The 576,716-nt window shown below is 42.4% G+C and overlaps 9 protein-coding genes, 3 long non-coding RNA genes, 1 other non-coding gene and 2 pseudogenes across 31 annotated transcripts; 5 read left to right on the forward strand and 10 right to left on the reverse strand.

Annotated features, from left to right (window-relative positions):
- Positions 1-274: 274 nt before the first annotated feature.
- On the reverse strand, positions 275-27,615 carry LOC110123066 (dnaJ homolog subfamily A member 2 pseudogene; annotated as a pseudogene).
- Positions 27,616-81,805: 54,190 nt separating this feature from the next.
- Positions 81,806-378,117, forward strand: SKAP1 (src kinase associated phosphoprotein 1). Of its 2 annotated transcripts, none has more exons than XM_020870783.2 (13): positions 81,806-81,955; positions 128,574-128,679; positions 159,343-159,368; positions 175,082-175,198; positions 330,549-330,626; positions 331,575-331,658; positions 334,377-334,501; positions 336,795-336,858; positions 338,985-339,194; positions 348,280-348,330; positions 355,535-355,635; positions 375,660-375,768; positions 377,762-378,117. In XM_020870783.2, exons 1-12 carry the CDS (start codon positions 81,907-81,909, stop codon positions 375,759-375,761), a joined length of 1,113 nt encoding a protein of 370 aa, XP_020726442.1. In that variant the 5' UTR covers positions 81,806-81,906; the 3' UTR covers positions 375,762-375,768; positions 377,762-378,117. The 2 variants fall into 2 exon arrangements, with proteins under 2 accessions (XP_020726442.1, XP_070335438.1); XM_070479337.1 differs by having other exon boundaries at positions 81,815-81,955; positions 378,007-378,117.
- LOC139039239 (U6 spliceosomal RNA) lies at positions 99,923-100,029 on the reverse strand. Its single transcript, XR_011492562.1, has one exon. It is a non-coding gene; the product is annotated as a U6 spliceosomal RNA (small nuclear RNA).
- Positions 117,542-119,274, reverse strand: LOC110123067 (tubulin beta chain pseudogene; annotated as a pseudogene).
- LOC110123070 (uncharacterized) lies at positions 349,773-366,418 on the reverse strand. Of its 2 annotated transcripts, none has more exons than XR_002309423.2 (6): positions 366,157-366,418; positions 359,861-360,003; positions 359,452-359,600; positions 358,466-358,577; positions 355,017-355,144; positions 349,773-350,916 (listed from the first exon to the last, which is right to left on the reverse strand). It is a non-coding gene; the product is annotated as an uncharacterized lncRNA (long non-coding RNA). The 2 variants fall into 2 exon arrangements; XR_002309421.2 differs by having other exon boundaries at positions 349,773-352,108.
- A 9,506-nt stretch (positions 378,118-387,623) lies between the features above and the next one.
- On the reverse strand, positions 387,624-396,288 carry SNX11 (sorting nexin 11). The gene is given in 8 exon segments (XM_020870788.2): positions 387,624-388,991; positions 388,993-389,155; positions 389,885-390,097; positions 390,325-390,420; positions 391,759-391,859; positions 392,151-392,237; positions 392,679-392,733; positions 396,026-396,288. Coding segments are annotated over 7 exon segments (813 nt in total). The 5' UTR covers positions 392,721-392,733; positions 396,026-396,288; the 3' UTR covers positions 387,624-388,880.
- Positions 396,289-399,879: 3,591 nt separating this feature from the next.
- Positions 399,880-405,957, reverse strand: LOC139039105 (uncharacterized). The gene is made up of 3 exons (XR_011492295.1): positions 405,791-405,957; positions 405,135-405,464; positions 399,880-400,728 (listed from the first exon to the last, which is right to left on the reverse strand). It is a non-coding gene; the product is annotated as an uncharacterized lncRNA (long non-coding RNA).
- A 979-nt stretch (positions 405,958-406,936) lies between these two features.
- Positions 406,937-425,853, forward strand: CBX1 (chromobox 1). 4 transcript variants are annotated; one of them, XM_020870747.2, is made up of 5 exons: positions 406,937-407,166; positions 421,694-421,870; positions 422,318-422,495; positions 423,059-423,153; positions 425,417-425,853. In XM_020870747.2, the coding sequence occupies exons 2-5, from the start codon at positions 421,731-421,733 to the stop codon at positions 425,559-425,561; spliced, it is 558 nt and encodes a 185-aa protein (XP_020726406.1). In that variant the 5' UTR covers positions 406,937-407,166; positions 421,694-421,730; the 3' UTR covers positions 425,562-425,853. The 4 variants fall into 4 exon arrangements, with proteins under 4 accessions (XP_020726406.1, XP_070335443.1, XP_070335441.1 ...); XM_070479342.1 differs by having other exon boundaries at positions 421,697-421,870; XM_070479340.1 differs by lacking the exon at positions 406,937-407,166 and adding an exon at positions 407,238-407,256.
- A 4,017-nt stretch (positions 425,854-429,870) lies between these two features.
- NFE2L1 (NFE2 like bZIP transcription factor 1) lies at positions 429,871-445,182 on the reverse strand. 6 transcript variants are annotated; one of them, XM_020870743.2, is made up of 6 exons: positions 445,055-445,182; positions 442,565-443,589; positions 437,614-437,829; positions 437,091-437,180; positions 436,709-436,867; positions 429,871-435,922 (listed from the first exon to the last, which is right to left on the reverse strand). In XM_020870743.2, the coding sequence occupies exons 2-6, from the start codon at positions 443,072-443,074 to the stop codon at positions 434,573-434,575; spliced, it is 2,325 nt and encodes a 774-aa protein (XP_020726402.1). In that variant the 5' UTR covers positions 443,075-443,589; positions 445,055-445,182; the 3' UTR covers positions 429,871-434,572. The 6 variants fall into 6 exon arrangements, with proteins under 6 accessions (XP_020726402.1, XP_020726403.1, XP_020726401.1 ...); XM_020870744.2 differs by lacking the exon at positions 445,055-445,182 and adding an exon at positions 444,649-444,755 and having other exon boundaries at positions 437,614-437,796; XM_020870742.2 differs by lacking the exon at positions 445,055-445,182 and adding an exon at positions 444,649-444,755.
- Positions 445,183-454,961: 9,779 nt separating this feature from the next.
- Positions 454,962-464,896, forward strand: COPZ2 (COPI coat complex subunit zeta 2). Of its 3 annotated transcripts, none has more exons than XM_020870736.2 (9): positions 454,962-455,131; positions 456,096-456,465; positions 457,786-457,867; positions 458,562-458,653; positions 459,104-459,159; positions 459,866-459,943; positions 461,911-461,962; positions 462,573-462,611; positions 463,259-464,614. In XM_020870736.2, the coding sequence occupies exons 2-9, from the start codon at positions 456,388-456,390 to the stop codon at positions 463,325-463,327; spliced, it is 546 nt and encodes a 181-aa protein (XP_020726395.2). In that variant the 5' UTR covers positions 454,962-455,131; positions 456,096-456,387; the 3' UTR covers positions 463,328-464,614. The 3 variants fall into 3 exon arrangements, with proteins under 3 accessions (XP_020726395.2, XP_070335445.1, XP_070335444.1); XM_070479344.1 differs by lacking the exon at positions 454,962-455,131 and adding an exon at positions 455,303-455,442 and having other exon boundaries at positions 456,096-456,170; positions 464,566-464,896; XM_070479343.1 differs by lacking the exon at positions 454,962-455,131 and adding an exon at positions 455,303-455,442 and having other exon boundaries at positions 456,096-456,170.
- A 35,971-nt stretch (positions 464,897-500,867) lies between these two features.
- CDK5RAP3 (CDK5 regulatory subunit associated protein 3) lies at positions 500,868-510,240 on the reverse strand. Of its 3 annotated transcripts, XR_011492297.1 has the most exons (15): positions 510,002-510,111; positions 509,846-509,891; positions 508,004-508,135; positions 507,630-507,730; positions 507,197-507,245; positions 506,353-506,531; positions 505,991-506,127; positions 505,669-505,813; positions 505,171-505,281; positions 504,569-504,647; positions 503,917-504,005; positions 501,839-502,044; positions 501,298-501,469; positions 501,066-501,205; positions 500,868-500,975 (listed from the first exon to the last, which is right to left on the reverse strand). XR_011492297.1 is itself a non-coding variant. In XM_070479346.1 (14 exons), exons 1-14 carry the CDS (start codon positions 510,121-510,123, stop codon positions 501,140-501,142), a joined length of 1,518 nt encoding a protein of 505 aa, XP_070335447.1. In that variant the 5' UTR covers positions 510,124-510,240; the 3' UTR covers positions 500,868-501,139. The 3 variants fall into 3 exon arrangements, 2 of the variants coding, with proteins under 2 accessions (XP_070335447.1, XP_070335446.1); XM_070479346.1 differs by lacking the exon at positions 510,002-510,111 and adding an exon at positions 510,118-510,240 and having other exon boundaries at positions 500,868-501,205; XM_070479345.1 differs by having other exon boundaries at positions 500,868-501,205.
- Positions 510,241-521,763: 11,523 nt separating this feature from the next.
- On the forward strand, positions 521,764-527,220 carry PRR15L (proline rich 15 like). Its single transcript, XM_020870770.2, has 2 exons — positions 521,764-522,019; positions 526,058-527,220. The coding sequence occupies exon 2, from the start codon at positions 526,087-526,089 to the stop codon at positions 526,387-526,389; it is 303 nt and encodes a 100-aa protein (XP_020726429.1). The 5' UTR covers positions 521,764-522,019; positions 526,058-526,086; the 3' UTR covers positions 526,390-527,220.
- Positions 527,221-529,616: 2,396 nt separating this feature from the next.
- On the reverse strand, positions 529,617-537,695 carry PNPO (pyridoxamine 5'-phosphate oxidase). Its single transcript, XM_020870769.2, has 7 exons — positions 537,466-537,695; positions 535,229-535,353; positions 534,086-534,185; positions 533,181-533,234; positions 532,801-532,929; positions 532,430-532,500; positions 529,617-532,208 (listed from the first exon to the last, which is right to left on the reverse strand). The coding sequence occupies exons 1-7, from the start codon at positions 537,601-537,603 to the stop codon at positions 532,040-532,042; spliced, it is 786 nt and encodes a 261-aa protein (XP_020726428.2). The 5' UTR covers positions 537,604-537,695; the 3' UTR covers positions 529,617-532,039.
- A 39-nt stretch (positions 537,696-537,734) lies between these two features.
- Positions 537,735-553,598, forward strand: LOC110123060 (uncharacterized). 2 transcript variants are annotated; one of them, XR_011492299.1, is made up of 3 exons: positions 537,735-538,120; positions 542,536-542,615; positions 552,337-553,598. It is a non-coding gene; the product is annotated as an uncharacterized lncRNA (long non-coding RNA). The 2 variants fall into 2 exon arrangements; XR_002309418.2 differs by having other exon boundaries at positions 537,735-537,933.
- On the reverse strand, positions 544,091-574,454 carry SP2 (Sp2 transcription factor). 4 transcript variants are annotated; one of them, XM_020870765.2, is made up of 9 exons: positions 569,280-569,345; positions 567,619-567,731; positions 561,177-561,308; positions 555,365-555,441; positions 553,594-554,568; positions 550,853-551,165; positions 549,529-549,703; positions 549,109-549,302; positions 544,091-545,330 (listed from the first exon to the last, which is right to left on the reverse strand). In XM_020870765.2, the coding sequence occupies exons 3-9, from the start codon at positions 561,181-561,183 to the stop codon at positions 545,230-545,232; spliced, it is 1,842 nt and encodes a 613-aa protein (XP_020726424.1). In that variant the 5' UTR covers positions 561,184-561,308; positions 567,619-567,731; positions 569,280-569,345; the 3' UTR covers positions 544,091-545,229. The 4 variants fall into 4 exon arrangements, with proteins under 4 accessions (XP_020726424.1, XP_020726413.1, XP_070335448.1 ...); XM_020870754.2 differs by lacking the exons at positions 561,177-561,308; positions 567,619-567,731; positions 569,280-569,345 and adding exons at positions 572,759-573,093; positions 573,690-574,454; XM_070479347.1 differs by lacking the exons at positions 561,177-561,308; positions 567,619-567,731; positions 569,280-569,345 and adding an exon at positions 572,759-573,121.
- Between the last annotated feature and the right edge of the window lie 2,262 nt (positions 574,455-576,716).

Consider the following 576,716-nt stretch of genomic DNA (forward strand, 5'->3'; position numbering starts at 1 on the left):
AGATATCAGGACTGAAACTTATAACCCATGTGTGAAAGGTAGTCTTGTTTCAAGTGTTTTATTCTTCTATAGAACAGTTGAGATGAAGATGTAAAGCTTTGTGGTGAGTATAAATTATACACTCTGTAGATACTATACCAATTTATAAAGTTACACATAGACCAAGAGATGTCCATCAGTTCATCTGGGTTGACCAGATGCTCCAGCTGGATTGCGGAAAACAAACCAGGCCAATGTGGAAAGAAAATCCACCTGTGCAATTTGTTTGCAGGGTTTACTGATGGGCACATTGCTCTCCTGGTCCATGATGACTACTGCTTTCTTCATCAGAGCTATCATTATAGGCTTCACGCCTCTGACCACCTCCTGAGCCCTGAGTGCTATCAAATTCTTGAAGTGCTACCTCCTCTGTGTCTCCAATAATATTTGGAACATCTGGTCTAGATGGCAGAAGATCTTTTAATTCAGAAAGCTTGTCTAGGTTGACCCAGGAAACTGCACATCAAATTTTATGTAAAAATCACCTTTTTCAAAGGGATTATGATATTGTGGCATTCCTTCACCTTGAACTATAAGAACACATCCTGGTTCGATTACTTTGACAGGGCGGTATTTTACCACAATCTGAGGTCCATCAAGGTGCTTAAATGTGAACTGAAATGCATACAGAGCTTCAACAAGTCCTATCTTATATGTCATGTGAAAATCATTCCCATCTCTCTGGAACACCTCATGTTCTTTTTCTTGAAGCAAAAGAACAACGTCTCCTGGGTCCACTCCTGGGACCTGGTCTGCTTCCCCAGTAAATGTAATTCTCTGTCCATGTTTCATGCCTTTGTCTACGTGGACTTCAAGAATCTTGACTTCTTTAATCACCTTCTTCCCTTCACATTTTTTACAGCGGTCCTTTTCATTAATTACCTCTCCTTCTTCATTACAGTCAGAACACACAGACTGCATCTGCTGTACCATTCCTGGAGCCAGCTGTTTGATCATGACGTGTACACCTCGACCCCGACCAGCACTACACTTCTGAACAGCTCCAGATTTCTCACCTTGGCCACTGCATGCACTGCGGAGTGCATTCTTGCTAAGTTGTAGTTTGGCTGTCTTGCCATTACACAGGTCTTCTAAAAATACTTTGAGTGGATGCATCATGTCTTCTCTTCTGCCATTTCGACTTCTGCTCTGATTGACCATGAAGCCAAATAAACCTCCTCCAAAAATGTGAAGAGAAAATATCATCCATGCCACCACTTCCACCGCTACCTTCCCGAAAATCTTGTTCTCCATATCTGTCATATAGTTCGAGATTCTCACGATTTGATAGTACTTCATATGAAAAACTTATTTCTTTGAGTTTGTCACCAGCATTTGGATTCTTACCAGGGTGGTGTTCTTTGTCTAACTTTCTATATGCCTTCTTTAGTTCTTTCTCGCTGGTGCCAGGCGGGACGCCCTGGATGTACAGTTTCCGGTCGGCCACGTTCCCCTTGGCGGCCGCACAGGCAAGAAGGTGGAGAAGCAGGAGGGGCGAGGCCGGGCCCTAAGCAGCGGCGGCGTGGGTGGAGACAGCGAGCAGGCACGCCATATTTTATCTTCTTTGCAGATAATCACACTCAACTCCTTGACCAACGGGAGTATCAATTATTGCTGAAATCATTAAATAGTAGTGATGGGGGGACTGCAGTTCTTTGTTTCTCTCAGCAGTTCTTTATTAAAACTACTGGTGTACACAGAGAGACGAAAACAGGATTAAAACTGAATAACCCATTGGAATGCAGAGTTCCAAAGAATAGCAAAGAGAAATAAGAAAGCCTTCCTCAGTGATCAGTGCAAAGAAATAGAGGAAAACAATAGAATGGGAAAGACTAGAGATCTCTTCAAGAAAATCAGAGATACCAACGGAACATTTCATGCAAAGGTGGGCTCAATAAAGGACAGAAATGGTATGGACCCAACAGAACCAGAAGATATTAAGAAGAATGTGTGGCAAGAAAACACAGAACTATACAAAAAAGATCATCATGACCCAGATAATCACGATGGTGTGATCACTCACCTAGAGCCAGACACTCTGGAATATGAAGTCAAGTAGGCCTTAGGAAACATCACTAGGAACAAAGCTAGTGGAGGTGATGGAATTCTAGTTGAGCTATTTCAAATCCTAAAAGATGATGCTGTGAAAGTGCTGCACTCAATATGCCAGCAAATTTGGACAACTCAGCAGTGGCCACAGGACTGGAAAAGGTCAGTTTTCATTCCACTCCCAAAGAAAGGCAATACCAAAGAATGCTCAAACTACCACACATTTGCACTTTTCTCACACGCTAGCAAAGTAATGCTCAAAATTCTCCAAATCAGGCTTCAACAGTATGTGAACCATGAACTTCCAGATGTTCAAGCTAGATTTAGAAAAGGCAGAGGAACCAGAGATCAAATTGCCAACATCCATTGGATCGTCAAAAAAGCAAGAGCATTCCAGAAAAACATCTACTTCTGCTTTATTGACTATGCCAAAGCCTTTGACTGTGTGGATCACCACAAACTGGAAAATTCTTAAAGAGATGAGAATACCAGGCCGCCTGACCTGCCTCTTGAGAAATCTGTATGCATGTCAGGAAGCCACAGTTAGAACTGGACATGGAACAAAAGACTGGTTCCAAATAGAGAAAGGAGTATGTCAAGGCTATATATTTAACTTATATGCTTATTTAACCCTGCTTATTTAACTTATACGCAGAATACATCATGAGAAACACTCGGCTGGATGAAGCACAAGCTGGAATCAAGATTGCCGGGAGAAATATCAATAACCTCAGATATGCAGATGATACCACCCTTATGGCAGAAAGCAAAGAAGAACTAAAGACCTTCTTGATGACAGTGAAAGAGAAGAGTGAAAAGTTGGCTGAAAGCTCAACATTCAGAAAACTAAGATCATGGCATCTGGTCCCATCACTTCATGGCAAATAGATGGGGAAACAGTGGAAACAGTGACAGACTTTATTTTTGGGGGTTCTAAAATCACTGCAGATGGTGACTGCAGCCATGAAATAAAAAGAGGCTTGCTCCTTGGAAGAAAAGTTATGACCAACCTAGACAGCATATTAAAAAGCAGAGACATTACTTTGCCAACAAAGGTCCATCTAGTCAAAACTATGGTTTTTCCAGTAGTCATGTATGGATGTGAGAGTTGGACTTTAAAGAAAGCTGAGCACCAAAGAATTGATGCTTTTGAACTGTGGTGTTGGAGAAGACTCTTGAGAGTCCCTTGGACTGCAGGGAGATCCAACCAGTCCATCCTAAAGGAGATCAGTCCTGAGTGTTCACTGGAGGGACTAATGTTGAAGCTGAAACTCCAATACTTTGGCCACCTGATACAAAGAACTGACTCATTTGAAAAGACCCGGATGCTGGGAAAGATTGAGGGCAGGAGGAGAAGGGGATGACAGAGGATGAGATAGTTGGATGGCATCACCGACTCTATGGACATGAGTTTGAGCAAACTCTGGGAGATGGTGAAGGACAGGGAAGCCTGATGTGCTGCAGTCCATGGGGTCATAAAGATTTGGACACGACTGAGCGACTGAACTGACTGAACCCATATTGGGATCATGATTGTTGCTAATATCTCTGTTTTTTAATATGCTGTCTAGGTTGTTCATAGCTTTTCTTCCAAGGAGGAAGCATCTTAATTTCATGGCTGCAGTCACCATCTGCAGTGATTTTGGAACCCCCAAAAATTAAGTCTGTCACTGTTTCCACTGTTGCCCCATCTATTTGCCATGAAGTGATGGGACCAGATGCCATGATCTTAGTTTTCTGAATGTTGAGCTTTCAGCCAACCTTTTCACTCTCCTCTTTCACCTTCATCAAGAGGCTCTTTAGTTCCTATTCGCTTTCTGCCTTAAGGGTAGTGTCATCTACATATCTGAGGTTATTGATATTTCGCCCGGCAATCTTTTTTTTTTTTTAGTTTTTTTTCCATTTATTTTTATTAGTTGGAGGCTAATTACTTTACAATATTGTAGTGGTTTTTGCCATACATTGACATGAATCAGCCATGGATTTACATGTATTTCCCATCCCGATCCCCCCTCCCACCTCCTCCTCACCCCATCCCTCTGGGTCTTCCCAGTGCACCAGCCCCGAGCACTTGTCTCATGCATCCAGCCTGTCGCCTGGCAATCTTGATTCTAGCTTGTGTTTCATCCAGCCTGGCATTTTGCTTGATGTACTCTTCATGTAAGTTAAATAAGCAGGGTGACAATATATAGTCTTGACATAGTGCTTTCCCAATTTTGAACCAGTCCATTCTTCCATGTCTGGTTCTAACTGTTGCTTCTTGACCTGCATACAAGTTTCGCAAGGATCATGCTAGAGTTATTTTATAGGTCAAGTTAAGGCTTCATGAGCCTCTTCAGCTCTCACTTTCATCATTCCCATTATCAACACTGCTTGTTAGCTAAAGAAACAGAGGGAAAGGAATTTCAGTTAATTGGAGGCAACATTAAAGGAACCCAAGAGTGCTCCACACATGATAAGCTTGCAGAGAGTGTTCTGATGGGAGATCCAAGGCAAGCCAAACAAAAGGAGTATGGAGGAGGTGGGGTGTATTCTGAGGAATCAATAATCTGAAATGTACTACCAAGAAAAGACTAATTCCAGATTCTTCTTTTTTTTTTTTAATTCCAGATTCTTATAGCTTCAAATTCTCTTAAAATATAAGGATAGCTGGGAGGCAAGAAAATTATAAAAACTTATATTCTGAATGAGGTCACTAGTTTAAAGAATGAAAACGTATTGGGTTTTATGAGGGGATCTCAAAAAATGAGAAGAAGAGAAGAAAGAGAAAGCTGGGTGTTTAAGTCTCTTTCCATTTAGAATTGTGATACATATTCCTAATGTTCTTGGCCTTTCATATATCCTTGAGACCTGGTCTTACCTGGTTACATTTCCCTCCAAAACTTGGTACTCTTGTCTATTTTGACTTCTAATAAGCTCTTCCATTTGCCTGAATGATTTTCTACTCATTCTACATCTAGAAAACCTCATCTATCTTCTAAGATGCAGCTCAAATATTTCAAGGAAGACTTCCCACCATCCCTAGCCAGAGTGAATCTCTGTCCTTATCTTTTCTGCCCATGTCTTTTAATTCCACCACTGGGCCCTATCTTGTTCTTACGTCTGTTCATTTTTGTATCCTTAATACCTGAGGGGAAAGACATATCTTGTAAATAAATATGAAATATTGAAAAGATAAGTGAATGAATACAAGGGTAAAGATGAATAGATCGAACATCTGGCATAGGTGACATAATATTAACAACAGACAGATATAACAAATATGTTTAATTTTGAGTTTTCTCTCTTCTTCACGTAACATAGAAATCTTCAAGATATAAGTAACAATATCTTTAGCAAGGAGGGTATTTGTCTCACTAACTCACCTCTATGGCATCATTCAGTTCCAGGTGCTATATTTTAAGAGCATCTTAGACTCCCTGAATTGGAAGGGACCATGAAGATTATCTGGCCCAATCTCATTTTTCTGACAATGCTTTCATCAAGTGGTTGTCCAGCCTCTGATTGCAACTCACCCATCAGCGGAGTCAGGGAGCTAACAACTTCCTGACACAGTCAGTTTTCTCTTCAAACCTTATTTAACATGAGATTTGTTTTAGTGAACTTTCTCCCTTTGCTCCTAGGGCTAATCCTTCAGCTATCAGAAGACAGTCATAATGTCTTCCCTCCCTCAGTCTTCCCACTCCAGGTGAAGCTCTGTTATCCTTCAACAGCTCATTATATGACGCGACAATATCACCCAAGAAACCAGAGGAATATGCTTTGACCACACCGGGCGCAGAGTATAAACTGTTCTGCATGGTGCCACCAGCACAGAAGTCCGCTAGGACTGTAGCATTTTCCTTATGCTTGCAATCCTACCAGCTACTTATGGAGACGTGTTGAATATTCGCTTCTGTTTCAAGCTCTTTACACACAGTGTCTCACTTAATTCTTTCCCATTTTGTACATGATGAAACGGACTTGTAGAGGGTAAGTACTTGCCCAGAGTCACACTATGAGCACTGTATTTCTATTAAGACAGCTTGTGATTATTTTTTGTTTTGTTTTGTTGGCTTTTGGGGAGCAGTCATACCCAGAGTTAACTCCTACTGAAACATCTATTTTCTGCATATGTGATGACTTGGTCATTATTTTCACCTTCATAAAGCAATTAAGAAGTTTTTTTTTCCCCAAATTTTACTATACAAATTTTCAAATATTGAGAAAATATTGAAAGAATAATACAGTGAACACTGTACATCTACCACCTGAATCCAGTGGTTATCCTTTTGTCGGGTTGGTTTTATATAACTGTTTGTTTATACATCCATCTTTCCAGCCATGAATTTCAAAATAGGTTGCACTTCTCTCTTAAATATTTTAGTATGCATTTCTTAAGAATAAAGAATATTGTTCTATATAACCAATTGTCACACCTAAAAAAGTTAGCAATAATACCCAGTCCTTACAAACTCCTTTAACTTTCCCAATATCTTTTGCAAAAAATTGTGGTATAATACACATCACATAAAAGTTACAATTTTAATAACTTTTAAATGTACAGAGCACAAGTGTTAAGCACATGGGTGCAAACAATTCTAGAACTTTTTTCACCTCGAAAAACTGAAACTCTGTATCCATTAAATAATCACTCCCCATTCCCTTTTCCCCCAGCCCATGATAACCACAGTTCCATCATCTATCTCTATGAATTTGACTACTCTGGATACCTCATGTAAGTGAAATCATACAATGTTTGTCATTTTTATGACTGGCTTATTTTACTTAGCATAATGTCCTCAAAATTCATCCATGTTGTAGTGTGGGAAATATAGATTTTCCATCCTTTTTAAGGCTGAATTATATTCCATTGTGTTTATATCATATTTATTCATTCATTCACCTGTTGATGGACACTTGAGTTGCTTCTACCTTTATGCTATTTTGAATAGTGCTGCTATGAACATGAATGCGTAAGTATCTCTTCGAAGCCTTTATTTGAATTCTTTGGAGTATATACCCAGAAGTGGAATTGCTGGGTTGTATGATAATTCATGTAATTTTGAGGGGGACCTTTATACTGCTTTCCCAGCAGCTGCTCACTTCTTACCAACAGTGTGCAAGGGTTTAATTTCTTTACATCCTCACCAATGCTTCTTTTCTTTTCTTTCTTTCTTTCTCTTTCTCTTTGATGGTAGCTATTCTAATGGATGTGATGTGGTTTCTCATTGTGGTTTAAATTACTCTTCCGAAATGATTAGTGATGCTGGACATCCTTTCATGTGCTTATTGGCCATTTGCATATCTTCTTTAGAGAAATGTCTATTCAAGTCCTCTGTAATCAAGTTGTTTATTTTTTGTTGTTGAGTTGTAAGAGTTCTTTATACATTCTGGATATTAATCCCTTCTCAGATATAAGATTTCTAAATATTTTCTCCCTTTCTGTGGATTGCCTTTCGCTCTATTGATTATGTCCTTTGATGAAACAGTGACTTTTTGAATTCAAAATACCTTTGTTCTGACTAAACTTCATGTCTTTGCATGTTTTATCTCTACCTAGAATGTCCTTCTACCTTCTTCTGTTTGGATAATGCTATGCATCCTCTAATACTCAGCCCCGTTGTCGCTTCTTCCACCCCATCTGAGTTGGAAGTTTTACAACTGTATTCCTAGAGTATTCTCTGCAGGAGCCTCTATTATGGCTTTTAGTCTAGTGTGTTGTAGCCCTCTGATTACCTTGAAGGCAAAGACTACTTTGTTCATCTTTATTTTCCTAGTGCCTAGAACAGTGGCTCATAAACTCCTATTGAACTAGCAAATGTTATATTTAGTTGAACACTCTGAACTAGAGAGGTCAGAGGAAGTCACCAAGAATGGAGGAAAGTGATGATGATTAAAAAGCATGTGTGTGATATTTTACAATCATCAAATAATGAAGGCATGTGTTATTTCATTCCACCCAGCTTTATTGAGGTATGGTTGACAAAACTTGTATGTATTTAGGTTGTACAGTGTCATTTTTTTTTAAAGTACAATGTGATGATTTAATATACATATACATTGTGAAATTATTGCCACAATCAAGTTAATTAATACATCCATCACCTCACATAATTTTGTTTGTTTTCATTTTGTGGTGAGAACACTTAGTATCTACTCATTCCGCAAATACCAAATATACAAATATACACTATTATTAACTATGGACCTTTGTCAGCAAATTTAAATCTCTGCTTTTTAATATGCAGCTGAACTTTGTCATAGCTTTCCTTCCAAGGAGTAAGTGTCTTTTATTTTCATGGGGGCAGTCACCATCTGCAGTAATTTTGGAGCTCAAGGAAATAAAATCTGTCACTGCTTCCACTTTGCCATGAAGTGATCGGACTGGTTGCCATGATCTTAGTTTTTTTTAATGTTGAGTTTCAAGCCAGCTTTTTCACTCTCCTCTTTCACCCTCATCAAGAGACTCTTTAGTTCTTCTTCACTTTCTGCCATTAGGGTGGTATCATCTGTATATCTGAGGTTGTTGATATTTCCCCTGACAATCTTGATTCCAGCTTGTGATTCATCTAGCCAGGCATTTTGCAGGATATACTCTGCATATAGGGGTTTCCCAGGTGGCTCAGTGGGTAAACAATCTGCCTGCAATGCAGAAGGTACAGGAAATGTGAGTTCAATCCCTGAGTTGGAAAGTTCCCCTGAAGGTGGGCATGGTGACCCACTCCAGTATTCTTGCCTGGAGAATCCCATGGACAGAGGAGTCTGCTGCTGCTGCTGCCAAGTCACTTCAGCCGTGTCTGACTCTGTGCAACCCCATAGACGGTAGCCCACCAGGCAACCCCATCCCTGGGATTCTCCAGGCAAGAACACTGGAGTGGGTTGCCATTTCCGTCTCCAATGCATGAGAGTGAAAGTGAAAGTGAAGTCGCTCAGTCGTGTCAGACTCAGTGACACCATGGACTGCAGCCTACCAGGCTCCTCCATCCGTGGATTTTCCAGGCAAGAGTACTGGAGTGGGTTGCCATTGCCTTCTCTGACAGAGGAGCCTGGCAGACTACAAAGAATCGCAGAGTTGAACACGACTGAAGCAATTAAGCACACACTCATGCATGCACACTCTGCATATAAGTTAAATAAGCAAAATGACAATATACAGCCTTGTCATACTCCTTTCCCAATTTTGAACCACTCAGCTGTTCTATGTCCCATTCTAACTATTGCTTCTTGACCCCCATACATGTTTCTCAAGAGACAGGTAAGGTGGTCTTTTATTCCCATTTCCGTATAGTCAAAGCTATGGTTTTTCCAGTAGTCATGTACAGATGTGAGAGCTGGATCATAAAGAAGGCTGAGTGCAGAAGAATTGATGCTTTCGAGTTGTGGTGTTGGAGAAGACTCTTGGGAGCCCTTTGGACTGCAAAGAGATCAAACCAGTCAATCCTATAGGAAATCAATCCTGAATATATATTGGAAGGATTGATGCTGAAGCTGAAGCTCCAATACTTTGGCCACCTGATGTGAAGAGCTGACTTATTGGAAAAGACCCTGATGCTGGGAAGGATTGAAGGCAAAAGGAGCAAGGGCAGCAGAAGATGAGGTGGTTAGATAGCATCACTGACTCAATGGACATGAATGTGAACAGACTCCAGGAGATAGTGAAGGACAGGGGAGCCTGGTGTGCCGCAGTCCATGGGGTCACAAAGAGTCAGACACGACTTAGTGACTGAACAACAACAATACGATAATATATACTAGTTTCCCTGAACTTATTCATCTTTTTTTTAATTTATTTTTTCCATTTATTTTTAATAGTTGGAGGCTAATTACTTTACAATATTGTAGTGGTTTTTGTCATACATTGACATGAATTAGCCATGGATTTACACGTATTCCCCATCCCGATCCCCCCTCCTACCTCCCTCCCCTCCCCATCCCTCTGGGTCTTCCCAGTGCACCAGCCCCGAGCACTTGTCTCATGCATCCAACCTGGGCTGGTGATCTGTTTCACCCTTGATAATATACATGTTTCGATGCTGTTCTCTCAAAACATCCCACCCTCGCCTTCTCCCACAGAGTCCAAAAGTCTATTCTTTACATCTGTGTCTCTTTTTCTGTTTTGCATATAGGGTTATCACTATCATCTTTCTAAATTCCATATATATGTGTTAGTATACTGTATTGGTCTTTATCTTTCTGGCTTACTTCACTCTGTATAATGGGTTCCAGTTTCATCCATTTCATTAGAACTGATTAAAATGAATTCTTTTTAATGGTTGAGTAATATTCCATTGTGTAGATGTACCAGAACTTCCTTATCCATTGTCTGCTGATGGGCATCTAGGTTGCTTCCATGTCCTGGCTATTATAAACAGTGCTGCGATGAACATTGGGGTGCACGTGTCTCTTTGAACTTATTCATCTTATGACCAGAAGTTTGTACATTTTGACCCACATCTCCCCATAGCCTCTATATCTCAGTGCTTAGCAACCACTATTCTACTGTTTGTTTCTATGAGTTCAACTTTTTTAGATTCCACATATATGAGATCACACAACAATTGTCTTTCTGTGTCTGGTTTATTTCACTTAGCATAATGTCCTTCAGATTCATCCATGTTGTTGTAAATGGCACAATCTCTTTTTTAATGGCTAAGTAATATTCCTATGTGTGTCACATTTTCTTTCTCCATTCATCTGTCAGTGCATCCATATCTTGGCAGTGAAAGCATGGAGTCCTAACCACTGGACCACTAGGGAATTCCCAGCCTGTTTCCATATCTTGGCTATTGTAAATAATACTGCAACAAACATGAGGATGACGACATCTCTTCAACACATTGATTCCATTTCCTTTGGATGTATACCCAGAAGTGGGATTGCTAGATCATATAGTAGTTCTATTTTTACTTTTTTGAGAAACCTCAATACTTTTTTCCATAATGGTTGTCCAAATTTACATTCCCATCAGCATGTACAAGGGTTCCCTTGTCCACATCTTCACCAACACTAGTCATCTCTTATCTTACGGCATGCTGCGATTCATGGGGTCGCAAAGAGTCGGACACGACTGAGCGACTGAACTGAACTGAACTGATGTTAGCCATCTTAATCAATGTGAGGTGATATTTCACTGTGGTTTTGATTTACATATCTCTGATGATTAGTGCTGTTTAGCACCTTTTCATATACCTGTTGGCCATTTGTATGCCTTCTTTGAAAAAATGTCATCTCAGGTTCTTTTAATCCAGTAATTTTTCTTTTTTTGCTATGAGTTCTTTGTGTATTTTGGATATTAACTTCTTATCAGATATATGGTTTGCAAGTATCTTCTCTCAATCCATAGGTTGCCTTTTCATTTTGTTGATGGTTCACTTTGTTGTATGTTACTTTGCTTGTTTTTACTTTGACATAGTCCCATTTATTTATTTTTGCTCTTGTTGCCTGTGCTTTTGGTGTTATACCCCCAAAATTATTGCCAAAACCAATAGCAAGGAGTCTTCCCCCTATGTTTTCTTCTAGGAGTTATATGGTTTCAGATTTTACTTTTATTTTATTTTTGGCTGCACTGCATGGCATGCAAGATCTTAATTTCCTGAGCAGGGATCAAATCCATACCCCCTGCAGAGGAAGTATGGTCTTAACCACTGGACTGCCAGGAAAATCCCTCAGGTTTTACATTGAAATCTAATCCATTTTGAATTATTTTTTGCATATGTGTAAGATAGGCCCCAGTGCATTCTGTTGCATGTGGATATCCAATTTCCCCAACACTATTTGTTAAAGAGAATCCTTTTCTTGTATAAGTTATATATTCTTGATGCCCTTGTCAAAGATTAGTTGACCATATATGTGTAGATTTCTTTCTAGGCTCTGTATTCTGTTCCATTGGTCTATGTGTCTGTTTTTATGCCCGTATCATACTGTTCTGATTACTATAGTCTTACAGTACAGTTTGAAGTCAGAAAGTATTATGTCTCCAGGTTTGTTCTTCTTTCTCAAGATTGCCTTGACTAATCAGGGTCTTTTGTGGTTCCATATGAATTTTAGGGTTTATATTTTTATTTCTGTGAAAATGCCTTTGAAATTTTGATGGACTGCATTGAATCTGTAGATCATTTTGGGTAGTGTGAACATTTTAACAATATTAATTCTTCTAATTCATAAACATGAGATATCTTTCCATTTATTGGCATCTTTTTCAATTTCTTTCATCAGTGTCTGATAGTTTTCAGTGTACAAATATTTCACCTCCTTGTATTCTATTCTTCCTGGTGCTATTATAAATTGGACTATTTTCTTAATTTCCTTTTTGATAGTTCATTGTTAGTGTATAGAAATGAAACTGATTTTTTTATGTTAATTTTATATCCTGCAACTATACTGAATTCTTTCATTAGTACTAATAGTGTTTTAGTAGTGTCTTTAGGTATTTCTATACATAAGTTCCTGTCAACTACAATTAGAGAGAATTTAACTTCTTTTCTGATGTAGATGCCTTTTATTTTTCTTGCCTAACTGCTCCAGCTAGGTCTTCCAAGTGTAATACTGAATAGCGGTTGAGTGGGTATCTTTGTAATGTTTTTGACCTTAGAGGAAAAGGTGTCAACTTTTTATCACTGAGTGTGATGTTAGTGGATTTGTCATAGATGGCCTTCTTATGTTGAGGTACTTTATTCTATACTTAATTTGTGGAGAGTTTTGAATCATGAGAGGATTTTGAATTTTATTAAATGCCTTTTCTGCATCTATTAAGGTGATTATATGGTTTTTATCCTTTATTATGTTAATGCAGTACATCACATTTATTAATTTGCATATGTTGTCTCATGCTTGCAGGGATAAATCCTACTTGATCATAGTGTTTGATCCTTTTAATGTGCTGTTGAATTCATCTGCTAGTATTTTGTTGAGGGTTCTCGAATCTATGTTCATTAAGGATATTGGCTATAACTTTCTTTTCTTATAGTGTTCTTGTCGGGCCTTGGTATCAGGGTAATGCTGGCCTTGTAAAATGAGTTTGAAAGTGTTCTCTTCTCTTTAATTTTTTAGAAACATTTGAGAAGGATTGATGTTAGTTATTCTTTAAATGTTTGGTAGATTTATCAGTGAAGCCAACTGGTCCTCGGCTTCTCTTTATTAGGGATTCTTGATTACTGATCCCATCTCCTGACTCATTACTGGTCTATTTAGATTTTCTTTTTCTTTAATATTCAGTCTTGGTTGGTTGTATGTTTCTAGGAATTTATCCATTTCTTCAAGGTTATCCAACTTGTTGGCATATAATTGTTCACAGTAGTCTCTTATGATCCTTTGCATTTCTGTGGTATTATGTTATCTTATTTGATCCTCAGAACAGTAGGTAAAGTATATATATTTAATCTTCATTTTACAGAGGAAGGTGAACTTGTGAGAGGTTCATTGACTTTCTTACATAGACGAAAACTGGTGGAGCCAGGACTTGAACCCAGGCCTTTTCACTACCAGTTCATTGTTCTTTTCCTGTAATAGGGCATTGTTGAAGTAACTGAAAATGCTTAGCTTGGAGTAGAAAAGACTTAGAGCAGGTATTATAGACATTTTCAAAGATCTGAAAAAATATCACATGGGGTTCTTGAAAGGGCTTCCATTTATCCTATTTAACTCTTATGAGTGAGATTAGGAAGGTAATAGGAAGAACTTTTTGACAATAAAAGCTGTCCAAATTTGAACTGGACTTTCTAATTAACTTCCTATAACTTGGGATGTTAAAGCATCAGCATATGGCCATCTGAAAGGAAAGTTCTTGGATGGGAGCCTGGACCAGATGACCCTGAGATCTCTCAATGACTTTAAGATTCCCTTTCGGTCTTTCCCCGTATCTCTTGTGAACATTATGTCCTGGGAACATTTGCATGGCTGGCTTAACCACAACCACCAGTAAAGTTGGACATCACCCCTTTGTAGAAGACTGAGTTGTACCTTGCTCCCAGGAGCAAATAATGAAAACAATTCTGAACTGAAATAAATATAGATTGATTCTAATCAAGAAATGTGTTCCTTTCAGTGATGCTTAGGATCATAATACTAAGAAAGCCCTCATTCCAGTTGGAACCAAGAAATCAAGATCTCCAAAACTCAGAGGTATAATCAGATGGGAATGAGAGAAACAGGTGTATTAGCGACAGGCCAGAGGGGACTATTAAGCAAGAATTCCCCTCTTCTCCTGGAACCACTTTGAAAACTTGACCTTGAATTATTTCTGGAAGAAGGGAGAAGTCAGCAACCCGGGGAGTCAGAGTAGGAACCAAAGTCTTCGGATATAATCCAGTTGTCAAATGTCCTTCATGCTCCTCTGGCAGCATGGAGTCAGAGGTTTCCAGGAGACTGCTGATTGCTCGTGCAATCAGGTCATGAAGCCCTAACTGCTCAGCGCAGCACTGAGCTCCTGGGGGGAAAGGGTATTGGAAGAACATCGACGTCTTCACGTTCAGGGTTTAATAATCTGGACGCGTATTGCCATCACCCTTCTGTGACCCCTGACCTTCCTTTCAAGTCCCTGGCCCTCAGGTTCATTAAAAAAATCTGATCACTAGTGACCTGGGTCCCCCTGTAGCTGACACTGCCTCAGTCCTTTCATTTCTTCTCTGGCCCTGACATGCTTCAGGGATGCAAAACAGCTGGGGCTCAGTGGTGAGAAAATAACTTGCTGGAGAAATCTGTCTACAGCAAGGACTTCAGTGTGGAGCTAGGAGATGGGAAAAGGACAGCAGGAAATAAGAGGTTTTGCCCTGCTGAGCAGGAAAATATTGTTTTCATGGGCTACCAGGATGCAGAGGCTGGGGCAAAGATGAAATTCTCTACTAAGGAAAGAAAAATGAGAGAGAAATAGCATCTCTCCAGCTCTAACCAAAACAACTTCAGGGTCACCCTTTGGATCAGGGATCCCCCTCTGGTTTCCCATTGCAGCTTTAAATTCTGGACCTAAGACCTATCCCCAAATAGCTTTTGAAAGGATGATTTGGGTTATGTTCTTGACATGAAAAAAGCTTCTTTTTTCAACATGTAACTTTGAGGTCTTACCCACTGTCTCTGTAATTCTCATTCTGATCCTTAATGGAAATACAGCACTGGAGGCAGGACATAATTTGACATTTTCCAGGCCTTGACATTGAACAAGGACATATGGTATAAGAAGTGACTCTTGGTCCAACAGGATGTGTATACTGAGGGATGTACTTCTCCGAGTGTAGGGCTGGGACACATTGAGTGATCCCTGTTGCCTTAGTGACAGTGTTTGCAATGTGACCAGCTAGGCTCGGGGATGCAACCTAAGACTGCAGAGCAGGTCTTTGGCCTGACCTGGCCTGGCACTTAACACAACCTTAATAAATGTTTGCTGAGCACATACTCGGTGCCACCCCCAGTCAGAGATAGAGCTGTAACAACCAGTACTATTGGCATAGACTTCCTTTTACAAGGCCCTTTCACAGACATCTAATTTCCTCTATGCAAGAGCTCTTTGAAGTATGTATGGCAGGTCTAATTATTAACAACTTCATTTTACAGATGAAGAAACTGAGAATTAAATGAATTAAGTGACATGCCCAAAGTCAAACAGCTAATCAAGGAAGGAACAAGTTTTTAGACTCTAAATCCCATATTCCCTCTCCTATAAGAAAATAATCCACACTGAAGGCCAAAATAGCTAACTCAAAACAGACTATACCTGTGTAGGGGGTATGGATGATATAAGATTGGCCTTGATAGTTGTGAAGCTATGTATTATTGGGTAAATAGGAGTCCATTATATCCTTTTATTTATGTATATCTTATACACCAAGGTGTTATTTTATAACACCAAGGGGGTTTTGAAAGAATGAATGTGTGTTCTGTGTTGAAATTCTGCCCTTTCCAAACTGTTCTTAGATAATTTTCATTTTTCTATCTATGTTTTCTTCCAAAGGTAGAGACCTCATTACTGATAGTAGCTGCCATTTACTGAGTGTTATGTTGTATCACTCTGGTAGGTGCTTTCTTCATAAGTCTCACTGTTTAGTCCTCCTCACAACCACCCTACAACTAGTTACTACCATCCCCACTGCGCAGACAAGGAAACTGAAGCTTAGAGAGGTCGAATAACTTTCCAAGATCACAACGACCACTGGAGTAAATACCAGAGCGGAGACGTGAGCTCGAGCCTGACTGATCTGAGAGCCCTATTTTTGACTCCTATTTTTTACCTTCCAACCAGAGGGGGAACAACATCCTTCTCTTGGAGGCAATGCTCTCTGAAATGTGCTTTCCTTCTCAGCATTATACAAGAAACTCTGAACACGGAATTGTAGACCTTCTCATCCCCACTGCTGAATAAATACGACTTGTAAACAAAAAAGCTCTTTCATGCTCAGCCAGGCCAGGCTGTCCCCACCTCCCTGAGGGGATTCAAGCACTTCACTTTGTTTTGTAATCTCAGGTGGATGAAGCTGGTGTCGACCATCTGAGCGTAGGGGTCATGGCTATTTTTTTAGTTCCTGCAAACAAAACATCTATCAGAGAAGTGAGGAGGCAGGTGGAGGACTGGAAGAGGGGACAACTGCCTTCAAAAGGTATTTAGGTTCCATGTCTTTTCGTGGATTCCCAGAGAAGCAGCTCTTGGCAGGCAAGGTCTTTACCCCTGGTTGGACTGGACAAGGTTAAAGGACCCCAAAATCAGCATAGCTGGGATGACCTCATCTCAAGTCCTGCCTGATTTCAGTGAATCCAGTACTAACTAAGCTTCTGTCCTCTAGCAGCAGCCTTCTCCCACTGGTGAGAAGAGCCTTGGGCTATCATCTGGTGTGGTATCAAATATTTAGCTGGAGAACTTTCGGAACGCTTCAGGGATGCAGGGAACTGTTTAGATATCAGATTCTCTCCTGCCAGGTCAAGCGAACCCCCTGTTGACGAATGGCTGGATTTCCTCAAGCATCTCTCCCAGCAGCCAGTTATCTTATGTGCCCTTTAACTGGCTGTCCAGCTGAGAGGCCCCAGGCTTGCAGAAGCTGTTCTTCTAATCCCCATCTCAGGCTCAAGCTGCTCCAGTGGGCGATGGAAGATTGTTTATAAAAGTTGAAGGCTCACGGCCTTGCACCTGGTTTCTGTCTGGCCCACGCTGATGGGGATGAAGGATCCTTAATTTATCTCAGCCTCTCTTCTCAGGCAGCTCCTGCTGTCATGGCAAGCTAGGGCTGGTGTTTCACTCCCTGATAAGCAACCTTCTGAGGGGCTGGGGAGAGCCACTTACAGGCCTCACATACATACCTCTCTCGAGACCCCCACCCTAGTCCAAAGGGCAACAGGGCTAGATGGGGCAGGGGCTTCTGAGGGTTTAAATAGAAGGTCAAGTGGGTCCTGATTCCAGCTATCTGGTGGCAGGGCATTTTGCTCTTTATTTACAGATTGTGGAAAGAGTTAGCTAAATAACCCATTTGCCCTTTTTTTACTTCCAGGAGAATAAGAGAGCAAGGACATCTGCTGGGCAAAGAACAGCAGGGATGACCCTGTTATGTGAAGGCTGGGGACAAAGTAGAGAAAGACCCACTGGGACAGACAACACTCAGGAAGGAAGGATGAAATTTAGTGTGAAGAGTGCAGAAGCCTCCTCCCTAGAAGCCCCTAAAGACAGAGAGGCATTCACGATAATAATTAACATTTATGGGGTGCTTACTATGTGCCCAATCCCTGCGCTAAGCACTTGATCTCATTTAAAACCCAAGAGGTAAATACTCTTATTACATCCATTTAACATATGAGGAAATAGAGGCTTAGAGAGATTAAGTATACAGCCAGTAAAAAGAGCTGAGATTTAAACACAGGAGAGTTCGTTCCAAGGTCCCAAGCTCTCAATGACCATGCTGCAGTTGAGAGACACTCTGTGGGCAGCTGACTCTGAGAGTATGGAGTTACGTGGCCACTGACATGTGTTTAGGAACGTGGCTGCCTGGTTATACACGGTGACGACCCTGGTACTTGCACCTGGGGTGAAAAAGTAACCCAGCTGGTGGGTTAGAGAAAGCAGGTCGCAAAGAGTAAGTGTGAATTGGTCCCTCAAGGAAGAAGAATTTGGGGAAGGGGACAGTGGGGCTCCTGACAGCTTTGGGGGTTTTGAAGAGGCAGAATTCCCATTAAAAACAACTGCTTCCTTTTGACTTGGAGAAATCCATTTACTGCCTCCTACGCTCCTGGTAAAAGTCAATAACCCTTTGGACATGGATTCTGATAGTAGACAGTGGTAGTACTCTTTGGATAGAACCAGAAGTTAATCATCTCAGTTTCTGAGTCAATTCCAAATAGCTGAATAATGCACTTGCCTTCTAGGAGGGTGTTCTCTCCCTGCTGGGTAAGTGTTTGGAGTTGTCAGACAGGTCGGCACTTTCCTCTGCATTGGAGGAACTGGGTCTGGCCAAAGGATCTTCTTTCTGTTCACAGACTGGACCTTTCGGCCCCCACAGATGCACCTGTTGTCCTGATGATCTTGGAGAACCAGGGAAGAGGGAGAGGATGGTGCAGTATGATCGTCCCTGGCTATCAAACAACCCTGTTGTGGGGTTTGGAGCATCTTTTCTCTCAAAGATGGTTGTAATATTGGCAGCTGAGTGGAGAAGAGGACTGAAAGCCTGAGGTAAAGTTTTCAGCCCCAGGAAGGGCTGATCCAGGACTCAGGATATGTTCCATTTTTTATTCCACCACTGAGCGGCTGTGGGGCATTAAGAAAGAGGCCTCACAATTCCTGGACCTCCTCTTCTGAAACACAGAAATTTGTCCCATTCTGTTATTAGAATGTGTCAAGGACGAGTGGGACCACTTAAAATAGGTGTCCGCTACATTCAAGGCAAGGTGGCTTTGACAAAGCCATGTCTCTGTTGTCCTTCTACCTCCTTCGGCTGAGGTCTGGGCTTTCTTCTTTTTTGGAGCAGCCAAATCATCTCCCAGGACCTTACTGTCTGGGGGCAGAAAGTATTGACTGAAGGCTTCAAGCTTCATTCCTGCAATTGCAGCTCCTATCTGAGCCCTTGAGGACAGACAGTTGGAGACAAGGGGAGATTGGGGTGGGGTAGGCAGGGGATGCTCTGTTTCACACTCTTCCAACCTGACACCACCAGGACTGGGATGGTGACAAGACCTGGACTCAGCGTGCAGAGAAGCTGAGCCCTGCAGACAAGAAGCAGATAGACTGCACCAGGCCCCTTAATGAACCCAGCACCAGCTTCAGATAAACTGTCACCACTTACCCCTCCCAGGCCTCCCTTCTCCAGGAAATGCTCACTGCTTTGCGTCAGCAGTGGGCTTGCAGGAGCAGGGGCCCTAGTGCCTGTGGCTCTCCAGAGAAGTTCTGGAGTCGAGACTTTCGGGAACTCTCATTAGACATGTATTTGATTTCCGTTAGCTCCAGCTGAATCCAACTCTCCAGGCCCAAAGAGGAGATGGAAATTAGCAACTGTTGTGAAAATACATGTAAAAACCACCAAGGGAATGTTAATTTTAAAATGTGTATTCCAGGACCTAAAGAACATATTTGCAGACAAGTTCTTTAAAGAGGTAATTAAGGTAAAATGAGGCCATTAGAGTGGGCCCCAATTCAATATGGCTAGTGTCCTCATATGAAGAGGCGATTAGAACTTGAGAAGACCATGTGAAGACAAGGAGATGACAGCATTTACAAGCCAACAAGAGAGACTGTAGAGGAAAGAAATCCTGCCAACATCTTGATCTTTGATTTCTACTCTCCTGAATTTCAGAACATAAATTTCTGTTGTTTAAGCAAACAAAAAACAATGTGTTTTGCTTTCTTGTGTTTTTTTTTTTTACTACTCTTTACATTTCTCTTTTGAATCATAAATTCTTTCTAGCCATAGAAGAGGTATGTACATTACAAGCAGGTAAATTCTGTTTAGAAATGTTGAGAACTCCATCCCAGAGAAGCTGGGTGATAGCAAAGATAAGACTAAAATCTGAAAGTCTTGCTTCTCATCAGGAATATTTCATTACAATATTTGCTGCAATAATTGCCCAATTTTATGCTTTGTTTTGGCCTTTGCAGACGTGGCCATGCAGGTTCTGAGAAATGCATCATCTCTTTGTAGGTAACTGGGACAAGCAGACTCAAGCTCATTTCTTCTCTGTTGCACGCTACTAGGATAACCCTTTGTAGTTTCTCAGCCTTGAGACCAAAGAAAGAACCTAAGAACAGTGACAGAAACATCAATAGTTTATTGGATAGGGGAACCTTACCCAAAGGGTCCTGGAGTGATTGACACCCTATCATGTGTGGGCTCCTAGGGTAGAAGGAGGCTACCATTTATAAGGGGAATCAACATCAGGTGGGCTCATTAGTTACCAAGGGGTAATTAAGCCTTGTAACTAAGAGAATTGGATAGTCATATGAGTGAAGAAGGAACTGGTCAAACAGGGGATGCACAAACAGCAAGAAAACAGCCGTCTGGAATGACCTAACCATATACCACATGCACTTACAGGAGTTATATAGATGTTAACCAAATATTAAACTCCCTAAGAGTGTGAGCAAATGATCATTCTTATTAGGGAAATGGAGAGGCATTTTTTGAAGGCATTTGAAAGAGAGGTAGATGTTTCTCTTTTTTTGTTTATTGAGTATAGTTGATTTATAATATTGTATTAGTTTCATGTATACAGCAAAGTGATTCAGATTCTTTTCCATTATAGGTTATTAAAAGATATTGAATATAGTTCCCTGTGCTATACAGTAGGTCCCTGTTGTTTTTCTGTTTTATATAGGGTAGTGTGTATCTGTTAATCCCAAACTCCCTCTCCTGCTTTTTCCATTGGTGAAACCATAAGTTTTTTTCTGTGTCTGTGAGTCTGTTTCTGTTTTGTGATTAAGTTCATTTGTGTTATTTTTTTAGATTCTACATATAAGTAATACCGTTTGTCCTCTGACTTACTAAGATAATCTCTAGGACCATCCATATTGCTGCAAGTGGCATTACTTCATTTTAATATTCCATTGTTTATACACACACACACACACACACACACACACACCCCACATCTTTATCCATTTATCTATCAGTGGACATTCAATTTGTTTCTATGTCTTGGATATTGTAAATAGTGCTACAGTAAACATTGGAGTGCAGGTATCTTCACAAGTTAGAGTTTCTGTCTTTTCCAGACATATACCCAGGAGTAGGATTGCTGAATTATATGGCAAGTCTATTTTTAGCTTTTTAAGGAATCTCCATATTGTTTTCCATAGAGGCTGCACCAATTTATATTCTCACCAACGGTGTAGCAGGATTCCCTTTTGGCTACCCCCACTAAAGCATGTATTATTTGTAGACTTTTTGATGCTAGCCATTCTGACTGGTGTGAGGTGATACAAGAGGTAGATATTTCTCATCTGGAACAATGTCAATGACTGTGAGCACATTGAGATGACTTCTAAAGGGTCTCTGAACACCAGGATAAGGTCCAAGCCCACAACTGGGGAAGCTATGAGGTCTCTAACCTCAAGAATATCTGTTCCAACAGTTTCAAAAGATTCGATGAGAATTTGGCAGGAGATAGTTGCAATCTGTAGGATATGATTTAACAGGATGAAGGACATCCTGATTTTCATTTCAGTGTTTTATATCCAGAGTAAATATTTTTAACTGAAGGGGATAGAAGAATCCCACTTTTTTTTTGACCCAGCTGCTAAGTTTGGATGGATTCTTATTATCCTCTAATGGTTTCACCTAAGTAAGCAAAGACACGTCATAAATTTCTTGTTACCCACACAGTGACTGTCTACCTCAGTTCTATTCACTTAGTAGGGCTCTATTGATTTCTGAATGAGTTTTGGATGTTTACTTAGTTGGAGATGTTCCTCGGTGCCATCCTTTCCATTTGATTAGCAAACAGTCCAGTCTTCCCTTGTAGCTCACTCGATAAAGAATCTTCTGCAATGCAGGAGACCAGGGTTTGATTCCTAGGTCGGGAAGGTCCCCTGGAGAAGGAAATGGCAACCCACTCCAGTATTCTTGCCTGGAGGATCCCATGGACAGAGAAACCTGGAGGGTTACAGTCCATGGGGTCACAAGAGTCGGACATGACTTAGTGACTGAACCACCACCACCAGTAAACAGTCCATAGCGTTTTACCCAAAGTGTGATTTGGATCAGCCTCAATAGCAACACCTGGGAGCCTATTAAAAGTGCAGAATCTCAGGCCTACCCAGATCCACTGACTCTGAGTCTGTAATTTAACAAGATCACCACAAGAATCACATGCCCATTAAAGTTTGAGAAGCACTGATCCATATTGCATGATCTCATCTGATATTCTCTTCTATCTATGAGGTAGGCAGGACAACTACTTTTATTTTCACTACATATCAATGAAAATTGAAACTCAGAGGTCAAGAAACTTGCCCATGCTCAAGAAAAAAAAAAAAAGAAAAGAAACTTGCCCATGCTCATACAACTAAATGCAGGGTTTGGAATTTGGACTGAAGTCTTTTAATTTTTTAAATTTATTTATTTGGCTGAGCCAGGTCTAAGTTGTGGCATGCAGTATCTTTAGTTGCAGCACGTGGACTCTAGGTCCCTGACCCAAGGATCAAACCCAGGGTCCCCTGCATTGCGAGTGGCAACTGGGCAACCAGGGATGTCCCTGCACCCAAGGGTTTTTGATTCCACATCCCAAGCTCTGTCTACCAGGCCAGAATTCAGAAGAAGGAGAGATAAGCAGCTAACTCAGTACAAATGAAATGTCCTGCGACCTAGCCCCTTTGTGCTCCTGTTTTTCTGACATGTAAGATGCTCTCTGAAAGAGGGAGAGCTGTGGTATTGAGCTCAGTTCTTTCTTCAGTCCCTTTTTCCCCAGTTATGTAAGAGCATCTCTAACCTGAGCCAACTGCTTCAGAAGGGCAGGCTGTTAGCAATAATTGCCAGCACCTGTCACAGTGCCTGGCATTTAGTATGCACTCAACAAATGTTTGTTGAGTCAAATAGAATTACCCAGCATTAGTGCAAGCTCTCAACTGTTGATTACCAAGGTATACCGGTAAAGTAGTGTTCCAGGTTTTGGTGACTCTTCTCTCTAGTCTTAGAGTAACATTCAAATTACAAGTCCTCCTGGCAGGAATTAGGGACACCATCTTCTCAACCTGAAGGGCAGATTTTAAAAAGAAATTCCATTGTCTGTGCCTATCTGCCCTCTGGATAGGGTCCAAGCCAGGATCTGGGAAGGCCTGGAGTTGTTGAGGGCAGAATTTACATGCTCACACTGGAGAACAGGCTCTGCTGCATTTTCTTTGACTGGGAGCTTGGAAAGTGTGGGAAAAGTCAAGAGCACTGGCAGAGCCAAGTTTGAAGCCAGGGGTCAGCAGAAAGAGATTACTGGGTGACAGTTACTGAGATCTGCTTGTAAACATTGGCTAGTGTTTGAGGCTTTCTCTGAGATTGTTGACAATGGGAAAAAGCTAAAGTTAACCACATAGGGGATTTCAGTGCATCTAAACCAACACAGGGCTGAGTTAGAAATGCCTAGCTTTCTTTGCTTGCTTCTCCAAGGGAGCAGAAATGAAGCAAAGCTCTGAGGAGGGTTGAATTATTATATCATAAAATATTTTCTGAAGATCTGAGCTATGAAGATGGACCTCAGTAGTAAATTTGACAGCTGTTCCACTTCTTGTACTTTAGCACTTCACACCAAAGCATAAGTGAAAGAAATGTGCTGTCTTTTCCAAGGAAGGTGTCAACGCTCCCCTCTGTGAACAGGGCATGTATTTGGGGGTTCTTCTACCTGGGTATGGCTAGTTGTGCTGCCCCATTCACATGTTCTCACCCAGCCTTCTTGGTGTTTGGTGAAATCTGTGGGCCATAAGACAGATAGCCTATAACTCTGTCTTCCTTTGAGCATGCCAGATCCTTAGATATAGAGCAAGTGAGCCCCAGATGCAACAAGATGCAATGTGGCCTTTGATCACAGAAAGATTAGAGAGGCTTGGTTCATCTTTGTCCAACTTCCTTAGTAGCCAGCATTATGACTATTTTGCTTCCACATCACAGTCTGGGGAGGAGGAGATTCAGCTCTTCTGATGTGTGGGGGCAGAAAGTCCTCCTAGCCCGCCTTTGTCCCTACCCTGCTCAACTTGTTTTGGCTAGGCAATGTGCAGCCTTAGGATTGTCTACAAGCTAGATCAGAGAGAAAGGCAATACCAGCTTCAGAGTATATCTATTTCTAGCTTCAAGGAGTTGTTCTCAGAGATGTGTAACTCCATGACTCTTGCCTTTAATTTACTGCTTTGTTTGTCTCATAGCATTGTTGGGAGGCAGATAGCTTTCTTTCCCTTCCTGCTATTCTCCTCACCAAAATCTTCTACTCCAGCCTCTTTGCTGGTTGATTCATTCATACAAGTATGGATGTGTAGAATGCTATGGAGGCATGGGAGATAATCAACCACTTCTTCTTGGCCACCCTCAATGTCCCATCCTCAGACTTCCATCACAGCATTTACCGTATTTTATTACATTTATTTGGTATGTGTTCATGTATCTCTCCTTAAAAGACAGTGAACATTTTGAGGAAAGGAGTCCCATTTGTCTTTATGCTAACCATCTAGCCCAGATGTCTGGCACATGGAAATATTTAGTAGAGTTGATTAAATTGGATGAACAAGGAGAGTTGAAAGGAGAAGATGAGTCAACCAGAGAGATCCAAGTCTCCAAAAGAAAAACAGTAGATCTAAGTTCTTCCGAGTAAACTGGGCCTGGAGTCAACTTCGAAATGGTTCTGGGATTAGAGATTTGATCTCTTCAATCTTGACATTGCTACAGCTTCAGTGTAGTTACTGTGCTATTGATAGCGTCACAGAGATATTTGTCAGGACTGAGGACAGCTTTTAAAATATCATCATTTTGAGTGCCACAAAGGACATTTATCAGTGATTTAGCATCGCTTAGAGACTGTTGCAACAATAAATTTTGTTATTTGACCTGTAAAATTATTGATATACATATTAATGTTCACTTTTTGTGTGTATTCTTAAACAGAACTACAAAATGTCTAAGGTGAAAAGTCTGTAGAAGGAGTTCACCCCTTTTTTTGACAAGGGAGGAATTGAAACTCAGAAACTGAGCAAGCACACATCACCAGCTAAGGGAAGAGGTGGGATTAGAACCAAAGCCTTTTAAATAATGATACAATGCTGTGAAACTGAAGAAGATAGCAGTGACTATGCAAGAGCTTTACTGCTGTCTTATTCAGGGAACTGGAGCATTTCTCTGGCTTTCTCTCCCCAAAACCCCATCCCCCACCCCTATTGCTAACAGTTATTGAGCATTTACTATATTCCAGGCACTTTGGCATCCTCTCACTTAAACTTCACTATAACCCTGTGAGGTAACCCCAATAAAATAATAATCACAGTGATCATTCTTCTCATTTTATAGAAGAGGCACAAGAAGTTAAACTTGCCCAAGATCATATAATTAGTAAGTGGCAGAGCTGGAATTTTAGCTCGATATGTCCCCTAGCAGAATCCATGTTCTTAACTACAGTATTTTCATAGCTTTACTCAGATTTAAGCAATATTCCACCATGGAGAACTGAGCACCCTTGCTGAAAAAGGAAATCCATCTCATCAATGAAGTACCAGTCCTCATCCTATTTTGTACACATCCCCACTATAGCTGTTTGTAATGCTTTGTTTTTATGTTCATCTCTTCCATTAGAGGGCTTCCCTGGTAGCTCAGTGGTAAAGAATCTGCCTGCCAGTGCAGGAGACACAAGAGATGCAGGTTCGATCCCTGGGTTGGGAAGATCCCCTGGAGAAGGAAATAGTAACCCACTCCAGTGTTCCTGGTGGAATAAACCCATGGACAGAGGAGCCTGGTGGGCTACAGTCCATGGGGTTGCAAAGAGTTGGACACGATTGAGCATGCACACATTCTTAATTTAGAATAGAAGACAAAGGGGATGTATCTCTTATATTTCCAGCACCTACTGCAGTGTCTGGCACAGAGATGATGGCTGATAAATGCTGAATAGAGATCTGATAGAGCTCATAGGATTATCCAGCACTAGCATGACAATTCAGAGCCCCTGAGTTGGGGACCTGACCCACCACATCTGTCCTTTCTGCTTAGTTTCCTTGTCAGAGAAAGAGCAGCCTCTTTCATGTCTTACAAAACAGAAGTGTCAGTAGCTAATCTTCCAATCTCTGAAGCTTAGTGTCTGGCCGTTTCTCCTTTTCTGGGTGCATTCTGGCAGTCCAGATAGCGCCCTCCCAGTGAGGATGGGCTCTACAAACCCAGGGGCTGTGGTGCCTGGACTACCAGTAGGCAGAGTGTTCCACATGGGAAGCTGCCTTTGTTCTCCAGTGTAACAGCAGACCCTTTATTAGGCGAAGGCTATGCAGGTGGAGGGCTCCCCAGGTGGTGCTAGTGGTAAAGAACCCGCCTGCCAATGAAGGAGACATAAGAGAGGCTGGTTCCCCAGGTTGGATGCATGAGACAAGTGCTCGGGCCTGGTGCACTGGGAAGACCCAGAGGGAGCAGGTAGAGAGGGAGGTGGGAGGTGGGATCGGGATGGGGAATACATGTAAATCCATGGCTGATTCATGTCAGTGTATGACAAAACCCACTACAATATTGTAAAGTGGTTGGCCTCCAACTAATAAAAATAAATGAAAAAAAATGTTTCTTTTGATATAATACAGCCTTGTAAATCAACCATACTTCAATAAATTTTTTTTAAAATTACAAAAAAAAAAAAAAAGAGAGAGAGAGAGAGAGAGAGGCTGGTTCCATCCATTGGGAAGATCCCCTGGAGGAGGGCATGGCAACTCACTCCAGTCTTGCCTAGAGGATCCCGTGGTCAGAGGAGCCTGGTGGGCCACAGCCCATAGGGTCGCAGAGTCGGACATGATTGCAGTGACAGAGCACATGCAGGTGGAGGAGGGCAGTGGCCATATGGTGCCCTTCTCACTACTTTGGTGTCTGGAGCCAGAAATCCCTCCCTCTCCTTGGTGGCTTGGTTGCACTTCCCCAAGCTGTGGATGACCTGAGTTTGGCAGCACTGGTCTCATAAGAAGATTATTGGGGCTTGTTGCCTACCGAAGGCTGACCTGCATGTTTTGACCCAAGGCCAGTTTCCCCAGATCCATGTTTTCAAACTGGGAGAAGGGGACACACCAGTGACCCTGATGTCTGACCTGAGATCCCACAATGTCTGACTTGAAACCTCCACGTGGGAAAGCATCACCTCCACTGTGCTGTTTGCAGCTTCTGGTCACAGCTCCACAGGCTCAGCATCTGACTCCCCACACCCATTCCCTCTTCCCGAGGACTGAACTGACCTGACCCAGGCCTGACTAGGGGGCGCCTCACCTTCCATTTCTTTGCCCTTAGTGGCCAAGGAGTCCCAAGCTCCCATAGAAAGACGGACTGTTGGCCACAAGCCTTCTGCAAGAATGTGCTCTCCGGGGGCAAGGACAGGAACCTTCTGCCCGGCGGAGTCCCCGGGAGAAGTGCGGACCGTCACTGGAGGAAGAAGCAGCATCACCCGCACTATAAATACTTGTCTGTGTCTCCTGTAAATCTCCAGCTGTGTCGGCGAGGCACACGGAAGAGAGCTTGAATTAGAGCCCATTAGAGACCGTATTCTCCCGGAGGAGGGCAGGCCTGCCCGTCAAGCGAGCCCCCCAAGCCCGCGGGGACCCCTTTGGGAGGAAGCGTCTCTCCTGACAGCTTTCCCGGCCGCTACCCGGGGCCGGCGAGCTTCGGGAAGGCCGGGCATACTTTCCCCTTTGCTCTTCTGGCCTGTGTGGCGAGAGCACCCGGGTCGTCCCGGGGGTACCCTCTTCCCGGTGAGTGCGGGCCGGGTGGGGGGTTGGTGGCGGGGGTGGCGGGGAGGACGCGAGGAAGAACCCAGACGTGGCAGAAGCAAACTGCCCGGGCCGGTGGGTGATTTATGAAGTGCTGAAAAGCATCTTCGAAGCTGTCATTTATCTTACAGCTCTCAGCCTAAATAAACACAGAATCCGCCTAATTATCGTTACAGTGGAAACACAACACCCGAACCTCCTCGCCCGCGCTGCCCGCGGGTCTCCGGCGCGCTCCGCCAGCGGCCCGGCGCCCGCATCAGCCCACAGCTGCACCCTAGCGGCTGCCGCTGCGCCCGCCGGAGGAGAGCCTCTCTGCTCTCCGGACGCCCCTCATCTCCCTCCCTCCTTCCCGTCTCTCTCGTTCGCACCCTCAGTTCCTGCACCCAAGAGTTCACCGCCCTGAAAAACACATTTGTCAAGAGCAGAGGCACCCACTCCATCCTGCTGGGAAACTGCACCTGCTGCCCCAGCTGGAGAGGACCCTGCGCCTGGATGCGCCTACTCTTTCCCTGTCCTGGGAGCTTCCTGGAGCTGCCACCTGACCCAGCCTGGCCCAGGGGACTGCTGCAAGGTTAAGAGAGCTCCCTCTGTGACTGACCATTTCAGGAGAGGCAGAGGGGCCGGGAATGGTCTTGGACATCACTTCGAGTAGAGTGATACTGCTGCTACTTGGCGATTTTGTATCCTCACAGCGAGGAGGGAAAGGCTGTCCTGCTCGATGGTCCTTCCTCTCTCTATGGCTGTTCCTGGACTTGAACCTAGAACTCCCCTTCCTCTTCTGCATGTGGGAGCCCTCCTCCCTTTGGAGACTCTTCTGTCCCGGATGTCTGAGCAGAGAGGAGATGCTTCAACAGCAAGCAGGACAGTGATACCCAAGGAAGGGGGGCGGGTTCTGGGTGAAACCTCATCCAATGGGGTACCTTCTCCAACTTGGTTCTGGGGAGGTGGGGCTTAGAGCCAGGGCTGTGTTTGACAGAGCGAAAGAATCCAGTCATTCTAACAACCGAGGGGAATCGGCCCCATGACTAATGGAATCATAATCCCTTCAAGTCTGCAGGAACCGGTTCCCTAAAAATGGGAATTTCCGAGCCCAAGGCAGTGTATCATCAGGGACAGTTCTGGATTTCCTCCACGTGGCATTAACTTACACGCTAGCATATACATTACACTAGACATATAACTCACTCCTAATTTACTGTTGTCTTTCTGTGTGCGCAGGGTCTTGTTCTTGAAGACGAATTTGGGTATCTAATAACAAAGTGAAGGAAGGATTCCTCAAAGCAGGTGTAATCTGAGTAGACCTCCTGGAGGATGTGGGCTTTGGTAAAGGGTATAAATAAAGAAACAGCTGCCACCTACAAGTTGGATGGGAATGGAGAGGAAAGCTTGAGGAAAGAGAAACTGGGAGTGAACTTATACAACAGAATAAGAAGAGGAAGTAACTCTGCTCACTAAAGGTACAAACCTGGGTATTTTTTATTGTTATTCTTGATTCCTAACTCAACCCTGACTTGGTCTGTCAGAGGGTGATAGAATGCTGTCCCCTGCTGTTTTTTAGTCACAGAGGTGAGGCCAAGCCAGAGCAGCCAAAACTGTGGACCCACAGAACTGTGAGGGGCTCTGGCAGCTGGGTTCAGAAGAGGGGCTCTTGAATTCAAGACTTTTGATAACACCAGCAGCCTCTCTGCTAGTCTGTGGGTCCCTCCCCTCCCCAAAGCACAGGAACCCACACTCCCTCAAATCTGATCTGCTCAGCCAAGTCCTGGAATCCAGCTCAAAGGAGAAAGTCAGGGCCTTGTTCATAGTACACAGAGGAGTGTAACAGAGGAGAGATCCATTTTTTACTAGTTATACCACTGCTTATCCATTAAAGTAAAATAAAAATACCTGTTCCCTGCCTGGCTCCCAGAGTGACAATTCAAATGAATGAGGATGTAAAAGCTCATGGTAAGAAAATCTCTCCCTGGGTATTTCCAGATGAAAAGAACAGCTCTTTAGCACTTCTAGTGAGTTAGACAGTGAAGCCTCTCCTTATAGCTGGTGGGATAGACTCTGCATTTTTAAAATATAATTTGATTTATTTATTTTTGTGCTGGATCTTTGTTGCTGAGTGGGCTTTTCTCTAGTTACAGAAAGCGGGGGCTACTCTCTAGTGGCGGTGCGCAGGCTTCTCATTGTGGTAGCTTCTCTTGTTGCCGCAGAGCACAAGCTTTAGGGCGCAGGCTTCAGTAGTTGCAACATGTGGACTCAGTAGTTGGAACATGTGGACTCAGTAGTTGGAACACGTGGACTCAGTAGTTGGAACATGTGGACTCAGTAGTTGGAACATGTGGACTCAGTAGTTGGAACATGTGGACTCAGTAGTTGGCTCCCAGGCTCTGGAGCACAAGCTCAGTAGTTCCGGTGTATGGGCCTCATTGCTCCACAGCATGTGGGATCTTCTGGGACCAGAGATCGAACCTTTGTCTACTGCACTGGCAAGATTCTTTACCACTGAGCCATCAGTGAAGCCCTCTGCATTTTTTTTTTTTTAATAAGAGGGGAGCATATACCTCAGAACAGTTGAATGAATTTTCTGCAATCACACAGTAAATTACTCTTGAAGACTTGATTCTTTACTGGATAAGTTTTAAGAATATTTGGTTTGAGTTGTTGTTCAGTCGCACAGTCATGTTCAACTCTTTGTGACCCCATGGACTGCAGCACGCCAGGCCTCTCTGTCCCTCACCATCTCCTGGAGCTCACCCAAACTCACGTTCACTGAGTCAGTGATGCCATCCAACTATCTCGTCCTCTGTTGTCCCCTTCTCCTCCTGCCCTCAAATTTTCCCAGCTTCAGGGTTTGAGGGATAAGTTAGGAGTTTGGGATTAATATATGCATGCTACCATGCATAAAAAGATAACTACTGTATAGCACAGGGAACCCTACTCAGTATTCTGAAATAACCTATAAGGGAAAAGAACCTGAATAAAAATACATATGTATGTATTACTGAATCCTTTTGCTGTACATCCAAAACTAACACATTATTGTAAGTCAACTATATTTCAATTAAGAAAATAGAAATGCAAAAAAAGAATATTTGGTTTGCATTAACTCTTGGAAGGCCAAGACAGAAGAAAAGCACATTTTAAAGTGGCATGTCTACAGCTTGGTGAGAGAATACATATTTAATAGAAAAGAGCAGAAAAACTCTCTCCTGGTGTCTGTTTTTTTTGAGTCTTGCTAGTTTTTGTGGGTCTCTCTGCCTTTCTTGGCTTTTCCCTCCCTATTTTCTCCCCTCACCTTGCCTTTTCTTCCCTCCTTCTTTTCTTCATAACAGTCCAGTCAGCAGTTTTGTCCCCAGGATGCTTTGCTTTTTCTGCTGCCAGCCCTTTCCTGCCGGCTGCCAAGGCCTCCCCTCCCTCCCAACTTCCTCAGTTGATCCTGTGCAGGAGCCGATAGCTTATCTCCACACAACAAGAAAGTGAGATAGTGTGCTTAGAAGTCAGCCACCCCAAAGCATTTCGGGAAATGGCCGGCTGTTGTGAACAGTCCTGTTCCCCTAACCACACCCCCTACCCCCAAGCCAAGAGCACACATAGATACTTCTGTCTTTCTGGTCTAGTCTGTGCTTCTACAGTCAGTTTGGACAGACAAAAGAAAAGGCCCTGCCAAAGAACTAAACAGACATTTCTCCAAAGAAGACATACAGATGGCTAACAAACACATGAAAAGATGCTCAACATCACTCATTATCAGAGAAATGCAAATTAAAACCACCATGAGGTACCATCTCACGCCGGTCAGAATGGCTGCTATCCAAAAGTCTACAAGCAATAAATGCTGGAGAGGGTGCGGAGAAAAAGGAACCCTCTTACACTGTTGGTGGGAATGCAAACTAGTACAGCCACTATGGAGAACAGTGTGGAGATTCCTTAAAAAACTGGAAATAGAACTCCCATATGACCCAGCAATCCCACTACTGGGCATACACACTGAGGAAACCAGAACTGAAAGAGACACGTGCACCCCAGTGTTCATCGCAGCACTGTTTACAATAGCCAGGACATGGAAGCAAGCTAGATGTCCATCGCCAGACGAATGGATAAGAAAGCTGTGGTACATATACACAATGGAATATTACTCAGCTGTTAAAAAGAATGCATTTGAATCAGTTCTAATGAGTTGGATGAAACTGGAGCCTATTATACAGAGTGAAGTAAGTCAGAAATAAAGACACCAATACAACATAATAATGCTTATATATGGAATTTAGAAAGATGGTAATGATGACCCTATATGTGAGACAGTAAAAGAGACACAGATGTAAAGAACAGACTTTTGGACTCTGTGGGAGAAGGCAAGGGTGGGATGATTTGAGATAGTAGCATTGAAACATGTACAATACCATATGTGAAATAGATTACCAGTCTGGGTTCGATGCATGACACAGGGCACTCAGGGCCAGTGCACTTGGATGACCCAGAGGGATGGGATGGGGAGGGAAGTGGGAGGGGGGTTCAGGATGGGGGACACATGTATACCCATGGCTGTTCCATGTCAATGTATGGCAAAAACCACTACAATATTGTAATTAGCCTCCAATTAAAATAAATAAATTAATTTTAAAAAAAAAAAAGAAAAGGCCCTGGGAAGCTGAGGGTGCTCATGTGTTTCAGATGTCCAACTTCAAAGGGAGTTCAAGTCCTGATTTTGTCTTTGGTGTGCTATGCAACATCAGGAATGTCCTTTAGTCTCTCTGGGTGCCAATTTCTGCAGGCAGGTACAATCCAACCAGAGTGGGCCTTTATGTATGTGACTCTAGATTTAGAATACTGGCAGGTCCCATCTGAGGAATGGAGAGTCATTGTTATTTCCAGTAACTTCTGCTGGGGCATGCCCTCACACTTTTCTACTTCCTTTTTCTGTCATTTCATTCTGCACCCCAATGACCTGACATGGAAATTTTGTCCCAGTCAGGGATTATCTCACCTGGAATGCTCCCAGTTTCAATTCTGAGAAACCCCAGGGGTTGGAATTACATTAGTCATCAGTTCTTAACTTTTCCTCTACTAGAGAAATATTTTCCATTCCCATAAGGCAATAAAAAGTAGGGAAATTTCTTCTGCTTCAGTCTAAGCCAGTGGTTTTGCCTCCTTCCTCCACCCCCTAAAACCACAAGAGACAATTGGTATTGTTTGGAGATGTTTTTGGTTGTTGAAACTGACAGGGAGTGGCTACTGGCATCTAGAGAGTGGAGGCCATGTTGCTAAACATCCTATAGTTCACTGCACAGCCCCCCACATCAAAGAATTATCTGTCCAGAATGTCAAAAATGCTGAGGTCGAGAAGCCCTGGTCTAAGTTATCATCACAAGCAAGGTTCTTGGTGAAATTTTGGAGCTTATAGGACATGGTTGTTGTTATTGTTTAATAGAACATGGAGGTGGCAGGAATTTGGACCCGGAAGGCTTCCATAGAGTAGGTGGATAGTGCCTCTGGGTTAGGAGACATCCTGTCTGAGGGGAGAGACATGTTTCTTAAGCTCATGCTTTGGGACCTGATCATCTAAAGAGGAATATAGGAATGTGGTACATGACACCAACATTTACCTATTTCACATGTACTTAACTGAGCTCTTCCCGTGTGACAAGTCTTGTGTAAGGGGGTAAGGACATCCATTCTGAGTTCCCAATCCGTGCACCCAGGAGGGAATTTCCCTTCCTCTTGATCTTGTTTCCAGTCACCACTGTGGGCAGTTTTGGCCAATATACCTGTGAATAGGAAGGACGTTTCAGAAAAAGAAAAGACGGTATACAGAGGTTCCAAGGAGCTGAGTTGTTCCAACATTGGGTGTACTGTGGGCAGTGCTTAGAGAAGTAGAAGCCAAACTTGTGGGAAGAAAAAAATTCAGTTCCATCATAAGATCTGGTAAGTCCCTGGGTCAGGCAGGCAGTCACAGAATGGAGATGCTCTGAGAGGTGAGACTTGGTCATTGCTGTTGGGCTTGGGCCTGGTGTCTGAAATTCCCTGAGTTGCATGGACTAAAAGAATCCAACACAGACAAGGCTTTGCAATATGCCTCGGAGCCCATGGTAAGTGTTCTATGAATATAATAGGAAGCAAGAAACCCTAGCATGTCCAGTGCAGCCTAGAAGTGCTCTGGTTACTTTCAAATGGAGATCCTTCTTTACCCTCCTTGTACAATGGGATTCATTTGCTGTAGGGGAAGAAGGGGGAGGGACCTTAGAAAGTGGGAGTCCTTGTCAGCACTGGCATAAGTGGCAAAAGGCCAAATACTTGATTCTGAAGTGTCCTGCCAGGAACTTTAGAGACATGAACAAATTCCTTTTCTCATGTAGTGGGATACAGGAAAAATAAGCATCTATAAGAAATAATATACACATTCATTCAACTAACATTTATTGAACACTTATAGTATACAGGAATTATTATAAGTACTCTAGGGATTATAAAGATGCATTTATTGATTATTTATTCATTCACTAACAGTCATATATCAAACACCCACTCTGGCATTGTGCTAAAAGCTTGGGGTACGGAAATAAAACACAACCCCTCAAGAGTCCATGGGGAAAAATCATTGCTTAAATTCCTACCGTGTACCAAGTCTCAAGCCAGGAACTTTCTGTACATTATTTCTACAATATCCATAACAACTTTGAGCCTATTTTATAGGTGAAGAAACCAAAGCCTCCAAAGTTTAAGTCAATTGTATGGTATTTCCTCAAAAAATTAAAAATAGGATGACCATCTGATTCAGCAATTCCATTCTGGGTATATACTCAAAAGAATTGAAAGCAGGGTCTCAGTATGGTCCAACCCATGACTGTAGCAGCATTATTCATAATCACCAAAAGGCAAAAGCAACCCAGGTGTCCACCAGCAGAAGAATGAACAAAAATGTGGTATATGCATACGATGGAATATAATTCAGCCTCAGAAAGGAAGGAAATCCTACATTTCTTTTTTTGTTTTTTTATATTTCTTGCGTTACAGCATGGATGAAACTTAGTGACATTATGCTAACTGAAATAAGCCAGTCACAAAAGGACAAATACTGAATGATTCCTTTTAAATGAGGTGCCCAGAACAAAGTCATAGAGACAGACAATGGAATGGCAGTTGCCAGGGTATAGGGGAGCAGGGCATGGGGAATATTTGTTTAATGGGCACTCCGTTTTTCAAGATGAAAGGAGTTCTGAAGATTGCTTGCTTACCGATGCGAATGTAAACACTAGTGAACTGAACGCTTAAAAATGAATAACATAGTAAATTTTTCTTTGGCAGCACTGATTGGCTTGCAGGATCTTAGTTCCTCGACCAGAGATTAAACCTGGGCCACAGCAGTGAAAGCAGGGAGTCCTGACTATTGGACCACCAGGGAACTCCCCATGATGACAAATTTTAATAACAAATTTTAACAATAGTCCCTGGATAGCACAGGGATCTATAGCCAATATTTTGTAATGAACTTTAATGAAAAAGTATAGAAAAAAGAATGTAGATATATATATAGGTATATGTATGTATAACTAAACGAGTTTGCTGTATACCTTAAACTAACGCATATTGTAAATCAATTATACATCAATAAAAAAGATGGCAAATTTTGTTATGTATATTACTCCATAATAAAACAATTTTTTAAAAGTTTAAGCCACCTATCCCAGATCTGATTCTAAGGTCCCATTTTTCTTCTCTTACAGAAACAAAGATAAGGAAGAAAGGAATGTGTCCTTGTGAAAAAAGTGAAAGTGTTAGTTGCTCAGTCATGTCTGACTCTCTGCCAGGCTGACCCCATGGACTAGCCTGCCAGGCTTCTCTGTCCGTGGAATTCTCCAGGCATGAATACTGGAGTGGGTTGCCATTCCCTTCTCCAGAGGATCTTCCCAATCCAGGGATCAAACCCGAGTCTCCAGCATTGCAGGCAGATTCTTTACCATCTGAGCCACCAGGGAAGCCCAATGTGTCCTTAGAGGAATCCAAACAAGGAATAATTTACTAGTGTGGCATCCTTTGCCTCCAAACACAATAGCATGACGCTTTTTCTCTGGGTAGTTGGGCCAGAAAGCAGTACTAGCCAGCAGCCCCAGTCTCAGTCAAGGTTTAACATCGTTTACAGAGTCTGATGCAGTTGAAGATTCAGACTTCTCTCAAAACCTCTGTTCAGGAAGATCTTTACCCCTTTCCCAGTCTCATCCATCCCCTTCTACCCACTCATGCTGCTTTGCAACTGCTCCCAGCTAAGAACAGTGGTCACTCCTAGTGGAGTCAGCTTCTATGAAGATGGAGGTGTGAAGCCCCAGGCAAACCCGTAAAGCAGGCAACAGTTTTTCTTTCCGGCCCTGGGCTTTCCTTTTCTGCAGCTGGCACAGGGCTAGGAGTTAGGAGATTTGAGTTGCAACTCCTGCTACTAACTTGCTGTGTGACCCTGAGAGACAGCTGCCTTCTCTGGGCCTTGGTCTCATCTGCCCCATGAGGGGTTTGTTCTACAAGGTGTCTGAGGCTCCGCCTGCAGTGTTGATCCTGTGGGAGCTTTGAAGTCCTGACCCCTTCACTCCACTGCCTCCCCAGGGTCCGCCTGCTCTGTCAGACCTTCTGTTTCGGCAAAACTAGTCTGGACAGGCTCTGATACATTCATTCTCACAGAGGTACATTTTCTCCCAAGAGTATTTGCGTATCCACTGGGATCCAGATGAGAGGGAATGAGGCTCTAATTTGGACTTCTTTTGATTGCAGGAGTAAAGGGCTTTTGAAGGGGTTAGGGGGGAGGCAGGGGAGGGACCCAGTCCAGATGCCAGCTGGCAAGGCAGGGCCTGGTCCATGACTCAGCCCTTGGGTGCAGATCTCAGCACACCTCTGCGTGAGTAGCCCAGGTGCAAACCCAGCAGGTATCCTTCTCTCCTTCCAGGGACTCTGAAGTGATGCTGGCAGCCCCTCTGTCTCTGGAGAAGTGAGTTCCAGCTCAGATACTGATGAAGTCATCGAGATCCCCAGTTTGAGCTGGAATTTGGCAGGAGGGCCAGTGGGGCAGCTGTTTGTGGTTTCTCTTTTCCTCTGAAGGAAAGTCTGAGCAGATGATCTCCTAGGTGTTGCCTGTTTCCATGTGAGGGAAGCAGGATGTGGCTCCGGGTCAGTGGAATGGGAGGGGGGTTGGCAAGGGGAGTCTGGGGCGACATACAAGTGACATATTTCATGAGATGAAAGATCCCATCTTCTTTCAATAACTTCCTCAACTCTGCTTTTGTTCTTGGGAAACGTCGTTTCTCCCCTAATATTTATTCATAAGGATTTTTGTTTTTGGAGACCTTGAGGAACAGCTGCTTTGGGTCTGAGGGAATTCACTCCACTGTGAAGGCGGCTTTTCATCTACTCAGGGCAGCCAGGCTCCTCATCAAGAAACGTCAGCTCCTCAGGGTGGGGGGGCCTCCAGCACCAGCGGGATTAATGTGCAGTCATGGAGGGCTCCCAGAATCCTCTGCTCCTGGCCAGGCAGCCCTGAGGATTGGGCCCAGAGCAAGGGCAGCTTCAGGAACACAGAAAGGCACGTGACAGGAGAGGCATTGGTGTCTGAGGACCTCACGGAGCCTCTTTGGCAAGCAAAGCTCTCCACTGGAGGCTCCGAGAGCTAGGAGATCCAGATGGTCCTTGTCTTTCAGAGGCTTGTGTCTAGTGGGAGAAACCAGGGACTTCTACCCACCAGAAAACAAATCCAGTAAGTGCTCAGTGGGGAGTGCAGAGGGAAGACAGAATTAGAAAAAAATGTGCACAGGGTGGTTTTTTGGTTTGTTTTTACTGACACGTAGTTGATTTCACAATGTTGTGTTAATTTCTGCAAAGTGATTCAGTTATACATATACATACAATTATTACGTTCTTTCCTACTATGGTTTATCACAGGATATTGAAGAGTTCCATATGCTATATAGTAGGACCTTGTTGGTTAGTCATTCTATATATGATAGTTTGAACCTGCTAATCCCAAGCCATCCCTCCTCTACCAGCTTTCTCCCTTGGCAACCACAAGTCTGTTCCCTATGTCATATATGTATCTGTTTCATAGATAAGTTCATGTAATATTTTAGATTTCACTTATAAGTGATATCATATAGTATTTGTTTTTCTGTTTCTGACTTACTTCACTTAGTATCCTAATCTCTAGATCTATCCATGTTGCTGCAAGTGGCATTATTTCATTCTTTTTGTGGCTGAGTAATATTCCACTGTATACATGTACATCTTCTGTATCCATTCACCTGTCAATGGACATTGACATTGTTTCCATGGCACAGTGTGGTTTCAACTGGGAAGTCAGAAATTCTAGAATGTCAAAGTCAAAAGCGACTTTAAGATCTAGTCCAACCCTGTTACTTTCCAGATGGAGAGACTGTGAGAAGTGACTTGTCTGAAGTCTGCATCCAAGACGAGATTCAAATACAGGCCTCTGGCCCGAGCCCAGGGCTCTTTCCTTTACATCTGAGCTCTAGATGTTTGGTTTGCCCTACATTTTAGGTGTGCAGGCTCAGCACAACTCACCAGGACTCACTAACCCTGCTCCTCCCAACTAGATCCTCCTCAGTCACAATCTTTTTGGCCTGGGTTTCCCCTCATCCTTCACTGTTCACTGCTTTCTTGTTTAATGCCCACGTGAGCAAACTATGCTTTGTCACAAGCCTCTATAATAATGCTCATGGGATTGTGGATGTAAGGCTGCCGGTTCCACATGAAAGAGAGTCCTGGGAAAGTGTTTGCCCCAGAAGGGAGCATTGACCTTCCAGAAAGAAAGATGTAGGCAAATCAGGACTGTCCTTAGTTCTTCCTGAGGCTCTGAACTGGTTCCTCTCATTTTGCACTACGGGCTCTTCAGCTCTCCAACCCGACACCAAGCCCCATCTTCCCGAGCTTTCACCTGCTCCTGTCTTCCTGGTTACCTTCTCTCCACCTATCCCCTCCCCCAGTTCAAGTAGGAGCTTTTATTTATTTATCATTTAGGCTGCTTTGGATCTTAGTCATGACCCTCAGGATCTTGGTTGAGTCCTGCAGGGTCTTTGAGGCATCCTAGGGACTCTAGTTGTGATGCGAGCTCTGGAGCATGTGAGCTCAGGAGATGCAGCACGTGGGCCTAGCTCCTCCACAGCATGTGGCGTCTTAGTTGCCTGACCAGGGATGGAACCTGCATTCCCTGAATTGCAAGGTAGATTCTAAACCACTGGACCACAAGGGAAGTCTCCAGGTTGGAGCTTTAAGAAATGTTTGTCATCGGTCCATTGGATTAACTTGGTCATTTGGATTAATGCTCCTAATTACACACCCACCACTGGCTCAGTTTCCGCTTCTTAAACGCTGAACACACTCCTGATGTTTTTCTAAATTCTAAAGAGAAATGGAGAGGATTCTTGGATATCTGCATTAAATGGGAGGAAATGGAAGATAACAGTGGTGAAGATCACAAGCAGGATAAAAGAGTAGAAACTAGGTGATGCAGGAAAAAAAAAAACTGAGACAGGAAAAAAAAAAACAACTAGGTGATGAATCGAGCCATCTGGCTAGGCTCTCCTGCTATCTTGCTGAGTGGTCTTGGGCAAAATCTTTAACATCTCTGTGCTTACTTTTCAGTTGAGGATAATATGGCCTATCTCATCAACCTTTAACATAATTTAAAGATCAAGCAGGATAGCAGGTTTAAAATTTTCTTGGGAGTTCCCTGGTTGCCTAGTGGTTAGGATTCTGGGCTTTCACTGCTATGGCCTGGGTTCAGTCCTGGTCGGGGAGCTGAGATCTTACAAGCTGTGTGGTGTGGCCAAAAAATAAATAAACTTTTCTTAATTTAAAAAAATATTGGGAAAAAAGAATATCACCACTAAATAGCATCATTATTAAGATTTCCCACTAATCTTATTATATATTATATAAAATATATTTTAAACCTACCCTCCTTCACCAGTGTCCTCTGAGATAGCTAATTAGTCAACCAAGTCTGAATTTCATCTCCTTTAATATTTTCTCTTCTGGGGAGAGGGGACTCATGAGCAGTGCCTTCAAGTGTGGCCTTCAAATCTAAGGAAGGGGAGTATTTGGAGTTGTTCCTTATTTTTTTTGTGTGACATAAAGATTACTGAAAACCAACCCATGTGTAAATGTGTACAGGTGTATGTATGCTGTGCCAATATTTAGATCTTATCTCATATTTTATTTGCATACCACAGTCACAAAACCACTCATGCTTAAGATTAGGAAACCAGTGTATATACAAGGGTTCTTCTTCTGTCAAACTGTTGCGGGTACAAGGAAGCCAGCCTGGAGGCAGGGGTTCCTAGGAACAGTACACCACGGTGAAGATCTTGGAGCTAGAAGTCGGGACACTAATCCATTCTCACCTTTGTCCTTCTACCGTGTATGCAATCACAGGCAAGTTCACTTCCCTGCCTTAGTTTTCCCATCTGTAAAATAGCCAGAATAAACTTATCTGAAACCCTCCATTCAACCCAATTCAACTGGGGATGAAGTTCAGGCTCTTCAAGTGTTTGGGAAGGAAGATGCTGTGTCAACCCCAAATCATTTTAATATTCTCTGTTTCTAAAAGGAAGGGGTGTAGAGCTTCTTCAAGCTCAGCACCTGAGTGGTGGCTGGGGCCTGCCAGGGCCTCCATCTGCCCATGTCAGAGAATACAGTAGGATCGGTGGTGCCAGAGGTGGATGCACCAGAGAGGGAGCTATGTTTCCCCAGCTTGTCAACGTGTCACTAGGGTGTTCCTGTGGGAACCAAGAGCAGAGGCAGGAGGCCGGAGGCGTGGGAGGGAGGGAGGAGGGAGGAAGAGAGAGAAATGGAAGAGATGAAGGGGTCTATGCCAGTACCACATTCATCCCTGTCAGGAGGAGAGCTCTATCAAACCAAGGCCAGGCCTATAAATCAGGCCATAATTAGTTGCAAAGAGAAAGCTTTAACATCCTCATCAAATTGATTAATACATCTTGCAGCTCAGGACAGGTTGGCCCTGCCTCAGAAAAGCTGCAAGCCCGCCCAGCTGGGTGGGGATGGAGTAGGGAGAAGGGACAGCTCTAGCTGCGGCTACACAGAGCCTGGTGAGTTCTGCCCCACCGTTTCCTCGCTGGAAGAAAGCTCTGACAGGTGGTAGCCAAGGCCAGTACTTAGTCCAGGAGGTCATCAGGGGCCTGGAGCCTCAAGAATCAAATGGATATGTTGGTTTTGCCAAAGAATTAGTCCTGATACCACTGGCAAGCTATTTTTTTTTCCTTCTGGGTCTCAGTTTTGCCATCTATAAAAAGGACATGTTGGATCAGAGGAACTTTGTTTCCTTCCAGTTCCGACACCAAAAACATCTGTGAGTCCAGTGGACAAGGGCATCTGGAGGTCACGGCAAGTGAAGACCTGACTACAGGTTCAGTTTCTAAGATATCCAATGGTAGGTCAGGAGTTTGGGATAAGCTTAAATCATTTGGTCTAATTCAGGCTTGTGATTACCAAGTTTTGCTGGTGTGTCCTTTCCTAAGACCCAAGCAGCAAATACCTTTCATCTTTCAAGCCAGAACAGAGAGAAAAGACATAGATCAACTTGGTTTCACGTCCTGGCTCAATCACTGATTAGCTGTGTGTTTGGGAAAAGTTACCTAACCCCTTCAGTTTCCTTCTCTGTAAGATAATTATGTCTCCCTTCCTGGGTCATCATGACAAGTAGATAAGATTTATGGTCCACAAGTAAGAGCCAGTACTATTATTATTCAGCAGACTTTTGATATCTTAATAATGGCACCTAAATCACATGAAGACTGAAAAAGTAGTCCAGTAAAAAAAAGTAAAGCCCTGATTCCCCACAGGACATCCAACTAGTTACCTTCCTGGACTATAACCTGAATAGGCAGCATATTGTTCTGTAAAAAGTTCCAGGACTTGAACTTGGAAGATCTGGGTTCTGATCCCACCTTTGCAGCTTATGAGTCTTCAAGCAAGACCCTTCACCTTTCTGAACCTTGCTTTCCTGAATCAGGAATGATTTCACATTCAATCAGATAATGTGTGGAAAAGGTCCTCATAAGATAGAAATCATTATTCAGATATAAAGCATTGTTCAAACATAAGCAATATTATAGGTATCGGTCACTCTTGCTTACTGCTGACTGCCCCCAGGTCTCATGTCTGGAAAAACAAATCAAATAGTTTCTTTTCAAACCCCTGAGACATTATGTCTTCTACAAATCACACTTTTCTGGGTTCCAGCTTTAACAAAATCTCCATCCTTATAATAAATGAAGATTCTTTATTTGGTGGTGTTTGTGTCACTATAGGTTGATGTGGTAACATTATAAAAAATCCAATCATTCTTCTTTCAGAATAATTGAATGGTTGGACACATGGCTGTACATATATATATATATATATATATATGTATGTATAGATGAGTGTATACACACACACACACACACACACACACACACATACATGTACATAAGTAACTAAGTTCTCGGTAAGAGAATGGAGGAAGGAGTGATGTGGACCACTTACAAGCTGGGACCTTAACAAATGGGTATGCCTCTTTTATACTTTCTGTTCTTCCTGGGACCCAGGACACACATGTACTCTCAAAGCAGTTTGGATCCAGCAGACAAAGACCACAATGGAAAAGCAAGATGGTGGGGATGGTGGAAAAGCAAGAATGAAGGAACCTGAGTCCTTGAATGACCCCATGAAGGAGAGCTTCTTGCCAACTTGGAACTTGGACTACTCTGAGAGAGAAAAATAAACTTCTATCTTTTAATCTTGTTAAACTTCTATCATGAGACATCTTTATTATGAGTTAAATATTTCATACTAATTATTTATTTGCATTGCTTCTCCCCCAGAAATCCAGAAATTTCCTTATACATCCTATTATGTCTAGGTCAAAGTGCCAAAGAAGACACTTTAGGAGATTCCACTGTTCCTGTTGTTTCTAAAAGCTGGGTTTGCATCTAGGTGGGAGTTATCTTCTGGTAATAACTTTATTAAAGAACTCCTGGTCTATATACCCCCTAAGAATAATCGGCTCTATATACCCCCAACAATAACAAGTACATTTCCTTGTACCATGCTGTCATAACAAAACCTACTCTATTCCTGGAAAGTAGCTGCAAGTAGAAGCCCACGGTGGGGAACACAAAGCAGAAAATAAGAGAACTGTAGATGGAGGACACATGAGGGACCCACAGGAATCTGAACTGTGGTTCACCTGGGCCAGGCTAACAGGCAGGGAAAACTCAGGGGCCATATACCGAGAGAAATGGACCAGAGGTGCCCAAATGACTCATCAAGGGCCTCTGATAGAGGAAGTGGAATTTTCAAAGTCTGCCCACTGCACTCTTAATGCTTCGAATCCCCAAGAAAACTTGACCTTTGCTGGCTGACTCACTGGCTTCCTCATTGGTTTGTCATCATCAGTCAAGATTTTTACATAGCCTGTGACATTTAGAAAGCCTTCCTCCTGACACGCACCCCTCCCCTTTTAGAATGTGGTCCTGGGCAGACTCAGAATTGCTCTTTGAAACGTTTAAACTGAGCTTATGATTTAGAATGTGTGGACAGAATACGATCTTTCAAGAGCCAGGAGCTATGGGAGTCTAGCCGACATGGGATCATGGGGAAGAGGAGAAAACGAAGGAAGGACCTGGGGCCAAATAGCCACAGGTGGGAGTCACAGTGGTGGGGAGGGCTGGTCTCGCTTTGTCACACCGTTGGCCCAAATCACAGGTCAGGGCCGGAAGGGAAGTGCCAGTTGCAAATGCTTCCACCTCATCTCACAGCTCACCAAATATTATGGCCTAGCACATAAAAACCAGAATGCTAAGCTGCCAGGAGTGTTAAACTCAAGGAGCTGTGACCAGAAGCAGGCAGGCTCAGGGGACGGGAGGAGGGAGGCGGCTGTGGCGGGCCAGCGGCTCCCATTAAGCCCCATGGCTCTCAGGCAGCAACTGAAACCAAGCAGGAAACTTGGCCCTTGCCACCTCTCCACCACGAGAGCATCAAGGGGAGTCCCGGGCCTCCCAAGCAGAAGCACGCTTCCTCTAAGTAGCAAATAAAGGCTTTCAGGCCACATAAATCAATGAAAATTATCAGGAGTCAAGGTGAAAAATCTATCCTCCACCACTTGGGTGTTTGAGCCAAGATTCTCGGTGATTTAGAACCGTATAATTAGAGTGATCTGATCTCTCTCTCTCTGTGTCTCTATCTTTTTCCATCCTCCCTTCCTTTTCCAGACAAAGTCCTCTTGGATGAGGCAGGTTCTCCTCTGGCTGGAGGCTAGCGCCTGCACCTGTCAGCTCAGCACCCTGATGGATCTCTGTGCGATTTGCCTCTGCCCCGCCCGCCTCTTAGTGAGCACTCTGGCCCCGGGGTAGGTATGGGTGGTGGGTGGGGAGCCCACATTCTGAAGAATGTTGTAGAAGTGGAGAGGTGTGGCTGCTGACCCCAAGTAAAATGCGGTGTCATCCCAGAGGTGGAGGGCTGGGGTAATCAAAATCCCTAACTTTTGACCTTTGAACTGGGGAGAAGATTGATGAGGGCAAGAAAGTTTCCCAGCCCTGTGCCTCCTGCCAGATTAGGGACATAACCTAGCAGCTGATGGAAAGTGTGAGCTGGGATCCAGAGAGGTCAGGGGCCTGGATTTGTCTCAGAAAACAGGACGTAGAGGAGTAAGGTGGTATGGGAAGAGAAAGTGGTGCTTAGAGTTGGAGACACAGGTTCAAATGCCGTCTCTATCACTTACTACCTAGATGACCTTGAACAAGTTTCTTAAGCTCTCTGAGACTCAGTTTCCACATTTTAAAAATTAAAATAATGATTCTCACAGAGTGGTAGTGAAGACTACATAAAAGAATGATGTAAAGTTGCCTGGAACATGGCATCATCCACAACACGGTACCTTCCTGCCTCTTGACTTTTCTTCTTGCCCAAGGCTGTATAGCATGTCAGGGCAGGAGTCAGAGCTCCAACAGAGATCTCCTAACTTCTCATCCAGGACCTGGTATCTAACTCAGGAGTCTACCCACTACAGGCTCTCAGTCTAGACAGTTTAACTGAATGGCAGAGCAGAATTAAAAGTTTCCTCTCAAAGGCAGAAGATTTCCTAAAGGAAATCAGTCCTGAATATTCATTGGAAGGACTGATGCTGAAACTGAAGCTCTAGTACTTTGGCCACCTGATGTGAAGAACTGACTCATTGGAAAAGAGCCTGACGCTGGGAAAGATTGAAGGCAGGAGGAGAAGGGAACAGAGGATGAGATGGTTGGATGGCATCACCTACCTGATGGACACAAGTCTGAGCAAGCTCCGGGAGTTGGTGATGGACAGGGAAGCCTGGCGTGCTGCAGTCCACAGGGTCACAGAGAGTTGGACACGACTGAGTGACTGAACTGACTAGAAGGCAGACTAGAACATGTCTGCTCTGAGGAAGGAAAACTCATACCAAGCATGGTGCTGTGCAGTGTACAATGCCAGGTTCAAATCCTGACTCAGCTATTTACAAGTCGAGACACTGGGCAACTCGCCAGGCCTCAGTTTCTCTCAATGTAAAGTGATTATAATTATAATTCTTGCCACAGGGTTCATAGAAAAAGGGTTCTGAGGTTCCTAGAAAAAGTGGTGAGATAAACTTCTGCAAATCACTCTATATGTATAATGGAATATAATGTATAATAGAAAATGTAATTATACTGTAAATCATTTCATTGACATAATTTCTCATAGGAGAGAAACTCTGCTTAGAAAATGCAGGGATTTTTATCAGTGTCCGGTTCTGGGTTTTGAACCTTGCTGCCCCTGGGCCTCACTTTTCTGAGGTTAAAAAGGTCACTTAGCCTCCCTGGTTAAGTTCCATCTTTAAGAAATGTCTCTATTGCTTCTCGCTTTCTCACTCAAATACTTGAAAGATGAAAGAGGTAATAGATGTAAAGTACTCTGAGAGCTTTTAAACAAACAACCCCATTGTGAAAGTAAGCTATTATTAATACCACATCTCACATGCTAAAAAGCATGCTTAATCCACCCTGCCCCCAGGAGCCCAAGAGGACATTTCCCTCTCTGTTTATCCTTTCTTGTCAATTGCCAAGTCTGTTCCACTTCGCTCGCTCTCTGCAGAAACAGAGCATATAGATCCCTCCTAAAAATACCCAAGACCAAATACCATGACCATATCAAAGGATTCCCTTCTTCCCATTCATCTCTCCAGCTTCCTTCAAAGACAGAGATAAACCCCTGTGATGGGCTAGAAAATGTTTAATAAACAGCTTTCCAGAAACAAAAAGTCTTGTCCTGATTTGTAGCACTTGCCAATTTCCTCGGTGTAAATACTCCCACCATGCTTTCTTTCAAACTATCATTATGACATTATTGAGCACAGAACTGGGAAGAGATGTGTAGTAGCACATCATCACACAGTATTTCTACCATATAGCTACAATAGACACAAATAACTCCAAAAGATTAGGTTATAGTAAAATTTAGCAAAATAATTACGAAGGGATGAGTTTTTACTATTTTTGTCTAAAAATATAGTTTATTTAATTCAGCTGTATTTTAGTTTTTTTCAACAGCTGTTTTGTAAAATTCTTGAAAACTAAAAAAATCAGTGTTCACAAAGCAGCTCCAGTCTACCCCTCTATGGCTCACACGACAACACAAAAACAGACAGATTTTCACAGAAGCCAAGGCATGTTAGAGACAGTGCCAAGCACTCCTGTGATATGTTTTTCTATTCCAGAAACAAGAATCACACAACAGGGACTTCCACTTCCATTGTCCAGTGGTTAGGATTTTGCCTTCCAATGCAGGGGGTGCAGGTTCAGTCCCTGGCTGGGGAGCTAAGATGCCACATGCCTCACAGCCAAAAAACTAAAGTTGAAAACAGAAGCAATATTGCAACAAACTCAACAAAAACTTTAAAAATTATTTTAAGAAAAGAATCACACAACAAATAGTATGTAGGATTGAAAATGGCTCCTTCAATCTCAAAGATCCTCAGATTGGAGGTGCTCATCTAGTCCCCTTCCCTAACCATGAGCAAGAACTCTTCCTGAATCTGTTCTCCAGGGTCCTGTATTGATCAGGGTCCCCCTGGGGAAGGTATGGCACATTCGGACAGGGCCTGTTTACTAAGAGTTTAATAAAGGTGTATCCCTGAAGATGCAGGCAAGGTTCAGAGAAAGGTACAGGGTAGTGAAGGTAGCCAGAGTGGGGAACCCATTCCCCAGAATCTGAAGACAGCTGTAGAGAGGGTGCCCCACGGGAGCTGTGGCCTTCAGTTGAGGAACACAGCCACTGCCAACCTGAGGCCCTGTTGGCAGGGACCTGGGGAACAAGGACCCCCATCTCCCACTCCCCCTATCTTCAGTCTTCCCTGAGGACTCACTCTATGATGCAAATGTGTCCTCCTTCCTCTTTAAAAGGGCTTTCCTGGTGGTTCAGCTGGTAAAGAATCCACCTGCAATGCAGGAGACCTGGGTTCTATCCCTGGGTTGGGAAGATTCCCTGGAGAAGGGAACGGCTACCCACTCCAGTATTCTAGCCTGGAGAATTCCATGGACTATATAGTCCATGGGGTCTCAAAGAGTCGGACATGACTAAGCAACTTTCACTTTCCCCTTTAAAAACTTCAGGTAAAGTCACTGTTTCCTGAACACTGGCTGAACCCAACCAGAAATCAGAGGGCAAGGGAGCCTGCTGAAGCTATTCTTAGGGGTCACTTCCCAGCACTAGCTTGAAGAGCAGGGGAGGAAAAGGAAGGAGAGATCATCCAGCACAGACTTTGGTGGGTCATTGCAAGTAGTCATTCCCACCCCAGGATCCTAGGCTTTTGAAACTTCAGTGGCCAAACTAATGGTTTAGAGGTTACAAGGTGATTTCTGATTCAATAGGTTTTGGTCGTGGCCTAAGATCCCAGGTGAGGCTGATGCTGAGGCTTGTGAACTACCTTTTGGATAATAGGCTCTTAGGCCACACTCATCCTACTATCTAAGCCCCAGTGAGCTTGTCTAATGAAAAATCAGACCTGTAAAAATCCCCCTTAGTCATCCCCTTCCCACTTCTTACCTCCTCTTCTTTTCCTTCTCTCCAGATATTCTCTGGTGCAACTCAATAATCTCAGTTGTCTCCCTGGATTCTGTTCTCTGTTTGCCCCCTCCTCCCAGCACCAAGCTAGAAAGAAGTGGATTTGCAGAGGCTTCGCCGAAGGCAGTCCTGTCCACTGGAGAAAACCCTCAGAGAATATTTCCAATTCCCTACAACCTCCTCTATTTCCTCCTCTCTTTGTTCTCACCCCCACAGTCAAAGTGGCTTGAGAAAGTCAGTGATCTCCTAAAAGAAAAACATTTTCAGCCAAACTGCAATAGAATAAGTGGGAAGTGGCCCCCAAATCCTCACTATAATTTTCCCCTGGGTGGAATAACAACCCAAGGGCCACTGTGTCCTTGGTGCTGCCAGAGTGTCCTTACTGATGGACCTTGGCTATGATTCAGGCCCCTCTCCATGGCTGGCACATAATGCAAGCCCTTTTGAAGGCACAGCTCTAGAAACTATTCAGAAACCCTAAGTATTGAATAAACAAATGTGCTTGTGTTTGTGTGTTGGAAGTATGGCCACCAGGAAAAAACTCTTGGGCAGTACTCCCCCTCCTGGACATGCACAAGCCAGAGATGCTCCTGTTTTTGGATTAATGGGAATCCTTACTCAGAGAGTGATGAGTGCTTGGGAGCAGGTTAAGCCTTTATCCTTTATATGTCAAGGATGTATGGGCTTGTGAGGCTTAGGAAGGATACCACAAGGTTAGCCACATTCCAAAACAGGAGGAAGCAGCTGCGGCTTTGGTTCTTGGTATAAGAAAGTCAGGCCCTAGGGATATCCCCATTAATTCCAGATACAAGGCAAGTGTGTGTGTGCTAACTTATACATATGCTCTACGTACATTGGGGGTGGCCAAGGGATGTAAAGCTGGAAAGTGGATAAAGGAAATGAATGAACATAATATCTTCTCCTCAGAACCTAGATGATCTTAAAAGTGGACAAAGCCACATCAAAGGTAACTAGATCCAGTGCCTTCGAGACTTTCCTCATTACCTGTGTTCACTTGCTACAACTCCTGCATAGAATCATTTCTAGGAAAAGGCATGGTGAAGTGAGAATTTCCCAGGAATGGTCTGTTATTAAGATCAGCAAGATATCCAGATCCCATGATTAAAAGACTCCCCTAGGCACACATGGGGCTTCCCAGGTTGCTCAGCTGGTAAAGAATCCACCTGCAATGCAGGAAACCCCAGTTTGATTCCTGGGTTGGGAAGTTCCCCTGGAGAAGGGATAGGCTACCCACTCCAGTATTCTTGGGCTTCCCTGGTGGCTCAGATGGTAAAGAATCCACCTGCAATGCGGGAGACCTGGGTTCTATCCCTGGGTTGGGAAGATTCCCTGGAGGAGGGCATGGCAACCCACTCCAGTATTCTTGCCTGGAGAATCTCCATGGACAGAGGAAACTGGAAGGCTACCGTCCATGGGGTCACAAAGAGTTGGACACGACTGAGCGACTAAGCACAGCACAGGGACACGTGTCCTATGCCCGGGGATAATCCTTGTTCCTTCTTCCAAGAGAAAGCAAAAGAGTCCCCAGATTTCTGGCTCAGGAACATACTGTCCTATAACACTTGCCTTTTTATTTATTTGGCACTTATCACAAAAGCTCCTGACACCATAGTGCAACTTGCAACTTATAAGGAACTCTACAAATCCATTTGTTATTGCTATTGCTAGTCGTGAAGTCAAGTCTGATTCTTTTGCGACCCCATGGACTGTAGCCTGCCAGGCTCCTCTGTCCATGGGATTTCCCAGGCAAGAATACTGGAGTGGGTTGCCATTCCCTTCTCCAGGGGATCTTCCCAACCCAGGGATTGAACCCGCATCTCCTGCATTGGCAGGCGAATTCTTCACCACCAAGCCACCAGGGAAGCTCTCAAACACATCGTTTAATTTTTACAAGAAATCTATGAGATAAGGCGAGGCAGGTTTATCACCATTTTACAATCAAGAAGCTGGGGTTTCAAAAAGTTAAATAACCTATGTAAGGACACAAGACTCTTAGGGAGTGGGGCCAGGACTGGGATTCAGGTTTCCTAATTCCTAATACAGTATCCTTTCTTTCTACTGCCTTCCTTTTCACACACTTCTTTGCCTATTAGCTACCGTTATTATAGCTTCTGACTTTGTTCCCTTACATATATGTTTGTGCCCTGACAGCCTGGACTTCATCTCTCTGGTTTACTAATATTTCCTCAACACCTGTGACAGTGCCTGATACATCATATGTGCTTAATAAAATTATGTTGAATGAGTGAATAAATGAAATAGATGATAAGAGACCTGAAGGTGGGGCTCTAACTTTGACTTCTTGGGATCTTTCACAATCATTACACAGTGGAAGAGTAACTATTACTGATAAGAAAAATGACCTAATATCCAGAGGGTGTGACTTACTCCCAAGAAGTAGTCTGCCCTGGAAGGTAATATATTTTGAGGAAGAGGGTCCCTGCCGTGGCTTCTAGAATTCTAAGCGCAGACTATTTTTAGCCTTTCTCATTACCTTCAACTGACCCTTGCTCACCCTCAGGGTGAAGACATTTGCCCTGTGAACAGATGCCTAGAGGTTCAGGCCTGGGTGTTTTTGATTTAGGAAAGAGGCACAGTGGTTTGTGTCTCCATGTGCTCCCACTGTCACCAGATAGAATAAAATGGCTTGTTTCTCTTGGCAGCCTGCACCCAACAGTTCCCCATGTGTGTGTTGCTTTCTTCAATTTTCCCCTCTACAAAATCTGGTCATGTTTAATAACAATAAATCAGAGGAGAGATTGCAGCCCGGAAGAGAAGTCTGGGGCAGCCGGGGTTTCCACATCTGGGGCCCATTCGGGTTGAAGCGATGACAATTCCTAATAAATGTTAATGGAGAACCTCCTCAGATTCATACACTCCAGCAATAATTTAGCCTGTCTCCATGCCAGATGACCTTTGAACACGCAGAATACACCCATCATAGCACCAGCTACAGCCCTGGATTTCTTCCTGCATATGAAGTGGAAAAAAATAAAACAAGACTTGTTATTGATCATATTTCTCCATTTTCCTTTCCCTAGAATCTTCTTCAAAGGCTCATGGAGCCTTGGGGCCCCCAGCCACCCAGGTGGTTAGAGGCAAGGAAGTCAGGTTGAAGGATGTTTCCCTCTGCTCCTAAAAGAGGCCTCACAAAGTCTGACAGCCAAAGGGCAAGAGATGGGGCTGGACCTCAAAATACTGTCCACCCCTTACTTTGGCCTTTGAGACCCTTTGCTGATTCTGCTTGCTCTGGCCCTTTCATCAGCCACTCTCGACCCTCCTGCTACTTGTAACTAGTCAGTGTTCAAGGCTGGCTTTAGTCTTTGGCTTTTCTCTTCGCACTCCACCACTTTCATGAGTCTAATGTCTGTGTGCAGGTTTCCAGCTCTGATCTCTCTCTCTCAAGATCCAGTCCTGAATTTCTAACCGGGGACTGGGTGTTTTCACTTGATGACCAGCCACTATCTAAAACTCCATGTGTCTAAATTAACCTATCATCTCATCCAAACACAGTTGGCCTGTTCTCCAAACTTCCATATTTCTAAGTGTGCTTCTGCTTTCAACTATACAGACATTCCCCATCTGCTGACCCCCTTTCCAATCTGGTGAGAAGCTCACTGAATCTTCTATCCCAATCTCATGCCTTTCAACTTCCACCACCAGCCCACACTTCAAGCTGTTATCATCTCACTTTGAAATTTCCTCCTACCTGGTCTTTCTGTGAAACCACCCCCGAACTCAGCTATTAGATACATTATCCCCAGATGCTTTTTTTTTTTAATTGAAGGATAGTTGCTTTACAGAATTTTGTTGTTTTCTGTTAGACCTCAACATGAATCAGCCATAAGTATACGTATATCCCCTCTCTTTCGAACTTCCCTCCCATCTCCCTCCCCATCCCACCCCACTAGGTTGATACAGAGCCCCTGTTTGAGTTTCCTTAGCCATATTTCCTTAACAAATTTCCACTGGCTATCTATTTCACATATGGTAAAGTAAGTTTCCTTGTTACTCTTTCCATACATCTCACCCTCTCCTCCCCTCTCCCCATGTCCACAAGTCTATTCTCTAAGTCTGTTTCTTCATTGCTACCCTGTAAGTAAATTCTTCAGTACTATTTTTCTAGATTCCACATATATGCATTAGAATATGATATTTCACTTTCTCTTTCTGACCTACTTCACTCTGTGTAATAGGTTCTAGATTCATCCACCTCATTAGAACTGACTCAAAGGCATTCCTTTTTATGGCTGAGTAATATTCCATTGCATATATGTACTACAACTTCTTTATTCATTCATCTGTTGATGGACATCTAGGTTGCTTCCATGTTCTAGCTATTGTAAATAGTGCTGCAATGAACAATGGGATACATGTGTCTTTTTCAATTTTTGTTTCCTCAGTGTTATGCCTAAGAGTGGGATTGCTGGGTCAAATGGTGGCTTTATTCCTAGTTTTTAATGGAATCTCCATATCATCTTCCATAGTGGCTGTATCAATTTACATTTCCACCAACAGAGCAAGAGAATTCCCTTTTCTCCACACCCTCTCCAGCATTTATTGTTTGTAGACTTTTTGATGATGGCCATTCTGACTGGTGTGAGGTGATATCTCACTGTAGTTTTGATTTGAATTGCTCTAATAATGAGTGATGTTGAGCATTTTTTCATGTGTTTGTTAGCTATCTGTATGTCCTCTTTGGAGAAATGTCTGTTTTGGTCTTTTTCTCACTTTTTGATTGGGTTGTTTGTTTTTCTGGTATTGAGTTGTATGAACTGCTTGTATATTTTGGAAGTTAATCCTTCATCAGTTGTTTCATTTGCTATTATTTTGTCCTATTCTGAGGGTTGTCTTTTCACCTTGCTTATAGGTTCCTGAGGTGGGTCATAGAGAATCTTGTTTTGATTTATGTCATCAAGTATTCTGCTTATGTTTTTTCTTCTAAGGGTTTTATAGTTTCTGGTCTTACATTTAGGTCTTTAAATCCATTTTGAGCTTATCTTTGTGTATGGTGTTAGGAAGTGTTCTAATTTCATTCTTTTATATATAGCTGTCCCATTTTCCCATCCTCATTTATTGAAGAGGCTGTCTTTGCCCCACTGTATAGTCTTGCCTCCTTTGTCAAAAATAAGGTACCCATAGGTGCATGGGTTTATTTCTGGGCTTTCTATCTTGTTCCATTGGTCTATATTTCTGTTTTTGTGCCAGTACCATGCTGTCTTGATGACTGTAGCTTTGTAGTATAATCTGAAGTCAGGAAGGTTGATTCCTCCAGCTCCATTCTTCTTTCTCAAGACTGCTTTGGCTATTTGGGGTCTTTTGTGTTTACATATGAATTGTCAAATTTTTTATTCTAGTTCTGTGAAAAATATCATTGGTAATTTAGTAGGGATCGTATTGAATCTGTAGATTGCATTTGGTAGTATAGTCATTTTCACAGTATTGATTCTTCCTACCCAGGAACACGGAATATCTCTCCATCTGTTTATGTCATCTTTGATTTCTTTCTCTAGTGTCATAATTTTCTGTGTACAGTTCTTTGTCTCCTTAGGTAAGTTTTTCCTAGATACTTGATTCTTTTTGTTGCAATGGTGAATGGGATTGATTCCTAAATTTCTCTTTCTGATTTTTCATTATTAGTATATAGAAATTCAAGTGATTTCTGTGTATTGATTTTGTATCCTATAAATTTGCTAAATTCACTGATTAGTTCTAGCAATTTTCTGATACTGTCTTTAGGGTTTTCTATGTACAGTACCAAGATGCTATCTTGATCATGTCCTTCACCAGCTGAAAATTCTCCCGTGGCTCCCCACTGACACTATTATTATTGTTATTCAAAGTTTTTCATAATTAGGTGCCCATTGAACAAAAATTACATAATGCTGGAGTTATATTTTTATATTGTAGATCTCATTGTTTTTTCATTGTTTTCCCCTTACCTGGCTAGTGACACGCCTAATTAGAATTCATTCATTTATTCAACAAATATTTTTTGAGCTACTGCTACATGTCAGGGTCTGCTGAGAACTGGAGGATAAAGTGATAATAAGCATGATGAACACTGTCCCTAGCCATATGAAAACACTTTCTAGTAGGGGAGACAAATAAAAAAACAAAACAGGCAAATAATGAAAGTATTGGAAACTGTGATAAGTGCTAAGTAAGAGTTGAGAGAGAATAAAGGAAGGTGGCACTAGTGGTAAAGAATCTGCCTCCTAATGAAGAAGACCAGGGTTTTATCCCTGGGTTGGGAAGATCTCCTGGAGAAGGGAATGGCTACCCACTCCAGTATTCTTGTCTGGAGAATCCCATGGACAGAGGAGCCTGGTGGGCTACAGTCCATGTGGTCGCAAAGAGTTGGACATGACTGAGTCATTTTAATGGTATTTTCATCAGGTTTCTAAACTCTTACCTCTCCCACTGCTACCTCTCTGGTTCCTGAAGGATATGGTCACTTCTGAAGAACCACCCTCTAACAGCTCCAAAAAAGACAGGCATAAATAATACTTTGTAAAATAAATCATTCCTCTGTGCCTGTGTGCCAAGTTGCATCAGTCGTGTCCGACTCTTTGCAAACCACTGGACAGCAGCCTACCAGGCTCCTCTGTCCATGGGATTTGCCAGGCAAGAATACTGGAGTGGGTTGCCATACCCTCCTCCAGGGGATCTTCCTGACTCAGGGAGGGAGCCAGCATCTCTTACCTCTCCTGCATTGGCAGGCAGGTTCTTTACTACTAGTGCCACCTGGGAAGCCTCAGGCCCCTAGTGCATCTCTATTTTTGTAGCCCAAATAGATATCAAACAAATCAAGCTACATTACTTGAACTTAGAATCAAGGATATAACTAAGTGACTCCTTGTTTGGCCTGAAGATGGAAATGAATCTTTACCTTAATATATGAGGGATTCAGGTTAGACATAGGGAAAGACTTATTGGCAAAATTTCAGTGGAACAGATGCCTGAGGGAGTGTATCAGTCAACTTTACTAAATAGTGCTGTATACCTTCCCAGGGCTTCCCAGGTAGCTTCCCGGGGCTTCTGAAGTCTTGCCAGGTAGTGCTAGTGGTAAAGAACCTGCCTGCCAGTGCAGGAGAAGTAAGAAATGTGGGTTCAGTTCCTGAGTCAGGAAGATCCCCTGGAGGAAGGTAAAGCAATCCACTCCAGTATTCTTGCCTGGAGAATCCTATGGTCAGACAAACCTGGAGGGCTATAGTTCATGGGGTCACAAAGAGTCGGACACGACTAAAGTGACTTAGCATGCTGTATAACAAATAACCTAAAATCCTAGAGGTTACAACACTTATTTCTTGCTTACTGGTTTGCAGATGGGCTACAGTCCTTCTGTTGCAGGCTGTGGCTCTTGTTCAGGACCACTCTGTGTACCTTCTCATTCTGGGACCCAGGCCAAAGTGACAGGAGTGTGCTCTTCTCACAGCCAAGGATAGAAATGGAAAAGCCAAGCCAGACCAAGCAAGTAGAGTTGAAATAAATCTCTGCTTACGTTTCATTGGCCAAAGCAAGTCACGTGGTTAAATCCATCACCCGTGGAGTGATAAGTTTTCTCCCCCCATGGAAGGGCAGAGAGGACAGTGAATACTTGCTGAACAATAATACACTCCAGCACCAGGAGGTTATGGAGTTTCCTTCACAAGTGGTCTTTACAAATAGAAGAGATTGTTATCTATCTGGGTTCCTCTGGGTACCATATTATCTGAAGTACAGCAAAGGAGGACCAGAAGACATGATTTCTTAAAGATGCCTATTTTGGTACAAGGGCAATGTAATTCGTGTTTGCTATCTGGTTGCCACTGAAGCCCCTTTTCCTTTTCCACCAGAGCCGTGCCATGGGGGTGATTTGTAGCCCAAGTCTTAATATCAGAGTCTCTATGTGATTGTGTACAAGTGACAGTCGCAGAGCAAACATAAATACAGAAGAGGTTCTGATACCATCGGGGAACAGTATTCCTGCCATCAGGCCAGTTTTGTCTGCCACTGCAGTGCAGTTAAATCTGGAATGAAATTGGAGAGCTAACTGATGGTCAGAGGGGACCGGGAAGATTTCCATTTGTAACCGAGAGAGGCAGGGCTCAGCAAAAGGCAAGGCAAGAATAGACTTTACCGTGGCTAGATAAATTCAGTTTACACACATTTATATATTGTATTAAATCCCTTAATGGTTTTAATATTTGAACTTATTCAAATGGAAAGATAGAGACATGATTGTGAACCCATACCCTCAGCAGCTTTTCACTTCAAGTTTTCAATCTGTACCCTCAACAATAACCTGTCTCTGTCTTTTTACCCGAAGGTGCTCATTCTCCTCCCCTCTCAGCATCTGCTCCCAGGAACTGTTTCAGTGCTACTCAAGGTATAGACTCCAGACCATGGCAACTGCATTACCTGAGAACTTGTTAGAAATGCAAATTATTGGGCCCCTCTCCCTGACTTGTTGAATCGGAATCTCTGGGGATGGGGTGGGGAGGAGTTGTTCCAGGAAGCTGTGTTTTAATAAACTTTTCAACTTAAGCACATCCACTGAAATTTGTGAACAAAGGTAGGTCTGACTCAGTAGGTCTGGGGCAGAAACCAAGACTTGCAGTACTAACAATATGGAGATGACAGAGATGCTTTTGTCTGTGGACCACACTTCAAGAGCACTGCTTTAGAAGTCAATCATACACACATGAAATGACAGCCAACAGTAAAAGTCTTACTAGTCCTGAGAGGATAGGATCAAAGTCTTAGTGAAAGACCTGAGTCACTAATGGTGGGATTTCAGATAACAGCCACCAGGTTTAAAAAAAAAAAAAAAAGCCTTTTTTTTTGTTTTTGCTCAGAGGGTGGACCTGGAGCCTCTGAAGCCACAATGTGCGTGATTAGCTTTCTTCCATCCACAGAGCCCATCCTGGCCATCATGATTAAAGAGGAGGTGCTGTATGGGTGGAAAACGTGGAGTCAGAAGACCTGGATTCTAGTTCTTGCCCTGTCACTGAGAATGTCATCAGGCTTGGGTCCTTCTCTCTCTAATTCTCATCTATAAACTGAAGATGGGAGCTACACAAGCTCTCCCACCCCTACTCCCTCCCCCCTTTTCTTATTACAAAAGATTAAGATTACCTTAACAACAGTTTTCTCTCCACATAACTAGTTCAGTTCAGTCGCTCAGTTGTGTCCAAATCTTTGTGACCCCATGGACTGCAGCATGCCAGGCCTCCCTGTCCATCACCAACTCCCAGAGTTTACCTAAACTCATGTTCATTGAGTCGATGATGCCATCCAGCCATCTCATCCTCCATCATCCCCTTCTCCTCCTGCCCTCAATCTTTCCCAGCATCAGGGTCTTTTCAAATGAGTCAGCTCTTCACATCAGGTGGCCAAAGTATTGGAGTTTCAGCTTCAAAATCAGTCCTTCCAGTGAACACCCAGGACTGATCTCCTTTAGGATGGACTGGTTGGATCTCCTTGCAGTCCAAAGGACTCTCAAGAGTCTTCTCCAACACCACAGTTCAAAAGCATCAATTCTTCAGCACTCAGCTTTCTTTATAGTCCAGCTCTCACATCCATACCCGACCACTGGAAAAACCATAGCCTTGACTAGATGGACCTTTGTTGGCAAAGTAATGTTTCTGCTTTTTAATATGCTGTCTAGGTTGGTCATAACTTTCCTTTCAAGGAGTAAGCATCTTTTAATTTCATGGCTGCAGTCACCATCTGCAGTGATTTTGGAACCCCAAAAATAAAGTCTGACAGTGTTTCCACTGTTTCCCCATCTATTTGCCATGAGGTGATGGGACCGGATGCCATGATCTTAGTTTTCTGGATGTTGAGCTACCTAAGGGAGTCTCAAAAACATGGGAACACCAAGGTGCAGAATTGAAGGCTAAGTTAAATACTTGGCCCTGAGTTACACTGTGAATCATGGGAGGAGTTAGGACTGACTCTTCCACCACACACTCCTTAGGGTAATGCTTGGTGAGCATTCAGGCTCTGAGCCGGACTCTCAGGGTTGGGATTCCAGCCTCCCACTTATCAACTGTGTGACTTTGGGCATGTTACTCTCGGAGCTGTAGTTTTCTAGTCTGTAGAACAAGGACGACAATAAAAACCTACCTCATAGGGTGGTTGTCAAGTTTAAAAGCGTTAATATATGTTAAGAGCTTACGACAGTGTCTGACACGAGAAAAGCAGTGGATAAACGTCAGAGGCTGAGAAAGAGGAGGGGCAGGTCAATCCCTGCCATCGAGCGGTTGAATTCTCCAGACCAGGTTGCAGGTCTTTCTCTCTCCTGTAGGTGGCGCCTGCACTCGTTGAGCAGGCTACCTGCACCCTGGCGCGCTAGAGGAAATGTTTCTTTACATCTCTGCTCTGTTTAAGTATTTCTAGATCCGGCTCTTCTGCAGTCCCCTGAAACCTGTACCCAGGACAGCTAGGTTTGGGGATCCCGACTTCCTTCCTGGAGTGGCTCGCTCCACCCCACCTCCATCAGAGGCCACTCACCACCCCTGGAAGCCAGAGTCTCCCCCGCGGATGCGACCCTGTAGGCCTTGTCGTGTGGGAGGATTTAACTCCCAGCACCTGAGCCAGGGAGTTCAGTGGGAGTTTCTTTCCTGCTCGGTTAAAATGACAAATTGGTACATGAGCGCTTAATGAAAGATGCTGGAAACGTCCGTGGAGATCAGAAAAATCGCCTCTCCGAGCTGACAGCCAGGCCATCTGCATTCCCACATTCCTATTAATTCCTTAACAATAAACGACAGGAGCGCCTAGAGGGTTAACAGCTTAATTTAATCTCTGAGATTCCTTTGTGAAGCATTGAGAATTAGAAAGGCATTTACAAAATGTTATCTGCACACCTGATTTTTTCCCCACTTGATGTGTCTTCTGCAACAGTCACACCCATTCCTGACAGATCTTGCATAGAGGCTCTGCCCCTCTGACTGATAGAATACTCTCCACTGGGCCGCTCTTGGGCTCCTTGAACCACATCATTGGGCTCCCAGTGTCATGGGATTTGGCCTCTTAGCAGGCGCCTCAAATGCTGGTTTATTTCTTCAGGGCCTTTTAGGGACATAATAGAGCTGGAAAGGTGATGTCCCTGCTTCAGGTGAATTTCCTTCCCTAGTGAGGAGTAAAGGGAAGAGGTACTTAGGAGCAACAACCAGCTTGGAGTGCTATCAGGTCAGGTTTTGAGAGTCTCTGGCAGATCATGAGCTATTCAATGGAGAAGCTCAATTCTAATGCCATTCTACGGATAAGGAAATTGAGATCTGGAAATGTTTAATAGTTTGTTTAAGGTCATATATCCAGATAACGTCAAAGTCCCAGAGTAGGATTCAAGTCTCCTTACTCCCTGGTAAATATTTGTTCGACAATAGATTTCATCTTACAAGATCACTCCCATCACTGGTTGGCGGGGGCTGTCCAGAGCCCTGTGGACTGACTTCTCAGCAAGCCTCGGTCACAGTTTGGAGATGCCTTCTAGGGAAAGAGAAGGGGCAGAGGTGCCAGGTATTTGCAGCCTCTGCACTTTTCAGGCTGCTTCCTTTGGGTTAGGCATTGAAAGACTTCTATTAAACTGGAAATGTTATCTGGGAGGAGTAATGCATTAAGCCATTATCTGTCATTAACACCTTGGCTGGAATTCATTCAAGATTAGTTTGCTGGTTGCCCAGCAGATCCCTGAGGGAATGAGAGTTTTGACCAGGATAGGGGCCTAGGAAAGGACACAGAACCTTGCCCTGGAGGGTGCAATAATTGAGGGCTCAGGGCAGAAAGGACTTAGAAGACACTGCATATCCAGAGTGGTTGAGGTAAAAGGAAGAAGTGACCCTGAAGACTTTTGCACAATGCTCTCTTGGATTGCTGTGCTGTGTTTAGTCGCTCAGTCATGTCCAACTCTTTGTGACTCCATGGACTGTAGCTGGCCAGGCTCCTCTGTCCATGGGGATTCTCCAGACAAGAATAATGGAGTGGGTTGCCATGCCCTCCTCCAGGGGATCTTCCCAACCCAGGAATTGAACCCAAGTCTCCCACATTGCAGGTGGATTCTTTACCAGCTGAGCTACCAGAGAAGCCACCTTTGCATAATATGGTTTCTACTAATCTCATCGCTTGATTCTCAGTTTCTTCAAATGTAACACAAAGAGTGAGCTGGACTAGATTGCAGGTTCTCAAACCTGCCTGTACATATTAGCATCACCCAGAGGGCATTAAAAAAAACACCAACAACTCAAAACAAATATTTGAGTCCCCCAGGCTAATTAAATCAGAATGTCCAGAACTGAGCCCTGTGCCTCCTTTTCTCACCTCTCTATAGAATATCCTGGTATCAGTCATTATACCATCCCGTCCTTATCCACACACTAACATATTTTATATATTTACAATTCCAGCTTCTGGATAGTTTTGCATTTTTAATATATCAAAATGCTTTCATTGGCAGGTAACAAGAATATTTAAAAGCCTCAATAACAGCTTTCACTGTCTCACAAAAGAAGTGTAAAGGTCCTACTTTGGTTCATCAGCTGCAAAATACTACAGCTGACCAGACTTCTTTTATCCTTTTGTTTCTTTAGCCTCATCACTGGCTCTTGGTCTTTAGACGTGGAACTATGGTTGCCATAGTTGAAGAAATCATGTCCTCACACAACCATGTTCACAGGCACGATGCTCATCCTTTTAACTGGAAGAAGAATGTCCCCAGACATTTCCAGTATGGTCTTCCTCTTACCTCTCATTGGCCAGAACTGGCTCTTGTGGCCATCTTTAGCTTCAAGTGAACCTGGGAAAGCAAGAATCTGGTACTTTCAGCTTTTATCACGAGAGGCAACTCTGCTAGAAATAAAGAAGTGTGAGTATTGAATAAGATATTTAGAGAATCTGCCCAACCAATTGCAGTAAATATATTTGGTAACACCTTCAACACAATTATCTATAATAAGAGCTAAATGCAGCTGCTACTTTATATATTACTTCCTTAAGCAGCTAACACTTTTTATTCATATCTGCAGTGCTAGCTCCTGAGACCACATCCTCCTACCTAGGCAGGAAGTATAAAAGAAGATCAAGGCCATTTAGATGTGTTTTGTTAACTTGTGATGTGACTATAAATGTCTTCCTGAGCAGCAGACTCCTGTCATCTGGGATCTGATTCCACCACCCCATCTTGCTAACTGATTTCATGATGTTTAGACCTTCCTCATATTCTTGAACAAGGTAGACCACCCACTTCCTGGCATCTGTGCCTTCATTTCCAGATCCCAGACCACTGGTGTTTGTCTGCCCTTGACATCTGAGAGCTCTCTAGTAGACCTATCTCCCTAACAAACATAATTCTGCTGCTGTGAGTGTGAAAAAAAAAAAAGGTGGGGGGAGGTATGTACATGCACTGAACGAAGTGGAATACATGCGGAATAAATGTGATCTGCAAGTACTGACGGGTGCCAAACAAAGGGAAACTCAACTGGGCTAATCAGATCAGGGCTGGTGCCTAGCAAAATTTGACATTTTGAAATGGTCTTTGGTTAATGGGTTAATACTCTTATTATATAAAAAAATTCTTAAAAGTCCATAGGAAAATAAAAGGACAAATACCCACAAAGAAAAATAGATAAGGAGTAGAATTCGTTGTTATTTAGTCACTCAGTTGTGTCTGACTCTTTGTGACCCCATGGACTATAGCCCACCAGGCTCCTCTGTCCACAGGATTTCCCAGGCAAGAACACTGGAGTGGGTTGCTATGTTCTTCTCCAGGGTGTAGAACTAGTAATTTACAAAATAAGTAATACAAAAGGCATTTTTAGAAGTTCTTTTTTTGTTTGTTTTCATTTTTAGTTCTTTACTGATAATCGGATACGTATAAATCAGGACAAAATGCCAGTTCTTTCAACTTGGCAAAGGTTTAAGAAGGTTCTAAAAAATATAATACTAGCATTTGGTCCATTCCCACTATTTCTTGTGTGTGTGTGTGTGTGTGTGTGTGTGTGTGTGCGCTGGTTTTGTCTGTGTGTGTGTGTGTGCATGTGTGTACTGCAGAGGCTGGGAAACTAATGTTACACTGTCTAATTAGGATTCTAGATGTGAGTCAGGTTTCATGAATTAAATGCACTTTCTGGAGGATGGTGTCTGCTGCTGTCCATAACTTTAAGCTCTGGGTTAGAGCCTTTAGACTACTAAACATTGTAGCAAATAATAGGCTTAACAATAATTAATGTGTAGGGGTGCTTTAGGGCTTCCTAGGTGACTCAATGATAATGCAGGAGAAGGGTCTGATTTCTGGGTTGGGAAGATTCCCTAGAGGAGGAAATGGCTACCCACTCCAGTACTCTTGCCTGGACAATTTCATAGACAGAGGAGCCTGGCATGCTACAGTCCATTGGGTCACAAAGAGTCAGACACGACTGAGCGAATGAGCATGAACACGAGCATGGTGCTTTAAATAAGTTAAAAAGCAAGTTTCCCATATGTAAACTCAAGAAAATATTTAGTTCCAAATCTGGCTTCAAGGCCCTGAACAGCTCACCTGTCTCTCTGGTGGTCTCAGCTCTTCCTCTATACAGCAAAGGGGATTTACTAGGTGACTCCTGCCCCCTTGACAGCTAGCCTCACGCCAATCAAACACAGGGCTGGCTCCTTCCTCCTGGAAGAGTCTACCATACAGGTGACCCGAACTTGGAGAAGAGTTTGTGGTGGCTGAGAGTGTGGGCTTTGCGGTCACAGTCCCTGGGTTTGAATCCTGGCTCTGTGACCTTGAACAAGGTATTTAACCACCTCTGGTTCCAGTTTTCTGGGAAATGGAGAGAAAAATCATACCCATCTCATGGAGTTGGGAGGATTAAATGAAATAATACATAGAAAGCACTCAGTAATTGTGTCAATTACCAATTGTGTCAATTCTGAGGTGAGTTCTGTGAAACAGAAATGACCCAATTCAATGGCAGAGCTCAGGAGTTCTAGCTCCAGGTCAGTATCTTTGGTCTTATGCTGAAGCTAACAGCTTCTTCATGGTGCCCCAGGGATTTTGTGAATCTTTTTAATAACTCTTCTGCCTGCCTCATCCAATTCTTTCCTGATCTATTCTTTCGTAATTACAAACATGCCTCATGTTCAGAAAATTCAGGACAGGTAAATCTGAGTGTGTTTAACAGATACACCTATGGTTCATTATTCATATTACAAAATAATTATTTGTTTTCCAAGAGAATTAACCTTTACAAAGTTAATTTCCTGTTACATGCAAAATTGAATGCAGAATATAAAAACAATTTATACACATCTTAGAATCATAAAATTGTGAAAACTTAAAGACAGAACTGGCCTTTAGAAATCATTTAGGCCAGTGGATTTCACAACTTTATTGTAGCAGCCCTATTTCTTTAGAAATCTTTCCAAGATTTCCTAGATGCATGATGCAGAGGAAGGCAGACCTAGTTTGGTTAAACCAGGTATGGGGAGGAGGCACTATTCACTTCCTTACCCTCTTGCCCTATCCTGAAAGCAGCTTCAGAATCCTTCTGAGAAACCCTAGGGCTTCTAGGACCATAAATTTAAGTTCCACTGATTTAACACAGCCATCTTGCTGTGTACATTCCTTTTGTAAAACCTGATACTCCTATATTTCTATTAATTCAGCTGTCATTTTCTTTTTTAAATTATAGGTTTCTTGAGGACAAGAACCGTTTTGTTTAGATTTTAAAAAACTCTTAGTGTATTGCCCTGCATGTAAGTGGAGTATTTAAGTCTTACCAAAGTCTTCCTGTTAGTTCCAGAAATGACCAGAAACTATTATTATATATAAACACCATTTATTAAGTCTTTGAAAAGTGATTTCATAGAACCACTGAATTTTCAGCTTGAAGGGACCTTAGAGAATGCGTGCTTTAACACTCTCATTTTCTGGATGTGGAAACTTTGGCCCAGATAAGTGATTCAGTTGATATCATGTTGTAAGTTAATAGCAGAGCTGGGACAAGAGTGCTGGACACCTGATTCTTGGGTTAGGGCTGTTTCAACTTATAACAAGAGGCTGCTCTTACACTATTGTTCAGTCGCTCAGTAGTGTCCAACTCTTTGTGACCCCATGGACTGCAGCACATCAGGCTTCCCTGTCTTTCACCATCTCCCAGAGTTTGCTCATGTTCATTGGGTCGGAGATGCCATCCAATCATCTTACCCTTTGTCATCCCCTTCTCCTGCCCTCAATCTTTCCCAGTATCAGGGTCTTTTCCAATCAGACCCTGGCTCTTTGCATCAGGTGGCCAAAGTATTAGAGCTTCAGCTTCAGCATCAGTCCTTCCAATGAATCTTCAGGACTGATTTCTTTTAGGATGGACTGGTTTGATCTCCTTGGAGTCCAAAGGACTCTCAAGAATCTTCTCCAACAGTTCACAGTTCAAAAGCATAAATTCTTTGATGCTTAGCTTTCTTTGTGGTCCAACTCTCACATCCATACATGACTACTGGAAAAACCATAGCTTTGACTATACGGACCTTTGTTGGCAGAGTAATGTCTCTGCTTTTTAATATGCTGTCTAGATTTGTCATAGTTTTTCTCCTAAGGAGCAAGCATCTTTTAATTTCATGGCTGCAGTCACTGTCTGCAGTGATCTTCAGCACTCAGCTTATGCTATTAGAAAATTATAGATTTGTATTCCTGAAAACACATATAAGCTACCTACAAATCTCCTTTCTTTCTTCAGTAGTTAACCCAGAGAACTATCTTAATAATTGATGGCCAATGTTTTATTATGCAAATTTTAAAAAATTATAAAAGTAAAAGTGGACTGACATAAGGAAATGTCCAGGATATAGCAAATGGAAATCCATGTATTATATGTGGGATGATCCGGTTTTGTTTAAAGCTTAGGTTATTTCTCTGAGACTTAGCTGAAGATATTTTTCTATCATACATGACTCAAGTATATAATGATGTGATAACCACAGCTGTTAATTTATATACATTGGCATTGATGCATGAATATTACAACCATAATAATTTTTTATTTACTTTATCTCATTATGTTTACTATTGCACAGTATTACATAGTATATAAGCATCACTATTTACCCAATTCTCTATTGACAACATTTAGGTTATCTCCAATTTTTAAAAAAGCTGCAGTGAAATTCCTCACACAAACATCCTTTTGCAGATCAGAGCATTTTTGTGGGACAATTCCTAGAAGTATAATTGCTGGATCAAATTTTGAGATACTGTGTGGCATTTATTCTCAGATTTTTCTTTTGTTGCTGAGACTAAAATGAATAAACTCCAGCATTTGTATATAACTTAGTAATTTACTAAGGTTTTCACAAACATGACGTTACTTGAACTTTTTAACAACTTGTTTGGGTTTATAGATGGGGAAGATGAGGTTTAGATAGGCAATTTGCTCAAGTCATTTAGCTAGGGAAGGCAGAGCCAGAGCTGAAAACTAGGTCTTCTCATTCCAGGTGTAGGGCCAAAAGTCCCCAATGAAAACACAGAAATGAACCATTAGGATGAGAACGGGAACATGAACACATTCTCTTTGGGCAGCAGAGACCACTAATTTGAGACACAGACATCATCTCACCTTCACCTTAAAATCACCTTTATATCCTAAAGTCGTAGTAAGAGTGATTCAGTTGTATCTCCACAAACCAACACTGTGCAATCTCCTGTGGTGAGAAGAGGTTCAAAAGAGTATTGACGAAACCATCTGTGCCCTAGATATAGAGGAGAAGCCCTAAGATTTGCTAATTAGATTCACTGGACAGACCTCTGTGAGCAGAGGAGTTGTGTGTGTGTGTGTGCGCATGTGCACATGCATGCATGTAAGGCAGGGGTGGCAGAAGACATTTTTTATTCTGGAGATAGAGGACTCTGCTCTGCTGTATTTCAACTTGCTAGTGGGTTTCTAGCATGGGCTGGCGCTCCATGAATAACTATGACAGTAAAGTTGTCCTTGTACAAACATCCCTTTTCCCTGTCCATGCAAACTACTTACTGATATTAAAGCAATTAAGTCTTATTTGGTTTAATAGACATTTGACAGGCATCTCCCACTTGTAAGGTCCAGAGGATGCTGACTTAGGGCTGATATAACACAATACCACAGACTGGGTGGCATAAACAATAAACATTTGTTTCTTCCAGTTCTGGAGGCTGGAATTCCAAGATCATGGTGCCAGCACAGTCAGGTTCCTGGCGAGTCCTCTTCCTGGTTTACAGATGGCTGCCATCTCCTTGGTGTAGTCTCACGTGGCCAAGAAAAAAAGGTTTCAGTTTCTCTTCCTTCCTCTAAGGGCACTAATTCCATCATGGGATCCCCACTCTCATGACTTAATTTAACTCTAAAAACTCATTTGAAGGACTGATGCTGAAGCTCCAATACTTTAGCCACCTGATGCAAAGAACAGACTCACTGGAAAAGACCCTGATGCTGGAAAAGACTGAGGGCAGGAGAAGGTGGTGACAGAGGATGAGATGGTTGGATGGCATCACCGACCTGATGGGCATAAGTTCGAGCAAACTCCAAGAGAATGGTGGAGGACAGGGGAGCCTGGTGTGCTGCAGTTCATGATGGTCACAAGAGCTGGACAGGACTTAGTGACTGACCAACAACAGCTTCTCAAGTACCCACCTTCAAATACCATTATATCGGGGATTAGGGTTTCAACATATGAATAGGGGTGGGTCACAAATATTCAGTCCATGGCAGATGGGAAACCAAGCAGTACAGAGGTCTCTGCTGAAAGGCTAGGGGGCCTTCTGTAGCACCTCCACTCTCAGCCACCCAACTGTACCCAACCCTATATCTCTTGAGGGCAGGAGCTGATTTGGTGGGAGCAGAGCTAGCAAAGGCCTGTCTTGTCACACCACGGCCATGGACGGCTGGCTGTGAGGGGGCCTGGCAACCTTTCAGGCTTGGGCTATGTCTGGCTCAAGTCTCCTCTTCTGAGACCCTGTCTCCAAGCTGCATATTATGCTAGTGGGACCCAGAGAGAGATTTATTTGGTGACCTTTCTGGATGCGGAATCCAAGCAGAGGAAGGGAGCGAATCAGCTCCGAAGCGGTTAATTTTACTGGCTCCTAAATTGATAAGCGGTGGGACGTCAGTCTGAAATGAACTCGCCTTGTTCGAAGGGGTTCTAAGACAGCGGAACTCAATCAGCAGCGGGCCGCACGGTTCAAGGCTGCAATTCATCCCGCCGCGCCTCTGAAAAATGGGAGGTGACAGTTCATTTTGCCAGTGACAGTCTGTCGGTCTCGCTCGCTGCTTCTCCTGTCGATTGCCTGGCTGAGGTGAAGTGCAGCTCCAAGACACCCTCGTTTGGTATTCCACTCAGCCGAGCAGGATGGTCCCAGGACCCGAGGTGTGCAAATCTGACTCTACCTCCGCGGCTCGTCTTTTCCCCTTCTTCATGCAGGCCCGAAATGCCCAAGCTTGATTACGGGTCCCAGGAGCCATCTTCCCACTTCCTGGGCCTCACCTTTCCTTCCAACTTGCACTTCCGGCGGACGGGGTTTCCTCCTCCCTCCGGGACGTTGTAGAACAAAGCCATCCGCTTAGAGGGCTTCCAGTTTTGCGACAGAGGACTCAGGGCACCGTGAGGCGTAGACATGGGTGAGAGAAGTTGCTGCTGCCAGTGGGGGCACGGAGGGGGAACAGGCACATCAGCCCTCCGCCAGGCACTGCCTTCCCCACCACGACCTCGGCTTTTGAAGAATCTCCTGAACTGGGGCAGAGAGAGAGGAAGGAGAAGGGCTTCTAATCCTAGAAAGCCCTTCCCCAATACTTTCTGCTTCCCTTAAAAAACAAACAAACAAACAAACAAAACAGAATTAGAGGTCACTTTCACTTTTCACTTAAAAAAAATAGAGTTCATGTATCTTTGTTAACTTTCCTCATTTTGATAACATGTTACGGAAATATCCTCATTCTTAGGAAATACTATTGAACTATTAATGGGAAAAGAAGCATGAAATCTGCAACTTACTCTCAAATGGTTTGGAAAAAATATGTAAATTTACATAAACAGAAAAAAAACCTGTGACAAAAGCTTATAATTGGTGGATCTATGGATGACAAAAGCTTACAGTGGTATATAAGAATTCTAGGTACTGTGGTACCTAAACTTTTCTATAAGTTTGAAATTAATTAAAAATAAAAAGTATTTTTAAAAAAACCCAATAGGGACTTCCCTGGTGGTTCAGTGGCTTAGACTCTGTGCTCCCTATCAGGAGACCTGCGTTCCATCTCTGGTCAGGGAGCTAGATCCCACATATTGCAAGTAAGGATCCTACGTGCTGCAACGAAGATTGAAGATCCATATGCTGCAGCTAAGACTTGGCACAGTCAAAATAAATAAATATTAAAAAAAAGCAAAAACCAACAGACTTACCTTAGCGCTTCCTCAATGAGCATATGTTGAGAACCTACTATGTACCAGGCACAGTAAGTGCTGGGCATACTGGGATGAACGAGAGGAAAGGTCTGGACCCTGAGAAAACTTACAGTTGGGAGGGAAGACAGGCGGTAGGTAGGTAGTTACAGATGGAACTTGAGCTTTGAATGGCAGGTCTTAGTGCTACAGGAACATATGAGAAGGAAACAAGCCAGCCTCAAGAGCCGAGCATGGTTACTAGAAGAAATGATGTTAAGTTGAGACTTGAAGCGTAAGTAAGACTCAGCTGAATGAAGGGTGAGAAGATTGTTGCAGAGAGAGGGAAAGGCACATGTGGAAAAATGAAAGTGGGAGTGGGTATGTCTCACTGAGAAACTGAAAGAAGTCTGCTACTGAAGAGGACAGAGAATAAGGGACCACTTGGCAGAGAAGATAAGCAAGAGGTCAAGTGTGGTCAGGAGTAGGGGCATATTAGCCATACTGAGGGGTTTGGGAGGATAATATTGGGAGGCTGCTAAGGTTTTAAAGAGTGAGAGACATACGCAGATTAAAAAAAAAAGATCACTGTCATTAAGGTGGAAAGTAGGTTGAGAGGGTGGAAGACTAGAGGGCTGCAAGGTGAGAGGTGATGGTAGTTTGCAACAGGATGGTGGCAGCCAGGCTGGAAAGAAACGACAAGTTTGAAAGATATTTAGCAAGTGGAATGGCAAAGAGAGGAAGAGGAATGAATGATGCCCAGGTTTCGAAATTGGGCAATTAGATAATCCACAGTACCATTTACTGACTTGGGGAAGATGGGAGGAGAGGGGGAATTGGCTAAGAAGAGACAAGTTGTTATTTTTGTGAAATCTGGGTCCACCCTGAACATTTCACAATAAAAAATATAACACCTAGTAAAGCAGAGTCCCAGTCAGGCTGAAACTAAGGCTCCAGTGAGTGAAAAGAGTAAGGATCTAAACGGCTGTCTGACCACACCCCTGACTTTCAAGGGCCTAGAAGTCCGGTAAGAGAGTGTTTGTACCTTTTGTATTGTGATTTAGGCATTTACAGGCAGATCTGTAGGGAGTTGTGATGGATAGATTGCTTTTTCTGTTCAACAACCCTATGCACCTTAAGAAACAGCAATCTGTGTTGTCTAGGAATTTTTTCTCCCCCATTTCCATCCATTTGGTTTCTGTAGGAGCTACTGCGTTCTTACATGACACTGTTCTCCCGGCTACAACTACTTCGGTTGGGCCAGTGAGAGCCCACTCTACGGCCTAAGAAACAATGGTATCCAGGAGCCCAAAGACATTTAAGTCCTGCCTTCCATGTTCAATGATGACAATTTCCCTATTTGCCTAAGGCTCTTTTATTTGGATTTCTGTCTCATCTGAACAGAAGAGTCTTAATATATGAGACCCTTAAAGAACCCAGGTTGTTGGGAAGAAAAGGAGACTGTTGAAAGAAAACCACAAAAGTAAGGATGGAGTCGACAGATGGGCCACACTCAGTGACAGAGTTTGCATGGAAGGCAGCATGTGGTTATTCTTAAGCCCTCCTGACCCAGCCATGGGAGGTACTGAAGTTTGTCAGGTGACGGGTAAAAAAGACCACTCTTCATGGGCAGCACAGCAAAAGTAGGCACTTCTTAAAATAAGCGAAGGGAACAAAAAAGAGCCAAAGGGTTGGCAGAAGCAGAAGTAATGCAAATTTGCGAACTAACCCTGGCAATATCAGAAAGACACAAGAAAGGAGAAAGAAGGGCTGAGACCATTTGAGATATGGGGGTCTATTGATCCAGTGGTCCCAGGGACAAATTGTTAGAGTGATCTCACCTGGTAGTACCTAGATGGTTGGTTTGTCACTAAGTTGTGTCCAACTCTTGCGACTCCATGAACTGTAGCCCCACCAGGCTCCTCTGTCCATGGGATTCTCCAGGCAAGAATACTGGAGTAGGTTGCCATTTCCTTTTCCAGGGGATCGTCCCAACCCAGGATTGAACCTGGGTCTCCTGTATTGCAGGCAGAGTCTTTACCAACAGAGCTATGAGGGAAGCCACACTACCTGGGAACCCACACTAAATCTTATTAAGGACAAAGAGAAGCCGCTGAGGAAGCCCCGATCTGAGCCAGGAATTTAGTAAGTTTGGCCAAAGATGGAAGACCCCAGAGGGCAATGATCAAAGCTCCTAGGGAAAAAAATTCTGAAATAAACTTTCCTTGCCTTCAGATCCCTTTTTTGTTCTCCATCCTTCACTGGTACCCAATCCCTCAAGTTGATTTTAATATTAATATTCAATTAATTTTTGATATTCACTCAGGAACTGAATTCTCTTGGATAAAGCTCAGTGTCCCAGATACTTTTTGCTTTCATATCATATCATATCAAAATTTATCTGCCTATATCCTATATCAGCCCCTGAGGACAGCTACTAATCTGATAAACTGATGTGTACTAATAATGGGACAAAGGGTGGGAACGGACACCATGTTACCCTTGCCAGGTAATTCATATCTGATTTATTTATGAACTCTTACTATCTGACACTGTTCCTGGCACATTCGAGGTACTCAGTTCATGTTTGCTGAAATGAAATTGATGGAGCATGATTCTTTTCTGGAGAAAATACCTTACTCAAAGTTAAGGCTCTCCCTCACAGTAAGAATTTTAAGTGTTGTAGTAACCTATAAGGGAAAAGAGTCTGAAAAAGAAATCATGGAATTCTGGATGTTAGAGTTGGAAGGAAACTTATTTCCTCATGTACAGTTGAGGAAGTAGATCCTTTAATAAAAAGAAAAGATAATCAAATTATCTATCCTAGATGATTTAGTTACCAGAAGACATGATGCCAAACCAGATAATTCTCTTGGAGTTCCTATAAACTCTATTGTTCTTTGATTTCATGATTCTGTGTTGGACACTAACCAAAAAACCCTATGAACAATCAGACTCATGCTCCCCTCAGTGGCCTGAGAGAAACTGTGAATTGGGTGGGGACAATTGTGTGGAAGCTTACAGTCCTGTCACTTGACTGTGTTCTTATGCAGAATCTTCTCTCTTTGGCATCAGCTAACATAGGAAGTGGTAATGCTATTATCTGTAGATTCAGCCAAATCACCATTTCCTGATTCTAATGTTCAACAACCACTTTTGAATCCTCCCCCCACTTCCTCTCTGCTTCAGTTTGAGGTTCAAAAGCATCCAGGAACTAAATTAGTACTTAGCTGAGCAGAGTGGGGCCCTGACACCCTTGTGGTTCCGCTGTTCGTTAATTTGGTGTAACACAGGTACATTACTTCTCCAGTTCAGGCCTCAGGCTGGGCTTTTTCCCTGTGGGTTACGGGGTTTCTAAAGTCCCTTCCAGCTCTGAAATTCTGAGATTCCCTGTCGGGATTCTGAAAGGAGAATCTGATGGACCAGCTACTTTTGGCAAGAAGAATGTCTCATACAGCCCTATGAATCTCTTCTTAGCCCAAATCTTGTTTTTTCTTTTTTTTTCAGAGAACTATACTGAAACAGTGTAAGACACCAGAAAAGCAGGGTGACTAGGTAACTGAAGTCTGCCAGTGACTCATATGAATTGGCAAGTGGACTCAGAGGATGCCGGCATCAAAGTGGCCAGAGCAGCTCTTCTCCAAGGCTGAGTGGAGGTCAAGGAAAGAGACTGTGGGCTCCTCCTTTGATACTGCTACATGTCTTTTTTCTTTTCTTTTCTTTTTTTTTTTTTTGGCCCTATCATGAACCATGTGAGACCCCAGTTCCCCCATCAGGGATCAAACCCATGTCCCCTGCATTGGGAGAGTGGAGTTAACCACTGGACCACCAGGGAAGTCCCTGATACTGCCACATTTCTCTCCGAGCCATTTTCTATCAGTTTAGCATGAACTGGTCTCCTACTCAAGGCCAGTTCAGAAGGAATTGTATCCTGGTTTTGTTTCCAAGGGGATTCCCAGGTGGCATATTGTTAAAGAATCTGCCTGTCAATGCAGGAAACACGGGTTCAATTCCTGGGTTGGGAAGATCCCCTGGAGTAGGAAATGGCAACCCACTCCAGTGTTCTTTCCTGGAAAATTCCATGGACAGAGGAGCCTGGCAAGCTACAGTCCATGGGATCACAAAGAGTTGGACACGATTGAACATGCAGGGCACGCATTTGTTTCCAAATCAGGATAGAGGTGAGTAAGTCCTGAGGCTCTCCAATAGTAATCCCCACATTATCTGTTTTCAACTATAGAATTAGGGTTTGAAGTCTTAGTAACTAGCACTAGTGAGATGGAAAACTTACTTCCTGGGGCAGGAGTCCACTGGAGAGTGTAGAATTCTCCCCCATTAAGTGTAAGTAGGTACTATCTTCTCCTGGGGGCTTTGGAAAGCCGCAGCCCTCTTTTACCCAGGCATTTTCTCCCTGGGGGAAGATGTTGAAAGTTGGAGGTTAAATGACTTGCCCAAGGTCACACAGTTGGTGGCAGAGCAGAGATGAAAACATCCACCAATCTTCCAGGTCCTTAATCTGGCTCTCATTGGACCATGCCACAGCTGCTCCCCGTAAAAGGGACGGCTGCGCCTCCTGAGGACACTGGACAGGGATGCCAGGTATTGATGTTTCTGCCGTTTCAGCCCCTAGTGACCTTAATCCTGCAGCCTGCCCAGACTGTGGAGGAAGCAGCTCTGGAGCAGTGGGGGTTGCCATCTGCAGAGCTGCCCTGGTGAAGATAACAGGTTGTCTGTCAACGTATGAAGCCTATGTATGGCCCGGACCACAGAGCTTCCACGGGAGGAGAAATTAAACCTGTCTCACACACCAATCCCAGTGCTCTGATTACATTTACAGAGGTCATGGCCTGCGTTCTGTCACCATGGAAACCTCTCATGCTGCCAGTGTGTTGTCTGTGTGTGTCGTTGATATTTAAAGGCAAAGTCACAGGCCCCATTGCCTAACTATCAGCTGCCAGGAGCAGTTGCTCTCCTTCACCAGCCCGAGTCCTGGTGCTTCATCCCAGAGATAAGAGATGGAGAGAAGGGTCAACCTGTCTGTACCAGGCAGGCCTCTTTAGTAGAGCCAGGTTTGCAGGGAGGGGGACTCTGGGACTCTGATATGGCGGTTTTGGTGTAGCAGACATGGGGGAACCAAAAAACACCTGACTTGGTCAGAATGCAAGCATCTCCTCACCACCCCGGTGCTGAGTAGAGCCCTTCTCTCTCAAATAACTTCCAAGTCATGAGCACATTTCAGAGCAGCCAGATGGAGCTGGGGGAGGCCCCTGTGCCTGAGTGCCCTTGGTGGTTTCGATTTTGTACATCTGGTAGCTGTGTGAATTGTGCTGATAACAATACCATTTATGAAGGATCCCTGCTTCTTCCAAAGACCCCACAGCGCTGTCCTGGAAAAAGCTATCGGGGGAGTGACTTATCAGGAGTCCCAGGTGTTGGAAGAAGTAAATAACACCTGATTCAACAGAGTAAGAAAAGAACACAAGTGCTGACTCGGCTTGTGACCATCAATTTTTTCTTTAGTCTCGAGACAATTATTTCCACACCATTGAATGGAGTGTAGATAACACCGGCACCTTAATAGACTGAGAGCAGAGGCTGTTTAGAGGAGATTTTAAGCACTGTGAGCATAAAATGAACATGAATATTCTGCAATATGCATCTTACAAGTTGTCATTAAGTGGATGGCCTCAGTGATTTGATGCAACAGGCTTTGATTGGAATATTGAGCTCTGAGAAAAGAAATTCTGCATCAATAGTCTCACGATGTGGAATATCACATAGTACTCAATAAGACGTGTCATTGTGTTGATAGTGCATATGCTAAAAAGTACAGCAGCAGATGATAATGGCTTGACTCTCCAAAATGAGCTTTTCTTTAGGAATTTACAGCCACTCTCTGAAGCTTCTCAATGTCCTTGGAGGTGGAACATGGTATAACCTGAAATTACCACTAGAGAAATGGATTGGATCTATTTGATTTAATTTCTAATCTTCCAGATTATGGGAATCTCTTTATTTTCTCCTACATTTTCTATTTCTTGATTTCTTTATTCTTTCATCCAGTTTCTCATTCACTTTCTTCTTTTCCAGTTTTCTTTTTTGCTTGTTTTATCCCTACTCCATCACCCCATCCTGTCATCACCACGCCCCCATATCCCACCCCTGCTTTCAGTAGAGCTCAGTCCTGCAGCCTGCAGAATTCTTTCTGGTGTCTGTATTTATAGTGATAACTTGACTTCTGCCACAGTGAGTGAAGAGAGGAGTTAATATCTCATGCCTTCAGATGATGGAGAAGGAGGCAACCCACTCCAGTACTCTTGCCTGGGAAATCCCATGGAATGGAGGAGCCTGGTGGGCTACAGTCCATGGGGTCTCGAAGAGTCTGACACGACTGAGCGACTTCACTTTCACTTTTCACTTTCATGCATTGGAGAAGGAAATGGCAACCCACTCCAGTGTTCTTGTCTGGAGAATCCCAGGGACGGAGGAGCCTGGTGGGCTGCCATCTATGGGGTCGCACAGAGTCGGACACAACTGAAGCAACTTAGCAGCAGCAGCAGCAGTAGCAGCCTTCAGATGAAGGTTTTCCACATGTAACTTGGAAGCACTATAAGTATTCCAGAATAGACAGGGCAGGGAAGAAATCTTTGGAGGTGGGCAGGGAAAATCTGCCTGTTGATTATCCCAGTTCATTATAGCCTGGTGCCAAGGAAGCCAAGGCCACTCTTTTCATCTCTTTAAAGGCAAGTTAGCTTCATAGAGGAAAAACTCATCCTTGGAGACCAATGGCACCCATATCTTGGCCAGTCTCTCCTCAAATATGTCTTTAGTGAGCAAGGAGGTCCAAATGAGAGATTATGGATGATTCACACATCAAGCACCTCCCAGGGCTAGTTGTTGCAGGGAACGAATGCAGAAATGATAACAATTGCTAGCATATGTGAATCACCTGTGATGTTGCAGGTGTTATAAACACAATATATATGAGCTCTTTGAATCCTCAGAGCAACCTTGAAAGTGCTAATAGTGTTACCACTGTACAGATGAGGAAATTGAGGTGTGGAGAGGACAGGTGGTTTGCCTAAGGTCATAGTAGGCAAGTGGCAGATATGAACAGAGGACAGTCTGACTTTAGGGTCACTATGCTCTATCACCTTTTTGGAGGGGTCAGGATTGAGCTTTGGGATACATATTCTGCAATATGGATGAAGAGTAGCATGTAATAATGGGGATATTGGATATTGAGGGATCCTGAGGATCAAAAGCCATTTCAGTATCGCTTCTTGACAAAGATAATGAGAACCCAAACCAGTGGTGACATTCAGGATTCAAAAGCCATTGTGAGCAGGTAAGATTGACCAGATTGGTGGATATTTGGAATGGGGATGAGGAAGGGTCCAAGATGAGTCCTACATTTTGAGTTTGGATTACAGGGCAACAGCATTGTCTTTATAATGGTTACAATTTATTGAGCATATAACATTCTGCTTATAGATGCCATCTTATTTAAGCTTTGTAATTACCCTGTAAGGTGGGGATTATGATACCCAATTTACAGATGAGGAAACTGAGACTCCTAGAGCTCTGTCCAGAGGCTTAGAGCTGGTAGGTGACTGAGCCAGAATTGGGACTCACATTTTTTAAATTTATAAACTCATGCCACTTTCACTGAACTCTGTTGCATTACAAGGATTAAGGGGACAGGAAATAAACTGGTCGAACTGTTCAGATATCCAGGTGGAAATGGCGGACGGAGATATCAATTAGAAGAGTCATCTACAGGAAGGAGAAAGTTGGAGCAGTGGGAGAATGAAACCCTGGGGACTCAGAGAGCAAGGAGAGGAAATGGGAAAAGGCAAGTGTGAAACTTTGGTGAATACCTGTGACTAGAAGGTGAAATGAAGGCAGCCAAAGAAAGAGGCAGAGAAGCAATAGGAAAGATAGGAAGAAGACCAGGATAGGGCAATGCCAGGGAAGCTAGGTGCCCAAAGCAAGAGTAAGAGACCAATGCCACCCAATGCTGCAGACATAAGTTGGTTAAGACAGAGCAGAGGTGAGAAGGAAAGAGGGCATTGATGCCCTTGAGAGAGTCACTGGTGCAAAGACAGACAGGCAAAGACATGAGATTTGATGAGGGAAAGGAAGAAGAAAAGATGAAATTGGAGAACATATCAGGGTTGAAGGAAGGTTTTTATTTGTTTGTTTTGTTTGTTTTTAGGATAGAGGAGACCAAGGATGTTAGCAGACAGAGGGAAAAGCTGAAGATGAAAAAGTCTGTGAGAGTGAAGATCTAAAAGGTAGTACGAGAGTGGGGATCATGAATTCTGTGAAAAGAGGAGGAACAATCCATCCTTTAGAAGATAAGAAAAAGTAAAGTCTAAAAATCAACACAGGGACTGTGAGTACCATCTTGTATATGAAAGAGCATGGTTTACACTGGTAGAAAATGCTGTTGGAAGCTTCAGAAGTCCAAGGATGTTTAGGACATTTAGGACAAGGATGTTTAAGAATACACATCTAGAAAGGAAAACATCAAAATGGACACTGACACAATCTGAAGGAAAGGAAAGAATTTATTTGGGGGACCCAAAGGTCATTACACACAGGATGTCCACTAAGGGAAGGGTATTTTCACTCAGATTCTTGCATGGAAATAATCAGCCATTGCTGGTGTTATTTCTGACTCCAGGTAGTATGTCTGTTGGTGTTTGTGAATATTGTTGAGTCTGGACAGATTACATCAGTTCCTCTTAGTGTGCATCTTCCTCCAAGCATGTGTGGACCTGTGCCATGCAGGTTATTTCTCTCAGATTCCAAATAATAGTCTTTTCTCTCACCTTGAATCCCTCCTGCCCCTACCCTGAATTCTGAAACCTGTAGTGAACTGAGGGAGAAGAAAGGACAGAAATAAAGGAAGCGCTTACGAAGCTTAAACTTTTGCTTTTTGAAATAACAAATGAAAAGAAGGTCAGTCAACTATTGTAAGGTTGCTTTCCTTCTATTATTAACCTTTAATTTCCTTAATCACCCCTAAAAGATAGGGTTACTCCTTCCATAGTTTTCCAAAGTTATCATGTCTGCAAATATCTAGCCTATAAAATTAGCTTTGGCCCCACCTGCTTCTCATGCAGATTAACCCCACAGACTGCCTGCACATCCTACTCAGACAGTGCGCAGCCTCATCCGCTGCAGCTGACACTTTCTGTGTGCCCCCCACCCCCACCTCCACTTCAGATTCCCAAGAGAACCAATCAAAGCGAGAGAATGTCAGAGCCAGCAACCTCCGGTCTTTAGGGCCTCTGTTCAGCTCAGCAGTATCCATGGGGGATGTCTAATGTGGTCTAAGGGATAGGCAAAGAAGATTTAAAAAAAGCAACTGAGAAACACAGAGAAACAGAATAAGGGGAGTGATAGAAATATAAAGAACAAAGAAAGAAATGTTACCATTCTGATGGAGGGGGACCAACTATGATGGTTAAACAGAGCTTCTCAGTAATCCCTGGACTATAATTATCCCTCAGGCGTTCAGTTGTACAGGAGCTTTGGACCAGCACTAGAGAACCAGGATTTTAGTATCAGCACAGCCTCTGGTGAGCTGGGTGACCCTGGGCAGAGCACTAGGTCAGTTCCTCATCTTAAATTTGAATCACCTTGAAAATTCTTGCGTTTTAATAGTCCCTCATTCTTTTCTGAGCCTGGGTCTCACTGAGAACCTGTTTTGGAAATGTTCCCTGATATGATATGAGAACCTGTTTATTTTGTTGTATTAGTGCAAAGAATCTGGAAGTGTGAGCGGGGAGACCATCAAAGTGCATCATGTGCATAACAGGACCCTCCTAAATCGAAAGGTTAGCTAATTGGTAAAAATAAGGTTTCTGGCAAGCTGTGAAAACCCTGTATCTTAAGGCCACCAAGTGATATGCCCAGCAAGCATCTGTGTCCAGTTCCTCTGCCTCAAGGGTGCTGTGAGGCTTGGTTTCCAGGGTCTTGCCAAGCATGCCGTGAGCCTGGTTCTTGGCACCAGCTGGATGCATCATCTCTCCTTCCACGGTCTTTAATGAAGTGTGCAGCTCTTGTCCTCATTAGGCCCCAGCATCGTCAATAAAAGAGTCAATAAACCCGGTTGATGGGGTTGGGACCGAGGGGCTGAGATGCAGCAGCCGCACATTCACAGGGCAGACGTCAGCTCTGCCGCATGTCGTGACCCAGCATCCAGGGATCAATAACCAACTCGGAATAAAGCCCGAGAGCTGCCCTCTGCAGTCTCCTCTCCAGACCCATTTCACCTGGGGCTGAGCAGTGCCAGCCAGCTCCTGCTTCGCTTGCAGTTGTTCCCGCCCCATGCCATTCTGGGTGCCAGATGCTTTTGTTTCTTCCTGACTGAACCCTCTGAACACCCCATGGATGCATATTTAGTGAGTGCCCACCTGGCATGAGAACATGTAGATGGCATCTCCAAGCAGCCGAGAGGCAAGCATGGGCCCTGTTTTCTGTGTCTTCTGTCTGCTGACAGTGTGGGAGGGGCCCCTGTGGACCAGGTGGTAGTTGTGCTGTGGAGTCCATTTCAGCTGCTCTGCATCTCTTTAGATACCCTTATCTTATCTAATTACAGGGAATTTCAGATGAATTTCATGGCCTTTGCTCCAAAGAACCTCTTATCTATGAGGGTCTTGTATTTTAACCTTGTCATTCTTTTGTTGTTAGCCTTTAAAGGAGAGATAGCTAAGAAAGGGATGCTAGGATCTTGCTGGAATTGGGTTTGGGGGGAGGGGAAGAAGAGGGAGGCAGACAGACCTGGGACTTGTGTATTCTGCTCCATTCCCCTGCTTGTGTGTGGAGACAGCTGGCTGCTTACTTCCATGACAGCCACATGGTACCCAGCCACACAAACAGGACCCGGGCAGCGACTCGTCTGCTGCCAACCTCTCCAGATCCCTTTGATATTTCCGACAGAGCAGTAAAAGACTCTTGACTATCACATTTTGCCTTGCCTCCCTCCACCTCCTCTAAGACTCCTCAGTGTGGTTTCCATGACTACCCCCAATCAGATTTGGCTTCCTGCAAAATTGGATTTCAAAGAAGGACAAGGCTTCAAAGGAATTTGTCCATTTAACAGAATGTCATTAGGAGTGAGGCTGACTGTTGAACCAGGGTCCTCAGATGATTAAGGAGGGGCTGCGCTCATGTGTGGAGGCAGGTTTCTGTCTGCAGTGAGGAAACTTGATGCAACATGACAATGGCGTATTGGAATCTGCCACTCACCGCACACTACCCAACTGTGCACCTCCCTCACTCCATCCCTCTACACCCAGAATGGATGTAGAATATCTTTGCCTTGAGTTTCTGCTGCTTCCCTTGGTATAAGTAAGCTATGACAGGCAGTGAGGCCTGATAGGATGTGCAATTACCAGGCTTTATTGCTTTTTATCAAACAACCCATTAACTTGGAGCCTATTTCAGCATTTGACAAATACCCTTGAAGAAGGGAGGGAGGTTGTCAAACTTCCTCCCGCTGTTGAGAGGAAAGCAAGGCAAAGTGCTGGGGTTACATATAGGAGGGACTGTGCGCCCCTTGCTGTTTTTTTAGAACAGTTATAGATTTACGAAAAATTGCAACTGTAGTACACAGAGCCCCCTTGCCTTTTAACACGTGTCATAAGTACTCAAAAATGATTCCAGAGCAGCTACAATTTTATAGAAGGAGCAGTGGGTGTGGGAAAAATGCCCCAGTGGGGAACTGGTCTTACTCTGGAGCCTGAAGGAGGCAGCCTGCCCATGTTAACTTTCCTAGGGCTATGACGCCTTGCAACAGGGGCCAGATTCCCCAGAGACTCTAGCCAGCCTCTGTTCCCTACACTTCCACCACAATTACTGCAACTGGTAGGTGAGTCATGTGGGTCAAGGCATCATTCCTCTTCAGGTTGCGGCACTTAGATGTATAGATGGCTCAAAGTCGCTGGACCCCTTAAAGGATCAAGCCCCCAAACCTGAAACTGTATCTCTGGAGGGGAAGCTATGCCTGGAGGCAGGAACTGATTGTAGGAGTCCTCTGAGCAGTTTCTCTGTACCCCCATCCCCATATCCACGGTTCTGTCATTATTTCCCCTGAGGCTACTGTAAAAGCCACTTCACCCATCTTCTCTGTTTCCTTTCTCTTACTACTCCCAATCCTTTCCACATATTCTAGTGTACATAGAATCTGATAATAGAAACTATTCTTTACAAAGAAGGAAACTGATAGAGGTGAAGTGAGATGTGCAGGGGCTCAGGTTAGCTCACTCCCCATCTCAAAATTTGTCTGTGGCTCCCAGTGTCCACTCAAATGAGTTTCAGAATCCTCACTTTCAAGTTCCTTCACAATAGAACTTCAGTTTTTCTTGACAACTGTAATCCCTCTACACCATCCAGAAGCTGTCTTTAAGCAGAAGGCTTTTCCATCTTTGTTTACTCTGGTCCTTCCACCTGCCCCCTTGCCCCTTCAAAGTGTGGTGTCTTCAAAAGCCATCTCAAATGACACATGCACCACTAAACCCCACACATATTTCCCTCCTTTTCTTATATTCATCTCCCTCCTTGTATCACCCATGGCACTTTATACTTTTTTCATGATACCTGCCCTATACTTAAAAAAAAAAAAAAAAACACTCCAAGATAACTGTGGATTCACAGAAGTTGTGATAAATAATACAGAGTGGTCCTGTTTACCCACAGGGCCATATCACACCTAGGACACCTGACACCTACATGCTCTGAAAGAGAAGGAAGCCCACTCCTGTTATCCTGTCCTTCACTTTCCTCCGTTTTAAACTCTTACAGGGAAAGCACTGGATGCCCCCTCCCTTAGCTTTCTCTCTGGGTTACCGCTTCTTTTTCCTCTCACCCTTTCAGCCTTAGGGAGGAAGGGATACTTTGCCTCCCTGTTTTCATTGCAGCGGGACTGCTTTGATTCTCCGCAAAGTTGGTGACTTGAGATTATTTATTGGGACTTCTGATCATTCCCTCGAACAGTCCTGGTTTGCCTGACCAACGGTTCTGCCCTGGTTTTCCGGGCTTGGACGCACGAACTGGGTCGGGAATGACTGCGGCCCGGCCTGGCGGGGGCTGACCCTGTCCTCGGATTCCGCCTCCTTACGCCTCATTTCGGCCCCACGGTGGCTTCTCCACCTGCCGGCGAGGCTCGCGGTCCGGAGCTTAGAATGGGGAGCTCCCCGAGGCGAGGTGCTTGGAGTCGCGTCGCGTCTTTGTTTTGACAGGGAATGGGGGCCGCGGGGCGGGCGCCTCCTCCCTGGGGCGCGGGCGTAGGGTCGCGGGCCCCGCGCACAGGTGTCGCCGCCGCCCAGGCGCCCCGCCCGCCGCGCACCGCTTCCTGAGCGCGCCCCGCCCTGCGGCTCGGCCCCGCGGCGCCGGCGACTGAGGGCCAGGTGCCGCCGCAGCCGCCCGCCCGCCCGCCTGTCCGGCCCTCTCCCGCCGCCCGCCACATGCAGGCCGCCGCCGCCCTCCCCGAGGAGATCCTTTGGCTCCTGGAAGGTAACGCCCCGCTGGCCCGGGCGCCGCCGAGCCCGCCGGGAGTCGCACGTGCCGAGCCGGCAGCAGCCGAGACGCCAGCGGCTCCCAAGGCCGGCCTTCCCCGTCGGCTCCCTCCCGCCTTCTAGAACCTCGAGGCTGCTGCCGGAGTCCTGACTCTGCAGAGCCAGCTGTTCACCCCTCGCTCAGGGGTCGCTTTCACTCCTAGTAACACATTTTCTTTTTCCTTAAGGCGTCTCCACCTTCCCACTTAGCCCCCCGGCTTCTCAGCAAGTTCTGGCCGGGTTCAAGTTCCCCGGGCCGCCGTGGCTGGCCTTCACCCTGTCCCTTTCTCTTCAGGACGCCCTGCGTCTGTGGGTTACGCGCCGGCCCCTCTCCAGCCCTGACTCTGCCCCTTCACAGGGCACCCTGCCCTTCCCGCTTAGAGCTCCCCACGGTCTCACAGGGCTGCTAGGGCTCATGGGCTCCTGTCGGCCAAGGCCTGGACACCCAGACCTCAGGCCCCCCTTCGCCCGCCTGCAGACTCGCTCTTGCACCTCCCTCTTGCCCTGGGGGGTCGGATCCCAGTGTTACATCTCTTCCCTTTCTAGAAGTGCCCCATTTCGGTGTATTCACCCTCAAACCGTAGAGGCCATCATCGGTCCTCTCGGTCCTTGTAAGAGTTAAGGCCATACTCACTAACACTCAACACGTCTCGCTGTAACACTCCAGACACACTTTTTGCTCACGGGCAAGATCTGCTTGCCTCCCACTTTTCCTGGTGAAAAAGTATTAATAATTTGCTTTTCCTGTAACTGACCTTCCTGGAAGGATGGGGACCTGGAATCTGTGTTTGCATAAGGGTCCCAGGAGGAAACTGCTCAGAATTAAGCCTTTTGGCATCGATGTGACATTTTTGACACATACTTAACAGATGGCCTGTTTTGGGCAGGTCATACTTTTGGCAAGCAGTATTTTTTTTTTCCAGTTTCTCTCAATTTAATTGGTTTTATATCTCCATTACCATGTTATCTTGGTATAAATGCCTCCTAATCAAATATTTGGCAAGTCTTTTCAGTCTGTTTGTAGCGCTGTTTCCATTCTGGGTTGCTTCCATAAAAGCTGTCAATTACGTATTTCTTATGAGGTTAAGTTTCCAAAATTTATTTTGCTTGCGACCTGAGTGAATCTAAATGTTCAGAATAGAAAAGTATTTGTGGGGTAAAAGAGCATCATCTGGATGTCTAGAAGGAATCCAGCCTTTCCGTCTGCTGTTGGCTCAGTAATTCCAAATGTAAAGAGAGTCTGTACTGTGTCTGGTTTCCAGGAGAGAAGGAGCTGTGGCAAAAAGTTTCATTCTGCCTTGCAGTTAAAGATATAAACTGATTCTTTTTATTGATATCTGTCATTTGTTGAGAAGAAACCTGTTTTACAAACTAGTTAAACTATACTTACATTTTGTTTACAGCCTTGATAGAAAATTCCTTTTTATTTTCAGAGGCTTACAATGACATCCACTTCTTCAGCATTTTTGATGTGCAGTTCTTTATTGTTCAAAACTGACACTTTGGTAAACAACTCATTTCTGCACCTGCCACCTTCCTTTAGTTTAGATTATTTTCTTGTTAGCTGACTGTTTTTAATTGAAGTCTTCAGATCTCCTCCTAAAGCAGAACCTTTGTTTGCTGACAAGTAGAGCAGAGTATGAATGGAGATTAATTGCATGTCACATACTTCTGTATCAAACTTGCTGTGTCTTAACAATCTCTGTTGGTGCTCGGGTCTTTGGAATATATAGAACAGTCCAAGATTAAATTCTAAGGAGCTGTGTTGGTTAATGTATTACTTTAAGCCCCTCCCCCCCTTTTTCTTAAGTGTATAATTAGAGTCTGAATCTGAAGTAGAGAGAAAAATGTGAAAGTGGAATTCAACCAATAATTCTATTGAAAAATGTTTGAAGAATATACTTTTGAAAGGTTTGTGTAATCATAGCAACATATTGGTTGTAGGTTTTGTTTTTTATGGAACACACTCTCTGTTGTAGACCAACAGAATTATTCACTGTACTACAAATAGTTTGTAAATATTAGAAACCCATAATGGCTGTCAATTTATCATCTGTTGCTGTTTGTCTTCCCCTACCCACCCCCACACACACTTTTTAAGGTTAACTGCTGACAATTAGAAAGTATGTAGGTCCTGATCTCTATATTGTCACTCAGTGGAGGGTGTCATAGGGTGAGAGTGCTGCCACTTTAGTGCTGCCGCAGGCTGTGGGGGTGGAGTTTCCACAATGAATTACTACTTTCATAAACCAAGGCATAAGCATTTGCACAGTGATTTAATGCTGGCCATCACAGCCATAACTTTAGCATTTATTTATTTATAACTACAAGAGCATAAATGACAGGGGCGTTTTTTGACATAATGTGTGTGCTTTGAAAAATAAGATATGCAAAGCATTATGAAAGGTTTATGCCAGATTTTGCATAATGAAGAAGGGAACAGAAATGCTGAAGGTCTAAAATTAATTTTGTTTAAGGATAAAATTTTAAACATTTGACCAAGAAACGCCACTCCTAGGAATCTGTGTTACTTAAAGTAAAGAACATGAAGTATATATTTTTGTTTGTTTTAGTCGCTAAGTTGTGTTCAACTCTATGGACTGTATAAGCCCATCAGGCTCCTCTATCCATGGAATTCTCCAGGCAAGAATACTGGAGTGGGTTGCCATTTCCTTCTCCAGGGGATCTTCCTGACTCAGGGATCAAACCTGCTTCTCCTGCATTGGCAGGTGGATTCTTTACCACTGAATCATCTGGGAAGCCCAAAGTATCTGTACCAGGATGCATAGTAAGTGCCCATGGCACTTACTCCCAACTCATGGGAGAAGTCGGGCGATGGTATCTTATGGAATCATCCATCTTATGGAATATTTTGTAACCCTTAAAAAGGGTGAGGTGGATCTTTATATATTGGCTTGGGAGGTGTTGATAATGTATTTTTGAGACTAAAAAGCAAGATGTACAACAATGTAAATAACATATCATTTTTGTTTGAAAACAACCCCCCCCATTAACCCATATTTGATATATATTTGTGTAAGCCTAAGAAGGAGTAAGAAAGAATATACACCAAGCTCCTAAATTGGTTCTCTAGGGAAGGGAAAGAGAAGATTGGGGAGAGAGAGGTTATTACTTTTATTTCATACATCTTCATGTTGTTTGAACTGTGACAATGACCAGGTATTACTTTTGTAATCAGGATAAAACCACCAGTAAGGCTATTTAAAAGGAAAAGGAACAAAGGATGAATAGACAGTTGGAGAGGTTCCAAAGGACCATTAATCAGTATTGTGCTTGTGCTTTTTTCTTTTTAGTACTAGAGATGTGTGGAAGGTGGGGATTTTTTTTTTTCCTTTTTTTTCTCAGTGCTTTCTTGGATTTTGGGCAACTATCAAAGCATATCAAAGCAGTGAGAGATTTCTAGAGTAACTCAGGAATCATCTTCCTCAGATTCTGTCAGGTTTTCATAGAGAAATGGTAACTAGTCCATTTCAGCAAATAAGTACCTTATAGATAAGTAAAGTGAAGGACATTTACTGCCTTGTTGAAAGAGGAAGACATATTCAGGTCTATTTTCAAATAATCAGGCTTCAGGAGTAGAAGTTATCATTTTGTTTTTGTGTTGTGATAACCACACTGAAGACAAAAACAATGGCGGCGTGCTGACAGTTTGCATGGTCTTTGTTTCACAGATACAAACATAATCAGTTTCTTCCTTGTCTTTCTAATATCACTTTTGAAGTCAGCAGTACAAGAGGCAGGTGTAAAGGAAATAGAATAAATATTTCTTTAGTTCATAATTTGTCCTGTGTGATGAAATGGAGCTTACTGACTTTAATAGGTAATAAGTATCTACAAGGTACCTAAATCCTGCTCAAACATGGGTTAGAGCCAAAATAACATCCACAATTCAGCTGCATTTAGTAGCAATTGCTCCATTAATGCTGGTTCTGATATGCCTATAGTTTACTTGTTTTAAACTTCCTTGGAAAGAAGTCATTAATCATTTCATTCCAGATTGTTCTCCAGATTTGTATTGGTCGATGTAGCCAACCATAAAATCTTTTTCAATATAGTAAAATTCCAACTCTGTGGAACTCGCAGGAGTGAGTTGTGCTGGATAGCTGAAGATGTTCTCTTTAAGCACTATTTTTATTATAAACATTTGTGATCAAATTTTTTCTCAGATTCTATAGAAACTTTTCACACTTCCTCAACCAAACAGTCTGCATGCAAGAGGACCTCCTCTGAACACTTTAACTCCAAGTTATAGTGAATATAAATTATCATACTTTATAGAGATATATTAAGTTATTTAGGGATGTTTTTGCCATAGTTGCCACTGGACTGCCTTGTGAATGTCTGTGTCCATTTTATATTTTAATTTTTGTCATTGTTTCCTACAGTTAGACCAGGCCTATCACTTTGTACTGTTCTCAGTGTATCTGTATCCCCAATGCTCTAGAAACATTAGATAATTAAGTTCATTGGAATTAAGATATATGTAAAAGAAAATACGAAGTTCTGTCTTGATGAACATGGTACCCAAACTTTAGGTCTGTACTTGGCGACTTATGCACTGGCTGCTAACAGTCTTTTTTGCTTAATTTTTTTATACTGGGTTGTCTTCTGGATAAATGGCAGTACTGTTTGGCTAAATTCTGAAATGTATGTGATTATACTTCTATTTCTTTCTTTTTTTTAAAACTAATTTTTGTTTTTGGCTGTGTGGGCCCTTCATTTGTGATGCTCAGGCTCTCTAACTTCGGGGCACAGGCTTAGTTGTCCTGCTGCAAGTGGGATCTTAGTTCCCCAGCCACAGATTGAACCCACATCCCCTGTATTGGAAGGCAGATTCTTAACCACTGAACCACCAGAGAAGTCCCTTATTTCTTTTTTATGCTAAATTTTTTGGTTATAAAAATAGTATTGCTCATGTAGAAGATTTAGAAACAGTCACCCATTGGAGAAGGAAATGGCAACCCACTCCAGTGTTCTTGCCTGGAGAATCCCAGGGACAGTGGAGCCTGGTGGGCTGCCATCTATGGGGTCGCACAGAGTTGGACATGACTGAAGCAACTTAGCAGCAGCATAGTCCACAACTGTTAAATTTCCATGCACATTTTTCAGTTTTTATTATTTGTGCAGACTTTAAAAGTTGGGACATATTGTGTGTATAGTTTTGTATACTGATTTTTCCACTTACCGTTTTTCACTTGCTATGGTCACCTGAGCATCTTCTTAGATCACTCACCTTTTTTTTTTTTCCTTTTGAGTGATTTTAAAGTTATACATCCTGGTTTTATTCCACTGATAGCTTTACCCTTATAGCTAAAAAAACAAACAAAATGAACCATGTCCCTTTGATTAGCAATGTTAAGAATGAAACAGTACCTCCTACTCTTTCCTCCAGTGTGAAATGTGAAATGGCTTATATAATCTGAGATTTTAGACTCAGAATTATTACTGTTTCTATTGTGAATATTAGGTTATAAGAATTATTTTGATATTTGCATAATATTTAAAGCCACAGCTGTAATGATTTTTTGGCTAGTTTATATTTAATGAAATACAGTGATATTTTTATTTAACTTGTTCATCATACCATGAACTTTTTGTACCATGGCTTTTTCATTCTTGAGCTCTTTATCTCTTAGATATTTAGACTTTGCTAGAAGGGTAACCACTGGCCACATGTAGCTATTTAAATTATCTAAAATTAAAACCAAAGAAAATCTGTTCCTCAACTATGTTAGCTACATTTCAGCTACTCAGTAGCCACAGTGGCTGCTGTATTGGATAGTGCAGAAAGCCCTCATAGATGACGATTGAGACTATGATGCTGAGTGGATTTTTCAGGAAGGGGACTTTGATGCTACACTTACTGAGTGCCTCTGAGTTTGAGTATGTGTCTATCTAGTTTCATATAAACTTAGCTGTGGGGATGAGGTTCTAGGATCTATTCCTTTCCCTTCCTCTTAACTTAACCTCTCAAAGTTTTACCCATATCTCCTGGTCTTCAATTTTGTGGAGGAAAAGTCTGATGCCAGCCTGATGTATTTATTTTATAACCCATCCCTCCCACTGCCTGCCTGCATGTTTATAGGATATTTTTCTTTGCTCTCAAAAATGTCACTGGATAATTTCAAAGTTAGACTTTTTGATTATTTTTGCCTAGTGTATAGTGAACCCTTTTGATCTATAGTCTAAGCTCTTTAACATGAGAAAGCTTTTTCTATTGTCATTGCTTTCATTCTGTTATACCAGGGTTTATATTATAAATATATTGGGCCCCTGATTTATTCTCTGTGTTTCATCTCTTTTATTGTCTCATCTGTCACTAATTCTATTGTGGTTTCAAATTCAGCATTTATTTTTTAAAAATTTCCATGTGTTCTTTCCACATCGTTCATTGTTTTGTTTTCATTACATCTGTCAATCTGGCTTATAGACATAATGACATTTTGGATGTTGTTGGAAATATGAATAGAAAATTTTTAAACGTTTCTGTTCTTTAATAATAAGGCTACTTCAGATGGAGACATTTTCTCTAGTTCTTCAAGATATTTTTCTTCCTGAAGGTTAGTATTTTCTCACACATCCTGTATATTTTCTTTGTGGTAAGTTTTGTTGTTTGGTTCAGTTTCTCAGTCATGTCCGACTCTGTGCGACCCCATGGACTGCAGCATGCCAGGCTTTCCTGTCCTTCACCATCTCCCAGAGCTTGCTCAGACTCACACCCGTTGACTCGGTCATGCCATCCAACCACCTCATCCTCTGCCGTCCCCTTGTCCTCCTGCCTTTGCTCTTTCCTGGCATCACGTCTTTTCCAGTGAGTCAGCTGTTCTCACCAGGTGGCCAAAGGACTGGAGCTTCAGCTTCAGCAGCAGTCCTTCCACTGAATATTCAGGGTTGATTTCCTTTAGGATTGACTGGTTTGGTCTCCTTGCTGACCATGGAACTCTCAAGAGTCTTCTCCAGCACCACAGTCAGAAAGCATCTATTCGACGCTCATCATCTGAGCCATCAGGGAAACCCGTGCCAACTCTTAGTTGTATGCCAACTCTTAGTTGTATGCCAACTCTTAGTTGCAGCATGTGGGATCTGTTCCCTGATTAGGGAGCAAATCCAGGCCCCCTGCATTGAGAGCACAGTCTTAGCCACTGGACCACCAGAGAAGTTCCTATCTCATTGAATTTATAAGAAATAAAGGACTACATATTTGAAAAGAAGCTAGAATAATATCTAGAATGTATTACACACCATATGTTTGGTAAATAAAATTAAAAAAATTTTTTTTTCCTTTGAGGAAGTCCTGTTGATCTCTCTTCTTGCAGCTGCTTCACCACAGGAAAACTTATAGGCCTTTTGCTTGGGTCAGTGGTTCATCCTTGCTCCTCCAAATTGGAAGAGGTTTGTAGGGGTTCTTTCAGGATGTTCTTCATTTCCTTCCTTAGATCAGAACTTTTTGGAGGAAGGAAAGAGGAAGTTAGCTTCCTTGCTAACTTAAGAAGGACATGTGTTCCTTACCTCGTTATATAGAGTGCTTTGCACGCATGTGTGTTTCTGTAAATAGTATTTTTCCATTATTTCTCAGTTGAAAAAAGAAAAGGTTCAATCTTTCCCTTCTCTCTTTTTTTTTTCCCCCAAGCGAACATCCAGTTCTCTCGTAGTGCTACAAAAATAACAAGTTGTCTGAGAGGTTTACAGTGGTACCCAGTATGTAGGAGGGTATTAAATAAAACAGCTATCGATAATTAAAAGTGAATTAGTTCAATCAAGTTACAGTATCATCCTTTAGATTAAAGTGCTCTGATATTAACCAATGTGGCAGCAAACGTGATCCTGAGAAGGAATCCCACTTGCCAGTCATCTTGCCTCTTAACTTCAATACAACAAGAATGAACACAGAGAGAGTTCCATTTAATAGCTGCTCTCTCCTCAAGCCCTGCCCACGCCCTTGGCCTATGACATTCTCTTCCGAGGAGAGATGTCGGGATTTGATGAGATTCTGTCTCAACTGGAACAACAACAACAAAAAATGAGTAGAAAACATTCTAATATCAGGTTACTAACAATGAAATTACCTGAAGAGTCTGAGTTGTTTAGTCACTAAGTCATGTCCGATTCTTTGCGACCCCATGGACTGTAGCTCATCAGGCTCCTCTGTCCATGGGATTCTCTAGGCAAGAATACTGGAGTGGGTTGCCATTTCCTTCTCCATCTTTCTGTTTTAATAAACAGAATTTTTTAAATTGGTAGAAGTATTTTAGTTTCCTTGTGGGTATGTCCTAGATGTTAGCTGGGCTGCCCAGGCCTTTTGAATTCTGTGCTGTGTGTGCTTAGTCGCTCAGTCCTGTCCAACTCTTGCGACCCCATAGACTGAGGCCTGCCAGGCTCTTCTGTCCGTGGGATTCTCCAAGCAAGAATACTGGAGTGGGTTGCCATTTCCTTCTCCAGGAGATCTTCCCGACCCAGGGATTGAACGCAGGTCTCCTGCATAGGAGTCAGACTCTTTACCGACTGAGCTATGAGGGAGTTCGAACTCTAGGCAAGATCTGTTCCTCTTTGTGGAAGCCCAAATATCTCCTCAAAATCTGAAGAACTCTCAAGAGGTGTGCATTCTCAAGGTTACCTTTCTTTCCAGGTTCCCAAATGGGGTGGTTTTGTCCGGCAGGGGGCATTTGGCAACACTTGGAGACATTTTTGTTGTTGTCACAACTAGGGAAGGTGCTATTGGTACCTAATGGGTAGAGGCCAGTGATGCTGTTCCGCTTCCTACAATGCACTGGACAGCCCCACAGCAAAGACTTATCCAGGCCAAAATGTCAGTAGTGCCAGGGTTGAGAAACTATGGCCGTGACATATATCCTTGTCTTCAATTTCCACAAAGGCCTGTCCACATGAAGTCCCTGTGAATGTAGAAAGCATCACTGCAGAGTCAGGGGGTACAGGGAGAGGGAGGAAGGGTTTCCATGGCAATTATGCAAAAGACTTCATGTTGAATATTAGGCATTCCTGTTCCTAAACTCCTGCCAATCCAGTCATGAGACAATGCCCTCTGGCCTTTCACCTGATGTAGCTCTCAGCCTTATGCTTTCTCACTGGCACTTTCTCCCTGTGTCCTGTCTGGAGCAAAACAAACCAAAAAAAAGTTTTTTTTCTCTTGGCACATGGAAAGGTAGTTTCACTATCTGTTTATTGGTTTAGGCTCCCACCAACACCCACACACAGAGAGAAACAAGTTACTTTGCTAAACAATGGTGATTCTCTTCCTAAGAGGAATTCTAATGCTATTAAGATAATAACTAACGTTTTTACCTCATTATATAAGTATAATACTTAAACAATTTTTAATCATTTTAAATATAGAAAAAATAAGATAAATTTCAAGTTCTACCATTATCAGAGAATCTTAACATATTGACATAACTATAATAGATCTAATTTTTCACGTTATGAACCGTTACACTGTACAGAAATCCTATAATTTCTGCTACATTTATTCATATTTATTTCCCCTGTGTTTCCAAGTTCACTGCTTGCTTTTCTGGTTTGCCAGTGCTGCATTATAGGTTAGGTGATTATAACAGATGGCTTTTCAGGTTTGGAGTCTTTGAGTTCCACTGTTTAATTTTACTATCCAGTTTTTACATGGAAGATAGGACAGATGTAGGCTCAGAAACAGAGTGGTCTTAGCATCCAGAGAGCAAGCTTTCCTGAAAGCTTATGGCTTTGATAAAATTATTTATGAATTACTTAAATTTTCATCTAGGATCTCCTTCTAACATTGTTGATATTTAACATTAGTATGTTATGGGGAAAATAAAATTTTTATTCACATAATAGGAGCTTTACTAAAATGTGTCCAATGGCATATATTTATATATACTTAGACCAATGTGATAGTTAAGTTGGAATTAATTAAGGTACTGTATATTATAAATCAAATATGAGAAGTGTCCTGGGTACTTAGAAAGTTACAGACAGTCTCTCTTTACTGTATTGTAACAAATTTCCTTAAAATCACCCTCCCTTTAAAAGAAATTTTCCTTTTTGATAACTCTTTGTGTGAGCCTCTTCATCCATTGATCCTTCCCCCTCTTCCTTTCTTCCTTCCCAGTACTTTATTAAGGTGTGATTAATGTATATAAAATGTACTAGTGTTAAGTGTTACAACTGGATGACTTTCATATATGTATACACTTGTGTGACTACAACTCACATCAAGACATAGACATTTCCATCTCCCAATAAAGTTCCTTTCCAGTTCTGGAATTTCACAAATCAGTATGATCTCTTTTGTGTCTGTCCTCAATGTAATGTTTTTGAGATTCATACATGTTGTTCTGTGTATCATTTATCTATCCTTTTGCTAAGTAGTAATCCCTTGTGTGAATATTCCATTGTTCATTTATTCATTTTTCTTCTGATGAACAATTGAATTGTTCAGTTTTGGGTTACTATGATTATACTATGATTACTGCTTTGAGAATTCTTGTATAACTTTTTTTGTAACATAAACACTCATTTCTCCTGAATAAAGATCTAGGAGTGGAGTTACTGGGTCATATGGTATGAATACATTTAATTTTATTGGAAACCAGTTTTCCAAAGTGATCATAACCTATTTTATACTCCCACCAACAGAATATGAGAATTACAGTTACTCCATTTCCTCACAAACTCTTGATGTTGTAGTCTTTTTATTTTTAGGTATTCTGGTAGGTGTTATGGTCCGTGTATTTTTTAACTACAAAAATAACTTATGAATATATTTTTACTGTAGAGTATTTGTATAACATAGAAGAATATAGATTACTTGACCTAGCCACAGCAATCAGAAAAGCAAAAGAAATAATAAGTATCCAAATTGGAAGGGAAGAGGCAAAATTGTCATTATATGCAGATGACGTGATATTATATATAGAAGTTCCTAAAGATGCCACACTAAAACCATTGAACTATTGAGTGAATTCAGCGAGGTAGCAGGTTACAAGATTAATATACAGAAATCTTTTGCATTTCTTTATACTAACAATGAACTATAAGAAATTGAAAGAACAATCCCATTTAATACTGTGTCCAGGGACTTCCGTGGTGATGCAGTGGATAGGAATCTGCCTGCCAGTGCAGAGGACACGAGTTCAATCCCTGGTTCAGGAAGATTCCACATGAGCACCTAAGCCCGTGCACTGTAACTTCTGAGCCCGCACCCTAGAGCCTGTGGGTGTGGCTACTAAAGCCCATGCACTCCAGGGTCCGTGAGCCACAAATACTGAGCCTGTGTGCTCTAACTACTGAGGCTTTTGTGTTCTAGAGCCACACACTGCAGCTGCTGAACCTGCGTGCTGCAGCCACTGAGGTCCGCATACCTGGGGCCTATGCGCTACAAGAGAGGCCACCACAATGAGAAGCAACTAGAGAAAGCCCATAAACAGCAATGCAGACCCAGTGCAACCAAAAAATTTTTTTAATGAATTAAAAAATTGTGTACAAAAAATACCTAAGAATAAACCTAATCAAGGAGGTGAAAGACCTATGTGCTAAGAACTATAAAACATGGGTAAAGGAAATTGAAAATGATTCAAAGAAATGGAAAGACATCACATGACCTTTGATTGGAAGAATTAATATTGTTAAAATGGCCATGCTACCCAAAGCAGCTTACAGATTCAGTGCAATCCCTATCAAACTGTCCATGACATTTTTCACACAATTAGAACAAATAATCCAAATGTATATGGAATCATAAAAGACCCAGAATTTCCAAAGCAGTTCTTAGGAAAAAGAACAAAGCTGGTGGCATAAACCCTCCCAGACTTCAGACAATACTCAAAGCTACAGTAATCAAAACAGTGTGGTATTGGCACAAAAACAAACATATAGATCAATGGAACAGAATAGAGCCCAGAAATAAACACGTGGTCAATTAATCTTTAACTAATGAGGCAAGAATATACATTGGAGGAAAGACAATCTCTTCAGCAAGTGGTGTTGGGAAAGCTGGGCAGCCTCATGTAAATCAATAAAGTTAGAACACTCCCTCACATCATACACACACACAAAAAAGCTCAAAATGGCTTAAAGAGTTAAATATAAGACATGACATCATAGGACTCCTAGGCAAAACATTTTCTGCAACTGCTGAGCCTATGTGCTGCAACCACTGAAGCCTGCTACAATTCTGACATGAATTGCAGCAATATTTTCTTAGTTTAGTCTCCCAAAGCAATGGAAATAAAAGCAAAAACAAATGGGTCCTAATCAAACTTATAAGCACTTGCACAGCAAAGGAAACTGTAAACAAAACCAAAAGACAGCCTACAGACTGGGAGAAAATATTTGTAAACTATGTGACCAACAAGGACTTAATTTCCAAAGTATACAAACAGCTCATACAACTCAATGTCAAAAAAACAAACAACCCAATTGAGAAATGGGCAGAACTAAACAGGCATTTCTCCAAAGACATCCAGATGGCCAACAGGTACATGAGATGATGCTCAATATTGCTAATTATTATTGTCGTTGTTTAGTCTCTAAGTTGTGTCCAGCTCTTTGCAACCCCATGGACTATAGCCCACCAGGGTCCTCTGTCCATGGGATTTTCCAGGCAAGAATAAACTGGAGCGGATTGCCATTTCCTTCTCCAGGAGATCTTCCCGATCCAGGGATCAAACCTGTGTCTCCTGCATTGGCAAGCGTATTCTTTACTGCTGAGCCACCAGGAAAGCCCGCTAATTATTCAGTCAGTCAGTTCAGTCGCTCAGTCGTGTCCTACTCTTTGCGACCCCATGAATCACAGCACACCAGGCCTCCCTGTCCATCACCAACTCCCGGAGTTTACTCAAACTCATGCCCATTGAGTCAGTGATGCCATCCAGACATCTCATCCTCTGTCGTCCCCTTCTCCTCCTGCCCCCAATCCGTCCCAGCATCAGGGTCTTTTCCAGTGAGTCAACTCTTCACATGAGGTAGCCAAAGTATTGGAGTTTCAGCTTCAGCATCAGTCCTTCCAATGAACACCCAGGATTGATCTCCTTTAGGATGGACTGATTGGATCTCCTTTCAGTCCAAGGGGCTCTCAAGAGTCTTCTCCAACACCATAGTTCAAAAGCATCAATTTTTCAGTGCTCAGCTTTCCTCACAGTCCAACTCTTACATCCATACATGACCACTGGAAAAAACCATAGCCTTGACCAGACGGACCTTTGTTGGCAAAGTAATGTCTCTGCTTTTTAATATACTATCTAGGTTGGTCATAACTTTCCTTCCAAGGGGTAAGTGTCTTTTAATTTCATGGCTGCAATCACCATCTGCAGTGATTTTGGAGCCCAAAAAAATGAAGTCTGACAGTGTTTCCACTGTCTCCCATCTATTTCCCATGAAGTGATGGGACCGGATGCCATGACCTTAGTTTTCGGAATGTTGAGCTTTTAGCCAACTTTTCACTCTCCTCTTTCACTTTCATCAAGAGGCTTTTTAGTTCATCTTCACTTTCTGCCATAAGGGTGGTGTCATCTGCATATCTAAGGTTATTAATATTTCTCCCAGCAATCTTGATTCCAGCTTGTGCTTATTCCAGCCCAGTGTTTCTCATGATGTACTCTGCATTTAAGTTAAATAAGCAGGGTGACAATATACAGCCTTGACGTACTCCTTTTCCTACTTGGAACCAGTTTGTTTGTCCATGTCCAGTTCTAACTGTTGCTTCCTGACCTGTATACAGGTTTCTCAAGAGGCAGGTCAGGTGGTCTGGTATTCCCGTCTCTTTCAGAATTTTCCACAGTTTATTGTGATCCACACAGTTGAAAGCTTTGGCATAGTCAATAAAGCAGAAATAGATGTTTTTCTGGAACTCTCTTGCTTTTTTGATAATCCATCGGATATTGGCAGTTTGATCTCTGGTTCCTCTGCCTTTTCTAAAACCAGCTTGAACATCTGGAAGTTCATGGTTCATGTATTGCTGAAGCCTGGCTTGGAGAATTTTGAGCATTACTTTACTAGTGTGTGAGATGAGTGCAATTATGCGGTAGTTTGAGAATTCTTTGGGATTAGAGAAATGCAAATCAAAACTACAGTGAGCTATCACCTCACACCAATTAAAATGGCTATCACTAAAAAGTCTACAATAAATATAGGAAAGAGTATGGAAAAAAGGGAACCTTCCTACACTGTAGGTGGGAACGTAAATTGGTGTGGCCACTGTGGGAAACAATATAGAGGCTCCTTAAGAAACTAAAAATAGAACTACCATATGATCCAGCAATCTCACTCCAAGGCATATATCTAGAAAAGACAAAAGGTCTGATTTGAGACGATATATGCAACCCAGTGTTCATAGCAGCACAATTTATAATAGCCAAGAGATAGAAGCAACTAAAGTGTCCCCCGACAGTTGAATGGATAAAGAAGATGTGATATGTATATATATCACATTCGGTTCAGTTCAGTTCAGTCACTCAGTCATGTCCGACTCTTTGTGAACCCATGAATCACAGCACGCCAGGCCTCCCTTCCATCACCAACTCCCGAAGTTTACTCAAACCCATGTCCATCGAGTCGGTGATGCCATCCAACCATCTCATCCTCTGTCATCCCCTTCTTCTCCTGCCCCCAATCCGTCCCAGCATCAGGGTCTTTTCCAATGAGTCAACTCTTCGCATGAGGTAGCCAGAGTAATGGAGTTTCAGCTTCAGCATCAGTCCTTCCAGTGAACACCCAGGACTGATCTCCTTTTACTCAGCCATAAAAGTAATGAAATAGGGACTTCCCTGGTGGTCCAGTGGCTAAGACTCTGAGCTCCCAATGCAGGAGCTCCAAAATTCAATCCCTGGTCAGGGAACAAGATCTCACATGCTGCAACTAAGATCTGGTGCAGCCAAATAAATATAAAAAAATAATAATAAAATATTGCCATTTGCAGCAACATGAATGGACTTAGAGATTATTGTACTAAGTAAAGTCAGTCAGACAGAGAAAGACAACTGTTATATGAAATCACTTATGCATGAAATCTAAAAAATAATACAAATGGACTTACTTACAAAACAGAAACAGACTCACATAGAAAACAAACGTATGGTTACCAAAGGAGAAGGCAGGGAGGGATGAATTAGGAGTGTGGGGTTAACAGATACGCACCACTGTATATAAAATAGAGAAACAACAGAGATTTACTCTGCAGCACAGGGAACTATATTCAATATCTTGCAGTAACCTATATTGGAAAAGAATGTGTAAAAGAGTATATATTTGTGTATCTGAATTACTTTGCTATATACTTTGAGCTAACACATCACCGTAAATCAACTATAGTTCAATGAAAAAAAGAAAAAAAGAAATTGGATTTTTAACGTCACACCATTGTAAGCTTTCTTTCCCGTATAAATCTATGTATATATTCATATATATATTCATTTTAAGCTGTTGTACAGTGTTTCAAATTTAATTATTCCCCTATTAAAGGATGCTTAGATTGTTTACAGTTTTTTTTTAATATTTCCACAGTGCTATAGAGAACATATCTGCATCTTTGTGTATATATGCAAATATTTCTGCAGGATAGATTCAGTGAAGATTGCAGAAGTGTTAATTCAGATTTGCAGACTGGCCAGCAGTTAAAACTTAATCTATAGTACTATCTGTGTTTTAGTTTCCAGTTTTTGTTTTCTCTATGCTATATGTGTATAGGTATTGTCATTTTTTTCACCTTCAGGAGGTAGAAGAATTAAAAATATAAACACCACACATTTCTTGGGTCATGGGGCAGAAACAATCAGCAGGTGAAGCAAACCACAGCCAGAACATGTTGACAGTTTCTCTGTTGTATGCTGACAACTTCCTGCAAGCCGAAACAAAGCTGGTGGGTATGATTTTAGCCTTGCCAACAAGCTTTACCTCTTAACAAAAAGCAAAATATATGCCTTAAAGGATTACAGTTGATTGCCAGATGAAAAATTTATTACAAGGTTTAAAACACATTCTAAACACAGTAAAAGTCATTTTCCCCTGACTATGATACTTTTATTTAATTGGTGTGAAAATAAGCAAGACAAGATTCTATGAAGTCTTCCATCATGTGTGCATGAATGCTCAGTCATGTCTGACTCTCTGTGACCCCATGGATTATAGCTGGCCAGGCTCCTTTGTCCATGGGATTATCCTGGCAAGAATACTGGAGTGGGTTGCCATTTCCTCCTCCAGGGAATATTCCTCCCCCAGGGATCTAACCCATGTCTCCTGTGGCTCCTGCATTGATAGGCAGATTCTTTACCACTGAGCCACCTGGGAAGCCCTCCATCGTTAAGTAGGAAAATTAAACACTGAAGTTTCAGAAGTTTGATTTTACTGAGATATTTAAGTCACTGCAGATATACTAATGGTCTGATACCTTCAGTATATTTGTGACAAGGAATCAGAAATGATTATTTTTTGTTTGTTTCTCAGAAGCTGTCAATGAGACTTTGTAGAAGTTGGATCAGTAACCAGGGTGCGTCTTCTGTAAAATAGCAATATGTTACTAAAGGGAAAGTTGTGACACTTAATTAAATAGAATACCCAAATATCTGGAATGAAATGTGGTCTTCTGTTATTTCCAAGGTGGAGATTGTTTTGATTTGGCAGGCATGATTTGTTAGGCATGGCCAAGAGCATGGCCATAGTCTGTTACTGGAAAGGGTGTCTTACTGTTAGCCACTCACTCAGGGAGGTCCTGAGGATGATGCAGATCTGTATTCCCTACTTATGGGACATCAGTTCACACAAAGGACTCCTGGGATGGGTCCCTGAGAGGAGTCCCTCCTCTCCTTGATCCCCTTTCTCTTCTCTACCATCCCAACAACATTTTCTATATGCCTCCTTTCCAAATAGTTTCCCATCTTCATCCTCAAAGGGTCACATCTCATCTTTAAGGCTTTAACTCCTTCAAAGTGTTCAGAGTTAAGTATCTATAAGATAAATTAAACATTTTAATTAGAAAAGATGTAGGTATCCTTGAAAATTAAAAGATGAGTCTGAAGTAGCATCCTGCCTCTAGATTTTTTTTTTTGAATAGTGAATAGATTGTTTTCTAACATTTACTTAGGTATTTTCTTTATTAACACCTTTTTTCCCCATGTGGGAAAAAGAACCATGTTCTTTAAGTTGATTCCCAGGCCATCCATTTTTAAACACTATTTTGTGGATCACAAAATTATGTGTTTCTCTCTCTTTTTTTTTTAGTTTTTTTAAATTAAGTTAAAATTTTTTTTCGTTTATGTATTTCTTCAATAAGACTGTTCAGGGCATTAGTGCTAAGGCTGGACAAGAAAGGACAATGGTTCTCATAGATTAGGATTAGAAGCTGTGTATAATTTTTTATTATATATTGTGGAAATTGATCTCAAAAACTTACATGTTCACCCAGTAAAGGTTGTTTATTCAAATTTTCTTTTCTTTTTTTATTTGTAAATTAATTATTTTAATTGGAGGCTAATTACTTTACAATTTTGTAGTGGTTTTTGCCAAACATCAACATGAATCAACCACAGGTGCACATGTGTTCCCCATCTTGAACCCCACTCCTGCCTCCCTCCCCATCCCATCCTCCAGGGTCATCCCAGTGCCCCAGCCCCAAGCACCCTGTCTCATGCATCGAACCTGGACTGGCGATCCGCTTCACATATGATAATATACACGTTTCAATGCTACCCTCTCAAATCATCCCACCCTCGCCTTCTCCCGCAGAGTCCAAAAGACTGTTCTTTACATCTGTGTCTCTTTTGCTGTCTCACATACAGGGTCATCGTTAACCATCTTTCTAAATTCCATATATATGCATTAGTATACTGTATTGGAGTTTTTCTTTCTGACTTACTTCACTCTGTATAATAGGCTCCAGTTTCATCCACCTCATTAGAACTGATTCAAATGCATTCTTTTTAAAAATATGGAACGCTTCATGAATTTATGTGTCATCCTTGCACAGGGGCCATGCTAATCTTCTCGGTATCATTCCAATTTTAGTATATGTGCTGCCAAAGCGAGCACTGTTTATTCAGATTTTAAACTTAATTGTATGTCATGTATGTTTTCAAAAAAACCCTTTTGTATTTTATTATAGAGGAGAATCGTTGTTGTTTAATTGCTAAGTCGTGTCTGGCTCTTTTGCGACCCCATGGACTGTAACCCACCAGGCTCCTCTGTCCATGGGATTTCCCAAGCAAGAATACTGGAGTAAGGTTGCCATTTCCTTCTCCAGGGGTACCTTTCAGATGAGGGGATTGAACCTGTGTCTCCTCCATTGACAAGCGGATTCTTTACCACTGAGCCACCAGGGAAGCTCCCTAGAGGAGAATTCTGTAGACAGATTTTGATGGAGAATGATTGTCCAATTTGAGATTTCAGAAACCCTTTCAGTCCTGAAGCCTGGGCCACTCCCCCTTCTGTTGGCTTCCTCTTTGTTAGTGGGAGCACTCCTTTAATCCCCTGTTCCCTAACTCCAAGCTCTGATGGTGGTGTTGTGACTCCAGTGGTCAGGACTGGGAAGGGTATGAGGAGCTGGGTGAGAGCTAGGTTGGAGTTCCGAGGATTAGGGAAGAGCCTATTTAATAAGCCAGAATAACAGGAATGGGCCTCACCTAGAAAGGAGGTGAGAGCCAGTGGAGGGACCCAGAGAGAAAGGAGAACAGAATTTCCTCTCATCTCCCACTCTTTCTCTCCTGTCTCTTTACCTCTGACCTCCTCTCCCATTGAGAATGTGGCTACCAACAGGCTTGGAGGTGCTATGATAAGACAGGAGGCTAGGGGTGGTGTGAGGAGAGATAATGGAAGCCAGCAGAAGGTTATTGAAGTAAAATGACTGTCAAAGCAGCAGCAGTGAGAAAACAGATATTTCTGTGATTGTGCCCAGCCAGCCAGGACAACCATTCATGTTTAAAGAATATTTGCAACTACTTGGGTTTTTTGTTTTGTTTTTAACTAAGGAGAGGGCTGAAATACTGCCCAGCATTAAACTTAATAGAATTAATTTGTTGAGTCATTTCACCCTGTGCCAACAAAAATCTCAAATATTTTGTTGGGTGTAATGCAAGTATAGACAGAAATTTATGGTATCCTTCTTTTCAGAAATGTGAGTTCTGCTTTAGTAGTTCAAATACTTTAGCAAAATATCCCCTCTAGGAACACTTTGATTGGTTTTTGGTTGGTGGAGTTGTTTTCAGCAGCATTTGGTCATTCATCCTGCCTTCAAATTAGAAGGCTGATTGAAGTGAACTTTTGAATTTTAGAAACAATATATCAACAAAAAATTTCTAACTGTTAAAGAACACCAACTTAAATATTTTGTTCTTTCTGTGTATTAGGAGCAGTACTTAGAAAATAAATGGAGGCAACCTTTATTTTTTAGTAGTTTGAAAAATGTGACCCTTAAGATGTCATTCTCCTCCAAGTAAACAGAATATCCATTTGTAGCCTTGTAAAATGGACAAGGTGAGAGGCTTGGGAGAATGTCAAAGACTTTCACCCATCTACAGAACCTAGAGATCTTGGGTGCATCCTGTTAAGTCAGCATTTTTTCAGCTGGCCTTAGATCCTGCAGTGGTTTCTCCCAGGGACCCGATGATTATATCATGTCTACAAGTTTCCACATACCCTCCCTTCCCTTGTCCTTCAGTTTTTATTTCCTATTTTCCTTTCCTACTCTGGTTTGATGAAATAGATATTCATAAGCTGCCTGGAAGCTGAGGAAATCTATGTTTTAGGGAAGTGAAGTGAAGTGAAGTCACTCAGTCGTGTCTGACTCTTTGAGACCCCATGGACTGTAGCCTACCAGGCTCCTTTGTCCATGGGAGTCTCCAGGCAAGAATACTGGAGTGGGTTGCCATTTCCTTCTCCAGGGAATCTTCCCGACCCAGGGATCGAACCTGGGTCTCCCACATTGGAGGCAGACGCTTTAACCTCTGAGCCACCAGGGAAGCCCATGTTTTAGGAAAGCTGTGAACTATAATAGGAAGATGCATGTTTGTCAGAGTTGTGTTTACCTTTTTGATATGGGACTTCAAATCATTATATATTACTTTTAGTACAAAATACTATATATTGCTACAAACTTGCCTTCCAGAATAATCTTTCATCACTGTTACTCTTACCCCTAACCTTTATGTTCTTCCTTCCAAGTCAGAATTCTTTCAGTTTCTCCAACTGAACTAGATCTGTTACCCTAGGACCTTTGCACACGATGTTTCCATGCATGTGCCATTCTTTTCCTCATTCTACCAGCTCCTCCCCACCCCAACATACATACTTGACCTGCTGATCTAGGGGTTTCAGATGAAAGGTTAGGTCTCTGAGAGATCTCCCTAACCTACTTCCCTCTAGACTAGGTGCATCTACTATGGGCCTGTGCTTCCCTCACTTTTCTTATATTGTAACTCGTATCACAGTTTATTCTAATTTCTATTTAAGTCTTTATTCTTTGGTAGACTGTAAACTTTTAGTTTGGATCTGTCTTGTTCACTTTTTCAGTATACAGCATATAATAAGTGCTCAACAAATATTTGTAGAATAAAGGCATTTAGAAAAAAAAAGTGACAATATTTATGGTACATTTCTGATTTTGTCTTTTCTCTTTGGTGTGAGGACATTTATATCAGTGTGGTATTGCTTACTCATTAGTCAAAGGTATAGACCTTGTACCATCAGGTATTATGTGTAGTGAGTGATGTGTGATGTCAGAGGCACCTCTGGAATGCTGTTACTCGGTTAGTGGTGTTTTTCACTCTGGGCTTTGTAGTTATAGGTGCCTAAGGCATTCTGATTTGATAAGACATGATATTTATATTGGAAGAGTTTTTATTTGCACAAGGCTGATTGCTTAATAGAAACCCCACCCAGAGAGAGTGGTGAACTTGGTTAAAATACAGGAGGTGGAAATCTCTTTCTTATTCAGTGGTGAGCCGTGCATTTCTGAGCAGCCTTACTGAGGCATCTTCAGGTCATAATCACTGTAGGTAACATCATCTTCTAAATTGAAAGGCAAATGTATTATATGTTGGTCTGTAGTTTTATTTCCTTAGTATTTTTAAAGATATTTTCCTTAATATCTTGAAGTTTTGATATCAGGGTTATTCTGGCTTATAAAATGAATTGGGAAGTATATAAAATACTAGATGCATAATCTCTCCTATAACTCTTGCTTTTGACTTATTTATGTCTTCATGATTATAAATTTGTTCATCTAGTGAGTTGTGGGAGTATTTTTAGATCAGGTTAAAAAAAAAGATGAGACAGGTGGAAGAGGTTGTCTTTGTGCCATGTTATTCCTCTGAGTAGATGGCACTTGCAGATGAAGGAACAAGTACTTAAATAAACACATGGCCCTCTAAAGTGTTTTGAAATTAAGCCTTCAAAAAAGTAATTTTAAAGTGAAACTTAGTAAAGTCATAATAAAATATCAAAATATCAAATGAGTTGGGGGATAATTATATCCTATTGATTCCCATTTAACAATTTTAGTATATACAAATATAGTTACATGGGATATTTTACTTATAAGAATTTAGTAAGGTGAGTAGAAGTTCAAAATAATACACACACACACATATATATATTTAACAACTATAGGCACAAAATATACATTATAACCATCTATCTCCCATGGGATCTTTATTCTGCCTGGGTGTCCTCCTTTCCTGTTCCCAGCTATGAATCAGTGCAACCTACTACTACTGAGTGAAATGAAGAGGAGGCTGAAAAATTAAAGTCAGTCTAAGCCAAGAGTAATATTACATTATGCTTGCAAAGTAATTTTAATTTTGCTTTTTTCATATGTAAAACATATTTTAGAACATTTAGAAACTGTAGAAGAGTATAAAGAAGATGATAAAATGGCTTGTAATTCCACTACCTGGAGATGACCGTTGTTAATATTTTGGTGTTTTATCACAGTACCTGATTGACCTGTGCTGCTGCTGCTGCTAAGTCGCTTCAGTCGTGTCCGACTCTGTTCGATCCCGTAGACAGCAGCCCACCAGGCTCCCCCGTCCCTGGGATTCTCCAGGCAAGAACACTGGAGTGGGTTGCCATTTCCTTCTCCATGATTGACTTGTAGGAAGGACTCAGTTTAGACTGGGTTAATGACTGAATTAAGCTAAGTACCTCCCCCTTTTTTTGGGTAAAATGTCAAGATTATATCATATATTACAAATTAATAGACAAGTTTTTAGAATAGTTTTAGATTTATAGGAAAGATTGAACAGGTAGTACAGAGAATTCTCCTATTCCCTTCCCTCTCCCCTGATTTCCTCCATTATTAGCTAACTTTCACATTAGTATGATACATTTGTTAGAATTAATGAACCAATACTAATATGTAATTGACTAAAGTCTGCAGTTTATTCAGTCCTGTCAGACTCTTTGCAACCCCATGGACCATACAGTCCATGGAATTCTCCAGGCCAATATACTGGAGTGGGTAGCTTATCCCTTCTCCGGTGGATCTTCCCAACCCAGGAATCAAACCAGGGTCTCCTGCACTGCAGGCAGATTCTTCACCAGCTGAGCTACCAGGGAAGCCCCTCCTCCCCCTTTTTCTGGGTAAAATGTCAAGATTATATCATATACCACTTTTTAAAAATTAATAGACTAGTTTTTAGAATAATTTCAGATTTACAGAAAAGGTTGATCAGGTAAGACAGAGAATTGTCCTATTCCCTGTCCCCCCGATTTCCTCCATTATTAACTTTCACATTAGTATGAACCATTTGTTACAATTAATGAACCTATACTGATGTGTTATTGATAGAAAGTCTGTAGTTTATTCCATTTCCCTTAGTTTTTACCTAATGTCCTTTTTATTTTCCAGGATCCTATCCGGGATGTCTCATTTAATTTAGTTCTTTAGAACTCCTCTGCAACTGTTTCTTAAACTTTCCTTGTTTTTTATGATCTTGAGAATTTTGAGGAGTACTGGTCATGTATATTGTAGAATGCCATATATTAGAATTTGTCTGACCTTTTTCTCATAATTAGACTAGGTTTTTGGAAAGAAGATCACAGAAGTAAAGTGTCATTCTCATCACATGTCAAGGGTACATACAATCGACATGATTTATAACTGTTGATGTTTTCTTTGATTACCTGGGTGATAAAGTTTCTGTCAAGTTACTCTTTATTTCCCCTTTCAAAATACTGTATTTTTTGGAAGGAAGTCTCTATGTGAAGTCTACACTTCAGTGTTGGGAGTTATGCACCTTCTTCCTTAGGGTGATGTGTCTACATAAATTATTTGTAATTCTGCACTGGAGATTTGTGTTTTCTCCCCCATGTATTAATTTATTCATTTCCTTATTAATATTTATATCATTGTGGGCTCATGAATACTTATTTTATACTTTGAGTTATAGTCCAATGTTACCTAACTTTGTTGCTCAAATTGTTCTACCTTTGGCCACTAAGCTCTTTTATTTAGCTTCTGGGTTCCTTTTGACATGCCACATCAAGTGTGTGTGTGTATGTGTGTATGTTTTGTGCACTTCCTTTCTAGCCACACAAAATGGTCCAGGCTCATCTTGTATGTTTCCTGCCATAGAGCTAGAATTAGCCATCTCTCAAAAAAGCCTTGGTTCCTTTTATTGAAGATTGGTTTTAGAAACCATGATCTTGGTAGCAGATATGCTCTTTTTCACTGGGACATTGTTTCTTTTAGATCTTCTTACTGACAAACAAAGATATATATGTATGCATAATAATCCCACATACACATATGCATGCTGTGCCAAGTCTCTTCAGTTCTGTCAGATTCTTTGCGACCCTATAGACTGTAGCTTGCCAGGCTCTTCTGTCCAGGGGATTCTTTAGGCAAGAATACTTAAGTGGGTTGCCATGCCCTCCTCCAGGGGACTTTCCCAACCCAGGGATGGAACCCGAATCTCTTTGTTTCCTGCACTGGCAGGCGGGTTCTTTACCACTAACAACATATATGTATATCTATTAGCAATTTCTATGGATTTCCGTTGTGGCTCAGTTGGTAAAGAAGCTGCCTCCAATGTGGGAGACCTGGGTTGGGAAGATTCCCTGGAGAAGGGAAAGGCTACCCACTCCAGTATTCTGGCCTGGAGAATTCTATGGACTGTACTGTCCATGGGACTGCAAAGAGTCGGACATGACTGAACGGCTTTCACACTAGCAATTTCTATACATAACTATCTGTATCTGTATCTGTATAGACATAAACATGAGTTCTTTTTTTTACATTTGTTTTGTTTTTTTGTTTTGTTTTGTTTTTTTTTTTTTTTTACAAACCCTTCTTTATACTTTAAATAGCTTGCAGCAAGGGAGCTGCTCTGCTATGTATGAAACCCCGACCCAGAAGCAGGTCGTCTACCAGTGGTTCCCCATGGTAGCACCAGGTTCCCCAGGAACGTGTGGTCCTTGATGGGTGAGGGAGCTAAACATGAGCTCTTATTGATGTCTTGAACTCTAATTCATTTTAGACTTCTCTCCTTACTATTCTTTAAAATTGAGCCAACATTGTTTTATAACACTGTATAAGTTTCATATGTACAACGTTCTATTTCTGCTTCTGTGCACACTACAGTGTGCTCACCACCAAAAATTTAATTTCTCGCTGTCACATATAGTTGACACCCTTTTACCCATTTCACCCTCCTCCCCTCCCTTCTGATAACCTATGTTCTGTTCACTGTATCCACATGTATGTTTTTGTTTGGTCTGTTCTGTTCATTTATTTTATTTGCTTTTTATATTCCACACATGAGTGAAATTTTGCAATATTTGTCTTTCTCCCTCTGACTTGTTTCACTTGGCATAATACCTTTAAGGTCCACCCATTGTTGTCACAAATGATAAGATTTCATCATTTTTTTTTATGGCTGAATGGTAACCCATCATTATATATATATATATATATATATGTATATATAAATGTATATATAAAAATACACACATATATAATTTTCTTTATCCATTCATCTGTTGATGGGCACTTGGGTTGTTTCCATATCTTAGCTATTGTAAAAAATGCTGTGATAATGGAGATTGAAATGGCAACCCACACCAGTATTCTTGTATGGAAATTCCAATGGACAGAGCAGCTTGGCAGGCTACAGTCCACTGGGTCACAAAAGAGTCAGACATGACTTAGTAGCTAAACAACAAGGTCTACAGGACCCAGTTAAAGAGAAACAGGAATTTAGAATGATTCTCAATTTTTTTGGCCTGGGCAGTTAGGTAGATGATGATGTCATTCAAAGGTATAGGGATCTTTCCCCATGGATTCAATTTGTATATCTTGTATTTGAGAGTTTGTAGATGCATAGTCAGTTTTTGGCAAAACCTTGGTGCATAGTGATTTTATGACTTAGAAAATGAATAATTAAAGGAGTCCAATTTGTTTAAACATGCTGTGATAAAAATAGAGGTTCATATACCTTTTTGAGTTATTGTGTTTGTATTCTTTAGATAAATACCCAGAAATGGAATAGCTGAATCATATGATAGTTTAATTCTTAATTTTTTGAGAAATCTCCATATTGTTTTCCATAGTGGTGGCAGCAATTTATACTTCTACCAACAGTGCATGAGGGGTCCTTTTTATCCACATCTTCTCCAACACTTATTACTTCTTGCCTTTTTGATAATAGCTATTCTAATGGATTGAAGTGATATCTATCTCATTGTGGTTTTGATTTACATTTCCCTAATAATGATTTTGAGCATCTTTTCATGTTGGCCATTTGTATTTCTTCTTTGGAAAAATGTCTGTTCAGCTCTTCTCCTCAATATTTTTGCTTCTTGCTCCTCTCCTTTCCACTCCAAAACTGAGAAACCTGACTCCCACCATTCACCATCCACTTATTGTTTGATTAGAGTATACATGTATAGCAGTATAAGAAGTGATAACCTGTACACCCACTGAAAACTGTTGACTAGGGTCCAGTATTCACGTGCCGTTCCTTTTGCCTTTAGTCTTATAGACTACCCATTACCAGTGTTACTTAGGTCAGCACCTTTCCCCCATTCAGTGAATTTAATTCATATATTTGTAATTAGTTAGATTATGTTGTTTGTATGCAATTTACCCTGAGATCCCCCAACCTGGAAAATGATTTTTTGAAATCTGCAGACATTAAAGGTCATTCTTTGTGTTGTAAAGTCCTATAGGTTTTGGCAATTACAAAATGCCATGTGTCAAACATTAAAGTGTCATACGATATAGTTTCACTGCCCTAAGTCTCCTGTGCTTTATCTATTCATCCCTCTGACTCCTCTTGAACCTCTTGCCAAGCACTGATTTTTTTTATATTGCTGCCTTTTGCAGAATGTTATATAGTGGGAACCCCACAGTATATAACCTTTTCAGATTGGCTTTTTTCACAGATAGGCTTCTTTCACATAAGTTCAGTTCAGTTCAATTACTCAGTCGTGTCTGACTCCTTGCGACCCCATGGACTGCAGCACACGAGGCCTCCCTGTCCATCACCAGCTCCCGGAGTTTACTCAAACTCATGTCCATTGAGTTGGTGATACCATCCAACCATCTCACCCTCTGTCGTGCCCTTCTCCTCCTGCCTCCAATCTTTCCCGGCATCAGGGTCTTTTCAAATGAGTCAGTTCTTTGCATCAGGTGGCCAAAATGTTGAAGTTTCAGCTTCAGCATCAGTCTTTCCAATGAATATTCAGGGTTGAGTTCCTTTAGGATGGACTGGCTGGATCTCCTTGCAGTCCAAGGGACTCTCAAGAGTCTTCTCCAACACCACAGTTCAAAAGTATCAATTCTTTGGCGCTCCGCTTTCTTTATAGTCCAACTCTCTCATCCTTACATGACTACTGGAAAAACCGTATCTTTGACTAGACAGACCTTTGTTGGCAAAGTAATGTCTCTGCTTTTTAATATGCTGTCTAGGTTGGTCAAAAGTTTTCTTCCAAGGAGCAAGCATCTTTTAATTTCATGGCTGCAGTCACCATCTACAGTGATTTTGGAGCCCCCAGAAATAAAGTCTGCCACTGTTTCCACTGTTTCTCAATCTGTTTGCCATGAAGTGATGGGACCAGATGCCATGATCTTAGTTTTCTGAATGTTGAATTTTAACCCAACTTTTTCACTCTCCTCTTTCACTTTCATCTAGAGGCTCTTTAGTTCTTCTTCACTTTCTGCCATCAGGATGGTGTCACCTGCATATCTGAGGTTATTGATATTTCTCCTGCAAGTGTTGATTCCAGTTTGTGCTTCATCCAACCCAGAATTTCTCATGATGTACTCTGCATATAAGTTAAATAAGCAGGGTCACAATATACACACTTGATATACTCCTTTCCCGATTTGGAACCAGTCTATTGTTACATGTCCAGTTCTAACTGTTGCTTCCTGACCTGCATACAGGTTTCTCAAGAGGCAGGTCAAGTCAGAATTTTCCACAGTTTGTGATGATCCACACAGTCAAAGGCTTTGGCATAGTCAATAAAGCAGAAATAGATGTTTTTATTGTACTCTCTTGCTTTTTCCATGATCCAACGGATGTTGGCAATCTGATCTTTGATTCCTCTGGCTTTTCTGAATCCAACTTGAACATCTGGAAGCTCACGGTTCATGTACGGTTGAAGCCTGGCTTGGAGAATTTGGAGCATTACTTTGCTAGTGTGTGAGATGAGTGCAATTGTGCAGTAGTTTGAGCATTCTTTGGCATTGCCTTTCTTAGGGATTGGAATGAAAACTGACCTTTTCCAGTCCCATGGGCGCTGCTGAGTTTTCCAAATTTGTTGGCATATTAAGTGCAGCACTTTCACAGCATCATTTTTTAGGATTTGAAATAGCTCAACTGAATTCCGTCACCTCCACTAGCTTTGTTTGTAGTGATGCTTCCCAGGCCCACTTGACTTCACATTCCAGGATGTCTGGCTCTAGGTGAGTGATTATACCATCATGATTATCTGGGTTGTGACGATATTTTTTGTATGGTTCTTCTGTGTATTCTTGCCACCTCTTCTTGATATCTTCTGCTTCTGTTAGGTGCATACCATTTTTGTCCTTTATTGTGCCCATCTTTGCATGAAGAATGTTCCCTTGGTATCTCTAATTTTCTTGAAGAGATCTCTAGTCTTTCCCATTCCATTGTTTTCCTCTATTTCTTTGCATTGATCACTGAGGAAGTCTTTCTTATCTCTCCTTGCTATTCTTTGGAACTCTACATTCAAATGGGAATATCTTTCCTTTTCTCCTTTGCTTTTTGCTTCTCTTCTTTTCACAGCTATTTGTAAGGCCTCCTCAGACAACCATTTTGCCTTTTGGCATTTCTTTTTCTTGGGGATGGTCTTGATCCCTGCCTCCTATACAATGCCACGAACCTCTATCCATAGTTCTTCAGGCACTCTGTCTATCAGATCTAATCCCTTGAATCTATTTCTCACTTCCACTGTATAATCTTAAGGGATTTGATTTAGGTCATATCTGAATGGTCTAGTGGTTTTCCCTACTTTCTTCAGTTTAAGTCTGAATTTGGCAATGAGGAGTTCATGATCTGAGCCACAGTCAGCTCCCAGTCTTGTTTTTGCTGACTGTATAGAGCTTCTCCATCTTTAGCTGCAAAGAATATAATCTATCTGATTTCGGTATTGACCATCTGGTGATGTCCATGTGCAGAGTCTTCTCTTGTGTTGTTGGAAGAGGGTGTTTCCTATGACCAGTGTGTTCTCTTGGCAAAACTCTATTAGCCTTTGCCCTGCTTCATTCTGTACTCCAAGGCCAAATTTGCCTGTTACTCCAGGTATTTCTTGACTTTCTACTTTTGCATTCCAGTCCCCTATAATGAAAAGGACATCTTTTTTGGGTGTTAGTTCTAGAAGGTCTTGTAGACCTTCATAGAACCATTCAACTTCAGCTTCTTCAGTATTACTGGTGAGGGCATAGACTTGGATTACTGTCATATTGAATGGTTTGCCTTGGAAACAAACAGAGATCATTTTGTCATTTTTGAGATTACATCCAAGTACTGCATTTCAGACTCTTTTGTTGACTATGATGGCTACTCCATTTCTTTAATACATTTAAGGTTCCCCAATGTTTTTTCATTTCTTGAGAGTTCATTTATTGTTTGCATTGAATAGTATTCCACTGTTTATATATATCACAATTTATTTATCCACTCACCTACTGAAGGACATTTTGATTGCTTCCAAAAATTTAGCAAGTATAAATAAAGCTGCTCTAATCTAAACGTGCAGATTTTTCTGTGGACTTAAGTTTTCAAGTCAGTTGGGTGAATACTTAGGAGTATGGTTGCTGGATCTTATGGTAAGACTACATTTAGCTTTGTAAGAAACCAAGCCATCTTCCAAAGTGGATATACCATTTTGCATTCCCATCAGCAGTTAATGAGATTCTGGTTGCTCTGCATCCTTGTCAGTCATTGGTGTTGTCAATTTTTAAAAATTTATTCATTCTAATAGGTACATAGTGATATATCATTATTTTAATTTGCAGTTTCCTAATGACATATGGTTATGCTGATATGCTTTTTTGTTATCTGCGTATCTTCTTTGGTGAGGTCTCTGTTCACATTTTATGTCCATGTTAAAATCGGGTTGTTTGTTTTCTTATTTTGAGTTTTAAGAGTTCTTTGACTATTTTGCATACATGTCCTTTATTAGGTTTGTGTTTTGTAAAGATTTTTTACCAGTCTGTGGCTTGTCTTTTCATTCTCTTAGCACTATCTTTTGTAGAGTAGCAGTTTTTCATTTTTATGAAGTCTAAATTATTTCTTTCATGGATCACTGGATCATGCTTTTGGTCTTATAACTAAAAACCCATTGCCAAACCCAAGGCCACTTACATTTTCTACTGTGTGCATTTCAGTCTATGATTTACTTTGAATTAATTTTTGTATAAAGTGAGAGCTGTGCTTTTTTTTTTTTAATTTGGTTGTTTTGTTGTCCCAGCACAATTTGTTAAAAAGGCTTATCCTCTCTCTCTTGGTTGAATTGCTTTATACCTTTTTTCAAAGATCAACTGACTGTGTTTGTATAGGTCTATTTCTATGTTCTCTGTTCTGTTCCATTAATCTGTGTCTGTTCTTCCAATGATACTACTCTATCTTGATCACTGCATCATAGTAGTAAGTCTTTAAGTTGAGTAATGTCAGTCCTTCAATCTTCCTCCTCCCCTCCCACTTTCCTTTTTTCTTCATCTTCCTCTTCTCCTTTTCCTTCAGTATTGTGTTAAAAATATGCTGTGAGAATACTTGAATTCCTTCCATTTCCTCATGAATATTCCTCATGAATATTATTTTTAATTGGTTACAAAATACTTCATTATATGATCTGTGATATAACCAGTGTTTAGTGGAAAAAGTTCATAACTTTTGATATCTCATTTTTGTAAATGAAAATAAAGTTATGTTAGCACAGAATAAAAACTGAATGAGTGATGGGATTGTAAACAATTGTAATGGTGTTCTTTATATCAATTGATTTATTTTAAAATGTTTCTGTTAATACAGTGAGTAGTAATGCCTTTTTTATTAGGGAAAGGTAAATATGTTTGTGTTTGTTCTCTAAAGTCTGAGAAATACCTTTTCTTCATTTTCTCCTCTCAATCTGATATTGGTATTTCTCTGCATTCCCTTAATGAATCTTAATAAAATCTTTAGGGACTTATCAAATTTATTGGTCTTTTAAAAGAACCAACCAATGCTTTTTCTGCTTTCTATTTAATTGACTTCCATTCTTATTTTTTTTAATTTTCTTTTTCCTGTTTGGAGTTTAATTTGGTCTTCTTTTTCTGTTTTCTTAAGATGAAAACGTAGATAATTGATCTTAAACCTTCTTCTTTTCTACCATAAACATCTAAAGCTGGGTGTTTCCCTTAAGTGTGGCTTTAGCTGCATCTTACAAATTTGGATGGATTTTATAATTTTTTATTTTTATAATATTTTTATTTTATAATCACTCAGTTTATTAAAATAAGAATATTTCCTCTTTGATTTATGTCTCTTCAAATTGTTGAGGCTTTTTAGATGTCTCATTGTTATTGATTTCTAACTTAACTCTTTTTGATTAGAGAACGTACTCTAAGATTTTTGATTTTTGGTGTTTATAAGACTTATTTTATGGCCTAGAATAATGTATATCTTGGTGAACACTTCATCCACTTAAAAAAAGTATATTCTGTAGTTGTTAGATGTGGCATTGTATGAATGCCAATTAGATCAAAGTTGATAGTGTTGCTCAGGTCCTCTATCTCTTTAATGATTATTTATCTAGTAGTTTTATTAGTTTCTTAAAGAGGGTAGGAAAATTTCCAACTATGATTGTAGATATGTTTTTTTCTCGCTTTAGTTCTGTTGGAATTTGCTTCAAGTATTTTGAAGCTATTTTGTTATGTGCGTGCTGCTGCTGCTAAGTCACTTCAGTCGTGGCTGACTCTGTGCTACCTCATAGACGGCAGCCCACCAGGCTCCTCTGTCCCTGGGATTCTCCAGGCAGGAATACTGGAGTGGGTTGCCATTTCCTTCTCCAGTGCATGCATGCATGCTAAGCTGCTTCAGTCGTGTCTGACTCTGTGCGACCCTATGGACAGTAGCCCACCAGGCTCCTCTGCCCACATGATTCTCTAGGCAAGAATACTGGAGTGGGTTGCCATTTCCTTCTCCTGTTATGTGCATACACATTTATAATTTTTCTGTCTTCCTGATGACTTGGCCCTTTTATCATTATGAAATATCCCTTTTTATATCTGGTAATATTCCATGTCCTGAAGTCTGCTTTGACATTAATATAGCCATTCCATCTTCCTTATGCTTACTGTTAGCATACTGTATAATTTCTATTCTTTTTTCCAGCCTGTGTCTTTATTGGAATATAGTTGATTTACAATGTGTTAGTTTCAGATGTACACCAAAGTGAATCAGTTATCCATATAAATATACAGATATATGCATATATATCTCTCCACTATTTTTTAAGATTATTTTCTCTGTGTATTCATATTTAAAATGTGTCTCTTATAGATTACTATGATAATTATATGCCAATAAAATGGACAACCTAGAAGAAATGGACAAATTCCTAGAAATATACACTCTCCCGTGACTGAATCAGGAAGAAATGTAAAACATGAATAGACCAATTACCAGTAATTGAATCAGTATTTTAAAAACTCTCAAGAGACAAAATTCCAGGACCAGATGACTTTATAGGTGAATTCTACCAAACATTTAGAGAATGATTAACACCTATCCTTCTCAAACTATTCAAAAAATATTACTGAGGGAGGAATACTTCTGAGAAATCGTTCTGTGAAGGCAGTATCACCCTGATACCAAAACTAGACGAAGATATAATAATTAAAATTACAGGTCAATATCACTGATGAACACGAATGCAGAAATCCTCAACAATATATTAACAAACCAAATAAATACATTAAAAGGACCATATACCATGATCAAGTGGGATTAATCCCAGGGATGCAATGATGATTCAGTATCTACAAATCAGTCAATGTAATACACCACATTAACAAATTGAAGAATAAAAATTATATGACCATCATATGTTACGAAAAAGATTTTTGACAAAACTCAACATCCGTTTATGATAAAAACTCAACAAAATGGATATAGAGGGAGTATATCTCAACATAAGAAAGGACATATATGACAAGCCTATAGCTAACATCATACTGAATGATGAAAAGCTGCATGCATTTCCTCTAAGGTCAGGAACAAGACAAGGATGACCTTGAGGGTATTATGCTGCTAAGTAAAATAAATCATACAGAGAAAGACAAATACCACATGATTTCACTTATATGTATATCTTAAAAAAACCCAACAAATGAACAATCATAACAAAACAGAAACAGAGTCATAGCTATGGAGAACAAACAGATGGCTACCAGAGTGGAGAGCAGGGAGGGGAAGGAGAGAGGTGAGGGATACTAAGAGGTACAAACTCCTCATTACAAAATAAATGAGCCATGGATATGAAATGTACAGTGTGGAGAATATAGTCAGTAACTGTGTAGTATCTTTGGATGGTGACAGATGATAACTGGACTTATTGTGGTGATCATTTTTCAGTGTATACAAATTGTAAATCGCTGTGTTGTATACTGGGCTTCCCAGGTGGTGCTAGTGGTAAAGAACCTACCTGCCAATGCAGGAGACATAATGAGACTTGGGTTTGACCTCTAGGTTGGGAAGATCCCCTGGAGGAGGGCATGGCAACCCACTCCAGTATTCTTGCCTGGAGAATCCAATGGACAGAGGAGCCTGGTGGGCTACAGTCCACAGGGTCACAAAGAGCAGGACATGACTGAAACAACAGTGTGCATGCGTGTTGTATACCAGGAACTGACATACTGTTGTAGGTCAATTATACTTCAAAAACAATCAAGCTTATAGAAAAAGAGATCACATTTGTGATTAGCAGAAGTTGGGCATTGGGGGAGAGGGAATTGGATGAATGGTCAAAAGTTACAAACTTTCAGTCATAAGTAAGTACTAGGGATGTAATGTATAACATGGTAAATATAATTAACACTGCTGTACAGTATATATAGGGCTTCCCTGGTGGCTCAGTGGTAAAGAATCTGGCTGCCAATGCACGAGACACAGGTTTGATCCCTGGATTGGAAAGATCGCCTGGAGAAGGAAATGGCAAGTCCAGTATTCTTGCCTAGGAAATCCCATGGATGGAGGAGCCTGGCAGACTACAGTCCATGGGGTCATGAAAGAATAGGACACAACTTAGTAACTAAACAACAACAGCAACAGTGTATATAAAAGTTGTTAAGAGAGTAAATGCTTAGAGTTCTTATTACAAGGAAAAAAAATTTATTTCTTTAATTTTCTATCTGTATGAGATGATAAGTATAATTTTACTGTGGTACTCATTTCATGGCATATGTATGTCAAATCATTATGCTGCACATCTTAAACAGTGCTGTATGTGAATTATATCTCAGTAAAACTGGAAGGAAAAAAAGTGTCTCCTATAGACAGACAGAATGTAATTGGGTCTTGCATTTTTATTCAGTCAGACAGTCTCTGCTTTTTAATTGAAGTGTTTAGTTCATTTACAACTAATGCAACTATTGCTATGGATAGATTTAGGGTCTACCATTGAACTATTTCTTTTCTAACTGTCACATTTTTGGCTACACTTGCCCTTTTAAAAAGTTAGTCAAATGCTTTTTAATATTCCATTTTGATTTCTCTATTTAAAAAAAAATGTTCCTCTTTATTTTGTCTGTTAGGGTTGTTCCATTGATTACAGTATGTTCCTTAACTTATCACAGGCTACTCAGAATTAATTTTATACCCCTAAAGGTGCTTCATTTACTCTCCTTTCCCCATCCTCTCTGTTTTATCGCTATATATATATTATAAGCTGTGCATGCTAATGCTAAGTCACTTCAGTCATGTCTGACTCTATGCGACCCTATGGATAGCAGCCCACCAAGGCTCCTCTGTCCACAGGATTCTCCAGGCAAGAATGCTGGAGTGGGTTGCCATTTCTTTCTCCGATAAGCTGTGTAGTGCAGTTTTATAATCTCTGCTTCAGATTTCCAGTTATCTTTTGAAGAGATTAAGAGAAAAAAGTGATAATGTTTTATATTTACTCACATATTTAGCATTTTGGTACTGCTGTTGATCTGAGTTTCCCTTTAGCGTCAGTTCCCTTCAGCTTGACGAATTTCATTTAGATTTCTTTTTAGAGCAGGTTTCTTAGCAAAAATTTTTCTCAGTTTTTGTTCATCTGAAAAGTGTCTTTATTTTGTCTTTACATTTTTTTTCTTTTCAGTTCCCATTTATTTTTGGCTCTTGGGGCAATGTCATCTTTTCAATATGAAAAAAAGCAGCAAGTTCAACACAATAGAAATCTGAAGTGTAGAATAGGACAAAATCAAGAGTGGGGGAAGCAGTAGCAGAAGAGATGAGATGTTTGCCAAAAGATGGAAGTTGTTCTGTCCCCTCTCTGGGGAATGACGTTTAGGTGGCAGCACATACCTTTCCATATAGGTACAGAAGGGGCTGATATATTTTTGGTAAGAAAAGATGGGGTGGGGAGGAGCTTTCTGGAGGCTGAGAGACCAAGGCTATCTCTTGCTTCTCCCCACTTTCTCAAACAGGGGAAAGGAGGGGATCCAACGTTATTATGAAGGAGATAAAGTGGAAGAGGAAGGGAGTCCCACTTGATAGGGTGGGGGCCAGAAACTTGCAAAGGTAATAGCTCAGGACAGAGCTTGGAAGGAGACTGAAAATGAAGATAATACTATCAACACCTCCACAGAAGCTGAGAGGAGTGGGGAGATACCTGTCACCTAGGACTTCAGTACCCTGGATGCCCCTCTCCAAAACCCAACCCTTTCTTGTAGGGACTTTTACCTGCTGCTCAGTTTCCTTTCCCCTGGGCCAGCACACCGGCTGGGATGGCAATCACCTATCTAGGTTTTCAGCACACGGTTCTAAACGAGATGTGAGGAGACCCAGCCTCTTGGAGAGTTATCTCGAAACCAGAGAGGGAAATGTTAACTGGACAGATGGGAGGAGTGTGCACTAGCAGGAAAATGATAGGGTTACCCAGAATGGCAGAAATCTAGGTTCCCCAAGAGTGGAAAGAGAGAAGAGACATTCAACAAACAACAAATATTTATTGAGCGCCTATCATGTGCCAGGCACTGTTCTAGAATCCCACCCCCCAAAAAAAGAAAAAACAAGATAGAGGCAGAAAATGCAAATTCTGAGGGAGAGGAAAGGGGTTGTTGAGGAAGAAGGCTGAGGGGATTGAGAAGTCTAAGGTGACAGGGACTTGGCCTTAGGCCTCCTCTTCGGCCTCCTCACCGAAATCCTCTTCCTCTTCTGCGGTGGCATCCTGGTATTGCTGGTACTCAGAGACGAGGTTGTTCATGTTGCTCTCAGCCTCGGTGAACTCCATCTCATCCATGCCCTCACCTGTGTACCAGTGGAGGGAGGCCTTCCGGTGGAACATGGCAGTGAACTGCTCCGAGATGCACTTGAACAGCTCCTGGATGGCTGTGCTGTTGCCAATGAAGGTGACTGCCATCTTGAGACCACGGGGTGGGATGTTGCAAACAGCTGTCTTGGCATTGTTGGGGATCCATTTCACGGAGTAGGTGCTGTTCTTGTTCTGCACGTTGAGCATCTGCTCACCCACCTCCTTAATGGACATCCACCCATGGAACACAGCAGCCACGGTGAGGTACCGGCCATGGCGGGGGTCACAGGCAGCCATCATGTTCTTGGCATCGAAGACCTGCTGGGTGAGCTCAGGCACCATGAGGGCCTGATACTTCTGGCTGCCACGGCTGGTTAGGGGGGCAAAGCCAGGCATGAAGAAGTGGAGACACGGGAAGGGCACCATGTTTACTGCCAGCTTGCGGAGGTCAGCGTTGAACTGGCCAGGGAAGCAGAGGCAGGTGGTGACACTGCTCACGGTGGCCGAGATGAGGTGGTTCAGGTCTCCGTAGGTTGGCGTGGTCAGCTTGAGGGTGCAGAAACAGATGTCATAAAGGGCCTCGTTGTCAATGCAGTAGGTTTCATCAGTGTTCTCCACCAGCTGATGGATGGAGAGGGTGGCATTGTAGGGCTCAACCACAGTGTTGGACACTTTGGGTGAGGGTACCATGCTGAAGGTGTTCATGATGCGGTCAGGATACTCTTCACGGATCTTGCTGATGAGCAAGGTGCCCATTCTGGAACCAGTGCCTCCGCCCAGCGAGTGGGTCAGCTGGAAGCCCTGCAGGCAGTCACAGCTCTCGGCTTTCTTCTGAGCCACATCCAGGACCGAGTCAACCAGCTTGGCCCCCTCTGTATGGTGGCCCTTGGCCCAGTTGTTGCCTGCCCTGGACTGACCAAAAACAAAGTTGTCTGGTCTGAAGATCTGACCAAAAGGACCTGAGCGAACAGAGTCCATGGTTCCGGGTTCTAGATCCGCCAAGATAGCCGAGGAACATATTTGCCACCTGTGGCTTCATTGTCACACACGGAGATGTGGTCCAGCTGTAGGTCGCTGTCCCCATGATAGGTGCTGGTGGGGTTGATGCCATGTTCATCACTGATCACCTCCCAGAACTTGGCACCAATCTGATTGCCACACTGACTGGCCTGGATGTGCATGATTTCCCTCATTGTTAAAATTTATTCAAATCTTTTTGCTCACCTCAAAGTGCGTATGGGGCAAAAAAAATGATATGGAATTAGTTTTTCTCTGCTGCTGGTCGCAGGGTGGAAAGATGGGACGGGACCCGGAGGCTGAAGCCTTGTTTTTACATTTTGACAGTTATTGTCACTGGATATAGAATTCTGGGTTGACAAGTTTTTTCCCTTTTTCTTTTCAAAATTTTAAATATGTTATTTTAGCATCTTCTGGCCATCATTATTTTTGATGAAAAGTCAACTCCCATTCCTATCATTATTCTTCTGTCTGTAATGGATCATTTTCTCTGGCTTCTTTGAAATTCTTTTCTGTATCTTAGGTTTTCAGCAGTTTGCCTGTAATTTACCTGTGTTTAGTTTTCTTTATATTTATCCAACTGAACTTCCACTGAGCTTCTTAAATCTGTAAATTGCTATTTTTTCACCAAATTTGGGAAAATTTTGACTGTTATTTTTTCTGTTATTTCTTCTGGTACATTTTCTGTCCTATTTTGATTTTAATCTTCTTCTGAGACTCCAGATATATATTAAGGTGTGGCATTTGGTGTTTTCCACAGTCCACTAAGGTTTTTGCCTAAGGATGCTCCCCAGCCACTCCACACCAAATGAACTGGGAGTACCTTTAGGTGAAAAGCTATATAAATAAAAGTCTCACCCAATAGTTCATTCTTTCAAGGATCAAATCCCCACCAATTTCTGTCTGTTTTGGCTACTGCTTTCATTTTTTGTTTAGTCGTATCTGACTTTTTGTGACCCCATGGATTGGGATTTTCCAGGCAAGAATACTGGAGTGGGTTGCCATTTCCTTTTTCCAAGGGATCTTCCTACCCAGGGATTGAACCCTTGTCTCCTGCCTGTGTCTCCTACATTGCAGGCAGATTCTTTACCTCTGGGCCACCAGGGAAGCCCTTGGCTACTGTTCACTGCCCTAAAATAGGTGCTTTTAATTTTTTTTGTCTAGTGTTAACAATTCTTATCTGTGGGAAAGTCATTCCAACACAAGCTATTCTTCTATTGCCCAGAAAGCTGTCAATTTTTAAAGCATTTATTTTCTGGTTATCCAAGTGAATTCTTAAAATTTCTAAAAGTTTTCCAAGTTAATACTTTAAGCTTATACATATTGGGTCATAATATCTGCACATAATGACTTCTTTTTCCTTCTAAGACTTCTTTTTGTGTAAAACCTCCACAACAATGTTATCTGACAGTGGGAGTAGCTGAAAAAACAATCTTTGATAATAACAACTTAGTTTTTCAGCCATAAATATGAAGCTAGTTGAGAAGGTATTCTTTTACTTACATATGTGACCCCATGGACTGTAGCTCACCAGGCTCCTCTGTCCATGGAATTTTCCAATATTCTTGCCTGGAGAATTCCATGGACAGAGAAGCTTGGCAGGCTACAGCCCATGGGGTCACAAAGAGTTGGACACAACTGGGCAACTCACACACACACACAACACACACACACAATATAGTTTTGTCACAGATAATAAATATCATCAGAGAAAGTTTTGTCATTTGCCAAATGGTTTGTATAAAGTTCTCTTTTAACCTATTATATAAATGGACTTCCCTGGTGGTTCAGATGGTAAAGAATTTGCCTGCAGTTTCAGAGATCCAGGTTCGATCCCTGGGTCAGGAACATCCCCTGGAGAAGAGAATGGCTACCCACTCCAGCATGGAGAATTTCATGCATAGAGGAGCCTGGTCAGTTACAGTTCATGGGATTGCAGAGTTAGGCATTACTGAGCAACTAACACTACTTATAAGAGATGTATTAGTATGTAATATGTCAATAATATTGAAACATCTTTATGCTACCAGGATAAACTGTACTATTCTTTTAATATACTGTTAGTTGTGATCTACTGGTGTTTTATGTAGGATTTTTGTGTCTATATTAACTTTTAAAATTTTAATTTAAAAAAATTTTAAACTTTTATATTGGAGTATAATATACATGAAACTAGTTGTGTTAGTTTCAGGTACACAGCAAAATGACTTAGTCATATATGCACATGCATCCATTCCCCTTCAGATTCTCTTCCCATCTAGATCATTTCATAATACCAAGCAAAGTTCCCTGAGCTAGGTCCCCACTGGCTAACCATTTTAAACAGAGCAGTGTATGCATGTCTGTCTCAAACTCCTTAATTATCGCTTCATTCCACCCTTCCCTCTGTATTAACTTTAAACTGATTCCTTCTTGTGCTCTTTTAGAACTGTGGTTATGCTAGGTTATACCAAATAATATGAGAAGTTTCTTTTTCTAGGCTCTGAAATAATTAATATAGAACCAGAAATTATTCATTACTTAAAGATTTGCAAAGCATCTTAAAAATTATATTAATATGACTCTAGAGAAACATTTTAGCAACCTATTCTTCTTTTCCCCTGGTTTTTAGCCTGTTTAGGAGTCAGGTTTTCCATTTCTCAGTTCAGTTTTAGAAATTTATATTTTTCTCAGAAACTTTCACTGAGAGTTTATTTGCATTACATTTAATTTTGTTTACATGGCACTTTATTTTTGAAAATAATCTTTTAAAGGGATAAAAATGATGCTATCATGAAATTTACATAGACATAAAAGCACAAAGAAGAAAATTAAAATAACTTGAAATCTCACCAATTTTGTCAAATGTTTCATTATCTTAAAAAATTGTGTTTTTTGTTATTTCTTTTTATTCTGCCTAATTTCTGTATATTTGTGCTTTCTTTCCTTTTTCCTTGATTACATTTGCTGATGGTACATCAATTTATTGGATTTCCCCCTAACCCCTGAAAAATTCCAGCTCTTATACTTATTTAGCATTTATATATGTTTTTCTCGCTATTTTTAAGTTCAGTGAAAGTAATGGTTTTAGAGTGGTTTTTTAGCCACTAAGTTGTGCAGTGGAACCGTTTTCAAAGTAAAAATTTTATGTGAAATCCCACTGTATAAATAGATAAAAGCCAAGCACTTGTGATTAAAGTAAAGGGGAATTGTAGGGGAAGGAAGGGAGTTTCCCAGAGTCTCACTCAATTGACACTCTTCCAACTCCTTCTCTCTTTTTTTTTTTCCAACTCCTCTTATCAGACGCTCATGACTCCAGAGAGCACTGTTAGACAACCACTGTTCTAACTTTTTCATTCTGTTTTTATCTTTATTGTTTCCTTTCTCCTGCTTTCCATAGGCTGGTTTATTGCTCTTTTCTGATTTTTTGAATTTGTTGCTTCATGCATTTCTTTTCGTTCTTTCGTATTTAATATTGAAATATTGAGGTCTATAAATAAGAGATCACTCTGTACAATACTGGTTATATTTCATAATATTTTACACAGGCTATATTCTCAATAGATGGTAATTATAGTTTTGAGTTTCCTCTATGACCCACAATGTATGTGTGCATGTGTTTTCAAATGTCTAAGTATGGAGAGACTTTTTTACTCTTTTTAATGTTAAGGTCTTGTTTTATTTTGTTTTAGTCATAAAATAGATCTTTTTAATTTTGAATTTTTAAGAAATTATTGATTTTTTTATAATCCAGTGCTTAATTTTCATAAATATGAGCATTTAAATGTGACTAGTCTGAACTGATATGTGTTGTTAAGTGTAAAATGCACATAGGTTTTGAAGATATAATACAAAAACAGGTAAATTAGCTCAATAATTATTTTGTGTTCATTACGTATTGAAATCATACTATTTTGGTTAAAAAAAAAAATATTTGTTTATTTTTTGCCTGTGCTGGATCTTCATTGCTGCATAGGCTTTTCTTTAGTTGTGGCAAGCAGCGGCTACTCTCTCGTTGTGGTATATACAGCCTTCTCATTGTTTCTGTTGTTGCTTCTTTTGTTGAGGAGCACGGGGTCTCGGGTGCTTGGGCTTCAGTAGTTGCGACAGGTGGGCCTAGTAGTTGCAGTTCCCAGACTAAAGCACAGACTCAATAGTTGCGGCGCACGAGCTTAGTTGCTCCATGGCATGTGGGATCTTCCCCGATCAGGGATAGAACTCATGTCTCCTGCATTGGCAGGTCGATTCTTTACCAGTGAGCTACCAGGGAAGCCCCAAATCACAATATTTTGTATCTGTTGAGTTAAATAAAATAAATATCACTAAATTAATTTTAATCTCTTTTGGGGCTATCTTTTGAAATGAGGCTACTAGAAAATTTTAAATTACGTGTGTAATTTTATTTCTATTGGACATAACTTCCCTCTATAATTATATATTTTTATCCATGTGGTCTATTAGAGACTAGTAGTGACTTTACAATTGTTTTTCAGTAATTTCTATTTACAGTTCTTGAATTTTTCACTGTATATATTTCAGCACATATATATTTAGCACATAACAGGTCATTTCTATTATGGATTGTACTTTATATAAAATAAAATGACTCTGTTGGCCTGTTTGTGTTCTACTTTGATATGAATTATTGCTATTCTTGCTTTTTAAGAAAATTTGTTTAGGACATTTTGCATACCTGTCTTCTTTTAATTTCAGTCTCACTTTATTTCAGGTGAACATCTTTTAAACAGTAATCAAATTAACTATCTTTTGACATAGAAATTCTTTTTTTTTTCCTTTTATTTTTATTAGTTGGAGGCTAATTAGTTTGCAATATTGTAGTGGTTTTTGCCGTACATTGACGTGAATCAGCCATGGATTTACATCCCGATTGACATAGAAATTCTTTACCTTTTTTTTTTCACTTGTTTCTGTTAACTTTTTTCTTTTTTAATTGAAGTATAGTTGATTTACAATATTATATTAGTTTCAGGTGTACAACATAGTGATTCAGAATTTTTATAGATTATTCTCCATTTATGCTTATGATAAAACATAGGCTATATTCCCTGTGCTATGCAGTATATCCTTATAGCTTGTTTTTAATAGGGGACTCTAATTTTTCACAATTATTGTCATCAGTTATATATCATTTTATGAGTTTTATTATTTGCTACATTATATTTTCTGTTTTGTTACACTGCATATTAAAAAAATTTTTTTTCTTCTTTACATTTTTTGTTCACGTTGTGCTGTGCTTAGTCGCTCAGTCGTGTCTGCCTCTCTGTGACCCCATGGACTGTAGCCCGCCAGGCTCCTCTGTCCATGGGATTCTCCAGGCCAGAATACTGGAGTGGGTGCCATGCCCTCCTCCAGGGGATCTTCCCAGCCCAGGGACTGAACCCAGGTCTCTCGCATTGTAGGTGGTTTCTTTACCATCTGAGCCACCAGGGAAACCCATTATTACACTTATTACATTAGTGTTTGCAAAATCATAGTTAAACCCATTTGCTTTAATTATCATTGTCCAAGATGGCATAGTACCCATTAGCTTTATGTAAATGAGTAATTTAGCTTGTTTTCTTCTCTATTTCTTTCCTAGCTAGTATCCAGATGCTTATTACATTTTTTAACAAATAATTAAGAATTCCTCTTTAACAGTAAGTTTTAAATCATATTTAAACTTATTTTGCTGGTTTGAATTTCATCACCACCTCTTTCTGTTGATCAGTGTGTCGTTGAAAAGATTTTATTCAGGAAAGAATGTAAGTGGTAGAAATTCAGAGCCACAACTGTTTGAAAATGTTTTGGTGGTCTCCTTCATGTTATATATCCAGCATCTTGACTATGTTTAGAATTCTTGAGCACAGTATCTTTCCTTTAAAACACTGTAAAACTTTCATCTTCTGGTGTTTATTTTGTGGAGAGGGCATTTTGACTCTTATTCTGTAAACTACTTTTATTTTAATGTCTGGGTACTTAAAAAATGTTTTCACCCTCAAATTTTGAAATTTCAGAAGGGTATGTGTAGATGTTATTATTCACTCATCCATTCATTCATACATTTGTTTATATTTTTTAATGGCTTCATTGAGATGTAGTTTGTATATCATAAAACCTATCCACTTAAAGGATACAGTCCAATGGCTTGTACTATGGTATTCACAGAGTTGTACAGTCATCATCACAATAAATTTTAGAATATTTTTCATCATCTTCCAAAGAAAACTTGAACCCCTTTAGCCTTCATTCTTCAGTTTGCATCTCTCTCTCCCACAGCCCTAGGCATCTGCTTATCTACTTTCTGTTCCTATAGATTTTTGCCTATTCTGTATGTTTCATGTAAATGGAATTATGCTATATGTGACCCTTGCTACTGGTTTCTTTTGATTGATGAAATTATGATTTCAGAGATTTATTTGTATTGTAGCATGTATCAGCATTTCCTTTTTTATTGCTGCCACATTTTGTTTATCTGTTCACCAGTTGATGAGTGTTGGTATTTTATCCACTTATTGGCTGTTAAGAATAATGCTGCTATGAACATTTGTGTACAAGTTTTTATTTGAACACTTGTTTTCATTTCTGTTGTGTATATACCTAGTAGTGGAATTGGTGGGCAACTCTCTTTAGCTTTTTGAGGAACTGCCAGACTTTTCAAAGTAACGGCACCATTTTACATTCCTACTAGCGATGTATAAGGATCCTAATTTCTCTCCATCTTCAACAGCACTCATTATTGTCCATCTTCTTGATAGTAGCCATGTGAAATGGTACCTCGGTGTGGCATTGATTTTTATTTTCCTCATAACAATTGATGCTAAGCATCTTTTCATATGTTTATTAGTCATTTGTATATCTTTGGATAAATGTCTATTTAGGTTCTTTGTTTTCAAATCAGGTTATTTGTCTTTTTATTATTGAATTGTAAGAGCTTTTTATATATTCTGTATATAAGTCTCCTATTAGATACATGATTTGCAAAAATTTTCTCACTTTCTTGATAGCATCCTTTGAACCACAGTAGTTTTAATTTTGATGTCCAATTTGTTTCTTTTGTTGCTTGTTCTTTTGGCATCATGTCTAAGAAACTGTTACCTAATCCAAGGTTACAAGGAATTATGCCTATTTTCTTCTAATAGTTTTATAGTTTTAGCATTTATGTTTGGATCTATGATCCATTTTGAGTTAATTTTTGTATATTGTATGAGGTAAGGGTTCAATTTCATTTCTTTGCATGTGGATATTTAATTGTTCCAGCACCATTTATTGAAAAACAATTTTTTCCATTGCATTATCTTGTCATCCTTGTCAAAACTTTATTGAATATAAATGTGAGGGTTTACTTCTAAATTCCCAATTCTGTTCCTTTGATCTTTGTGTCTGGCTTTACACCAGTACCATATTGTCTTGATTACTGTAGCTTTGTAGTAAGTTTTGAAATCAGAAAATGGGAATCCTCCAAAGTTGTCCTCCTTTTTCAAAATTGTTTTGACTATTCTGGGTACCTCAACTTTCCAAATGAATTATTGGATTCGTTTTTCAATTTCTGCAAAACATCCAGCTGGAGTTTTTATAGAGATTGCATTGACTATTTAGATCAATATGGAAATATTCCCATATTAATAGCCATAAGTCTCATATGTAAACATGGGATGACTTTCCATTTATTTTCTTCCTTTAATTTAAGGTCTTTCATTTCTTTCAATAATATTTTGTAGTTTTCAGAGTTTAAGTTTTATACTTGTTAAATTTATTCCTCAGTATTAATTCTGTTTTATATTATCTTAAATGGAATTTTCCTAATTTGATTTTTCCTAATTTAATTTTGGCTTGTTCATTGCGACTGTATAGAAATACAGCTGATTTTTTATATTAATCTTGTATCCTGCAGACTTATTGAACTCATTTTTTAGTCCTAATAGTTGTCAGTGGATTCCTTAGGGTTTTCTATATACAAGATTATATCATCTGCATGTAGAGATAGTTTACTTCTTTCTTTCTAACCTAGACTCTTTTAATTTCATTTCTTGCATATTTTCCCTGTCTAGCACCAGTGCAATGTTGACTATAAGTGGTAAGAGCAGACAGCTTGTCTTGTTGCTGATCTTTAGGAACAGGGGTAAGTATTCAGCCTTTCACTTGTTGACCTGAAACAGTAAAACAACCATTTATTTTACCTGCAAAATGGTTTATTTGGGAATAGCAAAGACTTGCAATTAAGGACGTACAGTCATGGTTATCCACAGGCAAGCCCAGAAAACAAGAGAGGAACTTTCTTTTATAGAAAAGAAGGAACTGGGAGGAGCTGTTATAAGCAAAGAGACCATTGGAGAAAACTGGGAGTTCCAAGTATAATGGCTTCTTGTTGACTGAGTTATTGTTAACAGTCTCTCATTGGCCAGACTCTTGCAGGACAAGGAGAAATTTTTTCCTTCCTCCTGCTGTAGTAAAGTAGCAACCTTCTCCCTGTTGGAGATACAGTGATATATTTATTCCTGTTAGGTCTGCAATTGACATCGGTGGGTAGGGCCTTAGAGCTCCCTTTTCTGGCACCCTGCTGCTGCTGCTAAGTCGCTTCAGTCGTGTCTGACTCTGTGCGACCCCATAGACTGCAGCCCACCAGGCTCCTCCATCCCTGGGATTCTCCAGGCAAGAACACTAGAGTGGGTTGCCACTTCCTTCTCCAGCGCATGAAAGTGAAAAGTGAAAGTGAAGTCACTCAGTCGTGTCCGACCGTTCCCGACCCTGTGGACTGCAGCTTACCAGGCTCCTCCGTCCATGGGATTTTCCAGGCAAGAGTACTGGAGTGGGTTGCTGTTTCCTTCTCCATCTGGCACCCTGACTTTTAAAATGGGGGGATCTGTATACTGATTTTCACCTATTATTAAGTATGATGTTAGTGGATTTTTGTAGATGATCTTTATGAGGCTAAGGAAGTTTCCTTCTATCTCCAGTTTGTTGAGTGTTTTTGTTTGTTTGTTTGTTTTATAAATTGCTGTTGAATTTTGTCGAATGCTTTTTCTGCATCTGTTGAAACAATCACATGGTCTTTGTCTTTTATCCTATTAATATGGCATATTACATTAATTGAATTTTGGATAGCATTTATTTTTTTACCTTTGAATTCACCTTCTCATCCTTTACCCTTCAGAGGAACTTGGAGGAACCTATTAAATGACATATGCAGTAGATATGACATACATCTTGGAATTTAATGGTGGTCCTTAGTGAAATTTTTATTTCCAGAACTTTATGCCCCATCAAAAGTCCTGGTTATGGCTATGTAGGATTTTTTGTTTGGTGTTGTTGAGTGGTGAGAATGTAAAACAAATTTTTAATATGCTTATGTAACCCAACGGTATAAATTCATAACATTATCTTGATAGTATATCTAGCACAGTTTCATATTACAAGCACTAGAAGCAAAATATACATAGCATAAGCTTTACCATTTTAACCACTATGAAGTATACTCTTCTGTGGCATTACTTAAATCACCTTATTCTGCAACTTTAAAGTTTTTAAAGAGAAAATTATACCCATTTGTTAATCCTTGAGATGTTTTTCCTTCTGTCTTAGTACTTTTTCTTTTCTGTTGATCAGCTTTCCTTTTCTTTTAGATACTGAGGAGTTCCTGGCCGAAGGATTGCGGAATGAGAACCTCAGTGCTGGTGCAAAGGACAACAGAGACCATATTCTACGGGGCTTGCAGCAAATCAAAGCTAGGTTTGTATAAATCGGTTCCATTATTCTTCTTCATAAAGTTTAAAGCAATTTATAATCAGCAAAATCTACTTTAATTGTATATAAATTATCAAAGTAAGACACACTTATTATAGTTCTTTATACTTGGCAGAGGCTTTTAAATGTTTACTGAATTGCACTGAAGGTAGGCAGGCGTATGTAGGGTAGTTAGTTTACCACAATGGAAGTATTTTGATAATTATGTATGTTAAAAGAGCTATTCTGCTTTTAGCTTTGGATTGTTATGTTAGTCTTTATTGGACACTTTTGCAAAATGGGTGAAAAGCTATATATTTATGCTTGTCCAAATTACTGAAAGAGAGGATGTTAAGCAGTATGAGATAATTTCCATTATGACTTTTGGTCCTGATTTTATATCCTCATCTCCTTCCCGAATAGAAAACTTAAACTAAACTTATCCAGTTGATTCTCTCTTCCTAGTAAAATGTCTTAATCTCAGACTGATTGGAATATCATGCTCATTAAGTGTTTTTTTTTAAATTAAAGGCCCTCACCTAGTTTGTGCCTTTTAGAATGTGAGCACCTGACAGATGCATACATTTGCTTGATGGAGGGAGAAATAAAAAATTTCCATTACAGTGTATTTCCCAGCCACTTCCTGTTTGAAGTGTGGTAACTGAAAGAGAGTTGGGGGTAAGTGAGTACCAGCTTACGTCTTTTTCGACTCGGAGGCAACGTGATTTGAAACGTGTGAACTGTGTGCTCTTAGTAAAGGACGAGCATCAGCAGGGTTGTACCTGGGATTTCACTTGTGTGGCAGACAGATCTTATCATGTACTTTAGAAAGCTCATTGCCCCTCCTTAGAAGCAAGGAGTTTTATCCTTTAGAAGGGCATGGCCAGAATATATTCCCTCCAGGAATGTGAGAGAACTTCACAAGATGCCCTGCTGGATCTTAATAGATCTTTCCTGCTGGCTAATTAAGCATCACTTTTACTCAGCAACTGGGGACTGTGTAATTATCAGCCTGGGTTGCCCTGAATAATTGAAACAAACAGAATGCAAAAGATGAGAGCTTTTTGCAAAAGTGAGAATATCTATAATTTTTGGTAGGTTGGAAGAGTGTTTAAAACAAACTTCCCTATACTTTTATTAGTAGATAAGTGTAGGCTTAGTTGTGTATCTGAAGGCTCAGTTAGTAACTTAAAGAATTTTTTAATTTTTTTAATACAAAACTGATCTTTATATTATAGGATTATTATAAGGATGGCATGAGGAACAAAGATGGAATTATTTTAAACTGTATTATAGGGAGAGGGATACCCAAAATATAATTGTGTATGTGGTGGTGTTAATGGTATAAATCTGTGGTAAGGAATGTAAAAATAATTTTACTGCATCTATGGAGACAAATATATAGTGAAAAGGAATTCTCCTTTCCCTTATTTGCAGCACAGCACTTGAAAGGACTGAATTTCAATCTGAAATTGATAATAAAAGGCGATTTTGTGGTGACTCACTGTTATCTCACTGTTATCACTTACATATTACTTCTTAGTTCTCTTTTTTGAGTGCATACACACACGCATACACACACACCCTTGCACACACACATAGAAGCTGTATTTATTATGAGGTAGAGAGGGTTCCTTGTTCTCAAAGGACTTGCTATGTGGTTTGTGGGACAGACATTCAGGAAATAATCAGCAGGGGTTTTAGGAAACATCTGCATTGTTGATGGGAGCTTTCTGTTCATTGATTTGTTGTAAGAAAGATGACACTTTATTTAGAATTTCATAATTATCAGATCAGGAGGAAATGAGGAGCCAGAAATTAGAAACTGTACAAGAAAATGGAAAAATAAGACTTTCCTTTGGCAAGCTGTTTGAAATTGTCTTAAATTTACCCATTCAATCATCATCCCATAATGTAACCCTTGTCTTACTGAATCTTCTTTTTCAGCCACGTTGCGTGTATGGCCCCATGTATGGCTGGTTGATGTTATGTACTTATATGTATTGGTACCAGTTGCTTTGAGAGCACTGAAAGCTTGTACAATGCCAGTCACATTTACTTTTTTTTTGCGTGGAAGTTGTATCTCTCCCAGAGGCTGGGTATGAAAGGAAATTTGTAAATCATCAAACTTGAGAGCTAAGTGTATATGGAAAATAGCCAAGTAACAGCAAAAGAATTAATGAAAGCCACTTTAAAAGTTTTATCTTGAGTCATATTAAAGCAGTAAAACTTTAGGGATTTGGTAAATTTGTGGGGGAGGTAGGAATCTGTCTAAAACTACTAACTTGGCACATTAGAGCCAAAGGTGGGTAAGAAATCTCTAGCAGGACAATCTGGGAAAGACACTAGATAAATATAAATGCCATATATACATATACTCCCCCCCACCAAAACTTTCCATTCTATCTTTGTTGTGTCTTTGCTTTAATTCTTTTAATTATTTCCTCAACACTGCTGCTTGAGAAGATAGTGGAGTGACGGGAAAATACTGATTCCTGGTAAACTCTAGGAGCTTGGCTGTAATTTTTATGGTGGCTCAGAATTCAGTGCTGTTTGCCATGACTGTGGACTTGCTGTAAATTAAAGCATCTGACTTCATCACAGCTGTTATGTGCTGTTTGCCACCTTTCTATTGCCTAGAGTGACTGACCCCAGAAAATGATAGTTGTGTTGAGTCATGGATGTCCTCCAAAGGGCTCATCTGTTTTTCAATACAAGTAGCTTTTCTGTCTTCCCAGACTGAAAATCATATCTGTATTTCTGTCTTCATTGGTGTTTTTTGGCTTAAGAGTATTACCAATGAAGGATAATGTTTTCCATATAAGACAAAATAAAAAACGGATGGCACTTTGCGTAATTCCAAGGAAATGAAGTCCTGTTGTGGTATTTGATGTCCTGAGCTGTGATGTTCGTGGCTCTTCTTCAAACTGCCTCCTCATTTAAATCTTCTCCCTAAAACTAACAGCATTCACATTCTGAGTCCAAGTTTTCACCAAGCTCTTTAGAGAATGATTAGGATGAAAGCCAGGCAGAGGCTCCTCCTGTTTTATTACAGTGGTCACTGCAGGACCAGCGCCAGCTGTGAGATACCTGAAATGAAACATACTTGATCTATACTCAGACGTTTGATGGCATTCTTACGCATTTTCAGAAACAGTTGAGCATTTCTTAAGTTTGATTCAGGGGAGGCCATCTAACAGCAAGAATGCATTGAGAATGGGGGAAAGGGTGAAAAAAATAGAAGATTTTTATTACTGAGATAGGGATAAATTCTCCACGGCTCATTTTGGAACAGCTAGTCATTTATGCTCACTGTTGGAAGTGAAGTCTAGAGCCAATGGAAACAAACTTGGAGTACTATTTTCTTTTGTGAAACTTAGAGGAGTTCCAAAAAGAGACAGGTAGATTAATAGCATATTGAAATGGAAAGAAATAAAGAAATAACTTTATGTAACAGGATTATGGCACAAAACCAGTGCTTTTAAAGTACAGACTGAAAGAATATCTTGAACATGTCTCATTGTGGGTGGTTAGCATATAGCTCTGCATGAAACATGATATGTTAGTACAAATATCATAGAAATAATTCCAGTTCTCCTTGGGAACTTCAAGTTTTTCTTGTCAGCTTACCATGGATTTAGCTTTAAAACAGAATTTAGTTTAAGAATATATTGTTCTTGTGTCTTTGTATTATAGGAAGAAAGACAAAGAATTAGTCCAATGTAACTCTTGAGAGCAAGATTCAAGGTGATATGCTGCCAATATTATCACCATTAATTACATGGAGAATTTTACTTTTCCTAAGTGCTGGTTATTGAGCTTAAAATCCCCAAACAAAAAACATTCAGATGAAGTGTGCTTATCAAGAGAAGAAATGTGAAATGTGTTGTTGGTACATTTGTGTTACAAGTTTAGATATTTGTTCATATCTTCTCTTTCTGTTCACTTTGCTATTTTCACTGGAGTTTCAGTGCCAATGCAGAAGTAAAAAAGGTAGTAGGTACTAGTGCAATCCATCTAAAAAGATCTCTGAAAAGGCTTCAAACTCATAGCAATAATTTGACCACGTCTTGAAGTCTAAAAATTCATTTCTTCCTTTTCCAGTCCTATCTCTGTTTCTCACCCTTAACCAAGAAAGCAAACAAAAACTCACAGCTTCCTGGCTCTCAAGTTATCAATTATTTGCTAAATCCCTGTACTAGTTTTCTGTTATTTAGTGAGTCTATGTTGAGATTTCACAATTGTGTTAAAGATTTTTGGAGATATACTTACTGGGAGCAGTAAAGGGTTATTTTTGTTGCTCTTTTAGTCTGAAATGTCCTACAGGTGAAACTGATATAATATTACTTGCTGTTGGTCTCTTGGCTTAACCTGGAAAGGAAGATCATTTTATTATATGTTCTTGCATAGAACGTCTCCTCTACTTTCAAAGCAACCTTGAAGTGTATGACTCCTTTTTAATTTTATGATGATGATTACTTTGTTTATTTTTTCACTTGAGTAAATGTCTTGGATTTGGTACCAGCTATAAGATTAAATTGATCTATTTTTGTTTTCTTTTACACTGGGCTATTCTGGTGGTATTAGTAGATAGAAGCCTCTCTCTCCCTTTGGTCATCCCATAAATATTTTATATGAGTAATTTTGATGGACAATAACTTTTTAGTAAGTGGGTTTTTTTTTATCTTGCTTTTTTCAAACATTTTTATTAAACATTCCCAGTACTGAGCTCATTAAACAGAATAACATGTTCTAGCAAGAGTTAAAGGACTTTTGAAATGAAACCTGGGAAGCAGGTAGATAACTGAGCTTTCTCCCTTCAGGTTGGACTGACCCATTAGAATAAGCTGAGCACTACTCTTTAGTCCTATAGTTAGGTCTCTGAATTTGCTTTACTTCTGATAGAATTATAGCCATCATTATTACTTGGGCACATTCCTATTATCTACTTGAAACGGATTTGTCTTGAAAGATCTCAGAAAATTCTCAGTATCAATTTTTTAATACTAGAAGCTTTTCTATTTGTCTATAAATGGGTCCTCTTAATTCATACATTGTGTGAAAAGATCATTTATATGAAATTACGGTCTTCATTTTACCAGTGTTTGCTTTGGCCTTGATTTTAAATCTCACTTGATCTGGATCTAGTCTTTTGTCCCAACATGTGCTATTTTTTCTGCTTATAAAAAGCCAGTGGAAAAAAAAACGCCTCTCTGTATTCATCTATTTGTGAATCTCTAGAAACTTGTGGCGTGAGGCACTCCTGGCTGTAGTTATCTCTAATTTGCTGGTTTTCTCTTATTTCTGATGTAGTTCCATCCTATATCCACTTCCTGTGTTACACTGAAATTAGAGCAAAGGGGAGAGAAATGCAAGAGCACTGGGTCAGCTCTCAGAATTCTAAGTCTTTGTTCTGATGTTTTTTCTGTAACATTGTCTGATTCAATTGAAGATTCACCTAACCATGAGCTTGTGTTTTTCTTTTTCAGTTGCCTCCCCCAAAATGTTATTTGGGATTGTTTTTTCAAATGTTACAAAAATGCAAACATTACCAACCAAACCTTGAAACCTCAAAAATTTGATTTATTTTATGGTATCACTATGATTTTTCTTTTTCTTTAATTTGCAAAATGATGCAGGAAATTTCATTTCCTTGGGATTTCAATTTATTTCATGATTCTGTTGAAAATGAGTTGGGCCTAAAGTGGGTTTTTGTCATCACAACATGTGAATCATTTCTCCTTTGGAAGCCGGGTCTTCTCTCCAACTGTGTTACCTCATCTCGTCTCCCTGAAGTGCAGCACTAGCAGGGTTGATAATGAAATGCGGTCTTTCTTATCACGCCCAGCAAAGGGCTCAGAAACGACAGGAAAAAAAATCAATCCCACAGGAACTTCTCAAGTGCTAGATATCCATATTTAACCCCCATGCATTTAAAATGGAAATGAGATATCTCAGGGTTTTAGTTTTTGATTTACACAAGATGTCACCGCCTCCTTGGCAGTGAGAATATTTTGCAGACCAACTGCTGACCTGTTTAGGGAGATTTCAGCCTATTGCCTCAGGTCCAATGTAGTTTCTTCATAATTCTTTCGAAACTCTCAGCAGTGCTTTGCAGCAGCTTTGATTCTTCAGGCTTCAAAGAATGCCCCTTCCAGGCCAATCTTCTAAAAGAAAAAAAAAAATCAGTGTAGGGGAATAAACAGCTCATAAAGGAAGGGGTAGCTATCCCTGTGACTGTTCTTACTCTAGTTAATTAATAAGGAGTTTATAAGCCAGCTACGGCTTCACAAAGCCAAGAAAATTCCAGTTTGATGCTAGTGCCTTGTTATGAAATTCCCACTTGGAGTGACTCAGTCCTCAATAATCAAGTTGTTTTATCGTAGATATATAGTGAACTGTGGTGTTGGAGAAGACTCTTGAGAGTCCCTTGGACTGCAGGGAGATCCAACCAGTCCATCCTGAAGGAGATAAGTCCTGTGTGTTCATTGGAAGGACTGATGCTGAAGCTGAAACTCCAATACTTTGGCCACCTCATGCGAAGAGTTGACTCATTGGAAAAGACCCTGATGCTGGGAGGGATTGGGGGCAGGAGGAGAAGGGGATGACAGAGGATGAGATGGCTGGATGGCATCACTGACTCGATGGGCATGAGTTTGAGTGAACTCCAGGAGTTTGTGATGGACAGGGAGGCCTGGCGTGCTGCGATTCATGGGGTCGCAAGGAGTAGGACACGACTGAGCGACTGAACTGACTGACTGACTGATGCGTTATGATTAAATGCTCACACTCAAGTTCCCTCTTGAGTTTGTGAACCTTGTTGAGTTATTATAATTTATAAAAAACTTTATGCCCACATAATCTCCAATAGCTATATCTCAGTTATATTAAGGGAGTGTCTCTCTTTTCTGGATTCTACCATAACCACAATGTTCATTTTGTGATTTGATAATCAAGACCTCCTATCATGTCTACCAAGAACCTTTGTTTTTTTGTTGATGATAAAACTAAGATATGTGATATTACTCAAAGTAAGAGAATTAATAAAAGATTAGGATTTAGAATGTAGGATTTCTAATTGGTTGCATAGTTTACTTAAGCAAGCCATTATTTAAAAAAAGAATTGGCATCTTTCAAAAGCTTATTGGTTTAAAGGAACTGTAAATAAATATTGAAGTTTAGTTAATTATATATGCATCTAGAGTCTAGCAACATCTGCATTATTTTGGAATGCATCAAAAGCAAGATGGATAGATGGATGGATAAGTGACAGAGCAGATATAACAAAATGTGAATCATAGCATCTAGATTATGAGTATACACATATATAGGTGTTTGTTTACCTTTTATGCATATCTGAAACATTGCATAATATGACGTTGCAAAAAAACATTTGTTTCACCTTGCAGTTCAGAAACCATGGACTTCATTCATACTGTGGTTTCAGAAAACCATAGACTTCCTCAAGTTGGAAATGTAATAAGTATGTCTGTGATATTTTTAGGATGATAATTTTCTAAGAATAACCTTATTATTTCTGGATGATAGTAGTCTAAAGGATAATCCTCCAGTTTGTTATTTCTGACATAACTAACTTTAAGTATCTAACTTTTATACTTCTTTAAGACTTCCAGGCTAGCAATTATTGAGAGCTCAAATTCAATTCAAGCATGCTGCCCAGGAGATCCCGAGATTTTGATCTTTTTTAAAGAAAGGCAATTTCTGACTTTTCTCATAAATTTGATAAAAGGAAAGCTAATATGAGATTGGTAGTCCAGTAGGAAATGGAACTCAATTTTACATTTTTTAAATCATTTTATGGTATTAAAAATGACAGAGGTTAGAAACAAAGCTCTTATTCTTTTATTGAACTAGAATTGAAAGTGGCAGAAAATCATTTTGGCCCTGGTGCAGTAAATGTTATCACTAAAACATGTTCAGGGGATATCAGGATAGTCTCTCAAGCACCAGAGACAAAAGTTCACAGAACAAGAACTGATTTTTCTGTCCTTATCTTGAAATTATGAGATGTACAGGAGATGAAAGTATCTTAGGTCTAATAGGACAGGCGATGGAGTATGTGTTAGAAATGATAATGTCTCCATTCTGGAGAGAGGTGAAATGGAGAGAATGTGGTGGGATGGGTGTCTCAGCAGTGACAGGCACGACGGAGGGAGTTCACAGGGACAGGAGGGTCAGCAGCTGAGCCAGCCCCAAAGATGAGGAATCCAGAACTGGAGAAAATTATACTTGTGCAAAATTATACTGTGAGCTGACAATGAAGATGGTAAGAAAGCAAGCAATACTATTTGTTAAAAGTACTGTTTGAAGATATTGTTTGAAAGAGAGATTAAACTGGAGCTGACAGCAGCTACTTGATTTTGAGAATCCAGTAGAAGAGAAATTTTAAGTCCATTTGGGAAAAACCAATCATTTTTTGAGTATGCAGTGTGATTATTCTTTAGAATTTTGTGTAAATGGAGCAAGTTGGTAGGCATATGTTTGCTGATCCTATAATGATTAAAATTCAGAATAAGTAAGACTCTTGTGAAATTGAGTTTTCAGGTTCCAGCCAGTGTTCTATACTGCCATATGGCATAACTGGAATTAATTGCTGCTCCCAGTCTGTTTATTCTTTTACTGAATATCTAGGTGCCCTGTTTGAAATAGTAGGGATTCCACAAAAATATGTAATCACATGAGACAGATGATTGACATGTTCACGACAGCGGTCTGTATAGCTAATAGTTGCTTTTGTAGCTAATAGAAGAGCAAGCTTTTGGTAAGTTTTTCTACCGTAACCTCTCTTTTTATTAGAAAGAACAGATGGGTAGGAGAGTTAACAAGGAAAAGAGGAAAAAATTTAGGACCTTATAGGTCAGTATAAATAGAAAAGGTAAAGCAAGAAATCCTTTTTGCTAGAGTCCTAGCTTTTTGATACTCAAGAGTGACCCATGGACCAGCAACATCAACATCACCTGGAAAGTTGTTTAAAATGCAGAATCTCAGGCTCCATTGAATCAGACCCACTGAATCAGAACCTGCATGTTAATAAGATCCCAAGGTTATTTGTATGCATATAAACATTTGAGAATCTCTGCTCTACCACATACTTTTAAGTTCATTTTAAATTCAGTTTCTTAGAACTCAGAAGACATACTTTCAGAGATTATAAACTTCTTAAAGACGTGGATGTTTGTTTTTTAAAAAACGATCTATCACAGTACTGGCATATGATATGAGCTCAATAATGTGAGTTGAATGAATGGAAAACTGTTATAAATGTGTTACCTGGTCCTTGGCTAAATATTAGAACAAGAGACCCTCTATATTTTGAAATTTACTATTCGGTAGCCAGCCCCACATATTCTTGTCCAAAGATAAAACACATTCTTTTTATTGAGCATTAGGAATTACAGAGCCATCTGTAAAGATAGCATCCATCTCTTTAAACGTCTCCTGTGATGACATTTCTCTAACATTCTGTGGCATAAGGTTACAGGGCTGCTGCCCACGTGTTGGAGTTCTGTTGGAGCATGGATGCCAGTTAGTCCAGACATGATCCATCATAAGCCCTCTGCCTTTGGTTATCATCTTTCCTATAAAGCTTTGCACTTCCTTGTTTCCACCATCTTTCATCTTTTTTGAGGACTTCTTTTCTAACCCTTTCCCCTGTGTTTCCTAGAATCCATGTTCTAGTATAATCCAACTCCATGATGTCCTCAACCTCTTTTTTCCATCCCTGCCCAAGTAAAACATGACTCTTCTTCAGGATACTGTTTTGCTTGCAGCTATCTTAAATAGAACTTGCTCATTTTCCAGAAGTGCTGTTGGCATCCTTCATGCTCCTTGCTTGTCATTTCTAGACTTTTACTGTTCAATCTTTTGCCAAACCTCTTCCCTTCTGAGATTTGCCTACATGGTTTTACAGTTCTCTGTCATCGTTTGAGTTCACAGTGTCCCCTCTGCTACTTGAGGACTGAGGCTATGACTCATACTTGTCGTTTTCACTCTGCTGTAACCACTGCCCCCCAGAGACCTTCTCTCTCAAATTTAGCTTTTCCCTCCTAATTACATCTCTCTATTCATCATATAAATATGTTCAAATCCCTCCTAATATTAAGAAAAACATTACATCTTACACAGTGATTCCCTCTCTGGCTACTGTCCTGTATCTCTCTCTCTCTCTTTTTTCAACAGACACACTTCTTGAAATAGAAGCCTAGGCTAGCCATTTCTGGCTTCTTCTTCTCTGGCCACTCTTCAGTCCCCTATAATCTAGTCTCTGCTCCTATCAAGGTATTCTTGCCAAAGTACCAGTAACTTGCTGATTGCATCATCCAGGTGACACTGTTCAATCCTTGTCTTATTTGGTGTATCTGCAGCATGTGATGATATTAACAACTTGCTTTTCCTCAAAAAGTAAAAACAAACAAGCAAATAAAAACTCTCTCCCTCTATTGGTCCCCATAATAGTAGTCTCTCCTGGTTATCCTTCTTCCTTGTACTTATACTCTTAGTTTGGGCTTTAGCTTAAGCTTGTTTTTCTACCCTGCCCTCTTCACTGCTGTCTCTCAGGCTTGCCTCTTTCTCATCACATTCTTTGTAAGCAGTTGCATGCATGCCCCCTAATTCTATAACTTCCCTAGAGCATGGATGACTCCTAGTTCTGCAGCTCAACTGCAATTCTCTCTCCAAGACACTATACAGCATATTGGACAGCTCCTTTTGGGTGTCTTATAGACTATCTTATAGATATCTCAAACTTGCAAAGCTGGGACAGACCCTGCTGTATGCCTCCCTAGCAGCCACCCTCCATTCTTCCTTGACAACAGCATCCCACCTTCCCAAGAAAGGACTTATGGTCTGAAAGCCATTCTGTTTTGCCAGTGGTTGGTCTAGAGTTTGCATAAGATGCAGTTTTGGCCAAAGAAATGTGAGAAGACTTCTGATAGCTTCTCACATGACAATCTTATGCTTAAGAAAAGAAAGTGAAGTCGTTCAGTCCTGTCTGACTCTTTGCGACCCCATGGACTGTAGCCTATCAGTCTTCTCCATCCATGGGCTTCTCCAGGCAAGAATACTGGAGTGGGTTGCCATTTCCTTCTCCAAATCTTATGCTTGGGAGGCCAAAATAAAGCACTGAAATGCAGTAGCCACTGTAAGACATTACTCTGCTCTGAGGTGTTAGAGCAGAAATAAGGGAAGAACCTAGGTTCTTCATGCCATTATTGGGACCCTGCATCACGCCTAGAATCACCAGTCTTCAGACTTTTTGTTTTGAAGGAAAAATAAACTTGTACTTTCTTAAGCCTCTGTCAGTCAGATTTTCTGTTATTTTGTAGCCAGAAGAATCATATCTGATTGAGTGTCCAGACTGAACTCATTATTTTATATTCTGCTTACCCCTAAAGTCTATTTCTGCTTTCACTAGGTCCTGACCCCCTAGGCAGAATCCTGGAAGTCACTCCTGACTCCTCTCTCTTTACTCCCCAAACCATCAACAAGCCTATTGATTCTTCATCCTAAATCTGTCTTCTCCCTTCTATTCTCTTTCTCACTGGCTAAATTTTAGCTCTCATGAATTCTTATTCAGAGTTTTGTACAATTCTCTTTTCTGATTCTCTGCCTCAGGCTTCTCCCTGTTCCAGTTTATTCTGCTTCTCCATTCTGTTGAAAGGGAGATTAAAAAGAAGACAATTTAATCATATGTGCTATAGAAGAAGATATATTGATATGGAATGATAAGATATACTATATATGAAGAAATGGTTTAACTTTTTTTTTTCAGAAAAATATCTGAAAAAATATACCAAAATGTTAATGATAGTAATTTCTGGCATGTAGAGTTTGAATGATTTTTAATTTCTCCTTTTTATCTATTTGTATTTTCTAAATCTCTACAGTGAATGTATAAATCTTAAATCACTGATATCAGAGCCTTTCCTGTTTCAAAAAGAGGCAGGGAACAAAAAGAAGCAGGGATTTAAAAACCAAAGAGTATTTATTTCCAGGTGGGATAGGAGTTGGCACTGCAGGGAAAAGAGATGTGGATAGAGGAAATTGGGCTTTAATTGTAGCCTTGGGTCACTTCTATTCAAATAAATAGATGTATTTGGAGGTTTTTTTTTTTTTTTTACTATGTAACTAAGCATGTGTGCGCATACATACACAAAAGTAAGATTATTTTTGAGCCATATGAAATACAGCAGTCCTTTTAGTAATTTATGACTTTTCTAAAATAAGTTGTTTTTTTTTTAATAAAGGAAGTTCATTCTCAAGGTCTTCATTAGATGAGGTATCTAATTGTTGACTAGGAATGCCTGTTTCTTAGATTTTATCTTTTTGAGCTGCACTGAACTGACACAGGATGAATCCCTCATTAGAAAAGGATTATCTACACTCTGTGTGGCTATTTAGTGAAACATTTGTATTTGTGAGACTAGCTTTCCAAAGTGATGGTGCTTGAGTAAACCATTCACTTCCTTCTCAAAACATCAGTCACCATGATTGATTTTCATGTTGGTCATGAAGAGAAATGGAATTAACTAAAAGCAAGGGTGAGGATTACAAGCCGGAAGCAGTTAATTTACTTAACAAATATGTATTGGCTATTTGTTTACTCTTTGTTGGGCACAATGCCAGGTGATCAAAACAGTGTCAGAGAAGATATATCCCTGTTTTTCAAGAAGTTCTTGGGCCAGTAAGCGGCCAAACTGATGAACAGAGCTAGCACAGAGCCCACCATGCATGGGTATCTTCTCTAGACAGTCTGAAATGTTTGGTTTCAACTTGTTACATACCTGGATTTTCACCATTTAGAGATTCGTTTAGGTGCATAGTCCTCTTTTACAAATATAAATTCACCTGGAGGGATAAGGGCTCTGATATCAGTGATTTAAGATTTACATGTTCACTGTAGAGATTTAGAAAATACAAATAGATAAAAGGGAGAAATTAAAAATCATTCAAACTCTACATGCCAGAGTACTTTGATGTGCACTAGCCCTATTGAATGGTTTTCTTCTAACTTTTGGTTAAGATGATTGTGCTGAGGAAATTCAATAAGTTTGTTGAACCTCTGTTATGGGCAACACACAGTGCTAGGTACACTGAGGGTTGTAAAATTAACAGAGGATCCTTTTCTTCAGAAAGAATGAGGGCTTTAGAAACTCTTGCCTCTGTAACTGAAGAGTTACAGTCACAGCTAACATTCATCACACAGTTACCATGTGCCAGGCCCAGTGTTGGAGGACTTTACACCCATTTCCTCATTTATCCCTCACAACAGGTGTGAGCTGAATACTATAATAATCCCCAGTTAGCAGATGAGAATACTGAGGTTCAGAGAACTTGCTCAAGTTCTAACAGCTGTTAGGGTTTGGAACTGGGATTTGAACCAAGGCAGGATGATTGTTTGGCCAGCACTCTTACTGAGGCTTGATTTCTTCATAAATGAATAATGCTACTTCATTCATGCAGCAAATATTTATTGAGCATCTACTATGTGCAAAGCATTTATGTGGTGATTATATGACAGTTTCCAGTCCTCCTATAACTTGTTGTTTTTGAACCAGGTAAACTGAATAATTATACAATACACTCACCTTGTAGGATTGTTGTTATGCATATAAAAGTGCTTAATACAAGGCATGTTACATTGTAGGTACCCAATAGATATTCCCAAGAAATTTACAACCTAATGAGAAAGATAAAAAGGATATAGAAATAAGAAATCTTCATGGATGAAATGTCATCATGGCTTGGTCTTGGGTTTGAAAGGGATGGATTTTTGGTCAGATGTATTGCACACAAAGATAGCACACAAAGAAACAGAAGAGATAAAAGTTTAGCCATCATTGGGAACCAAATGATAATTCTGTTGATTAGGTATAAGGAAGTAATGAGATACATAGCTGAAAAGATAAGATGGAATCAAATCCTGGAAATGGGAATTTTTACTGGATTTGTGGAGAAGAGGTCCATGACTGAAGAGAGTAAAGCATGGGACAGGGATGGGTAAGCTGATGCTTTAGTAGGGAATTATGGATATCATATGAGTCCCTGGGCTGAGGCCTCTGGAAGGCAGAGGATGGTTGCAAAGGGAGAGAAGAGGGATAATACTCTCAAAGGTTGCCTATGTTTATTCTCTATGCATGCCCAGAAAAGGAATACAGATGTTTCTTTCTTCCCAGTATCTCTTGCTTTGAGCTCATATTTATATCCTTGATTCCATAGCTGCCTTTAGTTTATTATGAGCTTCACAAGCTTTTATGGATAACCAGATAATATAACCACTTTTTAGAACTTTATGTCAGTGGGAAAATACATTCTAAATGGCCAACATTGTGCTTCAACTTTTGAAATGTGGTTGGTTGATAAATTAAAGATTGTGTTTACTATATTTCAGATTTGTAAACAAGATTTAATTTTTTTTAAAGCAGATGCAGAAAATTTAACACTATCTATTACTTTGTTTCATTAGGAAAATGCATTTCCAGAGCCAAACAACCAAAATGAATTTTGGAATACAGTCTATACTTGAACTGGGGGCTGCCTGTTTATAATTCCCTTAACAGGCAACCATTTATGAAATACCCATGTCCTTAATGGTGTTCTACAAACTTGCCCCATCATATGAATTACCTGGGGATCTTGTTAAAAACACAGACTTCTAGGTCACTAACCTGGACATTCTAATTTACTAGGTCTGGTGTGGACCCTGGGGAATTTGTGTTTCAATTAGGGTTCCAGGAGATTCTTAAAATCATACAAGTAGGTGTAGAAATCTTTATTAGAAGATACCATTTTTGTTTAGATAAGTAGCTATTTTGGTTTTAAACTGAATTTTAACATTAAGGGGGACAAAGGAAGAAGGATTTGACTGGGAAGTATGAGTAGGCTGTTGGTTTGAGTGGTTAGGAGGGTCTCCCAATATGACTGGGTTTGATTGACAGGAAGATCTTCCAGCAGGGCTTAGGGCCAGCCAGTAGCTGACAACATTTCAACCTAATTAGCTCCTAGGATGAGGGAGGGAGATATGGTCAGAATAAATAGTCTCGGTCCTTTCCTTGTCCTGATGTTTGCCTGCTGTCTTAAGTGCTTTCCTGTGGCCTGGCAACATCTGGAGACATTTTTGATGCTGGGGAATCCCTTAATGTGGGACAGAACCAGAAGTCCTGGCCCCAGGATGGGTCAGGTAAGTCCTGAGATTGACTCGTTGTTGTGGTTGAACTGCTGGTGACCCTTGACCTGTATTGATACAGCAGTAGAACTGGTCACATAGTCGTTAGCCTTTAGATCTAAGCCAGTTGCCTACTTTCATGATTTGGATAATTGAGTACCTTATATAAGGGTTTAACTGTGACTGCTATAGATACTGTACAAAGAAATAAATGGGGAGGAATGATATTTTAGTATAGAATCTTGTACAATTAGAAAAAAGTCAAGTTGAGGGCCAAACTGTGGAATAATTTAAAAATGATTTCTGAATTTTTGTGTACATCTCAATTCTTTTTTTTTTTTTACATCTCAGTTCTTAGTTGGAAGAAAGTGTACACTTAAGGATAGGAGTTGTTTTTTTTTTATTTCAGTAATTCACTGTAGCTCTTAGAGTGGTTACCATAGAAGGATGCTTTCTAGATTCTGTTTTTATATATTTGTCCAAATTTTGTTTTAGTATGAATGAGTGAAATAATATTATGTCTTTAATTAGAATTCTGTTGTTATTTTTCGATTAATCTGTGTCAGTAGCTTTAGCATTTGTATTAAATCATTTTCTTCATGAAGGCTTTTAATGAGGAAACAAATTGATTATATTTATATATTGGATTCTTGCCACTGTGATGTATATTTGGTTGTGTCTTTTGAAGTCTATTTTTGCCGGTCATTATGTAGTTAGTCTTTGAAGCCAGGCTTTGGGTGAAAAACTTCTTCATTTGGATGTTTTAGCTTAACTAAGCTTACTTATTTTTATCTTTCTCTTCTTCATTTTCTTTCCTTCCTTTGATTTCTCTTCTTCCCCCTCTTACCTTTGTGCGAGTAATTTAGAGGAAAAGGAGGGCACTTCTCCCTAAAGATAGGGAGAATTTGGGATAAATTCCCAATAAGAATTTGGGATAAAATCTACACTCTGTAGCATTGCTTAGAAAGCCTTGCCTTCTGCCTGCCTCTTCAGCCTTGTCCCCGCCGCCCTGAAATATACGCAGTGCTCTAGTCATGCCTAACACAGACAGCTCTTCTGCTTCTCACCTCCATTCACTTACTGAGCAAGGTCTGTGCTACTGCCCCTTGAGGGCTCGGGAACATAAAGAGACAAGAAGCTTGTGGTGCAGCATACAGGTGCTGCTAAGGGGAGCGCATAGGGGAGCACCTAACGCAGGAGACTGGACTAAGCCCCACGGGCCATCAGGGGTTTGCTAGTAGAGGGAGGGACCTGAAGAGAAAAGTGTGCCAGCAGACAGAGCTGTGATGTGTAAGAGCAGGAGTGTGAGCTGAGGAGGGGAGGGCCAGACGGGGGTAAGCCACTGAAGGATTTCAAGCAGGGGAATGATAAGATTTGGTTTGTGTGTTGTTAGGTGGTTAGAATAATGATGGCACTAATGGAACATTTCATGCAAAGCTGGGTTCAATAAAGGACAGAAATGGTATGGACCTAACAGAACCAGAAGATATTAAGAAGAGGTGGCAAGAATACACAGAAGAACTGTACAAAAAAGACCTTCACAACCCAGATAATCACAATGGTATGATCACTCACCTAGAGTCAGACCTCTTGGAATGTGAAGTTAAGTGGGCCTTAGGAAGCATCACTATGAACAAAGCTAGTAGAGGTGATGAAATTCCAGTAGAGCTGTTTCAAATCCTAAAGGATGATGCTGTGAAAGTGCTGCACTTATTATGCCAGCAAATTTGGATAACTCAACAGTGGCAACAGGACTGGAAAAGGTCAGTTTTCATTCCAATCCCAAAGAAAGGCAATGCCAAAGAATGCTCAAACTACCACACAAGTGCACTCATCTCACATGCTAGCAAAGTAATGCTCAAAATCCTCCAAGCCAGGCTTCAACGGTGGCCTGAGCCATGAACTTCCAGATGTTAAAGCTGGTTTTGGAAAAGGCAGAAGAATCAGAGATCAAATTGCCAACATCCGCTGGATCATCAAAAAAGCAAGAGAGTTCCAGAGAAACATCTATTTCTGCTTTATGAAAGAGCTATGAGGGGCTTTCCTCATAGCTCAGTCAGTGAAGAAACTGCCTGCAATGCAGGAGACTGGGGTTCGATTCCTGGGTCGGGAAGATCCCCCAGAGAAGGAAATGGCAATCTGCTCCAGTATTCTTGCCTGGAAAATCCCATGGACAGAGGAGCCTGACAGGCTACAGTCCTTGGAGTTGTAAGAGTCAGGCATGACTTAGCGACTAAACCACCACCACCACCACTGCTTTACTGACTATGCCAAAGCCTTTTACTGTGTGGATCACAATAAACTGTGGAAAATTCTGAAAGAGATGGGAATACCAGACCACCTGACCTGCCTCTTGAGAAATCTGTATGCAAGTCAACAGTTAGAACTGGAATTGGAACAACAGACTGTTTCCAAATAGGAAAACATCAAGGCTATATATTGTGACCCTGCATATTTAACTTATATTCAGAGTACATCATGAGAAACTTGGCTGGATGAAGCACAAGCTGGAATCAAGATTGCCAGGAGAAATATCAGTAACTTCAGATATGCATCCATCACCCTTATGGCAGAAAATGAAGAACTAAAGAGCCTCTTGATGAAAGTGAAAGAGGAGAGTGAAAAAGTTGGCTTAAGCTCAACATTCAGAAAAGTAAGATCATGGCCTCCAGTCCCATCACTTCATGGCAAATAGATGGAGAAACAGTGGAAACAGTGGCAGACTTTATTTTTGGGGGCTCCAAAATCACTTCAGATGGTGACTGCAGTCATGAAATTAAAAGACACTTACTCCTTGGAAGAAAACTTTTGACCAACCTATTCAGCCTATTAAAAACAGAGACATTATTTTGCCAACAAACGTCTGTCTAGTCAAGGCTATGGTTTTTCCAGTAGCCATGTATGGATGTGAGAGTTGGACTATAAAGAAAGCTGAGCGCTGAAGAATTGATGCTTTTGAACCATGATGTTGGAGAAGACTCTTGAGAGTCCTTTGGACTACAGGGAGATCCAACCAGTCCATCTTAAAGGAGATCAGTCCTGAATATTCATTGGAAGGACAGATGCTGAAGCTGAAACTCCAAAACTTGGCCACCTGATGTGAAGAACTGACTCATTTGAAAAGGCCCTGATGCTGGGAAAGACTGAAGGCAGGAGGAGAAGGGGATGACAGAGGATGAGATGGTTGGATGGCATCACCAACTCAATGGACATGAGTTTGAGTAAACTCCAGGAGTTGGTGATGGACAGGGAGGCCTGGTGTGCTGCAGTCCATGGGGTCACAGAGGGTCGGACATGGCTGAGCAAGTGAACTGACTGAATGACATAACAATTGAGGTTTACTGAAGGCTGCCAAGTGCCAGGCGTAATGCTCAGTTCTTTATGTATATTATCTCAGTTAATCCTCCCAAGAATGATACGTGACAGATACGGTTATTATTTCTATTTTAAAGATGAAGAAACTGAGACAGCAGCTACAGTCTCCCAGCTAGAAGATGAAGGTGCTAGAACTCCAACCTAGGCTTATCTGCAGAGCCTTCGCTCTTCACAGTCGCTGCACTTCCTTCTCCAGCAGCACTGACGGGAATTGCTCAGAGAGGAGCAAAGTGGCAGGTAGACCACTTTGAACATGGTTATATTGATCTGGGTGAGGTATTTTGAGGACTTGAGTGAATTCAGTGCCCATAGTGAGGGAGAGGAGATAGATTAAAAATAAATGAAGAAGATAGAATCTCCAGGTCTTGGTGATTGATGGGATATACATAGAATAGGGAACGAGATAGAAGATGACTCCTAAGCTTCAGTTGTGTGGATGGAGATGTTGGCCACTGAAACAGGAAACATGAGATAGGAGAGGTTTGGAACTTTGGGGCAAAGAACAGTCCTGAGAGAGAAGAGTAGAATAATTGTGTCTCTTATTTTTGAATATTTTAGTTAAATATTAAATATTGACTATTTTAATATTTGATTGTTAAAAGTATTTTATATGTACGGACAGCATAGTCAAGTCTTTGGCCTTTGGTTTCTTCCCTGGCCAGCCTGAGTTCCATGGCATGCTCCTCCAGTCTTCTCTTACTCTCTTGTCTTTTTATCCCACAAGCCTAGAAAAATTCTAAATTTGGGTCGATTCAGCTGTCCACCTTTTCTGATTTTACACCTGAGCAGCTAATTAGTGCTGGAGAAAAATGACACAGTTGGCTCGCCGCCACAGTAAGTCTTAGTCTCCAGCCTCAGCTGACCCCTTAGTGGTGCCTGGCAGTTCCTTCACATGCTCTGTATCAACAGCTTCTTACATTTTCCTCAGCATTCCCTCTAAGGTCTGTAGCTGCCTTTACCTTATCATATCACCTCTCACTCTTGCTCGGCATCATAGTCTATTTCACAAGATAAAGACTTTCAGGTTGGAACCCATTCACAATCCTGTCCTGCCTCCCCCCCGCCCACCCACCCCAACATCTGCTGTGGGCCTCTGCCACCTGCTCTGAACACCTGGCCCCTCTGCCTGGCTTCTCTCTGCATCCTGGGCCCGGCCTCTCTGTGGCTCTCCCCTCCAGGCATCTTCCCTCAATCCGACCCAAAGTCCACCCCCAGAAACTCTCATCTTCAGGAAGTAAAACGGATTCTGGGATTAGCCAGACCTAGATTCTGCTGGCCCCAATTTTTACCTTGTGTGTGTTTTAGGTCACTCACACCACTTTTGCACAATTTTGCATTATTCCAGCCAAACTGGCCCACAGTTCAGGCTTTCTCTGCTCTCAGACCCTCATGGAGTGTCTGGCAAATAGTGGAGAATTTTTACTGTTTGAGAGATTGAATGCAGTGTTCATAACTTGAGATATAAAGGGTTTGTTGACATGTTAATGTTCACAAATTCACGCTGCCTGGAGGAGCCCCAGGAACTAGTCCAGCTTAAAAATTTTATGTAATATTTGAGCTCAGGTGAATAAAGTGACCATGTTCACAACAAGAAAAATACCAAAGGAATTTTCAAATGAATATCACATTTTGATTCTGTTTCTGATTTTGCACAAGATAAACTGTCGTGGCTCTACAATGTGGATTTTTAAACTCTTATGGTACAATCAGATAACCTCCTCATGTTTCGTTTTTCTCATCTATACAGTCAGGGGCTGAGTTAAATGACCTTCGATGTCCTTCTAGCTGTAAAATTCAGGGAGTATATGGTCCACAGTCACAGTCATCTAGTTATTATAACTAGTTGTCATCTAGTTATTCATCAATCAGATAACTAGGAGTCTCTGTGGTCTAAGAGTAGCTATTAACCTGAAGCAAGCAAAAAATAAAATAAATTAGGTTCTAAGTACCAGTGGTAACAAAAATGGCAGGGCAAGAGCTAAAGATAGTACAGATTAAAATATGATAATCAGCTAGAGTTCTTTGTGAGTTCTGCCTTGTTTTCGCTCTCAAAACACAGGTTTGGTATCAAAAGACATCTCTGACTTTCCTTCTGAAACCTTTTGTCCCTTCTCTTGCTCTCCAGCAGCTTCCTAAACTGATTTGCTCCTCTCTCTCCCATCCAGGCTGCACATTTCTGCTGGATTTGATCACAATAGACATTATTCCCTATCCTTCAAAACAAGCAAACCAACCGACCAATGAACCCTTCAGTTCCCTTTTTTCTACACAAAGGAAAAGAAATTTTAACTCTGACCTGACATTTAGTGTCTTTCATTTTGCCACAACACAGCTAGCTAGCATTTTTCTTTATTAGTTCATTGAGTCATATTTGGTTGTCTGTTACATGTAGGAAGTAGGGGGATTGCATAGCAACCACAATTTGCAGTGTTAATGCTAGAACACAGGGGATTAAATATTAGAATGTAGGTTTCCAGTGTTTCAGTGAAAGGGCACAATCATTGAGCTCCTAGATTTTACTGTTAATGTCATAGCAGGGATTTCATGTAGTGATTGTGTTACAGAAGGCTCTTAGCGGTGAATAGGATTTTATTGAATGAATTTATTTTATATTATTTCTTTTTTATTATCTGCTAATAGACTTCTAAAAAACTTATTTTAGTCATGGGTTATACTATCAAATCAAATCAAATCAGATAATGTTACTTGTTTATTATTTAATACAAGTTTAATTGTGACCATTGTATTTTGTAAGAGAACTTTGTGGTGCTGTCTTCTAGGGTTTCTAAAATTTCTAAAATTTGTGGACATAGACTCAAGATCACAGAACTATTACCTCCCCCCAAATAATCCAAGACTTTTTTATGACAGCTCCTTCTATTACATGAGTTATGTACTTATCATCTGTTGTTACCATTGTTGTTGTTCAGTTGCTAAGTTGTGTCTGACTGTTTGTGACCTTGTGGACTACAGCATGCCAGGCTCCTGTGTCCTCTCCTGTCTTCTGGAGTTTGCTCAAATTCACATCCATTGAGTCAGTGATGCTGTCTAACCATCTCATCTGGGGATCCTCCCAACCCAGGGATCAAACCCAGGTCTCTGCATTGCAGGCAGATTCTTTACCAGCTGAGCCACCAGGGAAGCCCCGTCCTCTGCCACCCCTTCTCCTTTTGCCTTCAGTCTTTCCCAGCATCACGATCTTTTCCAGAGAGTCAGCTCTTCACATCAGGCAACCAAAGTATGAATGTTGGATCTCTTTGCAGTCCAAAGGACTCTCAAGTCTTCAGCAGCATAATTCGAAAAGCATCAATTCTTCGGCACTCAAGCTTCTTTATGGCCAAACTCTCACATTTGTACATGACTTTTGGAAAAACCATAGCTTTGACTATACAGACCTTTTTTGGCAAAGTGATGTCTCTGCTTTTTAATATGCTGTCCAGATTTGTGATAATTTTCTTTCCAAGGAACAAGCATCTTTTAATTTCATGGCTGCAGTCACTCTCTATAGTGACTTTGGAGCCCAAGAAAATAAAATCTGTCACTGCTTCTACTTTTTCCCCTTCTGTTGGCCATGATGATGGGACCAGATGCCATGATCTTAGTTTTTTCAATGTTGTGTTTTCAGGTCAGCTTTTTCCACTCTTCTCATTCACCCTCATCAAGAGGCTCTTTAGTTCCTCTTCACTTTCTGCCATCAGAGTGGTATCATCTGCATATCTTTTTTTTTTTTGTTACCATAGTGTGTGTTTGTAACTTACTATCTTAAATTGACTATCTTTTCATGTGTATTCTCTTCATGTGTATCTTATATTTTAGAAAAGATTGTAAGCTTCCTGTAGGTAGATACTAGTTCTTGTACTTTTGATGGCTTGAAGGAACAGGGACTAAAGGGGGCACCACTCCCAGGGACCCTCCCGTTTCGCTCAACTGTTTCTAAGGCTGGTACCCCCACCCCTGGTGGCCCAACCAGTAAAGAATCTGCCTGCAATGTGGAAGACCCAGGTTTGATCCCTGAGTTGGGAAGATCCCCTGGAGAAGGGAATGACAACCCACTCCAGTATTCTTGCCTGGAGAATCCCATGGACAGAGGAGCCTGGCAGGCTACAGTCCATGGGATCACAAAGAGTCGGACACCCCCACCCCTGGGTCCCAGTCCTCTGATGCTCCATCAGAGACTTCCACCAGATGGTGCTCTTTTCCCATTTGTGTTCTTGGGTGTCATGCCCTATTACCTTTGCCCCTTGCCCATTCCTTCTGTTGGAATACTGGTAGTGGAAAGAAAATTCAAAATCAGCTGACTCTTCCTAAATGAGAGAAGAGGTTATAGGAAATATTCAGTGTATAGACTATTAGCATTGTTCAGAAAAGTCATTTCCTTGGGTATAATCAGTATTTATCATGTGCCTCACTACTCAAGGTCAAATGCAAGGGTTTTCCTAGCCTTGTTAACTTACTACTGAAGCCCTGCTCAACCAGGTGTCCATCTGAATTCTGAGATGCCATTTCTAATGCCAGGATAACACTTTAGCAGTAGTCTTTGCAGTTTGTTTGGAGACAGCCATTACCAGGGAACAGAGATGATCAAGAGGGAAATAGTCTCTGGACATTGAGTATTACAGAGAACCTACCCCTTTAGAAGACACCACTGTTTTTGTACGAAAAACTGAAGTTCAAAACTGGACATCTGTAAGTCATCAAGAAGAGATTTGATTTTTTTTACCAAGACAGGGAATGTATGATGGGTCTTAAATTTCTGTAGGTCACAAGTAAAACAACACTCTTAATGCTTTAGTTGTAAAAGATTTTCATCTAGATGTTCTAGATTACAGATTTTAGCCTTTCTGCATAGCTAGGTTTATGATGCCATTATAATCCTTTCATCTAACCCTACTCATCTAATCCTGTTTATCATTTTGGAGGAGGAGAGTTAGTGACATTTTTTTGAAATCTAATGGAGTTCATGGACTCTTTTTCAAGGAAAAAGAAAACACACATTACTTTGCACCTATAATTTTAGGGAGTTTATGAATTTCCCAAAGCTCAAATAGTTGAATCCATAGTTCACTCCAAATTAAAGACTCTCCCTGATACTAGGCTGTCTGACAAAACAGTTCTAACTTCTCTTAGTACTAGACTTGTTTTCTGCATTACAGCCAGTAGAAATGCTGTTACCCAGCAGACCCAGGTACAGATCTTGGCTCTGCCACTGATAGCTGCACGGTCCTGGTCAATCTGTTTGACCATCCTGAGTCTTAGTTTCCTCATCTGTAAGATGGGGACAGTGATAGTGTCATTGTATCATTGGACGGAGGTTCGTGACACTGTACAGGAGACAGGGATCAAGACCATCCCCATGGAAAAGAAATGCAAAAAGGCAAAATGGTTGTCTGAGGAGGCCTTACAGATAGCTGTGAAAAGAAGAGAAGCAAAAAGCAAAGGAGAAAAGGAAAGATATTCCCATCTGAATGCAGAGTTCCAAAGAATAGCCAGGAGAGAAAAGAAAGCCTTCCTCAGCGATCAATGCAAAGAAATAGAGGAAAACAAAAGAATGGGAAAGACTAGAGATCTCTTCAAGAAAATTAGAGATATAAGGGAATATCTCATGCAAGGATGGGTTCGATAAAGGACAGAAATGGAATGGACCTAACAGAAGCAGAAGATATTAAGAAGAGGTGGCAAGAATACACAGAAGAACTGTACAAAAAAGATCTTCACCACCCAGATATTCACAATGGTGTGATCACTCACCTAGAGCCAGACATCCTGGAATGTGAAGTCAAGTGGGCCTTAGAAAGCATCACTACGAACAAAGCTAGTGGATGTGATGGAATTCCAGTTGAGCTATTTCAAATCCTGAAAGATGATGCTGTGAAAGTGCTGCACTCAATATGCCAGCAAATTTGGAAAACTCAGCAGTGGCCACAGGACTGGAAAAGTTCAGTTTTCATTCCAATCCCTAAGAAAGGCAATCCCAAAGAGTGCTCAAACTACCGCACAATTGCACTCACCTCACACGCTAGTAAAGTAATGCTCAAAATTCTCCAAGCCAGGCTTCAGCAATACGTGAACCAAGAACTTCCAGATGTTCAAGCTGGTTTTAGAAAAGGCAGAGGAACCAGAGATCAAATTGCCAATATCTGATGGATCATCGAAAAAGCAAGAGAGTTCCAGAAAAACATCTATTTCTGCTTTATTGACTACACCAAAGCCTTTGGCTGTGTGGATCACAATAAACTGTGGAAAATTCTGAAAGAGATGGGAATACCAGACCACCTGACCTGCCTCTTGAGAAACCTGTGTGCAGGTCAGGAAGCAACAGTTAGACTGGACATGGAACAACAGACTGGTTCCAAATAGGAAAAGGAGTACGTCAAGGCTGTATATTGTCACCCTGCTTATTTAACTTAAATGCAGAGTACATCATGAGAAACACTGGGCTGGAAGAAGCACAAGCTGGAATCAAGCTTGCCTGCAGAAATATCAATAACCTCAGATATGCAGATGACACCACCCTTATGGCAGAGAGTGAAGAGGAACTGAAAAGCCTCTTGATGAAAGTGAAAGAGGAAAGTGAAAAAGTTGGCTTAAAGCTTAATATTCAGAAAATTAAGATCATGGCATCTGGTCCCATCACCTCATGGGAAATAGATGGGGTGACAGTAGAAACAGTGTCAGACTTTATTTTTGGGGGCTCCAAAATCACTTCAGATGGTGACTGCAGCCATGAAATTAAAAGACGCTTACTCCTTGGAAGGAAAGTTATGACCAACCTAGATAGCATATTAAAAGGAAGAGACAGTACTTTGCCAACAAAGGTCCGTCTAGTCAAGGCTATGGTTTTTCCAGTGGTCATGTATGGATGTGAGAGTGGGACTGTGAAGAAAGCTGAGCGCTGAAAAATTGATGCTTTTGAACTGTGGTGTTGGAGAAGACTCTTGAGAGTCCCTTGGACTGCAAGGAGATCCAACCAGTCCATCCTAAAGGAGATCAGTCCTGGGTGTTCATTGGAAGGACTGATGCTGAAGCTGAAACTCCAATACTTTGGCTACCTCACGCGAAGATTGACTCATTGGAAAAGACCCTGATGCTGGGAGGGATTGTGGGCAGGAGGAGAAGGGGTCGACAGAGGATGAGATGGCTGGATGGCATCACCGACTCGATGGATATGAGTTTGAGTAAACTCCGGGAGTTGGTGATGGACAGGGAGGCCTGGCGTGCTGCAATTCATGGGGTTGCAAAGAGTCGGACATGACTGAGAACTGAACTGAACTGAACTGAATAGTATCATTGTAATAGTAATAATCTCGTTGGATTATGATGAAGATAAAATAATACATGTAACATGTATACTGAGCACAACACCTAGCATATGTTAAATGCTGAATACATAGTTTTATTATAATTATGAAAAGGAATTATTTTTCCTTCTTAGATAGTTCCAATAAAGTGAGGATAGTTACATTTGTCTTACCTACTTCACCAGGATCTATCTAATTAGCTAGCTTAGTGGTTAAAGCTCTGAATATTTTAACCTCACTAACCATGTTTATTGGTTAGCTCCATGGTCAAGAATTTGACACCCACCTTCAAAACCCAAACTAATGATTAAAAGTTAATAGCCTCATTTTTAGGAGAAATCTCATATTCCATCAATCTCAAGTGACAAACTAGAACAGTATGGTTGCAATTTGAAAGATACTGAAATGTAATCTGAGATGGACCTCCCCCTGCAGTGGAAGCACAGAATCCCAAAACTTTCCTGTTTAATTTCTTACTAGAGTGTCTGTCTGAATCTAGTTGCTAGGATTAGCTAAGATTAATAAACCTTGATTAGTAGCTTTGAAACCATGGGCAAGTTATCTCACCTCTTAATGCCTCGGTTTCCTCATTTATAAAATGGGCATAATAATAGGGTTAGAATGTGGAGGAAGTAAGTTTATATGAGTACTTAAAACAGTGCCCCACAATTGACTTTTAAAAATCTTAGCATTGTTATTATCATTACTACTGCTATGATAGCTATAGCTGCTCATCAAGACTCCCTCAATATAGTGAGTTCATTTTATTTGCTGCACTTTTCCTTAAACTAAAGTTCAATTAAAACTTCTTTAATTTAAAAACACAAATAGCAAATTTTGCCTTGCATGTAAAATAACCTTAAATTTTCAAGACTTTATTCAGGAACATCCCTGGTAGTCCAGTGGTTAAGAATCTGCCTGCCAATGCAGGGGACAGGAGTTCCATCCCTGGTCCTGGAAGATTCCTCATTCCTTGGGGCAACTAAGCCTGTGGGCACCACAACTACTGAGCCCATGTGCTGAAATTACTGAAGTCTGTGTGCCCTGGAACATGTGCTTTGCAACAAGAGAAGCCACTGCACTGAGAAGCCCGAGCCCTGCAACTGCAGAGTAGCCACCCCCACCCCTGCAACTGGAGGAAGCCCGAGTGCAGCCAAAAATAATAGATAAATAATAATAATAAAATTTTTAAGACTGTATTCTGTAGTGTAGACTAAACGTTGTAAAATATTATTCTTCCATTTTAATTTTGGAGGCACAAGATGGATTTATTTTGACTGAATGTGAAAATCATCATCATCAATACGGTTGCAGCATTTTCTCTCTGCTCATTCTGTACTCATCTTTTTTCCAGTTCCAAATATCATTTGCATGGGCCTGATGATGTCGAGTATGGATATTGTAGAGGAGTGATAGCTTCCCTTTCATATTGAAGCTGAAACTTCAAAGAGAAGATTAAAGAAGTGTTTGCCATCTATCTGCTCAGCCCTGATATGAAATTCTCAGAGGCTTTTAGGATAAACACAACTCTGTGTGTGTGTTTGCATGCTTTTTCTTCTATATATTTCCATTGTGGTCTTTGTATTTTGGTTTAAAATTTCTAGTTTCAGACTTGTTGGAGTTTCTGGCTAAGGGATAATTGTTTTTAAAGTGAAGGATAAGAATTAGAAGATGTTGGCAGCATTTGACTAAATGCCTCCTAAGGAGAGTAGAATTCTCTAGTGTGGAATCATCTTTCCAGAGAATGTAATGAAGGACATCCATAGGATATATTTAACAAGATAAGATTAAGACTTTAAGTGAGTCAGCAAAGAATAATCCATGGTGCCCTCCAGTGAGAAATGAGATTGTTCACCTTTTGGCCTTGCCTTTTAGAAGTATCCTCTCTGAGCTCTGGGATAGAGTGGTGTTTGTGTGCGTGTGTGTGTGTGTGTGTGTGTGTGTGTGTGTGTGTGTACAGACTTCTTTTAGGGTTGTTACATAATAAATAGTTAAAATAAGAAGACAAGAAGAAGAGGTAGTTTACCAGGGTAGTTTTATATCTCTTGAGAAAGAAGCAAACTAATATTCCACTTCATGTCATTTTCTACATAAAGTTCTATATATAATTTTTATTGACAGAAATATTTAATTACAGTATCATCAAGAATAAAGCAGATTCTGCTATTTAACATCTACTAGAGAGACCTGCTACTTATTGGATTAAATTAAATTTAATTCTTTCTCCATAAACAGCCTTCTTAAGATATAACTACTATTGAGAGAAGCAATACTTGGTACATGTGAACATATAACATCTCCTTAACTCACAAGCGAAACCAGGACACTTTATAGTATGTAGAGAAAGGAGTTGAAAATGTGTGTGAGTTGGAATGGAGATGGTAGGGGGTAGGGGTAGGGGGAACAGGTAAGAGACTGAGATCATTAGTAAGGTTTTATCTATTTTGACAATTTACCATAAATTGGCCCTTTAACTGCCACTGGGGCATGGCTGTTTTTTTTCTCTGTCAGTAAGTGAAAACATTTGTTAGCCAAGTTTTTGCTGTTGCTGTCGCTAACATTTTGGAAAGAGGAGGGCACACACACAATCTGCACACGTTCATATCCTCATTTCTATTTATATTGAATTAGATAGAGGTTGGGTAATGATTGGAATGGGGCGGAGGCAAGGCAACACTTGAGAAAAGATGGAAAAATAGGAATAGAAGATGGAAAATTGTTCACCCTCTTGATAATTTGCTTGGTAACCTGTGTTTTACAGACAGGAGATTTATGGAGAACTTTTCACATTGGCCAAGTTCATTGGGAAACGGCAGTGTCTGCTCGGTGGAAATTGACCCATCATACTAATATAAACAAATTATTTAAGTTGCAGCTAGTTTCAATTTACATATGCCCTTATGTCAATGTGGATGCCCTTTTCCCCGATGCTGCACCTTTATATTTCCCACCCTTCCCTTTCTCATCCCCTCTCCCCTTTTCCACTGAAGATGTCAAAGCTGTTCTGAACTTTACTTGCCCTCTAACCCAAGCATCTTAACATTCCTTCACCTGATTGCCAGTCCAGAGCTGTTCTGAGAAAGAAAAGGAACAAGAAAAGTCAATCGCAAGGTTTCTTCACGTTCTCTTCTCAACTCTGTTTATTTCCCACAAATTCATCTCTGGATTATACTCCAGAGATGTATGCTCCCTACATATCTCCTTCCTCTCCATTTTCTGAATTTTTACAAAGAAATAACCTAGATGCTCTTTGGGCTGGTGTTCTTCCCCAAAGTAGCCACACCTTATTTCAGTCTTGAACTCAGTTGGTAAAGAATCCACCTACAATTCAGGAGACCTGAGTTTGATTCCTGGATTGGGAAGATCCGCTGGAGAAGGGATAAGCTACCCACTCCTGTATTCTTGGGCTTCCCTTGTGGCTCAGCTGGTAAAAAATCCACCTGAAATGCCAGAGACCTGGGTTGGGAAGATCCCCTGGAGAAGAGAAGGGCTACCCACTCCAGTATTCTGGCCTAGAGAATTCCATGGACTGTATAGTCCATGGGGTCGCCAAGAGTCGGACATGACTGAGTGACTTTCACTTTCACGTACTAGAAGACACACTATTATCATCAATGTATTACCCTTTTCCTCATCTTTTTTGGAATTTTTTTTGGGAGGGATATTTTTAAGAATTGGATTAAAACTGTGAACTCTCTCCTTAGAAAAAATGCTGTTATACTCATATATGCCCCTGGGAAGTCAAGATGAGGATAGAAAAATATTCTTTCCACTTAGAGGGATAGAGATTACTATGTTTATAGCAAGAATTAATATGTGGTGACCATAAGCAAGATTGGGATATGTTGAAGAGCAGGTGGGAGGTGAGGAAATAAAGAGAAACTATAGCCAACAGTTTTTGAAAATTTCACTGTGATGTGAAAGGAAAGAGGGCAGCAGATGGAGGGATATGAAGGGGGTGAGGGAAGGTTTGCTTTATTTTTATATGAGCATAAATGCTGATGGAAAGGGCCATGTTGAGAGGAAGAGGTTGAATTTATACAAGAGAAAATCGATGTAATAATGTAAGTATCCTGTGAAGGCAGGAGGAAATGGAGTCCAAAGTATAATAGACTTTTGTGGGTAGCCACTATATATAACATTGCTTCTGTGGGGAGGAGGGGGAAATAATTTAGATTTCAAGTAAGTGACTTGCAAATGATCCCTTCTGCTATTGCCATTTCATTATTTGTAAGACTTCAAGGGTTATGGGGTTTGCCAGTCATTTCCCAAAATAAAAGAGGAGATGGAATGATAGACTGAATTGCAAGAGCCCCAGTCTTGGCTCGGACACTAAAATATTAGATGACCTTGAGTCAGTTGTTCATGCATCACCTGTAAAATTAAGAATTTAGGTCTAGAAGGTATTTGGGGATGTGTTGGGGGGTGGTGTTTTAGTTGTCATAACAACTGAGGGTGCCCAGAACCAATGATGCTGATTGTCCTGTAATACACAAGATAGGTTATCAAAACAAGGAATTGTCCTGGTCAAAGCCTGCAGAGCTCCTTAGGAGAAACCTGGACCATGGCTAGGTAATATTTTAGGACCTTTCTAGCTCTAAAGTCAAACTTAACTAAGGAGATACAGTGAGTTAAATGTCCCTTTCAAGCCTTTAAGAATCTTTCAAATCTCAAGGACAACCCTTCAGTTTTTGTTAGAGTAGATTGTGGCTTTGGCTAGTTAATGACTATTTAGGAGTGCTATTGCTATCATATGCCACGATTGACAAATACAAGTTTGACTTATCTCCATTCTTTTTCCTTTTATTTCAGATACTTTTGGAATTTTCAGCCCCAAGGTGAGTCCTCTCCAACCATTTATGGTTCGTACTAAAAATGTGTAGATGGTATTGTTACTTCTGTATCTTCTAAGTAAGCTTCTCCATAGGGTGGCATCGGCCCTTTCTGAGGAAAGTCAGTGGAGTGTTTAATTAACCTTCACCCTGCTGGGCTCCCTTGCCCTGCCTTTTAGCAATAAGAAGCCCTGATGCTTCTGCCTTCTGAATGAATTAGTGCTAGATTATTCTGTAGGACCAAAGCTTTAGTATGCTTTTATTCCTTGAGCTTTGTTAGATGCCAACAGGATCCACCGGCATTCAAATAAAATGGTGGCCAAGTCCATAATAAAAGCCTTGGGAGGGCTCCAGCTCAACTAATCCTTCATTGCTCCAGAAATAAATTCCGGTGTGTTACCTCCTCAATCACAGTGCTCTTCCACACAGCCTGCCTGTCTGGCAGCAGAAGCATGTCAGAAATGGAGTAGTGTGGAAATTCCCCCTAGAACGGTGTTATCACATTTTAATATGAGCCTCACTGCAGCCTCCGTGCTTCTAATTGCTTTCAAACCATTGTTTTCCTGCTTTTGCTTGATGAACCCAGCATCTGGCATGATTCTAAAAAGTACAACAGACAGCTGTGTGCAAAATTGAAAAAAAGAGGGTAAAAACACATTTTTAAAAGGTTCAAAATTGAAAATTTTTCTGAATTCAGTTTGAGGTGGTGCCTTTAAAGTATATGCATACTTTATTTTTAGTACCCTCGTTGAGAATGTCAGAAACATCATTCTGAATATTAACTATCTCAACTTGTTATAAATGGGTGATTTTTATTTTCTCAGAAAAATCACAGAGCATTTTAAACTAAAATAGCTTTATGAACTATTTTGCTCTATAAAATTTTTTAACCAATTGCAAGCTTTTCCAATTTTTTTTAATTTTCGTATCATTACCAATGTATCCATCTCAGTGAATAGTAGTACCTTAAAAAATTCAAACTGTAATGATTCTAGTTTTATTAAAATTTTAATTTTCCTAGCTCATACTTTGAAGTCTATAAAGGCTTTCTTTAAAAGCAAACTTTAAAAATAAAATATTATATTTTTGAAGTTTTTAAACTTTCATAAAGTATAGCAATAGCATTTGTAACATTTTAAATAATGTGATATAGTGTTACTGTATATCTCACTGTCCTAAAGCATTTATGGCTGAAAACATAGGTTGAGAATAGAGAATTATATCTACTAATGTAGCAGTTTGTTTTGCAAAATATGAAATATGCTGTTCAAGAAATGGCCCTATAGTTCAGGGTTTAACAGATGCTAACCAAAATCCACAAGGGGCAGCATATGAATGTAAACAGGCAGAAATGAATGGAACTGTGAAGATAGAATTAATTACCTAAAGGAGAAATAAAAAATTAGTGTCAGAGATGTGGTATAGTAATGTGTTGAGAAGAGAAAATAATTTTAGAGCTTAACACAAGGGACTGTGTGGGGCTCAAAAGACAAAGCACACGTCTCACCAGATTCCTGTAATAGTGGTATTATAGTCATTGTCCAGCATAGGGCAACTTCTGCACAGTCTTTCTCTTTTAGAAAGAAGGCAGAGGTAGAGCAGTGAAGGAGACAACTGAAAAGAGTTTATTTAGAACAGAAAACTGTTTACTTCTTGACAATGATTGGATATATGTAGCAAATTGGATATTCTTTGCTCATTTGGAAGTAATGTAAGGAAAGATAAAATAGAAAAACCCATGTACATGTGGCTTGCCCCCAGCTTTGTTCCTCCCACTAAGAGAGTTTTGAGGGGCAGAAGAGGAAAGAAAGGGTATCTTTTACCTTGCCCTTTTGGTCAGATCTTGGCAGATTGTTTGCTTCTAAAATGTAGTTTGGGTGGGAGCAGTAACAGGTCTATTTAAGATACTATGGGGCAGTTTGGGATTATGAAAAGAATAAGAATATGTAAGAAGTAGAACAGATGGCAGAAGTATTTTAAGAGCCCTGGAAGACTAGGTAGTATTGGGAAGGGAGTGAAGAAGAACAGAAATGGTGGCCCCAGACATTCCTGGCATTTTTATCTGTGGCAGGATTTTTGTGCAGGAAGGTGATGGGGTGAATTTTATTAACTCTGTGCATTTCCCTAAACACACATGTGTATTCTTCAGAATATTTGTACCAGAGTCTGGTACCTAGAGGGAAAATAGTCCTTAGTTGTAGAAGAGTTGACACAACGTACTGAAAAAGCATCCTTTAAAAGAAAGATACTTGGGAGAGTAGACTGCTAGACCTAGAGAAGGATTTCAAGCAAAGCATTTCTTATCCGTCATTCCATTCAATGCCAGGTTTAATGCAATGGAAGAGTGATCATGGAATAGTATCAGGAGAGTTTTGTCCCTATTCTGGAGAAGAAACAGGGCATGGTAGAAAGAGCATGGACGTTGAGGCCTAATAATCCTGGGTTCAAGTCTCACTATACCATTTAGCTAAAGGTTATGTGAACTTAGCAAGTTGCTTCGTTTTTCTGAATCCTGGCCTCCTTATCTATAAAATAAAGATGTACCAGACACTGTGCGAAGTCTTTTACATGCATTATCTTATCTAACCCTCAGAACAGCCCTATGGAATAAGCACTGTTAATATACCTATCTGACAGATGTGGCTACTGAGGCAGAGAGTGGTTAAGAGAATTTCTCAAGGCCAATATCCTCAAGGAGTCTAACTTAATCAGTATGACTTTGTATAACATGTACTCTTTCTAAAAAGATATAAAAGCTTTATTGTGATATAATTCACATAACAAAAAATTAACCCTTTAAAAGTATGCATCAGTGGTTTTCTAGTCACTGAGTTGCACAACCATCACCATTGTCTAATTTCAGAACGTGTTCATCACCCTGATAAGAAACTCCATGCTCATTAGTATCCTAGAGCCCAGTATCTTCATTGCTGTATTTTACTGCCTGATTGCAGGTTGTCATGAGGACTAATAGTAATATGTGTAAGTCCTAGCATGGTGACTGGACATAGTATAGTTTCTGTTCATGGTGTTATGATAATTCTTTCCTTCCATTTTCACCTAAGTTTTCATATTCGTCCACTGTTTAACTTCCTGAATGATGTTCATTTAAAAATAAGGAAATAGGAAGAAAAATAATCCCAATAATTTATTACTTTAATATAGAAGGAACATAAATGAAAGACCTCTTTTAATGGGCTTAAACAAAATTGTAAAACATAGGAAAGACTTTTTATATTTATTTTTTAATAAGATTGAGATTCCTTTGATAATTCAAACTCTGTTTACTTTAACCACTTTTTCTCTACTTAAATTCACTTAAAATTACAAAGAAAGTACATTGGAATCTTTGCTATGGAACTTTTACCATTTCAGCAATCAGATATTTAAAACATGATATTGCTCAAATTTCTGCAACAATATTAACTTTACCTTTTTAGATAGCCATACCGCTTGATGGTATTGATCCTAGTGACAGTTACAGTTAGAAAAAGTTTCAGTTACAAGGCATAGTGTTTATAATTTAAATTTATTGCTATAAAACTTCTTCATGAGTATTAGAAAAATTGCCCACCATGGACCCAGAGTCTAAAACAAATGATACAATATTTAAATAAAAATTCAAGAAAGACCATGGGACTATCATAAATATATGTAACAAAATGGTATTTTTTCTGTCCAATGGTCATTTACATTATATTTGCAATAATGGTAAATATGGACCAGTGAAATTTCTTGGCAGCTTGAATATTCTTTGAGTACCTGCATAGGTGATGTAGAGGGTTTGTGAGAAAATTACTTGGTATGTTTCAATATGAAAACTTTCCACTGTGTGAATCTTAAAAATCTTATTTTGAAGTGGCAGGCCTATATCCCTTGTCAAAGTGAATTGATGCAAAAAATACAGCTTGGCAAAAGCAAATAATACAAAATGAATAAAGAAAATGTTATTATAAAACCACATTAACTATAGATTAAAAGAGATTTAAAAGCCATATCAACTAATGTGTGAACCTTATTTGCATCCTGAATCAAACTATACAATCTATGAGAGAATTAGAAATTTGAACACTGACTGGATTTTTTATGTTGAGAATCTACTGCTAATTTTTTAGGTGTGACAATGGCATTATGTTTATATTTGTATGCTGTGATATTTGAAGATAAAGTAATAGATTCTGATGTATTATTCAAAATAATATGGGAGAGGAAGAAATAAATGGGGTGGGGTGTAGATGAAATAAAATGGATCATAAATTATGTTGAAGCTGGACAATGTGTACACACTTTTTCCTACTTTTGTATATTTTTAAAATTCACTATAATGCAAGAATAAAAGAAAAAAAATCTAGTTTGAAATTAATAAAAAATGTAACAATATTTTGTTTCTATTATGAAACCTGGTACATTAAAGCATAAGATACTTTATGTGTCTTGGACACAAAATACCTAAAATAATGAGGGTTTTTTTTTTTTAAGTTTTTGTCCAAGTTTAATGTTTTGTTTAAGAGCATGCGTTTTGAAGTTAGACCTGGTTTCGAATCCCAGTTCCATTACTAACAAGCATTGTGAGCTATAGCAAGTGATATCACCTTCTCATTTACACAATCTTGCTAGTAATATCTGTGTGTGTGCGTGTGCTGTCACTTCAGTCGTGTCTGAAGCTGTGCAGCCCTGTGGACTATAGCCCTCCAGGCTCCTCTGTCCTTGGGATTCTCCAGGCAAGCATACTGGAGTGGGTTGCCATGCCCTCTTCCAAGAGATCTTCCCAACCCAGAGATCGAACCTGCGTCCCTTGTGTCTCCTGCACTGGTCGGCACATTCTTTACCACTAGCGCCACCTGGGAAGCCCTAATAATATCTTCTTCACACTTATTATGAGTTGTAATGAATTTTAATAAGATGATGAACTCATGAGGAGTGCTTGCCACTTGGTAGGCACTTACTGAAGTGGTAGCAAGTATTATGTTTATGTTTCAAAGTAGGGCTATGTAAGTAAATCCATGTATGGAACTTAGGTAATATATATTCACATATCTTTCCATAATATTCATCCATTCCAGCTGAACCCTGGTATAGGGCCATTTGACTCACCATATATATATATATATATATATACATATTCGTGAAATTTTGCATTTAAAGGCTGTGTGTGCAGACTTTTTATTGGTAGGCACTTCAGAGGTTAGATTTATGAGCTTATTGCTCTGTAAAGTCTGAGACATGTTGAATCGAAGCATGGATGTCACTTCTCTTCTTTTCTCTTACTATCACATACTTGGAGCATGTAGTTATGACAACTACAAGAAGCAAGCCATTAAAGCAGCAAAGAAACACCATCTTAGCACTAAAAAAAGGAGAGAAAGGTTTCCCTTTGAAGTTGAAGAGAAGTGTTTTTGAATTAATGGAGTGTACAGTGATTTTACAAGTTTTATTTATGAAAATACTCTTTGCGTTCATGCCAGAAGGTTTTAGCACAGTCATAAGTAGGATTTACACAAAGAAACATAGCCGAAATTTATGATGTGTTTGCAAATGTAAGAAAAAGTCTGAATTTACAATATTTGTAATTTATTGTTAAGTGTCTTTCTATCACTATTCCTGGAATGCTAATATTTTATAAACACAAGTGTTGGTTATGAACCTAGAATATCCTAACCTATACTACTTTTTAAAAAGAAGTCTTCCAGAATGTTTTCCATGTCTTTTGGGAATTTAATAGGGGGAAATGTACAAGGGACGAATGCTCCTGCCTTTGGCTTTAGCCCAAACGTTTAGCATCAACAATCTTGACAGCTGCTTTTGTGACTTGACTTCCTTTGGACCTTTCTCCCCTTTCCCTATTTGCTACATTTTAACAAATGAATCTGTAGAAAGTGGATGTATACACACACATTGTTTTTGAATTTAATTACTGACTTTGATACCTTTTCAAATATTTTACTTCCTATACATCTACTGGTTGGGTTTTTCTAGAGCGGAATAATGGAATAATGCATTTTTAAATTAATGCACTGTTTTGCAGCTTCTGTCAAAGGTTAGTTTTTTTTTTTAACAAAAAGACTCATTTTTTTCCTTTCTAACCTTAAAACTTTCTAAGGCTTTGATGTCCTTTGTAAAGTCCCATCTTGTCACATGTGATCTTGAGACAGAAGAAAAAGAACCGACTTTCATGAAGGCAAAAGAACTCATTTGAATCAGATGCTGCTGCCTTCTGTATTCCCTATACAATATATTATACACAGAAATGTTCTTTTATAGCCTTGTTTGGAATAGCAAGGACTCCAAACAGCCTAAATGCTCAGCAATAGGGGACTAGTTAAATAAAGTATGTTATATGCATTTAATGGAGTGCTACATAGAGAATAAAGGAGTACATATGCGTATCATGGAGAGCTCTCCAAGGCATACTGTTAAATGGAGAGGGCAGTTTGGACAGTGTAGTCTGTGTGTGTATGTGTACGTGCACACACATGCATGCAAGTGTGCTTGCTTTTATTTGTATATGGTATATTTTTGGAAGGATACACATGAATCTATTAACCGTGGTACCCCTGCTGAGGCGGGTACCAGTACAGAGAGAATCTTTGTTATTTATATCTTTTGGTATGATTTACATTTTCACCATGTGCATTAATTATTTTTTGACTAAAAATTAGTAGTGAAATGAGTCTATTTCTGCTAATATGAAGCAACCTCCAAGATAAATGATTAGGAGGAAAAGCAGGATACAGGATAAGACAAATGCTACCATTTATTATTTTTTTTAAACAAAAAGACTTACTACTCTCACAGACATTGTCATATTTAGACAGAAAATTCATAGAATACCCACAAAACACGTTGCTTCTGGAGAGAAGAACCATGAGAAGGGAGGAAAGATGAGCTTTCATTACATGCCTTCTTATAATGTTTGAAATTTTTGCCCTGGGCATACTTAACGTTTTTTATTTAATAAAGCTCACTATAGTTAACAATACTGTATTGTGTATTTGAAGGTTGCTAAGAGAGTAGATTTCAAAAGTTCTCATCATAAGAACAAAATTGTAGCTATGCGAGGTGATGGATGTTGACTAAACTTACAGTCTTGGTGGAGGAGTCTTCCCTGTTAATATATTTTCAATTCATTAAAAGTTTATGGAAAATACCCCCCAAATTTCTTAATGTATACACATATTAAATCACTATGATGTACATCTAAAATTAATACAATATTGTATGTCAATGATATATCAACAAAGCTTGGGAGAAAAAGAAGCACACCAAAAAACTTGATTTAATACAGTAGCTCTTTTTCAATAGAATCATGATTTGATAGTTTATACCCATTCATGTTTTTTCCTTGTTTATTTTTACATATGAATTTATAGGTGAGATCCTAATGATGATGTAAAATAGCAGGATTCTCTGTTGTTTCATGTTTGGAAACCAGTGTTACATAGGTGTGGCAAGTTAACCTACCACTTAAAAGTGTACTTTAAAATAAATAATAAAATAGGATCATATACTACCCATGGTAATTGATAAAGAATACCTTTTTACCCTATCTTAGTCTTTCTTTTTTGCATGAGTGGTAATTAAGAGTTCATAGAACTTCTGATTCTTGTCATTATGTAGATGGCAAAGAAAATAAAGTGATAAGTTAATGACTGCTTTAATTTTATTTGATTAGCCTGGAAACTTGTTGAGGAAACAAACTTATAAACTATTTTTTCTTAGATAGAATTATCCCTGGATCAATACAGAAAATCAGGTAAAGAGTACAGTTCCTGAACACAGAATTTCGGTATAAATATTAATTTACTTCAGGAATTGTGCCTCTAATGAATTTTCATGGTTTGGACCCAAAGTGTTGAGAGAAATCTCTGGTTAATTTGAATACAACGTTTTTGGGGTTTCTGCTTAAAATTCTTTGTTGAATAAGCCCTTGGACTTGAAAGCCGGTGAGTTTGTTTGATATTTGGAGACTGAATAAGGTGATGGTTAAGCCCACTTCTATTATATAGCATTTCTCTGTGCTTCTCAGCAACACATACTTCTCTTGGAAACTTGTTTAATAGTTATTGCTTACCAGGCTAAATCCTATTAAAACAGAAAAGGAACTGTTAAGTTATGTACAAGGGGAGTTACATGATATATAAAATAAAGATTCCAGTCAGTGCTAACTCTTGAGAGGCAAAGAGTGGAAGAACCAGTCTCTGAACTTGTCTGTCCCTGTCAGCTGACGTGCACTTAACACACACTTGCCAGTTTAGAAAGTTCTTGATCACAGTTCATCTCTAAAAGACATTTTCCTAAACTTAAAAAGTGATACCACTTTTCTTAAGATTAGTACACTTTCCTTGTTAGTGGTACCCCAATAAAGATGGAAAAATAAAATTTAAATATAAGGAGATACTTTTCCATGTGAAACTTCTGTTCCGAAAAAGACCAAACATTGAACAGAATTGTTGATGGTAAGAGGCTTTGGTTGTTAATGTTGTTGTTAAACATGTTATTTTCATACATGAAATAGGAGTTCCTATTTGGCAGAGGGGCAAAAGGAGGCTGAATTTTGTCACTTTTTGCCATTCCAGCTTTAGTGGTATTGGAGGTCTATGTTACTCACAAAGAAAACTCATTTTCTTCATTATGTTAAAAGATGGTTCACGTTTTCAGGCCTGCTTATCTTACCCATAGTACATTCTTTATTATATGCTATTTTATTTTTACTTCTTAGTCTTTTGTGAAACTTTTCTTATATCTGCCTGTATACAATGTAGTCCCATTCTTCTTCAGCAGGAGATATTGAAATCCAAGTGGGCTTATAGTTTCCCTCAAGAAGTAATATAAGCTGATTGGGATATGATAGATCCTAGGATGCATCAGGACAGGGAGTGGGTGCTGAGGTCCACTCAGTTTATTATTTGAGAGAAAGGAAAAGAGGGAAAGAGAGCAAGATAAATCAAATAGTAATAAAATTGCTACATTCAGAGTTAACGACATATTTTTGAGGTGTTTTCCTACTGTGAGACTTAAGTATGGTGGTGCCAGAAAGGAAATGTGTTCTATAGCTAGGCCAGGTCAAAGCTGTATTTGAGTGTGGAACATGTTGCCTCACTTTCTCTGAAGCAACATCAAAATACCCAGGATCAAACAAAATCACACAGAAGTCACGAGAAAAAAATTCAACATGTTGATCTGACTAAACCCAAAATGTTGTATTGTTTTGTAAGCATGAGCTTCCTGCTAAAAAGTGGTATTTCAAAAAAAAAATCACTGCACCAATACTATCATAGGTACATTTGAGCCTATAAATTGGACCAACTCCTTCTTGACCAAATCATTGACCACATTTGACTTTGTTAGTTTCATGCATAATATGACTACTAGTATTCCTACTACTTATAATAAATTATACTTTTGATTTTATAGATTTACCTTACTGAAGTAAAAAAAAAATACTGATTAATGACACATGTCATAAATTTGGTATGTCATTCAGTATGCTTTGCCTTTGAGTAATAATAGTAGTTTACAAAGCATGTATATTTGGAGACTGTGCAGCTCAGTGAATTAGAACAAGAGCTTAATAATCAGACAAGGCGGGATCAGAGCCACTTATGAGTCACCTGTATGACTGTGGGTAAATTGTTTAATCTCTGGATCTCAATTTCTTTATCTGTAACTTTGGGTTAATAGTATGTCACAGGATTATTTTGTAGATTAAATGAGATAGTACCTAAAGGGTCTTGACCCAGAGCCTGTAACCAGTAAGAGTTCAGTAAGCTATTATATTTTTATTGTTACTAGAGCTGCTTTTTCCTATAAGTCAAAACATGTTGAAAATTCAGTTGAATAGCTTCATAGTAAGACTTAAACGCTGAGAATGCAGTGGAAAACAGAACAATGAATCAATAATTTCAGTTATGTTTGCCTGGTTGCCAAATAATAAATGCATTCATTTTATAGTATATTTACTGCATACTACCAAATACCTAGATTTACATGTTTTGAATTCTGTCAAAATCTCATTCCTATTGAAAATATTCAGACTCAGCAGGTCCCATTTTAGTAGCAATTGAACACTAACAGTGGTGGACGGAATGTGTTAGTGAAAAGCCAGAATGATTGCTGACAGGCTGTAATTTGCTTTATGAAGTGTGCGTTGTCACATATACAATTATCTGGTTTATATTTTGCTGTCAATCTTCCAGTTTGTTAATGTCTAGGAGTTATGCCTTTATGTGAAACCAGAAGGGTTAAAAATCTCAGCATTTGCGGTGTGAGGCAAGGGAAGGAAGGAAAGAGCAGAGGGTTCACACAGTGGCTACCTTTTTTTCTTTTTTGAAGAATTAGGATGATGCTACACACTGCAGCTCACCCTACTGGTCAAAATGAAAAACTGCATCATGAAGGTTTTTTGTTTTTTGTTTTTTTGTTTTAAAGGAAGGAGAAAAAAAGAAACTTTTCCACTGGCTCCCCTGGGCATTTTCCTGTCCAACTCACCCCTGACAGATGTAGTTCATTCTGGAAGTATTATTAAACCATGCTGCCCTTTTGGTTGTTGGAGTGATTCTGCTATAAGCATCCAACCCATTTGATTCCATTTTTCATTTAAACCATGCTCTCTCTACAACTGAGATCCCTAAAGGTTCTTAAGAAGTCTGTGATTCTTTGCATGATTTATACAATTAGCATAAACAGTATTCCAAGATAAAAAACTTAGTCAGAGGCTCAATTTATTTCTTGCACATTCAAGATCTAGTTGGAACAACTTTTTAAGAGAATGATAAATGGAAACTTTCTTTACCTGGGCTGTCATTTGTTCTGTAGACTTAATGACATTCAGTACTATTATACTCACTTCCAGGGCCTTGGGGGAAAAAAGAATATTTATACATTGAGTTATGGCTAGATGTAGGAGGCCAAAAAAAAAAAAACCAAAGATGGGCAGGAAGTCAGGCTGTATAGAACAGAGAAGAATTTGAGACCTTCACTATACATGGATTAATCACAAGAACTAACCATGCAAATCGAAATGGATATTTAGAAATAGGTGAAGCCTCTAAGATGTTCTGTGGGAAACACCATACATTTTCTAATGCATGAGTATGTGCAAAATGATATCTAATTTATAATGGAAGTGTTGACAGAACTTTAGATTTGGTGTTACAAATGTTCTCCAGAATATGTTTACATGTGAATAACATTTCACATATATGGATATGTATGTACTCAATATATTTCTTTAATTGGTATTATATTTAATAATTTAGGTGAATTGTTATAAAAGCTGCAGTTTTACTAATCTTACCTTAGTTCAGCTTTGGGAACTGCATTACTAGGAAATTGGTCTGTGAAAATCTGGCAATATTAACACTATCAAGCATGAAAACTAACTGGATTGGATCAGAGACCTTTATTTATGACATTTTATTCAAGATTTATTAATTTAAAGAAGGAGCTGTGTGTCTCATGGGTTCTTAAGTATTAAATAGAGCCAGAAGTTGTATGTTCCCAATGCAAACAAAAACAACGCAGACAATTTTACATTAATTTCAGTTTCCTTACATTATCCAAAGATAACTTGGTGAAGTAATAGCAAACCCTAGAAAATTTTCAATCATACCATATAGTTGGTTGCAGATGTGCATAAAGTTTTTATAATATAGCTCATAATTAATTAGGAGAAAAATAAAATGACTTCATAGTAACATGAAAAAACACATTGAGCCTTTTCGTATTGAATAAACAAACATATATTTATATGCTGTATTTGTTATTCTTATGTTTTTATGCTTATGCTTTATGCTTTTTTATTTTTTCTGCCTTTGTAAATTTTTCTCTCATTTCTTGGTAAAATCATCATTATGGTTTGTTTTTATCCATGAATAGTACCTGCAAGTTCAGAATCAGATGGATTTGCTGTGAGTCAAAATAGTTACAAGGGGAGCATCACCATGGCTCATTTTCCTCCCTGTTTTATTTGGAATTGAATTAGGAAATGAAAGTTTTTAGCAGTTTAATTCACTTCTCCATAAAGTTTATGGAGCAGCAACAGCTGGTTGAATTCATGGCAGAAAAAGCGAACTTCAAGTGGCCAAGCTATTGTTTCAGAATTAAGGGAGAAAACTCATTAGCTGTTAATGAAAACACAGGGAATAAAAACAAATAGCACAGAAACCCTAGCAAATAATTACCTTACACCTGACACAAAGCTGCTTTATCTTTCTGCTCCAACCCTCAGAAATTCCCAACTTATCACTCTGTGGAGCATGAATGAAATTGAGTTTGACTGGAAGGAAAGAACAATAGAGAAGTCATCCTCCTTACAGGCCCCTCAGCACAATACTCAGTGGAAACCTGCCACTGAATATACTAAGGGATGTTTCTGATGCCCAATTCTTATGACACTTAGGATTAGAGGAGCAAATTACCATCTAATAGCAGGTGAACCCTTAATATAGTTCCCCCAGATCTTGTTTAGAAATACAAAAGGAAGGGACTGAAGGTAGTGGATGTGATTAATGGAGATATTGTGTGTTAGAATATATATATCTGGATAGAAATATATTGATTCTGAGCGAGTTACAATGGGAAAGTGTGTCTCTAGTGGCTAGGGGTCTTGCTTGTGAGAAAGCCACTCAAAGCAGGTGGAGTTCTAAGCTCTAATTGTAGAGCTACTGGGTGGAAATGTCTGTCACTATAGTTTGTGATCATTTATGTCTGATCCCACTGGACTGTGGTTGTGGCCACTTGTAACTGCAATTGTAAGAGCTGTAGATGAATCCAGAGATTACTTCCGATTATGTTTTAAGAAAAAATTATATTCTAAACTTCAACAAATCCAAAATGACCACAGTAATTGTTAGTTCTTCTATAAAATTTTTCACCCATGCATCTTGAATAATTGTAATCATTTTAATTACACGGGAGTGTCTATTTATATAATGTCACTGGCTTTTTTTTCTGTGTGTGCCCAGGGGAGCTGGGCCACTTGATATGACACTGAAAACACTTACAGCAACATTTCCCTCGTCAGGAACTAATTACACTTGGATGTAAAACATATTTTTAAATGTTTCTCCCACTGCAGTCATTTTTAGTACTGACCTAGGCTCTGTTTTTCCTGCACTGAGTTGTATACCTTTGTTGTATACTTTACAGAGTCATGGTCTTGTATTTAGCACAGAGGTAGCTGTTAAAAACTCACCTTGAGTAACTATGTTTAGATACCATAGGAATCACATGAAAGTGACTTTTCCATCTGAAGTTAATAATGCATGCATGCATGCTAAGTCACTTCGGTCGTGTCCAGCTCTTTGCGACCCCGTGAACTATAGCCAAACAGGCTTCTCTGTCCATGGGATTCTCCAGGCATGCCAAATCCAGGCAGGTATTTTGGATAATACTTTAAAAATGGAAGCTCTAAATATAACTGGATTGGATCCTGTGACAGGAAAAGGACACTAGTGGGAAAACTGGTGAAATCTGAATAAGGTCTGTGGTTTAGTTAATAGCAGTGTATCAACGCTAATTTCTTGATTTTGACAAGTATACACTGGTTATGTAAAAAGTTGACATTGGAGAAACCGGTTGAACAGTATGTAGGAACTCCTTGTACTATCTTTGCAATACTTAGAATAAATCCACAACTATTCCAAAACTTAAAAGCTCATTTAAAATAACAAAAAAGCAAAGCCCCTCCTGATTTGCTTTTTTAAAAAAAGCCTAGACTGCTAAAATATGAAAGAGTAGATTTGTCAGATTTCTGGAGCAAGCAGAAAACTTTGAGTCTGGAGTGACAGTTGATAGATAATGCCCATTATGTCCTACAAATGTTAAATTTTGCTTGGTAACCCATACGACTAATTTTTAACTGGATTTTTGTTTGGCTCAAAAATTTTAAATTCCTTTAACCTCACAGCTCACTTTTGGGTTGCCTGCCAGGCTGTACATTTAGATTGCCTTGATAATATAATTTCAGTGGATTTGCAGCGATGTAAAATTTGAGAATTTTAGCCCTCAGTTCAGTATTTGAGAATTTTTCTGCTTATAATAGAAATTTCTCAGCAGTACTTTAGCAGAACTACAAGCTTTGTATCTTGATCAAGTAACCTAGTAAAACAGAGCATTTCTTCCCACTCTAGCCAGTGACTGTTGTGTGAGGGGTTTGTTTGTTTTAATTTTACTTTTATTCTCCACAACAAACTCCACAGTTTATTTTTAAAGTTCTGTATCTGCAGGTGTTCAACTCAGTTATGGATGTCTACCTATCTTTGAATGTCTGCAGAGGAATCTAGATATGATCATCTAATTTATGGAAAGAGAAGGCTACAGCTTTGCACTTCTCATCATTTTATATCCTCCCTATCCTTCTAGTTTAATTGTAGGAAATAAACCTTTAAAGTGAGGCAATACAGATTCTATGTAGGTTGTTCGGTTTCACTGCTCCCTAGTTGAAATCCAGGGCCAAAACTCTACAGTGTTTACTGAGATTAGCATTGGTGATTTCCTTTGGAAATTAGTATTTGAGATAATATTAAATTCAGTTGAAAATCCCCTTTTCATGTTTGTGAAATGAACTGAGCAGCTGTTGGTGTCCTTTTATCAGCAGACTGTACCTCTGTTTGGGGGATTTTGAGGAAAGCCATTTGCAACGCAGAGCCTTTTCTTCTGGTTTCTGAATGAGCTAACATCTTCTGTCTAAACCTTTTAAAGTGTTGTAATAGCATGGGCCACTTCTACAAAATATAATCCACTAGTGTGTCAAAAACACCCAAAAGAGATTAACATTGTTTTAATTGCCTTATTCAAAATTGTATATACATTACCTTTCATCGAAGCCATTTTGCAGAACAAATATTACCTTCTTAGGGTTTTTAGAATTCCTAAGAGGTTGGTTGCATAGGCTGTAAACCAGAATTATAAACAGAACTTCCTTAAAATTGCAAAACAAGTAGTGATTTAAATTGGAATAGTCCAGGTTCTCTCCAAATTTTACTTCTCTTATTTTTTAGCAAAGGAAAGAATCTTGACCTTGCTGCTGCTGCTAAGTCACTTCAGTCGTGTCCAATTCTGTGCGACCCCATAGATGGCAGCCCACCAGGCTCCCCACCCCCGACCCTGGGATTCTCCAGGCAAGAGTACTGGAGTGGGTTGCCATTGCCTTCTCTGCTTGACCTTGCTACATTGTATTATGTATAGAAGTATAATTTATTCTATTTCATTTGGAAATAGAGGCATTAAGGGTAAAGGTTATAATTAATGAGATATTTTTATAACTTTTCATTTTAAGTGTGATGGGGAAATTTCTTTCTGGTGGCAAAAGGTCTCCTCACTTTAACAGTTTCTAAGTTCTAGTTAGTTGAATGGAAAACTTCCCATCCAGGTGGATTGGTGCTATAGATTATTTATGTGTTTCTTTTATGTTAATGGATATATATATTTGGTAAATACCAGAAGGAATCTGGGCTTCCCTGGTAGCTCAGATGGAAAAGAATCTGCCTGCAATGCAGGAGACCCAGGTTCAGTCCCTGGGTTGGGAAAATCCCCTGGAGAAGGGAATGGCAACCCACTCCGGTATTCTTCCCTGGAGAATTCCATGGACAGACCATGGAGTCACAAAGAGTCAGTCACGACTGAGTGACTAACACTGGCCTCTAGAAGGAATCTACAAAGACGTTTATTAGGATGTCAGAAGTATGACCTTTTTTCCTTTCTTTTTTGTCCTTCAGGAGGAGACCAACCTGAAAATTACCTTGGACAGGACAGCTCCGATGATAATCACAGTGGAACTCATGGCCCTTCTTTTACATCAGATGCACCTTTTTTGTCAGATTATCAGGATGAGGGTGAGTGTCATCTTTCTGTCTTTAGGATGACCATACTTTTATACTTTTTGTCCTGGGGTCTTTGCCTTTGGTCATTTTCAATCCAGCAGTCTTCAGAAGGTTCTCTGTACTGGTAATCACTCGTTTGCAAAGAACAACTATTTGTTTCATTGTGGTGCTATCCTCCCAGATAATTCAATAGTTCTCAAGTTAATGTACTTAGGGAAACACTAATTCCATATTGGAGCAGGAAGATATCATTATCGATCTTTCTATAAGAACTGTAGCTGAAAAGCGAAGAGACCTTTTTAAGATTGCAGGGCCCAGTCTAACGTTCTTTCATACTTTTTAGCTTCAGTGAAGTTCATGAGAATTAGAGCTTTTGTTTAATGATTATTGAATTATTGATTCATTGAGGATTATTTGAGACTCTTGAGCTTATCATGTTATAATAGGATATCATTTTGACCCTGTACTCACAGCCCTCTGACCATATTGGTGTTGTCCAAGGGGAAGGAAAAGCCCTAAGAACCATTATGCAAATCTTCCTGGAACATCATTTTATTTGAAGATTTGGGAATGGGAAGAGTTAAATAATTCAACTCTTATAAACATTATATTAGAAACACATTGGTATGTAATACAGTGGCATGCAAAATATATGTGAATTTTTAAGATACATGAATATAAAAATTTTGGCATGGTGGCTGCCAGTTTCTGGCTCAGGCTCAGATATCCCAGGGGTGGGAGTTCACTGTGCCTTTTCTGGCATTTGGCCACTTGAACAGAAGGTTTGATCATTGATGCACATGGTTATCTTATCAAAGTCTCTCTTGTGCCTTTGCAGTGTGTGTGTGCCGGGGGGAGGTAGAAATGCTACTAAACTGAATATTAAATCGGAAGCTTATTATTCACTTAAGGATTGGGAGTAAAGTTTGTAAATTTTCCTTTATTAGTCTGTGATCTTGGTGTTTATTTTCTTCCCAAATTTCCCTCTGACTTTGGCATTTTCCAAGTGTTCATAATCCCTGCATTCCCTTCTCCTTTTAATTTTTTATTAATTCTTATTTAATTTAGCTATTTTGGTGATTTCGTATTTTCTTCTTTTTCGTTGAATTGATAACCACCAAACAGAACTATAGATTCAGTCGTGCAGAAGAAGTTAATTTTGTTTGAGCTTTGTATCCTAGCTCAATTAGTAATACCTAAGTTTTTATACTAAAAACATCATTTGGATTGAAAGCTTAATAATTACATTGGTAGCTGATTAATAATTATACAAAATTAACAGTGCAAAACAAAAAATTTGTTTTGTTTGTTTTTGATCAATCTAATGCTTGACAGAATTAGAACAATAGTACCTCATTAATCCATAGGTCACTTACTTAGTATTTCCAGTTTTCCCAAACACAGCTGAGAACACAATAAGTAAGCCAGAAAGACCTCTAAGTGGAAATAGTATATTTAAAATGTTTTCATTAAAAATAGTGAAATTAAAGAAAGTGATTAGTGTTGAGAGAGGTAAACCTATTACCTGGAAAATCCCAAAGCACATTAAAGTTAAAAGAATTCCCAAAGTGACACTGTTAATAGTAGAGGTAAGAATAGACTTGTTTGTTTGATTGTCGGATGATAAGATATGTTTCTGCAAAGCATTGAATCTAGCAAAGTGCCTAGTGCCTGATGGATAATGGGCACAATAAATGTTTGTTTCCTTCCCCTGAAAAATAAAGTTATGTACACTTCTTGTGAAATTAAAGAGAAGCTTATAAAGATGTTAAAATTCTAAGTAAACTTTATATCCTATTTTACTAGATTACACCATTATAGAGAACAGTAACATTTGATATGCTATTTATTCATTATTTTAATAAATACTTATTTAGAGAGTATAAGGTAATACTGTGCTAAGCTATAAGTGAAATAGGCAGTTAAAAGTCAAACACTGTCCTTGCCCTCATGGCGCTGATTATCTCATTGGGAAAACACACTATTAATATGTTGACAAATGGACAGATACAAAGTCAGTGTCTTCATTTGCTGATGAGATAGCTACAGTGATCTATTAGGAACAAAAGATTTAAAAAAACTTTTTATTTATAGTGGCATTATTTTAAACACTTGGAATTTTTATCTTTATTAGAAAAATGAAAGGTGAGTCCTAAAATTTTTCAGCTTGGTTGCTTTCCAGCTCTAGCAAGATCAGTATCCTAAACGTACAACTATGCAAGGACACAGTCTGACCCATTTGTCCATAACTTCAGTGATGAGAAGCAATAACCATGGTGCGTGTCGTGTTTGGGTCATGCTTTTGTGAAAACTACAAAGAGATCTAGAAGAATATAGAAACCTGACCAGGTGCACAGCATAAAATGAAAACCAAGGTTACATGCTAAACCATGCATAAAAATGAGAGCATGTTGCTACCTAATCACAATTCCTTCCCCTCTTCCTTTATAAATTGCCCTCAGTCTGAGAATGTCAGGCTATAGCCTTGGGAGAGATACCTACAAACAAGAGCATAACCCCATAATCAGGAATGAAAACTTGCTAACAAGTAATAAAATTTAGATTTATAGACTTAGGGAGGCATAGTTTCTACTATATTGAAGGAAAAAATTTTTAGTATGAAGCATTTAATACAGTAACTATACAAAAGCCAGCCAACTATGAAGCTCAAAATCTGATTGCTCTCATTGTCCAAAATATACAGTGGATATATAATTATGAAGAACCCCCGTGTATATACGGGACTTTCCATGTGGCTCAAGGGTAAAGAATCTGCCTGCCAAGGCAGGGGATGCTGGTTCAGTCCCTGCATGGGGAAGATCTTTTGCAGAAGGAAATGGCAACCCACTCCAGTATTCTTGCCTGGGAAATCTCATTGACAGAGGAGCCTGGCAGGCTGCAGTCCATGGGGTTGCAAGAACCAGAAATGACTTAGTGACTAAACAACACATATATAAATTTCTTCAAGATGGGTTAGGGAAAGTGTTCTGTAAAAGGTTATAGTGACTCCTTCTGGAAGAAAAATTTAAAAAATAAAATGATTTTAAGTGAAGAAATCAGAAATCTGTAATAATGTATTGATATTATGTATCATGTATTATTACCTTCTAATTAAAGAAAAGGTAATAAATGGTATTGATCAGATATATCTGGGAAGAAATGAGGAAGAATGTTTTTAGAACTTAATTTTACATCTGGATGTTAAAGGTTATAAAGCATTCTTGTTCTCCAGCAAAATGAAAAATAGAATTGGAATAGTAAAAACCTGTAACCATCATTGGAGGAGAGTAAAAATGATTAAGTGTAGAGCCTTTATAGACCAGTTTATGTGCTACTTGATTTAAAAGAAATTGTAGACTTGTTAATGTACCAGTAGTGGCCATTTTCAACTCCATGCCTTTTCTGAAAGATATATTAAAAAACAGAATATTTTTTAAATAGAATCAGTTTTTATGGCTTTATTTTTAACACTTCTTAAAAACATTTCTCTGCTTTCAACTTGATTCTGAAATAGAAGGGTTTGGATTTAATATTATGAATAACAGACTAGCTTTTGTTGATCATTGTGTGTTTTATTTCTATAATGATAATAATAACAGGTGCAAGAAATTATTTTAATATCTTTCCTAAGGGAATAAAGAATATATTTTAAACAAAACTTTTATTATTGTGAAATTAAAATGAAGGTTTAATTTATTGATTAGATTTTTGTGTCTGGAATTCATGCTTGTCTTAAATTTCTTTATGCCAGAGTTAGAATCTTGAGATCTAGGAGTTGGAAGAAATGATGGGCATTTAGTAACAGGAATAATTTATTGAGCACTTACTATGCTGTGCTAAGTGCTTTTTGGTGAATTATTTAATTCTCAGACCAGCTCAGAGAGGAAAGAAATGTTTTCCCCGTTTTACAGACAAAGAAATTAAATGACTTGGCCAAGGATGATATACCTGACACATGGGAGGTGTGGGTTGGGGGTAGGATTCTAATAGATTCCAAAGCTGCTGCTTTTTGAAGAGCTCTAGTTAGCTGAATGTTTGTCTTCTGAAACCCAGTCTCATGGACTTTATATATCATTCTCTTATTGCTTTTATTTCACCAAATATAGTATTTATTTAAAAATAAATGTATTTAAAGCTAAAAATTGTCCTCTAAAACCTACATTAACTACATCATACAAAATTTGATATATACCACTTTCATTATAATTCATAATTCCTTTCTAAGTATTCTGTAATTTGTTTTATGAAATCCTTTTTAACCTATGTGTTATTTAAAAGGGTTTTTGGGTTTTTCCTGGCTTTTGTTTTGTTTTAATTTCTAGGGATTTTTAAATATGCTTTTTAAAATTTGTTATTTTTCTAACTTTACTACCTAATAATATAAGAACTTAATCTATATTGTTTATTTGTTTTAGACTTTATTGAGACTTCTTTTGTCACCTAGTAATAACCAGCCTATGCTTATGTTCTATGTACACCCTGAAGTATTTATTGGGTACTTTTACTATTTCTATACTAGTGAATAATGTTCTTCAAATCTTTTGTATCCAAGCTTTTATCTGCTGAAAGTTTTGTGTTAAAATCTCCAGTTATAGTTGCAGATTTATCCATTTTCCTTTTTTGTTTTACATTCTCAAAGTCTTCTAAAGAGGTCTAATTATTTTAAAAGGCTTCCTCTTATAGAGCTGAAAACCTATCCCTAGAACTTCCACTAATTAAGCTAGTTTTGCTATCTAAGTCTACTCATGTTGTTGTTTAGTCAGTAAGTCATATCTGACTGTTTCTGACCCCATGAACTGCAGCATGCCAGGCTTCCCTGTCCTTTACTATCTCCCGGAGTTTACTCAAACTCATGTCCATTGAGTTGGTGTTGCCATCCAACCATCTCATTCTCTCTTGCCCCCTTTTCCTCCTGCCCTCCGTCTTTTCCAGCATCAGGGTCTTTTCCAGTGAGCTGGCTCTTCGTATCAGGTGGCCAAAGTATTAGAGCCTTAGCTTCAGCATCAGTCCTTCCAATGAACATTCAGGGTTGATTTCCTTTAGGGTTGACTGGTTTCATCTCCTTGCTGTCCAAGGGACTCTCAAGAGTCTTCTCCAGTACCATAATTTGAAAACATCAGTTCTTCAGTTCTCAGCCTTCTTTATGGTCCACCTCTCACATTCCATACCTGACTACTGGAAAAACCATAGAAAGTCTACTCATAGCACCCCTGATAGATTTTATATTCAGTGAGGATAAAAAAATGTTTGTTCACAAGCCAGTTTGAGACCTCATGGCTGTGAGTTGTGTGTAAGGCCTGATTTTACTATATAAATTATATTGTTTCACATAATAAATAAACTGCACTTCTTATAGTACTTATGGGAAGTATGAATTAATGGTGCAGTGATTAGTGGCAAGTGACCCCTCTGATCAGGTAAACCGTAGGCTGAATGCTGCTGACAGCTTTGGAGGAAAATATGTATGTTTTATGGCTGCTTTACTTGGAATGTTAGAAAGCTATTGCAAGTTCAGACATTGGTACCCTAGTAGGTTGAAAGAGTTAATGGCCTAAAAACAGCGAGCCATTTGCTTCCTTCTCACTGATGGGGTCAAGCACATTACATTCTTCGTGTGTATTTTTCTTAAATTGCATAAACTATATGAACATATTTAGGGTTGTTAGTTCCTTCTTATTCTATTATGTGATGATAATAAAAGTGACTCAGTCTCTCTCCATATATGATTATATAAATAAACATGCATACATTCAAATAAGCATTTATCTCGTTTTATTTTTATTCTTCAGTTATTCGCTTTTATCTTTATTGCTTGTGGGTTTATTTTTCTTTAATAAGCCATATGACTCCTGTCAAACCTAACAGAAGTTATGTGTGTGTATTTAGAATGTACACTGTGGAAGAGCACAAAACTGGTTTCCATGTCTGTGTTTTGAGAGTCAAAGAATAAATTCCTGCTGTAAAACACATACTTTCATGAGCATGGTAGATTTTGAACAAGTCTCTGTTGGCTTCAGGTGAGTCCATCAGCTTTCAGATCATTGGGAGAAATTAAGGACTCAGTGTTGAGTTAACTGTGATAAGGGTAAGTAAGCTGTCACTCAGGATTGCAGTGGCCTCCTTCATGAAGATAAATGTCTTATTAGATCTAAGACATCATGTCGTTTATATAGTCTGGTATAAATCACAGATGAAGATGACAAACTGGGCTTCAAAGTTGACAGTAATTTATATAAGTTAAACAAATGATTACCAAGGATTATACATGTTTTGTGAAGAATAAAAAAAACAATAACAATTATCTGTCTATGAACTACTCATTTTTCATTCTTCAGCCAAGCATGTTTGGGCTGTTGGTGCGTATTTAAACTCTAACCTTCTGTCCAGTGCTTTAGTAAAGCACTCTCGCATGTGTTGATGGTTGGATAGCTTCCATAATGCTTCTTTCACTAGGAAAAACTCCTTGCAAACTTAACCCACATTTTAACATTAAAACCGTGGCAGTTTAGACATAGAAGAGACTTGATAATCACCCAATCTAATCTCTGTTTTACCAAAATGGAAACTACATTTTAAAAAGGATCAGGTGCCTGGTCCTATGGTCAGCAAGACAGAATCAGTAAGAAAACCAAGACCTGGGCACAGCCTCCCCTGACCCATGCTGTCCTTTCCTCACCTGCCTGATCTCAGCATGCTTTTCAGTGCGGACCCAGATAGCTTTGCCTGACCAGGGACATTAAGCTATTTTTTCAGAAGTTTTAGTCAAGTTCTGCAGACATGTGTCTCTCTCTGGCCTATATATGTTATCTTCCCAGAATGATTTGGAAGCAGTATTTTATAAAGAATTTCAAAGGGCTCCATAAATTCGGACAATTACAATTGTGAATAGCATATGATTAATTTCTGAATTGACTTGACTGAGAACTGATTCGTTATCTTTTTTTGGCCTTTTTGTCCATGTTATAGATTTTAATAGACTGCCAATGAAGAGTTAGTTATTGAATTCCTATATTGAATGTCCTTATTCAGCCATGAATTTAGAGGCCGAGTGGAGGATTCCTTTGGTTAGTAAGTAAATATTCTAGTTGAAGAGAGCAGACTGAACACCCCCACAGTAAGGTATATGTATGGTACATAATCAAGTGCTGATTTTGAAGGACTGAGTTTTCAGGGGAAAAAAACAGTTGGTTGGACTTACAGTAGTTTGAAAGAAAGTCAGGATAAGATTTGGCCTGTGCTGTAGCCAATGTGATTTTAGAAATTTTTTCCACCCTGGCAACGTGAGCAAAAGCCCATTCTTTGAGAGGTCAACATTTATTGAGCTTCCACTATAATTAGTAGTGAAGTAATAGTGGCCATTTTTAAATGTAAATACTTGATTTTTAAGTGAGTGATTTGGCTGATGAGATTAAGCTCTTTTATATTGCCTCAAATATTTTTTGTTTCTCTCCAAATTCTAAATGAGTCAATGAGCGTAGTGGTAGTATGAAAGTCCTAGTATGTGATTATTGAAGTTGTTAGTGTGGTCATTACAGTGGTGGCAAAATGATATACAGCGTTTTGGTTGCTAATGTAATATAGTTATCTGATATATATATATATGTATGTATGTATGTATATATATATGTATTATATATATTATATATATATATATAAAACTGAGTCAAAGGCAGACCATTCTTCTTCAAGCTGCAAAGCCATTGACCATTTTTATCTCAAAGTTTAATATTCACTTAAATGTGAAAGAATTTTGTTTAAGCATAAAACTTTCAGGCCAAGTATGTAGACACATATACTTAATTTATATAGGCATAAATTTATATTTATACTTAATATATATTATGCTTTATATATTTTTGTTGTATATATATGTAAGTGTATATGTAGAGTGATTTCTTCATGCTTTGGTGATCTTTGTTCTTCTAGCCATAAATTTTTTTGCTTTGTCATAGAACTCTGGCTTTTCAAGTAAAAAGTAAATGTTAGTAATGCTGTTTAAAACAATGCTGAAACATGTTAATCTAGAATATTATTGTCTACTATGGGAAGATTGTTGAATTCATAAACTATAATTACACTTATGCTCTACACTGCCTTTCTGACTTTGAGTGACAGGCTTTTTTATGTTAGGCCCTAAGTAGCTTAAACCCAGATACATTAGTCTAGAGGGAAAGATTATACAAAGTGGCTTCTCTGGCTTGTAAAACTGGGATTTATAGGGGAGTTGTTCCTTCATGGAAAATTTTCACTTACAGAAACCTTTAGCCAATTATTTGCAGACCCATTTCTATCAGCTTTTAGGGTATAGCTTATATGGTATAGTTTATTTTAATGGAATTCTCTAAGAGATAAGCATAATTTTAATGATTAATTTTGTAATTATGTTATTTTGTAATAATACTCCAGATTTTGTTTTAATCAAAAAAACATAGGGTTAACTGGGATCATGAGCACTCCTTCCTACAAATGACCATTATCATCATTGAAAGACATTTATGAATATCCAAGTACGTAGTTGGGCCTAGAGATTGTCACAGTTTAGAGGAAAAAAATCACTTGAGTTATCTAATCTAGCCCTTCTAATGAATTCACATCATTCTTACTAATATCTCATTTAATTAATTATCAAATATAGCCATTATGCTCTGTATCCTTCCTTTGTAGGACATATTTCCCGCCCAGCTATTATTACTAATTTATTCTTCATGTCTAATCTAAACTTTTCCTTCCTTAGTTTCAGGCCATTGCTCTCTTCTATACCATCTTCTGAGACTGGATAATTCCCCTAATTCATTTATATTGTTACCTTTAGAAGGTATTTAAAGACTGTGAACATTCATCCCTAGAGTCTTCACTTTTCCAAACTACATAAATTTCAGTACTCTTAATCCTTACTTCACTCTGCTCCTGTCATACTCTCCACTTCTTGGGCATTTTATCACATTCCTTGATATTTTCCATTCCAAAGGATCACCTAACCAAAAGAGCTGACTAAAGCGTAAAATCTCATATAGACCTCTTGAAGACGCCTGAGTGTTGATTTGATGTTGGTGTTGGTGATCACCTGGTGGGCACACTAGTGTACTGCTTGCTTTGGCATATGTTGGGATATATGTGTATTTTAATGCCTTAATGTATTATGGCCTGTTGTAATTGAATGTCTATAAAGTAGCAGTTAAAAGGGTTTTATAGACTTTAAAAGCGATTAGAATTCTCTAGCCCCCTCTTGTGGTAAAAGAAAATACTACTTTTGAACTTATCTGGATTGTTTTGTTTTAAATGATGTCCAAAGCTATAAGATACATAAGTTCTCAACATGTAAATATAGGGAATGAATCCAAGCATTTAAAAATTATAGGCTAATACATATAAAAATTATACACACACACATACACATATGTTGTATATGTGTATGTATATATATATTCAAGCATGAACACACACTCAGATCTGAGAAGTTCCTATTCTTTTGTTAATGCCCTAAAACCTAAAAGATACTACTTTCTTAACAGCTGTCATTTAAGTATATTCTTATTACACAAGTCAGGAGGAAGACAAATAAAACCATAATCTTGAGGATTTGTATTCCTAAAAAGATACATGAGGGGGGCTCGAATATGAATTTTAAACCAAATTTGCAGGTATTTTTTTCTTTTCTATTAAAAATGGATATTGTTAGCATTTCTAACAGATTTAAACATATATCCTATATCTCCTATAACAAATTAATTTATCAGTTTTATAATTTATTTCTGTGAATTTCAAATATATTTACATAAATGTCTAGTAAGTAGCAAACAGATGAAGGGAAGACTGAACTGGCATGCAGAGGAGTTCAAGTGTATTGCCTGTGGAAAAATTTCTACATGTAGCACAAAATTGTATTTCTAGGAGGCCATTAAAAGTAACATTTCTGTTCTTCCTTGGAATAGTTGGTCTAGAGACAAGAACCAGTGAAGAGTTGCTATTAATATGCCTTACATGGCAATCCAGGAGGTGAAAAGATTAAAGTTAGACATTGCCCCTCAGTAGTTTTTTTAAGTTACTTGAAAAGCTTTAATAATGGTTGAGGTAGATTGCCTTTATGCTCAAGTCACATTCTCATGAAAAAAAAATGGGGTCCTGTTTAGCAATTCTAAGAACTCTAGAAATAAATTAGAGACCATGATTTTTAATATTAAATATTTTTAATTTTAAAGGAGAGGATTTAATATTATATTCACTGAGGAAGTACAAGAGAAGAGTGGCATAGACATAGCAGAACAAAATGATAAGGGGTTTCACACAGGTGGAATAAGTAAAAATAGCATAATGATTTAAATATTAAATAGAAAACTGGTAGTTTTGACTTATTCTCTCTTTTCTCCCCCATTTGAAGAGATGATAATTGTTTTTTTCAAACAGGGAAATTAATTCACTTTATGTGCTTCTCCCTTAAGATGTGTGAATATAATTTTAATCTCAGCTATTTATTAATTTTTAGTATTGACATTCCTCTGAATATCTGAAGACAAAATTTTACAAACCTAAAGATGAAATCTCTTAATAACAAAGCATTTATGGATCTTCATAGTAAAAGTCTAGTTTTTATACTTTTAGAAAAACAATAATTTGACAGCATTTTTGAGATTTATCTGTAGTCAGGTTGAGGGATCTTATATACCCCTATTTCCTAATCTGTGGGCAGGTTTCTCAGGCTGGATCTGATTTTTTCATGTTAAGGCCATACTTTTCATGAGACAGACTAAATTGTGGAGTTTCTTTAAAACTTTGGAACATTCTTTTAATTATGAGTAGAGATGCAGATAATGGCCTTTAGTTGTACCTGTGTCTGTTTCAATTAGTTTGATCATCAAAAAATTACAACTGCTCTTAGGTACATGTTCTTTGACTATTGATTTTAAATTAACTGTATATACTTTCACAGAGCTCTTTTAAGTGTAGCTTTCTTATTTCAAGATAAGTGTTTACTTGGCTATTGGAAAAAGATTCGTTTTAGAAAAATTGTTTATTAACTCAAATTTATTAATCAGTTTAAGATTTTGTATTCTTTCTTTTAGCATTAAAATTAGAGAAATTAAAACAACCAGTTTGTTGGATGGTTACAGTTAATGCGTTGTAATATAGAAACTGTTTGCAAATATTTGGCTTTGTAGCCATAAGAAGGTGTCAGAAGGTTTGTTGGAGTTTTGTGATCATTGTCAAAGTATAGGATAGAAGAGATTTTCCTAGAAAGCCTCATCTGAGTTCTTATTAAATGACATTATAAATAATTTTTATTTTCCTTGTCATATCTTTAAAGCTGAAAATAAGGCAGGTTACTTACTTCTTCCTTGCTTTTTCACTCCATATTACAAATACTTTCAATTGTAAAGCAAGAATTTTTCCTGAATTTTTCTAAGGAACACCAGGTCAATTCAAGGAGCTTGTCGTGTGAAATCATTTGCACGTTGTTTCTTCAGGAATAACAAATTTATTTAAATTTGATAGTGTTGTTTTTAAGTGTTTCTCTCTTAATTTAGAATTCCTTAAAAAACCCTTTTCATTTAGGATAAGACATAAAAAGGAGCCAGAGAAACTTCTTACTGTCTTTTTCACTTGTTTAAATCCTGGTTTCAAAAAAACAACTTTTCACTGCTTTTATATTTGTTCCACAGATAAATTATTAAATCATAATATAATTTAATTCTAAATATATATTAACTTTTTAAAAGATATGTTTCATTTCATGTTAAGAGACAATATATATAACTTGTCTTACCAGTGGAAAGACATTTTTCAGCTATACAAAAAGTCCCAGCTTTATCTAAATGAGAGAGAAAGGTACATGTATGAATAAGGACTTTGCATACTGATGCAAAGAAATTTAGCACAACTGTTGGAAAAATTGATATTAATTTCAGTTTAGTTAAGAAGCCTAGGTTACTACACTAAATATGTCTAGCAAAAATAAATGCAGACTGACTTGCGAAGGTACATAAACTTATAAACTTTTAGGATGTTTACATTTTGTTTCTGGTGGTGGCCTTCCTTAGCGTTCTTGTTTCTTATACTCTTTTTGTTTAAGAAGTTAGTTAAGGAGAAATTTCTGGAATTGAGCAGGTTAATTCTAACAGTTGAGTTAGTATTTACAGCACATTTTACAGTTCACTTACGATTGTTGCTAGCGTTGTTATTATGACTGTTACAGTATGAATCACTGTGCAGAGTGTTGCAGTGATCCTGGTCTAGCACTATAGAAATCAGAACTAGGAAAAACTTTCACGACTTTGTTTAGTTCTATATGGAATAGGCAAAAACTGTGTTCTGATATAGTTATAATGTTCTTTAAACTCTTACCCAAGTTATCACTGACAAATTCTAACATATTCTGTTTTTCAGTCTAAAAGATATAAGACTGTATTAAATATGATTTCAATATATGGCAAAAGTGTAAAATTAAGAAAAGATTTCTATAAAAATTTTTGCACACTCTGCTAAATGAATTATTGAAATTCCAATAAAGAATATTTTAAAACTCTAAAAAGCAGTATGGGTTTTATTTTTCCTCAGTCCTTCCAGCTCTTATAAATGTACCCTTGAAAGGTATGTCTATAGGGTTAGAAAAGAATATATTCTATAATATTTACCTGGTCAGGGAGATTTTTAAAACATGGCATCTCAGTGTGAGATATTGACTAAAGGGGCTGGCAGGTTTACTGGCCTGGCAGATACAGCAAGTTTGCAGTAAATCCATGTGGTAAAAAACCTCTAAGAAGTTTTTGATTAAGAAACTTTATCCTTTTAAAATGAAATATGCTGGTCATTTTTTAAAAGCTAAAAGCAGATATTTTATGTTGTTGTCTGAGTCAGATTCTGAAATATATTTTAATGAGTTTATTGTATGAAAGTTCTTGGATTTCTAAGATGCTAACTTAAATTATAAGTCCATAGTCCAGCAGATCCAGACTTGTGAAAAGAAATTATAAACTTATTCAGAAAAAATAAAAATAAAATTTTACATCTAAAACCAGAAAATCTGCATTCAAAGAAGAGCTAACATTGTTATTCTTTTATAAAAGTTATAAATTATTTAAAGATGTAATAACATCATGAACTCTGCCTAATGGTGAAATTAAAGAAAAATATTTTGAAATAACAAATGTAATTTAAAATACTTGTAGTTATAAGAGCAAACTAAAATTTTGAGTATTTTTTTTTAATGCTTTACAGGTTACATTTCTACTTAGAGTCAATGAGAGCAATTATTAATTTAAAACATAATGTGACAGGACTCTGTTAAGTGGTAAACAACTTTATTGGGAAGATGAATTTAGAAATAATATTTTATATAGAAGTTCACAATTGAAGTTTAAACTTATTGAAAATTAAAATTTGAAGATGGTGCATGCTCCTTCAGAAAGCCACATGCTCAATGAATATATTATCTCCCCCTTCAGATGTTTTATTAACAGGTTCTTGAATTTTGTATAAAATCTGTTGTTTAACCCAACACTAATTGTTTAAGACTTTAGACTTTTTGAAGTCTTATATGATTCAGTACTGTAAAGCTTTTTGATTTAATGAAGTAAAAGCAGAGGTTAAAAAGAGGTCTGTATCTCAAATTGATTTCTGGTTTCTGTTGAAGAAGAGCTATATGTCTATAACCCTTCCAAATTAAACTTAATTTTTAAAAAATCCTCAGTATCGCAGTAAAAACCTGCTGCTTAACTCACTGAGACCCTCTGTTCTACCCCACAATTTCAGGAGAGGCAACTAAAACAATCAGGATCATTCTTCACCTAGATAATGCTTTCTCTGCAGCTAATAGTCCCTTGTTCATCAAGGAAACAAATGTGCATAGAGGTGACATGCTCTTCACCCACCACTCTTTGTTCTAAGTTCCTTCAGACTGATTGTATCAGCCCCAGCACTGACAAATATCACCGCAAACTTTAACACTATGTTAAATTGAGTTATGAGGTTTTAAGGTTACACTCCCCTGGCTGAAGGCTGATTGTCTCTGAGAGATAAAGGAATTGTGCTCAATGATAACAGAATCCGTGTCATGGGATGATCCTGGTTATTGAACTCATAGCTCTCTTTATTTGGTTACTTGGTCACTCTTTTTTTTTTTTTCCCTGGGGAATGACTAGATACTAAATTGATTCACCACTTTCCACCTACTCCTCCAAGGATATTTTAGAAAGACCCACAAGCTACTAAATTGATTCACCACTTTCCATCTACTACTCCAAGAATATTTTAGAAAGACCCACAAGCATTCTAGGAGATGAAGGAACAAGACATAGCAAGCCAGTAGAACAACTGCTTGAAATGTGCTCTCACTTAGGGAACTACCAGCTGTCACTTACCAACTACTGGAAACAAGAGAGACTCAATTCTTGTTTGCCCTTCTCTGCATAGCATGAATTTGTAAGAGGATCTGAGGTTACAAAATGCTTCCTTCTCCTGCCTTCTGCCCTCCAAATTTTCATATATGCATTTAATCTCTGTTTTTAAAAATACTGTGATTTTTTTTTTTTTTTAATTTTTCTCTGGAGGCAGAAATTTCAGACTTGCTGTCTGGGCAAAATTTTAAGCTGCAGCCTTCATTGGTGACAGTGATGGTGACAGTTCTTCTTGCCAATCTTTGCAATTCCAATCCAGCATGCCACTCCATAAGTGTCTTCATAGTAATAAAAACTACTGGATAATGGTAAATTAAAGCCTGTCTGATGATTGTGAATACTCATTTTTTTCTTATATCATATAAATTTAAGAGAACTATTATGAGCAGAATTAATAATACTACAGGGAAAAACTTTAGCTACATTGTAGGAATACTAGAGAAAGCTCTATTGAGGGAAAACTCTTTAAACAATGCAAAACATCATCCTACAGAAGATTTACTAGCCTGACCTTCATTACCAACAGCAACAATCACTTAGTATGCAACTATGCTGAGTACATGGCACTCTATAAGGTGAATTAATAATACCTGCTTTCTATAATACACTTCTTGAATGCCTACCATATGCGAGACATGGTATTTTACATACATTATCTCTAATCATCATCACTACTGTGCAGTGTAGGTATTATTGTTCCCATATTACAGATGAAGAAACTGAACATCAGAGATTAATTTTCTCAAGGTCCTAAGATAATAAAGCGGCAGAGGAGAGTTTGAATAAGTCTATATACATTCAAAGTCCATGTTTTTGAATATGCCACACAGCCTCGCAGGAAAGGAAGTAACAATTGCTGTTCCTTCTCCAGATTCTTGTATATACTGCTAGAAGGAAAATTAGAGATTCTGGAATTACTTGGGAAAGCAGTATTGTATTAATGGCTACTGTTCACTGAGCACTTACCCTCTGACAGGCGTTGTGCAGAGCACTTTTACATTTTCATATAGTCACTTTTAAGTCCAATATTCAAAAGCTAAAGGGCATTTAATTTCAAAGCTTATATTTCTTCCACATTGTCTTCCAAGACTGTATAGAAGAGGGAGAGGAAATGGACTGCAGCACAGTGCTATCCAATAAACTTTCTGCAATAATGGAAGTGTCCTATGTTTACCCTGTGCAATAGTATAGCCACTACCATATGTAACTACTGAGTACTTGAAAATGTGACTAACAAGACTGAGGCTAAATTAGGGATTTCCCTGGCAGTTCAGTGGTTAGGATTTTGCACTTTCACTGCTGAGGGTGTGGGTTCAATCCCTGGTTGTGGAACTAAGATCCTGCAAGCTGTACAGCATGGCCAAATATATATATATTTTTTTGGTTAATCTAAATGGCTTCATGTAGTAAGGGTGGGACAAATTGGAGATTGGTCCATTATACATAAAAGAGATAACTAATGAGAACCTACTATTTAGCACTGGGAACTCCATTCAGTGATCTGTGATGACCTAAATGGGAAGGAAATCTAAAAAAAAAGAGTGGATTTATGTGTACATATAACTAATTCACTTTACTGTACAGCAGAAATTAACACAACATTGTAAAGCAATTTGTACTCCAGTAAAAAGCTAATTTAAAAAAATTAAAAATAAATAAATGGCTTCGTGTAACTAGTGGATTCCACATAGGAAGATGAAACTAAGAATGGCTTCTTCTTAACCACATAGTCAAGACAACCTGGAAATAGTATTTCAGAAACTTCTTGAAAGATGGATTGGACATAAGTTGGGTGGGCAAGAGAAAAAAGAAAGGAAGGCTCAGACATTGGCTGTGGCTGAGGAGAAGGTCAGAGGTGTGAGGTAGGTGAATAGGCAGAAGGACCCTCAAGTAAATTTATGTGAGAAGCCCAGAGAAAACAGGATGTGGAGTGGAAGAAGGGAAGTGACCTGGCAAAGTGCTTTGAAGAAGAGCATTAGAATCCATAGTTAATGGATTTGCACAGATTGAAAGGTAAATACAAATCAGCATTTTTTTCAGTATTCACCTGCTATAAATCATTACTCGACGTTTTGATGAGTGGCTTTGGAGTGAGTTGTTTAAATGGTACTGTGATGTTTGTGTATGCTAGAAGCTTACAAGCTCTCATCCTACAGAACTCAGGCTCCTGAGTCATATGGCTGTAAGTTTCTGGGCGGGGCTGGCAGACTGTCATTTATTCCTTCACAAGTATTCGTTAAGTCAATAAATCATCTCCTTGTTTTGTGTCAATGCCATATCTAATCTTTCTTAAGAAATTAATTCTCCAATACATTTAAAACTTTTTATTATAAAACTATTTAAGCTGCTGGTAATGAGTAATGATGACACTAACTTGTATGATTTCATAGCACTTTACAGTTTAAAAATCTTGTTTGAATGTGTTGTTCCATTTAACCCTCATAGCAATCTCATGAGGTGAGTGTGTCTTTGTCTTATAAGTGAGGAAGCTTGAACTTGAGGTTTGTCTGAGATCATGCATCTCACATGCTCAGACCAGAAGCTGGGCAATTGCAGGGTCTGAGTTCTCTGAGCACACTCTATCCGTGCTTATTCTTAGCCTCTGCTCCTTCTGCAGTAATAAGTACAGACATCCCAGTGAGCTGCAATACTTTCATGTGTGGTTTCAAATTAAACTGAGACATAAAAAAGGTAAACAGGAGTCATCAAGTCTTTGGTTCCAACTACCAATTTGCAGGGGGAAAAGAACAGAACCTGTTGAACTTCCCTGTGAGTATGCAATTAGCAAAGTGCTGACAGTAGGAAATTCTAACAATTAAAAAGCCTAGATTTTTCAACAGATAAATTATAAGGAAAAGTAAAGGATGAAGGGCAACATGTAGATTGAAAGAGATTTACAAGGCAAAATTTTTCACACTGGCCAGATTTTATCAACTTGCAGATGCATTAGAACCCAAATCTAAGAACTGTAATTTATTTTCTGGTCTACCACTTAGCCTTTTGAATTTGTGCTTTTCTGTACTTATATTGAAAGAGCATTCCACTACATTTTTAGCTGTCCCTTTGGAAAATGCATAGTTAAATTTTAAAAAAGAAGAAAAAGAATTAAGCAGTTGCTCTTTTCTGTATTGACCCTAACGGTCCATTCTAATTGGCTATAAACCCTTTACCCATTCAGTTTTCTTATCACTCACATTATGGTCGTCGCTTAAAATGGTTCTTTGGAAAGAAAGTATTTTGGATTAAAGAACTTTATCGTAAGTTCCTAGTGTTCTGTAAATTTTGATAGTGCTCAATCTAGGAAAACAGTGAAGAGAAACTATTGGACATATTGTTAATTTCCTACTCTGAGTTCTAATCTACAATCAATACAAGAATGAAAACAAACATTAAAAAAAAAGATTTCAAACATAAAAGGAATGCTTATACTAAAACCTGTAATGTCCAACTATTTAAATTTGGTCTAGATAAACCATTTAAAACAAAATAAGTTCTTCACTCACAGGGGTGCTAAGTTTGCAGAAAAAATATTCCAGTGAGAGACAACCTTACAAATTCTGTTGCCAATAATTCTAAAGCTCCAGGAGATTGAAGAGCCTGAGTCATTTGACCTGTAGATTTTCCCACAAGCTATGATAATTCCTTTTGTTTTTATCTTCTCTGTTGCTCTGGGTTTGAAATAAATGAACTTATCAAAGTTTCAGGAATAATATGGGACAGGAAGATTTTGACAGGCATCCTAATTAGTCTGACCCATACTAATGTAAACAAATGCATTCCTCTCCATTATCAGGACAGTTCTAGGAAGGAAGAGCAAGATGTACATACAAAGATGTTCCTGTTTCAAGTTTTTTATAATAAAGGTGGAATTCTCGATGCTTTACAGACTTGAAAAGATTTCAGTGTTATAACATTAGTATAATGTAATTATATTTAAATTTCCCCATATTTTACTTGTTTTTCCTTCTACAAAGATTACTAATGAGTACTTCCCACTAGATTACACATTAAAAATCTTGGTCACTTACTATTTTTATAACACCTATAGATTATTATACAGCATGGTATATCAAGAATTAAAATCTGAAAACAAGCTTGAAGCATTTTCTGTAGGAAAACATGGGAAGTTCTGGCAATAATCTGTACATTCATCCAACAAGTAGTTCTTGTTGCTTTGTTTGTGTCAGACACAGCCAGGTACTTGGACTGTGACGTGAACTAGACATGACCTTTTCCTCCAAGAAGCACACAGTCTAATTGAAAAGACAATATCTGAATAAATAATATGACTACTTATAAGCACTAAAAATGAGGAATATAAATGGTGTTGTGAGAGCACAGTGTGGGGAGCAGTAACTATACCTGGAAAGAAAACTGGTATTCAGAGAAAGTCTCTCAAGGAGGTGCTATTTGAATTACGTCTTAAAAGGTAAATTGGAATTTATCAGGCTGAAAAAGGTTGGGCAGCAATAAATGAAAATACTCAGTGTTGGACAAAAGTTTAGGAAGTAGCCACACACTGCAAGTGGGTATATTGCTTAGTACAATCTTTCCAGAGGTAAGCTAGGAGAAAAGGTAACAAAAACTGCAATTGCAAATGTCTTTTGATTTAGCAGTTCAACTTTAAATGTACTTTAAGAAAATAAACATACATAAAAATGTTCAAGAGGGTTCATTGCAAACTTGTTTATAAAAGCACACAATTGAGAACCAGGTTAAACATCTAAGCTACTACCACACAATGGATTATATGCAGCCATTAAAAGTGATGTTTATAAAATAATAATGACTATCAGAAGATGTTTATACCTTAAGGGGAAATATAAGGCTTTAAGACAGTACATACAATAAGCTCTTACTTTTTGAAATGTATGTATTTCATATGTGCATAGATAAAAGACTACATTGTTCTTCACCAAAATATTTTTGACCTGATTTTACTTCTAAATTTTATATACTGAACATTTATTATTTTTAGAATTAAAAATAGTTGTTTTTCAAAAATCTTGAAAATGTGTATGCAGAGTTCTAGGCCCAGAAGTTTCACTTTTGAGACGTTTATTCTAAGGAAATAAGCCAGTACAGCTCCTAGAACATCAAGTAATTGGAAAACAACCTAAATGTCTAATTACATGGAATTGGTTTAATAAATGACAGTACACCATATGATGGACTGCAGTTCAACCATTAAAAGTCATGTTGTCAGTAGAGGAGTCATGGTTGTCATAGGAAAATATTCATGATATATGAAAGGTAAAAAGCAGGGTACAAAACAGTACAGAAAGAACATATACCAAAATGTTAATAGCGGCTTTCTCTGGGTTATGATATTATGTGTTTTTTCTCCTTTGTATGTTTCCCTATTTCTAAATTTGCTGGTTTGAGCATGTTACTTTTTAAAATTAAAGGTCATTGATTGGGTTTTTTTTTTTTAAACAAGTACGCTATAATTTGTGACATTAAAGAAGTGTTGACTAACCGCTGAGAACATACACAAGTCCACAGCGACATAAGTACATACAAGGAGCAAACATCAGGCACAGCATGTGTTTGTAAAGGGCTCAATGTCCTGTAAAATACACCAACCAGACCTGGGAAGGTTATTCCTGCTGTCCCTGGGGCAGTGTTAGAGGAACAGATGCCCAGCACCCATGGTCCTATTTGGAATCTGCCCTCACTCAGCATCATCCCTCTCTCATCCCTTCTTCTGGTCCAGGCCTTCATATATGTTCTCCGTCTTTATTATAACCTCTTTTGCAGGTAGTGATAATGCCTAATCCAACTTTGTGTTGTTCTTCCTACCCTAGCCTATAGAATCTGGCGTGATACTTTTCACATAGGAATGCTCAATAATTGCTTGTTAAATTAATTTTAAAAAGAAAGGTCACAATGCTTTCTATCATAACACTTCCATTTTGTGCCCTATTTGGCAGAGTAATCCATTAGACTAATGTCTTTAAGGATCACTTTCTAATGACCTAAGTGAGAAACTTTTCTTTGGTTTTAATTGTTGAATATCCACAGTCCACTAAGTGTAATCTGAATTCTGTGAGCAAAATGTCTTGTATACTTTCCCAGTTCTAAAGAAAAACATTAGCTAACACTTTCCACTGGAGTTCATCTGCCACTTCTCTGCCCAGTGATTGATGCAGTCTTGTGAGACTTTTCTCTTGTTAGTCTACATGCACTTGATGTCCCCTTCTCTAGCTTTGTTTTACTGTTGTCATTTTCATGCTACATTTTCAGTAGCAATGTCACTATCTTCCATGTAAGTTGTGACAGGCTCTACTTATTGTATATCAACATCCATTTCACTTTATTTCTTACTTGCAGAACCTTTATTTTGTCCACAGTCGCCATGTGCCCAGCTGAAAACACTTGCCTTCATAGACAGACCTGCGGTTGCTGCTGCTGCTGCTAAGTCGCTTCAGTCGTGTCCGACTCTGTGCAACCCCATAGATGGCAGCCCACCAGGCTTCCCCGTGCCTGGGATTCTCCAGGCAAGAACACTGGAGTGGGTTGCCATTTCCCTCTCCAGCGCATGAAAGTGAAAAGTGAAAATAAAGTCGCTCAGTCATGTCCGACTCTTAGCAACCTCATGCACTGCAGCCTACCAGGCTCCTCCGTCCATGGGATTTTCCAGGCAAGAGGACTGGAGTGGGGTGCCATTGCCTTCTCCGAGACCTGCGGCTAGGTAGCCATAATACAGAGTTCTTGCCAGGAAGGTGTAAGGTGAAGTCACTGGAAGAAATGTCTCTTCCCAAAAAAGCTGAGGAAGCCTCTTGCTTCTCTTGCCTTTGCCTTTCCTCTTGTCCCTTTATCTTCTTCCTGCCTGGGATACAGAGTTGTTGCCTGGGAGTATAGCAGCCATTTACACAGAGACACTGTGACTTGCTCTGGCCACCGCCAGTAAGTAGCGAGACTGGAAGAACAGAAATATCTAGGTCACTCTTTCTGTTATACCTTGAGTGTAATTATTAGTGAACTTCCTTTTATTATAGATTTTGTGCTAATTTCCCCCCCACCCTGGAATTAACTGCATTTCAAAAGAAAGAGGTCTAGATAAATATGCCTACAAATATGCACAACTTAAGCAAACATCTCAGTGCTTTTCTGTGTAAATTCTATGCCAAGACATAAAGGGAGGAAATAAGACTATCCCTGCCTTCAAGCAGCTTACAAATAGATTTATTTGAAAATGTACTGAAGGTAGACTATAGTAATTCTATAATGTAGTAAGAGAACAAAGGAGTATAAGACCACCTTGAGTGGAAAATTCTCCAGAAACTTCAAGGAGCCTTGAAGTACAGACAACAGTTAAGAACGAAGGAAATGTAATACCAGAAAATAAGAAAGTATGAGCAAAGATATGAAAGGAGACTTTCTTGGGTTGAGTTGGGTCGCTGGGCTGGGAGCAGAGGCTGCACAGGTAGGACCAAGCAGAGACAAGGATGTAAAAATAGTTTGGGGATGAATTGTGAAGACTACCTTTAAACTTTATTTTTTAAGTGGCTATGAAAAAAGTTTTATGAATATACATGGTCAGATTTATGTTTTGGGAGGAAGGGGGCATTTTAGACAAGATTAAGAGGCTCTTGCCGTGGTGTTGGTGAACGGTGTTGAAGACCTTTCCATGTTACTGACATGTGATAAAGGAGAGGGATGGACTGGGAAGAGCATTTTGCCTCTGAAAATGATGAAAAAGGAGGATGAACTGGACTACAGAGATCATTGTTGAATATTGTTCCTTGAAAATCTTTTAAAATGAAGTGACGAGCTAACCTGTATGCAGGTCAAGAAGCAACAGTTTAGAACCGAACATGGAACAACAGACTGGTTCAAAATTGGGAAAGGAGTATATCAAGGCTGTATATTGTCACCATCCTTATTTAACTTATATGCAGAGTACATAATGCGAAATGCCAGGCTATATGAAGCTCAAGCTGGAATCAAAATTGCTGGGAGAAATATCAATAACCTCAGATATGCAGATAACACCACTCTGTAGTGGCAGAAAGTGAAGAGGAACTAAAGAGCCACTTGATGAAGGTGAAAGAGGAGAGTGAAGAAAAACTGGCTTAAAAATCAACATTCGGAAAACTAAGATCATGGCATCTGGTCCCATCACTTCATGGCAAATAGTTGGGGGAAAAAATGGAATCAGTGACAGACTTCATTTTCTTGGGCTCCAAAATCACTGTGGACGGTGACTGCAGCCATAAAATTAAAAGATGCTTACTCCTTGGAAGAAAAGCTATGACAAACCTAGACAGCTTATTTAAAAAAGCAGAGACATCACTTTGCCGATAAGGGTCTGTATAGTCAAAGCTATGGTTTATCCTGTAGCCATGTATGGATGTGAGAGTTGGACCATAAAGAAGACTGAGTGTTTGAAGGATTGATGCTTTTGAACTGTGGTGCTGGAGAAGACTCTTAAGAGTCCCTTGGACATCAGGGAGATCAAACCAGTCAATCCTAAAGGAAATCAACCCTGAATATTCATTGGAAGGACTGCTGCTGAAGCTGAAGCTCTAATACTTTGGACACCTGATGCAAAGAGCTGACTCATTGGAAAAGACCCTGATGCTGGGAAAGATTGAAGGCAGGAGAAGGGGGAGACAGAGGTTGAGATGGTTGGATGGCATCACTGATTCAATGGACATGAGTGAGAAAACTCCAGGAGATTGTGAAGGACCAGGAAGCCTGTTATGCTGCAGTCCATGGGGTCGCAAAGAGTCGGACACTACTGAGCAACTGAACAACTAACCATCTATCTTGAATGAGTTACATATTTATATCTAGGAAGATAAGGAATTGGCCCTAATGATTTCTTGAGGAACCATTTTCTGCTTTTGGGTAAATGGAAAGCATGTACAAATATGTAGCTCCTACAATCGGGTTGGTTTATTTATTATCTAAATCCCTTGCTTTTTTCTCTCCATCCTGTTGTAGACTGCTAACTATATTACTGACTAGTCTGACATCCTCAAAAAAAAAAAAATGGAGATATTCTGAGACCTCACATGCCAAGATTCTCATTATCTCTATGCCTGCCATTGGTTGGGATGGCCTAAGCCTGAATACACTGATTTCCAAAAGAAATAGACAACATTAGATGTTTAATGAGTTCAGTAATCACTGTCCTCAACTCCTCCTTGCCCAGCATGGTAACAGTTGAATATGTTTTCAAATATCCATTAATTTTATGTATTATTGCTGTCCCCCCAACTTTATTGGGGAATAATCAACAGATATAATTGTATATATTTAAAGTGTACATATGTGCTTTGTGAAATGATTACCAAGATCAAGGTAATTAACATATCCATCACCTCACACACTTAAATCTCAGTCTCTCTTTTCTTCCCTTTTTCCCTTTTTTCGTTGTTGTGAGAATGCCTAAGATTTACTCTCAGCAACTATCAAGTATACAATACTGCATTTTATTTTTGCTCTTTTAACTACAATTATTGCTGATAAGAAGAAATGCTTTTTTGATAAGAGAATATGCATTAGATTTTCTTTCTGTGTTTCCTTTGCCTAAGAAGATTTTGAAGATAAGCTAACTTTCTTTTTTATACTACAGTAGCTATTACTATTTTTAGAAGTTACAAAGTTCCATCTCCAATCATTCATTTTTATTTAACATTTATAAGTTTGCTGGGCACTGAGAGTTTCTACCATGTTATGGGTATTTATAGCAACCTTATTTCTGGAATAGTAAGGAAAAATTTTGCTTTTGAAGGACATACTTGTCTAGAAATATCAGCTTAATTTTAAGGTAATATTGATTTATTTAGCTCCTAGAATTGATTTAGAGTTTTTAAGGTATGCAGAGATCTCATTTAATTCATACTTAGGCCAAGTTTTTCCTGATGACATGTTCTTGAATTATTATTTGGTTATTTGTGGTTCATGAGAGACTATTTCCTGGCATAATCGTTGATAGGAAATTCATGAGGATATCCTGGCAAACCAGTGATAACGAGTCTGCACTCTCACTACAGCAGGTCTGAGTTCTGTCCCTGGTTGGGGAACTAAGATCCACAAGCCTGACGATATAGCTAAAAATAAATAAATAAGAACTCCAGGGGATAGGAAACTTACTCTTCTTTCCTTTTGACTTGATTTTTGTTCATGGCTTATCTTGTATACCTTTGGATCTCTTATGAAATATCCTAATAATTATGCTTCTCAGTTTTTTTGCTTGTTAATTACTAGACAACCTTGGGTTATTTGTCCATTTATTAGATGGTTTTCATATAAGGGATATTTTAGACACTTAGTCATAAGCTTTCTTATCAAAGCTTCAAATTTTTATTAAAAGAGAAGAACCATCCATCTCCAAAGCAATATTCAGAACGTTAAGGTACCTGTTTTGATCAAGTTGTATAGCACCACTATCTGCTATGGTTTCATATGTCCCAGATACACTGATGGAGGAAATGATTGGTGTCTCCAAGCTTGTCGTTATTTTCCCAGGTGCACCTATTCTTTCATATTAGCTTAAATATTGTTCTAGCTCTAATTCTTAAATTGTCTCCTCCAGGACTATAGAAGGGATATGGCAGGCAAGTATCTTCCCCAAAGGAGATTCTCTGGAGCTGAGGGAACCTTTGGGATTTATAAGGGAAGTGATTCTGCAGTGGACATGTGAACCTGCAGAATACCAGAAACTACTGAGATACAGCTCTGGTTTCATACTTCTGATTGCCTGCTTGCCTTTTGCCATTCCAGTGTACTTCTTTTATCTTTTTTTCACTCTGTCAGAGAGTCATCAAAACAAAGCCCAAGACCTCATTTGCTCTAGAGAATTTCTGTCAAAAGGTTATTGTTACCACTCTGCATATTTATGATTTCCTTCAAATGTTAAAGATTCATGTTTCTTTTTTTGTCTCCACTTCAAGATGATCACTTATATTAAATTGGGAATACTCAAGTCTTTGAAAACATTGAAGCCAATAATAGAAAATCTTACAAAAGAAACGATTCTTAAATCATCAGTTGCTAGTACAAACACAACTATTTATATTATACCTACATGATTCCACACCTCTGAGAGCCTAATAGTGATAGTGGAGTCAGCAAATTGTGAAAGTAGTGTATCAGAAAAACCAAGTGAATGACAATAGCAGCCTTGATGTCATTTTAAGTGAGGCCTCTTAAGTGGGCCACCCAGCATGAAATCAAAGTAAGTCAGCTTTGGGTAGAAGTTAATTGCCATCTGAGGTCAAAAAGAAATGATGTTCTTGATATAGAGTTGCACCATTAGGTGTATTATTGGATTTGGGTTGGTGAGAGTAGACCTTTCCTCTGAACATCTGTTCACTGTCAGAGCAGCATGGCAAAAGGGATGGACCACTGGTCTGTTTCAATATGGTAATTCCTACATAAGAGTATAGAAACATGAATGCCTTCCTAGGCCAGTATGAATTATGGTGCTGTATATAAAATCTAAAATTTGTTATTTTTGCTATTGTGTCCTATTGCAGGCTTACTTGCTCTTCTCTGTTGTCATGAGATCTTTAACAGTATTGTGCTTTCTAAACTTTTCCTTTTTATGGATACTGGCATTTTTATTTATTTTTCTCCCAGACCTGTTGATTGCATTTTGTTCTTGATTGAATTCCACTTATTCTTGAAGTACTTCAGTTTCTACCTCCTACTTTAGTCTTTGATTGCCTCTCTGTTTTTTCAGACTTCTATGATACTTTCTAAGTTACTGTCTTATAAGAGTTTAACATAAGCACACTGAAAAACTCAGGTTCTTACTTGAATTCTTGTAATTCAAATAAGAGATCTGAAGAAGTTATTTATTACAGTTCCTTTAATTTATGGATAATGATACTGTTAATAAGATCTGGAAATTTTAAGTGTCTTGCTTACTGTCATTTGTTTTCAAGTTTTATCTAAATTTTGGTATGTGAAAATTATTCATGTCCAAGTATATTTGAGTTTCCTTCAGAAGGAGATGTTTATGGGCATTTAATATAACCAGCCTACTAGTCTAAGTGTAGGATTATACTTTGCTTAGTCTGAAACTTTGAGCATTTTCATTTTATCATCCTTAAAATTGTTCCTATTGCATAACTTTATTTCTTAAGTTTATTCAATACATTATTTGTACTAAGCATTATTATTTTAATGCCACATTTGTGATATTTCTACTTCTGTTTAGGAACTGACCTCTAAAAAAGAAGGTTTTCTGATGAGTTTAGTCTCCAGTTGTGTTCATCATTCCTTTATCAACATTGAGCTAGCTTTTTCCCCTATTATCATATAAGGAATTGGTGATTTTTCATAGATTCACTTCCAGTATGAGTCTTTTTTCTTCATTCAGACTTGTCAACAGATGAATGCCCATGAACATCCGTTTGAGTGTAGAGTCAAGGATCATCCTTCAGGGTGACTCCAGGGGGCTGGCATCTCTCACTCTTGCATGAGCCCCGACCCTATGTTTGTCATGGCCAGGATGTAATAACCATCAGCTCCACCCACAGTCCAGGGACTGGGCACTTGCTACATGTTGGTAAGGAGGAAAATAAAGGGTCAGGTTGGGATTTTTCCCACCAAAGCTACTAATGGAGATAGGATCTATATGCAAATAAGGATGGTACATAAGAAACAGTTATAGGTATCATAAGGAAGATATGATTCTGGTGTTGGGAAAATTGAGAAAAGAGAGAGCTGATTTTTAGCTGATAGTTCAGCTTACTGTGGAGGGCTCTGTCATGTGAACATTCTTTTCAGGTTAATTTTCAAATGAACAGCAGGTGGAATGTCTGTCAGTTGCTTTGATGTTCTTCATTCATTTATCATAGAGGACTGGTTTTGAGTTAGACTTTACACAAGATTCCTGGGGACACATAGATGAAACTGTCAAAATCCCTTCACCACTTGGAGCTTACATTTTACTAGGGGAGATATATAGTATAGTGTCAGGCCATGGTGAATGCTCTGAAACAAAACAAAACCAAAAAAGACCAGGAGACACAGAGATAGAAAGTGACAAGAAAAGGGTGTCAGTGGGACTCTTTGAGACAGTGCTAAGAGGGGGCCACTGAGCAGAGACCTGAATGAAGTGATATCAAACCAGGCAAGGATCTGAAGAGGAGAATTACAGGCAGAACGAGAAGCAAGTGCAAAGCTTTGAGATAGAAACTATCTTGAAGTGTTCAAAGAATAATTAAGAAATCTGTGTCAGTTCAGTTCAGTCGCTCAGTTGTGTCCGACTTTTTGTGACCCCATGGACTGCAGCACGCCAGGCTTCCCTGTCCATCACCAGCTCCTGGAGCTTACCCAAACTCATGTCCACCGAGTCGGCGATGGCATCCAACCATCTCATCCTCTGTCGTCCCCTTCTCCTCCCACCTTCGGTCTTTCCCAGCATCAGTTCAGCTCAGTCCCTCAGTCGTGTCCGTCTCTTTGCGACCCCATGAACCGCAGCATGCCAAGCCTCCCTGTCCATCACCAACTCCCAGAGTCCACCCAAACCCATGTCCATTGAGTTGGTCATGCCATCCAACCATCTCATCCTCTGTCATCTCCTTCTTCTCCTGCCCTCAATCTTTCCCAGCATCAGGGTCTTTTCAAATGAGTCAGCTCTTCGCATCAGGTGGCCAAAGTATTGGAGTTTCAACTTCAGCATCAGCCTTTCTAATGAACACTCAGGACTGATCTCCTTCAGGATGGACTGGTTGGATCTCCTTGCAGTCCAAGGGACTCTCAAGAGTCTTCTCCAACACCACAATTCAAAATTATCAATTCTTCAGCGCTCAGCTTTCTTTGTAGTCCAACTCTCACATCCATACATGACCACTGAAAAAACCATAGCCTTGACTAGACAGACCTTTATTGACAAAGTAATGTTTCTGCTTTTCAATATGCTGTCTAGGTTGGTCATAACTTTCCTTCCAAGGAGTAAGCATCTTTTAATTTCATTGCTGCAATCACCATCTGCAGTGATTTTGGAGCCAAGAAAAATAAAGTCAGCCACTGTTTCCCCATCTATTTGCCATGAAGTGATGGGACCGATGCCATGATCTTAGTTTTCTGAATGTTGAGTTTTAAGCCAACTTTTTCACGCTCCTCTTTCACTTTCATCAAGAGGCTCTTAAGTTCTTCTTCACTTTCTGCCATAAGGGTGGTATCATCTACATATCTGAGGTTACTGATATTTCTCCTGGCAATCTTGATTCCAACTTGTGCTTCATCCAGCCCAGCATTTCTCATGAGGTACTACTCTGCATATCAGTTAAATAAACAGGATGACAATATACAGCCTTGACATACTCCTTTCCCGATTTGGAAACAGTCCATTGTTCCATGTCCAGTTCTAACTGTTGCTTCTTGACCTGCATACAGATTTCTTAGGAGGCAGGTCAGGTGGTCTGGTATTCCCATCTCTTGAAGAATTTTCCCCAGTTTGTTGTGATCCACACAGTCAAAGGCTTTGGCATAGTCAATAGAGCAGAAGTAGATGTTTTTCTGGAACTCTCTCACTTTTTCAATGATCCAACAGATGTTGGCAATTTGATCTCTGGTTCCTCTGCCTTTTCTGAATCCAGTTAGAATATCTGGAAGTTCACGGTTCACGTACTGTTGAAGCCTGGCTTGGAGAATTTTGAGCGTTACTTTGCTAGCGTGTGAGATGAGTGCAATTGTGCAGTAGTTTGAACATTCTTTGGGACTGGAAACCTGTATGGCTAGAGCTAAGTGAGTGAGGCAGAGTGGGGGAATGAGGTTGAAGACAGAAAGAACTGCATTCTGGAGAGCCTTTTAAGCTATACTAAGAAACTAATGAGTTCCAACCAGAGATTGGCATGATATAATTGTTAGTTCTAAAAGATTTTTCTAATTACTCTTTGTAGAATTAATTACAAGAGGCATAGGAGTGGAAGAAGGGAGAGACCAGATGAAATGTACTAGATGATCCACAGAAGATAGGAAAAAATATTAGAATATGTGGGTGGGTGTGTATGTGTGTCACTGTGTTTGTGTGTGTATAAAACTAAGATTTTCTAATATTAACAGATTAGTGATATTATCTGTATATAAATTGTAAATTAATATAAATATATTTTGCGTCTAATAAAAATATACAATTGGCACAATCAATTTCAAAAGTTTAAGAATCACTGTTTTGAGTGAGAGATGACGGTGGCTATTGTTGACTTCCAGCATCTTTTCTTTGGAAATGTAATAATCATTTTTTGTGGGCTTTTATTCCTTTTCTTATCACTATGTAGCAGTGGTTCTTCTTGCCATAAAAATGAGCATGCACAGGCAAGCACACATTCGTATTTGCATATCATTTTAGAATGTTCCCAGATACCACATTAAGAATCTCAACTGTAGAGTCATTTCACAGCACCACCCCCTATCCCAAGGATATAACATTTGTCCTTTTTTCTGAATATTCTACTCCAGCATTTCTTTCCCTTTCTATCCCTGTTTGTGTCATTATTAAAATTAATATATGTGCAACTTTTTAATTTACCCCTCAAGCCTAGAATTCTGACCTGAAAGTGAGCACAGTTTCTTTTAGTTATATTTTGCTATCCATCCATTTTGACAATGATGGGTTTCAAAGTAATGCTATCTAGGGATTTAGAATAAAGCCAAATCCATTATTTCTGTCACAGCATCAGTACACTATTTCTCTATTTCCTGGAGTTCCTAATATGCTAATATTATTCTATATTGATAAAGGTCCTGGTGATAGGCAAACAAAAATTAAAAGCAATGTTTTTACAAATAAATGATGTGACTTTATCATGAATCCCAGCCATCTGGCTAGATATAGTTTTGTTTTGTTTTTTTTTTTAGATATAGTTTTTATTAAGGAAACTCTGTGGCACTCTTTGGTACTTCTTTGGTTATACCTCAAGCTGTTGGGCAGAAGTAGATGTGGAAAATAGGCATTTTATAAGTATTCCTCAAGTTCTTTATAATTTTTGTACTCTTATAGAGAAATAGATTTGAGCTATACCCTTGAGAAACTCTACTTAATGGCCCAGCATTTTGGGAACCTTCCAGCTTAATTTGTAATGTCTGTCCAATTCTAGTTACACTTGACATCATAAAAAGTTAATATTTTAAAAATTTGCCTCACTGCACACCTTGATAATTTTCTACTTAGAAAGTTTGTCTACATACTTTTTTTCCTTTCCTGCTTACTTAGGCCTTTGGTTTAAAGTATAATTAAAACTAATTACTGAGGCTAAAACTCAGATGCTGGTCCATCATGGTGATGAGATGAAGGATTACATTTTCTTTTAGATTTGTTTAACTTTTGGAAGAGAGGACACAAGAAACTCCAGCAAAGAGAACATCTGATTCAACCTCAGAGGTGTGTTCTTTGCAGATCTTTGGCCCTCTTTCACCTGTAATGCCTATTAACAAACGTTGGGAGTGACATGACGCAAACATGACATAAAGGAAAATTGACTGTCATTTCCTTTTGAGAAAACATGATGCCTTGAATATAAACTATGACATGAAGAGATAAAACAGTTTCTTCTTTGTTTATTCTTTGTTGTTTTAACTTTTTGCAATTCATCTTTATTTTTCAGTTGTTTTAAGACAAGGTAATTTTAAAAAAAAGACAAGATAATGAAAACTTTGTGGTTTCAGTTTATTCCTTTTAGAAATATAATTTGAAGTAGAGAGAAATACAAATTCATTTTAAAGTCAATTTATAACATGTATATTATCAAGTGTAAAACAGATCACCAGTCCAGGTTGGATGCATGAGACAAGTGCTCAGGGCTGGTGCATTGGGATGACCCAGAGGGATGGGATGGGGAGGGAGGTGGGAGGGGGATTCAGGCTGGGGAACACATGTAAATCCATGGTTGATTCATGTCAATGTATGGCAAAAACCACTATAATATTGTAAAGTAATTAGCCTCCAACTAATAAAAATAAGTGGAAAAAAATAAGGTCAATTTATATAGTTTCTATTAACTCTAGTTTTGCTTTTAAATCACACATTTAATATTTTAGTGTCTTCTATGATTTAAACTTTCTTATTGAAGTCTTTGTGTGGGATTTATTGTACTAAACTAAGTGGACACCTCCCCCTACATACACATACAGTTTCCCTTTAAAAAAAAATAATCTCCTATAGTTTAAATTGATTATACTAACTCTGTTGATATTTCCTGTGTCCACTTTATAACCTGAAGTTTTTAAATTATTAGGAGAAAATCAGAATCATTGATTCTGATTCTAAGGTTGATACTGAGAAGTGAGATAATTTCAGAATCTTATGGGAACTTTCTAGTTTCCATTCTTTTATCTCCTCAGAAGACTTTTTCATGAAAGACAGGAATTAGTGGCGACCTTCTAATGCAGAGTTAGTCTTTAGTTTTTTGTTTAAAAATGACACTTTGAACATGTAGTGCATAATGCATTGGAAGGTCTGTTGCCAAGCAGCTTGAAACCTACGGGGCATTGTTGAATTTGAAGGAATAGTGGGTTCAGGGAAGGGGCCAAAAGAAAACTTGAGAAAAATAGAGTAAGACTGAAAGTGTTTTATGATAATTAGAATAAAAATTGGTTATCAGAACTTCACGGGTCAGCTTCTGTTCACACATTTAGCTTTCACCTTGCAAAGAAAGGGATGTATCAGGTAATTAGGTCAAATCAATGATTATATATCTTTAACTCAAGTGGAAGGGACTGTAATTGTGATGAAATTTGTCTGAAGGGGAACGGCATGGGGAATCTTGTCAAAGGTCATGAGTTCAAAGGGGAAATGAAGTTCAAGGTTCGGTTCCTGTTCACACATCCCTATCAATAGTGCATAACAAGAAACCAAACAACGAATATTTCTCTATACAAGTTATTTTGTCATTTTGAAATAAGCAGAAGCATTCTCAATCATGTCCCTTCAGGGATATAGAATTAAAGCCATTACACCTCCTTAATAGGGCATTTTCTCCTGACGTGGACAGAAAGAATGTCTCTAATATTATATTTCTTGCTTGTTGGTCTCTTCTGGTTTGTTGTTGATCATACTCAAGACACCCAGCTGCATGGAATGCAAATAAACAGCCCATCTCCAAGAGATCATATGGCCACATGTTTCCTAATGCAAATTCCTGACTTGTTTGCAAGAAAACAATAAAATATTTTAAGATTGGAGGCAATAGGAGACAGCTGAGAAAGTTGTTTGGGGCCCTCCTTCTTGCTCTCTCTCTCTCTCTCTGACTCTTCTCTCTTCCTGAATTCAGTTTCCCCTTAAACTTGACAAAGTGGAACCAAAATTCACCCTTGTCTTGGTTATTCTTCTGAAACAAAGAGTCTATTCTCCCTTTTAATGCATGTAGAACTTCCATTAAGGTTGACCGTAAGTTCTTGCATGGGATGAAAAAAGAAAAAGCTCTCAAATCTTTTCTTAACCCTGGTATTATTTTTAAAGGACTAACAATAAGAACATAGTTTCACATAGTGGTAAAGAAACCCTGGCTGAAGAGACATGGCCTTTAAGATCCAGTGCCCTTTAAACATTATGGATTCCATGTATAATCCCAATACATTAAATTCTTCAAGATTGTTTTAGTGTTTTAATAAAGAGACATATATGCAAGAAAAAAGTATATAATTGCTTAAGGCAAATAAAGTTCTTGCAGATATTTTAAAAATATTTTTTCCATCCAATCAGGTATTACATTTGAAGTTTATAAAGTGACACTATTACTGACTGGAAACCAAGAAGCATAACTGGAATAAAGAACTAGCCAATCTGTTTTCTCTCCTCTGCACTGGAGCTACCTCAACCACACATGCACTAGGGCTCTGGGATAATGACTGAAATGTTAAATGTGGTTTATGTAAAAAATACAGAAATATTTCAAATATAAACACAAGTAACCAAACCCCAGATGCTTGTGTCCTCCTTAGATTTTCATAGTACATGACTCTTACCATCTGATGAAAGCCTTACCTAAATTTTTGCTAATGAATTTCCTTGTGTTTATCATGTTCCATGCTTGGATAGGCTTATTATCCTGATGTCTTCTTCAACAACTTTATCTTTTTTGTGTCCGAATGTATGTGATTTTGGTCTATAAACTCTAAGATACTTGCCAAGCTTTAGCAGAAAAATAATCTCTGACAGATCATGATTGATAAACTGTTTGGGGATAAATTGTTTTGGAATAAACAGGCCCGTGAGTGGAGAACATTCTAGGAGATAGGTGCCTCACTTGACTGAATGGGTTTGGGAGGGAGGAATAAAGGGTTGGGGCAGTTCACATGTTGGTTTAACTCTAGCAAATAAAATTTCCACCCTAGTAAAATTTAGAAGTTCAAGGAACAACATTGCCATGATACTAATGACCTTTGAGGGCATATAGAGTTCAGAGTTCATTTTCTAGTTACAACATCCTTTTCTGCTCCACCCTTACCCTTCCCACTTCCAAAAATAAAGGAATTATTTAAGACATTATGACATTCAGCCAGGCTAATTTTTGTACAAAAATAGAGTGTAAAATATAGCAGTTAAGTATTAATAATAATGGGTACAACTAGGGAGGGGTGCCTAATGAAGAGAGAGGGTGTCTCCTGAGCAGTTCAAAGTTCATTCTTTGTTCACATATAATGAAAAGTCTTCAGTTATCAGGTATTTAAACCCAAATCAGCAGTTCCATATCCGTAACCTGAGCTGAGTGTTCCTCCATCTAATGGCCATGCCGCTGTCGTTTGCAGTGAGTTGGGTGACATTCGATTTGTACTCCGAGACGGGAACAGATGGGCTTTCATTGTGAGGCTCCGCCTGTATGCAAATGTGAACCGAGTTTCACCCGATCCCGGGGCCTGACCTGACCGTGCACATGCATTTACTCAACGTGGCTCAGCCTGGGGGGGCGGCGAAGGGGGAATAAAAAATGGCAATCGGATAGTACCAGCGGCAGGTCAAGTTTACCATCCGTCTTTCAGCGGGACTGAGATGGCAACACAGTTATTTAGTTTCAGTGTTGATGTGCGTTGCAATAAACTCCATCATTTCACCTGTTTATGAACCCAGCCTCGTATGAGATCTCTGTGAAATCAAACAAAGCTGGCAATCAACTCTCTTGTTTCTAGCAGAATGGGGGATTATGGACGTTTTTTAAGCATCTTTATTTTTTTCCCCAGCCTCACATACATAAATCAGTAAATTTTTTCTCCAGCCCTTATTTCTTACATTGAATTTATTAATTTCTTATTTGGAGAGGAAAATATATATTTTACCCAAATGCTTTTTGTTTCAAATTAAGAAATATGATCATTAATGCCAGAATAAACAACCAGCATTTTAGATGTCGATTAACTGTTTTGCATATACACAGCAATGTACAGTATCTAATAAATCTTACAATTAAATGTGCAGCCCTTCATTAGAATGAAAATATGAACAGCTGTAATCATACACATTCTATTGACAGAGAAAAATTTAGTTTCATTTGTAATTTTTCACACTGGGAAAAGAATGAGAGATGGATTGAAACATGACTGTTTCTGTAACTGTGGGCTTTTCTTCACATGTACAGAAGGACAACAAACCAGTGTCTCTGACTTCAGGGTCTAACAGCAGTGATTTGCCTCAATTTTCTTCTCTCATGAAAGTAAATTTCTCTTGGGAAACCTATAAGCCCTTGGCTAGAAAACCCATAGGACAGACACCCCCAAACTGTAACAAATAACAAATTGATGCATCTCTTCAGTACATCTGTTCTTTAGGGGGTTCTGTTAACTGATGTCTGAAACTGGCATAGAAGAAAGAGTTGCTAAGAATATGGGGAAAGTTCATGCATGCAGCAAAAACTGCTTCTGGCAACAAAAGACACTGCTTATGGTAGTACATGCATATTGCTCTGAATGGAAAAGGAGTCTTTCAAAGTTGTATTTGTGCAAATGTGGTCAAAGCCAAGGCAGGCTTCCCTCAAAAAAATGTGCCAAATTGTCTCTGGAAATGGATTCCTCTCTACCCCCCCTAATTCCAGTTCTCACTTGAGGGTGCAAGGCCAACACACCAGAACAGCATTTTCAAGCAGTTCTAAAGAGTTAGGCTTGAAATAATTCCAAATAGAAATAAATGACCAGGACTAGGACTAGCATTTGTCTACTAGGCACCCAGTAGTAGCTGACAGAGATAATAAAGAATAAAGGGTTGCTTGACAGTATAGCAGGTATTAAAAAACGTCATACTCGTTCCCTTGGCTATTGAAAATTGATTTGCTTATCACACTTTGTCTCTAAATATGTATTTCCATCTATTTGGAATATATGTGGATGGCATACATGTGGACCTATATGTATATATACATGCAGATACATACATATTTATTTACATCCATCTATACAGATCCTTCCTTATACAAACAAGGATTTATGTGAATGCAGGATTTTACGTCCACATAAACTTTTGCTCATGGTTGAATTACTGTGGGTCACCTTAAGGATATCATTTGTACCCTTAGAAAATTTGTTTGAGAGTTGTCAAGGCAGTGCTTACAAGGGAATTCAAAATGTTTATTTACTTTAGAAGCAGGGGACTCATATGTTCCAAGTTTAACAAGAAGCTTAACAAAGTTATATTCTAGCATGAGTAGAATATTGAAGCTTTTAAAATATAGATAAAAAAGAAAATGAAAATTTGTACAAAATGACTATTGTAACCAAGTTATTAGAACCATCACTTATGGTGGTTTGCATTAGTAAAATGATGCAATTGCTAAAGTTTATCTAAAACAAGCTTGCGAGTTAGAAACCAGTAGTTTATTTTTTATGTCATGTTGAAAACAATATCATAAAGTAGAAAGAAACACTTATTTTTTTTAAGTTCTTGAGGAAGAAAAAACTTAGACATCGTAAGTTATCCATGATCAGAGAGCATTCAAGTATCTAGAAAATTATACTCTTCGTGTCTTTACAAAATCCCTGAAAGTTCATTTTTCACAAATATTTGTGTCACAAGACACAAAGGAGGTATTGGGCTCAAATAAATAATAATAATAACAGCAAACATTTATATGGCTCTTATTATGTACCAAGGACTCTCTTTAAATGCTTTCCATATATTAGCTCATTTAATCCTGACAAAAATTCCATGAGGAATACGTCCCATTTTTATCTCCATTTTATAGATGAGGAAAATGAAACTTGTTCAAATAGCTTTTCCCCAGAAAAGAAAATGGAAATTTTGAGAAATTAGGACTCAGATTTTTTAAAAAGACCTTCCATGTAATAGAACAAATTATTTGTCTATGCTTATTTCATCTGTAGAAAATTATGATGTCTTCTGTAAAAATCATATTTATGAAATATGGATCTTGCTTCCTAGGTAACAAGAAGTAAATATGTACTATTTCTACACCTTTTAAAGCTCTGCAGTATTAGAGATCACTGTTCTTCATCTGTGACATGGTGTGGGACATCTAAGAAAGTGCTTCAAAGTCCCCATGAAAACTTCCTGTGGGAAAGTTATTGGAACCAGAAAATGTAAATGCCTTTCCTACTCCAAATGCGGGTCCAGTTTGAGTGGGAATGTTATATACTATGCTTAAAAAGTGGCCCCATCTAATCTGTGAGTCTGTTCTTTGACAACAAAGTTAGATTCCTTGAGGGTGTTTTATTATTTTTCTTATTTTGCCCTAAGCTTAGTCAGTTGTACCCTTGAAAGGACGGGTGAAGAGAAATTAGGCAGGACACAATGGTCTTGTCTTTTCTTTCTGAATTGTATCTAAAGATACAATTTTGCATTTTATCATCTTGTTCCGGAGTCTGTGTTGTGATCCATTCAATTCATGATAAAAAATAATGGTATTTGTATGTCATAATTAGCCTTTGAATCCTAGGCGGCCTGCAGCACTCAGCCAAGATGTACACCCTTTTGGTTTGTGAGAAGGGGAAGGGGGAGCCACCTTGTGGCCGGAAGACGGCCCAGCAGCCTCCAGGATCCTTGCTCTGTTCTGAGTAGAAAGCAGAGGAGATGACGGTAGAAGCCATAGATAATCAGAAATATCAATCACGAAATATTTGTGGAAAGTGGTAAGGGATATAAATAGAATCTATAACTATAATAATACTGAAGCAGTAGTTGTAAATATACATTATCCTCTTTAATATGACATCAAGTAGATTGAGAACTGAGAAATTATTAAGACCTCCACACAAAAAAATTGGAAGAAAGAATGAAAACATTTAAGTTAAAATTATGTTCATTTTGTAATTCAATAAAGAAATCCCAGAGACATATTTTTAAATTTAATGTTGTTTTCTAAAGCACAGAAAAAGCCCCACAGACATCTGTTTGCATACATTGTGTGTCAGGCAACATCAGATTTGAATGGAATTTATCTAAATTTTATATGCATGGCTTGATGTAAATTGAAATAAATTGTACAGCATACTCTGCGTGGACATATTGGTTTTTCCATCGCTGCTTGAACTTTTAACCCCAGGGCCTGAGCCGGTCACACGTTGACCTGTCTGAACTCTGCTGGTAGATCCAAGTGTGGAAGGCTGACCTTGCCTCCATGGCAACCACAAAGTAGGGTCCATGACTCTTCTCTCCCTTTCTCTCTCTTTTCTCCACACTCCAAACAAAACAAAACAAAACAAATTAGTATATTCTCGCATAGCCAGTCAGTGTAATCTTGGAGTAGTTTTACCAAAATGCATTTTGCCCCTAACCTAAGCTCTAAGCAAAGCTTTTTCAGCTTGCTTGTCAGATGTTAATGAAAGTTTGAAATGAAAGCCTTTATAAAAGTTAATGGAAAAGACCCCTTCCTGGGACACATTCAGTTTGCTTGTCTACTATTGTAATAAAATATACTTCACATACTCATATATTAAGTAATGTTGCTATAGGTATGTTATACACTCAGATGAAAATTATTCTTGTGTGGAATCTCAATATTAAAAAAATACTTAGGCTAGTTTTTACCAATGCCCACTGTATCCACACCAGATATAACATTTTCCAGTGTCATAGAGCTAATATATCTGAAAGAAGTAAACATGAAGGGTCTAGAGTTAATTTCTCTATTGTGAGTTGTAGTCTCCACTTTAATTAGGTACTTTTATACTTCTAATTTGTTTTAATTTTGCTGATTTATCTTTAAATCTATGTGCTAACAAATTAGCTTTCACAATCTTGGTAGTTTAAAGGTGTTATTTATTCATCACTAAAGCTAAAATTCTGTTCATAGGATATACTTATGGATATTCATTTATTAATGCAAGAAGCACTCGTTGAATACCATATGTAAATAACTTCAACTAAGTACTATGGAGTAATATTTTAAAAAAAATGTGGCATGGTCTTAAACAATTCCAGTTTTGCCAGAAAGGATGTACTACTTAGAAAGAGAAAAACTAGAGAACAATCAGACAGCAGTGACAAATGTATAATTGTTTAAAATTGTATACCACTGACAAGGAAGCATGGCATAATGGAGTGACCATTTGGGAGTGGATTTAATGAAGAAAGGCATCTTATGAACAAAGCCCTGGAAAAGGTGGTTATCCAGGGCTATAAACAAACATTCTACTAAGCTTCAGAGGTTTCACAGGAAAAGGGAAACCTGGAATGGTACTGGTTATATACAAGAATTGATAAGGAGGAAAAGTGACAAGAGAAAATGAACTGTGTTATACTGGAAATGCTCATTGACTAATATGCTATCCTTCAAATTCTGAGGTCCAGATCAGTGATTTGCTTCTGAAGTTTTCGCAGCAAATATTTTAAAAAGAACAGACTTACTAATTTTAAGCTGTAAGGGACTTCTGTTGTCATTTTTAGAAAGCATAAAGAAAAATCTTAATTTCTAGAGGTCTGAGGTAGAAACCTAAAGCTCAAATGTTCCACAAGTTGCTTTTAGGTCACTTTAGGTAACAGGATTGATAGGTGACTGGTCTGATGAAACTGAAGTTCTCATTTAAAGTGGCTTTGAGGTAGTTTAAAAAAAAATCACAGAAAATGTTTTACTTGGTCTGGCAATATAGAAAATTTTAAAAGACAGCATCATGTAAGCAAGGTGAATCAGAAAATACTTCCAGTCTGCCTCTAGCAAATTCTGTGAGCTTGGGGTCACTTTATCTCTGTGTGCCAGGGTTTCTTTATATGTAATAATAAAGATATCTAATGTTTATTGAATTCTTACTTTATACCAGTCATTAATGTCTGAGCACTTTCACTTAATTCTCACAACAACTCCCCTGTAAACTGGGGAGTATTTACCCTACTAGGTAAATACCATTGTTGTCCCCAGTTTACAGCTCAGAAAACTGAGGCACCCTCTCTTTTCCAGTATCACACCTGAGTAGTCTAGCTTTAGACTGTGCTTCATCCACTGTACCAGGCATCTATAATGGGCCAGGTAGTTTGTATCTTAGGATTTTCAGACGACACAGTCTCTAGAGTGACGACTGTGCCAGTTGTAGTGCAAAAGCATCTATAATAATATGCAAATAAACTATGGCTATATACGAAAACTTTATAGATACTGAAATTTGAATTCCTTATAACTTTCATATGTCATGAAATATTATTTTGATCTTCCCCCTACCATTTAGAAATGCTTTTTAAAAAATTCTAAGTGATCAGGCCCTACAAAAACAGGGTAGGTGGGATTTGGCCCTTAGATCTACCTAGTGTGGCAGCCTCTGTACTTCACTGTGCTGCCTCTCCATATATAAAACAGGAATTGAGCTAGATGATCTCTTAAATTACATTAAATTCCATAACTTTCTAACTTCAAAAGTAGGATGACCATTTTGGATTCACCACTATATGATTAAAGAATTGAAAGCTACCTTGGAAAATAAGCTTATCTATCCCTTTTCTTTGAAAAAGACTATATCTCAGAAGGGTAAAGAATTATCTTTGTCTAATTGCTATTTTGAGAAGCAGATTTCATTATCTTCTTTAACAAGTCATTTTATGTTCATTGCTGTTCCTATCAGGACTGTAGTCCTAATGTCTAGCCTGAGTCCCTTATGATGCAGTGGAAGCCCACTTGCTCTACTTTTTAGAAATAACAGTGAACTTGTCTCTATCTTCTGCACCACTTCCTACAACTTCTGTATCATTTTTTGCAGCGGAAGGTAAGAACCTCCCATCCTTTTCCCAAGCATTTTTTTCTTTACTTATGCAAATTGTTTTCTATTCTCCTAGCTATAATTGTAGTGTTCAAAGGAATCCTTTCCAAAATATCTTTCTCTCTCTTATTTGAGAGTACCAGAAACTGAACAAGGTAGAGACTGCTTTTCCTTATCTATATTTAAGAGTTTGTTTTTCCAAAAGACATATCAAAATGTTTACAAATGTCATTTTATCTAAAATAAGTACTTTGCAGGGGTCCATAGGGCTTTCCAGGTAGTGCTAATGGTAAAGAATCCACCTGCCAATGCAGGAGATACAGGTGGACACAGGTTCATACCCTGGGTTGGGAAGATCTCCTAGAGGAGGAAATGGCACTCCACTCCAGTATTCTTGCCTGGAAAATTCCATCGGCAGAGGAGCTTGGGAAGCTGCAGTCCATGGAGACACAGAGTTGGACGTGACTGAGCACACACAGGGATCCATATGCTTAACTCATAACTTCTTTAATTGTATGATACTTTGGTATTATGATAGATAAAGCAAATCATCTCTTCCTTTAAAATCAAGTAATGTACCTGATTGTGAATTTAAAACTCCTTTATTTTTTTCTTTTAGCTTTAAAGCTCAGAAACATTCCAGAGTTTACTTCTGTTTCCTTAGTGTTGGTTAAGTAATGTGATAAAAGCAAAATATAAAATCTCATGTATGTTTTTTCTGCATCCTCAGTTACAACCTTAGCAGTCAAACTCCTGAATAGTCTACTGAGCTGTATGCCGTATGGCTCCCTAAACACTGACAATTTATTTTATATATAGCAAGAAAATATCTCCTTATTGTCTAATAACTCTGTACATGTCCTAGTTATGACAAATTCAGAGAATTGTATTTCATTCTTAGAAATGGTCATTGAAGTCAAATTTTTGAAGGTTTTCCCCAAGCCTATGTCTTTTTTAATGTATACTTTATTTTTTAGAATTTTGGCTGCACTATGTCTTTGGTGTGGCACATAGGTTTTCTCTAGTTGTGGCTCGCAGGCTCCTCTTGTTGTGGAGCACAGGCTCTAGAGCGCGTGGGTTCACTAGTTGCAACACATGGACTTTCTAGTTGTGGCGCATGGCCTTCTCTATTTTGCTCAGGCTTAGTCGCTCCATGGCATGTGGGATCTTAGTTCCCCGACCAGGGATTGAACCCATGTCCCCTGCGTTGGAAAAGGGATTCTTAACCACCACCAGGGAAATCCCAAGCCTCTGTCTTTTATAGACATTTTGTCACAAAGATTTTATCACACATAGAGATTTTCTAAATAAGATAGTTCTAGAGCCACAAAATTGAAGACACATGAACGAAAGTAGTCTGCCTCATTTGTTTGAGTGTTCAGTATGGTCTTGGTATACTCACTCAACAACTTTTGTCATAGAGCTGTAGTGAAACCAGATGAATAAAGTGCTCTTTGAGAGTAAAATTCTCATCTATTTATATTTCTAATACTCCAGAGTATTATTTGACAGATTACACAGGCATTAATGTAAAGACTGTTTACAGGTTATTTGAAAGGGTTGAGATAAAATATAATATTATCTAGGAAAATATCCAGGGCAAGAGAGCCTTAAAAAGAGAAAACAGTTTTGTAATAAGGAGATCCCCTTCCCTACAGTGTCACAGGACAGTGGTACTGGATGTCCCCCTATCTGGTAACTTTTTGGTATAACCAAAAGATATATTTACAGGTGCTAGTTGGAGTGAATCTCTTATATTTTCTTGCCCCTACTACTGTTATATAAAAATGTTTACTGCCTTTAAGGAACTTTATTTTGAGAAGAATCTGTTCAGTGAATAGACTAGTCAATGTTTTTCTTTTAGTTTGCTCTCATTGATTTATTCTATTAACATTTAAATGATCCTTAAAACCTTAAATTTTAGATTTTAAATTTGGGCATTTCCATATTTTAAGATAAATATTGACTTTTACCTTAAATACAGAATTGTCCCAAATATAGTTCACTTTTTAAGAAAAGTATCGCTGTGATATGAAATCTTCAAATCACTGCCAGCATTGTCCTGGAATTCTATGTTTACAAATCTCTATCCTGCACTGGATTCTGACTCCCTGAAGGTCTAGCACAGTGCCTGTTGTAGGGTAAGTGCTCCCAGAATGTTTGTTTACCTGAACTGTTGAACCAAATAGTGACAAAGAGAATGGATTTCGACTGAGGCATTAGAACGTTGTGCAGGACCCATGGATTCTTTACATTCTTGGGGAGTAGGCCTATTCTAAAGGAATGTTTCAAGTAAACAACTGTAACAAGCTGATTCTGCTGGCTTTCTTAGGCATTTCATGTTGCATGCAATTAGCTGGGAAGCAACCTAGGACAGAGAAGTGGTTAGTAACCTCAGCATATACATGTGTCCAAGAAGCCGTGTGACTCTTGAGCTGTTTATCACTGTTCCTAAAAGTTCTCAGTGTATGGAGGAGTTTGTGAGAGATGGGAGAACTTCCTGTTAGTGAAATTCCATACAAGACAGTCAAGGGAAATATAGATGTAAAAAGTGTTCCCATGTCCCATTGATTAACCTTACATATTTGGGTTCGAATATTTTTTTTGTACCCTCTGCACAAAAGGAGCCTATTTACTGAAGGTGTCAATCAATGTATTAGTAGTGACTGGCTTATTTCTGATTGTATTTTAGTATATATTGTGTCTCAGCCATTGTAGAGCTTTCTGGGAAAATAGGGTTTTTTGCATAATACCTTACAAGATCTTACAACATGGTTTATGTTTGGATCAACAGCCACTTGATAAGCCTGGCGAGTCTCTGTGTTTCAAATTCTTCATTTTTGAGTTCTTGATCACTACCATTGATCATCATGATATACATTTCATGTATATGTTTGTTTTGTATATTTTAGCAACAAAATCAAAATAACACATTATTTTTATTATACTTCCTGACATACGAGAATTTTAAAATAACTGTTGTTGACAATTGAGAATGAGATGTTTCCTAATTCTCTAAACCATTAGAGAAAGCTGCATGCCCTGATACTAGCTGTAGCATCTGAAACCATTCCTAGTGTCCTGACATGGTCAGAGAATATCAGGAATCATGGGGACAATGAGACTGGTTGAAGAAATCCAGATTCAATTTAAATACTCATGGAGTTTCTACCATATACAAGGCATAATGCTACATGTTGAGGGGATATAAAGGTGCGTAACTGACAATCTCCCTCCATGTTTGTGTATTTTTAGATATGGGGTGGGGCATTTTTAGGGATGGACAAGGATGGTAGAAACAAAAATAAGAAGTTATTTGCTAATTCTTTGAGGAGCAGTTTCAGTAGATTAGTAAAAGTAGAAGTTTGATTTTAGGGATTCAGGAGCAAATGCGAACTGAGAAACTAGAGACTGTGGGTATATGGCACTTTTAAAAAGTTGGTTGCTGAAAATAAGGGAAGGGATAAGTGGTAGCAAGGAAAAGGTGAAGAGGAACTTTTTTTTGGTTCTTTTGTTTTTGTTTTAGGAGAAGGTAGATCTGAGCTAATTTTCCTGAAAAGAAGAAAGAACAGTTGAAAAAGAAAGGATAATAAATAGAATTAAGTTCTGGGAAAGGTGAAGGTAGGTTGTATGATACTATTCAAGAATCAGTCTTAAACTAAAAGGTAAGGCACTTACTTCTTAGAGAAAGGAGTTAAAAGATAGAGGGGGGGTAATGATGCAGAGATATTTTTACTTGGAAGTCGGGGAGGGCAAGGCCATCTGCTGAGAGTAAAGAGCATGGAGTAGGGACTGACCCTGGGCTCATGGAAACGGAGAGTAGAGAAGTTTAGGGCAGCCACTCAAGCATGACAGAGTCACGAAAAGAATTAATTAATATACAGTAAGAATCATTTCAATCTATTCAACAAGCATTAAACATTAAACATTAAATGGAGAATTCATGGAAGAATGAAATGGTAAAGAGCTCCTGATCCACTTCCAGCCTTCATAGCTGTCTCCGGTATAATGTGAGGCACACTTCCAGTCTCCAGAAAATCACATATGTTCTCATGCTGAGCTGTCCTGAATCTTTGCTTACCATCATCCCTGTTGACACCAGACCCAGTCCTGAAGAGGTATCACATTCACAGAAGCACAATAAGAGTAAACATTTCAGTCCTTACATATACATGCAGTATATTTTACAAGGTCACTCTCCCCTCTCAGAATCTCCACAGCTCCCTGGAGCCTCTTGCTCTTTTGCCCTTGAACTCTTTCAGACCTACTGTTCAGCTGTGTTCCTCCTGATTCTCAGGAGTGGAGAGTGCTTTTTGGCTATCTGTCCTCTACTTATCTATCCAAGTGGCCTTTGCCCTTTCAAACTCTTATCTCATTCTTATTCTTCCCAACACTGCATCACAAAAGGCCAAGACACTTGTCTGAGAATGGCAGAGTCCTCATGGTTGAGAGCAGGCCTGGGAGGGAACCAAACTAGTGAAGCCAGAACCTCTTGAGTATACGAGGGGATAATGGGCTAAGAACACTCATCATTAAGAACTGTTGTCTAGTTATACCACAGTTTCATAATCTCACCTTATTTTGAAGAGGATTTGAAAGCATGATCTGAAATACAAGTTATCTGTACTTTTCATTTTACCTCCTACATTTGAATCTCATGCCCTACACTCCAACCTCATTATTCATCATTCCCCAAAACCAGCCCTGTGTCTTCCACCTAGAATGCCTTTCTCATCTTCTCCAGCCACCTACAGTGCACTGATCCTACAAGGCTCTGCTCATCTTCTCTACATGGCTTCCTAATTCCTCCAAGGTAGCCTCATCCTCTCCCTGTCTTATGTTTTACTTGATCAGTGCCTTTATTGTAGTTGTTACCACCGTTTGCCTTGCGTTATATTACTTACCATGTGCTGGCTTCTCCAAAGGTTATGAGCTCCCACAGGGCAGGAGTGGTGTCTTAATTATTCCTGTATCTTTCACAGGTTAATTACTCCTGTATCTTTCACAGATTTCAGCACGTGGTAGATATTCAATAAATTTCTCAAATTGAACCCTAAAAAATGTGACTATACATATATGTATTTGTCATATCCTAAAGAACCTCCAAAGAACCTTGAGATAATAGTAGTCTCTTGCTTCTACAGTGTTTCTTAACGTGCCACAGAGTGACTGCCACCTTCTCTCCCCCTCTTCCATGATATCTGGAGGTATTCCTCCTTAGACACCAAAAACCCTGAGGGTGGAAAACACTATCCCCCCAGATAGATCCAAGATAAATGTTCCCTTCCTTCAATAGTATGGCCTATGAGTACAGAGGCAAATGGACACTACAAAGACAAATGAGAGTCAAGAACTTTAGAAAAGGGAAAAGAGGCAGCCAACATGTTCCTTCCATGTCACAACTCAGGGAAGAGAAGATGGCAAAAAAATCAAATCCACAGAAGAGTATATATCATGCTGACTACTGAAATACATTTTTGCTGAGATATCAACAATCTGTGATAGCCCACATGAGGTGAAAATACTCATATTTATATGGTGCTCTTCACACAGAGAATCCCAAGATACTTTATAATTTATAAATATGAACGCTCTTTATGCAATGTCCCTAATGTTCTCCATATAAGAAATCCAGTTTCTAATAGCCCAGATCTCCACCCACAACAACACTGAACATTTAAACATTTTTATCAGAACACAATATTTTGTCTTTGAAAAATCCTTTATATCAAAAAGTCTGTAATTTACACTATTTGTCTTCTAACATATGCAGCATCTCTCCTACCTACCTCCCTTCCCCCACTAACATGGAAAGCGAATTCAATTAGATTTAAGACAAAGAGTAATTGCATTGGAAAATAGAAAAAATATCTCATCCCAGAGTGATTAAGCTCTTTACCTTATAGAGGGAGTTTAACTCTTTCAGGAAAACAGGATCCCACATAATAAATGAATACAGAGATTTGCTAAATCAAAGTATAATGTCTTGAATCTAAGTCCCCAGTCACCGGTGAGCTCTTTGCTCCAGGAGAATAGTGTACTCATTGTAACATTTGTAAGAAATATAAAATAAAAACTAAGTCAATTAAGAGTTTTAAATTTTTATCTTTTAACTATTCTCATTTTTACAGTGGGTATCTAAAAATCTGAAACATATTCAGAACTCTTGGATTCTTAAAAGTGAGTTTAATCATCTACTTTCCTAGACTTATTTTGTGCTTTTGATATCTTGAGTTTGATAAACTCTTCCACATACTCAATGGGAAATGATCCAAGGAAGGCCAGAGTCACTTGTACTACAAAAGCTGCTCTGCCAGCAGCTGCTGACTAGTTGCTTGTTGGTGCTCATTCTGGAACTTCTGCAGAAAGACGATAAAGTACCCTAATGTGATGGAGTCCTTAATAGAGGAAGTCCCAGAACTGTAGGTGACCAGCGGCTAGGGGTGATATACAGCACTTTCATTTGCAATGCTGCTATTTGAGGTGGGGAGGATTGTGTTAATTCCAGGGGAAACTTAAAAGGTAAATATTGAAGCAGCTGAGAGAATCTGTAATGAAGAAATAAGTCAAATGTACAGGTGTAGGTTGCAGTCAGCCTGTTGCTCAGTGTTGGAGTACAGAAAACAGAAGAGATCTTTTGGGTGCCTTGAACTAAGAAATCTCCCTTCTTAGGCTCTTTCCTACCTATAGTATTCAGGCATTTCATACCTATCAACGTGGTTTCACTTAAGTTGTTGTTCAGTTGCTAAGTCACGTCCGACTCTTTGCAACTCCATGAAATGCTGCACACCAGGCTTCCCTGTCCTTTGTGACTCTAGCCCTGTTTTTAATACCTCAGTTAAACTGTCTTTTGTAATCATAATGTTCTGGAGCTCCAAGCTGATATATTCCTGTCTGTTTTCTTTACCAATCCATAACATAGGTACTACACACTGCTGTGTTACATCGAGAAAAATTCTACCAACACAAGGCATTGGCTCCATTTTGACTGGAGTTTCTCACAGCAGCATAGATTTTTCTCTTTTTAGTAGTGCCTGAACTGAACCAGATGTTTTAGCATGATGATGAGACCCTACTTTCAATTGGTTGATGATCTAACAGGGTAGTAGATCTGACTTTAAGAGGTAAAGCAAGGGAACAAAAGCTGAATACTTGTCTTAGAAGTTTTGCTCTACCTGCCTCACCATGGGATCTTGTTTTGTTCCATTCCTAACTAGGGATTTAAAAGCTATAATTATTTATGAGGTCATTTATATTGTTGTTTGAGACCTTCTGGTGAAAGGCACTATATAAACTAATCCCAATGTTAATATATCTATATTTTTCCCATATCTTACAAACTCTGTTATACATAGGACAGATTCATTTATTTATGGTATGTCCTTAGTTTGTTACTCTTAGCCAAATTTGTGTCATGATAAATACTTTAAAATAATTATACACATTAACCAGGGATTAGAGAGACTGATTTATAGACTTGGAGTGGGAAGAATAAAATAAAACCACCATCTATTTGGGTCATGCAATCAAATAAGTTTAGAAGTTCTAAGTGAAATGTTTTTAGTCAAGTCAACAACAAGGTGGGTCACATCAAAAGGAGCATCTGCAATGAAGTAACACAAGGAATTTTTTTTTAATCTGGAAATGAATGAGTTAGGAAAATTAATGGCTCTTCTAACTCCTTAGACAGAGAGTAGTCCTTTCAAGTTTGATGAAGGTCATTTTCAGGACAGTCTAAGAGAGAGGTTACAGTTCAACTTCCACTAGCAGTACTTGAGAAAGGCAAAAATGACCAGAGTTTCTGAAGCATCTGAGTTTTTTTTTTCCTCCCAAAATTAAAGCTGATAAAATTGCAAATGATTACCCATATTCTTAATATTTTATATTTTCTCCCCTTCCCCCAAATTAGGAATTTATCACTTTTTCCAAAGACTGGAATGGAGAAAATACCCACTAAGCGAGATACAGTGAATGTGTGCTAGTGTGTACTCCCAGCTGCTCATGTAAATCTTTCTTCACAGCAGGATTTGAACAAAAACTCACCACTTAATTGAATAGTTCAAATGCCACTGAGTAGGAAATTTTAGTGAGGCCAGGATATGTGTAAACTTAAAATAGATATGTATATTCTGGCAACATACACAGTATTTTGAAACAACAAAAAATGTTAAAGGAATTTTTTGTGCTCTTAGGCCAATTGTGGGTATTGTTTTAGGACTTTGAAAGTATTCCTTTTATACTGTTGCTGTTTTTTTTTAAACAACAACAACAACAACCTTGCTTCATTTTCCTTTTTATTTTTGAGCTGTTTGCAACCCCCTTTTGAATAGTGAGAAACAATGCAATTAATTTTCTCCAGCGCAATCATGCATAGATTTAATAAGCATCCGAAGGTAGGATCCATCTGTAAAGTATGCGTTGCATGCTAAATTACTTCTCTTCTGTGGTTTTTTTTCTTTCCAAACCTTAATTAATTGAAGAAAAAAAATGTTTATTAAAGTGGGAACAGGCTGGGCTCTGGCTCTCCGCCTCTGGTTCAAAAGTTCATACAATTCCCTGAAGGCTCATCTGAATGTGTGTGTCTCCCTCTCACAATCTTTCTTTCTCCGTCTCTATAGTAGGGATGAATGCCTAGAAAAGGTGTATTATTTTGTTCCCAGGATCAATTTGAATAATCTTAACTTAGGTAAACTTTTTGTGAGTATCGATTTGCATATATTACATATGTTTATATAAACAGTACATACACATAGACACATCAATGTGTTATTTACCCATTTTTCTGTTGCTTAGAATTAAAAATTTATATACTTTCAGTGGCATCTTTAAATGGGATGTAGATAGAGAGCAGGAAGTATAATTCTACAGGTGGATCTCACACAGGAAATTAAAGGAATTATGTATGAACACAAGCTAAGTCTTTGTGGATAAATTTAGACCCAGAAGAAAAAATATTAAATCTATCCCAAGTAGAAAAATGTTTACCCATAAACAGAGTAATGGAGAAAATATATAATAGGAAGTGACTCACTCCTGTGAACTACTTTGGAAATAAGGTATTTCCTGACCTGCAGACCTGCAGTAAGCTTTATATGACCTAGGTGAAAAGCAATAAACTTTTTGTAAGATAAAAATATTATCTTAAAGATAGACTCAGAATTTTTTCAGTTATCTCAGTTGTTACTTAGGATATATATTTTTTTCAAAATGTTGTTTTTTTTTCTCTTTATTATGTACTACAATTTTTAGATCCTTGTTTTTTTTAAATAAACATAAGTTGTAGTTTTTATCCAAATTACTTGCTTCTTTTTACTTTAAAGTGAAATTGGTTTTCTCCTTTAACACAAATAAGGTTTGCACAGTCACCTCCATACCTCGGAGCTGATAGAATCAGAAAGCAGTGCTGAACTTGACTGTGATCTTGCCTGGCTAAAGTCTACTTCCTTTAGCCCAGTTGCTTCTTTAAAAGCATAGTGTTCACATAGGAGCCTAGCAACAGGGTTTCTACAGGTTGTTTCATTTTCTCTTTGGACTCTGTACAGGGCACCTAAAGCCTCTGGGCTATTAGTCATTTAAACTTTAAAAATAGATGTTTAAATAGGGGAAAAAACAAGCAGCATGAAGAATGATTTTAGTTTGGGATAGATGCAGCTTTAGTCATATTGGCCCTTTTACCACGTACGTGACCCATCCTATACTCTTGCCATGTGAGCATCAGATGAGCCATGGGGACATTCCTGGAAGGAATTTTGAGGAATTAACATGAGGAATCGCCTTTCAAATGTTGTTACATGTACATATTTGGGCCAATCTGCACACTTGTGAATCAGATTACTTGGAGGTGTTGCCAAAATATGATCACCAAATAACAATTAAAACTGATGTCTTGGAAACTTGAAGACTCTCAACCACTATGTATGTACCTATTTATGTGAATACCACATCATAATCTCCCCACCCCCAGCCTTCTGTGACTCTTGGAAGAATCTCTCTACTGCTTTCCAAACAGATTTTAGTTTAGACTTCTGTGAAATCCCTGAACTGAATAGCTGTGGGTTTCACAAATTACATGCATGTAAACACATACCTTTGAAAGGAGGTTGTGTGGGCCCTTTCTCCTACGTGCTTATGTCTCTGTTGTCATAGACTGGCATCCTTTGTGAGCTGTTCAGTGACATTTCAGAACCATTTCGCTCTGCAGAAAACCCGCAGTTGTGTTTCTTTAGCTGACACTGTGGCACTTGCTCTCGAAATTGCTAGTTAGAAAAAAAAATTGTTGAGGCCGGTGGCTGTAATCAGCGTTGTTGCTGTCTGTTTCCTCAGACTAATAGCAGAGCGATCCGAGTCTGAGAGTTCAAACAGAGGTTATCTTTCCCAGGTAGCATCTCGTCCAACGAGAATTTGATTTTTTTCTATAGGACTTTACTCCATTAGATTAATGAAATTTCAATGAGAGCCTGGCGCCCCCTGAAGCTTTGTTAAGAAAACAAATGGTGATTCTGTAGGTGTGACAGCTTGCTTGGAGAGTTACGAGAAGGTGAATACATCCCCACAATCCAGGCAGCCTGGAACACATTGATCTCTATTTAAAGCACCAATCGGATTTTTGTTAATTATAAATGATTGATCTGCAGTTTTTCCCCCTCTCTCTTCTTATATGTGTGGCTCCCCCTCCTTTCCCCACTTCTAACTTCTTTGCATGCTGAGTACAGAGCTTTTTGTTTAAAGGGACGATCATAGAGAGCAAATTATAGGAATACCCAGCAGCGATGCTGTTGTGAATGTCATTGTCAGAGCATTCACTGTTCACCGATTGAGGTGAACTCTGAAGTAGATTTCAAACTGACTCCATGTTCCTTCTTTACCTGACTTATTCCTAAAATGAAGAATTATTTTCACAAAATAAAGCATTAGAATAGTATCATAGACATCACCATTATTATGTCTTAAAATCTGACTTGTGAGCCTGTGAACCAAGTCCCCAGTATTAACTCTGAACCACAGTGTATGCCTCGTGCACACCAGGATATGAATTGTGACCAGCCAACCCTGTGTGGGACCACAGGGTGAGTGAAGGGAATATCTCTGAGCTTACATCTCAATTTATAGGCATTTAGGTGACTAATCCACCTTTTATCATCTTTGTGTAGTGGTTTTTTAATAATGTTTAGAAGCAATGGCGTACTCAAAAACTGACACATATATTACTCCTGATAATTGCTCACCACACTTAGTTCTGAAGAGCACAGAGAAATGTCCCCCAGCTTCTTTGTGGACCTCTATATAGTGAAAATATCTGAGCATTAAATATATTTGTGTATTGAATACAAAAGCATATAGTTACTTATTTGTTATTTATGACATGTACAATATATAATTTGCACAGATATCAGGAAACATATTTGTAAAACTTACAGTTTAAGGACAGGTACTAGTGGATTACATTGAAAGCCATATTAGTTTCATAATTTTAACTAAAATATAGATTTTTATGAATGTTTTTCTTAAGTTTGAGCCCTTAATTAAGTTTTAGGACATATCTTTTCAAGTTATAATAATGATTTTTACCTCAGTGTTCTTTTTTGTTAATTGTCTAAATAATCCATGAAATGTACTAGAGACTTCTCTAGACCAAGAATCTTAAAATAGTTTAGTTTCCAGTGACACTCTTATGCAAAGTCCTTTAGATTTGAAGTATTGCCTCACTTCTTTGAATGTCTTGAAACTTGTTCACCTTCCTAATGAGTTGCTCTATCACTAATTGTATGTGATAAACTCTCAGGAGCATAAGAGCAATTTCTGTCTTTAAAACAACAGTATAAAATGGGCAAGAGCCTCATGTATAATATAACCTCCTCCAACTCCAAATTCTGTGATTTTTAAAAGAAGCTCACTATTGCCTTCTAAATAAATTCAAGTCTATAATATGCACCTAAATATGAAAGGTGTTCTGACAGAACTTCCCCATGAGGTAATTGTTTAATGATCCTGTAAGTACTCTCGGGAAAACTAGATTTAAAGTGTAATTTTTACAGTGTTTTTTCCCAGTATTTTAAAAATATTTATTTTTTCTTGATTATTATTTATTGTTTTATTGTAATATTTTTTAAATTAGCAAAAGTCATTAGGGCACATTTATAAATAATTATAACCATAACGTTTTAAATCAGATTTGAATTAGCCAGAAAAAGCAGTGTAACATTTTTACAAATATTAGCACATCAGAAAAGTTGTTGATGTCAGTGTCTAAATAAGTAACCAACAACAACATTAAGAAATGACTGATCATGGTAAATGCACAAAGTTATTTTTATAACATGTTTCCAAAAGGCTGATTTTAGAAATGTTTTAATTTTAGTCCTGTTGGTTTTGTTTTTGAATAGTCTAACTAATGATTTTCATTAGTATACTTGTAATTTATATCATCTGAGTAGTTCTACCAAGGTTAAATAATTTAAGGAAATAAACCCTTATCTGATATAAGATAGCTAATGAAGTATATTAGATACTTGCCCTATTGCTGTATGAATTGGGTCTCCAAAGCTAACAACAGCTTTCTGCGGGAACACAAATCTCTATGTAAATATCCAAATGTAGCAAGATGTTGCAAATTCTTAAAGATATGCCATAAAAATAGATTAACACTAGTATGCAGTCCTGTTCAACTGAATTACAAAGGGATATCATGGGATTGCCAGTGACATTCACATAAATAAAAAATCAATTCTTAATGATGAGGCAGTCTTGTTTTAGCGCATTACCCAGGTTAAATGGGAGCATACAAAGACATCAGCTCCTATAAGACTAGTGGAATCATTGTATATTAATATGATTTAGGGAGCTACACACCTCGATGGAATAATTGTTATTATATCTATAGAGCCAGATGGCACTTGATGTAAACAGCCATTGAGCACCTCAACCACAAGTATGACAGGTGATCTTTAAGGTGTTCTTGCATCCTGCTCACTCATCTTATCATTGGAATCTGCATTCCTGTTTGCAGAATAGTTTGATTGCCAGTATACAGATTTTTCAGAATGGTCCTCTTGTTCAATAAGAATACAGGGTATAGAATTTTCTTAGCAGAAGGATAGATGAGGCAGAGCAGATAAGGCAGCTACCTGGATTTGTGTGCTTAGTATATTTTTTACGAGAAGGAGAACAGAGAAAATCATATTTTTCCAGCAACAGTGGCAAAAAAATGGTGTCTTCGGAAATTTTTTTAAATGAATTCACAAATTTTCAGTGAAGTAGGCTCTAGTAATTGTTGGTATCAAAATAACCCCATCAAGGAAGCCAAAACTTATTAAAATATATTTCCAAAGTAAGAGAAATCCAACTTTAGAGCAGAAATATCTTTACATTTCTTGTTTTTAAAAAGAATCTTGCTTTGTTTTGAAGATTTAAATTGACTTCTACTAATTCTAAGTGTCCAGTTAGGGAAAACTCATTAATTTTTCCAACAGATACTAATTGGGCACTTACTATGTGTTAGTACCGTTCTAGGTGTTAGGGATTCATCAGTGTAAAAACCCCACTCTCCAACAGAGTTTACGTTCCTCCAAGGGAAGGGGAGCAATAAATGGTATGATATGATATAAAATATGAGAGAAACGAAATAGGGAAGGGAGACCATGCGCTCAGAGAGTGTAGGAGTGTAAGATTTGCCTTCTTCCCTTTAAAAACATAAAAGAGGCCAGCTAGAAATAATAAAAGAGGCTGGGAAAATTCTTGTTTATCTTCTAACTTCATTGATCTTATGAACTTTCTAGTGAATTGTCTGATAAACACCTGCTGTAATAGCCTCAGCTCAGTGGCCAGAGTTAAACAGTTTGGAATGGGTTTGGGATAAGCTTAGATTTTCTTGGCTTAAATTAAATTTAATAATGTTACATAAGTTTTTTATGGTTTGGTAATAGCATACCAAATAGCATAATATGGTTTGCTATTATCTTTCCTTTGATAATGGCATTAAAAAGCAAATCATCTTTAATTATAAATAATTCCTAAATTTCTCCCTCGCTTTACCTTATATAATCCAGGTTTTCAGTTTCGAAGATAAAGGACATAAAACTAGCTTTTATAGGGATATTATAGTAAATTTATAGATTTCCAAATATATAAAACAGATTTTCCAAGTGTCTAAAATATAGGATGTTCCTTGAAATTTCAGGATCTCATAAATTAACTCTTCTGTTCCATAATGACAAAATTCATCTTAATCCATAGAATATATCCCCCACCCCACTCCATGGTGCTATTGACCAACTAATCCCTAGATTTGAAACTATAATGTTCAGTTCTTCACTAGAAGCAGTTTATCATATAACTGTAGCTTATCTCTAGATGAAACATAGTATATGCTGTGAAATATTCCTTTAGTTTAGGTGAAAAGATAAAATTCACTTTGTAAAATGGTATAGCCTTCAGTCAGGTTTATTTTTGGTTAAATACTAAGAATTAAAAAGCACATGTACTAAAAATAAAATAAAAGTTAAAAAAAGTACATGTGCTTATCACTGCATAGGAAAAAGGACTGAAAGGTTGTGTTCCGAAGTGTTAATAATGGCTAGAGTTTACAGCGTAACATTAGGAGTAATATTTATTCTTTTCTTTGCACTTTTATCCTTTTAGTTCTTTTCTACAGTGACCTTGTATTCCTTTTACAGTCAAGAAAAAACTCATTTCTAAAAGCTAAAGACGCCTAAAAATTGATATATTTACTTAACATAAAATCTCATAACTGGTAAGTGTATGCAGATCAGTTCCACAAACAATAGAAAGTAGTAAAAATCAGCAAACATCAAGATTTAGATAATATCATGAAATTACTAATTTTACCTATTTCTATTTCATTGCACTACTTGAAAAATACCATGCAAAATTTGACCAATTTATCCTTTTTTTTTAATTTCTAAGACATCAAACTTCTGTTAAAAAAAACAAACAGTAGGCTGAGACATTTCTATAGCAACATGCCAGATATGCCAAATTTCATAAGAAAACATGTTTTTAATTTCAGGCCTTTGAATATGGTGATGCTCATAAGGATGAGTATTTATGAATGTATAATAAAAAATAAGAGGCTTAGAAACTTTATTTCTTTTAACAGTCAACAATATTTAGCCTATCAGAATGCTTAAATAGATAAACATTCCTACTGTTTTAATTTTGAATATAGATTGTCTCGTGCTGATGGGAAGTATTGTTAATTTTAATAAAATTAACTTTATATTGTTATTTCACCGCTTTATAATAATTTTACATGGCGCCCTGGGGATGCCTCTGTTTTACATTATCAGGTGTCACATTTGCCATTTGGTTGGTATAGCAGCGTTCAGCTTCATTTCTCTATTCGATTGCCTGAAGCCACACTATTCACGTTATATTACAAGTAGCTATATTGCTATACACTGCACAAGTTTATATACTTTTATTCTGTACGTATATATCATTTTTGTATTTTCTTAAAATCATTGTTTGTGCTATTTCCCAGCATTCCTGTTGCTTGCCTTTAGGTAGACACAGTTATGATAAAAAGTTAGCTAAGACACCTTAGCAATCTGCCTCAAGTATTAACATTAAAATTTATTTTCAACCTGGAATCGGTCACAATTTTGATACAATCTTAGCTAGTGCTTCAATGTTTTTGATAAGAGTTATACTTTGATAAACCTATAAAATATAACTTTTTACATAGAGTTATTGCTATTTAAAAATAAGAGGAAATTACTGATGACTTTCATAACTCACCGTATGTTGGACAGATCAATTAGAGATAATTAATCAGAGCATGTCTCCATTAAATGTTACCTCTTGACTTAAGTTCTCCCAGGAATTCATAGAAATCGGACCGACTTGCAAATAATCTGTAAGAGAATTGAATATTTGTCAAATTAAATACCAGTTACTAAATACACAGTAATTAAATAATAGTAATTAAATTAAAGATATACCAGTTCCTCTTGAGTAAGCCTGTTTTTACTTTTTACTTCTTTTCATATAAATTTACATCATAGCTTTGAGTTTTTCTAATTTGAATTGTTCTATTACCTGCTTTATCCTGCTGCTATCTAAGGTGTAAGAGTGTGCTAAAACATTTTGGTTAGCTGTGTCAAATATTTATTGTGGGCAATTCAGAATGTGCATTTTAAAATGGACTTTCTTTTCCACTTGAGTTTGTGTGTATATGTTTACAAGCAAGCTGGTCTCTTGTCCGAGACCCTATGTGCAGCTGGCTGTTATTTAATTGATAAGCTAATGATCCCTATAGTCTGAGGAGCATTTAGCGAACTGATAACTGATAACAAATAGACCAATCAGTTTAAACCTGCTTTAGTAATTCATAGTCAAAACTACATAAAAATGAGTACTGAGGAGTTTCTATATGAGTCTGTTATGTATTGGTTTGGTTTTTGTTTTGTTTTTTTTCAGAAATTGCTCCCTTTTTTCTTCTCTTAGCAAAAATTTCCCTGACTAGTAGGAACTATGTCTCTGTTTTGGATTAACCATTATTTCATGTTATTAGCAATCATGTATCATTTCCTTTCATACCTTCAAGTTTAATATCTTATGTACACTATTTTAGAGTCTTGGAACAAAATATTATGTAATAGTCTTACTTTTGTTTCTACTCAATGAATGTAATTACCCTGCCATTCTCTTAAACTGTAAGTTGCTTATTGGATATATTTTTCATTTTCTATTATTGTGAAATTTTTAGGTTTGGGGGATATTGCTGACTACAGGTATTGAAACATGGAATCAGGTTTGTAACAGACTGTTCTAGTTGTGGTACTGGTACAATTTACTGAGTGACTTTGATGAAGTAATTAAAATTATCTGGCTAGTTAAGAGGAGTAATGCAAAGAACAATTATAAGGAACAGGGAATTACTATATTAAGCTGGTTTCAAGCCAAAAAGAACTCTTGCTCTTGAGGAAGATGTCAAGTGTATGTACGTTTGTTATGGGAATATTGTAGATGTTGGTTGTAAATATTGTATGCCTATTGAATGCTTATGTAGCTTTGATCTACTTGGTAATTCCTAGTTAGCTATTTGCCTTTGGGCTGAACTCATAGACTTTATCTTTGCTTTTCTAGTTCAAATATTTAGAGATTCTGCATGTGCCATTTGAAAAGCCATTTTAATGCCATTGCAATGACTATAGTGCAGAGAATTTTCTTTTAAAAATTTTGCAGGACATGGAGAGAATTTGGGGATAAAACTAGTTTGCATAATTCTGAGCCAGAATTGGAGGCAAGTGACCTGCAATGTTCACACAGCAATTTAATGGCTATTAATACATTTCTGAATTTTTAGAAGAAAGTTTATTGGAAAAAGATTTTATGAAGTCTCTGAATGTAGGTAATTTGAATCATGTTTATAAATATTTTACCTGCCATGAATAGATGATTAGTTTTGTCCAATAACAATTTCAGAGTAGCTAATGTGGCAATATAAATATGAATGTTTAGAGGAGCATTTTTTCTTTATATAGTAAATATGTGATTAGTAATGATTTCTTTTATGGAGGGTTTTTTATGGCACATTGCTTTATAAAGGAAACGAAGTTAAGTGTGAAAAATTACATAATGAAATCTTCTGGGAATATGTGGTTTAGGTATAATTATAAGCACGAAGGTGTATAATTTATACTTGCATAATGCCTTTCATTGAAGGTTGTGAAAATAAGTCCTGTGATGTACTCCAGGCTTCATATTTCTTATATACTGTACTTGCCTATATAATTGAAACAACTTCCCTACTATGGTCTAACAACAGTCTCACACTCAAAAATACCTAAAATTTACCATTATACAGCCAAACCTGTCTGTCACAGTAATGCGAGTGACGTCTCTTTTGTCTTTTTTTTAAATTAATTACTTGTTTATATATTTTCTCCTTCCACCAAGCATTTGACGTAGCCTTCCCAATCTTTTCGAAAACTTTTACCCAAGCTAATTAGCTACTAATTACCAAAATTAAAATTGCAACCATTTGTTGAAAGCCTTGTATGTGCCAGGTATTGTACTGGCTGATTTCTATATAATATCTCATTTAACTCTTCCAGTAATCCTGTAAACTAGATATTACCAACCCTATTTTACAGATGAGGAAATTAAGATTCAGAAAGGTTAAGAAACTTCCTCAAGACCATATTACTCAGCTGTGGGAAAGCAGGAATATTAATTTATATTTGACTTCCAAATTAGATGTCTGAGGAAATGCACAGAGTAAGGAACAATATTCAGAATTCCTCTCTCCTATTCTCATCATAAAACTATACTTGATGGTTTTTATGATTTCTGATGGAGAAAAGGATGAATGATAAAAATGAAACTTTTATTTAGAGCCAAAGGAAATAGCAACCTACTCCAGTCTTCTTGCCTGGGAAATCCTGTGGACAGAGGAGCCTGGCAGGCTATATATAGTCCATGGCGTCACAAAAGAGTCATACATGACTTAGCGACTAAACAACAAAAGGATTGAAAGGACTCATGGGAAATACTGATATATGGGCTCTGTTTTTATTATAGACCTAGCTTGACTAGCAAAAGGAGTTGGTAGTGTATAAAGGAGAGTAGGTGTTTAATGTAGTCCCACTGACTGATTTTTGTTTTTGTTGCTTATACTTTAGGTGCATCCCAAAAAACTATTACCAAGCCCAATGTCAAGGAGCTTTTCCCCTTTGTTTTCCTCTAGGATTTTTATGGTTTCAGGTCTTATGTTTAAATCTTTAATTCATTTAGAGTTAATCAGTTATATATCCAATAAGAGGTGATCAACATCATTGATCATCAAGGAAATGCAAATCAAAACCACATTGATACATTACTTCACATCTATTAGAATGGTTATTATTAAAAAGACAACAAAGAACAAGTTCTGGCAAGGATGTAGAGAAAAGGGAACCCTGTTGCACTGTTGATTAGGAGTGTAAATTGGTACAGGCACTATGGAAAATTATATAGAGGTTTTTCAAAAAATTAAAAATAGAGCTAACATATGATACAGCAATCCCACTTCAGGGCATATATTCAAAAGAAATGAAAAAGCATCACAATTAAGTATCTGATTCTCTTGCTTATTGCATCATTATCCACAGCAGCCAAGATATGGAAACAACCAAAGTGTCTACCAATGGACCATGGATAAAAGGTGTGATATATATTAATATGCAAAACAAGGGCATTATGCTAAATGAAATAAGCCAGAAACAGAAAGATTTATTATATATAAGTATATAATAACATGTGGAATCTGAAGATGTTGAACTCATAGAACCAGGGCCCAAGGGGTAGTGTGGAATGGAGCAATGTTGGTCACAGGATACAAAATTCCAGTTAGAAGATGAGTAAATTCTGAGCATCTAATGCACAGCATTGCAATTATAATTAATGATGCTGTATTATGTCCTTGAAAGTTGCTAAGAGAGTAAATCTTAAGTTTTCTCACACAAAAAAGAAATGGTAGTGATGTGATGGAGATGTTAGTAAAAGCTGTCTACAGTGGTAATCACTTTGCAATATATACAGGTATCAAATCAATACATTGTACACCTTCAGTTCAGTCGCTCAATTGTGTCCGACTCTTTGCGACCCCGTGGACTATAGCATGCCAGTCTTCCCTGTCCATCACCAACTCCCAGAGCCTACTCAAACTCATGTCCATTGAGTCAGTGATGCCATCCAACCATCTCCTCCTCTGTCGTCCTTCAGATTGAAGATTGTGCCTTCAATCTTTCCCAGCATCAGGGTCTTTTCAAATGAGTCAGTTCTTCGCAGCAGGTGGCCAAAGTATTGGAGTTTCAGCTTCAGCATCAGTCCTTCCAATGAATATTCAGGACTGATTTCCTTTAGGATGAACTAGTTGGATCTCTTTGCAATCCAAGGGACTCTTAAGAGTCTTCTCCAACACCACAGTTCAAAAGCATCAATGCTTCGGCTCTCAGCTTTCTTTATAGTCCAACTCTCACATTAGTACATAACTACTGTAAAAACCATAGCTTTGACTCGACGGACCTTTGTTGGTAAAGTAATGTCTCTGCTTTTTAATATACTGTCTAGGTTTGTCATAGCTTTCTTCCAAGGAGCAAGCGTCTTTTAATTTCATGGCTGCAGTCAACATCTGCAGTGATTTTGGAGTCCAAACTAATAAGGTCTGTCACCGTTTCCATTGTTACCCCATCTATTTGCCATGAAGTGATGGGACTGGATGCCATGATCTTAGTTTTCTGAATATTGAGCTTTAAGTGAACTTTTTTACTCTCCTCTTTCACTTTCATCAAGAGGCTCTTCAGATCTTCTTTGCTTTCGGCCGTAAGTGTGGTGTCATCTACATATCTGAGATTATTGATATTTCTCCTAGCAATCTTGATTCCAGCTGGTGCTTCATCCAGCTTGGCTTTCACATGATGTACTCTGCATAAGTTAAATTAGCAGGGTGACAATATACAGCCTTGACATACTCCTTTCCCGATTTGGAACCAGTCTGTTGTTCCATGTCCAGTTCTAACTGTTGCTTCTTGACCTGCATATAGATTCTTCAGGAGGCAGGTCAGGTGGTCTGGTATTCCCATCTCTTGAAGAATTTTCCACAGTTTGTGATGATCCACACAGTCAAAAGCTTTGGCATAGTCAATAAGGCAGAAGTAGATGTTTTTCTGGAACTCTCTTTTTCGATGATCCAGTGGATGTTGGAAATTTGATCTCTGGTTCCTCTGCCTTTTCTAAATCCAACTTGAACATCTGGAAGTTCACAGTTCATGTACTGTTGAACGCTGGCTTGGAGAATTTTGAGCATTACTTGCTAGCGTGTGAGATGCGTACAGTTGTGTGGTAGTTTGAATATTCTTTGGCATTGCCTTTCTTTGGGATTGGAATGAAAACTGACCTTTTCCAGTCCTGTGGCCACTGCTGAGTTTTCCAGATTTGCTGGCATATTGCTTGCAGCACTTTAACAGCATCATCTTTTAGGATTTGAAATAACTCAACTGGAATTCTATCACCTCCACTAGCTTTATTCGTAGTGATGCTTCCTAAGGCCCACTTAACTTCTCATTCCAGGATGTCTGGCTCTAGGTGAGAGATCACACCATCGTGGTTGTTTGGGTCACGAAGATCTTTTTGTATAGTTGTTATGTGTATTCTTGCCACCTCTTTTTAATATCTTCTGCTTCTGTTAGGTCCATACCATTTCTGTCTTTTATTGTGCTCATCTTTGCATGAAATGTTCCTTTGATATCTCTAATTTTCTTGAAGAGATCTCTAGTCTTTCCCATTCTATTGTTTTCCTCTATTTCTTTGCATTGATCGCTGAGGAAGGCTTTCTTATCTCTCCTTGCTATTCTTTGGAACTCTGCATTCAAATGGGTATATCTTTCCTTTTCTCCTTTGCCTTTTTTGCAATATATACATATCAAATCAATACATTGTATACTTTAAGCTTATACAATATTATATGTTATTATTTCTCATTAAATGTGGAAGGCAGAAAAAGGACAGTAGGTGGAAATAAGCTTTATGTTCCCCTCCTAGAATCACCTTTCCCATCTTATTCACTTCTCACTCACAAATGGCTTGGATATTTTGCTATATGTTTCTTTTCCCATCCCTAATAACATTTTAAAATTGAGCAAATACTCCAAAAGAATATTTAGAGATGGCTGTGAAGATTTGGAGAGTTTAGAGAATGAGTATACCGAAGGCATAAAAAAATGGCCTTCTCTCTGAGTTGTAGGAGGCCTCAGGCTTACTGTGAGAGAACTCTCCATTTAATTGCTTTGTAGGCTAATCTATACCTCCGTGTCTTTCAATATGACTTCCATAAATCTCAAGCAACTAAGAATTTCAGTGTGCACTGCCTGGCATCTGATGCTGAAAACTACTGATCTGGTAACCTGATCGAAGTTTAATGACTATGGTGGGAGATTTTTGTCGAATTGTGAACAAAGCCCAAATGCTTTTAGTCTCATCATGTATGTTGTACCAAATCCTTTTGGTGGTCCATGAAAGCCAGGTCCTCCCAGACTTGGCTAACGTCCAGATTTCTTTAAGATTTCCAAGCTTCCAGTACTGCTAAAATATATACTAGTTGATATAGATATCATGTCCTCTGGTGTAAGACCAGAGTGAAATTATCACAGAATATCTGAATCCCTGAGTTACTTATAGAAAAGGGACATATCTAATATAAGTGTATTTTTTTCCATAATGTGCCAGTTTTGCTTTTCAGAAACTGTTTCGGAACATGGTGATAGATATATCTGAACATTGAAGTGACCTATGTACTCACATCCAAGCCTGTGCTTCACAGATCACCACCCCCAGAACTGGCAGAGCTCACTGTGGGCCCACGTGCCTCTGAGTACACTGAAAGGAATGCCATTTCATAATAACCTATGCTAAGATGGCAAACAGTTTTTCCTGCATGTTCTGACAACTACCCATAAGTGATCTGCTTCAGCACTTCACACTCACCATAAAATTTCTATTTGATGTGGAATGTCTTGAAAGACACTGACCTGTACAGATTATTTCTTATCTTTATTAGCATCCTACTCATGACCTACTTTTAAAAAAATGACTATAAAGGATTTCCTAAATAAAATCAGAACAACTACAAATGCTTGCCATAAATGGTGTTGGGTTGGCCAGTTAACAGGTTGGTAGCTCACACTAGAAGAAGGGACCATGTTGGATTTAGTTAAAGAGGAGCAGGGAGCAGGGAATGAGTAAAAGGAATGTAAAATGTAAAAGGGAGGGAGTGGCTGGTTTTCCTGTGAACTGTGTTTAAGCTGGAAAAACAACTTCAAAATTACTTCTAAGACATCAACATAAAAGGAGTAAGCAAGAAATAGCATAAAAACAGACTGAATAACGGTGTTCAAATGATGATGGTGAGAGTCTCGGGCATTCATTGGAGAGTTCCATATGGGACAAGGAAGAAGTGGAGTCTGGTCTTAGAGAAGGAGGTTGGCTGGATTCCCTCTTCTGCTCTACGGAAACTAGCTAGGTACAAGAAACCCAGACAGAGAGCCAGTTAGGCAGCCTGAGAGCACTTTGTCCTCCTGACATCTGAATTACTTCCCCACCCAGAGGGAAATGGAATGGAGCAGCAACTTGTAATGAGCTCTCACTTGTAACTGGATGAGTGTTCAGGAACCAGTGAGACCCCCACCTTTGCCTGCCCCCAGATTTCAGTAATCACTAAGTCAGGCAAGTCAACAAACATTTGATCTCCTCTGTGTGGGTCTTATTGGCCCAAACCTGCTGCATCTGTGGATGGCAAGGGTTATTATAAACACCAGAAGTTAAGCTGAGTTTGAAAGAGTTAAAAAACTTGGCCAGGTCACAGACTATCTAGAGGGAGTTGAACTAAGATTTGAAGCCAAGCAGTCTGACTCCAGAATTAATCTGGCTTTAGCCACTGTGTTATGCTGTCTTAATCATATGCAGTTAAATTTTAGATACAATTTTAAACAGATCTTCTCATAGTCGTAGGAAACTTTCTTTAGTTCTCTATCGTAATCACAACTAATCATACCCTAATCACAGCTTTTCTCTGTATTCTCTCATAAGTTATATATTTTTGTCTAAAGACTCTAAGCTCTTTATTTTTCACTGTTGTTAATGCTGGCTTGGATTTCTTGAGTTGTTTAAGATATATGATTGTTTTGATGATCTTGACAAAATCGTGCTCCAAAATGACCCCAGCTGTGTTTTTTGCCATGGTCCTCTTATTTACTAGAGCTACAGACAGGGTTAGCATGCCAGCCCACTAGCTCTTAAGGATCTACTAAGTGCTGGTTTAGTCATCCTGCCAAGAAAGACTTACCCTGTAAGGCCATCAGACAGAGGATCCCAAATATTTGATGGCTTAGATAACTCATTATATTTCATGATGAACAATGGAATTTGGTATGGCAGGGGGAAACTCATCTGCTCTTAAACATCCCACAGGAGACTCAGAGCAGGAGTCTCTTGACATTGAAATTATATTTTAGAAACAGCCGATGTGTGTAAGCCAAAACTTTATCAGTATTCCTATGTTTAGATAATTATTAGATCATATTCTGTCCCTAAAATAGGAACTTGACTCTCCCAAATATCTTGTTAACTAAAAATTTCATTCATTTATGGCTATTTCAGAGACCTTAAAGTACTTGCACTTTTTTAGCCAAATTCAGAAAATAATTGCAAGGAATTGCAAAATGCTAAGGGTGGATGGTATTTTATAGTTATTGTTCCCTCAAATGAGTAGATATGCACGCAGCAAGAAGCACAAAAATTATGCAGTTTTTCTTACAGAAAAATAAAAGCAATTTCTTGGTATGGGCAGTGACTCTGGTTTTGTAATGTGTTAGCACTGGGGGAAGCTAGTGAAGGATATATAGGAACTCTGTACCATCTTAGTCACTTTTTTCAGAATCTAAAATTATATTTAAGTTTTTAAAATGAAATTCATTAATTTGGGTGTAAGTGAGAAGTGAATGGGGAATAGAGGAGATAGGATTGGCCATGAACTGATAATTATTGAAGCTGCAATAATTGGTGATAAGTGCAGAGGTTGATTATCTCATTTTCTCTATATTTGTACATGTTTGAAATATTTATAATAATTTTTGTCTAATAAAAGACATAAAAAGAAAAAGTTATGCACAGTTTGACTTTGGACAAACATAAGAATTTTCTAAATGACTTTGTTAGTCTTGACAAACTTGTTATCATTGGATACCAGGGGGTTTTGCCATTCTTTTCCTTTGCACAAAGAATCAAGTGTATGCTAATGTGATTTTTAAAATTTTTAAAATATATGTTCCTTGTTATATTTAACTACTGTTCCTCAGGTTTTCTTTATTACTACAGTGATAAAAATATATACCTGAGATGAACTAGAAATTTTTTAAAATTGTCTTACCTGTCCGTAGACTTCAGTTCAGTTCAGTCGCTTAGTCGCATCCGACTCTGTGACCCCATTAACTGTAGCATGCCAGGCCTCCCTGACCATAGACTTGCTTGCTTGCTAAGTCACTTCAGTCGTGTCCAACCCTGTGCGACCCCATAGATGGCAGCCCACCAGGCTCCCCCGTCCCTGGGAATTTCAAGGCAAGAACACTGGAGTGGGTTGCCATTTCCTTCTCCAATATGTGAAAGTGAAGTCGCTCAGTCATGTGAAAGTGAAGTCGCTCAGTCATGTCCGACTTGTAGCGACCCAATAGAATGCAGCCTACCAGGCTCCTCCGTCCATGGGATTTTCCAGTCAAGAGTACTGGAGTGGCGTGCCATTGCCTTCTCCGGTCCACAGACTAGTATTACTAGTATGATAGTAATATTCATTTTATGCCTATTTTTGGATTTTGTTTTTCTAAATTAAAAAGCCATACCACTGTCAGATATTTTTCCATTGCTTTTACAGTAAATTTATGCTATTACAGGGGCTTCCCTGGTGGCTCAGATGGTAAAGAGTCTGCCTGCAACGTGGGGGAGCCCAGTTCGATCCCTGGGTCAGGAAGATTCCCTGGGGAAGGGAATGGTTACCCACTCCAGTATTCTTGCCTGGAGAATTCCATGGACAGAGGAGCCTAGCAGGTTACAGTCCATGAGGTCGCAAAGAGTCAGACATGACTGAGTACTAACACTAACACTAAGACGCTATTACAAAGATAAACAACTAGATCAACACTTATGAGTAAGAGGTTTCAAGATCCCTGTTAGAATTTAGGCTGTGGACCACTAGATGGTGACCAAAGTGTTATTTTGTTACTTTCTAAGTCCTGTCTTTAAAGATATCTGTGTTAGAGGATTTCCTTACAAATACATTCCTTAATTAGTTTGAAATGACAGAAGCCTTTCTTTAAAGCTCAATTTGAAGTCATATTTCTTCTGTCCACCAGCCTAAGTGTGTGGTATTTGATGCAGGAGCAGGCAACATCTACTTAATAAGCATCACAGGAACCAGGAGCAGTCAGGAACATGAGAAAGAGGTGTGGTGATGTTGGCAAAGAGCTTCACAGTTCCTGTTTGGGCACCTGGGGAATGGAGCACTTAAAAACTTGGGTTGTGAATCTAGACTGCCTAATCTGAACACAGATTCTGTCTTTGTGTTTATAGCAGCTTTATTCACAATAGCCCCAAACTGAAAACAACTCAAGTACCCATCAACTGGTGAATAAACAAACTTTGGTATATCCATATAATGGAGTACTATTTGGCAATTAAAAGTAATAAACTACTGATACATATTTTTTTGTTAGTAGTGTATCACATTTACATATATGGCTTCCCAGGTGGCACTAGTGGTAAAGAACCCACCTGCCAACACAGGAGATATATTTAAGAGATGCAGGTTTGATCCCTGGGTCAGGAAGATCTCCTGGAGGAGGGCATGGCAACCTACTCCAGTATTCTTGCCTGGAGAATTCCATGGACAGAGGAACCTGGCAGAAGCCTGTAGAGTCCATGGGGTTGCAGAGTCAGACATGACTGAAGTGACTTCGCACTGAAGTGACTTCACACATACACACTGATACATATAACCACATGGATGGATTTCAAAGGTTTTATGCTAATTGAAGGAAGCCAAACATAAAAGATTAGCTAGCTAGCATATGATTTCTTTTTTTTCAATTAATTTTTATTGGACTATAGTTGCTTTACAGTGTTCTGTTAGTTGCTATTGAACAGCAAATGAATAAGCCATACATGTACACATGTCCCCTCTCTTTTGGAATTCCTTCCCATTCAGGCCACCACCATTCAGTGCATTAAGTCAAGTTCCCCATGCTATACAGTCTGTTCTCCCTCGTTATCTACCTATTTTGTACATAGTGTCAATAATGTATATGTGGGGGGTTCAGGATTGAGGGGACATGTGTCTGCTTGTGGCCAATTCATGTTGATTATGGCAAAAACCATCACGATATTGTAAAGTAATTATTCTTCAGTTAAAATAAATTAAAAAATAGTATATATTTGTCAATCACAATTTCCCAATTCCTCCCACTCTCCTTTCCCCCCTTGCTATCTACATATTTGTTCTCTATGTCCGTGTCTCTATTTCTGCTTTGCAAATAAGATCATCTATACGGTTTTTCTAGATTCCACATATAAGCAATATTACATGATGCCTGTTTTCCTCTTTCTGACTTAACTTCACCCTGAATGACACTCTTTAGGTTCATCCATGTCTCTACATATGATTTTGTCTATAGAACATTGTTAAATAGTCAAAACTATACATAGAAAAGTAGATCAATGGTTGCCAAAACCAGGGATAGAGGGAATATATTGACTGCAAATGGGCACAAGGGAACTTTTTGGAATGATGAAAATATTCTATATCTTGATTTGGTAATGATTATATAAATATATATAATATGTTTTTCAATATATTTTTCAAAATTCATCACACTATACATTTTTAAAGAATTCTATTTTATGTAAATTATATCTCAATAAAATATTCAAAATCAAATATATAAGTTACATTTTCCAGCAGCCTTTTTGATTTGCCTAGCTTCTGTAAAAAAGTCTACTGTTATTGCTATAGGTTATGTCTTTCTATTTATTTTTTTACTGAAGTACAGTTGATTTATAATGTGTTACTTTTTGCGGTACAGCAAAGTGATTCAGTTATACATATACATACATTCTTAGGTCATGTCTTTCCAGAACCAAGGGATATATGAGTTCTTTGCCACATGTATATTTGTATCTACCCTCTTCTGGTAAAACTGTGTAACAACAGGGCCCTAGGGGATAAAGATAGAAAGAGGGACCCTGGGTTAAATACTGGCATTAGAAGACAAAGTCCTAGAAGGAACTGTAAGCACAGGAGAGGATTCAGGGAAAGTGGCCCAGGCCACAGAGAGAGGAAGACCAAGCATAAACTATTGGCTGGCCCTAGGAGAGGAGGTGAGGGTGAGGTGTGGGGAAAGGTAAGCTAAGAGAATGAGATGAAAAGTACCTCTAGGTATCACAGCTCAAATTAACATGTTTACACGTTCATGACACCCAAGTGGTTTCAGTTTCTCGGCAGTGGAATTTCTCACATAATTAAGCGTTTAGAAAAAAATTCATTTTTGCCATTAAAAAAAAAAACGTGACAAATGGTCCACATGTATCATTTGGACATAGGTTACATTACCCAGATAATGAACTCTTTCATGTAAAATTTCCAGTAGATTTTTAACATGCAAAAGTCCTGCTCATATGTTATTCTGCATTGATCTGATTGGAGCTGTTAGTGTCTAGTGGATCAATGATCAGCAAACTAAAAAGTCACTTAGTGACTATGACACTCCTGGCAGTGTTAGAATCTATTGTGTCAGGAATTCTTGTTTTATTAACTCTGTAATTGCCTGTTCAGCTGAACCAGTGAATTTTATTACACATTTCCTTTCACCTGAATAAGACCTTTGCACTGCTGCTAGTGCCCTGAGGATCCTCCATTTTTTTCTCTGCTCCATGTCTTTCTCTAGCGCCCTGTGGCTTCACTGCCATCTGTTTAGGCAGAGACATGTGTGGAAAGAAAGGCTTTAAGAATATCACCACCTTGCCTTAAAGCTGTTCCGTGGGCTCTTCAGGATGGTTGCCTCCATTGAGACACACTTTGGTCTCAGGAAGTAAGAAGTCAACAGTGCAACTCTGTTTGCTGTGTGTTGATGCTTTCTTTAACCAAAGGACCATGATGTCATGTGGCATGGGAATTAACAGCATTCACTCTGGAGACAGATCTTAGCCAGTTGGCAAGTTAAATAAACTCTCTCAGCCTCAGTTGCCTTGTATGTAAAGAGGGAGGATAGGACTAGTTCCTCCCTCATAATAACATGTGAATGTCTCACCAGCACCTCAGATTCAACATGGCTGACGCTCTGTTCCCCACCACCTGTAACTCCTCTACTTTCTCTTGAAAAATGATGCAGTCCTCTTTGACCCCCACCCCAACATTCAGCATTTACCAAATGCTACAACCTGCCTCCTAAATGAATCTTTGATACATCCATTACTCTTCATCCCCACCATCTCTGCCCAACCCAAGCCATTACCATTCTCATCTGGAATCATCTTAGTAATCGTCCAACTGGATTCCCCAAATTCACTCTTCATTTCAGTCATTCAGTTGTGTCTGACTCTTTGTGACCCCATGGACTGCAGCACACCAGGCTTCCCTGTCCATCATCAACTCCCAGAGTGTGCTGAAACTCATGTCCATTGAGTTGGTGTTGCCCTCCAACCATGTCATCCTCTGTCATCCCCTTCTCCTCCTGCTTTCAATCTTTCCCAGCATTAGGGTCTAAATTCACTCTTAGCTTCTTTTAATAAGATCACCATGCTGCCATTATTCAAAAATTTCTGCTTTCCTTAGAATTGGATTCAACATCACTGACACATCCAAAAAGACTTTGTATGATTTCATCCTTTTCTCTACCTCATATCACTGCTCTTGGCTATTGCACTCGGATTTATTCATCCAATTTACATTTTCATTTATCCATTCATTCAACTAATATTAATTGAGCATCTAGTGTATCAGGCATAGTGCAAGTGCTGAGACTACACAGGGAAAAGGATCCCTGACTGGGATGAGCTCAGTGCTTAATGGGGGATAGAGATACAAGAAGATTTAAAATGGTAAAATGTAATAGAGCAGAAGGAGTAATTAGCTTTGTGCTTGGCACATCAGAGAAAACTTTGCAGTGAAAGTGACTATATTGTGCCTGGGAGGATAAACAGAAGTGTGTGTATGTGTGTGTGTGTGTGTGTGTGTGTGTGTGTGTGTAAGTTTAAGTTAGATTCTTTCTGCCAGAAAGTGTTTTAGGAATATAATACAAACCCAAAACATAATTGTGCTTCAGATGTTGTTGTTATTGTTGTTTAGTCACTCATCCGTGTCTGACTCTTTGCAGCCCTGTGGACTGCAGCATGCCAGGCTTCCCTGTCCGGAGTTTGCTCAAACTCACATGCGTTGAGTTGGTGATGCCATCCAACCATCTCATCCTCTGTCATACCCCTCTCCTTCTACCCTTCAATCTTTCCCAGCATCAGGGTATTTTTCAGTGAGTCAATTCTTTGTATCAGGTGGCCAAAGTACTGAAGCTTCAGCTTCAGTATCTGTCCTTCCAATGAATATTCAGAGTTGATTTCCTTTAGGATTGACTGGTGTGACCTCCTAGCTGACCAAGGGCCTCTCAAGAGTCTTCTCCAGCACCACAGTTCAAAAGCATCAATTCTTTGGCACTCAGCCTTCTTTTTGGTCCAACTCTCACATCCATACATGACTACTGGAAGAACCACAGCTTTGACTATATGGACCTTTGTTGGCGAAGTGATGTCTGTGCTTTTTATTATGCTGTCTAGGTTTATCATGGCTTTCTTCCAAGGAGCAAGCGTCTTTTAATTTCATGGCTGCAGTCACCATCTCCAGTGATTTCAGAGCGCAAAAAAATAAAGTCTCTCACTGTTTCCATTGTTTCCCCATCTATTTGCCATGAAGTGATGGACCAGATGCCGTGATCTTAGTTTCTGTAATGTTTAGTTTTAAGTCAGCTTTTTCACTCTCCTCTTTCACCTTCATCAGGAGGCTCTTTAGTTCCTGTTTGCTTTCTGCCACAAGGGTGCTGTCATCTGCATATCTGAGGTTATTGATATTTCTCCCAGCAGTCTTGATTCCAGCTTGTGCTTCATCCAGCCCAGCATTTTGCATGATGTACTCTGCATATAAGTTGAATAAGCAGGGTGACAGTATACAGCCTTGACATTCTCCTTTCCCAGTTTTGATCCAGTCCATTGTTCCATGTCCAGTTCTAACTGTTGGTTCATGACCTGTATACAGGTTTTTCAGGAGGCAAGTAAGGGGGTCTAGTATTCCCATCTCGTGAAGAATCTACAACAGTTTGTTGTGATGCACACATCAAAGGCTTTAGTGTAGTCAGTGAAGCAGAAGTAGATGTTTTTCTGGAATTCCTTTGCTTTTTCTATGATCCAATGGATGTTGGCAATTTGATTCTGGTTCCTCTGTCTTTTCTAAATCCAGCTTGTACATCTGGAGGTTCTCAGTTCACGTATTGTTGAAGCCGAGCTTGGAGGATTTTGAGCATGTCCTTGCTGGCATGAGAGATAAGCGCAATTGTGCAGTAGGATGCTTAATAGTTTCCCAGATCATTGAGGTATATAACCAGCACAAGCTATTGATCATTTCTCTCAGAACAAATAAAGCTGATGGAACATTTCCTTTTTTTCATAAAGAGTAGTTTCCTATCATCTTCGTTAAAATCTCTCCATTTGTTTTGAATGGTCAGTGCAAATTCTCAAATTTTCATTTTCTTGATATGTATCCCAGGAACTGGAAAATCAAAAAAGCTGTTGATTGTAGAATATGGTCAGAATGAACCTAAAAGAAAATAAATTCAACATTCTTGGATTTTGAGTCTTTTTAACTGGCTTCTCAAGGAATGCACCATATACTCATCATATAAATCAGCCCTTCTTTAAGATTTAATTCCAGTACAGAGGAATTAGACTATCCACAAATGACAGAAAGTCTGTCACTTTAAGGTTTTTGTGGCCTGCCTAAAGCCCAGGTTATGTGTGAAATATCTACTTCTCTAGAAATGCAACTTTAATACTCAACTGCTACTGAAAGTCCATTTCATAAATTTAATAATGGTTTCCTTTAAAATTTGGTTTCTGGTTGTATTTTATTTTCTAAAACTTTTAGATAATCAAAAGTATTCTCTTAATTTCTGAAAAAAATGTTACTGAGATAATTTCTACAATGTAAAAGAAATATTCTTTAAAAAGAAACTTAATTTTCCTTTTATGCCTATGATGCTTAGTGACCATATTGTTTTGCAGACATTTCACAGAAATGTTTTTACTCTAAGGAAACTGATTGATAACCACTGATACTATTTGCTACAGATAATATCCTGTCTAAATTCTGTTACATAAAGATCTCAGTGCACTTATTGCATAAGATATTTTAGGGTTCTTAGTTTTAAGCTCAGTGTCTAAGATACAGAGAAATGCAGGCAACTAAATCAGTCTGTGCTTCTGGAAGAAACATTTGTCAATTAAGCGTGAGTTGCTTGTAAGACTTCTGAAAGTACTGATGACATCTCAGTTGTAAAGAGCAATGGGAACATTACTCTCTGCTTCCTTTGGCTAAGGAGTAAGAAATAAGAAAATTTGCCTGACCAAGGGTGAAGTTGACCTAAAACTCTATAGACTATTTCATTTGAAATGATTAGGAAAGTACAGTGTATGGAACAAAAGAAATTAAACTGAAAAATGTAAACTGTAAGTTAGGAGACCTCATAATTATAGCAACATCACCTTTTCTGCTTCCTAATTCCTCCTTAAAATGTGCTTTCTGATATAGACTCTGAAGGTATAAAGATGAGTAAGACTGAGTCCCTGCCTTCAAGGAACTACTAATCCAGTGGAAAACAGATGTGCACAGCTAACCCTAATTATTGCGATATATTAGTGTTTTCAGCAAGGTGCTAAGTAGAGGGAGAACAAAATAAATTTTACCTAAGGGAATCAGGGAAGACTTCACAGAGGAGGTGACATTTAGTTGAATCTTAAAGGATGAGTGAACTTTAACCCAAGAAAAAAGGAAAGTAGGGATACCTTGAAATGGGAAAATATCAGGAAACAAAAGCAAATTGTATAAAAATACTTAGCAGATTGGAGAGTATACAGGGAGAATGACTGGGGAGGTAACTTAAGATTAGTTGTGGAAAAAATGAATATTCCTCTTCCCTTAATCCACTCTCATCACCTCCTGTTAATAGTTTAGACTTTATTTTGTGAGACATTAGGGAACCAAAAAACCTTAGTATTTTGTGGTGGGAATGTTTTATTGTTTGGTCATCTACAATCAGCTCTTCACCTTTCCTATGAACTCCCTATCCTTTTTGTGTTACCACCAATTATATGTGATATTAATAAGAGTAGTTTCTTCCACTATCAAATTTTTCTTCAACAAAATCTGGTGTTGTCAGGGTCCAACCACCTGATTTAAGGTTGACCAAATGAACACTCCTCTTTGAATACTTTGAATTTTAATCAAGTGACGCAAAGATGTGAGGACATCTGGCAGTCATATTCACAATAGCAGCAGCAACTACAGTTGGTGCATTGTGGGATTTTGTTGCGGTTTCTGTCCCTTGACCCTTGGGAGCTCCGCTGATTCTAACCTTGATTCATTTTCTGCCTTTTCAGTAAGAACTATGTCCAAACAATGTCCAAAAGCAAATTTATCATTCAAATTCAAGGAGTTACACAACTGGGAAATTAGGACTATAGGTTCAGAACTTTAAATGAAAGACTTTTCAGAGATAGAGATAGGTTTTATTAAAACCTGTATTTCTCTTGTTTTAAAGCTAAAAGTTAAAGCCCAAGAGATAGATCACCCTGAGAGAAACTACAGAGGAAGAAAACAAGAGGATCAGAAATAACACTCTGGGAGATGCCAACATGTGAAGAAGCAGACAGAGGCGATAGTAAGGAAAAGGATATCAGAGAGTTAGGAGAACTCAGGGAAGAAATAATTTCAAAGAGGTGGTCAGAAATATAGCAGATTGCTTAAAGATCAGACAGAGTAAGTATTGAGAAGAAGTCATTGGGATGGGCAATTAGTGCACCATTGGGTACTTTGAAAGAAGAGATTTAGAGTAGCTTTTCAGGTAGGAGTCAAAATCCTATTGTTAAGGAACTAATCACTGCAGATGGTGACTGCAGCCATGAATTAAAAGATACTTGCTCCTTGGAAGAAAAGTTATGACCAACCTAGACAGCATATTAAAAAGCAGAGACATTACCTTGCCAACAAAGGTCCATCTAGTCAAAGCTATAGTTTTTACAGTAGTCATGTATGGATGTGAGAGTTGGACTATAAAGAAAGATGAAAAAAATAAAGAAAGAAAGAAAGCTGAGTGCTGAAGAATCGATGCTTTTGAACTGTGGTGTTGGAGAAGACTCTTGAGAGTCCCTTCGACAGCAAGGAGATCCAACCAGTCCATCCTAAAGGAAATCAGTCCTGAATATTCATTGGAAGGACTGATGCTGAAGCTGAAACTCCAATACTTTGGCCACCTGCTGCGAAGAACTGACTCATTTGAAAAGACCCTGATGCTGGGAAAGATTGAAGGCAGAAGGGTATGACAGAGAATGCGATGGTTGGATGGCATCACCGACTCAATGGACATGAGTTTGAGTAAATCTGGGAGTTGGTGATGGACAGGGAGGCCTGGCGTGCTGCAATCCATGAGGATGCAAAGAGTCGGACATGACTGAGCGACTAAACTGAACTGAACTGAAGAAACTAATAGGTGACAAATGGAAGCAGTAGTACAGACCGTTTTAACTGAAAGTTTACTGGTGTGATAAGGGATGAAACAGCAGCAAGGGGTTTAGGGTTAACAGAAGGCTTTTTCTCTAGAGAAATAAGACTTTTCAAAAGGAGGAGGAGACGTTGAGAATGTTGGAAAGAGAGATTGGGAATGGCACAGTAAGTGTGGTAGATCTCAAGGAGACAAAGGATTGAGGTGGTTGACCCTGGGACCCAGGCTGAGTAGGCAAGAAAGTGCAACGGCTCTAAAGTGCAGACATGCCTGTGTGCTCAGTTGCTCAGTCATGTCCAACGCTTTGCGATCCCACAATACTGCCATTTCCTACTCCAGGTTCTAAAGTGAGGTGGAAACAAACAGAAGCTCCATTCCAAGCGGGTTGGCTGGCTTGAAGGAGTACACTTGGTATCACCAAAATCTGAGCTGCTCTTACATGTGTGTGTGCTAAGGCACTCAGTCGGGTCCAACTCTTTGTGACCCTATGGGCCATGGCCCACTAGGCTCCTCTGTCCATGGGATTCTCCAGGCAAGAATACTGGAATAGATTGTCATGCCCTCCTTCAGGGGATCTTCCCCACCCAGGGATAGAACCCACATCTCTTTTGTCTCCTGTATTAGCAGGTGGGCTCTTCACCACTAGCGCCAGCTGGGTAACAATCAAAACTGAACAAACTTGCTATACTTCATCCTTGCTGCCTTCATCATAAGAGTGAAAAACTGGAAACGATCTAAGTGTCCACTAGTGGGGATTTCTTAAATAAATTATGATGTATCCAAATTGTGGTACTTCCCTGGTGGGTCAGATACTAAAGAATCCACCTGTAATTCAGGAGACCCAGGTTTGATCCCTGAGTCGGGAAGATCCGTTGGAGAAGGGAATGGCTACCCGACTCATTGGAAAAGAGCTTGATGCTGGGAAAAATTGAAGGCAAAAGGAGAAGAGGGCAGCAGAGGATGAGATGGTTAGAGAACATCACCAACTCAATGGACATGAATTTGAGCTCACTCTGGGAGATAATGGAGGACTGGAAAGCCTGGTATGTTGCAGTCCACGGGGTTGCAAAGAGTCAGACATGACTGAACAACGCAACAACAACAAATGTCATGACTATTTTTCAAAAATAAGTAGATTGTTACCATTGTGTTAATGATTATATTCCACCCATAATTTGGATTGTTGTTGTTCAGTTGCTAAGTCATGTCTGACCCTTTGCAATCCCATGGACTACAGCACGCCAGGCTTCCCTGTCCTTCACTATCTCCCAGAGTTTGCTCAAACTCACATGCGTTGAGTTGGTGTTGCCATCCAACCATCTCATCCTCTGTCATACCCCTCTCCTTCTACCCTTCAGTCTTTCCCAGCATCAGGGTCTTTTCCAGTGAGTCAGTTCTTTGCATCAGGTGGCCAAAGTACTGGAGCTTCAGCTTCAGTATCTGTCCTTCCAATGAATATTCAGAGTTGATTTCCTTTAGGATTGACTGGTATGATCTAGCTGACCAAGGGCCTCTCAAGAGTCTTCTCCAGCACCACAGATCAAAAGCATCAATTCTTTGGCACTCAGCCTTCTTTTTGGTTCAACTCTCACATCCATACATGACTACTGGAAAAACCACAGCTTTGACTATATGGACCTTTGTTGGCAAAGTGGTGTCTCTGCTTTTTATTATGCTGTCTAGGTTTGTCATGGCTTTCTTCCAAGGAGCAAGCGTCTTTTAATTTCATGGCTGCAGTCACCATCTCCACTGATTTCAGAGCACAAAAAAATAAAGTCTCTCACTGTTTCCATTGTTTCCCCATCTATTTGCCATGAAGTGACGGACCAGATGCCGTGATCTTAGTTTCTTTAATGTTTAATTTTAAGTCAGCTTTTTCACTCTCCTCTTTCACCTTCATCAAGAGGCTCTTTAGTTCCTGTTTGCTTTCTGCCACAAGGGTGCTGTCATCTGCATATCTGAGGTTATTGATATTTCTCCTGGCAATCTTGATTCCAGCTTGTGCTTCATCCAGCCCACATTTTGCATGATGTACTCTGCATATAAGTTGAATAAGTGGAGTGACAGTATACAACCTTGACATTCTCCTTTCCCAGTTTTGATCCAGTCCATAGTTCCGTGTCCAGTTCTAACTGTTGGTTCATAACCTGCATACAGGTTTTTCAGGAGGCAGGTAAGGGGGTCTGGTATTCCCATCTCTTGAAGAATTTTCCACGGTTTGTTGTGATGCACACATCAAAGGCTTTAGTGTAGTCAATGAAGCAGAAGTAGATGTTTTTCTGGAATTCCTTTGCTTTTTCTATGATCCAGTGGATGTTAGCAATTTGATCTCTGGTTCCTCTGTCTTTTCTAAATCCAGCTTGTACATCTGGAAGTTCTCAGTTCACGTATTGTTGAAGCTTAGCTTGGAGGATTTTGAGCATGTCCTTGCTGGCATGTGAAATGAGTACAATTGTGTGGTAGTTTGATCATTCTTTGACATTGCCCTTCTTGGCTTGAGAACCCCTTGGACAGTATGAAAAAGCATGACATTTGAGAAGGTGAAGAAGCATCTTATAAAACATTATATAAACATGATTTGATTTTGCCAAGATTTTGCATACATGTGTGAGTACATGCATATATGCAAAGGAGATATCTGAGAGAAAAAGTCACAAATGGTGACTTTTATTTATTTGTATTTTCTATATGATTTAAATGTTTACTATATATTTTCTATTATTTTAGGGCTCAGAAAATACAATACAGTTGTTTTTTCAGTAATTCAAAGCATTAGAAACACCCAAATCACTTATGTTTCCTCCCCACCAGTCAAAACTTTCTTTTTTCTTAACGTGGTTTATCTTCTAGAGGTAGGAACTGAGCTGATTAAATTAATTTATGCCAATTTGTGAATGATTAGTATCTCCATTATCCTTCAAAACATATTTATTTTCTTAAAATATAAATGAATCTCAAAGTGATATTTAATGTAGATGAACAATGAAGCATGATAATTTGGACAAGCCCCAGAATATGACCCCGGGGCTTCCCTGGTGGCTCAGTGGTAAAGAATCCACCTGCCAATGCAGGAGACTTGGGTTCGATCCCTGATCCAGGAAAATCGCACATGCAGAGGAACAACTAAGCCCATGTGCCACAAGTACTGAGGCCCGAGCTCCCTGGAGCCTGTGCTTTGCAACAAGAAAAGCCACTGCAGTGACAAGCCCTCACACCACAGCCAGAGAGAAGCGCCTGCCTGCCACAACCAGAGAAAGGCCCACACAGCAATGAAGACCCCGCACAGTCAAAAACAAATAAATGAAAGTCTTAAAATAAGGGTATGACCCATAGCAGATTAACCCTGCCAGAGAATGTATATCCCTCAGCGTCATATTCCCATTATGCAACATTCTCTAGTCCTGTTATAGATTGATACTTGTTACACACACGTTAGTTTTTGTTTTTGTTTTTTAACCTTGTCTTATTTATTTACTTATCTTGTCACTTCTAACTTAAAATGTACTCTTTCTCTTCTGTTCTCTTTTGCTTTGTTAAATTTAGGTTTCTGTAATTTGACTTCTATATATTTATATTTAATTCAGGTGGAATTTATTTTGATATCTAGTGTGAGATATTTTGATATCTAGTGTGAGGCATCGCCGACTCAATGGACGTGAGTTTGAGTAAGCCCCAGGAGTTGGTGATGGACAGGGAAGCCTGGCATGCTGCAGTCCATGGGGTTGCAAAGAGTCAGACATGACAGAGCGACCGAACTGAACTGAACTGAGTGTGAGAGAAGAAACTAAATTGATCTCATTCCAAATTGCTACTTTTCTCAAAATCATTGATTCAGTCACCATCTTTTGCTTGTGTGCCTTACCATGTACTAATTTATTATATCTAAAAGATCTTTTTTTTCTGCTGTGTTGATCTGAATATTTTTGCACCAGTCATAGGGCTTACTGTAGTTCTGTAATGTTTTAATAATTGTTCATGTCAGTCATTGCTTTCCTTCTTAAAAATTTCAAAGTGCTATTTTCTGCTTTTTATTTTTCCTTTGAATTTTAGAATTATTTTTATCAACTGTCTTAAAAATCTTAATTTGGTTTTAGTTCATATAGCATTAAATTTTTTTTTGTTTGTTTGTTTGTTTGTTTTTAAATTTTAAACTTGACTTGAATCTCTCCACTTTGTACCGACAAATTATTTTCAGCCTCCTAAGTATTTTCCAGAGGCTCCCTGTTAAAGTGGTGGCAGTGAATATATTAACACATTGCAGTGGTGACGCACAGGTTTGTAAGGCAAGGATTGCCTGTTTTCATGTAAAGCTCATGTATTAAGAAACTGTGACATTTGGGGCCTTCCACTGTTAGCATCTTTGGAATACGAGTTTTGTTGTTGTTTTTTAAGTGGTTCTTTTTTATCTTATTATATCAGTGTGTCGTCTTGAACTTTAGCTACTAGTTGTTAAGTTATCCAGGACTGCTTTATTTCGCATTCTTTTCCCATTTTTGTAAATTGGCTTATTATAGTAGGTTGAAGACCTCTACAAGTTTTCTTTCTTGTAACTCTAGAGAGTAAGGTGGTAAGGCCTGTCTTTCAGAGACTTTACAGATTGATTTTGTAAAGCATTCCAAACCCTAGAATGCTTATTACTTTTACTACCTGTATGATCTCAGGGAAGTCGTTTAAATTCTCTGATCTTAAGCTTTCTCATCTATACAGCGGGCATAATAATATATACCTGAGGTGTTAGTGTAAGTATACATATAAATGGTCTCTGCGTGGTCACGCAGGAAATGGCGTGCCTTTCCATCTCTCCCTTCCCTCCATTTATTTGTCAGTATCTATTTTGCCAGTCCTCCCAGCCTTTGTTTGCATGATCACTGTCCCAAAGGAAGTTCCTAAATGTCTCCCATGGCTGGTACTTAAGACCAAATGAGGAAAGGATAGAAGTAGAGCAAATAGTTTTGTAAGCAATCTAGTATTAAGTTAATTACAAATCATTTTATAATAGCAAATGAAGCTGAGCCATTGTTCATACCCATCCTTTAGAAAAGTAAGCAAAGTTTGGAAAATTACCTTCTAAGTTATTCATGATTAATATAGGATAATATTTTGGGTGTCAACCTTAAGAACTCATTTACAGGACTCCTATCAGTACCAAATGGTAATTCTAAATGTAAATTCTAATCATGTCACCTTCAAGCCAAAATCATTGATTAAATGGGCATATTCAACATTAAAGTGTGTGTGTTTAATTAAAATTGATTTTGGAAGAATTCTCCAACTACTGTTTCTTATGTTCAGAGTTATTTTCTAATTATAAAAACTAAGTAAAATTGAGGTATTATGTAGGTTAAATTATGTATGTTGAGAAGTATCTAATTTTGGTGTTTTTTTTTTTTTTTTCACAAAGGCCTAATATTTTATATATCTACTCTATGTTTGAATTTCAACCTAGGGTATTCTTTTCAGTGTTCAAAATTCAAAAGTTGAAATCTTATCTAAAGAAGATCTTTGATGTTTTGGGCACATTCAGAGCCCTGAGTATGGGGAGAGAGGTGGAAAAAAAATTTGAGAAAAATAATTATTTGATTGCTCTTCATCGCATTATTTTCATGGTAAAATAATAGTCAATATGCTAATTCTGTCATCTGCTATATTATGTGAGGGCTTTCCTTAGAGCAGAGCAGTGAAAGCATATGTTTACTGTTAGTCGTATTCACAGTAGAAAGACTGTTTTGTGTGTATTTGAATATTTCCACTTCATCCCTTAAGAATTCTCCCAGTAATTATAAGGTAGAAATATTATTCTTGAATTTAAAAAGAGAGAAAAGAAATAAGGAAAAGAAAACAGAATCTTGAAAATTTGATTTCCAGCTACAGACCCAATTTCTTGCACTAACAGTTTCAATACTATGTTTCTCGATGAACGTGGCATATGCAACAACCATCCATCTGTTCTGATAGATGGAAACTATCTTTAAATAATAAAGAAACTCCTTTCTGACACAAATACTCTTTGCCTTTGAACGCTAAGTAGAATTATGCAGCATGATGTTTGTGTCAGTCTGACATTTATATTAAGACCTACCTGATTATATCTTCTAAAATCTATTATTTTTGGTAAACACTTTGGTTGACTAGACTGGGTTGGTTTTGTCTTTGGTTTTGCTTTTTTAAGTTTCTCCCTAAAATACTTTCAGCTAACTCTCAGATTAATAATCATGCTATGATGTCAGCCAAATCAAGTGCTAACAAGGAAATGGGAGACCTGTTCAAGAGAGATGAGTAAATATCCCAAGAGAGGAATCAAACAGAAAGCAGTCATTTTTCATAAAGAGGAAAATCATTAAAGAAAAGAGGTTCTTTTTAAAAATAAGTTTAACTGGAAACCTGGACAATCTAAAAAGGTGTGCAGATGGTAAGATACTAATGGAAGAGGCAGTTGGCAGTATGGTCAGCAGCATGTTCCACCTGCTGCAGGAGTTTGCCTACGGGCAGATACAACTCCCTAGCTTGAAAAAAAAAGTGTATAGGTTACAGTCCAAGTGAGCTAGACACACCTCTAACCAGAGTGCTGCTCCTCAGTAATTCACACTGCTGACAGCAACAACACTAGAATTAAATAAAATGGGAAAACAATGTGCTGATTTTTTTCTAACTACTGTGTCAATATGCTTAAAAAATAATTTGAGGTTTTGTATGCGTTTTCTGAATAGGTAGCAACCACATTCCACAGTTTGATAGGTTTCTTCACTCTTCATTTCAGAGTCTTTGGGGCTTCAATATGAACTAACTTTTAAAATTAAAACTGGATCCAGGTACTTTTTCTCTTTAACAGATTGGGATCCATTAAATCCCACTGCAGACAAATCCTATGAAGAGTGTGTATTGTTTCAAATAGCTGGAGAGGAGAGCAGCTTTCCCCATCACTCACCAGAGCTGTGGTTCACCCAGTAGAGTCATGTTTTTAGTAGGGTTCCTGTGGGAGACCTGTTTGTGAAAGTGGCATTTGTGATTGACTTCAGCTCCCCATGCCAGCTTCAGAAAGTCAAACAGATGTTTCCTCGTTTACTGCAGCAGAGCTCATCACTTACCCCAAGAGGAAAGTCAGAAGAGGCTGGGGACAAGCGCCATTCTGTCAGCCAAGCCACAAGAAAATAGAGATAGAGGGCTTATTTGTGTGTGTGTGTGTGTTTTCTAAATCTGATTAAATAGAGATTAAATTTTGCTTTATTTAAAGATAGAAAGATCCATCTAAGTTTCCTTTTTTAACTCTTTTCTCTCCCCGACTTCCTGTCAAAGTTCAGTCTCTGATGGGTCTCTTTGGAATACAGTCTTTGTGCTTTACAGTTTTGCTTTGAGACCAAAGTTTATCTCCTGATTTGTTCTCAAAGAATAATAAGATCAAAAGTTATTTCCTATTCACACATATCAAAACACATGCACACCCCCAAAAATCAAATAAAATAATGTATTTTGAATTTCATATACCACAAATGACGTGGCCTGGGAATTATACTCATTAAATGGATTACGAAGATCTAGGTGACATACAGTGGAAAACAATATTGCATTAAGCCGGAACTAACATTAGGGGGGACAAGTAAGACTTTTTTGTCTGATCTGTATATTTAAAAAGTACTAGTGCTTACTTTTAAGCTAGAAATAAAATTGCTTTAGAAAATAAAAAAAAATCAATTTTAACCATTTCCATGTTTTTGTTTTAGACTTGTATCAGATGTAGTCTTGCTTAATTGTAGTCTAGAGTCCGTTTTTTAAGTTGGACTTTTCTGGAAAATGATCTGATGTCTCTTTGCTTGGAACGAATTCCTCTAGCCTGAGGCTTTGGTCAGTGGAAGGGTCGCGGCTAGTTTAGAAGTTTCTATGTGGATGTACGTCTCTGTCTCTCCCTTTCAGGCGCTCTCGTTTGCTCTCCTCTCCTGCTCTGTACAAATGCAGAGTGCTGTCTGTGTTTCAGGAAAAGAATGTGTGTTAAAAGAACTAATGGTCCAACTGTCCATCAGACTGGGCAGCAATGGAGGTCATCTGGCGGTCAAAACCAAATAATTTCAGCCTGTTCCTAAAGGCCCTGAAGCTGTTGACTCAACGACTGGAGTTCACCATCTCTTGTTGCTTCTGTATCCTCTGAAACCTGGGAGTTTTATTTTGGGAGACAAGAACGTACATATTTTCTCCCTAGCAACTGTGTGTACACAGTGCCAGCCGTTCAGTGTTGGCTCAGGTTAGTTTGGCTGAAGTATACAGTTAGTGCTCCTTCTCGATACACGTCTGCCTGGAATAAACAACAGACCAGGTTCTAAACCTGGATGTTCCCAAAATATTGAGAGAGTCTAATTATTTGTGTTTGTTTGAAGTGCATTGTTATACAGAAATTTTAAATATTTAAAAATAGAAAACACTGTCTCTTTTATGAAGAGATCTGTTGTTTTTAATGTGAAACCTCCTACGGGCACATATTTTAAGGTAACTTCCAAGTTTCTACATTCATATGGAACAGATGGGAATGGAAGTAGTTTCAGAGAGCTGACAACTCCATTAAAAATGTTTTAAAATCCATAATCCATAAATCTGAACCACATATTGGTTATATTCACAGCCCTTCCAGTATTTCTTGTACCCTATTTGTGAATACCACCACCTGCTGGTAGTTAAATGACAAGATCTTATTTTCTTGAAGAATCAATCTAAAAGTCAATATTAAATAAAATTTAAATGCTTTTAAGTAGGTAAGTTTTTGAAATGAAAATCTATTTACTGCATTAATTTGAAACATCCCAGTCACAATTCATTTACCAAAACTTTTTAAAAGGCTTTAGAAAAAATTGCACATGGAATAGTTTTGAAGGAAAAGCTATTCTTTAGTTTTTACTTAATACCAATTCTTGATTATCTTTTCACTTTAACTTTTTTCCTTGCCCACAATATTTCAAGCAATCTTAGAACTATCCAAATCATCAAGTTTGAGTCTCATTGCTTTTACTTCTTTTGTCTGCCCATTTTCTAAAAGAAGTGTTTGTGCACAATGAAATATCTAAATATTGAAAATCTACAGACTGAATGACTGTCATTTTTAAAGACTGTGTCTGTGATTGAGGAATTTTCCACTCATATTTTGGCACTGACTCATAAAATATACATTCAAAAAAATCTGTTTCATGGGCTTTTTTAAAGCAGGGTAAGAAATTTAAAATGTACAATAGAATAGGAAAATCAAATCATCATGCAATGATATTACAATATACTTGTTTCTTTTAATTGTTCAAATCTTTACTCATCAAACAGAAATATACTTTTATACTTTGTAATAAAATAAACTAAAATCCAGTGTCACTGTTGCCCAATTAATTGTATGACAAAATTTTATGGATTTAGGTAATCCAAAACCACAGCTTTCCAGACACCCCCCCCCCCAAAAAAAAAAGTGTGTGCTGTTTTTATTCTGAAGCTGTGTTCCTAGAGTCTCCTATCATTTTTAAAACTGCATCCTGGTTCAATTTTAATATATGCCTTTAGCAGTGTTATTTTATTTTACCTTTGTATCTAGTAAGACTACTTGAAACATATTGATTTGGAACCAGGCTCAGAAAATGATTCCTTCTTCTTCTTCTTCTTCTTTTTTTTTTTTTTTTGATTCCTTCTTCTTAAATGATTTTCTAACCTACTGATTGAGGGCTGGTCCTGCAGGTGAAAGGTTCTTTTTGACCTTCCAGTGTGAGAAACTCTGACACCCCAGCTAGGCCCTCTGCCTTCTGCATCTGCAGCCACACTCCTAATATTTTTAGTTATTTGCAACTAAATAACTAAATGTCTCAGTATGTTCAGCATTTCAGGAAATTAGAAGTTGCAGATCTTTGGCAGAAAGCAATAAAGGCTTACTGAAACTTGGTTGTACTTACATAACTTGGCACTGAGTTTTATACACTCACTATCTGGAGAAGAATGAAATTGATCCAACACATATTGAGAGGAAGAATGACTTCCAGATATTTTGCTCTCTCGTGGGAGCTTTTACAGAACTTTTCCAATATTCTTTCATTGTGTGTGAGGTCCCCCACCCACCCACCATAAAACAAAGCAACCTCTAATGTCAGAAGGGAGGGAGGAACAGAAGAGGGTAGAGAAGGACCACACCAAACCTCTTTTGATGATGTAAGTCTAAGTAACAAACCCTATTAATTCAGAACTTTCTCCCTTAATCTGAGAATTCTGGGTTCAGACTGGCCATCCTTTTAGTTTTCACATCTCCCCACACACCCCCCTACCCTCAACTTCAGGCCTCGGATCGCTGCTGCAAGAACTGACTGACGCCCCCTGCTGCTTTCATTTAAAAGGTTACCAAAACAATGACGAGGTTTTCTGCAGGCTCTTCCCATCACATAGTCTGAGGCTCCTCCGTCGGGAGTCTCAGCTGTAAAGCGACCCCTACTGTTCCTATGAGGCCAGTGCACTAATGATTCTCACGCCTGCACTTCCTAGAATTGCTTAGTATATAAGGAGAGGGTACAGCTTGGCGCCATATTTCTTCTTCAGCTTTGTAAGGATCTCTTCAGAGCAGGCCACCCTTCTCTTGGTCAGAACACAGAATTCTCACTATTTTCAGCTATGAAACAGGTCATATTTTACGAGATGGTTTTAAGTAATCCTTTCCATTACTTCAGATAAACACACATAAAGCATTCTCTCCTTGAAGAGCATGGCACCAAAACTTTTTCAAAAATTATCAAGGAATGACCCCTGCCCTCCTGAGACTTGCAAACTTGGGGGTCATCCAGACCCAAACACAAATGTAATTAGCTCTAATACTGGAATGTGATCATTACTATAATAGAAGTTTAAAGAGATACTGTAGGAGTGGGAGAGATTAATTCCACATGGGGGATTCTGAAAGGCATTTTGGAGTAGGTGGGTTTTGAATTGAATCCTAAAAGATGAATAGAAGAAGAATGTTCCAGGCAGGAGGAACAGTAGTATTGAGAATGTGACATTTGTTTTCACCAGGTTTCTTGCATCTGTTGACTTCTTGGTTGCCTTTGTTGTTAACTGCGTGGTTAACCAATTAAGGCAAAGAGAAAAGCTGATTTGAAATAACCATGGTGTGAAAAAGCTTTGATCTGGAAGCTTACTTTTCTTTCTTTTCACATGGTGATTCTAATATGAATAACATCAAGTTTCTTTTTTCCTCTAACAATCCATTTACCTGTTTCTTTCCATCTATATTCACACGCACACACACACATCTCCAGAGTTTATTCTTGGCCTTTTCTCTAGTTTCTAATATGATCTCCACAAGTCAAATCAATTAGATTGAATTGATAATATAATTTAATGACCCTGCTATCTTTGCAGGTAAACCTGAGAACAGAATGAATCTAAATGCCTACTCATTAACCTTGAAAGGCAATTCCGGTGGTTTTATTCTAATATTTCTTGTGTTTGTTTAGAGTTGAGCACACTTTAAATATGTCTACATTGTTTAATAGGTTCTTATTGTAAACAGTTTTTTGATGGACTCAATTGATATTCTTCATTAAAGACCAGAGCCTAATGAACTCATTCACCTTTCCCTTAAATTTACATTCAAACGGGAGATTTCTTAATGGCTTCTTAAGTTGCTAACTTACTAGTTTTAAGTTTATATATTTCATGCTGCCAACCTGGAGTCTTTTGTCCATATAAATTCCTAATTGTTACTCTGAGATATGTGGAAAACAATTTTCCAGCCCTCTCTCTCTTTCCATTTTTTCCTAATTTCATCTTCTGTGCTGCTCATTCTCTGTGCTATGAATGTCTTCATTAAGGGATTGGTAGGATTTTGGTCCCTAAAGACAAATATTTTATTAGCTCTTAATACTGACCTGCTATATGGGAGGTTACATTTTAAGACATTATTTATTTTAGTATGTTTGTAACTTGTTTTCAAAGAGGATTTTTTTTCCCTCCTCTTACATTTCCAACTGAGAAAAATCATCCAGACGAGTCTCCACTGCCACCTACTTGTAGTTTGGAAATTTACATGCACCTGGCTTTTCAAATAAGGCTGGGTTTTTGGGGGGGGTTTTTTGCTGTCAGGAATACTGTAGGTGGCATTCTGGATTCTTCTCATGTTTTTAAAGGCATGGGTTTTGTGAAATTGCTAAAAAAAAAAAAGCCTACATTATAGGATTTTTACTAACATTCATGGAAATGACTTTTTTCTGTAAATGTGGTATGTCTTCTCCTATGATAATTGTATTGCTACAAATTATATAGGTAAGAGTCTAAGTGAAAATACCATTCCTAAATGCTTTATTCATATTTATATTAGGTTTATGTTGCTATAGTCATAATCCTTAATAACTTCTTATAAAACACATTATATAAAGCATTCATGATTATGCTACGGAAAACTGTTACCTAGCACATTGTAAAAGACAGACATTTTAAAAAACAATGTATGTTCCTACTTAATACAGAAAGATGAGTTATCAGACGCCATGTATACTTGTAATTTCATAAATAATAATAAGGTATGCATAATGGCTCTTTAATGCCCAATGTTATTATATAGAGAAGAAAGTGGACTATTCTAATATAATAACAGATATGAGACTTTTGAGTTATTTTTGTCTTCTCATCATAGCAGTGACCACTCTTTGCCTAATGATTTCATTTTATTGCAAATCCTCTGGATGGAAGCTTAAAGATTTGACATTGTTATGTGCTCTTTTAATGCAGGTTATTCTACATTTTATTCAGCCTACTAAAAGTATATTGCCTTGTCTTAGCTTATTTAACTAGAAACTCTAGCTTTGAGTCATTTTTGTAGCATGCTCTGTAAAATCTCCCATCTAAAAAAATTATGGACATCCAAGCATCTGCCTAAATTTTTAATTATCTCCCAAACTTCACCTACTTCATTTTTCTCAATTTTCATACTAGATAACTAAATTCAATTTTAAGAATATTTTGGAAAGTGTTCATTAATCATTCTTACTCTGAGAAATCATTTGAATCACATTGTAGATGTATGTATTCTGTGTGAAAACATATGGTTAGTGATGAGGAATATTTTATATTTCGCATGAATGCAGAGCTGGCAATTCAGAGTATAGGGCTAGTCCTTTTCTGAAACCATTCAATACTATCTAATTTCCCATCTATACAGTTTGTCCCTAAGTGACATTTTAAAAGCAGCTGTAACTTTATGGTTGTTTATGTTCAGTGACTGTAGAATGGTTGTCTAAGAAAAGTGAAACAAATCTTTGCTGTGTGTTCCCTGGCTAGTACACAAGCAGTATTATGCTTGTACTTTTAAACAACTTCTAATGTAATCTGGTTTCATTTGTATGCTGTACACCCTTTTTAAGACTTTTTTTAATCTCATCTAGAGAAACTGCAAGTCATTCAAGTTTCCCTAACTGCACCAGTAATGTATATAAATCTTGTTAGTATGCAGTGCATTGCAGAGTGGAGTGGCATTAAAACTCCTTTGTTGCAAAGTCATGCTTTAAGGAAGGCTTCCAGATCTGAAGACAAATGGTGTGCTTGGTGAATCCACTTCATTTGAAAGTGTCTGGAATATAATTTGTCTTTCATGGGCAGTTCTTTCACATAATATAGAAACCAGGTGAGTTCTTGTTGAGCGTGTGAATATCAGTGTACAAGGATGAAATAAAGCTTTATATTTTGTATCCTCTCTGATAAATGCAACAGAAGAAGATATTGGGCTTTATAGGAGGTTTTGTTTATGGTTTTCACTCAGGTGAACAGAGATCTTTGAAACTTCAATATCAAAAGTACCATAGAAGATAGTCCTGGTGGGAATACCGAAGATTTACTGCATTAGCGCATCACTGTACCTGGCCACGAATCCCAGCTTTCCTCGTGTAGGATGATAAAGCACTAGCATGTTACTCTGACAGAGCTTTTTGCTGGCACTTGGTGCAAGAGGACAGGCTGGCCAGAAGGTGACTATCCTCAGCAAATTTCTAGTGTTGGGTCACTTTTCTCATCCACGTGGCCCACACCCAAAGTAGCCCTTCCTTTGTGAGCACATCAGCCTCTTGCAGGCATTCAGGAGATATATAGACAGCCTCAGAGGTTCCGTCAGCTCCTTTTCTGCTTCAAGAAATGAAGAAGCTCCTTGCTCTACAGTTATTTTTTAAAAGACTGTAATAAGTTACAGTTATGGGTCGTGGTAGTTTTTTCTATAGTGTTATTACCATTATTATCTTCTACAGCAGTAAAAATTGATTGTTCAGATGAGCAGTGTGAGAGACCCTCAAATTCAGGCAGCAGGACTAAATCTCCCATCTAGATAGAAAAAAGAAAAAGCAAAGAAAAGAGTATATTAACCTACTATTCTTCTCCTCCCTCATGACTTACCAACAAATTTTATGAATGTCCATGGATATGCCACAAATATGTCCCTCTAAATGAAATCACATTTTGAAGTTATGAATCTTAAGTTTGTGACCATCTGTTATCTGTTTTGGTCATCTTTATCCATATCTGCATTATTGGTGTAATTATAGTAACCTCTTACATAACTCTACATATGAGATTTGTGTCTGTAAAAAAAAAAATGGCTAGATACTGCAAATATGAAAAGGCAAACATTTTTGAGCCACAGGATGTTAACAGAGAGTACAGATAGTGGTCAAAATGGAATGCTAAGTCGGGAATTTTGAGTTCTATGACCTGCAACAAGCTACAATACGTCCCAAACTGAGAAGGCAATGAGACTTATTTTAAAATGTTTTAAGACAGAGGTTTTAAAATATAATAAAATATTTTAAAAGCTGCAATATGCTAGATTTTCATATAGTTGTTGGTAGCTTTAAAAAATTGAGACTGTCAAAATAACATTCCATTTTTTCATCCCTTTATTGCATATCAATTATTTGCTATCATCCCTGTGCTTATTCAAGTAGACTTATGAACATTTAATAAAACTCTCTTTGACTTTAGGGAGCATTTTGAATCCTTCTAAAATCACAAGAGTCCCAGCAGTGTTTGGACCAAGTGTCTTGTGATATTGGCTCCATTCCATCTTGAGATGTGGCCACTCTCCTTTCCATATTGAGATATATTTCACAATCATTAATAATGCATCAAGCACATACCATTTCGAGAAGTATTTTTTATTTATAGCTTGGCTCCTTCCTTCCCCACATCCAATTGCTGAAGTGGCCCTCAGAGCCTCCTGCCCCATTTTTACCCTCCTTTCCTTGTATGTCCTTTAGAAGACTTTCTGAGCACTGATGAGTAGGTCAGTCCTGCTTTTCCATGAATCAAGTATCTCCAAATTGTACAGGGGAGTTTCTCTTCATGAGGTTTTGAGACCACTGCCTTACAGCTATCCTGAGAAGCAGGAGCCCTGGTATGCTGATGGAGGTCTAGTTGCCTGCATCTCTAGTGCAAAAATGTATGACTGTGTAATGCCACAGACTGAAAGAAAAATACACTGTTATGGGACCTTAAAATATTTTTATTTCCTTTTATGTATAAACATATTTAAATTTTTATTTTTTTGCTGTGTTTTCATCTTTAAATATTCAATTCTCATTGATAGTCATTTTCAACTGAGTGTTAATTTTTATAGTTTTATTTTAATTTCATCATGTAATATCAGACCATTGTTTAAATGAGATTGATCTATTTGACTATTTCTCTCTTTCTCTACTCTCTGAACTTTATGAACCTAGGTCCATGTGTGAATTCCTAACACACACATACACACACACAAAGTCTGGTAAACTGAAGAATATACATGGGTATGAAGAAAATGACAAATGTATAGGAGTAACTAGTAAGGAGGAAACTATGCTAAGTCTATCTTATAATCTTATTTATGTTGATTTAGAAATACATTCTTTGCTGAAGACTTTTTTCATTTGCTCTTTTGCCTACTAAACTGAACAAGGGAAACTAGTGGTAGTCAGAGTGTTAAACTGAGAGCAGACGGTAAATTTAGTAAATACTGTGGTGTCAGTTTTATTTCGTTTATACAATTTATTTCATTGAGAAATATAGAGTAAAATGGGTTTCCAAAGCAAATATTATGACTTATATTCTCCTCGAGTGAACTGACTGCATTTCTCATAAGCTGAGGCCGAAGATCTCTTCAAAGGAAAAATTATGGGGGTTGATATCATAGCTCTTAAGGTGTAGATTTTGATAAGCAGGGACTGGAATGTTTGAATAACATGGAATAGTCGTAAAATAAAAACTATAATCTCTGACCACATTTTGGTTATATTAGGGAAAATTTTAGTACCCAGCTTTTTGACTGGAAGGTTAGTTTCTGCCAGATTACGTAATTATCCATTTTAGGGGAATTGTTTTGCATTTAATAATTACATGGTGCTTCAGAAATAGTAATGACTTTTTCATCTGTTACTATATTCTTCATCCTAATGTTCAGTACATCTGTCTTTATATATATATGATTTAGTATGTATTGATACAGAAAGAAGAAAAAAACCTGTTTTATATAACTAAGAAACTAAAAAGAACTTGCCTATACATAGTGGAGCAAAATGGGAGACCCAGAAAGTAGTGTAGGTCACCTCTAATGAGCACTAACAGACGACTGCAGTCTCTACTGTTAGACATAATTCTGATTTAAGATCCAGTCATTTTGTCTGGCTTTAATTTTAATTATATTTTGTTAATTAAAAACAAGATGAGCCCAAACAGAAGTTTCAGACTTTTTTCCTCTTCATTTCTTCACCGAAGACAAAGCTTATAATCATCTGCCTCTTGTTAGGTCCCTCTGCTGTGATGACGTAGAGCATTTGAAGGGGGAGTGCTAGCCCATCCCAGGGAGGAGCTTCTGGTTCATTTCAGTGTGTGAAGAAATTTCCATGAAAGGGAAAGAAGAAATCTTAACTGTTTACCCAAAGGAACAAGCAAAAGCAAACCAAACCTGAAGCTTTAAGAAATTCAGACCTCTTGGGGTGATATCATAGATTTTTCAGATTATTACTGATAGTGTTAGAATTGTATTTGCTTCCATTATCGAAGTTCACATCCTTACTGTTTTGAATTTATAGAATTTACTAGTGTTTCTAATGGATAGAAGTATAGGGGAGCTCTTGTCACTTTAAGGAGGTATAATACCGAGTTTAAGTAAATCTACTTTTCTTCCAAGGAAGTGTGCACAAGAAACTTCATGTCTTACATCTAGTAGGCACTCAGTAAATATGAAAAAATGAATTAATGTTCCATGAGCATTATCAAAAAGCTAACATGTTGTCAAGTTCTCTGTAATAAAAGTGATAATACAATGAAATGTGGATATGAATATTTCATGCTTTTATCTTTAGTCATACATATATGTATATGTGCACTTAGGGTTTAAACTCTGTTCATGCTTACATGACTGCTTATTCTGTGTATCAAGAAACTGGTTTAAATTTCTCAAAATGTTTGTATATTACGTGGGATACATAAATTAGAGAGTTAAATCAGTATTTCACTAGCAGCAAATGTCAATTAATATTGTACAAATTTTGTATATTCTATTCTAGTTTTGTGATTAGGGATGAAAGTTACTTTATACAATGTGCGTCATGAACTGAAGGGAGGAAAAAAAAGAAAAGAAAACATTTCCTGAAAGAAGTTTCTCTTACCAAAAGTTTTCCTAGTGTTATTTTTATAGCCGAGTGAGAGAGAATTTACAGGGAGCTGAAATCATTGAAGCTAATTAGTTGAATGGCCCTATTATTTATCCAGGGACACGTAGTACAATAATTGCTATTGCAGGTTTGAAGCATCTCAGGGATATTAATTCCAGAGCTTTCATGTCATCTCAGTACAGTAAAACTTCCTAATGGCACCCTGAAGGTGCATAATCTCATTTTAAAACTACTTTTTCTTATTTTTTTCTGAAGGAACTGGCAGAATCTCCTTCCATAAAAGCTGAAAAAGGGGAAGAACTCATAATATTTTCCTCATAAGAAAGCAGTTATATTTTCTTATTATTTTTTTTTTTTTTACTGTGTGACCTTTCCTACCTTCTGATGAGAGGGTTGCTATGGCACTTTATCAAAAGTTTATCTGAACTTGGCTCCTTGCCTCCCTTTGGTGGCAGCCAGCATATCTCTTGATCTCTCACAGGAAACTAGGGAAGGTGTGAGGCAGCACTGACCCTGGTCCCTTCCACAGTAATTTAGAAGAAGAGGACTTATTATGGAACACAGCGGGGTCCCTGTTAGATGAGTCCAGCACCTAAGCCTAAGAGAAGTCTCCTGAAGCCATCCTAACCCATCCCTAATTTGGGTCCCCTTAGAGAAAACAACAACTATAATGTGATCTCTATAAAATCACACCAAGAAATGCCACTTGTGTAATTTTAGAGGGAAATGAAGCCATTGCTCATAAAATTGCTAGCACTGTCTTGAGTCAAGAATAGTGTTGGTTGGTTGGCAAACATCCCACACTCATCTCTGGAAAACCATCTTAGTTCTTACATTTATCTTTTTTTTCTCCCTCTCCCTCCCCACACTTTCATTCTTGGCCTTGCCACAGCTTGAAGATCCAAGTTCTGTCCCAGAAAAAAATAGTACAATCCTTGAAGTTTCTAGGCTTAAACTCATTAGAGTCCCATTGGACTTGCCGGAACCATTTCATCCATGCCTCAGCCTCAAGCCTTTCTCTTTCTTCTCTGACCTTGTAAATCTCCAGTGAGGTAAAGATTCAGAACCTTCCCTTTAGTGATAGTTAGGACAACTCAGAACCTGAAACTTACTGTGCTTACTTCAAGTTGCAGTTAAGTGAGGAATGACCATGGTGATGTGTCCCTATTGGGGACCAGAATGATGCTATCCAATCTGTGGTCTTAAAGCCTAAACAACCATTCATATCCAGTTTTCGAGATCTGAAAGGCAAATACAACTCTTGAGGCCTGTCATGCTGTGGTTCATGGGGTTGCAAAGAGTCGGACACGACTGAGTGACTGAACTGAACTGAACTGAACTATGCCATTAAACCAGAGAGAATTTCTCTAGCATCTACTCTAACGATAAAGCAGCAGAGATCTCCAGGAAAGCTGATGCAATTAGGAAAACTTGACTTAAGTACAGGATGTAGATCAAAGTTCCTCCCTCATATTGGCTGTGGTTTTAAGTGGCTGCATCTGTATACACACAGATGTGTACCCGTGCACACACGTACTGTCTTAGAGCTTTGGTCATTTTTATCATGATATTCTAATTTCTATGGTGAAGTTTCCTTGACTTCCTTTAAATCCAATGTAAACTTATTTGGATAGCAGTTCTTCTATTCATTAAGGCTTTAACTAGAACAAGACATAAAAATGGTAATGGTCCATCCTTGTATTCTTTCTCTTGTTGTTGTTATTTTTTAGCTGCTGAATCATGTCTGACTCTTTGAGATCCCATGGACTGTAGCCCACCAGGCTCGTCTGTCCATGGGATTTCCCAGGCAAGAATACTGGAGTAGGTTGCCATTTCCTTCTCCAGGAGATCTTTCCAACCCAGAGTTCAAACCCGGGTCTCCTGCTTGCAGGCAGATTTTTTACCACTGAGCCACCAGGGAATACCCATTCCTTCTATTAGAGTTCATTATTAGGATTGGTAGATTTTCCAAGGAGTCAGTGGGTATCTTTTCAGATACAAGTATAAATACATGCAAAGTAACAACTAGTTTATGGCTTATATCAAACCCAGGGCAAGACAGCATATACCTATAGAGTTGCTATGGGGCCTCTGCTCTTGCTGAAAACAGTGCTGCCTTCTTATCTGACTCTTGGTCTCAAGAAATGCTGCTGAGTAAGAAAACCAGGATTAAAATCAAGGATCCTGTCTTCCTGTCCTATGTCAACTAAACAAACCAACTGGGTCACTCATAAGTGTGTTGTTCTCTTTTTGTTTTTCTCTCTCTCTCTCCCTCTTTCTCTCTCCCTCTCTTTCTTCCATCCTCTCTTACATATATTATTTACTCAAGAGTCTGTACCAACCCTTTGGGGGCTGTTAGAATCTATTTTATAGTTTGTTGGTCACTGACCTGATAAGTCATAATCGCTCAGAAAGAATCATCACAGTTTTATCAGGTAAAAGCAGCTGCTGCACAGGCACAGTAAATTCTTGGGCTTAAAATCTGTGCAGTTATTTTTTTGCAGAGGAAATGGTAAATGAATGCTTTATGAATGCAGTGAAGGAATATGTGCTCTTGTTTAAAATTTAGCAATGGTGTTTTGGAAGAAAAAAATTACCAAGTGTTCAGGGAAAGAATTAAAAACAGAATCTTGCAATTTTACATAGTCCTACCCTATTTGACTTTGAAACCCTCCTAACTTCCCCTTTACTTGCATTTGCAAAAAAAAAAAAAAAGTGAAGGATGGGGGAACACTATTTGTGCTTTGTGTGTGTGGCAGAAAGTGGGAAGATGGTACAATGGAATTTCTAATATTTAAATTCTTTAGAAAATTCAAGCACATAGATGATTTAATGTTTTAATCAATTAGCTGGAATGCTTTTGAAAGCTTAAAAAAAAAAGACAACAAAAACAACCAGAAAATTCCAACCAAATGTCTTAAATTGCTAAAATGTCTTTATCTTTTGACCAAGATGGACCTTTAAAAGTCATTAAAGATAAGTAAAAATTCATTTGCAGGACAAGCTCCTCTATATTAAAGCTTTGGGGTTTGGTTTTTTTTTCCGAATTTTCTCCTTGTCCCTTCCAAGTTATAAATTTGTGACTACAGGCTTTGCATAAAATGCTGAGAAACCCTTAACTATAACAATGTGAATGTTACTACTTTCACTTTAACTTGATTTAAATGAAAAGAATGTGGAATAAAAGAGGGTATACATTTGGAGGTGATTCTGTATACTTGGTTTTAACCAACAGGCTTTATAAGTGTTCATTAAGAAACTCCACTAGGCATGTTTCCTGCTGCAGAATAGACTTTAACGGAAGAAATAAAGCTGTGAAGATTCCGTTTTCACTTTGTTTCTCGTAAAGACAGTCAGGATCCAACATAAACAACAATTTACACCCAGCATTTATTCTGGAAATTACAGTATCGTGCAGTTAACGCGCACAGATAAATAATGTTTTATGGGATTCTGTGGAGCCCTTTCAGGGTAGCGGATGTTTAACCGAATTAAAGGATTTTGAGAACTCAAAGCTCTCATTTTAAGCAGGTTTAAACAGTTAATATTACAAAATGCCAGCACAGAGGAGCTGGTCCAAATATATTTTTAATACGCAGTTATTTTATTTTCATGATTTCCCATTTTGTTTTTATTACTATTTGGCACCTTCCGTTTATACTAAGTCACTTGTCGCCCAGGCCGTCTCCCTCAGGACTTTGCTTGCTTTATGATGACATTTCTTCATCCACTTTTTAATCTCCTATATATCTGCAGGTGTGGAAATATCAGAAATAGAACTATAATTCCTGATAGATGAAGTTATATCACAGAGATGATTATAAAAAGAGAATTGTGATTTTAAATAATGATACCACAGAAATTTTTTTTTTTTTTGATGAGAGAATCACTTATTTTGGCTAATTTGTGGTTTTTCTGTTAGTTAAAGGGGTCAGTTTAAAAAAATCATTTCTTTCTGGGGCAGGAAAAAAAGACATCATCTTTCACACCATGGTAGATTTAACAGTTTGTAGTTGTTTTAATATACAACATATTACAAAGTTGTAATGAAGGAATGCTTTGGTGAGAAAAGGCAAGAGATATTTAAATGGAAGCCAGAGTGCAGGTAAAAGGCTCTGGATAGGGAGGCTTCTGGTAAAAAGTGAGAGCTCCAACTGGCAAGCTGTAGAAAATGCTCCTCAGGTCCTGTCTTAGCCTTCAGAGCTATAATAAATCTATGTCATTTTCAAAAGATTGCTCCCTTTCTGAGCCATGAGGTCTACCTAGTCTCCTTTCTCACTCTCTTATGGGGCCTCCGTGCTCTTCCAGATAAGCAATATGTGTCAACATTTGCCATAATTTTTAGTGAAATTCAAATTGTGTTTTTTTTAATTTTACTAAAATTCTGTTTTTATAATATAGCCTCAGGAAAGAATGGGAAAGTTGTAATATTCTTGTTTCACTCATATATTTTATATGAGGTACAATTTTCAATACTTTTATAGCATTAGTTTAGCTGTGGTTAAGGTTAAGTTGGCATTTCTGTTCTAAATCACTTTTTTAGGCTTCTGAAACTTGACCTTTTAGATTCTAATGGGACTGAAGCTGAGAGAACTACTCCAAGTGAGAGTGATTAAACATGCATAAAGCCATTGAAGCCTGCTATGGGGGCCAGCCCAACAGTCTAATAGAACTGTTTTGCATTGACAAGCTACTGTCTGTTGGAGGATCTCAAAGTATTTCTAATGTGGGGTATATTGAGGCACATTGAAGTTACAGGATTTTATTTTAAAGGCCTTCTGGTGAGTCCTTTGCATTGATGGAAACTCAACTCAAAATCCTCCCCCACCCTAGGCAGCTCTTCCTGACCACACCACCCTAAGGCAGTTTCTTCTCTGAGAACAAATGTTGACTACACCACTTACTTCGAATTTGTCTTTATTATCTTATATTACTGTCATATTGCTGTAATCACATGGGATCCTTGGAGACAAGGGTTATATCTTAAACTTCTTATTGTCTATAGTTCTTAATGCAGTACCCTATACTGAGAAAGAGCTTCCCAGGTGGCGCAGTGGTAAAGAATCTGCCTGCAAGCAGGAGACCCGGGTTCAATCCCTAGGTCGGGAAGATACCCTGGAGGAGGAAATGGCAGTCCACTCTAGTATTCTTGCCTGGGAAATCCCATGGACAGAGGAGTCTGGCAGGCTACAATCCGTGGAGTCACAAAGAGTCAGACAAGCATGTGAGCGTGTGCACATATGCATACTGAGAAAACATTCAATAATTATTTGGTGGCAGATTGGCAAACCTAAAAACTAAGAGAACTATTTGTTTTTCTGTAGATCATCATCCCTCATGGAAGATAAATGGGTAAAAATACAGCTAATCAGTCCTTCACTAGGAGGTCTGTTGATTGGCCTCTTTTATCATTATGACCTATTTGTCTTAATAGAAAGAATATTGTTGGCCATTCATTCGTTTATTTATTCAGCAATTTCTTGTCAAGTGCCTACAGTGAAAGAACAGGATAGATGAGGTTCCTGTCCTTATGGGGTTTTGCTTTCTGTTGGAGAGACTAGTAATAAAGAAGTAAACCAATAAATAAAGTAATTATGTATTGTGATTAGTGTGATTAAGAAATTAAGCAGGGTATTATAATAGAGATATGCCTTTCTTCCTTTAGGAAAATTCATGAAGAGAAATTCCAGAAATAAAGTAGAATAATGTTGCAAAATAGATATATAGCTGCTATGCATCATATACACATCTATGGCATATAGTTTGCACTTGACACTCGCCTCCTGAGTTTGCTGGAAAAAAAAAAAAGGATAGAAAGACATATAAAAGCACTTTGAAATTTTTTAAATGGTTCACATATTGTTACTGTTACTGTTCCCAGCTGGAAAAGTACACATGTAATGATATCAAACCTTGATCAGCAACCAAAACTTTCATAGAGAAGGAGAGGAAGGTTACTCTTAAATCACTGAGTAAAACATAAATGAGTGTCAATGAGAAATCAGAAATGTTGGGCTTAGTTTGCAAATTGGAGGATCATAAAGTAGACAACATAAGACATGGTACATGATATCAACAGCTTCCTCTGATGACTACCACTCCCTAGCCTCTCTATACTTCTTTGTTGTATCATTGCCTTAATTATCATGTATGTGCTTTTAAGGTCCTCAGTTAATAGATCTCTAGTTGTGTCATATGTAGTTTTCCCCAAGGGATGGCAACCAATCAGAAGGCAGAGTTTGGTCTCCTACTTCTTCCATAAATTATCAGCCCAAGATCTCCTGTGCATACCTTACAGTGAAATACACATGAATGCTCAGAAATTTTTGTAAAGCAAGTGAATTAGTGCTTATGTGTAAGATATAATGACACCTAATTTCCACTAACTTTTCCGCTAATTAGAAGTATTTTTTTATTGTGCCCTGGAATTGATGATTCAGTTCAAATAGTTGGATTAGCAAGAACTTTGACACTATGAGAGATCTGAGTCAATGGAATGAAAAGGCTGCTCAATTCCTTTCTTGTGAACATTCTTTCATATATTACTTCAAATACTTACTCAGTACCTCCTTGTTATAGGCTCTGTTCTAAGCCCTCTGGGGATATAAATGGAGGTGTCAAATGTGAATGAGACAGTGGGAGATGACATGTACCCAAATAACTGCTGTTCAAAAGGTTATGTGATAAGTGCTTAGGTGCTGCAACAACTCCAAGGAGACCAGGCAGGTTAAGATCAGAGTGATGAGGGGACTTCCCTGGTGGTCTTGTGCAGGGCGTGTGGTGTGGATTTGATCCCTGGTTGGGGATCTAAGATCCCGCATGCACGTGGTTGGCCCCAAAAAAAAAAATCAGAGTGATGAGGAGGACCAAGAGACTCTGTGATTTGTTCTCAGAGATGTCTGCACAGTTAGGAAGCCCCAGCTGTAGTCTGAGTTGTAACTTGATGTCTTTAGGCAAATCATTTAACTTCTTCGGGCCCTAATAAAAAAAATTAGATCATTTGCTCTCTAAGCTCTTCCAGCTCTAAAATTCCTTGATTCAGGAAGCAGGTGCATTTGAATCAGACTTTAGATGGATAGGAAAATAGAATAAAGTCTTAGTGCTTGAATGAGAGAAACTCTGTGATGCTGTGGTTTCAGTAGATAGAGATAGGGCAAGACAAAAATAGGAGTAGCAAACTGCAGAGTGAGGGAGCTACATCTGCCAAGGTGTAGGGGTGGGAAAATGCAGGATGTGTTCAGGAAACACCAGGTAGTTCAGTCTAACTGGGGTTACTTAATTGTGGGAAGGTGAAAAGAGAGACCTGTAAAGCAAATCAGCCAAATTTATGGAAAACTTTGAATGCCAGTCTGAGGCCTAATATTCAGCCTAATTGAAGCTTTTTAAGAATGTAATCAATATCTTTTGCTTTACTTGCCATCCAGATGACTAAATTACCTAGGCCTTCCATTTCATATGCAAGGTAACACATAGCCCCTACAATGTGCCAGGTTCTGTTCTAAGTGACTCACGTAGGTTAATTTAGTTTATCTTTGTAAATCCCAATGAGAAAGGGAATATGAAGGAAGATAATTTAGGCACAATGAAAGAAAATGACTCTGAAATGGACTAAAATAGGAAAGTTATGATATTCTATGTATAAGAAATGAGATAACTTAAAATGTGATTTTAAACTAGGTTTCTGTGAAAATAAAGCAACAATTTTAAAGGGAGAGGGGACTGTTATTGTACTCAATTTGCAGATGAGAAAACTGAGGCACAGAGAAGTTAAGTAAGTTTTCCAAGTTTACACAGCTAGTGAAATGTCAGGGCTGGGAGTCAAACTCATTTGTGATAACCATTATAGAAAACTTGTTAGTGCTATTTTCATTTTTCTCTCTTTCAAAGTTACATAGTATCTAAACTACAGAGAGCAGCCACTCTCAAAGCATAAATGAAGGCACTTTTTCCCAACTCCAGTCTGAGCAAGAAATATCTTCTTAAAATCAACTGCAGCCTTGCATTATCATTATTACTTAGAGACTTTACTGTTTTACCAGAAAATGTCATTTAAATGATGTTTTTTAAAAATCAGATTGTGGAACTTCCTTAGGGGTCTAGTGGTTAAGAATCCACCTGCCAATGAAGGGGACATGGATTCAATTCCTGGTCCAGGAAGATTCCACATACCGCAGAGCAGCTAAGCCTGTGGGCCACAACTACTGGTCCATGCTCTCGAGCCTCGGAACCACAACTACTGAAGCCTGCGCTCTCTAGAGCCTGTACTCCACAACAAGAGAGGTCACCACAATGAGAAGCCCTCACACCACAACTAGAGAGTAGCCCCCACTCACTGCAACTAGAGAAAACCCATGCACAGCAACAAAGACCCAGCATAGCCAAAAATACATAAATAACAGCGAAAATATATATTTTTAAAATATTTTTTTTAAGATCAGATTGCGGGCTGCATTATATAAAGATGATAGTCACTTTTGAAAAGCACAAATATCCAGAAATTCAAGAGGGGCAATTGCTCCAGCCAAATTGAGGAAGAAGATACCCACTATCTTCCAGGTTTCTACCATTTTATATTCTACAATTTTGAAACTGCTAAGGATCCCTCAGACAGATTGTTTCCCAAGCATAAGACTGCTTCCCTTGAATGAAAGGAAGTCAAAAGGTCAGTCCTTCCTCATGTGCCCAACCTCTGTAAGTAAAAGGGTACATTCTTTTTCCGGCTTCTAGCTAAGCAAGTACTTTTAATTGAATTACTACTCCCAGAGATCTCCTGTTCCCATCCTGTGTGATTATGGTGTGGGTTCCAGACCCCTGAACACATGGAAAGAACCCATGCAGCATTTTAGAGATTCTAGAACCAAGAACAAAAGCTACTGACAGTATTCAGCTCTTCTGATTGTTTGTAATGAGTACAATTTTTAGCTAATTACTTGAGCCATTTTCCCTGTGAAAGTATCTTCATCTAAGTGGATCTTCATGCTTTTTGCTAGGGAGTTTGGTTGTCTCCTGGTCTGATCAAACCTTTCTCTGAGGTTCCCAAGTTTCCCTTACTGCACTGTATCATCAGCAGAGTTTTTAGTTTTCTTCTGCCCACCCCACCTACTTCTAAATGTTTACTGAAAAGAACCCTTAACAGGAAGTAAACTTGCCTGGCATGGCCCAGCTGTGTGTGAGGCTTGAGTGAGAGGTATTTATGACCTGACAGGAAGATAAAGATAAAGATAAAGATGAAGCTGACTCGGTGGCTGTTAGCACAGGGAGAAGGAAATGTTTATGACCCCATCTGCTGGCGTTTCAATAGGATGGAACTGCCTTTATGGCGTCAATCTCCCCTGTGACTTCCTTCCATTTGGGGAGCGATATCTTATTTCAAGATGTTCCCACCGCACACACTGTTGTCCCCTTTGTTTAGGGGCATGGGAGGAAGGAAGGACTTTGTGACTGGAATGTGGGGATGGAGTGGTATTTATGGTTATGACTCAAGCTAGAGAAAAGGCTTCATTGGGGTTGATTGTATAGGTCCAGAAAGCTGCCATACATCCTGCTACTTCCTAAGCATTACCCACACTGAAAGCAGAACCATATTAGCTCTAGTCATTATCAGGCATTAAGGCTAACCATTTTCTAACACTATTTTAATGAGAATTACTATAGCTTGATTTCCTTGCCCACTGGGGGAAAAATAACTTACTTTCTAAGTTTCTTGTTTCTTGTCTTTTATTTAATTTCTCTTACTTTTCTTCTCCCCAGTGTCTTTTCTCTTTTCTTTTCTTTCTTTCTTTTTACTTTTCTTTTCTTTCTTTGGAGGAGGAGACACTTAAGACCAACAGGTGCAGTGTTGCTCAGTTCAATATCTTTGTCCATAAAGCAAAAGCAGTATGAAATGATCCCTTTCTTAAAACTAGCCCAGGTTAAGAGAGCCTGTAGATAGGTTGATATTCCTTTGTGAGGCAATGCAGTTCTAAACTGCCGAAAATAAGGAAATAGTCTTAGAATATAATATTCTGTGCACCACTGAAACTGGTGTTTTTATACATATTGATGGTATTCATTTTACTGCAAAATAAGTATTTATTCTTCAGTTTTATTTGTACTTCCCCCAGGCCCATTAGTATAGATTAAATTTTATATTAAATTGCTCAAATAATCAGCACAATATATGTAAATCAAGAGCTTTAGCTTCATTGGTACTATTTGTGTGGATATATGTGACCATATTCAACATAGTCATTTTTTTCTTTGCAAAAACAAGGTTTCTTTCCTTTTTAAAGCTATAATCCTATTTCTAAAAGATGAATTGTTTACCAGACTACACACATAGAAAACTTAAAATTACCAAAGAAATGACTTTTTTCTTGCCACTGGGTTTGTCATTTAAAGAACCAAATGAAGAACTCCTGTCTTGGGGTGAATCACCCAATGATGTGCTCTGTATCTCCATAAGGCCCTATCTTCATCTTCAATGGTTGGGAAGAGCAGGAGAGAAGACGGCTTACTCAAGCATTTTCCCCCAGAGAATTCCATAGCAATATTTTTCTAATGGGAGAGTCCTGTAGTTAAGTTGGGCAAATTAGTTATAATCTTTGTACCTGATTACCTAAAGACTGGAAGGTAATAGTGTGTGACGAGTTACATTTTCCATTATAGCCCAGGTATAGTCAATTCACAGAGTAGAAATATTCTGGCGGCAATGTCCCTTCAAGGGATTAGAGCTATCACTGAAATAAAACCTCATATAAACATCAAATATCAAAAAGCCAAGATTTGATCTTTGATTTTTACAGAAGCTCCTCCACAAAACATCCTATCCTTCCTTCTACAGTACAAGCCCAAGTCTTGGCATGTTCAACCGACTAGCAAATCCAGTCCCAACCGTATTTATTCAGTGTGATCCCCGAGAATAATTTGATAGGCCTACTAGGGAAGATCCTATCACACCTGTGATTTTCTTTTGCGCTACAGGTTACCAGGTGGCATTCGTATTAGCAAAGGTTGAAACCACACCATCAGATGGTTCAAACCATATAACGTCCTGTCTTAGGAGTTAAGCTAGCTTCCTAGGCTTCCCTTGCAGTGGTTAACTCTACTGAGAAGCTTTCTATCAGCAATAATAGCTTCAAGGTAGGAAATAAAAAATGGAAAGTGTTTAAATTGTTAATGGGTTTCATGTTCTTGTCACTGTTGAGGGTTTGTTCCCTTTTATAAACTCATAGTTTTTGGTTGACATTGCTTTTATGCGAGCCATCAGCCAGTTGGTGATGGTGTTGCTGTGTTAGACCATTACTGCCGGATTGTATTTGCAGTAAAGAAGGAGAATGGAGGCTGTAAATCTGCAACTGGAGATTTAGGGCTCTGTTACTCTGCAGTTTAGGCCCATGTGCTGGGGAGTCCATTCTCCTCCGGCAGAATTATACCCTCCAAACATGCCTTCCCAGGCACTGATCGACGACGTTCATTCCCTGGGCTACCAGGGCACTTAATACGGCTAATTCAGTTAAAGAAGCCTGAGGGGTGAGGTGGATGAGCCTCTCTCCCTGCTGGAAGCCAGATGCCAGGCTGGTTAGTGATCCTGCTTTATCCCTTCCCCCATGCAAAGCTGTGAGGAGCTGTTACTGCAATCGCAGGGAAAAATAAGAAGAAAATGCTTCCAATGTTTGGCTCTTTCCTCCTTTAAGCAGGAAACGCTGCTTTACCCAACCTCATTAATGCTTGTAGTACTAAGTCCATTATCAGGAATATTCAGGAAACACATTCTGGGGGAATTCAGGATGTGTCAGGGGCCTGGATATCTTGACATCATTTCACAAAGCTACCACCAGAGCTCTCAGAGCAGGAGAGTCCGTGCTTAGGGGACAGGTAACTGGAAAGTAGAAAAAAATTTCCCACCCTGAGCCAGCTGGGTTGGTTTTGAATAGAAACAGTTTAGAGGATAATACCTCTTACCGCTGGATTCAGAAATACTTTGGAAAGACACCAATATTAAACATATTTAGAATTGCTTTATTAATCATGTATCATTTCTACTACTAAGATATTTTATAGTGAAAAGAATGTTAAAATATTTCCTTGACGAACAAAAGTTGTAGGCAAGATTTTAGATGTGTTTTGTTTTGCTTTGTTCAGCCTTCCCCAGAGAGAAAGGGTGTTAAATATAGACTCATCCACATGATCCCTCTGAGGCATGTGGGTCTGCTTTCTGTGTCAGCTGTGGCACAAATGTGCATGATTTACCCATACAACTATTGAACCAGCATTGGCCTATTAAGACTTCAGATGATCTGTTCATGAGCTGTCAACCCAAATTGAGCTTGAAGCCTGCTGTAAAAGATCTAATTTTCATAATTATCCAGAACCTTCACACCCTCCTTCCCTTCAGTACCACCCACCTCCACACACAGTACACAGAGGAGTAAACACATACATACAGACACAGAGGCACAGAGCAGCACTGTCCCTGGAGATTCATCAGGCCTCTTGCCCGAAAATGCACCGAGTTCATCCAGGGGTCAGGCCTGGCTTTGACTTCCTGTTGGAGGAGCCCCATGTGTGGTGTTCCAGCATGGCTAGAGGCTAGTGATGACTAAGTAACCTTTCACACTATAGCCTCCCACTAAGAAACAAGGTCCCTTATGATTCTAGACCTGGAGTGATTAGGGCACACAAATACCTTTTTAATATATAAGGTGGAATTAATGCCTGTAGAAATAGCACTTCACTGTCTCATGGCCTTGCATCTATATAAAGAGGAGAGAGCTGTTGTCTTTGAGGATGAAGAATTTTAAATGCAACCTGATTTAGTCTCAGAGTACACCAGGGACTTTGATCATTTAGCTGTTGCTTAAGGCTGCCTGTGAGCTTTACCTGACCCTGGTCTCCAAAGGAAATCATCGTTTTGCACGTGGAGTTCAGCTGGTATTATCCCTCTAGGTAACCTGGCCTGAAATGTGGACCAGCGGGGAACAGACAGCATGTTCAGGCTTAACCCTTTGCAGCACTGGAGATAAAGAGTACACACTCCAAGGATTTGGTCATGCTGATGTTCCTCCAGTAATTCCACTGGAACTACACTGTACCATAAACCATTCGGTCTCTGGACATATATTGCCTATGTGTCAGGAGTGGACAGGCAGCACTTTGCTAGGTTCTTCTTCTACAACCTCAGGTTTTTGAGGCAGCTGAGGCTTAAATTCCTTGTCTTAACACGGGACAACTGTATTTCTACACTGGTTGTCAGTTGTCTTTGCCCTCAGAGGGTATTTACTGCAACTCAGGGTTCTACACTTAGAATAAAGGGAGTTATTTCCTGTCTTCACTGCTTTTTTGCCCTTTTTTTTTAATCGTGAGTAGAGACAGTACATTACTCAAACCTTGGCTTTTCCCCCAAGTCTGTTGTTTACAGAGAGACATTTGGGTCCCTGGGGCTCACTCCCATAAAACCTTATTATCATATATTTCAAGACATAAACTTCAGTTGTCAGCTCAGAAGCACAGTTTTTAAAGCCCTGGCTGCTCTTGTTTTTCTTCTGCTTTCCTCTGGTTTATTTTTCTTTCAGCTTTGCCTGTTCTTCCCTCTTCCTCATCTCAAGCAATGCTCAGTTCCAAGCTGGCTCGCTTCTTATTCTACTAATTAGACAAGAAGTCCAGAGAGGCCATTATTAGATTCTGAGAATCTTTATCAGAGCCCATTATGGCCTTAAATACTGCACAAACATTTTACTAACTGAACCCATGAAAATTTCAACTGATCCATCCTTGGTCTTTAGCATCTACTTTCTTTTGTACCTACAGAGTTATGTTTCTGATGATAGAATTCCTAACAGTTTATTTTTCTTTGTATTAATTTTCCCAGAGGCAGCAGTGAAGGTTTATTCTCTCTCTCTTTCTCTCGTTCTAATTACTGGTCGTGGTGGTGAAGGGGTTCCGAGAAGCCTGCTTTTTCTTGGTAGAATACGTGTGCGTGTGTGTAAATGTCATATGTATTAATGTCACCAGTGAGTGGAATTCATGGTTGCCTGTTTTTCTCTCATTTTCTTTACAGGGCCAGGGATTATCTGTATGGACCAATGGTCTCCCTTTTCTTTCAATGGAAGAATAATCCTGCATTATAATATAGTAACTGCAAAAGAAAGCTCTTTTTCTATTTCATTCTTTTCTTTCTTAATTCACTGTCTAGTGAGTTTCTGATTGACTCACAGACCAATTAAAGTAAAATTTAATGGAAGAATAGATTAACTCCCTGAGGTTTCCCTACCATCCATCACATTTTTATAGCAGGAGCTGTGAGGAAGCTCATAACTTCATGCTGTGAATGTGATAATAAAGAGGGCACGGAGAGGATTCCGATTTACAGCCGAGCTGATGTTCGCCAGGACAGAATTTACTGCCCAATCCCCTTCCCCTTTTTATTCAGGAGGAGGTCACTAGATCTGCCCTCAGCCCAGGTCTCAGATACTGAAGGGCAGATTGTCAGGTTGAGATTCTTTCCCTTTAATTGGGGTGGCGTGAGGAGAGAATGTGAATTTCATTGTCCAGCGATGGATATTGCGTTAAAGAATATCCATCCTTAGGAAGCTGTTGTCACCCCAAATGTTCATATTTTTAAAGGGTGTACTTGATTTGTTACTATTTACTCTCATAGAAATTCAGAAATATCAGGCATTTGTTTCTGAGTCACTGAGTCCTTGTCTTTTATCTACAGGCTTTTCTGGGTAACTGAAGATATCTCTTTCCTTATAGCCAACATTAATAATGTCTTCTTCTGAGCATCTTTCTTTTGAGGATCTCAAAGTACTTTGTGATCCTTATTTTAGTCTTTCTGATAAGTCCCCAAAAACCTTCCAAACAATTCGCAGTTTACTAATGTTTCTCAGATTCATCTTAACAATGAGGTGTGACAGTGCTTACAGTATGAGTAGTCGTATGACACACCCCTGTCTGGGATTAATTTTGTACACTTACTAAAATTTTTACTTCATGTAGCAATTTTTTTTTTTGGCCTTGAGTATTTAAAAACTATATCAAATTTCATGAATGTATTAGGTATTCCTTTTTTTTCTTTTTCAGAAGCTTGGTAAGATAGAATCAATGTTTTAAAATCGCACTCATTTGACTGTCCTTGAAATCAAAACATGTCTGAACTGAACTTAATGTGTCTCCCCTCCTGACCTCCTTTTTGTATTAAAGAAAGTCTTAAACAGGACGGTCCATCCTTCAAAGTGTTGTAGGTTGGAAACTTGGGAATCTTCTTAGATCCTCTCTCTCTTGCACACCCAATATCTCATTGGTCACCAAGGCCTGCTAAATCTACCTCTTCAGTGTCTCTGGAAACCATCCCCTTCTCTCAGTTCTCTTGCCCTAGTCTTACTGCATGTTTCTCATCATTTCTTTGGACTATTGTGATCAACTTCTAGCCAATCTCCATGTCTTCACTCTCATCATTCCCTCTCTAATCCATCCTCATGCTTATAAAAGAATAATCCCTCTAAATGCAAATTTTATAATTTTATTGCTAAAACTACTTAAATGACTGCCCATTGTTTACAAGACACATTTAAATCCTTACACAATCATTCATAAGGCAGCATAGCTTCATAGCTTAAATGTGATTTCCTAGATTTGAAGAGGTATCATGGTATTGCTAGTTTTTAATTTTGACAAGAATTTTAAAAAAGCTATCACCTTCTTTCAACATAATTTCACAAAGGGAATATAGTGATGTCAGAAAATAGGAAGAACACAAATCCAGAAAAATATTCTCTTTTATTGAACAGTTATGTAATTTTGCAAGGAGATCCAACCAGTCCATCCTAAAGGAGATCCATCCTGGGTGTTCATTGGAAGGACTGATGCTGAAGCTGAAACTCCAATTCTTTGGCCACCTCATTCGAAGAGCTGACTCATTAGAAAAGACCCTGATGCTGGGAGGGATTGGGGGCAGGAAGAGACGGGGGTGACAGAGGATGAGATGACTGAATGACATCACTGACTCGAGACATGAATTTGAGTAAACTCCGGGAGTTGGTGATGGACAGGGAGGCCTGGCGTGCTGCAGTTCATGGGGTCGCAAAGAGTCGGACATGACTGAGCGACTGAACTGAACTGAACTATGTAACTTTAGGACTTCCCAGGTGGCTCAGCTGGTAAAGAATCTACCTGCAGTGCGGAAGACCTGGGTTCAATCCCTAGGTTGGAAAGATCCCCTGGAGAAGGGAAATGCTACCCTCTCCAGTATTCTGACCTGGAGAATTCCATGGACTGTATAGTCCATGGGGTCACAAAGAGTTGAACACGACACTTTATGCAACTTTATGGGGGAAAAAATCACTATATATTTCTTAGTTTTCTCATTTTACTGTAGTCCTGAAAACTTATGATGTTCCTTTACTGTATTTGGGAACCTGTAGTTGCTGAGTCATAACAAATATCTTTTTAATGTATGCTGCTGCTGCTGCTGCTGCTAAGTTGCTTCAGTCATATCCGACTCTTCTCAACCCCATGAACTGCAGCCTACCAGGCTCCTCCGTCCATGGGATTTTCCAGGCAAGAGTACTGGAGCGGGTTGCCATTTCCTTCTCCATTTTAATGTATGAGGTAGAACTAATGTTGGTTAAGTAGATGGTTTTGGCAGTCAGAAAGACCTGAATTTGAAGTCCAGCTTCACAGCTTCATAGTTGTATGATCATGGGCAAGTTGCTTATCCTCACTGAATTTAACTTCCTCCGTCTATAAAACAGAGATGATAATAGTACCTACTTCATAGTGCTATTTTGACTATTTCATAATAAAATGCATATTTTGACCCACTTGACCCACTGTCCGGCACATAGTAAGCACTTTGACAGTATGAGATACCATTATGATGACCTCTTGGCCTCATCTCCTCTCACTCCCCTAAAAGCACCCTACGTTTCCAGGTACACTGAAGTGTACACAAGTGGTCCCCTGGACCAAAATACACCTGCATATCTTGGAATGTACTTTCCTCCTTGCCTAGAATCCTGCTCCCTCCACTTGTACATCTGGTGAATTCCTACTCTTCCTTCAAGATTCAACTGAAACCTCATAGTCTCAGCATCCCTACTTGTCCCTCCTTCTCCTCCTCCATTAACAAACTGTCTTCCACAGTCTCATAGCATTTTATAGATTGCCAAGCTCATACCGAGTGTTTGTTAAATTTCTTTATTTAATCTCAATTAATGTGATTAAATAATCACACTAGTGATTATTTAATTATATCAATCACTAAACACTACAGACAATTTATATTAGAGGTTTTGTCACTTTTTATTCATTAATTCAATTAATACTTAATTGGGAACCTGCTATGATGCATAAACTTTTGCATAGGGTATATTCCAATAACAGTAATGCAACATTCAAGATTTGGGAAGACTTAGTTACTCTCCTCTGTGATTTCGTGGAACCTGGTAGAAACATTAATACAAATGATAATTTGTATTTTAGCTATTTGTTCCCATTCTATTCCCTTCCTCTCTAGACTGAGTTCCTCAAGGGCAGTTATCTTACTTATTTTTGTTTCTCCAGTACCTTGAACTTTGAAAGTGCTCAGGGTGTATTTATTGAACAAATGAAGGAATATCAAGAAGCATCCTCAGTGTTAAAGAGCTTGATGAACTTTGTTAACTCTGTAGTTAATTGTGTTATCCCTGACTTTGAAAGGACACCATCATCCCATGACAATGTAACTATTTTTTTAAAAAGGCTAACATCTTTTCTGGTGGGTCCACATGAATTTTATCCTTCAAACTGTGTCTACAGCTTCATCCAAGCCTGGGGTGGTTTCCCTACTAAATCAATGGATCACCCTAAGCTATTTCTGGGGTGGGGGAAAAAATGAAGAAGAGGAAGGAAGTATATTCCCTTGAGCTATTGTAAGAAAAACAGATCTAGTATGTTTTGGTGTGTTTTACTTCTGGTCCAAGTACACTTGAGTCTTGCCTCTGGATGATGTAATTTTGGGAATGAAATATAATTTTATACTTGCAAAGAGTGTTTTCTCAGTGCTGTGAGTTGGATCTGGAAGGTGAACACCAACATTCTTAGCCATCCTTAGTTTTGTTTCACTCCTTAAAGTTGTGCCTCATGGGCAATTAGACATCTCTCTGGCCCAAATTTAACAGACTGCACAGCAGCACCTTGGGTATTCTGCTGTTGTTACCTCCTCACAGGATAAAAAGACTGCATTCTCCATTTCAGAATTTTGTTTAGTTGATCTTGTTCTGCAGTTTGCTACTAAATGAAGTCTATGAGTGACACTGATGAACTCAGAAAGCTAACTTTGAGACTGTCCATACTGCATAATTACCTGGCAAGGTAGGACAGTCCACTACTTTTAGACGTTCAGCTGTTGTGGTTGCTTAATGCTCCTTGGTCACGCATTCTATGATGCTTCCTGAGTATATACATTTTTGTTCATTTCTCAGTTTCTCTGTAAATCTGTGCTTCCTCTCTAACTTCATCTACCCTTTGCTGTTTGTTCTGCCTTTTACATATTTATATATCAACAATAACAGATATTCCCCACTTTTTAATCTTTTTTCTGTAAACTTTTCCTTTATTCCTAGAAAAATCCTATTCATCATTATAAACCCAGTTTAGTCTTTGTCTACTCTGTGAAATCTTCACGTGCACACACACACATACAGAAAAAAACTAAAATACTAAAATTTATTAAGTGCCTGCTAGGAAACTCATCAGGAACTATATTTGATACTTTTATAAATCTTACTTGCTTAGACCTCACAAAGCATTTCAAAGTAGATGCTATCTCCATTCTTAAAACATAAGGTGAAAGTCGCTCAGTCGTGTCCGACTCTTTGTGACCCCATGGACATATAGTCTCCAGACCAGAATACTAGGGTGGGTAGCCTTTCCCTTCTTCAGGGGATCTTCCCAACCCAGGGATCGAACCCAGGTCTCCCACATTGCAGGCAGATTCTTTACCAGCTGAGCCACACGGGAAGCCCAAGAACACTGGGGTGAGTAGCCTACCCCTTCTCCAGGGGATCTTCCCGATGCAGAAATTGAACCACATCTCCTGCATTGCAGGCAGGTTCTTTACCAACTGAGCTATAAAGGAAGCCATAAAACCAGGATAAAAATAGTTAAAATGTTTTCCCTAAAGCTTTATGGCAAGCAGTTGACAGATCTAGAGTTTGAGTCAAGGTTCACATGATTTCAAAACTGATACATGTTCTACCATATCATGCCACTCCTCATCCTTTTAATCTGTTGTGTATTAATGCATGTGTCTATAATTTTGCTTTTTATTCACTATGTTTACTGTGTTATTCATTTAACTGTTTTTCCTACCAGAAAAATAATTCATTGAAAGTTAAATTTATTTCTTATTTATTTTAGTACCCTTAGGGCCCTCAGAACATTACCTAACACATAATAGACATTGAATTAAGGACTTACTGGATTGGATTGGGTCTTATTACAATTGAGTTGAACTGAACAACAGATTTACCTTGAACCTTGAAATTTCGCATTTCTGATGGTGTCTGGGGCTCAGGATGCCATTTCCCTCATGCCAGGTGACATGTTGTCTTCACAATTGTCCATATGTAGCCACGTGTCTGTGCCAATTTCATCCTAAACAATTGCTCATCTTCCCAGGAAAGTAACTGGAGAACACAGTCATTAGTGTACCTAAGTTCCTGAAGAACTGTCTTCTATCTCATATATTTACTGTAGTCAGTGGAGTATATTCAGTCTTTTAGGAATAATTAAAATAGTCTGTGGCTCTAATTAAAGTAGTCTGGATATTTTTAAGAAACCTATATATAAGAACAAGCTGAGTGCTGACATCAAGTTAATTGTGTTATTTTTAGTGGAGCTATCATTGGAGACAGCAGTATGGCACCCAGTGCCTTTTTAATCCTTGTGTCTGGATGTATAGTGTTAAATAACTAGCATCTTGAGCTCTTAAGAGGAAAGGCATTAAAGCATAAATAAATAAAGCTGTTATGAAAACCCAGAAAATTATCTAAATGCACTTGTATAAGGAATCATGTAGTGATTAAACTACTGGCTATAGAGACAAATACCCTTAACACCTTTCACCGCTAAAAACAAATCACCAAATGGCTTGGAATTTTTGTCCTATATGGTAGGGGAGCCAGAGAGAAAAGCTTTTGCACTTAAATTTTTTAGTATTATATTTGATCTGTTTAAATAACAAACTGTTCTTATTTTTACTAGCCGTCAGAATCGTCCCTTTCTTTTATTGATTTTTTATTTATTTATTTTTGGCTGCCCTGGGTCTTCGCTGCTGCACAGGGCTTTCTCTAGTTCCGACAAGCAGTAGGCTACTCTTAATTGTGGTGCGTGGGCTTCTCCCTGCAGCGGCTTCTCTTGTTGCAGAGCGCAGGCTCTAGGTGCACGGGCTTAGTTCCTCTGTGGCATGTGGGATCTTCCCAGGGGCCAAACCCATGTCCCCTGCAAGGGCAGGTGAACTCTTAACCACTGGACCACCAGAGAAGTCTCTCCCCTTCTTTCTAGTCCATTCCCTAAACCTTGGCCAAACAGGGGCGATGCAGTCCAGCAAAACCATGCATTCTAACATTGAAGTTCTTGCACTTTTCTTTTAATGTGAAGAGTCACACCTGTTTCCTCTTAATATCCTCCTCCATCTTAATTCCAGTTGAACGCTGAATCTCATTGCGAAGTAGCTCCATCTAATTTTCTGTAGCTGAAATAGGGTTTCTTTTAAATGAGCTGCCCAGAACTGATGGCCTCCCCAGATTGTGATATCTACTGGCCACAACTGTGGCAGATTTCCTAGTGAAGGTGGAGCATTTCTTCTATAAGATTTACCTTGAAGCAAACCAAGCTTCTCTAATTTCTTACTGTTTCCCAAGATCAGGATGCAAAAATACATTTCTTAGAAATAATCAAAGCACAATGACTTATACAAGGATACAGTCACAGGTGGGGATATCCACTATGAAATATGGCTCTGGATCATCTGTGATCCTAAGAAAAGAAAGGTCAGGGAGCGAATTTATTTGGAAATAACAGAAACTTTTGGTTGGGTTTTGTAGGCTGACGTTCTGGAGTTAATCATTATTCTGCCGAACCCTGAATGATGTTGCTTGTAGCTTTCCTATGCAGGCAGCATCCCCATGGGAGTCCTACTAACGGTCTTTTGTCAGGCACTATCAGCAGTATTGAGCCAACCTGAGCACCCTATTATTAATCCTTTTCTCCTTGTGACATGACAGCGATCGATGTCTGAACAAGCTATTGAAACTGTAGCAATCAAGTGGACTCCAGTTAATCCAATGGGATACTTACTCAGAGCTTGTGGGAAGGGCAGGGAATTTTTTTCTAACTCTGCTCTACTCCTATATCTATACATTCTATGCTGCTATAATTTGGGTAAAAGCTGACATTTACCCAGGCCTGTAAATACACAGAGAACCCTTACTGATGACTCAAATACATTCATATCACATTTTCAGCCATCTGCTACTTCTGTTAATACATACACTTATCATTGTTATGTATTTACATATGTGCCTATATAAATATAAACCGAGGACAATGAGATGTTTATATGGAAAGGTACTCACCGGGTGATGTTTTTGAACTTACAGAAAGCTATCAGAAGTTACAAAGAATAGTATGTACAACACAAGGTTATCAGATATCCTGTTCTCTACTTCAAGTAGAAGGAAGTCTAAAATGGTGGTGTCCCAACCTAGCTGTGCATGCAGATTCCTAGGTCCCAGTCCCACAGATTGTGACTCAGCTAATCTGAAGTGATGCTCAGGAATCTGCATTTTAAGTTTCAAGGTGACTGACCTTAAATGGCAGTTTTCAAGCTGTATTCCAAGGAGCTCTGGGGCTTCCTAAGAGACTCCTAAGTGGTTTATAGGGTGGGGCAGGAGGAACAAGAGGGAAGAAGGCCAGGAAGGACAGACCTGTCCTCGGTTCTGCTAGCAAACACCTCACTTAAGCAACTTAGTTTCTTGACTCAGTTTCTCTGTCTGTAAAATCCATATCAGTGATATTTACCTTTTTATTCTACGTGGGTATTTTGAGAAGAATGAATAGAGAATATAGAGAGAATAAAGAATCACAGAGGATAAAGCCAACTCCCCAGTCAGTGTAGGAGTCTATCAACAGGAAGTCACACAGTTTCTCCTGTAGTGAAGTGCCCTCTTCTTACCTAAAGTCACCATTGCTCCCAGGGCTGGCTGGGGTTTAGGACAGCTCTCCAGAGTCTGAAGTATCTTTCTAATGCTGAGTCTAATCCTGCCTTCATTAGCTTCTGCTCACAGATCCTACTTCTCCCAGTATTCCCTATTTCTATGGGATAGCCCTTGAAATATTTGGAGACAGTTATCAGATCTCAGGCTAAAATTCCTTGCCTTCTTAAACTATTCATTGGTTAACTCATTTTCTGAAATCCTCTCACCAACGTAAAGTATTTATGTAGTACCCTTCCTCAGATTGTGCCAGTTGTTGATTTAATTTGCTTTTACTTTCTGCACCTGAGTTTTTGTGTTTTCCACTGAATCCTCTTTCTTCAGCATGTCTTTTTGCAACAAGGCATGCTTTCGCAACAGCCACTGCAATAAGCCCTAAATGTTTCTGAAATTAAGGTGTAAGTATTGGTCTGAAAGAACTAGTGTGCAAGATGCCTCTCGAACATTGTTGCATGATAAACTCTTTTGGAGAAGGTTGTTTTTAAAATGTAAATGTCCAGTGACCTCAACCAGTGAAATAGGGGTGAGGCTCTGGAAAGTGTGTCTTTAAGGTGCCAGGTGACACAAGCGCAGATGGCCTGAGAACCACATGCACACTAACTCAGGAACGCTGACTGGTTTAAAGAGTCTGGGACAGAGACCCTAAACTCTGCCTGCAGTCTCCGGCCTGGCTTGAGAGCTGTGCAAGCAACTTAAATATCAGAATCTTCTTTCTTCATTATCTATATCACATCTACCCCCTCCATCGTCAGAATTACATGAGATAATATATGTAAGACAATAATTATCATAAGACGATGATTATCACCATGCCTTTTTATGCAGATATATTTTTATACAAGCTTCAGTCAAGTAAGTGAATATTTTTATGCCTCTATTTTATTCCATTTTGATGTATTTTGTCTAATAAAAGTTTAGGATCATGTAGTCATACCTGCTTATTCATTCAGAGAACAAATTTAAGAAATAATTATTTCATTTGTGTAAATGTGTTGGTCTCGAGTTGTCAATCAGCAAGTTATTCTTTTGCTGGGCATGATCTTCCCTGTCCCCATCCAGCAGTTCTGGAAGAATCTACCAAAAAAGGCCTTCAAGTTGAACACAAAACAAAGCTTTGCTGATGCCTCAGCCTGGCATGGACCTGGGGAGACATCCTGGAAGGCTCCCTCTCGTGCAGATTGTTCTAAGAAATAGGTTTTGATAAGAAAATTGCTTGGTTTATTATTTTTAATTTAATGAACCTTGTTCCTGTAAAAATCACAGGGCAGATATTCCAGGAAATCATCATCTTTTTTTAGCCCTAGAGCAGACAGTTCGGTAGTGTCCATGGCTAGACAAGTTTGCCTGACCTGCATCCCAACCCAAAGGGGCATTGTTGAAAAATGAGAAGGATTTTTCAGTTCAAGATCTGAGCCTGCATTCTCTGCCCTTCCCACAGAGTCTGTCAGCAAGGAGGTGAATTTTAAAATGAAATTTTGTGACATGTGTACCCTCCACTAAAAAATGGACAGAGCCAAGACTCATTTTTCCAAGCTCCCTATCCAAGCACAAGATGAGGAATGGTCTGTGGTCATTAGCGCTTGGTTTGGAATAGCCCAGAGGTGAAAGAGTTGCTATTGGATTTCATTAATCTGAAGAATAGTGTTTAGGTTAAAATGTCTTCCTGGTGTTTTAATTGGGGAGCATAACAGTGCTATTCAGCATCAGACAAAACCCATACTCAAGATTAAGGCAGGAAAAAAAAATGGTGACGAGTTGAACCTATGTGTAAAAAACTTTTGCCAACCAAGTTGATATTTTCAGATAACTGATGCTCATTATTCTCTTGCTTTATTTCCAAGTTTATGTAATAAAAACAAAAACTAAAATTTCATCTGAAAACTTCAAAATTCCCTAAGCTGTAAAGAGTATTCATACTTTCCACATGTTTATTGGGTGCCTACAACATACCAGGCACTGTGCTAGGTTGAGGATAAAGAGCATGAGACTTAGGCCTTTCCCTTGGGGATGCATGGGTGAGAACACGACTCTGGTGGGTCACCAGGTGTGAAGACAGTGCTAAGAAGTGACCAGTCATCCTCTTCAAGGAGCATCAGATGCTAAACCACAGTGTTTTCCCTTCCCTTTCCTACCTTTTCCTTAACCTCCCTGCACGTAGGAGGCCCTGCGCCAGGAACTAAGAGAGTCTGTTAGGAATCCTACTACACCTGCCTCTCCTTCAACTCAGATCTGTGGTGCCTAGTTCTTCCTCTGGTTTCCCATGATGCCAGAAACCTGGTCTTCAACCCCACCTGGTAAGCTTTAAAAGGCATGACAATGAGCTCTGACACTCCCTAGCTGCGTAACTTAGACAAATTACTTAACCTTTCTGTGCCTCAGTTTTTTCACCTGCTTCATATGGTTGTTATAAAAACTGCATAGTTGATACATGTAAAGCACTTAAAATAACAGCTGACGCATAAGTGGAATCTAATAAATGTTAGCCAGGCTCTTTCTCCAGTTCTAGCAGAGTACCTGGTTCAAAGCTTAAATTTTTCCCACCTTTATCTTTAAGTTGGGTATAATTTGGGAATCTAACACAACCCTACAGTAATATCTGAATGATGCTCTAAAAGCAGAAACCAACCTATAGAAGCATCTGTTATCAGCTTTGGCCAGATGTCAGAAAACATTTAGGGCTGTTCTAGTGTCAGTGCTCTCTATGGGAGGTTTATTAACAACACAAATGTTCTATATCCTGTCCTTGAGCTAGACACAATACACTAAAAGTGTTTTAGAGGCAGACTTTTCCTTGGTGGGTTAGAAAGATTTCCTTCTGTTCATTCTCCCTCTCCCTCCCATGCCCTCTCACCACACACACACAAATACACATATGCAAACACACATACATACACACTCTATTTATATAATGGTGATTCCAGCAATCTTAATGATATTGAATCACATCAGTGTTTCTGTATACATAAGCCTACAGCTTAATTCTAGATATTAAATATGGATCATATCTCTGCTACTCATTAATGCTCAAGATACACATAGGAACATACTTTGAAATGCCTGATGGAATTTATAGCTTCAGTATTTATCTTTATTTAACCAACATTTATATAGTACTTGCGTGTCAGACACAGTTCTAAGCAACTTTCCAATAATAATTCAATTTTATCCTCATAAAAACTATATAAGGTAGATATTATCATTACCCCCATCTTGCAGGTGAGAAAACTGAAGTGTAGAGAGCAACTTGCTCAAGTCTTACAGCTAGTAAATGGCAGAACCTGGATTCAAAGCAGGCTGTTTGGCTCCAGAGTCCATGTTCTTTACCACCACTATTTCAGTTCAGTTCAGTCCAGTTCAATCGCTCAGTCGTGTCCAGCTCTTTGCGACCCCATGAACCGCAGCACGCCAGGCCTCCCTGTCCATCACCAACTCCCAGAGTCCACCCAAACCCGTGTCCATTGAGTCAGTGATGCCATCCAACCATCTCATCCTCTGTCATCCCCTTCTCCTCTGCCCTCAATCTTTCTCAGCATCAGGGTCTTTTCAAATGAGTCAGCTCTTCGCATCAGGTGGCCAAAGTATTGGAGTTTCAGCTTCAACATCAGTCCTTCCAATGAACACCCAGGACTGATCTCCTTTAGGATGGACTGGTTGGATCTCCTTGCAGTCCAGGGGACTCTCAAGAGTCTTCTCCAGCACCACAGTTCAAAAGCATCAGTTCTTCAGCGCTCAGCTTTCTTTATAGTCCAACTCTCACACCCATACATGACCATTGGAAAAGCAATAGCCTTGACTAAACAGACCTTTGTTGACAAAGTAATGTCTCTGCTTTTTAATATGCTGTCTAGATTGGTCATAACTTTCCTTCCAAGGAGTAAGCATCTTTTAATTTCATGGCTGCAATCACTATCTGCAGTGATTTTGGAGCCCCAAAAAAGAAAGTCTGCCACTGTTTCCACTGTTTCCCCTTCTATTTGCCATGAAGTGATTAAACTGGATGCCATGATCTTAGTTTTCTGAATGTTGAGCTTTAAGCGAACTTTTTCACTCTCCTTTTTCACTTTCATCAAGAAGCTCTTTAGTTCTTCTTAACTTTCTGCCATAAGGGTGGTGTCACCTGCATATCTGAGGTTATTGATATTTTTCCTGGCAATCTTGATTCCAGCTTGTGCTTCCTCCAGCCCAGAGTTTCTCATTATATACTCTGCATATAAGTTAAATAAGTTTACTGAGTAGTAAACTTCACTTTTTCCATTCCTCACAATTAAAAAATAAAAATCCTCTGAGGCTATGTTATTGAGCCTACTTTCTCTTGATATAAATTTCCAAAATGCCAGTACTCTCTGCATTCTATAAAATTCTCAACCCTATTTATTAGTGGTGTTGATGATATGTAAAATTTAAGTTTTAAGACATTTTTCAGTCCCTTTCTCTGGGTGACAAGGATCTCAAAGGAGGATCCAAGAAGGACTTGAGAAGGAGCCATGTACTCATGAGGTACCCCCCCATGAGTTCTACAGATCAAAATGCAGATAAAAGACTTGCCCATCATTACAGAACTACTTAATAGCAAAGCTGGTACTAGAACACAAGACAAGAATGAATAGGAGCAGTTGAGGAAACAGACCTGCTGGAAATTGTCTTTAATTTCTTACAAGTTAAGGCTCTTTTCATTATACCGTGTTCCTTCTCCATCTATAGAAACTGAAGGAAGACTTGGAGGATCACTCCAATCTTGGAAGTCAGAGTAGGGAAAAATCCAGATCCAAGCTGTTAAGTAAGACGTGGAGTGTTAGCCTGTGCCAGAATTCAAAGCAAGGTCAGTGGCCAAAACTAGAGAGACAAGCCAAGGTCAGTCTAAGAGGAAGATTCACTGAAGGGTGAGGCACTAAAACTCAAGTACAGACAAACAAAAGGTGGAGAGTTAGGAAGGAGTAATTGGAATTGCAATAACCTGACCGACCATTTTTAAACCCCATATGCTTAAGAAGTTCTAAATTTGAGGGAGGATGCATTCTCCCCTAATTGGTATGTCCTTATTGAATGACAAGCATCAGATTAACCATGCATATTATATAGAATTTTTCAGTGAGGTCAAAAACACCAGAATCAAGTTTAATGTGCACTTAAAAAAATAGATGAGATTATGGTTTACTACAGTTCATCTAAGAGATCTGTGCATGGTAAGCTTCTTAGCATCTTAATTTATCTGCCAGTGAAGACTGGAGGACTGAGTCGATTCAGCTGGGAACTGAACCTGTGGTTCCAGGAAGTCTAGATATTTCAAACCTCATACTTAGTCCATTAAGATATCCTCTCCAAGAACATAATGTAGTTAAAGTAGATTTAGATATCTTTAGTACAGAGAGTGGATTTTATTTCCACTTTGGGAATTTCTGATCCACAGTAGAGAGAAATACAGATGAAATTCACCTTGCCTATGGAATAATGCATGTGTGTCAACATACACTGTCACTTTTCTGATTTACCGTTAAGAAGAGAAAAACCATCTTGAGACAAGAATTGATTACAAATGCATTTGCTAAATGGAGGCTTCTCTTATTTTTCCTAAAGATCCACAATTGCCTCTATCGATAAAATAGGATAAATTATACTTATTCTGAGAATCTGAAGAGGGACCACAGATTTCACACATCTGTCAGGTGGGTCAGTTTATTTGGGGGACAGTAGGGGAACATCCTGTACCATTACAGGCTGTCAGCCACAGAGAATGTTTACTAATAAGCCTAGCCATTAAGTTGGGTCAGTGATGGATGGTCTGTGTTCCCCTGGCCTGGCCTGGCATGTGCTGTGATACTCACTGACCAGCAGCAGCTGTTGTACTAGCTGCCTTGTTAAGGGTCTCGCCAAGTGACATCAGCTATACATCACCCAGGCTGATACCTTTGATTATTTGGACAGCTCCTGGCATGATGAATCGTTGGGATTGATCTGTCTTTTCTCGCACGTCCTAGTCAGTGTTCTTTACCCATCTCTCTCAACTCTTCATTCTTAAGTTGAGGGCCCTTATTACTGCTCTTTCAGATTATGCACCTTCTGCCCACTCCAAAGTATAGGATCTGCTCATTTCAGTATTCATAACGAGAAACTGGGATAATGCTGAAGAAAATAAGTGCATCATAGTTAGAACAGACAGGCTGGGGAAACAGTAGCCACTCTCTTGCAGGCAGAAAAACAAGGAGAAAAGGCTTTTTTCCATGGGCATCAGGGGCTCAGCAGCTTTCATTACTGAGGTCATGGACCTTCCACATATTCCATGTGGTACAAATTAAATTTGAATGCTGTGGGTAACCTGAACAATGCCTTCTATTTATAAGATCCCTCTCTTCCAAGGAGTACAAATCATTTTGCACACAGTATCTCAGGCATCACCATATTTCTGTGAAAGAAGTTTTATCATCGTGATTTCACCAAGAGAAAAAAATGAGCACAGATATGTATTCCCATATCTGTTTGATTAATAAATATATGACAAAATCAATAACAGGACCTAAAATCTCTGACTCCCTGCTATATTAAGACCTTTAACTCATTGATTTATAAAATGTTTATTGAGCACCTACTGTGTGTGTGTCAAGAACTGAGAATACAGAGAGCCTCTTTGTGGCAGCCATTAACTCATTCAATCCCACCTAACTCTAAGTCAATATTAGTAAGAGAGAAGGACATGAAAATATACTATTTTACTTAGAGAATCTACATGCATGTATTAGAGATACAACTACTATTAGACTTTACCATGACTCAGCTAGAGGCCATGGTAATCTGCCCTTCTCTATTAGATTATAAATTCTTGTGTAGTAAAGACAATGTTCCCCATCAGTTCAGTTACTCAGTCATGTCTGACTTTTTGCAACCCCATGGACTGCAGCATGCCAAGCTTCCCTATCCTTCACTATCTCCTGGAGTTTGCTTAAACTCATGTCCATTGAGTCAGTGATGCCATCCAACCATCTCATCCTCTGTTGACCCCTTCTCCTCTTGCCCTCAATCTTTCCCAGCATCAGGGTCTTTTCCAGTGAGTCAGCTCTTCAAATCAGGTGGCCAAAGTATTGGAGTTTCCATTTCAGCATCAGTCCTTCCAGTGAATATTCAAGTTGATTTCCTTTATAGTTGACTGGTTTGATCTCCTTGAAGTCCAAGGGACTCCCAAAAGTCTTCTCCAGCACCACAGTTTGAAAGCATCTCTTCAGCACCCAGCCTTCCACATCCATAAATGACTACTGGGAAAACCTTAGCTTTGACTATGCAGACCTTTGTCAGCAAAGTGATGTCTCTGCTGTTCTTTCTGCTTTCTAAATCTGTTGAAATTGAATAGATCTGAGTATGGCTATATTGGGACTTCCCTGGTTGTCCAGTGGTTAAGAATCTACCTTCCAATGCAGGGGACCCTGGTTCAATCCCTGGTTGGGGAACTAAGATCCAATGTGCCACAGGGCAACTAAGCCTGTGCACCACAACTAAAGAAGCCTATGCACTGCAATGAAGACCCAGCACAGCCAAATAAATAAATGAATAAATAGAAGTAAAACAGTAAGACTTTTCAGAAAATTAGCAGTGGTTTTCAAATGTGTTCTAGTACAGCTGGCAAGACTTCATTGAATATGTTTGATTCCTATATATAAACAATTCTACAAACATAAAATAATACCATATTATATTATGAAAAATAAACTTTCAACTGGAAATATAGCCGACTCCCCTCTGCTCTCAAAAGGGCCACTGAACTAAGCATGATGGGTGTGGTCTCCAAAAAATTCCCATTATATATTTGTTTACTAGTTCTTTTTGGCTCCCTGTAGAAAAGTAGCAAAATAACTTGAGATTTAAGAGAAAATTATGGGAGAAAATTTTAATTTGATAGCATTTCTTATCCATTAACTACCTTTGGATATGCCACATTATTCCAGAAAAAAAGTCTAAGGCAAGAATTTAGAACTAATTTGTTTATTAAGAATTATTATTCTGTTTGAAAAAATGTTGTGTATTAATGTATGTGTCTATAATTTTGCTTTTTATTCACCAGTCAGCAGCATAGTTGTAGAACAACTATGTTTAAATCATCTCCACTGCTAGAAAAACATTGGTCTGAGCATATTACTTTCTGACTGAAAACTTTCAATGACTCTGAATAACTGAAAGGAAACCTAGATTACTGGAACTTTTTAGCATGATCTTTGAAGTCTCATTGTTTTTCCAAGCTCATAGATTAAATGCTGAGCATTTCCTAGAACACAGGCACACATGCTCACCCAACAGAAGCTCTCAGAGTCCAGCTGCAGGTAGCCTCCTCCACAGTCCATGAGCACTTCCGTCTCTGAACTTCAAATGTTTATCTTTTATCTTGACACCTAATCATGTATTTTCTTGCATTGTTACAATTTCAGATAGTCAGCTTAGCTCTCTGTGGCCGCTCCCAGAGGCCATCTGCCCTTCTCAGTCCCTAGCACAGTACTTGTACTCATAGAATATGCCAATAGGAAAAAAAAAAAAAAAAAAAGAATATGCCAATAGAGTTTCAAGTAAATGAGAATAACTCAAAGCAAACCATCAACCATGGGTCACTCTGAGCTAATAAAAACTGGTTACATTGACTTATTTTTAAATAACCAATTGTTTTCAAACATATGAGATAGTTCTTCTAGACTGGATTTGTGAAATTTGCAGAAGTGTCTGTTCTTGGACAGACTTAGTGGTTCCGTGGCCTGACTTTTATAGATACAGACGCACATGGGATACTAGCCCCACACTTCACTTTTCAGATGCTCATAGGGCATGCCAAAAGAACAGCACACTGTGCAGCATGTAATTGCAGCATATAACGTGGAAATTTAGTAGTAACTCAGGAAATGTCCAGAAGATAAGGCCATATAATTGATTGTATAATTCAGAGAACTGCCATGTTGCTTATAATTAAGCACAAGTGCCTTTGGTTATACCAGCAAGCCATTCTAGGGCTGCTGGAAATCAGAAACTGAAAGGGCTTAAAATTTCCACATAGTTATTTCTCTTACATAGGTCTTTATGAAGTTTAAATCTATTTCTTATTCTTCAGACTATAATTGCTATAACTCAGTTTCTATTTACCAAGCAGGAACTCCAGCAGGTTTTAGAATGCCACTGATCTCCACAGCTACACAGAAACTGAGCTAAAACCAGATGACACTTTAACACTAAAGGGCTTGTTTTCACATCATATACCTTTCAAGAGGACATTTTAAAAGAACTAAAAATATTTTTCTAGTGTGGTATGTATGTATATACAATGGAATATTACTCAGCCGTTAAAAAAACTAAATAATGCCATTTGAGCAACATGGATGGTCCTAGAGAATATTATACTTAGTGAAGCAAGTCAGAGAAAGACAAATATTGTATGATATCACCTATATGTGGAATCTAAAAATTCTACAAATGAACCTATATACAAAATAGAAACAGACTCATGGACAGAGAAAACAAACTTTTGGTTACCTAAGGGAAGAGGGAAGGAGGAAGAGACAAATTAGGAGTATGGGATTAATGGAAACAAATTACTATATTTAAAATAAGTAAGCAACAGGATTTACTGTATAGCACATGGAATACTCAATATCTTGTAATAAACTATAATGGAATATAATCTGAAAGGAATAACTGAATCACTTGGCTGTACACCTGAAACTAACACAATGTTGTAAATCAGTCTTACTTCAATTAAAAAAATATTCATCTATATGCATCTTCATTTTAGCTAAGTATATTTTTCATTTACCAAAAAAAAGTCAGTTTAATTATATCTCTGAAATATGATTTTTCTTAGCTGCAGAAAGAGTGTAGGAGTACAGAGGAAAGTAGTGAATGGAAAGAAAATTTCTAGAAAACCCTCGATAATAGCTAAACCATTATTGATTTACATTTGCTTCAGAAACCCATTTTATCACATTTGCTAGGGAGTTTCCTCTAAACCTATTTGCTTTTACCCCAGCTTAGCTTCCTCAGAGCCCATTGGTGACTCTCTTTGCTTCTCAAAGCCCATGGGTACCTGTAGCTACTTAATTCTTGAGCCAGTGTTAAGATTTCATTTAAATTGACATTTCTGAAAAAAAAAATAAATAAATAAATTGACATTTCTGGCCTCATTAATGTTGCTGTTGGCCAGGTTTGTTGTAATAATAATTCTTTATATTTACATACCATGTTTCATCTCAGAAATCACTACAGTTTAGAGATACTAACAATTTGGGCTTTCTCTTTTATCATCAGGAGGAGTTGGCTACAGATATTATAAAGAAAGATTGATTTGGGGATATTTCACTGTCACTGAGTAAATTTAGGGCTAGAGCCCCACCTAAAACTTGAAATACTAAGTATTATTAGCAGTGACACAGTGGAGCTAATATTTTTGAACACTTGCTCTCACCAGGCATTATTCTAGAATAGATTTTTAAGCATTCCACCTTTCCACTATGAACTGAAGAATGTTGCTAAAAGACATCTCAGGGGCTCCTGTCCACCTGCCAGCTCTTTTTCTTTCTTTTAAATTTATTTATTTTTGGCTGTGCTGGGTCTTCGTTGCTGCGTGGGCTTTTCTCTCGTTGCCAGGAGTGGGGGCTACTCTTCATTGCAGTGCACAGGCTTCTCATTGTGGTAGCTTCTCCTATTATGGAGTGCAGGCTTAGTTGCTCCCAGGCATGTAGAATCTTCCCAGACCAGGGATCGAACCTGTGTTCCCTGCATTGGCAGATGCATTCTAAACCAATGGGCCACCAGAGAAGCCCATGTTTTTCTTTCTTAAAAATGTCCAGCACTTATGTTTCCACAGTCATTCAACTTCCTGGCTCAGAAATTCCTACTAATGTTCAGCTGAAATTTTTCCTGCTTTAATTTTAAGTTATTTAAGTGGTTGAATAAATGGAATAGCTGGTGAGCACTCTCTTTATAAGACCTCTGATATAACACACTGTTCAGTATTCAAGTTCTGTATAGGTATAAAGCCAAGTCACCACTTAGCTTTATGAGTTCCAGGCTAAGAAACACAATTTTTTTTAACCATGTAACATACTTATATAATTTCTTATATAATTCTATAGTAAAATTTCATTCAAGGAGAAACTACCTTGGTCATTCTTCCCTTATTTCCTAGTATCTCATAAGCTGACAAAGGCATTAATTAATAACAAACTACACTGAAGTTTTTTGGTTAACTTTTATTGTATATTATGTATACAGAAAAATGCCCAAAATTCTAAGCATGGAACTCAATGATTTTTTTTTAAATAAAGTGAATATTTTCATGTAATCCCTACCCCAGTTAAGTTTTAGAACATTATCAGCACCCCAGAAGCTTCTCTCTACCCTTTCGTAATATCATCTCCTCCAAGGTAACTGCTCTCATGACCTCTATCACTAGGTTAATTTTGCCTGTATTTGAATTTCATGTGAATAGCTATACAATACACTCTTGAGTATCTAGAGTCTTTTATTCAGCATTGTATTTGTGAGAACCATCACTCTTTTTGCATGCAGCAGTAGTTCTTTGTTCTTATTGCTGTGTAGTTTATTTATTCATTTTATTTCATCCTATTATAAGTAGACACTTGAGTTACTTCTACTTTGGATATATTATGAATAATGCTGCTATGAATATTCTTTTTTCGGTGTTTTTGTTTTGGTTGTTTATTTTATTTTTATGTATCTTTTTTCTTTTAAATCTAAATATTTTAAAAATTAATTGCATAAGAAAAGATTCATGATATAGTGTTAAATTTTAAAAAGCAAGTTACAAACTGTCTTCACAATATGAATTACACCAAAATATTAATTTCTGTCAAAGTGATAGGATTACACATCATTTTCTTATACATGATAAAAAGGTTAATTATTATTGCATATAGTTGTCTTGTTTTAAGCTGCTGTGAACGTTCTTATAACTGTCTTTTGGTGCACACTATGTTGGCATTTCTGTTGGGTTTATACCTATGAGAGGTCAGAGGATTCCGTTTTCATAGATTCCGCCAAGCAGTTTTTCAAACAGCTTATACCAATTTATACTCCCACCAACAGTGTGTGAAAATTCTAGTTGCTCCCATCCTCACTGGCACTTGGTATTGTCATTTTTTCTTAATTTTAACAATTCTTGTGGGTAGCTTGTAGTAGTTTGTTCACTTGAAATAAACCAGCTGCCCAGATGGATTAGGCCTCTGAGAACATCCTTTTTTTCCTGCTGCTGTTGTGCATTTGCCAAAGGATCCCAGGAACAAAGTGGTAGCCAGTAGCCCTCATTTGCATGACTTTGAACTGTTATCTCTGGCGGCTAGAGATTCTAGCCAGAGCAGACTGGGAGACACCACGTGCAGCCATGATAACCTTTTCTTGTTCATTAAGGACCCACTTAGCTCTCCCTGGGGCTGCAACAGACAGACTGGAAAAGCAGGTCATGACTTCACGACTATATAATGCCAATCTCATTGATAATAATTCAAAGAGAAAAAATAGAATTTAAATTTAAATAACTAACCCACAGAAGTATGAAAGTTAGGTTGAGGATAGCTATATTCATGTTTTGCAGAGTGAGTATGATCCCACTCTCCATAATATATATTCAGATAGAGTTTCATATTGGATGCTGAAATCTAGAGAAGGGAAGGTTAAATATCTTGAAGTGTTTTGAAAATAATAACCAGTAAACAGTCATATTAGAAGCAGTTAGGCAGAATTGGTAAGGTACTTAAGGCTGGACACAAGAATTTAAAAAATGTTTGTGAATGATAATTCCTCTCCTTTTTTCAGCAAGAAATTCAAGTTCAGTGACCAGTGTTTTGCCAGTGAGAAGTAAATAACACCAGACTTTAAAACCAAATGTCAAATTCCACATGCTTTCTTCCTTGAATTTGTTTAGTTTCTTAACAATGGAACAAAATTTTCAATAAGTACAGAAGTGCAAATATTGTCCAAATAACCTTGTTAATATTGAGGGAGCTCTTATCTACTGGAAATCTATATATTTTGCCCAAAAATTGGAAACAAAGAACCCTTTACTGATGATTCTGAAAACTCAGAAATTAAACATAGCTGTAAGATACATAGATTCAGGAAATTGGATTATTATATCTTTTTTTTATTATATCTTTTACAAAAGGTTAACTTTTCTTTTTCTCAATCTGTCTTTCTCCAAATTCCCACCATAAAATATGTGTGCATACTTGTTTTTCTTTGTGTTCTGATTTCACATGGCTACCCCTGTGAGGGTTTTTTAAATCTGCAACCCTCGAAATACTGGATTATTATGGAAACAAAGTACAGTATTTCAAGCATCATGCCACAATAAAAATAACAGGATAATGATTTTCTTTCTCAGTTCAGATATCACAGACCCAAGTATTGATTGCCTGTTTCTTTTGCCTCCTGTCCTCTGATGAAACTACACTTTTGACACAGAGTCACAATAAAATGTGCCCTTTCCAGAATGAGATCTCTGTAAATGTCATTCACACAGTCATTGTTTTCTAATTCTCTATGTTTTCATCAGAGTAGCACAGAAGCCCTTCACTAAGTAGAGAGAAAACAAGCAATGTTTAGACTTAGAATTCACTGGAACAAACAAGGTCCATTATTTTGCTAAGGACAAGTAGCATTCTAAAAATAGGCCTCCCTTTCATAGTGACTATGAAATTGCTATTATTAGAACTAAGTGATGAGGACGTAGATAACAGGGGGTTTCATGAAATGTTGTTGGGAATATTGATGTTGGGTTTGGCAGGCAAAGAGAGGTCATAAAATCAGTGTGAATGTTAGTGTTTATGGATGAGAAGCGTTGCTTGGTTGCATGAGCTGAAATCAGGCTGGAGACCCAGAGGTAATGGCTGGTTTTCCACCCAAGTCTTCCTCCTGACCTGTGACACTCTTGCTATCAGCTCCAGGTCCCTGATCTCTGCTGCCAGCAAATGATTTGTGATTTTGTTTAAGGATAACTATTGATGGTGGCCTCACTCGAGGCCACCAAACTCATTTCACTTGTGCCCTCCACCAAATTTGATCCCAAAGGTGGAGAGTTTGTATATTAACACAAGGTGACACTTATTACCTTTCTCCTCTTCTGTGAAATCAGTTTATCTAAAAATATCTCATACAAAAGATCTACAAAAAGCAAGTCATACACAAAGCAGTCATTAAATGTGACAAATGTAATCAGTGCACCTATGACTTCTCAAGATGCTCCCTTGCTGTGACCCTCCGCTTCACATAATGTAGCCTTTTTATTTATTTCCAATAGCTTTCCAATCAGTCAGCACTGGAGTCCTTTTTCTAACCTCAGATCATGGTCTAATAATCAGGTTTGGTGCTTTTATTGGCCTCCAAGGTAGTTTGAGCTGTTAAAATCTTTCTTTAACAAGTTTTTCTTTGATAAGAGATGTTTCAATGAGCTCTGTATCTCTCTTACCTTTGCCTAACCTTTTCTAGACAGACACACAAAATCATGGGTGACACAGACCCTAGCAATATCATCTAACCTCAGCATTAAAACTCATTTGGGCATAGCATCACCTAAAATTTCTGAAAATTACTAGTCATATTAGGTCAGAAGAGAGAGCATGAAGTCTATACTGATAACTGCAGCTATTGCATTTTGTGAAAAATTTTAAATGGCTGGTATTATGAGGATAGCATTCTTCCCACTGAGAGTTGGTTTAGTTATCTTTTGGAGGTTGAATACAGGGGGGAAAATCAATATTTTATTTGTGTTCTCCATTTTGTTTATATGTGTCTCAGTCCCTACCTTTCTGATCCAATTTATACCCCAGAGAGATGAAGGTGGGCAGTTGCAATTTTTATCTAGCACTACTGCAGCCGATCCTTTCTTGAGAGAGTTTTACTAGAGGTCTGTCCAAACCCTCTTCTTTTATTCATCTTTATATCAACCTGTCTGGGAGGCAAAGTAACCTGAAAGGTCACTGAAAAGGCAGGTCTCACTCTCCTTCTTACTTGTTTTCTGTTGACTGTACCTAGAAAAGAAGGTAACCAGTTTACGGGGTGGGTCTGAAAATGGTTCGGGATAGACATTGAAGAAAAAAATGAAATCAGTGTAAGGTCAGTACCATATACCTCTCTTAAGCTTGACAGAAATATTTAAATTCTAGAGAGATAGGTTACCTGACATATATTTTAAGAAACCACTTTCATCACATGAAATGCTGGAAATGGGATTTCTGCTCACTGTTTTAGAAGAACTTTCAAGATTTAAAATTCTCAGAAAGTTTTAACTTTCACAAATGTAATATTTGCCAATGTGTCAACTAAAATAAATGTATTTTAGAGAATGTTTGTCAAAAGAAAGGTCAAAGTTTTTCTGTCTTAAGAATATTCACTGTATTGGGTACTTTGTATAAAGTCCACATAGAGTACATAGTTCTTGCAGCTTATCAGAAATATGTCAGGTGTAATTTCTATTTTATAAGCAAAGAAGATAAGTAGTGACTTTGCTTTTATCACACAATATATCAACGGGACATTGTCAAGATAGAACCTAAGTTATAAACTCTCTATTTAGGAATTTTGACCATAACGGTGTATTACTCTCTATAACTCAAACAAAATCAAGTTGTTGCTGGCACCATTTTCTTCAGAGTGCCAAAGATGGGAACCGATTCTTTTCTGAGAAATGTCAAGAGTTATCCAACCATTCAGAGGTTACCAGAATTCATACTGCCCATATAAACACATGCCTGACTCATTACTAAGGACCCCTCTGCAGGTTTGCTCTCGGTGGCAGTGACGTGAACCCGGCAGCTAAAATATGGCCATTTTGGCCAGAAGGGTATCCTTAGCCTTTATGGCACCCCTCAAATAAAGCATAGACCAGAGATGGAATGGACAGAGCAGTATTCTGCAAGCTGATGACTCAAGTGCAAAGAAACAGACCTGGGAATGGAAGGCTACGTGTGGAGATGGTGGGAAAGCTCAGGTCTGGGGGGGGGGTCTCCTGAGGCCTGAGCTCGCCCTGTTGGTCATCTTGCACACAGAGGGACAGTCTCAGTCAGAGTCAGGAAAGCTCGAGGGGCTGGGGCCACTCATCTCAACCCTGATCTCATACTGCTTCCCTGTGGAGAGCTCTCAGAACTGCAGCTCCTCTGAGGGACCCAGTCAGTCACACCCGCCCAGTGTGGTCTCTGCGTGCGCTTGGCATCATCTGAGAGCAATTAAAAAAAAAAGACCAAAAAAAAAAAAAAAAAAAGACCAAAAGATGCTGCTGTTAAGAACCTGAGCAAAAAGAATAGAATGGAAAAGCACAAGAGGATGGTCATGTCCTGAACCCAGAGGTATATCCAAATACAGGTTGATCTGACAGGCCTGCATACTCACCCTTTCTCTTTTACATACTTTAAAAGCCCAAAGCCTCTGGCTGCCTAATGGTATTCCTTTGGCTCTGCTTTAACTGACCTATATCTGATTTGTTCCCTTGGATGGTCCAAATAAGTTAGTAAAATTGTCTACTCTTTCTCTGAATTTTTTTTCACAAGCATTAAGTCACAGTGCTCTGACCAACGTAGAGGTTCCCACATTCACCTTTTTACAGTTGCCATCACAACTTTCTGCCTATCCTCAGCACCCGCCCAAAGGTGTTTTGGCAGAAGACACAAGCGTGAACTTACCCCAGCTACCCTATTTGTAAGGCGTTGGGGCAATAAAACACCTTTTCAGTATATAGTTAACCACTTCATTATGGTATAAAAACAGTATTGTATGGACATTACAGTTAGTGAGGAGGTTTCATTTCCCATTTCTTTACATATTAGCAATGGGGAAAAGCTCAGAGTTAATTAGTAAAACAGTCAGAAGCTAATGGAAAGCTGTAATGATTAAATTTTGATACTTTTTTAGGGAAGCTGAAGAAAAAGGCAATAAAAGCTTGGGGCTTGTTGGTGATATTTTCCAGGGACTATCTGAATCAGAGTGTAGAAAGGAAGTTGACAATGTAATTCACATTCCACAAAGAACCTGTGACCCTTTCTCTTCCTCTCCCCTCCACCCCTGTCAAAGGCTCCACGGTGAAAGCTGTGAGTTGAAGAGGACAGGCCATCAGCAGAGGGTAACTTATGATGAGAAATGAAAATATTTGGATTAGCTATAATACCAAGCCAGTGATATTTACAAATTATTAAACTGCCATCCTCACATCAAACGCTTTTTCTTTTATGAAATACTAAGCTGTACTTTCAGTTTGTTTCAAACTGTCAGGTCCATTATTTGATGTTCCTCTTTGTTTGTTTATCTTAATTAAGATGTTGAATCAATCATTTTTACTTTCTCTCCCCAAGAGCAGCAGCCGGCTCAGAGTGAGGATGAGGGCCGGCCACCCTTGCGCACTGTGCAGGTGGTGAGTCTCGTTTGTTCACAGAGGGATCAGAAACACATTTGTTCTCCCTGATGTGTGGACAGAGTGACAGATTTTTGATAAGGAGGGGGTGGGGGAAGTCTTCCTGTGGTGACAAATGACATTTCTATCTAGAACAAGTAGAAGCGGTTGTGAATTTTATTCCTGTTTTGGACATGATTTTCCTCCACAACATCACAACTCACCACTGACTTGGGAACACTGAGGTGGGGTTGGAAATAGGAGATCACATGTGATCTGAAAGTCCTGGATCAAGCAGGAAGCAGGAAACAAGAGCTCTGGACCCTAGCCTAGGAATATGACAATTGTTCTTGCCTCTCTAGCTTTCTTCTTCCATCCTTAGTGTCACAGCTGTCTCCATGCTTGTGGGTCATAGTGTCCTGGAAGTAGGATGGCTTACTGTTGGAGGGACCTTTTCATAAACCAAACTACTTTGTATTCCTCTCGGTATAGAGACATTTCCAGTCCAGCATTTTGTGGGGTTTTTCCACAGCACAGCTTATCTCTGCTAAGACACCAGCTCTTTCTTACTCAGTCCCCCTTTTGAGAAGGGAGGACTTCTCAAATCCTTTCAGAACAGCTAACCAGAGAGAGAGAAGCAACCAAGTAGACGTGGGACAGAATTTTACTCTGGATACCTGTCTGCCTATCTTGGGATAAAAACCTGTGACCTTGGTCTCATTAGCACCATGCCCTATCTAACTGAGCTAACTGGCTATACAATTCAATCAGCCAGACAAGTGAGAAACACAGAGAAAGGCAGCAAGTCAATCAGATGACATAGGAGATCTGATGGGAAAACAAAGCAATACTTTTAAGCCATCCTAGAACCAATCCAAACACAGTTACAGAGTTAAACAGATTTCTTGTATTTTAGACTGCATGCTTCTAGACCAGTATAGTTCTGCTTTGTATTCTCAGATCTGTCACAGACTGGGAGGTACTGACATACCTGGAACCCTAGTCAGGGGAAAGTACATCTTTTCATTGATCAGAATCTTTTAAAGCTCAACCCAGCAGAGTTTGTATGTGAAATAAGTATTTCTCCTATTTATTGATAGCTAGTGTGGAAATCCATGACCAGGTATGCTGTTCTGCTCCTGACAGATTACAGAAGTTGACTCCAGGGACTTGGGAAGAAGGACTGAATTCAGATTTTTCATTAGGCAAGAGGTGGACTTTTCGGATCACGTAATTCCAAGAGGAATTGTAAGCTTTCAAAAGACAAACCAAGCACTTCATTTATTTGAGGCCTCTGTTATGACGCTTGGGCCACAGATAACTACTTTCAACAAATTCTCACTCTTCATTAGTGGAAAACACTTTCCTCTAATCACTGCGAATTACTCAACACCTGGCATTAAGCAGTCTTTGCTTACCACACTCATTTGCTGTCTTTCCGGTGGGATATTCCAGGTTCATAAGGTGACCGCCTGTACTTGTTTCGCTGCATGCACAGTTCCTGGTGTGGCTTAGCCGTCTCCCCTTCTCTGTCCTTCTAGATGGACTCACAGTTGCCCTGAACAGCTCCCTGCCTCCTTAACTCCCGAACAACTAGACTCACCCATGTGACTCAAGTTCTGGCCAGCGGAATATGAAAGGAATGGGTTAATTTTAGGGATTATACACACAGGTGAGGGAGGGTGATGCTCCAGCCCTTCCCCCTTTTCCCTTCCTGCTGACTGGAGCTGGAGCCAGCTCAAACCATGTGGCAGAAATCATTTGCTAAAGGTGGTGAAGACAAGACAGAGGAGACGAGCACATGAAGTACCCTCCAATTGCCTGGCTATCTCCCTCTTGCGTAGTTTATCCCTGAGAGATTATCTTCCTTCTTGTTAGGTTTTTTTTGGGGGGGCGGGGGGTTTCTGTCACATTGACAGAACTAGTCCTAACAGATTTACCTGGTAAGTACTCTCTTGGGAGGCTAATCAAGGATAAGACAAGTATGGCAAGACTTAGAGGACTGTAAAGAATGGGATGGGAAGAGATGCTGCAGTAATGAAAAGACTGCAAGAGGCTTCTTCAGCCTTTTGAAAGGATGAAATAAACCTGAGTTATATGAGCGTAAGCAATCATTGCCCTGGTATTTCTTAAATGGTGTTATGCAGAAGTCCTAACTTTCATAAACTAGTGTTTTATTAAGTCTTGGTAATAATACTCCCAGGTAGTTTGTCACAATTGTGATATAGACAAGTCATCTGGGTTCTTTCCCATGTCCTCTTTTGTTTCTTTGTGTTTATGGAACCTCCCTTGCCTCTCACCACTTGTTCTGATACTCAATGTTCAGGCCCCCAACCTGGGGCCCCACCTCACCAAGGCCCACCAGCAAGCCATCAGGTTGACAGATTCACTCCAAGGTTGCAGTTTTCAACTCTGGAAGAACATCTGAAAATCCATAGAACTTTGTAAAAATAAACATGCCTCAGCCATACTCCCACATGATCCTGATTCCACAAATGTAGGGTACTGTCCGAGTATCTCCATTTTTTGAAAGATTGACAGGTAATTGTGATTGTGATGTGCAGCTGAGTTAAGAACCACTGCTCTGAGGTACTAATGACTGATAACAGCTCAATGCAGCATCATCAACCACACCCAGCTCATGGATAAAAGAGTCAGCGCTGGACATACTTCTATCAGTCATCTATGCTTGATGGCCCGATGAGTGGTTGCAAGTGACCATGCTTTGTCCCTGGGAGAGCCAGCTCTCTGGGCCTCCCTCTCTCAATATCCTTGATGCACTTGTTTGTTATCACACTGTGGATGGGAATGCCTCTCCAGAGGCACTTGGATTTCAGTAGAGAATAATGCTTTCATCTAAGGGAATGGACTTCTAATGGTGGTATTTTAGGAATTAAGGGAGTCAATTGAGAAGATATTTTGGAAGAGGGACCCTTTTCCAGTTTCCTTAAACACGCACTAGTTAAGCAGCATTGATTCTATTTGGTGCTACTTTTTTAAAAAATCACTGGGCCTATTTCAAAAGATTAGACTTCTGAGGGTTTTCCCTGGTGCCTCAGTTGGTAAATAATCTACCTGCAGTGTGGGAGACCTGGGTTCAATCCCTGGGTTGGGAAGACCCCCTGGAGAAGGGAAAAGCTACCCACTCCAGTATTCTGGCCTGAGAGAATTCCATGGACTGTATAGTCCATGCGGTTGCAAAGAGTTGGACACAACTGAGCGACTTTCACTTTCACTTTTCAGACTTCTGGGAGGCAAAAGAGCCTTTTTTCTTCATTTTCCCTTGTATGCTGTTTGGGATCCCTCTCAGCCCTCACACTTTCTTTTTCCTCCCAGAAAAGCAGTGTCATTCATCTGTAATTCAGCCATGGTTCGATGACAAGAGAGCTTGTGTTAAAAGAGCACATTACACCATTCTGAATATCCTTTCATGACTGGAATATGATCTTAGAACACAGAGCAGAGGCTCTTTTAGAGATCAGTCTGCTATTATAGCACAGGAACAGGCAGGCTAATAAATATATTCATACATCTAGCTATCTCTTACAAGCATGATGTAATTATGGATTGTACAGTGTCTTAAGTAATCCTTAATATTTCCCTGGCTCTTCTTCTCAGCTGTTTAAGCTGTTTTGTTTTACTTTTATTCCTTCATTACAGAGTCTATCAATACCTACCTCATAGGACTGTTATAAAAATTGAATTAAATAAAAGGTTTGAACATGCTCTAAAATTTCTGAAGCACTATACAGATATATAGTCATGTTTCTATAATAGGGACTATATATTCTTTATGTGCCAGTACGTCAAATCTTTGATGCAGTAAAGAGATGCCAAGAGATTAATGGTACGGATTGTCCCGAGGACTCCTTATTCCTGTTCCTGCTTTGTCCACTTACTAACTGAGAGACTTGAGTGAATCACTTGAATTTCTCCATCAAGAGAAAAATGATGATTTTTCTTATTACAGATAATTATGCCTGTTATATTATGGGCTTCCCTCATGGCTCAGATGGTAAAGAGTCTGCCTGCCATGCAGGAGACCTGGATTCAATCCCTGGGTCAGGAAGATCCCCTGGAGAAGGAAATGGCAACCCACTCCAGTATTCTGGCCTGGAGAATCCCATGGACAAAGAAGCCTAGTGGCTACAGTACATGGGGTCACAAAGAGTTGGACATGACTCAGTGACTAACACACATGCCTATTATAGAGGTACTAGTGAGGATTAATGAATCAAAGTGTGTTGATTTAACAGTCCATAGATTTAAAAATTCTGCAGAAAGAATCCTGGAAGGAGTTTTAGATACAGTCCAAGATCACAGTGATGAGCTAGCACTGGAACCTTTGCCCTGGGGCAGTTGATCCTCTATTCTAATTATTAGTACATTTCCTCTGCTAACTAGGACAAAGCGAAGAATTTTTATTTTTCCTCATTACAAAAATGCATTGAATTGTCTGCAGAGATTTTTTTAACCATCACTGATTTATTATCCTGGAAACAAGGATTTGTAATGAGGGTATCACACCTTTGTTGGTGTGAATTATTCTCTGGGAATAGACAGAGATCATTGAAATATAAGCAGGACCAGTAGGCTAAGGGCAGCCTCCACTAATTGTTTATTTTCTTTCCAAAGTGGCAAGAAGTTGTTGGAGTTTCATCCTTCATTTTGTATACAAATTGAGGTCCTGGGGGAGAGTATCCTTCATGTGAACAGCTCTCCCAGTTACAGGAGAAAACTGAGGAACAGTAAAACCCTCAGGGACATCATTTAATATTTCCAGCATTTCACATGAGCTTCTGACACTCGAGTCTTCAAGGGGAAAGCTGATTTATGCCTTCGGTCGTTGGACAATGTAAAGGTGAGGTCAGGCATAGGCATCCTTCATCCCTTTTTCCGTTGCTCACAGGTCCCTTGGGCAAGGTGGAATCAAAGCATTTCAAATGGTAGAGGTCACAGGAGTGACACTGTAAGAGGTAAGAGAGCACAGCCTCCTTCCTCTACCAGAGGGTCTGAAGCCCATATATCTTCATATTGCCGTTGTTTCCACTTGAAAAATTACATGCAGTTGGTTTTACTTTTCCTTCCCTTCCTATTCTTAAAACATGATTTCCACTCCCAATCTAATGTGTAATTTATGTCAAGAATAATGATTATGGGTTTCTGATTATTTTTTAAAAAATGAAACCTTTAACATAAATGCAGACAACAGGTGTCTTGTTTTGTGGCCTTGTACCTTTCCAATCCTATAAATTACAATCACGTCTGTGCTCTCTGTGCCTTCTAGGACATCCTGGGAATTGTTTGCTCTCTGGTGCAATACCTACCACATGGTAGGTTCCATATAAATTTTTTCTGATTTAATTTTATCTGCAGCTACTTTATACAATTTTGGTCATGCCTAGTGATATAAAACTGTTCTGTAAATTGCAACGCAAGTTTATACTCAGGGATTCAGACCCCCAGATTTCATAAAGGGATCACATACCCTTTGTTACTTGTGAAATAAAACAGATCTCCTGTGGAAAGAGACTTCCTGTGGGTCCCCTTGCAATGTAGGAAGGGCTTAAGAATTAAACCTATGGTATAAAGTACAATATTAGAATTTCAAATGAATCTTAAGTTGCACAAAGATACAGATGATTAAAATATTCTTAAAATGGTACCTAATTCAATGGTACCTATGGCTTTGTGTAAGTGGTTTTTAGTAAAAATTGCTTCTCTTTATTCCACACCAATTTCTTTTTTCTTTTCTCGATTCCCTTGTCATAAACCCTTCATACCAAGTTTAAGAATTTTGTATATTTAGCAAAATTCAGAATGGACATCATCATTATGTGGAGACGTGGCTTTGTTGTAAAATTGTTGTAAAACTGTTTTTTTTTTTCCATTTTCTATTTATTTTTTATTTCCACCAAAATAAAAGACATATGGTCTTAAAAATCAAATAATACTACATTCATCCCTTTCTAATTCTTGAGTACTGCTCTCCAGAAGCAACCCTTTTAAATCTTTCATTAATTCTGCTGCGTACATTTAGAAATTCATGAAATAATTCTTTCTAAATAATATTATTTCTAAATAATTTTAAATAATAAATTTCTAAATATATTATTATACAGGGTTTTTTTTTTCTTTTTCAATTTCAGATATTAACTGTTGATTTTATATTCTGGCAGAGGAGGATTTAACACTCTTTTCTAATCCCAGTCTTCACTTCTCCCTTCATCTTCCCAACATGATTATACTATAATTTTTAGTTTGTTTAGTTTTAGGCTTTACATGTTTTAACTATGTAAATTTTATTTACTGCCAACCCTTATAAACTTCTATAATTAAATTTTATTTCTTGTTTTTTCCAGAGTAGGAAAATGACTTGGCTTTTTTCATTTTATTAGTTTTCTAAGTCACCATCCCTAATTCTTCCCGAACTTTGTAGCAGAATTGGAAGTGGTCGCCCACATCAGATGACTCAGCAGGTCCATTTTGTTCTTAGAGCAGCTCTCCCGGAGACCTCTGTCCTCCTCCCCACTGTGGGCTGCCCACCTTGGAGCTTCCCGTTGTCTCTTTCCTTGGTCAGAGCCCCACTGGAATCCATCACCTTCTTTCTTGATGGACGCTCTCACTTTGGTGGGGCACATGTTCTGGTGGCATCCTAGAAAGGCTGCCCAGAATGTACATTTCTTGAGATTGTGCATGTCTGAAAACCTCTTTAGTCTACCTTTACACTTGATTGATAGTTTAGGTGTTGAAACACTGATTGAAATTATTTTCCCTTAGAATTTGTAAAGTTTTGCTTCATTTTAGCTTCTGGTGTCACTGTAAAGTTCAGTGCCAGTCTGATTCTTGATTCTTTGTGTGTGACCAGTTCTTCCCCCAACTCAGAAGCTTTTACAAATTTCTTGTTATCCATTGTGTTATGAAATTTCAAGTCATCCTCAAGGTGTGGGTCTCTGAAATTTCATGTGCTAGGTTTATAGCAATCTCTTTCGGTCAGATTTATATCTCACATTTTGAGAAAATTTAAAGTTTCTTTGGTCATTATCTTCCCTTTACTTTCTGTGTTTTATCTCTTCTGTTTTCTGTTTTCTTAATCTTTTTGCCCTATTTTTTAAATATTTCCTCAATTACATCTTCAACCCATCTATTGATTTTGTTTTTAATTTTGACTACCATATGTCTAAGACTAGCCTTTCTTGTTCTCTGATTGTTTTTTTTTAAGCATCCTATTTCATGAATTCAGTGTCTTCTCATCCCTCTGGAAACATTAATGATGGCTTGTTTGTTTTGGTGTTTTGTTTTGGTTTGGTTTGGTTTGGTTTTTAATTTTCCTTTCTGCTCCCTAAATTAACTGTTTCCTCTGAGTTCCTTTTCATCTGTTGTATGTTTTGGTCTTTGTCCTCCATGTTGGAAGCTTTTCTGCAAATGTCTAGGGATCTTTAGACCTTGCTTATATTTAAATATGAGGCACTAAAAGGCATATTGAAACTTCTGTGTGCCAAGGTGGGACATATTCACTGATGGACTTCACTTTGGAAAGCCTAAACTTGAGAGTGACAGGAAAACCCAGCCATTTTCTTGGGGTCTCCCAAATGTCAGTGTCTTCAGGTCTTTTCTCTGAGGCCATTCATTTTTCCAGGGAAGGATCCATGAATCTGTTGGAGGTACCCTTGTACACGACTACCAGGGTTTTTTTTTTTTTTTTTCCATTTATTTTTATTAGTTGGAGGCTAATTACTTTACAACATTGCAGTGGTTTTTGTCATACCTTGAAATGAATTAGCCATGGATTTACATGTATTCCCCATCCCGGTCCCCCCTCCCACCTCCCTCTCCACCCGATCCCTCTGGGTCTTCCCAGTGCACCAGGCCCGAGCACTTGTCTCATGCATCCAACCTGGGCTGGTGATGTGTTTCACCCTAGATAATACACATGTTTTGATGCTGTTCTCTTGAAACATACCACCCTCGCCTTCTCCCACAGAGTCCACAAGTCTGTTCTGTACATCTGAGTCTCTTTTTCTGTTTTGCATATAGGGCTATCGTTACCATCTTTCTAAATTCCATATATATGTGTTAGTATACTGTAATGGTCTTTATCTTTCTGGCTTACTTCGCTCCGTATAAGGGGCTCCAGTTTCATCCATCTCATTAGAACTGATTCAAATGAATTCTTTTTAATGGCTGAGTAATATTCCATGGTGTATATGTACCACAGCTTCCTCATCCATTCGTCTGCTGATGGGCATCCAGGTTGCTTCCGTGTCCTGGCTATTATAAACAGTGCTGCGATGAACATTGGGGTGCACGTGTCTCTTTCAGATCTGGTTTCCTTGGTGTGTATGCCCAGAAGTGGGATTGCTGGGTCATACGGCAGTTCTATTTCCAGCTTTCTAAGAAATCTCCACACTGTTCTCCATAGCGGCTGTACTAATTTGCATTCCCACCAACAGTGTAAGAGGGTTCCCTTTTCTCCACACCCTCTCCAGCATTTATTGCTTGTAGACTTTTGGATAGCAGCCATCCTGACTGGCGTGTAATGGTACCTCATTGTGGTTTTGATTTGCATTTCTCTGATAATGAGTGATGTTGAGCATCTTTTCATGTGTTTTTTTGCCATCTGTATGTCTTCCTTGGAGAAATGTCTGTTTAGTTCTTTGGCCCATTTTTTGATTGGGTCATTTATTTTTCTGGAGTTGAGCTGGAGGAGTTGCTTGTATATTTTTGAGATTAATCCTTTGTCTGTTGCTTCATTTGCTATTATTTTCTCCCAATCTGAGGGCTGTCTTTTCACCTTGCTTATAGTTTCCTTTGTTGTGCAAAAGCTTTTAAGTTTCATTAGGTCCCATTTGTTTATTTTTGCTTTTGTTTCTAAAATTCTGGGATGTGGGTCATAGAGGATCCTGCTGTGATTTATGTCGGAGAGTGTTTTGCCTATGTTCTCCTCTAGGAGTTTTATAGTTTCTGGTCTTACATTTAGATCTTTAATCCATTTTGAGTTTATTTTTGTGTATGGTGTTAGAAAGTGTTCTAGTTTCATTCTTTTACAGGTGGTTGACCAGTTTTCCCAGCACCACTTGTTAAAGAGGTTGTCTTTTTTCCATTGTATATCCTTGCCTCCTTTGTCGAAGATAAGGTGACCATAGGTTCGTGGACTTATCTCTGGGCTTTCTATTCTGTTCCATTGATCTATATTTCTGTCTTTGTGCCAGTACCATACTGTCTTGATGACTGTGGCTTTGTAGTATAGTCTGAAGTCAGGCAGGTTGATTCCTCCAGTTCCATTCTTCTTTCTCAAGGTTACTTTGGCTATTCGAGGTTTTTTGTATTTCCATACAAATTGTGAAATTATTTGTTCTAGTTCTGTGAAAAATACCGTTGGTAGTTTGATAGGGATTGCATTGAATCTATAGATTGCTTTGGGTAGTATAGCCATTTTGACAATATTGATTCTTCCAATCCATGAACACGGTATATTTCTCCATCTGTTTGTGTCCTCTTTGATTTCTTTCATCAGTGTTTTATAGTTTTCTATGTATAGGTCTTTTGTTTCTTTAGGTAGATATACTCCTAAGTATTTTATTCTTTTTGGTGCAATGTTGAATGGTATCGTTTCCTTAATTTCTCTTTCTGTTTTCTCATTGTTAGTGTATAGGAATGCAAGAGATTTCTGTGTGTTAATTTTATATCCTGCAACTTTACTGTATTCGTTGATTAGCTCTAGTAATTTTCTGGTAGAGTCTTTAGGGTTTTCTATGTAGAGGATCATGTCATCTGCAAACAGAGAGAGTTTCACTTCTTCTTTTCCTGTCTGGATTCCTTTTACTTCTTTTTCTGCCCTGATTGCTGTGGCCAACACTTCCAAAACTATGTTGAATAGTAGTGGTGAGAGTGGGCACCCTTGTCTTGTTCCTGATTTCAGGGGAAATGCTTTCAATTTTTCACCATTGAGGGTGATGCTTGCTGTGGGGTTTGTCATATATAGCTTTTATTATGTTGAGGTATGTTCCTTCTATTCCTGCTTTCTGGAGAGTTTTAATCATAAATGGATGTTGAATTTTGTCAAAGGCTTTTTCTGCATCTATTGAGATAATCATATGGTTTTTATCTTTCAATGTGTTAATGTGGTGTATTACATTGATTGATTTGTGGATATTAAAGAATCCTTGCATTCCTAGGATAAAGCCCACTTGGTCATGGTGTATGATTTTTTTTAATATGTTGTTGGATTCTCTTTGCTAGAAGTTTGTTAAGGATTTTTGCATCTATGTTCATCAGTGATATTGGCCTGTAGTTTCCTTTTTTGTGGCATCTTTGTCTGGTTTTGGAATTAGGGTGATGGTGGCCTCATAGAATGAGTTTGGAAGTTTACCTTCTTCTGCAATTTTCTGGAAGAGTTTGAGTAAGATAGGTGTTAGCTCTTCTCTAAATTTTTGGTAGAATACAGCTGTGAAGCCATCTGGTCCTGGGCTTTTGTTTGCTGGAAGATTTCTGATTACATTTTCGATTTCCTTGCTTGTGATGGGTTTGTTAAGATCTTCTATTTCTTCCTGGTTCAGTTTTAGAAAGTTATACTTCTCTAAGAACTTGTCCATTTCTTCCAAGTTGTCCATTTTATTGGCATAGAGCTGCTGGTAGTAGTCTCTTATGATCCTTTGTATTTCAGTGTTGTCTGTTGTGATCTCTCCATTTTTGTTTCTAATTTTGTTAATTTGGTTCTTCTCCCTTTGTTTCTTAATGAGTCTTGCTAATGGTTTGTCAATTTTGTTTATTTTTTCAAAAAACCAGCTTTTAGCTTTGTTGATTTTTGCTATGGTCTCTTTAGTTTCTTTTGCTTTTATTTCTGCCCTAATTTTTAAGATTTCTTTCCTTCTACTAACCCTGGGGTTCTTCATTTCTTCCTTCTCTAGTTGCTTTAGGTGTAGAGTTAGGTTATTCCAGGGTTTTTAGAACTGAACAGTAAAAGAAGACTAGGAGCCTCAGTGTTCGGGACAGAGACTATTACTTAATTCACCTGTTTTCAGGATGGTTTACCACTTTCTGCTGTACTGTGTGTCAAACGAGGGTTAGAGAAGGATCATTTCCTGACTGTGGGAGTGAAAGAATGATATGATGCTAAACTGGAGTCAGAAAACTCCATTTCTCTTCTCAACTCTACAACAAATTAGTCACATTACCTTGGATGATGTCACATAATGGCATCATTGAGTGAATTATATAACGGCATCACAGCTGGCTGGGCTTTCATTTCCCTATGTGCAAAATGAGTGGCAGGGTCATTTGCTCCATCACTTCTGATGAGACCTGTAACCTCTTCATCTAAGAGTTCTTCATTAGGGTACCTTATGGAAATGCTAAAATAGTGATTACTACCTCCATAAATTATACTACTTTTTAGCAATTGGTCTTACTTATGGAAATCTTGGTGCTGGCAATGCAGGATACACAGCTCAGGTTCTGCATCAGAGCCTCTCTAGTCCTTTCTTTCATATGTTCTACATAGTTTGGCCCATAGGACACCCAACAGGAGAGTTATCCAAGTACCTGCCTTTTTCTGGTAATGCCAAAAATCAGACCTCATTTCAAAGCTGGACATCCTGGACAATTCCCAGGCTCCATCCTGCAGTACCAGTAATGTAGCCATGCTTAACAGAGGGTTCCTAAAAACCATCTGGGCCGAGAAATCTAGAATTAAAACACTCTTCATCTTGACTACATTGTAGTTATGACTAGAGCATTATTCATTACATGAAATGTTTGTCGTAACATAATATAACCAAAAATGTACTAGATTCGGAGCTTAAAAAAACACTGAATTTGTGTATTGATTCTCTTTCCTTCCAGCTGCATGAGAGTCTTCTACCCTTTCTGAGCTTCAGTTTCAACTCCTAAAGGTTAGACTATTGAGCCCATTCTATCTGTATCAGAATCAAAGAGATGTTAAGGAAAGCACTTTACAAACACTAAATAAAAGGCTATCCAAATGTGAAGTATTAGTATTATCTTCATTACTATTATAACTGGTCAGGGAAGCCTGAATTTCATGCTGCCTCCCATCTGCTTTGTAACATTCAGGCAATTCCATGATTAGAGTTGACTTTCCAAAAAGACACTATAGTTCTTTTTTTCCTCTAAAATAAATGATTCCAGAACCAATCTACCTTAGCCATCCAATATGTGCACCCTCTTTTGTTCATGAACAACCTGAAGGTAATAAACTGGTATGCCCCTGTGACAGAGAAAGATGTTGGAAGGAAATGGGTTTCCATCTCGGGTTTCTAAGGTGCTATACCAAACAATAACAAGGGAAAAATTATTCAGCTAAATGCACCTGACATGCATTGGCATCCAATATGCCACCCTCCTCGCCAGGCATTATTACTTATATACCTGCCTCTGAGAAAGGCTGCTTGGAAGAGTTACTCTGTTTTTATCGGACATACATTTTAGGGAGTTTTAAATAAACTCATATAGCCATACCGAGCAGCATGTCTTCTAAACTTCGCTATTTCATCCGTCTATACCAAGCACCGTGAAGCAAAATGGATGTGCCTTCAGCTTTCTGCAGTTCTGGAAAATGAACCAGTCCACTTAACAATAAATGGTGGTTGGTTCAAACACACATGACTGGTCTAGTGAAGAAGAAAAGAAAGTTGAGCTTAATGAAGTCCAGTGTCTGTGTCCCTGCACATGGACAGGAAAGGACAAGTGTTTTATAACTGTTTATTGGAGTTAATGGTAATAAATTCCTCACTTGTGATGCATTAACTTTAATGTTTTCATTACTTGGTGATTTAGGTTTTCCCTTTTCACATTGTAAATCATGTTGTCCCAGTAGCAAAGCAGGTCGAGCGCCTGCTGTAATGTTCAGAATACTCAGTGGAGAAAGGAATGTTCTCTTTTTCTCTCCAGCACAGCCTGACAAAAGATGCGTTGCCTCATCCCAACTTGCTGCTTCCCACATAAACAGTAAAGACAGACAGACAGATGCATCTGACAACAGCCTAATTTAGATCCTAGGGAAAGACAGGTCTCCACAGTAACTTTTCAAATGTATTTGGTACTGAAGGTTTTTTCCTTTATTTTTTTTCCCATTTGCTGAGTGTGAGCCCTTAGTTAATGAGCTGTGCAAATAGATATTGAGATTTAGTGTTTTTATTTTGCAATTACAGACTTGGTGATTTGGTTGGAAACTTTCGGGTCTAGCAACATCACCCTCATTTTCCCCTCCCTAATTTTTTCCTTGCAAAGTTCAACTTACTTCAAACTTGCTTGAGTTCTGTCAGATGAAACAGAAGAACCAAAAAAGATCTTAAATCTCATATGTATAACTTGAAAGGCGGTGATTTTTGCCCTCAAGGTTCCTTATTGCAGCCATCATTTTTCTGTCACCAATCCCATATGGTTGCACAAAGATACCCAGGGAGCTGGCTGGGAGCGAGGTCCGGCTTGGTAGTGGCCCTTTGTCCAACAGCTGATATATCCCAGGTCAAAGCCACGTTGCTGAGATCACTGCGTTCCCATCAAGTTCTTCCTGATGGGGTATGAGAGTTCTCATTAGATCACCCACCCTGAAATACCCCCAGAGAATCACAATAATTAGTTCCTGAGTCTTCTTTTTTATTTTCTGCTTTGTTTGCTTTAAAAGTTTTCTCAATGCAGTGCTCTGATGTTATCTGAATGTTTTTCACTAGAGAAACATGGAGAAGGCAAAATTAACTATTATTGGATTCCTCCCTGAAATCTTTTGGTTTGGAGAATAACTAAAATAAAGATTCCAGGATTCTAGTATACTAGTCCCCATGCAGCTTTCACCATCAGCAGTGTCAAGTGCTCAGACACACATAGAATGTTTGTGTGTAGGATGCAAACAAACACACTTGTGATGTTCAAAGAGAAAATAAAATTTTCAGGGAAATAAAAGAACAAAACATGGGAAAGAAAGGGCCAAGTTCTCAGCCACTCAAGGCCTGCAGCTCAGAAATTGCCATCAATAGCTGTTTTCTGAAGTATATTCAGTTATCCATTTGTTAAGTTGTTGTGGTTGGCTCCGTCTTTGTCCATTATGACTTTCTCTGTACACATCCTTTGATGCTTTCCTGAAGATAAATAACTTCTGAGGTAAAGAGAACTGGTATCTCGATGAGGCTATGCAATCAGCTGGGAGATTTAGTTCTCTCCACTTGAGGTTCATGGTATTTTTTCCTAATTTTTTCCCCAAAATTCTCTTTATCCATTTCCCCGTCATTCTTAGCACTGTGATTTCTCTTGACTTCTTCACCCGCTACTTTCTCCTGGCTTTCTAGGCTAAAGCTTCCTTTCTTTCTCTTTTTTACTTTCTTATTTCACAGTACCAACCCTAAGATTAAAATAGTGAATATACAGCAGAACAAAAGTTACTGTTTGTGGCTTAGGTGGAAGTGATTTATCTAACAAATATTCACTCCCATATTGCCTTCTTAGACCACAAGTCCCATAAGGCTGGAAGTGGTTTCAATTCAGTTTAACAAACATTTATTGGGCACCTACTGTGTGTGCAAGGCCCTTGGGGCTACAGAGAGAAACAGGTATATGAGTATATGACTAATGAATCAATCTGCCCTCTATGAAAGGAACCTGACTTCCCACCACAGGTTTTCTTTAGGCTTCAAGAAGTTAAATAATTAGCACCAAACTCCTTGGAATTTACTGAGTGTATTTTAGGGAAGGATTATTCTTTATCCCACATCAGTTCAACAATTACAGTATAGCCCTGCCTTGCGATGGGTCTCAGCCATTCCAGCTCTGCCTCAATCTATCAGTAATTCTTACTCTCCTTACCTAGGCACTTGGGGTGCAAACACTGGCGCATCTCCTTGGGGCACAGCTGTATTGGATCTTCTTTGTTCCCTCATTTCAATCCAGGCACTATGATATTTTGTTCATTTAATTTTTTTCAAAGTGCTCTCTGTCTGCCTGTGAATGCAAGATATATTTTTACCCTCCTTCCCTTTTTAGACCTTCCTCCCTATTGCCTTCTACCAAGATCCCCCGCTACATTCTTTTTCCTGGGAAGTCCCTTTCCTATTTCCTCATTCAGGCTTCTAGCAGTTTTAATAGTAATTAAGGTCTTATGTACATCTAAGCAAAGAGACAAGAATGGAGAGATAGTGTTGGGGGAAAGGTTTAGAATCTCTGGAAACCAAGACTGTGCTATAATAGTACCCTATAGAAAATGGTATTAGAGCACAGAAAAGGGAGGATATAATTCTATTTGGAGAAATAGAGAAAGATTTAGAAGAGATGTGACATTTGAATTAAGTCTTAAAGGAGCACTCCCTCCTCAGAAAATGGTGATAAGAGATTGAAATTCCCAACCAAGAAACACAGCATGAGCCAAGGCCTGGCAGTATAAAATACATGCCATATTCCAGAAGGCAAAGCCTGTCACTTATTGTTTGGAGTATTAGGAAGGATAAGGGATTAGGACAAAATGAAACTGGAAGATAGGGTGAGACCAAGTTTTAAAGTTTTTGAAGAGATGGAGAGTTTGAGTTTCCTCCTATAGGCTAGGGAGAACCATTCAAGGCTGTAAACAGGAATGTGACAGGGCCAGATATGCGTTTCAGGGAGATGATTTCTGGCCACAGTATGGTGGACAGGTAGAAGTTAAACCAGTTGAAAAGTGACCCCAAACCCAGGGAGGGCTCTTTTTCTTTCCTTTTCTCCCTGTTCTTATCATAATCCAGTAGAGAAGTAAGTAAATATATTTGAAAATAATATTTTGTCATTCATTTTTAAAGATAAACACTCTCAAGTGACACATGTATAAAAGTGGCCTATCTCAAGATGAGATGAGAATACAGTGATCCTTCGAGATTTGTTTTAAAAAAAAAAAAACAATTTGGCATTTGAAATCCTCTCCTCCTCCTTTTTAGAATCTCGAAGCCATTTGAAGCATCACTGTCTGGATTTGGGTCAGGATTCTCACTTTATCCTGCTGCCACTTACTGTGGTTTGGCTGCTAAAAGGAATTCAGGTCATTTGGATCTCTGTGGCTCAGTATTAAGGATGGATTCTTAGGATTGAAAATAAAGCTAAAGGTACTAAATTAAAGCATTAGTCACTCAGTCATGTCCAACTTTTTGTGACCCCGTGGACTGTAGCCCTCCAGGCTCCTCTCTGTCCATGGAATTCTCCAGGCATGAATACTGGGGTGGGTAGCCGTTCCCTTCTCCAGGGGATCATCCTGACCCAGGGATCGAACCCAGGTCTCCTGAATTGCAGACAGATTCTTTACCATCTGAGCCACCAGGGAAACTCCAAGTTATAGATACATGTCATTAATAAAATCAGAAGACACAAGAGACTTTCTGGGTTTATACCATTTTTGTGGTGATTACATGAATTCTCGATCTTTTTCCCCATAGCACATGACCACCAACATTTATATGTCCAACCCACTTCCATAAAAACCCACGATTTTGAAGAAACACAGTTTTTTTTTTTCAAGGAAATAAAGCTCTGTTGGAGTTCTTGATTGCCATGATTACAGTACTACATCAAATGTGTTTAATCACCATAGACTGTGGCATAAATAAAATACACTATAAGTTATTTTTAATTGACTTTTCCCTTAAGAAAGCATACTGAATGTAAATGATGGTATTATTATATAAAAGCATTGAATCCATTCTTATTCTTAAAGTGAATTACTCAAAACCGCTGCCATTTCTATCAATACCATCAACTGATCAAAAGACGCCCTGGTGTCCTAATACCAGGATTGAGAATTACTAAATTATTATATTGAATTAGTTTTATTACATTGAATTAGATGAACTGTTTACTTACTGGATGCTGTTGTTTATTCCCATTTATTTAGATGCTAGAACTGGTGCGTTGGAGTTATCATACTTAGAGTTGGAAGGCCTTTTTTCCCAAACTTTCACTTCTTGTAAGTAAAATCCAACTGAAAGTAAGGACATGGAAGAGGAGCATCCCTGAAAACCACAGGCGTCTGTGGTAATTAGTGTAGTGCCTTTTTGTGGAGACAAGAAATTTCTTCATATGCCATGAACATTAATCGCTTCTGTATGTTACCTTGTAGCTGGGCATTGCGGCTTCCCTGGTGGCTCAGTGGTAATGAATCCGCCTGCCAGTGCAGGAGACACGGGTTCGATCTCTGGCTGGGAGGATCCCCTGAAGAAGGAAATGACAACCCACTCCAGTATTCTTGCCTGGGAAATACCATGGACAGAGGAACCTGGCCGGTGACAGTCCATGGGGTCACAAGAGAGTCAGACATGACTTAGCAACTAAACAACAAACAAGCTTGGCATTATTAATGGACTGTTTTATGAAAAGAAACCAATTTGGATATTTTACTTAAAAATCTTCCTTATTTTTAAACCAAGATTTCTTCTTTAAAGAGTAAATGAATCATGTCCAAGATTCCTGCATGAGCCCCACAGTGGACCAGGCTTCCCTTTCCCTCTTCCCTTGTGTCAGAGGCCTTTCAAATCTTGGTGTTCAAGCAGCACTGTTTGAGAGCTCCAGGTTTCTTTCCCTTGCATTTTCTTTTCCTTGTGTATCCTTTTATTTCATTCTCTTTCTTTCATTTTTGTTCCACATATCTGTTGATCTCTTGAATTTCACACAGACTTGCCCTAAAAACAATTCTATAGATTAGTCATCTAGTACCTTACAAAGTAAATGAGAAATACGGGACCTTAAAGTAATTTTTTTATATTAAAGTATTGGAATAACTGCACATTGTGTCTGTTTCTTTTTCCGTATTTTTTTTTTTTTGCTGCACCCCACAGCATGTGAGATCTTAGTTCCCCAACCAGGGATCAAACCTGTGCCCTCTGCATTGGAGTCTTAACCACTGGACCACCAGGGAAGTCCCACATTTTCCATGTTTAAATGAGATCGCTTGTGGGCAAGTGAGGTGGGAAGACCCTTTCTTTCCTCAGCTACTTCTGAATGTGTCTCTTCAGCTGAAACTCAGGGTGGTGGAAAGTGCTTGGGCTTTTTCCAGCTGAGCAACCTTCAGCAAGTCCTGTAATTTCAGTAAGCCTATTTCCTAGTCTGTAAAGTGGAAATGGTAGTAATACATACTTCACAGGGATGCTATGGAGCTCAAATTAAATGTGAAAATGCTTGATAAAATGCAGGTTAAGACCTGTTAGGGTTTTTTTTAAACATTTTTATTAAAATGTATTAGTTTTAATAATTTTATACATCAATTATCTATTTTCTTCTTAGCACTTCTGGCCTAGACTCTACTGGGAATTTTCTGTATCCTCAGTGTAACGAATTTCTTCCACAGATTTTTACACAGTTTGATCTGTTACCTGGATTAACAGATTTTTTTTAAAGACCTTAAAATACTGGAGGGGAAACAAGGGTCCATCAAGATCTCCTGAATATTTGTCTCCTGCATTGGTTTTAACCATATGTGTGATTTCTACCACTCTCTGACGTCCTTCAGTCTAGCTCCAATTGCACTTATTTTGTTTCTTAGTTTATGCCACAGTTTGTTGAAGAACTTGGTTAAGTACTTTGTGTTCAATCCCTGCCTTTCATCTGCTATACAGTTTTTTTCTCCATGAGATTAAAGGCTTCCATGTCTTTGAAACTCTTAGATCCTAAGTCTATTATTATTAATGGCTTAGAATTTTTCACCTTACATGTGTTAGTCTATATTCCTTAATAAGCGAAGCACAAAGACTGTAAAATGTGAGAAATAAATGTAAACTCAAGTGGATATTGAATGGAACCATAGCAGATCAAGACTTATGTAAGCCTGTCCCAAGGGACTAATGAAGGAAGAATCATTGAAACCGTTGTCCCTGTTTCATTTGTAGAAGATGAACACTTCCTGCCAAACACCTCAAACTGTCATTTATTGACTGGTTCCTGAAAATTGAGAAAAGAAGCAAAAAGTAATCCAGAAATGCAAGAAGCTAAGAAAAATAGTAATGAACTTATTAATAAAAAGGACTCAGAAACCAGAAACAAAGGAGAGGATTTAACTAACAGATTATTCAGTTGCTCAGTCATGTCCAACTCTTTGCGGCCCCATGGACTGCAGCATGCCAGGCTTCTCTGTCTTTCACTGTGTCCCGGAGTTGGCTCAAAGTCATGTCCATTGAGTCGATAACCATCTCATCCTCTGTTGCCCCCTTTTCCTCCAGCCCTCAATCATTCCCAGTATCAGGGTCTTTCCCAATGAGTTGGCTCTTTGCCTCAGGTGGCCAAAGTATTGGAATTTCAGCTTCAGCGTCAGTCCTTCCAATGTATATTCAGAGTTGATTTCCCTTAAGATTGCTGGTTTGATCTCTTTGCTGTCCAAGGGACTCTTAAGAGTCTTCTCCAACACCACAGTTCAAAAGCATCAATTCTTTGGTGCTCAGCCTTCTTTATGGTCCAACTCTCATGTATGGTCCATACGTGACTACTGAAAAAACCATAGGTTTGACTATACAGACCTTTGTCTGCAAAGTGATGATGGAGATTAACAACCACCAGACAGGAGACTCCTATCCCTCCCACCCTACCTGACCTGCAATATCCCCTTTGATTTTGTCCATTTGAGACACTGTGAAGTATATTTGTCATTTTGCAAATGCACACACATACCAGTGATCTGTGAGTGAATTGTAATCACAAATGGAACTTGACCATTCCCAACCTTCAAATTTTAGATTTTATCCAACCTCATCCCCCAAAATCCCAGGTCCTATATCATGGGTACTTTAATGAAAGAAACTGGTTAACTTCATCCTGCCTGAAATTCACCCCAGGTAGCTATCTATCTCCAGGATGGAGTTGACTTGGTCACTTTTTTCAAACAATTGAAAAGAACTTGGATTAAAAGGAAAGGAGAGGATAGAAGTCCAGTTTAGGGAGAGGAGAATGTTGAACAAAAGATGGAATTTTTTAAATAATTGATTTTCATTTCAGGTTGATTGGGCAAGAAACCAAGCCAGTACCTATAATGAAAGTTTGTGGGGACTGTTTTTTTCTGCAAGAGCTGCAACCTTTTTGCAATAGAAATTGTGCGGCCTCTTGTGCTATTAGCCTTGTGCTGTGGTATTGCCAACTGATTTCTCCAATTCTCTTTTCTCAGTGGGCTAGAATGCAGCTGATTAAATAGGCCGTGACTCACATAAGCTCCCGTGTCTTTTTTATTGACTACTTTATGGAAATGTATCACACTCCAAAGGGCCCCCATTGTTGTTGCTGTGCGTGGCTAACTAAGGAGTCATGCTTAGTGCTGAGAGATGGACTTCTACTCTGCAGAGGAGGTATGGGTGGGATCCAGGGTTTAAAGGAATCTGGATGGGGAAAGAAAGATGTCTGAGAATTTCTTTTATCTTCATCTGTCATGAAAGTTGGGTGGCCATCATTTCTGGGTAACACTCTTCTCTGTTGATCTTATCTTTATAGCCCCACATCCTTCAGCTAAGTGAATCTTTTCTTTATATGGGCTATTCTGAGAGATTTAGTTAAGTGCAGTAGTAGAGAGAGATTATGACACTAATGCAATTCTGTTTTGTGCTGATATAATGTGATACACGCCTAGGTTTATCCAAAGGGCAATTTATTCCCAATAAATCTAAATCATTTCTTTTTTTTTTTTCCATCAAGGTGGTGATATCTTTTTTAGGTAGTGGACAAAAAGCCTTGATTTCTTTTTTTAAATTATATACTTAAATGTTTTGCCTTAAAATAGCAACTCATGCAATTATTTGTGGCCTCTTCCTTCCAACTTTATGATAATAAAAATGATATTTTTATTACCATCCTGTAAAACATCTACATACTTTCTATTACATATTTAGTAACTCTGCATATCGGTTCACTTGTGAATTCAGGCATACAGGGCTCTTCCAGCCTCATCACACAAGACTGGAGTTAATGTGTATATCCTCAGGACCACCATTTCTTGATCAGTGAGACCCTGAGCTGACACTGAAAGGGGAGAGAACTTGATTGCCACATTGGCTTCTCACCTTGGATTGAGATTGATCTGGATCCCATCTGGGTTTATCTAATAGGTCATGGAGGTAATAAGATTGGGCTCAGAGTCAACTTTACATTGAGAACAATTCTGTTATTGCACTCATCACAGAGTGCCTTAGACATAGAAGACAATCAACAGAATAAAAATTGATTTGATCTGATTTTTTTCCCTAGCCATTCCAAATTTCACCTATAATCCCGTTTTTTCCCACTGCCCATAAGGGAATGCAGGGAAGAGAGTTCATCAATACAGATTCCCTCTGATAGGAAAGCAACATAACACATCTTACAAAAACACAGCATATAAAATACTGTATTTCCAGCTCTCTTCGTATTCAGAATTTTGTTGATGGATGACCAAGAGAGGAAATTCAGCAACTCATTCAGTGCCTAATTTTAGCAAACCAAGTGTGACTTTTAGAGTGAGAAGGTAGTGATGGTGCTGTCCCTAGTCTCCTAAAATTAGTGACTTTGAATTCAAACATCTCTGCTGCATTATGTCTTTGTTTTCTTGGTGGTGGCATTCTTGGGTTTCAGTTGGTGGGGAGAGAAAAGCCTCATGCTGATAATGTACTGAAAGTAAATGAAATTAAATAAGCGAAGCAGTGCTCATCACTACTTCCTTCCCCCCTGGGTAATTCAATTCAAGCTCTCTCTCGGATGGCAACTCACAGGGACTGTCTCTGTCACCCCGCTGGGGCCTGGAGTCTTAACATCTAAATAAAAGTTTCACTCAAGCATTTTTTATGCTCCTGCCAGCAGGATCAGTGAGCTGGTGTGGGCCCATTAATGTAATATTCATACTCACAGACTCTCCCCGCACACGAGGCAATGTCTTCCCATTTTCATAATTATAGATGTTCCATAAAATGGCATTTAGATTTGCATTAAAAAAGGAGGTTTGAATTCTAATAGAACGTTTAACATGTCTTTTATGATTCAGACTCTCGGCATCTTTAACAAGAAACTGTGTCTCTAAGTTTAACAAAACCTTAAAAAAAGGGGAAAAAAATGGTGGGAAGAAAAGATGGAAACTCCAGGCTTAAAGGATCCTGTTTCTCTTATCCCTTGTGTCTTTCATTTAATTTTTGGATCTCTAGGAGCAATTTTTTTTTTGACAGCATGGCAGAGAGGATAGGTTCTCCTTCAAAGGGCCTTCTTAGCTGTACCAGGTCCTCACCCTCAGTATGATCTGTTTCTATTTTCTTGGAGAGCATTTTCAAAGAGATATTAGAATTTTCAGAAGGGTGGGAGAAATGAAAGAATCCTAGACAGATGAACTTTCCTTTGCTGCTGTTCGTCTCATGTGTGCACCCGGAGACCCATCCAGGAGATTTATAGCAGCCACAGAGTTTGCTAACTGCATAACACACAAATGGAAACAGCCCATGAACAAGAAGTTGAAAATAAGAACAAATAGGAAAAAAAATCAGGCACTCAGCTAAAAAAGAAAAGCTCTTCTGATCTACATTTTTGAAACTAAGCTGGAAACAGCATAGAAGCAAAAGGTTTAGTCCCCAAACCTAAAAAGAATGAATATTAGGACTATGCTAGCCCACTCCCTTCATTTCTCCTAATTAAGTACAGAGTTTTTAATTGTTTTTGTTGTTGTTTATTTTTTTGAGAACGAAATTCCTTCCTCTTTGTCTCTGACCTCTACCCCTCCCTTCTGTAAAATAAATATAAACCCTAGTGGTGGAAGACAAATTAGGATCTTGACTTCTCAATAAATTTGTACCTAACGAGGCTGATTGAAAGCCAAGAGTGTTAGCAGCATACAATTAAAAGCTGATGTCAGATTCAGATCTTCTCTGTGTAAAGGCTTCTTCCATTCCTAGACTTTTCCCTTGACACTGACAGAACTGGGATTTGGCAATTATTGCCAATTTCAGCTATGCTTAGCTTTCTTTGTGTGAACTTAATAAAAATATGTTTACTAAGGTGACTTTCTGTTTGTTAGAAAAAGGTGAGTGTGTGTTTAGTTAAGCAAATTCTTAGTTTTTTGGAGTCCTTTTTCTTACCAATCAGTGCACATTTAAACAACCTCCCTTGTACAGACTAATATTATGTTTAAGACATTTTAAGCAATCTCAGCATTAGATATAATTAGAAAGAAAGAAAATTTACTCCCCTCCAGTCATCTAGAAATTGTTTTATTCTGTATCATATTTAAGCAATAGCCTGTCTGCATCTCTTCATTAATGTAGATTATCTCAAGTAGCCCAAATCAATGAAAATTCTGTCAGATTTCAACAAAACATCTTGCTCTTATTCCTTTTAGGAATGGAAGACATCGAAAGAGGAGCTCAAGAGCTTGATAATATCATCAAGCAAGGATACTTAGAGAAGAAAAGCAAAGGTACTGATTAGACCCCCAGATCTCAGAATATTCCAAGAAGAGAATGGAAATGAGGAAAAAGAGGGCCATCATAGGGAATGCATTCTCTATGCCCACTACTATACTAGGCAGGTATAAGGCAAGAGGAAAGGAAAAAAAGAAAAGTCTGGTATCTGTGTGTAGGCTGGAAAGACCTGGCCCCAAATCTCCACTTCACCAGGACAGGGATTGGTTTTTGTCTTGCTCACCTGGTACACCTGCTTAGTAATTACTTGTTGAATGAATAAATGAATGACTGTATTCTTGTTCTCATCTCTCAGTGTGCACCCATAAAGAGTGAAACTGTGTTGCCTCAAGTGTAATTTTTATATCATATGTGGAGCAGCCCACTTTCAAGTTTCAGACAAGTCCGAATCTTCAGCTCTCACTCTTTAATTAGGATAGTAGGGTTGGAGTACCAGGTTTAACACTCAGGCATATTGGCTTAGTACAAAGAAAGCCTTGCTCATGCCCATGGCCTAGAGTGTCATGGACATGGGTTTGGGTGGACTCCGGGAGTTGGTGATGGACAGGGAGGCCTGGCATGCTGCAGTTCATGGGGTCGCAAAGAGTCAGACACAACTGAGCGACTGAAGTGAACTGAAAAGGCAATGGCACATAAAGATCTGGAGATGTGGAGAATTTTATAACTACAGGATGAGAATAGAACCTGAAAGATAAAGAAAATGTAGAGAAACAGCTGAGGTCAGAGCAAGGAAAACCTGTTTAGAACTTGGGCCTTTAACTGAGTGAGTCCTCTGCACTCTGAGTCAATATGGGATAACCTGTGGGAGTGAAAGGGAGGGTTTTACAGTCCATTAACCTGGAAAATAAAACAATAACACACTGGACTGTGTATTGTTGGATTTTACGGACTCTTCAGTGACTGTAGTTACCTGAATTTATGTCCCTTACTGCTCCTCTGTTTAGATCATAGTTTCTTTGGATCAGAGTGGCAGAAGCGATGGTGTGTTGTCAGCAGAGGCCTCTTCTACTACTATGCTAATGAGAAAAGTAAGTGTTCTTCATTTGCACAGCAGCTTCTCACTCCTGGATGCAAGCACTTCGTAAATTCTCAAGCACTTAGATTTAAACTTAGTAGTCCTTAACTAACACCCATATAGAGACATGCTTGGGAAAGAAGCTTGGCTAAATAATACCTTGCTCATCACCAAAAACTCATACCAATTTAGAAATTATAGCCCCTTTAAGCACTAGGGTAGTGTGGTCAGCATATCAAAAGGCTACCTTATGACTAATAACATATCATCGAGGTCAAATGCCTTGGCATTTGTTAAAAAAGAACCCCAAACACTTTATAGGCATTAATAATATAGGTTAAATATTGAAAAATAATAATTCTGAGAAGGATTTTAGCAGCTTACCAACAGCCCAGAAATATAATCTTTGAGTACGAACTCTCTAAGAGCATGCTTCAAACTTTATCTTACTGGCTCCTGGGATGTAATCCAATGGACATCCCTAGAGCCATGGAGTGTCGAGACCCCAAGAGTTGCTGTGCCTGAGAAACACCCTTCAGCCAGATGGCAGCAGCAGCAAAGTGTTGACCCAAGCCAGAAGCAGCTTCTTATGAGCCACCACTGACTCAATCAACCACAACACTCATGAGCTATCCCTAAAAGACCTCCCATCCTGGCTTAACACTCTTGCTTAGTTCATGAGAAGGAATAGAGGATATAAGCACAAACCAGAGGAGCTACAAATAACTACAAGCCAAAAGTTATCACTGTTGGTGAATGCAAACTTTGAAATAGGGAATTCCTGCCAGATAGACTGCCGCAGGAGTAATGCTGCAATGCAAGAGGAAGATAAAGTAGCAATCTTGCTTGGATTTCTTTGAGTTCTACCACCTTACAAAGGCCATTGATCCAAAGTAAATCCTTTATTGTCCTTTCAGTAATTTTCTGTTTCTCCTCTCTTTCTTCTTTCCTGGACTTATTCCTCTCCCAAAGCCTGGATAGCTAGTCAAGGGAATAGTCAGATACTTACAGAGTTGCCCTTGGACTTCCAGCACCTTTGGCTCAAAGGTAGCAGAAAGAACAGCTTTGCTAAGTGACGTGGAATCCTACAGATTAGATCTTGGGCTTCAAGGCAATTACCTCACTCTGCCTCTCTGCCTGAAACAGTTATCACTAACCTTCATCTTGGGTTCACCATCACGATTCCTCAGAGCCTTTCCCATATATGGGTAAAGTGTGAGGTGTACTTGGAAATGATAGCAGCATAACTCAAAACCTGAATAATAAGCCCCCTGCATCCTTCCAGCCCCTAGCCCACTCTCAAATCCAGCAACTAAAGTTTCTCCCCTGAATTCTAGGCCAGCCAGGTTTTATTTTCTTATTTTGAAACTTCAAACTAATGTAACATATGTGTCCTTGGTAAAATGTTTATCATTTCCCTTACATTTAAATATGTGGTTGGTATATCTGGATATAAAACCAGGTATCACGTTCATTCATTCAGAATCCTTCCCACTCAAGGTGAGGAGGGAGAGCAAGAGCGAGAGGCTTGGAGACTTTTATTGACCATTTTGCCATCAGAGTGAAATAAAATCTGGTGACCAAAGAACAACAAAACATTTTAGTGGCCAGTTAGAACAAGGAGAGATACTTTAACAAAAAAGATTCTGGTGTCAAAAAGCACTATTGCATGGCTCCCTTCTTGCCAGTTACTTCTTATTGTGCCCAAGACATTTTCTTAGTAAGTATAGAGTGTTTGTGTATTTCTTTTAGCTCAACCAGGTGAGGACAGATTCTTTTACTTTTCTGTAACTATTTTCTTCCCACTGCCATCCCTCTCATCATCATCATCAAAAAGTAATTCATTCTAGGGACTTCCCTGGTAGCCCCGTGGTCAAGACTCCATACTTCCAGTGCAAGGGGGCATGGGTTGAAAACCTCGTCAGGGAACCACATGCTGTGAGGGGCGGCCCAAAGAAAGAAATTCATTCTACAGGACAGGAAGCATCACTCAGACACTGTGGTTCTGTTCTTCTACAAGTTCTGAACCACACCACAAGGACACAAAATCATTGGGAACCACCCCCTCTTTTTCTGTTTCTAATTTTTTTTTAAGAGAGTGACACTTAGGGTCCTTTTCCTTTTATACTCCCTTCTTCATCATCTAATGACACTCAACAGTAGTCTGCTGCTTCCCAATCTGACTGCTTGCAAGGGGGATAAAACACTGAGTTTTAATTACTCTTCCCCTAGCATGAGCTTCCACCTGACCAGCAGGAGAGGAAGAGAAGTCTAGCCCACATGCTACGCAGGACGTAGGAGGAGAACCCGGACTTACGATGCCCCTTGGGCTGCTGTCCCTCCCCTCGCACATGCTCGGCTGGCCCTGATGATAACATTTCAGCTCTATAACAGCCTTCAAGAGCCTCGTGTGTACAGCCATACTCTCCCCGCTGTAATAATTTCTTCTTTCTCTCATTATAGATCTCTTAACATTCTGATAAATTCTCTGTCTCTGCTGTACTCTTTTGGCAAAATAATCTTTCACGTTGCATTCCCTAGCTTGGCAGTGATCTCTGCCTGGCTGTCACAGTAGCCTCTTCTTAAGCTTCTCTAATAACCCTTCCTCGACTATTGTGGTTCCTCAGGGAGGTAACAGCTGTTTCTGTGCTTCTATTTTACATCCAGAGAAGATGCCCTCCCTTGGCGGTTGCATCTCTCTAGAGATAAAGGAAGCTTTCCTGTCTTGCAGGCAAGCAGCCCAAAGGAATCTTCCTCATTAAGGGCTACAGTGTACGGATGGCCCCCTACCTGCGAAAAGATTCCAAGAAAGAATCCTGCTTTGAGCTGACCTCCCAGGATAGGCGCAGCTATGAGGTAGGATGAGCCGAGGAGATGGAGATCCTCATTAGTGTCGCAGTTTCGTTCCCTGGTGCGTGTGAGCTGTGGTTGTGATGCTGGATGCCATCCTTTGTCACCTGTCGTTTCTTACCAAGACCTTCTTTCTTGACACGTCCTCACCTTCGCTGTGTCGTGCCCACCCTTCTATTGCCACATTCATCCTAGATCCTGCCTTTGCTGGGCTTCTGTCTCTTCATCCCTTCCCTTCTCAGTCTCATTCTGTAGGTGAAAGTCTTGTCTATTGCAGCACACAACCCAGTTCTTTATTCAGAGTCTCTAATTCCTTGGCTTTAATTTCCACTGTCTTTCTTTTTCAACTGATTATCTTCACTTCCTTTTATGAAATCCAGAAAAAGAGAAATCTGACTGTACGGTGAAGAAATAATTCGTTTTCACATATTCATCTTGCTTTCCAAAATAATCTTCCTGTGTGTAGATGCACTGCATATCTCTGGAAAGATTTCTAAGATACTAGAAGCAATGAGTACTGAGTAATAATAGTGACTACTAAGGAACTAGAGGACTTGAATGGGGGTGAGAGAGACAGTCTTCACTGTGTTCATTTTTATATATTTTTATATAATAGGTAATGAATTATAAAATTTAAAAGGCCAAAAATAGTCTGAATATGGGAATATAGTGATTTTTCACCAAAAATATACTTTTACATTGAATACATATATTGTGTGTGTGTATACACATATTGTTTCCTCCTTGTTGGCTACTTTTATCACAGTTTTACTAAAACAATTTAGAAAAACTTTAGCTAACTTAAGAAAAAGAGAAAAGCCATGCTAAGGTTAATGTTAACCGCTTATGTAACCCTTTGACCCTTCAAGTCTTTCTCAGCACTCATCCTTTCATGTTTCTACAATATCCTAGCCCGTATTTTGTAAAAATGACCTAGGTTTTAATTATGTAATTTCAAAAAAAAACTTTTTAATTTAAACCAAACTTTTCTATGAATTTTTTTATAAATCTATTTTTATTAGTAAGTTCGGATTTGCAAGGCCCAGATAAAAATTTATATATCTAAAACAATTTTCCTAGTCATTTTTATAGACAAGTGTTTTTAAGAAATCAAGAATGACAATATTTATTAATAAGTTTTAAGCAGGAATCTAGGTTTCTTATACAGCACATGTTTTTATCTTACCTAATGACCAGATAATAAAAATGTTTTTCAGGAACAGTCATTTCAAGTTGATTCATTTAAAATAAGAAATTACTAAAGCCTGATACTTGATTGGCCTGTTTGTGAATCAGGATGTAGAGTTTATTTACTTCTTTTCTTTGGCCCATTGAATCCAAGTCATTACTATAGTCTGTGGATTCTTCCTCTACAATATCCTTTGGATCTTTTCCTTCTGATTTATTTCTTCAGCCATCACAATAGGTAAGTCCCTGTCACTTCATTCAGAGGACTAGTTAAGTAGCCTTCCAGTTGATCTGTCTCTAATTTCTCCCTATTTCAGTCTGTCCTACTCACAACTGACAGAATCTCCCTCTCCTTTTGCTAGAATTTACAGTGGCTTCATCTGTACCGCCTGCCCTTGAAATCTGAATTCCTCATACTCAAAGCCTTTTCATCAGTTCTTCTTTGACCCTCAGTTCTCCAGCTTCATCTGTTACTGTTCTCCAGTCAAGCTGATCTGCCTACCTTCCCTATACTTGATGGTCTCATTTCTAATCTTTGGTGGCTGGTTCTCCCTACCTGAAATGTTCAGCTCCCTCCACCAGTTTCCACCAACTCTCTTTAAAAATTCAACCCAAACAGTGTTACTTCAGCGAGCCTCCCTGGCTTACCATGGGTGATGATGTGCTCCCTGTCTTCTCTCAACATCCAGCTGTTTGCAAACGCAGTTGCTTCGTAGTGTCCCTTGTCACGTGTGTGCCGTCTCCAAAACTGACATGTTGATCTGAAGTCAGGAATTTGGGTTTGCCTTTTTCTCTGTAAACTGTTCTCAATAAATGCCTGATGAATGAATGGGTAATCAAATGAATGAATGCACATGAACATGAAATCTGGATTCAAATCCAGCTGTCAACTTTGGGTATGCAAAGTTACTGAAGGAGAAAAATCACTTTGAGTGGGATTTTGATCTTTGTTCTAAATGTTAATTCTCAGGAATCTGAGAATTAATGAGAATTCTGAGCATTCTACTTGACTCTGCAGTTCAGCTCGTAATATTCCTCCCCTTGAACCTCCCTAAAGGATTCACAGAAATTTTAGTGGAAGTGATACACTAATTCACTAATTTTTCTCTAGTTTACAGCTTCTAGTCCAGCTGAAGCCAGAGACTGGGTGGATCAAATAGGTTTCTTGTTAAAGGGTAAGTATCATTATTACAAAAACAGTATTTCAGTCCATTTTCAATTCAAGTTGTATTGCATAACTATAATCCATGGGCTTCAATATATTTTTATCTGCCCATTCTCCCTATCTTATCTTTCACATGATAACAACAAATAGTACCATATGTGATTCAGAAGGAAAAGAAACCATCAACCTGGAGGTGACCTCTAGTATCATTCTAGTTCTTCCACCTACCTACAGGCAAGTCTGTAATATTTATAATCACCAGAAAAGAGATGCTAAAAACCAGCTCCGCTCAATTCAGTGTCTCGTAACCCCTTATATTCTGGAAAAGAAATACAGGATACCAAAGTCATCTAGATGTGGTTTAGGTTCAGAATCTTCCAGTTTTAGTCAAGTAGAAATCTAAACTCATCTAGGTGGCCTTTAAGAACATTGGACACAAAAAACAAATTGCTGTTCGCAAACCACAATCAAATGTTCTTTACTTTGACTGGGAAGACTCCTGCCTGAGGATGTCAAATGCCTGCTCTTAGAGTACCCTCTGCTGGCCATCCTGTAGGCACAGCAGTGACAGGGGCCCAGGCAGCCTTGTCTGGGAGGGGCCCAGCAGGTAGGAGCAGTCAGCCAAGAGTCTGTCACCTGACATTGATAACCCTCTTGATGGTACACGTACCTCATGGCAGGACCCTGCCTCTGCAGAAAGGCAGAAGCACCAACTTCATACGTGACCCAAGACCTAGGGAGAAGAACATCAACTTAAAACACCAAGCCTTCTCATCTAGTTTTTTAAATTCTGCTATAAGATTTTATTGTGGATAAAAAAGAAGGAAGCACCAGAGCTTTAATTACAATTGCCTCCTTTACTCAGTTTATGCCTTTACTATCACAGGAACAAACTATTGCATCTACCAAGAGCGTCACGTATAATAGACTAGAACTAGGCAAACATGAACACTGATGGTGAGACTACAGGGTACGCTCTCATCTAGGTGCCTTGGATTTATGCGTGTAATATACCCCTAAGTGTGTAAACCTCAATAAAACTCCAAGCAGCTTTATTGAGCTGTACCCTGTGGTACTTTCAGAATCCCACATTGAAGAAATTATTCATTCCATTTTATTTTAAAACAAACAAAATAATAACATATGGTTTAAGCCACAGATGTGTCTTTGATCCCTTCCTCATATGAGGTGGCACCAGAATTCAGATGAAAATAGTTGCAAAATCTTGATTAAAAGCCTAATCAAGCCAAACAGTTTTACTGTATTTCGAAATGAGCGTCGGATGTCTCTCTGTTCTTTCTTCCCCAGAGCACCCTGCTTGCTCTCGCCCGCCCTGCAGGGGCCCCTCCGCAGGGTTTCAGAGAGCACTCTGTACTGCGCCTCAGAGAATGAACCTTCCCAGTTCCCCATTAAAATAAGGAAGCACCCTCCCTCTCCTGCCCTGTGCCCCCCAGTGCTGTAAGGCTCAACATCCTCTCTGTGGTGACCCATTTTAAGGTCAGCCAGACTGCACAGTTGCAAAAGGACATGGGAACCACATCGCTCAGCCATTCCTTCTGGTCCTGTATTACCGTTATATTTTTCCACATCCACTTTCTCTTCCTCTTCCACTTTTGCCCACTTTTCTCTTTACAAGCACACCTCTCGGAAATTCTGCAGTGAGACCATGGGGGAGATGAATGAGCTTGCGACAGCTCAGGTATCCTATGGAAGCCACCATCGTTCCCAGGCTCCGTGCGCCCCGGAGAACCTAGGCCATCACTCACCCTCCCAGTTTTCCACTTGACAAGCAGCGCGAAGCACGCTGGCATTTCCTCTTCTGGCCTATTCTCTTCCCTTCACCTCATGTGCTCTCACACACCCATACTTTTCAGGGCTGCTTCATCCTGATCAAGTTTTATTGCAAGGAAGGATTTATGTTGATGGTTTAAACCTGATGCAGTGCTAGTCTGGCCTTTTCTGTAGATTTCCTGCCACCAAGTCCCGCACTAGAAATAACAGCACTTAACCTGGTGTTTCATTTTCTTTTGACGTGTTTTATTCTCATCCCTCCTCCTCCTTCTCCCTCTTTCCTTCCCTGCCTTGTCCTTCTCCTTCTCATCCTATCTTGATTCATTCTCATCTCTGCCCTGACAGACCTGAGCTCCTTAACCATTCCATATGAAGAGGAGGAAGAGGAGGAGGAAGAAGAGGAGAAAGAGGAAGAAGAAGAGATGTACGATGATATCGATGGTTTTGACTCCTCAAATTCTGGTTCCCAAAGCAGACCCATTATCTTGCCTGGGAGCGTGGGGCTCAAAGAGCTGATGGGGGAGAAAGAAGAAGATATTTATGAACTCTTACCAGGTGAGACATTTCGTCTTCTAATTACCTTCCTCTAGTTTAGAGACTCTAGACCTGGTAGAAGAATATAACTTGGACAGCTCCAGAGGGAGCCAAACCTCTGATGGAGGCACTGCAAGGAACCTTCCGTGATTCCCAGCACAGAAGCCCTGCCCTGGGGTCAAGATGGGTTGATGGGGATGGGGAGTGTCTTTTATCTCTGCACGTGAAGTAATTTATTACAAACATCAACAGGTTCAAGAGTCAAGAATACTCATGCTGGTTCTCATAGGTTTACCATGAGTTTCATCAAAACTGTCTAGTTTGAACTTCTTTTCTGTGTAATTGTGAGGATAATGGAAAGTCACCTCAAATGATGAAGGATATGAAAAGACTGCAGAAATATAAACGCCGACAAGCCTTTTCAGTAACACAGTAAAGCCTTGACAGAGCACAGTTCACCCTTGCCTAGTCCAGATATACCACAAATCAAATCACATCTCTTGCTAATAGACCTAACGTGTGTCCTCTGCCCACCATTACACCAGGTCTACTGTACTTATTTCTTTTTTTTCCGAAGGCATGATAACCAGCATCTCAAAAATTGTGTAGTCATCACTGCTCCCGCCCAACCACTTCCTGTGTGGGTAACAGCAGCTGCTAAACAGTGCAGAGCACAGTGGGGGTCAGACTGTGCAAAAAATGAAGCCTGAGCCTTTTAATTGTGAGGTAGTTAGACCACAGGAACGCTGAGTCTTCAAGTCCATTCAGAAAGATCGCTCCTGTGGAAATTTGCCAGGAGTTCAGTGCTCTACTGAGAAATCCAAGTTAAGTCTAAATTTATAGCAATTTAAACCTCAGTCCCAGATGAACCTAGGAGCTGAGGTGAACCTAACACTCAGGCCCCAGAAGTCAGGGCTGGTTGCTAAAAATATTGTTAGTAAGCAACTGACATTTCAAGGCTCCCTAAGAAGGGTTCAGTCCTGTCAATACCACGTTCCTCTCTCCCTTGGGGAGAAGCCGCGTCATTGCTTCCTGAGTTGCAGGGCTGTGGCTTCACCTTTCCTCCTGACTGGGACCTCACACACTCAGTCACCAACCCACGACAAGAAGAGCCTGCTTCTTCTCCCAGCACTTCCAGCCTCTGCTAGTCCCCGACTTCCCCAGTCTTTTTGTTGTGTTTTATTATGCAAATGATATCTTGGTTGAGGTCGAGCCATTTCTTGTGTCTGAAGTTAAAAAAAAAAAAATGATAATTTCCTCAGCAAGTCATCGTCGTTAATGAAGTTTTACAAAAACAGATACAACCAAAGGAAAATAAAATTTCACAGGTGATAAATTTTTCCAATTTCCCTGGCAGAATTCGATAGGATTGTTAAATTAAGAGTGAAGGTGTCTGTTAGAAAGCAACGAGCAGTGATGGGTAATTTTATAGAGTGGAAAATTGAATCAAATTGCTACATTAAAACACAGCTCCTCTGAGAATCTTCCCTTTCACAGTCTGCTCCATTGCAACAGCAGGGTGCAGAAATGGATCTAAATCACAACAACCCCTAAAAGGAGATGTATTCCCCAGCTTGGCCAGAGGTTTCTGATGAGCTCACATTCCACTTGCTGCTGTCCAGGTTGGGGGAGATATCCAGGTAACACTCCACTTGAGGTCACAGCTGTGTAAGAGTGCTCTGGGAAAACCTCACAGAGCCACTCAGCCTTCTGTGGAGCAAAGAAGGGTTGCTCGTGCCCGTGTTTACTTCTCAAAGGAGCAGGGAGAAAGGAGCTGATGCTCAGACACACAGAGCAAAGGAGAGTAAAGGGAAAGATGTCTCAGAAAATAAAACCTAGCCCCAGGTGGGTTGCTGAATATGTGACTGGTTTCTTAGCAACCATCCTTCCCACGCCCCTTCAAACCCTACCCTCAGCCATCGTGGCACCGCCCAGTGTGACAAAGCTTGTGCCAGTTTGGATATTGGAGTGGACTCCCAGGGCATGGAGACTGGTCTCCTTTCTTGAGGAAAGCCACTTACGCTGTGCTTACATCAACTGCCCCTCAGAAGTGAGGAAGGCCACATCACAGGAAAACAAGGGTCTCTTTCCAGATTAGGGCAACAGCAGCCAACTTGCTGGTTTATTTTCTAAAGGACAGGGCTGTTCCCAGCCAACAGGTTCTTTCCCAAAAGCTTCTATCTATCACAGTTTTTAGAGACTGCATTGAAGTTGGGATATATTGGCATTTTATTATGATGCAATTATTTCAGACACAAGTCTCCATCAGCCAGCTTCCTGTCTGTGCTACTCAGCTTGTTGCTTCTCAGATTGCTGTTAGTTTTGCCTGTGCCACCCTCCCTGTCTTGGAGGAATTGAGAGAGGATGTGAGGGAGCCTGACACTCATCTCAGAAGACCACCCCCTGAGCAGTGATGTGAGACACAGCATGATGTCACAGTGACAGCGCTGGCTCTGGGTCGGGATGGACCTGCTCTGCCATCTGCCAGCTGTAAGGCCTTGAGCAAGTTATCTGCCCTGTTTCTCAGGTGTGGTTTTGCCAGCTGTAAAATGGGAATAACAGTAGTAGCTGTCACAAAGGATGCCTGAGAAGCCTGGAACAGAATGCATAAAGCACTGAGAGCCCTGGCATACAGGCAGCGTTCAGGAAATGCTGGCTGTTCTCCATTTGGTGGCATTTAAACAGAAAGTGTTGCCTCTTTGAAGAATCCTAGGAATCAGTTCATTCCCCATCTCCTCCAACCAAACCAGAGACAGTCCGGTTGGACATTTTCAGTGATACGTGTGAAGCAGGTGAAACTGAAAATCCCAAGCAGATGGAAAGTGGCTCGCACCTTCTGCTCAGGCCCATTTTTACTGCGAAGACAGGTGCTGGGTGGAGGGACAATTGACAGTAAGGTGGGATTGTGCTAATGTTGCACACTCATCAATAGTCGAATGACTTGGGCCTCTAAGACATGTCTCACGGTAACAGGTAAATATGCTTTGTAGAGAATATCTGCTTCTCCTTCCTCTTTGGGATGGGACCTACACCAGCCTCACTGTCTCTATGGGGAAGGCTGTGTAAGTGAGATCTCCTCCCTTCCAGAATATAATTTTGATGGACTTCCTAGTTTTGAAAGAAAAGTGCCTGTAACATATACCAAGTCAATACAAAAATGTTTTTTCCTAATCAAAATAGTGTATGGATCATCAAATTAAATGCACTACATCACATTAATCATGGGATAATTAGCATTTGCTACATTGCTAGCACTCTCCTTCCCTTGAGGGAAAGCCAGAGCACTTGAGGTTTTCAGCCCAAGACCACAATGTGAGTCCTAGATAATATGGTTTCAGGATTGTTATCTACTGGGATTTCTGAACATCCATGTTAAGAATATGGGAGCCCTTGATTTTAAAGATCTCATTTGCAGTAGATTAAACTGTAGGGAACTACCAACAAAGAAATACTAAAGCAATATGTGGAAAATGAAAGGCTTTTCTGAACCCTCTTTCACCCCTCCCCAAAATTATTTCGCAGTCTAGCACAGGCGCAGTTTCATGATTCCAGATTCCATAAAAGGACAGTTTTTAATCAGGTTTCTCTCTGTCTGGGGCCTTGAGCCTGGAATCCAGCAAGGCACCTGAGACCACTGAGAGCTGTAACTGAGGCCTCGCAGCAGCTGCAGTAGCAACAGAATCTGGCCGTGTTGTCTAAAGAGATTTCAGGAGAGCACATGGAGAGGCAAAGCGCCTTCCCTGGGAATGTCTGCACATTCTGAAGCTGCCTGCACTGCCCTGGAGGGTCATTATAGACCCGGAAACCAGATCGCTTTATAATAAAGCAGATAACTGGGTTTTTTTCATTTGAGACAAATGGAATCCATTCTGTGGAATTATTTTTCCCCCATACAATTGTCCAGACCCACAGAAAGGGGGAATGATGATAGCAAGAAGTCTAAGGAAAGAAGAAAAGCAGACACCAAAAGTACGAAGTTTGTGAAGAAACAAGTTCCAATTTCATGGAAAAGCAGGGTTCCATGAGGGGCACATCAAAGAATCAAAGCTGCCATCAGGCCCCTTCCGAGCTTCTTGGCCTTCTCTTCCCCTCAGTCCTGTGCACCCCTGGCTCCAGACAAACCTACTTCTGACCAGCACCAAAACTGGAACCGTGTATTTTCTTCTACTTCGGATCCCCGCCCCCAGCCTGTGACTGGGGCCCCTCTGAGTCCCCTCAGTGGCAGCCCCCCAGAGATGCAGCTGCAGCTGAGCTCTGCGTCAGGGATTTGTATTTAGGTTTTTCTCCTCCAATTAGTAGGTGCTCAAGTATGATTTTTGAAATTTAGTGTATTCCAAGTGTTGCAGTTAGCAAAAATTGAGTTTAATATCTAGTACTCAAGATCCTACCATGGAGATAGGATGCAAATATTTTGAGGTAACAGTTGGGATTACCAGCTATACAACAGAGAATTAAATGTGCTATTAGCATTATGCTCCTATTTGCCATGTTGTTTGAAGAGGTGCTGTAGCATCCATGGATTTATAACATATCTATGCATTCTGTGGAGTGGTTTCTATTTCCATTTTTTGCCTGTTCCCTTTGCACTTCGAGGTTATCTGCATTTCTGCTACATCTGTCACCAGAACACCTTGACATCTGGTTGCACATTGATACATTTGGCATTTTTAAAGCTTCTGTCACTTTGCTTTACTTGAGAGAAGTGACCTCCCTCTTTCTTATCTAGTCATTTTAAAAATTCTATTCCCAGTTCAACCGATGTCAGAGCAGCACTTCAGAAAGGAGCTAGGCGTCACAGGAAGCTGGCTCCTCTCGGGGTCCCCACAGTGGAGTCAGTGTCCTGTTCCTCTCAGCCTCTCATTAGTGTCCCTGACATTGTGCCAAGAGTGTTGATTGAAGTCAACTCTCTGGATACCGATGCTCATTTGTGATACCCCATGGTTCTCTTACACATTCACACAGTTAACAGAATCTTCCTCAACTGTTTTCCCAGTTGAAATGAAATATTTGGGAATCAAGTAGAGCATTTAATGTAATAAGTGGACAGTAATCTTTAGAGGTTAATTTGTTTAAAGCCTGTGTAAGGTTGGGTTCCCATATGCGCTGTTAGGAGCAAGAACCATTATAATCTATTACTGTTTAAAGTTGAGCAGCACATAAATTTTAATTCCTCCTTAAATGAAGATGTATTTTAGTAGATGTCATGCTAAAAAGCCTAATAATATTCTTATACAGAAATTCAACAAGTTCTTTAGCCTAAAAAGTTTTTTTTCAAAGTAATCTTTTTAAAATTAAAGTCCCACCTTACAGATGAAAAAAAAAAAAAAGAAATTTGGCTGTTTAACCCCCTTTTGTGAGCAGAGTTTTTTTGCTTGTTGCCATATAATCAGTCTTCTTGACTTTGGAGTTTGAAAGATAGCAGTTTGACTTCACAGACAGATCCGAGATAAATTGTACGCCTCAGCTTTCCTCGTAGCTCAGACAGTAAAGAATCTGCCTGCAATGCGGAAGACCTGGATTCGATTCCTGGGTCAGGAAGATCCCCTGGAGAAGGGAATGGCAACCCACTCCAGTATTCTTGCCTGGAAAGTCCCTTGAACAGAGGAGCTTGGTGGGCTCTAGTCCATGGGGTTGTAAAGAGTCGGACACGACGGAGCAACTAAGCCTTCAGCTATTTGTGTGGTGCCTTCTGAAGCTGGGGGCTTCCTGGGTGGCTCAGACAGTAAAGAAACCGCCTGCCGATGCAGGAGACCCAGGTCAGGAAGATCCCATGGAGAAGGGAATGGCTCCCCACTCCAGCATTATTGCCTGGACAATCCCGGCAAGGGTGGCAGGCTACAGTCCATGGGGTCTCAGAGAATCAGACACAACTGAGCGACTGACGCTTTCCTTTTACTTTTTACTCTGAGACTGGGATGATGCTGAGAAGACACATCTAGCTGTGAAGGGAGGGCACTTGCCTTCACCAGGTGATAGTCCCCATACTTACTCCTTCAAAGACCGCAGAGACACAGCACCCAACCTCTCACTTCAGTGGCTGGGCTCCTACTCTGATGGCTGCTTTTAGCCACCCAGGAAGGACAGACTTAGATAGACACAAGGGATTGGGGCGTCCTGGTTCACTTGCACCACCATAGCACTTAGTAACGGTGATGAATGATATGTAAGACCTGTGGCCAATATTCTGCTTTCTTTCTAGGTGACTCTACAGGCCCAATGGAAATCAGAGTATCTGTTCTGTAATTGAACTGCATAAAGCAGAGTTTTATTTTTTCCATTTTTGTATCATGACTGGTTTAAGTGATGTTGCCTGAAAGGATAAAAGATTCAAGTTTTAGTTTTCATTTTTATCATTGCAAATACATTTACATTCTCCTGTTTTACAAATGCAAAGAGCAGGCAAGCCACTTTCAATAATTTATTTTAAAATCAATGCTAATGAGGTTATGTCTCGTCAGTGGCCGAGTTTTACAATAAAGTCTGATTTATTTAGAAAAGATCTTTGGTGTAGCTTCCCATCTAATGGTGGTGGGAAGGGGGTGGAGTAGCAGGCACAGTGACCCTCCAACTTCGGATCCAATTTGTAATTCACAGCGGAGATCTGACCCAATTTACATTGATTAGAATTGGGAGGAAGAGACATCTGCGCACAGACAGCAGAGGTAGAATAAACCCTCTCTGCAAAAGTGCCTAAGCACAGCAAATTACTGGTCTTTGTGATTAAGTTGTCTGATATCAGCAAAAGAGCTGTGTTCTGTCCACATTATTGGGTATCTCTAAAACGGAGGACATACCAACTCTTCTTTGAATGTTTTCAATCCTGCGAAATTGGTCCCACATCAAAAAGAAAAAGCATCATAGCAGAGAAAGGAAAGAAATGCAGGTAATAACAAGAAGACAATGTGCAAAGAATGATGTTAAATGTGATTTATTTCAATGTGATCTATTTCCGATATTTGATCTCAGTCCTACATTATCTCACATCCTTATTCCTCATGGAGAGGTGGGGGAGCCCTACAGGCAGTGAGTGGGAAATTCTCTGCTGCAGGGTCATATACAGAGATTAGGAGATTTGAGTCTTTCTCCCGTGCAACCTTGTAGGGCAGGCTTATATTATATATATACGTTATATACCTATTTAAATGTTAGTAATGTGATTTATTTCCCAAAGTATCAATCCCAATAACAATATTAATTTAGATTTTTTTCAGGGGAACTATTTCATTTTATATGTGAAATTAATTGTAATTCTTTAATGTCCTGTAGTGTGTTACATACTCTTATGCTGTTTCTTCATAGTTATGAGCTTAGAGTTTACTTCTCCTAGTCTGACATACCATAACTCATGTTACCCTATAAACCTTATATTTAAAGGGGAGGCTGTCCTGGGCCATCACCTCAAAAGTTCCATTTAAAGGTATAACTATGGGGATCAAGACAGGTAAGTGCCCTCAGATTCAAAAGAGAAAGGAAAGTACATGTGGCCAGAAGAAACTAGTATTCAACCCTCAAAATGTTGCTTTTTATGTCCCATTCATTCTCTGAATGTGTGTGTGTGTGTGTGTGTGTTTCTGTGTGTGTGTGTGTTGGGTGGTAGTGATGAAAAGGAGAATAGCATGTATATTTCTGTGCATTTTGCCTCACGTATAAAACAGCTCAATATGATTCTGATACCCATACTTTCTTGATAAGGACCCAGTTCTCATGCTATCAGGTAGTACAAAGTCTGGGATGAAACAGGTTAATGAAGGTAAGAAATCATGTTGTGACTTTGACTTTATAAACACTTGGATGGAGTGAGATAATGGCATTGACTTAGAAGTCATTGTGTACCCGCCATTCATTCCAACTGCCCTCAGGAGCTCATACTCTCATGAACGAGGCAGGCTGAATAACAACAGTAAAAAGGTAAGTACAAGCTCCAAGTACCAAGAACATAAAATTGTGTATATGACCACCTTCGGTAACAATTGAACAAAGTTTGATATATTAAGGATTAATTAATCACAGAGGATTTAAACATGTGCTTAGCTTCACACATACAAACTCTGAATACTTACATGGAGATAACACATTTTGAAGAGAATTCTCAAAGGGAAGGAGAAATCGGGTCTGAGAAAGAGGATTAGGATCCTAATAATAGGCACCTAAATAATTCAGTGGATTGGAAGCTTCACAAGGGCAGGAAGCTGACCAGTCTTGTCCATCACCACATCTCCAGCTCCTAGTGCAATGTCTTGCATATAGTAAGCACTTAAGAATGTTTGTGAATGAATGAATGGAGAGGGAAAGAAAAGAAGGCCAGTTTGAACATGAGAAATGATTTTTTAAAAAAGAACATGGAGGCATATACCCTGAGGGAACCAAAATTGAAAAAGACACATGTATCCCATTGTTCATTACAGCACTATTTACAATAACTAGAACATGGAAGCAACCTAGATGTCCATCAACAGATGAATGGATAAAGAAGTTGTGGTACATATATGCAATGGAATATTACTCAACCATAAAAAGAAATGCCTTTGAGTCAGTTCTAATGAGGTGGATGAATCTAGAACCTATTATACAGAGTGAAGTAAGTCAGAAAGAGAAAGATAGATACCGTGTTCTAACGCATATATATGGAATCTAGAAGAATGGTACTGAAGAATTTATTTACAGGGCAACAATGGAAAAACAGACATAGAGAATAGAGTTATGGACCTGAGGAGAGGGGAGTAGAGGGTGGAAAGAGTAACATGGAAACTTATATTATCATATGTAAAGTGGATAGCAAACAGGAATTTGCTGTATGGCTCAGGAAACTCCAACGGGGCTCTGTATCAACTTAGAGGGGTGGGATGGGGAGGGAGATTGGAAGGGAGGTTCAAAAGGGAGGGGCTATATGTATACCTATGGCAGATTCATGTTGAGCTTTGACAGAAAACAACACAATTCTGTAAAGCAATTATCCTTAAATTAAAAATAAATAAACTTAAAAAAGAATACGGTAATTATTGCCTTAAAGAAGAGAGCATGTTGAGCTCAGAGAAAGAAGACCCGTCAGTGCAAATAACAGACTATTGACTCTAATTGCTAATGCTGATCATGTTTATCCCCACAGATGAAGAGCATGATCTAGAAGAGGATGAGAGTGGCACTCAACAAAAAGGAGGTATGAGAGCCTCAAAAATGTACAGGTGCTGGGTAGAATATTCAGGCTTCCCACCGGAGAAAGCACCGTTCTCTGATTACAAACATTACTGGACTAGCTACTAAGAGGGTACTGGTGTGTTGACCTCAACAGCCCCGAATAAGATGACTGGACAGGGAAATAGCTTAACCTTAAAAGTAACCACCCGTTCACGTTAATTAATGTTCCCAGAACAGCTAAGATTTATCCTAAAGAGGGTGAGAAGCCGAACCAGATATTTATTTTTCCCTATCAGTATTTCTTAAATCAGTACAGTGAAAATAGAATTGCCTCATCTCTGAAAGATCAGAGGATTGAGAATGGAAAGAATGGAAATGTCTCCTGTCTGAGAGGCCCGGAGATTGCAAGTTCAGAGGGGAATGGAAATGTGTCAGATCTGAAAAGTGAGCGTGGGGTGAAGGATAGAACTGCTTGGTGATGCTGACTTCTGATGGCCTGGTTTGATTCCAGGCACATTTGGAAATGAATATGTAACAGGTTTGTTGAATACAAAATTACATCTTATTCATCCCAGACTGTTAACCATGCTTCAGTCTGTTAGTCAGCCCATCCTTTCTAAGGTCAGATGCCCCTCTAAAGCCCCCTTAAGTCGACCAAGGTCCTAGTCTATCATTGTCTATAAAGGAATACATGATGTACAGGCCACCTCAAGGACATTTATGCCATCAGCAGAGCCTGGAAGTGACTGATTTAGATACTAGCTGACTTTTTCTTTGAGATTCTATGGAAGTCTTAAGCCTAGAGATTCTTTCCCTCTTTCCATCCTTTTCCCCTTCTGTTTCCCCAGCCCCTCCACCTTTTCCCATTTTCCTCCTTCTCCCTTTCCTTGTGCCTTTTCTTCTCTTCCTAATCCATTCAGCAAAGCCCATTTCCTGGGTGAATTCTCCATGGGAAGTAAATATGTAACAGGTTTAGTGAAGGACCCAGCTTCTTCAAATGAGAGAAAAGACAGCAAAGAGGCAGCATCAGAAGTCACGAGCCAAAGCCAAAGAGAAGTGAAGCAAGTATGACAGGAATGTTAGTGTAGTTTCAAGTAAGGACCTTATGACTGTTAGCGCTTGTGATTAAGTCCTCTGTGAATTTTTTTTTTTTTTTACTGTTCTACTTGCTGTACAGAATTCCAACAACAACAACAAAAGTCTGTTTCTTTACCAACCCATATCCCACATATGTCTTTTCTCAACCAACTTCCCTCACTGGTGCAGGAAAGAAGCACTTCGTGTGGACAGCGTGGGTGGAGTAACTGGAATCTTCTTACTTTACATTAAACTTCCTTCAGGAAGCAGCAGCCTTCTGGCAAAAGCCTAAAATTCAGTTTCAGACTTCTCCCCCGTCTTATTTCTTCCCTCCACTCCTCTTTCTAAGGTTCAGTCTGAAGAGTGAGGAGAGATTTGTCTCTTAACTGTTCCAACAGCTATAATTCACATACTTCTTTAAAAAAAAAAAAACTTTGTTTCTCAAGCTTTTTGCCTTCAAAATAGGTGTTGTTAAAGAGCAGTGAGCTCTAAATACATTTCTATGGTTTACACTTCCCACCAGTTATAATGATTGGTGACTTAGGGATTAAAAAGCAAAGGAGGACTTTCCCCTCTCTCTGCAGAATCTGAGGCAAGAATTTTTATTATTATTGTATTTACTTATTTATTTATTGAATTTATATGATGCCTTTCCTACAAAGGAGCTATAGCAACGGCTACAAATATGTAACATCCAGGTGTCATCACTTAGCTTTAAAACAATAAAATATAGAGCTTTGAGGGAAGGGTAGACATATAAAAGGCAAGAGCTCCAGGACAGTGTAAATTCTTCTATAATAGGCAAGCTACACAAGTTTGGTTCACTTGGGCAAGTCAGGTGTCACATGCCCTTTGAGGGGGAAAAGTATTTTCTCCTAAATGATACTATGGCTACCAAGATTGCCTTTAAAATCCACATGCTTTTCTTCACTATTTCAGGGATCCTTTCCCTGGAATGCTGTGCTTTTTCCCTGATGGAATTGCTAACATTTTTAAAGCCTAACTAGGATCTTATCAGAAGAGAGAGAAAAAAAGAATTCAGTTTATCCTGGTTGGGTGTTAATGACCCTGTAAGATGTAATTTCTTTTATTTTATTCTGTTACCTAGAAAATCTATCACAGCCTTGTAGTATTGATTGTTCAATCTATAAAGAGCTCGGTTTACAGCTTGACTGTTAGTAACAGGGTTATTCTAATGAGTGACTCTTCAACACCTCAGATTTTCACTAAATTCTAACCCATCAGCCTTACAGTCTAACACTAAGTGTCTTTGGTGATGATAGCTTATCTCCATTCTCTATCATGAGAAGGCATATCCAGGTAGCCAAAAGTAAAATTCATTCTCTGCTGTTTGTATGAAAACAACTGGCCATTTGCTTGGCTATGCCATGTCAGATCAAAAGCAGGGCTGGAGGCATGAATCATCCTTAGAAATGTCAAACCTCTGACCAAAGAAGATCTTGAAACAGGTTGTTTTTGCCCTGAAGTTACGGGCAAACTCAGCCAAGGAGGAGACCATGTTCAGTCATTTCTGCAGAAAAATGATTGCTGATGAGCTTTCCATTTCTGAGGCATTTTTTTCCTCTTTAGTGGCTGCCAATGGTGTAAATTATTACATAAAAGAAACAGAGGGAATCCACAGAGGTATTTGCAGCTCTTATTAATACTTTTTGAAACCTGGTTTCCAAGACCAAACATGAGTGGATCATCACCCAGCTATAATTTTGGGCCAATAAAAGGAACATACAAGATGAAAATTAGAATCTGTGAATGTGCCCCACTTCAAGACCATGCTTATAACATTAGGAACCATAATAATGTCAGAACTGAAAGTCTTAGTCACTCAGTTGTGTCTGACTGTTTGTGACCCTGTGGACTGTAGCCCTCCAAGCTCTGTCAATGGAATTCTCCAGGCAAGAATACTAGAGTGGGTTGCCATTCCATTCTCCAGGGCATCTTCCTGAACCAGGAATCAAACCTGGTCTCCTGCAGGCAGATTTTTTACCATCTGAGCCACCAGAGAAGGCCAATAATTTCAAAACTCAAAGACTAAAAAGCTATGAGAACAAGCAAATGGTATTGTTTAGTGGCTTTTCCTGTTCTGGTATCATAGTCAGTAGAGCTTGGCAAATTTTTCTATGTCTCTTTCTTTCTGAAATAGCTAATGCGTTATGAGACTGAGTCTGCTTAATGGACTGTATGTAAACAGTGGCCTTTATGGCCTGGTCTAGAGAACATTTCAAGTCCCTTCCAATGGGCCACTGCTTTGGCCTTCTTTATCCATTTCTCATGCAAGAACTGGCTTTATCTGTCTTCTCCCTTTGTCTCTTTTCCATAACCTGTTAAGTAATTATACCCAGGGCCACACTGGCACAGTCCTTTTGCTTATCAAGAAAATGTAAACAACATGCTGGCTTGCCTTTAGCCTCTTTTCCTTGGTCACAGCTTGAATTCTGGAGCTCCCCAGTATCTCTCAAACAGAAACCCACAGTGACGTGTGAACTCTAGAAAGAGCATGGTCAAGCTCTGTTGTGTCTAAGGAGGGGGGCAGGCAGAACCGTGTCCGCTCCTTTCACCTTAGGACTCTCCACATCATGGTGGCTCATTTTCAAATATCGACTCTGTCAATAGTAGCACCAGCTTGGCCTCCGTTACTAGAGAAATGACATTATCACTGGTTGTAAAGACTTGGTGTGGAATGACAAATGCTTTGCAATAAATACCTAGAAAAGAGAGAAAAACAACATATTTTTAACTTGCTCTGCTTCTATTCCTCCTAGGACATTTTGCCTGCTTGGGGGCATCGCTTCTCTTACGTGGGATAAAAAAAAATAGGATGCTGCCCCTTTTTTTCCCTCTAGTAAAAGTCCTCCTCAGCTCTGCTAGCAATTTAAATGCTGTGATCATACCCATTAGCTTCTCTATCATTGTAATTGTTGTTAATTGTTATAACTGTTTTAGTTATTAGTGGTGTCATTATTGCTCTAGGTCCTCTGTCTGTTTTATGCTGAATATATTAGTGCTTTGCTTTTGAATTACCAGGCTTTATTTAGTGCAGAGTTACGTTTTTTGGAGAGACATTGAGAAATGCTGGCATTAAGCTTTATTCTTTTGTTTTTCATTCCAAATGGACAGACTGGAAAAAAATAATTAGATGGAATAATGTCCTCAAAATGAGAATGAGGATGTTCTGAATTAATTAAATGGTCAGAATGCTGCACCATTTCTGATCTCAGACTGCTGCCAAAGGAATGTAAACCTAAAGGAGCCTCAGACCCTCCCAGAGAGTCAATCCTCCCTCTCAGGCTCCCAATTCCTTACTGGTCTAAAGACATCCGAGTCTCCTCACGCATCCTCTGTTCATAGGAGTGCTGGACAAGCCTAGGGAGAAGCTGGCCTGGCCCAGCAGACTCTCAGCCTTCAAGCTCTTCCTGGGACCAAGCTGCAGGAATAAAGCCCTCCATGGTCTTACCTCTTCCCCTCTTCGAGGTTTGATCAGGTTTTTGTTTTACAACTTAAAGCTTCAGGGAAGGCTTCCCTGATCCCTCAGACTATGTTAGATTCCCTGTTATACACAGCACCCTCAGCTTCTCGTTTGCAGATACATCACAATCATAAATAAATAAATGGTTGTGTGACTTTGTTTCATGGTGCCGCCCCTGCTGGATGGCAGCCCTAAGGGCAGGGACCGTGTGTATGGCCCATGCAGAATTCCCAGCATCTTGCATGTTTGCTGAAGGCTGAAGAGTGAATGTAGTGAAGTTGTGTGCATATATACACATAAATACCAGTCACCTGTTTTAAACTGGGAGTCTTCAATAGAGTCCAATCTTATCCAGCTAAGACATTCCTCCACTCTGATTTCATTAATACCAGGATACCTCTCTTTAGACTGTCAGTCCAACCTCCTCCCCATTTTTATCCTTCATTCTGCTTATTTTCCAAAGCAGCATTGTTATGGTTCTGATGATTCCAGTTCTTGAACTAGGCTAAGCGATCTCCTGGATTCCTGAGTTCTATCTTCTTTGGGCCTTTAGCTTATGAAGAACTGAAAGTGTCTTCCACTTATAGTTTTTCTTGGAAGGTTTTTGTTTTTCTCCTAGCTTTTTGCATTCCCTACAATCTGCTGCGCTTTTAGAATAGCTCTTTTTCCTGGTGTTCTCCACAGGTGTCTTATATACCCCAAATCAAATCACTTTCTACATAGAGACTCAAAAGGTACCCATCATATCAAGGAGCTAGTCCACATCCAGGCACGTGGGGGGCATACACCACAGTGACCATCTGCTAGGCCAGAAAAGGCCAAGATAACTTTGTAAGTCTTACAATTTGAAAACCTCAAGTGATTTTTTTTAAAGTCTATTTTTTATAAAATGATCTTCTTTACCATATATAAATCCTTGAAACATATTGATGTCAATGTACTTTTCATTCCTAAACTTAGCCCAAATCTTGGCATGAATAATCAACTACATTACAACTGAAAATGCATTATATCCTCTGGGAAAACTACTTTCACTTTTCAGGAACTGATATTTTTCTGTTGATTCATACCCTGATATCCCTACCAAAATATACCTTGTCTTTTCAGTAATTAGCATTTTTTTCCCAATGGGTTTTTTTCCCAAACATGTTCTTAACTCTGTGGCAGAATGTTTCCAGTGCAGTCATCTTATTTGCTGCCCTCTGTTGTCTACTGAATATATAAACTCTGCGAAAACAAAATATCCTTGAGTTTCTATATGGTTAACATTTTCACTTCTGTTTGCAATATCTGAATCTTAACTAAATAGCTCTGTCTCTCCTCTGTTTTGTACACTTTAAGGTTCCTACTAAAGTTCTTTCCCAGAGACACATAAGGATCTTGTTCTTCTGTGCCTTTATTCTTTGAATTGCTCGTAAGTTAGGAACAAGGAGAAAAAAGGCAAATATAGGCAGAGCTTCTGTCCCCACACTGCCCACTTCTCTCCACCTATCCCATCCTTAGCAACTAGCACCATCACTCTCACTGGAGGGTCAAGACAAATGAAGGGAAAGGTGGAAACTGGCAAAATAAGGTGCCCCCCAAATCACTTGAGGTTTGATTAGAACCAGGGCTCCTGACTCCTGTCATCAGAAATGTCACCTTTTGTGGGTGTTCTGCATACAGTTCTCATACACAGTGTCCCTAGAAATGGCGAGCACTGCCACATTAGCCCTGGTCCAGGAGGCATTAGCACTCCTGCCATTCACATCCCCAGATCCTCTCCCACATTGTACTCTAGTGTTTAACCTTTCCGGGTAGAAGAAGATCAATACAGATTCTTCATTGTTAAGAATCAATGCCTGTCCTGTAGCATCACTGCCATCTAGTCTTGCTGAGGAGCCAGTAAATCTCTCCAGCTGTTTCTGAAGCTTGGTTTGTCCTCTTCAGCTGCTTTCATTTTTAATGCAGATCACTTTGGTTTCTGTTCCCCAGGGGGCTTACTGATAAATCTTGGAAGACATGTTCAGGGTCTACAAATGAGATGCTGGAAAAGGGCCAGCCCACCCAGAATTTAGTTGTAATGGATGAGACACCCCCTTGGTTCCACTTAAGGACTGGGCTATTCTTTTCCACATTTATTGGTAATTACCTCATATAGTAAGTACCTGGGTGGGAAGTGCAGGATGAAGTTCCTGTGTAACAGACGAGGCCAACCTGTGAGGCCACAGTGCTGATCTGTGCTGGCTGACTCAGCCTTTCTTGTAAACAGGCAGAAGTTGGAGACATCTCATTCCTTCAATGCATAATAAAAAGAAGCACTGGATAGTTTAGATACCCTGTATGAAGAAAGTCTGACAGAAAATCTCTTTGTGCTGCTTACTTATAAACCAAGTGAAAAATTACCTGCCTGGTTTTCTTTTATTAATAAATGAATATATTTATCATTTTATTGACTAGCATCTGACTAAGGATGATCTGTAAACATTTAATGTTAGTTAATAACCTCCTTCTCCCACAGTCATTTGGTCTTGCTGAGTGTTTGGCTGTATCTCATCCCAAACCCCTTGAATCTTAGATTTCCTAGGGCCAATATCAGAACCTTGTTTCCATTTGCAGCAAAAATGTGGGCTCCGTAGAAAAAGACAGAGTCCTTTTAACTTTGATTTCTCCTCTCTTTGATCAGTGGACTATGCCAGTTATTACCAGGGCCTATGGGATTGCCATGGTGACCAGTCAGATGAACTGTCCTTCCAACGAGGTGACCTCATCCGAATTCTGAGCAAGGTAAGGGTTAGAGTATGGGCCTTGGATCAAAAGTTCATTTTCTCACTCCTGATGATGTAGTCACCCATCCAGAATTATCCCATGTCATATATTTTTCATGCGTGTATTACATGGCCCTCTCACACATGAGTAAATCTCCACTGTTTTAAAATTGTCAAAGTTTATTTGAAAATTCAGATTCAGGAACTAATTTCCAAATTTAAAAAATACAATAAAGTAGACACAATACCAAAATCATGCCAATCAAAATTTGATCTTTTTAAAAGGGTCTATGTGATGCTTAAAACATCATTACCATATACATAATTTACTACAATAAAGTACTTTTGAAAATATTCTAGCTAGGTCAGCTGCCTTATTTCATTTATAGATAAACAAAACTGTAATATAATTACGTATGCAGGGGGAAGTCAGAGCTAGTTAGGTCAGTTTATTTGAGTAAGTGCTGTAAGGCCAAGATAGTGAATCCAATCCACAAGGGCTAACTTTATTCTCTTCCTCAGTCACAAAGTTAGCACCTAGCCACAGGTAACTACCTCACAAATGGTGTTGTTGAATACCAAAGAATGGGCCAAAAAAATAAGATAGATTGTTTCAGATCCATCACCAGTGTGAAGAAGATTTAGAACTCATGGGTTACTCTTTGAGGGATCAGTAGCATCATCTTTGTAGAGGAAGACTGCTCATATTCCGTACAGGTGGACTAAGGAAATAAATTTCTGTCCCTGAAAAAAAACTTGTTAAAAAGCTCTCCCTCTACGAGACAATCAATATCAACAAATACATTTTTGAAAGGGGCACAATTTGCTCTTTAATTGTTGAGTATGTGAACTCCATGGGCTTCAAGGGTGGTGGTAGTGGTAAAGAACCTGCCTGCCAATGCAGGAGATGTAAGAGACATTGGTTCGATCCCTGGATTGGGAAGATCCCCTAGAGGAGGGCATGGCAACCCACTCCAGTATTCTTGCCTAGAGAATCCCAAGGACAGAGGAGTTTGGCAGGCTACACAGTCCATAGGGTCGCAGAGAGTCAGACACGATTGAAGCAACTTAGCACACATATTCAGGTAAACTCCATAAAGAAAAATAGAAAACCCATTGTGTTAATAACCCATCATTTGCCATTCATCTTTATTCTGTGAATGTCATTACCTTGGCCAGATGTTTGTCTCAGTCTGAAATATACCAGAGCTTGTTAGAAAAATGACCAGGACTGATCAAAGATAGCTTTCAGCAGTTACACGTCCTCTTTGAACTAGGACCAAATTCAGATCCAGCCTTTTTTGAGACAGTGGGAGGCCTGCAATCCCTGCTGAATGAGATCACAATCTTTTAGTGATCTCTTCCAGACTCCAAGTTCAGCACCCACCTTAGTGCCATTCCGGTGCAGCTCCAATACACCAAGAATAAATTGAAAGCAAAGAAGGGAGTGGACATTGGCCTGATTGGTATTTCAAATGCCCGAAAGCAAGGTTTGCCGTGTAATAGAATTTGTGTACATTACCACGCTGGCATTACAGGGGTAATCGAGTTATCCACTCAGGTGTGACCAGGCCTCTGTTTGCCCAGAGCCTGCAGGTGAACAAATTAACTGTTTACATTGTCTGAGGTGCCTGCAGCAGGAGGGGGTGGACAGAGCCAGACTGTCTGCTGGCCTTCTCTCTCGGCCATGATTATTTTGTTTGTTTTGCATGTCTTCTGCCTTTGTTAATGGCTTCTCACTGGGGGTCCCTTTCCTCCATTTAGAAGGGGCTGTGCGGTGACTTGCCGGGCGGTACAGAGCTGTCTGTGGTTGCCAGGGCTGTTGTAATTTTGAGATACCGAAGAACATGGGGACCTTCCCAAATCTGGATTTTTTTAAACCAATCCCTCCTCCCCTCCTCCGTTACTAAAAGCTAATATATCAGAGTTTAATTCAGGGGCAGTACCTTGCTGCCTCGGTTCTATCGGTCTTCTTTCTCTGTCTTTTGTAAGGTCCTGAATCTGTTGTCTTCTCTTACCTTGATAGTAGCACATTTCTTACTCTAAAAGCTACATCGGTTGCCTCCCTTCTTCACATTGCTAACCTCTGCATGTCAGGGAAAGAAATGAGAAGCTAGAAGCTTAACTGAAGTTTCCCTCATAAAATTTCATTCCAGTTAACGTTGGCTTGGGGAGCATTTCAGATTGGATTTACCTTTATTATATTATTTAACTCAATAAGAGTCCTTGGACAGGAAGCAACCTTAAAAGGCCACCCAATCCATTCCCTTGCCAATTCAGGCAGATAGAAAAGGAGATTCCACTACCATTATCAGCTGTCTGTCTATTCAGATGTTCAGTTACTCCTAATCTCAGGAATTTTCTCTCATATGGATCCTAAATTTCTTTCACTTTAGCCTCAGCTGCACTTTTGGTGAAGATCCTGACTACCAATGCAGGTGATGTAAGAGACGCTAATTCGATCCCTGGGTTAGGAAGATCCCCTAGAGGAGGGCATGGCAACCCACTGCAGTATTCTTGCCTGGAGAATCCCATGGACAGAGGAGCCAGTAGGCTACAGTTCAGAGGGTCTCAAAGAGTTGGACATGACTGAAGTGACTTAGCACGCATGCACGCAACCCCAGCTGCCTTCCTTTATTGGAGTCAGTTATACTCTGCAGCCTGCCTCTCACACCTGTAGGAACAGAACTGACTCAAGTTGAGGTTAGTCCAGAAAAATTATATCTAGAAATCTGCATTTTACTTTTCTCTCTGACCAGTAGAACCTTTGTCAAGCAAGAAAAGCCTGCTTCTTAGGAACCTGGAGAAGTCTATTTCCCTGAGACAACACAAGATGCAGCTCAACTTACCTGGAGTGGTTTCCTTGCCTGTAAAATGAGGGAGTTGTGTTAGACCTCTGAGGTTCCTTCCACCTCAAACATTCCCGGTCTCAACAAACATGGTGAAGCTGACATTGCAAATCTGCTGAAGAAATTCCACACAAAGATGTGTCTTAGCTTTCATTATTTTTTCAGATTAAACCAAAAAACGCCTGCGTTCTTTTGTTTTGGACCCTCATAAATACATCTGGCTTTTCCCTCTCTCTTTGTATGATGAGAGAAATATTCTGAGAGGTAGGGAGTAGCAGGTAGAGAACAGGAAGTGGGGTGGGAATAGGGGAGTAATAACTATTCTTGGGCTCCTACTGCTTCCTTCTGCTTCTTTCTCTCTCTCTTTTTTCTTCCCCACTTTGGGTGTTTTTTTTTTTTTTTTAAGTGTAGTTGATTTACAACGTTGCATTAGTTTCTAGTGTACAGCAAGGTGATTCAGTTTTACACATATATATTCTTTTTCAGATTCTTTTCCAGTATAGTTTATTATAAGATATTGAACTTAGTTCTCTGTGCCATACAGTAGGACTTTATTGTTTATCTCTTTTATATATAGTAGTATGTATCTGCTAATCCCAAACTTCTCATTTATCCTTCCCTCTCCCTTTCCTCGTTCGTAACCATAAGTTTGCTTTCTGTGTCTGAGTCTATTTCTGTTTCATACATACCATTTTTTCAGGTTCCACATACAAATGATATAATATTTGTCTTTATCTGATTTACTTCTCTGATAGTCTCTAGTCCCTCCATGTTGCTGCAAATGGCATTATTTCATTCTTTTTTATGACTGATTAGTATCCCAGTGTGTGTTTGTGTGTGTGTATACACATATATACCACACTTGCTATTTTTTAATAGTTGCCCAAGTATGACCCAACCCTGAATCCTAGAATCCTCCAGCCAAGAGAGTCTGTTAGGGTCTAGGGTTTTTGGGCAGGAATGATCCCAGAAAGAGAACTACTTACCCTTTAAAAAACTTTTTTTCAGAGAAGTTCATTGGTTGGGTATCCAAATGCCCATTGCCTGTCCTTAGAGAAGCAAGTTGTCAACAGGTGGTTTATTTATGGGACCCTGAACAAAGTCACTTAATCTTGCTAATCCTCAGTTTCCTCGTCTGTAAAAATTGGGATAATTTCTATTTAAAGGATGTTGTGATACTTTAGAGAATTGTGTAAAGAAGTGCCTGGTATCTAGGATGATAACTATGATTATATTCCCCTCTTTTCCATTAACAACAGAGTAAAACTTTTGAGGTCAATGTTGGGTCCATATTAGAAGTTCAATAAATTATTAGTGAATTGAGAGAGAAAAAAAGATATCCTGTCCTGCCCAGAACACTTCACAGAGATGTTTGAAAGCTCAAAAGGTCCTCACTTGGGAATAGAAAGTCATCCAGTGAAGAAACTTTACATGGAACTGCACTGTGCCTTTCCTGGTCTGAGAGAATTCATCACTGGCAAAATTGGTCAACAGCTCAAACTTCTTTGAGGAGAGGCCAGAGCCATGTTATCCCAGCTCTGAAACAGTAACCAAAGACACAGTCAGCAGGACCCCTCTTGCCTCCCCCAACACATCTATCCATTCCTAAGACCCAAGGTTGCATGCCCACATAATGCACTGAGTTCCAATTTGGGTTGCAAATATATTAAAAGGAGATTTTAATAACAGAGCTGTGCATCCATTCGTTTTGGACCCAGATATTTCTGAACAGCTCTTTTGGCGCGGGGACCGAACTCCACTTCCGCCCATGCAGGGACGCAGCTCAGGCCACAGCGGGGTGTTCAGCGCTCTTCAGTGGCTCCAGATTGCGGTGCTTCTGCAGGTCTCCTCATACGTAACCGATGGCTCCTGAGAGCCTGCCTCCCGTAAATTACTTCCCACGATGCCTGCGACCACCGCAGAATTCAAGTTTGAATAGAGCAGGAAAAAGGTGTTTGAAAGGCCTGTTCACTCAGCTGCATTTTAATTTCCTTTTCAATCTTGTCCCAATTAATTTCACAGAATTAATCTCACAGAAGCAAACGCGGCAGCACTGAAGCTGTGGTTTTAGTGTGGCGGTCGCTCTGCCTGAACATGAAATAGGAGCTAATATAAAAATCCATCTGCTGTGTTTGAAATACACACCGGCTGCTGCTCAGTCCTGTCTGACATTCCAAACATCAACAGCGGGGAAAAGTGATTTGGGGGTTAGTGGCCATCAGTACTTGGCAGGGGTTCAACAACAGGTGTACTCCAAAAATCCATTCAGCTTGGGCACCAGGCATGACAGGGCAGGTGCTGAATCACCCTCAAGCCAGCAGCACAACGCCCTGGCTTGGCTCCTTTTATCTGAGGATCATAAGGCCCTTCTGGGACCAGCACTGCTGTGGGCATTTATCGTAAGTGGGAGAAAAGGCAGTGAGAGGTCTCTGGTTGAGTCAAGCCACAGTTTGCAGCTTACAGAGAAGTGACTCTGCCTTCTTGGCTTAAAGGTCTCTCACCAGAGAACCATCTTCTAAATAATAAAGGGGTTTGTTCTACTATTCGAGATAACTTAAATAAACACCCATTTAAAATTTAAGCCTCCTGTTCGAGAAGTGATTTATAGTAGTAACATGAGCTGTCCAGCAGATAAGGGCAAATGAGAGAGAGGAAGAGCTCTTTCTCAATTGACAAGGAAGAAGAGGTCCCTGAAAGAGGTCTTCCACTTAAGGTAAACAGAGCTGATAGGCTACATCTCTTGGGCTTATGTTGGTGTGCCTCATGAAATGGCCCTGGGCTCTTCCAGAGTTTCTCCTGCTACTTATTCAACCATGGAAGGCAGCCTTGGAGCAACAAACTGGGTGCCAAGAAAGGTTATACTTACATGGTGCTGAGACAGGGTGCAGAGATATTCTCATCACCCCAACACACCATGCTTTGGTTGTCTTCTCTGCTGGTAGAGTTGATATGGGAACAGGGAGCCTTACAAGCAAGATCAAGTTTGATATTGAACATAACAATGCTCTCAGGTGGCCATAGGTCTTATGTGGATGAGGATGGACCAATTTCATCACCCTGGGTGACATTTAGCTTCCAGCACTGGGTTGTAACTACTTAACTTCAGGCTGGATCGTGGCTCCAAACCCAGCACCTAGTTATCTGAATGCAACAGGCCTGCCCCACCACACCTGGACTGTGTTAACGTGACCATGTCTGTTATAATGGGATTTTTAAAGCCCAGTTTTCTTCACCTGCTCCCTCAAAGGACTGCTTAAAGAATGTAGACCTTTCCCCTCCCTTGACCCCTCTCCTCCAGAAGAGATTTGTATGTTGTAAAAATTATCTGAATGTAGCAGTACTTCCTCTTTTAAGTGTGCTTAGTTGAATGTGACAACAGCCCTCATAAAAACAGATAAGTTAATTCCTTCAATTGCTTTAAATGAAGGCTTTTTTTTTTTTTAATTTTTATTTCAGGGCTCTGAGGGAAAGGAGGTGTTTGGTGACATCTAGTGTCCATTTAGGACTTCCTCAGGCGCTATTACCCTCTGCTTGGCTGAGCAGGGGACAGGCAGGGTAATTTGGGAGGTAATTCAGGGGTAGGAAGTGAGGAGAATACGAGAATACAGGCCTGGGGCACAGACTGCCCAGACACAGCGATGAAACTGATCAATGCCTACCAAAGAGCTATCATTCACCTCTGACCTAAACAAAGGGGGCAGTGAGGAGGGGTATCATTGGAAAAGATCTTTTCTTATTTATGATGATACGAAAAGAGAAGCAGAAGCTGTCCCCGTCACCCCATTTCATGTTAACAAGCAGGTCGACACTGTGCTGTGATGACGAAGATGATGATGATGATGGTATTTTCTCTCATCAATAACCCCTGTGGGAGGCTATAGAGTTGGGAGGATGGGAATGGGATTTGGGGTCAGCTGGAAGGCAACGGTCATACACCGGTCAAATTCAGTAGAGGCCATTCCTTTCCCCCAGACAGGAACCAATCGTCTAGAACAAACCCTGGCAGCCTCATTCCTTCCAGGTAATTTTTATAAATGAGGGGACACCCATTCCAAGAGAGGACAAAGGGAGAGGGTGTTTGTGAGTGAGTGTGTGTGTGTGCGCGTGCATATGCATGCATATAAACCTACAAGCAAGAGGCCCGACTGCTTATCAACCCTAACCCTGGCCATTTATTATAAAGCCCTTTTTAAAAAAAAAAAAAAAGTAAAATTGGCATTTTCCACTTTAACCTCCTTAGTCCTGAACTTTTGTCCTAGACAAGACCCTTCACTTTCTACACACACAAACACACACACACACACCCCTTTCAGTCAGGTGGAAAGTCCCAAATTCAATAATTAGCCATGAGACCCAGACAGAAATGTTTACCTAGAACCATGTAAGCCATACAGGGTTAGGTTAATGCTCAGAATCGCCTGATGCTTTACAAACTCCAGTGTAAAAAAAAATTCCAGCCATTTATTTTGCAGTGAATTTATAACAAATGCTGTTTAAAGGCTTCGTCTTTTGACAGAGGTAATAATAAATTCACTGTTAAAGACGGTAGTTTAATTCCTTATACCTCCAATACTGCACAGAATAAACCATATTCATCACTGAGTAATTTTTTAGCACATAAATCTTTAAAACTAACCGGTGAAGGCTGTTGAGACTGAAATATTGTGAATTTATTAGATATGCCCATGTAGTATTGGATTCAGAGGTTTCCACTCGAATATATTATGGGGAAAATTTGTGTCTTTAACTGTGACATTCCCTCCATTTCCCACTGCCAGTAGTATAACAAGCAGCTCCTCCAGAGTCAGCTGCACGTTTATCAGACAGAGATTTAGTGATCAACTCCTCACTAATCTGCCAAAGAGGTTGGATGACATTTTGGTGAGATGCTCTATTTAAAAGGAGTCACGAAAGCTTTGTTTCTGTGTAATTATTTTCTCAAAAGGAATTCAGCCTCCCCAAACCTCTGTCTGCCAGTGTTTCTTGGTAGTGTATGGATCCAGCTCTCCAAACAAAGTAGCAAAATATTGAAGCAAATTATAACCTCTTACAAATATACAGGGCAGTAACTTCTATGCATTATATGACTAGTTATGGGGGGCTTGAGGTAACCGGTTAGAACACAGAAAAGCTGGAATTAGCAGATGTTGCCAGACGTGTGGTATTTAAGACTAATAAAGGTTATATTGATTCTAAAACTAGAAATAATAGACAATGATTTCAGAAACCTTACTATTTAAAAACTTTAATCTTGGCATATGACATAATCAAGATACAATTAAATCCTCAGATTTGAACAGAACTCCTTTTACTCTTCTATATAATTTTGAGTTAAAATCTGTGCCCGTTAGATGAATATTCTGAACCTTTCTCATTATGCGCTAGTGAAGTGACATTTAAACTGACCAGTTGATTATATCAAATTGTAATACCCTCTCCAGTTTCATTAAGGATATATTAATACCGCTAGAATGAAAAATATTTTTTCTTTTAGATGCAGAAATGAGCATCATCTTTTCAGCAAAGAGCTTTGGCGATCTTCTTCTTCCCACTAATATTCTGTATTTGGCAAGGGTTCCAGATACTAAAAACTTCCAAGGAGGATTATGAACTTTTAAGATTTTTTTAACAAAATAAAATCATTTCTAACTCTTAAACAAAGGTGAAAAATCTCCTGGCAGTGCAAGATTGCAGCCCATCGGAGTAATTGTTAAAAGACAGAACCCGGCTAGAAAGATAAGCGAAATACCAGCAATTAATATTCAGTATTTCACATTCTAGTCAAGAGGATGTATTTTCCTTTGTGATGTGGCTCATAGCTAAGAGTGTTGGGAGCCAGACTCTGAGCTCTCTCTTCTTTTTGTGCATGAGGATTAAGGAAAAAAAAAAACAAAACAGCAACAACAATCCTGCTCCATCTGTAAATGAACAAACATCTTGATTTTATAGCTATTTGCTTTGTAAAACTGAGGAATGAAACAAAAATTACTGGATGCCTAAGTAACACTTTAATTCCAAATTCATTTACGCTGTAGCTATGTAGTTGTCACAAACCATAATGCAGTATTTAATTAAAATAACAGAAGTGCATCTAGATATGTCCTGGGGTAGCTATCACCAAATTATAGTCTATGCTATCCGTATTTTATTTATGAAATGGCAGAGTCTAAGGTGCAACTAGGCTAATACAAAAGCATAAATATTTTAAACCTGCATTTTTATAAAGGCTTCTTTTCTCTCCTGCTATGTCTTTAAATTTTTGCTCCTTCTATCTTTCAGGGGTGTTTTTTAGTGGGATTGTTTTGATGTTGATAAAGATCTTTCTTTGTAACTCTTGCTTTTCAACTATTGACCTCCTGCTTCTTCTGGCTGTGAAATCCCCCATCTGTTGTCATGGAAAGGCTTGTGAGGTTTCACAGGAGCTACAGTGAGCTCGGGACATCTTGGCAGAACTTGGACGTGGAGGGTAGGAGAAAAGCAAACCATCTTCAGTTCAGTGTGCTGGTTCCCAGACAGTCTTCCTTGCGCCTTTTTCCACCTATAAATACCCATTATAGTTTACACGCTTGCTTGCTCTACTTCGTGAATGTTCACATGCAGACATACTGCTCCTTTTCATAAACGCATAGCATCTATCTTACACGCACCCACCATCTATCTCTTCGTTCACATTGGCTGTCCCATCCACCTCCTTGTCTGCAGAATTATGTTCAGCAAGGTCCCGATTTATAGGAAATAAATAATGAAAATGGAACCGACTGGGAAAGATAATCGAAACATTCAAATTGTTATTTTTCACTGTACTTTCTACAAACAGCATCTGTAAACACCTAGCAAAGGTGTTCACTGATTCCTAAAAAGCAATCAGTGCCTATTGGAACATTCTGATCTAGTGGGTCTCTACATTGTATCTTTCCTATTTTGTCTTGTTTTTGAATGATCTAAGTTCTCACCTTTTTTAAATGGCAAATGATGCCGTGTTATTATTTTCATTCTTTCAGCTTCTGATTTATCCTGTTTACAATGACAAGTTTTTGTCATCATTTATCCTCTAAGATAATCCTAAGAATTATGAAATGAAAACAGTAACTGCAGTCACCTTTTTAAAGAAAATAGCCCCTGCAATTACTGTATAAAGATATTTGGTAATGGTAGCATCAGATCACAGCCTGATCCTGCAGCAAGGGTCTTTTAGAGAAGGGTTTCTTATACACACTTGTAATTATTTTAGCCCCTTTCACAGGTCACATAGAAAGTTAATTTCAATAGCTGCTAATTTCCGTCCAACAAGAGTGCGGTACTTTAAACCACCCAAAATAATTGGATTCAAAACAAATTTAGGAAATTGAGTGTGTTAGCAAGCAAATAAAAATATCCTTTTGGTAAGGAGGAGGGTGAAAGTAGTAAAAATGGCCTTTTTTTCTCCCTTCTTTCCCCTTCACAACTTTGCCATTAAAGTTGCACCTACAGCTAGAAGTTTGTCCGTGAAAAATGGTCATTTTGTTTCTCTGCTCAAAGAATGTTATTAAAATGCTAATTTAAAAGAAAAAGGAGTTAAATATCTAGCGATGGTGCATTCTAATTGCAACCATAATGAGCTCTCTAAATGTGCGTGCCCCTGACACACACAGAGCATAAACAGCAGTAAACAGATCATTAGTACCCGCGTTCATTTATTCTGGCGACCTTACCATGACCCCACCGAGGGTAGGGTGAAAAGCAGGTGGATCTGGCTGTGACACCCCCTAGAGGGATCCAGGAAATGAAGCTATAAGCGGTTGTCATGGAAACGCCTATGTGTGCAGATGATGTAACACACCGACAGGCTGTAGGCTCCGCAACTGGGACGTTGCCTTTCCCTCGCCGGAACAATCTTGTGGATTAAATTATTCATTTCTTTAATTCACATAGCAAAAGGAATCCTAATTTTCTTGGTGATGTGCAACTCTTCCATTTGTCTAAGGTCTGGAACATAGTGACTTGTCATCCTCTCTTTCTCCAAAACCTACCCCAGCTTCTTACATTCTAGACCCAAATCAGGAAATCTGACAAAATTAAGTGGAGGAGGCAGCAGAAATCTGATGCTCAACATCTGTACGTATAGAGAGAAAATCTAAGATTTTAAGCTAAAATTAATAATATAGACAGTGTCCCTTTCTGATGAGGGCATGGTGACCAGGGACTAAATGTATACCTGTCCTGAACAAGATGGCTTTATTTGGAGCAGGGCAGGGTCAAAGCAATACCTGATGCAGTGAGAAAAGCAGAGAAGCACCAGCCCCAAATGAACACATCGTCTGTCCTAGCAAGGTGCAGTGATAAGAGAAAAACAGAAGAGAAAACGAGCATCTGCTCAGCCCTTCACATGTCCAATTGAGAGAATGGAGATTAATAAAAATAATTCTTTGGAGAATGATTCCACTCTATCCTACCCTGTTTTGCACCAAACAACCTCAATAACCTTACGGCAACAGTAAAATAACTTTTCCTCTTTTTTTTAAAGGAAGCAAAAAAGACGATCTCTGGAAATTATTTTAAAATAAAAAATATCCTGGCCTGCGCCTCCCCCCATTCCACCCCCATTGCACTTTAGATGAACCTGTGATATTGTAGCAATGGCCCTTGAAGTGCAGTGGGGAGGTGATTTAGGAGAATATTAAAGGCAATGTGGAGATTCAAGGCGCCTCTCTCAGGGAGATCTGGAGAAATACGCAGCACAGATGGGCCGAGCAGATTAAACATTTCCGTCACATTGTTTCCAAATTGTGTTGTGGTGCCTGAGGCTGGTACTGCGGTCAGAGCAAAACAGAACGGTGCGGGGCTGGGAGCTGCACAGTTTATGGAATACATATTAATACTCCGGTCTCACATGGTATCACAATTCTATCAGCTCGGCAATGGTGCTGTCTCTATTGTTTCTGAATTCTGCGCTTGGCACCTTGCTTCCTCCTGTCTGCAAAGTGTTTACCTTCCCTTTATCCTTCCTGTCTCTTTTAGGCAAAGTTCAGGTTGTGTGTTTCTCTCTCATTTCTCTCTTCCACACAGCCCTGTACCCCCTGCCCTCTTCACTCTGCGGTTTTCCTGTCATGCACACTCTGTGTTTGTACACACTCCCAGGCCACGAGTGTCCACTGTGTCCGCTTTGTGCACAGGTCCTGCATCCTTGCCTGGCTCTGACTGCAGTATCCACTCACACCCAGTTCAGGACATCAGTTCAGACTTGAAGCTGAATAGTCCCCTGGACTCAAGGCTCTCAGACCCTCCGTCCAGCTGGCACATTCCACTTCTCAGAACTCTCAGCTTTTAGCCACAGTGAGCTTTGTGGAGTTGCCATGTGCTCCCTTCCCAGCTGCCGTCACTGGCCATCCACCTTTCCATGTCCCCTTTCCTATACTCAAAGCCCCCATCCCCAGCCCAGGATCCAGGCTCACCAATGTCCAGGTTAGCAGGTTCCCTGAAATATGGCAATAAATAAAACTAGTTCAGTTGAGGCAAATTTAATGATTCATTCTTATTATGATTTATAGACCAAAACTTTGAATAATAGAAAAAAGAGAAAACGATTGCCAAGAACTTAAAACACGCTGTAAAGCAAACAACCTGGAGAGGCCACCAGGCTACCCAAGGTTTCAGCCAAGCGTTGGGCTCAGATCGTTTCACAGGTTCCAACAGCACTAATCCACTGTCGACCAAACTGACCACTTCCTTTCTCCTTCAGCAAAAGCTCTTCATAAAACCATTTGTCCTGAAATACGGGCACCTGTTTGTCTCTAGTGAACAGGTGTTTTTCTCAGCAATTGGAAGGGTGCTGAGTTAGAGGCCTCAATTTATTTAACAATTTTTTATAGCCTCAGAAAGCATTAAATTTCCAAAGCTGAATTTCAGTAGAGAGATTGCAGTCCAACCCAGAGTAAAAATACGGTATTTTTGGCTGACCTTGGAATATTACTATCTACTCTGCTTAGGAATTCAAATTTCCTTTCTTAAACTAATGATAATGTATGATGCACAAGCACTAATAAGAGAAATAGGCAATCATAAACCAATAATTCCGTGATTGATTGGTCTTTCTTAGACATATATCAAGCATTTATTGATCTTTCATGTTAGGGGTTGATTGATTGTTCTCTTGAAGAGGAATTCTCTTGTTTACAAGCACTGATATCGTGAACTTTGATGGTTAAAAGAACAAAAGTATGAGACATTTTCTGGGAATCTTGTTCCACAGAGGTTTATTGAAGCTCAATTCAATGTGAAAAGAGAACGTTTCCATTAGGAACAGTCTCAGGGGAACAGAGGGTGTCAAGCAGCTTGCTCCAAAAGCCATCATGTGGATTGAATGGAAGCTATGAGAAAACACCACAACTTTTAAGTCACATTAAAGAGATGGGGCCTTAGAAAGGATAAGCAAGCTTGGTCAGACTTTGAAGCAGGAATAGACTTGGCAACTGGAAGGCTGAAGCCTTGGAAACCCAGCATGGCAAGATTCTTGATTTCCTTTCCTTTTGTGTTTTGAAAGAGGAAGGTAGCAGGAAGATGACCACACTGGGCCAAAGTGCCGATCCAGGCCGAAAAGATGCTGATTGATAAAACAGTAGAGGGTGTATAACCCTTTGAGAATGTGATGAACAGTCTGGGACCTCACCCAAGGGACAAGACACATGTACACACGCACACAAATTTTACACCAGTTTCAGGGAATTCAAAGATCCCTTCACGTCCATCCAGACATGCCAGGGGTTCACAGACTCCAGTTTAAGAATCTGTACCCTAGAGGATGGTGATTTCCTTTTGCTGGAACAGCCTAGGATTCACTGAGCCTAGAAATTGAATTCTCATCCCAAGACAGGATGGTCATTCCAGGTCATATCTGTGCTACTCCAGGGGAGCCATGGAAGAGCGTATACAAATAGGAACCAGCAGGGAGGAGAGAAATTAAAATGGAGCAATCATGGAGTAGGGGTATTTAATCTCTTTTAAGGCTTATGATAGGCGCCTGCTGGTTTTCCCCCTGACATCCCCTGACACCTACTGACAGGGTATTTGCAGCACCATACAGGGACTCAGGGCCCTGCGACAGGAGGAGCACTGAGGAGGCCATGTTCGTCTTGAAACCATAAACAGCAATAGGAAACCACTGGAGGCAGCGTCAAGCTGTGCACTGTGCCCGGGGTTGGTGGCCATACTGCTTTTTGTTTATAGAATTTGCTGTTCTTTTTATGGCAGGTTTGGTAGGGCTTTTTTTTTCCTTGTTGATGGAGATTAGCAGCATAAGTCCTTTTATTGTGGTGAGCAAGCCTCCATAAACACTTTTGATTGTTGCTGATGGTGAAGGCTGTGCCTATTTCGGGTTCCCCCAATAATCTGCTCATCCAGGCCAAGAGCCTCTCCAACCAGATTAACAGAGTCCAAATAACTGGCTTTGTTTTTAAGACTCCTTCATTTGAGAGGCTCAATGAGATGGGGCAGGGTTGATGTTGAGGCAAACAGATGTTTAATCATGCCTAGAAATATTTATGATGAGAACAAACCACATTGAGTGGCTTCTTAAAAGATTTTGTGGCAAGAAGCAAGCACTGATGTAAAAGGTTTGTTTTTTAAATAGCTTTTCATATTCTTATCCAAAGCATCTTCAATTAACCATTTTGTATAATTAATGTCTTAGCTCTACCACACACAGTGTATAGAGAGTTACAGAGTGGGGAGCCTTTATAATTCTGATTCCCTAACACTGTCACTGGTAGGTATGCATCCCACCCCACCCCCACCCTTGATTAAAGGTAGAGACATTTCTGCATTAAAGATTTCAGGTCTCCCGGGACCAACTTAGGCATTTTTCCAGTCAGTCCTTCCAAACATCTGGGCAAAAAGAAGTCAAACTTTATTGAAAATGTTGATCCCAAGAATTCAGTTATCTCTGCCATCCCAAAACTAAAATCCAAGAATCAGCAACTTAATAAAAATGCAGTAAATTAGCACCTCTAGACAAGAGCAGAGTTCATTCAGAGCTGGGGTCTGCCTGACTGAGCCAGTACTCTCTCCATTTTAATAGTTTAATAAAAATTAGCATAATTAACGAACATCTGTATGATCCAGAGCGGTGCAATTTGGCACTTGGAAACGAGGGCTTAAACATGATTGCTGTGAGTTTAATGTTGTTTTAATTCTTTTTGGCACTGTGCAGTGAAATAAACGTTTGGTGGTGATAGTTCTCGGCCGGATCTCATTTGCATTTTTCTCCCTTTGATTATGAGCAATTGTGGACTCCCCAGCAATTCATCAAAGTAGAAATTATTTTAAAATACCTCGTGGTGTTCAGACTGGGCTGGAGCAATGCATGGGAGTGGGGGGCAGTGATAGAAGAAGAGAAGGCTAGAAATTTTCCATTCATGCTTTAAACATCTCAGCCCTGCAGCCTTTTTTGGGTATCCAGCCAAGGGATGAAATCTGGAAAAGACAGTCAGATCCCAAGACCTGTAGGTGCTTTGATTAAACTCCTAGGCTCCCACAGCAGGATGCATGTGGTCTCAGAGACTGTGCCATCCTCCTTACACTTCTGCCTGCTTTTTTGTTTTGAAGGGCAGAGAGTTGATTCCACTCACCCCAGTTCTCACCGCTGTGGTGAGACTACTACATCTGTGGTCGGCAGGGTCAGTGCTCCCCTGGAGCAAGGGCGCGCTGACGGGGAGCCCAGCCTTTGCAGGCGTCCTGCTGGGCCTCATCTGCCTCCTGTTCGTGCCCTGTTTGAGCTGCCAGGCAGCACCTTCCCAGGCTCAGGCTCTACTCCAGGCATTACAGCTAAAGGAGGATGCTACCAAGCGTGAGTCAGACCCAGAAGTCTTGAATGGTCCCTGGGGAGAGAATGCCCACCCTGAGCCCCTCAGGTGATGAAGGTGGCAGCATCCGGCAGGTAGAAGACCACACCTCACACCTGTGTAAGCAAGCTGACTGGTCAAATGACTGTCAGACAACATGGTGCCCACTATCTCCAGTGAGATAGCAGAAAGGCTAAAGCTAGAATTTCTAGGACAGCGCATGTGTTCCCCTCCACACAACAGGACCCTGGTCAACATGGCCATTGCAGCAACATGCTGCTGTGAGGCAACACTGTAAGAAAACTTAAGGCAGAAACTGCTGTAACTTCAGTGCTGGGAAATAGCAACATAACTTGTATCAAGAGGAGCTTAAAAATGTCCTAACATAGGAGTTCCCTGGTAGTCCAGTGGTTAGTACTCCAACTTTCACTGCTGTGTCCTGGGTTCAATCCCTGGTTGGTGACTAAGATCCTACAAGTCTTATGGTGTGGCCAAAAAATAATAATTATAAAACTAGAACGTCCTGACACGAATAGGCTGAGGAATTCTGGGTAATTTCCCATATAGCAATGCGGGCTGTAGGGGGAAGCTGGCCTCCCTCCTGGGGGAGGGGCAATGAGAAGCAGTGGAGACAGTGACAGAGGGAGGTAGACACATTCATTTATTTAAGACGGATTTTTACATGCTAATTACCTGTTCCTTTTAGGATCAGCTCAGTAGTCTCACTTCTTACAACATCTTCATGGTATTTAGGGAGCCTTTTGGGAAACTATCTCTAAAGACAGTTGCTCTCTTTCTGCCACAGTCACCAGGGAGTATCTTGGAGTTGGTTGTAACTAAATCTGCTCAACTGAGAGTGTAAATTCCCACTGCCCCCCACTTCATTTCTTCATAATCTCATTTTTTTTTTTTTCTGGCTAGGAGGCAGGTAGGATCTTAGTTCTCCAATCAGGGATCAAACCTGTGCCCTCTGCTTTGGGAGCAAGGAATCTTAACCACCAGGGAAGTCCCTTCATAGCCTCATTTAACAAGGTTTTGGGGGGCCCCATTCTGTGCCAGGCACCATGCTGAGTGTGGGAATACAAGAGCAAACAAACCATCAAGGTCTCTGCTCCCACAGAACTTTCCACCTGGTGACTGGCACTGAGACAAAGGCCGGCAGATCCAGGGCAGCGTGCTGAATCCTTTTCCGGAGAGGCAGAGCACAGCGCGGCCCCCACTCAGTCAGAGTGGTAGCAAGGGGTTTCTGGAGAGGCCAGAGAGAGTTAGGAGCTGGAATCTGAAGGCTGCTCAGGAGTGAGCCCCCTGGAAGGGAGGGGGGGAAGTGGAGGCTAAACAGGCAAAGGAAAGACTTCACAGTGAGAGCCTGAGGCCCAAGGGAGAAGCAGAGACAAATTCTGTTTTACTAAGAGTTCACTAGATTTAGGGGATAAATGACAATGAGTGGGACTAGTTCATGCAAGGTCTTGTCCATCTTTTTAAGAAGTTGACAATAGGCAGTAGGAACCCAAAGGTTTTAGGCAAAGCAGTGATATTATCAATGTGCTTTTTAGAAAGATTCTGGTTACAGAATGAAGAGTAGATTGGAGAATAAGAATGGAGATACAAAAAAAAAAAAAAAAAGAATGGAGATACAGAAACCAATTTGGATATTGCTTCTGTAGTCTTCAGGAGAGGGTACAGTGACATGACTCTAAGCCCTTGCCAATGGGAATGGAGAGAAGTGGATGGAGTCCAGTAATATTTTGGAAAGAGAACTGACAGAACTTGAGGACTGATTGGTAGAGGGTGAAATTGGGAATGACTCTTGGGTTTCTGGCTTGAGTAATTGAGTGCATAACGGTACCACTCACTGAGACAGAGAACACAGGTGGTAAAGATACTTTGGAAATGGAAACAGAGGAAGAGGCAACATGATGGTTAAATTTAGGACAGAGTGAGTTTGAGAACCTTGAGGAATATGCACTTGGGTTTTGGGCTCCAGCCCTTAGATCCTGGCTGGAGCTATTGTTGTGTCATTTACACAGGAGGTGTGTAAGACTGCTCAAGGAAAGCACATCAGATTGGAAGAAGGCCAGGACAAAACCCTGGAAAATCACATGAAAAGGAGGGATAAAGGAAGATGAGAATGAAAAGAAGCAATCAGAGAGATAGAAGGGAAACCAGGAGAGTACAATTATAGAAATTAAGAGAAGAAAATACCTCAAGAAACATCCATAGTTGCAGGACTGCTAGAGATCAAGTTAAGGATTGAAAAATACCCACAGAATTTGAGCAATAAGGAGGCTATAGGAAGCGTTAAGTGGAGCGATGAAGGCAGAAGCATTTACATTACAGTGGCTCAAAGGGTGAATAGAAAACAAGAAGTTGGGGCAGTAAATGAAATAAATTCTTTCAATAAATTTGACTGTGAATTGGCAGTTTGCATTGATAGGCTAGTCTAAATAGGAAGTAGACATGTGGTGGTGTTTTAGTCGCTAAGTTGTATCCAACTCTTTTACAACCCGGTGGACTGTAGCCCGCCAAGCTCCTCTGTCCATGGCATTTCCCAGGCATTGGAGTGGGTTGCCATTTCCTTCTCCAAGGCATCTTCCCGACCCAGGCATCAAACTCACATCTCCTGCATTGGCAGGCGGATACTTTACCACTGAGCCACCAGGGAAGTCGGACAGGTGGTAGGAACTATTTAATAATTGTTTTCAAAGACAAAAGAAACCTGAATACACTTCAGTGCTGATGGAAGGGGCCATTTACATTAGAGGCAGATGTCAGACTTCTCAGAACCTGGTCTCTAAGAAACAAAGAAGAGAGTTACAAGTGCATAACCAGGGGTGGGACGTTTCCTCCACTTTAATTGAAGAGAAGAGTGATTGTCAATACAGGTAAGTTCCTGTTTTGGTGGCTGAAGTTTGACGGATCTGATAGCTTCTCTTTTCTCTTTCAAGGTAGAAAAGAGGTCAGCTGCTGAGAGGGGAGAAGCAGAATTGGAAGAGGGGAGATCCACTAAAAGAAAAAGATAATCAGTTGACCCAGAATTTTATTGTGTCAAAAACTTGGTTTTCTTTCTTTTTTCCCTAGATCTCAGCAGTCAGCTGTGCAAAAGATAGATCCAGTTGAAGTGGAATACCTGTACTTCCCATGTAGTCCTAAATATCTTACTTCAAAAGGAAAGCACGTCCTAGTGCTTACAGGAGTAGTTCTGGAATGCCCCTCAGCCGCTGTGCTTTTGCGAAGCTCTTCTGTACGCCAGGGGCTCTGTTCTCAACCCTGCACTGCCCTTCTTTTAAACCCTCTCAATCCTCTTCTTGTTTGCCCTCTTCCCTGCCTGTCATGTCCTGCCTGTTATTATTGATGTGCTTGACAACCTCCCACCTATTCCAGGGGAGGCATCTAATGTTTAGAGCATCTACTATGTATCAGACACTGAATTATTTTCACTTCGTCGGCATCACTTATGTCTCCCACCACAGAGGGGAGGGGTGATGTTATCCCAACTCTTACAGAAGAGGAAGTTAAAGTCAGGAGACCCTCCGGTCACATGGCTACTAAATGACCAAGTAGGGACGAGATCCCAGTCTGTCTGACTCCAAAGCCCATTACTCTATGCTGTGAACTCCCAGGGAGCAGGCAGTGTTCTGACTCTCATCCATCTCATGGGAACTCAAACAGCACTTTGCACATGGAAGAAGCTTGGGAAATATTATTGATTTGAACTATGACCTGACTCCCTGCATACTTCAGTGCTCTGGCATTTTTGGGTGTGCCCGGCTTTCCCCAAAGAAGCCGTTCCACTCTGCTTGGTAAAAGACATGCTCTTTAGGTTCAGCCATGGCACCAAATGTGCTAAATGTACAATGTAGACAGAAAGATGGTGAAAGGAAAGTAGAGTTTGCTTCTTCTAGATTACTTTTTAAATAATTTCTATTGATTTACTCTAGTTTTGGCTGTGCTGGGTCCTTGCTGCTGTGAAGGTTTTTCTCTAGTTTCTGCAGTTGCAGTGTGCAACGAGACAGGCTCTAGGGTACACGGGCTTCAGAAATTGTGGCATGTGGACTCAGTAGTTGAGGCTCCCAGGCTCCAGAGCACAGGCCCAATAACTGTGGCACTCGGGCTTAGTTGCTCCGAAGCATGTGGGATCTTCCCAGATCAGGGATCAAACCTGTGTCTCCTGCTTTGGCAGGCAGATTCTTTACCACTGAGCCACCAGGCAAGCCCTAGATAACTTTTAGTAATCCCATCAGGAGTGTTAATGAGTTGTACTGATAGTGTCAACAAAGAAACTACCCAACAGACTCTCCATGTGACCATTAACAGATTACATAAGATTAACAGAAGCATAACTACATTCCAACCGAAACCGTCCTCTTTTCATTTTTCAGGAATATAGTATGTATGGCTGGTGGGTCGGAGAACTGAACAGCCTCATTGGGATTGTTCCAAAGGAGTATCTCACCACGGCCTTTGAAGTGGAAGAAAGATGAAGCCCAGGTATCAGAACCATGCCAATAGATTTGTTGGCCATGCCTTCATTTCTCTGTGAAGGATGAGAGTTGCCAGTGAAGGAACTTCTTCATTTCCAAAAGTGGTGACGGTAATTTACCATTGAGAGAAGCTAAGTCTGTAATTGTTTCTCCCAAACTGGGGGACTGTGTCAGTCAGGGTTAGATTCAGTTACATGTGACAAAAAACTCAAAATAACAGTGATTTAATTAACACAGAAATTTATTTTTCTCTTCCGTAAGAATCTGGAGGTAAGTAATCCAAGGTGTTCAGGTCCCAGGTACCTTCTCTTTTTGCCACACTGCATGTGGTCAACATTGCCATGGTCACCTTATGGCCCAACATGGATGCTCCAGTTCACAACTATCATGACAGTATCCCACCCAACAGGAAAGATAGAAAGAAAGGAGACATGCACATCCCTCCTAAGGACACTTCACAAATGTTGCACACACCACTTCTGCTTATATCCCATTGGTCAGAACTTGGATATACAGACATACCAAGCTACAGAGAAAGTTTCTTCTAGGTAGAACCTGTATCCAGCTTAAAAGTGGAGTGGTAGGGAGGCATTAGTAAATTTAAAGGAGAGAATAAATATTGGAGAGCAATTAGGAATGTTTGCCACAAGGATGGATCTGGGTTTCTTTATCCACAGCTCTCAAATCCAGGGCAACATTTCCCCCAAATGCCCATGTATCGCAATATGACTGACAAAGATTACGAATCCAGTATAAGGATTCCTGTGGAGCATAATAAAGAATACGGGCTTCCCTGATGGTTCTGCAGTAAAGAATCCACCCGCCAATGCAGGATACACAGGTTCAATCCCTCGGTTGGAAGGATCCCGTGGAGAAGGAAATCACAACCCACTCCAGTACTCTTGCCTGGGAAATCGCGTGGAGAGAGGAGCTATAGAACATGGGGTTGCAAAGAGGCAGACATGACTTAGCAGCTAAACAAAAAGACTGTGGGTTGCATTTTATGAGCAAGAACCACATTATACCACATTAAGCAGCAGAGTGAGTGTCTGCTTCGGGTGGGATAACAACATGATTGGAATTAGGATGGTGGTGGAGGACACCAAAGGCTAGCATGATGTCACTAGCTCCATCTTCCAATCTGAAACAGGAGCTGCCTTTATTGATGGGGGTGAGGGATGACACATGTGACAGTGACACAGATGGGCCTTGGGATCTTTCAGACCAGGGCCCACTCTAGTGTGTAGCAGCAGTGTCCTAACTGTTCATTTAGGACATTACATAAGGAGAGATCTTACTCTCTAATGCCCTTGTACAATCATGAGGCACCAGCCCGGGGCTCTCACTCGAAGTCTGACTTTATGACTTTCCCAGTGAGGACTCCATTTCTAGGCCCTGAATGCAGAAGAGTTGGAATTTCTCTTCAAATCTAAATAAATTCTCCCTACTTCACTCTGTCATTTATTTAATGACAAACTTGTTTCTCCTCATTCTCTTTGACCCAACAGTTCTACATCTAGGGGTTTATCCTACAGGTACACTTGCACACAGGCAAAATAATATACACACAAGCTTACCTGTAATAGCAAACCACTGGAAATGACTTAAAGGTTCAATAGAGACCTCCCCAAGGAACTGTAGTAATTCATAAAATTGAATACTATGCAACAGTAAGGAAAAAAAAAGAAAGTGCTCCACACCTATGGAATACATTCTGAGATATGTAGGTAAGTAAAAAAAAAAAAAAAAGTAGGAGTAAAGGGTAGGTCGAATTTGCTCCATCTGTGTAAAAAAGGGAGTCTCATTGCTTCTATATGTATGAGATTATATGAGATATCACTGGAAGGAGAAAGATGATGATAACACTGTTTGCCTCCAACAACAGAGAAACTACATGGCTGTGAGACAGGGTAGGAGGGAGACACTTTTTACTCTACACCCTTTTATATCTTCTACATTTCGAATCATAAAAGCAGATTTATGTGTGTTTCCCCCTTTAGGATACACATCCTTCTCTCTACCCTGCCTTTATGAAGAAACGAAGAGCCCACTCCCTACCCCTGCCAGCCCACCACCACCACCAACTCTTCTCTTTAAAGACCCAAGTCCCTGACACCCCTGCACAGTACATGTAACCCACCGTAAGACAAGTGAGCAGAGGCCTCTTCAGACGACCTGTTACTAAACCTGCACAGCTGACCGCATGCTAAACATGTCCACACACCCACCTCTGCCTTTTCCGCAGGCTTGTCTCAGAGAAGGTGAGAGAGAAGGAAGCCTTTGGAGGAAGAAATTGCTGGTTGCTTTGGCTGGTTTCAAAAGCACAAATAAACTGATTTGGTTCTTTGCCCTGTGATGGAGTTGTGTTTCTTTTTGTAAACTGGTATCAAAATGCTGGCTCTGGGCATTCTTATCATCTCCAAACAACATGGGAAGGGACAGCCCTAGAGAAAACGAAAGCCCACCTACTTGGTTATTTTTCTTTTGTGCTCACTCTGTCTGAAATGAGACAGGGCCAGAAGCAAGTCCTTGGAGTCAGCACATTGGAGAGTTCCTTTTGGGGCCTCAGTTACCAGCCCTACTGTGTCCTGCAGGCTGAGGAAGTGCTGTGGGGAAGGCCTGTGTCTACATAGCACTGTTTCCTTTCCCTGTTTCCTGGGCCTAGCACTCAGGGTGTCTGTGCCTTGAAGAGGCAGCAAAACACAATGGTTAAGAACATAACTTTGAGGGTTTCCCTGGTGGTCTAGTGGATGGGCATCCACTCTGCAGTGCTGGGGACACCGGTTCGATCCCTGGTCCCAGAAGATTCCACTTGCCTCAGAGCAACTAAGCCTATGTGCCACAACTACTGAGCCTGCACTCTAGAGCTTTCGAGCTGCAACTGCTAAAGCCAGTGCACAGCAAAGAAGGCCCAGGACAACCAATAAGTAAATAATAATTTTTAAAATTTTTGTTTAAAAGAAAAGAACATAACTTTGATGGAATTCCCTAGCAGTCCAGTGGATAGGACTCGGCACTTTCACTGCCGGCCCAGGTTCAATCCCTGGTTTCCCGATCTTGGGAACTAGGATCCCTCAAGCCATGTGGGGTGGCCAAAAAAAAAAAGAAACTCTGGGATGAGTCAGCCTGGAAACAAATTCCTCACCTTAGAAGGGGTATATTCCATCTCACCGGTCATTAAGAGATTAAAGGAGTGAATAAATGTAACATACCTGGGACACCATCTGGCACATAGTAACTGCTCAATAAAGTTTAGTTATTATTAATGCCTGACCCTCTACACAAGAAATATTGAGAGATGGGCAACTGAGCAGCTAAGGAAATTTCACCTTCAAAGCTGCTCCTATTCAGAGCTGTCCTGGATTGGCAGTGTCCTTCCTCACGCCCATCTCATAGCCCTGCAATAAGGTACCATTTCATGTCACCAAAGAGAGAAACTGGGAACAAACAGGGATGTTGTTAGTGGATTCCAGGTTTCTGAAAAGGTCCTATGCCAGCTATTCATTTCCAGATTTTTCTGACCCAGGAGTAAAACAAAAGGACGCTTTGTGTATGTGTGATGGATAAAGATATAAGAAAAGAGGACAATTTAGGTCTGGGAGAGGAAAAAATAGAGACAGAGATAAAAGGCACTAGAGAACTGCCCATGACATCCCCTCAACTTTACACAGGGTGCCAAAGGAGAAGCAACCGCTAGGTGGCAGCAGATGCGCAGATGAATCAAAGGGAACCAATTGCCTTCAGTTTTAGGAACAGTTGCACCAATCCCAACCTACAGGTAAAGACAATGGGCATTGTTCTAAAGTGGTTAACAGAAGGAGCAAACAGAAACCCCTCTGTGCCCAGTTGCTTCCTCTGTAGAGAATCCTCAGAGTCCCAAGTCTGCAAGGCTGAGTGGCTAAAAGAAGAGAATACCATTGTACTACCACTGTTCAATGATGAAAGACAGAAAAGGAGAAACCAGAAGAGGAACAGGAGGTACCCGGGGCAGCGTCAGAAGAGGTATAAAAAAGGAGCGAGGTCAGGTGCTTCACTCTGCATAGCTGGACACTCAGTGGCATGACCTTTAAAACAAAGCCCCCCCCCAAAAAAAAAAAACAAAGCCCCCTTGCTGCAATAGTCCTCTCTGTACCTGCAGACCTGAGGGAATCATCTGCCAAACTACAAGGGTCTTTTGGCACCTCCACATACTGCCCCACACTCACATCCTAGCTGTAAAAGAGGAAAAAGAAAGTAGACTGGCCCTAAAAGATAGAAACAAATGGACTAATTGAGAATCTGGTCCATAGCTAGCTGGCCGTTTCTGACCTTGTTACATGCTGGAAAAGAAACAGCAAGTTCAAGACCATCTTCAAACAAAGGGCATTCTCTGTCACGGAGAAAGCAGTGGATTCCTACAGTCTGCCTGAAGCTAAACCTCATCTAGCAGATCTGCTCAATTCCACAGCCACCATTTAGCCAACAGTCTCAGAAAGCAACTGGTTAATCAGATTACTGCTTCTCTGTTTGACTCCACTAACCAAATCCCCACCTCACTGCCTGTGACTAACTGGATAACTGGGGCATTAGAACACTTAACTAACCACATTATATGTAGGATGGCTTCTGAACTAGCACGTGAAACTCAAGAGGGGAGAGGCACAAGGGGGACACCTTTTTCCTCCCTTGATTTTATGTTAAGAAGAGAAAATAAGAAAGCTGAAATCCTGTATTTAAGAAGCAAACGCACAGATATCCTTTACAGATAAATATCTGTATCTCTATATATGGATAAATATCTATATAAATATCTTTACAGATAAATAATAATTAACACAGAATTTACCAACATCCACTGGATAATCTGACCTGAGATTGGTACAGTTCAGTCTGCATCATCCAACTTGATATCTGAGAATAGTAAATGCTCTGAAAGCAATCTTTCAGCTACATTTCATTAAAAATACATTTTTCCAGTGTGTTTCCTCTGTCATCCATATAGCAAAACAGCATAGACATTGTTTTACAATTACCTCAGTATTAAATTTTCCAACATGATGGTCTGTCTCTTAGAAATCTGTATTTAATTCAAAACCAACTATATATTTTCCCTCTGGTGAACAAAAATGGAAAAGACAGGAGAACTATTGAGTCTCATTCCCTAAACCCAGACATTTTGATTCCATTTAAAGTGGGACCAAATCAGTGTCATCCCTCCTGTTAGGAACAGATACCTTGATAGCTCATCTGGTAAAGAATCTGCCTGCAGTGCAGGAGACCCTGGTTTGATCCCTGGGTGGGGCAGATCCCCTGGAGAAGGGATAGGCTGCCCACTTCAGTATTTTGGCCTGAAGAATTCCATGGACTGTGAGCCACTTTCACTTTATGTAAGGAATAAACACATATGTAAGGAGTAGCCTAGATTTCAAGTGTTATCCTTAACTTTTTTTTAAAGCACTTTCACTTGCTCAGTTGCACCACCTTAAATGTAATTAGTTAGTCTTTTCAAATGGCAAAACTGAAGATGTGAAAGACAACAAAAATCACACAAAATCTGCTGTTAAAGAGGAAATGACATAAGGGACTTTTGAAAATCGCGGTCTGCTGCACTGCTTATTGAATCACTCCAGTTTTGTTGCTGTGGCAAGACACCCCGGTGACACATTCCCAAAATCCACATTCCACACCAATCACATTATAATAATGCGCTGGTGTCACAAAGCCTCTGTGTTGGGGGAGGGAATGGGACAGTCCTGCTTTTATAAATCAGTCTGAGAATGAGGGAATTGAAGAAAAGGAAGACAAGAAAGAAAGAAAATAAACTAATGTATGTTCGTATGTTCTTTCTTTTTCTCCTTCTCATCTTCAGAACAAAACTCCCGGATACCAGGGACAGAGGCGCTTTAATCTCTGGCCGAAAGGAAGCTCTCCCTGCAGCCTCCCCACAAGGAGCGACTCTGGGAGGATAAATCTTGAGTGGCACTGACTTGCTAATTCCCAGAGCACCAGCAGACTCTGTAGAGCTGACTTTAGAAAAAGCAGCCGTCTACATAGAGGATTATCCCTGTTACACAGCCCAGTGACTCAAACTAATTTTCTCATTTGTGGATTACCCTAGTCCCTTGCTTCCCCTCTCTTCTGCCCAGCTATTTCATTTCCCATTAGAATTTACAGAGATTGGGCAGGAAGTTTGAAACTTAAAACTAAAGAGAGATTTTTCTTCTTCAAGGGATTTGAATTAATTCTGTTTTCCTATCAAAAACTAACTGCTCAGAAAACATGGTTTTGTTTTTGGATTTTTTTTTAATATGAACTGACTACCCTTTTGCGACTCTTGGGATTCAATTAATAATATATTTTAAGATGCAGCCCATTTTGTACCAAAATCCTTTCTAAATATAACGTCCCTATTCCTAAAAAACTACAGTATTTGAGGAAACTAAAGTACAATTAATAGACTATATAATTTATTTTCTAAATAGTGACTTTTTTGAAAATGAAGGGGCATTACTAATAAGGATGCCAGAATCGTAGGTATAAACAGGGATGAGTGCTCACCCTAAAAATATGCCAAAATAGGTTATCTAGTCACCAGGGGAGTGGACAGCAGATAGAGAGATGAACTGGTTCTCCTGGTACAGTGTTTGGCAACATCATTTCTCCACTGCAGGCCTGGCCCCTAGGCAAACCCTGCCAACTAGGCTCTCATTTCCTGATGCCCAGGCTGTTCTGAGAGGCCTGGTGTCTCTGGCATCAAGCTGCTCATGGCAGTGGCCAGCCGTCAGCAGCTGTGTGTGTTCACTCCCTCACGGGGCCCATCACCGCCTGCCACCCCACCACCTGGCAGAGTGCCACTGAGGGAAGCATTTTGTGGCACCAGGCAATAGCATGCCACTTCCTTGCCTCCCATGATGGGAGTGAGTTCCAAGAGGTTTCTAGTGCAGGTCCTCAAAGAAGGCATCTGGTTCCACTGCAGATCCTCTTAGCCTGATGGTGAGCAGCTGGGCACCTTTTATCCCCCACATGCGATCATGGAACAGAAAACAGGCTACAAACACCTCCCTTTGAACCATAGTCAGGCACGGGCATTGCTCTGCCCTGAATCAGCACGATGGCACATGCACACCACCTACATTTCCTGGATGCCTCCCATGGTGGGCACCCTGCTCAGCCTATCGTTAATATGTTCCATCTCCAAGAAAGCACCTGGCATCTGGAGATTTGGGATCACTTCTTCAACGTCTCCAAAGCAGTGCAGTGGAGGTGTGGGAGGGGGAGGGACTGAGAGCTTACTGCTTCATTCTGTTAATACAGGGCTTCTCAACGTGGCACTCCTGACATTGGGATCAGATAATTTTATGTTTGCGGGGCTGTTAAATGTTCAGCAGCATCTGGCCTCTACCCACTAGATGCCAGTACTGATCCCCCTAGCAGCTCCCCCCACTTCTGACAGAAGTGTCTCGAGACATTGTCAGATGTGCCCTGGGAACAAAACGACCCCTGGTGGAACATGGAGGTCTGCTCACCTGCACTGCCGCAGAGCCGCACCACAAAAGTAATGTTTTCGAATGAATAAACTGGTGCTTTCTGATTCAGAGAGCTGCACCATAGTGAGTCCTGTAGTAACTATCCTTTTTCCTGTTTCTGTAGCAGAAACCTAGAAGGGGTGCCCTGAAAGTCTCAAACAGGACTGAATGTTAACCCTGTGTACTATTTCAGAGCAAGAATCCCAGGTTCTCACAACCAGCATAGAAATCGCTGCGGTGCAAGGGCCCATGCTGGATCCCTGCACTTGGTCTGGGGCTGGTGTGGTACCGACTGCTCGTCCTGGGCAGAGCTGGGGGTCAGGACAGTCATCTTAAGGCTGTGATTTTCCTGGTCCTTCGTGTTAGTTTAGGAGAAAGTCCTCTCTTACAGAATGACTCCCAGGAGCTCTGTCAAGAATTAAAAAAAAAACAAAAACACAACCAAAACCCATCACTTTCTCAGGAGGCCAAAAGAAGACGGAGGGTCCAGGACCTTTGTCTCTGACTGCAGAGGGCAGACCGAAGGGCCAGCCGGAGCCCTGTCCACACTGCCTCCCATGGGCCCTGAATCTGAGGCACCTGGAAGGGTTATTAGCAGGATTGGAACTCATCCCTCTGCTGGGACTAGATCATAATTACAGTAATTTTCTAACAGAGCTCGGCAGTAGGACTGTTTAATCAGCATCTGACTCCCTTGTGTTCCCAGCCCTCATCACTCAAGGAGAGGAGTGGGATGGCTCTTAAAGAGACAGTGCCTGCCTTTCGGCGTTGCTAACAGATGTGCCCTAATTGGTAGAATATATCTAAGCCTTGTAGCTTATAGCAGGCAGGTTACATTGCCTCCAACAAACCGCCACAAGCTCTCACTATCCTTGGCCTTCTGCTAGAGGGATTCAGGTCAGGCTGCTGGTGGGCCTGGCTTCCCACGCCAACCAGGCCACCAGGGGAAGGGACACACACAGGGCTAGAGCACCTAAAAGGCTAAAACACTTAAAACACACACACAAAGGCTCTAACTAGCTGGCCCCTTCAAAAGGCTGTTTGAAAGAAAAAGTCTAGCAGGCTGGAAACCGGAAGGAAGGACTTGACAGCCGCAGGTAAGAAATGTTAATCCACAGATCACAGAAGCATCTCGTGTTCCTGCCCTTCCAGGGGAGAAGCCCTTGAAGACTTTTGGGTGGTCCTTTCATTCTCACAGTCGCTTCACCATCTCTCTACTTAAGATTCACACCTCCTGAGACTTGCCTGCTGGTCTAGTGGCTGAGACTTCGTGTTTACAATGCAGGGGGCCCAGGTTCAATTCCTGGTGAGGGAACTAGATCCCACATGTGGCAACTAAGACCTGGAGCAGCCAATAGTAAATAAATAAATAAACACAATTAAAAAAAAAAAAGATTCACATCTCCCTCATTGCTGTCAGTACCCTTGTTTTCCTCCTCTTCTGCTGGTGGAAGTAGACCAGGTCTCCCCGGAACAGAAAGGAAGTAAACTGACTCTGCTCACTGGGTCAGATGCACGGTCTCCTAAAAATGTCGCACTTTTTATCCTTTTGAACATAAATGGTCCAAGTTTATTTATCTTGAGGTTTGAGGTTCCAGCCTTCTAGCTCCAAATCCAGCCACGACTGAGGTGGAAGTGGTTGTCCTCTATAGGTTACTTCTGCTGCCCTGCTGGTAAGCCCAATGCACACCTGGTCACTGTAGCAGTTGACAACGGTTCCTCAGAAGAGCTGGGGCAGGATGAAGATGAGAGAATGTGGTGGGGGCGGGGGGTTTTCACAGCAGATTGGAAAAACCCTCAGGAAAGAAGGTACAGCTGTAAACAGAGCAGGAAGAGGGACCCTCACCCACAGCTCAGAGAGGTTACCTTCAGCCAGATGACAGTCCCCCTACAGAGCCGGGTCCCTGCTGGCGGAAGGCCGCCCGGGGAGGTGGCTGAGGGCCAGTGTCCAGGCGTCCCGAGCTCGCACTGCAGTGGTCTTCAGCTTGGTTTCAGCCGTACCTCAGTTGGCTACTCACACGTAAATCAGAAGCCACTCCAGCCCCCAGTGGGATGTCCCTGTGGTCCCTGTGAGGCAGGCCAGGAGCTGGGCTGTTTCCATTCCTTCCTCCAACCTCGCATCCTCCCAGCCCACTGCCCTCCCCACTCCTGACCAGGGATTGAACCCTTAATGTAAACAAATTCACAAACATGGAGCTAAACTTACTGTCCAGTCAGACCACTAAAGTCACAATCACCTCCTAAGCAAAGCTATGGGAGCGGATACGAGGCACCTGGGACTCAGCAGTGTAGCTCTAAGGCCTTAGTGGTGAGCAAACCTCGGACTGTGGAGGATTTCTGAGAACAACTCTGAAAAGCTATGTGGGGAAATTTTTTTTTTTCCTTTAACAGTGGGGGACTTAGTTATCCCTTTTTTTGGCCGTACCACGTCTTAGTTGCCGCACACAGGATCTTCCATCTTCATTGCTGCATGTAAGATCTTTAGTTGCAGCATGCAAACTCTTAGTTGCAGTATGTGGATTCGAACCTGGGCCCCCTGCTTTGGGGGCATGGAGTCTCAGCCACTGGACCACCAAGGAAGTCCCCAGCTTTTTTTTTCAAGATTTTTTTTTTGGGGAAAAAAAAATCTTGTTTTACAGAAGTTGGGAAGTATCTCTTAAATGAATATGTTCTACCCGAAACATGCTTTTTAAAAACCATGATAAAAAAAAAATTAAAAAATAAAAAACCATGATCAGCTGTTTCCTCAGCTAGAAAATGAGGGTGATACTTGCCCTGCCCCCTCCTCACTGGGCACCGTGGTCAAATAAATGTGTATGAAACTCATTTTCACACAAGAAAACCCACCTCCTCCTACACACACACACACACACACACACACACACACACACACACACACACACACACATCCTCCCACCAAACAAAAGGGAATCTATGACTTCGGGATCACTTATTCTATATTACAGGAGATGACTAGACTTGGGCCACATAAGTAACTGTCAGAAGAAAGATGACAAGGGGCTTCCCTGATGGTCCAATGATTAGGATTCTGTTTTTTTACTCTAGGGGGCAAGGGTTCAATCCCTGCTCAGGTAACTAAGATCCCACATGCTAAGTGGCATAGGCAAAAAAAAAAAAATTAGTATGGTGACTGTAAGTCAGACACAGAACCTACCTCAAACCCAAATTCTAACAAAAAAAAATTTCCATTCTACAAAACAGCTCAGCAGGCCACTGGCCCAGTAGCTCCCCATCTTCCCTACAGAGGCTATCAGCCATGGCAGCATCCATGTACACACTGGGACAGAGCGAGATGGGGGAGAGGCAGGCGGCACTGCCGAGCCGGAGAGGAAAATCCATCTCTGCTGTTCTTCTGGTAACTCTAGGCCCGCGTTACTAGAAAAACTCTCCCGCCATTAGGACATCTCCTTCCATGGCCTACACTCAACTCTGCACAAGGCAGTTCCGGGACGGCGCCTGGCCTTAGATTAACTGAGGCCCTGCTGTATGCATTGCTGATAATGAACCATTAAAAAAGCCAGGAGTCAGAAAAGTCGCATCCGTGTCTCTGACCGGCTCCTGCATCCCAGCAGCCAACCCTGCTGACAGAACTAGCTGCTGAGCACCAACTCCAGGAAGAAAAGGAGTGAACAGAAGAAGGCCGACCCAGCTTGCTGTTTTTTGGCTGAGTAGGGAATTGACACAGACCACCTCCGGCTCCTGTCTGGAAGTTTCGAGATCAGAGAGCTTCAAGCACAGCTGGGTTCACAGCTGCACCATTTGGAGCATTGGACTCATTAATATTCATGAGTCATCCCCACCAATCGGCAGAGTGGATGCCATTAGCTTAGCATCTGTCGGGTTTTTGTGAGGGCTGTGCATAGAGTTTTTTTCCCCTTTTAAATGAACTTCTTTTGACATTTTGGATTTGCCTCTGTAGGTTTTCTCTCCTCGCCTTGCTCTGCTGCATCATATAAAAGAGAGACCCAGGGGAGGCAGGCAGAGAAGAGAGATGAGTCCCAGCCAGGGCTCGGCATCTGCCTGTTGACAAACTTTATTTCTCTTTCAGCACCTGGCACCTCAGACAGGCTGCAAGGATGGAAGCAGCATCAGGTAAATTACACCTAACAAGGTTCATGCCCATCACTGTGAGAAGAGCTGGATCCTGCCTCTTTGGAAGACAATCCTTTCTCCAGTGGTGAACTTGAGCTGCACACACAATGCAGGAGCGCTGCCGCGCACAGTTCTGAACCATTATTTCCACGCTGATAAATTCATGATTTATGAAAGTAACTACTGCCAGCCCTCAATCCCTCCTCCACTGCTACAGCTTGTTAGACACCAATTGCAACAAGAGTCTTAAATACTTGAATTTTATTTCAGGCCAAAGCCCCGCAACTCTGAACTAAATGCCATGACAGTCCCACAGCATAGGCGAGTAGCAGAAGAGCCCACGGACAGGGTGTGGGGGCCAGGGGAGGGAGGGGCAGGCGAGATGGAGAAGAACCGCACACAGATGCCCGGGCAGATAAGCAGAACGCCAGCGGCACTCGTCTCCTCCTGCTCCAGCTCTCAGAGGAGAGAATTACGGCAGCAGGAGGGCAGGATGCCTCATTGTCTGAAGGAAGGCGTGTTGTTTCTCATCTCCATCCCCAGAGCCCTCTCTCCAGGCAGAAACAAAGCCCCCACACCCCACTGGACTGAACAGACGGCCTCCTGCAACACAGCAGAGGGACACGAGGTGGCTGAAGCCCTGGGGAAAGGGAGCTGTTGTTAAGGGAGAAGAAAAGGATTCAAACAAGAAAGGAGCTCGCTAACCCTGCAGAGAAGACAGTCCATCTCGGCTTTATAACCAGAGAGGCAGGGACAGTCCAGGGTATCTTTCCCAAAACAAAGCCCCCTGAACCGTTCCCTGTCCTTTGGCTGTGACCAAACCTTTCTTTTCTGTGGACGGCCACGAGCTATTTCACATGTCTCAGGCCCCATACAGCCAGACCGAGGTCCCGGGATGGGCAGGAAACCCCAATGACAGGAGTCACAGCACCATCTCATTCAGTGGTTATGAGCGGAGGAAAAGAAAGGAGGTGGGAGAAAAAATATTCACACCCCCCACACCCCGCACTGTCCATGCAAGGAGGTAGCAAGAGGCCAGCCTCCCAGAAACCAGTGCTCCAGGGGCTTCGGCAAAAACATAGCCAGTTGGAATACTATGACACAACAGAAACACAAGCATTTCTGCTGGAGCAATCTCTGATAAGGTAGCTTAAAATCTGCCACCTACGGTCCCCAAACCAGTCACCTGAGCTCCTGGGCCCATTAACAAAGATCTAAAGAAATCAGCTTCCAGGAGAGTAAATATGGGGTTTGGCTCAGAACCAACAACTCCTGGGTCTTGTGCTTAACTTACAAACATCTGCACAGTGTCTTATCCCTATGGAAGAAGCCTGAGGAGTTATGACCAATCTCCACAGAACCAACTTGAGCAGAGGCCATGGTAAAACAGGAAGCTGCCCAGCCTCCCCCACCAGCCTGTGCCTAACCCCAGCTGAGCAAGTCTCACTGCCCGCATCGCCTTCATCCACCTCAAAGCAGAACCCAGAGCTCCGAGCAGAGCTCACTTTTCCAAAACTGTTTCCAACTGACCAGGGTCCAAAGGCACAGCATGGTCCCCTCCCAGGACTCTCCTCACAGGCTGAGAAGCAGAGATTCCCTCATCAGGTCTTGCTAAAACCACAGCATGATGGAGAGGAGGTGGGTGGGAGAGTGGGGCTCTCCAAGGGAGGAGCCTCAGAGTCAACCACAGGAGCCCACACCTCAAACTGATCCTTTTCTTCCCCGGGAGGTGGTGAGGGAGAGCTCCTCCTGCCGGGTCTTGGGAGAAAGCAACAACTGGAAAAAAGTGGGAAAGGGAAAAGGAGGGCATGAACAGGTGAACAAAAATCAACAGACAAACACAAGTGAACGGACAACAAGGGAGGCCTATTCTTACAAGGAAGCAGTATTTGGCCACAGAAAGGAATCAAGTGTTGAAATGCCCTGCAATACGGATGCACCAGGAAACGGTGCCAGCAGCAGAGGTCTGTCACAAAGACCACATGTATGACTCCATCTGTGTGAAATGTCCAGAATGGGCAAATCCACACACACACAGCAAGTAGATACTGGTTACCAAGAGCTGGGGCTTGGGGTTGGGGAGTGTGGGGAGTCACTGCTAATAGGCACAAGGGGTGATGAAAATGTTCTAAAACTGACTGTGGTGACGGATAGCTGCACGACCTCGTGAATGAACAAAAACTACTGAACTGTACGTGAAAGGGTGAGTTTTAGGTATACGAATATATCTCAATAAAGTTGGTATTTAAGGAAAACGGGGGTTGGGGGAGAGGATAAAGAACAAAACAAACAAGAGAGCCTTATCTTCTTTCTCCCCAGGTTGCAATAGGAGAGCCATCTCCCAGGGATGTCAGCACAGACCCAAGGCCCTCATGCATGGGATGACAGGGCCCTCCTGAAAGGCCACCAATGCCGTGACCTTACTTTCTCTACCGATGGACACCTCATTGGCCCAGGTTACAGTAATCCTAGCCACTGGTGTCTCAGAAAAGAGTATTCATTTACCTCTTAGGCTGGTCTCCTTTAGCCAGGTGAGAGGAGCTCCGTCTCTCTTCCTGGGCCCAGCCACAGTTCGACATAGCATAGCGAAGAATGGCATCAGAAACAGACGTGGGGCTTCGGCCTTGTACACAGGCTTCTATTTCAGGCACTGAGAGCTGGCTTTGCAGGAAGAGATGTAACTGGCTGTCTGACAGGAGGACCACACTCTGCAGGACCCTGGAGCAAACACAGGTAGAACACCACAAAGCATCACGCCTCATAGCAGCCGTCCCCAGCCCCATCCTCTGAAGGCCTTCCGGCTTGAGTGAGTGCTGAAGGCACAAGGGTGCAAGAAAAGCATCTGACACAAACATGCCTGTATGCTCCTGGGGCCATTCTGCACAGCACACACACCCCTGCCATCCCCTCCAGGAGGCAAGTGCCAGCCCGCCAAGTCCACTCACTTTTCAAGAAAGTGCTGCAGACCTTGTCGTCGCTTCTCAATGAACTCATCCGAGCTGCCAAAGAAGGTTGACTTCCCAGGAAGTTCAGGTACAGGCCTGTGGGATCACACAATGTAACACATACCCAAGATAAGTAATATCCCAGTCACTCCAGTCCCTGATCAAGGAAATCCCCTAAGAAGAGACACAAATCAACACAAATAGCATTTGATAAGAGGGCAGGGGCAGAGGGTTAACACTGATGACACGCCTGGTGTCAGGGACTGTGCTAAACGTTTACAGACCTTACTTCATTTATCCTCCTCGAAACCCTGTGAGAAAGGTGTCAGCGTACCCATTTTAATGGTAAGGAAATAGAATCAGACAAGTAAATCTCCCTTTGTCACCCAGCTAGTAAGTAAGCAGCAGAGCTGGTATTTGAACCAAGTCTAAGACTTACAAACTCCATGCTGCTAGACTACACTGTTTACAAAACCCACTCCCACCATCAACTACTATTTCTTTTTTTTTTTTCCTTCTTTTTTTTTTTTTTTCTTTCAACTACTATTTCAAAAGGAAGAAATGTGGACATAGAGACATGGAGGATGCTGGGTATGGGTGTGGAAATTAAGGCCACCATCTCCAGTCCCGGAAGATCACATGTTTGGAATTTTCTAAAAGTAATCAAGTTGCAACAACTCATCCACAAACTCTTCCGGCCTCCCTAGCTTCTCCTGTGAAGCATGGCACATGCTTTAAAAACAACAGGCCAAAAAAAAAAAAAAAAAACAGGCCAGACTAGAGGATGCAGGATCTGTTCAGAGGAAGTTCCAATTGGCTTATGAAGGCTTGACTCATGACAATAGCCTCATCAATCCCACATGTTAACGAACTGGCTTGGTCATCAACAAAGTCCCCACAGCACTCAGCAACCACACTGCGTTGGAAGCACTGTCATAAACTGCCTCCAGTTTTAGGGCTTATCTGCCCTCCTCCTGTAGGTGAGGAGTGAACAACAGTGCTTGTCCTATGGCTCTCAGCCTGTGGTAACTCTGGATAAAGGTCTCTACACAAAAAAGAAGGGGGTAAAAAAATCACAATTTTTACATATCAAACCGACAGGAACACCATGTGTCAAATTAGTTCAGGTGCTAAAAAGTTCCTGATAACCAGTGAAGCACATTTACACAGTCAGCAGTACCTCCGTTTAGTCCTATGCATATAAAAAAAGAAAAACGTTCTTTAGACTTGTTTGGCTTTGTTAGGTCAAAATATTAGAAATGAGAACTCTGTCATTACTTTTTTTCACTGACTTGAAAACATGATTTAAGAACACATTTCTCAATGACCTTAGTACCTGGCATGCTGCCAAGTTTTCTTCATTGTAAACTCCAGTTGCCAAGGAAGAACCTAAGAATCCAGTCTCTGACCCAAGAAGGAAATAAGAGAACTCACACTAAACCTGCATTTCTCTGGAGCTGCTTTCTCAGCCACACAAACTCCCGGTAGCGGCGGCGCACACAGGACGTCTTGGCGGTAAAGGCCTTGCTGTTTGTCTACAGGAGAAAGCATGTGAAAGGGTTTGGTGGAAAAGCCCAAGTTCACACAAACTCCCCATCATCCCTCTCACCAAGGACTCAAGTCACCAGGCCACAGTCCCAATCAAGGGGATCCAAGCAGAGCACAGCGCCACCCAGCAGCCTGAAGACAACTCAGGCAGACCCCAGGCTCTCTGTCCTCTCCTTCCTTTTCTTCTGTCAGTACCTCCATAACCAGGTTCTGCCTCAGGACCGGCCCTCAGCCCTGAAAGGTATATTGATCCCAATATCAAAGTCGGATACACTTACGTGAAGGAATATCTTATAATCCACATAAGAATTCCAGGAGCCCTCATTCTGCACTCGGGGGTCCTGAACACGCACAGTGATCACCTCCTAGAGGTAAGAAACGCTCCTTCAGCTTCAGCTCAGCCACATAGGAAGGTGGTTCCAACACACAGGCGGCCAGAGTACTCCACTCTATGCCAACTTTCACTCGTTTGTTTATTTATTCATTCAATTCAGCAAATATTTATTGACCACCCTCTATGTGGCAGGTACCATGCGAAGGCACTGGCGGCAGAACAAGGACAAGAGACAAAAATCCTTGCACTTATGAAGCTTACATTCTAGTACCTTCCGATGAATAAAGTTAGTGAAAATGGAACCTCATTTCTCAGTCATGCCTTCACTACTGACTTCCCTCTTCTTGCTTGACTTTGAGAACAACAGAACCACTAAGGTATTACTGTCAGAACACCACCACCAAGCAGTATCTGGATCTCCCAAAGCCCCTCAAGCTTTCATCCAGATGTTCCCTGGAAATCACATGCTTACCTCCTGCTCTTGGTTCTCCAACATCCTACACCAAAAGCCCATTGGAAGAAAACATCTGATGAGAGACAGGAGATACAGGATCAATCTATGTTAGTATGCATCTACACTCACCTCTCTTTGGCAGGGCAAAACCCTGAAAATTTTTAATCGACCCCCGCTGGGGAAATCCAGGCAACTTCTTTTGTTCTTGTGTAAAATTTAAGAGGAAGCAAAAAAATCCCCCCACAGGAGCTACTGTACACAGTCGCTCAGTCATGTCAGATTCTGCAACCCTCTGGACTGTAGCCCATTAGGTTTCTCTGTCCCTGGCGTTTTCCAGGCAGGAACACTGGAGCAGGTTGCCATTCCCTTCTCCAGGGGATCTTCCAACCCAGGGATCAAACCCATGTCTCCTGCGTGTCCTGTTGCAGGAGGATTCTTTACCTGCTGAGCTATTGGGGAAGCCCCCCCACCCCCTGCCCACACGAGCAGGGGGCCAAGCTAAAGCCCTGAGAGATTTATTCCCTTCTCAGACCATGGCAGGGACTCTGAACCAGGCCACCTCTAGCCAAAACACCCTCAGGTCAATGATGTCACCCCAGGCGGCCAGAACTGGCAGGCTGAGCTCTAAAACCTTTCTGCCTGAGAACTGCTGGGCCCACACAGCACAACTCTCTAACTGAGCCTAACATCGCCCCCTCCTGGCTATCTAGAGAAAACCCAAACCCCACAAAGGGTGAGGCTTCTGCCTCCCTTTGTCTTGCTAAGCACACACAGGACCCAGAGGCAGATCTGAGTTGGAGAGTTCCGGGGGCACCTGAGCGGGTTGCCCGGTTGTGACCTTCTCTTAGCTAATTCCATTTCCAGAACCCAAGCCAATGGTTCTAATCATTTCCTCTCAACATGCGGTTTGTACCTCTGCCCAAGCACCCCAGAGCTGCACAGGTCGACTCAGGATGTTTTCCGCTCCTTTGCAAAGATTCATTAAAGCCTAAGCCACTGATTTCCCCCAGTGTGGCAGTTTACATGCGCAGCAACATCGCCCACTCCAACAAGGGGACCATGAAGGCTGAGGTACAGGGTTACTCAAGTCCAAAGGGGCCCATGATGTCACCTTCTGTTAAAATACAGCACTAATCTTGTTACTCCTAGAACCACTTCACCAGCATCCACTCTGGCTGCTGCCTCCACCCCCTTCTCCTCTCTTAAGAGCGGAACAATAAGGTTTAATTTCCCTTTCCAATTTACCTTGAAATGAAAACTGACTTCAGCCAATATGTACTGCCAACAAATGATCCAGGCTGGCTCCTGGGAAAATGAGACTATCTCTAAGCTCTCCCTGTCCTCCCCCCACGCCCATTCACACACCCACTCATTTTTACAGTCCCACAATTAATTTTAAACACATTCTCTTATTAGTTCTGCCTTACCATTAGGAGAGCATGTAATGAGTTTCCTTCTACTTTATGTTGTGCTAACACAAGGCTAACATTTCAGGAAGGGAGGAACTCGTTTACACCACAAAATTAGCAGGGCACACAGCTTTCCCAATCTTTTCTAGAATACCAGAAGGTCTCTCCACACACAGACACTGCATGCAGAGATAAAGCTGCATGATATAGGACAAATCTGGGCTACACAGCCCAGCAAACTGGAAATGCTGTGATTGCAGTGCCATATTAAATAGTATACTTGCTGACATTCTGACTTTTCATCTGATGCAGTCACTACCAAGAAGGGACCCTGAACTGAAAGGTGGGAAATCCCAATTCCATAACAACTGATGTAGAACACCCTGGATGTAAGCAGTCTAATGGCTGTAACCAAAGAGAGCAAGTTGACTCACCGTGAACAATTAATCTCCTCAGATTAAAACAAAAAAATTTTTTTTCTTTTCTCATTTCAGACATTTGGTATATTCCCAGCACAGGAGCAGAGTTAAATACACTGAAGTGTCTTTCCACAAAATTAAGGGCAGGAAAGGTGACGATAAGGAAATCCGCACACTAAGTGAAGCTCATGAATCTCCAGGGCCTTGAAAAGTTTGCCAAATTCAGGACCATAATTTAGTAACTAAATGGTCATCACTCTCAGGTTCAACAAGAGTGAGCCAAGGGCTCTGAGAGCAAATGTCTCTCCTCTCTTTTGGAACTCACACCACTTAGAAACAAACAGCTATAAACTGGCTTAAAAAAAAATCGGGGGGGGGGGGGGAGTCCGAGGACCCCCAAGATGCTATACACTTAATCCTAAGATTAAAGGGCACTTAGTTTCCAATGTAACTTTCCTTAAAAACACTGGACAAACACAAAAACCGAGACTTCAAGTAACAATTTCTAGCAACTACTATTCTCCATCAGCTTCCTCCCTGTAGATGCCACTCCTCAGGAGGAAATGAAGCATTTCTGCCCTTGGAGGGAAAAGAGGAAGTTCTTAATTTTAGCTCTATGATCTGGGAGATGGATCCCTGTGTCACCCAACTAAGGATAGAGTCAGTGGCCCTCTCAGCTACTTATGCAGCGCTAACTACATTTCCTGGGCCCTTTCAATCACGTCTGAAGTTTATTTTCTCCACCTGTACCAGCACCAGTATCTCCGGGGGAAATCCAGTTGTTCGCTATTTATAAAGTAACCTGTAAGGCTTTCCGCTGTCTAAACAATTCCAAGCAGCAAGTCAAGGCTTTAGCTCCACAATTTTCACTCCCATTTAAACTAATACTTCAATACTTTCTAAAACTTCAAAAGACATGTTAAAAAACAAATCCGGTGATAAAAGTATATAAGCCGCCGAGACTCCCATCCTTTCTTGCTCATTCTTCAGCCTTGGTGCCGTATAGCAACTCAAAAAGCTCTCCTTCTTAAACACCCACAAGTAGCATAAGTAGCTCCCCCAGGTCTGACCAACATCAGCCCGTTCTCAGCCAAGCAGCTCTGCTCCATCCTTTTGTTCATCTGTAACTTGCCACTCCTTCTACTTGCAGCTAAGTAACAAAGGCAACCACAATCTAGCCAAGAGCCTCCCGTGTCCCCGAAGAGTACTTGCCATGACTCCTAGTCCCAGCGTTTGGGTCAACGTAGCAAACTCCTGTATTCCTTACGAACAAGGAGCCAATTATTCCCCTCTGCCTAATAAGCGTGGGGGGTGGGAAGGAAAGATGCTTTATATATTTTATAAAAATAAATGGAAAGCCAGGTTTCCTTCCTTGGATCCGGACCAAGCACCCGTCTTCATCCCGGGAGGTGAGGCTGCTCCTTTCCTAGGATGTCCAGCAAGGTCCCCACCTCAAGCACCACTGCTGACGCTCAAACCCATGGCCCTTACCAGAGAATAGCACCCACTCCCCGCGACTCCTTCCACGCCCCCTCACCTGAGAGCAGCGCCCACTCCCCACAACGACACCGCCAGCGCCCCACCATATAGTAAGAGTCCCGGCTTCTCCTTCCGGGTGAGCGGCCGGCGCCCCGGTGCACGACGGGAGAAGGCTGCGGGCACGCCAATCCCTGGTGCCCAGGGCGCCCCGCCCCCGCAGGCCCTGGCTCTTAGTGGCAGGCGCCTCTCGTGGCGGTGCACTCCGCACCGCCCAGGCCCTGGCTGGAATCTGGCTCCCGCACCTCTCCCTTGGGGCGCTGCTTGGGGGACGAGAGCGAGGGGAGGAGAAGAGGCTCTGACGTCCAATCCGGAGCCGCGTCCCGCCCATTGTTGTTAAGCTCAGCCAATCAGTAGCCAAGAAGCGTCCCTGAAAGCCTGAAAGTGGGTCCAGGAGCCGAGAGGTGTGAAGGATTGCTCAGCGGTGCTGAGCGTGGGAGAGTCAGGAACGTAGGAGCCTCTCTCAGTCTGGAGAGAGTGCCCATTTGAACCCTGTAGGTTTCGGTTCCCCGGCGGAATTATCAAGGGGTCGCCCACTCAGATTCGAAAACTCGATTGTCCTAGCGAAAACCGAACTGCGGACAATCCTGCAAACACTGCAAGTTCGTTCACTTGAGAGACAAACATAAGGAAGGATCGCGCAGCTAGTCAGTAAAGAAGGAAGAATCCGTTGACTATGATGAAGATTTTTTTTTTTTAATACTGTTTAAATGTCTTGGCAAAGGTTAATTTCAAGGGGAAAGTTACAGTCACAAATACAAGCTCTGGAGTTAGAAGATCTGGGCGCAATACCCAGCACTGCAGGACCATGTGGCCCTAAACTGGTCTTAAATCTTTTTCTTAGTTTCCTCTTCAATAAGGTGCAGATAGCTCAGAACGTAAGGTGCACTTAAAGCAACTTTTGTCAAACGTTTTTGTCTCAGGATCCCTTTACATTCTTACAAATGATTATGGACTCCCAAAGAGCTTTTGTTTATGTGGGATGTTCACTGGATTGGACATTTAAATTGAGAAATTTAAAAGCACTTATTAATTCACCTAAAGCTAATAATGGACTTCCCTGGTGGCTCAGATGGTAAAGAATCTGCCTGCAATGCGGGAGACCTGGGTTCGATCCCTGGGTTGGGAAGATACCTTGGAGGAGGGCATGGCAACCCACTCCAGTATTCTGGCCTGGAGAATCCCCATGGACAGAGGAGCCTGATGGGCTATAGTCCATGGGGTCACAAAGAGTCAAACATGACTGAGCGAATAAGCACAGCACACAAAGCCAATAATGGGGCTTCCCTAGTAAAGAATCCGCCTGTAATGCAGAAGACCTGGACTCAATCACTGTGTTGGGAAGATCCCCTGGAGAAGGGAAAGGCTACCCACTCTAGTATTCTGGCCTGGAGATTTCCATGGACGATATAGTCCATGGGGTCGAAAAGAGTAGACACGACTGAGTGACTTTCACAGAACTAATAGTAAACCATTACATGTGGACATAATATATTTCATGAAATATAACTACACTTTTTTAAAAAAATTATTGAATGGTTGCTCAGTCACTTCAGTCATGTCTGACTCTTTGCAACCCCTTGGACTGTAGCCCTCCAGGTTCCTCTGTACATGGGATTCTCCCAGCAAGGTTAGTAGAAGGGGTTGCCATTTCCTCCTCCAGGGGATCTTCCTGGCCCTTGACTAGAGCCCTTGTCACCTGTGGCTTTTGCATTGGCAAGCGGATTCTTTACCACTGAGACACCTGGGAAGACCCTCTGAGCAGAGTGGCATTATATTACAGTTTTGCAAATTCCCATGTGCTTCCCCATTCTTTCATTGTACTGTTTTTTGGACAAGGAAATCCAGAAAATCTGGTCTCATGCAGATAACACAGCTAGAAAAGGGAGAAGTATCTTTAGCCTTCTCTGATAATTGTGGATACTTTTTAAATTTTAATCCAAAATGTCTTATTACTCACTCTCTGAGCTGTTACATGGGAGCAGGTGGGGTGTGCGTGGGGACTGTTGGCGGCAGGGGGTCTCCAGGGTTGGTAAGTACAGAGCTCACACTGGACACCAGGCTGCCTCCCACACTGGAGAGAGGAAGGACTTTGGAGAAATTCGTAACTTGTTCTGGAACAATCTGAAGGGAAGTCCTGCTGCCAAGTCTTGGACCCAGCCATGCCTCTCACCTCCAATTCGTGTAAGATGCCGTGGGATCTGCACAAGTGGCCCAATGGTTCTGTGCTAAAAAGAAAGTTACTGTTTCCCAGATGTTGCTCATGGTGGAAGAACTACAAGAAACGTTCCATGATGACGGCAACCTGCAGAAGGCTGTCTGGTAAGGATGAGCATCTGTGGAGGTTGGGATGCCAGGGTCCTCCTCCTCAGAGGGAGGGCAGCCAGGAAGTCATGGAGCTCTTCTGAGGAATGTTCTGGATACAGAACTGAGTGTAGGTCCTTCTTGGGATGGGGCAGTTTGCTTACTAACTTGCAAGAAGTTACTTCTCAGATTGCCCAACCATTTCATTTGGGATCACTTTTTTGAAATTGAGGGATCAAATTTTCCAGGTGAAAGTATCTCATTTCTCAGGGCCAGCTAGAGACATTTTTCAGCTTCCTTCCAAACTTGAAGGATGCAGGGAGTGTCCAGCTTCCAGACACTCTTAATGGATCTTGCCCCCCACCCTACTTCCATTTTGCTTTTGGTAGAGACAAGAGGGAAGTTGACCATAGTCTGGTTAAGGCTAGAAAGCATCAGGCTGGAATTGTAGTGGGACTATCCCATGTGGTACCATGTGGTCAGTCTTGATGTGGAAGACACCACTGATGGAGAGTAAGATGGCTGATTTCTAAGAAGGAGGGCAGTGGGTGAGGGCATATGAGCCTCTATGATCCCCATTCCTGAACAGCTCTTTATTTATTTATTTATTTTTGGCCATGCCACAGAGCAAGTGAGATCTTAGTTCCCCAACCAGGGATCGAACCCATGCCCTTTGCATTGGAAGCACAAAATCTTAACCACTGGACCACCAGGGAAAGTTGCTCTGGACTCAACCCTGTTTTGTGGCAGAAAAAGGACAGTGATGCCTCTAGTCCTGTGGATTCACAGTAGAAAATCATAAACAGATTTGGAAAAGAAATTCACACCAAAGTTTTCAGTAAAAGGACAGATCTTTCTCTCTGGAGACTGGCTTTTTCCAACTTCAAAGCTGGTACTGGCAAGTCCACCATCACTGGGGAAATAGATTTTCTTAACATTCCTCAGGATCATCTCTCTGCTCTGGCTGGTTGGGGGCTCTTGACATTGCCCAGAGCTCTGAAGAAGTGTCCTGGAAAGTGCATGCTGCTAATATCCCCTTTGAAATAGGTGAAAAGGACACAGCAGGAGTTTCTTTCAGTCTTGACAGGGCTCTGCACTTAAAAGGCAGGTCTTCCTTACTTCTTCCATCATAACACAGGGGAGAGCTTAATTCTCGACCAGGGGCCGAGACAAAGCAAGATGCTCTAGCAGGGTGCACGTTGACAGCCAGAGCTGCCTGGCCAGCTTTAGAGCAGCTCAGTGCTGGCCCAAGCAGGGCTTCTGAGTACTCTTATTTGTTACTAGCAAAACTCAACAAATGGTAGTTCCTTAAAAGTTAGTTGCAATGGGAAATCTGAAACCATCTGGAAAATATTCCTGAGTTATGCAGATCTTCCAAATATTTTTTATTTTTCTTGGCCATGCCAGGAGGCATGTGAGATCTTAGTTCCCCAACCATGGATCGAACCCACACCCCTTGCATTTGAAGCTCAAAGTCGTAACCACTGAACCACCAGGGAAGTCCCCCAGATCTTCCAAATATTGATGCATTTCATTATTCAGCCTTTTAAAAATCACATTTATTCAAATCATCAGTAATCTCATCAATCTTGTGAAGCCATCAAGCTCACTGGTGGATACAGCATTTTCCTGTAGAACAGAAAAGTTTTCCCATTATTTCTATGTTCTTTTCTTGGTCTACTAATTAAATTGAAGTGAGACAAAGTAATGTCTTTCTCCCAAAGTAATGGGAGAAAAACCAACTTCGTACTTAGGAGAAACCCATAAAAATGAGACCCAAGGGTAAGTTAGGCAATGGAGACTTCTTTACCATCCTGAGATGAAGACTAGGATAGGGGCTTGGAGCTTCAAAAAAGGATGGCAATTCACAGGACTAGAAAGAGAGTAGATATTTGGTAATTAGAAGTTTACCCAGTCTTTCTGAGAAAGTCTTTCAGGTTTAAAAAAAAAAATTATTTCTGGCAAGAGCTCTTTTTTTAATGCACGCCTCCTATCTAAATTCTGTTGGGTAGTTGTTGCTATTGTTCAGTTGCAAAGCCGTGTCCAACTTTTTGCAACCCTATGGACTGCAGCACACAATGCTTTCCTGTCCTTCACTATCTCCCAGAGTTTGCTCAAACTCATGTTTATTGAGTCGGTGATGCCGTCCAACCAGGTAAAAGGTTTTCCTAAGTCTGCTGGGTGTTACTGCCTTCAGTTCAAAATAATCCACATGCCAATGTACCATATTTATGGGTGGCATATTCTGCTCTACTTCAGCACATTTTCCAAAAGTATAATTTATGCTTGAAAGCTCAGATTTTGTCATTGGCAGAAATACTTTCTTTCAGTCATTTTCCTTGAAGTGACAGGTCCATTTTGTCCAAATATCCAAGTGGAATGACCTTAGTTTTTGTTATTCTTTAAAAAAAGGAAAAAAAAGGTATTTAATGAAAAAAAAGCAGCTAGTTCAATTCTCAGACAATTGCACAACTATATACTTCAGTAATTAGCAGAGCTGCTCTATGTACATGTCACATTTATCACATAGAACATTAAAAAGATAGGAGAGATTTCATAAAATTAATCATTTGTACTGCTTCATCATGGACACCCTTAAGTGAAAGTGGACTCTTAATTGTTTTATTGCATTGTAGCAGTGAAGAATATAAATATAGTACAAGTTGGTGCCACACTGCCTTGAGTTATGCTAAGATGCCAGCAGTTTCATCCACTTTTGTACAATCAGTGAAAATACCAACACAATGAAAAAGACCAAATATTGTCTTAATAATATTATGAAAGTAGGTTTGACCATGCACACTCCCTGAAACCATCTTAGGCACTCCCAGAGTGTGTGGACTATATTTGGAGAACCATAAAATATATCTGTAGAATATATCCACTCATTCATAACAAACACTGAGCCCTTTCGATAATCTAGGCACAGTCTCAGGCTTTAAAAGTAAAGCAGTGAGCCAAACAGGAAAATATCTTGGCCTTCTGGAGCTTGAAATTCTAAAAAATATAAGAGCTTGACATCACTGCACCACATATTACTCAATAAATGTTTTTAAATAAATTCATTAAATAATTTTCACAAACAGGCAGTGCCCCGTCTCTGTCTTATTTTTTTCAACATTAATTTCTAACACTGGATAATAAGGCGAATCCTTATTGTATTTGAAATGCAGGCATGTCACAGCACTCTAAGTATTGATCCCTTAAGAAAAACCAGTTACAAAAAAAAAAAAAGAAAAAAGAAAAACCAGTCACATCAAGGCTCTGGGTGTGTGATTTGAGAAGTATAGGTAATTAAGTCCAGTTACTACCAGCAAGTCACTGAGAATCAGTCTGACCAGAGGAGATAAGAGAGTATATTTGCCTTTTAAAGTATATTTGCCTTTTAAAAGAGAATGCTTGTTAACCCCAAATGAATGAAAACCTTTAACAATAGAATTTCAAGAAGTAGTCGAAATGAAACAAAGAATCTCACACACCATTAGGATGGCTGCTATTAAAACAGAAACCAATACAATAAACCATGAAGGTGTGGAGAAATTCAAACACTTGGGCAATTGTTGGGAATGTAAATTGTTGCAGTCTCTGGGAAAATAGTGTGGATTTCCTAAGAAATTAAAAATGAAATTACTAATGATCCAGCAATTCCACTTCTGGCTATGTAACCAAAATAATTGAAAGCAGGATCTGGAAGAGATAGCTGTATACCATAAAACCTGGAAGCAACTCAAGAGTCTGACAACAGATAAATGGATAAGCAAAATCTGATATATACAAACAATGGGACAGTCTTCAGCCTTAAAAAGAAGGAAATTTTGATATGTGGTACAACATATGTCCATATGAACCTTGAGAACATTCCAGTTCAGTCGCTCATTTGTGTCCAACTCTTTGCGACCCCATGAACTGCAGCACGCCAGGCCTCCCTGTCCATCACCAACTCCTGGAGTCTACCCAAACCCATATCCATTGAGCCAGTGATGCCATCCAACCATCTCATCCTCTATCGTCCCCTTCTCCTCCAGTTCTCAATCTTTTCCAGCATCAGGGTCTATTCAAATGGGTCAGCTCTTCACATCAGGTGGCCAAAGTATTGGAGTTTCAGCTTCAGCATCAGTCCTTCCAATAAACACCCAGGACTGATCTCCTTTAGGATGGACTGGTTGGATCTCCTTGATGTCCCAGGGACTCTCAAGAGTCTTCTCCAACACCACAGTTCAAAAGCATCAATTCTTCAGCACTCAGCTTTCTTTATAGTTCAACTCTCACATCCATACATGACCACTGGGAAAACCATAGCCTTGACTATACAGACCTTTGTTGACAAAGTAATGTCTCTGCTTTTTAATATGCTGTCTAGGTTGGTCATAACTTTCCTTCCAAGGAGTAAGTATCTTTTAATTTCGTTGCTGCAGTCAACGAGTTCTTCACTTTCTGCCATAAGGGTGGTGTCATCTGCATATCTGAGGTTATTGATATTTCTCCTGGCCATCTTGATTCCAGCTTGTGCTTCCTCCAGTCCAGCATTTCTCATGATGTACTCTGCATATAAGTTAAATAAGCAGGGTGACAATATACAGCCTTGACGTACTCCTTTTCCTCTTTGGAACCAGTCTGTTGTTCCATGTCCAGTTCTAACTGTTGCTTCCTGACCTGATACAGGTTTGTCAAGAGGCAGGTCAGGTGGTCTGGTATTTCCATCTCTTTCAGAATTTTCCACAGTTTATTGTGATCCACACAGTCAAAGGCTTTGGCATAGTCAATAAAGCAGAAATAGATGTTTTTCTGGAATTCTTTTGCTTTTTTGATGATCCAGCGGATGTTGGCAATTTGATTTCTGGTTCCTCTGCCTTTTCTAAAACCAGCTTGAACATATGGAAGTTCACGGTTCATGTATTGCTGAAGCCTGGCTTGGAGAATTTTGAGAACATTATGTCTAATGAAATAAGCCAGTCACAAAAAGATAAATACTGTACGAATGCATTTATATGAGGAGTACTTAGAGTAATCAAAATTGTAGAGACAGAAAGTAGAATAGTGATTACCAGGGCCTGGAGGAAGGGAGGAATGAGGGGTTATTGTTTAATGGGTATAGTTTCAGTTTCACAAGATGAAAAAGTTATGGAGATGGATGGTGGCAATGGTTATACAACAATATGAATGTATCTAATATTTGTAAAATTTTATATATTTTTTAAATTGTGGAAAAAAAGAATTTCAGATAGTGCAGAGGAAAATATTTTTAAAGTCCTATATTTCCTTCACTGCTTAAGTCATATCTCAAAAGCAGCTATCTACTGTACTTAAAATAACTACTGTGTACTGAGGGCCAGTTATGTGCCAATCCCCATTCCCTTTACACATTACTATTAATCCTACAGAAATGCTTCATGTTAGGTCTTAAATTACATTTTCGTATTTTATATTTTTATGGGAGCTGAAGCTCAGAGAAGTTAAGCAGCTTGTCCAAAGTTACACAACAGGCAAATAATAGAGACAGAATTGAATCCAGTTCAGCCTGATACCAAGTCTTTGTCTTGCAACATCACACTTCCTCCTTTCCCCACATTCCTTGTGATTTGGGGAATTTCATGTGACAGACATATTTCCTGCTGGAGCAATGTCACTTCAAATGTTGTCTCGAGCAGGATCATTATGACTGAGTCGCCCGTTACCCTTAGAAAGAAAAGAAACCCAGCAGGTCTGAATAGTTTGAAATGTCATCATTCTTATGGGAAAAGAAAAGAATTAAATCCATTTAATCCCAAAAGACTTTCAAAAAAAAAGATGTTGTTAATGCAGAAGCTTGGAGGCTTGAGAGTTTGACATCCATCCCTGGCAGAACTCCAGAACAGATGATTAACAAGAGAGCTCTTAATTGATTGCAGATTAGCATAAACTAGCCAGTGCTCTGGTACCTAAAAAGAGAAGGGGACCTTTGACTCCTTTAACTCAGGAGAGATGTAGAGCACCAGGGCTGTGATGGCTCCTCTGCTCTGAAATATGCTTCTAAGAGGCCGAATTTAACAAACTAGATGCACTAGATCTGAAACTGCTGTCCTGTGATATACAGTTTAGAAAATTGTGACATTTAGCTTAGAAAGGAGAGAACTTAAGGAACATGGAGGCTGAATTTCAATACTAGAAGTACAATATGAAAGAGGAATTAAGTTAGAGAAGAGAACTGTGCTGCTACAGAAGCCAGAAGGAAGGAAATAGGTGGCATTTCCATGGGGAAGCAGATTCAGCTCAGTATGAGGAATTGGCGATAACAGCATTTTATGCAGGCAGGAATATGGTTTTGGAGTTAGAAATAACATCAGATCTTGATTCCAACACTTTCTTGCTTAATGCCATTGGACACTATCTGCAGCTTCTGAGACTTTTCTGCAAAATGCAAATAGCAATTCCACCTCCCAGGGTTGATGTCAGGTTTAAATAACTTTGCTTTTAACATAGCAATGTGACAATTTTTAAGAAAAAATTTATTTATTTGGCTGTGTGGGGGTCTTAGTTGCCACATGTGGATGTAGGATCTAGTTCTCTGACCAGGGATAGAACCCAGGACCCCTTCACTGGAAACATGGAGCCTTAGCTACTGCACCACCAGGAAAGTCCCCCCAGGCACACTTTTTAAAGAGAGGATTAAATAATATTAATCAAAGACTTAAGATTTGTAGAACTGGGGAAGAAGCACTCAATAATAAGTAAGTAATAGTATAACTAAGTTTCTATCACTGAAATTATCTAAAACAAACTAATGTACTTCAGGAGAGAGTAAATAGATGAATTTTTAGATACCCAACCGAAAAATATCTCAAGAAGAACTGCCCTCTTCGCCTCTCTCATAGGTCTTTCAGGAAAACTCTTATGATATTGCTAGGCTGGGTTTCTTCTTACATGGCAGTTTTCTAGAACCCGGTAGGGGTTCTAGAATATTTCTCTAGAACCCCAGTTCTCTACTTACCCAGTACAGTACCTGACTCAGCAAAGCTGTTATACAAATGCAGATTCCTGCTTTCTGGGGTGGAGTGCAGTAGACTCGTTTCCTTTCTCCTTTTCTTCTGATTAGAAGGATATTTGAATTCCAAGTAAGGGGGAAAAGGTCACCTTTTGGTAGAAGTTCTGTTTAGATCCTAATTGGACAAGGAAATGTAGAGTAAGGGGGAGGTGGAAAAACCCCACGAATGTGATGTGAAGAAAAGAGATGAAAGAAAGCTTGATCACCTCCATTTTCTTTTTTTTTTTTTTTAGTTCTACCAGTTTATTGCTACCAACCCATCTCCCTCCACCCTCGTGCACACATGCTCAGTCATGTAATCCCATGGACTTCAGCCCGCCAGACTCCTCTGTCCATGGATTTTTCCAGGCAAGAATACTGGAGTGGGTTGCCATTTCCTTCTCCATCCATTTTCTTTCAAGTGGGAAAAGAACATTAGTGTGCGTGCTCAGTTGCTCCTACGTGCGTGTGTGCTAGGTGGTATGTCAGCACTCCAGGCTCCCCCATCCGTGGGAATCTTCAGCAAGAATACTGGAGTGGGTTGGTATTTCCTCCTCCAGGGAATCTTCCTGACCCAGGAATCCAATCCGCGTCTCCTGCATTGGCAGGGAGGTTCTTTACCACTGAACCACCTGAGAAGTGAAAGTGACAGTCGTGTCAGACTCTGCAACTGCATGAATTATACAGTCCATGGAATTCTCCAGGCCAGAATACTGGAGTGGGTAGCCTTTCCCTTCTCCAGGGGATCATCCCAACCCAGGGATCATCCCAACCCAGGGATCGAACCCAAGTATCCCACATTGCAGGCAGATTCTTTATCAGCAGAGCCACAAGGGAAGCCCACATATTAACCTATTTAATCATTGACTCAACAAATGTTAATTTGACTGTCTTATGCTAGGCGCTGTACTGGGCGGAGGTTTCTGCCCTAACGGGAGTGGAGTTTTAAGTCCAACAAAGGAGGCAGACACTAATTAATGACAGTAAAGTAGGGTGAACATTATCATGAGACCAAATTTCCACATGAACAGGTTTGGGGACAGCAGTCTAGCTGAAATCAGAAATACAACACTTGTCTCAAACAATAAGAAACAGGTTTTTTGCCTATTTCTGTGTGTCTTTGAGGAGGCTGGGTGAGGGAGGGGTACTCACGGATATTGAGGGTTTCGGCACTATAGCCGCCCATTCGTGCAGCCAGTGTAAGGGGGAAGTTCAGGATATCATGAATGACACCTACCAGGGGGACCTGGCTTAGCTTAGGAGGTCAGGGAAATCCTCGAAGGGGAAGTACTTTAAACTCAAAGATGAGAAGTAGGAGCCTTATAGAGATCTGGTGAGAAATAAGATTCAAAATTTTCAAGGATATGAACTACTGTCCAAAAGTGGTTTATATTTTACACCGAACATCAAGGGGTTCGCTTGTAAAACCACACATTTTAGTTTGCTAGGTTGCAGTGTTCTGAACTACAGTCGATTCAGCACTAGCGGTAGAAAAATTAAAACTTCTGGAAACCCTCGCAAACTGTGCGTGGCGCCGTGGAAGGCGCGCAGCACTTCGGGTCTTGTAGTCCAGAACGGACTACGAGTCCCATATTGCTGTGCGGCGGGTCGTCGCGCCTGCGCAGTGCGGGCGGCGGGCAGCGCAGAGTGCGAGGCTCTTTTGTTCGTCTGAGGGGAGGGCCGTTGGCAAGGGCCTGCGGTACGCCGCTTCAGTGAGGGGGCTCGACAGTGGTCACCCGGCTTGTTGCTTTTCTGGTCGCCACTCCCCCGGCCGGCCGGACAAGACCCGCCAGTAGCGCGGCACCGATTCCTCTCGGGCTTGTGGGCGCTGCTCTGAGGTGAAGAGCCCGCTAGAGGCGGGCAAGCGGGGGGATGGTGCGCGGCGGCGGCGGGAGCCCTGGATCAGGGGCCGCGAGCTCGCGGCGGAGGTTAGGAGCGGGGAGCGCGCCCGAGTCCCTCTCCCTCCCCGCGCCGGACCTTCTGCCGGGCGCAGTGGGTAGGGCGAAGAGCGCGAGAAGATGGAGAGGGCGGGGCGGCGAGTCCGGAGCCCGAGATTGAAGCGATTTGGGGTGGGCCGAGCAGTTGCGGGTCGCTCTTCGGCCTGAGCAGACCGAGACAATGCTACGTGGGTTGGGTGGACGGCTGGGGGATTGGGCTGGAGAGGAAACAGTAAATTGGGAAGAGGACTGACGGGACAGCCTGGGCGCTTGAATCAGCGTAGGGAGGGTTGACGACTGCAAGACCCGAGGTTAGAAATGTAACCTGAGAATATTGGATCCAGCCAGGGCTGCGAGAGGAACTCCGCTTGCCGAGTTACGGAGCAGTAACTTCGAGGAAATTTTAAGGGGGTGGGGGGCAGGGCAGCCCAAAGTGTAGTGCTTTGGGGAGGTCTGTTGAGTAAATTGGGGAAGGGTCTAGAAGGAGGGGTGGTATTTGCCTCGTTTTGCTCGGGGACTGGGGGTAGCGGGGAGAAATTGAGTAAGTGGGCGGAGGTCCCGAGAGCTTTTCTGTGAGGCTTGCACAAGAAAAGGGAAAAACTGGCCACCGCTTGCTTCCTGGTTGATCGGCTGTAAGAATAATGTGTGAAGAAAAGATGGAACGCATTTTATTATCTTTTCCAGGTTTTCTATTGCCTTCACTCCGTGTTTCCTTTAAGGAGTTAAAACGTCCAAGTGCAACTCTTGCTTTAATTCATAATTAATTACATAAGTTTTTATCTGGGATTGTTGCTGGTCACAAAAGGCAGTGAAATTAGAAATGTGTAGATGAGTTCATATTTAAAGAATGAAGTTAGAGATTGTGAGATGATGTGGTAAATTGAGAGAGAACGTAGAAAAGTTCATGAGATTGTGAGATTTTTTTTCCTTAAGTTTTTTAGCCAGCTGTCCTTTCTAGTAAACTTGAATACGAAGGGAGCACTACTTTACCCCTTTTTCAAAACTTCAGATGAAGGTTTTTCTTGGATTGCTGTTGCATTCAGTCATGTACTGGTTCGACTCTATTGAGGTGGCATTTACTAGATCAGTTATACCAGAACCTCTGGCCGGGGGTTTAAGATACCCTTCTCAATTGTGTTAAGAATCAGGTCGGCATTTTGGAATAGTTTTAAAAGGTCCAAGATTTTGGAATGGCTGCAGGAATACAGTTGGGAAATTAGTGCCTGTGTTCCAAAGTGCTTACAGATGTTTGTATGGAAAGTGATACGATTGAAGAGCGCATTGTTGGAATCGGCCACTCCTTGATAAAGCCTTAGGGCAGTTCAGACTTTTGAGTCCTTTACAGTTTTCTCTGTGGTGCTGTTTTCTTCATTGGCTGCTGTAGCCTAAGTTTTTTTTTGTTGTTTGTTTTTCCATTAAAAATGTAAATACGTGTAGCTTTGTGCTTCTAGCTTCTTGATTAAAGGAGACTGAGAAAGAATACCCTTATCCTGCAGTTTGACTACAGGATACTAATTTTTATCATCATCTAAAGAAAGGAAGTAACCTTTCTATCTTCTGGTGCCCATTTTAGAGACTAGGAAAATATTTCTTTTTGAATTCACACCACTTAAAGAGAGGTGATGCATTTTTGTCATTTTCTACTAGTTTACCAATGAAATCTTCCTTTTTCGTATACTATCTCTGATGGTATAACAGATTTTCTGTTGTATTTGATGAATTTTTGCATCATAGTTTATTTTTCTGAGTAGTTTTTGAAATAAGATGCTATGGCTAGTTTATGGGTTCATGTAGGATGAGCCATGCCTCTTGTTCATCCAAGACTCTTAACATAGTTCATTCATATTGTTGAATGAATGGATACGGCTTTGAGATCTTCCTGAGAATTCCCTGTGTTAGCAGAATGACTCAGTGTGCATTTATATAATCAATTTGCCTGTTTTTGTTCTATGACATTTGTCAGAGTAAAACTGTTGCCTTTGGCATTCTTGTCTTAGCCTCTGTTTTTAATATACTCATCCAGGTATTAAATACAGAAAAGGTATGCGGATTGTGTAAGTGGCAGTTTTAAATACCCTAAGCCAGGACTAGGAGAGCACTCAGGATCTGGGTTTCAACCGCAAGCTATATAGTACTTTGAGTATTTTCTGTTATGTAAGTATTTTGAAAATTTTGTATCCTTTGTATGGAGCTAAGTATTTCTCAATAGCAATGTCTATTGAAAACTTGAATAGCCTTTCCAAGGTTAATTGGAGAAGTTATTTGAATAAGGGCAAAATTCTGATCGTGTAAGTATTTGAGTTACTGCCTTTAAGCTTTTGTGTTTTGCTGACCAAGAGAGGATGGCCTAATTTGTCTGTGAAATTGTGCCTTTCTTTAATAGCGGCTAACACATTGAAAGCTTAACAACTGGTATTTGAGAAGTTAGTGTCATTATTCTGGTTTTGTTTTGTTGTCTATGAATGCTTTGGTCTCTGCTTTTAATTCCAACTTAGTCATAATTCTGGTCTTGCTTTCTAATCACTTTTATTGCATTTTAAACTAAAAGATTTGCTTCTGGTATCATTTTGTCCTGCTAATATTTACAGATCCCTGTGGCTTATATATATATGTATGTATGTATATATACATAGTTTTATTTACATTAGCACAATGAAAAGGAGTTAGCCAAAGTTTTGCTTCTGGTATCATTGTGTCCTAATATTTACAGATCCCTGTGGCTTTTATATATATATAAATATATATATGTATGTATGTATATATAGTTTTATTTACATCAGCACAATGAAAAGGAGTTAGCCAAAGTTTTGGACACATCTCAGATAAAATTCTAATTTTATTTTCACACTGATATTCTAGTCCTAGATCCCAAAATTTGAGGACAGGGATTCCTTTAAAAATGAAACTCCTGCTCACCGGGTATGTGGCACAAATTCTTGTTTTTTGCTCAGTAAAGTTTTCCATCTGGAAAGCATTTGGCTCAAAAACAGCCACAGCTCACAAACGAACTAAAAGCATTTAGAAACATGAGTCAGAAGGACTACAAATTGAATGTTCTATACATGCCTTCACCTGCCTTTCAGTGTCTGGTAATGCTACTGATCATAATCCAATTTGTTTGCTAATCTTTCCCTGAAAAGCTAAGAGCTTTCAACCTCTGTTCCTTCGTTATCTGATTCTGAGACATTCATTCTTACTGCCCATATGGGGTTCAGCACTGTATGCCAGGTCCAGACCTACCTTTAATTGAGTGTCTGAGTAAAAATAAAAACAAAATGCTTTGGTAATTACAAGAAAAAGAGAAATAACATTTGGCTAAGTTGGGTAGACATGATGGAAGAAGTAGCATTTGCGCTAGCTCTTGAAGGATGGGTAAGATTTTGAGTACTAGTTTTGGACAGGATAATAGCAACCCACTCCAGTATTCTTGCCTGGAAAATTCCATGGACAGAAGAGCCTGGCAGGCCGCAGTCCAGGGGGTCGCAAACAGCTGGACACACTGAGCGTGTGCACACACACACTTCTTAATAAAGAGCAAATCCGTGCATGGAGGAAGTATGCAGGGTATGTTCAGGTTAGAGTTTTCTGTTTTGACAGGAATGTAAGATTTGTAAGGGAAGTGGGAGTATGGAATAGGTGAATCTAAAGGGTGTTAGATGTTATACTGAGGAGTTTGGCCTTTCTAAGGGAGGAGGAGGAGACTTTGCAGAAAATTTTTTAGCAGTTACCTGCTGCTTTCCTGTTCAGTCTACTCCCACCCAAGATGGTTTACACCTTGCCTACCTCAGAAGTGCCTCATTGCATTTGTTAACAATAGTTGCCTCCAACAAATTGCCTCCCTCCAGTCCCCCTTTTCAAATGCTGTTGGAGCCTTACCTCAAATCCTGACTTTTCAAAACCTCTCTAGTCACCCTAATTATTTTTCTAAACCCCTATAATACTTTTGTGGCTACTTATTCTTGTTTAGATTTCTTTTGTTAATTATTACATACTCCTATTTCTTCTGTTGAAATGAAAGTGAACTTCATTTGCTTTTGTACTTTTTTGTATGTTTTCAATCTTACAGTCCTAGTTCTGTCTTATCCTTGGGGGACTTTGGTAATTTTCCTTTGCTTCAGAAAGCCTTAGTTTCCTCATTTGTGAAATGGACTTAATAGTGTTTGTTGTGAGAGTTGAATTAAGTGCCTTTCTATGCATTAAGTGTTCAGTATTCAGTAAAAGTTATATGTTATTACTAACCCTTATGGCATTTTCAAAAGCCTGTACTGTGAGTCTGCAGATCCTGCTACCCTGGCCCAGCAGTTCCATTTGCCTGGGTCGAAGGGGGTTCCTGTGATGTGGAACTTTCAGAAGCTTTCAATGCTTTAGCAGCTGGAATGAATTGGTTACCTTTTTCCACCTAGGCTCTTAGTAAATGCTTATTGTTTTAATTTGTTTTTTTAATAGATCATATTAAAAGCTAGTAGAGCTGTAGCCATTAACTTTTATACTGTTAACTGACTAGGCCTTGAACCTAAGCTAGAGGCAGAAGACAGGTAAGGAAAACATGGAATGGAAAAAGGAGCTAGATGAAGAAAGAATGAAGTGGGGAGTGAAATACACATTAATTATCATCTGATTCTTGTCTGCTGCTCCCTCAGTCTAGCTCTTTCTACCTGGCCACGCTTCTGTTCCTCAGATAAAGCAAGCTCTTCTCACCCTGGGACTTTGAACCCACTCTTCTCTAAATTTGGTGTATTTTTCTAAGTTATGCCGAGTTGTCTCTTTAAAATCTTCATTGAATTTGTTACAGTAGTGCTTCTGTTTTATGTTTTGGTGGCGAAGCATGTGGAATCTTAGCTCCCTGACCAACCCACACCCTCTGCATTGGAAGGCGAAATCTTAACCACTGCACCACTAGGGAAGTCCCATTAATGTTTTCTTGCTTCTTGTCTGAGCCCTACTCTGCAGACACATGCGTGCATGCACTCCCACTCATGCTCACTTATTTGTCCATGTTAGAATATAAACTCTTAAGAGACCAGGGATTTTGTTTGTGGTGTTCTCCCCATTTTTCTAGTGTCTGACACATAATAGACACTCAGTAGATGATGTAGGAGTATGTTCACGGGAAGAGTTAACCTAAACCTAGTCTGGGGCTTCAAGGATGCTTCTTCTGGGGGCATTTTAGTTAAGGGAATTGTTAAGTGAGGAATGGGGCAAAGGGCAAGGTAAGCGTGATTGATAGGGTTAGATGCAGTGGTCTTCAGTTCAAATGCCTGCAGATAATCGTATGGAGGTCTGCATTTTTACATCAGTGGCAGCTGTTGAGAATGAACTGGGTTAGGAGTTACCCGGGCAGGAGATGGTGGTTACCTGGAGTAGGATGGTAGTAGTGGGACTAGACAAATGTATAAGTTAAAAGATACTTAAGATAAAAAATCAACAGGAGGAGAAGGAAATGGCAACCCACTCCAGTATTCTTGCATGGAAAAGTCCATGGACAGAGGAGCCTGGCGGGCTGCAGTCCATGGAGTTACATGACTGAGCATGTGTGCACGAGGGTGGAGGGAGATGGGTTGGTAGCAATAAACTGGTAGAACTAAAAAAAAAAAAAAATCAACAGGATTTAGTAAGAGACCAGATACAGAGTATGAATAGAGAGAAATCAATGTCATAATTTTGTCCTGAACTCAGTAAAAGCTACATGAATTCTTAGAACATTCATTTAATTGAGTAATTGACCTTTTAAAAAAGTATATCTGTAAAATCAGAGCCTGAAATCATAACCTCTGAAGTTTATTATAGAACTTTACCATATAAATCATTAAAACTGACTTTTGGTATTTATGTAGTTTCTTCAGAAATCTTAAAATTCCTTTTGCAAATAATTCTGTTGAAATTTTCCATTGTTTGTATCCAGAATTTACTTCTTTTCCTCACCTGTCTTATCTTCATAGGAAGATAGATTCCTTTTGCCATTTACTGCGAGGTCTTTATTTTTCTGCCTGGATGAGATAAAAGAAAGAACATAAGGAATTTCTACACTTCAGGCATATGAAATGTGATTTCTCAGTTTCTGGCAGTTCTTCTCTCTCAAGTCTTCCAGAAATGAGATCTTGGTTCCTGTTTTGTAATTATTGGTCATTCTTATCAATCAGACCTGAGTCCTTCTTGAGTGTTCTGGAGCTGCTCTGATGTTTTGAAAAACCTAGCCATGAATTTCAGCCATATACATAGGAGGGAAAAATGGTATTTTCTCACCAAGTCCCCATTGCATTGGATTTCAGAGTTATTCTCATGCTTAATGCAGTAAATAATGAAGTAGGACATAGGTGCAAATATGTAAATAGATAATGAATGCCAGAAGGTCATAAAAAGCTCACCCCAGAGGAATTCCATGGAGTTATTACACCTATTTCACAGATGAGGAAACTGAGTTTGCAGTAAATATACATAATGCCTAGAGGCATAGTTTTGAGAGATCAAGGGCAGGAAAGATATGCTTCTGGTGGTCATACTGCTAGCTTTCATCTGGTTAGAGGAATTCTAAGGAGTCTTCAAGCAGTACTCTTCCAGTTTCATTGCTAGGAGAAAAAAGGTCTAGAGTGAATGCTGTTGAATATGATACAGAAGTTTTGTTTTCAAGAACATCAGTTATCACTTACTGTTCCAGTCTCATTCTAAATGGACTGGAATAATGGGCTTTATGGAGGAAGTAAAATGTTCACCTACCTTTTCGCTAAGTATAAGAATTGATTTGTGTTTGCAATAATTATGTAATTTTACTGAGGAATGTAGTTTCTGTCAATCCTCTTGTAGCAGTGACTTTTTTCTGAGGATGTGCGTCAGATCGCCTAAGGAGCTTTTAAAGATGAGATGCCGTGATCAAAGCAACACTGTTTGCAATAATAAAAAATAGGAAACAACCCAAATTTTCATCACTAGGTGAATGGTTAGAGTATGGTGTGTCCATATGATATGTAATACTGTGCAGCTTAAGAATGGAGATCTTTATGGAACAATGTCAGAGATACATTATATTAAAAGGCAAATTATAGAACTGTAATATCTATTTTCACATATGTACATCTGGGTTAGTTTACATGTAGAAGGACAAAGACAGGTTTTGAGGAAGGAAACTTTGATTTCCTACATTAAATAATTTTGTAATAGAATATGAATATATATGTTATATTACAAGTTATATTACAATTAGGAAAACAAAATATTTTAAGAAATACTACACATACTCTATTTTTTGACTCACTGGATGTAGACTTCTGTATTTATAAATTTCATAGGTGAGTCTTTTTCTCATTTAGGTGAAAGTTCTCTGCTCAAGGTCTGCTTTCCTGTGAATTCTTTCTTAATATAGATGGTCACCTCACCAGACCAGTGTGTTTTACCTTAGCATTTACTGAAAACGCCCTACTGATCTGGTTTTAGAGGTCTGTAGATGTTACCTTGTCCTCCCATCTGGAGTTGGACCTTTCTGAAAGCTGGCAAGAAATCAGCTTGGAAGTTCTGGGGTAGCCCTTTATAATTCAGGTATGTGATGGCAAGCAGGAGCTATGCTTACATTGTCTTCTCAGATCCTTCTCATACCCCTTCACTCAGACTTCACTTTATTGTGTTTTGAAGATAATTGAATTTTTTACAAATTGAAGGTTTACAAGGTAAAAGTTTGTGGCAACCCTGTGTCGAGGAAGTCTATCAATGTCATTTTTCCCACAGCATCTGCTCACTTTATGTCTCTGTGTCACATTTTGGCAATTCTCTCAATACCTCAAATGTTTCATTACTGTTAAACAGTGACCAGTGATCTTTTTTTTTTTCCAGTGATCTTTGATATTACTATTGTAATTGTTTTTGGGTACCACAAACCATGCCCATTTAAGACAGCAGAACTTAATCTGCCAGCTGTTCCAGTCTCTGTTCCTCTCCCCAGGCCTCCCTATTCCTTGAAATTAGGCCATTTAATAACACTACAATGCCCTGTAAGTATTCAAGTGAGAGGAAAAGTTGTGTCACTCACTTTAGAGGCTAAAAACTATTAAGTTTAATGAGGAAGGCATGTTAAAAGCCGAAGGCCAAAGATAGGCACTGGTTAGCCAAGTTATGAATGCAAAGGAAGTTTCTGAAGGAAATTAAAAGTGCTACTCCAGTGAACACATGAATGATAAGAAAACAAAACAGCCTTTTGCTCATATGTAGAAAGTTTTAATGGTCTGGATAGAAGATTAAACCAGTTACAACATTTCCTTAAGGCAAAGTCTAATCCAGAGGAGGCCCTAACTCGTTTCTATGAAAGCCTCACAAGGTAAGGTAGCTGCAGAAAAGTCAGCAGAGGTTGGTTAGTAAGATTTAAAAAAAGCTGTCTTCGTAACTTAAAAGTGCAAGGTGATGCAAGTGGTGCAAGTGCTGATGTAGAAGGTACAGCAAGTTATCTAGAAGATCTAGCTAAAACAATTAATGAAGTTGGCTACAGTAAACAACATATTTTCAACGTAGTTGAAACAACCTTTTATTGGAAGAAGATGCCGTTTAGGACTTTGTCATAGCAGGAGAGGTCAATACCTGGCTTCAAAGGACAGGCTGACTCTATAGGGGCTAATATAGCTGGTGACTTTCAGTTGAAGCCAGTGCTCATTCACCATTCCAAAAATCTTAGGGCCCTTAAAAATCTACTCTGACTGTGTTCTATAAATGGAATAACAAAACCTGGATGACAGCACATATGTTTACAAAAAAGTTTACAACATGGCCCCCAAAGCTGCTTTTTTTGGTCTTAGCAATGGTATGGTACTTTCCTTATATCCCTTTTTTCCAGACTATTCTGTTTTCCAGTTTCAGACAAAACTCTTCAGCTTTTTCTATTGCCCAGTGCATCTCCTTAACAGTAACTTTATCATTTTAAATCTTAATTTATTCCACATGGAAAAACTAATAATTGGTGTGAAAAGATCTGCTGCACACAATAAAGTTACAGTATTTTAAGCCCACTGTTGAGGCCTGCTGCTCAGGAAAAAAGATTCTTTTCAAAATATTACTGCTTATTGATAATACACTTGGTCACCCAAGAGCTCTAATGGAGATGTAAAAGATTAATGTTGTTTTCATGCCTGCAAACACAGCATCATTCTGCAGCTGGTGGATCAAGGAGTCATTTTGACTTTCAAGTCTTATTATTTAAGAAATACATTTTGTAAGGCTATAACGGCCATAGATAGTGACGACTCAGATAGATCTGGGGGAAGAAAATTGAAAACCTTCTGGAAAGGATTCACCATTCTAGATACCATTAACAACATTCGTGGTTCATTGGAAGAGGTCAGAATATCAACACTAATAGGAATTTGGAAGAAGTTAATTCCTGACCCTTATGGATGACCTTGAGGAGTTCAAGACTTTAGTGAAGGAAATGCACATGTAGTGGAAATAGCAAGAGAATTAGATTTTGAAGTGGAGTCTGAAGAGTAAATTGCTGCAATCTCCCATCCAAGTACTAACCAGGCCCGACCCTGCTTAGCTTCCGAGATCAGATGAAATCGGGCGTGTTCAGGGTGGTATGGCCGTAGACTAAATTGCTGCAATCTCAAAATCAACTGATGAAGAGTTGCTTCCTATGATCCCTGGGTCGGGAAGAACCCCTGGAGGAGGAAATGGCAACCCATTCTCCTAGCAGCGTTCTTGCCAGGAAAATCCCATGGACAGAGGAGCCTGGCGGGCTGCTGTCCATGGGGTTACAAAGAGTCGGACATGACTGAAACAACTGAGCACATGGCACTTGTCAGTTTAAAAGACTCAGAAGACTCCTGGGGCCCTAAAAACCAAAACTTTGTCACACGTGATTATTTAATTAACAGCTGTTCATTCACTAAGTTGCGACCCCATGGATGCAGCACACCAGGCTCCTCTGTCCTCTACCATCTCCCAGAGTCTGCTCAAATTCATGTCCATTGAGTCAGTGATGCTATCTAACCATCTCTTCCTCAGCTGCCCCCTTCTTTTGCCTTCAGTCTTTCCCAGCATGAGGGTCTTTTCAAATGAGCCTGCTCTCCACATCAGCAGACTCACTGGAAAAGACCAAGTAATTTTTAAACACCTATACATATTCCAAGGTCTTAACTGAAAGAAATCATTGTCAGTCATTTCTTATTTACTGATGACAAATTGTAGAGAGGATCAAGTCAGACCTTTAGATCCTTTCCTAGTACAGGCTGGAGGGAAATCTCCCTTAAGTATGTTGTTTGGTCTAGCTCCTAGATCTGTGTGTGTGTCAGGGTGATTAGCCCAGCCCTGCTAGGAGATGTGCATACTGAAGTGCTATAATTTTATTAATTGTGTGACCTTGGGAGGTTTATTTCCTGTAAATCTGTTGTGTTATCTCTGGTGTCAGTGGCATCTGAATGGCTTATTTTATAGTATGATTTCAAAGATCAAATGAGTTGTGGTAGCACATTAACTGTAAAGTGCAATATAAATGTGAGGTATTATTTTTCTAGGCATTTTAAATGTGGCAAATCAGACTTCCCTGGTGGTCCAGTGGTTCAGAATCCGCCTGCCAAAGCAGGACACATGGGGTTGATCCCTGCTTTGGGAAGATCCCACGTGCCTTGGGGCAGCTAAGCCTGTGCACCACAACTACTGATGTCTGCCCTCTATAGAGACCAGCCATCCCCAGCTACTGAAGCCCCGGTGCCCTAGAGCCCATACTCTTGGAACAAGAGAAGCCACTGCAATGAGAAACCTGTACACCGAAACTAGAGAGTAGCCCCCACTCTCTGCAACTAGAGAAAGCCTGAGTGCAGCAGTGAAGACCCAGCACAGACAAAATTAAAAAGAATTTTTTTAATGTGGCAGATCCAGTTAAATATTTAGGTAAAAATTGTAGCAGCTTAACTGATCATAGGTATTTTTGTCTGAAACATTGTGATGAGCCTTAAGAAGACTTGTCCGCAGACTAATATTTCTGAGTTAATTTAGAACTATTCACCTGTGTGTACACATTATGATGTTCTGGTATATATCTTGACCCTTTGTTCATTGATTTTGGCACTTTTTATGCTATAATTTGGTTGCCAGGATATTTAGAGAGAGGCAAATAGAATTGACTAATGGCATTTTTCCATTGTGCTACTACTCTGATCTGAGTTACTTTGAAATTTCCTTGCCAAGCAATTCCAATTCAGAGCCCTCCTTCCAGATGTTACTGCTGGTATTTGGAGACTGCCGTATTCAAGGAGAGGGGATTTCTCTTGACATCAGTTTGGAAAGTATATGCAAACGACTGGTCTGTCGTAATATTTAAGGGAGATCTTGGCTTGTCTGACTTCCCTGGTGGCTCAGATGGTAAAGAGTCTGCCCACAATGCGAAAGACCCAAGTTCGATCCTTGAGTCAGGAAGATTCCCTAGAGAAGGAAATGACAATTCACTCCAGTATTCTGGAAAATCCCACGGATGGAGAACCCTGGAGGGCTACAGTCCATGGGGTCGCAAAGAGTTGGACACGACTGAGCAACTGACACCTTCACTTTGGCTTGTCTGAAAGTGCTTGGTTTTGTGGGAAGAGTGAGTTGTGTATTTAATCCACTTCTCTACTGACTTTGACAAATGGCTTATTCAAGACCCCAGAGATGTACCAATAAATAAGGAAAAAACTCAAATTGGGAAGCCTGGCTGAGAATCTCCAATATAAAGAATCTAACCTGGAGACAGATGCTGGGATGAGCTAGTTACGAAAACTCAAGACAGAAGTGGAGGTGTTTTCATTCTTCACTTCTCATTTGAGTTGCTCTTAGGACAATGAGTTAAGTGAGTAAGAGGAAAATCAAGAAGTCTCACTCCAGATTTCCCAGTAGCTAGAGATGAGGTAGACACTGTCATTATTTTGTAGTAGCAGGACTTTCTGTAAGACAAATACAGCTATTAATGTAGACAACACAGATAAATAGCTAATTCTGAAGCCATAGTGATAAGACTGCCTTTTCTTTACTTTCTTTAATTGCTTAGAAAAAGGTTGATTAGGGAACAGTTACTGGTTTATTTATTTTTTCAGTTACTGGTTTAGAGTTGTCTATAAACCACTGTTTTCTTTCTGTCTGTTTAGAAAGGGAGTGGCTTCTAATTTCTGAGTCCAAACCACTGTAGGGAGTTGTGGTACCCTTTGTTATTGAAAGGTAACTGTCAATTTATTTTTCTCTGCACTTTAACCAAAGACTGATGATAAATCCTGCAAAGAGTAGCACTTGTTCTTGGGAGCAGCTATTACTGCAGCACTTATCCTAAAGAATAAAATTAGATTTGTTTTCTTTCCGGATAAAATAACACTTATCATGGCAATCAGAATTCTGAAAACCTGAAAATACTTCCCTCCAGGAAGAAGAAACAGCCTTTGAATCAGAGGCACAGTAGCCAATAATTAGCCAAAGCTGACAGTCAATGCATTGATTAGTCTCTTCAGTAACAGAAGAAAAGGAAAACTTGTGTGGCACTAAAACAGGGGTTGGGGAGGGAGGAAAGCAAAATCTTTGGTAAAAAAAAAAGAAGAGGAACGAGCAAATGTAAATAAAGAGGAGGAGTCAGCATAGATGAATGTGTGAGCTGTGTGGACAGGGGCATTGGGTGTTGCCATAGACCGCACTAAAAGCACTTCAGAAAACTTTCCATGTGAAGTTCAGAATGCCTTTAATGGAAGAGGCATCTTTATTTTTAATCGGCAGACATGAGGTTTCTGGAAAACAGGGACCATTACTTACTCTCTAGAATCTCCAGTCTCCGGCAATGTCTAAAATTTTCTAGCAGCCAACCAAATATTTGTTGTTTCACTAGTCCAAACTGCTCATATGTACCGAAATGAGAATATCTCAGAATGTAAACTAACTCAACATCTGTAGATATTGTAACTGATTCACAATGGTGAGTGTGATTTTTATGTAAGATTTATTTCATATAGTCTATAGATGAGCTCTTTCTAAATATATTCTGTCCACATGCCAGTTTAAAAATATGTAAAAGTGTTTATACTTTCACTCAGTAAGACTCCTTTCCCAAGGATGCTAGAAATAAGCAGTTTAACCCCCCAAATTGGCACTGCCTTAAATACAAACATGAAACATGGTAGTAACCACTTTCCTGTCTTGGATCATCTGCCATAGTTTTGACTCTATACTTCCTGCTGGTAGCTGATCTATCAGTTTGTAGATTTCAGCCAGTTTTGTAGATCAGTTTTATTGTATTAGTATCTTATGGCGCCACCTACTGACACAGTTGTAGGCTTTATGCCTGCTACTGCTGCTGCTGTCGCTTCAGCCGTGTCCAACTCTGTGCAATCCCACAGATGGCAGCCCAGTGCCTACCCAGCAGTTAGAAGAGTTGTACGAGGGACCAAAGAGAACAGCTTTGTAGGGGACTGGAGAAACCCTTGGAGGTCACTGTGCATGTGTGCTAAGTCTCTTCAGTTGTGTCTGACTCTTTGCAACCTGTGGACTGTAGCCCACCAGGCTCCTCTGTCCATAGGATTCTCCAGGCAAGAATACCAGAGTGGGTTGCCATGCCCTCCTCCAGGGGATCTTCTCAACCCAGGAATCAAACCCATGTCTCTTATGTCTCCTGCGTTGGCAGGTGGGTTCTTTACCACTAGCGCCACCTGGGAAGCCCTAGAGGTTACCTAGCCTGATATATTATACAAAAGAATACAGGTGTTGTTACGTGTGATATCTTTTTTCCCATACTTACTTCCAAATTCATTAGAGAATCTCATGGTCATTCTGGCATTTTTATGAATCTTTCTCAGACTTAGAAATAAAAAGAATAAAAACTTAACAAATGAGAATTAATGGTGGCATTCTTAGAAAAAAAAAACCACATAAGTCTTAAGGGAACTCAAATGAGATGGTGCTTAACAATGCAGAATTGTATATATTATATATGCATATACAGAAGGGAAAATTAAACTAGATGTCTAATAAATAGGATAAGCCATTTCCCATAGTAAAAACCCAAGTCGAATACTTTGGTGAAATTGAAAAACATTCAGAGAATAGGAGAAAGTATGGATCAGCGGGTTATATATATTTTAGGTTTGATGTATAGACCTTATTTTTGGGAAGGTTGCTTTTCTTTCAAATTAATGTAATACTTTAGCTATCACAAGTAGAGAAGTATTGGGAGTTATTTTTAAACTTAGAATGAGTATAAAAGTTTTAAGTGGATGTGCAGGCATAAAGAAGTTTTGCAGTGAGATTAGTTGGAGCTGTTTTAGAAAACTAACTTTCTAGTTCAGCATAATCAGAAAACTCTTGGGTATTGAAAATGAATAGGCATAACATTTGATAACAGCTTCGTGCCCTATTAAAGTCATTTTTTATATCCCTGGTTTTCTTATCCACATATTCCCCTAAGAAGAGTGCCCTAATGTCCTTTTTATTTCCTTTATCATTTTAGCAGCGTCATCCTTTATACCAGAAAGCTGGCGGGCACTATGGGGAAAAAACAAAACAAGAAGAAAGTGGAGGAGGTGCTAGAAGAAGAGGAGGAAGAGTATGTGGTGGAGAAAGTCCTAGACCGCCGAGTGGTGAAGGGCAAAGTGGAGTACCTGCTGAAGTGGAAGGGGTTCTCAGAGTGAGTGTCTCTGCCCGGAGGGGCTGTGCACTCGGCCACCAGCTGCTTCTCGGGAGGCTGACCGTGTGCAGGACAGGGCACGGGGTGCTCTGATGGTACATTGTGACTCTGGCTTGGCCTCCATGGCTTATAGTCCGATTAGGAACATGATCTACATGTACTAAATGCTATCATGCGTGACCAGTTTCTGATGAGCAGGTTTGTGTGTGGCTTAAGACTGATGGAAGTTTGCAAAGAGAAAGGAAACTCTCTTTTGAGGGAGGCAGCTTTTGATTTGTGTTAATATTAAAAAGCCCCCTACCACCTCCCAAGTAATTTGAGCTTTGTCGAGTTCTTGGTCTTGGACAGAATCGAGTTCTTCTCCAAGGCCAGCAGCTCTCGTCCTCCTGTGCCTCTCAGTGGTGTGAGTGTGTACTAACTTTGTGACTCGTGTGCCTCTGGTTTCAGTGAGGATAACACATGGGAACCAGAAGAGAACCTGGATTGCCCTGACCTCATTGCTGAGTTTCTGCAGTCACAGAAAACAGCACACGAGACAGATAAATCAGAGGGAGGCAAGCGCAAAGCTGATTCTGATTCAGAAGATAAGGGGGAGGAGAGCAAACCAAAGAAGAAGAAAGAAGAGGTAAGACTTGAAGTAAGAATTTTTACTAGCCCAGAATTCATGCTGCTGTCAAAGAAGCTGACAGCCAGATAATTTCAGCACCTTTTTTCTGCTGCTGCTTGGATCTCAGTCCTTTTGCAGTCTTAGATAGGCTAATGCTTTAAAAATGTCTGCGGGGTGGGGGGTGGGGGTCTCTCATGAAGCCACATAATCTACTCACATCTGAGGTTTAAGAACAAGTAAGTGCAAAGGTATTAATGTGTGTGAGGAGATGCTGTCAATGTTTTAATCATTTCAGGCTTTAATCCATTCAGTACCATAAAGTAAGGTACCTTTTGAGGGTGAAGAAACAATTGTGAACATTTATTTGGCTTGAGATGAATGTCCCTTTTTACACATGGGGAAACCTCAAGCACATCAAAACTTGATGGAATAATCACTCTGATTCTAAAAGGCTTGTGACTTAGAGCCAAAGAATTGGTGAAATGTTGGCAGAAGGATTTGATTACATCATCAGAACAGGAGTAGCTCTGGTCTGGAGAACAATCCCATGCAGTTAAAATTGTTCCATCTGGTTTTTACAGTCAGAAAAGCCACGAGGCTTTGCCCGGGGTTTGGAACCAGAGCGGATTATTGGAGCTACGGACTCCAGTGGAGAACTCATGTTCCTAATGAAATGGTGAGTCTGCCAGTGGCTCTGTGTGGTGGTGGTTTTTTTTCTTCTCCTCATCTGTTCCATGCCAAAGGAAAAGAGGTAGACCTTGGAAATTCTACTTGCCCAGGTGTGAAATCTTTAAGATGGCATAGTCCTTCAATAGTTACTCTCGGCCTAACTGCCAGCCTAGTCTCATGAGTTACAGGTAGGGCCCTTGGGATTCTCAGATTTTTGCCCCCCCCCCCACCCTTTTTTTTTTTTTTGGTAGGAGGTGGGAGAAAATCTAGAGTAGAGAGGTGTATACAGGAAGAAATCATATTTCACTTCTGTAATAAAGGGGGAAAAAATGAAATGTGATTGAACCATCCTCCCTTTCCACCACTTTGTTAATAGAGATCGGGCTAGCCCCAGGATCAGAAATTCTGTTAACTTCTCAGGATTAGGAAAGAATTTCTGAAGCTCTTTCTTTGTTCTGGTTAGATCCTTTCCAGTTGGTGCAAATTTTCAATTGCAAAGTCTGCCAGCAGGGGTCAGCAAGGCCCCTTTACTAAGCGCAGAGAAGCCTGCTTTTTTTTTCACTATAACCAGTGGTAGTAGTATTCCATGAAACATCTTAATGAAAGCAGTTGTCCTGAGACTCTTAAGAACGATAATTAACCCAAAGTTCTCTATCCAAAAGGAAGACTTTCTTCCCTTTTTCTTGCTTGTCGGAAATGCTTGTTCTCCTCTCCCCAAAATGGAGCTCAGTCACTGCCTTTAAAATATAAATTAGGAGTGAATAATTCTAAGCCTGTGCCAAGGAAGCATTATTCTAAAAGGACTTTATCCTTTTATCAGTCTAGAACCTTCTTGGAAACTTGTATCTATACTGATTTCTCTCCTTTAGAAGGTGGCAAGAGAGGCCTAACTTGGAACACTGAAAGTCAGTGTCATAGCTGGCTAAACCTCTTTATTTTTTTTTCCCCATGCATTCCCTAGGTGTTTATTGAACCTGACCTTCTTTTAGCTTATTTATTGCTGGCCTGTAGGAGAAAAGTTCATTCTTAAGGTGCTGCATATGGGGGAAAAGAATTAATATCAGGAGTTACTCAGTCCATTTATGATATACTTTTGTGTGGCTGTATGTGACCAATCTGAGTAATGGCAGCACTTCCTATTGCTTGACATTACATCCCTTTGGTTGACTCACTAGTATGTGTAAAGATTATAGCTGAATGTAATTGCAAGTTAAGATTGGATGTTGATTATAAAACCAGGTTCATTTTAAAGTTATTTCTCCTAGAGAATGGAGATACTTGTTCATTTCCCTAAGTAGCTATTTTTCTGTGCAGTGAAATGACTGAATAGTTACCTCAGAGGCTGTTGTTGAATTGTCAGCAAGGGGTAGGCTGCTTCAGGCTCCCATACTGTTATACTTCTTTTCCTTCCCATTCTCTTATCTGTTGTTAAAAAACATACTTTTCTGGCTTACTCTTCCCTGGGTCGGTGGGGCTGTGTGGCTTAGGTGATACATGTTGCTGGTGTTCCAGAAGTTTGGTGTGGTGCCTCATCAGAGATCCCCTCTTACATGTATCTGTCTGCTGCCTGCCCTGTGCTATTGCTTTCATCTAGGATGTTCCCAGTGACCTGAAGAGAGAGCTTATGCCTAAGTCCCTTGTAATATGTATGTGGTTTTCAATTTTTTGAGAACATTTTAAAATTCAGAAAAATATAGAAAATTACATAACAGCCCCTTTATTTTCTACCTCCCAGTTTTGAAGCACCATTTCAAAGCACCTGGGAGTTGTGGCCTATCTGTGTGCGCATGGTATTTGGTAGTGTTAAACAGTGTGATTATGAGTCAGCAACAAAGTCTCTACCTGCATTGGCTCTGGCCAGAGCCAGATTGGTATTAAATCTTATTACCCAACATGGTATTAAATCCTGTTACCAGGCCAGGATCTCTCCATGGACTTTTAGTAGCTGGGATATGGCTTTGGCGGAATATAGTAGCCTCTCTTACTCCTTCAAAGAATCTGAGAGTGTCATGTTTTTTATGTGTGGGGGTGTTCAGAGGTTCCCAGGGGTTCAGAGTTAGCTTTTGACAAAGAGGGTATTTTCAACGGGAGAAGATATCTGAGGATATTATTTGGCTAAAAGCTGCTAGTACATGATGCTTACCCCATGTTATCATCCTTCCCTGGCCTGGCTTCTGGAATTAGTCTTTTTAAAGCCCAGTCTCTTGGGAGACCCATGTCAGGAGACCACCAACACTGGTCTCAAAGTCTCTCTGTGCTTTGTTCCACAGGAAGAACTCTGACGAGGCTGACCTGGTTCCCGCCAAGGAGGCCAATGTCAAGTGCCCGCAGGTTGTCATATCCTTCTATGAGGAAAGGCTGACGTGGCATTCTTACCCCTCAGAGGATGATGACAAAAAAGATGATAAGAATTAACTTTCTTGAATACCAGCCCCTGTCACATCTGACTGTGGGTTTCAAGTGGGGAAAGAAGGAGTTCTACTTGTCTTGACACCATAAAGGTGGCTTGAGAAGATGTCCTTTGAAGAGCCAGTATAGTTTCTGTGCCCTACAGCAGCCCAAGTGCTTTAAAGCTGTTCCATGCTGTATAGTTTGCACACCCATCCCGGTGGAGGGGAAGGAGGGTCAGTGTTTCAAGGCAACCCGTTCTGAACTTTGCTTAAAAAAAAAAAAGCAAAGGGCCTTCTATGAAGGACAAAACGCAGAATGGGATGTGGGAGAGCAAGAGATAACTGTAAATCTTCAAAGAGCATCTCCACAACCCACACAGCCTTCTTCCCGATAGTGTTAACTCTGCATTTTTACAGCGTAGCATGTGTGTAGTTTTTGGCTATTACTGGTGTATTATTTGGGGTGGGTGGGGTGGGGTGGGAAAAAGGGAGATGGGTTAGGATCATTTTTGTTAAAATTTGGGGAAGTGGTAAAACAAAAGAAAGAACAACTAATGATGATTGGGTTCTGTGTCCAGAATATTGTATCCTTTCAAAAAATGTCATTGGCAACCTAAATGAGGACTGTGAGAGACTGTTTAAAAGCTGTGAATGCCTGAAACTTAGAAGCCAAGGTATTCCCTGCCTGAGCTTAATGCTGTTCCCAACAAAGGACTAAGAAGCTACCAAAGCTGCCATTTGGGGGATGGAAACTGGTTGAGGAGGAAAAGTCTTATGGGAGTGTATACACAGGCAGATCATTCTGTCTTAGAGGTGCTACTTATGAAACTGACAAGAAGACCCTTTCTTTTCCTTTTGTGAAGTTACCAATATCAGCTTCTCCATCCAAGCCACTGGTGAAGTATTTAGGGAAGGGCAGAGAGTGGTATAGGAGGTAAGTGAGTAGGGAAAGACAAGGGCCGGTGCTTATAGGGTGGAAAACTCTTGGCGCCTCTGTTTTTTGAACTTTGAAACCACTGGTGGCAGGGTTCAGTCACTGACAGCACAAGTTCAAGAGTTGAATGATTTCAAAAGCCCTGGTCTCAGGAGAAGATTTAATTTTCATACTGGGGCAGTGGTTCACTTTAAAACAAAACAAATTTTTTAATCCTAAGAATTAACTAAAATCCAAAACGCTGTCTTGAGTCATGAGATCCATCAATTGTTGACATTGTCTTGACCTGCATCTAGAACTCCATTGTAATTTTTAGGCGTGTGATAGGTTTTTGTGAAAACTTTTGTTTAAATGTAAACTTCATATCAACACTGTCAGTTTTTTGTCTTAATAAAACTATATAGATTTATAATCCTTGATTTTTGTCTTGTCTTGCTAGAAACTCTCCTTGCCTTTTACTGTTTTAGAGATTGAGCCTCTTTGGGAACAACCTGCATACTTGAATGGTTTTATTTTTTTAAGTACTATAGGCTTGAAAATCTGGTATCTGGTGTGAGTCTTTTGAGTGGTCTCACCATATTAATTTAGTATTTACTGAGCATTTACCATTTCTACAGATTACAAAGATTGTCACGTCATTCTGTCTTCATACTGCTCAAAATGTGTTTAGCAGTCTGTGACCTGGTAGCAGTTCCAAACTATGATACGTTTGGAAACAGATTTTGGGGTTAGCTTTAGATCCTGACTAATGTTATCATAGATTTGTATGACCTTAGCTAAAGCCAACTTCTCCAGACTTTTCAGGTATTGGTCCTATGATTGATCAGTGAATTAAAATGTCATCCATTTTCTTAACATCATTTTCTGCCTGTAATTCCAGAGCCCAAACAGAACTAGATTCTTTTTTTTTGGCTGCGCTGGGTCTTTGTTGCTTTGTGTGGGCTTTCTCTAGTTGGGGCGAGCGGGGACTACTCTTTGCAGCACACTGGCTTCTCATTGCTAGGGGCTTCTTTTGTTGAGAGCACAGGCTCTAGGTACACAGGCTTCAGTAGCTGCAGCATGCAGACTCAGCAGTTGGGGTGTGCAGGCTTTATTAGAACATGGGCTCAGAACTTGTAGTGCACAGGCTTAAGTTACTTCGTGGCATGTGGAATCTTCTGGATCATCCACTGCACCACCAGGCAAGTCCCAGGACTGGATTCTCATCAGTTACAAAAGGGGAAATAGGATTTCCACTGAGATCAATTCAGCTCTACTCAATAGTTCAAAGCATTTGTTCCAAATAAACTGAGTGTAGGACTTCCCTGGTGGTCCAGTGGTTAAGAATCCTCCCGAAATGAAGGGGACCAGGTTCTATCCCTGGTCTGGGAACATCCTACATGCCATGGGGCATTTAAGCACGTTTCCCACACTGCTGAGCCTGTGCACTCTGGAGCCTGTCCTCTGCAACAAGAGAAGCCATCACAATGAGAAGTCCACGCACAGCAGCTAGAGAGTAAGCCCATCCACTGCAACTAGAGAAAGCCGGGGCACAGCAACCAAGACTCAGCTCAGACAAGTATTTTAAAAAAAAAACCGTATCATTCTTTCCCAGGGAAGACACTGGAATTGATAATGCATGCAATGAAAACTGAAGTGAAGGTACACAATTTTGTTACCTTTAAAAGCCAATTATCACACATTTCTAGACTCAAGAATGAAGGATAAATTCTTCTCAAGTGATTGCTGAAGCCACAAATGCATGCAAAAATGTTAGGGAAAAAATAGACATAACAAATCTTAAGTCTCTTTTCATAAAGTATTCATAGAGCATGTCTTCAGATATGCAAAAACATATGTTGGACACCTTTGACAAAACTGCATCATCACAGACCTCTAGCCCAAGAGTTAAGGAGATACATTAAGTTGTTGCCCTAGTTACCATTACAGAAGAACAAGAGCTAGCTAATTGGTGACAGAATCATTGTCTGACACTGGCAAAGCCAGTCAAAAGAAAATACCTTGCTCCTTTACTGCCTTTAGTTTCAAATTAATAAATAAAAAAACACTCAAATGGTACTGCTTAGGAGTAACTTTCTGCTTTCCAATGGCATTTGAAAGTTTTGACTACCAATTGTAAGTAGTTTTTAATAGTTGAGTTTTTAAGTACTTATTTTCAGATGTAATCTTATATTCCAGAACTCATTAAGACTGGAGTTCAACTTGATGTTCAACTAGTTAGCATTGACCATATGTACACAACACATTTACAGTCTATGGTCTGTGACACTGGGAATCTGTATTATAAGGTATAGTTATTTTCCTCTTAGAGAGGGGGAATGCTAGAAGAAATTGCTGCATCAAAATAATTTGGTGGAACTCTGAAATCCAAATTTCTGCAATGGCTCCAAATCCTGAACTACCTATGGAGCTGGGCTGTTTGAGATCAAATCTATCTGATCAAGTCATATTAATCTGATGTGCATGCAAGTTAGCCTTCTCATAAAGATGTTCTCATTTAAAACTCAGAACTGACAGCAATGAACTAAGTCTAGGCTCAGTGTTTTCCCGCCAGTAGAATTTGATTGAAATACAAATAACCACTACCAGGCCAGCACTCAGCTTACTTAGTAAAAGGAAGTCTTGGCTTCCTTCACCTTTTCTTTTAGCATCCTGATGTTCTGATGTGTGGTAAGAAGTTTGATATAGGAGCTTAAGATCCTTAGACAACCATCAGTCTCTGATCTGCGCATCACCTTGGTATGATTGTCCAGCAAGGTTTTCTCTAAAAGTTAGTGATTCCTTAGCCAGAGTTCAGTTGTTTATCTCTCATCTGTATGACTTTTAATTGACTTGGCCTTGGGCACCTCCTGAGTAAACTGATGGGTATTGAAAGCAAATGAAATCTGGGGAAAAAAAAAAAACCATCCTACTGGGACAAAAAGCATAGTTGGCCCTTTTGAAGCAAGTAGAGCAAGGAGTGTTTCTAAGGCTTTTTTTTTTTTTTTTTTTTTTGGCTTAGGCCAGTTAGGTGGCAGAACTCTGAGGCAAGGCTAAAACATTTAAGTTTACAATATATGCTGACTAGTTTTTGTTAATAAATAGCTAGTGTTAATTCACCAGCAAGTCTGAGTCTACATTCTGACCTTGATGGTTTGCATAGTTTGTGATAGTACCAAAGCTAGTACTGTTCATGCCATGAGGATTTTAAAATCCTAGTAGACTTTGACCAATCCTGCCCTGTTTACTGTTGAATAGCCACAGATGAGGCTGGGCTACTTTGGGGCCTGGCTCTGGGATATGGGCCTATAGTTTCAGTAACTGCTTCAGCTCCCAGCTGAAGATTGGAAGGTTTGTTAAGACAACTGAATTAGCCTCATTAAATGTGTTTAAAACAAAAGGCATAGCCCCAACTCTTGGGTCTTTTCTCCCTCTCTCCAGATGAACTATATTTTATTTCCTTGGTTGAAACAGCAACTGGAATTAGTAACAAATACCATGCAACCTACTCCATTATACAGTTAGATTGGAAAAGAACCAACTTTAAGACTTAATATGTCTGCACATTCAAAAAGGAAGACAAGGGTTTCTATCCTACTGATTTGTGAAAATACACCTCTTCAGGAAGGGCCCATATTCTCATTCCACTGGAGACAACTTGTACACTAGATTTATGTTTCTCAACTAATTCAGGCAGACAGGAACTTTCAAAGAAGTCCTAGATATAAGGACTGGAACTCAAACCACGCATTAAGTTTCACATGTATCCCCACAGTCCCCACATGCTTTCTCTACTGTAAGATTCAGAACTAGAGGAAAGAAAAATATCTCTGTGTGAGACGTGGAAGTGAAAGGGTGCTTGGTACACTGACAAAATGACAAGTTGAAGGCCTGAGTCCCTTTCACTTCCCAGATAGATCAGGGATAGGAAAAAAAGGCTTAACCACTCATCATAATCAGTAGTCAAACACATGGATTTTCCTAGAGCATGTCTACACTTGGTTGTGAAAATGACTTCCAGGAAGGCAGATCCCAACCTGGTACCCCTTTCAGTACATGCATAGCACCAATGCCCTAGAACTATGTATTTAGTCTGAGCTTCTGAAGCTGTTGCTCTAGGTCAGTCCCTACTGGATGAGTTAAAATAGGTTGGTGGAGACACTTTTCTACAAGGCACTTGTTTTTCCAGCTACTTGCCAAACAGACCTGAAGAGCAGGTCTGCTGTAGCTGTGGGTGGTAAAAGCAGGGATGAAGGCAGCCTAAGACAGGACTCCATGGAAAGTACCTCCTCATTCAACAGCTGTTTTTAATTGTTTAGCTTTCCCTAGGAGGAGCAAGGAGTCAGCTATGAAGGTCAGGTCTTGACACTGGAACATGTCTCTAGATTTCTTTTCTCCCCCTCGGTTCTGTTTTTTTTTCTATTTTTATTGAAAATCTATTTTATTGATACTGAAATAGCCCTAGTTTCAGTAGTAAGACCTTATGTGGGGCAGAGACTGAAACAGTGGATCTGGGACTTTACTGGTGGTCCAGCAATTAAGACTCCACGCAAGGGGGTAGGGGTTGGATTGCCCCATTGAGGAACTAAGACCTCACATAGCCTGAAAAAAAAAAGGGGGATCTACTTCCACTGCCTTACATAATTAAAGATGTGTGGGAAAATCAGTTTGAATGATGCCTAGAACTAAAGTCAAGACAAAGCAAGCTTTTGACCCCTACCCCAAAAGACCCCCAGAAGTTTGGTCCTGAGGCCTACTCATCTCCCTGTGAACTCTAGGACCTTGTCTCACTTCCTGTCTCAGGTGTAACAGCTTTCAGAGGCCTTACTTGAGTTCTCATATCTTCTTCCTGCCAGAAAAAGCCTTGAAGCTGGAACACGCACTCCACCTGCCAACAGCAAAAAGAGGTCAGCCCCACAGCAGTGCTGACCAACTTGGCCCAAAGCCCCAGCTAATCAGTAAGCTCCCAGACACAGCTGTACATCTCTCCATAAGGGGACATGAGGGAAGGGGGGTGACCAAAACATACTTTCTCAGACCGGAAGCAACATTAGCAAAGGGGAGGTAAGGCATTTTTCTCTTAAAATCTTTAAAAAAAATGTTAAAAAAGTTGCAAAACTAAAGTTAAAGCCTAATTGTGTACTAAACAAAAATAGGTAGAAACGTTTCTAGAAGGAATACAAAGACATTACTCTGAATTTTACTTGTCACAGTTTTCTATATATTTTATCAGCAGTTTTTCCAACTTAATTTTTAGCCTTTTTTTCCTTCAAAATGTTTTATTTGGTTTACAGTCAATTTTGTTGTTCAGTCACTAAATTGTGTCCGACTCTTTGCAACCCCATGGACTATAGCACGCCAGGCTTCCCTATCTTCCACTATCTCCCAGTTTGCTCAAATTCATGATTCATGTCCATTGAATCGGTGATGCTATCTAACCATTTCATCCTCTGCTGCCTTCTCTTTTTGCCTTAGGAAACAGCTCTTATTTAATAGGACTGACCAACCCCTTCCAACTAGAGTTGGGGGGAGGAGGGGGTGGGAAGCCATTGTAAATTGAAACAAGAGCTCAGCCTTATTCCCAGAATTCTATTTCACCCCACAGAATAAACTCTAGTAGCATCACTGAACCAGGTCACACAGTGGTACATGGGGAGTTCCAGATCACAGGTTTCATCATGGAGAACACAGCCTCCAGCCCAAAACCTTGTCTGGTAATCTCACAGACTGCCAAGTGGCTGTTTATTGCTTGGGCATTTGTAAAGTACCTACCATAGATGGGCATGAGACAGTTCTAACAACCATCTGGTACCTTAAAGCATCCACCACTTCATACGCTTTTGGTTTTTTGAGGGAGAAGATTCTGGTCACCTCAGCTGGAAAGGATTTCAAATGCCTTAAACCCTGGGGTCAAATTGTCTGTTTCTCTAGTTCTGGGACCCTGCTGTTAAAATGAAGAGCTTGGCATGTGCTGGTCCGTCAGTCTCCCAGGTTTCCATCATCACTGTGACTACACTCCAGCTGGTAGGTGGGACCACCAGAGAAAGAACAGCACAGTCAATGTTAAAAATGTAGTTTGCCGCAGGGGGACCGGTAAGGAGCTGGGCCATATGACAAAACCCACCTAGCCCTATGAGAAAAAGGCCAGAGGATACTGAGTCCTTCTTCTAAAAGGATTCAGCTGGCAGACCCTACAAAAAGGTAATAAACTCATTTTTGGAAGATTTAATGCAGTATTTAAGACTGCATTGTCAACCTCCCCCACTCTTCACCCACCTTCCCATAAGAGCTTTGCCTTGGCCACACAATGGTCAGTGCTCTCCTCTTGGGGCCTATTTCCTTTACACTCAGTTTAAATTCAAAATAGGGAAAAATTGCACTTGAGAATGAATCATTCATTTTATTTTATTTTGTCATGTGCTCACAGCATCTTTCTTTCTCTCCTCTCCCTGGCAGGTCACAGAGATAAATTAAAAATAAATCTACAAGGAAATAATTTATAAAAGCACTTCCCAGGCTCATGCCTTCTATCCCTACTGCTCAGTTAGAACGCCTCCCCCTCCAAGTGGGGAAGAGAATCAGTGCTTCCCCCCACTTGAACTCATTCCTGTTAGTCTGGGGCAGACAGTACTCTAGACCCAGGCAGAGGTGGGACAGCAGTAGGAAACAAAGACATGGGTCCAGGAACCACCTGGTCACCTTGGCACTCCCCTCTCTGCCTCCCCCAGGCGGTCCGCCAGAAGCCCTTGCTAAACCGGGGTACGGAGAAGCTGCCTGCGGCCAATAGCCTTGGGGAAGGGGTACCCTCAGCCCCTCTTACATGCACTTCTCATTCTCCTAGAAAGAAACCCAAAAAGAAAGCAGACAAGAGACCTCGGGACAGAGGAGAAAAATCCCAAGTGTTCACACGGTTACACGGAGTCTTTATGGCAAAGAGAACATTTAGCAGCTTTGAATATTGGGGTATCTCCTTTTTACTCAACACAAGCATTCTAGACCCTACAAGTGAAACAGGGCTCAAACCCTAAAAAAAAAAAAAACAAAGCGCAAGAAACTCTAAAAGGACTAGTTTTTGTCGTCGTTGCTGGGTTTCATATTTTTTCTTTCCAGTGACAAGCCCAGTTGTTGGGAGGGGAGGCCTGAGGGAAGGGTCACTCCCCAATGTTGTGCTGAATACTGCCTGGCTTCTCCACATCATCCCCCTGCCTCAGAGCAGCTTCCAGGAGGCTGCAGGCCCAGCACTGGGGGCACTGCCAGCACCCCAGCTGCAGAAGAACTCCAGGCAGCCAGTGAGGGGCGGGGGCACACGGGCAGGAGGAGAACAGCATTCGCATGCAGGCTCTGATGGAGATGTGGGAGCCTCGGCTCAGGGGTGACTGGGCACAGAGGAAGATGGATGGCAGGGCAGTTGAGTGACATGCTTGGTTGGGGCTGCTGCAACACAGGGCCTGTGACCCTTGCCTGTTTACTGTTTCATCCTAACTCTTCAAGTCAGTGTCGGGTCCCAGTGGCTCCCCTATGACTGAAACCTCACAGAAAATATCATCCAAGAGCTCCCCTTCAGGGATGCCAAAGTGCAGGGGCAGGAGAGTTCAGAAGCCCCTTCCAGAACCCACTCCGTGTTCCACCCCTCCCCTGGGGTGAAGTGGGGTTTACTCACACCAAATGGTCTCCCCTAAAACCTGATGCCTGGAATCCTGGCCAGAGTCAACTTAACCTGCCCTTTGATTTTCTTCCCGCTTTGATTTTTCTTCCCCTTCCTTCCTTCCTTCCTTTCCCTCCAGGAAATGAGACTGACTTTCTACTACCTCCCCCTCCGCTCACAAGTCCCTTCCTTCCCATCTGTCCGCTTCCAGCAATGCCAGCACCACCCTTCCCCTGAAGGAAAGGGGAAGGAGTGAGGACCCTGTCCACCCAAACGGTCTGGCCACTTCCACTCCCCTCAGCGGGGGAAGCTGAACCAGACAGCGCCTGCCTCGTCCTGTCCACTGACCCGCAGTCGTCCCCTCTGTGAAGATCTATTAGATAAGAAGGCATTAAAGTCCCCGCTGTAGGTCCAGGTCCAGGCCCAGCCCTTCTCCAGTTCCCATCTCGGTGAGCATCAACCCCCTTCCTCCCCAGGCTCACTTTCTCCGGTCCTTCGGCTTCCTCTCCTGCCGCCGGGCCTGCTGGTCGGCCAAGGTGCGGGGAATGAGGAGGACGCTGCCGTCCCCAGCATACTGGAGCGCATACTGACTGGGCGAATAGGGCCGCCCATTCTCATCCCGCAGCCGCCCAAACACCTCCTGGTACAGGCTCTGGACCTTCTGCTTCATCTGCCGCAGGGACCGGAGGAACTCCACCTTTTCCCGCAACAGCCGAGCTTTATCACGCTGCAGGTCCTCCACGTCCCGCTCCAGGTTCAAGATGGTGTCCAGCTTGCGCTTGCGGCAGTTCTGCGCCGCCATCTTGTTCTTGCCGCGGCGCCGGATGTCACGGATGAGGCTCAGCTGGGCCTCACTCAGCTGGTACTTGGACAGCAGCTCGTTGAACTCCTCCACAGGCAGGTTGATGATCTTGTCATTGGTAAACGGGATCTTCATGGCTCGGGCTCGATGCTCATCCCGGCTCATCTGCTTGTCCAGGAAGTCGGCCTGCTTCTCCTTGCTGCCCTTCTTGAGAGTGCTGGGGGGTGGCAGGTCAGCAGAGTCGAGGGCACTGGGCGCCATGTTGTACGTGTGGTTGTGCCCAACGTGCTCCAAGTAGGGCAGGCAGGAGAGCTGAGACGGGTCCTGATAGCTCATGCGGCAGAACTTGGAATACTCAGGCTGGTAGCCCACAGCGCCCTCAGCCTCTTCCAGATCCAAGGTCTCAGAGTCAGAGCTATAGCCAACCGCACCTTCCTCAGAAAAGGAGGAAGAGGCTGAGGAAGAAGCAGAGGAGGAGGAAGAGGAGGAGGAAGAGGAGGAGGAAGAGGAACTACCTTCAGAGCTGCTCAGGGAGGAAGGGCTATGGCTGGAGTCCAAGGAGAGGCCTGAGTCAGAATCAAATTCTTCTTCGAGCTGGGAGGCCTGCACTGGGTTAAAGCCTTCTTCAATGGCCAGGTCCATCAAGCTGATTTCATCCAGCATGGCTTCATCTAATAGACCCCCCAGCGGATCAGGCAGCTCAGGACCGGCTGTGTCATTGGCCGTGCCATTGAGCTGTGGTGGAAAGAAGAGCCCCGCCAGGTTGGTGGAACCAAAGGTGGAGTTGAGGCTGGTGGAATTGCTGGGGACCAGCGGGAGCAGCGTGGAACTACTGGCCACAGGCAGGCTCTCCACCTCCGGGCTGAAGAGTGAGAAGTCCTGGCTGCAGCCCCCCAGGGATGCCTGATGCAGGCTGACATTCTGATTGATGGGAGTGTTGGGGGCAAGGCTGTAGTTGGTGCTCAGTGGGTCTCCTGGAGGGGCATTATACAGGATTTCACTTGTTGATGTGTTCACTTCCATGGCCTGGGAGGAGAGACGAGCGTCACCGTTCACTCTGCGCAGATTCCCTCCCCTGGTGTGGCCGGGGCCTCACACTAGCAGGCACCCAACACAGGCATGGCCGCCTGGGTATAAATGCAAGAGATGGGAAACCAGAGCTCACTTGATCCACCAGGCCTGGCAGAGATGGGTTCCTCCCTGTGGACTCCCCCCAAGGCAGAACTGATGGGCTCCCGGTCACCTCTGGCCAGTCTCCCCCATCATGGAGTGAGAGAACAAAAGCTCCTAACACTGAGAAATCAGCACAGTGAAGTGAACACCTGGCCTTGCAGTGAGCCAGCCTAGCTGCACCACTTGCTACTGTAAGACCAGAAGCATTTCATTCAGCCTCTCTCTGAGCTTCAGTGTCCTCACCTTTAAAATAATAAAAGGGCTGGCGAGATGATGTGAGGGCCAAGTGACATGACAATGGCTGCAAAGGACTGCAGGAATGTCAGCCTGTTTTAATGCCAAATCTAGGAAACACCTAGCCAAGTGATTACCTGCCTGAAGGAAAGGAAGAAGGTGAACCTAGGAGGCAGGCCTGCTTTAGAAGCCTCAGTTCCAGGGCTGCTTTTCCCCAACCCCAATCCTGACTCCACCCACTACTGCCCCAATGAGACACCTGGACAGTTACATCTCGGTATCCCCACTTTCCTTATGAATCAGAAAGGTGTTACTCTTTCTTTACCCAGAAGTGGAAAAGCAACTGAAAATGAAGATACTCCAAGGAAAGTCTGACAGGTTTGTGCCTGGTTCTGATAATCCTACCTGCATTTCCATGATGGACATGAGATCTTGCCACTGCTGTTCCAAATCAAATGGTGACTCTGTCCCAGTCAGGAGAGGAGACAAAAGGTTGTTCTGAAGACCTGGGGGCTCACTCTCACTAGGCACTGCTTCTGTTATGCTGGAAATGTCTGCCGGAAACTAGAGCAAAACACAGAAGGTTTAACAGGGGAGGAGGAAAGACCACCTTCTGCCTTCCTCCCGAGACTACCGCCTGAGGCTCTGTATCTTCCTTCCTCTGAACTCACCCCCAGCAGCCAGGAGAGGGCCAACACCAAAAGCTGGCCCCCTGGGCAGTCACAGAGACACACCATGTGCAGGCTACCCTGCTGGCTCAGTGGGCTCTCCCTAGAGTCCTGCTCACCTCGGCATTCTCCCCAAAGGGGCAGGTGGCCTCCAGCAGCCTAAGGCACTCTTCCAAGGACAGGGCTGTCTGGTCCTCCCCACCAGGCACCTGTGGCAACAGCAACTGTTAAGTCTGACTGACCCAGGCCTTGGCTGCCTGTGGGCCAGAGCCCCTTCCCCAGCCTTTCCAAGGGAAAGCTGGAAGGAGGCCTTGTGTGGTCGTAGGGCTACACTCTCCCTACTTCCCCAGGCTCTCGGCTGGCCGCAAGCCCCAAACTCCAGGGGAGAAGAGTGGGAGGGTTCTGATGCAAGCGGACGGCCACTAGGTGCTCTGGCTCCCGCGTGCTGTTCTTTATAAGGTGTGGTCCCTCCACTGCTGCTGCGGCTCTTCCACTCCCACTTCCTCAGCCACCACTGTGACTTGATGATGTGAGATCCCATCACTGAGATCCCAACCCGAGATATACATTCAGGCCCATCCCATAGACACACACTGCCTTCTCTAAAGAGAAGTTTCTAGAAGTAGGCAGAGGTGGGAGTACCTGTGCAGGGAAGCTCTCCCCAGTCTCTCCATCCACTAGCAGGTTTCGTGCCAGAGCTTCTGCACCCTCGCCTGGCCATGTGTCCTCTTGCTCTGCTCCATCTTGCAGTTCCTTATCCACATCCTGCTCCTTCTGGCGATGACTGTAGTCAAAAATCTCACGCCCAGCCCCCAGGTCAATATCCTGTCGCCAAAGGATGTCAATCAGATCTATGTCCTGAAAGATAGAGCACCATGACTTTAGATCTGGGGTCCAGGGGCCCCTCCCTGTCCTGCCCCTTAGAAGTCCCTCCAAGCATCGCCCCAACTACTCCTGGGTGGGGTCGCTCTCAATCTACACCTGCCAGCTTCTACTGCTGTCCCCTCCGTACCAGCAAGGTTTCATTCATCTATTTCCAGACACCAGCCTCCAAAACAAAAAGAGAGATAGCAAAAACCTCTAGCATGACTATCACCACACTAGCCTGTGTGCTTAGGATCTGGACCAGACACACAGCCAGGCCAAAAGGCAGGGCAATCTCACCACAACTTAAGAAGGAAGGGCAAAGCAGAAGACAGCTCTCATTTTGGGAACGGGAATCCCTTAAAAGCTGGTTTGTAGAAAGATGGCCATGGCAAGCAAGGGTGAACTGTGAGGCAGAGTTGCTTCGCAGTGGCCAGGCTTGCATCAGCTTATGGTGCCATTGTATTTGCATAAAGGGGTGGGGTGGGCTGGAGAGGAAAATCCCTGCATTTGCAACCACCTGATGCAACCAATGACAACTACAGGCTACCTCCAGCCCTTCCTACAGCCATTCCCCCTCTCCCTGGCTGAGGCAGGAGTACGGATAAACACGCACAACTCTTAGCCCAGGCTCACCTCAAGATCCATCCCTGCTAGAATGCCCACTCTCAGCTGATCCCAGCAAGCCGCCTCAATCCCCGGAGAGCCTCAAGCGGTCAGATGATCCTCATTGGGCACCCCACCCCTGCCAAGGCCAGCCCCATAGTGTCCCCTCACACCAGTGCTCACTCCCTTACCACACCCCAGGACTCACTGACTGCCATCAGTCAACCCACTCAAGGACATAGCCCCCATCACCGCCCAGCCACAACTGCCGCCTTGGGCACCAAAATGCCTCCCTCCCACTCTACCCTGGCGCCTCCTGATCAGTTCCTGCTCCAACTGCCACCCCCACTGCCACCCAGCATACCAGCATACAACCCCAATAAATAAGAGACATTTGGATTTCCTATACATGCATGTGGCTGAAGAAACCCTGAATTGTTGCCTTCCGCTCAGATGTTAAAAGGCAGATACTTTCCATAAAGCATAATCCTTAGCGTAGAGCTTAGACCCACCTCCCTAGCTCTGATAGGGCATCTTGTTCCCACCGTAACCCTAATTCTAAGACCTCCCAGGTGTCTCCCCCACCCCCCAGTCTCCCCACACACACCAACCTGAACAGAAGCCCTGGACCCAGAAGCAGAGGGGGGCTGGGCCACCCGGTGACCAGCCACCAAAGAGTTAAGGGGCCGGCTCCCTTTGGCATGGCCCCCACCACTGTGAGAGCTGCGGTCCAGACGGGTCATGGTCTGCGAGATGAGCCCCAGGGCAGCTGGTGCCGGGCAGCCGGACAGGGGGCTCCAAGGAGCTCGCGGCTCTCAAGGAGCAAACCAGGCTGGAAGGGTGGCCCCTTGCTAGCTCCGAGGGGCCCAAGGAGGGTGCCCCGCCCGTGCTGCTGCCTGGGCGGCCCAGCCCAGCCCCCTTTCTCCATCCTGAAGCAGCCCCCTCCCACCTCACAACCCCAGTTCCACTCAGGCGCCTGGCAGCCCCCACCCTGAGCTCACCGCAGAGGCTGCAGTGAGATGGGACTCCCACCCCATGCTCCGTGCTCAAGCTGCAGAGGAAAGCAAGCTCCCTCCTGGGCCTATCCTCCCGCTCCTCCCTTTCTCCCCCTTCCCATGCCCCCCAAACTTGTTACCTAGGCTGCAGCAAGGAGCCAATCCCCTCCCCCTCCCACCCCGCAGGTCACTGCTGAGGCTGCAGAGAACCAATCCCCTCCCCCAGGTCAGCAGCTGGGCTGCGGAAAGAGCCAATCCCCTCCCACTGTCGTTACCTAGGCTGCGACGAGAGCCAATCTCCTCCCCCAAGTCTCCGCTGGAGATGCGGAAGGAGCCAATCCCCTCCCACCGCCTGTTACCTAGCTGCAGCCGGGAGCCAATCTCTGCACCAGGGCAGCTGGAGAAGCTGCCGCAAGGAACCAGCCCATCCCTGGGCCGCCTCCGTCTCCTCAAGGAGACGCACCCAGGGGCGGGCAGCCCCACCCAGCCCAGTCAGCCAGCCAGGGTGGCGCAGTGAGAGAGCCCTGGGGGGAAGGGGTGCCACTCTCCCTCCTGTCGCATCCTGCTTACCCAGCCCACTCAGGACTGGACAGACACTCCTCCCGCAGCTTCCCTGGGAATTTAAGTTCTTCCCTGGAAGTGGAAGGAGCATTCCCATTCCTCTGCAGGGCTGTGGCCAGTCGTCCTCAAGACCAAGGATCAAAGCTAGGCTGGGCAGGAACCCAGTGAGCCCAGACCCACTGGGAACCATGGGCTTTGTCACCCTAGGGCAGGCCAGATGAGAGGAAGGGGGAAGCCATCCACACTTATGCAGGGATGTCATGGCGCTGGCCCAGCCTAGGCAAGAGGGAGACAGGAACCTGAAGGCCAGCACTGAACGGTGCTCTGCAAAGTCCTGGACACAAAAACATCCCCCCACCCTTAACCCCAGCTGTTTTCAAGAGCATTCTCTGCCTGAGCCCCAGCTCACATCTATAAAGCAGAAAATAAGACCCTGAAAAAATCAGGGTCACAGTTCTGGCTCCCATCCTCACTGCTGCTCCCCTTGCACCTAAGGTCAGGTCAGGGACAGTATGTTCTCCACGGTCACAGACTGCTCCTCCTCGCCTGCTAAGAGCTGTACACAGGCCACCCCCCGCTCTGGGCAGAGTGCCAACCTCGAGGGGAATCCTATCCCTGACAAGGGCCTGGGCTATAGCTGTCCATCGAATAGGCCTGGCAGCAGGGGAGTGCTGCCACCCCGGGGATAATACCAGCTCCAGCAGTGCCTGTCACATGCTCTGGACCTGGGTATTTTTATCCCTGAGTTGCTGAGGAAATGTTGTTCTAGACACAATAATCCTCCCTTCCCCCACACCCAGCCTGGGCCCCTAATGCTGACCCATCCTTAACCTCCAAAGGGAGCAGTGAAGGCCTGGGGTCAGGAAAAGAACGAACTTCATGAAGGCCAAGAAATGCAGGGCAGCAGGGTCAAAGTTCCAACCCATCCAATTACATTGAAAATGTCCCATCCCATCCCAGGAGAGTTTCCTGCAGGAAGAGGAATGAAGCTACGCCTGCAGGGTTCCCAGAAGCAGAGTTCCCAAGCCCAATTATACCCACCCCTTGAGGAGCTACCATGGGGTGGGAGGATGGAAGAGGAGGCTGGGAGGCACACTTCTTCAGACCACTGGGCCAGACTGGAGCCCATTTGAAGGAAGAGAACAGAGGAAGCAGAGAGAGGGGGCACTGTAAGAATCTCAGAAAAGAGGCACTGCAAGGCAAGGAGTGCTCATGGCCCCCTGGCTCAGATAATTCTAGTCTCCCTCAAAGTAGAGCTAGTATAAGCCAGCTCAGCACAGAGCAGCCCTGGCACGATGGACATTTGGGGCAGGTCAATCGGTTACTTAGGGGCTGTCCTGTGCTTTTTAGGAAATTCAGCAGTATCCCGTGCCTCTCCCCACTAGATCCCAATTACACCTTTTCCAGTTGTGACAACCAAAACTGTCTCTAGACACTGTCACATGTCCCCTGATACCACAAAATCATCCCCAATTGAGGACCACGGGCCCAGAGGAAGCCACATGATTTGACAGTCACTACATGATTTGACAGTCACTAACATTCAGAGACCTGAACTCAGGAACAGACTTGAAGGCAGGATGGGAGGCAAAACCTGGTCTGATTGGTAGACAGAGCCAAGTTTCTACAGCTTCTTTAAAAGTTTCAACACATCTTCACTCCCTCCTCTTCCCAAACACTCCCCCCATGCACCCTTGCTTCAAGACTCAGCCCTGGAAAACCCAGCCCAGTGCAATCCCTCTTTCCCTAACAGCCAGGCAAGCAAAGCAGACCTTTTCCCAAGCTCCTTAAGACTGCATGGCAAGAGAGAGTCAAAAGCAGAGTTCAAAGCCATCCTATCACACTGGCGGAGCAGGGGCAGCAGAAGCCATTTAACACTCTTAAAGGCAACTGCATCACCTTCTTTCCAGAACAGAATGTCAGCCACTCGTCAGGAGTTCAGATCTCTGACAGTTCAAAGCAAGCTGACTTCAGCAGCAGAATGCAGTTTCTCTTCTAGCTTCCAGCCCTCCTGTCCCTACTCCCTGCAGTGGGCCTTTAGCAAAGAATGGGAGCCTGGCCCTCTCCTGGCCAAGAATAACTATCTAAATCTACCCCCTGGCTCAGGCCCAGGAGAGCCGCCTTATCAGGACCTTACAACAACAACAGGCCTGACCACAAAGCAGGAGAACTTTAGGATATGTATGTGTGTTTTGATGTGGGGGGAGGTACAAGGCAACAGTCCACAAAATATCTGTGTCTTAGCAACCGATATACAGCGCATCAGAGCCCATCACAACATGACTCCCTCCCCCACCCCAGGCCTCTAGGACTCATGTTGAAATCCAAGCAGTAAACACACAGGCATGTTCTAGGAACCTCCCACTGCCCTGACAGTACATTTAGAGGTGGGTCGATTCTAGTCAGAGAGTCCAGCCCATTCCTAACCAAGATCAATGCCCGAAACTCCTTGGAACCTCTCTGGTTCTTTACAGTGCTTAGTACAACAACCATACTCCTTCAGGACCAGCCCAACCCACCCCCCAACCCCAGACCCTTCCCACCCACCCCTCCACATTGCCACTAACCTCTTTGGTTAAGTCTCCACTGACTGGAGGGGCTACAGCTCCCAAATCCTCCAAATCTTCACTGAATCCCTGCTCCGTTTCGCTTTCTCGCACCCCGTTGTCTGGGCCTGTCACATCTTGGAGACCACTGGAACTCTCGAGGGCGAGGCCTGAGCTGGGCTGGCTGCCAGAGACAGACCCCTCTGGATCCCGGTGGACCAGCCAGGCGTTAACCTCAGTAGTTGGCACCTGGAACCTGTCCAGGGCCCTCACCTGATTGAGGAGTCGCCGGGCAGTGAAGTAATTGTCCAGGTCTATGCTCTTGGGGTGGATACCATAGCCATCCAAGGTATTCCTCAGGTTGTGGAACTGGGTCTGAGTATAGGCAGAACTGGGCCCCAGGATGATCTCCCGAAGCGGGGGGAGCTGTGAGGTCAGGTAAGTATCCACGTCCACCCGCACCCCAATCAAACTGAGCAGAATGGTGAACTGGAGGAGTCCTTCCGTTAAGTATTTCTTCAGAGAAAGCATTGCTGAAGGACCAGAATGTTTATGTTTTTTGGTTTTTAAATCTTCTGAAAGACAAATCAAGGCCACTGCTCTGCTGCTCCAGCCAGCAAGTCACCCTCCTCAGTGCCAAACCCTGTACCCCACCCTGGCAGAACACAGGGGCTGAGCTCCCTGATGGCCTCAGAGGAAAACACACCCCTTGGAGCCAAGGCCACACTCCAGACCACATTCACTTTTCCCTTCTTGACACCTCACCTCTGAAAGTACAACTGTTGCTAACCCAGTCCAGGCCCTCAAGGCCCACGTGACTTACTGTCTCCACAATCCACATACAGTCACTTCCTCACTCACATTAGTTGTCCTCTTTGTAGATTCTGTAGATTCCACTGCAGGCTGTTCTCAGAAACAGCTGATGATTTTTTTTTTCTCCTTCTCCTTCCTAAGGTTTATTTTCTTTGGCTGGAGCTACAGGCCTTTTGTCTTGGGTCAGAGTGTCCCGCCTCCTCCACACTTACCAGGGGGGTTTCCAGAGAAACCTGAAACAGGAATCACAAAAGCAACAGGATAAGGTTCTATTATTTTCATACCAGGATCAAGGCAGAAGGTAGGAAACATATTAAAAGGCCACTTTTATCTCTGTTAAAAAATAAATCCAGTTATTACACTCCCAGAAAAACCACAAAATCTTGTACAGATAGAACAACTATGCAAAGAAGGTACTGGCCACAAGGGATCTCAATATCTGGATATTAATTTTGTGATGCTCTAAAAGGTAGCTCATTTTAGATAAGCAGATAATGCCCAGGGCATCCAAAATATTTTACATGTTATCTGATTTACCAACCCTCCCCCACCCCATTACACACTACCCAGCTTCTATTTTTAGCATGAGAAGTTCATTTCCTATCTTAAAAGTTTGTTTCCCATCTCTCAGGATAAAACATGCCTATAATTCTTGTCCCTTCAAGTTCTTAAGAGGAGAATTTATTAATGCGTGGGAGTGTGAAAGGACACCACCACAGAAAAGTATGACACCTTTTGTTTTCCCAACTTTAAAATCCGATTTCTCTTTCCTATTACCTTCACACACACACACAAAAAGTGGGGGTACTGGCGGGATGGGAAGGGGTCTGTAACAGGATTATTCTGTCCAGAATTTGAATACGCATGTTTTATTTTCATTCATGTGACCTTCTGATCCAAAGTAGAGGGCTATGGCCAAGTCTTCAACCCAGCCAGCCAAGTGGGGAGGGAGTAAACCTGCCTTTCGGTTCTAGTCTCTACTTTTGAGCTTCCATTAACCTTATAAACCAAGACATAGCCCTCTGATCTCCAAGGCTATGACCCACCTACCAACTTCATCCTAAAGGGAAAAAGACAAACGCACACCCACCCAAAGACAGACACACACACCCCTTATCTGGCTAGAATAAACATAATTGCGACCCAGAATTCCTGCTTACACTACCCTCCAGTTCTCACGCAGTTTACTACTAAAAACCTCCCAAGAGCAATTAAGTTCCAGAAACCGGACAAGGTCCCTTAAAGATCGAGTAATGCCAGGTCTGAGCCCGGTCCCACCCTGCCCCGGATACCCGAGTCCGGCTGGGACCAAGTCGCCATGCCGCTCCTGGCGCCTCGGCTTCTAGCCTTCTGGGCAGCAGCGAACAAGTGCTACTTTCCTGGCCTTGACCCACCCGGACGGCCAAACCCCACCCCGCCCTCCGCCCCTATGGCCCCACCCCGCTCCCCAGCACGGGCTTAACACCACGCCTTCTCAGGCCCTCAGCCCTCCCCAGTCCAACCCACCCCGGAGCTGGAATTCTCCACGGCCTTTCGGCCCCTCCCTGCCAGGCCCAGGGCCCGGCCCCGAGGTAAACCCCGCTCCGCCGCCCGCTCCCGCCTCCTGCCCCTCAGCTCCACCCCGCCGCCCTTCACTCTGTAAGCCTCGGTCCCGCGGGGCTGTGCCCCTCCCGTTAGGGAAAGAAAGGTGCCTGATACCCGCTGCTGAGCTCGGCGTCCGCCGCTGCCACCACAGCAAGCCCTCAGCCCGAGTCCAGGCCTTGCAGCCGCCAGCGCCGGCCGGCCTAGAGCTCGCCAGCCTCCGCTTCCCTCCCCGCCCCCTCCTTCCACCTCACTCGGAAGCCCGCCCTCCGAGTCCTCCCCGGCAATACGTTTCTCCAATCAAAGAGCCGAGATGGTGGCCGTCGCCGGATGTCGCTTTGACGGATAGTAAAGAGAGCCCAGTAACTGAGTATGCCTCCTTCTCCCTTTACCGGTTTCTCAAGACTGACATGGTCCATGGCCCAATAGGCATGTAGGCCCGCCTCACGGCGTGGGCCCACCAATAAGTGGGGCGAAGGCCACAGCGCCCGGCGTTTGGGACCCCCTCGGCCGTGCTTTGGCCGCAGACGGTATTACAGCCTGGGCATGGAGTGAGGTGAACAGGCTGTGCGCTTCCAGTGCATTCTTTGACGGGTATAAGGGCTTAGGACTGGGAATGGGAGATGGTATCACCGCCGGAGCGCGGAGTCCCCCCACTGAGGGTTCCCACGGTGACTTGCAAAAGTCCAGTGAGACCTGAGAGGCCGAGGTAGGGCACAGAGCATGTGTTTCGCCTGGTTTGGACGCTCATGCCGCCATCTTGGGTGCTGGCAGCGGAATCCGGTCTCCCAGCTTCCGTTCCATGAGGGCCCGGCGCTGGGCCCTTTGCCAGTCAGGGATCGTTGCGCCCCTTGTGTGCGAGTAGTGTGGATGGGTTGCCACGAAGGTGGTGGGACGTTGGGGATATGAGCGATGTGGCATAGTTAGTGATTTTTGCGACGATACAAACACCGTCTCCTCTGTCTGCTCTTCCCCCGCCTAACTTCCCACGCAGCTTAGTTTTGCTTTTCAGAGACTCCTCAGTTTCTAGTGTTCTCCACTCTTTTAACCAACAACTTTGATTTTCGAACGTTGATTTACCCCCAGCATCACCTTGGGGAGTTTTTAAGCTTGCACATTTTGAGGCATCACACCAGAGTTAATAATTCACTTATATCCTGAGGTGGCAGTGTGATAACCTTGCCCGTTTAGTAAACGACCCATAGTGCGAAGACCCCTTAAAAGGGGTCTAAAGACAAGCACTGAGTTGGAGTTCGTAGTACGTTGTTCCTAGCTGTGGGACAGAGGCGTTGACTCAAATTCTTGACTCCCTAGAAGATCCTGTTAATCTAGTGGGCAAGTCATTGGTCCTTGTACAACAAAGAACAAGGCCGACTGATAAGTCATTTGATGAGGTCGAGTCCATCACATGTTTGGAGTTAGGCAGCTAAATCTGGGATGGTTCACAGATTATAAAGCACTTTCACTATACATAAGTATAAGCATTGAATTCCCTGAAAACTACAGAGTTAGTTACCCATTTCAAAGATGGATTCAGAGAGCACATGTTTTATTTTCTCGTTTTACTATTTGTCTTCCAGAAAATGCTAGAATATGAACTCCATTGAGGACTAGAGTTTTGTGCATTAATGGTTGAGTCTTTCAAAGCCTAGAACTGTACCTGCAATAGTAGACACTCAATAAATACTTGCTAGGAGTTCCCAGGGGTCTAGTGGTTAGTGATATGGGCTTTCACTGTAGTGACCTGATGGGGAGCTGAGATCCCACAAGCCCACAGGGTAGCTATAAAAAAATAAATAAAATCTGGGGGGGGGGGGGGGAGCTTGCTGAGTAATTGAAGGGGAACTCAAGCACTCCTGTGATTAAAAGTTCTTGTTAAAAACAGAAATTAATCCTTGGAGGAGATGTGGTTTTGGAGGATATGGCATATTATCAAGGAAGCGGATGGCCATTCAGCCCCTGAATAAGACCAATATTGGATAAGAACGGAGGAGAAATTAAGATGAAATCAGTAACTCTAAAAATATATCAAGGGGGTTGAGAAGAAAATATTTTAAAACCAAAGTATTAGAAGATACCAAGGCTAGACTAAAGTTACTGGGCTTAAATACAAGACTATTTTGAGAAGATAGGAGGGACTGCATACGAAGAGTGGCCATCTGTTTGACATAGCAAATAGAGAACAAATTTAAACCTTGACACAGTTCTGAGAAAACAACTGAGCAATCTTTTTATCTATGGGGAGTCAGGGAACCTTAGCACCAACAGAACTGAATGTGTTGGACAGTCTGTATTTTCCAAGTTTCTTTTGAGCTGCACAGTAGGGTACCAGGTGTCTGGGATGAAAAATAAGGTTGTTAGTCCATGTAAGAGTAACATGAAATCAAGATGAATGTTTACTGAAATGGCAGCTGTGGGTGGAAAAGCTACACCAGGGACATCACATGTGATATTCTCACATCACTGTGGAAGCCTTAATTCACTTGGTCACTTTTTAATCACTCACAGGTTTGCTGAGATAGCCCTCTTACCCACTGTCTCCTTTCCTTTCTCTCCTTTCTGGGGTCTTGGGTGTGGAGAGTTGCAGGTGCTGAGGATAGGAGGGGCTCCCTGTTCAGCCTTCGAGAAGTGGTGGGAGAAGTGTGGAGAGGTCAAGTACTATGTTTAAATGTGTATAATAATTATTTGAGCCTAAAGTGGGAGAGAGCTGAATTGGGAACTGTTTTGTTGATGAAAGAATGACTAGGTGTAGTCAGAAAGTTTTCTGCTTAGTGGTTACTGAAAAGGTGGGAAGAAAAAAAGGAAAGACAAAGAATTGCTGGCCCATTCCAAGGGCTAAGGAGAATCGAGATGTAGAGACACTGTCAGCAGCCGGTGGTGAGGCCTGGCAGGGTGTGGGCACCCAGGATATTTAATAGTACTCTGTGTAGGAAGTGGAGATTGAAAGACTATCTTGTCTTCCACTCTGTCTATAGAGTTTCAGATCAAGTCTGAGCAGGTGCAAACCTCCTTCCCAGAACCCACTCATTAACCTTCTAAAATCCAGGGTGTATCCTTTTTCACCCAGGAAGCCTCCCTCTCCCCCACATCCCCACACCACCCCCCCTCCCCGCCGCCTTTCTCTGCCTGGAACAGCTGTTAACAGGACAATTACCCAAGAAGCAAAAGAAAGATCCCGTGCTGATGTGTCATCAGTCCTGGTATATCCATTAAATCAGACCGAGAAGCCCACTGGAAAAAGTGAGTGCATGCACTCCCTCCCTGAGGGAGAGGCTGAGAGCCACCAGTCGCACCAGGCCCTGATGAGGAGACTCCATCCAGCCTGCTCAGGAGAGAAGGCACTGGGACGCCAGGAAGCCGATTAGTTCTAATGCACAGGAATTCGGGGTCATACAAAAAGCCAGCTATCCCTGGATATCCCTCTGTGCCCCAGTGATGTCTGTGTTGACCCACCTTCCTCCCTGGGGAAAACTTCACCGCGCAGGCATCCTCCAGTCATCCTGCCATGATGGCTTCTGCCAAGAAACCCTGGGAGAAGGGCATGTGGGAGGGCAGACTGGCTGCAGCTCGAGTTCTTCTGGAATAGCAGGAATTGCTTCTTCCCCTAAGGGGAAACAATCTGCTCTCTTGTGGTTTCCTTTCTTTAAAAATGTTTTTAAATGTTGTTAATGTATATAACTATTTTTCACCCCTCAACTTCCAACTAATCCAGGGGAATGTATAAAATGCCTGAGATTTCCTTATAGCCCTTCTGAGAGATTCTAGGATTACACCCTGTCAGTACTAAACATTACCGTGTTTTGCAAGGAAATCAATTAGTTCTCCAGCTAATCCAGACATCTGGCCCTTTCTTACATGGTAAACATCATTAGCAAGCTGGTTACCATTAAGCCATCAAAAGAGGTTCTACAAGCCAGTCTCTTCCCTGTGTACCCCTCCCACTGCTATCTTAGAATATTGCTTCTCAACCCTGGCTGCACATTAGAATCACCTGGGGAGCTTGTAAAAATTATCAGTGCCCAGGTCCCACCCCCAACCAATTAAATCAGAGTCTACCAGAGCAGCCCTGGGCATCAGGATTCTGTAAAAACTCCTTAGGTGATTCTTATGTGCAGTCAGAGTAGAGAATCACTAGCTTGGAGCAAGAATCCATGTTGAGTAAAAAAGAACAGCAGTGCTAATCATGGGCACAGACTATAATCACCACCTGACTTTAGGATGTGTTCTTTCTCAATCCTAACATGTTCTTGTCCTGGACCTATCCAATGAAAATGCTTCACTGATCATTCACATCTTGGTGTAACATTTTATGAAGCTGAGTTCAGTGGTCCTTGTATGTCTCACCATGTTGTCCCAAACAGTGTTGGATAATTCTCTTTATGTAGCTCTCAGTATGGCATGTCACAGTCAGCGAGGTGTTATTGTGAAGTGGGAAAAGTGGGTGTTTTAGACTCGGCTGCATTCAGAAACTTACTACTTGATAAAGTAGTATCTCCGAGATAAAATGGAGATAATATACATATTCACCAAGTTTGAAAATCCTATCCTGTGTATAAAGCCACTCATGCATGGGTAGAGCTAAGGGCGAGGTCCCTTTCTTGCCCAACTCTCTCTCCACCCCACTTCACAACCTGCTTATCCCAGAGAAAACCAAACGTCGAAGATATGAGAGTTGTCCTCAGATGGTCGACTGGAAATTCGTCCTGCAGAAAAAGGATGGAAGCTTTCGTTTTTTCTCTGGAGGATGCCACAAGCACATACAACCACACCTCACATTGCACACACACCTCCCCCTCTTGACATTATAGCAGGAAGGAGAGAGAGAGGCTGTTACCCAAGGGAGCTATTTCTTCTTGTCACACAAGAACAGATGCTGAAATCCTAGGACAGACAGCACTGAGATGCGGCAGCAGGAGGGTGAGTCAGAGGAAGTGGAATGGTCTCACCTCCAAGATACAACCAAGGCCCAGAGGGAAACCTATTTGAATCACTAGCCTCCTGGAGACTCCAGAGGGCAGGGACATATGTGTGTGTGTTTTCAGGATCAATTTTGAGTCTAGCTTCTCCCCGACCCCAGCAGCTTAGAGATGCGCGCAGCACCTCCTCCTAGCACAACCTGCTCCCCCCACCCCCAAGGAAGGAGAAAGCAGGGAAACAGCAAGCTGCTTTCTTTTTGAACCCAGCTCTGGCTTCTTAATTCCGAGAAGTCTCTCCAGCAACTTTTTTGTTGCACTCGCATGCTTCCCAAGTGCTGTCAGCCTTACACTAAAGTCCTTGTGGGGTGATGTTCTATGGGGGCCATTGTCCCAACACCATTCACACTGAACTTGTATGTTTACACAGAACCCCCATTAAAGGGGTGCTCCAGGATGGAGGGGCCCTGAGGAGGGAAAGGGATCAGAGGAAGGAAAGGAGTCCTAGGTTCTCTGTTGAGGGAGTTTACCAAAGAGTCATCATTGGCAGAAATCTCTTCCTTGAAAACTTCTATTTGAGCGCTCTGGATTTACTTATTTCCGAGGGCACTTAAGCAGTAAAGTAGTCCTGATGATGTTAACAGCAGCAGCCCAGGGGGTGAAGGTGATGATACTGAGGATTTTATGGTTCCTAAGCTTCTCTCCCTGGCCTCCGCTCTCATCCCCAGCGCCTCTGTCCTCCCAGCTAGTCTCCTGTAACTGACTCCTCCCTCTTCTCTACAGGAAGCCATACCTAAGTCCCCAGTCTTCCTAGATCTTCCTAGATCTCTCTTCTGCAAGCTGACCCTCTCCCATTGTGGGTACCATCCACTATACAGAGGCTGGAAAATACCCCGGAGGCTTTTTGGTGCTATCTTTGTAAACATGAACTAATAATGGACTGCTGCTGCTAAGTCGTTTCAGTCGTCTCCAACTCTGTGAGACCCCATAGACGGCAGCCCACCAGGCTCCCCAGTCCCTGGGATTCTCCAGGCAAGAACACTGGAGTGGGTAGCCATTTCCTTCTCCAATAATAATGGACTAGGTCACAGAATATTAAAGCATGGAAATAATCAAATCAGGATTTTTAATAACATATTGAGCTGGCATGATCATTGACATAACGTCTGATGATCTGGAATCCAAACAAAATACTGTCTTTTCCCCCATTATACCAAATAGCATTGATTAAATGTTCATTATTTTAAGTCTGGTAGCCTGCAGGGAAGATCTGGATGTGCCTTCTACATCATCATAAAAGGACATTCAATAGATGTTTCCACAGATGTCTGTGTGGCCTCTCCCCTCATTTCCTTCAGCTCTTTGCTCAAATGTCACCTTGAAGGCTTTCTCAAATGACCCTAAGGAAAATGGCAATTTCTCCTGCCTCTCCCCAACCCCTAACATTCCTGATACCCTTTCCAGATTAATTTTTCTTCATAGTATGCATGCATGCTAAGTAACTTCAGTCATGTCCAACTCTCTGCGACCCTATGGACTGCACCCCACCAAGTTCCTCTGTCCCTGAGAATTCTCCAGGCAAGAATATTGGAGTGGGTTGCCATGTCCTTCTCCAGGGTATCTCCCTGCCAGGGATCGAACCCTCATCTCTTAAACATCTCCTGTATTAGCAGGTGGGTATCGCCACCTGAGAAGTCCCTTTCTTCACACAGTGCTTATCACCAATTCAAATATTACTATTTTATTCATGTATCTGTGCCCTGTGGGTATTGCACAAAAATGCATGCGCACACACACAAATACTTGAATAAGCTCCATGAGAGCAAAGATTTTGTTTACTTTGGCTGCTATTGCATCCCAGTGACTAAAAAAGCAACTGGCACATGGTAAATACTCAATAAATATTTGTACAGCACATAAAATATGGTTTCATTGAACCTGTCATGTGCCAGGCACCAGGAATTCCACAGGCACATTATCTCTATTTCTTTAGGACATAACACCTGGTGCAGAGAAGGATCACACATGTTTGTAAACAAGTAGTAAAAATGGTATTTAGAGATTAAGTACAACAAAAGTAGGGTGCTGAGACACAAAGGGACAGCAAAGACCTATCAAGTTAAGAGTTGGTGGTTGTTAGAAAGGGTCTTTTGGTGATGACATTGAAGCTGAGATGAATGAGATAGCTTGATACTATTCAGCAGAGGAAACCCTCATTTCCCAGTCACAGGGAATAAGTGAGTGTGGCACGCAACGTAAGATGACCTGGAGAGAAGACTGGAGAAGAAGTTCTTGGTCTGAAACCTGGGTTCCACCTCCATTCAACTATTGATTAACTAAAGGATCTTGAAAGATCACACATGAAGAAGGCAATGGCACCCCACTCCAGTACTCTTGCCTGGAAAATCCCATGGACGGAGGAGCCTGGTAGGCTGCAGTCCTTGGGGTCTCTAAGAGTTGGACACAACTGAGCGACTTGACTTTCACTTTTCACTTTCATGCATTGGAGAAGGACGTGGCAACCCACTCCAGTGTTCTTGCCTGGAGAATCCCAGGGATGGGAGAGCCTGGTGGGCTGCCGTCTCTGGGGTCGCAGAGAGTCAGACTTAGCAGCAGCAGCATGTTGAAATAGAATGACTCATTAAATTGTGGATATTCAACTCAACTTTTTTTACAGGTTTAAAAATCAACTGTAGATTGAATTACAGTTTACATGCAGTAAAATCACCCATGTTAAGTGTACACGTCAATACAATTTGAAATGCATTTTGAAATAATATATAATACATACAAGATTCCCCCTTTATCCTCAGTTTCTCTTTGTGATTTCAGTTACTTGCAGCCAACTGTGGTTCGAAAATAGTAAATGGAAAATTCCAGAAATAAATAATTCATAAGTTTAAAAAAAAAAATCACACAAACTCTGAGTTTCCCTTCCTTAAAATGGGGGTGAGAACACCTACCTCATGGGTGTGAGTTATATAATGTACCTTAAAGAGCTTAGCTGTAAAATGCATGCCTGTCAGTTCAGTTCAGGTGCTCAGACGTGTCCGACTCTTTGTGACCCCACAGACTGCAGCACAACAGGCCTCCCTGTCCAGCATCAACTCCTGGAGTTTACTCAAACATGTGTGCATTGAGTCGGTGACACCATTCAACCATCTCATCCTCTGTCGTCACCTTCTCCTCCCACCTTCAATCTTTCCCAGCATCAGTGTCTTTTCAAATGAGTCAGCTCTTCGCATCAGGTGGCCAAAGTATTGGAGTTTCAGCTTCAGCATCAGTCCTTCCAATGAATATTCAAGACTGATTTCCTTTAGGATGGACTGGTTGGATCTCCTTGATGTCCAAGGGACTCTCAAGAGTCTTCTCCAACACCACAGTTTAAACACATCAATTCTTTGGTGCTCAGCTTTCTTTATAGTCCAACTCTCACATCCATACATGACTACTGGAAAACCCATAGCCTTGACTAGACGGACCTTTTGTCAGCAAAGTAATGTCTCTGCTTTTTAATATGTTGCCTAGGTTAGTCATAGCTTTTCTTCCAAGGAGCAAGCATCTTTTAATTTCATGGCTGCAGTCACCATCTGCAGTGATTTTGGAGCTCAAGAAAATAGTCTGTCACTGTTTCCATTGTTTCCCCGATCTATTTGCCATGAAGTGATAGGACCAGATGCCATGATCTTAGTTTTCTGAATGTTGAGCTTTAAGCCAACTTTTTCACTCTCCTCTTTCACTTTCATCAAGAGGCTCTTTAGTTCTTCTTTGCTTTCTGCCATATGTGGTAATGTTATCTGCATATCTGAGGTTATTGATATTTCTCCTGGCAATCTTGATTCCAGCTTGTGCTTCATCCAGTCCAGCATTTCTCATTATGTGCTCTGCATGTAAGTTAAATAAGCAGGGTGACAATATACAGCCTTGACATACTCCTTTCCCAATTCGGAACCAGTCTGTTGTTCCATGTCCAGTTTTAACCATTGTTTCTTGACCTGCATACAGATTTCTCAGGAGGCAGGTCAGGTGGTCTGGTATTCCCATCTCTTGAAGAATTTTCCACAGTTTGTTGTGATCCACACAGTCAAAGGCTTTGGTATAGTCAATAAAGCGGAAGTATATGTTTTTCTGGAACTCTCTTGCTTTTTCGATGATCCAACAGATGTTGGCAATTTGATCTCTGGTTCCTTTGCTTTTTCTAAATCCAGCTTGAACATCTGGAATTTCACAGTTCACATACTGTTGAAGCCTGGCTTGAAGAATTTTTACTATAGTGATGGGTAAATGCCTGCTGCTACTGCTAAGTCACGTCAGTTGTGTCCAACTCTGTGTGACCCCATAGATGGCAGCTCACCAAGCTCCCGTCCCTGGGACTCTTCAGGCAAGAATACTGGAGTGGGTTGCCATTTCCTTCTCCAGTGCATGAAAGTGAAAACTGAAAGTGAAGTCGCTCAGTCGTGAACGACTATTCCCCACCCCATGGACTGTAGCCTACCAGGCTCCTCCTTCCATGGGATTTTCCAGGCAAGAGTACTGGAGTGGGGTGCCATTGCCTTCTCCGGGATAAATGCTTAAATACTGTTAATTTCCCACTAGCCTTGAGGATCCTGAAGCTAAAGCCCTTTAGTATACTTAATGGGCTTCCCTAGTGACTCAGGGGTAAAGAATCCACTCCTGATGCAGGAGACAAGAGTTCAATCCCTGGGTTGAGAAGATCCCCTGGAGAAGGAAATGACAACCCACTTCGGTATTCAGTCTACAGTCTATGGGTTCGAAAGTCGGACATGACATAGTGATTAAACCACCTAGTATACCTAGGCCAAAGGAACCAAAGCATGGCAAAGCCTGATGCCATTCACAGGTGGAACATTTGTACTGCTGGGTATCTGTCTCATTTCAGATTGTGACCGTGTCTGCAGAGGTGTCCAGGCGCCATGGCTCCCTTCCCCAAGTCGCGGGAGGCATGGGAGAAACTACTGCACAGAGGGGTCTCTAGAGCTGGCCTCATCTGCTCCCGCTGCTAGGATTTGTCTCTGAAGTTCGGAGGATGACCCGATGTGTTTGTGCCAACAGTACCTACCAGGAGTCAAGAGACAAACTGGACTTTGCCTGTGTTTCCTGACGGCCTCAGGGCAGCCTGTGGACGTCGGTGCAAACCAAACCCACAAGCCTGAGAGAAGGCAGGAGGGGGGAAGGGGGCCTGTCTTGGGACAAACTGAGGATGCAAGGAGCTCTGGGCTTTTGAGGGGCCAAAGAAGACCAGGGGAAGGAGAGCTGGGGTGTGAGCGCGGGGCGGAGAGGGCGGGAAGGGAGAGGAAGGAGGGAGGCCGAGGAGGGAAGGGCCTCGGGGGAAGGAAGGACACGCGCGGAGGGGCTGAGGGGGGCGGGCGCGAGGCCGGCGGCCGCCGGGGAGGAGCGGCGGCGGCCCGGGGGGCGCGGGGCGGGGCGGGGCGGCGCTGTCAGCGCGAGGCAGCGAGCGGAATGCAGCGGCCGGAGGCCTGGCCACGTCCGCACCCGGGGGAGGGGGCCGCGGCCGCCCCGACTGGGGGCCCGGCGCCGCCCGCCCGAGCTGGAGAGCCCGCGGGGCTGCGGGTACGGAGCGGGCGGCGCCGGGGGCCGGGGGGCGCCAGCTCACGGGTCGGGCGCCGGGGATCTTGGTGCCGCCGGGACCGGCCTGGGAGGGGTGGCGCCCGCGCGGGCAGAAAAGTTCCTCCGCGCTGACTCGGGAGGAGGCCGGTGTGGCGTCCGCGTGGGCGAAGTTCTGGAGCAGTCGGAGCGGGCGGGGGACGGCTCGGCCGGGCTGGATTGCGACTCTCCCGGAGGGCTAGGGAGAGCGGGACTGCCCCGGCGGCGGGCTGACGTGCGTGCTTCTGGAGCCCGACGGGCCAGGGCGCCCGGGGGCCGCTGGAGGAGCTCGGCGCCGATGTCCCCCCGGCCCAGGTTCTGTGATACACTCCGACTCGGGCTCTGGAGCAGTCAGTGCATGACAGAACTTGGGCCCGGACGGACCTTCTGCACCCAATGGGCACAGCGCCCACCCGGGGCCTGCAGTGGGACATCTGCCTGGGAGGGGAGCGGGCACCCAAGTGGTCCATGCGGCATAGGGTTGGGCCGGAACCAGCTGTGGACTTTTGGGGCTGGGATCGCTGGCCTGAGGATGGACTCCTGGGACCAGCAGGTCCCGTAGAGCCAATGACAGGGGTCTGCCCTGGCTTAGGGGTCAACAAAGCTCTCCCCCGTGTCAGTTGCAGGAACCTTCCCTCTACACCATCAAGGCCGTTTTCATCCTAGATAATGACGGACACCGCCTGCTGGCCAAGGTAACCTCCCACCCTCACCGGAGGGCCCCTGAAGACACTGTGCCACAGGCCCACATCCAGAAGTCCCCACCCAGCTGGCAGGAGAGACCCCACTGTGGGCTTTGCGACACAGACCAGCTCAGCGGAGACCCTTCCAAAGGTCATTCTGTCCATCCTCCTGCCTTGTCAGACTGTTGGCCCCCAAAGGGGGGAAAGGCTGTCTCTTCTGTTTCTACTCATGTTGTCCAGAATGTCTTCTTCCCGTCCTTTACTCTGGCCTGGGACCCTGGATTCCTGGTCCACCAATTCTGAACAAGTAATTCTTGTTTTGCTTCTACAGCTTGGTAAACACTAAGGATTTAGAACAGATAGGATTTTATAGACCAGATTTTAATCCAACTCTTTCATAAATGAGGAAAATGTAGTCTAGAGAAGCCAAAAGAGTTGCCTGGAGTCACAGGTACTAATATCAGAGCAAGGATCTAAACTCGGGTATTTTGACTCAGGAGGATGATTTTCTCTGCACCAACTATTCAGTTATCTGGTATATATGCTAGTGATCATGGCCAAGACAAACCAAACTAGAATAATCCAAAAATAAATATCTACCATCAACACAATTAACTATAGTGGGACTGTGACACCTAAACTAGCTATGAAATGCAATATAGACTTTTTAGCTTGTTTAGGCTGAAACTTTTTATCTTCATGACATTGCAGTGAACCTGTTCACCACAATAGTGGCTGGCAGGGAGACCACTAATTTGCCTGCAGATGGTGCAAGGTGACAAAATCTACATTCAGATAATGGAAGCTGAGCTGACTGTCCCTTGCACCAGCAGATGGTCAGAGGTAGCTCAGCAACCAAAGGTTCCAGGGCCTCCTCCCAGCAGATCACATCCATGTGCAAATGCAGGAACTGAATCAGAGAGAGAGTCTCATCAAACCCAACAAAACAGCATTGATTTTGTTAGGCAGTATGTGCCAGGAACTCTCCCTTAGATAGTTCATCTTCACCATAGTTGTCGTTGTTTAGTCGCTAAGTCGTGTCAACTCTTGCGACTGTAGCCACCAGGCTCCTCTGTCCATGGGATTCCCCAAGCAAGAATACTAGAGTGGGTTGCTATTTTCTCCTCCAGGGGATCTTCACCATAATCTTGTCTGAAGTCAGACCATCATTGGCATTGAATCCCAGCTCTGTCCCTTAAACTGTGAGGTGTCAAAGAAGTTACCCCATTCTTATAATGTGGATAATAAAGTAGCTGTTGTGATATTCTTGTGGTAAAGAGCCCCTGGCTCTGCGTTTTCTCCTGTAGACTCAGGTTCGTGTAGAAACAGTGTGGCCTAGTGACCACTCCGGTCATCTGCTGAATGTATAAAGGCCTCCAAGAAGTCAGGACAGGACTCCAAAAGCAGGCCTCAAAATTCCTCTACTTTTTATGACTCTCTCTGCTCAGAATTTAATTTGTGTTTAGGGGGAAACAGTGAGCAGACAGGTGTAGAGGGCAGTCAAGAGGAGAGGGGGCATGGCAGCAGGGTCCCACTTGGCCAGCACCCACCGTTCCCTGCCACCCATCCAGGCAGGAGCCAGACCCTGTGGAACGGCTGTCACTTTTTCTCCTTCCCTTCCTTCTAGTATTATGATGACACATTTCCCTCCATGAAAGAGCAGATGGCCTTCGAGAAAAACGTCTTCAATAAGACCAGCCGAACTGACAGTAAGTGTCCTCCTCTTCCTTGCACAGAACTCTCAGATGCACACTGTCATCTCCGTCTGGACACAGCTGTCCCTGTCGGCCTCACATACCCACAGGCCATTCCCTTTTCTTCAGAGATGCTTTTTCCTCCCCTTCCCAGCTGTTTTCTTTTCCCTTCTGGTGAAACTTCACCCTCCTCACAGTCACCAGCACGCACACACCCCCCCCACTGCCACCTGCTCCCACCTGCCTGCTTCTGGCATGCCTGGACTCCTCTCAGTGGAAGAGGCCACCGCCAGCCTGGGGCTGGTCAGAGGCATTGCACATGGTGGGTGAAAGGTCAGCCTTAAACCAGGCTTGTTGACTTCTCAGAATGAGGCAGTCAGGTGTTAGGAATGAAGTAGAGGGTCGGAGCAGGGACACAGAGTAGCCCAATGGTAGTGTCCCTAGTGAAAATCTCTCCAAGGGTTCTAGTCTTTGCGAGGATTCTTTTTTTGTTTGGCCACTGCTTTTGAGATCTTAGTTTCCAGACTGGGGATTGAACTTGGGCCCTTGGCAATGAAAGCACAGAGTCCTAACCATTGAACTGGGCTGGAATTTCCTTTGCAACTGTTCTGGGGAAGAAGAAGATAATAGGGGGAGAGATGCAAAGCTGGAGATGGACAGGAGGGGCCAGGCAGAGGTGACCAGAACTGAGACCCCGTTTCTCTTCTAGGTGAGATTGCATTTTTGGGGGGCATGACCATCGTCTACAAGAGCAGCATTGACCTCTTCCTGTATGTGGTGGGCTCATCCTATGAGAACGAGGTGAATTCAGGAGGTTGGGGAGACAAGAAGGGTCTCTCTGTGGGGGAGTGGCTTGGAGTCTGGGGTAGAAGTTGGGTTGCTCCCCCTTGGTACCCCTGCTTCTAGACTCTGGGGAACTGGGAGCCTCCAGAATGGTTCTTTCTGGAACAGTGCATATTCATGATACCCATTCTATTCCTTGGGTACCAGAAATGGAGTCCTCTGCCGGGAGCTTCTGTCTCTATTATACATCACTGGAGAAGGATGTATTCAGTGTCCTGCAGCAGGCACTCCACTGCTTCCCAGTTCAAACACGGGGAGGGACCTTCTCAGGTCAAATTGTAGCCAGGCTCCCGCATTGTCCTCCCAGAAGAGGGGCAGCTGTCCAACAGTCAGGTTCTGAGGTTTCCTTCTGGCCTTCTCAACCTTGGTCTCTCTCGTTTTCCTCCTCGCACATCCACTCCTCACCAGCTGATGCTCATGTCTGTTCTCACATGCCTGTTTGAGTCCCTGAACCACGTGCTAAGGTGAGTGAGGTCCTCAGTCCTCCAAGGCTCCCATCCCCCAGACCTTGGTACATCACAGGCAGGATGGTTCCCTGCTTTTCTCCTTAAGTCTCCACAAGGTGAAATCTGGAGCCAGAGCAACTTCCTGCAAGGCCCCCTGCCCTTTACCTGATCAAACAATGGTATGGCCAGAAGATGAAGTCTGGAGAAGCTAAGTGATTTGCCTGAGGTGTTACAGGTCATTTATATCAGAACCAGAACCAAGATTCAAACTCAAGGTTTTTTGACTTGACGCTCAGGGTGATTTTCTCTCCACTCCCGTTCAGTGATCTGGTATCTACTCCAGTGAACATGGCCTGGGTAAATCAAACTCAGATAACCAAAAATAAGTGTTTACAGTCACCATGTGTAACTACAGTAGAGCTGTAATACCTGCAGTGCTTTAGGGTAGAAATAGGATCAGTGCCCAAAAGTGGCGGGGGCGGCATGGGTAGAATGGACTATGAGGGGCTGAAGGAAGCAGACCCGTCCTCTGCTCAGGAATCCCTTGCCCAGGTGCCAGCCTCACTGCCCTTGATATTCTCCTTCCCTGTGCTTGTGCGGGGACAGGGGCTGGAGGGTGGGGAACGAGGCGGTCTTTGGAGAGAGCGGGTCCACCTCATAAGGCAAGGACCCGGCTCCTCCCGGCCATGCCACAGGGAGGTTGCAGAGCTGTGTCTTCTTTCAGGAAGAACGTGGAGAAGCGCTGGTTGCTGGAGAACATGGACGGAGCCTTCCTGGTGGTGGATGAGATTGTGGATGGCGGGTGAGGAGTGGGAGAGGAAAAGGGGCTGGTCAGGAGCCCTCACAGCGGGAGGTGGCCTTGAGGATCATCAGCGCTAGGTTGCACCCAGCAGATTGTTGGCTCTCTGGCCAGCTTCTCCCTCCGTTTCTCCAGCATATTCCCTGTGATCCCATCCCCCAATCCCACTCATGATGATGGAGGTTGACTTCAATGTTAGCCAAAGTCAAGCACGCAGGAAAGTAATCTGATGTCAAACTATGGCTGACTGTTGACCAGGCAAGGTTTTGGGGGAATGGTTTGCTCTCCAGTGGCCAGGAGACGCAGGCAGCACAGACACCCGCCCTTCCTGGAAAGACTTCATTCAGGCAGAGCCCTGTGGCAGCTACACCTTTTGCTCTTAGAGGTTCACTCCAAAATTGACTGTATGCACCACCTAGGCCAGTTGCTTATTTTCCTTACTTTCCCCAGCTTTGAAATGGAGACAATAAGGAAACTGCCTAAAAGGATGTGGGATTAAATGAGGTGATGCAGGTGAAGTTCATTGTTCTCCTTCAGTAAATCTTGTCTCCTCTTACTGGTAGAAGATTATAGTCTTAGGAAGCTGGGAGCTCTTATGAGAGGTTGGTTAGTGAATTTCCATGGGGGCGGGGTTGGGCAATATTCAGGGAGAAAAAGAAGTTCTGGCTCTGGAGCAAAGGATAATGGAAACGGATCACCTGTGAGACATCCACATGCCTGTGATTACATGCATTTAATAGATGAGGAAACAGGCTCAGAGATTTAAGTGACTTGCCCAAGGTCACATGACTAGGGGTGGCAGGGCCAAGATCTAAAACTTGTGCAGTTTCCCAGAGATTGTGCTCTTGCCATGGCACTGAAACACATTGCTAGGGACAGGGGCGCTGGGAGACGGGGTACTGTGAGGTTCTTCCTGCCTTCCCTCCCTCCTTTCCTCTGTATCTGTTGACTTCCTGCTGCTGCTGTTGCAAGGCCTTGTGCTAATAGCTAGGACCTGACAGTGAGGGAAATAAGACCAGGTTTTGTGGAATATAAAAGTTGTATATAAAATTTGGTGGAACTTCAAGAAACACACACAGTTATAAAAATAAAATGAAGTGCAGGGCCTTCACAAGGGAGATTGTGAGTTTTATCAGCTTCCCATCTGTACCCCCAGAAGGCCCAGTTTTTGCCCCTGTTTCCCTCCAGTGAAAACAGGGAAGCATTAGTGGAAGCAACATTTGGTCCTGAAGCTTGGCCTGGAATGGTTGCTCTAAAGGACCTCTGGTGAGGGACTTGGGGCTACAAGTGCCCCTGTAATGAGCCTGTGAGAAGGTCTCCAGAAATGTTTGTTCACTTCCTTCTGCCCTATAGGAGGCTCACTGGGTGAGGAGGAGCAGTCACTCAATTCCTGTGGAGCCTTTCTCACCCACAGTGACCAACTCTTCCCCCTCCCTGCACACCCTCCAGGGCATCATGAAAGAGTGCCAGTTAGCCGAGAAATGCCTCCATAATTGGGTCTGTTGAAAGGGAAGGTTAAAAAAAAAAACAAAAAGGGAAGGTAGATTCTGATTTTGCAGTTCCATTTCTTTCATGTATAGCACAACACCATGGCAGAAAATAATAGTGAAACCAGATAGGGAGGGGGCTCTTCTCTTCCATCACTGCATCTGAATCCATCCCTTCATCCCAGAGGTGAAGTGAACTTTCTAGAGCTCTCAGTTTTTGAGCCCCTGCTTTTGACAACCTGATAGATCTAGAGTGGACTACCCTGACCTGATCTCTTAAGGGTTTGCCCAGTGATGACAAAGTATGTGAGAATCTGGGCGCCATGGTGAGGGAGAGTTCTGGCTTGAGGAGTATGGGCCGGCCAAGTACCTTGGAGGGAGGATGTTGCAGGATATGGCAGGGAAGCGAAGGGCTTAGCAGGGAGCAGAGTCCAAGGAAAGCATGGGGCTGATTTTCCTCCTCATTTCTCTCTCACTTTGTAGCGTGATTCTGGAGAGTGACCCCCAGCAAGTGATCCAGAAAGTGAATTTTAGGGTAAGAGTCATCCTGTATCCCCCCTCACTCCTGTCTCCTCCAGGCTACCCTTCCCATCCTCTACTTCCTGTCCTCCCTGTATCTGGGCAAAGGGAACCCGGATGGTGGGAACCCAAGCTCCTCTAGCAGAAGCAGCCACTGGGTTGATGCACTTCTGGAGGGGAGCAGCAGTTTGGAGGGATGTCAGCCAGTAAAAGAGATCTCTGTCCTCTTCCCTTGGCCAATCACAAACACCTCACCATCCTTCCTGGTGGGAAGTACAGACTGAGGAAATAAATAAATCCTCACAGAGACACCTGGTGGCTGCCTTGCCTTGAACTTGGCCTTGGAGGGGAAGAGATGGAATCTCCCTGCCCAGTTTGGCTTCTTCTGTCTGGATGAAACCTTTCTTCTCATTTTTAATCCCCCTCACTTTCCACCCACCGTGTCCCTTAGACAATGCTGAGGATGCTGGCTTCCAAGGGCTCTAGAACTTCCACTAAGTGATACACATGCAGTTCTGGATCCCCTGATCACAGCGTCCGCTCACCACCCACAAGCCCCTTTCTCTCACTTGTCTGTCTTCACCCAATACCCTTCCCTGACCACTTTGATTCTGCTTCCCCCACAGGCGGATGACAGCGGCTTGACTGAACACAGTGTGGCCCAGGTAGGCCTTCTCCATCTGCCTTGGCCAGAGATGAGCGAGAGGGAGGAGAACAGAGCATCCCAGGGGGACCCAGTGGGGCTCTCCAGGCAGAGAAGTCAGGGATGCAGGAGGGAAGGGATGACTCTGTCAGGCCATCTCTTGGAGACAGTCCACTGGAGGCTGCCAGGGTCCCCATGGTAATGTGGAGCTTGGGTATTAATAAATGATGATGCCTTCCCAGCAGTTCACCTTATCTCCTAGCTGGGTATAGTTGGGTCAAAGCCCAGGAGGAGCTGCCCACGCTGAAGATGGCTGGGTCACTTGTTCCCCAAGTAGTGTGGGGGCTCAGGCCTCTGGAAAGGATCCCAAATAGGAGTTTTCTTCTAACCCCTCACCCCTGCTCTTTAGGGTCCACACTGAAGTTGTTAAGGGACACTTAAATCCACCATGGGATCTCATTCTCACCGCTGGCACAGCCAGTTTGGGCTGCACCTTGTCCCTGAGTGCCCTGAGTGTGGAAGAGTCCATGCCCGCCAGTCCCCTGCATGGTCCTATCTCGGGGTGCATGTGGGACGGGGCTGAGGTTTCCAGATCTACAGCCTGACTGGTTTGCCGGCTGCACAAACTTCCTACTTGTCAGGCTTGACCTCCATTCTGTCTGCCCGCAGGTCTCTCTGCCCAGACTAATCCTGCTTTTATGGAGCTTCCTGCCTGGCACTAACCACCTTGTGCTGTAGTGGCCAACGCTGAGATGGGCCCATGGCAGTCCGTGTGGGGCTCCAGGTGTGGTGGTGCCCTTTGCTGTACCTGCCCTTCATGCTCTCGCGGCCTCTCCCTTCTCAGTTCTCCTTGTCTCCTCCTGCCCTGATGAGATGAATGCAGCCACATGGCAACTTTCAGGGCTAAAGAGGTTAAGGGGCAATGAGCAGAGCAGATAAGAACAGCGGTGCGGGTGTGAGTCATCCAAAGGACGTAATGTTCTGCCTTACCATCTACAAGCTGGGTGGCCTAGGGCAAGTTATTCTACCTCTCTGGGCCTCGAATAATCACAGGACACTCCTCATAGAGTTACGATGAAAATTAGATGAGCTAAAGCATGGAATGCTCTTGGCATGCATCCTGTTTTCCATAGGGGGAAAGAAGGCAGACATGGCACTTTTAATGGAATTCTTGAGGAAACACCAAGGGATGTGCAGGTAGTGAATGGGAGATGAAGAGAAAGGTAGATCTTTACTGAGAATTGCAGGAGAACTCCAGGTCCAGGCTGTCCCTGAGAGAGGAGGGGGAGTGGGCAAGAGGAAGGGACATGCAGTGTGGGATCAGCCTTCTTCGGGTGGGCACGAGGCTTGATGGCTGGAGGGACAAACTGAAAGACATAGGTGGGGTCTGCAGTGTGTTCGCGTGGTGTGTGCACAGTTGCATGGATCTGTGTAAACGTGGGGCTGAGATGGTCTCGCAGCAGGATTTGAAAGGGAACACATCTGAGTGCAGGTGGCCTTCAGCAGAGCCTGCCCAGGAGCTCTTTGCCAGCTGTGCCACATCAGCAGCAGCTTGGCGTGGGGTGTTGAGGACTTACTGGCAGCCAAAGCTAGAGCTAGGGGTTTGCTGAGGTGTCTGGGCACAGGAAGTGTCGGGCCTGGGCCCGCCTCTGCCTGGACGTGGCACTGCGGGTGGAAGCTTGCATGGCATGGTGTGGGGGAGACCAGGCTGCTGCCACACCCAGTGCTGCAGATGCTGGAACCGAGGGCTGGCTGGGCCAGCTCCCATCTGGGCTGGCTGCTGGCTGCAGTCAGTTTGGGCGGCTCTTTCCATCTTGATGGCCCAGCCCCCGTTTAAAGCAGGCAGAGATGAGCTGCTGCCACCTAGTGACCGGGGATCGCCAGGACATGTGTCCCCTCCACCCGCCACTGCACTGTTAATGTACTTGAATTCCACCCGGTAATTCTCTCAACCCTCCACACCCCGCCCTACCCAGGTTCTTCAGTCTGCCAAGGAACAAATTAAATGGTCGTTACTGAAATGAAGGCTGTGCATTCAAGGCTCCCTGCCCCCAGACCATTCCCCCAATCCTAGCAAAAGCCCAGAGACCCCAGGGAACAATAGAAACCCAGGCCCTCCCAGAACTGACTCCCGAGGTCTCCGGCCAGGGACTTGAAATGCAGAGATTTGGCTTCAATACTGAATCACCCCTTCTTCCTGCCCTGGCCTGCCCTTTGGGCCTTGAGAAGCAGCTGAGTTGCCTTAACTCACACCTTAGGCATCCCTGGCCCCAGAGCCCAAATAAACCTGCTTTTGTCTCCTGCCAATGGTCTCTTTCTCTTTTGGCCTGGGAAGTGTGTGTGTGTTCTGATAAGGGCTTCTGCTCTCTGCGGCATCTTCCGGATGTCCAGTACTAGGTGTATCTTTGTGGTTGTGTGATTGGGGAGGAAGTGGATGAAGGGAAAGGAGCCGATTTAACTTAAGTGAGGGGGTGCGTCACTGACACCGGGGCCCTATATGTGGTGTGGAGGGCTAGGTATGATTGTGACAGGGTGAAAGAGTCACAATGGGAGAAACAGTGCATTTAGGAAGAAAAGAGCAAAAGATACTACACACGTGGTGGTCGCACTGGGATTCTTCAACTGACTTTTTCCATTCTCAGCCTCCAGAAGGGAAGGGCGTAAAGGTTTCCTCTGGACAAACTGAGGAACAGCACGCCTGTTTTTCTTGGCTTGCTCAGGAAGTTGCCCGGAAATCCAATGCTGGCATATACCCTGGGTACTAGAGCGCTGCAAGCCTGGCCAGGCCCAGATACTAGGGGTGAGGAGACACCGGCCCAGCTCCCACCTTGCATTGTGTCCAGATCACCTAGTGCACCCAAGGGTGAGGAGAATTACAGGTACAGGAGAGGGATCCTATAGGCAGATGGGAAAGATGGAGTGACTTTCGGGGGTCACGACTCCTCCTCTCTTCCTGTTCTAGAACCTCCCCCTTTTCCCTTTTCTGCGTGACGTACAGAAATCCCTGAGTGTCTAACTTTCGGCCCGGGATCGTTAGTTTCCCCAGATCCAGAGCCAACTGCAGATGCAAGTTCACGCCCCGCCTTGGCTCCGCCCCTAGGCGCCCACCGCCGCGGGGAGCCGGGTCCGGCGACTTTATCCACGATCCTATAGCGCCACCTGGAGGGAAAGGCGGGGAACGCGCTCCCTCCGAGTCCCGCGTCCCCTACTAACTCCGCCCCCAGGGTGGGACAGACCCCCTGCTCCCGGGAGTTAATCTCTGGCCTTCAAATTTAGCGGCAGGGCGTTGCCCTAGCAACCAGCGGGCTGAACCCGCCCTTCGAGCTCCGCTGCAGGGACTGCTCACGAATTTCCGCCTGCCGCTGCTGAAAGTGACAGACCCTGCGTGTTAATAGAAGCACTCCCTGCGTGTCAGAAAGTCCTACATTATAAAAAAACTCTCTACAATGGATATTTATAAATGGGCCTGCTACTTTTGTAATTAGAGAAAATAATACAGTTATGTAAACAGATTATAAACACTTTGTACACAACCATTCCAATAAATAATGCAACCCTGAAAAAAAAATAGTGCAATTAAGTACTGTAGAGTTCAGGGGCCAGTGTGGCGACGGGAAATGAGAGATTTTCCAGAAATACTCTGGCTAATGTTCGGCTTCATCCGGTGTCCGGCTCCATCCATCGCCTCTAAATGACCGCAAGAACCGGAGGGGCAAATTCGCTTCCTAGTAACCCTTCGCGCCCAGCTGGGTCCTGCAATTTCAATTGTGCCGGGACTGGAATGGGAAGGCCCGGCACTTCGCACAAACTTTGCCCTCCGCATACTGCGGACTATGCGGTGCCTGCCCATTTTACGGAGAGGCACACCGAAGCTCTGAAAGGTTAAAGTGTTCACGACAGTTTCCGCAGAGCCGGGACCGCCGGGAAGAGGCGGGTTACCCACGCTCCAAATTCTAGGGTCTTCCGACCCCCTCGCCCACACAGGGACTACACTGGGTTAAGAGGAATGAGTAGAGGGGGCGTGGCAATGCGGAGAGGCAACCAGAGAGGTGTCCTTTATGGCCAAGGACTCTGGGGAGGGGGGCTGCAGCGAAGCAGCCGACCCCCGCCCGCGGCGGGGAGGGGGCAGCTCGGACGGCTGCGCGGAACCTCGGGGGGAAATCCGGGGGGTCCGGGGAGCGCCGGCAGAATGGGGGTCCGGGACTCCAAGTTTGCTGGCCTGGCTCTCCCGGGGCTGAGGCGGACAGGCCTATTGCGCCCCCAGCCCCGTCTCGGCGCCCGCAGCCCCGCAGAGCCGCCAGAACTGCGGGCCTGGTTGTCTGGCTCGAGTTCTGCCCGCTGGCCCTGCCTCTCCCGCTCCCCGACGTGAGCGCGGCCTGGGGCGCGCAGCACGCGAGGGTGGGGGCGCCGCCTGCTCTCAACCCCTGGGCTCCTCCTTTCTGCCCTCGTGGGCTACCCAGCGGGTCTTGAGTATCTGTGGGTAAGGGGCTTCAGGGCGCCCCCTTTCCTCCTGTGAACTGGCACCGGGGACGTCAGTAACCCAGCCGGAGGGCGCACACTGAAACACTGGCCCGGGGCTCAGATGCAGGGGGGACGCTATGCACACCCAGACCGAGCTAGAGGCACAGAGGTAGCACGGCCAGGCCCTTGGACCCCCTTTATCCCACCCTGAGCCGGCGGCCCCGTCTCTGGCTCCGCGCGCCCTCTGCTTTCCGGCCATTGGCTGGCAGGAAGGCAGAGCTTGTCGGATTGGCCCTTGGCCAGACAGTGATGGATGGCTCCCCGCTGACTGGACCTCGGCCGGGAGGGTGTCTGCTTCGTGGCTCAGTTTGGCAAAGGCGGGACCAGACCGGTTTGGGAGTGGGTTGGTGAATGAGCTGGAGGCCGGGTAAAGGATCAAACTTTCTGTGCTCTCAACCTGCCTTTAAACTCTACAGAGGAAAAAAAAAAAAATCTTACCAATGATTTCTCGCAGATACTCTAATTCCGGAACCTGATATAGGCAAAATTGAACCATTTACCCAAAGCATTTTGGGCACAACCCTACGGACCTCACTTTCACTCTAAACTGGGCCTCCTTCATTTAACGATGTTCGCGCATTCCTTTCCTTCACTCAAATATTTGAGTGCTTGCCAGGAGCCAGGCAGTAGGGAAAGAAGGGGAGGGAGACTGATAAGCAAGTGATTGGGCCCAGAGGTGGCAGTGGGGTAGGGTGGAGGATTGAAAGGAGAAAAGGGATCACAGATATTTCAAGATAGAAATACCTTTTGTAATCAAATTGTGTTCTTTATTTTGATCTGTGTGGTGTTAAAAATTCAGTTTGTGCTCAAGACTTGTTCTTTCCTGTAGGTAAGTCATAATTCACGACAAAAAAAAAATTTAATTAATTAATCAAATGGCTGCCAGATTGTACTCTGTCATCAACATTTGTATGGTCCTCATCTGTTTCCTAACCTCTTCCTTATCTCTGTCAACTAAAACTGGGAAATATCTTTGATGAGGATCCACAGAAATGAGCGTTATTGTGAAACACGTGTGAACATTATTTTGTACATACAGACCAGTGCTCTATCTCTCAGAACAGACTCTTTAGTAAGAAAAGCAGTATTGACACAAATAATAATAATAAAAGTAAAATAACGTTTCTTTTGAAATAAGTCATTTCAATAGACATTTACTAATTGGCTGTTCCAGTTCATCTTGAAAGCAATTAGAAACGTTGACAGAGAAGACTAAGTTTTGTAGTATTTGGCAGAAAGAAGTTGGAGAAATAGGGTAAGCAAAGCAAAGCGGAAGAGAATCTGTCTAGGGAACTGCAGGTAGGCACATGTGCCTGGAATGGAGGATGTGAATCTCTGTGGGGAGGCCTGGATGTGTTGAGACTTGAAACTCCTCACTAAATACGTTGTGACGGGATCCAGGGCAGCGTTGAATGGCATGCTAAGTAATTAGTGCCATTTACTGAGTTGACTAATCTGTGCTCCTTAGCAATCCTACTGTCTTCAAAACAGGCTTACCAAGTAGATGCTGTTAGACTTATTTTTACAATTGAGGGCCCAGGAATTGGGATAGTTTGCCTCAGGGCACAGGTTAGATTTTAAACCCAGGCTGGTCTGACACCATTGCCCACTGCTCTTAGACCACAGAGTTTGCTTTGTATTCTGAAGGTGAGGGGGAGCCATTAAAGACTTTGAAGCAGTTAAGTGATACCAGCTTAGTATTTTGTGCAAAGAACTCTGCTAGCAATATGGAATGCTTATCGAAGAGGGAAATAAGAATTTAGGGTCAGCGTAAGATCCCACAGAAGGCAGTCATTTTCATTATAGTCCCTTTCCATCCTTTATCTAAGCAGTGCCATCCAGCTTGGTTGCACATCTTGTCACCAAACAGCTTGCAAAAATCAAGTCCACTCAGAGTTTGAAGAGTTAGTGCTTTTGAATTAATTTAGATAATTGCAGGCAATCATTCCACAAAAGGGCTTCCAAAAGGACCATTTTGTTAGGGAAAATGATTTAACATTTATGTTCTGAATAGTGTATTAAAAAGTAATAAACTGGACTTCCCTGGTGGTCCAGTGGTTAAAAATCTGCCTGCCAATACAGAGGACACGGGTTCGATCCCTGGTCTAAGAAGATTCCCCCATACCGCAGGCCAACTAAGCCCGTGTACCACAACAGCCGAGCGATGTGCTCTAGAGCCGGTGCTCCACAATAAGAGAAGCTGCTGCAGTGAGAAGCCTGGCACCACAACTAGACAATAGCCCCTGCTTTCTGCAACTAGAGAAAGCCCACGCAGCAACCAAGACCCAGCACAGCCAAAATAAAACAAATAAATAATAAAAATTTAAATAAACCAGTTATTACCAGTGGGAAGAGGAAAAGGGGGAGGAGTAAAATAGGGGTAGATTAATAGGTACAAATTACTACGTATAAAATAAATAAACCTCAAAGATATATTGTACAGCACAGGGAATACAGCCAACATTTTATAATAACTATAAATGGAGTATAATCTTTAAAAGTTGTGAATCACTACGTTGTACACCTGAAACTTCTGTAATATTGTACATCAACTATACCTCAATAAAAAAATTTAAAAGTAATAAATCCACTTAATAGCTTATGTATTTGGTGCCCTCTTACCCTCACCTACACCCACTCTAAAAACACACATATATCAAACGAAAGAAAAAGAAATGGCATGAGAGATCTGATTCCTTTTGACCAGGCCCACAATTTCTCTTTATCCAACATCTGACTTTTTTATTAAACTTTTTATTTTGTATTGGAGCATAGTCGATTAACTATGATGTGATGGTTTCAGATGAGCAGCAAAGGGACTCAGCCATACATATACATGTATCCATTCTCACCCAAACTCCCTTCCATCCAGGCTTCTACAAACATTGAGCGGAGTTCCCTGTATTACCCAATAGGTCCTTGATGGTTATTCATTTTAAATGTAGCAGTGTCAGTCTGTACCTGTCCATCCCAAACTCCCTAACTATCCCTTCCCCCCATCCTTCCCTCTGGCAACCTTTTAAGTTCATTCTCTAAGTCTGTGAGACTGTTTCTGCTTTGTAAATAAGTTCGTTTGCATCAAGTCTTTTTAGATTCCACATTTAACATCATGTCATATGATGCTTCTGCTTCTTTGTCCAGACACCTGATTTTTAAGGCATTGAAAATACGCATCTTACTCTCCTGGCTACAATGAGCCCTCATCCAGGGAAACCTGAGGATAGAAGAAAACTCTGAAAGTCATGGGGGCACTGTCCCTGCCTCCGGGCAACAGCTTCTTAGTGACTGACAGGGATTCCTGGGGTGGGTATGTTGGGGACATATGGGACATATGTGGAGACATGGGTCCACTGACAGAATGATTGAAAGAGACCGGCCTCAGCTGCTCTGAGTCTCGATGGAGTAGGGATCATCCCTATCCCGCCAGCTTCCGTGGTGGCTCAGCTGGTAAAAATCTGCCTGCAAGGCAGGAGACCCGGATAGATCCTGGGCTGGGAAGATCCCCTGGAGAAAGGAATGGTAACCCATTCCAGTATTCTTGCCTGAAAAACTTCACGAACAGAGAAGCCTGGTAGACTGCAATTCATGGGCTGCAAAGAGTCAGACACGTAACACACACACACTACCCCTCCAGATTATCCAGCCCTGTGTTCAGAAGGTTAGAGGGCTCCTGGAACAGTCTCTCCTAAGAACTGGCTCAGAAAGGCCAGAATTCAGAACTTGGTTATGGGGAAGCGGATAAGATTTTTTTTTTTTTTTTTTTAGTTCTACCACTTTATTGCTACCAGCCCATCTCCCTCCACCCTCGTGCACACATGCTCAGTCATGTAATCCCATGGACTGCAGCCCGCCAGGCTCCTCTGTCCATGGACTTTTCCAGGCAAGAATGCTGGAGTGGGTTGCCATTTCCTTCTCCAGGATGAGATTTTTTAAAACATTGAAAACCAAAAAATAGCTGTGTTCTCTAAATGACTGCAAGTAGAATGGATCTCACAGGTCTGTCCAGAAGATGGCGCCATAAGACCAACGTCGCATCCTTCCTTCCTGGCCCCGGGGATCAAGATGAGGCCTTTGGAAAGGCCAGCAGGAACCAACCAGATCTAGCTGAGCTCTGGAGTCCATTCCTAGAGATGCCCTCGACCACAGAGCAGAACCTGGCCCCTGTCGGTGGGGTGGGTGGACCTTGGAGGGAAGAGAGGGTGTGAGACCCCAGGAACTAGGGGCAGTTATGCTGAGAAAACAGGACCCCTGATGAATACAGTGTCCACAAAACCAGACCTCCCTTCCAACACTCCAGATTTGACTCCATTCCCTAGATAGCTGGACTGGAAGTTGGGGGGGGGGGGGGGTGTGTGTGCTAAAGGACTCTGGCACTGAAGAAAGCCTAAACTTTGAGATAGGAAAAGGCAGTTGAGTGATTCGGGGAGAACAAATTACAGCTGAGTAAAGTGAAGCTCAAAGGATGATTTCGTCAATGTCATACAGCTGTGTGACAGAGCTGGACAGCAGTAAGTGTTCCCTGAAACCCTGCTTACCTCTCCATGTCCCTGTGCTCTCAGCAGAGCCTCAGAATCTAACATTTATACACAGAATTCCCACAACAAGCAGTGCCTTCTTGGGCAATTAAAACAAAATAAAACAAAACAGGGCTTCTGGATTCAAAACCCCAATACACTTTTTCTCTGCACATTTTCAACCAGATTTATTGAGGTATAATCTACACACACTGAAATTCACAAGTTTTAAGTCTACATTTCAGTGAGTATTGACACCTGTCAGTAGGTAGGCTGTACAGTTTCTAAGTATAATAACTCCAACTCCAGGGAATTCCCTCCAATAGTGTTTTATTTTTACTTTTAAAAATTTCTGGCTGTGCCGTGGGGCATGTGGGATCTTAGTCCCCTTACCAGAGATCAAACCCACGCACCCTGCATTGACAGTTTGGAGTCCTAATCACTGGACCACCAGAGAAATCCCCAATAGTGGGGTTTTTTTATAATGAAATTAATAAATGAGTGTCATCAACTTTGTTTCCTTTCAAACAAAGGAAGGAGAATTTATATACAAAATACAAGCTAGCTCCTTGTACAGGTTTCTTTAACTAGGACTCAAGTAAATAACTCACACTTGTCAGGTTCTGTAAAAGAATTCTGTTTACTTCACATATGTAATTTATTTTGCAATCCCAACCTCTGTGAGGTATACAGGTGTATCAGCCTTGCTTGACACGTGGGGGAACTGAAGCTGCTCTCTGGTCCTAGGAGCAGAAGCAGAGAGGTCGGAAACCTGTGGGCTTCACTTTCAATAAACTTCTCTCTTCAAGAGCACTGCCCTGGACCCAGTGGGCCGGCCTACCTGTTTGCTCCCCAGTGAACCCAGAATGTTTGCTGGAGCCAGCAAGATGGGGTATGACTGACAAAATGGCCAGGATCCAGCTCATGGGTGTGTGGGGGGGTGTGTGAGTGGAGGAAGGAGATGGAGAACAGACACACCTCCCCAGATTCCAGGAGAAGCTTTGGGGGCAGCACTGAAGGGAATCAGAGAAGGTAGGAGCCCTGGAAAGCCTTAGAGAACAGAGCCATCAGCCCCTGCCCTCCTCCTAACGAGGATTAGGATGTGGGGCATCTTCCTGTATGCCACAAGGATGAAACACAAGCGTTTAGGAAGGCTGTAGAAGCACGCCAGGATGCTAGCCCAGGCACACAATGAATTTCTAGGACCTGAGAGTAATACTACTTCATCCTGAAAAAATGAAAGAAAAAAGTGGAGGTCTCTAGCTTTGAACATCTTTTATCCTCCGGGTACGTTTGGAGTCTCCTTTAAGTTCTAGCTGAATAAGTTGAGAGAAGCCTAGGTGTAGCTGGTGGGAGAGACAAAGAGGGCCTAGGAAGGCAAGAAGGAAGTAGCAGGGGAGAGACAGGGGCCTGGGGCTGAGAGACAGCCCAAGACTTGGTGAGGCTCTTGTCTGCCCTGCCTCCTGTGTGCATAAGCACCCGCTCCAAGAAGGGGCTCTCCAGAGGAGGCTTAGCTTAAAGCTGAAACCCTGGGCAGCAGCAGGGAAGGGGGGTTTGGGGTGTCCCAGTGCAGATCAGCTCAAGGGAACTCTTTGTAGAGTCCCAGACTCAGAGTCTACTGCGTACAAGTTACTTAGAGCTCTGGGTGACCAGAGAGATAAGGAGTTTCCCTGATGACAGTCTTTTCTCTTCCTTCTCTTTCTGACTCTCTTCTTCCTTCCAACTCGCCTTAAACCTACAGAATCTCTTAGGCAGCTGGGATCAACATAAGCTAGGGACTGATCCGTGTACAAGGGAAATCGGGGAGCCTGGAAACAGCAGAACCTGGGAGAGGAATCTGTGTACAGGGCAAATGAGGGGAGCCTGAAAACAGCTGAATCTAGGGAAATGGAACTGCTTAGTGAGAGAGCAAGGGGGTTCTGGAAACTGCCGAACCCAGGGAGGCCAATTTGTGTACCGGAGAAACATGGGGGAACCTGGAAACAGCAGGATCTGGAGAGAGAGTTCGTGTACAGGGGGCAGAGAGAGAGAGAGAAGCCTGAAAACAGTTGAATCTGGGGAGGTAGATTTGTGTGCAGGGGGAGCAAGGGGAGACTGGAAACCGCACAATCTGGGGAGACACAGCAGTGTACAGTGGAAGCCAGGGCAGTCTGAGAACAGGGGCTCTCTGGGGAGGGATCTGTGTGGGCTTACAGTTGGGGGGTGGGGGTGGGTGGAACCTAGGGGATCTGATGAGGCAGATGGGGGCGGGGACACAGGCAAGCACAGGAGTGTCAAGAAGGTGGTCGTGTGGAGTGGGGGGCATGACGAGACCCCTTCCGAGTAGGTTTGAGTTAGATGCCTTTGCAGCCCCTTCTAGACAGGGCAGGGCAAGGGAGCAGAACTCCAATGGGGATTCAAGACTTCACATGGCAAGAAGAGACGGGTCTTTGTGGACAGTTGCTGCCCTGGTCCTAAATGTGCAAAGCCTGGAATTTCCTAGGGGAGCCAAGGCGGGTAGAGGGGGTGGGATGAACCGGTTGAATAAGCTGCCTTGCCCCCCATCTTCCCCACCCTTCTCTGAGAGGGACAGGCCTCTTTCTCCCTGTCCACCAACCAGCCTGACCTCTTCCCCCCACCGGTTCACTTCTGAGTGACAGACAGACAATGACAGAGCTGCAGACAATCGACTGAGGGAGGGCCCACAAAAGCTCCCTCGCCAGCCCCCACCCCCCAGAGGGGCCCTGAGCTAGCAAGCCGACGGGAACTGTCACTTCAGTGGATCGCCTTCAGGTGACAGGCCTTCATGAGACAGGGTGACGTCGGGCTTAGAGAGGCCTGAGATTTTTGGGATTCTGCCTGTGCCTCTTGGAAACCAGTTTCCCAGGCAGTGGCCTCTGCAAGGGGAAAGGGAGGGGCCACAGCGGCCTCACAGCAGAAAGCGAAGCCGCGTCCACTGTTAGCTGTGGAATCTCGGGCCGGTTATGCTCTCTGTCCAGGTCTCGGTTTTCTCGCCTGTGAAATAAAGGATTGGGCTCAATCTTTGAAGGCCCCATGACTTGAATGTGGATTCCCGGTAGACTCAGGAGAGAGAGCAGAGAAAGAGCCCAAAGTAGCATTTCTCCTCATTCGTTGGCGCTGCTCAGGACTTCATAGCAAACACACCGGGCGAGGGGCTTGGGGGGGAGACTGGCATTTTGGATGCTGTTGGGAGTGTTGGAGCAAGCTTTCCCAGGCCTAGATGAGGACTTTAACACTTCTTATCACTCCGAGGGGCCGCTTCCCTTAAAACAAAATTATTTTTTGCTCTAAGCCCCTTGGATTTCCTGGCTGGTGAGCCAGCCTGGAAGGTGATATCCTTACCCTGTCCCACGTGTTCAGCCCTGCTTCCACGCGTGTCCAGCCCCAATGTCCTCTTTTTCCTGTGGCTGCTGTTATTACCGTTTGTTCTTAAGCCAAGGATGTTTGGGATCTTGTCACAAGGCTCAAAGTCTCAGGGAGAGGACCCTCCTTGCCCAAATTTGGAGAGAAGTCTCCAAATACCCCAAGGTCCTGAGGTCTCGCAACTGCCCCTCGCCCACTGCCAAGCCTGAAGAAGGTTCATGTGCACTGCCCGCAAGGCTGCCTGCTGGGCATGTCGCTGAGGCACCCACTGACCTACCGACCACCAGTCTGGATGAGTGGAGCGCATGCTGGGTGCTGATGGGGAGGGGGTGGAAGTAGCATGGGACTAACTCAGGCCAGGCCTGAATCATTTGAGTAGCAGACACATGCCTCTCCACTCCTCCTCTTAGCCTGAGAAACCAATGGGTTTAACACAGAGGCACAGCTTGGACTGATGCTCTGATAGTTCCAGAAACCCTCCTCACCTCCAATCTGTGCAGCAGAAACCGTTCCTAACACTTTCAGAATCAGAACGGAAGAGTCTTGCCCAGGTGGAGGTGGACTAGGGTTGCTTGCCTCATCTCTCTCTCTCTCTCTCTGTCCAGGTGACTTGCCTCCGCATACCCAAGAAGGGAGGGGAGGAGGAGTCTCTGGGGGACGTACTGGGAGCTGGACCCCCGGAATCCAGGGCCACCAAAGATGGTCTCAGATGTACAGAACCTCTTCCCAAGGGGAGCCGGTCGTCCCTAAACACGGGAGAGCTCCTCCTCTCTCTCATTTCTCTTTCCTCGGCAGTATCAAAGATGTACCCCAGTTTTTAATGAGCCCCAAGGATGTGGGAGCTGGAGGGGTAGTGGGCTGGCCAGAGGAGGGTGGGCTCCGCCGGGAGGCATGGAGGAGGGGGAGGGGATCTGATTAGAATCCGGGCCGTATGGCGAACGCTGCGGAGATGGAGGTAATCAGTGAGCGGGCGAGACAGCATGCTCAGCGACAGCAGGCGGCCGGGCCGTCGCCATGGCAACCGCGGCCTCCGGGGCGCGCGGCTCGGCGCTGCTCCGCGTCCGCTGCGGAACATCTGCTTTGCACTGGGCTGCTGGGAGCCGGGGGGCGCGGGCGCGGCTGCTCCCTCCACCCCGCAAAAAAGAAACAAATTAGGCCAACTGTCCAATGAGGGGCCGCAAATGTATTTATTAATGCGAGGGAAAGGTTGTTCCGGAGCGCAGTTTGATTAATGTTTGAGTCTTCAGCTTGTCAGTCTGGTTTTGTCTCCCGCAAAAGGGGAAAGGGAGGGGAGGGGTGGGGGGCTGGAAGGGGAGTGGGGAGGAGAGAGACAACAAAGCGGGAGGGGATGTTAATAGCCAAATAGGCTCTTTTTCATGTTTCCCTCAGCCTGCCACCCTTGATGGATGGCTCAGACAGAGACCGGAGCGCATCAGGGAGACGCGAGCCCCTCTGGAGAGCTGGGGGAATGGAGGAGAGAGGGGGGCTGCTGGAGCCTGGTTGGGGTCTGCCGGGAGGGGTCTCCCGGAGGGTTGCAAGGAAAGGAATGGCCCCAGGAAACGGGCAACTCCTGGAGAAACCCGAGGAAATTTTCATCAGCTGTTTACAAGTCTGCCCTGTTTGCAGCCTCGGGCCCCGAGACAACACCGGAGGGGGAGGGTAAGGGTGAGGGTGATGTCCCCTCTGGATTGCATGGAAGGAAGGCAGAGAAGCTTTCGGCCGTCAGTTAGGGAGGGGAGAAGGGAGTACGGTTCCACAGCCTTCTTTTTCCTCTGCTGTGCTTTTACCTCCTCCACCGTATTTGCCATCTTCCTCTTTGCTCCATCTTCTCTCCCTCTCTCTTTGTCTCTCCTCCTATTGTTTCTTTCCTCCATCTTCCCCTCCTCTCTTGGTGACATCAGCTGGCTGTGATAGGGCCTGCCTTGCTGAGATGTCTTCTGTGAACACGGTCTGAACACACACAATGCATCCTATTTTGTCTCCTCTTTTCTGGAGAAGGAACAGAATGCCCCATTGGAACCTCAAAGTTGACCTAAATTATGAGAAAACATAACCCTACTCCTTCGTCCTCCCCACCAAATCCTCCTCAGCTGCAACACACTAGGAATTCCGGGTGGAAGCTGATAACTGTAGCTTTCTAGCCAGGCCTGGGACTCCGAAACACTGGAGTCGGTCTGTAAATGTAGACTGTTCTGAGGTTTGAGACTTCCTCTCTACTATCCTTGCCAAAAGACAAAAAGAAGAAAGTAGCCCTTGAAAGACCAGGCAAAATTCAAATATGACTTTGCAGCTTATTTTATCTTCTTTTCATGAAAGGATTGGAATGTGTACACCCAAAGAGTTTTGCAAGAGTGAAGTTACTAAACATTAAAAAGCTGTTTGAGCAGATCAGAGCCCCACTTTCCTTGGAAAAAATGTTTGTTTATTATCATCAGCATCAAAAGTATTATTTAAAGTCTTGGGGTGGGGGTGGGAGGGTTACCTTCTTCGTGGCTGTAGCATGGTAGTTGAGAGCCAGGGCTCTAGAATCAAACCATCTGGGTTGAATCCTGGTTATTCTGCTCACTAGCTGGATGACCATGGGCAAATTAGCTTCTTTAAGCCCCAGTTTCTCATCATTAAAGTGGGGATTATAATTGTTCCTAGATCACTGGGTTGTGGAAGGGATAAATTAGATAATCCACATAAAGTGTAGAGCATTGTGTCTGATGGTTATTGTGTGCTCAATGCATGTTTACTGTTTATTATTTGGTTATAGACCCTTTTAAACAAGCTCTATGATCACCAATACTGAACATGCAGTGTCCCAACTATATAAATGGCATTACTTTAAGTATAGGGCTTCCCAGGTGGCCCTAGTGGTAAAGAACCTGCCTGCCAAACAGGAGACCTAGGTTCAATCCCTGGGTCAGGAAGATCCCATGGGGAAGGGCATAGCAACCCACTCCACTACTTTTGCCTAGAGAATCCCATGGACAGAGGAGTCTAGCAAGCTACAGTTCATGCGGTTGCAAAGAGTCGGACACAACTGAAGTAACTTAGCACATTAAATATAAGAAGATAGGTAAACATGATGTCTACTCTTCAAGGGCTTACAGTCTTTCTTGGGAGAAAACATATATACGTTAAATTTACGAGTCATCTAAGGAGTCATGTGCCAAGTGCCAAAAAAGTAGTATAGATACCAAATGCTTTCAACACTGAGCTCTGAGAGAAGAGAGAAGAGTTGCGGGATTTGGAGCTTGGGGTCCCCCGAGCCGTGGAGCCCAGGTCTCTAAAGAAGTGGCTGATGGAGTGACAGAGTGGGGTGGTGTGGAGAGGGAACGAATGACAAGAGCAAAGGCCAGGAAGAAGGCTGTTTGTGGATGAGTGAGTTTGGCGGCATCTAAAATGGAAACTTGAGGAAAGTATTAAGCATGGACTTGTGGGGAAATGTATATACTGTGTGTGTCAGTGTGTGTATGTGTGTGTATATGTATATATTTACAGGGAAAATTAATCTAGTGATAGTACATAGAATGAATCAATAGGAAAGAGACTGGAAAGCAGGGAACCAATGAAGTGGGACCTTGACCAGAATGGAGAGGAAAGAGTAAATATAAGAGGGGCTTTCCTCATGGTCCAGTAGTTTAGAATCCACCTTCCAGTGCAGGGGCCACTGGTTCCATCCCTGGTCAGGGAACTAAGATCTCACGTGCCACAGGGCAGCTAAGTCCACACACCACAGTGAAGACCCAGCACAGCCAAAAAAAAAAAAAAAAAGAGGGAGAAAAGAGTAAACGTGAGAAATGTGAAGTAGTTTGATGATGGATCTGAAATTAGGAAGACAGACGAGGAGAAGAAGAGCGATGAGGCACTAAGCTCTGAGGCTGTGAACCTGGGTGCAAGGGAGGAAATCCACAGAAGCATCGTTTGGTCATCATTAACCTGAATTCTGGTTGGAACCAAGATGCCTTAGTTGAGCAAATCCCGTACAGCATGCTGCCACAGGCTTGTTAATGTGCTTTCATATTTGTTGGGTGTCCATGATGGAGCAAGTAGGTGGGAAGTCAATGTTACCCATCCTCCATCAGTGTGACCACGTTTTGAGTTGTTGGAAATTGACTACCCTGTACATCTCCATTGGTCCACCTACCTCCCTCATGCCTGAACTTAGAGGTTAAGGGTTCATCCCATGGCAAGTATAAATAGCTCTTTTGGGGAGCAAAACCTGGGGCTCAGCAGTCCAGCATTCCAGGACTTTTAACAAACGGGCCAGGGAGAATGTGTCTATTGTATAGGCCTTATTCTCTGGGAGCTGAAACTCTAAGATGGTGTGCAATTTGACTATCAAGTCATGAGGCAAATTTATAAGCAAATGTCCTAGGAGTCATTCCTCTCTTTGAGGAAGTTTCCTCCCAAGCCATCTCACTGGGTGCCTACACTTGCTACAAATGCTTCCATTGCTTGAAACCTTTGTGATGGCTTCATGGGAATTACCTTCAGAGTCTGCAGCACATTTGTTTTGCTCTCCTCAGAGGTACCAGATCGTCATCCTTGGAAGGTGGGCTGTTTTGACTGTTTTTCATAGGCTGACATTTAAAAAAAAAAAAAAGCTTCCAAACTGCTTTTAACAAAATGTCGAAATGAAACCACAGCCTCCTATAAAGAGCTTGGCTACTCAATGATCCCAGACTGGCTCCTGAACCAGGAGTGAAGGGAGGTGGGGGTGGAAATCGCTGTAAAGTACATTGTTGAGGAAGTTGATGTAATTTGAATATGGACTGTGAATTACATAATAGTCTTGCAGTAATGTTAAATTTCTGAATTTTGGCAACTATACTGAAGTTGTTTGTATAAGAGTATGCCTTTGTTCTTGGGAACTACATACTCAAGTAGAGAAAAAGGGACATGCATGAGGTCTCCAACTTCTCTCCAAAATTCAGAGAAATTATGCATATATAAACATGTGGATAGAGAGGAATAAAACAAATGGAGATGAATGTAAACAGTGGGTGAATCTGGTAAAGGGCAAATGGAAGCTCTTTGTACTATTTTTCATAGTCTTCTGTACTTGAATTTGATCAAAATTAACAGTTACCAGAAAACCAACTACATCCTCCATTTGAAGGAGAGACTCATTTAGATATTGATTCTTTCAAAATAGTCCTCTCAGGAGGCACAGTACTTATCAGCACTTCATGGAGGGTGGATGAAGACATGGAAGACAAGCTCGTCAGATCTGAGGCTGATACAGAGCTAGTTAATATTTTAGGTGACAGGTTCAGGATCTGAGACCTCAGTAGGATGGGAACATTGGTCCAAAATCGAGCACAGTGAAACACAGTGTTGCTCTATCAGTGTTAGTTGAATTGAGTGAGATGAAATTTTAAGGGTTAAATGGTACGTTTTCTATTTATCACTAAAAACATTAACTCAGTAGAAGTGAGGACGACATGGTCTAAGGGTGGCATATCCCCTAACAAATCAATTTATTCAACTGCCACCTCGGTATGCTGATAGGATAGAAAGGTTACTGTGATCTGTAGTGGCCATAAAACATTATAGATTCTGAGCTGCATTAATAAAAAGACGGTATCCAGAACAAGGGAGGTAATAGTCTTTCTCTGTCCTATGCCCATTGGACTTTAGAGAATCCAGTTTAGGTCTGGGGCAGTATTTATAAAGAAAGGCATTGCTAATGAAAAAGAGTACAGAGAAAGAGAATAGTGAGATTTTGAAATGAGAGCAGTTGAGGAAGAGCTGAAGGAATTAGGGATGTTTAAATTCTCAAGAGTTCCTATTGGTTGCCTTCTAGACATTGGATTGGCATCTGAACTGAGGAGGAAAAGTTTACACATTCTCCATTGCTTCACAAGGTAAGAATAGGACAGAAGGATGGAAATTACAGGGAGACTTAATACAAGAAAGAATTTTCTAAATGTTAAAATAGTCTGAAGATGGAAAAGGGTTACCTTGTGAGGTAGTGAGTTCCCTGTCGTTGGAAGTATTCAAAGAAATATATTATCAGGGCCACTATAATAAGAATTCTTGCAGCAGGAGGGACTCTGGGTTAGATAGACCTTTCTAGTCCCTTGATATCTTAAATTCTAGGTAATCAAGTTTAGAAGAAAACAACCCAGCAACCTCATTATTCTGTGGTCTTTATTACAGTATGTTTATAGAAACTGCCCGCAAACCCACTGCTTGTATAAGGCTGGGGAAGCTTGGACAAGAAGCCTCCACATTCTGAGTTCTGCTTTTCTGCCCCTGCCTCTATTCCAACCCTTCATCTGCACGTTAGTTGCCTCTGCCCAGACTTTCCATAACTGCCTACAGAATGGCATTTCCTTTGAGAGATTTGTAATGATGACAATTTTAGGTGAAGTACCAATCCCCCTGCCTAGGCTGACTCTAGCCCACGTTTCCAGTTGCTTTCAGAGACAGTTCCTGTATGTGAGGAATGTAGTGGGAGTCCCAGCACGCCTGCTTCAGGGGGCAGAAAGCGGGGTAGACGTGAGTTCTCAACCCCAAGTGGACCTAACCCTGTTGGATGGACTGCAAATCTTAAAACCAAAGAAAGGTAGAAAACAGAGATAAGAAATAGGCTCCCCTTCTCTGCTGAAGTCACCCCCCAATTCTTTCCTGTTTTAATCACAGGAAGAATGATTAGTCAGCCGAGGAAGGACAGGGGAAGAAAGCAGATGAGTTTTATCTGGCTGGGGTCTGCCTGACTGCAGCCATGTGACTACCTGGTGGACCTGGGGTCTCCATCATGTCCCTGCCTGTCCACAAGACGGATCAGGCTGCCCTTCTTCCCCCCTCCCCCCGCCTCATTCCGGGAGAGGGTTGCTAGGATAATTATAGCCTACTTGTTTCTCTCCTTCTCCCCAACTGTTCTGGGGTCTTCGAAATTTTCTTTCTTAGGGGACTGAGAAACTTCTTCAACACTGTAGCAATTTAGAATCTGGAAGATTCTTTCCAGCAGAAATAGTGAAGTTAGTTTCTCAGAAACCATCCCTAATTTTCACCCAGTGTTAACTGGTAATCTCTGGTTCTGCCCTTCATTTGAGAAGCACAGAACCTTCCCCCTGCCCCCCCACACCCAGGCCTTCTCTGCTATTCACAGAGCTGCTCCCCTCACAGGCGCCAGCATCAGCGTAAACAGACCTGGATTTGAATCCTTGTTCTATTCAGTGCGGACTCTGTGACCTTGAGCAAGTTGTAAAAATTTCTCAGAGCGTCAATTATTACACTTATAAATGGGAATACTTAAACCTACTTCACAGAATTTTAGTAACAATTTAACCAAATAATGTACCTAAAGTTCTGAGCCAGTCACTGGCCAGATCCTCTGGCTGACATTTGTCTGTGTTAAGTGGACCAAACAAAAGGAGATGGTAAAGGTTAGGGAAACAAACCAGGAAGGAAACTCAAAGAAGAGATGTTGAAAGGGATGGATCTGCTTAAACATGAGAGGGATGGCAAAGGAAGAGAAAGAAACTTGGGAGAAGGAAAGGAAAAGGAGGGCTCTCTGGAGACTGGCCTGCAGAAAAGGACGGCAAGTTGGAATGAACAGAGTAAGACAGAGCCGGGGAAAGGGACGGACAGACAGCAGATAGGGGTGGACAGACAGATGGGAAAGGAAGCTATAATGACAAAGATCAGGGGGAAAACCCAGCTGGCGTGAGGCAGACAAGAGGTGCTGAAGAGCGACAGAAGGAAAAGAGAAAACAGGGTGGTGATCAGAGTGAGATGGGGAAGTAGGGGCAGGACAGACAGACTGAGAGCGGGTGCGGAAAGCATAAGACAGACAGACAGATGGCAGGGATGAGAGGGTGCCCTGGGTTGCCTGCATTCTGCTGTGTTTACCAGCTAATTGAGTTAAATTGTTGTCAGAGATGTAATTAAAGGGTAGAGAGAGCTCTCTGGCAGGCCTGAAACAGATGGAGGGGGCTTTAATTGGTAATTAAATTCTTCCCTGGCAGCTGAGGAAGGAGCCTGTGCTTCAGCCTCACAAGGCCACGGGTGGCCTTCCCCCCTTCCCGGCCCCTCTCAGGGGCTCTTTGCGGAGGGGGCTGAGCTCCGCACACCAGCAGCCAGGCGGGCAGGGAGGCCCGGTAACTGCGGGAGAATGCCAAAGCAGCCCCGCCCGCCGGGGCTGGCTCAGCTCCCACGGGCTAATCCGAGCAGACCCACCCCCAGCCTGCCCCTGCTGACCTCCCCGCTCCCACCCACCAATGAATTCCTCCGTGGCCCCAGTTGCTTCACTGGGGATCTCACGGAGAAAGAATGGGCTCTGGCCCCGCATGCGGATTGGCTTGGGAAGGGTTCGTTGGTTTAGTCAGGCACCCAGGCAGACCCATCTGTTGGCATGGCTCCCATGAGCCTCTCAGCATCTGCCCCCTCCCCACTGCCCTCCCTTCCAGGAGGCGCTGTGCAAAGATGCTATTCTGCCTGGCACATCACTGTCTGGCGCTGACTCTGCCCCAGCAGCGAATAAGACAGGATGGGATCAGCAGCCTTGATGGGCAGATTGGTTAGACTTTCTAAGATGTGAGCATTTAGACTAATCAGCTTTCAACTCCAAATCTCAGGCTGACCTGCATTTCATTGGAGAAGGCCCCTTGGGATGGCAGATTTCCCTGAAACCCACATGTTCTCTACGTGTTCCACTTCAAAGAAAGAGATAAGTAAAAAGGGAGCAAAGAGGCAAGGCTTTTAAAAAGAAAGCTGAAAGGGAAGTTAGGCAGAAATAAAACCCAGGGTAGACAATGTGGAATTATTGTAATATGCATGGCTGACTGTGAGACAGTAATACAGTGCTGCTCTTACAAAAGCAAGCTCCGTGCTGGATGCATAAATAAAGAAGCTAGGGGTCATTCTCTCATTATAGCTCAGCTGATCAGACAAAAGTTCTTTGTCTTGCCCTGGACTCCATGGAGCCCAGAGCGTCATGGAGGCGCTTGGAGGGGTTTCTGGAAAGGGCCATAGAAATGACAGAAAGCTTTAGCTGTGTGGACATTCACTCGGTCAGTTGAGGCCCACTCTGCTGTCTTACCTTCAGCCCCACACATGCTGTTCCCTGCTGAAAACAATGCTCCCCACCCTTCCATCCTCCTTCCTAGACTATCTTAAGGCCACAGCCCTACTCTCATTTCTTCGGAACTCTCTCCCTCACTCCCTCTTCTCAACCCTGACATCTCCCTTGTGCCGCATCCCAATACTGCTAGGTTCGTTTCGTTCTGATTGCCTCACAAGGCTGTAAGTGCAAAGGTCAAGGATCAAGTCCATTTCACTCATCACTGTCTCCCCAGCATCAAACATAGGTCCTGGCAGTTAGTACGTGCTGAATTAATTTTTGTGGAATGAAGAAATAAATCCAGAACATTCAGCATGCAGGCAAACTCTGAAAGTCATCAGTAAAATTATTACATAGATGAAAGGAAAAGTGAAAGTGTTAGTCATATCCAACTCTTTGTGACCCTGTGGAATTCTCTTTCCATGGAATTCTCTAGGCAAAAATACTGGAGTGGGTAGCCGTTCCCTTCTTCAGGTGATCTTTCTGACCCAGGGATCAAACCTGAATCTCCTATGTCTCCGGCATTGGCAGGTGGGTTCTTCACCACTAGTGCCACCTGGGACTTCCCTGATAGTTCAGTTGGTAAAGAATCCACCTGCAATGCAGGAGACCAGGTTCGATTCCTGGGTCAGGACGATCTGCTGGAGAAGGGATAGGCTACCCACTCCAGTATCCTTGGGTTTCCCTGGTGGCTCAGCTGGTGAAGAATCTGTTTGCAGTGCGGGAGACCTGGGTTTGATCCCTGGGTTGGGAAGATCCCCTGGAGAAGGGAAAGGCAACCCACTCCAGTATTCTGACCTGGAGAATTCCATGAACTATATAGTCCATGGGGTCACAAAGAGTCAGACACAACTGAGCGACTTTCACTTCACTTTAGTGCCACCTGGGAAGCACATTATATAGATGAGATGGCTAGAAATGCAGCAGAGATTTAGCTTAACTGTGGGAAAGCACTTTAAAAATATTCCTTTGCTAAGGGAGAATGAAGTGATCTCTTTTAGAAAGAGGACAAAGTCTAATTGATGATTCAGCACTGATTGTAGCCCTCCATCTCTACTGCAGCAGCCAAGAGAGAAAACCTCTACCCCACTGGAGATTTAGAAATCAGTAGGTCTAGGCGTAGGGACAAGAAATTGTTATTTCAAAAATCTTCCCAGGTAATTCTGATGATTTAGAAACCTCTAGATTAAATACCAGATTTCTTTCAGCTATGAACATTTGTTTTTCTTTTGCTTGTCCCCACCTTTCCACCCCCACGAGAATGAATCAGCTGATTCTAGTAGGCTGGAAAGCAGGCCAGCTTTGGGAATATTGACTTTTGTATTCGTCATGGAACTTCGGTGAACACAGGAATGAAGCTTGCTTGTCAGGTGCAAGCACTTTCTCCTTCCTGTGTCGCCTCTGTGGCCTGTCACTTAGACTCACAGCATTAGAGCTGGAACGAATCTCATCCTTCTGGATTGGGACAAGGTTTGGTGGGGAGAGGGCACTCCTGCTTTAACTAAAGTGATTCTGCTCTTCTCTGTTTTCATACCTGTCACATAAGAGCGCTGTTCCGTAGTGTGTTGGTAAAAGTTTAACAGCTAGTTCTTACTGGGGTGGTGATAGAGAAGCTCCAATCTGTAGCATTTTCCAGTTTCCGTGGTGTGAATACTCCCACCAAAGCCCATTTCAAGCTAATGACTGGAAGTCACCCAGCACAAAGTTAGAAATGCACATAACAGGCTCGTAGAGCCCTTGAGTGGTGGTTTAGTCACTAAATCGTGTCTGACTGTTACAATCCCATGGTCTGTAGCCTGCCAGGCTCCTCTGTCCATAAGATTCTCCAGGCAAGAATACTGGAGTGGGTTGCCATTTCTTTCTCCAGGCGATTTTCCCAACCCAGGGGTCAAACCCCAGTCTCCTGCATTGCAGGCTGATTTTCTACCAACTGATCTACCAGGGAAGCCTTTAAGAGCCAGTGCAAATTAGCCAGTCATAGCACTAGCTTTGGGCCTTCTATTAAAATTTAAAAGAAGGGAGGGGCTTCCCTGGTGGTCCAGTGGTAAAGAATCTGCCTACCAATGCAGGAAACACGGATTTGATTCCTGATCTGTAAAGATCCCACATACCATGGAACAACTAAGCCAGTGAACGTCAACTACTGAACCTGTGCTCTAGTGCTCAGGAGCCACGACTACTGAAGCCCACACGCCCTAGAGCCTGTGCCCTGCAGTAAGAGAAGCCACTGCAATGAGAAACCCGCACGCCACAGCTAGAGAGGAGCCCCCCTCACCGCAACTCGAAAAAAGTCCACGCAGCAGTGAAGACCCAGCATGGTCATAAATAAATAAATAAATAAAATGTAATGCATAAAAGAAGTATAAAGACCACTGTCTAGCACTACCTTTTAAACATAAAGCAACTGAGGCCCAGAAAAGAGTTGCCAAGGCTCATCAGCTAAGCTGAACTAGAGTCCAAGCCTCCTGAGGCTGCACCGCAAACCTGCTCAGCCTGAACTAAATAGCTGGGAGGGAAGCCAGAAATCACTGCGGGTGGTCACTCTGGGGACAGACAAGGTCAAAATAGTGGCCAAAGAATCTTGCAGCCAACTTTTGCTGGGTATCCAGTGAAGACTAAGCTTCTCCTTAGTCTTCACGGGGTTATAAACGACCCCCCTCAGACTCAGAGAGCCCTATTTTCAACCAACCTCATTCCTGTCCTCAGGGAGTGAATTTCTCTCCACTCCCCACCAGAATGACACATGAAGCATGAGTCTGACTGACAAGTCAAACTCCCAAACCTACTGAAAACCTTTGGGCAATACGTCTTGTGTTGAGTGGGGTGGAGGAGGAGCGGGGCAAAGCAAGTGCTTTCAGACAAGTCCAGGAATGATTATTGAAGCAGCTGTTTTGTGTTCTTCCTGGGTATGAAGCAAGGAGGGAGTGTGGTGCAGTGCCAAGCTAAGGGCCTCGGCCTTCTTGAGCCCTGGATTTTAGCTCTGGCTCCGCCACTCCTTGGGTAGGTCTCTTCCCCTCTCTAGGGGTCAGTTTCCCCAGCTGTGGAATGCAAGGTTAGAGCTGATGCTTTCCAGGATCTCCTGCTTATAAAATTCCATGAATCACTAAGAAGAAAAATGCATAGGAGACCCCCACCAATGTTTCTTCTTCCTCACCCCACCCATCATCCCGCTCTTTTCCCTGCTTCAAAAGGGCCCATTCCTTACATCTCTGAAGATGCTCCCCACTCTATATAGGGTCTTGCAGCCAACCTTTGCTGGGTATCCAGTGAAGACTAAGCTTCTCCTTGGTCTTCACAGGGTTATAAAAGACCCCCCTCAAACTCAAAGAACCCTATTTTCAACCAACCTCATTCCCATCCACGGGGAGTGAATTTCTCTCCACTCCCCATCAGAATGGCACATGGAGCACCCTCACCCCTTTCTCCAAGTCAGTCTAACCCCCAAACCTACTATAGGCAACACCCCACAAAGGCTCCCACTCCCCAGTTTCTCTGCACTTGGATAGGAGACTTGGAGTCTCCCGGGACTGCCTTAGGGCTGCCCCAGCCAGGCAGCTGGTCTCCTGTTTCCTAGAGATTCTTTGTGTCTGTGTTTCTTCCCAAGGAGCGGGAGTCACGACGCCAAAGAGAAAGAATAAGAGGTGGTGGATCCTCTTTTTTTTTTTCCCCAGGCTCTGCCCATCTCTCCCGTCTCAAACCTGCTTGCCAGTGGAGGGGAGGGAGGGCAGGGGGAAGTGGCAACAAAATCCTGTGCCCTCCAGGCCTGTATTGCAGCTTCTCCCTCCACGGTTCCTCCACAGAAGGAGCGCAGGTCATACCCAGCAAGGGCCCTTATCGCCAGCCTGGCCCTGCCGCTGCCTGATAGAGCCCAGCCCTCCCCCCGCAGATCTCATTAAGGGGTCGCCGCTTATGCTTCCCAGCCGCCCCCCATCCATCTTTGGCCACGGTTGACAGACTGGGCCCTGGGGCTGATGTCCGGCAGGTGACAGGGTTAATGGCAGAAGAGGGCAGAGGGCAGAGGCCAGCCAGCTCACAGGGGTGGGAGGGCAGCCCGGGGAGGCCCTGGGCCCATTCCAGCTGGGCAGCCCCTCGAATTACAGCACCTGGGGGAGGGATGAGTCCTGGGCCATCCATCCCTGGGGAAGCAAGGTGGATGGTGTCTGCCATCCTGGGAGCAGATGGTGGGAGGAGAGCCGCTTAGCCTGGGAAGAGGAGGAGTAAGAGGCGTATTCAGAGAAAGGGGAGATGGGCTAGCAGGAGAGGAAAGAGAATCTCTATCTATCTCTATCTGCTCAGTGAAAACGTTGCTTCCTGGATCCCAGGTCGCTCCTTGGCAAGAAACGCACATCTTGCCAATGTGGTCGGAGTAAGGTGAGTGTTTGGAATGGCTGCCTGTGACCCTCCTTGCTTTCCCTCTCAGCCTCCTGGTACTGTGGCCCAGCACTGTGGTTAGGAGCAGGCTTCTAGAGTCAAACAGAGCGAGTCCAAACCCTGTTTAGATCCTCCTTCTGTGAGGCCGGGTAAGTTACTTAATCTCTCCGAGCCTGATTTTCTCCTGCTGTGTAATGTACCCAGCTCCTGTGAGGATGAAATAATGTGATGCATGGAAAACACACAACCTGGTCCACCCTGAGTGTTCAAAACAATTTTAGTTGCCCTTGGTAGTAAGTAAGAGTATTGTTACAGTATTGCTATCACTTCTGCAGCCTCCTCCATCCCCAGGCTTTTCCCAGGCCTTCTGCCTCGGGAGCTCCCCTCGGGTGACCTCCCGCATGCCCAGGATCACCTCCTGGCCTGCTCTACCCACTCCCAGGGAGCTCCTGAATGCTGCTTGGGGGCAGCTGTCCCCCTCACAGCTCCCGGAGGAGAGGCCCTGCAGGGCACGGGTTTGTCCCTCCAGGCCTTTGAAGCCTGGGGAGGGGAGGGGTTGCCCTGTGCTCCTGACCTGGGGGGCCAGGCTCAGCCCCCCCACCTCCCACCGTGGGAGGAGAGTCAAGGAACAATGGGCCCTGGAGCACTGGCTCCAACGCAGGCCAGCTGGCATTCAGGCGAGGGGTGGGCTGGGTGTGGGAGCTTGCCCTCCCCACCGCAAGCGGAAAGTTCTTCAGGAGAGCTGGTGGTGGCTGGGGTCTCCCCCAGGGGCCCGGGATGCCAAGGGTATGGTAGGGAGAAGCAGAGAGGGGTCACTGCCATGCCACGTCCTGGGTTGAAGTTGTCCAGAGTCCTCCCAGAGGGGGGTGCTTCAAGCCCCTCCTCAGTTCCAGGGGCCCCCTCAAGTACACCCAGATCTCAGGGTGGGCAAAGGCACCAACCAGCACGTCTCTGCCCTCCCTCCTAAGCCTGGATGGAGTGGCTCCCCCGGTGCTGATTACCTCCATTAGGCCCTCAATCTTGCGAGGATAATGCATGGCCCAGGCTGGGCTGGGGGAGGAGGCCCCTCTGGCAGGGGAGCCAGGAGGCCGGATGCAGGGACCTGAGCAGAATACCAAGCAGCCAGCCTGCCAGCCAGCAAACCTGGACCAGGCCAGGAGAGGTAAGGAATGGGGATGCGGGGGAGGGAGGAAGGGGGGGTCTGTCCCCACTGTCCACAGCCCCTGTCCACCTCTCTACCCTCGTGCCAGCTCCACCAATTACCCACTATGGTTGAACTCCTAGGGCCCAAGGGGGGACTTCTCCTTGGGGGCCTCACCTTCTCCAGGCCCATCAGTCCTTGGTGGTACCAGATCCTGGGTAGCAGGAAACAGCAGCATCTGCCCCCTCAGCTGAACCACAGCTCTGCTCAGCTCGGAGGTTCTGAGGATGATCCAGCAAGACCAGAATAAAAAACACCTTGGTAAGAGTGAAGACTCAGACCGTGAGAAATCCCCCTTCTATTGTCAAGTGAAATCAACTATCACGTGTTCTTCCAAAGGCAGTATTGCCAGGCTGCGGCCTGCTCACTGCTAAATCCAGTCCCCTGGAGATGTTGCCAGCTGCTTCTGGCTGCCCATGCCTCTGATTTTGGTTTATCCCACCCCAACTTCTTCTGCCTTCCTTTGGGAAAGCCTTTTATGTCACCGCGTCTGACCGCTGTGCATTTGACAGTGCCCTTCCACCGTCAGGGGCGCGTCTGAGTCTCCCCACCCGCCCAGGTGGGAGGACAGGTGTTACTGTCTCCAGCAGGCAGCGTAGCCTGACAGTGAGGGGCTTTGGCCCTGGAGTCAGGCAGATCGAGGCTGCACACCAGTATCCCTGGTTACCAGCTGTGTGACCTCAGGCAAGCTTTTGAATTTCTGAGAACCTGAGTTTCCTTATCTACTAAATGAGGATTAAACCAGTATTATCATACACACTCGGGAGAATTCATTAAATAAGACAATGCTGGGACTTCCCTGGTGGTTCAGTGGTTAGGACTCACGCTTTCACTGCCAAAGGCCTGGAGTTCAATCCCTGGGTTGGGGAACTAAGATCCCATAAGTGGTGTGGTACAGCTGAATAATATTGATAATAATATAAGGCATTTAGCACAGTGCCTGGCACATTATACATGCTTAAAAATGGCAAAGAGAAAAAAATAATTTTTAAAAATCCTTATCTAATAGGTAAAGAAATGAGGTCTCAGAAACCGAAAGATTGTGCTGAATCATAGAACTAAAGATGGTGTTAAAGTGAGGCCTCTGGATTCTCAGTCAAGTGCTCTTACCACCACCACACCCGATGGGTGCCTTCCTGCCCTGCCTCAGCTGGTTCTTTCTCACACTCCAGCCCCACCCCTCAGCCAGACTCCCCAAGTTCTCCTGCTCCCAATTTTGGGGTAGCAGGCCCTGCTCCAGCCTCTGAGGTCTCTGTGAGTGTGGAAGGACAGAGTGGAACTGTTTGCAGTAATGGGAGCAGCAGTCAGAACTCAAGGCCCATAATTCACAGTGATCAGATGTAGGGGAGGTGCCAGGACAGTTATATTAATAACTGTGTCATTAAAAATTTGCAAGTGATGTTCTCATAAAGCTTGAGTTGGTTGGGGTGGTTGGGTTTGTTTATTTATTTATTTTTCCCTGCAGGAGAAAACAGGGCCGCTGAGGGAGAACATTAAATTATCTCCTGAAATGATTCCAGTAATAAGTTGGGCGGGTTAGGAGAGCTGTTGGCAGCTCCCATCAGACCTCCTTCAACCTTTTTGAGCTCCTATCTTTTACTTGGCCTTGTTTTATAAGGGGCCAATGACTCCCTTCTGGCTTAGCTGTGTTCCTTGTTTAGAGCTGCTGTCTATACAGGCAAAATATGCCTTTTTTTCATCAACAAGCAAGTGAGAGTGACCGTATATTATTCCTTGCCAGAAATCACAATGTGCTGTATAACACAGAAAAGAGAGGGAACTTGTAGGGACAAAGACTTTGAATATTTGAAATAAGCACTGTTCGGGAAGATCAGGTCCACAGAGACCCAATAATAATGACATCAATGACCCTCATAACTTACATTTATGTAACGTGGACAACAAACTAGTTTCCCTCTGGGCACTTTGCATGTGTTAAACCATTTGATCTTCATAACTCTAGGAAGTATTATCCCATTCTACACATGAAGTCAGTCTTACAGTCGGTAGGTGGTAGAGCTGGGATTGAGTCCCAGCCATTCTGACTTCCTAGTCTGTGTTTCCACCAGATCCACTGCCTCGAATATTCTTCTCCAGGGATGGGGATTCCAGGCTTGAGCTAAGGAGATCGTTCCTGAAGCCTGAGGACTCCTTCCTGCCTAATACAGTCACAGCTCTGCTAACCGGAGAACCTCCTCTGAGCCGGAAACTCAGCTAAGGGACATGTTATGTGCGTGATCTCACTTAGCATGTTACCCACGAGGCTGGTGCTATTAGTTTTCCCATCCAACAAATAAGCACATCAAGGCCCACAGGGGTCTAAGCAAGCAAGTACCAAGAGTCAAAACCAGGCTGACTGTACACACCTGGCTGCCCTGTACAGACAGCTTCTCCCATTTCCCACACTAGGATTTTTATGATTCCGATATTCCAGATCAGGTTTGACCAAGCCCCATTGCCAGGAGTTTAACTCATTTCTAGATGCCCAGATTCCCAGGGGTGGGGTCCCTGGCCAGGCGACCCAGCCTGAGCTGCAAAGACAGGAAGACAGGGAGTCTTTTAATTTTACATTAAAAGAGAAGGTTCCCTCCCCCATGCCCGTCCTCCCCCTATACCCCCCCACATCCCCCGCCTCAGCTCCCTTCCAATCACATTGGAGACCCCAGAGGGGGCTTGACCCCTGTCCTCGGGGGAGGTCAGCCGGGGTGACCCTGCCTGTGTGTAGGATCCCATGAGAGAGGCCCAGCTGCAGGCCCCGGAGGGTTGGAGGCGCACCGGAAACGAGCTCGGGGTCACCGGGGCGGCTAAGCTGAGGGAGGGGCTTCCCTGGCCTTTGTGAGCTGATGGGCAGGGGGAGATTAGTTCCACAGGCAGCCCCTGTGTCTCTAGAGAAAGGGGCTATTATGGAGCGACTCAAAATACAGGGCACAGCCCACCACACCTCCCCTTTTATCGCCATGGAGATGAGGGAGGTTGTGGAGGAGGGAAGGGGGTTAGGAGAGCAAAAGAGGGAGGGAGAAGCCAAGGCAGGTGGAAAGGGAGAGGAAGGCAGGAGGGGAGTAGGAGTGGAAGCCAGTAGGAGGGGAGCGGGTGGGAAGAGAGAGCTCTGAGCCTTTCTCTGCCCCGGTAACTGGTGGGATCTCTTTCTCATCACTACCTCTCACATCCTGCTTTCCCCAGGCCATCACAGACACTGCCTGGGGCTACCAGAGCAAAGAAGGGCTTGCCCACTACCCTGGCGCTGCTCCTGTGACCTTAGAGGGTGAGGGGTCTGACCGTCTGGGATTACATGGCAGGATGGCCACATGGAAGGCAGCTGGTGAACAGCTGCTAGGCCTCGTTCAGCTTCCAGACATACCAAGTGCCCCAGTCATTGACTCTCAGAATTATCCCACCAGCCTCCCATCCTCTGCAGTGTCCCCACCAGATACTGACCCAGTGCCAGTCTAACGTCCTCAGTGATGATGACTGCCTCACCTGTGTCCTGTGGAGCACCTTTGGTTGTCATAAAAGGCTTCCATATATTAGGCAGAAACCTGCCTCCCTCTTACCTCCACCCACAGACCTAGTTCTGTCCTCTGGGCCTGGACAACCGAATAAGGTAGGCATATAATAAATATTATAGAAAGGAAGGATAAAAGTCTGATACTTCTTGACATGAAATATTTGGAGAAAGCTGCTGAGAAGGTAATTTCTTTGAAAACAAATAAACAATTCACCCCCCCCCAAAAAAAAAAAAAAATCAGTCCATAGTTTAGGGAAATATCCAAAGCTAACTAGAAGTACTGGGATGGAAAGTGATTCCAGCCTTCAAAAACCGGTGGGCAGAAGACAGGACATTTCAAGAGGCCAGTGTCCGGGGTGCTGCCCTGATGTCAACGCAGGGCCTTCGTATGTTTCAGGAAACTAGGCATTTGGTGACAACCTAGCCCAACAGACAGAAATGGAACCCAGAGTCAGAATTTGCCTGGGGATTGTAGCTGGTCTTTGGCTCTATGCCTCAATATAGAGGCATAGAGCTGCAAGCTGAGAACTGGAGAAACATCCTCCATCCCAAATAGGATGCTCTTGATAAGAGGGGCCAGCTCCTAGCAAGAAGCCTGAGGCCATGCACGCTTATGTAGAAAGGAAGGGAATGCCCCCTTGGAGAGCTGGAAGTTTCCAGGCAGGAAGATTTGTGATCCCATAGTTTGAAGAGACTCAGGATTCCGGGCTGACTGGGGTTTTCCAATTGGCATGATTACAAGTTCCATCTGGCACTTGGGAGAGCCTGCCTGGGAAGCCTCCAGCCTAAGATCCTTGTTTCAACGTGGGTCAGTCATGAGGCCACACGGGGCAGGGAGAGTAGAAGAGGGACAGGAGGAAGAAGAACGTGGGGCTCTCTCGTTACCTTTTGGTTCCTCCCCCCACTGCGCCACGTAGAGAGGCCTAGGAAGCAGGCACACAGGCAGACACATATGGAACAGGGGCTGTTTGGGTGCTCCGGGCACCAGATATAAGCTGAGGCTGTGGTCATGCTAACAAAGGCCACATTCTATGTTTGATAATAGTTGTTTCAAGATGCCAGTCCTCAGCAGATGTTGGAGACAGCCCTGATCCTTGCATTTGAGAGAAAAAGGAGAGGAATCCCGGGCTCCCTGTTTGAGCCTTAGCTGTCAAGGAAGGTAGGCGTCCCTGCTGTTGTCTCTTCCTATTCAGCACTGGGGCTCCTGCCCAAATGCTCATGTCCAGATTGTATTTATGACTGTTTTAAGAAGGAGTGACAGAGCCTTTTAATATCCCTGACAGCCCGGGATGTTTTAATAGATGGTGGAGCTGGGCTGCGGGAGTCAAGAGAAGAGAGCTGAGTCGCTGAGCGAGCTGTCAGGCCTGGTTTCTATGACAGACCTACTGATCCACTTGACGACGACAAAATAAAATACGGGGCCGTGTCCCTCCTCGGCCCCGTCAGCTTGACAGACAGTCCGTCACCGTTGTATGTCATCTTTCACCTCCTATTCACTCAGGCTTAGGGGACCTTCTTTAACGGGGAATTCCTACAGGATTTCCACCCAACCCACCTCCGGAGCATGAAGGCCGCCATTCCACTCACCTGGAGTGCTAGGCACCAGTGCCCTTACCCAGTTTTCTGCATTTCGGACAAAACTATTCTACCTACAGTTCTGCCTCACTTGTTGTCTATTAGAGGTGATTATAGGTGGCTGGTCTTTGGCTCTATAGGTGACAGGATGGCTCAAAAATCAGACAGAATGAGTGGTGGGGATGGCTGTACAGCAATGTGAATGAACTTAACACCACTGAATGGGGCCCACAGAAAGGGTTAAAGTGGTAAATCATATATTCTGAGCTGGGTCAGATATCTTAACACACACACTTGGATGGGGTAAGAAAGAGAGGGCTGCCTTGGACCTTTGATCCCTTCTGACTTGGGTGCTGGACTCTCTAAGCTTATAACCTGTATAATCTGTAGCAAGACTATTCCTAGGGTCTCTATTCCCATAAATGGGGCTTCCCCGGTGGCCCTAGTGGTAAAGAACCTGCCTGCCAGTGCAGGAGACATGAGATGCCAGTTGGATCCCTGGGTTGGGGATCACCTGGAGAAGGGCATGGCAACCCACTCCAGCCTTCTTGCCTGGGAAATCCCATGGACAGAGGAGCCTGGAAGGCTTCTGTCCATGTTCCATGGGGTTGCAAAGAGTCAGGTGTGACTGAAGTGACTTAGCATGCTCTATTTCCATAAAAACAGTCCCTGACCTCCAGCTTCTTTGCCTCTTCCCGCCTCCCTGGGCCCAAGGGCATTTTTGGAATTGAACTTCTGGAGGTTCCTCAGACACACATTTTCAGCCCCACGTTTGGGGCTAAAGGCGCTGTGGTCACACCAACAGTAGGTCCTGGCAGGGGAGGCCAGGGAGTCCTCACACTTTTCTTGTCCAGGAACAGAAGGCAGCAATCCAGGGCCACTCCCTCATTCTTAGGGCATGGAGTGCTCCCTTCCCTATGTGTTAAGTTGCGCTGAATCTGCCCACCTACCCAATTCGGGGCTCCCCTCCCTCCTACTCCACGATGGCAACGGCAACAACAACGCGGGTGAAGGGTCAGACTTCTCCTGGATCCCAGCCCCCGGGGACTGCAGCTACACCCCCAGCACCTCCCTCCACCTGCATGGCCCAGGGCTCTGCGTTCGAGTCCTCTGCCAGGAGAGAGTTAAGGGCTTGGGTTTAATTTGCCCGTTAATCACAGTTAAAAGAAGTAATGAGCGTCTCCCCAAAGCCTGGGTGTTTCTCTGCAGATTAAGCAGCAATTTGCATAGCCCCTTTATTCATCCCCGCCTCCCCCTGCGGGGTGCTTGTCCTTTCAGACACAGCCAAGCGCAGCCTGCGGCGAGGGCTTTGACAAATGGCTTCGCTGCGCGGGCTTTGGGCGAGAAGGAAGGAGGGGAAGGCTGGGAGGGAGAGGGCAGCTCCCGACAGTAATGGATAGCTGGGGCGTTAAATAGTGCAGAACTTTTTATTAGACACACAGGAGAAGTTTAAATATTCACACTGGTTTTCTTTGGAGCCTGGGGAAGGAGAGAGGGGTGAGCAGGCAGGACAGGTATGAGTTTACTCAGGGCCCATGTACCCAGAGGGGCACTGCTCACCACCTGAGAGGAAGGGCACGTGGAGGACACAAGAGATCTTCGTCAGGGTCAGCTGGCATCCCAGGCTTCTTTGCCCTGGACCAGGCTCAACACCCTCCTGCTGCCCGACCCTCCCCGCACCCCCCGATTTGCTAGGAACCTGGGAGCGGCGCCTGGGGTCCGATTACTCGGGGTGCAGATAGGCTTGTTCAGAACGCCGCATGTGGGCAGCATTCAGTAAGCGGCGGCAGACCTGGGTCAGTGAAGCCATGAAACCTCCAAGAGGCTGAACAGAAGCTCTCGTCTCTGAAGAGACCTCAACCAAACGGGGATAGGACAGACCAGCCCAGAAGCTCCTCAGGGCGGGCACTATCCCTAGACAACTGTGGACCAGACTTAATCTGACCATTGGTTCATTTTAAAAGCCTAATTAAACCCAATTTTCTTCCCAAACTTCTTTATGGGACTTTTTTTAACTTGTGTACCATGTGATCATAACACGTCATAAAATGTCATATAATCATAAAATGTCATAAACGATCTGACATTTTAGAAGTCAGAGTCAACTGAGAGATCACTAAGTCAACTGAAGTTCAGAGAAGTTAAGTTTGAGATTCCAAAGTGTGCGTGCTCACTCAGTTGCGTCCAACACTTTATGACCCCATGGTCTGCAGCCCTCAGACTTCTCTGTCCGTGGGATTTTCCAGGCAAAAATCCTGGAGTAGGTTGCCATTTTCTCCTCCAGGGGATCTTCCTGACCCAGGGATCGAACCCAGGTCTCCTGTACTGCAGGCAGATTCTTTACTATCTGAGCCACCAGGGAAGCCCACGAGATTCCAAAGGGACAGGCACAAAAGGGAAGGAGGCAAAAATGACCAAAAGCCAGCCCCTGCTCTTAAGCCATTCCGTTTGGGGCTCAGCCCAAAGGCAGTCACGTAGTCGAGAGATGTTCCCTGAATTCAACACATCTACATATAGCGTCAGGGATGCTGCTGAGGAGGAGGGGAACTCATTCTGCCTGGGAACTGGAAATGAGTGTGGGTCTCATCAGTTGGGTCTAAAAGGAGGGCTAAAGGGACCCCAGAAGGGGTTTGGGGACATACATGGATTTGGGGTCTTCAGTGGATACCCAGGCTGGAAAGGCAGGTGGACAAAGGTGTCAAGGGCTGCCCTGTGACACTAGGAATCTGGGGGAGCTGAGGGGGCATCCGAGTTTCTAAGCAGGGAAATGATTAGGTCAACAAAGCACACGGAAAAGGTGGATTGGAAGTGAACCAGCAGAGGCTGAGAGCCTGTTGATAGAACAGAGATAGGAGATAAGAGAGGGATGCAGGGTGGGATGGGGATGCTGATGGGGATGGTTTGGGATGTGTCGGAATATCCAGGACATATGGAACCGGGACCCGAACAGAAGTTTCTAACCTAAGTCCAGGATGCTTGCATCCACCACCCATCACAAGCTGCCAGCAGTCTTTCTGCACCAGGGTGCCGCCCATACTCATCACAGCTACCCACTCCGAGGTTGTCTTCCTTTGTCCTCATTTCACTGGTGGAAAAAACGAGATGCAGAAGGTCCAGGGACTCACCCAAGACCACACAGGTGGCAAGAGTGGAGCTGGGATTTTACCTGGACAGTCTAGCTCTAGAGAAGTTGCCAATCACCACTGTTACTGTTATTAGATTGTATGTGTGCGCACATTCATGTATGTGTTTGGAGTAGTGGGGAGAGGAAAATAAACAAATAGCAATTAAAAGATGAAACGGGAATTCCCTGGCGGTCCAGGGGCTAGGACTCTGTGCTTTCACTGCTGAGGGCCAAGACCCTGTTTGGAGAACTAAGATCTGGTGGTGACCCAGGCAGGGGTAGGACATCTACATACAGCGTCAAGGTGTCAAGGGCTGCCCTGTGCCAAGGGTGCGGAGGGAGATGAAACAGAACTTAGTAACAGGAGAGGCAAGTGTAAATGAAAAAGCAGGAAGAGCTGCAGGATCCACGTTTCTAGGAGAGAAACTGTAAGGAACACCTGGGGAATCAACAAGGGAGACAGACACAACCAGGCAGAATTAGCTCCTGTTCCCCTAGGGCCTGGGGCCTGCTTTTTCTTTGGTCCTCCACTCCGGGCAAGTCCTCCGGAGCAGATCATACCCAGAGGAGTGAGATTTTGGTCTCAATGACACAGATAACCCCTGCCCCACACAGGCCCTGGGACACTAGTTCTGGGTGTATAGGACCTATCTCCCTGTCAAGCCCTTAGTCGAGTGGCTAGAACCCAGAGGAACAATCATTAGTACTCTACTTAACCCACCTTCATGGTCGGCCATCACGGGCTGCAGTGCATAAGGATCCTACACTTTGAGAACCAGACTTGGAAAGGACAGTCTATGCTGGAAGAAAGGCTTCATCTGAACAGAGTCATGGTGAGCGGGCTTGATTTCAGAGCCTGGATTTGGCTGGGTGAAAGGATTTTGGAAAGGTGATGCTTTCCTTATCTGAAGCAGGTCTTAGCTAAACAGTGAGCACCTTAAATCTTCTCTGGAAAGAGGCGGTGCAAAAGCAAGCATAAAAGTAGAGTGCTCTTGGCAATACAATTCTCATCTAACGAAGGATTCTGAGTGTGATCTGGGCCCATCTCCTCTCTCTCCCTGAATGTTGTTTTGGGAGTTCCAGAAACCTGACTGCTCAGAACTTGGTCTTCAAGCTCCACAAGGAGCCTCTTTCCCCCCCACCCCCACCTCGCTTCAAAGAAGGAAGTTAGGACAGGAGGAAGCATCCTTAACATTGTTTCACAAACCCAAAATAAGAGCTCACATATGTCCAGTGAGCACGTACGCTGTGCCAGGCACTGTTTTAAGAGCTCTGCAGATGTTAACTCATTTATTCCTCATAACCACCTCTGAGATGAACAGGCAGGAAGCTAAATGCAATCAGAGTGATGCTCCGGGAAATCTGGGAGCAGATCAGAAAGACACAGAGCTGCCCTTCTGCGGGGTCAAACAGCCAGGTGGGCTCTTCAATGCCATTGGGTGGTTGGGGAAAGTAGGACCCAGGAAGCAAAGCACAGGGTCACAGGAAAATGGGACTAAAGGTTCTGGAGAACAAACCCAATGTTATGGTTCTTTTCAGAAATCAGTTACACGAACTTACAGCTAGATGGGTCTTCACCAGATAAGCAGTGAAATGGGCCCAATACCCTCTGAGAGAAGTCCCCTAGCCACACTGCTTACCAAGGTGACCAAAATCTGCTGAAAAAACCTATTAAACCCACTTCTTGTCTCCTGCAGCCAAACAGCACATCCAACATCCCCTACTGGCCCCAGGCAGGGTGGAGAAGGCCAGCAAGGGGCTCCCGAGGGCAGGAGCAAGAGCTTAGAAGGCCTGAACCCAGCCTGCCATGGTCACATGACCACAGGGTTCTCCCCAAAGCCCAGTGCCTGTGAGCAAAGAGCCTGTGTAACAGCTGCTGATTGGCTGAGGGACATTAGAGTGGGCAAGGGTAGCATGTCTTAGTGAGCTGATGGCGGCCGCAAGGGGTAGGTCAGAAAGCCAGTGGAGCCAGCAGCCAAACAGGTGGGGCAGGACGTGGCCGACATTCTCTCAGAGAGAAAGGACCCCAGAGCCGCAGACAGCTCCCCAGCCAAGCCGTCACAGCGCCTGAGGGTGGGACACGGCCCGCTCGGACCCCGATGCCCTTCTATTCCAAGGACAGTTGTACCTCGACATTCCACACCAATGTCTTTCCTTTTTCAATTCCTAGACTTCCAATCCCCCCAAAAGGAGGTGAAAGGCAAAGATTGGGGGGAAGCGATGGGCTGACATTAATTGATAGGAGCGGCTTCGAGCAGTTCATGCGGCCTTATCTCTCTCTCCTCTGGATAGCGTGTGTCCGCCGGAGTCCGCGGGGTCGGTGATTAATAGGGGCCATCACTCACTGTCCAGGACGGCTGAAAGGCAGCAGGGAGGGGGCGGCCCTCCCCAGAACTGAGATAACAAGCAGCAGGAATAATGAGTGGTGTCACTCCACTTTTCATTTTGATGGAAAGTCATTACGGGAGTCAACGCCAGCGACAAAGAGCCATGAATCAACTGCTCTGCTATGAAATTAAAATCGAATTGCTGGCCACCCCCAACCCCTACCCTTCCTGGGAAATGGGGATGGGTAGGTGGCCGGGGAGAGGGGTGCTGGCCTGGGGTGGGCTGTACCCAATCACAGAGCAGGCAGTTATGGGTGGGAAGTGGACAGGCAGCTAGCGAAGGTGACAACTCCTGTCTCCACCTTGTTGATCAGACCCTTCCTCCCCAAACCGCATTTTCCCTCTGCCTGGAGGTAAGCTGTGATTAAAAGGAAAATACAGGTTTGCTGGCTCCAACAAGGCTGCCACTTGACTGCTCCCCTTGGGCTTCTGGCCTGAGTGGGGCAGTCTGGGCCTGGCTGTGGAGAGAAAGGGCCCCAGCTGACTCAGCTACCCCAGAGCCCCTTGCTGAACTATTTGTAGACGCTAATCTGTGGGGCCTCCCTGACACCAGAGGCAAAGAGGAAAAGTCCCCAACCTGCTACCTCAGAGGATCAAGAACCCCATGCAAATGGGCACCCAGCCTCAACCCCAGGCCCAGAGACGGGCACTGTCAGTAGGGAAACAAGAATCTCTCTCTTTTATTAAAGTCCAACTACATTAACAAGAAGGGCCAGAAGCTGTGATATGATGCTGAGGGGCCGCAGGACCATCAAGACAGCCTCCTGCAGAGAGTACAGAGAGTGCTGAGGTCACCCTCCGGGTGACAGTTCCATCACAGGGCCTTCCGGCCTCCAGTCAGCTTAGTCTCTCACCAGGAAGAGCCCCGTGCTGTCCCTCCTCCATCCTGAATGCTGAGAAGATGGGCAGGAAGAACAACGGCAGTAGGTCACAGAGAGGTTCCCATCAGGTTCACGGGGCGCCCGTGGTACCTCTTGGAAATGTCAGCTTCAATCTGAAAGACAGTGATACTGAGTGGGCGGGAGGCAGAAGGCAAAGGGGGCCTCGTTCTGCGGAAACTGGGCAGGTTTGCCTCTCTGGTCTCACCAGCTTCTGCAGCTCCTTTGTCTTCTCCAGCAGCAGATCCAGCTTGGGCTCCAGAACCGCCTGCTCCTGGAGGGCTTCCTGTTGCTTCTGCACCATCAGTTCTTTCTTCAAAGCCAGCAGCTGGGACTGCTTCAGCTTCTGCTGGAGGAGCTCAGTCACTCGGTCCACATACCTGGGCAGGGCATTCACGTAAGTGTTCGGTGTCTCCGGGCAGCCTGGGTGTCCCCATCCAACTGCTGGAACAGGGGAGGCTTGGTCTCTGTCAGCCTCTCAGCCTCCACATCCTTCAGTCTTTCCTTGTATGGAATGCCACTCCCACTTCCCCATCCTACCCAGGAAGCAGATTTTGCCTGCATATTTCAAGCCACCCCATCTTGCCCCAAAGAGAACCTCCAACCCCAGTTGGGGTGGTGCAGTTATGGAAGCACGGATGAGGTCCAAGGGGTCATGGAGAGGAAGAAACAAGGAGGCAGGGCCGCCCAAGATGGCAGAGCCCTGCAACATGCCCTGGAACAGCCCAACATCAGGGGGAAAGCCAGACCTTGGCGAGGCCAGGATCATAAACAGGTGCTGCATTCGAAGATTGGTGAGCCGGCCAATCAGATCCTGCAGTGCCGACACCATGGCGACCATCTTTGCCTTGGTCTGACCCTGCAGGATGGCTGGAGCCAGCTGGAACTGGCTCACAGACAGGATGTCTGCCTCCTCACTCATCTCCACTGCTCTCTGGGACAAGAAGATTTCTAGCTGAGGACGGAAGAGGATTTGGTTCAAACTGAGAAAAGAACTTAGAAGCTAGGCCCTCAGCCTGTTCAAAATAAAGAATAAGGTAAGGGTTGGATTCTGGAGGAGGGACAGTGGGGACTGCCTGGTGTGGTACAGTCCATGGGGTCGTATAGAGCTGGACACGACTTAGCAAATGAACAGGGCTTCCCTGGTAGCTCAGACTATAAAGAGTCTGCCTGCAATGCAGGAGACCCACGTTCGAACCCTGGGTCAGGAAGAGCACCTGGAGAAAGGAACGGCAACCCACTCCAGTATTCTTGCCTGGAGAATTCCATGGACAGAGGAGACTGGTGAGCTACAGCCCATGGGGTCACAAAATCAGACACGACTGAATGACTAACACACACCTAATGAATGAACAACAACGGAGGAGCAGTTATTTCCTCTGAGCATTTTTATTGCTAGAAACTCACCAACTATAAGGTGGGAATTTGGGGCAGCCTCCACCATCAACTTTCAGTCCCTCATTGCTGTCTCAGGCCTTACCTAGCCCAGGAACACCCTCTCCTCCTCCCAGGCTATGGATCAGATAACTACAAAGCAATTCAAGGGGTTCTCTCTGCTCAATGAAGATATTTTCTCTCCATGGGAAAAATGAGACTCAGGGAACAGGAATCCATGTTTGAGAAGCCCTAGATTAAGAAAAGGCTAGGAAGAAATCTGAGAACCAGCCACGTATCTTGTCACTTTTATTCAACCATGGAAACCTGAACTAGACTGGTGAGGACAAGATGTTCCATGAGGGTCAACCCTGCCGGTAGGCCTGAGAAGTGGACAGACTCAGAAATTAACAAAAGCAGGCCCCCAGCTTCCCAGTCCCACAAAGAAGGTCCAAGAACACCAGCTTCTTACTGTGGGCTGCCAGACACCTCAGCCACAGAGATGACATGAAACACAAATGAGAACGTGGTGCTCCAAACCTCCAACAGCTCCCAGCTCCCTTCAGCTTTCTGAGGCCTTCTACTCCCCCAGCTCCCTGCTCAGCCTCCTTGTCCATCACACGAGCCAGACACACTTCTGCCTCAAAGCTTCTGTGCTGCTCCCGCTGCCTGGAAGGCTTATCCTGCCGGACATGGGCTTGGCTCTCTCTGGACCCCCTGCAGGTTTTGGCTGACTGGTCACCTTTGCAACGAGGCCTTCTTGACCACCAACATAAAAACACAGGCCTTAAAAAAAAAATAAAAACAAACAAAGAAAAAAAACCCACAGGCCTTCCCAGCAATCCCATTTCCCTTTCCAGCTCTTCTCCATGGCACTATGTTAATACCTAACATGCTGCATATTTTACTTGTTTGCCTCGTTTCTTGCCTGTGTTCCCCACTAGACTACAAGCTCCGTGAGGTCAAGGATTCTGTCTTGTTTTCTGCTCAGTCTCCTCAGACAGCGCCAGGGGTTTAGGAAGGATGATAAACATGATGAACACTGTTGAGTGAATACGTGCTCACTTGCTTCAGCCGTGTCCAACTCTTTGCGACCCTATGGGCTGTAGCCAGGCTCCTCTGTCCATGGGATTCTCCAGTCCAGAATACTGGAGTGGGTTGTCATGCCCTCCTCCAAGGGATCTTCCTGACTCAAGGATCAAACCCAAGTCTCCTGCGGCTCCTGCATTGCAGGTGGGTTCTTTATCACTGAACCACCGGGGAAGCTCGTTGAATGAATGGAATGAATGGGAAGCATCCTAATGCTCCAGAGTGAATGCGAGTGCCCCTGCTCCAGAACGCTGACAGCACTCAGCATCCTTCACACAAACAGGAGGGTCAGGTCAGGTGGCTAGAGCAATACTGCCTATGCTGGTGCTGGGCCTCCCCACACATCACCCAGAGACAAAAGTACCTCCATGAGCTCATCAATGAACTGATTCCGAGTCTCAGGGTATTCAAGAAGTGTCAGAGCATCCGGGCCCCTGGCAACACCTTCGGGAGCTGCCAGGAAGAGAGAGAAGTGATAAAGTGGCTAAAGCCTAGACAAGAAGACCATTGGTTTGAGAAGTCCTCGTGCATTAATATGGACACAGACACTACACTAAAGCCACTTCCTGTTCCAACCCAAGAAGGAAGGGTCACCCTTTCCCATTTGTCGCAACCCTAATCAGGCACCAAGAGCCAGCTGCAGTCTGTGAGGAGGACTACAGAGCCCAGTTCCAAAGAACCAAGAGTTCCTTCACTTTGGTGGGCATCAAGTCTCATCCTGCACTGCCCTCTAGTGGCTCAGTCGCAGCCTCTCGGCTTGTGGGGAAGCGGGGGCCAGGTCAGCCCTCTCGGAACATCCCAGACAAAGGCTGACCCACATTCAATATCCAAAGCACTGAGAGTTTCTAGGCTTCATTTTAAGAACTCTTCTCTATCCACTACACTCACATCATCAACAAGATTTTGAAAAAAACAGGTAACTGTATGAGAAGCGCAGCCTTGGCAGTGTACTTTTTCTTTGCTTCTACAGACACAGGGGTACCCTCTGCCAGGGTTGCAGGGAGTGATGCACTCACCCTGGGTTCCAGCTTCCAGCACGGTGATCTGCAGAGCAGTGGCATCGTCTCCCCAGTCTATCTCATCACCCCCAGCTTCCTGGGTGGAGAGCAAAGAACCCCTGCAGTGTTGGGAGAACTTTGCCCAGCAAAGGGAGCCAGAATAAACTAAAGCCCTCAAGCAGCTCAATGATGGCACATTTCAACTATATGAAGGACCTGCAGCCCTGATGGAGGTGGCAAAGATGGCAGTGTGGGCCCATGCATATAGGTACCACCTGCCTACACCCCCACACCTGCCCCAAACACCAAGAGAAAGAGGTCTAAACTCTGACATGTCACTTTGGAAATTCTGCCTCCCCCCAAACTATATGTGGTCCAAGAGCTATGAACTTCAAGTGATGTCTTTAAAGAGAGAGAGAGAAAACTTTTTTTTTTCTTTCACCACACTGAGAGGCACCCGGGATCTCAGTTTCCCGACCAGGGACTGAACCCTTGTCCCTGCAGTGGAAGCGCGGTGTCTTAACCACTGGACCACTAGGAAATTCCCAACATGTTTCTTATCACCAAAACAGCAATCACAGAAAGTCCTCAAGAGAGACGGACCGAGAGAGCATGCCAACCTTTGAATCCGATTCCAGGGAGATGCCCCAGTCAATTCCAGCAGTCTGGGCAGAGATGCCAGAGTCGGCCCCTTCAGATGTCACCTCCACCCCAAAGTCACCCCAGTCAATCTAGAAGGGAAAAAAGTGTTAGCTCAAAGAAGATGGGTGAGAAAAAGGGGCCTGCCTTCTTCTAGGTCTCAGCAGAGAACACGGGCACGCTGTTTAAACATAATGGCCTCCAAGCTTCCCAAAGGAGAGACTGTCTTCAGGGAGCTCAGGGGACTGAGGTTTCCAGTTCAAAGCTGACCAGCCTCCTGGGCCTCTTCAGTGCTCATCTACCCTGTGGTCTCAAGAATGCCAGAAAAACGAAGCAGTAGGGCCTTCTGGGCCCTTCCACCTACAGTCTCCCTCACAGGAACACCCCCTTCTTCCCTCTGGACTCTGAGTTCAAAGGGGACAGGGGAGGATTGAATCGTGTATGAGGGGAGGAAGCGGCTCTCACTCGGCCTTTCTTACCGCGTCTTCTTCCACCTGCTCAGGGGGCTCCTCAAGGCGTGGCCTCTCCACTACCGAGGGCTCCGTGCCCGTCCTCCACTCGTACACCGTGCAGTTCCCCCGCGTCTGCACAAACCGCAGCATCGGCAGCACCTGCTCTGTGGGGCTGCAATGGAGCGTGCCGCTGACCCTCCTGCTGCCCACTTGTGAGACCAGGCCCAGGGCTGGGCCCGGCACTCAAGCGTCATGTGGGGAAAGTACAAGTGGGGAAGAGAGCGCAGCCGGGGAAGTAGCTCAGTGGTCCCCGCCCCCTCCACCGGGGAGAAGCCGGGGCCCTCGATACCTTTCACACACGAACCCCACACAGGCCTGGTACAGGTCAATGGCTTCGCCCAGGGTCTGGGCCGCCGCCCCGATCTCGGCCAGCTGACTGGGTAGGTCCTTCACCAGGGCCAGTAGTTCTCTTCGGACATTGTCCCCCTAGAGAGGATCCACGAGGTCGGCTCAGACAGAAGTGGTGGGAAGTGGAGTCCAGCGGATTAAAGAAAATGCCTGAAGATTCAAGATGGGCAAGAAACTGGCCCAAGAAGGGCCCAAGCGGCAGAGAAGGAAAGCCCGCCCCAGGAGCAAAGGCACTGGGCCCAGGAAGACAGACCGAGGCCCCAGGCATGTGTCCCCCCGCTGCGGGAGAGCCGGCCTGCTCACCGTGAGGCCGTACTGCTTGCACGAGTGGTAGAACTGCTCCCTCATCTCGGCAGCCCCCGTCTGGCCCTCTTCCTCCTTGCGGCTGTATTCCTGCTGCAGCTGCTGGCACTTGGCGATCTGCTTCTTCAGGGAGGGGATCTCATAGCTGACGTTCCGAACCAGGAGGCTGGAGAGCTCCACTGAGAAGGATGGGCCCAGGAAGTTCACCCCAGACCCCCACCCCTAAGGCAGGCCTGCCCCAAGGACGTGCGCAAATATACCCTAGCCTGGAGGCGAAGAGCATGGGGTTGACCTCCCAGCTCCTCCCCTTCCTGGCTGTGGAACCTAAGACAGTCATTTAACCTCTCCAATCCAGTCCCCAACTATAAAACAGGGGTAGTAATATTTAGCATGAGAATTAAGAGAATCCATATAAAACACAAGTATAATTCCTTGCATTTAGTAAGTATTAATATTTGGTTAATATTAGCTATTATAATTATTTACACTGTTAGCAAATACAACCCAAACTATAGTCAGCCTTTTAGTTATTCACTCAGGCACTTGATACAGGCCCCAGGTCAACCTGTGCCTCTTCTGCCCAGTGGAGCAGAGGGGTGCCGGGGGCGCTAGTCATCAAGAGGTGACCAGCAGAAGACCCATAAGCACCCATCCAAATGCCCACAACCTGCCTGCTGGTCATCCTCCTCCCAATACTCATTGAAATTTATTTTCCCACCTTACAAACCTCTACACAACCAGCCTCTTCCCTGATATGAACTATACCTCCTAGAAGTCCAGTGTCTCAAAATTCGAGGAGGGAGCCCCCCCGTGGACACTGGGACTCCCAGGTTGGGCCCCTCACCTAGGTAGGTGTTGTCCTTCTCATATAGGGCTACGATCTCCTGCCAATCCTAAGAAAAGAAACAGGAAGTGAGCCAGGAGAGTAGCCACATCCCAGCTCAATCCCCCAACAGGGGAAGCTCTCCCAGTCTCTGCATCCTCACCCTCCTTCATAATGCTGGCTGAACCACCCACTTTAAGAGGATCGTGCCAACAAGCGATTCCCAAAGCAAATGTAAACCCAGGGGTAGGGGTCCCAAAGAGTTGGACACGACTGAGCGACTGATACTTTCACTTTCAGGATCTACTTTTGGCATAAACTATGGGGACAGAGAGAAAGTTGAGGAAGTATTACACGGGGGCATCTCCACTGGATCCTCAGCGAGATCAGACAGCCTCTGACCCCCTGGACTGGATGCCTCCAGCTGCGTGTTACCACTGTCACCCACACTTGCCTTCATTCTCTGTGAAGAGTACCGGCCGAAAATATTTTTTGTGGAGGCTTCAGTGCCCTTGAGAAGCTCCACAATTCTTAGGCAGTGGAAGTAGTGAATGTCTGGAAAGCAAAGAAAAACAAAGACTTTGGAAATAACAGTCTCTAACCCACCACTGCGGCCACCGCATATGGCTGACTCATGTATATGCCAGTAACTTTAGAAGGCACAGCTCTCCCCTTCATCATTTTATGTTGAAATAAACCAAATAAAAATAAAAGCCTCTTTTTCTTTAGAGGACAGTCCTATGACTAAAGAAAAGGGAACAGCTCAGCAGATATATACCACCCCAGGAAAGAGGGGGGGGTCCAGGAATGCAGCCCCGAAGCACTCACAGGATCCAGAGAGCAGCTGGGCGATCTCTTGGCTCTCTGGCATGTCCTGGATGGCGGCGTTGATCTTCTCTCGGATGGTCAATACCAGACTCTGCCATTTCAGGGTGCAGTGCCTTCTGTCTACCAGCCAGTCTATAGCAGAAACCCAAATCATAGCATTCCCGTGGCCAAAATTCCATCACTGATTCAAGTGAAATATGCTAAGGCATTGGCTAAAAGTTGTACTCATATTGGTTAAGGTGTGGGGGTCACAGGAAGATGGGAATGAAGACAGGCTCAAAGGGATGCTTGGGGCTAAACAGATTCCAGCAACCTAACTTTATCCACAATGTGACTTTTATAAAGTAACTGCCTCAACACAGGGTAAAGCAAAGCTTTCAATTGGTCCTGACATCAAAGTGCCACTTTGGACCACTCTAAATTCTCCATCATATTTTTGCTTCCGTGGATAACTATATCTTTCTCACTGACAGAGGATGCCATTCAATTTCTACTTTCTCAGGGCTGGGATTAACCATGACAATGAAAATACAAGATGGTTATACCAAATACAGATGAAAGAACTGCAAAGCCCCTAAGGACTAAATAACACTGGTCTACTCTTACCAGTGAAGCACCATCCTACACACATGAATACCAATGTGACTGACTTCCTGGATTCTGGGCCAGACCTGTTTTTAGTTGAGGGTATAGGTGAATGAGAACCATGTACATTTCCTCACAGGAGAGAGCTAAGACCTAGACTTTGTAGTCAGCTGGTCCTGGCTCTAATTACCAACCTTCTTGGGCAAGTCTCTCAACCTCTCTGCCTCAGTTTCTCTACATGTAAAATGGGGATGATAAATATACTGAGTACAAAGGGTAATACTGAACACTGTGCCTGGCACATGGCAAGGGCTCAATAAATTGTAGTGATCTTCATTTTCATAATGTTAAGCACAGAAAACAGCACTTGGTATAGAATAAACCCTCAATAAATGGTTGGGTTTTTATTGGTCCTTTTTGGGACCAATAACAAGCATATATATCAAGTGTGTACATGTCCTGAAGAGCTAGGACAAATCCGAAATGAAGTTAAAGATGCTCCACCAAGTGGCCACCTTGCCCTTGTTAATAAATCTGCTAACTGGTCAAATGCTGGGAGCCCACATTAGTTATCAGTTATATTCCCATTGCTGCACTCCACTAAAATCTTCAAAAACAAAAATTATGTAGATGTCACAGAAATAGAAGCAAAGGGATGACATAGTCAAACAGACGTCATCTTAATGACACAACTGGCATCAAAACAATTAATTCAAAGACCATTTAAAAATCCAGGAGCTGTGCACTGCCCTAGAGGGGTCAGAGTGAAGAGGCCCTTCCCCGGCTCTGAACTGGAGAGGAGGTATAGACCCAATACAGACAACAGGGAGATGGCCTGGCCACTAAAAGGCTTTCTTTTCAACTGGACCTACGTGCCTTTTCCTCCTAAAATCAAAGGAAAAAATAAAAAGGAAGAACTTTTTTTTTTTTTCCCTCCAGCATAATACAACAGTGGAACCTGACAGACTTAGGTTCTAACTTCAGATCTGCCATCCAGCAGCTGATCAGCTTTAAGGTAAGCCTTCAACTCTCCTCTGTCCCTCAAAGATATGATTGACAACATGCTATATACGTTAAAATAGAAAACACAGGTCAATATAGAGTCTCTGCATGGTTCCTTTCCGCTCCTTTTACTGAGGCAGGTCCAGCCACAGATGGGAGCACAGAACAGAGTGGTCGGCGCTTCCGCTGTTGGTGACAGGGCAAGGGGGCCAGGTCTCCCCTTGACAGCTAGTTGAGCGGGGGCGCCCCTCCTACCGAGTAGCTTGCTGGTCTGGATGTCGATGGGCACGTGCTGATGGTCCTAGCGGGAAACACGGCGGGGAAAGGTACATGAGTGCGGCGAGGGGACAAGCCACTCACGCGCTCACTTCATCGCCCCAACCGCCACCCTGCGGGGCCAGCACAACGGACCGGGGAGGGCCGCCCCCCCGGAGAGAGCCTGAGGAAGCAGGTCAGGAAAGGACAGGCTGAACTCAGGCCAGGGGTCCCACGGCAGCCCCCCATTTCCCCAGCTGCTGTTCCCCCACCTGCATCTTTCCTTCACTTCCGTTTCCGGCCTCCGACCGTGACCCGCCCCGCCTACCACTAATCCAGTGCTGTTGTGGCTGAGCCTCGGGTTAGGCACAGACGGGTCTTCTCTGGTGACGTGTCACCGCCTTCCTCAGAGCCAATCGGGACGCGCGCTCCATCCCGGGCCTCAAGCCCCACCCACCCCGGGGTTCCGAGTGGCTGAGCCGGGGAAGGGCGGGAGAAGAGGAGCCAGCCAATGGGAGACGCGAGGCGGGCTCAAGACCTGGTAGGAGCCGGAGCGCCAGGAAAGGGCTGCAGCGGCGGCGGGATCCCGGCAGGCGGCGCTCTGGAGCTGGTCCCAGTCACTTCCGGCCAGACAGGCGCGGAGCCCTCTGCTTGAAGATTAACGAGTCTGCCAACAGGGTCCTAGCGCCCACTGAGAAACTTAGAGTTCCTTGATGTTGTTGAGACTTTCCGTCGTATCCAACCCTTCACGACACCATGAATAGGAGCACTCCAGGCTTCTCTGTCGTTCACCATCCCCCGGAGTTTGCTCAGACTTATATCCATTGATTCGGTGATGCCATCCAACGGTTCCAACGATCTCATCCTCTGTTGTCCCCTTCTCCTCCTGCCCCCAATCTTTCCCAGCATCAGGGTCTTTTCCAGTGAGTCAACTCTTCCCGTCATGTGGCCAAAGTATTGGAGCTTCAGCATCAGTCCTTCCAGTGAATAGTAAGGGTTGACTTCCTTTAGGATTGACTGGTTTGATCTTGCAGTCCAAGAGACTCTCAAGAAGAGTCTTTTTAGAAATGCCCTCTTTGCCTCGCTTTACCGTGGATCATGGTTTAAAAGTCTTTTGTGGCACTTTTGTCACACATTACCTTCTCACTGAATTTATGTAATAGACAAGTGTTGAACACCTGCTACGTGTTATGTGATTAGGGCAGGGATCGGGAGGGAGGAGGGTCAAAGGAGGCATCCCAAAGATAACACCTAAATTGAGTGTTAAAAGAAGAGTTGCAGAAAGAGGGAGTTGTGGGAGTGGTGTTCCGGGTGGAGTAGATTGTACAAAGCTTTGCAGGCTTTGCAACGAGGTGCAGGGAACAAGAGGCAGGCAAGACTAGCAAGATGACTGCAGGAGTCCAGTGTATAATTAAAATGCCCTTGTTAAAAAATATGAACTGGACTTCCCTGATGTTGCAGTGGATAAGAATGCACCTGATACTGCAGGGGACCTGGATTTGATCCCTGGTCTGGGAAGACGCCATATGGCCTCAGAGCAACTAACCTATGTGTCACAATTACTGGGCCCGTGCTCTAGAGCCCGGGAGCCACGACTACTGAGCCTGTGTGCCTAGAGCCTGTGCTTCACAAGAGAAGCTACCACAATGAGAAGCCCCAGCACCACAACTGGAGAGAGAAGCCACCACTCTCTGAAGCTAGAGAAAGCCTGTGTGCAGCAACAAAGACCCAGTGCAACCAAATAAATAAATAAACTGCATAGATCTCACACTTACGGAGCCGGCCCTTCAAATAGGCCAGCCTCTGTGCTGTGAAATGTTTGAGGCAGGGGGTGGCTGGAGAAGGGACTGTAAAGGCAGAAGGGTGGTATCATATCATATCATCTCGGGAAGGAACTTGGACTTCACCCCTGCAGGGAGAGAGGAACCACCTGAGAGTTTCAAGGCTTTGAGGCTTGAGGCAAAGAGGGACCTGTACAAACTGACAGCAGAGAAGATGGATTCGTGGGAGGTAAGGCTGAAGGTACCGAGACTGTTAAAAGGTTATTATGCAAGAGTTAGAGCTTGACCTGACACAGAGGCACGAGGAGGAAGAGAAGGACTGGATTTCAGAGATGGTTTGGAGGAAAATGGACAGGACTTGGCAGTTGGTTGACTGTGTGGGTGGGGAATGGGACAACAGGATGACACATAGGTGGTTGAGTGGGAGTGCCCCACCTAATTCAGGGATGCAGGATGCTGAGCAGGGGGTGAGGAGGAGGGCATCTCAGCTTTGAACTTGTGGGGTTGGTGGCCCAGGGAGACTCTCCTGTGATAAGTGTGCAGGAGGCACTTGGGTCTGCAGCTCTGGAGTTCAGGGGGCTGGAGATACAGCTTTGGAGAGCTGTAGGCTGACTCATCTGCAGTCCAGGTTGTGGCTGAAGCTGAGGGAGAGCATGAGATGGGTCCAGAAGTGCAGAGGAGAGAGGGTGAGAGGAGAGAGGAGAGAGGGTGGACAGGGGATCTCACAGGGCTGGATGTGCCATTTTGCACCCTTCCCCTTCCAGGTTGTTAGCTCCTCCAGGAGGCTCTGCTTGAGTCTTTCTAAGTGACCCCCCCAGCAGCCACCTCTTCCCAGCACATCACTTGGGGCTTAGTAAATTTTTTATTGAACTGTGTGATGTGATAGGGCAGTGAGAAGACCTAGATTCCTGCCCAATGAGATCTTGGACCATTTCGATAAGCTCTCTGCCAGCCACGGTTTCCTCAACATGGAGATAAAACATCCTGACTATCTCAGGGTATTTCTATTTACAAGCTTAAGTAAACAAACACACTAGATGTAATGTAACTCTTTATAGTTTACAACATGCTTTCATAGATTTTTTTCCTCATTATTTGCAAACTCTCTGTGTCTATGAAACATTAATCATTATTGTTATAAAAGGGGTTGAAAGTCTTCCATAAAAATGGCTCATAGGGCAGAACTAAGGGCCTCTTCAGGGCTCTCTCATGGGAATTTGGCTCCCATCTTCGAGTCCTGACTCAGACTATAGGAATGGCTGGAGCTTCCCCATGATTAAACAAACTTACTGGGTTCCAACTATGTGTTCCCGGCTCCCTGGGACATCCCAAGAAGCATGGCCCTGCCCCACCCTCAAGGTGCATCTCTCCTCCTTGAACCAACAGGTAGGGCAGGGCAGGATGAGTCTGGAAGGCCCAGCCCTGGTAAGGTGGTCGAGGCAGAGACCACCAGCACTTCACCCCCACCCCCTCACTGCACCCCAAGTGACTCATGCGGAAAGAAGGGTGTTTGAGAACAGCTCTGCCCGGGTGCTAGCGTCAGGGTGGTGGCCCCGGAGAGCGTAGGGGTGCAGATTTTGCGCAGTATCTGCACCGTTTGTCCTTTTCCGAGGCCATCGAGAGGCTCAGGGCCAATGGGCAGGTAAGCACACAGGTGGTCTGGCCTCTAGGGCATCGAGATCCTTAGGGCTCCCATCCTCTGGAAAGTGGCAGGGAGAGGCTGTGAGAGGCTCCGACTGTGAATCTCAATTCTCTGCTGATTTAGCAGGTGGGGTGCTGTCGGGGGAGGGGTAGCACTTAGGAAGGTGAGGAAAAAGACAGGAGGCCTGTGGGGGCTTTAGACAGGAAAGCACAGGGCCCTGGGGTGCTGTCTATGCAGGCTGCCTTGCCATCCTTTGTTGTTAGCTTGCTTATTAAGTGATAGTATGTGCCGTGTGCCAGTGTAGATCTAAATGTTTTACAAGCCTTATCTAATTTGATCCTTCCAAACAACCTTATAATCTGGGTACTGTTATTAGCCAGGTTTTAAAGGCAAGGGAGCCAAAACTCAGGTAATTAAGTAACTTGTCCAAGATCATAGAGCTGGTAGTTGGTGAGGCTGGGATCCAAACCCAGGCATGTCTGGCTCCCCAGCCCGCATTCTTGTTCTCCGTGGGATGTGGCTTCTCCGGCAGCCCTGCCTGCTGCATTCAGGCAGCTCGGCCACTACAGCCTCAGGCCTCTTCCTCCCTCATTTTCGGCCGGATTCCCACTTTCTCCCCTGATGTTGTGTCAGACAGTCAGCACCCCCACCCTGGCAATTCCTGGCCTTTACCAAAGTTCTTTCTTACCACGCCCCATTCTGGGCAAGAAGGTCCATTGCTTATGTTCTTGCAATATCTATAAAAGGAAGGCTTACCCTTGACATTCAAATAATCCATTTATTTTATCTACCATATGTTTATGAGTTTATGGTCCTTGTCTTATGTGTGTTTGCTCACAGCAACACTGACTGTGTTGTGTGTCTCTGTGTGTGTGTGTGTTTATGTGGTGTATCTGCCTGCTGAGCTGAAGGCTCTGGAAACACAGCATTCTCAGCTGGGCCTCTTGCTGGTTGCAGTGTAATCTCTGGGTTGGTTTTTGCAGTCTGTCTCCCTAGCTAGCCAGTGAGCACCTTGTGGGCGACGAGTACAGGCCTGTTCATCTCTGTGCCCCCAGCCCCTGGTATGACCCTGACACTGAGTGTCAGGTGCTTAATGGATGCTTGTGAAGGAAGGAAAGAGAAAATGCAGCAGGTGCAGGAAGGTATTTAGTGATGAGTGGGGAGCATGATCACTGGGTCTGGGGGGAGAGCTGTGCATTCCCCAGTTCTTTTCTTCACCCCTTCCCCTACAGCTCAGGACTTGGTCACTTGGAGCTCGAGGGAGGAATTTGAGGTGAAGATATTAGGGCTGGTTAGCTTCCTAAGTTAAGCATAAGCCAGAAGGCCCATAAGGTGCCAGTCAGCTGGGTGGTGCTCTGGGACCCATGATAAACCCTGGCCACCAAGCCTTCTCCTTCCCTTCACCTTTGTTAGTCATCTAAGGGAAAATAAGTCACCGGGTAGTTTCATGAATTGGGTTCAAGGGGTCATCTTCGGAGGATTGCCCCTGCTTTTCATGGTTTCTTCATCCCCATCATGGCAGGTGGAGGGAATCTGCTCTTTCACGGGGAGGAAAAGGAAGTCCACTGCCAAGCCTCTCACCTCTTAGCCTCCCTTCCCATTCTGTTCAGTGTTAGTTACCCTCTATTTGTCAAGCACTATTTGCCAAGATGGGCCTTCCAGGTGGCTCTGTGGTAAAGAATCCGCCTGTCAATGCAAGAGAGTCGGGAGACGTGGGTTCAGTCCCTGGATCAGGAAGATCCCCTGAAGTAGGAAATGGCAACCTACTCCAGTATTCTTGCCTGGAAAATTCCATGGACAGAGGACTGTGGAGGACTACAGTCCATGGAGTCACAAAGAGTCAGATGTGACTGAGTTACTGAATACATTGCCAAGGTGTTGGAGACTTTAACATGAAGACACGGTCTCAGCCCTTAAAGAAAATGACTGTATGATACGTGAGAGGCCCATGACATTCTAAACCCCATGACAGCACGTCCAGAGCCTAACTTTGTGCTCATAGATAGTAAGTGCTTAAAAAAATCCATACAGACAAAATAAGAGGGATGCTTAGAGGGTTAAGGAAACAGAAAAGGGGGAGTATCCATCTCAACTGGGGGGTAAAGGCATGAGAGGAGGTTGGAAAACCATCAGAGTAGACTCCTGGGAGAAGTAATACTTGAGCTGAGTCTGGTAGGATGGGAATGAATTGTGGTAGAAGGGAGAGGAGGAGAGGCATGTTAAATGATGGGTGTCATTCTAGGAAGAGGGAGTAAGTAACATGGATAAAACACATAGGTGAGAGGCAGCATGGCTGTTCCACAAGAAGTCTTTTGTGGGATATTTATGGGAAGAGAAATCAGGTTGAAGAGACTGGCAAGATGAGACCACGAGGAACACTCAGATCCCTGACAAAGGGTTGAAATTTTACCCTGTAGATCAGATTTCCCAACCAATAGGCAGCTGATATCTGTCAAGCTATAGAGTTGTGCAAAGAGCCCAAGAATCCATACAAGCAGTTGTATTATTTTAGTGCTAGAAGGACAACAGTGGGCAGGTGGAGAAGTTTTCCTGTGTTGAGAAAGGATCTTTTTGGAGAACAGGAAACCCAAATGGCCAACACATGTGTGAAAAGACTCTCAGTCTTACTAGAAACTCAGTGTATGGTTAACTGGGGCTGCTTTAGCAACTTATCACCAAACAGATGCTTTAAAGGGCTTCCCTGGTGGCTCAGATGCTAAAAAATCTGCCTGTAATGCAGAAGACCTGGGTTTGATCCCCAGTTGGGAAGATCCTCTGGAGGAGGGCATGGCAACCCGCTCCGGTATTCTTGCCTGGAGAATCCCTGTGGACGGAGGAGCCTGGTGGGCAGTCCATGGGATCCCAAAGAGTCAGACGCGACTGAGTGACTAAGCACTGCACTGCACTTCAGGTGCTTTAAAATAATAGAAATGGGGATTTCCCTGGTATTCCAGGGCTAAGATTCTGGGCTCCCAGTGCAGGGCCCCGGGCTCAAACTTTGTTCAGGGAACTAGATCCTGCATGCTGCAACTAAAAATACTGCATGATGCAACTAAGACCCAGCACAGCCAAATAAATAAATAAGTAAATATTGAAAAAAAGAATAAGGACTTCCCTGGTGGTCCAGTGTTAAGAATCTGCCTGCCAATGCAGGGGACATGGGTTTGATCCCCCATTTGGGAAGACTCCACATGCCTTGGAGCAACTAATTTCATGTGCCACAACTACTGAGCCCAAGCTCTAGAGCCTGTGAACTGCAATTACCAAAAGCCCTCACGCTGCAGCTACTGAAGCCCGTGTGCATAGAGCCCATGCTCCCCAACAAGAGAAGTCACCGTAACGGGAAGCCTGGGCACCGCCTCTGCTCATTGCAACTGGGAAAGCCCACACAAAGCAGTGAGGACCCAGTGCAGCTAAAAATAAATGGATAAAATAAAATAAAGATTTTAAAATAAATTAGAAATGTATTCTCTTACAGTTCTGGAGTCCTGAAGTCTAACATCAAGGTGTCAGCAAGGCTGATTCTTTCCACAGGCTCTGAGGGACAGTCTGTTCCTGCCGCTCACCCAGCTTCTGGTGGCTGCAGACAATCCTTGCTGTTCCTTGAGTGGCCGCTGCATCACTGCGTTCTCGGCTCGTGTCATCGCATGGCGTTTTCCCTTCATGCCTCTCCTCCTGTAAGGACACTAGTCCTTGGATTTAAGGCCCACCCTAATCCAGTATGTTCTCAGCTTAACTATGTCTGCAAACACCCTGTTTCCAAATAAGGTCACACTTCGGGATTCCAGGTGGACCTGAGTTTGGGGGACACTATTCAATCCAGTGCACTAGAGCATGCTAAGTTGCTTCAGTTGTGTTCAACTCTTTGCGAACCCATGGACTGTAGACTGCTAGGCTCCTCTGTCTATGGAATTTTCCAGGCAAGAATACAGGAGTGACTTGTGATGTCCTTCTCCAGGGGATCTTCCTGACCCAGGGACCGAACCCACATCTCTTATGTCTTCTGCATTGGCAGGCAGGTTCTTTACCACCTGGGAAGCCACAATCCAGTGTTCTAGGGAAAGGCAAATATATAAGACACAAAAATGATGACTTCACTTCTGTCACACTGGCAAAAATGTTAATGTCTCTATCCTGGGTTGTATTCTCCAGAGTAGGTGAAGTTTAGGGGACAGGATGCTTACTGGGGATCACTTCCTGTGAGAGGAACCAGACAGAAGTAGGATTGGGCTGAGAGAGAAATCAGCTGTAACGTAGGCCTTGCAGAACTTCCATCAGTTTGGTGAAGTGAATACGGCCTCTCCGCGTATCCTTCATGGGGCTGAAGTGGCTGGACCTTACATCCCTAGAAGGGCAGACCCTTGGGAGAGATGCTCTCTGCAGCTGAGGTGGACCCTGAAGGAGTGGACAGCTGGAGGCCAGCAGCTGAGGAAGCAGTAAGTCCTTCCTCGCAGGATATTCTGGTTGCACACACTCGCTACCACAGTCTGACAGTACAGAAATGGTCAAAATGAAGAGTGTGGTAGGAAAAAAAACTCATCTTCCAGCCCCCCGCCCCCCGCCCCCCGCCGAGATGTCCACATCAAATGACTGGAACCTATGGATATGACTTTGTTTGAAAAAAGAGTCTTTGCAGATGTGATTAAGTAAGGCCATCCTGGATTATCTGGGTGGACCCTACATACTCTCCCAAGTATTCTTTTTTGGGGGGGGCTGTGCTGGCTCTTTGTTGCTGCCCCCGGGCTTTCTCTAGTTTCAGCAATCAGGGGCTTCCCTCTAGCTATGATGCACAGGCTTCTTTCTGTGGTGGCTTCTCTTGTTTCGGAGAACCGGCTCTAGGGTCTGGGCTTCAGCAGGTGTGGCACACGGACTTAGCTGCTTCATGGAAATCTGGGAATCCAACCTGTGTCTTCTGCAATAGCCAGTGAATTCTTAACCATTGGGCCACCAGGGAAGTCCCTCTCCCAAGTATTCTTATAAAAGAGAGATAGAGATTAGACAACATGGAAGAGGGGAAGGTGACCTGAGGATGAAGGAGACAGAGATGGGAGTGATGTGGCTGCAAGCCAGGGAATGCCTACAGGCACCAGAAGCTGGAGGAGGCAAGGAACGGACTGTCCCTGGAGACTCGAGAGTGATCATGACCCTGCTAAGAACTTGGTCTTGGCCAGTGAAACTGATTTTGGAATTCTGACCTCCAGAAATTTTAGAGAATACATTTCTGTTGTTTAAATCTATCGAGTCTGTAGTAATGTGTTACAGCAGCCACAGAACTAATTAGCCAGGGAACTAATACAAAGAGTAATAGGAAAATTGCTGGTGGGGATGCAAGTTGGTGAGCCCACTCGGAGGCTCTATCTTAGGGTGCAGTGAGGATTCAGAGTTCTAAGTATTTGCACAGTCCGCATGAATACTGGCTGCTCATATTCCCACTACCCACTGAGGTCTCCTGGAAGGAGAGCAACGGCAGCCCCTCCAGTGGCAACCTCAATACCCCCTTCAGACCTGCCCTGCCCTCTTCCCGGCTGCACCTGGTATAGCTTCTGGAAACCAGTCTATGGCCTTGTCCCACTTGCCTCTCAACCAGGCTGGCCACCCCCCGACTCTCTCATCTCCTGGCCTTCCAGGGGAAGGGGAGTGCTGAGGAGGATGGCAGGCCCTCCCTTCTCCCTGCTTTGGGAAATAAATATCCCTGGAGCCTAGATCTACCCTCTGGGCAGAGGTCAACAAACTAGGAATGATCTTTCAGGCCAGATTAGATCTGCAACCCAATGGGGCACCGTGTCTAACAGGGCACCAAGGTCCTTGAGACTCCCTTAGGTGTATTTTAACTTGCTTGACCCAACAAGGACACATTTCTGAAAACTTGCACATTTCATGTTCGTGTTTGAAATATCACACTTGAAGCTAGTTTTAAGAAGGTGTGTTAAAAGGTGGAAAATTCTAGAAAACAATACAGCAGCCTTGTGGGGGTGATCTGTTTAAGGGATAGTCATAGTTTATAGCCTTATCTCAAACTCCCCTCCCAACCCTGCTCCTCCCAGAAATAAACCTACCAAAGGTCAGGGGTTGGGCCTAACTTCCCAGGCTGGTCCCTCCCAGGATGGGGAGCTGGGGCGGGCCTCTGCTCCTGTACCTGGCCCTGCTGGCCTCCTCTGAAGGGCAGGTCACGTAGGCATCCGCTTAAATCCCACCCACTGGGGTGCCTCCTCCAGAGTGGAGCTGAGAGAACAGAATTCTGCCCCCTCTGGATCCCACACGTCAGAAAGGCCTGGATTTTGAAGCAGGGTGGTGTGGGGTGAGACGGGGGAAGGGAGTGAATGTTTTCAGCACAAGCCCCTTCCTCCTGTACAGATGGAAACAGTGTCCTGACCCTTGGTTACAGTCCCCAGGCTAATGCTCATCCCATCATCCTTCTACTGTTTTCCGAACACCTCAGTTAAGTTTTTAGCCTCTTCGGTATCTTTTGGACTGGACACTGACTCTCAACCAGGCTTTTGGAGAAAGTGACAGATCTAGAAATCTTCCTGGGACAGCTGTGTATACCTCTCACGAGAGTCAGGAGAACCTTACAAAATATTATCCTTAATTCTCATAGATCCCCAGGGAGCTGATAACATATCAGCAAGTGTGCTGTAGCTGAAACCACCAGAAGTGAAATAAATGGGTTTTCTCTCACATTTACCTGGGACAGGTGGCTGCATTAAGAATTTCTCAAAGACAATACTTATATTTCTTATTTGTATTTTAAAGTTTGCATTAAGTACTAACTATATGCCAGGTCTGTATCAGTGACAGACCACTCTAGGCTCAAGGAGCTAACGTTCTTTTTTTTTTAACTTTTTATTTTATATTGGAGTATAACTGACTAATAATGTTGTAACAGTTTCCGGTGGACAGCAAAGGAACTCAACCATATATACAGATATATACGCACACACACATGCATCCATTCTCCCCCAAACTTCCCTCCCATCCAGGCTGCCGCATCACCTTGAGCAGAGTTCCCTGTATTGTACAACAGGTTCTTATTGGTTACCCATTTAAAATAAATATAGTGTGTACATGTCGATCCAAACTCCCTAACTATCCTTTCCCCTCATCCTCTTCCTTCTCTAAGTCTGTGAGTCTGTTCTGTAAATAAGTTCATTTGTTTCATTTCTTTTTAGATTCTACATATAAGGGATATCATAGGATATTTCTCTCAAGGAGCTAACATTCTCTAAGGGAGACAAATGCGTGACTGGATCATTACATTACTATACATGTATATGTGTGTATGTACACACTTAATCAATCATGGCATATGGCATGTTAAATAGAAGCATGTGAGTAAGCCCAGTAAGAGTAAGACAATTCTCGGGGGAGTAGGGGGCATAATAATTTAGGCCTTGAAGGATGAATAGGAGTTTGTCTTGGTTTACTAGGGGGTGGGGAGACGATTTCTAATCTCGTCCTCTTAGACAGCTTCCTTACTCAGGAAGGTAGGCAGAGAAAGGCCTTGTGTGCACGCTCAGGGAGAGTTTGGAAGAGAAAGTGCAGACTAGGAGGGCCGGGCCACGTGGGTTCCATCGTGGACCATGGGGAGCCTCTGCAGGACTGCCCACCTGAAGCCCAGGGACACAGGGGCTGTTTAGGATGGAGGCAAACACGAACTCCAGAGGCCGTGAGAAGCTGAACCATGTCGGCTCAGTGCTGAAGATGTGGGCAGGTTTGAGAGTTGGTAGTTAGAATTTAGACTGTAACTTGGAGGGAGTGCCAAGGATGGGGAATTATATGCTTTTCCTCTAGCCAGTGCCCACCCCCCACCCCACCCCCCCTCCGGATCTCCTCGGTCCTGGAATGGGACACAGTCCATGGCGGAAGGCAGAATTTCAAGGTCTTTGAAGACTGCTTCTAAGCGAGGGAGGAGGGGATGTAGACACTTGAGGTTGCGGTGGGTCTGGAGAACTGGCCTAAGGAGGAGCTGGTGCCATTCAACCCCCTTCTAGGGAGAACTTGAGGAAAAGCCTTGGGGTCAGGAGGGAACCACAGCCTCCCACCCAGCACCCGCCTGAGGCTTGGGGTGGAAGCAGGCAGCCTGGGAACCGGTCTGCCAACCAGTTTAACCAGGGACTGGTTTCGACTCTGGAGTTCAAAGGAGCTGGGTGCACCCGTTTCTCCCGCCAACGGGAGCAGCGGCCCTTAACCCTTTCCGGATTGTGCCTGGGATAATATCCAGGTGGCAGTTCATGCTGGAGAGGGGTCTGGCCTCTTTGGGGCTTGAAAGAGGTAGGGGTGACCTCAGTTACGGTTGGGGGTGCAAACAGGCACCCGAGAGTGGCAGAATGAGGCAAGAGGCTCCCTGGTTCTCCCCACCCCGATTTCCCTTGGGGTTCCCTCCTCCTGGCCAGGCGGTCCCTGGAGGACCCTGGCTTCTGGGTGGGTGCAGGGGTGCTGGGATTGGATTTCTGGGGTAATGAATATTCATCAGCTGAGCCGGCCTCTGCTTCTGTTTACTTAGCCGGGAGGGGCTGGGTTTCAGGTTCACCTTGACTCCTGAAGCCACAGCGGAGCAGGTACCGCTCCTGCACCTGTTTCTCCGCACCTGCTGCACGGCTGCTCCTACCCAGCTCTCCCAGCCTGAACCTTGCCTGGCGCGGCAGTCCGGAGGCACTCCCACCTCCCCCAGTCTCCCGGGGCGCAGCTCCTGCACTCAGCTCCTTCTCTAGAAAGCTCTCGCCTCCAGCCTCCCAGCAGTCGGGCTCACAGGTACCGGCAGAGGGTGGGCGGGAGGGGAAACCAAGGCATGGACCTCTGTCTGGGGGCTCAGTTCTGCTTCCATGGCTGATACGCCCAGCTGGGAAGGGGGACCAGACATGCTGTCTCCCATCTCTCTCTAGGTGGGCAGGCAGAGCTCGACTCATCCCACTGGCTTCTTGGAGTCAATCCAGGCCTCCAACAGAGCTCCTTCTGGGAAAGCTTTACCCCAGAGCAGTGATCTATTAACTCTTGCTGGACAGGAGCTTACCACCTGCTACCCCCTCCCCCACTGGAGGATGTTTCTGGCTGTCTGGTAGGAATATATCCCTGTCCTCTCCAGGGTACCTGAGTGTCACGCAGAGTGGAGAAGTACCACAGGGGCCATGCAGAGATGCAAGGAATAGAGGTTCTGAGTTTTGTCTTACTGCAGGAAGCCGACTCGCCCCTTCAACACCCCCTCCAGCCTTCCACCTCCACCCTAGTCAATGGTTAACTTGTTCCAGCTCAGAAGGAGCCCAACCCAGTCTGGGCAAGGCCCTTAGGGCAGTTCACAGAACCCAGCTGGCATGGTGGGAGCTGTCCTGGGGTGCCCAGATGCCTGCCAGGGTGCTGACCACCATAGGCAGGGGGTGGCAGGCTATCCTGTGAGGCCCTTGTGGATTCCTAAGTTGTGCAAACAGTGGAGGTGTAACTTGCATCTTCAGGGCTGATTTCTATCATCTGATGGATTGCAAGGCCCTGGGGCAAGGGCCTTGCCCTCAGTGCGCCTGCTCAGGCCCTGCAGAAGCAGGTGTATCACCAACTGCTGAGTCTGTTCAAAATTCCAAGTACATCCCCTCCCCCAGGTCCCTCTAGCCTCCTGTGACTACACGTGGGCATGTGATTGTTGGCCTCTGGCTTTTTGCAACTTTGGATACCTGGGAAGTTTGACTGTTGTGTCACATTTTTTCTCTAAAACAAATCAGATTTTACGCTATTTTGAGGTAGCTCATGATTTAAAAGAATCTTGTAGCCTCCTTATTTTGAAAAACAAAGAATAGTCTGCAAATTGTTCTGCAAATTCAGATTTCCATAGATTAGCCTTGCTTAAAGGGCTAAACACCTGCTTACTGGCGTGTCATGTCCTCCTGGACAGAAGGGACAGCAAGGCCTAGCAGAAAGCATTTTGGAGAGACCAGAATTCAAGGCCAGGAGCAAAGGGCACCGATAACTTGGTGCCATGGTGAAAGCTCCAGGGCAGGACCCAAGGGCTACTCTGACCTCTCTCTGTGGCTTTCTGACAAGTGGCTCCCTTTACTCCAAGGAGAGTTAAGACCCATGCATGCCAAGTTCAAATACCTGTTAAAGTGGTATATTTTAAGTGGCACAAGCAGAGGGTACTCTCATAGAGCAAGGCAGTTTGGTGGTTACTGTTGTTTCAGGAGCTGAATCCGCCATTCCCCAAGTTCCTTAGCAGTCCCAGATGGGCCATGGTGGGGTTGTGGGTTTTGCACCAGACCAGGTGGTGACTGGGGCAACCATAGGCCAAGCAAGCACCCTGTCCCTCCTTCCTGGCCCTCCCCACGGCTCCTTCCAGAAACCCATTCTGGAACACCAAGTTCTGTGCAAGGCTGTGCTAAGCCCAGGTGGGGCAGGCTGCCAAAGCAAAGCTCTCAGGCTGTCTCCTTGGTGCACCACCTCTCCAGGGTGCCCTAAAAGTATTTACCTGACCACTCACCCCTCCTTCACTTTCTAAGTGGGAGCTGCACTAGCTCTCCTTGGGATTTTCTTGCTTCTTGAGCTCAGTTCGAGGGACAGAGCTGACAAAGTGGCATCTGCTTCCTGGACAGAGAGGTGGGGAGGAATCCCCTTGCTCTGGGCAAGTGGATGGATATATGCAGGGCCAGGGGACAACCACAACAAGGAGGCCATGGACGCAGGCACTCAGTTCATTTCAAGCTTAGGTCAGCATCCTGCTTTCATTTCTTTCTTTATTTTTCTTTTTAAATACTTTTTTGGCTGAACTGCACAGCATGTGGGATCTTAGTTTCCTGACCAGAAATCAAACCCGTGCTTTCTGCATTGGAAGCATGGAGTCTTAACCACTGGACTGCCAGGGAAGTCCCTCTTTCATTGTTTACGAATTTGACCTGCTCCCCCTCTAAAAAAAACTCCAGGCTCATTATGGAAAATCTGGGAATCAAAAAAAAAAAATTATATATATATATATATATATATATATATAGAGAGAGAGAGAGAGAGAGAGAGAGGAGAAAACATCCTATATTCCTACTACATAAAGAAAACCAATATTAATCATTTGTCATATTTCTTCAGGTCTTTTTAGAAAATGTAGTTAAGACCATTAGTTTTTAAAAGTGGGTGATACATTTGCCTGACCTTGGGCTGGTTGATCAGCTAGCTTTCCGGTGTGCTGTGGCTATTGCACCCTACTCCTCAGGACTTGCACAGCTCACACTGATACTGAGTCCAAGCTTGCTGTGTTCACTACATGACAGGCCAATGAGTCGGAGAGACGAGGTGTTGAGGCAAGGAATACAATTTTATTCAGAAAGCCAGCTGACCAAGAAGATGGCAGACTAACGTTTCAAAATAACCATCTTTTCAGGGTCTGAATGCCAGGTTCTTTTATGGATCAGAGATGGCAGGAAGGAGGAAACAGTAAAAGGGCCAATTTTGCAAATATCTCCTAGAATGGCAAGCCTCAGGCAGGGATGTGTGAGGTTCTTCCTACCATCTATGGGTGGACAGGGTTCTGAACAAAGGCACTTTAGTTTAACAGTCAGGCAGAGGGGCAGGATTCTCTGAGACAGGCCATTATGTATGATTATAATAACAAAAGCAATGGAAAGCAAGTCAAGGAAACAGTTTCAATATGGAGCCAGTATTGACTTCTCCCTGCAACAATACCACAGAATTCTGAAAATCAGACCACCAACCTCTCCAGGCCCAAAGATATTTCCATTTCTCATCACTCTGCCTGCTCTTTCATTGATCTTGATATCTCTAGCCTATACTCTCTTTTTCTTGTGGTGTCCAGATAACTTCATTTGCCAAAACTTCCACCAGCTCAGGCAGCAACTTCATGGAATAGTAAAAGGTGAGGCCACTACTGTGTCAGGACACATCACATTGTCAGTGGAGAAGCTTGGCGTCTAGACCCCTGTCCCACCTCTCATGGGGTATCCTTATGGAGGGTCCAGCCTGTGATAACTGGACTCCACATGTACCTCTTGGCCCCACCAAACCTCCCTCCAAATGTTCAGGTTCCCTTCGAACTCCTGTCCTTATGGAAGCTGTATGGGGAAAGGGAACCACCCCTAAATAAGTTTTACTTTGCAAAGCACATCTACCTCGTGGGCAAGGATGAACATTAGAGCTGAACGTTAGGTCTGGAAAGGACGGGTGCGGACACTGAGGTCCAAAGATGTACCTTGCCAGAGGTCACGAGGCTGGAATGGTTCTCAGGACTTCCCACTCCCAGCCTGATGTTTCTGTCTCTTAGAAAAACCACAGCTGCTTCTTCAGCCCTGGTGGTGACCACAGGGAAGTCCAAATTACTCTGAACATCGCAAATCCTGTTTAATTTTGTAATGAATTCCAAAGAAAATGCATAGGGTGTTTCTGTCCATCTGATACCAGCTGATCACCTGTCTGCTCCTGGCAGCAGGGCCTGGAGGCATAGCGGGAAGAGCTTGGGAAGGTGGCCAAGGCCCAGCTGCTTATGACCCAGCAAGCTATTCACCCTCCTGCAGCTCCAAGGGGCCTGGAGTGTTAAGCTGCCGGGCAGCGGTGTGTAGCTGTCCCACTGTCCCGTCTGCCTGGCTCAGATGACGTCCCCGTGGATGTTTGCTTGACCGCCTCTTCCCCAGACCCCTCTCTCTCCTCATGTTCACCTAAAGGATTGCATGGCTTACCTGAATCCTGGGTTCACTTGGCCCTACCTTCAATTCTTTCAAGCCTGGTTGGGAGACTAGAAAGGGCTGCTCCAAAGCCCCTACCCCTTCTCCCCACTGACCGCTTTCTCTACACCCCCTGCTCCTGCAGGAAGCCCCACCCTCAGGTCTGGGAACGCCATGACCGAAGTTGGTTGGTGGAAGCTGACCTTCCTGCGGAAAAAGAAATCCACTCCCAAAGTGCTGTATGAGATCCCTGACACCTACACCCAGAGTGAGGGTGGTGCGGAGCCCCCAAGGCCTGAGAGTGGGAGCCCCAGCAGCAACTTTAACACCCGCCTGGAGAAGATTGTGGACAAGAACACCAAGGGCAAGCACGTCAAAGTCTCCAACTCAGGCCGCTTCAAGGAGAAGAAAAAGGTCCGAGCCTCATTAGCAGAGAACCCCAACCTCTTTGATGACAGGGAGGGCAAAGGACAGTGAAGGGGGCTGAGGAGGACGCTACCACCTGCCCGCTCCCTGCCATCAGCTGGGTCTGAGACAGGAGCTCACCACGCTGGCCTCTCTGGCCACAGCTGAAGCCGTGGGGGGACTTGATGCCTGCTGGCAGGAAATGTCTGGTTTTAGGTTTGTATTTATGTGCTCTGGCTTTCTGGAAGGCCTGAGAGATCCCAGGTCCTCCTGCCCTCCCCCACCACATACAAAGGCACTTCAGTTCAAGGTTGAAAAGTCCCACTTGGGAAGGACAGCCCTCCTGGAGGCACTGGCAGCACCAGCAGGGAGGTGGGCGTGGAAGGAATGGAGCAAGGGATCCGGACAGACCTCACCCCCTGCTGGGGCACGGGGTCAAGGGTGAGTTTAAATGACTGCTCCCTCTACTTTCTCTACCTGTGATTATTCTCTGGATCAATTCTGAGTGCATTTTCCAGAAGCCACGTGATGGGGGTGGTTTCCTGGAGCAGAGGTGGAGATGATGAACTTGAGCTCACCTCCTAAGTCAAGTGGGAAACTTCCTGGAACTTTGCCCCCAGGTGTGTGGGGGAGGGGACACTGGCACTCCCTAGGAGGTGCTGCAGAAGGCCGGACCAGGGACCCCACAAGTTCTGCATGCAACCTCAAAGGGAAAGTACACTGCCCCTCGGGTTCAAACCTGGAAAGAGGGTGGGAAGTTCTGGCAGGAGCCCTCCTACTCCTACTGGTATTTAAGATGGATCAGCCCCAGAGATGAGTCCTGGAGCCTTGAATTTTCTTTAAAAGAAAAAAAATTGTAGGTTTCTTTTTGTAATAAACAATGCTGCAAAAGCAGAGAATCTATGTACGCTCTTGTCTTACATTTACTGAGATGCTGTTTTTCATGACTTTACTCTTTTTTACTTTGTGTTAAAACTGTTCCTTTTGAGCATCAGGAAAGGTGCCCAGGTGAAAAAATATAATGCATGGGGCCCTAACTTCACCACCAAGCCATCTTAGCATCTGGAGATGGAGAGAGCAAAGGAAGGAGCTAGTTACACCTCAGCAACAGAAAGGCTTTCAGGTGCTCCAAGAGAATGGAGTCGACCTCTGGTGACTGACCCCCAAATCTCAGGGGTTTAGTTTGGGATCCAGATTCAAATTCTGGTTCCTCCTTTAGCAGCTGGGTGATTTGGGGAACATTAAAAAGCAAAAACAAAAGCTCTGAGCCTCAGCTTCCTCTTCTGTAAAAGGGGCTGTACTAATATCTGTTTCACAGAGAGTGGCCAGTATAGGGCTTCCCTGGCGGCTCTGCGGTAAAGAATCCACCTGCAGTGCAGGAGTCACAGGAGATGCAGGTTTGATCCCTGGATTGGGAAGATCCCCTGGAGGAGGGCATGGCAACCCACTCCAGGATTCTTGCCTGAAGAATCCCAGCGACGGAGCAGCCTGGAGGGCTGCAGTCCAAAGGGTCGTGAAGAGTCGTGAAGACATGACTAAAGAGACTTAGCACACGTACATGGTCAGTATTACATGACCCATAAATAGTCCTATGTATGTGCCCAATGAATATGTTTCCTTCCCTTTCTTTTAATTTTTTTTCTTTTTTTTTTCGCTTTCTTTTATGAAGGAACTCCACCACAGCTCATGCTTCCGTTTAAGGATGAAGAGAGAGCTTACTCCCTATGCTGTTAGGTCTAGACCCTCCTCAAGCCCCAGGAGCTGAGAACTGGAAAAAAATTGGCCAAATCTCTGGAGCTCATGGTGGGAACAGAGAGAGACCGAGGTGACAACTAAACAATGTGATTCTGTGGCTTCCAGGTCAGCTCCTCGCAGGCTGCTGGGCCACCCCAGGGAGGTTACTCAGGACATTTACCAAAACAAACAGACCTGTACAAGGGGGCCTTTGTTAGCTGGCCTCACCCAGGCTAGAGGGAACTCTGAAGAAGAGGGAGGGAGACCAGGGACTGGAGGGAGGGAAGGCGGGCTCAGGTGTATGGCCTTCCCCCAAGCCTCTTCCCCATCCCTCCCCACCACATGTAACTTTCTAGGGTCCCCACAATCATTCAGTCCATAAAGCCTCCCATGGAGGAGCTGACTTTCCACCGACTGCAGCTCTGCCCAGAGTTAGCAGCTGATAGAGGGTTTATAATCAGCCAGCTCTGTGGCGAGTACCCCCATGAAGTTCCTCCTGTAACCCTCTCATCATAGGTGCTGTCATTATCACAGTTTTCTCGTTTTCCAGCTGCATTAGCTGAGGCCTAAGAGATTAAGTCACCAGACCTGGGTCAGGGGTTCCTAGTGGCAAAGCTGGGGCTGAGGCCAGACCTGTGCATATGGCTGCCACACCACACAGCCCCATTCACACTGGGTTTTTATCTGCTCAGGGAAGGGAAGCCCGGCGTGCTGCAGTCCATGGGGTTGCAAAAAGTCGGACAGGACTGAGCAAATGAACAACGGGGAAGGGAAACTGAGGCTCAGAACAAGGAAGGAGTACAGTCACATGCAGTGGGGAGGTGGGTAGAGAGGGCCGTGCCTGGGCCTTGGGGTCCTGGGAGGCAAGCATCCTCTGAGGGGGCTGCCCAGAATCTGGAACCAATGAGGAAAAGCCAACCAGCTCCAAGGGTGAGACCCCAAACCACAGGCACCTGCCGCTTCAGCCATCCTGAGGTTCCCTGAGCAAGAGATGGGGAAGGGCGAGAGGCTGGGCCCCAGGCCACTGACCTGTGGTTCTGTTTCATACTGGCAACCACCAGGCCACTATTTTCCCTCTTAGGTGAGAGGATCTGCACGTTCCTCAACCCTGTGCATGCCGCTCCACTCCATGGCCCCAAAGTGATGGCCACAGAATCTCCCATGAAAACTCCACACATATCCCTAAGTTAAGGGATGGACGGATGGGCTGAGGGAGGTAATAAGGGCCAAAGGAGACCTGGTTGCCCAGGAAGTCAGCGCCCAGGCAGCCACAAGTGTTCACCAGGCCAGAGGAGGAAGCGAGAGTGCAAATATGAAAATAGGAGCAGGAGAGGGAGAGGCTACGGTTATTGACCACAGTTTCACTGGGACAGGACCCAAGAGGGGAAAGGGGGGCAGGAGGGGCCGACCAGAACTGGCCTGTGCTGCCTAGAAGGGGCCAACCCTGGGCATCGGGCTCCCCCTGCTGGACACCCAACTTCCCCAAGTGGAGAAGCCAGGTAGGAGTTGCTTAAATTCTTCAAGTCCCCTCAAACATCGGGGGCGGGGGACGAGACCAGGCTAGATTGAATATTTACATCATGCATGGCTGGTGAGCTTTTATTTTAGACTTGGCACAGGGACTGTCAGACAGAGGAAAGGAAAGGAACAGCTGAGACCAGGCTCAAAGCAGGGAGTATACACAGACCCCACAACATAACAGGACAAGGTGGGGAAGGGCACTCCGGCACCCTCTCCTGCAAGTGGCCACATTGTGCCTTCCTGCACCCCCCGGCTTAAGGAAGCCGGTGGGGGTGGGGGGTGGTCAGCACCCAGAGGGCCGCTCTTGGAGGAGGCAGTCAGTAACAGACGCCAAAGCACACACCCATACAGTGGAATGAAGCAGTTTACAGAGTTGCAAGCTCAATGGCCAATGTATGCAAACAGTCAGTTCTCTGATCTGGCTTAGTCACAGCAAACATTTGCCCAGCCTGGCTCCTCTCTGCAGCCTGGAGGCCACTCATCCACGTTATCCCTGGTTACCAGACTTGTGCTCAAAGAAGACAAAGACTATAGATCAGCACAGGCCTCAGCCAAGTGCTACCAAAGAATCCAATCCTCTAAAGTGGTTGGTTTAGAGGTTGAGGCTAATCTGGTTATGTGGAAGCGGAGGTGGTCTTGTTTAAAGCAGCGTGGGATTCAATGGGTCTGGGGTAGGCTCCCAGGGGAAGCCAAAGCTGCAGGCCTGTGGACTACACTTCAAGTGAATGAAAGTCGCTCAGTCGTGTCTGACTCTTTTTGACCCCATGGACTAGAGAGTCCATGGGATTCTCCAGGCCAGAATACTGGAGTGGGTAGCCTTTCCCGTCTTCAGGGGATCTTCCCAATCCAGGGATCAAACCCAGATCTCCTGCATTGCAGATGGATTTTTTACCACCTGAGCCACAAGGGAAGCCCCACTGCAAGTAGCAAGGATCTATTAACATGGGCTCTCAACCTTGGCTGCACAGAATTCCCAAGGACCTTTGAAACTTCCCCAAGTCCTGGCTGCACTCACACTGGTCAAATCACCTTTGAGAGTGGGACTGAGCAGCAGGGTTTTTAAAGCTCCTGGGTAATTCCAGTAAAAATTCAGTAGGGGTGGCAGGGAGGTAAAGGGATACGTGTCAGAAAAGTATAAGCTCTATTATTTAATTTTATATCTGGAAAAAGAAATACATATAAATGTATGTATATATGTATCTCACATACATATGTGCTGTGCTAAGTCGCTTCAGTCGTGTCTGACTCTTTGCGACCCTATGGACTGTAGCCTACCAGGCTCCTCTATCCATGGCATTCTCCAGGCAAGAATACTAGAGTGGGTTGCCATGCCCTCCTCCAGCGGATCTTCCAGACCCAGGGATTGAACCCACATCTCTTACATCTCCTGCACTGGCAGGTGGGTTCCACTAGTACCACCTGGAAAGCCCTCACATACATCAAGTTTTTATAAACAAATGTGGAAAGTAAGGCCTGATGAAAATCTTCCTGACCACAGGTACTAGCGTGAGTTCCTTCTACAAAACTCCTGTCTGACAGGGACAGAACACTCACTACCTGACCTACTCCTTCTTAAGCAGCCCCAATTGAAATTTCTTCCCATACTGAGATAAAATCTAACTTCATGTAACTTCCACCTATGGGTCCTTTGGAGCTACAGAGAATAAATTTAGTCTCTTTTCCACATTGCTCCTCTTCAGATAATGGAGGGCAGCAATCAGTTGGGTAAGAGGTTTAAAAATATCCTACTAGTAAGTGAGTTAGTTAAGGTTCTTTTTGTTGCAAACAAATAAATTCTGACTGGTTTAAGCCAAGAAAAAAAAAACAAACCCTCTATTTTATTTTTTTTCCTCTCTCTTTTTTTAAAGAGATAATGGGGGTTTTCTGAGGTAGGAGGAGGAATTGCACAACCCCAGGCATGGGAAGGAGGGATCCGTGGATCGTTCAGGGAATTTGCAAGAGCAGCAGCCAGAAGTTGCTGTTTCTAGGCCGCCATTATTTACTTGGCGGCTACAATGGTTCCTGTGCTCTGAGTCTCTAGAGTTCAAAATTCAAATTTGAAGGAAAAGAAAAACCCATTGGCTAGATTGCCTTGGGTGCTTCTGCTGGGACCAACTGGCTCTGGCCAGACTCTGTCATGTGATAACAGACAAGGCTGCTGGGGGCCCACCCCCTGTCACCGGAAAAGGGAATCACATCAGCTCCACCCCTAGAGGGAGCTATTCCAATAAATCATAGTTAAGGTCAAGAAGAAAATTACGAGATTTTCCATTTGTGATCGTCTGTGCCACTGTTAAACTCCACTAGACTAGCTGACTACAGAGAATTCTGAGGGTAAACACTGAAGGGCCCTGAATGTAAGAGGTAGGAAGGGAAGTGGCTTGAGTTTAGAAGGGTCTGGCCCCCCCATCCCATACCCTCTCTGAGGCACTGGCCCCAGCTCCACTCCGTGCCAGCAGATTGGGAGTCAGGGTGCAAGTCTCTCATAGAGCCAGTCTTCCTCCCCTCGGTGGGTCATGGGCCCCAGAGGGGCGTCTCCAGTTAGTAGGCCTCGTCGAAAGACGATCCGGTCATGCAGGCGGTTGGTTTGGCCTTGCCAGAACTCCATCACCTGTGGGTACAGGATGTAGCCACCCCTACAAGGAGAAGTAGACGGCTTGGTGCTCTGTGCATCTTTCTAACCAGGCAACCGCCACCACCCTCCACGCCATCCCAGAGTCCCGTGAAGGAAGCTGCTGGCATGCATCTGACAAGGGTTGCCAGGGAGGAGTGTATCTGGAATTCCAAGGACAGCATGGCTTCAAGGAAGCATGAGGGTCCCAGTGTCCCTTTCTAGGTGACCCCCGGTATCACTCACCAGTATTTTGGCTTTGGCACCTCCTGTTCCTGGTAGAGTTGCTCCAGTTCCTTATTTTTCTTTCTCAGATACTGTCCAGGGGAAGGAAATGAAGAAAGGGCCAGACTCAGTCAGTGCTTCATTGAATCACCACTTATAGGGCCTGTGCTCTGTGCCAGGCTGGGGACACAGGTGACCTCCACGGGCCCAGTTCAACAGGAGGGTCAGACAGACACAGGAGGCCTGTTCCCTGCTCCCCATATTCACATCCCCCACTTTCCCATCCATTTCACTTTGCTGGAAAGAGAGGGCCCTGGCATCCCCTGGGGACAGCCTCTGGGGCTGAGCCAAGGCACCCACCACTCAAAGGACTAAGGAGAAGCCCCACTTACCTCCCTATCTGGGATCACGGAACTCTGGTGACTGACCACAGCCCCAATCTGGCTGCTCTTGGGGCGGGAGTGGAAGTAGCATTCAGCCTCCTCCTCAGGCAGCTTCTTCACGGGTCCCTCCACACGCACCTGCCCAGGGATGGCCTTGGTTAGATAGCATTCAAGGCCACCTGCCCTCCCAATCAGCACTGGCCCATCTTCTTTGTTCTTCTCTTTAGCCACTGCCCTATTGCGCCTGACTCCAGGTAGCCCAGCTAAGTGAGAGCCATTTGAAAGGCAGGATCTTTGTGCAGCCTGGGGACCTTCACCAGGTTCATCCATAAACTCAGGCCCCTCCTACCTCCAGTCCACCCCTGGCTGTCCCAGGAAGGCTCACTCACCTGACGGTGCAGGGGCTCCCAGTAGAAGACAAGGGAAGCAAAGGGATTGGAGTCCTGGAAATGGAAGAGAATCCACAGACAGTCATTAGGACAGGAGAGAGGATGCCTGAGCACAGGGGGAAGGCAGGGGGTCTGCACCACGCAGGCCCACTGAAGATGCATTTACTGTAGCATCTCATTAAGTTCTCAAAGGTAGGCCTACTTTTACAGGTGTGGAGATAGGCTCAGAGAGCTTCAGTAACATGGCCGGGTTCACAGAGTCAATGGAAGACTTGCACTGAAAACCTCAGCCAGATGGACTCCAAAGGGAGGCTTGCCATGTCTCTCACCCACAGATTTGCAAATCCTCTGAAATGCACATTTGACTGCACTGGACTCGGGGAGGGCTACTCATTTTGGATTCATTAACTGAACACATACGAAGTGCGTGCTCTGTGCTCAACACCAGGAGAGGTGCTGGGGGTATAACAGAGACACCTCAGAGGCAGCCTCGCCCCCACGGAGCTTACCGTTTAGCAGAGGACATAAACATTGATCACATAACCCCCCAAATACATGCAGTTAGAAACTAAAACAATGGCAGAAAGGAAATTTGTAAATTATAGTGACCGCAAACAGTGAGAGGGGCTGGCTCAGCCTGGGAGTCCAGAGGCTTCCATGAGGAGGTGATGTGGGGGCTGAGACCCGAAGAAACAGGAGCTACTCAGATAAACAGCTAGGGAGGTGGAGGTGCTTAAAGCTTGCCCTCATTCACAGCAGAGAGAAGGCAAGTGCAAAGGCCTCTAGTCAGGACAGTGCCTGAACACGGCTGGCAGGTGGACTGGGGCAGGGGTGGCACGAGTAGGTGACCAACAAGCCAAGGCTGGACGCTGCAGGCCCAGGAAGGATTTACCGTGAACCCTCACCAGCTCTTTTCCCTTTCGACTCTCGAAGTTAGTGAAGAAGCGGAAGCCATCCTTGCCAAAGCCCTTCAGCAGCACCATGCGGGCAGACGGTTTCCCATCTCTAGGGCAAAGAGCAGAGCACCACGGTCAGAGGCCCTCCCCACAGGATGTCTGAGCACCCCTACACCTGTGCCCCCTTATTCTGCACTCTCTGGGCACTCAAGCTGCCCATGGGAATTTGTCCCAGAGGTGCAAACATGACACCGTTGCCTAGGGCCCTATAATGGACTGAACTGGGTTCCACTAACAGTTTTGAAGCCCTCACTCACAATGTGACTGTATTTGAAGATGGGACCTTTAGGGAGTGATTAAGGTTAAATGAGATCATAAGCGTGGGACGCTAATCCAGTAGGACTGGTGTCCTGATAAGAAAAGGAAGAGACACCAGAGAACTCCCTCTCTCCCTGCATACACAAAGGGAAGGCCATGCGAGAACACAGCAGAAAGGCAGCCATCTGTAAGCCAGGACTCGAGAGAGGCTTTGCTAGAAACCAACTCTGACAGCACCTTGATTTTGGACTTGTAGCCTCCAGACCTGTGAGACAACAAGTTTCTGTTATGCCACCCAGTCTGTTACGGTAGCCTAAGCATACTAGCTCTGGGGGATATCCAGGGGCACGGTACAAGAGCCCTGCCTCCAAAGCCTTACACTTCAGTGACGAGGGGGAAGAAGAGTTGAATAAGGGGCTAATACAAGCGATGTCTCAAAGAATTTATGACTGATTGTCAAACGAATGATACAAACCAGCACTGTGCTAGATTTCAAGAGAGGGAGATGGCTTTATGGAGATCTACCTCCCCAGATGGGAACTGGGGAGACTGGGAGCTGAGGGAGACAAAGGTGTGTGTACTTGGAGGTGGAAGCATCAAGGGCAGAGATGAATGAGGCACTACAATTTATCACTATATGGAACTGAGTCAAGTGTAATCTTTGGTTTACAGGTAAGGACACTGAGGCCCAGAGAGGACAAATTACTTGCCTGAGGTCACACAGCATATTAGTAATAGAACTAGAATCACAAAGTTGTCATCCATCAAACTGAGAGCTTCCTGTTTCCTACTTCATCTGTACCCACCTACAGAAGGGCCCACGGCTGTGCCTACCTCGTACACGTAGCCAGACACATGGCGTTGGCTTCCATTATCTCGGGACACTGAACAGCCTCCTCGAACCAGGCAGCAAACTGCTTCACAGGGTCCAGGGAGGTCAGATGAGTCTCCTCAAATGCCTGGGAAGGGAGAGTTTTATTTCATTTAACAAACACACAGAGTGTTGACTGTGTACATGCTCTGTTCTAGGCACTTTTCAAGTGTTAACTCATTTAGTCCTCATAACAAAAACCTGTCCCCAGGAAGGTTCTGTTAGCCTCATCTTATAGGTGAGAAAACAGGTACAAAATGGTGAATAATTTGACAAATCAGGGTTTCATGTCAAACCTATCACCTAGGAAGCCTAAAAAAAAAAAAAAAACAAAAAACCCTAGGCTCCACCCAGTAAATTCTCATTCAGCAGGTCAATTGCAGGAAGGGGGACCCCTTCCAGGGCCTGAGAGTGGGCTCTTGTCTGACACTCAGAAATGAATTGTCTGAGGAGGTACTCTTGCTGACAAAACAAGAGACGTTATTGGGACGGGGCGCCCGGGTGGAAAGCAGCAGGGTAAGGGGACCCGGGAGGGCTGCTCTGCCACATGGCTTGCAGTTTCATGTTTTATGGTGATGTTGTTGGTTTCCGGGTTGTCTCTGGCCAATCATTCTGACTCAGGGTCCTTCCTGGTGGCACGCGCATTGCTCAGCCAAGATGGATTCCAGTCAGAAGGATTCTGGGAGGTAGGTAGGACATACAGACTGTCTTCTCTCTCCTTTTGACCTTTCTCAAATTCTTCTAGTTGGTGTTAGCGTGTTAGTTCCATGTTCCTTCCCGGTACCTCTGGTTTAAGATAACTCATGCAAGTGGTTACTTTGGGGCCTGGCCAGGGCAGACAGTTTGGGTCAGTGGTTCCCCTAACAAGTCTGAGATTTAATGAAAAACTGCATGTTTAACAAGCATTTCTGGAAAAGTTCACATGCAACTAGATTTGGTAACCAGGCTCCGAGCCCTAATTCCAAAATAGTTCTCTTGTTTTCTCTTCTGAGGAGAGAAAAGGAAGTAAGATCCAGGAGCTTTCTCCTGCACTCCTGGGTAAGTTATTTCTCCTCCTCAAAGTGTTATTTATTTATCAAACATTTATGGACTTCCCTGGGGTCCAGTGGTTTAAAATCCACCTGCCAATGCAGGGCGCTGGGGTTTGATCCCTAGTCTGGGAAGATCCCACATGCCGGGGGGCAGCCTGAGGGCCACAGCTATTGAGCCCACGGGCTGCAGCTATGGGAAGACGGCACACCTAGAGCCCCATGCTCCCCAATGACAGAAGCCTTTGCCCAAGGAAGACCCAGAGCAACCAAAAATAGACAAAATAAATTAACTAGTTACATTTAAAAACAACAACAAACATAAGCTTCCCAGGTGGCTCAGCGGTAAAGAATCCGCCTGCCAATCCAGGAGAAACGTGTTCTAATCCCTGGGTCGGGAAGAGCCCTGGAAATGGCAACCCACTTCATTATTTTTGCCTGGGAAACTCCATGGACAGAGGAGCCTGGTGGGCTTCAGTTCATGGGGTCACAAAGAGTTGGAGACGACTCAGTGACTAAACAAGCTGATTATCACTGTTTTAGGCACTTTACTAGCTTCACTACTTTGGCCACCTGATGTAAACAGTCAACTCATTGGGAAAGATCCTGATGCTGGAAAGATTGAAGGCAAAAGGAGAAAGCGGGCAAAAGAAGAGGGCAGCAAAGGATAAGATGGTTATATAGCATCACCGACTCAATAGACATGAACCTGAACAAATTTGGGGAGATACTGAAGGACAGGGAATCCTGGCCCAGTGCAGTCCATGGGGTTGCAAAGAGTCTGACGCAACTTGGCGACTGAACAACAGAGGTATTTTACAAATATCAAAGTCCGTAACGTCCCCGTGAGGTCAGTGATAAATTACTTGTGAAGTGAGGAAACTGAGACCCAGAGAGGTGAGTAAACCTCCCAAGAGGTGCGCCCAACGACCGGCAGGATTCCTTCCAGGCAATCCCCGACTGAGCGCCCTGAGCGCCTATAACGAGCTGCCTCTGGAGTCCACCTTCATCCTCGCTTCTCCAGAAACCCTCCCCCATTGATGGTCTTTGAACCCCCGCTTCTCCCATAGGGGTAACCCCGAGCCCCAAGAGGTGGATCAGAAACCCCAGGGGATCCCTTCCATGACCCTCCCCTCGTGAGATGACTGCGGAGGCCCTGCAGGGCAGCGCACCTCTGGGTCCCCGCGGTAAGTCTTGCGCATCGGTCCTAGGTCCATGGCAGCACCGCGGCTGCAGAGGTGGCGGAGGCAGCGGGGCCACTCGGCGGGTCGCCCAAACGTCACGATGACGCTCGGCAGCCAGAATGTCATGGGGCCGCTGGCCACGTGACCCGGCGTGGCTCCGCGCGGGTTCCGTTGGGTTCGGAACCAGTGTCTTAGCCCGGGAATCTTCCGGCAAGGGAGAATTTACCAGTCACCAAGACAGGCCGACAGCCTAAGTCCTCCGAGCCAACGGGAGCCAATGGGAAGCCAGAGTCGGTGGAGGGAGCCGGGAGCGGAGAGGCCATTGGTTGGAGTTTTCCAGGAGCGAGGCCAATTAGAACAAGCACAGAGGAACCCGGCAGCCAATGGACGGCGCCTCCCGGGGCGGGAGCAGAGAGACAAGGAAATGCTGTCACCGCGGTTAACACGCACGTGGAGGTTTGTTAAAGGTGTAGGGACTGCAGCGGCCCAGGCGGGAGGGGCAAGGGAGGAGCCGCTGGGGGCTTGTGGAGATAGTCAGTCTTAAGAGGCCTGCCCCTAGCAGATGCCCGAAGGCTAGCTTAGAGTTTGGCGGCCTGGAAAGGACAAACGGAAAATGGAATTAGGGGCCAGACTCTGAGGCAAGGTGAAGTGCAGACATAGAAAGGGGCGATCTGGTGGGGGGATGAAATTTGGGCTCGAGAGTGGGAGAGGTTGAAATGTGACTTCGGGTCTCGCGGGATAGGCGTGTGTATATAATGTGTGAGTATGGGGAGGTACCCTGGTGTCTGGAGGAGCAGTTGGGTCAGGAGGAGACTATGGGTAAGAGAGCAGATGGCCAAATGGGAAAGGGGAAGAGGGAAATTTGGGATCAAACCATCCCAGATGAGAACCATCTTCCTCTTTCAGCTCTGAATCGCCGCTCTCCAGCCTCATTTCTGTAATGCAGGTCAGAGCATGCTTCTCCCTTTCCTCGTGGTTTCCTCTTTTGTGGTTGCCGCAGAGCTCATACTACCCAGTGTTCTAGTAGATGGAAGGATTGCCCCACTGCTCCGGGGCCACCTTCCTCTTTGTTGTTTCCCCCTTTTCACATTTTGCCCCTTCTAGGTAGTTGGAGTCTAGTTCCCAGGTCAGTGCCAACCATAATTAAGGGCACAGGGGAGCAGGTTGCCATGCAAAGTCACTTCCAGGCTGTGGACTAGGGGCTGAGTAATAGGATACTTGCCAGTGCCCATTCCAGCTTTGACTTGGCTGGGCAGCCTAGGGTCAAGGCCTCTCTGTAGTCCTTCCTGAACATCAAGAAGGGGAGCTGCAAGAGCCTTTTAGGCAGGCACCCCAGGACTGTATCAGGAAGGGGAACTTCCCTGCCCTGCCCTGGTGTTTGCATTACTGCCGAGCTTCATTAAGCCCTACATTAGATGACTGCTATTATGTGCATGTAACTTGAGCCAAACGGCATCTGGAAGACAAATTTGCTGCAAAGAAATAATTCATTTCAAGGTTTAATGATGTTGATCAATGGATTCTCCACTGGTTGAAATTTTTTTATGTGGCCATCATTTTTCTCTATTGACACAACTGAGAGGTGACTGGACTTTCTTTCTTGTTGAGGTTGTTCTTCCACATATGACCATTTCTTCCCTCCTCCCAAGGCCCTGCACTTGAACCTGGATAAGGAATGATTAGTACTCTTCAGCTCACATGATTTTGTTCATGGGGCTACACTCTTAGCACTGCTGGGTTATGCTACCCTGGGCCCAGATTCTGGGGCACCAAGACTAGGATCATTTGAATGGTTTGCTTAAAATTTAAAAGACAAGGGCTCAGTGTAGTGGGGAAGACATGTGTTAAAGACCAAGCACTGAGCTAGGTCTGAGAATATGAAGACAAAGGTGCATGGTTCCTGTCCACAGGGGGCTTACACTCTATAGGGGGAGGCAGATCTGTAAACTAAGGAGTTACAGGAACTTTAACAGATGTATCTGCAAGGTAAAGGGGAGAAAAAATGAGAATGTGGTCTCCAAGGGTTACGCAGTCAGGAAAGGCTTCATAAAGGGAGCAGACATTTGATTTGTCTTAATGAGTAAGTGTTCTCCAGATGGACAAAGAACAGTCATTCCAGGAAGAGGGAACAGCTTGAGTGTGATACTGCCAGAGTAAGGTGGTGAGAAAACAGGCCAGGCAAGGAGGCAGGGGCTAGGTGACTGCTAAAGATCAGACTGGTGGCAAGGGCCAGCTTTAGATATCTCTTCTCAGTTTTCATCCTGTGCTGCCGTTGAACCAGGGTGTCTAATTCCTGGTTTTTTAAGGCCAGGTAGCAAGAAAAAAATACTAGATTCTGACAGCCTCTTCCATTCTTGGCTGTTAGTGAGGAAATTTGCAACTGGTTGCCTTTTTATATTTCCCCTTTGTCTTGAAGATAATCAGTGGGCTTGTATTGTGCTTTTCTGCCTAGTGGAGTTTGGTGTCTAGATCACAAAGGGGCCCTGCAATGCAAACCAGAGTGGGGACATGACGCCTGCTGTGGGTGCTGCTCCTGCTTACGACCCCAGAATGGGGTTTGACTGCTTGGGAGAAATGAATTTCTTTTTTACTGCTTTTCTTAAATATTTTGCTCACCACACCCTAACTCTGTAAAGTTACTAATCTTTTCTTGGAGGTCTTTAATGAATAGAATCTATATTACAATACTGCATTGTACAGAGACACCCCAGTTTCTCAATATGCAGCAAAAGGTTGGAGACTTTGTTTGGGGACTACACCGTGCCTGTTTTCTCGTAATGCTTTTGCATGTATGTTCTTAAATCACCTTTTTTAGTCTAATTGTTTGATTAAATTATACATTTCAGTTACATCTTGGTGATTGTATTTTTGTTTGGGGACATGGTGACCAATAAATAGGTGATGGGCAAAGGAGGGTGAGGCAGTAGCAGGGAGACATTGGGAGATGCTGTTCTCTAAGCTAGAGCTGGGAAGTGGGGAGCCTGATGCCTGAGTTTGGCGGGTATGAGGTAGAGAGGAACGATTTAACTCAGCAGGATGCCTTTATGTGAGCTGGGCAATGAGTGAAAGTGAAGTTGCTCAGTCGTGTCCAACTCTTGTTTACCCTATGGACTGTAGCCTACCATGCTCCTCCATCCATGGGATTTTCCAGGCAAGAGTACTGGAGTGGACTGCCATTGCCTTCTCCAGAGGATCTGCCCAACCCAGGGATCAAACCCGGGTTTCCTGCATTGTAGGCAGATGCCTTGCCTTACCGTCTGAGCCACCAGGGAAGGTGCTATTCTTTAAAGTGAGGGCATGTTGGAGGAGAGGTTTCAGGGAAAGATGAAGTCACCATCAGGCCTGTTGAGTGTGAGGGTTTATGGGATAACCATGTGTGGTCAGGTTGAAAAAGCACTTCTGAAGCTGGAGGAGAGGTCTGGACTGATGGGATGGTTTAGGTGTTATGAGCCTCCAAGGTGGCACTTGAAGTCATAGGGAAGGATGAGAATGTCTGGGAAGGGAAGGGAACCTGGGGGAGTAGTTAATGATGCTTGTGCAGTACAGCCCCCAGCTTTCCAGGGAACCAACAGCAGGCTGGAACCAACCCCAGGTGTGCTGGGGGCCCAAATCTCAGGAATTCTCTGGCCCGGCCTTGGGTGAACTCAGTGTGGAGCCTCAGAGTGCACAGATGGGTACTTGGTGCTCAGACAGATGTCTGAACCCTGAGTATGGCTACCAGGGGACCTAGAGCAGGGTGCAAGGAGGCTGACCCTTACCCAAGTGTCCCGCTTGGAGTTATGGGGTTAACCCCTCATGTGATCCTTTGCATATGCTCACGGATTGCTCCCCAAATATGTCCCTTTGTTTTCATATGTGTACCCCACGAGAAGCTCCTTCATGGGACGGACTCCTTAATATCCCCGGCTCCTTCTCACAGTCCCAGCCAGGAAATGCTAATGTGTAATATTTATGCATAATCTGCTTTTCTTAAGCTTCTCTGAACCTAGTGAGTGGGGCATGGGGTTTTTGGCACCTGGTAGGACTGCAGGGATGTTTAGGTTTCCAAGGCTGGGTGAGCTCTGGGGCATCTATCTTAGCCCCGCCACTGAGTGAGCCACAGGAGCGGGAGGAGGCCTGATGGCGTCTCAGCAGGCCCAAAAGATATGACCTGGTGGCGCCTTAGTTTTATTTAAGGACTCCTGGTCGATTATCTTGACCTGACCTGTGGTCATTTATTTCCTCTTGCCCACGATCCCGAAGAGCAGGTATCTGATGCTCCTCTCCAAGCCCTGATTCTCTGCTTCTCCCTCCATTCTTTGCTTTCTTTTCACCCACACCCCTGTTCTTTATTCCATCCTCCCAGGCTCACTTCCTGCTCTTCTACTCCCTGAGGGCCCCTTTACTAGGAAACCCAACTGTCACCTGTCCTGAGATTATTGCAGTTCCTTAAGTAGCTTCATCCCAGCCCCAGAGACTTTGGTCAGGTCACAGAAGGTCCCTGACCCCCAAGTTAGATTCCCTGAATCCACCACCATCTAGACCTCAGCCACGAGCCCCTGACAGATCCAGTGACCTGAGCTGCTACAGGTGGCTCCCGTCATTAAACTCAAGTGCGGGGCCTCAAAGGGTGATTGTCAAGATGGGCTGAGTAGTTTGAAGGACGCCTGAGGTCTACTTGCTGGTTTAGTTAGGAAAAAATAGTGCCCGATGTGCCTTCAGGAGAGGAGCATCTTTCCCAGGCCCCTTTTATTTCAACCTTATAATCCTAGTATCTGGGATGGGTGAGCTACAGCGTTGAGCATCGCTGAACAGACCAGAGAGGTGGCCTTGGAGCACAGGACCCTGGGCGGGGAACTCAGACTGTGTGACCCCCACTCTCAAGCTGCTGGGGTGGCCTGATGGGGGTGGCATTTTCAACCAGGGCCAATCAGGTGTCCTGGAGAGGCCTCTGGCCTGGAGTGAGCTCGGGCTGCATCACTCTAAGTCCCCACCCCCGCAACTCTTAAGTCTCAGTAAGGGATAGATTGAAGCAGATGAGGGCTAATTAGCCACTGGGTCTCTCTGTTCTTTCCTCAGGCCATTAGCCATGCCAGGCAGAATACATCTTCCTGCTCCCCTTCTAACTCAGGCATCCCATAGGAGGCAAAGATGATCAGGTATGTGTCTCACTGGAGAAGGGAAACCTTGAGTGACAGCATGCTCTTCTGCCCATTAGGGGCTGGCACCTCATTTCCAAAGGATGCCGAGGAGTCAGGTCAGCGTCCGCCCTTGAAGCATAAACCACAGTTCCCAGGAAAGGATCGTTCTTTGTGCCAGAGAGCAAAGCCGGTGGGGAACATGTGGCAGGAAGAGATCAGTTGTTAACATTCCCCTTCTTTCCTCTAGTCCCAATCCAGAACACAGTAAGGCAGTTTTCTAGTCACACATTCCACGCTTGAGAGGGGGTTGAATATACCTCATGTCTTCTGCCTCCTGCCCGTGCAGCGATGACATGTGGGGCTGCTGGGCTGGGTAGGAGGCTTCATGTCAGGGAAGTCAGTGGTGGGTCTGGTATCACTCAAAGGGCTTAAGTATGCTTGTTGGATGGGCCTCCCTACTTTAATAAAGAAGTGATCAGGGCAGACAAACCTGTGATCCATCTTATTTCTTCAGCTGATGTGAGGGTGTTCAGGCTCTAAAGACAAGATGTTTGCTTGCAAAAATGCAGGCTGCTGGTAACAGAGGAAACCTAGTAAGGGGATAGAGAGCTCCAAGCGAGCCCTGCCACGCCTGCACAGAACAGCCACCATGGCTGGATCCTTCTGAGGCTGGTTAAGAGGAATTGTTGATATAAGAAAAGCACATACCGTTCTCTATATGCTTGAGAACAACTTGTCTCTTCCTTCAGCCCAGATGTTCTTCAGGCCCTTCCTAGGTTTAAACACAGGTACTGAACTGGCTCTAATCTCAGCCTGCCTACCATCACGAGCCCTGATCTCCTAATAGCCTTGCCCCATCCCCACCCCTCCAAAAATTCAGATCTGCAGCACTTGCTGAAACCAAAATTAGCCTGCTGCCCTCCCTGGGATGCTGGCGTAAGGGGATAGAAGAAAAACAGAATCTGTGGCCAGGGTTCTCTCTTGAGCTGGGTTCTGACCTGGCCCTCCACCCTGGGAAGGGCTCTTGGGGAATTGTTTTCTCCAGATTCTTTAGCCTTCTGCAAGCGACTGAGGTGAGGTCCTTTTGGGTTTCTCTCCCAAGCTTATTATTAACGGGCTCGGAGGCCAAAGCCCTCCTCCAGGGGTTGGAGAGTTGAGTGGAGGAATTCACTTGCTGGTAAGGAAGGCATTGCTGTTGACTTGAGTCTGTGGATAGAGCCTGCCTGCTTTGATCTGGGCAAAACCAGGCAAAACAAAGCAAAACCTCCTGCACCAAGCCCAGCCCTCTGGAGCCCCACCAGGTGCTCTGGGAGCTTGTGCCAATGCCCGGTCCGTGTGGCTGAGGCCCCTTCTGGGCTGTGGCCTGGATTTGCCAAGGTCAGAAGGGCAAGGCCCCACCCTGGGCCCAGTGTGGACTGCTCTGAAGAGACCAGCGCTCCCTTCTCAGGATTCCCTGCTACAAGGGGAAAGATAAAGGAAGCTGCATTGCCAAGTTGCAGATTTTGCCTCAGGCAACTAAATTTATTAGCAAGAAAAAATTTTTGTCAGCCCAGTGCTGACCAACAAAGTACATCGTTAATAAAGGATAACAAATCTGTCACTTAATTCATAAAACATACCTCAAGCAGTTACAACTAAAAATAAAGTTGGATTTTTGTTTTAATTTAAAAGCCTCAAAAATAACAAGCAATATGTTTTTAAACATGTAGTAGACACAATTGTCTATTATACAATATACACTGTACACTTGTAGGGCTTGGGCTGGTCGGGGTGGGTGAGATGATGAGGAGAGGGATGAGGTTCAGGATGGGAAGGTGTTTTATCTGAATCCAGATTTGAGTTGAAATGCTGTGTCATTTAGAAAAGAGAATTGCTAAAGTGAGAAAAAAAATTCATATGCTCATCATTGCCCCCCAAAAAACCCTAAACTAAAAGCAGGCATGGGGGAGGTGAATAACAAGGACAGGAAGAAGGGAGCAATTAAATAAACTTCTTTAAAGCACACACAATACACAGTGTTCATCATCGGAAGTAGAGTATAAGGCAACGTTCTCCATAGAAAAAGAGGGGAATCAGGGAGTGGGTGGGTAGCTTTCCTTTTTAAATAGAAAGTTGGAATGTGCTGGAGGAGAGTCGGGGTGGGGCGGGGCGTGTGGAGTGGAGGCGGACTGGCTGCCAGTGGAGCCCTGGGGGCAGGGCCCTGGGCGTCAGGGCGTCCTCGATGGCCGAGGGGGCCGGGGAGGTGGAGGAGAGGGAGGGGGCATGGCACGATGCGACTCCGGCAGTGTTGCGGGGAGGGGGCTCACTTCGCTCCTCGACGGAGTGAAATTCATGTTTTTCCTTTGGAAATAAGGGTTCCCACTCGTCCTGGTTTAGAACGTCTCATTGGGCATGGCCAGTGTCCATGGTTTGGGCAGGCCAGGAGCTTGTGGTGAGAGGGGAGGGCCAGGCGGAGCCAGGGGGCTTCAGAAGGAGGTGCATATGGGGGCAGCACAGCCCCTTCCCGTGGGGACAGTCGCACAACAGGAAGGGGGTCGAGGTGGGCCCATGAAGTGTGGGCCTCCTTTCTGCCGGAGGCCCAGGCAGGACACGGGCAGGTCTGCGTCTGTGGGGCCTCTTGCCTCAGTTGGCCTTACAAGTTCTTCGTGACCAGGTGGGTCTTATAATGCTTGGTGAGGTGGTCACTCCTCATGAAGCGCTTCTGACACTGGGCACACTCGAAGCGTTTGTCCCCTGGGAAGAGGAGATGCCTGTCACTCACAGATATGTGTCCCTCTGCCGAACCCCGTCTCAAAGTCCTCCCCCTCACAGGAAAAGCCCTCTCCCCTCTGACCTGCCAGCCTGAGCACTAACGGCCCGAATCACACCCACCCACCCGGGCTGGGTTAGCTACTGTTCTGAGTATTTACTCTGAGGCTACAAGGATGGGTGAGACCTGCCCCTCACACTGGCCTCATGTCCCAGGCCCAGGCCACGTGTCTGCTCACTGGGAGCTCTGCCAGAATAGCAGTTCTCAAAGCCTGTGCTGTGGACCACTGGAGGCAGTCAGCACAATCTTAGGTGGTAGATGGATGAACATTTTTCTACCTTATAGTTTTGTATTTATTTGCCAGTACATTAAAATACTTAGCTGTGGTCTCAAGCCTATGATGTGAAAAGTAATCCTTCACTGAACATAAAAGAGTAAAAAGAGTGAAATGATTTAAGGAAAACCATTTGTTAAATAACAGTAGGAAAGTTGGGAGCCAGAGGGCCTGGGTTGAACCAGCTCCGCCAGTCTCACTGGCTATGTGACCCTGCCCCCTCTCCATGCCTCAGAAAATGGGCATAATCATAGTACTGTTCCCACAGAGTCGTATGGAAATTAAATTGTTAATGAGTAGAATGTCTACGAGATTGCAAGACTGAACATCGACATCTTAGGAATCAGTGAACTAAAATGGATGGGAATGGGCCTATTTAATTCAGATGACCAATTTCTTAGAAGAAATAGAGCAGCCCTCATAGTCTACAAAAGAGCCTGAAATGCAGTACTTAGGTGCATCCTCAAAAACAATAGAATGATCTTGGTTTGTTTCAAAGGTAAACCATTCAACATCACAGTAATCCAAGTCTATGCCCCAGCCACTGATGCTGAAGAAGCTGAAGCTGACCAGTTCTATAAAGACCTACAACATCTTCCAGAACTAACACCAAAAAAAGATCTCCTTTTCAGTACAGGGGTGGAATATAAAAGTAGGAAGTCAAGAACAACCCGGACTACAAGCAAGTTTGGCCTTCCAGTACAAAATTAAGCAGGGCAAAGGCTAACAGAGTTTTGTCAAGAGAACACACTGGTCATAGGAAAATACCCTTTTCCAACAACCCAAGAGACAACTCTATACATGGACATCACCAGATGGTCAACACCAAAATCAGATTGATTATATATTCTGTATAAACAAACATAGAAAAGCTCTATACAGTCAATAAAAACAAGACCTGGAGCTGCCTGTGGCTCAGATCATGAGCTCCTTACTGCAAAATTCAGGCTTAAATTGAAGAAAGTAGGGTAAACCACTAAGCCATTCAAGTATACCTAAATCAAATCCCTTGTGATTATACAGCAGAGGTGATGAATAGATTCAAGGGGTTAGATCTGGTAGACAGAGTGCTTAAAGGACTATGGACGGAGGTTTGTAACACTGTATAGGAGGTGGTGACCAAAACCATCCCCAAGAAAAAGAAATGTAAGAAGGCAAAATGGTTGTCTGAGGAGGCTTTACAAATAGCTGAGGAAAGAAGAGAAGCAAAAGGCAAGGGAGAAAGGGAAAGGTAAACCCAACTTAATGCAGAGTTGTAGAGAATAGCAAGGAGAGATAAGAAGTTCTTCTTAAATGAACAATGCAAAGAAATAAGAGGGGTGGGAGGGGGGATCGGGATGGGGAATACATGTAACTCCATGGCTAATTCATGTCAATGTATGACAAAACCCACTGAAATGTTGTGAAGTAATTAGCTCCAACTAATAAAAATAAAGGGGAAAAAAAATAGTAAAAAAAAAAAAACCCACAAAGAAACAGAATGGAAAAGACTAGAGATCTCTTTAGGAAAATTGGAGATATCAAGGGAACATTTCATGCAAGAATGGGCATGATAAAGGACAGAAACTGTAAGGATCTAACAGAAGCAGACAAGATTAAGAAGAGGTGGCAAGAATACACAGAAGAACTATACAAAAAAGATCTAATGACCCCGATAACCATGATGGTTTGATCTTTCACCTAGAGCCAGATATCCTGGAGTCTGAAATTAAATGGGCCTCAGGAAGCATGACTACAAAGCCAGTGAAAATAATGGAATTCCAGGTCTGAGGAGTTATTTAAAATCTTAGAAAATAATGCTGTTCAAGTGCTGCAGTCAATACGTCAATAAATTTGGAAAACTAGGCAGTGGCCACAGGACTGGAAAAAGTCAGTTTTCATTCCAATCCCAAAGAAGGGCAATGCCAAAGAATGTTCAAACTATGTACACTTGGGCTTATTTCACATGCTAGCAAGGTTATGCTCAAAATCCTTCAAGCTAGGCTTTAGCAATATGTGAACTAAGAATTTCTAGATGTATAAGCTGAGTTTAGAAAAGGCAGAGGAATCAGAGATCAAACTGCCAACCTTTGCTGGATCATAGAGAAAGCCAGGGAATTAAAAAAAAAAAAAGCTACTTCTGCTTCACTGACTACTACTCCTTTGACTGTGTGGATCACAACAAACTGGAAAATTCTTAAAAAGATAATACCAGACCATCTCACCTGTCTCCTGAGAAACCTGTATGTGGGTCAAGAAGCAACAATTAGAACTAGACATGGAACAACTGACTGGGTTCAAAATTGGGAAGGAAGTACAACAAGGCTGTATATTGTCACCCTAGTTATTTAACTTACATGCAGAGTACATCAAATGAAATACTGGGCTGGATGAATCACAAGCTGGAATCAAGATTGCTAGGAGAAATACCAATATCAGATATGCAGATGATACCACTATAATGGCAGAAAGTGAAGAGAAAATAAAGAGCCTCTTGATGAGGATGAAAGAGGAGAGTGAAAAAGCTGGCTTAAAACTCAACATTAAAAAAAACTAAGATCATGGCATCCGGTCCCATCACTTCTTGGCAAATAGAAGGGAAAAAAGTGGAAGCAGTGACAGATTTTATTTTCTTGAGCTCTAAAGTCACTGCAAATGGTGACTGCAGCCATGAAATTAAGACACTTGCTGCTTGGAAAGAAACCTAGACAGCACAGACATATTAAAAAGCACAGACATCACTTTGCCAACAAGTGTCCATCTAGTCAAAGCTATCGTTTTTCCAGAAGTCATGTAAGAGTTGGACTATAAAGAAGGCTGAGTGCCGAAAAATTGATGCTTTCAAATTGTGGTGCTGGAGAAGACTCTTAAAAGAGTCCCTTGGACTGCAAGGAGATCAAATCAGTCAGCCCTAAAGGAAATCAACCCTGAATTATAGGAAGGACTGATGCTGAAACTCCAATATTTTGGCCACCTGACATGAAGTGCCAACTCATTGGAAAAGACCCTGATGTTGGGAAAAAAAGAAGGCAAAAGGAGAAGAGGGCAATAGAGGATGGGATGGTTAGCATCACCGACTCAGTGGACATGAATCTGAGCAAACTCCTGCAGAGAGTGGAGGACAGAGCCTGGTGTGCTGCAGTCCATGGGGCTGCAAAGAGTCAGACATGACTTAGAGATTGAACAACAATGTGCTTGGCACAGTGCTTATTAAATAACTATGCAGCTGTGGCAGAAGTCATCAAGGCCATGTCGTGCAAGTGACCTCACTGTGGGAAACACTGTAGAAAAGGAAAGGCTTGCGAGAACCTCCCGGTAGGCCTGCGCCGGAGAAGACAGTCTGTGCCCTGTGCTCAGTGTGCTCCTGGCCAGGCCAGGAATCTCCATGTCACTGGTGGGAAGCTGACATGGGGGTGGGCTGGAGGGCACTGCAGGGGAGGGAAGCAGACCTGTGTGGGTGCGGGCATGCCGCTGGAGCTCGTCACTCCGTGTGAACCTCTTGCCACAGAAGAACCAGTTGCAGACAAAGGGCCGCTCGCCGGTGTGCAGGCGCACGTGAGCCCGCAGCAGGGACGTCTTACGGAAAGTCTTTCCGCAGTCAGGGATGTGGCACACGTGCTTCTTCTTGCCCTGCTCTCCAGATCTGGGAGGTGGGTTGACGGTAGGGTAGAGGAAAAGCAGAGAGAGCGGGAGGTAGAGATGGGGCAGGACAGGGTGGAGAGAGGACGTGGGGTCAGGCCGGAGAGCACAGGAAGGGGAGGAGGCCAGGTGGCAGGAACCGCTGCCCCATCCCCTCTCTGTGTCCCAGGGAGGGCTTGGGGAACAGGGCACATGCTGGGCTGGCCACCTGGCCAGTTGCCTCGAATTACCTCTTGTCCCCGTCCTTGCAGTTGGGACACGTGCAGGCCATGCGGCGCCGCTTCTCCCCAGGCTGGGCCTCTCCAGCCAGGGCCTGTTCCATCTGCAGCTGGATCTGCGTGGGGCTCAGCCCACTGATGGTCAGGTTGTTCCCAGAAACATTCTGCACAGTCAGCTGCTGTTGTCCTGTGGGGAGGACGCGGACATAGAGTTCAGGGTGAGGAAGCCCAAAGGGGCAGAGGAAGGAGCCTGACCCCTGTCTGCCCTCCTGCACAGGGTGAGGTTGAGAGTCATAGTGGCTAACAGTTTTCAGCCTGCTATGTGCCAGATACCATTTTAGAGATCTTAAATGTATTTAACGCATTTAAGCTTCATAAGCCCATGAAATAGGTACTGTCGTCCCCCTTTTACAGATGAAGAAACTGAGGCTCACAGTCACACAGTCAGAGCTTGTAGAACTTGGATCTGAACCCAGGTCGTCAACTTCAGAGTCAATGACCAGAACCACTATGTGGTTTAGCCTGCCCACAGGCTAAAGTCACTTCCAGACACTGCCCATTTGGGTCTTATCTTGAAATGCTTTCCCAGAATCTCCTCCAGCTTTAGGTCCTTGTGAGACACCAACTCTGCTCCCAGAAAAGCATCCAGGAATTATTATTCATAGAGGGAGAGACAGTGCTTTGCGCTCCAGAATAAATCAAGTCCCCTGGGACCTGCACAAAGCCATCAAAGCAGGGGAGTGCCTGCAGGCGGACTCCTCCCAGCTGCTAAACCAAAGGCGTAAAGTGCCTGAAATTCATTTAAGGATGAAGAGAGGAGATTCAGACAGATTCCACTCTGAAAAGTGCCCTTCACCCAGCTAAGGAATGCAATGCACCATTTTTGCTCGGTAACTACTGTTTGATTATCTGCAAGGTGGTTTTCATACTGAAGATATTACTAAATATTTTGCCACCGAACTGAGTGCCATACAAGCCAGTCTTGCTGCCAAACGTTCCCTTCTCTTCTATCAACCATAAGTCAAGACTTTCTTCAAGAAGCCTTCCTTCAAGTACCTTTACCCAGAGCCTCCCTTGAACATGTCTTTGGTCTGCACCAAACTATTTTGTATGCATATGTTAGTTGGAAAGTTTTCCTGAGTGTATCTTATGCTCTCCATCATATTCAAGGTCTGTAGCTGTCAGGAAGGGCCAATGTGTGTCTTAAACTATCTTACAAAGCTGCTGTAAGGACCAAGGGAACATGCTTTTAAGCTGGAAGGGACCAGGCAAACGTCAGGCCTGTCAGGCAGCACAAGCACGCTGCCCACACCCCGGCCCAGGGGACTTCCCTCACCGCCAGTGTTGGTGATTGTGACGGGCACGCCCTGGACCTGGACACCGTTGATGTTGATGGTCTGCATGGCCTGGGCCGCTGCTGCCAGCTGTGCTGCGTTCAGGCTGATGATGCTCCCAGCAGGAGCAATCTTTGGCAGGGGTCGCTCTTTCCGGAGAATTGCAGCCGAGTGCTTTTTGCTGGTCCCACTCAGATGGGCAGCACGGGACGCGGGGCTACTACACGTGGTGGTGGAGGCAGTCGCAGCTGTTGCCGGCGGGCTGTCCTGGACAAGGACCGTCTGTACCTCACCAGAAGGCGTACGGATATAGACCTGGGAGGGGCCAGAGAGAAAAAGTCAGTGCCCCCTGAGAGTCCTGGCGCCTGCCACCTTTCAATGCAACGCCATCTCCCTGCCCCAAGGAAGAAACGGGGACCTCTTTGTCCACTCAAGTCTTCTCCAACTAGCCCAGACCTACATTTGCCCGCTGCTGATGCCCAACAAACAGGGCTGATGGCATCCCTGTACTAAGCTGACAGATGTTATCTGCTGATTTGAAACAAAACAGTTTACTTAGCATAGAAAAATATAATGCCAAATCTTTGAACTGAAGAATTAGAAGGCAGCTAAATGATGATCTCACAAAAGACGCACTGTGAATGCTCATTGAACAAATGAAAACAGCCTTTAGGAGATCCCTTTGCCATAAAGGAATCTCTGGGGCAAGTGGTGAGACCTGAATGGAGTCTCTGAATTAGAAGTTAGTGTGCTTCCTTGCTAGTTTTCTATGCTTGAGGGTTGTGCTGTTGTTATATAGAATGTCCTTCTTGTGTATGAGAATTACACACTTTCTATAAAATATTCGGGAGTAACAGGGGCAAGATGACAACTTATACTCAAATGATTTGTTAAAAAAAAATTCTGCTATGATTTTGATTGGAGTTATTTTTTTAATTGGGATTATTTTTTGATCCTTGGATTATTTAGGACCATATTTCTCAGTTAAAAGCAAACAAACCTCATGTTATGTATTATTTAAATATACATCTCATCCTCAATTTTCTCGTATGTGCCTGCCCCTTTTGCAAATCATTGCTATTTTCTGCATATCTGAAATTCTGTTACTAGAACATTTTCTTTCTCACAATATAGAGCATAGGCCCACACATTTTTTCTCTACAGGGAAGATAATACATATTTTAGGCTATGCAGGTCTTGAGGTCTCTGTCTTATAGTGAATAACCATACAAATTGGCCACATGTGACCTCAGGACTGAGGACTGAGAACCTCTCTTATAGAGAGTACAGTACATTTTTAAAAACATGCCTATCCTTTGACCCACTTTTAGGAATTTAGTGATAAGATTGAAATTAGCCTAGAAGATCCATAGTTAATAGCTGGGTTTTAGATGGATAACAGACAATACCTCAGGAAAGGTACCATCATTAAAACATAACGTTGTAGTACTAAAAAACTTTCTGCACATGTATTCTTACTTCTTAGGAGGACCTGATTTTAAGCCCTACCTCCATCAGTCTCAAGACCCGGGACCTTAGAGAAGAGAGGGAGGCACCTGGAGGCTGCAGCACCTGAGCAGTATTGCCTCAGGTCTTCACCATCAAGGTAGGTCTGATAAGGGAGGCTCACACGTGCTATAACAAATTACACTGATTCACAGAAAGCCACTTGGCAGTGTGCAACATACCAGAAGGGAGGAGGCACTTGACGGCAGGCCTCAGATTTCCTCCCCAGGGTGCTTCTCCCCTGCACAACTCCCTACTGTCGTCACTCACCCTGATGCCCTGGTCCTCTCTACAGACAGCTGGATTATAAATTCCTCCATGGCAGGAGCTGGTTTTTTATATTAAAAAAGAAATCCTTATACAATTTTAAGTGTAGCCCCTGCCACACATAACACACAGTGAGCCAGGGTGGAATAAGGGAAAAAAAATGTGGGTCAGAAATCTGAGTTGAATCCTGGCTCTTTGGGTTGAATCCAGTTATTTCTGCTCTATTAGATCTGGATATTAATAATTTCCCTGAGTTTCAGGTTCTCCACCTGCAACATGGGCCTAATCTCTGGCTTTTACTAAATTTACACAAAGTATAAATGCTGCCCTGCAGAGCCACATAAATTTGAATATTACAGCCCCCTAATAAATGTCAAAAGTAAGTTCCTGTTTAGGTCAGCATCACAGATGGATCTATCCTAAATGTTCCTGCTATAAAGCTAGGGAGGGGTGCCTCTTCTGAACTTTTGTCATTAACAATGATTAGCATTTTTCTCATTAGTTTTCTTACTTTATATCAAATGCTATGGTTCTGACTAGAATTTTTTCACTCTTACTATCATTCTGAGTACGTAGTTCTAGAATAAAAAAATAAAATTTTTGTGGCATGTGGGATCTTAGTTCCCCAACCAGGCATTAGACCTGTGCCCCCCTGCAACGGAAGCAGAGTCCTAACCACTGGATTGCCGGGGGAAGTCCCTGAACTTACCAAAAGACTCCCCTAAAGGAAGTTTTCAAAATATAGGTATATATGCATGCTGTACCTGATTTCTAAAGATAAGCAGTATGTGGCCCTACGATCTGGCAGAAATGGGCCCTTACTACCCATCCCAAACGATCCTGACTCCCAACACTGAGGTCAGATGGGAAGATGCATCAGCATCACCTACGCAGGCGAGCCAAGTGGAATGGAGAATCAGCCGTTTCGAGCCGAGGAGAGGGGAGCGCTGCGGAAAGGTGAGCGTGGTACCTGAGTAGGTGACGGCTCAGCAGCCTGGATCTGGAAGTTCTGGGAGGGCTTCTGGGGGACGGTGGGGAGTGTGGCGGACGCTGCCTGCACCACCCGCAGGGCCTGCTGTGGAATCTGCACCACCTGCTGCTGCTCGGCCTTGGGGGGTACCACCTGGACCTGCTGGACCACGGCTGGCTGGCCCCCGCCGGGGCTCTGAACAATGAGCAGGTTGTTTCCAGCTTGGATAATGTTGTCCGCGGTGGTCTCGATCAGCACCGTCTCCACCTGCTCGGCCACGGCCACAGGGGGCTGGGCAGCAGGAAGACTCTTCTTCCTGGCTTTCTTGTTAGTCTTAGACAGCGGGGCAGGAGGGCTCTCCGTGAGGAGCTGAGTGGTGGCCGCGGGGTCGCTGGTGTTCACGAGGTTGTTGACAGGCAGAGTAAGGGTCACATTGCCGCCGCCACCTGTCAGCTTCACCACGTTGGCCCCGCTCTGTGCCGGAGTGGTGGCCGTACTCGACTTCTGGACAGGGGCTGGCTTGATGGGGACAGGCTTGTGACTGGACGGGGACGGGGTGATGATGGCTTGGTTGGTACCAGGGATGATCTGGATCTGGTTGGTGAGACTGGGCTGCACCTGGATGGTCTGAGGACTGCTGGCCTGGATCTGAGGGACCGCCTGGTACTGGATACTGGTGTTTGATCGGGTCCCTTTGTTGACCACGGTGGGGTTCTGGATAGCGAACACCAGCTGCCCCCCAGGGTAGGACGTGCTCAGCTGTGACCCCTGAATCTGAAGTATGTTTCCTTTGGAGGACAAGATTCCAAAACTATTCTTGCCAGGGCTGAGAGGGAGAGGGGCGGGTTTGATAGGGACGAGTTTCCGTGGAGTGGGCTGGGGGGGAGCAGGAGGCGTCACTGCAGCTTCAACAGCTGGAGGGCCGATTTTGCTACATGTTGCGGCAAGCAGTGCTAAGGGAGATGGCTGGGAGTCCTGCAAAACACCAGGAGACCAAGAGTGAGACATGAGGCCTGCTGCTCAGCCGCCCCGCCCTTTAGGATCCTCTCCTCCTGGCAGGCTCCTCCCCACCTGACGAGTGGGGTGCCAGCATCCTTCCCCTGCAGTTGTCCCAGTCTCCCCACCCCCAGTGGTTTCTCCACTGAGGAATTAACAGAGAAAAGGTAGGAAGGAGCTCCCCAGAAGTACCCCTTGGCAGGGTGAACTAGCAACATGAGCTGACCTCTTACTCCCTGGGCCTAATGGTGTCTAATGGGGACCTGGAGTCACCCTTAGCTTGTAGACGGAGCTGTTAGCCTCAATCCCACCCCAGCAATAAAGGATGCTTGAGTCATCAAGTGAGGAAGAACTGAGGAAGGGAAGGAGGGAAAGACAAACGGAGGGGGGCAGGAGGAATAAACCCTTTGGAAAAGTGTTTTCCAGTGCTTGGGACATGACATTTTCAAAGGGGGAGGGCTGCTCTTTCGCAGCTACATGGAAAGAGCCGCTGGGGTGCAGGGACAGTCTCTGTTTTCCTTGTATGGTCAGTGGGGTCTGGTGGAAGGACCTTGAGTTGCATCCTGCTTTCCCCCCGACTCAATTGTCGCACCTTAGATGAACTGCCTTGGTTTCTTAGGTCAGAAAAAGTGAAAACCTGAACCCTCCCTGGTCTCATAGCCTTGGGGAGTGACAGTGAGCCAGCACAGAGCTTCAGTTGTGGTTTCATGTCAGCTTCAGCAAGTCCTTCCAGGCTGATGCAGCCCCCAACCCCCAGAGCCCACTGCCCACTCGCCTGGGTGGTAGAGGCGGCAGGCTGCAGGTAGTCACTGGGACTGACAGCGGCAGTGGCAGCCATGCTGGTCTGTGGATCTGTTGGAAGAAAAGCGATGGAGTAATACCCATGATGCTTGAAAAGAACCACGTCCCCTGGCCTCAGATTTTCTTTTTGCCTCTACTTGCCGTTGCTTCCCCATGAGAGGTTGATGACCTTTCCCCACACTACCCTACTCAAGGTTAGTAACCCTACAGAGACCTCCTCTCTTTCTCAGACTTAGCCATCCAGGCTGTGAGGACAGCTGGTCGGGCCTCCACTGGGCTGTCTTCCAACCATCAAAAAGTCTAGAATAATGTAAAGATACCGAGACTACGAAAACACGGGCTTCAGTAACTAAGTGGTGCCACCTAACGGAGCCCCTATACGGTGGGCGTGGGCATCCCTGCCCCCAGCTATTCCTGTAGCTCTGACAAGGGCTTCTGCTCACTCCTGCTGTAACCAGATGCCAAGCCAGTCTGGGAGAGGAGCATCGCTGAGCTGGGATCTCTGACAAGGAGGACACACCCACTCCATGTAAAAAGTCTAGATCGCTTTATGCTCAGCCTTTACCACATGAACACAATGGCCTAGGTATCGAGCTATATATATACACAGAGAGAGAGCACGCGCATGCACGCACATGAGTAATTACTTTAAATGAATTTATGGTTTTACACAGGATGATAGGCATGGCCCCATAGTATCACCGAGACTAGGAGAGTTAATAACTGAATGTAATGCGAATGAAATATCATAAATCCTACTTTTTCTTAAATGTGTATGTAATTCTATATATGAATGTAGCAGGAAAAAAATCTATTAGAAAAAAAAAAGGCTAAAATGTTAAAAGCCATTATCTCCTAGTGGTAGATTTTTGCTTCACTTAAAAGAATTTTTCCCATTTTTATGTATTTTCTCATTTTCCCCCACAGTGAATATACTCTACTCTACTTTCGTTTTAAATAAAGGAAAATAAAGAACGTTGAGGAAGTAATGAAGGAATCTCTACTCTGAACTTAGGTCTGATCTAAGAGAAACTGAAGACAAGTAAAATGGAAATCAGGGGAATTTGAGACTCAAAGCCATCTTATAGTTTATAGATCACAAGGAAAAGAGCACCATGCAGAAAGTCAGACTTGTATATACCTCAGACCTTTGGAAAGCAGGTTTCAGGAAGTACAGAAACAAGAAGGGTATCACTCAGAGACGGGAAGAGGCAGAACGGCTCAGGCATTGAGACCCTGGAACCACTCATAGTTTGGCTGGTCTCTGGCTTCTCTTTGGGAGAATGATTCTTAAATGGGAAAAGGTCAAGAAAAGGTAAAGTGGGAACTGCAGCCCAGGACAGGTTAGTAAGCAGGCTCGTCAATGCCTTAAACGGTTTCCAGGCCCCGAGGCCACGTGAGCCACACTCCACAGTAGGCAGAGACTTTGCAGCAAACTGTGTGAGGAGCCAGAGGGCAGCTCTGGGCAGATCGCACAGGTGGATCCTGAAATATCACAGGCGCTGATCCTCAGAAAAACCCTAAAACAAATAGCTGAACAGCGCTACAATTACTCAGGTAAGGAAGGCAGTGATCTCAAGGAATAAGCATGGGGTTGCTAAAACCAAGTCATGCTGGACAAACCTGTTTCTTTTTTATGGGGCTTTGGATGGCTACACTGAGAGAATAGTACACAAAAGCTCACTGTGTATCAACAGGGCATTTGACTGAAATGGTCATAGTATTCTTATGAACAAGAAGGGAAAGAACTACACGCAGGATGATAGTCTAGTTTGGGGGCTAAGCTGAACATGCCTCCACCTAAGTGCTGAGATCCAGTCTGTCCTGAGCAGGGTGCTGCTGTGAGGTCAACCAGGGTCTCCTGCTAGAGGTGGGTCTCCCGACCGGGTCGGCAGGGTTCCCCTCGGAGGCGCATGCTTTCTCTAGCAGAATTTTTTTTTTTTTTTTTTTTAAGCAGAATGTTTTATTCTTATGTTTTCACTGCGATGATCATCTTCTAAAGATGAACATACACTGGGACTTCCCTGATGGTAAAGTGGTTAAGATTTCACAGTTCCACTGCAGAGGGCATGAGTCTGACCTCTAGTCAAGGCTAGGATCACGCATTGACTCGTGAAGCAGCCAAAAAAGAACATGTAACTACAGATGACTGGGTAACTGCTGCTTCACCAAGATTTGCACATTTCTGGGCCTCTGTGAGTGTGTACAACTGTATTGGTACCAAGTGGCACCACTCTAACTACATGGGCTTAAGACAACTTAATTCTGCACATTTAATTCATGGCACATTTGTGCAAAGTGAGGGATGATGGCTCTTCAGAAGCCTGGGAGGACCATGCTGCTGGACAATAGACGCTGCAGGGTGGGTGTGCAGAACTTCAAGGAGCCAGGGTGTCAGATCTGTGCTGAACGTAAACTGATAGCAGCGATTTAGGTTCAGTCAACTCTTCCCCCCACCAAATGATGCTGTTGATTATACTGGCTTTTCTTTAGTTAATTTTATAGGAACTACATCTATGAACTGATAAACAGATTGAGGTGTATACATAATTAAGTTGCAGCCTTACAGTGAAAATAACCTAAGTTGACTGAAAAAAACATCTTCCCTTTAGAACAGTGTTCAAACTATTTAGACTATGAACCACAATCATAAAAACAATTTACATCAAGACCCAGTATATGCGCATACACCCCCACATACTTCCCTGTCCTGTGCTCATGCAAGAAGAATTTCCTGAAATAAAATTTGCCCTTGCTACATGTGATCGGCTTTGATATTTTTCTACCCTATTTCATTTTTTTTAATGCCAGTTGTGACTCACTAAATTGGTTTTGTGCCCTACAGGCTGGAAACATGGCTTCAAAGCAGTCTATCCACCACCCAAGTTAGGGAAACCATGCAAAGACCTAGAAGGCAAATTAACTTTATGAATGTCACAAAACTGAGGATTGTAAACACAATGGGTGTCTGTACTAGGGTTCAAAGAGAACTTAAAAAAACCAGTATGTGCAGTGCTTAAGAGCATGAGGCTCCAGACCAAAATGAGCATTCATACTGTGGGATGGCTGGGGCATTCCTCTCCTAGCCTCAGAGCACCACCTGTAAAACAGAGGTAATGTCATCCTGACATGATTCTAGGAGGCGTCAGTAATGAACAATATTGAGCATAGAGTGGGTAATCAATAAATGGTGGTTTAAACTTTGAAGTTGAGTAAACACTGCATTTGAGTTAAGAAGAAAAAAAAAATCACATGCATATAGGACAGGAAGACAGAGCTTAATCGTGTTTCTCATGTGAAAAAGCCCCAGTGGTTTTGACTCAAAGTTAAATGGGAAGCAACAGAACCTAGATGTGGTTGCCAAAAAAGCTACTGCAATCTTGGACTGCATTTCCAAAAGTTCAGTCACAGAAGAAAATAATAGTGCTCGTCTGCTCTGTACGGGGCCCCGCCTGGAGTGTCAGGTTCCGTCCTGAGGGATGTTTTGAAAGAGGGACTTTCAAGTGGAGCTTGAGGGCAGCTGTGGTAGTGACCAGGACACCAGAGCAGCAATATCCACCAGGACATTTATTCCACATGTGTACTGCATGAGAAGAACCAAGACTGTGGGGTGGAAATTTCAGTTTACTAGAGGGGAGAACTTTCAAATGATGGGATCAGTTGCCTCCTGAGGTAATGTTCTCCCTTCTCTGGAGTCATTTAGCCAGAGGCGGGGTGTGTGTCCCTCTGGTGGGGTGGGAAGGTGGATGAAATGATCTGATCTGAGAATTTAAATTTTTTAATAATCCTCAAAACTCACTGCCGATAAAAACACAGGATGAGTTAGTTGCTGGCAGGGCTGGGAAGGGCAGGCAGGGGCTCTTCCAGGAGGCTCCCCTGGGCTCAGGTTCGCTTAGCTAAAAATGGTGAATGACTCTCCCTCTGACATCCCGTTATGAAACAGGAGGACACCAGAAAAGGATAGAGTGCAAACAAAATGAAAACTGGCCTGGCGCTTATTCACCTCCCTTTCCCATCTCTCTCCCTCTGCGGTTATTAGCACCCTGGACTCAAAGTGTCTAGAGATTTGGCTGGGCTGAGTGGCTTTTCAGTTAGGAAGTTATAGCAGAGTCCTGATGCCAGCGCAGGCTGAGAGTGTTCCCACTGCACCATCTTGGTTGGTTTCATTTTCCTCCCTGCCCAGCCCCTGAAATATTCCTCTAGATCTCAAACCACTGGTCTCTCTCCTAGAGTCTCACAGAGCTTTGTGGCTCCCAGGCTGTGGAGCTGGGCAACCAAAATGGAGACTCATCTCCTTGCCCCTGCAGAATGACATCCTGGGATTACCCATGAAAGGGGAAAGACACATTTCCAGTTGGTATTTGGAAATGAACAGTGATTATGAAGTGGTACAGATGCATAACTGCAGGACTAGAGTCAAAGGTACTTTAGAACCTCATTAATTTGGAACCTTATGTCTAAAATGTGTAATCTGGACATAAATTGTGCTTAACTTTCCCTTCATACTTTGAAAGCTAGGCTAACGAGTGTATGAAGCCTGCAAAGGGACTCTTAAGGCACGAGTGTATGAAGCCTGCAAAGGGACTCTTAAGGCACGGTTAGGAAACTGTTTCACACCACTGCCACTTTCAATTGCACCATTTGCTTTAAACAGCAGTTTACAGCTGTTCACTGAAACCTACTTTAGCAACATTGGTAAGTGACACTGTTGCATATTCTTGGAGGAAAAGGCTGCATTTCCTTCAGAGTGCTATCATTCAGACTTTCATTAATTTGGGTTGGCTAAAACTTTCCCACAAGTTCCCTGGCTCATGAAGTTTTCTGGTGATTTGCTATACCAGCAATTGCAGCTCTTTTAGGCCTCAAGGAAAATTTCCAAGGCTGTCACAAAAGGCTTCCAGGCAGGGGTTGGGGGGTGTTCAGTGCCTGACCGGTCCACCCTTGATTTTCCTTTTCCCTATAGTGGAAGCCAACTTAATTCCAATTTAAAACCGGGAGTGTCCCAGATCTGGATAAACATACGATGGTTCATCTCCACCTCCATCCCTCCAGCTGCGGCTTCCTCACTCTTTGGCCAAACTTAGTGGAATGCTACCAGCATCCTGCTGTCCCCCTCCTTTCTCACCTGCTCACTTGGACTTTCACCCCAGGTCTCTGCTGATACTGCACTTGCCAGGTCACGAGGGCCAAAGGACCTCCCGGCCCTTTGACCATTCCCTCCTCTTGAAATCCCCCCAGATTTTCTCCTACCTCTCCAGCCACCTTCCCTTTGTGGGCTCCTTTTGCCACTCCTTCAATATGGATGTTCTTCACTATCATCTTTCCCACCCAACACCCATTCCAGGAGTGACTGTGCCCACTCACATGGCTTCAAGTACCTTCCCCAGGCTGATGAGTCCATCTATGAATGGCCTACACATCTCCCCTCTGAGTGGAGGACTAATACCTCCAGCCCTCTGTGGGCTGTTCACCTGGGTTGGCCACAGAACTGCCAATGCCGAGCTGTTACATGGGCCCATTCTCTCCCCGGCCTGCTCATCCCCAGTCACCACGGGCCTCCTTCCAGATTCCTGAAGAGCCTCCATCTCTTCCCTGTTCTCATCCCTGCCCTGTCCTTGCCCAGAACTCTTTCTTCTCTCTTCACTAGCTAACACGACTCACCCTTCAGGTCTCAGGCTGTTCCCCTCCCCACCCCCACCAAAAGCCCACTATGTAAAAGGCATGTTATTTCCTTGGAGAGGCCTTCCAGGAGCCTTGAGATGAGGTCAACTCCTCTGGTAACTCACCACGCATTAAATCATCATGGGCTTAATGTCTCTCTTCCACACTCACGGAAGTCAGGGGGCTCAGGTCTGTTTTTACTGCTGAGCTGCTACATCAAGCCTATTACACAGTACAGTAACACCAGCGCCTGAAGGCTGAATGAATAATAAATATTTCTGATTAAACCAGCCCCTCTTCTGGTACTTCCAAGCACACTGAAACCGGAGCTCCATCCTCATCACCACCCAATCATCAAGTCCTCCTGGGTCTGCCTCCTAAATACGAACCTCTCTCCTTATGCTAGAGTTAACCACCTTCAGCTCAGCCCGAAATACAGCCCAAAGCCTGCAAGATGGTTCCCTAGCCTCTGGCCTAGCCACCTCTAATCCAGCCTCCACAATCTTTTAAATGTAAATTCACTCAACTACTCTCCCAGATTAAATCCTTCAATAGTTTAGGGCAAAACAAGCTACCTCTCCCTGACCAGCCACGGCCCCCCCCCCAACTTTCCTACTTTATCTCTTGCCCTTTCAACTCTCTCCACAAACATTTCAGTTTTTTCCATTTCAGGAACTGCAACACATCCTCTCACTTGGAGGCTAAGCACACACTCTCCCATTTGTCTGGCCAACTCCAGTCCTTCTTCAGAGCTCATTTGTAACTCTCCTGATGTCTGGAACAAGTGCCACTGCTCTGTGCCAGTGTATATGCACCATGGCACCCTTCACAGAACTCTCCCCCGACAACAGGGCAGGGAGCGCAGCTCGCTCTTTCCATAGGCTGACTCAGGGAGCACCACATAACAGGAAGAGGCTTCAGACGGGCCCCTGGAGCTCTGGCCATCAGACTGGGGGGTTGTTCCACTAGTCTTTCACTTGAGAATACTACTCTTGAGCCAGGGGATGAGAGAGAAGGGAAACAAAGAAACACCACAACTGAGAAAGAACTTGGCTCAAACTCCACAGCCAGGCCTTGGGGGTACTTGGATTTTATTGTGTCATGGGGTCTTACCACCCTAACTATGGCTTTCTTGGCTGTCTGCTATGGTGTTTCCCCTAGAGGAATTTCACTCTGCGCAAACAGTTCTTCTGTTGGCTATTTTGGTCAGCTCAGCTGGGCCTGAAGCCAGCACAACAGTTCCTAAGCCCAGTCTTTTCCAGTTGCCTAGCCTGGAAGAATTCAGAGCTGGTAAGGGAAAGACTAAACCATAGCTGGTTTTAGGAAACTAAGTTGGACCTCAAAGGGAGCTGACAATGGACTGAGACAGAGAAAGGATCAAGAAAGACTCTAAAATACTCTGAGCAAAAATCCAACAATTAGAATAATCATATAAAAGAGATCCATAACAGTAGAAGGAATTTCACAGATTTTCATGAAAAGTGACTAGTTCCAGGTGTGGCTAATGCCAGAGGAAAGTAAAGATTGCAGATCCTGTCTCCACCCACTTATTGAGCCCTCTAGTCTTCTTCCAATTTTTACCTCAGCCTCAGCCCATGTGTGTGTCCACAATTTCATCAGAAGATTCCCTTTATCAGCCAAGATCCATTGTTTCTCTCCTTATTGAATAAAACTCCTTTCAAGAACCACTCATACTTGCTGTCCCTCATTGCTCTCCTTCCAGTCTTTCTTGAACCTGTTCCAGCCAGGTTGCCCTCTCCCATCCACACCACAAAAATCACCCCCACCACCAGGGACCTCCACATTGCCAAGTTGGATGGTTCTTAGATCTAGGCTTGTGTTATCTGACAGTTGGCCCCTCTTCCTCCTTAAAATACCATCATCACTTGGCTTGCAGGGTGGCCTTTTACCCCTCTGGCTGCTTCTTCTAAGACTCCTTTGCTGGGTCTGTCTCTCAAATTCTAAATGTCTGCTCCAGGTCTCAGTCTTAGGTCCTGTTTTTTTTTTTTTTTCCTGTCTACACCTGTTTGTGGGGGGATTTCATCTAGTCTTGTAGCTTTAGAAACCAATAATATATATAGGTTCATACAGACCTAGTCCGGGCTTCCCTGGTGGCCCAGTGCTAAAGAATCTGCCTGGAATGCAGGAGACACAGGTTCGATCATTGAGGTGGGAAGATCCCTTGGAGAAGAATATGGCCAGTATTCTTGCCTGGAAAATCCCATGGACAGAGGAATCTGATGGGCTACAGTCCATGCGATTGCAAGAGTCAGACACAACTTAGTGACTAAACCACCACAGTCATGATGACTCCTAAACATATCTTGAGACTCGTATATCTTGACTGCCTAATGTTATCTCCACTTGGATGTACTGGTAAGCAACTCAAACCTGCTCTAGCCCCAAAGAGGGCTGCTGTTATCTCCCTAATTCTTTGTCTCCTTCAAACTTCCCCAGGGCAGTGAATGGAACTCCACCTTTTCAGCTATTCAGCCCTAAAACCTTGGGAGGCATCCTTGATCCTTCTTTTTTCCACTCTGTGTTATTTGCTCAGTCCTGTTGGACTCTTTTGTGTCCTCATGGACTATAGCCTGCCAGGCTCCTCTGTCCATGGAATTTTCCAGGCAAGAATACTGGAATGGGTAGCCATTCCCTTCTCTAGGGGATCTTCCTGACCCAGGGACTGAATCCGGGTCTCCACATTGCAGGCAGATTCTTTACTGTCTTAGTCACTAGGGAAGCCCACTCTATACTTGTCAAGAAACACTTGAGCTCTATCTTCAAAATGTATACAGAATCTGACTGCATTCACAACCACTTCTTTTTATCACCCAGGTTCAGGTCCCCATCATCTCTTGCTTGAATAACTGTGAAAGTCTCCTAGCTGGGCTTCTGACTTTCTCCCTGCTGGTTTTATTCTCAACCAGCATCCAGAGATCCATCAAACTTAAATGCAATCCTGTTACTCCTCTGCTCAGAATCCCTAATACATCCTATCTCCCAGTCAAATTAAGAGTCAAAGTCCACACCATGACACATAAGGGGTCTATGTGACCTCTCTGACTTGGCGGTCACTCTCCCTCACTCACCGCTTAGGCCATGCTGGCCGCCCTGCTATTCCAATACATGCCAGCTAGGGCCCCTCTTCAGGCCCTTTGTACTCACTGTTCTCTCTGCTTGAGTTCTCACCCCCACCCCCATCTCCCCTCCCCAGATTGTTGTTGTTTCGTTGCTAGGTCATGTCCGACTCTTGATGACCCCATGGACTCCCCTGATTAAGCCTGGCTCAACCCCTCCCCTCCCTCCTTCAGGGTTTTCTCAAACTCCCTTCTCTGACAACCCTATGTAAACCATACCCCTCAGTGTTCTCCTGTCCTCCATTCAGTTTTCCCCTTAGCACTTCTTATTGTCTGATATCTACTAGTAACTTAATGTCTTCTACCAGATGTACCTTCCTTACCTACTGGCACACAGTAGATGCTTCAGATGTATATTTGTTGAGTGGATGAATGAATGAATCCTGGAGGCTGCGGAGCAGGACAGTGTGAGTAGAATTTTAGAACCAAAGGAGAAAACCCGCAGATCTGCATATCCTGGCACTAGGTGCTGGCATCCACTCACCAGGTCAGCTCAGCTGATCCAATCCCAGAAGGAACTCAACCCTGCTGGTCACCTCACATGGGGACAAGAGTCTGTGTGTGGACCAGCACAGTCGAGTCTTTCTCCTGGACAGAAACCTCAGACACGCACCTCATCACCATACACCAGGTGCCGCATCTCAATGCCTCTTTCAATGAACAGGTACTGGGGAGAAATTCTTTCCCAAGTGAGTTAAGACGATGCAGGTCCCTGTTGTCTGAATACCTCTTATCTGTCTCCACCCTGCATCTCTCTCCTGAAAACGTGACGGTGTTATCACTGGCTAGTTCGCATCCTATCAGACTGGAAGGGACCCTAGAGAAGTGAGTGGGGAAACGGGACAGCCAGCAGGGGATGGTAAGAAACAGTCTCAGGAAATGGTACAAAAATACTGGGCCTCAGAACTCTGCCAAAAACAGAAAAGAAGACAGCAAGACACACTTTTTCCCTTCTAAAGAATATCATTATGTACAAACTTTATGTACATGCTTTCTCTGCTTTGACACATTTGTGAGTCACTCTGCACATTCATCTGGGACACAGCTGGTTAAAGTGAGTGGTGACTTCATTTCCCCTGGGACGAGAGGCTCACCATTTATTCTTCTGATGGCTGAGAAATGTTTTGGTCTGTTCTGAGGCTAGTCTGAGACTTCCAGTTAGACACTGGCTGGGGGCAGAAATATTCCACATCCAATCACACAGCCCTGCCTGCCGTCTCTTCCTCCCTATTTACACCCTCTGAAAGGCGGCTTTGTGGTTCCGAGTCCCCTAGGAGAGACAACAAACACCCCACAGAGGAAGCTCTAGAAGGAGGACATTTGGGAGTGTGCAGGCCAGTGCCTGCTGCTCCCTGAGCCGTTTTCACTGCATGGCTGAGATGAAGAGACCACCTAACAGCTTCAATCATGGTTTGGGGACAGATGCATCCAGTGAGGTGGGGCTTCTGGCTAGAGACAGCATGCAGTGCTGATGCCGAAACAAACTGTAGCTCAGGGAAATGAGATGGGCAAAGGGAACATTCAGTTGGGTTTGCAAACACCTTCTTCCCGTGGCAAACAGCTCTGACATCTCAACGTTGCTTGGAGTTGCTCACAGAGGGTAAACTGCGAAGCAGCAAAACGGAGCACTTGTTCTCTGTACTCCTCTGCTCCTGAGCAGCATTCATCTCCCAAGAGCAGGCCAGCTTGAAGGTCAAGCTGATGAGAAGCAACCCCCCCCAGGCCAGCGGGGGCCTCAGAATATCCAGGAAGAGTGTAAACTAGATGAGCAATGGAAGTGGCAGCGTCCCCAAGCTGCCAGAGCTGATTCAGCTTGCTTCTGGGCTCTCTTCTCACCTTGAGTGAGGCACCACAAAAACCCGTTTTCCATTTCAGAATCCTGTCAACTGGAACAAATCCACCAGTGGGAGCATCTCCACAAGGGCAATCTCTAACTCCTTTCCTACTCAAACAGTTAGTGCCTTTGAATTAGTACTGCCCCACGTTTTTACCTTCTTCATTCATCTTTCCGCCCAGCTTCAACAGACAACTGACAAACTGACAGCAAAGTGAGACCTCCCCACCCTGAGGTCCTCCAAGAGAATGCTGCTAGCCAAGGAAAGATCTGATAACCCAGGAAATAGTTCTTAACAAAGAAAAGTGACTTTGAACTATGTTTCAGAAATACAAAGATCTAAGTGTTGACTCTGTGTAGAAAGGAATAAAGAAAAAGTTCTTTTCCCTTCCTTCAATAGAAGGAAGTCACTCGAGGAGATGCATGTGAATTCAAAACAAAAGCAAATCAAAAACAAAAAAGCATCAACAAATGCATTCCATAATGATGGCCACGTCTCAGCCCATCTTGGCTTCCAGCCCAGCTGGTTTAGAACTTGCTGGGAAGACATTCACAAATCCAGTTAAGCTGCTCAAAGGGAAACTCCAGATATAACACCCAATACACTAATAAGAAAATACTAGAGCGCCTCCAAATAGATTTTGCTTTAAGTAAGTCTGCAGCTCACGAATTTTCAGATTGGACAATGTAATCATTTAAACTCAGAAGTGCTCACATCTCTATGTTTTCTGATACTCTATGCACCCTTTAAAGCAGTTCTTCTCTGCACCTTTCATTCTGTGGCCACTGTCTATCTCCTGCAAAATAATTCCTAAATTTTTCAATCTCTGTACATAAAGCTTCCAATTTGTGTGTTGACAGAGAACAAAGGAGGTAACGTTACATCTTAGAAGAATGTTACACTTCATCATAGAAATGGGGGTGAGCAAGGTCTATAAGATTGCTAAACCCAAGCCCACACTAGGGTCTACTGGTTAGCTGCAACAAACTTATTTGTTTTCAAAAAGGCCTTGGTTGGGCAATCCTTGTGTAAAGCAAGCTTGTGAATGATAACATACCTATAGCGAAAGCAAGTGTTTAGGCTACAAGAGACTGTACAACTTCTCCAAAAGGCTACTCTTCACCAACAGAAGAACGCAATTTCAAGGCCAAAGATATCAAAATGAATTGTCCTCTCTGCTGTTACACCAGGAGGTTCCTTTACCCAGACATTTGCCAGAATCTTTTTTTTTTTTTTTTTTGCCAGAATCTTCTTAACGCTTCTTCTCTCCTCTGACAGGCCTGCAGAGGCCCAAACTTAATAGAATCTGAGAGAAAAGAGCCCATCGGTCTATAAGAAGCCAAACAGTGAGGCCAAACTCTTTCTCCTGGCATAGTTCTCCCTGCAGAGCTGTGAAGTGACATTCCAATGATGAACTAACTCTACTTGGGTCTCCTCGGCAAAGAGACCATGTCTTTACAAGCCTAGCCCATGGGGGTTCATAATTATGTCAGACCAGTTTTTTTTTTTTTTTTTTTCCTCATTGTTGCTGCTTTTAAACAAAGAGGTTAAGCCTCTGTACAACCTAGTGGAAGAACCAGAATTAGAAAACTTACCAATCGCCCCAGCCAATGAGAATCCATTTCCAACAGGTATTAAGGCCTGTTAGAAGCCACTGGAACACTGACATCATCAGCCCAATTGATAGGTTGTCTGACAGATTCGCCCCCTTCATCGCACACAAGAATTTGAAACAAAACAAGACACTGCAGTTATATTCATTATTGCAGACAACATGTTTCTTTATGCTATCAAATCTAAATTACTCCTATGGTGTGGATTCTACCATCATTCCCTTCAAAGCCTCTCTATGATCTGGCCAACACCCTAAATGTTCTAACCTGAAAAATCTTATCCAAATACCAACTCAACACTTAGTCCTCCACTATCATACTTAATGCCTTCTGAGGTACAGCATGCAAGTTTAGTGCATGCCAGTGTACTGCCCAACAGTCATCACTCTTCTATCTGCAATGAAACCCGTGTAATGGGTGACCACGGGTCAATTCACTGTTTAAAGCAGATTTACCAGCTCCTCCCTCCCTTTCTCTAAGAAAGCAACAAATAAGTGAGCAAGAAGTAGTCTCAGAAGAAGAAATAAACTTTGGGACAATATGCACTGAGAAAAGCCAGACTGAGTCCCCCTGGATCAAGTTAATTAAGAAACAATTAAACATGACAGTATCTTGGAATCAAAACCAAGGAATGCCGTGAGGACAGGTTTCTCAATTGCCCAGAGGAGAAGACACAATTCCTTTTCATCTAAAATTAGAAAGCCACCCGAAACATAAGCCAAGAAGCATGGGTAGGAAGGAGGCTGAGAATCATAAGTTAGCAATGGGAATGGAGGTGGGGTGGAGGAAGAAAGTAAATATCCATTTTGTTTTACTTCTGTCATTCATTAGGTTTGCTCCCGACCTTTGGGATTCGGCAGTTCCACCCTCCCCACTCCCATGGGATGTCAGGTAACAGGCTGGGAGCTCTGTCCACAAGTTCTTAAACGTCTCACAATTCTGCTAAGCGCTGGCAGATATCTAGCTGGAAGCTCAAAGATGCAAGTGAAAATATTAAAAGGTTTCTGCCCACTCCTCAGTCCAAGGCGAGAGATCATCTACTTAGGGAGCGCCCTCGTGTCCTGACACTACCTCTCGACTGTCTACCCAGAGAACTAAGTTGACTTCCACGCCCATCAGTGCCCGTGTGTTGGAGCCGTCGGAATTTCAAGTATTCCCCCGCCCCTCTCTGCAGTCGGGAGAACACTGAATCGCTGGTGGGCACCTAGAGTCAGAATGCAAGAGGGTCCCGGAACACAGGACAAGCGCACAGGGAGCCGACCGCCTCCTCAGAGCAGACCCAGGCAACGTCCCCGGGCCGGGAAACACTCAGGTGGGTCGGTGACCCGGCAGACAAGGTGCCAGGTTTGCCCTGGGTGCCCGCTCCTCTCGCCAGCCCCCGGAAGCGCCTCCCTCCCGCCTAGCGGGCTCCGAGGGGGCGGGGAGTCGAACGCCCCCTTCCGGGTGCCTCCGCCTGGCTGGCCAGCCCCGCTCCTCCTCCGGGCGGGAATCCTCCCTCCCCGCCCCTACCGGAGCCGGGCCCCGGCGCCAGGTCCGGCCCCAGGGGGGAACCCCCAGTCCCGGCTCCCTCTCCCTGCGGCCTCTGCCCGTCTTCCCGACCCTTGAGAGCCGGGAAGACCCCGCCGGCAGCGGTCAGGACCCACCGCTCATTACGACATCTTCCTCCCTGGCCTCCGCCGCCTCCGCCGCCACCGAGAGCCTGACACCGCCCGCCTAGCACCCGCCAATCCCGGAGCCCGCCACCGCCCGAGCGACGGCAGCGTTCACCAATAAGAGTTCGGTACATTGGGGACCGACAGCACAATCAACCAATCAAAGAGAGGCATCTAGAGCGACGTTGGCTTGGCCAATAGACCTGTGCAATGTCACTGATGGACGGTAGAGGGCACCAACCGGAAGCTTACTGAAGAGTGAACGACATGTTCGCTAGCCAACTGAAGGGAGGCAAAGTCCCACCTACCAGGTGGTTGATGGACAGCAACAGGAAGCTAGATGGGGAGGGTTTTAGCTAAGGAGTGGTTTTGTATTGGTCGTGGTTGACCTTCCACCCACCTCTAATCCAGAAGATGAGTGATAGATCTGCCCTAAAGCCAATCAAAAGTCCTCAGGGTGAGGCCGACAAATGCCCTATAAATAGCATCTACTTTGAGCCTAAATCCAGCGTCGCCCTGGTGTGGTAGGGGCGTCTTGCTCTTCGGCCATTTCAACCCGTTGCGTGGTGAGTTGAAAGCCACCAGTCTTTCATTCAATTTTTTACCTTTCATCGCTTCTGAAGAGGGAAGTGAGCCTCCAGGGCGACTTTGTCAGTGAGACATTGGCGGCAGGCACAATAGCGGGAGTTGGGGCTGCGTGACACCTCTCAAAGTACTTCCACCGTCTCAGTTCAAATCCCCCATAATCCTCACCTGGTTATTGCATCAACCTGCCAACGTGGGCATCAGAATCACCTGAAGCTCTCTAAAAGATTTTGGGACTGCCTCTCGTGTCCGGCGCACGACAGAAATATGCATTCTAACGAGCGCCTCTGGTGGACAGAATTGGCCTCTGCCCCCACTTACCTCCTTTAATGAAGCGCTGTGAGACTTGGCAGGCGCGACCTGGGTAGGTTTATCTTCCGTATAAGATGTGTGACTTTGGAACGCGTTAATGAGAAGGAATCCACTCTGGTGTCAGACCAGCCTGGGTTCGAAACTCGCACGGCCTACTTACAAGAGAGGCAGGGTACCGAAACTCCGTGCATCTTACGTCCTCATCTGTGAAATGAGACTGCTCACACCTACACCTTAGAGCAGTGACTTTCCTTTTTTTTTTTTTTAAATCATAACCCCACAGTGAGAAATACATTTGCATCCTCACCCGGTACACTTATACTCCTGTGAGTGTATGATAAAATTTTACAAAAACAATACTTACCTTTCCTAACCATGATCCACTGATGTTTTCTGTCCTGTCCTATCTTCTTTTTTCCCTCCCTCCCTTCCTCCTTTCCTTTTTTAAAAATATTGAAGTCTGGTTGATTTACAGTATTGTGTTAGTTTCAGGTGTATAGCACAGTGATTCAGATGTGTATATGTGTGTGTGTGTGTGTGTGTACTCCTTTTCAGATTCTTTTCCCTCATAGGTTACTACAAAATACTGAGTATAGTTCCCTATGCTATACAGTAGGTCCTTATTGGTTGTCTATTTTATATATGCATGCATGTTCAGTCGCTGAGGTGTGTATGACTCTGTGACCCCACTGACTATAGCCTGCCAGGCTCCTCTATCTGTGGGATTCTCCAGGCAAGAATACTGGAGTGGGTTGCCATTTCCTTCTCCATGGGATCTTCTCAAACCAGGGATCAAACCCACACCTACTGCTTTGGCAGGCAGATTCTTTACCACTGTACCACCAGGGAAGTTGTTATTTTATATATAGTAGTGAAAGCGTTAGTTGCTGAGTCATGTCCAATTCCCGTGGGGGATCCTCTGTCCATGGAATTCTCCAGGCAAGAATACTGGAGTGGGTAGCCATTCCCTTCTCCAGGTGATCTTCCCAACCCAGGGATCATATCCAGGTCTCCTGCATTGCAGGCAGATGCATTACCATCTGAGCCACCAGGGAAGCCCTATGTGTATATGTTAATCCCAACCTCCTCCTATTTTATCCTTTATCCCTGTCTTTTCTTGATCTGGCAGTTTGAATAACATTATCATGAAGGGTTGATATAATAAAATATAGAGCAGAATGCGCAGCATATTGTAATTGTTGAATAATTGTTACTAGTCTCTTCCAGGCTACCCCTTTGAAAAAATAGGATTTCAAAAGAATTCACTTTTTCAGCTAAGATACTTCGTTGGCTCTCTTCGCCCTTCTAGATAAAAAGTCCATACTCCTTTCTAGGCAAACAATGGCCTTCACACTCTTTGTGTATCTTTCATGTTTCATCTCCCTCTGCCATCCTATTCTCTTTACATAATCCTACCTTTTTGCCTCAAGAAGAGGTTCCACAGTTCCTAAACACATGCTCATCTATTTCCTGTCTTTTTCCTGGTAAACTCCTATGCATCCTTCAAGAACTTGCTCAAAGTTTGATCTCCTGCTAAGCCAGATCCTTTTCCTTTTCTGGGCTGTTCTTGGCACAGGCAAAGGGCTTCACTCTCTCACACTGCAGTGCCCACTTTCATTCTTCTGACTTCTCTCCTAGACTGTGGGCTGCAGTGGAAGGTTTGAGGCCAGTACTAGAAAACTGGCAGGAAATGCACGCTGAGCTAAAGAATGAATATTTGCATACAATTACATCTACATATGACTTGTTTATGTAGACCGTACATGCTGTTCCCATGCCCTTATTCAAGGTAAGATTGCTTCACTGTTGAGCCAAGGACTCCACCCGGGTTCCATGAGTCAGGTATTTTAGGGTGCAGGGATTTGAGGGGCGAGGTGGGGTTGAATTTCCTGCTGGGCTGCTGCCAGACCTCTTGTGAGATGAAAGCTGGGGCGGCTATGCTTCTTCCACCCCAGAAGCCCTGTCATGAAGCCAGCAGAAGCAGGAGGGATTTGCATGTGTGGGTAGGGGGCAGGGTGCAAAAACTTAGAAGAATTTGGCAGGAGTTTTGAGTAGTTTAAATGGTTCTTCCCTTTAAAGACCACCGTGTTTCTTGTTTCCGCCAGAGGTACAGCTGAGGAAGGGGGCACCTGCTAAGGAGAGGACCCCCTTGTACTTTTGTCAGGACTCTTGGAGTCTTTGAGCCTCACTTACAACACACTAAAGCCATCACACAGTTTCTCTTCCCACAGATCGCTTCCCGCAGATGGCCCCCAGACTCTACAGAGAGGACAGGCAAGGTTGCCAGCTCCTAATGCCTGCTTTCCCCTGGCTGCTCTTTAGATTCACTAGAGATTGCTTAATAAATTCTAAACCATGGCCAAGAAAATCAGAATCTCTGGGGGTGCAACCCTGGTGAGGGTATCAAGTTCTTCAGGTTATTCCAACAGGCAGCCAAATTAGAGGACTGCTTGTCAGCCCAAAGATGTTTTCTGGTGGGGGTCCTCAGGTAAACCACTATGAATAGTCTATAACCTCCACCTCTACCCATTCCTGTCCCTCCTCTTCCTGAGTTTCTCCCCTGCCCATCCTACCTGCTTCGATCTCCACGGAGCCAGGGCGGACAGGTGGTTCCAGTGCAGGTCTCAGCATCAACCAGGAGAAGACTGTTTTCCATGGGTGCGTCTGGACATAGCTTCTCCTTCAGTGATACCTGCCTTGTTTCCAACCACTTTCAGCCTCTTCATGCTCTAAGTTGTCACTTTCTCCCCGTTTCTAATTTGTTAACCTGTCCTCCACCGCAAAGTCCCTGTATTTGTCTTGTCCACCACAGCACCTTCCACTCCCCACACATTGCTTGATATATAGTAGGTACATGGTACATGCTTGTTGACTGAGAGAATGACTGCATCTGAAGGAGTCCTTGGGCCTAGAAAAGAACACAATGGTCTCAAAGGCCTTTGCTGAATCATCTAACTTCGGGGAAAACAAAACTGAACTTTAAGTCCTGCCCTGATGCTCCAGGCCAGTTGCATCTACCTGGAACTTATTGCTCCCTGCCCCAAACCTCCCACCTAAAAATGCCATCTCAACCAAAGATTACCCAAAATGTCCCGCCTGACTAACATTTCCCTTATTGCTTCCACAACCTCCCTTTAAATATGAAGCCTCCCGGATCCCTCTCACGCTCAGCCTGGTCATTAGGCTGACTGTCACCCCTCCTTGCCTGAATAAAGGTAACCTACCTATGTGCAGGTCATCTCTCCTTTTCTGCCTCGGCCCGTACTATACCTTACATTCTCAGTGCTGAAACCCAGGAGAGGGCAAGGCACTTGTGTGTGTCTCTCTCTGTCTCTCTCTCTTTCTCACTGTCACTCTCTCTCCCTCTCATTGTTTCTCCTTTTCCTGGAATCTGGGAACGTGAACTCACTTTCTGCCAGGGCTCATAAGTTCCCCTCAGGGACACCTAGTGCCTTTGTAAGTGGTGCAGGCCTTGTCCTAAGGCTTTATTGGTGCTTTACGTACCTGCAGGCCTCCGGCTCTATCCTCTTTTTTTCTTTCTCTTTCTCTGATGACCTCCGGAATAGGGAACTCTTGCCATTCAACCGCTCTACATGCAACACTCCACCCAAGCCGGCCCCCAAAATTAAGGTAAGATCTGGACAGTGTTCTAGAGGCACCCTAGAACCTAGTCCTCTCCGGGTCCCGGGGACCCCCGGCCTAAGACCACTCTCTAAGCAACCGTGGGGGACGCTCCACCTCGACACAGAGCTCTTTTCTCATAACTCCTATTGTTGTGGGTGACGACTCGAACTCCCACTAGGAGCCTCTGCTTGCCTTTCAATTATGGGGTCTGGCCAGTCTGTCCCAAAAGATTACCCTCTGGCCTGTGTTCTCAAAAATCTCAAACCGCTCTTACTCACTGAGCTCAAAGCTAACCACTTAACTCTGTATACAGGTCTGGCATCAATACCAATTGGACATTCAAGAACCGCTGACCTGAATTTGGCACATTTGACTTTAACATTCTTCAAAATCTCACCAACTTCCTTAAATGGAATGGCAAGTGGTTGGAGGTCCCATATGCCCAAGCCTTGGGTCCTTTGAAGCAGGCCCTCCCTATGCAAGGACTGCTCTACCCACGAGGTCCTTCCATGCACCTTGCCTCCCAAATAAAAGGGCTCTTCTTCAATTAACTGCCGATGGTGACTTTCCACACCCCTGGAGTTTGACTCCACTGATGAGCTCCCTCCCTACCAGCCACACCTCCAACCCTGTCCTTCCCCCTCATCCAACTCACCTACTGACTCTGAAACCTCTCCTGACTCTCCCTCAACCCCACTACCCCGTTTCCCTGACTCCTTCCCCCTTTCCTTCCCCTCTGCCACAGGGTCGGTACCCACAGGGTCAATACATGATAACCCTGAGAGAGGTGGCAGGACCAGAGGGCCCCACCCGAGTCCACGTGCCATTTTCATTGTCAGACATAAGCCAGATAGAAGAAAAGTTAGGATCATTTTCTGAAAATGTATCTGAAAAATCCTACCAGATACAGAAAAGAATCCCTGAGACTCTCGCAGACCTATAACCTCACATGGAGTGACATATATTATATCTTAAATGCCACTCTCACCCCAGATGAAAAAGACCATATCTGGCAAATAGCAAAAGCCCATGCTGAATCACTTACATAACCAAGACCTGGATAGCCCAGTTGCTCATGAGGCAGTGCCTCAATTAGATCCCCACTGGACATAGCATCCGGGTGACCCAGGTATCAGGAGACTCAATCATATGATTACCTACCTTCTAGAAGGAATGCAGAAAAATACTCATATCCATGTCAGTTATGATAAAGTCGGGGAAGTCACCCAAGGGGTGGATGAAAATCTTGCCTTTTTCTTGTCATGTCTCACAGAGGCAGTCGGGAAGTATACCAACCTAGATATCACCACCCCTGCTGGGTTACTCTACCTTCATGTTCAGTTCATCACCCAGTCCGCCCGTGATGTTAGACGCAAGCTTCAACAACTAGAGAAGTGCCAAGACACCCCCAAAGAGACCTTCTAGAAGAGCCTTCAAGGTGTTCAATAATAGGAGGAGACTAAGAGAGAAAAAGACATGAGAGAAAAGCTAAATATGCCTTTTTGGCGGCAGCAATTAAGGGAAGAGATCAGCCCGGCCCAAGTTATCCCAGAACGGGGCTTAAGACCTGCTCCCTCCCCGGACCCTGCTTCTGATGCAACCAGTTGGAACACTGGGCAAAGGCATGCCCAAACCCATGGCCCCCCACAAAAGCATGCCCAAACTGTGGTCGATGGCTACACTGGAAAATGGACTGTCCCCAGGGACACCCTGGCACTCCTGGGGAGGTCCCCACCTCCCAGACTTGGAGAGTGGAATGTCCACAGGGATGCCCTGGTGCCCCTGGAGAGATCCCTACTCCTCCCTGGAACCCCAGCCCAACCCTATGATAGTTGTTCCAATGATGGGACCTGGGTTCCAGCCCCCCAGCCCATGTCCCGAATACGAGCTCGGAACTTAGGGTAGATGGGGTAGTGGCCGGGGAAAAGACCTCCTTTATAGTAGACACTGGAGCCGCTTTTTCTCTTCTAACTTCCTACTCTGGCCCAACTCAAGACTCAGAACTCACAATCAGGGAGGGTCTCTGGAGTTCCCTTAAGGCCAAAAATCAGCCCTCCATTACTCTGTCAATTTGGAAAATCGGCCCTCGTACACTCATTCCTCATAATGCCTCAGTGCCTGATGGCACTCCTAGGGAGAGATTTGTTATCCAAATGGGGGTCTTTATTACCATACCCCCCCTTGATACAGTCTCTATATTCTGCATGCAGATGGCACCTGGACCGTCCCTATCCTTCACCCCTGACCTTCCCTTGGATCTACCTGCCTTAGACCCCCCAAGTCTGGGACACTGATCACCCACCCATAGCCAAACATCATCCCCCAGTCCACATTACCCTAAAAGACCCCTCAACTATAATCACCCAGCAATAGTACTCTATCACCCTGGAGGCCCACAAGGGACTTAAGCCTATCATAGACCATCTTCAAGCCTCCATCTTAATTCCTACCCATTCACCACACAACACCCCTATTCTAGCAGTAAGGAAGGGACCAAACTCTTGGAGACTGGTCCAGGATCTGCGAAAAATCAATGAGGCTGTCACGCCGACATTCCCAGTAGTCCCTAACCCTTACGCCCTTCTGTCCACCATGCCCAGCCCAGTCACTATACCTGCCGTACTGCAACCCACTTCACGGTGTGAGATCTCAAAGACGCCTTTTTCACCATCCCCCTCCACCCCCTCTCCCAACCTTTTTTTGCCTTCACCTGGCAAGACCCTGAGGCTCATGTTTCCCAACAACTAACATGGACAGTTCTCCCCCAGGTATTCAGAGACAGCCCCCATTTTTTTGGACAGTCTTTATAAAAGGACTTACAGACACTCGACCTATTCCCGAGTCGGCTCCTCCAATACATAGATGACCTCCTCTTTTATAGCCCAACCAGAAAACTCTGCCTCCAAC

Source organism: Odocoileus virginianus, chromosome 17 (assembly GCF_023699985.2).
Source record: "Odocoileus virginianus isolate 20LAN1187 ecotype Illinois chromosome 17, Ovbor_1.2, whole genome shotgun sequence".
In the NCBI taxonomy this organism is placed as follows: Eukaryota; Metazoa; Chordata; class Mammalia; order Artiodactyla; family Cervidae; genus Odocoileus; species Odocoileus virginianus.

Excerpts from the sequence above, each read along its gene's own strand:
- SP2 (XM_020870754.2), bottom strand. The coding sequence starts at position 572,816 with ATGCTGAGACCTGCACTGGAACCACCTGTCCGCCCTGGCTCCGTGGAG. Across the intron at positions 555,442-572,758 it reads CTCCGTGGAGATCGAAGCAG|ATCCACAGACCAGCATGGCT; the intron begins GTAGGATGGGCA and ends TTCTTCCAACAG. Across the intron at positions 549,704-550,852 it reads CACAATCACCAACACTGGCG|GACAACAGCAGCTGACTGTG; the intron begins GTGAGGGAAGTC and ends TCCTCCCCACAG.
- PRR15L (XM_020870770.2), top strand. The coding sequence starts at position 526,087 with ATGACCGAAGTTGGTTGGTGGAAGCTGACCTTCCTGCGGAAAAAGAAA.
- CBX1 (XM_020870747.2), top strand. The coding sequence starts at position 421,731 with ATGGGGAAAAAACAAAACAAGAAGAAAGTGGAGGAGGTGCTAGAAGAA. Across the intron at positions 421,871-422,317 it reads AAGTGGAAGGGGTTCTCAGA|TGAGGATAACACATGGGAAC; the intron begins GTGAGTGTCTCT and ends CTCTGGTTTCAG. Across the intron at positions 422,496-423,058 it reads CAAAGAAGAAGAAAGAAGAG|TCAGAAAAGCCACGAGGCTT; the intron begins GTAAGACTTGAA and ends TGGTTTTTACAG.
- NFE2L1 (XM_020870743.2), bottom strand. The coding sequence starts at position 443,074 with ATGCTTTCTCTGAAGAAATACTTAACGGAAGGACTCCTCCAGTTCACC. Across the intron at positions 437,181-437,613 it reads GGGAGAGCTTCCCTGCACAG|GTGCCTGGTGGGGAGGACCA; the intron begins GTACTCCCACCT and ends CTGTTGCCACAG. Across the intron at positions 436,868-437,090 it reads CCTTTGGGGAGAATGCCGAG|TTTCCGGCAGACATTTCCAG; the intron begins GTGAGCAGGACT and ends GTTTTGCTCTAG.
- CDK5RAP3 (XM_070479345.1), bottom strand. The coding sequence starts at position 510,094 with ATGGGGGGCTGCCGTGGGACCCCTGGCCTGAGTTCAGCCTGTCCTTTC. Across the intron at positions 507,731-508,003 it reads CCAGCTGCTCTCTGGATCCT|ACATTCACTACTTCCACTGC; the intron begins GTGAGTGCTTCG and ends TTTGCTTTCCAG. Across the intron at positions 507,246-507,629 it reads ACTCTTCACAGAGAATGAAG|GATTGGCAGGAGATCGTAGC; the intron begins GCAAGTGTGGGT and ends TTCTTTTCTTAG.
- COPZ2 (XM_070479343.1), top strand. The coding sequence starts at position 455,332 with ATGCAGCGGCCGGAGGCCTGGCCACGTCCGCACCCGGGGGAGGGGGCC. Across the intron at positions 456,171-457,785 it reads GACACCGCCTGCTGGCCAAG|TATTATGATGACACATTTCC; the intron begins GTAACCTCCCAC and ends CCTTCCTTCTAG. Across the intron at positions 457,868-458,561 it reads TAAGACCAGCCGAACTGACA|GTGAGATTGCATTTTTGGGG; the intron begins GTAAGTGTCCTC and ends TTTCTCTTCTAG.
- SKAP1 (XM_020870783.2), top strand. The coding sequence starts at position 81,907 with ATGCAGGCCGCCGCCGCCCTCCCCGAGGAGATCCTTTGGCTCCTGGAA. Across the intron at positions 159,369-175,081 it reads TTGGAATTTTCAGCCCCAAG|GAGGAGACCAACCTGAAAAT; the intron begins GTGAGTCCTCTC and ends TTTGTCCTTCAG. Across the intron at positions 355,636-375,659 it reads TCATCCGAATTCTGAGCAAG|GAATATAGTATGTATGGCTG; the intron begins GTAAGGGTTAGA and ends TTCATTTTTCAG.
- PNPO (XM_020870769.2), bottom strand. The coding sequence starts at position 537,603 with ATGACATTCTGGCTGCCGAGCGTCATCGTGACGTTTGGGCGACCCGCC. Across the intron at positions 533,235-534,085 it reads GTCGAAAGGGAAAAGAGCTG|GACTCCAATCCCTTTGCTTC; the intron begins GTGAGGGTTCAC and ends TTCCATTTCCAG. Across the intron at positions 532,209-532,429 it reads GTGCCAAAGCCAAAATACTG|GGGTGGCTACATCCTGTACC; the intron begins GTGAGTGATACC and ends TTCTCCTTGTAG.